The sequence below is a fragment of the Gopherus evgoodei genome, chromosome 2 (genome assembly GCF_007399415.2).
Source record: "Gopherus evgoodei ecotype Sinaloan lineage chromosome 2, rGopEvg1_v1.p, whole genome shotgun sequence".
Taxonomy (NCBI): domain Eukaryota; kingdom Metazoa; phylum Chordata; order Testudines; family Testudinidae; genus Gopherus; species Gopherus evgoodei.
In genome coordinates this window covers 70478272-71054987 of record NC_044323.1, presented here as the reverse complement: position 1 = coordinate 71054987, position 576716 = coordinate 70478272, and the positions used below count along the sequence as shown (strand labels likewise).

Sequence of the window (576716 nt, the reverse complement as noted above, 5' to 3'; positions counted from 1 at the left end):
ACTAGCCTTTTCTGCAGAAAGGCATGAGCATAGGTTGTGAGAGGGCTGGTTCAGACAATCTGCTGCAGCAGGGATCTCAAGTTGTTTCAGGAAACTCAGATGGCCAGGTAAATGAGTAGCAGCCAGGGCTAGGTGAGGTTATTTATAAAAGGAGAACCACTGAGTTATACAAAAGCTACCAGGAATTGTGCTGCCATGGAGTTGGCTGTATGGGAGTACAGGAATGAAGGAACAGATCTGCCCTGGTATACTGTTCTCCTGTTGATGCCAAGGATTCCCTAGAGTGTGTTCCCAGACCTGTGGATTGTTAAGCAAGGAGTGAGCCCTATCCTACCAGACTAACTGAACATCCAGGGGAAGAGTCTTGCAAACGGGGGATGCCTGTCTTGATCCTGTGCTATCAGGTGCCAGGGTTCTGCCAGCTGGTCCCTCTGCAACTAGCACCAGTGCTGTATCACAGCTGGCACTTGTGTGCATGCCAGGCCCACTGTAAGAGCAGCACTGAGCCGGACCACCCAGGAAATTAACTACTGCCAAACAATAATTGATGCTTCAGGTAGTGGTAGTGGCCATTGTGAATTCGGCGCTGTCAAATACAGAGGCAGAGCCACTCCCTGCCCTGAAGAGCATATAAAAGCAAATGTAGCAGAGCGGCACCAATTTGCACTTTTAAGGCCATGCATCAATCTAGCCACCAGAGGGGGCTCATTCACGCCACTGACTAGCTCGTCAGTGTAATAAGGGCTACAAAGGTACCAGGGACAGTGGCAAGGTGCCAGTATGGGAAAGAACAAAAAAGGGCTGCTAGGAACACAGAACTAAAGCAATCACAGAAGAAAGTCCTGAGCTAAGGGGAACAGATGAACAAGGGAGCCTAACTGGGCAGTGGGGGGGAAATAATATGGGTGAAAGGTAAAGAGGAGCCATCTGATTGGAAACAGCCCCTGCTCCAACTCCCAGCCACAACTGAGGGTTTGCCTCAGAAGAACCTAGAAAGTGCAGCCCTGTTAAATGAGGTGCAGCTGAACTGTGGGGCCACAGTCTACAGGTCAGCATGCCAGGTAAGCAGCTCCTTAACCACACGCTCACATAGGAGTCTTCCCTGGCTGGGCACCTGCACAGCATGGGCTTTACAAGCTAGCTGGAACACTGGTCTTTGGTCATGATGCTCAGGGATGCCGCTCCTGCACTTGGAGCAGGACTGGGAGATTTGAGGGGGAGGGGGTGCCTTTAAGCCACCTTTGTGCGCCCACTGTTCTGGGGACATACAGCGGCCTACCCAGCCCCTAAAGATAGAGTGGCTCCTGTGACTAACCATAGGGTGCTTGGACAACGTCTCCACGCCACCCAGTACACCAGAGCCTGGGAGCAGGGCTTCTGCAGAGCTTTTCCTCCAGTGCTTCTACAGCAGTTTGGGACAGTGTGAATGGGCCATATCTGCTGAATCTGAAGTGCATTTAAATTTCCAGAACGGCAAATGGGGCAATTGAGAATTATGGTGCTTTGTCTCATTAAAAAAATGTTTTCTGTATGTAAAGTGTACCACATTAAAAAAATATAACAAGAACAAGATGTCAGTTACCTTATGCACCAACCACCTGTAGTGCTCCCTGTCCTCAGCTTACAAAACATGACCTGTAAATGAAGGCCAGTCAAGGAAAAAGTCTCTAACACTTTAAAACATTTTATAAATAGCTTTTGGCCACCTCTCCTATTAGTATCACCTGAGAGATGTAGGTAACAGAAACTGGAGTTAAGGGCAGCCTAGAGAGTTTTCAGCTTGAGTTTTTTCTGATGCAAAAAGAGGAGGTTAGGAACCTACCCACTGAATAATTCCTGTCACACCACGAGGAAGTCTAAAGTGTGGGGCTTAACTCAAACTTGTGCACAGCCTCGCTGCTGTGTGTTTACAGTTACACATGAGCACTGAAGCTGACCCTAAACTGTTACCAGTAAATGGACGGTGATGTCAACTTGGAAATCTTAACCAATGTTTTGGTAACCCTCACAAGGTCCACAGTCCTTAAGCAGTGGGCATTTTGCTAAATGTGATTTTTTTTTTTTTTTTTAAACAAAGCCAGGTTTGAGGCCTGAGAGGGCCCTCTTTACCCACCCCCTCAAAATACATTAAAAAGTGACATTTTCAACACAGTTTTTTCTCTAACTAAAAAAATGCCTTTATGGTTTTCCCATATATAAATACGCGCGCGCGCACACACACACACACACACACACACACACATATTGACCAATTACAACTTAAAAAGTAAACTGGGGAATAACTTGAGTGTTTGAAAACAGGGCTTCAGAAAGGAGTACCTATCTCAACCTTAACTACAGTGTGACCAACCTAAGGCAGGACTTCTGTACATGTTAATTGCAATGTCTTTTAACACATTTCATTTGCCTCTCCTCCTGTTTACCAGCACACAAGTGGACTCTGGTGATGTTACTTGAGGACAATTTATTAAGACAAGAGACTCTCAGGAGAGTCACCATCTGTGTTCACTTCAACCTAAACAGATGAAGGGGTTGGAAAGCCCTTCGGGGAAGGATGCAATGATTACTTCCACTTACTTTTGGTAAGTGTTTAACAATTAAACCACAAAGCAGTTGGCTAGAAATAATCTTTATTCTCCATACCTCCCATAGTTTTAGATGACGGTTCAGAAACAGGATGAAATACTGTCTATGCCCATGTCCATTTATACTTTAATACATTGTTCCCAGATATTGACTACAACATTAGATCCGTTTTCCTTGTAAAAGGTACCATTTATTTCTGTTAGTGCATGAACAACTGGAAATCAGAATTTGGGACCAAGTCAAGGCAAGATCCTCATTTGAAGGGGCACCATCAACTTGAAATCCAGTTATTTTCTCCAAATGAGTTAAAAGTTATTTCTCATCTGGTTCCCTGCCTCTTTTGGAGGACTCTGTCACGCTCTTCCTCCTCCCCTCCCACATGATGCTGTGTGTGAGATTCCCACGGCCCATGCTTAAGTGCTCTGCCTAAGGCTGGGATTCTGCAAGGGGCTGCCCTCAGGCCCCGTCCCTGCACCAGCACAGAACACGGCTGGAGTCACAAAGGTTCTGTGGGGGCAAAGGTTTCAGACCACAAGGAGCTCACTACAGGACTGAAGCATTTGGTGGCCAGCCACTCTACACGGCAAGCAGTGCCAATACACAAAATACTGCCAAATTCACAAAGCCAAATAGCAAGAGTTTTCTCTATTTTCTTTCAATAAGGGGGGTTTTAGTGTGTGTGATTATTTTGTTTAGCAGCAGCAGCTATACAATCTTCAGGGAAGTTTGACAGTGCCCCTTTAAATTGTGTTTCCAGCTCTCCAGAACTGATAGCTTGAAATGACGAATGCTTCAATTGACATTCTGCAAATTTTAAATTGGAAAATCAAAGCTAATCAGTTGCTTTTGTGCGCACTTGTCTCCCTGAGACTAGTTTTACAGAAAACAAACCAAGTACCCTACTCAGTTACAATACAGTGAAGAGGTTTTAAATTAGTATTAAACCGACAGAAAGCTACTCCTACCCTGTTTGTAATAATAAATCTGCAACTAACCAACCATTCATCCACCTTGCAGGAAAAATCAGTATTTTATGCCACTGTAAATCAGTGTAGCTCCACTGACCGTACACCAGTTGGCGTTCTGATTCCCTGTGCATTGGCATATGTACTGGTTCTCCCCAATGTAGACTTTACACGTATAGAGATATATAACAGCATGGAAACAGCTTTGTTTGCTAACATAATGCCCATATTTAATCTTTTTAAACCTGTAAAATCAGAAGAACATTTCAATAAATTCATACAGTACGTTATATTAATCGTTCCGCAAAGTCCCATCTACAGTACTTATAAGTATCCTGCCTGAAGACTATTATCTCAGCATTTAACAAGTGTATAACCAGTGACACAGTAAAAGAATGAGCTCACAAGACATGGCTAATGTAACTTTTTTTTGAAGTTCAGTTATGGAGCCATTTTGAATAGCTTCTTTTTTTTCATCAAACCTTTTGGCATGAATCTGGTGTTTTTTTTCCAGCTGATATAAGTTCTGTTTGCATTACATGTAGGAAGATTTCATTCAAATGAAATTGCACAAGTCAGAATATCTAGCTATTGGATATATATTGAAACTAACTAAAATTTGAATAAGCGATACTTACACAGTCCTGGTTATACATTCCTAAAGGCTTAATAATAAAAGTTTTAAAAGAGCAAGAGAGAGAGAGAGAGAGAGAGAGAGAGAGCAAGAGCAAGAGCAAGAGAGAGAGAGATGGTAAAGAGAACTCTATAAGAAGCCAAAAATCAGGGGTTAGTTTGACCATCACTTTTGAAATAGGGTTTATAAAGAGCCACCTTGACTCCTTGCAGAAACAAATGATGCACTTGTGTCCTTTCATAAATGTGCATTTTAGAATACAAGTGAAGCTCTAAAACTAATAATATTGGTTGGATGCAGTGCTGACAGAAATGAGGGGGAAATGCCCTAGAAATGTAATCTGCTGAAAACATTTTAAAAGGGCGGGGGGCGGGTGTTCTTCAGTGGTTGAAGTAGTTTGAAACAGGAAGAGAGCTCTCACCCCACCAGCTGAGGAGGAGGGGGAGCTATAAGGAAAGGCTGTGCCCCTCCGCTTTTTGGCAAAGCAAGAATAGCGCTGCACTCTTCCCAGCTCCCCTTTAGTCTGGCTCCACTGCCATTCACTTTTAGGCAGAACTCATCACTTTCAACTGAGATTTTTGCGTAAGAACTGATGGCCCAATGTTCATGCTACAGTGCAGCCCAAGCCTCCTCTCACTCCACTGCCGTTAGTGGCAAAACCGCCATTGACTTGTATGGTGCAGAACTGGATCTCCAGGGCCTGATCCAAATCCCACTGAAGTCATTGAGAAGACTCATATTGACTTCAACTGGCTTTGAAGCAGGTCCATAGCGTTTTGAACCTGCAAGGTTTATGGGAATTCTGCCATCAGGTTCGCGGGCTTGTGCCCTTACACATCACATTAACCCTTCAGCAACAACCCTCTATCAGTTGACAACAGTTAGCGTTACACAATTTTAAGACCTTAGAGGGTCAAACTTGAACATAAGTCAACTAAACATGAAGTTAAAAAGAGCATTTTCTGCTCCCACATTATATGACAGTAACATGACTATAAGATTACTGCTTTAAATCACAAGTCTGTGGTGTAACTTCCTGGTATAACAGAAGAAACCCAACTCCATGAGGAACCCCCTTTCTAGGGTGGAAAGCAGCAGAATACAAAACAGACCCTCAAGTTTGGGAATTTTTGTGTCTGGAATAAATAGAGCCCCAACCCCCCAAAACTCTCTGTTTTGTTAAGCGAGTCATGATAACCAACAATCGAGTGCACCTGTTTTGTGTACACAAAAAATGGTCTTTAAAAAGCATACAGCTCCAGTATTTATATACATATTAAGGCTGGGGGGGAAATAACATGAAAAGACAAAGGTGTCTCTCACAGTTATGTAGTCAAATCTTATTTAGCAGTCAAGTAGCAAATGGTGTAGTGTAAGAAAGAAATGGTCACAGAACATATAAATGGAAAAAAAAAAAAGAAAAACAAAAAAAAGAAACCCCAAACAAACCTGCAATCTGGATATTAGATGGCTACACTTTTCCTGAAATTTGTCCTTGATTCTTGAGGAGGAATTGATGGATTCTGTTGCTCATCCAGTAATCAGCGGTGCTGAAGGCTTGAATAGTGTCCAACAGATTTTTAACCACTATCCGCACAAGGTAAGAACTGTAGCTGCAACAATCAATCAATCTAACTAGTACCCTGAACAATTCTCTTTCAGTTAATAGTTCTCGTTATAAAGTTGGACCTGACTGCGATTCTGGTGCCACGGTATTTCTTATATTAACAAATATAGCATATCAATGCAAATTTGCTGTTTTCTAAAAATTATAAATGGTCAGATAATTAGTTCAGCAAGAGACAAAGTGCATCTATTTTGATTCTTTCCATAGATCACCTGCTTTTGCAAGTTTAATGCCTTCACAGTTTAAAATATTGTGAAGAAATTATGTCTATATTTTTATGTAGAACAATTTATATACATACACAAATATATATATACACAAACAATTCTGTACTTTGTATAGTCATTAACACCAACTATGTATGTATTTACATTATATACAGATGGCATGTGTATGTGCACTAAATGATGACGTAGACTGGAAATATTCTATGAAATTTCATGGAGTAAGAACAGTGAAACTGTGAGTGAATTAATAAGAGCTTTCCAGACAAGTAGGACTACATGAGTTAGAAATGAGAAAGCCCAGCTGTCATTTCTCTCATTTCCCACACAGCTACTATGCTTTTGCTTTTCACCAGCGGAAGCTGACAGGTCTTTCTGTTGAGTGAAAAACAGAACAGTCAACATACTGATGATTCTGGGTATCTTGACGAACTCTGAATGCCACATTGCTAACCACTGAAAGTACTCACTCTGAAGTGTTATTGCAGGGTTACGGAATATCTACCAATCACTCAGAGTCAATGAGGTTTTCTTCTCCAACAAGTTGTACAAACATATAAATAAGTATTTTAGCACAAAATATATAGCTTAACATGAGTCAAGTTCATGTATAAATAAGAGCTAAAGGCCTATGGGTGAACTTTGAAGGCCAAGAGTTCCTCAGAGTGCATGTTGTTTAAGGAACGCAAGTCAGGTAATTTCAAAAGAAGTTTTGTAAAAATAGAGGCTTCGTTTGGATGGTTTTTCATAATTAAGGTCCTTAGTGCACGAATTAGTGTCTCCTGCAGCACCTCCACAGAGTTAACATTTTCTATTCCAGATCGATCTAAAGAGAAAGGGAGAGGGGGAAAAAAGGGTGGGAGAAAAGGCAGGCAGGCATAGCTTGCAGATCAAAAGTCAGTTGTCCAAATCAACGAATACAGGAAAAAATGTAAGCTAAGACTTTCAAACCCTGGTGCCGCAAGCGAGTCTCCCCACATCCCTATTTACACCCTGATTCTGCAAAGCTCAGACAGCCTGATTCAGCAAAGCAAAGAAAGCACTTATGTACTTTACTGAAGAGAGATGGATTTAAGCACATGCTTGAGGTAAAATATGTGCTAAAGTGCTTTGCTGAATCAGGGCCTTAGCTGCATAATGAAAGTAGACTAAAATTTGGAGGTGCTGTGCACCCAGCAGCTTCCACTGACTTCAACAGGAACCGCAAGTGCTCAGCACTGCAGAAAATCAGGTCTAAGAAAGAATTTAAGGGCCTAACTCTAAGGTCCTGTTTTTGAAAATCATCTTGGAGAAGCTATTTGAGCCAAGTGTTTGTTGCCCTCAGCAGCCACCGATGAATGGAAGCAGAGCAAGTTCAACACTTTACAGGCCTGGGCCCTTTCTCAGGTTATAGTTAGTTAGCAAGCACTGATAACACAACACGTCACAGGAGACTGCCGCACCAGAACATGTTTACTATCTACATGTCTCAACATCCTTCCCTTTTTCAAGAAAAAATATTCCACACAGATTCTGCCTGTCTCAAATACAGAACGTGGGCGCACAGTTTGTGAGAGCATATAAGGAGCCTTCTCCCCCACACGCACATGGCACAGGTATGGGACCAGGCAGAAATGCAGCCCTTGTACACTTGAGAGCACAAGGACTGCTCCCTCCCTACCCTCCTGGGGCATGCAGAATCCCAAAGGTGGATGGGAAGGGAGGCATGGCCACTGCTCCAGCTTCTCTTATGTATTGGCTAGCTCACTGGTGGGACCATTCAAGTGAGTAACTGCTCACCCATGTGAGTAAGTAGTTTACCATGTGGCCCTTAGAAAATGAATTGCTAGGTCTGATGGTGAACTCAAAAATCAATAACCTGGGAATTGTTTAAGGGCCCAGTCCTGCATGCCTTGCACCCTGGAAACTCCCAGTGATACTAAGAACCCTATTGAGAGTTTGGGATGTGGCAGGAATAAAACCTGTGGCCAAAATCTCAACTCTGATATTTTAGCGTTTTATAGTAGCAGAAAACACAATTTGATGGTCTTTAAAGTATTTAGTCAAGTCCCAGACAGACTAAAAGTGACAACTTTAGAAAAACTGGGTCAGCGCCAGCAAAGAACTAAGTGTCCTCAATTCCCACTGATTTCAATAGTTGAGGTTGTTCATCTTTTTAAAGATTTGATGGGCTCTTCAACTGCACAAGGTATGGTTCACTAAACCCTATTGCTAATACAGGTTCCAATCCAATTGCAGGATTGAGACCTTACCCAAACTACTAAACTATGTACCAGGCTTTGAAGATATCTCTGAGGTAAAAAGACGCCTTTTTCTCCAATTACCCACACTGGTCTAAGTCAGGAGTAGCTTCCCAGAAGTCAAGTTACACCTGTGTAAAACTGGCATGAGTGAGGGGAAAATCAGACCCATAGTTCCCACTCTTGACCTATTACTTGTCTGGCTGCTGACACTTTTCAGAAAGGATATTCTACTACAGCAGTGAGACAGCAGCAGAAAAAGCTAGATATTTTTCTTTTCTTTTAAACAGAAGTTTGGGTTCCAGAGTAATAGCAGGAAAGTCCTAAACATTTGCAAATCAGAACTGTTTTTCCCCCTTGCCAGAGCTGTAAAAGTTTTAACTACAGGCTGCCAGGAATTTAGAGAAGGCCCATTAAATCCTTCAAGCCAACTTAATTGGCGCTTAATGTATATATTTTACAGGGGCCTTCACGCTAATGACAACTGTATTCAATGTTTGGCAAAGGTATAGATTAACTTTCTTTCCTTACCAGCAGAGACCAGGACAACTGCGGTAAACAAACTCATTTCCTCATCATTAAGTTGCAGGCCACTTAGTTTCTCGCTAAATTCAAACATAGAGTTGAGTAGATCGCCAGCTCCCATTGAATGCAGATCATCCACACTGTACTTCTTTCCACTAAGAAAGGTGACAGTACGTTCCTTCGCATCAAATAAAGACGCAAACCGTACCATTAAAACCTGGCAAAAGAGAGAAAGGAAAATATAGGCAGATTTGTATAGATTTAAGAGAAAATAAACTAATTTTACAACACTCAAATAGTCCATTCCTATCACTTAGCATCTTGATTAGAAATAGGCAGTACCCCACTTAGCTCTAAAGAATGATGCAAGGTACTTCCCTGAACTCTGGAAAAATAAGGAAAATTAGCTGTTGTTTGATAGGGGCAGGGGAGGGGGTGGAGGGATAGCAGAGCTAAAAGCTAAGCCTCAGACATCCTGAGCCATAAAGAAAACACTATTCACAAATGCATCACTGTGAGGACTTGTTCATAGCTACTGAGCAAACAAAAATATTCATGGTATTAGAAGAAATGTTCTCTTCGCCCTGTATGTGAGAGCAGCAAGTAACGGTATCAAGCTAGATCCTCCTCTGGAGTAAACTGGAATAGCTCCACTGATTTCAATGGTGCTATGGTGACTTATATTAGCTGAGGATCTGCCCATGGTGTGTTGTCTGTAAAAGTATCATGCCACTACTGGGTTTTCACTGGCAATGTTAGTGAGCCCTGGTGGAAAAGAACAGAATGTGTGTCCTTGGAAAGACTAACACAACAGAGCTTGAAATTACACCTTGTCTGTAGCTACCAATTGGGGATATATTTTTGGTATCGGCATCTCTTTTTGAGCATTTACAACTGCCAAACTTCGCCTCCTTGTTCTCAGCTGCACTGTGAAGCTTTTCCGTGTGGAATGGTTAGTAAGATTCCATTTGCTCAACGTTTAACAACTCCTGACATGTTCCATTGTTTAAATATAATGTGCAGAACTGCCACTTTCTGACTTGGATAAACTAAAACCAACTTCATTTTAAAACATCCAACTTACTTTGTGTTATGGCCTTTATTCCCACCCCTACCCCTCTCAAAAACAAAACTGGCTGCTGGTGTGCAGAGACTGCCAGTCATCCTGACGAGTACTGTCTTACTGTTTACTTGCATTCCCGCCCCCATCTGGCTGTATCTATGTGTTATCTCTTGTCTTATGTTAGTGTGTAAGTTCTTTGGGCAGGGACTGTTGGTAGCACCAGGGCACCTCTACAATGCAAGGTTAGGTCCTTAGGAAATGGATCCTTGGAGGCCAGCAAGCTGTGTGTGAAGCTGCCTGGTGCAAAATACTGTATTGGGGGCTGGCAGGGGAGGGTCTTAGGACCAGATCCACAAAGGCATTCAAGTGCCTAACTCCTATTGATCTGGGCCTTAGGCAACTAACTGACAGGTTAGAGCTAGGCATGTCCTTCAGCTCAGGATTCTCAGCTGGCCCCTCTCCTGGAGTTAAGCACCTAAGCCAGGTCAGCCCATGCCTCAGCAGCCCAAACCCAGACCTTTCTCGTAGAAAACAAGCCACACCCTCACAAAGCCGATCGCCCAATGGTTAGAGCACTTATCTGCGCTTCGGGAGGCCTGATTTCAAGCTTCTGCTTGACCTGATTTGGAGCAGGGGCATGAACCAACATCACCCACATCCCAGGTGCCTGCCCTAACCACCAGGCTCCTGGCTTTTCTGGGGACTTGCTCAATCTCTCCTCTTGAAGTTGTTCCACTTATCAGCTATTTATTGGAGCAGGGATCTGAACTTGGGTCGCCCACATCCCAGGGCAGTGCCCTACTCACACAAACTTAACCCCGTCCCGGTTGTCTCTTATGACTAGCAGTGGATCTTAAGTGTGCTCTGAGAATGCCTCTTGGAGCGGGCCTCGCTGGGGATATCGGTTAGGGGGAAACCCACGGAGGCTTCTGTTTAAGCAAGGGTTCGCTGCAGCTTGTTAGCTGTGGGACAGCATCAGGACCTAGGTGGCTCTGCGCACGCCTACAGGTGGAAACTCTATGTGGGTAGGCAACAGCTGAGCACTGATTTTGACAAGTTGTAACTGGCACCTAAATAGTGGACTCAGGTGCCTAAAGAGGGAATTAGGCACCTAAATACCCTTAGGGCTCTGGCCCAGGAGCACTATAATGTTTGGGTTCACTTTCAACACCCAAGAAATATATGTTGTGGTGAATTTTAGCACTGTCATAAACAGATAGCTAACGGTTAATGTTCTTTTACCTGTAAAGGGTTAACACAGGGAACCAAACACCTGACCAGAGGACCAATCAGGAAACAAGACTTTTTCAAATCTGGGTGGAGGGAAGTTTTGGGTGTGAGTTCTTTGTTCTTTGTCTTGGGTCTGTGCCCTCTCGGCTCTGAGAGTGATTTTTCTATCTCCAGGTTTTCTAACCTTCTGTTTCCAAGTTGTAAGTACAAGGATAGTAAGACAATAGGTTTATATTGTTTTTTTTTTGTATTTACATGTGTGTAGTTGCTGGAATGTGTTAAATTGTATTCTTTTTGGATAAGGCTGTTTATTCATTTTTTTCCTTTAAGCAATTGACCCTGTATATTGTCACCTTGATACAAAGACCATTTTATGTCCTTTTTCATTCTTTTTATATAAAGCTTTCTTTTTAAGACCTGTTGGGAGTTTTTCTTTAGTGGGGACTCCAGAGAATTGAGTCTGCAGCTCACCAGGGGATTGGTGGGAGGAAGAAGTCAGGGGGAAAAATCTCTTTGTTAGATTTACTAAGCCTGACTTTGCATACCCTCTGGGTGAGGGAGGAGAGAGGTTAGATCTTTCGGTGCTTGTGTTTCAAGGACTTGAAGCAGGGAGGGTGGAATCCCTTTGTTTAGATTCACGGAGCTTGCTTCTGTATATCTCTCCAGGAACCCAGGGAGGGAACACCTGGAGGGGAGGAGGGGGAAGGGAAATGGTTTATTCTCCTTTGTTGTGAGACTTAAGGAATGTGAGTCTTGGGGTCCCCCAGGGAAGGTTTTGGGGAGACCACAGTGAGCTAGGCACTGTATAATTCCTGGCTGGTGGCAGCAATTACCAGGTCCAAGCTGGTAACTAAGCTTGGAGGTTTTCATGCTAACACCCATATTTTGGACGCTAAGGTCCAGATCTGGGAAGAAATGTTATGACAAGCACCCTGCAGAAGCCTATGCACCAATGAAGCCTTCAAAATACAGTTTAAATGGGCCATGAACAGGGGACAAGTCTGGGGCTGGATTTCTGCAATGGGGAATTTCACTGTAAGGTGCTGAACACCCCATGCCGCCACCATTTTCTCTGGAAACTGAAAATGCTCAGAACTTCACAGGATTGAGCCCCAGAAGTGTGGAGTCACTAGCCTAAAATAATGACTCTTCTAGGTGAACAGGGTGTTAATTCTGGACTTCAAACCGTATGGCCCACTCCTGAGCTGCTGTAAACCAGCACAGTTCAACTGAAGCGCTTGAGGCTATGCCTGTTTACACCAAGGGAGGATCTAGAGCTAAAATCAGAGTGTAAAATAAAATCTAGACTCCACATAGGAATTTTAGACATGACGTCAAACTGGTGTTTTCAAAAGGGGCCTCAACCCTTTGTCCTTGTGCATGACTGTTTCTTAGAAGGCATCTCATTTGTGCTCATGTACAAGTACTCAAGCACAAAACGACACACAAGTGATTATACATACACAAAGAGAGGCTGTACTTAGAGAATTTGGCTCCCTGATGTTTCAATCTATATTAACAGCTCCAGTGACTCCTGGGATTGGCTCATCTCTTTTAACTATTGTAATTTTGGTTTTGCTTTTAAATTTTGGTCAGATGCCCAGAGGCCTTTTGACATTGGCACCACCCCACTGACATCCAGCTATTCATTACACTGTTCTGTATAAACAAGGGAATAAAGGTAAGCATGTGGCCAGCCAGGGCTACTTATTATTTTCCAAGGATATGTCTGAACGTTGAGAGTGCCTTTGCATAGGGAAACATTTTATTGATGATGCCGATCACTGGTGTGAAGACAGAAGAATGGGGCTCACTAGTTCAGGTGCTGAAGTGCCAGAGGGAAGGTTTAAACTTGCTAATGTGGTTGTTCTATTTTAAGTTATCCCCCCAGCTTGATGATGGTCTCTGCTCTGTGGAACGTGAGCGGAGCCTAAAACGTGTAGAATTTTTCACACAGAAATCAGTCTTTTTGTATAATTCGAGCAAGAATATTAATAGTTACTTCAGGAAAAGATGTGCTGGGGAAAGGTGATAGTGAGGGCTAAGTACAAGTATGGTAATGAAAACATAAGACAGGGCACTGGAAGGGGGAGCAGTCAGAAGTAAAGAGAAACTAACACAGAGGATGCCAGGACCTGGGTCTGAGTTTCTGAGTGTAACATGTGCCTCTCACTCCAACAATTGACCATTCCAGAACTGTGCAATTTAATGCATTATGAGTGAAGAAAGCAAGAGACCCAACAACTTTCAGGAGAAAATGATTTCTTCAATGCAAGTAAACACACAGTCCCATATCCTTGTTTAAAAATAAGTGTTACAGAACTGTCTGAACGAGACCTTGAATTCTGTGGGGTCAGGTCTCCTCCAATCATGCAAGCTTAACTCCACTAATAATAGTGTGCATCACACACAGAGAAGGACAGGCCCCTAAATAAAGGTCATCAAGTGAGGGACACTGACACCACATCAGAAGTCCTTGCATTATTAACCAGCTGATACCAATTTACATACAGTACATAATGACCATATGCAAGCACGACTTATCATAAAGAGCTGGTGGTGCTAAGGCCCACTACTAATGACCCAACTATCAGCCACATTGTAGACACTATGTAGTGTCTACAGTGTAGCTACTGTATTGCTGAGTAAAGTTCCAGCTAGTGACACCAGGGGATACTGGAATCTCCAGTGACTGCAGTACTCCTCGTCACCACCAGAGGAACTCCTGTGCAGATGGAATCACTCTAGCCTCATCAGGTCTTTCTGCAGGAGACTTCAGGCAGCAGAGGAAACAGGTGCAGAACAGAGAACATGAGCCTCTGTGGGATGAATGTTTCAGATTAGACCCACAGAAGCAAGGTTAATGCCTGCAGCCTTCCCTACTGCTCCCTAGTTCTAGGCTAAGCAACAGGTAGCTATTTAAAAGAAACAAATGATGAGTTTGGGGTGAGGGAGGAGGTGGAGCAAGGTTCTCAGCTGTCTAAGTCTGGGAAAAGGGTTTCTGGTTGAAAGGTTTTGCTGAGCTGACACAAAACTGCTAGGGCTTAAGTGAAGTTAACAGGCTCCAGATGTGAACAAGATCCTCAGCTTGTATAACCTACGATAGCTTTAGTGACATTAATGGTTATATACCATTATACCCATTGAGGATCTGGCTCCATCTCTCTAATGGAGCAATTGCATACCCTGGGGGAAGTCTGATTCCAGATCGAGACACATGCATCTGTATTAATAAGATTGCTGCACAGTCAGCCTAACATCTAAAGCATGAAGAATGTTGGCAAGGCATTTACTGTGATTCTCACCTCAAAGGTCCCCGCCTTTAGAAGATTGACCTGGTCATGCTGGGAAAGATCTCGGAACCCTGGAATGCGTTTTGCGAACTCCACCACTTCTTTCACTGCAGGGGTGAAGCTCATAGAAAATTCTTCCCAGACTTCATGGCCAGTCTTACTTGGGTCCACAAAGGGAGTCTTGCTCATTGGACAAACCTAGAATTTACACACACAGAAAAAAATCCCTCTTCAAATTATATTCCACATTTTAACCAATCTTTGAAAGAAGCATACTCGTTGTTTAGGACACCATCATGCTAATCATATACAACAGTTAAATAGGAATATTCATTAGTTAAGTACCAGGGATATTTTATGCAGCTTCATTAAATATCAGTTTAAAATTTTGCTAACTTTGGCTGCTCCAACAACGTAATTAGGGAAAGCTGCTACCATGCAGGGACTTGAAATTGAACACCCCATTTCTGATCTCACTCTCTCTGGCTTCTAGTTATCCCTGAACCTGCCCTCACTTACTCCACTGTAAACCAGGATCAAAGAATCTAAACTGCCCTTTTACTCCTGGAATGGGCGGGGAAGAGAATGTTGATAGGAAAGCATGTTCAGACACTGGCTGTCATCCTGTTGGTATCTCAGGGACAGCTGTGACAAACTCCAGAAAAAGACAAACACCAGTGTCGAGCAAGCTCTGCTCAGCGTTTAGGAGAGTAACCATGATACACCAGTCTTGTCTGAAATCTAGGCAGACTAGCAAGACAGAGAATTATTAGTAACATGCAGGGCCTACAGCCACAACTGGAGGGCTGAGCCCCACTAGGCTAGGCACTGGCCACACATAATAAAGAAATCCCTGCCCTAAAGAGCTTACAAATAAGGTGATTCTCAGGGAGCTGAGAAAAGCTTCAAGGATCGCCAGAAACTAGGAGGTAGAAACATTTAGCCAATTTCTACTTCAAGCTTTGCAATTAAGGAGCATCACAGAACAAGAACTGGACTATTTCCTATGTTCCCCCTCCGCAGTCTGTTCCATCTGGCAAAGAGAGAGAGTCTACTTTAAGGAAAAGAGGCAGCTACTGCAAGGTAAGGGGGGAGGGCTTATTTAAAAATGGGGCAAAGGGAGGGAAATATGCAGCATTGTTGCTTGACTTAAGTCAATTAGGGTGATCAAAGAGGCTGCAACAAGGAAATGCTTTCTGGTATGTTGCTGCTACTGGACAGTCCTGGATGAGTGAGGATAAAGAAAGGAAGGGACCCGTCCTTGTAAACCCTATCACTGGTTCAGCGTTTAAATTGTTGTAGGGGTAGAAGGACAGGTTTGTTGTGGACAGCCCAGAAGCCTCCAAATCCAAATGTTTGAAGTAGTTTCCATAAAAACACCTGATCTCAAATAAAATAAATAAACCTAGCCCTAATAAAAATAAAATAAAATAATGACCTGTCTGACAAGATGAGCAAGTACCAAAAGACCCTGGTAAAAAGAGATTTAAATCAACTAGATTGACTCTAGGGACGAAATCCTGACCCCACTGAAGTCGTCACTGACTTCCAGGTGTCCAAAGTTGCACCTCAGAACTTGTGTTTGGATACTTTTTAACATACACTTCAAGTTAGTGTGTCACCAAGAGAAAAAGGGTGCAAAAGGACCTACTGATTCATAGGGCTCACTTTTCCAAGAAACCTCCTGTTACCTGATTTTCAACTATATATTTTATGTGCTTTAGCTGAAAACAGACTATCTGACAGCTAAAAGCATTGTTAGAAGAACCATCTCAATTGCTTGATTTCAAATCCCATACCCAGTATAAGCCGTTGATCTCTAGTAGTTCTTTGCCCTAAACTCTGTTGGGTGCTATCTGGACCAAATTCATCTGTGTGCAACTTCACTGATTCTGGGGCTACACTTAGCCCAATCTGTATTTATAGATCATTAAAAACACATGGCAAAAAAGTCTCTCTGAACCAGCAACAACAGACATTACTGTACCAGGTGCATTCTCTCTCCAGTGTTGCATGAGTAAACATTCATGTTCTCATTTGCCGAAAACCCATCTTCTGGGATCCTTCCACACATTCTTTGAATATAACCATTGGTAAAGTTCATACAGTGGCCATTTGGATAATGCATTACATTTCTCCCTTTGTACTGTCCAGCAAGATGTTGCTCACTCTCGGTATAATGGGTGTCACTAAGCCCACTGCTACAATGGTCACTAGTCAAACTATATTGCTCAGGGTTCTTTGGAATTCTTTCCCCGCTCTGTGGCTGCCTGGCCTCAGCTGGGTTTTTGGATTGCTCCTGGTTGTACATGAAGGTGTCCTTGTGGGCTCTGGTCACCATACCAATCACTTCGTCCTTCACATCAGAGGGAGGAGGAGGAGATGGACTTTTGATGTTTTCCACCTCTTGTTGGGGTTTGGATGTAAGCGCTTCTCGAGACAATGGGGGCGTTTGCTCCTGATGCTCCGTTAATGTTTCATTTGGCAAGTGACCATTGAACTGGCTGTTCATCATGGTCTTCATGGCACTTTGCATTTCAATCAGCATCCTCTGTTTTTCACGTTTAGGAATGCGGCCAAATCGAACAGCTAAGGAAGAAAAAAAAAGGTTTTAGTTACACAGGTGCACACCAAATTCAGTTATGAAAACCACTACACACAAAACTGATACTCTTGCCTTTTTATGTTCGGGCACTAATCCTGATCTCATCTGCATGGCTATATATCAGCAGTAACTCCACTAATGTTAATCCAGTGTAAAGCTGGTGTCAGATTAGAATCGGGTCCAAGATCATGTTATGCACCACTGTTTATATGTAAAATGAAGGCAGTGACAGATACTTTTGTGTTATTTTTATGTCCCTTTTCTTGGTTACTCCAAACTAGGCCTGGTCTATACACACAGTTGCACCCAAATGTGTGCTTCAAAACTGATGTCGTTAAATCAGTGCAACTTTGTCTGTGGACACTCGGAAACTGATTTAAACCTGGTTTATATCACGTTAGTTTACATCTGTAGGGCTAGTTTTAAACCAATGTAAGTGTGCTTGCCCAGGAGTTTGGCATTTCATTAAACTGGTTTACTTAAATCGATCAGGTACCAGCCTGAGTGTAGACAGCCCCTTAGGGGTTGTTGTCAATGATACTCAGAATGACAGCACAATTCTTTTAAATAAAGTTCTAGGTTAATTTTGCCCAATGAGTGTTAAATTTGTTCCTTTTCAGTACAAATCTGAGGGAAATAAAAAGTGAAAAAAGGTGGAGGTGGGGGGAGAAGTTCTCAGCTCAATTAAATTTGTGCTTTGGAAGCCAAACAATCTACATTTTTCAGCACCTCACTGAAAACCACTGCACGAGATAGACTTTTGGTGAGGCGTACGGAGATTTAGCGGTGCAGTTTCAGTTACCATGAAAGTTGTGCAGCTCTGTGCTTTCTCCTTGCACTGAAAACTTACTCCTGAAACTCTACTCTCTGTAATAGCCTTAACGTGAAGTGACAATAAAAAGATAGTGTGCTATGGGCCTGACCCAGCTCCTATTAAAGTCTTTCCACTGACTTCAGTGAGAGCTAGATTGGGCACCATTTCCTCTAGTTTAAAAATAAAACCTAGGAAATGTATGCAATACATTGGACAGGAGGGTTCGGATTCTTATCTCAGTTACACCAGTGTAACTCCACAATAACCCCACTGCCACCAAGAATGTTATTTTGGATTTACACCAGTGTAACTGAGATCAAAACCTAGCCTAATACCCACAGAGGAGCTTAAAATACTGTTTAACTCAGTAAAATAAACTAAGACTGTTGCATCAAGTGCGTCCACCTAGCAGCTGTCGTGTGTCCTACTGTATTAATCCCAACTCCAGATGCTCAGAGAAGGGATGGCTTTCTTGGCTATTTTATATATGATGGTCAGTACAGCCACACAGTGAGAAGACCTAGCTAATCCACATGTAAGGGACAACATTAGCATCCGAGTACAACGGGCTTCAATTGTCCGTTTCTGCCTCCTTACGACCTTTGACACACACTCTTTTGAGATGGGAGGCATGCGCAGCACAATTCACTTTTACAATGTCATTATTCAATTCGGGAACGTACCATCTCTTGACATTCCAACAGACAAACATTTTTTGAAGCGGCATTGCTGGCATCTGTTCCTATTCATTCTCATTATAGAGCAGTTGTTATTCTTCAAGCACTTCTTATACTGGATGTTTTGCTGAATGCTTCTTCTGAAAAAACCCTGCCGATAAAAAACACAACCCATTACCATACAGATCAAATCTTCTATCAAGATCCAGCCATTTGCAAGTAAGCTTCACTTCCTCATATACACTTTCAGAGCCATAAGTAGTAGGTGCCACTCATAGCACCTTACAACTTCTCATGACCGCTTTTCCCTCAGACAGTTTTGCTAGCACAGTGAAGCATAATATGTAAGGAAGAACACGGCAGGATTAATACAATAAACTGGTTTTTCTAACTACAATAAATTCTAAAAGTTTCCCCAGCAGTCAAAACTTAAGATCCAAGGATTTTCAGTATTATTATCCTCATTAAACTGATGGGGGAAACCAGCAAAGCTGAGAGGTTAAGTGACTTATCCAAGATCACACAGAATATCTGTGGCTGGGATAGAAATAGAATCCAGCTCTCCTGACTCCCAGCCCCATATTTTAGCCACAAGACCACTCTTGCACAATGTCTAACCTCCTCCATTCAAGAAAATGGCTTTCACATAATTGCCAAAAGCTCCTTCACAAAATGGGCCATTCATGGTGTTCTAGTGTCTGAGAACAGACCTTTGATCCATCAGTGGACATGCAGGCCACCAGTTTAGTTGTTCCCAGGGGAAGGCATGGTGTATTCCCAAGCAGCTTGTCTTTTTAAAGCAACCTGCGTATATTTTTAAACTTCTCAGATTCATGTTTTATTAGATTAATATGAATTTAACTTTTCAACATCAGCACCGGCTTACCCCATGATTCCAATTATTAAGTGCCCAGTGATTTGAAAACTAGTCGGCATCCACAACAGAAAGGAGACTATTATACTTTACCTTACAACCCTCACAAGCATGAACACCGTAGTGAAATCCTGAAGCGACATCCCCACAGACTTTACACAGGAGGACCATGCCATTAAATTCTAGAAATATAACCGAAGAAAGTGGGCATGAAAATCCAATGGTAACATTCTGCCTCACAGGCCTTGTCTACACTGGTGGCGGTATGTAGGGTACATGTAGCTACACACCCCAGTGAAAGTGAGTGCGGATCTGCTGGAGCCTTTCCCTGCAGTGAGAAAAGGCTCTGCAGTGGGACACTACGTTGCAGCCTAGATAGGGAGGCACTGCTTGGGCACATAGAGAGCCACATAGACTATATACCCTAAGGTTCAGTCAGGTCTCTACTCTACTTGTCTAAGCAGTGCCTCATTGTCTCCACTGCTATTCATACCTGTGCTAGCTGGGCATGCAGTGTATGTATTCTACATACCACTGCAAGTGCAGCCCTACCCATAGAATACACTTCTGCCCCCTAAAATGTGCTTTGCAAATGAGCTACTGCAAATCAGTTCAATGTACAAGAAAGAGAGGAGGCAAAAACAAGAACACAGGAAAACCCTGCTCAACTCAGCAGGGATTAATTTAGGAAGAATCGCTGGATAGAATGGGGAGAACACACATACACTGGGATAACAGTGAATTTTTAATAAAAGTAGCATTGCACTCAATGGTAGAAAAAAAAGTCTGCTTACATTTATGAATTTTTAAAAGGATCATTTAGGAAACTAGGTCACCAAAGTTTGGGCTCAATCTGTCTTCCCATCAGGACAAGGAAGCCCATATAAATGTTGCAGTTTCCCCAACTGAGAATAAAGATCTTTTCTTAAAAACAGAAATATTAAAAGACACTGTTAACTTCAAAATCACATGTTGCAAACAAATAAGTCATTTTTACCCTTTTTACTAATAAAAACTTTGGTCACATCTTGCAATTGACTCCATGCAGGCAGTTCTTCACAGCCACGCAGAGCCTCCCCATTGGGATGCATTTGCAGAAACAGGACCTTACATTCTTAAAGGTGAAAGGACTTTCTAAGTCCAATTTGCTTGCCACTTTTTATGCTCTTTATATTTTGCATGTTTTGTTCCAGCTTGGACAGTAAAGAATGGGACTTTCCATAGAGTTCAGCATTGCCAACTCTGCCAGTGACTTCAGGGGAGCAGAGCTGGACTAATGCTGAGCACTAGAACCGGTTGGAAAAATTTCAGTGGAACCATTTGCCATCTGAGACTGCAGTTTCATTAAAGTTCAGATTTAGTCCCTAAACAGAACATGAACAAATGTCAATCTTGAAATCCTTTGTGAAAAGGAATGTTTGTCCTCTGCATAGGTCTGCTAAGTGCTTTTGAAAAATCCCACCCTAAAAATCAGTTAAATCAGTCTCAATTTTGTTTATAGCCAATTACACTTTCAGGTTCTTACGTGCTGATTCTGCAAACACTTAAGTGCACCAGCAGCTTTCTGTACATGAGCAGTCCCGTTGAGTGCTTCCATGTTTGCCAAACAATTCACAAAGCAGAAGAGGAGGGGAAAGGTCTTACTAAGATCTTGGATTTATTTATTTTGCGTGAGGGTTGGGTGGGAGAAAAATATTTTTTTAAATAATTTGAAGGTTGTTTAAAGTACAATGATCAGACTTTAGTGTTGGCTTCATAATTCCATAAAAACACAAAACATGAGCATAGGTACTGGAACCAGGGGTGCTGGGGGTGCTGCTGCATCCCCTAGCTTGAAGTGGTTTCCATCATATACAGGGTTTACAGATTGGTTCAATGTCTCTCAGAACCCCCACTATAAAAACTGTTCCAGCGCCCCTGAATAGGAGGGTTGTCCAGAAAGTTTGACTGGCAAAAATAATTTTGTCTTGGGTAGAAGAAAATAAAAATTAAATTCAAATTAAAAACTTATTGAAATACTCTCTGATCCATATATCGCTGCAGTCACTATTCAGTGTTAACATTCTTGTAAACAAAAAACAACTGGGGATCACTTTTAGCTTGTAAAGATTGCTTTTAAAAATTCCTTTATTGCTAAACTTTTGATTATCAGAGAATATATAATGCAGAAACACAGTAACTAAAGCAAGTCGAAGCCCATAGGCGCCAACTTCTCCTCACACCGGTGGGTGCTCGCACCCCGCACTGACTCCACCCCTGCCCCGCCCTCATTCAAACCCCTTCCCCAAAGTCCCTGCCCCCACTCCGCCCCCTCCCTGCCCCTATTGGACCCCTTCCCCAAACCCTCACCCCAGCCTCACCTCTTCCCTGCTTCCTCTCCTGAGTGTGCTGCGTTCCCGCTTCTCCCCCCGCCCTCCTACAGCTTTTTACGCTGCAAAATAGCTGTTTCGCAGCAGCAAGTGCTCAGAGAAGTGGGGACGGCGTGCTCAGGGGAAGAGGCGGAGGCAGAGGTGAGCTGGGGCGGGGCTCTTGGCTGCTGGTCAGTGTAGAGCACCCACCAATTTTTCCCCGTGGGTGCTTCAACCCTGGAGCACCCATGGAGTCGGTGCTTATGTTGAAGCCTACAATATAGCTGCAACGACCAGCACCCCTGTAGTTCTGACCATACCAACTTCTAATTTTATTTTATTTGTGGTTAAAAAAAAATAAAATCCCTCGTAGCTGGAATTTAGCGCACACATTCTGAACACAGTTTTACTGGTGTCTGTCTGGAGTAGTTCCTGGTGAAGGAACTTGTGTGCATGTATAATGGCTAGCACAGTGAGGTCCTGGGCCCTGACTGGGATTCCTAAGTGCTACCATAACACAAACTTTTAAAATGATTTCACTGATCTCTATAATCATTAAAGAGAAACACTGATGGAAATAAGAATTTGTTCCTAGGTTTGAGCCTGTGGACTAAACTGTCTTTTAAAATGACATTTGGCCAGGTTTCAGTGAAAGGAGCACAAAGAGAGACTTGTAGCAGACTTTGTTTTAGCACTTACATAATTTCAAAACTGCTGGGGCTTTTTATATATAAAAAAAAAAAAATAGTGAGAGTTCTTGAGTTAAACTTACTTGTGGGCCAAAGGACAATATGGCCTGTTGGCACCACTTTGCACTGTGAGGAAGCAGTTCCAGGTCTGGGAGTGGCATCAGTGCATTTCATATCCTGGATCAGTAAAACTCAGGCACATACCAGAGGTGATGAGCTTGAGCTCAAGGAGTAGGGTTGAAAAAAGATTGGAAAGATGGCTGATTCAGGCTGAAGTTGTGGCTTCTGTTTAGCAAGAGGCTGTTTGCTCAACATCTTGGCCAGAGGATGAGCACCATAGCTACCGCTGTCTAGAAGGAAGGAAGTTAGAGATTAAGTGTGGAGGGAAAATTGTGGTCTCCAGAATGAAGGCTGGGAATGTCCTCAGGCCAGGTAAGACCAGCCATCAGTTTGAGACAGTGGAGCATGACAGTGCATATTTACCTGCCTGATAATACCTCAAAACATACATACTTGTAAGTCCACCATGGCCCTTGGTCAATCCAGCAGCACTTGACCGGCTTGTTTTAACGGCATCATCTAGCTGATCCTTCTTTGGCGTGCCGTCAGAACCCTCGCTGCTCCTACTGTTACAGCTGCTCTCGGAGATGGAACTGTTTGGTGAAGACGGGACAGGCGAAGAGGATGACTGGAAACTACTCTCTGAGCTCTCACTGTGACAAGAGGCTGGGCTAGACGCTGAGCTTGAAGAGCTGATGTAAGCAATCACACTCCCTGGGAGAAGGAAAGCAACGACTGTAATGACGAAATACCAAATTACGTACCCAGCTCACAAGTGATCCACTTCCTGAGCTGGCACCACCTAGGGGTACCAGATGTCCTGATTTTATAGGGACAGCCCCGACATTTGGGGCTTTTTCTTACATGGCTGCCTATTACCCCCTACCCTGCCCTGATTTTTCACACTTGCTATCTGGTCACCATAGCACCACCTGACGCAGCATGCCATGTGTCTTTACATGTGCCTCTTTCAAACCCCTCCCCCAAACTCATTTCTTTCCATTAGCTTTCAAGGACTGACCTCCCCTTCCATCCCATCTTCCCTTGCCCTCACACCTGACCTCCTAAAATGGAAAATGAGATTAGATAAAAGAGGGAGCAGAGGACGGGATCAACAGCAAGCGTAAAAAGCTTGCATCTGAGGTGGTGGATGATGGGGAGTCACTGGAGGGACTCAAAGCTGGGAGGATATAACCTAATCAAAACCTAATCTCAGAAGCAGTGTTCTGAAGGGAATTCAGGGTAGGAGGTGCAAATTGGATGGGGAGAAAAGACTAGATCTTAGAGGTGTTATGGAGACAGAAGCAGAGATCATTTAGATAAGGGTAAGAGAAAGGGCAAAGTGAAAGAGGACACCCAGGATACAGGCCTGAGAGAGGGAGGAGGTTGGTGGTGTCCACAGTAATGGAGAAAGGGGATGGGGCATGAAGATAAGGACTTCAGTCCTGGCTTGTTTTTATATTAAGTACCACTTGGTGCATTACAACTCTTTGTAGCGCATTTAAATATAGTTTCAGTTGCCAGGCTCTTTGCAAGGCACTGCACTTCCACTTGCAGAACAGGGAGCCTGTTTAGTCCTAAACTCTTGAGATACTTTTGGAGAAAACAGCTTCTTTCGCTCTTTCAGGCACAGAAACTGATTTGTTTTTTCATATGGTGCCTTCCCCAGGTTATATGCCAAAGGAATGATTTCGCAAGGGACACAACAATTCTTTACTCTTCTTTTGAGAACCAAGTCAACTGTCATCTCCAAGACCTAATGTTTTAAAAGCCATTACAAAGTATTTGCTATTTCACACTAAAACTGGTAAATGTAAAAGCTCATTGGCAAAACTCAAGCTATTGAAAAACTCTGTTTAATTCCTTTTCCGCTCCCTTTGTACTGCTGTGGAAGACCCCTTTACATATGACTCACTACATACCAGAATAAGATAAGGCATATGCCTTAAGTCAGTAAAAGCTACAAATGACAAGGAGTGCTTGCTCAACACATTAAGTCAGTACAGTGGGTCCTGGGTCATAGTGCCTTATGTTAATTATAGTACATTTGAGGATAAATGCTACCACTCTGTCCTACTACTCTATTATACCTTTGTGATACATAAATAATTTCAACAACACTGAGTGATCCTCTGCAACATACAAATTGAAATACTTGGCACAAGAATCAAAGACAGATAGTAAACTCGGAATTTTATTGCTTTTGTAAATTTAATTAAACCTGTTAGCATTGCTGTAGCAGCTTTACTGGACCTATTTTGCTTTTTAATAGTGGTGTAAAAACATTAAAATAAATTCAAACTTAAATCTCTAATTCACCATGTAAAAGATTTTTACCTTCTACCTTGTCCTTCAGCAAAACTTTGTTCAGGTGGAATTCTATATCAAGTGCTTACTTAAGTATGCACCTTACAGGGATTACTTTTCAAGTCCTGAAATGCAATCCTGGTATATTCCTTAACAGCATGTCTGTAGGGTTATTATTATAAACCATACATATTGCAAAGATCAGCTCATCCAGAGCTAAGTTTTCAGTGTAGTGTGTGAGAGAGAGAGGTGGCACTTGACACAAGCCGTGTTATCGTAATGGAAGCTGTGCACCAGATTCCACCAAAGAAGCGCTAAAATATTACATAAGCCCCATATTAACCAGTTGGGGGACACATAGGCCTGGTCCTATGCTTAAACTTAGTTTGACATAGCTAAAGTGGCCAGGAGTGTGAAAAATCCACACACCTGCATGCTGCAGCTATGGCAGCCTAACCCCCCAGGGCAGATGCAGCTAGGTCAATGGAAAAATGCTTCCATCAACCTAGCTACTGTCACTTGGGGAGGTGGAGTTTCTACAGTGATGAAAAAAATGGCATCTTAGCTATGCCACTGTAGACATGGCCCAAGAGTCCTGCAATTCACAGGACAGACCCGTGTTTTCCCTGGGTGTCCTGCTTACTGTTGTACCTGACATTAAGTCACATTACTGAGTTAACAAAGGAAGGGAAGCATGCTTCCTTCCCTGTGAGCCCAAGCAGAAAAAGTGAAATGCCAATCAAAGGAGACCTCCCGCCTTAATCACAGTGGGGAACACTAAGCAATTGCACCCAGTACTATATAGAAACGATCATGTCTCCTCCAGTGAAGGAGACTCATCCTCACGCCCTATTGCAGTGGTGGAGCCCGTCAGAGTAATCCTGTGGCGGGTTGCGAGACCATTTGTTTACATTAACCATCCAGAGGCACAGCTACCCGCAGCTCCCAGTGGCTGCAGTTCGCTGTTCCCAGCCAATGGGAGCTGCGGGAAGCCGTGGGCCACAGGGGCATGCTGCAGCCGCTCCCACAGCTCCCAGATTGGGCTCAGCAGCTGAGAAAGGCAAGGGAATTCCCTGTTTGCTGCTGGAGCGCTAAAATATTACATAAGCCCCATATTAACCAGTTGGGGGACACATAGGCCTGGTCCTATGCTTAAAAGAATGCTGCTGGAGCTTGGGCCAGAATTAGGTGCTGAGCTGCTCAGCAGTGCCAGGCCTTAGGCAGATTTGCGGGTGCCCACCCACAGAAACCTAGGTGGCTTGGGAAATTTATCAGTGGAGACTTGAATGCCTGGGGACTTTAGCGGCTACAGGATCAGGTGGCAGCTAAGCCCTAGTTCTGTGAAAGCCAGTTGTGCCTAAATGTTGGACTTGGGCAATTAGGTGCCTAAGTCCCCACTGAAAAATCTAAGACCCACTGGGTATACTAACTATTTCTGTATGCTAGGGACTTCTTGGTTACCTGTCATATTATTGAGAAATATATTAAAATTGAGACTATCTTGGAAGATTCTGTGGCTCCTCAGAAATCCTTTGCTCAGATTTTAATATTCTTTTCTATTTGACTATAAGTACTAGGTTATAGCTGCATTTCAGAGAAAACCCATGTATGCAGTGCAGAAAAACACATTTCCCAGAAGCAGCAGGTCCTGATATTGTATGGACAAGTCAGCGCTCAAGATATAAACTTCTTGACTCTTAAAATTTAATTTGCTAACATAGAAGACAAAGGAATTTTATTTCATCCTAAACTGAATTGTTGTGATGTGAAACTAGTTCTGGATGCTCATTTTAGTTATTGCCACAAAGGAGTCTGAAAGAAATTTAGAATTTCAAATGATATACTACCACCAGCTCACGGTGAACATGTATTTTGAGCAGGAAGTTATATAACTTCTTAATGATGACTCGTGCTATTTATATTTCAGCAGATTATTAAATCTTTGCAAAAATCAGAGTTCAGCCTACCCAGATGCTATTTCAGTACCAGTTTCTATTGTTGTTGCAATAGTTTAGATTATCTGCCTTTCATCTTTGACATAAAAGTTTAACAATGAAAATAATTAAAATGATATAGGGTACAAAGAGAAGACTTCAGGCAAAAAAAAGGAAAGTCAACAGTTCTTTTTGCTATGAAGAATTTTTCTACTGTACAAGATTATCACATTTAGGTTCAATTAAAAGGGAATCATCCCATTCTAGGGCAAAGAAACAGTCTTGAAAATAGCAAAACTGGCACATTAAATTATCAGCTCTTGCTGAAATAATTTCTAGATGCAGAGTCACACGAAGGGTTATTTAGCTGCTGGCACAGTAAATGCATCCTTCTAAAGTCAATTTAATTCTGTTTCATAAAGCACTGCCCAATGTTTTTCACTATAGCCACAGGAGCTGTTACATAATCAGCCGCTATTATATATAGAATAATAAAACCCAGCCTTTTCACTCAATTTATTTTAAGGGAGGATGCAGGAGCTATTAAGTCCTTACGTGGCAATTACTTTTCTGCTATATTTGTAAAGCCAGAACGCCCCCACCTTCCCATAAAGCCCAGACAGACGTTCTAATTCCCATATGCTCAGGTGGGACCCAGGATCTTTTTGTGTAACACGCTGTAATCTGGACGTGTCCAGCCATCTGACTTGCTGGGCTCATTACGTGAGCGCAACCATCAGCGAAGGCGAGTCTGTGCCCCTTTCACTTGTTATAGTCTTGCTGTTGCAAGAGCCTGTCCACGTGAAAAGAATTTTAAACGTGTCTTCATTCCAATCACATGGGCAGGCACACGAATACAACATGCTATGCTGCAAGGAGCCAGTAAGACTGCCGCCCGGGGTTCAACGCTATGCCAGGGGAGGGTGACCAGATGTCCCTATTTTATATGGACAGTCCTGATATTTGGGGCTTACATAAGCACCTATTCCCCCCGATTTTTCACACTTACTATCTGGTCACCCTACTTCAGGGATCCTAAGTACCTAGCGCTTTTGCTGGCCAGAGCTCTGGGCAAGCACCAGGCACGGTGGGGGGGGTCGGAGGGAGGGAACGAGGGAGGGAACAAAGGCAACTCCCCTGCCCCATCTTCTCCTCCCGGCCCCCTGCCCAGCCGCAATCACCCGGTGAATGGAAGGGGGCAGCGGCCCCCTACCCCCAGCCCCACTCTGCGGGCATTCTAACCACGCCCCACCGGGACGGAGCCGCCCCCCGTGTTCCAAGGTTCTAGCCACGCCCCCTTCCGAAAGGAAAAAGAACCCCCTCCCCGCGCCCCGGCTGCAATGCAACGCCTAGGGGCGGCGCCTCCCGCTCCAAAAGGCGAGCGGGAACAACCTTGGAACACCTGTGGGGGCGGGGTCAGAACGGTGCAGACCCCTCCCCCCCGGCGCTCCGGTAGGCGTGGTCAGAAGCGCCGCAGCGATCGGGCCTCCTCTGCGCACGTGTCCCCTGCGCGCCCGTCCCGTCACCCCCGCTGAATGTAGGTCACAAAAACAGCGGCCTCCTGCGGGCCTCACGTGTCGGCGCCGGCAGCCACCCCGCTAGCCCGCCCAAGCCCTATCATGCAATTGCTACGTCACAGCCCCGCATGGCCAATAAGCGAGCACGCAGCGCGGAACGTAAACAGAAGGCACACATGGCTCGGCAAGCGGGTCCATGTGAGGAAGGGCAGGCACTGGCCACGGGCTCCGCAAGGAAGGGGCGGGGGGGAGCGCGTATCAGTCTGTGGGAGGCAGCCACAGCAACCCAGGTTCCCCAACATCCAGTACACAAACGGGACAAGAGCAGCGGGGGGAAGGGTGGCTGTAAACCCTCACAGGCTAGGAATAGCCCTCCCACCGGGGATCAAATCCCACAACATGGGGGCAGCTGCCCAGTCCACACGCGAGACGCTCTACTGACTAGATACGCTGCCCTGACAGCCGCCCTCATTCCCCGGTCAGGCACTCACCCACCCACCCGACACTAACATGGGGCTCGCCGATCACCCACCCTGGATTCCCCCCGTGACCAACACAGCGCGCTCCCCCTTGACTCCAAGGCACCCACCCTGGGGCTTCCCCCCGCCCCACACCAGCACCCCGTACTAGCAGCTGAGCTTAGCAAGTCTCTTACCTGCATTGACCTCCATACTTTCCTCCTCAGACGAGACGGCACTAAAGCCCGCGAAACTCCCGATTGGGGGACGCGGTACTCTGCGGCCAAGCAGGACTAGCACCCCGACTCTCCTGCTCCTCGCTGCTGCCCCTCTACATGTGCCCCCAGGCTCCCCGCCAGCCGGCACAGTACAGCGGCTGTCTCTGCAGTGGGGGCGCTTCTTCCCCAGCCCTGGCTGGGTGTGTGTCTGCAAAGCAGCAGCAGCAGAAGAGCCTGGCTGGGAAGGTTTCCTGCTGGGCTGGCTCCTGCTACGGCTGCTGCTGCTGCTTCGCTCCTCGGGTTCCTCCCCTTTACAACAAAAGCGATCGAGACACAGGAGAGTCACAGAGTGCGGCACTGACCATGTGACTCATCTCCACCTCCTCCCTCCCTTTTTTCCCTCCCTGCGCGGGCCCCTTCTCTGCTCGCGCTCGGGACAGGGCTGTCCCCTCTGCTCCCCCTGGCCAGGCAGCTCCTCCCTCGGCCGCTGCCTCCCTCTTCCTTCCCTGTCGCTACCGCTTTACCCAGTGACACACTTTCCTGCAGTCCCGAGTGGGGAGCTGGGGGCGCGCAGGCCGCCCACACGTGCGTGGGTTTTGCGCACGTGCCTCTGGGGGTGCATAGGAGCCAGCAATTGGGGGCGGGGTTACCCTCCCCGACCTGCAACCCTTTACTGCCCCTCTCAGTGCGGCTGCAGGACTTTTTGCACTCCTGCTCGCCCCATCCCCGACTTGTTACATGTGGTCACGGCTCGTGGGGGGGAGAGATCAGGCCAGGGAGCAGCCACCAGCACTCAAGAGTCCTGGCAGCCGCGCGGAGAGCAGAGCAGAGCAGAACTGATGGTGGACTCACTCCCGCTGTCTGCTCTCTCTCTCACACCCACATCCAGACCCCCGTCCTTTCCCTGAGTGGCCTGACGCCAAACTGAAAGATAAAGTTCTTTTTGCCTCTTCCCGGTGGCGAGTAAGAAGTGTCATCCCTTGTTTATATTTGAAACAGCAGCCCAAGGGTTAAAACAAGAGGCCAGGGGGTAAATAAAGTGTTGGAGCCTTTCCATTCTGTCCTTTGCCTGTATCAGGTTGTCAAATTAGGCCCCCAGGCTACAGCACATAGACTCTCAGTAAGTGTGGCTACATCAGAGCATAGTGTTGCAAACGACAGTGCCATCTTCCACCAAGAAGCATGTGTCCACACACAACAGTACTTGCAACAGTGCAGCAAAGCTAAGTGCTGTGTCATCTGCCACCATGTCATTGTAATGCTGCAGTGCACCAGAGTGAATGGAAATGGGAATCCTGCAACTGCAAGGGTGCACTTACTGCTCCCTGTGCCATCCTTACCACTGGTTCTCTCACCTGTTAAGCTACTCCCCTGCCAGTTACATGTAGATGGAAAAATCAGAAAAGGCTCATAGGTTACATGACCCACCTATCCTGAAATAAATCCACTTACTTTCCTCCCCTCTGCTGCCCGCACCACCCATTCATCACCCGGTTCCCCTTAAGGAGTGAAGGATCCTTTGTGGCTGCCTTGCATTAGGTGGGAAAGTGGACATCGGGGGGCTTGTTAGGGGGCGGCAAGATTGAGTCCAAGGCCAGCAATACCACCTAAGGGCAATACTCTGGACAATGTCACCTAGTAGCAAGAGTCAGTGGCCAGGAGGTAGGGGAACTCAGGCCCTCTCTGCTCCACTGGAGTCCAATCAAGGACCCAAAGAAACAATCATTCAAAACCCATGGCCTAGGCCTAGGCCTAGGACAGTAGTTTTCAAACTTTTTTCAAACTTTTTTTCCGTGGACCCAGTTGAGGAAAATTGTTGATGCCCGCGACCCAAGGGAGCTGGGGATGAGGGGTTTGGGGTGTGGGAGGGGCTCAGGGTTGGGGCAGAGGGTTGCGGTGTAAGGGTGAGGGCTACAGGGTGGGACCAGGAATGAGGGGTTCAGAGTGTGGGAAGGGGCTCTGAGCTGGGGCAGGTTGGGGTATGGGAGTGGGTCAGGGCTCTGGGCTGGGGATGCACGCTCTGGGGTGGGGCCGGGAATGAGGGGTTTGGGGTGCAGGAGGGGACTCTGGGTTTGGGGAGCTCAGGGCTGGGGGTTGGGGTGTGGGAGGGGGGGTCATTTCCTGTCTCTGCACTGAAAACACCTGTCTGTGTTTAGATACAGCTCTCACTGCATCCACGCAGTTCATTGGAATGATCAGAAAGCAGCCGAGCTAGCCTTGAGAGGTGGGGGATTCTGCCTTCCACTGAGTTCCAAAACTGTGGCACAGGCAAAGTACAGTCCGCTTCTTTCGCGATATTTTTGTAAGGAGTCTCCAGCCTACAATTCTTGCCGAAGCCAGGAGCTGCATTAAGTGAGGTTAAATTCACCGTCAACAGGTTCATTTGTGCAGAGTCAAAAACATGCACAGCTTTATGAACCCTGCTACAGGTTGTTGAAACTTTTGAGGTGTTTTTTTTCTTCATCACTTGACTCTTCCCCATAGCAGTAATACTGTCTGAGCTTCTTTGCCATGCAAGAAAACACCTGCTGAGCCCTGACACTGAGCTCAGCGTTGTCCACATGATTTTCATTCGACAGTTTGTCAGCCCAGAACAGTATATCCGTTACTTTGTTGTAAGCGTCATGGATTGTGACATGTCAAGATTTGAACCAAGTGATTAAATTCATCAGTCCTGTGGCATTCTTGGCAACAAACTCAACTTCCTCATTCAGCTGAGCAGCATTTCGAAGGACTGAAATATCTGTTAAAACCTGTGTTTTTGGTGTCAGTGTGGGCTCTTCTGAGACAAACTCTGAGTAGTACTTTCTTCAGGTGAGCTGCATGGTATTGTAAGGCCCAAACCCAGGAATTCCAACAACTAATTACTGGCTCTGGGGGAAGTGCAAGTTGTTGTTTCCCAATTTCAGTCATGTTTGCAAAGTGCTGCCTGTATTGAAGTTTACATCTAGGGCAGTGTTTAAAGATCTTTTTTATGTAGCTGACCCAGCTTATCAAAACTCACATCTCTACAGCTCACTGACAAGAGAAATTACATGTGCATTACGTATATTGTGGACATTTCGCATTAGACCTTGAAGAGTAGATTTGAAAGATTTCATCTCTTATGAAAGCAGATACTTTGTCAAAATCCGCACCGTATTTTGAAACGGTTTTAATTATTGCTTGAGAAACTGTACTGTAGTTAGCAGCATCCACGCAGGTGGTGAGCACTGTTGTTGGCTTTCCTGCCTGTACATTTTCAGCCTTGTAAGAAATAAAAAACGAACATGCAGTACATAGTTGTCTTGCTCATCAATAGACTCATATAATTGCAAAAGACTCACATGAGTTAATTAGAGACTTCCTCTCCTCAGAATGTGTAGCAGAAACATTTGGAAGGTAATCTTGTCATAGCTGATTCGCACTTGGTAAGCCACATGCCTTTTGTACATTCCATTGAATGAATTCGCATAGCTTTGGGTGATCAGGTTTGTCCAGTGGTTTATTAGCACTTGCAAATGCATCCACAAGTTCCGTTGTAGCTAAATGATGGCTCTCAGAGTTCCCTGTGATCTTCTTAAAAAGAGATTAAATTGTTTTTTATTTTTTTATCTTTTTGTTTCCCAGCAGTGCACTATCTGCAGCCCTCTTTCTGCTACGATGGTTTTCTGAGTCTAAACAGCGCTGAACTGCTGCCCGCAGTGTGACATCCAACAAAAGTTTTCCACCATCAGCATGTAGAATTTGGCTTCCAAATTCTTTCACATGATCTGCTGCAGTAATGATTGTAGATGTAACATGGTAGCCATGTTAGTCTGTATCAGCAAAAACAATGAGGAGTCCTTGTGGCACCGTAGAGACTAACAAATTTATTTTTAAATATACCCAAATAAATTTGTTAGTCTCTAAGGTGCCACAAGGACTCCTCATTGTTTTTGCTGATACAGACTAACATGGCTACCATTCTGAAACATTTTAAAATAATTTCACTTGTCTTATGGTAGGCTACCAATTGAGATTACTATGATACAAAACCATCCTGGATGCCCATATCTACCAATCAGTGAGTTGAGCCCTGACTGTTATTTGCTGCTGTAAAGTGTCAATCAATAAATCCTATCAAGTTCATGACCTTTCTATTTTTTATATTGAAACAAGCTAATAATCACATCTGGTAGCTGTAACGGTACATATAACTGCATTGGCTTTTACTGTAGGGTAAAAGTACACAAAAGACCAGATTTCACAGGGACGACCAGATTTCACAGTCAGTTTCATGTTTTTCACTACTATGAATTTGGTAAGGCCCTAACTATGGACAAGGCTACTGAAATAAAAAAAAGACTTCTATCCCTGTATTATATTTATAGCTCATTTTAAAAAAAAAGATTAATCAGTTTAATATTTTCAGCTATTAGTTTAAATATTGTCCTTTATAATTTAGATAATGACAGGTTCTAATACAATTGAACTATAACCATGACTGCTTTCCTAAATTAATGGTGTAGCTAAGTACCAATCACTGAAGACAACAGGAATCTTTCCATTGAGTAAAATGGAATTTGGATCAGTCCCTACAAGTGCACCGTCCTGCTTGCTCTCTTATTTTCCAGTTGGATTTTATGTGTGCATCTAATTTTTTTAGAATTGTTGCACCTTATCTTCTTAGTGAAGAGAAACCTTAATAAGGAGTTCCCTCTACTCTTTAATCTGTTACTGCATCCCTGTATGTATCCAGAATGCTTTAGGAAGAAGCTTGAGATAAATACAGAATATGAGTATTCTAACAGGAATTATAACACAAGAATTGCCCTATTTATAATCCATCTAGTCCCATATCCCATGTCTCACAGTGCCCAGTACCAGATACTTCACAGAAAGGTGTAAAACTCTTTAATGGACAGTTATGTACTAATGTATGCAGTGTAGGTCCAGCTGCGTCGGTCTCAAGATATTTAAAAGGTGGGTGAGGTAATATCTTTTATTGGACTAACTTCTGTTGGCGAGAGAGACAAATGTGTTAACAACCTATGCTAAACATTCTGTTCCATCTTGTTTTAGCTGTGACACTCTGAGTTTCCCAGATCTCACCTGACGAAGAGCTCTGTGTAAGCTCAAAAGCTTGTTTCTCTCACCAACAGATGTGTGTCCTATAAAAGATATTACCTCACCCACCTTGTCTCTCAGTTATGTACTAACAGGTATACAAGAGAAGTTTCTTCCTAATCCACGTGACTAGTGGTTGGTTCATGCCACAAAGCATGAGAATTTATATCTCTCAGACATTTTTATCCTATGTTATATTATTATGTTGTTACTCATATAAACATCTAATGCAAATGGACTCACTAGGCCAGTGGCTCCCAAATTTGCTCCGCCACTTGTGCAGGTAAAGCCTCTGGTGGGCCGGGCCAGTTTGTTTATCTACCGCATCTGCACGTTCGGCTGATCGTGGTTCCCAGTGGCCGCAGTTCACTGCTCCAGGCCAATGGGAGCTTCTGGAAGCGGTGTCCAGAACATCCCTGGGCCAAACCTGTGGACGTGGCAGGTAAACAAACCGGCCCGGCCCACCAGGGGCTTTCCCTGCACAAGCGGCGGAACAAGTTTGGGAACCACTGCACTAGACCAATCAAAATGAAGGGTACAAATCATTTTATATTGTGATAAAATGACTCCCATCGAGCCACAGTAAAAAGACTCACGTAAGATCACCAAGTTCCTGAACAATACAAGTAGCCTCAGCTGTCACTGCAGATTTCACTGGAAGACCAGGACATGGGCCTCTATTTTTAGGAGTTAAAGACAAGAGATATTAATTTTGTATTAATTAATCTTATGTTATAACAACATCATCATGGCTCAGTTTTTTTCAGTCATATCTTTCTTTCATTGTAATAAATTACTTCAAACTCCAAACTCAATTTATTTACCAGAGGACTGAATTATTGCTTTGTAAGAGAGAAAAAATGCTATTATAATTTAATTATGTTATTGTGGTTTAGTGGGGAGCAACATAATGGATTACATGAGCACAATAAACTACCCATGACTTTCTCTCATGCACTATTGCACCAATATTTGAATTTCTTACAACAGCTGATTTCTAACAATACATTTTATTTTCCCTGAGAAATATCACAACAGTTGTATTGAAGTCATACAGTCAGTACACAACCATGTGATGCTGATGATGTTCTATGTGTAGACCAGCTGCATTTCTTTTCTCCTCCTTCTCTGAATTCTCTACAGGGGAGGCCTCCATGTAATATAATTTGTGAAAAAATAAACATTCCTCATATGTCCTCTTCTCCTTTGATTTTTTTTCAAACTGTCTTATGTCAGTTTGCTGGAGAAAGTCTTAAATTAAAGCACCAAGGCTCACCAGTGAAGTACATAAACTATAGGCTTTAGTGATCATTACTGCACTGCATGAGTATTCACATAAGTACCGTACTTCTAAATCGCACAAAGTCCTGTCCCAACATGCAACTGGGCTCAGGATAAAACCTGAGGTGGATTCCCTTGAGGCCCTCTTTGGTCAGAGTCTCCCATGCAGTAGTATTGTTGTCACAGAGGCAAAATAATTGTTGCCCAATTACATTAATTATGTCCAACTGCCCTGAGGTATTTCCCTCCTCAGGCCTGGCTGCCACGAGTTTAAATTCATTTTGTTTCTCTTCTTTGTTAACCTGGTTGATCCTTGGATGAGGTACCTACAGAAAAGCAACATCGTACAATAACTTTAGCTCAAGGCCTAAGTAGAACAAAAATAAAAATAAATATTCTTCTGCAGATTTGGGGGGAAATCCCCAAATTTTGCCAAAGTTCCTCACACATTTCTATTATTCCTGCATATCATTTGTGCTTTTCTCTTCTGGAGCCATGCAGCACTATCATGCTAGTGCAGGGTTCTCAAACTCTGGGTCACCAGGGCTGGTATTAGACTTTCTGGGGCCTGGGGCCAAAGCCCGAGCCACACCGTCTGGGCCAAAGCCAAAGCCTAAGCCCAAGCCCTGGGTGGCGGGGCTTAGGTTACAGTCCTCTTCCGGGGGCTGAACCCCTTGGGCTTCGGCTTTGGCACCCCCGCCCGGGGCCGTAGTCTCACGCTTTGGCTTTGGACCCCCTGCCTGGTGCTGTGGGCCTCAAGCGAGCTCAGGCTTTTGTCCCCCTTCCTGGGGTCATGTAGTAACTTTTGTTGCCAGAAGGGCGTTGCAGTACAACAAAGTTTGAGAATCCCTGGACTAGTGTAATCTACTAGACAGTCAATAGACAAAATTCAGACCAGTGTTAAACAGATGAAACTCTCATTTACACCTGGGCTGAAAATAGCTTAATAAGGCAGAAAGCACATCTCCCCCAGTTCTGTACACCAGTGGTCTCCAAACTGTGGTCCGCGGCACACTTGCTGGTGTTCCATGGAGAGGAGGCCAGTCATATGGTGCTGGCTCTCCTCCTTGGTTCCAGTGCTGAAACAGATTAAAAGAAGCTAAAAATACATGCAGGGAAGTTATGTGATTTTGACTAGGAAGAGAGGTGATCTGCACAGTCCCACAAGGAAGGGATGGTGTCTGTGAGACAATCTGTCTACTTAGCTCTGATCTAAGCAAATCCAAGGGCTGTTCTTGAGACTGCAAGAAACTAATGTTTCAACTGATGATGATGTTGTTATTTATATTATCATTGACTTTTTTCCCTGTTACAGTTAAATAGAACGGCTCAGCTCCTCAGCTGGTGTTAATCAGCATACCTCCATTTACTTCAGTGGAGCGACATCAATTCACATCAGCCAAAGAGCTGGCCAGGTAGGTCAAATTCTGCTCCTTTACACCATCATAATCGCAAAGTAGCTTTAATGGAGTTACTCTGAGTTTTTCACCAGCGTAAGAGAGCTTAATTTGGCCCAGAGAGTTCCTATAAATGAATATCTTAAAGCAGTGGTTTTCAAACTGGGTTATGTGTATCCCTAGTGGTATGCGAGTTCTTGTCAAGGAGTACGCGAGAAAAATCCTGTAATGGCAGACAATGCACTTTATTTAGTAAGACTTGATAAGCTAATCGTGGGTATATTATGACCCTATCTCAGATGGCAGTATGAGGGGTAGGATAGGATAGGATAGGATAACGAGCCTTGTGGATAAGGGAGAAGCGGTGGATGTGATATACCTAGACTTTAGTAAGGCATTTGATACCTGGCATGATATTCTTATAGATAAACTAGGAAAGTACAATTTAGATGGGGCTACTATAAGGTGGGTGCATAACTGGCTGGATAACCTTTCTAATCTTGCCTCTGCATTCCTGTGTTATTTGCCTATATTCGTCCTTTGTAATCTGACCTAGTTTCCATTTTTTATATGACGCCTTTTTATTTTGTAGGTCACGCAAGATCTCGTGGTTAAGCCAAGGTGGTCTTTTGCCACATTTTCTATCTTTCCTAACCATCAGAATAGCTTGCTTTTGGGCCCTTACTAGCGTCCTTTGAAAAACTGCCAACTCTCCTCGGTTGTTTTTCCCCTCAGTCTTGATTCCCATGGGACCTTACCTATCAGCTCTCTGAGCTTATCAAAATCTGCCTTCCTGAAATCCATTGTCTCTATTTTGCTGTACTCCCTTCTACCCTTCCTTAGAATTGCAAATTCTATGATTTCATGATCACTTTCACTCAAGCTTCCTTCTACTTTCAAATTCTCAACGAGTTCCTCCCTATTTGTTAAAATCAAGTCTAGAACAGCTTCCCCCCTACTAGCTTTTTCAACTTTCTGAAATAAAAAGCTGTCTGCAATGCAGTCCAGGAACTTATTGGATAGTCTGTGCCCCGCGGTGTTATTTTCCCAACACCACCAAATCTTGGGCTTTGGATGATCTTGTTAGTTGTTTGAAAAAAGCCTCATCCACCTCTTCCACCTGATTAGGTGGCCTGTAGTAGACTCCCAGCATGACATCACCCGTGTTTTTTACCCCTTTTAGCCTAACCCAGAGACTCTCAACCCTTCCATCTCCTACGTCCATCTCCACCTCAGTCCAAGTGTGTACATTTTTAATATATAAGGCAACACCTCCTCCCTTTTCCCCGTCTATCCTTCCTGAGCAAACTATACCCATCCACACCAACATTCCAGTTGTGTGTATTATCCCACCAAGTTTCAGTAATGTCAACAATGTCATAGTTGTATTTATTTATTAGCACTTCCAGTTCTTCCTGCTTATTACCCATACTTCTTGCATTTGTATATAGGCATCTAAGATACTGGTTTGATCTTGCCTCCCGGCTTTGCCCTGACCTTCCTTTCTCTCTGCCATTATAGCCCGTGCTTCCTCCTGTTTCCAACCCATCTCCCAGGTCTTGTTCCCCACTTACCTGTGGGCTTTGCTCACCTGTCCCCGTCGAACCTAGTTTAAAGCCCTCCTTACTAGGTTAGCCAGGCTGTGCGCAAATAAGGCCTTTCCCCTCCTCGAAAGGTGAACGCCATCCGTGCCTAGCAGTCCTTCCTCGAATAGCATCCCGTGGTCGAGGAAGCCAAAGCCCTCCTGGTGACACCATCTTCACAGCCAGGCATTCACCTCCACGATGCATCTGTCTCTGCCCAGGCCCCTACCTTCGACAGGAAGAATCAAAGAGAATACCACCTGCACTCCAAACTCCTTAACCCGTACTCCCAGAGCCCTGTAGTCACTCTTGATCTGCTCAGTGTCACACCTCACAGTATCATTTGTGCCCACATGGATGAGTAGCATGGGGTAGTAGTCAGAAGGCCGGATAATCCTCGGCAATGCCTCTGTAACATCTCGGATACGGGCCCCTGGCAGGCAGCATACTTCCCGGGATGAACGGTCAGGGTGACAGATGGGTGTCTCCGTCCCCCTCAGCAGAGAGTCTCCAACCACCACTACCCTACGTTTCTTATTATCAGTGGTGGCAGCAGACCTCCCAGCCTTAGGGGTACGAGGCTTCCCCTCCTTAACTGTTGGGGGTGATTCCTTCTCTCCTGTATCAAGAAGAGCATAACGGTTATCTATTATCACAGCAGGAGGGTTCGCAGCAGGGGTGGCACTGCCTGCTGCTAGAAATAACCAGCTGCCAGTGTCCACCCTGAGCCATCTCCTCCTCCACTGGTGTGTCAGTTGTCCTGAGAACTGGGACAGCTACGTCAGCTGTCTCCAAATGGATACTGTCCAGGAATTGCTCATGGGTACGGATGTTCCTCAGCCTAACCTCCTCCTCCTGTAGCTCTCCCACCTGCTGCCTGAGAGATTCCACCAGTAGGCACCTTTCACATTGGACGCCACCCCCAGCCTGGATATCAGTAAGTGGAAATTGCAAGTTACAGTCTTTGCAAACCCACACCAGAATCTGGGTAAAAGCATCCATGCTTTGGTGCTCTGTCTGGCTACAGGCGCAGGTGGAGGAGACAGAAGCAGTGCTGCCACAGGTGTTGCGGGGCCTCCTCACCATCGTAAGCCTCCCTCTGTCAAACTCTCTCAAATTCCCGTCTGCAGCTCCCTGTCTTCTCTGCTCTGCTTCAAACAGAAAGGTTTTGGATGTGGCTTGGTTTATAGGTTCCAGGGACCAATGGGTCACAGATGAGACCGACAAGGGACCCCCACTCCCTTCCTACTCCCCTTCCAAACTCTCTTGCGAAACTCCCTGTTAGCAGCTCCTGTTCACTAAGTTCCCTGGTGAACTTGTCCTCTTTCATCTCCTACATCAGGCTATTCATACAAGTGGACCAGACTTGGTGGATGTGATAGAAAGAGTTGGGTATCAGCATCTTATTAAATTCAGTATAGCACACATTTCCTCACTCATTCATCTAGCGGCCTCAGCTTTGGGAAAACTGAGCCCTCCAATATCCCAGATAAAGGGTGGTTTGGGGCAATTGCTCCCTTTGAGATCTCCCAACTGAGAACGAATGGAACTATTTAAGTGCAACTTCATTCACTCTTACTGGTGACCACAGGCATCCCAACAGAACTGCACTGTCACTGGTACTGAAGGCAGCTGACAGAGCTAATAAAATCATCATGGACTCTTTATTCATTGCTAGGAGATCAATCAATGCAAATAACCACAATTTCTACTCAAAAACAGGGTCTAGAACACCTCCAAAGATTCCTAACGTTGCCAGATCTGATCTGCCACAATCTTCTCAATTAATTTCTCCCAAAATGGGAAATTTGATAACATCAGTAGTTAGCAAGAATGTCAGTGTCAAAGTAATTTTTTTTTTACTGGGACAACACAATAGCTTTTTAAAGGATTATGGACAGCTTGCCTGCCCACTTCCATACGTTCCAGTATTTGGGCCTGGATCTGCAAAAGGACTTAGGCATTGCAACACCTAACTTCAAGGTGCCTAGAAAATCACCGAAACAACATAATTCACTAAGCATGACTTAGGCACCTATACAATGCACAGTGATAGATAGATACCTTGGAATGGGATCCACAAAAGCCAGGAAGCTAGGCCGGGAGCTACCTGAGCTAACCATTGGAAGATGCTGATAAAAGGGGTGTGTCCTAACTAACCTCCGCCCCCTCACAGAGGTTGGCACCTAAATCAGGGCTGCAGGGACGTGCCTATCTTTGTTAGCGAGCCACAAATTGAGAACCCCCCTCCTGCAATCAGGCAGCATAAGCACGAAGGTGTTTCTTGTGTGAATGAGTTAGGCACCTGCCTAACTCCACACAAATCAGACTGGGGCAAGAGGTGGAGGAAGGAGGAGGCAGCATCCATCATAATCTTTAGCCCTGTGGTTAGGGTACCTAGCTGGGATGTGGGGAACCCCGGTTTAAATCCCTTCTCCTCATCAGGGCAGAGGGAAAGAAATGAACTGGGGTTTCCCACATCCCAAGTGAGTACCCTAATCACTGGGCTTTAAGTGCATTTTTAGGACTCATGAAGACTGCCAGAATGACTCCTTTTGAAAAGCGAAATCTGCTATTTAGACAGAAATAGTAAGAGCAGTGGTAGTGTAAGCTTCCTTATACCATCTGCTAAGGTGCCTCAACCCTGATATAGTGGGACCATCACTTGCAACAAAAGGCCATTCGGTCTCCAGCCTTATGTAATCTTTGCCTGTTCACTGAGATATCCCATGGCAGTACCCATTACAGTGTTTGTTGCTGTAATATTTTCCAAAACCAACTCTGTATAGCTTTTCATGAGTAATGTACCCAAATACTTAGATGCTAATATATAAATTGTATTGTTAAATTTATTCATCTAAACGTGGGTGATTGCTGATTGTGTACTATATGTATTTTATGACTTTTAAAACAAACTTTGTATTTGTGGATAATCTAAGCACTATAGCCAGATGTACAGACAACTCTTTTCTTAACCTGTGGATTATATAATTTTTTTAACATTAGCTTTAATAAAAATTTTTAAATCAGTACAGATTTCAAGCTGTTTCAGTTGGACACATTTTTGTTTAGTGATTGGATGAGTGTGAATCTTAGACTCCAGTTACTAGTGTAAATATTCACAGTAATAAATCTGATATGTTTCCCATGGCTATTCTAAAATGACTGCTTAAAATTTGCTACTTCAGTGAACAGCTCTGTGACTATTCAGAGAAAGTGAACATAAAAAGACACAAACCCAAGCCTGATAAATTTGTTTTAAAATTTTGCAAGGTTTGTTCAGTTGTAGTCACCACTGTATTCCAAATGCAAATCAATGACCTAAACACAGAAAACTCAGTATCCTCTTACCAAACTGATCTCACTTAGTTCTATTGAGAATGGACAACTTGACATCAATCAGATGTATCTGCTTAAACCGTTATGGGAACCCACCATCTCCACATCAATGAAAATCATTTGACTCTTGTGTCTGTTTCATTCTTCCAAGTAATTAAGGAAGTTGTTTTGCTTAACATATGTATTCTTAAAGCTTTGTAGAAATACAAATTAGTTTATTTCTAAAACTATTCTGATCTTTTATTACACACAGTTTACTCTTTTTTCTAACAAAGGCTTTCCCCTACACTGAAAAAGTTAACTGTAAGCAGAGGTTCTCTGTAACTCAAACAGCAGCAGGTCCACTGTAATAAACTATGCTGAAACTATGCAGCTTACTGCTTCACTATAAAATTTCATTATAAGTTTGTTTCACTGTACATTCAATAATCATTGATTCTCAATTAAATATTGGTAAACACCAAAGCATCTTGAATTTTATTTCAGCCTTTCTATATACAGTTCTCATTTTATTAATGATATTTGTTATAAACATTGGGTTTTTATCCAGGCAGTAAAGACAATATAAGGATCATGTAACTCAGTAGCTCCATTTAGCTGGCTAATGATGCCATTAGTGAGAGACAAGCATTATCACAGCAGGGGCTCTGTGTACTGTATCTTATGAGAAAAAGGACTCAACCAATTGCTTGTAAGTCATGAAAATGAACAATGCCAGAAGATGGTGTACATTAGAGAAAAATGATTGCATTGACCTAAGACGCTGCTTCCTTCCAGTAATTAGGTTGTAAGCTCTTTGGGGCAGGAACTCTTTTCTTATTATGCATAGACTAGCAGCTTAATACACACTCCTAGTATATTAGAGCCCTAATTCCTGACTGGGCCTCTAGCAGCTACTGGCATACAACTGATTAATATATAAATGTCTCAAGATTTGGTTAAAACTGTGAAGATGTGGCAGAACTTGTACACTCAAAAGAACTCACAAAGTATATCTTACATTACAGGACACAATCCTCAGAGCTGATACTAAGGTAGCTCTGCTTGACTCTTTCGCGCTGAAATATGAAATACTGTACATAGCCAAGTCTGCTTTGGTTGTCATTAGCTAGATCTCATTCTGTTTACCTCTCAGACAAATGGTGCATGTTCCTTATGTAGCAGTCTTTACTTATATAACATACCATTTATTACATGGGACCCCTGCCTCATTCATTGCACAATGCAATGAAGACAGGAAGTCTGCAGGAGGAGAAGATGATGTTCCCCTGATAAGGTACTGAACTAGGACCCAAGAGAGCCAGGGTCTGTTCCTGGCTCTGCAACAGATCTCTTAAGTGATGCTGAACAACACTATTATAATGTACAGAAGGCTGAATTAAATTTGCATAAACAGCTTAGTTCAGGCACTTCCTAACTTGTTTTACTCTGCAACCTTAACATTCTGTATGTAATTAGATGTATGTAATTGGACCTGATTCAGAAACATCTGGGTTAGGAAGAGGAGAGCAACCTACAGAACTGTGGATCCCTTTAGAGAGCTATAATGTTCAAAACTGGAAGAATGGGTTCAAGCAGCCCTTAAGTTCACTCACAGCACCTAGCTGGGTTCAGATCCAAGTTGTTTTGATCCTAAAAGGTTTCAAAGAGCTAAACATTTCAATTTGATAGCCTGATGTATTACCACTCTGGCTGTGTAATAGACAATATTTGCAGGAGGACAGAGATTATATTTCTCCCAATTTAGTCAAAGGGCAGGTAAGAGAATTGGTGATTCATCAGATGGATCAACTGGACTAATCACATGCTTATTGCTTTTCTCAGTGTGTGGCAGCAACTAGACAGGCAAGTGACTGTTGCATTGTATTTTAAAGGAGAGAGATGAGAGAACAGGTTAGGATATTACCCTGCTCCCAAGTCAGTTGCCTCATCTTGCACAAATGCCAATACTGAAACAGAAAGAATTACACTTCCATGGGTCTGCTCAACTTAGAGTGACCAGATGTCCCCGGACTGTCCCAATATTTAATCCTTTGTCCCAATATTCAGGTAAGGAGGTGAGCAGGAGGGAGGTGCCTACTCTGTGGGTGCTCAGCGCCCATGGGGGAAAATTGCAGCCAAGCTCCCCCCTCCTCATCTCCTTTCCGCCCCCCAGCGCTTCCCACTGCCTAACAGCTGCTTGACGGCGCTTAGCGCTTTCCAGGAGGGATGGAGGAGGAGCAGGGGTGACAGCGCACTCAGGGGAAGAGGTGGAGAAGAGGCAGGGCAGGGGCACGGACTTGGGGGAAGGTGGTGGAATGGGAGCAGAGTGAGGGCAGATGCTTGGGTGGGAAGAGGTGGAGGGTGGGCAAGCACGCACCCAGGAAAGGGGAAGTCGGCACCATAGGGGTGGGTGTCGGACTGGGAGGTGAAGAGCCAAGCGAGCAAGTGGCAGGCAGGTGGGTGCGGAGGGGAGGTGAGGAGACGAGCAGTGGGTGGGGGACTGAGAAGGGACGCAGCAAACCAGCAGGGGCCTGGGGGCTGAGGAAGGGTGTGGGGGGGCGAGCGGGGAGGGGGCAGGACCAGGAGCAGAATGGGGGCAGAGTCTGAGAAGAGTGAGGGTGGACTGTGGGTGGGGCTGACGGCACCCCAATGTGTCCCAATTAAGGCTGGTTCCCAATTCTCTTCACCCAAACATCAGCTCATATGACCCCATTAAATGTAAATCTATAAACCTTACATTCTACATAACTATATTATAGAAAGGCTCTGTGGTTAGAAAACAATGTATGGAAACAATAACTTAAACTCACTGTTGATTAGTAGAAAGAACAGGAGAACTTGTGGCACCTTAGAGACTAGCGTAAGCTTTCGTGAGCTACAGTGTGGCCTGCAGTTTTCAGCCTAATCAGCATTGCCAAGTAACGAGCATCTCTATCAACTGCAAGGTAGCCAGCAAGCTCTTCTGACTTGGTCAGAGCACCAGCTAAATTACACCATTTGATCTATTTTAACACTTTTTTTTTAAACATTTACCATCCTTAGAGAGGAATGAATTGTCTGAACCATAGTTAAAATTAAGTTGCATGTCTAGCACTCACCTTTAACTGTATGCTAAGTGAGTGGTTAATACAGGAGGCTTAAAATGCATCTGATACTACTTCGGGTGGTAAAAGCTTACAATTGACTACTTTTGATGGTACCTGGCAACAGTAGAGATTTTTGCTACAAAAAGCTATTGTTCTGGAATTTAATTGCTGTACCCATTCTTTCTGGTCTAAAAAGTACCAGACAGTTTGTTCTGAATTACGTTTAAAAGGAAAAAAAAAATCTGTTTAGAGTCAGACTGACTTAAAAAGACTGAGATTTTTCACACTCCTATCCCAGTTTCTTTAACTGTATTCATGTGATTCCTTAACAGTATGTAAATATTGATCTTGTACCTTCCCTCTGCCTCATACATACCTATAATATATAAATTGGAAAGGGAGAGGAAATTTAAGGTAACTAGGTTTAACAGAGGGTAGCCGTGTTAGTCTGTATCCACAAAAACAACACGGAGTCCAGTGGCACCTTAAAGACTAACAGATTTATCTGGACTTAAGCTTTCGTGGGTAAAAAACGTCACTTCAGATGCAAGATGTTTTTTACCCACAAAAGCTTACGCCCAAATAAATGTTAGTTTTAAAGGTGCCACCAAACTCCTTTTTGTTGTATGTTTAACAGAGTAGACACATTGCTGATATGAGATGTCTGCTTTCAAGGCAATTAAGACTTCCTGAAGGCTAGAGGCAATCAGGCAGTATCTTGAAATATGTTTTCACTTGGCTGGAAAAGATATCTACACATCCCACCAAACCACTCTCGGATGAATCCATTTCTTATCTCCCACAGCACTGAATTCAGCTCATCTGGCAAAGTGGTCATTTTTTAGCTAAAGAAACTGGAATGTTTCTGTCAAATACCTCACTCTTGCACAGCATTTTACAGAGGATAGTATTATCCCCAGAAAACCAAGGACAGAGGTGAGAAGTGAGTTGCACACAGTCACCCCCTAGAGTAGTGGTAGAACCAGGAACAGACCCCAGGATTTCTTACTTCAAGTCCACTGCTCTATTCATTAGGAAACACTGCCTTCCCTATACTGACTGCAGATCTGGCATGCAGTTTCTAAATGCCTGTGGAACAAACATTTGTTCTGATGGACCTTGGTACTCCAGAAGATAGAGATCCTTCTGCAAGCCCCCCACCAGCTACAGGGGTGTTTCTTGTCCCAGCTTTCCCACTCTTCCGCTTCTAAAGCCATAGAAGGGAAGCAGCTGCATGGCTTCCTTCTCAGTAGCCAATGACCCCCTCAGTGTCGAGCGAAGACCTGGTCCACCTTGCACCTAGGCACTTTAGTTTTGGGTCAAGCCAGGCTGTCGTAAGGTCTTGCTTTCCAGAAACAATCCTGTCTTCCCAATTCCCCTCCCCCAGAGCAAAGTGAAGGGAAGGAGACAGCAAAACAATACACAGTCTTTCGGATACCTTTCTCCTTCAAAGCAAAATGGAGTAGTCTCTAGCCTGGCTACAAAGGAACAGTCTCTTTTGAAGTTCCTTCTTACCCCAAATCTAATTAAACAAGATTTCAAACAGATTGCTAACGAGAGCTTTTTGGAATTGCTCTTCCCAACACCAAAGTAAAATAAGGCTTATAAACAAGCAGTGACTGATCCAGTGGCGGAGGGAGGAGGGTCGATTTAGCATGTTTAGTCTAGATGCAATGAACTGACCGCCGAGCACTCTCCCATCAACTCCAGTACTCCACCGGGTTGAGAGGCGGAGTCAACAGAGGACCACCAGCCATTGACTTACTGCAGTGAAGACACTGTAGTAAGTAGATCTAAGTACATCAACGCAGCTGAAGTTGCTTAACTTAGATTGATTCCCCTCTCCTCCCCCACAGTGTAGACCAGGCCTTAGTAGTGTTTCCCCTGTGAACAAAGATTTTTTCCAAATTTGGCTGCACAGAACTACTTCCTCATTCCCAGCAATTCTGTTCTTAGTTGTTTCTGGGAGATCCTAGCACCTTTCAGGCTGTCAATTAACCTGTTTCCTCAGCCTGGAGTCCCATGGCCTAAGGGGGCAGGGGGAGACAGCTCAGTAGTTTGAGCATTGGCCTGCTAAACCCAGGGTTGTGAGCTCAATCCTTGAGGGGAGCCATTTAGGGAACCGGGCCAAAAATCTGTCTGGGATAGGTCCTGCTTTGAGCAGGGGGTTGGACTAGATGACCTTCTGAGGTCCTTCCAACCCTGATATTCTGTGATTCTATGGCTCTCAGCCACATTCCCTGTGGTCTGGTCCTAGGCCCCGGTGGGCAACAGACCCCATCAGAGTCCAAAATGGGGCCCAGTTTTGTGGCACACTGCTGTGAGAATGCATCATTACTCTCTCTACTCCCAGTGTAACAAATGAAGAATACTAGGAAAGCAGATTACATTTCTTGGGTGTGTGTGTTAGGTTGCATTGTTCCGAAACAGGTGAATGAATACATCTGTTCCATGTAGATTAGGTACGTCAAAGTAAATAAAATCAGAAGAAAATGCCAAAAGACCTATAAGAGCAACAGAACACAGCAACAGAGTTCCAGTCTGGAAAAGCTGAGCAGACACTGAAGAACTGTAGTAAATATAGGTTTGGTGAGTATCTTTGAACATAACTGTGTGAACTTATGAAACGTGCATTTAAAATGCACAATGTTTTAATGAAAAGAGCAAGTATCTTCATACAAAATTTTAAATCCAGGTATAGATTTAAGCACTTTATTTGAGGCACCCAGGCTTGAAAAATTCTAAGAGTATTAATTCATATTCAACAATTACAACTAAAAATGCTTTGGCCCACTCACACTTAAGGAACAAACATCACTCCCAAGCAAATTATGTTTTAAGCATCTTCCAGTGTACTATCCGATACCAATATAAAACAAACCTGGTATTTGGTTCACTTCACAGCGCGTGCATCACAGCTGGCCTCGTTACCAGCCTCAGCAGAGAACACTGAATAGACATGGAAACAACATCACCTTTTTTGACCATAATAGAATGAAGCAGCTTGCACGATTGCTCCTGCTTTATCTGTTATGATTAGAGGAGTTCTCTCCAGGGACGTTATTCTAGCACCCAATCAAATAAATTTTTTTTGCCAATCCTTTAAAATAAGGCAATACAACTATGACTGCCTTGAGAAAACCTGACTTCCCATTTTAATCAATTAAGTAGACAGGCAGTGGTAAATTCAAGATCTCTCTCAAGGTTTATTAGATTGTGACATTTACAAGAATTAGCGGTAACGGTGGAGCTGCAGGGTATTGCGTCTTCTCCATGCAGCGCGGCGGGAGCCACCAATGGTGTGGTGGAATTTGTGGCCCTTCCCAAGACCACGACTCTTCCTGCCAGCTGATGTCAACCCACGCATCTCTCTGTGTTTGTGAACTGGTTTGGTGATCCATTGGGTGTCAGGGTTGCGTCTGATGGCCTTGTGGAATGGATCAATCAGGATTACCTCAAAGAATTTGTATGTGGAATCTTCACCCACCCAGTAGGAGTTCAACACTCTCAGAGCCCCACAGTGGCGACCAGCACGCTCCTAGACAACAGGGTAAAAACAAGAGTTCACACAAGGGTGGAAGGAGAGGAATTCTTTAGGACTATGCAGAAGGCTCTAATTAGAAATATAAAATTAAGAAAGGGACAATTGAAATTCGTGGCACTTAACTCAGGTTCTCTTCCCAAAACCCCCCCGAAGAGGACAGAATACAACAACAAAGGGATAATCATTAGCAAAAGAATTTGAGACTGGACAGCAGTTTGGAAGGATTCTCAGGTGTGAGTTTTAACTAAGGATTAAGGGGGAAAGCGTTTGGTGGACAAAAGGAAGGAGACTGCTTCACAGCACAGACAGACAGTGATGGCAAAGAGTAGGAATGGAAAAAAAAATCAAGGATACATTAAGGAGATGTGCAGGAAGACTGCAAGGAACGAAAGACTGAATAGGAGGAAGTGAGAGCAAAGGAATGACTGGGGGCAAGATTATATGCCACAGTAACAGGCACCAAAACAAAAGCCCGAATGTGGCAGACAGCAAGTCAGTTTAGACAGTGGTGCACAAACTTTTCCAGGTGCAAACCCCTCCCCAACGCCCCCATTAATGGAATCTGTCCATGCCTCCCCATTATTGTACAGCCAAGGTGTCCTCACAGCAGTGGGCTGCTTCTACCTTGCAGCCAGGAGGCATTGCTAGGGCAGGGCCAATACCTGCTCTTCTGCCTCTCCCACCTTGGGTTTTTTGGGTTGGGGAGAAGACGTGTGAGATGGTCTCTAGTGGTGGAGCCAGGGCTGGGCACAGAAGCTGCCTGGACTGGAAATTGTACAGCACACTGAACCACAGGCTGGGTGACCTGCTGAGGTGAGTCAAGAGGTGGAGGAGTAGCTGGTGCTCTCTCCCAGCCCCTTTCCCCCATGGGGGCTGGCCCAGGCCCTACTGCACGGGGCCGGCATGAGCCACCTGGCATCACTGCTTGCTCCCAGAATGTTCCTCTGTGCCCAACTGTTGGTGCACCACCGCCGAGTTAAGGAATTTAAAGGAGAAGGACAATATGAATCAAGCGTCATCAGGTTATTGGACATGTATTAGGCTGTGAAACTCTCCTGAGGGAAGTGATGGAAGCCTCATTAATAGACACCATGTTATAGTAGAAAAAAAAACAAACACAAAAATTACTACAGGGAATAATCCCGTATTGACTGGAAAGGAGGATAGGAAGAGAAGTGTTTTCCATCTCTCAAACTTCTACGGAGGTCTGCTGCCCACTTTGTCTGAGACACAACATCCTCTCTCCATTAACTGATGGCCAAGAACACTGCAGCTCAGTTTTCACAGAAACAAGAGAAAGAAAAGACCTGTTGGGTCACCTAATCCTGCCTCCTCTCCTGCCAGTTTATGACTGTTCTCTTTTTATTTCTGTTTGTGCTGTTCAGTTTAATTCATGTGTAACCAGAAGTCTTTCATCACTACCCATGAAAGATTATTCCACAGACCAATAGATCTCCCCAATATCCCCCACTCCATTTCCAGTCCTGCAGCAAGAAGTGAGGATCTAGTATGACTTATATGAAATAAAAAGCAAGGACATGAAGTCCAAAGGAGCAGTAAAGGGCATTACATTAGTTTTTCCTTGCAGTTAAATCAATGCAATATTCATCTTCTTTGCACTCCACCCAAAAGTTAGAACACTGCAACGCAAGCATTCCTGCCTATAGACAAAGCCTCAGTAATGATTGAAAGAGACTAGCAGTAAGCGTTGTCTATGTTGGAAACCTGGTTAGTCCTTTAAAGTGATTGGAACTATTCTGGTTAGCATGAGGCAGACAGACCTGAAGACATTACAATTTTTTAAAAATAAACTGACTTACTCAAAGACAACCTGGATCTCAGCTTAGGTTGCCAAAAAGGAAATAAATTATTTTCCTCCACAAAAGTGACACTTTACAGGAAAGAGGGAAGTCAGAACATTCTTGATATACAGAAATACTTTTCAGGGTAAAGATAGACAAAACACAACAGGAGACAATTTCAGACAGGCTTTGACTTATAAAGAACATGCAACTGTTTTCTTAGATATTCTTTCCTTGGTATTGCAGACCCCCTCCTTCTCACCTCTGCCCATGGTCAAGAGAAACACTGGAGGAGTGTCCCCTCAAGGAAACTACAAGTTAGTGTCAGACACACAACACTCCCCATTCTTACAACGTTGTCTTTTGTTTTTAGAAAGATTTGCTGGTATGAACTTGCTGTAGTAAGGCAGTTCACTCCTCTCATCATTATATAAAATAACGTATAGTTAAGGCTCTGATTTGGAAAGGGTGGTTGCGCAGATGGAATTCAAGGCCTCTCAGTTTGATAGCTAGGATGACCCATGAACATGACATTTCAAGAGCACATGAGTGCATAACCAATGGAAGCTAACCTATTATAAGCCTAGGTGAAATTTTCTACCAGTTGATAAAAATGGATACCCCACAGCTTCTTCATTTCTTGTATTAAAATATATGCAAATAAGTAACATTCTACTCTTTGACACTTTTATATGTGGTGTCAACTGAAGCTACCAAATAGTCTGAAGTTTCTTTAGAATCATCTAGTGCTCAGAAGGCTCCAATAATGGAAGAAGCCTACCTACCAAAACCAATTTAAAAGGTTTAGGGCATAACAGGCAGTTTGTTTGCAACAAACATTTCTTTTGGGGTTGTTGGACAATTAGATATTTTTCTAACTCGCAGGATGGAGTTCCATATTTGAGACACAATTTTAACATCTCATAACATTCTTTTGACAGTAATTAGGTTTAACTGAGCTCTCAACTATCTTTCAGACAAACTTTCTTCCATCAGCAGTTCCTGGCATCACTATAGCTTCAGTAGCTAATCATCAAATCCAGAGCTAAGTTAACCCACAAATAATCTTTCAAGCTCTCAGGGTATCATAGAATATCAGGGTTGGAAGGGACCTCAGGAGGTCATCTAGTCCAACCCCCTGCTCAAAGCAGGACCTATCCCCAGACAGATTTTTACCCTAGTTCCCTAAATGACCCTCTCAAGGATTGAACTCACAACCCTGGGTTTAGCAGGCCAATGCTCAAAGCACTGAGCTACCCTTCCTGCCTCCCCCGTTAGGGAGGCTTGTTTAATACAGCCTCTCCACATCAAGTAAGGCAGGTTAGACAGTGACTAGCTAACTGATTCATCAGCAGTTTTCTGTTAAACATTAGAGATGTTTCATTGGGTGTACTACAGTGTTTCTCAAACTGGGGTCGCCGCTTGTGTAGGGAAAGCCCCTGGGGGGGTGGGGCCATTTTGTTTACCTGCCCCATCCACAGGTCCAGCTGATTGTGGCTCCCACTGGCCACAGTTTGCTGCTCCATGCCAATGGGAGCTGCTGGAAGCGGCGCGGTGGCTCCTTCCAGCAGCTCCCATTGGCCAGTAGTGGTGAACCGCGGCCAGTGGGAGTCACGATCAGCTGGACCTGCGGATGGGGCAGGTAAACAAACCGGCCCGGATCGGCAGGGGCTTTCCCTACACAAGCGGTGACCCCAGTCTGAGAAACACTGGTGTACTGTAAATGAGAACTTTACAGGGAAGGAATGGAGAGATACAAAACACCTTTCAATTATCAATTCAGTAAGATAGGGATGTTCTCAAGCTACGGGCCACAGCGAATGCCCTGATCCTACGGTGTTCACTCTTATACTGTATAAAGCACAGCAATCCATGCATTGAGGTGGTTACAATCTAAATCTGATCATACATGATGAACGGTATGAAATGAACTATGATAATGATAGGAAATACAGAGCAAAATAATTATGTTTTAGGGCGGAATTTGATAGATGTTCTAATCTATTCCCTGTCCTTTTGTTATGCATAAGCCTATCCTTTCCATGTATTCTAGGATTCTCTCCTCATCAGGTACCATTGTGTTGTTCCCTTACTGTAGCAAGTTGAAACTGACTAGGATCATGTTAGTTTCATAAAAATTATTTTACTTCTTGGCAAGCAGAGTATTGGGAAGCAACAACTCAAGACTGAATTCTTCTGCAGGAAAGATTAAGATTGCAGAATAAATATACACACCATGCATATCACAGCAAGTTTAAACATCAGGAAGGGTTTGTTTGGACTGTCTAGGTTACAGAGACCAAAAGCATTGGCGAAAACATGTACCATAACATATTTCAAGTTTTTTATGTCAAACTCCCATATTTTATGAAGGCTATACACTGTTGCTGGCTGTTCTATTGTATGCATAGGACAGTTGCATTGACACATTAGGTGCATATATACATTAGGTGACTGTTCTGCCATTAATGTGCAGTGCAAATAACTTGCTCACATTAACTTCTCTGAACACTAGTTTTCCCATCTATAAGAAATGAATAAAAAATCCTATATAAGCACTCTGGTACTATCATTAGTCGTGATCTTCTACGTTACAGAGGAAATCACTCTTTGGTGAAGAAGGATATTCAGAACTAGTGCAACTCAGCCCCTCAAAGAAGTTGCTACTGAGTGACACAAAGGAAAGACAGATGATGTCTGCGGAAAGGAAGATGCAAACAAATGGACAAAGTAAAACCAAAAGAAAAGACACTTACCTCTGCTACAGATTGCAGGCTCCGGGCAAATTTCAGCTGGTTAACACCATGATTTACAGGTTTACCATAGGTAGCACCTTTTGGGACTGGGCGTTTACGACCACCACGGCGAACACGAATGCGGTAGATAACATAACCTGCAACCATCATTTTTTAAAAACTGAGTTTCTTGGAACTACAAACTTCTTATAACCTTTCAGTCACTAATTACGCTATTACACTTTCCCACCAAGGGCTATACTTCTGTGCTATCACAAGTACTGCTTTTTGTACAACAATCTTCACACACTGCTCACCAAGTAGTACAGAACATTAAGAGCTTGTCTGCGTGAGAAAGTTTTGTTGTTCTGTGTACACTGGTACAGTTAAAGCGGCAAAACTTCCCAAGTATAGACAGTTCTACTGGCACAGAGTATTCTGCTTTGGAAATTAAAATAACCTACCAATATAGAGTACACTTATACAGGCTCTTACCCGGGTGTTGCCCCATAAATTCCCTCCTATCCCCACACAAATATTTCACCCAAATTTAGTGTTGTTAACTCTGGCTAGCGGGTCTAGCTGGGAGCGTGGATTAGAACCCAGGTTCCACTTTCACTTTGCAGTTTGCAGCAAGGATATAGTCTATATCAGTGGTTCTCAAAGTTGTTCTGCCGCTTGTTCAGGGAAAGCCCCTGGTGGGACGGGACGGTTTGTTTACCTGCAGTGTCCGCAGGTTTGGCCAATCACAGCTCCCCCTGGCCTTGGTTCGCCGCTCCAGGACAATGGGGGCAGCGAGAAGGGCGGCCAGCACATCCCTCAGCCCACGCCACTTCCTGCGGCCACCATTGGCCTGGAGCAGCAAACCAAGGCCAGTGGGAGCCGCGATCAGCCAAACCTGTGGACGCGGCAGGTAAATAAACTGGCCCATCCTGCCAGTGGCTTTCACTGAACAAGCAGCGGACCGGCTTTGAGAACCACTGGTTTATATCACTCAAGTGCCTTCCCATAATTCCTTCTGTGCCCAGAAGGACAGACAAAGTCTCCCACAATTCACTGGGAAAGAACTGGGGCTCAGTTCACTGCAGCGCGTAGAACCACGATATCTATCCCCAGAAGTGCTGGTGACACACAAGGAGGAATGCAGCACCAGTGAAAACGCAGTAACTTGACTGTGGCTGGTCTATACTTGAGCTAGGCTAAACCAGATGCCGAACACCCAGGCTAACTCAGCAGTGAAGAATGTGAGGACTTCAGTCTCCACACATATTTAGGCTGTGGCTAGCCTCTCTGCCCAAAATGCCAATGTGGGTGCCAATTAAGAGTTAACCGAGGTTCTACTTCTTGTCTGTGCCCACAACTCATATGGGAACTTGGTATGATACAAAACTAATTTCACACAGGAAACAAAAAATTAAACTGTCAGTGAAGAGCATGATTAAGTATGCAGCACGCTTCCAGTTACACTGATTTATTAATATTCAATCATGGAAGGACATATCAAAAATCATTACCACTGCACCACTAAAGCATGATGACCTCACACCCTTTTAGCTCTAGTTACCTTGTTTAGCCTTATATCCCAGTCTACGGGCTTTGTCTGGCCTGGTTGGTCGGGGAGCTCGATGGAGGGCAGACAACTGGCGATACTGCCAACAGCGGACACGCAGGAGGAAACGCATCACATCTGACTGCTTCTTCCTCCATAGCTCTTGGATGTATTTGTAGGCACCCATGTTTGTTTACCTGCTGAATTAGAGATCTATGTAAGCTTGCAGCGTCTTTTCAACCAAAAAACATCACAAAAAGGGAATAAAAAATATGGTGCCTTATGTGAACACATCTCCAAGGCTCCCTACATGTATGTCAAGCATGATGACACTGTTAAAGCAGCACATATCTGGGATTCTGGAGATCTGTAATTATCCCCACACATTCTGATTACCAAGTTTCCTCCCTTTTTCATTTGTTTATGTCTTTATACCTCAAACTCTAAAGCCCAGAGACTTTTTTCCCTTGTGAACACAATCAGCATATTTTGGCTGCTATCACAAACTAAATAATATCTGACCTGAATTTTAGTTATTGCTCTGTAAAAAGTAAAACTTCAGGGAAGTCATGCTGGGTCTCAGTTTCTTAATCTAAGAAAAAGCTTACTTTATTGGTATCTCAGATGCTTTGAAATCTCCAGAAGAACACCATTAAAATTCTGCAAAGTATTCAAGAAGCCACTTATCCCATGCAGCATAGTTTTGCAGATCTCATGGGAAGTCAAAAAGCAAATTTAGTTCAGCCACATCAAATTCAACCCTCAAAAATATCTCAACCTGAAACAGCTTGATTAGAAACAAACCACATTTTGGTTATCTTCCCCCTCTTGTGCTAAGAGCGCTGTCTTCCCGTCTACCTATATGGGGTTGCATTTGCTACACCATTCCCTCTCTGCTTTCAATGGGGCGGTTTAAGAAGCCCTTGCTGATCCACAGAGTGCAGATGTCTGTATAGAACAACATGAACTGCTAAAAGCAAAGGCAAACTGAATAACTGGAGTCAGTATCTACCCCCTACCCAAGCTTCTTCGCAGTGAAGCTACCCCACGATACAGCCCTACGGCTTGGCGGTCCCTGGACCCTAGTGCGAAGCGACACGCCCCTTCTCCCCACACGTGTCATTCAGAAGCTGTCACCCCCATCCCCTACTCTAAGGGCTGCCCCATAGCAGCCAGCTCAGAGCGGCCTAGGCATCCGCTGGGCTCCTTTCCGCACCCTCTCATGGCCGTTCGCAGGTCCAGTCACCCGCCCCGGGCCGTCCCACTCAGCACTCCGCTGCCTGCACCTCAGGCACCCCCCACGCAGGGGGGGGGCCCAGCCCTGCTCGCGCCAGTACCACTCAGGGGCCCGGCCCGAGCCATCCCCCGGCGCCGTGTCCCTGCCTCGGAGCCCGAGCCGTAGGGGCCTGGGCAGCGCACGGGGCGGAGAAGGAGGGACGGATAGGCGGCTCCAATCTCCGATGGGGTCGGATGAAGCCAGCGGCCCAGCACGGCACAGATCCTCACCTGATGGCACCCAAAGCCGGAAAGGAAGAGGCCTCGCTCCCACAGTCCTTTGCGGCCCCAATCGCTTCCGGCGCTAGCGCTGGAGCCTGCTGGGAAACGTAGTTCTGAGGGGGCCTACTGCTCTGATTGGACTAGCGTCCTCCGCACCGCCCCCCTCACCCCATGGCCAATAAAAGGAGGGGGCGGGGCTGTGATTACAAACCGGGCTGTGGGTGGGCAGGGCTTGAGAGGGGGGGTGCCATAGGAGCTCCGCCCCCAAGGTGGGAGGAGCGTCTTTCTGTGCGGGTGGAGGTCGGGGGTGCCGCCGCGTTCCTGGGGGCGGGCGGTGTGGGCGGAGCTTAGCCCGAGAGCTCAGAGAGGCTGGGTGGGTGGGGTTTGCGGCGCACGCGGCAATGGCTCAATCAGCTCGGGGTCCCCGCCCCTGTCGCTGGGCTATCGCGGTATGGTCCGCCCAGCCGGCAGCTGCATGCTCATGGTGCCCTCTCCGCCCTGTCTCTGTGCCCCATATCCCTGAACGTTGAGCCAGTGGGTTTGGGTGGTGCCGTGGCATAGCCACCTCCAGCCATGGCAAAATCACATGTCAGGCCCCACCTCGCCCGAGTGTGCCCAGCACGCAGCTGTTACCAGCCCGCTGGTGTCTGAGCTTTTGGGAAACAGCTCTGCCAGCTTTTCCCTGCAAATGTGAGGGTGAGACGTGTGCTTGGTTTGAAATGCAGGCCAGGGGCTCATTTGTTTCCAGGAGCTGGAGTGCTCAGATAAAAATATATATAGGAAACCCACATGTAGAGGTGGAAGTTGCCTATGCAGTGCTGCCAATGTGCTGGGTGCTGTACAAACATAAAAGCAGGCACAGTCCCTGCCCTGAAGAGGCTGCAAGGCCTTGATCCTGCAAGTACGTAAGCAGGTGTGTAACTCTACTTGTGTGAACAGCCCCCTGGAAGTGGAGGGAATTACTTGCCTAAGTAAACTTAAATGTGCATAAGTGTTGAGGCCTAAAAGGTGGAAGTGGGAGCAAATTGCATTGGCCTGGAAATACCTGCAGCTGGTGACCTCTTCAGAGAGAGCTTTGCTTCAAAATCAACTCCAAGGCTTGTTGAACTGTATAATTAAAATATACTGAAACACTGAATGTTTTAGTGGCTTTGCTTTAGTCTGTCTTCAGAGTTCTGTTAATGTAATGTCATAAATATAACAGATCCCTGTGCTTGAACAGGATTTATTTGCTGACTTTGCCATCCTGAAAGAAGATGGGAAAGGGCTACAAAGTAGTGATTTGTGGAATGGCATCAGTGGGAAAAACCGCAATTTTGGAGCAGCTTCTCTATGGAAAACATACTGTTGGTGAGATATCTTTTCCTTTTTTATGCTGTTCCAACAAGTTTTAAGGGTACCCATCTGGGCTTAATTTCTTACCTTTACTGAGGTGAAGGAGCAGAATGAACATGGTCTTGTTTTTTGGCAGCAGTCAGTTTTCTAGAACTCTTCTGAATCCTGTTTCAAGTCTTCTCTGCTCTTTCTTAATGGACACTTGCAAAGTAACAATAAAATTGGCTGTGTGGGGGTGTGTGTGTAGTGGTGGGGGTGGTAGGTTGTTTGTTCTTCTTGCTGCTTAATGTAAAAGTTTAAAAGGGAAAAAAGATGAACAGGGGAGGGGACAATATGTTTTCTTTCTGCCTGCTTTTTGACACTAGAAATTCTGGTCTTCCACCTGAGAGACTATATAGATGACTGTAGAATGAGTAGACTTATTACATCTGAGATGTAATAGATACAGATACCTAGAATAGGAATCCTGCTAAATAGAAAAGGGAGGTGATTTCACTTTCGTAGGCTCTTTAAAACATAGTTTTAGTTGTGGTTGACACCTATTTAGCTGAACATCTGGTAGGTAGGGTGTGAATTCCATAGCACCTGGGGCATTTCAGCCTGACTTGTCTTGTGAGAGCAAACTAGTCACTAGAGCATTGATTGGTTAATTTCTCCAAGAGACGTCTGGAAGGGCTTTTGAAATGGCCCTTCTGTTCTGTGATGTCTCAGGGCTTGTCTACATCAGAAAGTTGCAGCGCTGGTGAGGGAGTTACAGCGCTGCAACTTAGGAGGTGTACACATCTGCAGGGCACCACCAGTGCTGCAACTCCCTGTTTGCAGCGCTGGCCGTACTCCCGTTTTGTCTCGGGTGTAGAGGATCCAGCGCTGGTAATCAAGTATAGACACTTACCAGCGCTTTTCTTGACCTCCGTGGAATAAGCAGGTATCCCAGCATACCTGAGGAAGCCTCTGGTAATCAAGCTGGTCTCCTTCCCCGGTTTGCTCTCGCGTTCCCCGAACCCCGAGCAAGCAGGTCTCCTTCCCTGCGGTTTGCAGGGTGGTTCGGGGAACGCGGAGAGCAAACCGCAGCGAAGCTGGTCTCCATTACCGGTTTGCTCTCTCGTTCCCCGAACCCCCGAGCAAGCAGGTCTCCTTCCCTGCGGTTTGCAGGGTGGTTCGGGGAACGCGAGAGCAAACCGCAGCGAAGCTGGTCTCCTTTCCCGGTTTGCTCTCTCGTTCCCCGAACCCCCGAGCAAGCAGGTCTCCTTCCCTGCGGTTTGCAGGGTGGTTCGGGAACGCGAGAGCAAACCGCGGCGAAGCTGGTCTCCTTTCCCGGTTTGCTCTCGCGTTCCCCGAACCCCCCTTGAAGCTGCCCAACAGCGCTGCAGTGTGGCCACATCTAACACCACTTGCAGCGCTGGTTGCTGTAAGTGTGGCCACTCTGCAGCGCTGGCCCTATACAGCTGTACTAATACAGCTGTAACAACCAGCGCTGCAACATTTTAGATGTAGACATGGCCTCAGGCTGTTACTCACACCTTCATGTCAACTGTCTGTAATCAGCCCCTCTCTTACCACTTCAAAAGTTTTCTCCCCCCTTGGTATCCTGCTGTTAATTGATTTATCTTTTTAGACTGACTAAACACTTGGTAAAGCACCCCACATCCTTTCATGCATTTATACCTGTTCCTGTATCTTTTACTTCATACATCTGATGAAGTGGGTTCTAGCCCATGAAAGCTTATGCCCAAATAAATTTGTTAACCTGAGGCGGGATTTTCAAAAATGCCCAAGGAACACAATGGGAGCACAGATCCCATTAAAGGACAATGGCACGTTTGCGCCTAAGTCACTTGGACATTTCTGAAAACCCCACTTTTTAGTAATCTGTTTTGCATATTTGCAGTTTCTTTGTGCATTGTCTAAGTTTACTATGTCATATTCACAGTCAAATATTTATTGGTAAATGGCATTCAGTATCTTTGATCCTCACTCTTCACATTTCTAAATTGCAAAACCATTTACACAAAACTTGAGCATAATTTACAGCATGCCTTGTCGGCTACAGATGAAATTTGCGAGCATGTTTCTTGTATGATGTTGATTAAGCAATGTAAACAAGGGGCTGTCTACATCAGAAAGTTGCAGCGCTGGTGAGGAGTTACAGCGGCTGCAGCTTTGAAGGTGTAACCATCTGCAGGGCATCACCAGCGCTGCAAACTCCCTGTTTGCAAGCGCTGGCCGTACTCCCGTTTTGTCTCGGGTGTAGAGGATCCAGCGCTGGTGATCCAGCGCTGGTAATCCAATGTAAACACTTACCAGCGCTTTTCTTGACCTCCGTGGAAGGAGGAAGCCTCTGGTAATCAAGCTGATCTCCTTTCCCGGTTGCTCTCTCGTTCCCGGAACCCCGAGCAAGCAGGTAAGGAGAACCGCTTGGCTCGGCGGTTCGGGGAACGAGAGAGCAAACCGGGAAAGGAGACCAGCTTTGCCGCGGTTTGCTCTCGCGTTCCCGGAGCCACCCTGCAAACCGCAGGGAAGGAGACCTGCTTGCTCGGGGTTCCGGGAACGAGAGAGCAAACCGCGGCGAAGCTGGTCTCCTTTCCCGGTTTGCTCTCTCGTTCCCCGAACCGCCGAGCAAGCGGTTCTCCTTACCTGCTTGCTCGGGGTTCCGGGAACGAGAGAGCAAACCGGGAAAGGAGACCAGCTTTGCCGCGGTTTGCTCTCTCGTTCCCGGAGCCACCCTGCAAACCGCAGGGAAGGAGAACCGCTTGCTCGGCGGTTCGGGGAACGAGAGAGCAAACCGGGAAAGGAGACCAGCTTCGCCGCGGTTTGCTCTCCCTTCCCCGAGCAAGCAGGTCTCCTTCCCTGCGGTTTGCAGGGGGTTCGGGAACGCGAGAACAAACCGCGGCGAAGCGGGTCTCCTTTCCCGGTTTGCTCTCTAGTTCCCGGAGCCCCGAGCAAGCAGGTCTCCTTCCCTGCGGTTTGCTGGGTGGCTCCGGGAACGCGAGAGCAAACCGGGAAAGGAGACCAGCTTCGCCGCGGTTTGCTCTCCCGTTCCCCGAGCAAGCAGGTCTCCTTCCCTGCGGTTTGCAGGGGGTTCGGGAACGCGAGAGCAAACCGCGGCGAAGCTGGTCTCCTTTCCCGGTTTGCTCTCCCGTTCCCCGAACCCCCCCTTGAAGCCGCCCAACAGCGCTGCAGTGTGGCCACATCTAACACCACTTGCAGCGCTGGTTGCTGTAAGTGTGGCCACTCTGCAGCGCTGGCCCTATACAGCTGTACTAATACAGCTGTAACTACCAGCGCTGCAAAATTTTAGATGTAGACATGGCCAAGGATTCTTCCTCCCTACCCCCTGAACCCTTTTCCACCCTCTGGACCCGAGACTTAGGCTAGTTAGTAATGACGTGCCTGTCCACCCCCAGTAATCTTTAGCATTGTTTTATAACAGTTGTAACAAGGGCTGACTAAAATGTCTGTAGGCAGATTGTGCTTGCCAACAACTGTAAATACTCTTGGCAGCATGGTTTCAGCCATAGCATTGTCATGTGGTTCTGTCTTCCTTTCTCTAGCTGATGTATGCAAGTCTAGGCTTACTAATCATCTTCAAAGGTGGGTTATTCTAACTGGGGGAAATTCCCACTACATGAATGGCCAGCAGGAGGCCTATGTGCCACCAGAAGCTGGGAATGAGTGACAGGGAATAGATCACTTGATGTTTACCTGTTCTGGTCATTCTCTCTGGTGAACCTGGCATTGGTCGCTGTCAGAAGACGGGATACTGGGCTAGATGGACCTTTGGTCTGAGCCAGTAGGGCCATTCTTATGTTCTGTTTTGAGTGGCACATAGGCCTTGTGCTGCCCTTTTTCAGAGGCCTGAGATTCACCCATTGAGAGTACTGCTGTGTAAATTCCTATGCCTCAGAGGTTCTTAAAGTCCTCCATCACTGTTACTCATTCTCACTCCCACCCTCAGCTCTTTCCAGTATGAAGCACTTCATTTCCACCCCTTACTCATCAGGTAAGATGGTACAGACATATCTGTCGCTGCTTTCATTACGTTGGTTGGGAGGAACTGCCACACGTACAGTAGCTGGAGGCAGAGAGCAGGAAGAAATTATTGTTCCCAGAAGAGACTCAATTAGCCATCTAGTTTTCAAAAATGCCCCAGCACACACTCCTGCTACCACTTTCCTGAATCAGATCTACAACTTTATTTTGCACTCATTCCCTTTTTTTATTAATCTGATCTTTCCTCGTGCTGTTAGTCTTACATCCTCATGTCAGTGTGGCTATAGTTGAAGGCAAGATCAAATAGTCTGGTCAGAGTTTGCCGTGAATCTAATAGGAGTTGGATTTATGAAGACTAGAAAAGGAGGGAGGGAGTAGCAAGGAGAGCTTGTGCCACTTCTTTTCTGGAAACAAAGGTTGCATGCAGCAGGGATTCAGCGCATGTGTGGGTGGAATACTTCAGCATCTTTGTTGGTATGAAGGGTTTCAAATAGTGTTATTCAAATAGTGTTATCAAATCCTTATTTTCTAAAACAATGTGTCAATATTGTCTGAAAATCAACAGAAAGCTAGCTAGCTATCCTACAAGAACCAACAAGCGTATGTTTGTGGGTGTGCAATAGAGGCAGGAGATGACAAACTTTGGTAACAGAAGGCTTGTTTGAAAACTTGAACTACTACTAAAACCAGTAAGCTAGACTTGAAATTCTGAGATCTCCATCATGTCCTTAAGTTATGTAGAGTCTCTGCACTCAAACATCCTTCAGCCTTGCTGCTTATAGCGTCATATGGCCAGAGTCTACCTGTTGGGTTGTTAGTACTTTACACAAGTAGTCCCGTAGACTTCATGTATTAATCCCCTACTCGTGGAGTAGGCACTATTCAGTATGAGGAAGAGTAGCAACATTAGGGCTATAGGGACTAGATAGGGTGCTAAAGAAAACTTAAGCCTTACACTAGTAATTTCTTTAGTACTCCTTTTTCTTCAGTTATGCTATCTGAGCACAACTGGTATAGTTCTGGTGGGCAGGATTTGGGGAACCGGTTGGAAAGGCCACCTAAGTTATATCATCCTGAACTTATGCCTATAAAATACATTACATGTATTCATGTACTGAATGTGTATGTGACATGGCCTCATTATTGTAAATAGCTGGCCTGTTGGTGTTGCTGAGAACACAATAGGATTGGAGTTCAAATCCTGGTCAAAACCCTCCAAAAAAGCAATATATTTTTAAAATTGATTGAAATGCACTGTTAAAAGCTGAGTGTTAGTAGTTATACTGCGGTATGAATAAATACTTACATCACTTTACAGAATTTATTATAAGTTTTAACTTTTAGGAGGCTTTTTAAAAACAGGTTTAGAAGAGGGTGCAACAGTGGAAGATGTGTATTTGGCTTCAGTCGAAACAGATCGTGGGGTAAAAGAACAGTTACGTCTCTACGACACTACGGGTCTGCAAGAGGGAGTAGAGTTTCCAAAGCATTACTTCTCTGTTGCTGATGGTTTTATTCTTGTGTATGCTGTGAACAGCCTTGAATCCTTCCAGAGAGCAGAAGTGATCAAAAAAGAGATTGACACAGTGAGAGACAAAAAAGAGGTAAAAGCTTGATGCCTTTATTTCTTGACCATGTCTGAAGTAGCACAATAATGGAAAGTTAAATTACAAAGCAGTACAAAGGAAAGCAAATTTTCCCTGCCATCTCGGGCAATCTAATGAAAGACATTTTCCTATACAGAAGAATTTCATTCATCCACACACTATATAATTGGCACAAAAGATAAATGTCTTGCCCCTCTTCTCAGCAGCGATGTAATGTAGTATTTCATATGGACGATAACTAAACTAAACGAAACTAACTAAACTAAACGAAAACTAAAATGCAGTGGATAAAACAATGTGGTCTGTTATCCTCACTTGGTTTTATTCACTTACTTGCTCATTTACAAAATACAGTAGTTGACAATGAGTCTCTCATACATTAGAGTCAATTAGCAAGGAGGCTCTACTGTATTTCAGTGTGGCTGTTAAATCACTTCTATTGTGCAGAATGACTGCTGTATTTTCCCTTAGAAAGCAGCTAGTGTTATCAGTTGATACAGTGTTGCAGCTCTGCTAGCTGAATATCACCTGCACAATACACTTGTGCTTACCATCTTCTTAGAGAATCCATATCCTTTAATGGTATTCCTGGCTTAATGCCTTTAGCTGATAGACCAGCAAAATAAAGCTCATTCAAGCTATTAAAAAGGGGGTGGGGCGGGGTGGGAAACACAGGCAGAATGTCATACCACTTCTTGCAAAACACAAGATGTACTTATTTAGTACTCAAAATGTATTGTGGGGAGAAGGGGAAGGAATGGTTTGACAGCAGTGCAACTTGCAGTCACAGACAGATTAGCCATTGACCATAGGTAGGTATCTTGTTTCCTGAGTGGGTTGCAGAAAATATGTTCTTGAGTTATTGTGCTTGATCTTGACTAAAGCAGATGGTGGAAATGGTGGCCCTAAGCAATAAGAGTTAAAACATCACCAATATTGATCTAACTTAAAGCAGTAATCCTGACTTGTTCAGAAGGTAATGATGCTCTGAGAGCTCTCCAGGGAGTCATAGAAGATATTAAGGCAAGAGAACCTGTAGTAAAGTACTTACGGACAGAAGAACCCAGGGAAAGAAACTGGAGGCATAGGACATCCCAGAGTCTGCTCAACAGAAAAGAATAGTTAGGCCTGGCTACAGTAAAAACCAGTGCTGGCAGAAAGGAGCAGGGAGAGAGTGAAAACAACCCAAAGCAAGAGGAGAGGGATAGAATTAGAGAGACAGTAATAAGTTTTGAGTTCAGGGCTGTACAGAGCAGGGTTTCTCCAAGGCGCATATAATGTAAATACTGGCACAGATTTTCTTACCTGTTGCTAACAACTGAGATGATTTAAAACTAAGAGAAAAAACTCTTAAAATACACAAGGTTAAATAGCACTAGTAGCCTGATGTAATGAGTTCTGCTTTCAGCTTCTCCTGTGCTAGCAAACAGATTGGATTGTAGAACAATCAGGAGAATGTTTAGATAAACTCCTCTGAAAAAATTGTATTAGTATTAGCTTTTGTACCTAGTTTATACATCTCTCCTCCAGGACAATGTGCCACTTGAGTATTCTTGTCACTGGTGTGTGCAATAACGCAAAGTGCAAAGCAAATGGAGAATCTGGCTGCAGAGCTTAGCTCATTACCAGAATGGATTTCCATTGGGTGACTTGTGACTCTCCACTCTCCTGTCTTCCTCCGGTTGTGGGTAGCGATCACCACCCACTTTGTTCCCAGCGCATTGAGTGACACAGAGGTTTGAACCCCACATTCGACTACTTCAAAATGCAGAATGTGTTTAGGGTGAGCCGAAATTAACGTAGAGACTAGATTGTAAACGGCCTCGCTACTGTATGCTATTTAACAACTCTGTGCTACAGTGACTGATCTGCATGTACCACCACGGCCTGTTTTCTTTCTTCTAGGTGACAGTTGTCGTCTTAGGAAACAAAACTGACCTTACAGAGCAAAGACAAGTGGAAACAGAAATAGCACAGCAATGGGCAAAGGCTGAGAAGGTGAGACTGTGGGAGGTGACAGTGACGGATCGGAAAACGCTCATTGAACCTTTCACTTCATTAGCTAGCAAGCTTTCCCAATCCCAGAACAAGTCAGCATTTCCCTTGCCTGGGAGGAAGAGCAAAGGCAATAACTGTGATAACTAAAAACCTGTATTCCAGGGGAAGCTGTCTAGCTGCTGCTGCAAGGGCACGGTGTCTCTTTTTCTCTGCCAATTGCTTGGCACATTTTTGCTGAGGCAATTGCTTGGCACATGTTTGTGCTTTCTTTGAATTCAGAATTAAAAGCAGCAAAGTCATGAATGTAGCTGTCCCTCAAGTATTTGCTTGGAAAATCACAGCTGGTCAAGGTCTCAAGCACTTCACAAGGAAGCACTTTGTAAAAATGTTGTAATGGTAACTGGGGATGGGGGTGTTGTTTTTAGTGGGAAGCTCTATTAAAGCCCACATCAGCACAGAGATGTGCAGCAGCGATGGCCATCTACATCCCCACATGGCCATTTTAGAGTGCTACTGGGTCAAGTTCACAAGTGGACAACTAGTAAACTACTCCATATACAGCATGCAGCCGTCCAGCCTCTGATGTTCCCCTTTCGCAATTGCAAAAACTCCTGGCTGCAGCAAAGGAGAAAGGGCTTATCCGTCTTCCCATGGCTAGGGAAAGAGTATGTGTGATGTAGTTTCAGCCCGTTTGTGCCTCACTTACTACCCATGGGTGGTGTATACAGTTGGAGAAGTTCCAGGACAGCTGAGAATACTCCAGGAGGAATGGACAAGAACATTGCCTACCTGGCAGGGATATGCAAGCATCAGTGTTCCTGCTGCATGTGGAAATGGTGACATTCCATGAGTGATCCTCAGATAGGTCAGGCCTGACTTGCAACGAGCGATCAAAGGCTGGAACGTGATGTGGCTTCCTTGTAGTTTCCATTAGACTCCTCCAATAATGGAAGGTGACCTTTACTGTTATGGGGTGTACGAAACAGCAGCTTGAGGAGCAATTTAAAAAAAAATCTAACCCTTGGGGAGAATAGACTGACTATATAATTTTGTTCCACTTTTATATTGCTGCTGTCAACTGAAGCAAAAACTGGTGCCTGGTCAGGGTTAGGTATTGAACGGTTTCACTGACAAGAGATGGTACAACTTCCCTGTTGCTAGTACCATAGTTCTTAAGTCAGCTGGAATCCTGCAACAGCTTAGGAAATATGAGATAGGAAGGGGTGTAGTTACTATCCTCGCCCAGCAGGGCAATCCGCAAAGACAGCTGCTGTCCATCTATACAGGGAAGCTACAGCTTATATTCTGTAGAAAGACTAAGGCTGTGTACACACTATAGTTTAGGTCGGTATCCCCCCTTGAGCAAAGTAAGTTACACTGACCTAAGTGAGTGTGGGGACAGCATTATGTCAGCAGGCGAGCTTCTCCCACCAACATAATTACTCCAGCCCTGTGAGCAGCGGTAGCTAAGTCGATGGGAGAGCTCTCTCCTGTGGGCTTAGAGCATCTGCAGTACTGGTGGGGCAGCTGCATTGGCTGGCTGTAAGCTCTGTAGTGTAGCCATAGCCTAAGTAAACAACACTGGGAAGCACTGTATCTCTTCGTGGAAGAGGCTTAATGAGTGTAGTGAGAGGCCTGCTAGTGGTGGGTATATCTAAATGTCAGCCAGCCAGCTTTGAATGGGCAGATCAGCAGAAATGCTTGTGCAGATCCCTCAGCTGTAACAAGTGGCACAGCTTCCAACAGCAGATGCACATGTTACTGAACTTGACCTCACAGGATGGATCAACACGTATCAGGATTCTGCTTTCCCAACAATCTGAGCAGGACTGTCATAAATATAAAGGGAAGGGTAACAACGTTTATGTATGCAGTAACATAAAATCCCTCCTAGCCAGATGTACAGAATCACTTACTTGTAAGGAGTTAATCAGTTCAATTAACTTAGTTGGCACCTGACCAGAAGGACCAATGGGGAAAGAAGATACTTTCAAATGGGATGGGGGGGAAGGTTTTGTTTGTGCTTTCTTTGTTGATTCCCTCTTGGGACAAAGAAAGAGACCAAGCAGGTAAACCGGCTCCTAAAAAGAGCCTGAAATAATACATATAAAATTACAGAAATTGTAAGTAATAGCAAGGAAATGTGTTAATTATCTTTTGTTTTAGCTTGTGAATTTTCCCTATGCTAAGAGGTAATTTTATCTGTTTATAACTGGGAAGCAGAGTCAGGGAGAAATCCGCTGTTTTAAATCTCTTCATTTACTCTATAAAGTTATCTTCCATCCTGATTTTACAGGTGTGATTTTTACTTTTTTTTTTTTAAATAAAATTCTTCTTTTAAGAACCTGATTAATTTTCAGTGTCCTAAAAACCAGGGATTTGTCTGTTCTCACTTTAACCTATTGGTTCGTATATTATTCTCAAGCCTCCCCAGGAAATGGGGTGATGGAGTTTGGGGGGATAGGGCTCCAAGTGGCCCCTCCCTGAATGTTTGTTTAAACCACTTGATGTGCCAGCAATACCATCCAAGGACAAGGAAAGAAATTTGTGCCTTAAGGAAGTTTTTAACCTAAGCTGGTGGAATATAAGCTTAGGGGGTCTTTCAGCCGGGTCCCCACATCTGTGTATCAGAGTGGGGAGGGAACCCTGACAAGGACTGAGGAGGGAGATAGAACGAAAGCAGCGGGAGAGCAAATCGTTTCCACAGAGAGATAGCAGCTGCTTGGTAAGCCAGATGAATGAAACAGTGAACAGATGAGTAAAGCTCATACACTTCCAACTAAGTAGTATTTCCTGGTATTTTAAACAGTGTTGTACTGTCATGAGTCAGCAAGACCTCAATAGTTATTTGTGGTGATGCTTAAGCTGCTGAGTTCTGTCATTTGAAAGTCTCAATTTTGATGGCTGCACTAACCGTTTAAGTATGTACCTGCAATATCCCTCTGCTACACAGTAGTATGAATACCTCAGTGCAAAGTATGAACAGTTAGTAAGGATGGTGCAATAATACAATTTACCAAAATGAAGCAAGTTTTTACAATGGAGTAACTTGGATTACCTGTACAGTTGAACCTGTTTTTTGTCTTGCTCCATGAGGTAGCTCTGGATCATTGTTCTTCCTGTGTGCAAGGTGTATGACGAGAGAGTCAGCAATTACATCAGTTATTTGCTATTCCTTATGAACGAACAAGCTCCTGCTACACTCTGCTAGAACCTCGCACGTTTCTGTTGCAGGACTGCAGCTGACTAAGAGCTATGGTACTAGCAAAGCAGCAGTGGAACACCACCCTCTTTAATTTCCTGCTGACTGTACATGAATTCTCTGTTTCTGACCATACAGTGGACTTGACTGTTTACATGTAGTATTTGCAGCAGACCACTGACTTGGTTTTGGAAGTGGGATGAAGATAGGACTAACTTGTTCTACCAGCAGTGGTTCTCCAGCTATTACATGCCATCATTAACCCGCCCATGTTACCATGTTTAAGGAGCTCCCATCTACCCATAACAAAGAGGAAGTAGGGTGTGCCACCCCTGCTGTCATAGCAGCAGGTGGAGAACCCATGCTCAGAATGGCAGATGATTCAGTCTCAGATCAGCCACGTGGACTTGGCAGGTGTCTAACCAAATACTACCTATGAAGTCACGAGTGGGTGTTCTGTATTAGAGAGCAGGGAAAGCAGGCAAGATAAATAATGCTAGTATGTCAGAATTAATACTGAAGGCTTGTGAGGTTGGAGTGGACACTGTTACTGTGTGGATCTGTACACTATCCACTTCTGCACTACGTAGCCTGAATCCTATACAGGTTATGAGTCAGGAGAAAGTTCTACATTGTATCCTCCCCTTGCTGTGATCCAAATGGCCTGATCCCTTTGTCTGAAGTAGAGGAAATCAGGGTAGCATGACATCAATTTGCCACTATAGCACTGGGAGGGATTCTTGCATTGGCAATCCACCTCCTAGGCAATAGCTAGGAAGAATTCTTCTGTTAACCTAGTGCTGTCTACACAGAGGGTTAGATCATCTTTACTACATCTCTCAGGGGTGTGGATTTCTCACACCTGAGCCACATAGCTATTGCAATGTAACTTTTCAGTGCAGGCCAAGCCTAATAACTCGGCAATGCTCTATTGGGCATTAAAAACCTAGGTGGTTTCTAACTAGTCTACGCTGAAAATTTCTGTTGATCTAGCTGCCATCTTTCAGGGAGGTGGATCAACTATAGTGAAAGGAGAACCCCACGGGTCGCTTTAGTGAGTGGCTTCACTGAAGCACTACAGCCGTACCACTGTGGCATTTTAAGTGTAGACATAGCCTAATAAAGGGAGAAGGCATTAGGGATTATTCAGGTGATTAAGAAGTAGTACATCACCACATAAGCTAAAGAAAACCCAACACATTACTTTTCATTTGGTCAGACTAGATCAGGGGTAGGCAACCTATGGCATGTGTGCCGAAGGCGGCATGCGAGCTGATTTTCAGTGGCACTCACACTGCCCGGCTCCTGGCCACCAGTCTGGGGGCTCTGCATTTTAATTTAATTTTAAATGAAGCTTTTTAAACATTTAAAAAACCTTATTTACTTTACATACGACAATAGTTTAGTTATATATTATAGACTTAGAGAAAGAGACCTTCTAAAAATGTTAAAATGTATTACCGGCACATGAAACCTTAAATTACAGTGAATAAATGAAGACTCAGCACACCACTTCTGAAAGATTGCCGACCCCTGGACTAGATACTGGCATTGTCTGGGGCTTTTAGAAAGGAAAAAAGACCTTTTCTTTACAGGTCTATCCTACTACTTTTTATACACTCACGCTTAGTGTAATTCTAAGCACTACAGTCCCTTGCAGTAAAATAACTGATCTAGTTGCAGCCCTCAAACAATTTGGAGCAGCTGGTGTTGTGTCTGAGTGAAACTTACATATACATACAGCTTTCTACAGGATTAGTAAGTTTCAGTGGGCAGTGAACTATTGCTGTAGTGTGATTCAGTGACGACAGTGGGGAGGGGATGGACTGAGGCGTAGCTAGTGTGTTCTGTTCTTTGCTTTACCATTGATTCAATACCTCTCAAAGACTGATCACTTAGAGACAATCTAGCTGTAAGGGAGCTATCTCTTACTTGGCTGTACAAGTGCCATTATCAGGAAATAGCTTTGCAGCAGGTTAGAATCAGTCTTCCCCACTTTTCATATGAGTTGTGTTTTGCCCAGCTCTTTTATGCCATTCCTTCTCCTCCTTCAACTGGAAGTACAGCTTGCTCTCATTACAGTTGTGACAGACATTCCCCTCGGTCTCTCGCCTGCAGTTCATCCTTAGTCTGACACTGTTCCAGCTGCATTCGCTGCAGTTTTAGCTAATGGATAGCACTTCAAAACCAGTTTGGGAGCAGTTAACCTTGAAGGTAAGAAGCATGGAATGTTCAGCAATGTGCTGGGACAGGGATGCTATGTAGATCCCTTCAGGTTCTACTGTACTCAGCTGGACTATTCCTGGGTTCTACTGTACTCAGCTGGACTATTCCTATGTTGCAGCTGACCTGAAGAGCTCTGTGTAAACTCAAAAGCTTGTCTCTCTCACCAGCAGATGTTGGTCCCATAAAAGATATCACCTCTCCCACCCTGTGTGTCTATTCCTGTGGTATCAGCAGGTACACACTAATGTAGAAAAGCCTTTAAAAATGGAAACTGTAGGAGCTGCTTACTACAAAGCACCCATCTAGGCAAGTTTACTGCCACTGATAAATCAGTGCAGGGAATTCTTCCCTGAATGCTTTCAGACAGCAGTTAGCTTACAAGGAAAAATAGTGGATACTGAATATAGGTCTTTCATCAAAATGTATTGGGAAGAAGCTATTTCAGCAAAACAACAAAGCAGGTCACTAAGCAGGAGTCATTTTTTACATATTTTTATTAGCACAGTAACAAATGCAGACTTAAGTAGCCCACAACATACAACCAATCCACTGAGTGACTCCTATTCCACGCCTTACAGTTAAACAGCTTAAGGTATTTCACTACAGGTTGCCATAAATTCTGATTAAAACCTTTATTCTTTTCACAAAGGTAGATTGGCATATAAAATAATACATTAACTACTTCTCATTTCCTATATGAGGCCATATATCCACTCCTCCATATTACACATCATGAGATGAGTCTTTAAAAAGGAATTGTTAAATACCAGCACACCCTCCCAAGGGGAAAAAAAAATCCCAACATCTTTTACAAAAACAAAAACTAAAAACCCAGTGTGTAGAGTCTTCAAAGGACCTTTACATAAATGTCCACATATGTACCTGTTCAAAATTAAGCTGTTTTATCTTTTACATATTGCAAGCAACTGAACCAAAAAAATGTTTACGTTTACATTCTTCTTGGTACTATATGTGAGCTAATATTGCTGAACTAATGACAGTCTTAAAATATGCTATTCCCAATTCTAGCTGTCTACTGTAGCAAGATACCTTAAGTTACAACAACAAAATCTTAGGAAATAAAAGACTGAATAAAATCTGTTATAGAAATACCCTACTCTTTACCAGCACCCTCCCTCCCCCCACTTCAAAATCAATAAGCAGCTCTTTCCATCACAGACAAATAATGCAAGAGTTTGACAAAAATCCATTTTATGTAGCATATCTTTTGGTCCACTGTCTGGCCATTCTGTCATGCTCTGCTCTGTTAGTCATATACTGAGTGGCAATACTTCCAACCAGGGGATCAGCTGAAAAGAAAAAAAAAAAAGTTCCTGCTCATTTTAGTTAAGAGAACTGGGAAAAACATAAAAGAAAAAGTTGAGAAGTAGTCTGATGCGTTACCCAAAAGCATTCATGGGGGCAGGGAAGTACATGATAGAATACTGACCCATTTTATAGTACATAGATTATTAGACTTTCCAAGTAGAGAACAAGTCTTAATTTGTACATGTAAATTTATGGTGCTTTATAAGTGATTGCTCAATGTGGAGGGGGGAAGGATTCACTAATTCAAGTTTTAAGGAGGTAAAAAGACAAAAATCAGAGACTTATGCTTTGCCATCTTTGTAGGTTATATTGGGGACTTTACCGGATCTGTGTGCTTCAATTTCCTTTACCATTTCTAAGGCTGTATGCATGTCTCAGACTCTAAGTGCACCTATAATATAAATCTGGCTTCCGTGAAAAGATTAGATCAGGTGTTTTTGGTGAAGTACACATAGCACAACACCTTAGCTACTCTACTTCTATAAAAGTTAGAAGAATTTCTACAAGTTTTGCTTATTTTATATTACCGAGATATACTTAGTTAACTAAGCTGGACACAGAAGGGAAGTACTATATGTACTAAAACAATTCTTAAGAGAATTATATATAAATATGGTGGCGGGAAGTTTATTCTTAAATAATTTACTGTAAAGTTGAACTGGAGCTTCCAGGAAAACTTCCAGCTTGTTATCTTCTCAGCCTTGTTTGTGGTGGTAATTTTTAAATACATCTAGTCTATTACCAAATCACTAGAATTTCAGATGGTGCAGACCCCCAAATGAATATGGTTTTAAAACACCACTTTCTTTTTAGCTGGAAATTCAATCTACAGGATGATTGTCTGGGATTTTTCTGGTTGCTGCTTTCTTTGCAGTGCAGCTTAAGAACGGATAGACTACAGACATATACAGAATATCAGAACAACTTCTATTATCCCTCAAAGACAACAGAAAGCTTGGGCTATCTTGTAGGGACACAGAGATTCTCTTCTCCAAGAGCTGATCTGATGTTCATTGAAGTCATGGTAAAGCTCCTTTTGACTTTAATGATGGAGGATCAGGGCGTAAGTTACTAAAATGTCAGATGATCCATATCAACAGAGATGTTATCTGTTGTTAGGTATGAGAGACTTACCAGGGTTGCAGTCTGTAAGAAGTGAGCAGATGGAGAGGAGAACTTTAGAAATGGTTAATGCTGGACTCCAGTTGTCTTTTAAAATGTCAAGGCAGATCACTCCTTGGCTGTTAATATTACAGTGATAGATTCTTGTCCGAAACGTAACCTAGAAAAACCACAAATTACAAGACTGTTTGCTAACATGTCACACTACATAGTCATAAGTTTGACTTTACAGAAAAAGGAAAGAGAACCCAACATTTAATTCAGATTAAAAGTAATTCCAGCTATGCAAGGCTAAGATGTAAAGTTATTTTTTACACCTAATTCAGCTTTAGTATACATTTATAGAGTGCCATTTAATATCTTTCCTATCAGAATAATCAGTAAAAAACTGGGTGGCTTTTTTTAGATTCCCAGTGTGCTGCTGCGCCCTGGTGTCAATTAGTTGTATTACAACAGTTTTAAATCCACTTTTAAAACAAGCAGATTACTATTGTACTGATCTTTCTTTTGTGTTTTCCATATTGCTTTATGCAACAAGTTAAACAGTGGTTATATTTCATTTGTAGAAGAAAAGTGTGAAATAATAGTTCAATTCACGTAGCTTAAATTTAACAGACGATGAAGTATTTACTTTAAATGAAAATTAGAAATAATGAGCTATACTTTACATCTGTACAAAGTGTACAGATAAAACTGAATTCCATATGCTTCTCAAGCACCATAAGATCAACCTGCTAAATTTCTCTCCATGCTAAATTTCCCACAAAAATCACTTACTGTTAATGGAACATTTCTTTTGTTTTATTTTTGTTGCACAATTCTCTCCTTTTCTAATGCAAATCATATTTCAGTTAAATCATGAGACTAGATTCCCCCCCCCCCCCCCCGGCAACATAAACGGACTGTATAGTAAGGTGCAACGTTGAAAATTGAAGTCTCCTGTCTATCAAAAGGCCGCAGAGCTCCACAGCACATCAACCAATATCTGTAGCAGATTCCCATGGAATCCCTAGTGTCAGAAGAAGGCAGGCCTTCACTCTTGGGATGGCTGCTGCAGTGAGGGGCTTTTGCAGCTCCCTTAGAATTCTAGACTGTGGAAAAACTCAGAACAGGTAAAATAATGAAACCAAAGCAGTAGAAAACCTTCCTGCACTTCTTCAATCTGGACCCAGAGGAACCAATTCTAGGGTCAGCAGGATGGTTGTCTCCACTCCATTTCAAAACCAGTCTCAATACTAAGGGCCCTAACTATCATCATGGTGAGTACTGCTGTGGTGGTGTGAGAGATATGGACACCTGTCTGTTCAGCATGGCAAGGTAATGACCAAATTAATTTCAAATAGCCACCAAATGATAGCTTCTGGTTAACTAATATGTCAAAGTTGTATTGTATTTGAGAGTAGTCCAGAGGTGAAGACTGCTTTTCAAAAGCCTCCTTTCTTCAGAGTTCCCAAATCTCATGATTTTATTGTAAATCTTGTGATATTTGCAGTTTTGCTTCTGGAGATTAAGTGATTGTGAGAATTCTAATGTTCATATAAAATAATTTAAAAGGTTCCTAGACCTTATGATTGCAGAGAAAAGCTTGGAAATGTGACTTAAGTGTACCCTAAAAGTCAAAGGCAAATTAAGGAATCCCACATTTTTAATTAAAAGAATCATAATTTTTAAACCAATCTTGTGATGTTGGGGCTTAACTTCTGATTTTTGAATGTCTGGGGTTTGCGATACTGCTTTCCCCTCTTGTATTAACTAGCAGCCATAACTCTTCCCTATTCATTCCACTTAAATTCATAGAATTTATGTAATCACCACAATTTCCATTTTCAAGATGAGGAAATGAAAGTTCAAGTGACCTGTCCAAGGCCACACAGCAAGTCAATACCATTTCCAGGGGTCTGGCTGCAGACTCAAAATCAACAGTGCATTAATTCATGTTACCAAAGCCACGGTCAGAGTTTTCAAACTTGGTGCCTAAAGTCAGTATGAGAACCAATGTTTCTTCTTCCCTTCTTACAGAATAGCAAATATGGCTCATGCTTTAATACCAGATGCTCCGATTTCTCTCACATTAGGTTCTTAAATCCATGAAGAGCAGCCAGATTTCCAAAGGGGCAGCACAACTGTAGCTTCCATTGACTTCAAAGAGCTCAGCACTTCTGAAAATTCAGTCCACTTTTATTTAGATTCTTAAGTACGCACTTTGGAGCCTAATTTTAGGCACCTAGGCTAAACATGGCCTATGTCTTCACATTAAAAAGAAACATATTTAAATATGTCCCAACTCTATGTTTTGGAGAACAATAACTCTATCCTGCAACCCTCCCTGATGTGTGTGGTCCCACTGAAGTCAATGGAACTACTTGCATGAATTGTAACTGTTCACCTGAGTAAGAGCTGTCAGATCATGCCCTAAATCCTCAGAATTTGCCACCTGTCCATGCCCATGACTCTTGTTGTCTGTTTATTGGTAACAAGGGTAGTTGTGACTTGCACATTCAGTAGGCGTGTGGCATAAGAAGAATGCATCAGTGTTTTTTCTGGGATTAGACTGGCCCACACGTTAAACTCGTCTGTCCTCCCTCGTAGCTGTTCTGCTGCGTTCCTGGATCCTTCTAGCATTCAGCAATGCGAAAAAACACTGTCCGTGCCCCTCCCTCTCACTCAGTTTCTGAGTAGGAGCACTAGCAGGGGTGTGGCATGTATAACTACAAAACTAATGCTTCTAGTTTGCTGAGTAATGAATCTTTAAGGGTATGGCTACACTTCAAACTTGAAAGCGCTGCCGGGGCAGCGCTGCCGCAGCGCTTTGAAGTGTGAGTGTGGTCGCAGCGCCAGCACTGGGAGAGAGCTTTCCCAGCGCTGCACGTACTCCACATCCTCTAGGGGTGTAGCTTGCGGCGCTGGGAGCACGGGGCACTGATTACACTGAGGCTTTACAGCACTGTATCTTGTAGCGCTCGGTGTGTTTTTTCACAACCCTGAGCACGAAAGTTGCAGTGCTGTAAGCGCCAGTGTAGCCATGGCCTCAGTCTCCAAGAACTCACCTGCTATGCAGAGTGCTGCAGCTCTTTTTATTCTCAGAGGCATGGTAGCCTGTGACACAAGAGACACCCCCACACTACGCTCTCTCCTGGAGACATTACACTTTGTTCTTTATAAATTACTTTGATTTTCAATTAAACAAAAGTACGTGCTTTTGCATATTATGTATGGAAGTAACAAAATAATCTCCAGGAGAGAGCACCACATCTCTCTCTCCTCTGTAACAGGCAACAGCAACTGAGAACAAAACCAGCTGCTGATCTCTGCACATCAGAGAACTTTAAAGGTACCATATACAGAAACCAAAAAGACATCTGTTTCTTTGCTTCATATACCCCAATGAATGCTTCCTAGTCTATGTGGATCAGGCCAAGCAGATGGGTGACCTCACGTGGTGATAACAGCAACTGACAGAACAGATAGCTCCATTCAGGATAGGGGCGGGCGAGGAAGAATGGAAGTCCATGGCACGTACAGTTCCCAGGCAAGACTCCACTACTGGCTCATAAGCAGCCTGCAATTCCATCCCACTGTTGGTTTAATATTTCACTATTTTGACCTTCAGCTCTGATTTTCCAAAATTAGTACCTCATCAGCTTTCAGAAAGCAATTTGTTAAAAGGCAGCATAAAACTTTTCAAAAAGGAAGCATGAGTATTTCCAGGTTGATGAACTAAAGACCAAATTCATGGAATGTTCAAGCATTCCAATTTGCCAATGCACACTGGCTCAGAGCACAGGAGATGAAAATTAGGTAACCTGAGAAAACAACTTTTTCAGACAGATTTTCAGTCCAGTAAGTTACTATCTGGAATTAAAGCATAAGCCATGTTTGTTAATGTAAGGACAAGAAAAAAATCATCATCAATGGTATAGACTGGCCAAAATTTACAAATATTTAATCGAAGTGACTGTTTTCTAGTTAGAGGAGCTCTGCCTAATTGAGGTAATGAGGAAAGGATTTAAGTGATTTCCACTTAAGTAGAAAATCAAACCTCTGATGTTTTTAATGCACATATAGACCAGCTGTTCATCATTTACAATTTTTGTTGATGATACAAAAGCCAGTCACATGGAGAACATAAAAATAAAATCTGAAAAAAAAAGTACAAATGTTTAACGTAGGGCTGTCGATTAGTGACAGTTAACTCATGCGATTAACTCAAAAAAATTAACCGCAATTAATTGCACTGTTAAACAATAGAATATTTAATAAATTTCAATTGGTATTTTTGGATGTTTTTCTACATTTTCAAATAGATTGATATTGTATTACAACACAGAATGCAAAGTATACAGTGCTCACTCTATTCTTTTTTATTATTTGCACTGTAAAAATGATAAAATAAATAGTATTTTTGAATTCACCACATACAAGTACTATAGTGCAATCTCTTTATCGTGGAAGTATAACTTACAAATGTAGATTTTTTTTTGTTACATAACTGCATTCAAAAATAAAACAATGTAAAACTTTAGAGCCTACAAGTCCACTCAGTCCTACTTCTTGTTAAGCCAATTGCTAAGACAAACAAGTTTGTTTATATTTATGGGAGATACTTCTGCCTGTTTCTTATTTACAATGTCACCTGAAAATGAGAACGGGCATTTGCATGGCACTTTTGTAGTCAATGTTGCAAGGTATTTACATGCCAGATACGCTAAACTTTCACATGCCTCTTCATGCTTCGGCCACCATTCCAGAGGACATGCTTCCCTGCTGATGATGCTCGTTAAAAAAATAATGCGTTAATTAAATTTGGGACTGAACTCCTTGGGGGAGAACTGTACGTCTCCTGCTCTGTTTTACCCACATTCTGGCATCTATTTCATGTTATAGCAGTCTCAGATGATGACCCAGCACACGTTCATTTTAAGAACACTTTCACAGCAGATTTGACAAAACGCAAAGAAGGTACCAATGTGAGATTTCTAAAAATAGCTACAGCACTTGACACAAGATTTAAGAATCTGAAATACCTTCCAAAACCTGAGAGGGATGAGGTGTGGAGCATGCTTGCAGAAGTCTGAAAAGAGCAACACTCAGATGCGGAAACTACAGAACCCAAACCACCAAAAATCTACCTTTTGCTGGTGGCATCTGGCTCAGATGATGAAAATGAACATGGATCAGACTGCTCTGCTTTAGACTGTTATCGAGCAGAGCCCACCATCAGCATGCAAGCATGTCCTCTTGAATGGTGGCTGAAGCATGAAGGGACATTGAATCTTTAGTGCATCTGGCATATAAATATCTCGTGATGCCAGCTACAACAGTGTCATCCGAACGCATGTTCTCACTTTCAGGTGACACTGTAAATAAGAAACAGGCAAAAGTATCTTCAGTAAATGTAAACAAACTTGTTTGTCTTAGCGATTGGTTGAACAAGAAGTAGGACTGAGTGGACTTGTAGGATTTAATGTTTTACATTGTTTTATTTTTGAATGCAGATTTTTTTTCTACATAATTCTACATTTGTAAGTTCAACATTCATGATAAAGAGATTGCAGTCTGAGGTGAATTGAAAAATATTATTTCTTTTGTTTTTTACAGTGTAAATATTTGTAATAAAAATATAAAGTAAGCACTGTACACTTTGTATTCTGTGTTGTAATTGAAATCAATATATTTGAAAATGTAGAAAACATCCAAAAATATTTAAATAAATGGTATTGTTTAACTGCGCAATTAATCACGATTAATTTTTTTAATTGCTTGACAGCTCTAGTAAAGTAAAGTAAAAGTTTGTTACAAATGCTGGAGTGATTACAATGGTGAAAAATCAACACAATATTAACAAAATCAAATCACATCTGGAAAACACTGAGCTATTAAGACAATAGAGAGAGAGATTTGAAGCCAACAGAACACTAATCCATATGGAAGAAGAGCAGACAATATCATGAAACTGGACCCCCCTCTGGAAAGGTCGCACTTGAATGAGCTCCGTCTTGGTCACTGAGTTGATGTGAAACCACTGTTGCATTAGAAAAAAAAAGGATACAAAGAAGCTGGTCCCGTGACTCACCAAGATAAGTGGTAGGATAAGGTAATAGATATAACCAGCAAAGTGAGATTGGGGGGAAGAAAGTGGTTAGAGGTTATTAATACAAAAAAGATCAAAGCACAGATCGGGTCAACCTAAGCTACTATTTTCACCTCCACACAAATAAAATGCAGCCTTACCGTAATGGTACTCTTGGGAACCAGAGAAAATGTATGGTGTAATATTGCAGAAGAGTAGCAGCAACCTTGAGGACAAAGTACAGTTTAAGTGCCAAAAGCTCTTCAATTCTAATCTTGGCTCTGTCACTTTCTGGGTGGCCTTGGGCAATTCACTTAGGCCCTAATTCAGGAAAGCACTTAAGCATTTGCCTGGCTAATCAGAGCCTGAATCATTCTCTCTGTATTTCAATCTCTTCCACTTGCAAAATGGGGATAATAGTTCTATCTTGCAGGAACAGTGTGAGGATTAATGTTAACACAGAACTCTAAATATGTAATGTGCTTCATAAATACAAATGATTTACATTATACATACTAAGACTAGACACTTTGGCCACTGTCATAGGCTTTTTTGTAAGTTTCTTGCACTGAGTGGCTTATTATAAGTCAGAACTTTAAACAACTTTCATTTTTAAAAACTTGCATGTCTGTAGCCTCAGACCCATTCATGCAGATTAATGGGACATGCTCTTCCTGTTTTGAGATAGACAAGCTAAAGCGCCAATGAAATGGCAACCAAAACTTTGGCACCGTAGGGTATAGGATTCTCATGGCAACATACTTCTGCCAAAGGTGAAGCAATTGGAAAGAAACATTGATGAATATATCCATTCCCAGCTGACATCCTCTTAAGCTTCTCCTTGCGACCATCACCTCCAACAAAAAAATACGAAAGCAATGAAACCTGGAACCACCCTTAGGCAACCTTGTTAGGCAATTTCCTGTCTTAAGAGACTGTCCTAAAGTATCCCCAAACATATTGGCCTAAATGTGTGAACCATAAAGCTACATCTACTTACATTAGTATTGGATTTGTGATAGAACCCAACAGCACAGAATACAACAAACTTCCAAAATATAACTTGCATCCAGAATCCAGAAAAGCACTACTAAGAAATTGATATTATACACCTAAATCAACTATTAGCAAGTCCCTAAAAGAACAGTGACACTTAAAAACCATACTTCTGCTTGAAATCTTTTAACCTACTGTTGTTACAAAACACACCTTAAAGTTTACTGTAACTGAAAGAGATGAGAGAAAGAAATATTTGCCTCTTTTTCCAGTTTGTTTTCTTCCTATATTTCAGAGCACTTTTCATTTACTCAGTTTCATAGTTTCACCTATGTAGTAAGTCAGCTTCCCATGTTTGTGCAACAAAAGGGAAATGGAAAAATATTTAAAAGAAAACAGAAAAATGGTGACCAAAAAATCAAGCCAACCAAAATTGGGTGGGAGATTCCAGGTGTGGTTCTTGAAACCAGGTTTAACTCATTTTCTTAAATCAACTTGATTTCAAATTGACTGTGTCCCATGAACATTGAGTTCTGCAAACATCCTACAGATCACTGGGTAGCAAAGTGTTAGGCTGTCTCTCTTACCTTTGGAGGCTTGAAGGGATATTCTGGTGTAAATGTGATATCAAGGAAGAAAACTCCACCCTCATATACTGAGCCTGGAGGTCCTAGAATAGTTGATCTCCATTCATAGATATTATCGCCTTTGGGGCCAGCGCTGTACAATAAAAAGGATACACACATTTAGGAGATAAAAAAAAAATTGAATAAATATGATCCCATAGATTGAAAAAAACAGCTGAATCTCAACAATGTGATATTTAATACACAATGTAGAGGTCAGAACAGTAATAAAAAATAATGAAGCTTAGAAACAAGCAATCTACAGTCTTATACCTGGATATCTGTGCCATGGTTAAGACTACGTGGCGCACACTGTATGGCAAGGATCTGGAGAAGGAGAGGAAATGATTTTCTGTGTCTTTAAATCCTGTTCTGTTGATCTGGATGTTTGGAAGTACCACCACCTTTCCCATTTGTCCTTACAAACACACACAAAATGCACACCCCTTCAGGTAGCATCAGTTCAGTGCAACAAGAAGCATCAGTAGTTAAGTACACTACACAACTTCAAAGAGCAAAATTTTGTATTTTAGAAAGGGCTGCTTAGTACAGCTTTATTACAGGGTTCCCAAAGCTAATCCTCAGAGACCATATTAAAATTGGAAACTTGCTTCCTGGTACTTCATTAAACAGATTAGAGTGTGAAAAAAGATTAATCAGTACATGAGGATTTTTTTTAAGTTTAATGTGATCAACAGGAGATATTATTTACATTTCCTACATTATTACTGAACAGTAGTAATTCATTAGCTTTAATTGAGTGGATCAACACTACATCATGATGCTTTACAGTGTCAAACTTTTTCCCACTTGGCCACAGTACATTTTTTGCAAAATGGTTTCTAAAATGAAGCAATGATATGGGTTTTTCCTAATGTTGGGGCCCATTTTACAGAGCTGATTTTGCAAATTCACATAAAATCTTGGTTAAATCTTGGATTTAATATTCCAAACACACCTCAAAGACCACCTTTTTCTCCTAGCACTGCTGTGGGTGGAGGGATAAATTAAAGGTCTTTTATTCATTATAATAATTATGGGGCATTAGTATTAGAGGTGGAACGCATCAAATGCATTCAATATGCACATGATAATGTGAAGGGATCCAGAGTAATTGATGGGTGCTTATTAGTAGTGTTATAAATAGAAATAAATATATACAAATAATTTTAGATCACATCGTAAAGCTCCCACACCCAAGGATGATGGATTGCTTTCTGCTCTTTGTTCTGCTGGTGAATATGTTCCTCTATGTATGGTTAAGCAAAGGGAGGAGAAGGAAGTGTGTATTGAATAACTCTATTATCTCATCTTTAGGTTCCAAATCCAATAAATGCCCATGGTACTTTAACGATTAATTTTAATAGCAAGACCCGTACTAGAAGATTTCTTTGCATGTCTCCCCACATCCTCCCCAATATGTAAAGTTCTGAAAACTAGCACAAAAATTACACACTGTACATTGGTAAATATCTCTCTCATCCAAACCCAAAGCTTCACACAGCTTGTGAAAAGAGGCTTCGAACAAAAACACTAATGTAAGGTAAAATCCACTGTACCCTAAAGACTCATGATATCCCTCTCCTCCCTAATTATTTCTCTTTGTCCCATACAGGTCTGTATATCTGGATGCTTAGCTCTACAGCTACTGGATGTGTAATGGGCTGTGACACAACTGTATTTCTACAAGAAGCCCTGCCTAGTGACAGGCACCAGCTTAACTGTGCACAGTTATTGAAAAGGACACTCTCGGGTGCCCTTAGCCACTTCTCCAATAAATTACTTCTTGGAGTGGTATTGAAACACTATCATTACTCCAAGTTGCACAAGCCAACCCCCTTAAGATGGAAGTAGTGCATGGAACAGGTCCTTGCAATTTGTAAATACCAATTTACTGCTGAAATTTACAAAGTAAGAACTGTCAACTGGGAGTATTTTACGGGGGGTGGAGGTGTGAAAGTGGGAAGCAACATGATCTGCATATTGAATAAGGCCCTCTGAGCTTTTGAGAAATATTTCAGTATTTTATTTTGCATTTCATTTCTAGTTTAAACCCAAAGAACTGTCAATACAAAAAAACACACCTCAATGACTTAAAATTATTATTCAATAAAAACCCGATGACTTCAAAAATATTATTCATAAGAGTCTTAGAAATGTCTTATACCCTATTAAGCTTCCAATTAGTTATTAATGCATGCAAGGTGCTTTCATTTCCACAGATGGGAGAAGTATATTAATAGAGGTTTGGAAAAATAATATCACATCTTTGTAAAACATTAGTAGACATTTCCCCAATATTTTATTAAAAAGTGATGCATGTAGATTACCTTTCAAACCTTTCATTTCAATTAACAGTATGAAATAGCTGACAGATTTCAATTTTTAAATAGCATAATTGATTTCTTATAAAGAAAAGACTGAAAGGGGGAGATGCAAGTCAGTTACAGAAGCAACATTACTTGGGTTTAAATAGGATTAGGTACTATCAAGTGGCTCAATACCCAAGTGCTTATTAGAAAAGTGATGGTACTTGAATGTAGTTCAGGGCAGTGGCATTAACTTCAGTGAAGATACGAAAGAAGTCAAAGGTGAGGGATTACATTTATGCTTAAAATCCTTCGCAATTATCTGTTAAAAAGAACACATCAATATGTAGATATATGGTGCACAGGCACAACTGATACGTCAATAATCTGTGCCACTGCTTACTCAAGTGACTATAACAGATGGATGCAACATTAGCAGTTGTCAAACCACTTGGCCCTTCTGAAGACAATTTAAATAATATAAACTGATTCCACTACAAATAGCTACAACGTACTGTATTAATCCAAGAGCCAATAACCCTCTACCTCCAGAACTTTTGGGGGGAGAGTTTTGTGGAGGTTGGGGGGTGTTAAAAGACTGAGGCCCAGATCAACAAAAGGACTAAGTGTCTAATGCTACATATGTCCAATATTCATGCATCACTGAGATCCTCAAAACCCCTGCTGGCTGCTGTCTAACCCTGGAGGCATCTAAATCCTACGGTTAAATTTCACTCTTAAAATCCTCCATGTGCCTAAATTTCTGCCACTGGGCACTGCCCTTATTCTAAGGGTTAATCAATTTATGGATGTCACTTAAAATGCCACCAACCACCTTAGGTCAACTTGACAGGATGGCCTGAGAAAGAATTTCATTAGCCACAATTAATTTCAGTAGCCCATGGAAAACTAACAAATATTTCAATTAGGACCATGAGGAATACAACCATTAACTCTCTCACAAATCCAGAGCCCTATTTTTGAATTGAATTAAGCAAATTGGCCAAGCTGTTTTGGAGTTACATGTCTCTGGAAAACAAGACGGAACAAAAATGCTTTAGAGACTACCCATTCCAGAGATCCAGATCAAACCTATATGCAAGCAAACACCACCCTGGAAAAATTTGGGTATTCCCAGGCAAAACAACCTCATTCATTTCTGCTCCAATGCTGCTAAATTAGACGGTGATGACAACACTTTTAATTGAACACCAAACAAATTGCAAACAGGAGCAATAATTTTGAAGTGAAGATTTTTTTTTTTTTTTTTTTTTACTTATTACATAAATTAAAATGGATTGGACTTAAAAGGCCACGGTTCTATGGCAGAATTCTTTGTTTTATTTTATTAAAACACAAAAATGCATCATGGTTTGACCATTTGGTTTTATATGCAACTTACAGAACTGTCTCTAGTACAGTGATACAAATTTTCTGTTTAAAATAATACTCAAACATACAGACTAAAATAATATTTCTCTTCTCTACCCTAATGCCTATCTTTCTATTTTGTTTACATTTTAAAACAAATAAGTTGTTAGGTTATCACTGTATTATGAAGCTACCTATTGTGAAAACTGAATAAAAAATAGAGTCCTGATATTGGTCATTAGTTACAGGTTCCAGCATTCTTTATTTACTGTGTTAAAAATATAAACAATCTTTTTCTTTTAAAAAAGATCCAAGAGCCAATGCTTTGTAAACAAAGACTTAAGTATGAGCGTTTAATATAGAAGTGTAATGAAACATTTGTTTCCAACATTGACCCTAAATCTCCCCCCTCATCCCTTGCAATATATCTTCCATTATAGAATGTTATAACTCTACCACACTCCGGTAGCCCTTATCAATATAGTGGATGGGAAACACGGTGGGGGTTTCTAACCTATATCATGAGAAGGAACTTAGGGGAGGCTAGTTAAGAACACAAGAAGTCCCTGACCAATGGAGGATGAGGGGTTTGGGTTGCTCTACAATGACAGGTGTAGGTACTGCAGGAAAGGTGGGTGCAGACTTAACTTTGCTTTTGGAAGTTTAACAGAAAATGTAAACATGCCAAGTCAGGAAATTCTGTATTAAATACGTTTTCTGCTCTTAGGATTTTTTTTTTTAAGGAGTTTTGCATTTCAAAAGTATTCCAAATACAGAAACATCAAAGTATAGCAAAAAACTACAAAGCTTCCTTTAGCCATGATCTCTTGTTTTAAAAAAATGTATACAAGTGCACAACCATAATTTTAAAAATAATTATTCCCTCCCACACACACTGTACCTGCTAGAAATGTATTCCTCCTCCCCCCCCCCATACAAAGTAGTTATTCTGAATTACCAACAGAGCTACTCTTCAGGGCAGGGCAGATTTATTTTGCATACTCTACAGCATAAACAACTAATAATACTACTACTAATTGTGTAAATTGAAAGAGTAAGGGCTGCAGACAGACAGTCTCATCCCTGCTAGTGTGCCTCCCAGTTTAAATCATGCAGGACAGACAGGAAAAGATCCTCTAACATAGCTCATTAGTTTTGCCTAGTTTTCTACAAGAGTTTGAGTATGCATGTTTTGTATCTCTTAAGATTCCACAAGATTATTGTCAAAGGAAACTGTCTCAGTAATCATTGAAACATCACAAGGTACTGAGAAATGAATTTGAACAGCCAAGACAGAAGATGCTAAGATGATGCCCCAAGTCATGCACATTTAATTACTATTTTCAGTAAAGTAGTTTAAACATCAGATAGAATTTTAACTCTGTCTCATTTTTAGGTCGAGGAAAGAAACTCGACCAAAAGAAACCTAAACCAAAACAAACCAGAACAACAAAAAAATACCACCACAAACAAAACCCCTTCTGGGCAGCTCTGACAGCCCAACGGTACCGTAGTGGACTATCATGTGACCAAGTAAATCAGAGCAATATTTATGCCCACTTTAATTAGGGACAGCTCCCAGCTGCTCCCCAATGTGAAGATTAACTCAAATGATGGATTGACCAGGGGTAAAATGCCTTGGAGCTGCATGAGAGGTGGGGAATAGACACTAGAGAGAAGGTGGAGGCAGTACAGCAGGAAGCAGGGGAGATAATATTGTAAAAATAGACCAGAATACTGTTATGGTGATCCCACCATGCAAAATGGGGATAACAAGACCTAATTACTTAATTCCCATTGTAAAGCACTTTGAGCATAAGAATGAAAAAGCATGAAGCATTAAGTATTATTATGGTAATAACTAGATCTACTTCTTGAAGATATTGATATTTTCTGCCTGACAGTCACAACCATTATGAAGGGCAAATGTCTTCCAAATCTTACTCTATTCCTAACAGAAGAGAGTGAAGGCTCACACAACATTTCATGCAGAATTTGGAAAAGAATGACTCTCATTAATTATCTAATTAATTTATTAAAAGGCATTTTTGAAAGAAATAATACTGCAAGAAAAAAATGTATGCTTGAAACTGGAAGGTAAATTTCATAGAAAATTAACTTGGGAAGAAGTTAAAGTATGAATTAAGGACAATACACCTCTACCCTGATATAACGCGACCCGATATAATACAAATTCTGATATAACGCGGTAAAGCAGTGCTCCGGGGGGGGGGGGAGATGCGCACTCTGGCGCATCAAAGCAAGTTCGATATAACGCGGTAAGATTTTTTCGCTCCCAAGGACAGCGTTATATCGAGGTAGAAGTGTATTTAGGATCCAACATTGAATTATGTGTTAGAGTAAAAACATTTTGGGGATTTCTTATTGAAAATTTAGTGGAGTTAACACATCAAAGATATTTTGCAAATAGTTCAGTTTAGCTGAGTGAAAACCAGTGCAACACAATCCAAGTAAACAGTTAGTCCTGTAAGTGCTATCAATCAGGTGAGGTGCTTGCAACCTTACCTTATTATGGTAGAAAGGACTGTGCCCCAGAGTAAGTGTTTGCAGGACTAGGACCACAACTTGTAGGTTTTACTTACGCATGCACAATTCTGAGGTTGCTACCAAACTATCTGAAAACCTTTTGTGGGAAGGCCAATGCTGTTTGACTGTTTTGCTGCAAAGTTCAATTTTAAACCTTACTTCAAAGCTTAAAAATAAAACCCTTGATTACTGGAGGGGTCAGAAAGAGGCTTACATTCTTCTCGAGAGTACGCTGATGCACTATGTAGTTTAGCAATAATCCCTTCAATTTAGAAGCAAGTCCTAATAAAAAGGTTCAGGAGAAATTAATGCATTTAACATTGGTTCCAAAATTGAAAATAAATCCAAACTACTCCACTCCCAGAGGGGGTTCTACTTTCTCCAGCAATGGCTTCCTTCTTCATAGGTTCCCTCTGCCACTGAGCACTGGAAGTTTATCCTACCATGTGTAGGAACAATTGCTAAGCTTCCAATCCTGCAACAGAGAGGTGAACGGTTTTATAAAAGCTCAAGGTTGCAGCATATGCTTCTATGTAAATATGCAAAGACATGAAATGCCAAACTTTAAATTGTTAGTAGAAGTACTCTTATTCTATGCAAATCTGTTTTACTTTTTCCTGCAAAATTACATTTCAAGACAAAGAAATGAAGTAGCTCAAATTTGACTTTACATCTCCCATTCAATGATAACCTAAACAGGAAACAATAAGATCAGGAAGAAGTGAAAGAGTATGACTCGGCTAACAACTCGTAATGGTTTATTTAAATGACAGAAAAGATGTGGTGGTAAAAGCTATCCTCTGCAAACTTAACCTTGTGCTATTTTAACCATCAGTTTCCTTCCTGCCATTTGTCAACTGGACTATTACCTACCAACCTGAGGGAAGAAATTCCTCCAGATATTCAGAGTTTGTTTCCAAATGTAGTACCTACATATTTAGGTATTTACTATTTAGGTAAGCTAAATAGTCTCACTGGTATAGCACTTCTGTATCTCGGCCACTTGCTCAGTGCCATCTCAGACTCCAACATGGTTTTGGTAGTTGATACAGAACAAGTAGTAGTAAATTAACTTCTGTCATTTTTATTCTGTCAGAAGGCAAACAGACCCTAAAATTGGATTCAGCACATCAAGTGATCTTTGTACAAATGAAGATAGTTCTGGATTTCAGGACTGAAAAGAGACTGCATCTCCTTCAAGAAATGCTGCATCGCTATTGCCAACAAGATATCAAAGCACACGGGTCACTAGAACTGGCTTCAGCTAATATCTCTGAAGAGAAGACAGGCTTATGGTCCACTTTCTCTGCTAACTTCTTTGCAGGTAGTAGGACCATAAACATGTTTTCAAATACTGTTAGCAAATCGCACCCCTCAAAGGGATCCCCTTTTAAAGGGATCAGAAGATTATTTCCTAAATCGTATGTTTTCTACCCATTTGGAAAAACAGAAATACAGTAAGATAACCCTGCTACTCCAGGAACAAGACACATGGATACTATTTATGAGAGATTAAGTCTAGACAAACTGATTAGAAGACCTAGCATATCCATCCATGCATTTGCAGAATTTGCAAACGGTGCACCATCAAGTTAAACAATAAGACTCAGAGCCAGACGATTGGGAGCTTCTTTCTCCAGCCAAAAATAAAAATCAATAAATAAAAATTCATATGCCCATTTTTTTATTTAAAAACAAATCCGAACTATTGAATAAACCAAGTTACCCTGTATGAAGTTACCAGAGCAGGCTATCTTCCTCAGAACTGATTAGCAATAATTTACACTACCAATGATATAATATTAGTGGTCACACCACTACTATGTCAAAGAAATACAAAAGCTAAATAACTTAGATTAAAGTGCACTGCTAGTTATGAATATGCTTGCAGAAACTGGCACCCAGAAGGTTAATAATTATGTGTAACATTTGGCTAGAGGTGCTCCTATGCTGAAGACCTGACAGCTGATGAAGACTCTCCAAATTCCTCTAATAATGATTGGGTTCCTTGGCAAGAAACTGATTTTTCTTTCCAAACCAACATTCATATTTCTATGGAAAAACATTTTTCAGAAATATTTTTCAACGGGAGGAGAAAACTCATGCACCCATCTAAAAAGATATTCTAAAAGACTCTTAAATGATCGAGATCATCGCATTCATATTAATTGATGCATACATTATCGTCACTGAAGGTGGCTAGGGGCACAGTCTGGGTAACTCACAACATGGTGACACAAAATGGATAAACCTAGTTGATTAGAAAAAACATTTAAGATCGAACTATACTACACTACCACAGCATATTTTTATTGATTACAGGGGATTGTGGAGTATTATAATAATTGCATGCCACACAAGTCATAATAAAATGCATTTTACAATTGTAGAATGGACAGCCTAGAAATTTGTTCAATTGACAGGTCTGGGATGAGGGTTTCTGATAATAATTTATTCTTAAACAGTCTGTTAAAGTAAAACACAAGACAATTACATTGTAGTTACTAAAAATCATTTATATAGCATTGTAGGTTGTTCTAGTTAATAAATAATAGTTCCTATTGTTGCCTGCAAGTGTTGTAGTTAATCAAGGTTCATTATAACGACAGTGTCAGCAGATACTATTCAGGAGTCAACAATCTGACTTTAAGAATAAGAGAGAGTTTACTTAAAAGGTGCCTTTCAAAGTATCTGAAATAAATTATTGGGTTTGTGCCCTTTTATTGCTATTTTATGAAATATGAAAGATGGCCTGAGAGGGTTTGTTTTTTGAAGTTTTATTTCTGTTTGTTTTTTTATCCTAGAAATAACAGCAATGTCAAGTCTGGTCTTCTCTGGTTTTGCAGGACACACTGGACATTTCAGAGACTATATATGGACAGCTTTCACCCCATAACTGACCAGGCTGGTGCAGTAGATCTTCAACAAATAATGTACTTTTCCCAGAATGTTAGTCACTCACTGAAGTTAAATAAGTGTTAACAAAAACCAAACAGTTTTAAACATGGATGGAAACACACTTTCCCTCTCAGTTGTGCTCTCAGTTGACTCGTGTTTATATCATTTTAACTAGTTCTATAATTATCAGGGGGCTTGTCTACAAAAGTGTTATTGTGATAAAGATGACTCAGCAGAAGGTAACACAAGCTGCAGCACATTTAAGACATAAATACATGGAAAAGGATATGATGAAATATACCATATCTACTGATACCAAAATCAGCATGCCCTCCTAATCCCCCCACCCTTTTAAAAAAGTCATCAACCTGCACCTAAACAGAGAAAACTTGTTGATTCATTACCAGTATATTTAATGTAACAACAAAGGAGAGCAGCAAGTTTTGTCTGATACACCCTAGCGCCAGGCACATAAAGAAGAACTGCTGGAACTTAGGAATTCCTCTTACCACCTCTTCTCCAGCAAAACTCAGGAGCTCCACTTCTCCAGTTTGACCCCCCTTAATGTCAACCTGCAATTTTAGCTTAAAAACAATCCACATTCTAATCACAAGAACTCATTGTAACTAGATAAAAACTTTGAAGTTTAATAGCACTTCAGGAAGGATCTCTCAGAGTCTGGTCACTTACCAAATCATACTGGGAAATATTTTCTTCATAAGCTTCCTAAACTAAGTATAAAATTACACAAAGCTATTTTTCATGACATTTAGCAGAATTCATGGATATCTGTACTGCAATCACACCGTTTGGACTAAATAACACAAAAACTAATTTGCACCAATAGATACCAACTTAATTTAAAATTTTTTTAAACCTGTTTTTACAAGTAACACTGCAGATTACAATATGTATTTCTTTGTTTATTTTGTACATCGGAGAGCTCTGTGTCAGTCTCCCCATGTCTGTAAGTGTCTTTCACACAGATAGTAGTGAGAGAAAACATTTTAAAAAATAAGAAAATGAAACAATAAAACTTCAAAAATTGGCCACGTGGCAGATGTAGTACCTGAAACTAATTTTCTAACTCCCCTTTTTTGGGGAAAGAACCAACTAGACTTTGCATTATAATGTCCTGTTAAATAAGGGAAATCAAATAATAATATCACACACACAAGCGCAAACACACACACATGCAATATATGTATCAGACTCTGGATATATAATAATTTATTTTTTAATAAATAAAAAGTTAATAGTAGAAAATTAGTTTCAGGTACTACAGCTGCCACTTTGCCACTTTTATTTTTACATTCCATCCTTTCATATCTGGCTAGAGCTTGATAAACACATGAAAGGAAGGAAACTCCAAATTAATGACGAAACTTCTGGGAGACCTGGCATCTTTAATCCTTATACATGGAAAATTACATCATACAACAGCACACAAATATTTGTTTTCATTTTTCCCCTGTGTGTAAAGGGGGGTGATCAGTATTAGGAAGATATTTAAATCATCCCCTTCAAAATAACTATGGTTTAATATGGAAAAAGCTTGTTAATTTTCTTCCACCTATTCACCAAGAGGTCAAACAAGCATATTTTAAATGTTCCTTTTAATGAAATAACAAAGATGTTCAGACAGTAATACATATACATTTCAACCCTAGATTAGTAAATTAGTGTTAAGGTCTAATCAGTCTCATCAGAGCTTTTAAAAATTAAATGATGGCAGAGTCGAGTAAGATTCCTACTTCACAAATCTAAGATTCATACATCGTTATCTCATATTTGGCAGGCTCAAACAAAGACCAAGGAAGACAGAGTACACCTAGATAGTTTTCTCTTAATAATTTACAAAGACAATACCTGGATTTCAAAGTCAACTGACATTCCTTTAATTAAACAGCCTCTCAATGATCTAACAACCCCCCCCCCAAAAAACAAAAAAAGCCTGACTTTTTATGAAATGACCCAGTAAAACCATGATAAGATAAAACTCTTTTACAGTTTAAGCAAAAAAACAGTTGAGGAATACACTATCCTGCAGAGCTTGTGTTAGTCATGAAAATCTGAAGAGCTGTGACATACTTGTATAACGAGAAATTGTGTAACTAGATGTTAATCAGCCAAGTGTTGATACCAATAAAGATGGTATTAAACCAAAATACCACCAAAACAAACATTTAATCTTTCAGAATTGCAAAGTGTAATTTACATATTTATATATTCTCTCTTTCAATATATCAGTCAGCTAAGCGACAAGCCTGAATTATGATCAAGCAACTTCACATTAAAGGTTAAATACTGGAGTAACTGAAAGACATGTGTGTGCAGATTTCAGTGTTCAGCTGTAAAACTTGATACTCTGAAGCAGATGTTGTTAATTTAACAAAAGTATGAAGGAGAATCCTATTGGGCAGATTTCTATTTAGGTGGTTTTGTCATATGGGTGGTTTGCAACATAAGTCATATGGGTGGTTTGCAACATAAGTTCCTCTGTAACTGACTTTGGAAAATAGCCTGTACCTTTAACAGAGTTTTCCTGTATAAACATTAAATATGATAAATAAGAACATAGCCCAGTAACGTAATATTCCTACTACAGCCCTAGACTTCGGTTATATAGTTCAAATCCACACTTTGGTACTCCAATTTGTTTCTTCATTCCCGGACCAACAGGATGTATATAGAAACATAGGAATTGCCATCCTGGATCAGATGCAAAGTCATCTAGTTCAGTGTCCTGCTTCTGACAGTGGCCAGAACCAGATGCTTCTGAAGAAGGTATAAGAACTCCCAGTAAACAGATGTGGGCTAATCTGTCCTCTACATTCAGTCTCATCCTAATCTCCAAAAGTTTGAGACTGGTTTAAACCCTGTGACGTGAGGTTCAATACCTCTCCTAAAATTTTACATTTTCCAAAATTCATCATTAAGTATAACACTCTGTAATCTTGTTATCCATATAAATGTTCAATCCTTGTTGAATCTTTCCAATCTCTTGGACTCAACAACTTTCAATACAATCAATTCCACAGTGTAATCTCAGACTGTGTAAAGATGTATTTCCTTTTATCAGTTTTGAATTTCCCACCTTTTGTTTTCATGAAATATCCCCTTCTCGTGTTATGAGACAGGGAGAATAGATGCTCATGATCTATTTTCTCTGTACGATTCATTATTTTAATATACTTTTATTATGACTCCTATTCATCTCCTTTCCAAGATAAACATTTCCAGCCTTTTCAATCACTGGACCCGGCAGAGCCCAGATTGCACACAGAATACACTGCTGGGGGAGGGACTGAGAGCGCTAAACGGTTCCCAACAGCTGCAATTCCCAGCATGCCCTGAGGGAAGGAAGGTGGTGGTGCACAGGGAACTCCACACAAGCTTGGGACTGAGTGTAAGCGGGGGAATGGTCCCGCTATGGTGGGGAACTTTCCTGGCTTCTGCACTAGCCCAGTGAAGTGGGCTGGGGAAAGGATCTGAGTCCTCGCTCCCACTTCCTTTACCCAGAGGCCTGCCTCCTTTACCTTGAGGACTCCCCTTCCACTCTCCTGTCTGGCAGAGTCCTCGTAACCCCAACAAGGCTGGGCCCAGGATTCCTGGGGGGCTCAACCCCCAACCCTGCTGTGGTCACCTAGGACAGGGGCTAGGGTGTCCCCACTCCGGGGTACTCTCTTTGCACTGCGCACCTCCCTGACCCACTGATCACATCACACAATTTAAAGCAAATACAAGTTATTTAATTAACAATTAATTAAAAAAAATAAGGAAAAATGGAAAAAGTTAAAGGAAAACACATCACCCTGCTCTGTGGCAGGGACCATCACAAACAGTCTCTCTGGAACGTCAGGGCAGTTCACAGTCTGTTCCTTGTAGGTCCCAGGCCTCCTTCTCAGGCCCTGGCTGTGCTGCAGGGACGCTGCGGGTTGGACACTTGCTCTGGCGGTGCCCACACTCTCTCAGGCTCTGGGTGGCAGAACCCTTCTCCCCAGCGTCACCCCCACCCTGTCAGGGTTACGATCCCCCTCCAAGTCTGGCCTGCAGGGCCTCTTGGCTGAGGCGTCTTCCTGTGCTGGGCCCACTGCCCAGCGTCCCCCTCACTTTCCCCAGCTGCTCACCGCACCCAGCTCCGGACTGCTCCAGCCCCAGCTCCACACTGCCTCAGCATGGCTGCTGCTGCTGCTCTGCCTTCAGCTGCCTGGGCTGCTTCTCTGGCCTCTCTGGCTCCAGTTGCTACAGCTCTGCTCCCAGGGCAGGTCTGCTCTGCAGGCTGCTTCTGTGACGCTGCTCTCAGCTCTCACCTGCTTCCTGGGCTGCTTGTCTGGCCCCTCTGGCTCTGGTTGCTACAGCTCTGCTCCTAGGGCAGGTCTCTCTCTCTGGGCTGTGCTTTGGCTTTTTGGGCTGCAGCTCTGCTCCCACCAGCTCAGCTTGGGCCCCTGCTCTCTCCTTAGCTTGGCCCCACTCTGTCTGACCCAGGCAATTCCAGCTCACACGGAGGACGGGACTCCCCTGGCCTCCTGACTCCTTGATTAGCCTGCCCGCCCTGTCAATCAGGCTGACCTGGAGCATTGGCCTCTCCACATTGTTCCTGGAGACTGTCAGTCTCAGGCTCCTGATTTCCCATCAACCCCTCCCTTTTTAGTGCTGGGAGCTAGCAACCAAACCCCCCACTGAATGTTAATAAGGGGGCAACACTCCCCTTACATGAGCATCAGGCTGTTTCTCTGTCTGGATCCCTGTGCTCTGAGGGGTAGGGGGTGGGTGTTTGGGCTGGGGGGAGCCCGCAGCTGAGGTCTGGGGAGGGTTGCAGGTGTCTCGGCAAGGCAGGGTGGGGCGGGTGTCTAGGTTAGGGGTACCTTGCAGCTGGGCTGGGCTCTGGGGAAGGAGAGGGGCGGGTATCTCTGTGTAGAATTTTTTTTTTTTTTGGCTCAAAATTTTTAGTTTTTTGGCAGAGAATTCCCCCAGGACCATATATTGTATTATTCACCATCCTCACTCACACACCAAAAAAATGTATCACACTTGTTGGCCCAAAATGGAAGTTTCTCTAATCCTGGGTAACAGCGCACAGCTGTGCCTGCAGTGCGTCTGGTGAAGACGCTCTATGCTGATGGGAGGGAGCTCTCCCATTGGCAAAATAAAACTTCCATGAGTGGCAGAAACTTTCCCACCAACATAGATAGCACTGTCAACATGAATGCTTATGGTCGGTGTAATTTATGTCACTTGGGGTTTGGCTTTTTCACACCCCTGAGCAACATAAATTATGCCAACATAGGCTACGTCTACACTACAGCCTAAGATTGCAAAGGTGATGAATTTGTCTGAACCATATTCCTAAAAGAGGGAGCTCACTTCCATCTGCACTCTGCTGAATGCCTGCTCCACTAGCAAATTTGCTAATAAAGCTATCCATGGAGTCCTTTCAGCAGGTGTCAGTTTGGAAGAACTCTGTGTGAAATTCTGATCTCACTGAAGTTAATGGAAAAACACCCCACTGACTTCAATGGGGTCAGGATTTCACCCATTATGTGTATTACAAGATATCTAAAAATCCTCTTTGGGTACCTAAAAGGCACAATTAATTCAGAAACTGGAGTGTCCAATTCTTACTGTGGCTCCTCTTAATCATCCTCAGTACAGTGAGTAATTAAGGAATAACCCACCCTCACACCTGCTACTAGAAACCAAATGTTTTCAAATCCTCATTGAAAAAGAGACAGAATTTTGTTCTCTTTATGCTACTTCAAAAGTTTACTTTTCTGCTGACTTTATTTATTTTATAAATAAAAAGTGTGGTTTTAATCTTTATAACAAAACTACAGTTTCAAATTAACAACACAAGACCCTATATGAAAGTTTACACTGCACTGTGAAGAGGACTACCATCCTCTAAGGAAAACAGTTTAAGGGTCTTCCTTTTAAACTACATCATTTAGTCTAAGTGCCTTTCATAAATTCACAAGAAGAGAATCTGAAGACAACAAATACCTTGGCTAATCCCCAAAGATTTATAATTGTTGTTCATATTAAATTTTTCTCAACCACTCTTCTTGTGATAACAGACACAAATTTAGCATATAAAGCAGCAAAAATACATTCTCTCTTCTCTGATATGTAGGAGTTGTACTGTTTAAAACGCTGAGATCTATCGACATAAATGTCAGCTACAATAGCCAACCCTTTTAACACAGCTACTACTTCACCTCTTCTGTTTTTCCACTCTGTGCAATTAAATCCATAATTTAAAGTGCCATCTAATAAAATGCCAAGACATGGTAGTTACCTACTGTAATGTGCCTGCTATCCTCATCACGTCCTTTTCAGAACTGCAGTGATTTCACACACCACTGTGTACTTAAGTTTAACCACCATCATGGCCCTTTCTTTATACAGTTATTAATCCTTCACAAGTTTTAGGGTTCTATTCATCACTTCATATGCCAGTTCTATAGGGCTTTTCATGCAACTTGTTCAGAAATGGTATGTAATGAACCTCTTCTGGAAAGAACAGTAGACATCAGTAAGAAGGGAAGTACCAAGGAAAAACATTTAGGGATGAACAAGCCTGAACAGGTAGAAAGCAGGCAGAGAAAAAAGAAATTGCCAGTTTACGTACATATCAGTCCTCCTTGGTCAAAATTAAGGAGGAAGCTCTTGAGGCAGGAGCTTAAATACCCCTGCCACAATTTTTGTTAAAATCAAGATTATAGTATCCAAATTTATCCTGTGATACCCATATAAACATCCAATCCTCAACCTTACTAAATTCTTGACATCAGTGATTTCCTACAACAGCAAGTTTCACCAATTGTGTGAAAAAATATTTCCTTTAATTGGTTTTGCGTTTGCCACCTTTTAATTTCACTGAATATCCCCCTGTTCTTCTGTTATGGAACAGGGAGAAAAGAAGTTCCCAATCTGCCTTCTCTGTACCATTCAATATTTCATATAATTTATCAAGTCCCTGATTATCTATTTTCTTTTGAAGGTAAAAAATCCCAATCTTTTCACTCTCTTCATAGGAGAGGGTTTACCATGCCTTTGGTCATTCTTAATAATTTAAGCCCCTATTTCAGAGCTTCCAGCAGCATTTAAGCATAATTACAGAACCACTGTTTCTTTTCAATGCCTAAAAATGACAAAGATCAACTTGTGATTATACTAATACAAAGTTTTGAATTCTATTTAAAAAAGTCAGAACTTGCTTTTATTCTAATAACACTGCCTTCAGTGTAGCACTAAGTGAACAGTTTAAATAAATGATTGCAGCATTTCACCCTGGATATATTTCGCCAAACAGATTTAAACTTGCCAGTCTACTACTAGAATCTACAAGTAAAAAAAGAGGGAAAAAACAAAGGGAGAACTAAAAGACTCAGGGCTTGTCTACATCAGAAAGTTGCAGCGCTGGTGAGGGAGTTACAGCGCTGCAACTTTGAAGGTGTACACATCTGCAGGGCATCACCAGCGCTGCAACTCCCTGTTTGCAGCGCTGGCCGTACTCCCGTTTTGTCTCGGGTGTAGAGGATCCAGCGCTGGTGATCCAGCGCTGGTAATCCAATGTAGACACTTACCAGCGCTTTTCTTGACCTCCGTGGAAGGAGGAAGCCTCTGGTAATCAAGCTGGTCTCCTTTCCCGGTTTGCTCTCTCGTTCCCGGAACCCCGAGCAAGCAGGTCTCCTTCCCTGCGGTTTGCAGGGTGGTTCGGGGAACGCGAGAGCAAACCGCGGCGAAGCTGGTCTCCTTTCCCGGTTTGCTCTCTCGTTCCCGGAACCCCGAGCAAGCAGGTCTCCTTCCCTGCGGTTTGCTGGGTGGCTCCGGGAACGCGAGAGCAAACCGCGGCGAAGCTGGTCTCCTTTCCCGGTTTGCTCTCGCGTTCCCGGAACCCCGAGCAAGCAGGTCTCCTTCCCTGCGGTTTGCTGGGTGGCTCCGGGAACGCGAGAGCAAACCGCGGCGAAGCTGGTCTCCTTTCCCGGTTTGCTCTCGCGTTCCCGGAACCCCCCTTGAAGCCGCCCAACAGCGCTGCAGTGTGGCCACATCTAACACCACTTGCAGCGCTGGTTGCTGTAAGTGTGGCCACTCTGCAGCGCTGGCCCTATACAGCTGTACTAATACAGCTGTAACAACCAGCGCTGCAAAATTTTAGATGTAGACATGGCCTCAGTAACGACATTCTGGCAGGATAGTTGGTTGAACATGAGAAATTACCTTGCATGGTTAGAAGCATCCATAGAAAAAAAAATGTTTTCCTACTTAATGCTAGTGATTCTGAAAAGAAACACACTGAATACAGCATCCAAGTTGCTGAAAGTGCCATTGGCTGAGACAAAGTGCCATGAAAAAAGATGAGAGAACTGCTCAGGTGTAGCCATCTAGACCTGCTGATGTGCATGTGTTCAGCTCACTATTTAAACCTCAGTGAGAAAGCAGTATCACCCAACAGCTCTAAATCATGTTATGAAAACTTAATTCTTAGAAGCCATCATCTGCCTCATGGCTGGATGACTGAAAAGGGAGGATTGGTACCTTTGCTTTACAATGACATTTGACAGAACTCATGTGACGATTGTACCTTTCTATTTGCATCTAGTATAATTATGTTAAAATTTGCAGTAAGCAGGAGCATAAGTTTGACCAAAACACAGGAAGCATTTTATACAACGAAGAACTCTACAAGGAAGTTTCAGAGGGACTTGACGGATTATATAGGCTGATGACACCAGTGTTGCAGTCTCAGAAGAAATCTAGCTGGATCTACTCATCTAAGAACTCGAACCACACAAGGACAAAATGGAAGAGTAATTCAGAGAAGCCTCAGAATCTATTACCTGGGCAACATCACTGATAAAGCTTGCAGATGACATAAGAACTGGGGGAGTGGTAAATAACTGGGGGAATGTTAAATAATTAAGAGGATAGGTCACCAATATAAAAGGATCTGGATTGCTTGGTAAATTGGGTGCAAGCAAACAAGGCATGTTTTAATACAGTTAAAAGTAAATTTAGACATCTAAGAAGAAAGAATGTAGGCCATACTTACAGGATGGTGGACTCAATCCTGTGAAGCAAAGACTTGGGCACCAAGATGGATAATCAGCTGAACCAGAGATTACTTGTAACTCTTGATGATGATGGGGGTACAATTTAAAAGGTTCTGGGGGGGACTTGTGACCAACCCACGCGTCGCCTGTGGGCTGAGGAGCAGCAGCAGAGCCAGGAGTGCCAGGGCAATGGTGAGCGAGCACCTCAAGGAGCATCTCGCAGCAGAGGCCGGCTCCTGGGGGGCATTGCTAGCTGCCACTGAGGGTGAGAGGCAAGAGTATGTCAGGCATGCAGCTCAGAACTGTGTCACCGGCTCTGCTTGGGGAGCAGGGTGGGCAGGCATGAAGGGCCAGAACAATTTATCCAGGCCTGTGGTGGATTCTGTGTCACTGACAACTTTTAAACCAAGATTGGCTTTTTTCTAAAAAATATGTTCTAGGAACTATTTTGGGGAAATTCTGTGGCCTATATTACATAGGAGGTCGGCCTAGATGATCACAATTGTCCCTCTGGCCTTGGAGTCTATGAATCAACATGACTGATCCCAAATACAAAAGGTCATGGCTGGAGTCAACAAAGATTGGAGGCTGAAACATGGCTGATAGAAGACAAGGAGAGAACTCGGGATTATGGTTTAACACTTAAAACCGAAGGTCCAGATTTCAACTCCAAATCTGTATTTGCAAAGGAAGTTGTGTTGTAGTTTCTCACATCAAAGCGATAGTAAATTGTGGAAACAAAATCAAAGAAGACAGGAGAGTTCTGTCCCTTTTTTTTAAACCTGCACTCTTGTCCAGCAACAATCAAGTGTGCTTTGAACACATTTGGATTAGCTTGGTTGAAACTCTGAAACAGGCTGTATACTGAAAAACACAATGAGTTTGTAACCGTACATATAGGTTAATAAAAGAGAGTAGTGGGCCTAATTTTATTGCATTTGATGTTTAAATTTGAGAACTGCATAGTTTTCATTTTTAACAATATGGTCCTTCTTATGTTTGGGCAAAGTATGCTAACAAATGAATCACAGTGTTTTGAAAAGGGGTTGGGAAGAGGTCTATTTTTCCCCAGTAGGGGGGGAAAAAAAAACCCAAATGGTGGGGATTTTTGGCTTGGGAGAGACTTATAACAACCTTGGTCTTTGTATCAGCATCACTGATATTTGTTTAAACTAAACAGTAGACTGAAATGAAGAAATTGCTTTTTAGTAAGAATACACAGCAAAGTCTCTCTGTGAGGAGGAGATGCTGTTTTTATACTTAAAGAACCTTTGGAAGAAACTCAATGGATGCACAGACCCATTTCTGGCCTGCATGAAGAGAGTGCTGGGAAAGGGGAGCTTCTGCTCACTGTAATTGTCATGCTGATCTCTGTCTATTATGGGTACTCGTTAGATAATGAAATAATTTAAAAAACAAAGAGAACAAGAGATCTCAGGAAGGAAAAAGGGAAAAAAAAAGATACATCATCAAGCTGGATGACATTTGGATCAGTTGTTCCTAAAAAGCTATATAGTTATAATCAAAATTTGTTTAAAGATATATGATTTTACCTGGCACAGATGTCACTTTAGGTCTATGCATGTATAAATGCACAAATAAACAGCTGTATATTATCCTAGTTCACTGTCAGATAAAATGAACAGCGGCTGCCTCAGGAGCAATACAGTAAGAAAGGGTACAAAGACTATCCAAGACTGATAAGCAGGCAAGCATTAGCTTATTTCAGTCCTTTTACCCACACATTTATTCAGAACACACATGCACTCGTGCAGTCTTCCATATTGGCAGATCTATAATAATTTTATCTTGCTTGCTAATTGCACCACCAACTTATGACAGAATATATAACATTGATCATATCTTACAGCTCTTGCTCACAGTGATAATATGTTTGGCCTCAGCATGTATACTACAGGGATTCACTGCAGCAAGCCAGAGTTATCCCGTGAGTCTGTTTTGTCTGTACTAAAGAGGCTTTCCCACAGTGTGTTTCCCTTGGATGATGCAATGTTTAAAATACAAAAAAGGTGTCACTTTCAGCAAGCCAAGTGCAATGGCAAAGAAAAGAAAAAAGCATTTATAGCAATCTTTTCCAATGACAGCCATTGTGTGTATTTGGAAAAGGAACAGTGAGAAAAAGACTATGGAAGAAAATCCTCCGTTCTGAAAAATATTTAGCATCTTAAGAGCCTCCAATGGACTGCATTAAAAAAGCCTTAGAATGCATAATTTGATGCGTCACTAACGAAGAGTGGATCATATTCACTGGCACTTCTTTTGCAATGCTGGATAGGTAGCGTTTATTGGGTTTAATTTGTCAATTGTTCTTAACAGTCTAGCTGAAGAATACGAGATAACAGACAACAAAATGAATTCTAACCTAAAATCTCTTGCACCTATTTAAAAATTGAAATCTGGCAAATATCTAAGGTGTTTTGAATTCTCTTCCTTCTTTACTCTCCATGCCTCCAACTTCCCCCCTCCCAACACTGAAATTAAATAAAGAAACATTAATAGCTTCACATTAAACATTAAACCTTCGCATACTGTACAAATTCAGCAACTATTTACCCCTCTATTCTACTTACAAAATATAAACTGTAGCCACAGATATTTCTTTTACTGAACAGCACTTTTCTTTTTGATATTTTTAGTCTACAGGGACAACAGAAGTTCAGTTACTTTTCAAAAATAGCACTGGAAAGCAGAATCTAAGCTACAGTCACACAAACTGCTTCAACTAAAATAAAAGAAAACAACTGAAATCAATGGCATATATTTATTAAAAATAGCACAAGAAATGAGCAGAGGTGAGGACAGAGCCATCCTGTGGCTGGTCCACTCTCCTGGAACTCCTTCTCCGCTACAGCTAACAATGATCCTTTTCAACAAATCCCCTCACTGCAAACAGGTAATAATACTGAAAGACTGAAATCTAACAGGCACAAATCTATTCAATCAAATGAGACAATGTCAAAGACCTGACTCTTACAAACATAAAATATGCATACCAACTACAAGAAAGATGCAAAATTTGAAATAGTTCTTATTTTATCCAAGTTTGTTGATATATGGACAGGCTTGGTCATGTAAAACAATCGTCATTCACAACCTTTCCAGGATTCTCAGATGTATACAGATTAATTAAGTCCTTCAAAAGCAGCAAAGAATCCTGTGGCACCTTATAGACTAACAGACGTTTTGGAGCATGAGCTTTCGTGGGTGAATACCCACTTCCTCAGATGCATGACATCTGAGGAAGTGAGTATTCACCCATGAAAGCTCATGCTCCAAAACGTCTGTTAGTCTATAAGGTGCCACAGGATTCTTTGCTGCTTTTACAGATCCAGACTAACACGGCTACCCCTCTGATACTTAAGTCCTTTAAGGATGTGTCACTATTGATTCAAGAATTTAAGAGCATTTTCCTTTCACAGATCACTGTCTTTCTGTGGGTATGCCTTGTCTTTTTTTTTTTTTAAATAGACAAGTGCTCACTTTACCATTATTTAAGTTCTCTGCAGCCAAGCAACTTGTAACTGTTATAGTTAACATAAAAACAGTAAAAAACATTAACCAACACAGCATGTCAAACATAGCTTGTAATTTGAAACAGGCAAAATAAATCTCATCAGTAAGGAAATCAAGTGAATCTGACCATATAACCATATTTTTTTTAATCAATAGTCCGTGGGCCTGAGTTTCATTAACTTCCTATGGTAACTATAAATGTAAATAAATGGTAGAGTAATCAGAAGGGACTGCTAAAGTGGCCAGGAGCAAAAATGGCAAATCCACATACATAACCTGCTAACCTAGGGTTGTGAGTTCAGTCCTTAAGGGGGCCATTTAGGGATCTGGAGCAAAAATTAGTTTGGGGATTGGTCCTGCTTTGAGCAGGGGGTTGGACTAGATGAGGTCCCTTGCAACCCTGATATTCTATGATTCTATGACAATAACTTATTTTTGTTTTCCAGAGGCTCATACATAACCAAAATATCCCTTGGATTTTTGGAAGTGTGGATCATCTTCCTCAACTTGTGCAAAGAAAGGGCACCAGGCAGCAATAACGTAGTAGTCGCAAATGATCTCTTTGGAACAATTAAAGTATGTTAACAGTCATGTGGTCACTGGCCCCAGAGAAAGGTCAAGAGTGAGGGCTTTTCTTCCCATTTACAAGTGAGCAAATATTTGATACTCATCAGGAGGCATTAAGATTACATAGGGAATGATATTATCCCCTGCTAGGGAATAAATCCATAAACTGAAATCAGCACATTTTAAAAGGGCAAAATGCAAGGTACAACTCTTCAGCACAGTAATCTCACCGTCACGGATTTAAAAAAAAAAAAATCTCACACCCCTATGCATGCAGGAGAGAACCATTAGATTTCAATAATTTGGTGAGATCCTCAGATACTCTAGCAATAAGCCTGGCAACGAATAAATAAATAAATAAATAAATGGATGAGTGGAATGAATATTTCATTCATCAGAATGCACAAATATTTTATAGCAAGTACTTCCTTGAAACTGTCTTAACATCAACATGTTGAAATGAAGACGTTTGTTTCTAGGATACAGTTCATGTATTATCCTCAACAAGGGCTGAAACATCATGCATTTTCAATCCTTGAGCACCACTAAAGGATAATCTAAAGGCATAATCTAGTCAAATTTTACAACTCCCTCAATGTTTTACTGTAACATCTGAAGAATGGATTGTCTCTAAAAATAAAATCAGGTGCTAAAAGTATATTGGCTGACTCTCTCTCTTACACATTTTAGTGCATGTGAGAGATTAATAAAAATATTGGTTTTTTTTTATTTTTAAAACATGCTGCTGGCACCAGATCTAGGTACTGTCCACATGTATTCACCATATAAGTATATACAGACACACTCTGCATCTACTGGAGTATACAGAAATACTGTAGGAGTCCCAAAGTTAGATTTGAGATACATTTTCCACATAGCACAAGTAATTAAAAAGACCTTTAAAAAGATAAACCATGCCTGCCTTATTACCCACGTTTACCCTATCAATGAGGACAGACTTTAATTTCTTAGACATATTTCAATTTCAAAACCACCCTAGTTTAAACACTACAAAGCACTTTAAAACCACTCCTTTTAAAAAGTATTTCCAGGGAGTCTTCTGGTTTTTTTGAACCCTTATGACTTAATGATCTGAATAGCTGGACACTTCAAAAGTCATGCACAGCTTCATTCGCAAAGATGCTCATCCTTATTTAATCTGAAAACAAATTAATACAGTGAGTTATAAGTTTTGTTCATCTGTTTGCTTTTTGTGGCTGGGATGGACGGGAGACCATCTATGCTACAGACTTCCCTGCACTCAAGTGGCTTGGCAGTGGTGACACGTGTAGGCCAGTGGAGAAGACTCAATGTGGACTGCAGGAGTAGCTGGGAGGAGGACCCTCAGGAGCAGCGTGGTGCTGCTGGAGAAGGCGACAGGAATAGACTACTGTGCTTCTTCACTTCTCCAGTCCATTAACTTGTTACAGTTTGACAGAGAGGAGGCCCAGTGCTGCGAGCCAGAACAGGAGCACTTTGCTCCTTTTGCGAAGCCTACCACATCCATGGCCTTGCTGATGTGTAAGGAGCCATGGTCCAGGAAAGGCATATGAGAAGCCAGAAACCTGGCAGGTGCTGTACAGGGAGTCAGGGCCAGTGCAAGGATATTTTGCGCCTTAGGCAAAACTTCCACCTTGCGCTCCCCTCCTCCCCGAAATTGCGCCCCAGACAATTTTTCTATATCTGCCATGAGACTGCATCAACTGAAAATGAAAAAAAAAAAAAAGGAAATTTTATTCCTGTCAGTTCTTTTTCTTGTTCACTATTAAAAGTAAAGGATAGAGAATACATGTCACTTACTAACTATGAGTCACTATTTGAATTTCATCAGCTGTTTGATCTAAACACTGATTAAGAGATCAAGATGACTTTTCCCTAAAATTAAGCAATGTTGATTGTAATTGGAAATATACCCTTTTTAGTCACGTATACTTCCTTCATTCTTTCATATAAAAAACTACTACTTTTTATTCTACCTTAAGAATATTCAATTATTGTTATTAATAAAATTTATAAAATTAGAATGGCGGATACTCTGTCAAACAACAACTAGGCAAGCAGATGCTTGCCTGGGTACACATCCAGTCCAGTGAGCTGCAGAGCGTCACTTTTCCTTGCGCAGCAACAGTCTCTGTGCCCCGAGTCGTCTGGTGGATTGGACCCCAGGGAGCGCTCCCTGCTGGGTTTGCAGAAAGGAAAGCCCTCGCGCCCCTAACCTCCAGTGCCATGAAACAAGGCAGATTTGCTGGGCCCCTGGTTCAGATGCCGGTGCTGGGGAGGGCTTGGCCGCGGGTCCGAGGTTCTGGTGCCAACTCACAGCCGCCCTTCTTGGGCACCAAGCAGAAGGAAAGAGGAACTTTGCCTTCCCCCGAGGGCGAGAGTGCTCATTAACCACCCCCCCCCCCGTGTCTCTCTCTGATCCGAGAGGCTCCCACTCAGCCCCCGCTTTGCGGGAATGCCTGCGCTGCCGAGCCCCCCTTTGCGGCCCTGCGCTGCTGATAGTTTTAATGGAGCTTGGCAGCCACAGGTTCAAGCTGCCAGAAGTAGTGGAGGCTTCCTCATCTTAACCCCGTTGAAAAAAAATTGGGGCACCAGTTTTTGGCACCCCCAAATCTTGGTGCCCCAGGCAGCAGCCTAGTTTGCCTGGTGGTTACACCAACCCTGCAGGGAGCGGATTCCATTCCAATGACCCACAGCAGAATTGCCACTAGGCTGGAGAATCAGCAAAGCACTATCCTTTCCAAGCCTTCTCCTCCTGAGCCCTCACACTTGGCCCCTCCCTGTGAATATTACAGAGCCATCCCTCATGGGTAGTAGCTGTCCCAATCTTCAACTCAAGCTCCTCTCTCTAAGCTCCCCAACAAGCCCCCAACCTGAGTCAGTGAAGATCCTTCCATGCATAATATTCTTCACTGGCTCATTTGCGAGCTAGTGGCCCAATCCTCCTTCCCAGATCCAGACCCCAGCCAGCTCTTCCCTTAGTTCTATTCAAACCCACCCCTATGCTTCCCTTTTCAACTGTCCAATCAGGCCTGGCCTGGCCTGAGGGGGGTGGAGGGGCACAAGTGTAGTGCATGCCTCACTTACCCTTTCTACAGCCTGCACCCTGATCTCCTCCTCTGCCAGAGCCCAGACCCTTGACCCAGCCCCCAGCATCTCCTAACACCCCACATTTCTGATTCTCTGTCTCCAGACTCCATTCCTATTTCACAACTAGAACCCCAAACCTCCAATGTCTCCTTGGTCAAAGCACTGCCTACCTAATGCCACCCCTCCCAAAATCCCACAACCCTCCTCTCCCTGGGTACAGAGTCCCAACCCCTTATGCTGTTCCATCAACCCTCACACCCTCCCCAAAGGTCTCCTTCCAGAACTCAGGTTGAGTAGCTTAATTGGTTATTTTCTTAGTATTTAATGATTGCAGTGATGGGAAATACACTTTAGCAACCTCTACTCTGAGGTAACAAAGATTTTGGTGTAGGCACATACACAATGGTGTATAGTTACAGTTTGGAACCTATTAAGAAAAGCCATGTAAAAATGCCTATGTATCACAACCCACACTAGGTAGGAGCTAGAATATTTTTAATCTTTGTAGAAAAATGTCAATAAGCAAGGCATGCCTCACACATTACAAAACTCGAGTATAATAACAGAGCAGTCATAGAGTCATTAGAAATTATATATACACACTGAATACTAAGTATGTTAAATTGTAATGCCTTAACACATATAATAGCTATGCATTTTAACTAATATTTTCTTAACAAATAGTCTCACTTCTTCCAGTTAGCAAGGCAGAGGGTAAAGTAGGAGCACAAAGATGGCAAAGAAAAAGATTAGCTATTGGATACCTTTATTCATTTCCCTGGGTACTACCCAGAATAAAAGTAATACATATCTCAACACACATCAGCCTGTTACATTGTAGTAGTATCAGAAAGCAACAGTTGTGATAACCTTGATGTACATATAACTGGAAAATAACCAAACCACATATTCAATATACTACAATAATAGTTAGTGAATAAAGGCAACTCACTTATTTACTTTGATCAGATAAAAAACTGCCACAAGAGTAAGCAAGGCTTTAAAAACGTGTGAGACCTACCAGTCCAAGGACTAAACCCATTTGTTATTACAGAACCTTTATATCAGGCCCTTTACAAACAGACAAAAAGGCAAGCCCCTGCCCTGAAGACTTCACAGTCTAAATAAGGCAAGGCACATATGCACAAATCACAGATTTACTCTTCAGAAAAGTGAGGATAAGAGGGTGAGTGATGAGAAGTGAGCAAGGATTGCTTTAAAAGGTGGCGTTTAGGGAGGAATAGTGCAGGAGTGCTTGGTACATGAGGGCAAGGAAATTGTTACACACATGCACAGTGCAAGGAGGTGGGTGGGCTGCAAGGCACAAAGCTAAGTAAAAAAGCAGACAAAAGGAGGAATATGGTGAAAGGACTAAAATCAGGAGGACAAAGAGCAGGGACATAGGTGATCAGATACTTCGTTCCCTTGGTGGGAAAGCTCTAGAAACCTCTTCCAGGGCTTCCAACACATAAGCCTACAGCTTCCCATCTTTGGTACTGGCCTAGGTTAGGTGGTATCTACTAAGTTTTGAGCCACTCCTTTTTTTCCATCCTAGTCTCGTTTGCTTGCTTTTCTCTGCCCTGGTCTCAATCTGAGTGTGTCCCTCTCCGTCTGGGTTTGTTTCTTGGTCTCCCTCCCTTTCTATTTTTGGCTTCTCCTAAAATCCCCATTTCTATCCCATATAGGAGAATGCCTTGTTCCTCCTGCTTCTTGCTATGGCCAACAACAAAGTAAAACTAACATGATGGGGCAGGGAGGGAAGAAGTCTACCTTTCATCCCACACCCTCGTTACCGCTATTCATTTCAGGAATCAATCCACAATTGTCTTAGTCTTCCTTACAGACTTCATCTCTCTTACTCCCTACCATCCACCCATGTCCCCTTGTACAATCTTGCCACTGGCACTACTTTACTACCTTCTCCCCAGAGGCTCCTGCCATCCCAAATGGCTTTACTGTATCTCTCCCACCTCAGTGACTGAATTTCATTTCGCATCCCAACAGAAAACCTGTCTTGTCTCCCTGGCCTGTAACTCGCTCCCTCCCTGATAATTAGTTCTCTGTTTCATTTTCTCTCAAGTAAGTATGGATACAATTTGTATGAAAGCTGCTATACAAAATAAAAGTTGCCAGAGGCCTAATTCCTGGCACGTACCTGAACAGTGTTCAGTGTGCCTAAAGGGGGGTCTGAGCCTTGGAGTTGGTGAATACTCGGCCAATCACAGGGGACAAGCTATCTTGCTATCAATAGCCCTCATGGGATGTTCCAGTAGCCATTAAGACAGTTCTGTATTACCTGAGAATCCTCTTACCCAAGTACATCAAATGCCTGGATCCTCAGGGCTTGTCTACACTACTGTTTAAGTTGATGTAAGTTACATCGCTCAGGGGTGTGAAGCCCCCCCAGCAACATAACTTACATCAACTTAAAGCAGTGTCTATACTGCGTTATGTCGGCAGGAGTGAAGACAAGCCCTTTGTGTTTAAGTCTGATTAGCACCAGGGGGAAGAGTGCAAAACATTTAATGCAATGGCGTGTTGGAGCCAGGATCATGATATTTCCAGTTTTTATTTAACTAAAGCACATTTTTATCTCATTATTTAAAACCTAAACCAGTTATGTTTGCTTGTTTACTGATTAAAATAATTCTGAGTCTTAGTTTTACTATCCCAAATTAAATGGCATGAATATCATTGCCACTGCCAACAAAGCAATATAAAATACAAGTATGTTCTCAAAATTAAAATTATTCTACAAAAAACACTAGATAATTCTTATTGCTTAAGAAGAACACATTTACAAACTGAAGTCAAAAACTACAACAATTGTAAATGCTTTGATTCTTTACCTAATGTATTTGCCTTAAAAAGATTACTAGGACACACAGGAAATAATTAATGGGCAAGTATAATATTAAACTGTTAGTCTGATAGATCAGAAACTTCTGATGAAATGAGCCTTCATGATATACTACAATATTGATATAATTGCTTTTAAACTGTATGTTATTACAACTGCACGCATTTTAGCAATCTTTCAAAACCATCTGCAAGAGTTAAGCACTGCTTTAATTAAAAGATACTGTGATTTCTCTACAGTTTATAGGCCATTTCTCAGAGCAGCCAGATTCTATACTTGGTCAGAACAAAAACTAATGTATTAAAACTTTCTAAGAGTGTCCACCTGAATATTTCTCTCTCACAAGCATATACCCTCCACATTAGCATCTTAACACTTTCATTGAGATAGCCAATTTGCATTGTTAACCTGATGGTTTATTTTTGATGTGATGAATATTACTTTGCTGAAACATTTCCTATGCCTCCTAAAAGTCTGATGAAGTTCTCTTTTTGTCCATATCACTGGGAAGTCTTGTTTCCCCTTCCCCCAATTTTCATTGACTTATCTATCATGAAAAACCACTTTTTGGCTTCAGGATTAATTTTTAATGTTTGATCTTCCTTTCAACCATTGTATGATTCACTCCAGAAGTCTAAAGATCATTATTTTAAACCTTCTTCCCTTTTTACAGAGAAGGGAATTAGTTTCATTGGCAAAATGTTTTGTTCAGATACCTATGGCAGAAACAGTATTAAATATTAGCAGCCCAATTGCCATAGGTAGTACCTCTATCATAGTAGCTTACATCTACTGTTGCTTCTAAAAATGTCAGAACCAATTCAAGATAATCTAGTTTTCCAATGAGTCCAACAGCTCCAGAGACAGCAATCATATGCCAAATATCAGAATGATGAATCTTGAGAGCAGCTGTTAAAGTGCATCATGGTCTGGTTCTCCATTGCCTTGCACCTTGGGTACACAAGTGAAAACACTATCCAATCAGAATGGCAGTGCTTTACACTTACTGTGCACCTGTGTAAATGACTAAAAGATTTAAGGCACTGGGGAATCATGACCTGTATTTCTGGCTCCAAAATGCTGTCCCCCAAAAAATATAGGACCAGACAAAATTTAAAACTGGAATTTGCAACATTAATTGAATTACAAACTGTATAAGTTTACTTAGATTTTCTTGTAAATAAAGGGATTGCCAAAAGTTGGCCTGGGCCCACTTTTTAAAACCTAGCGTCAATCTTTCCTGGTCTAGACTTTTAGTTGAAAAATAAAAGGGATAAACACGAAAGCTATCAGGCAAATGTATCTGCTACAGGCAATGTTCCGTCTAATTTTGTATATCCACACATGGAATTAATTTTGTTATGTGCACCAATATGGAGGTGATGTGTGACATCATGCATCTGATGAAGTGGGTATTCACCCACGAAAGCTCATGCTCCAAAACATCTATTAGTCTATAAGGTGCCACAGGACTCTTTGCTGCTTTTACACCTTCATATTGGTGCACATAACAAAATTCATGAGGTGGGAGTGGGGCCCAGGGGTTCAGGGCTGGGGCAGAGGGTAGGAGTGAAGTCTCTGGGGTGGGGCCCAGAATGAGGGGTTCAGGATGCGGGAGGTAGATCAGGGCTGGGGCAGATGGTTGGGGTGCTGGTTCTTGGGTGGGGCCAGGATGAGGGGTTTGGGGGTGCAGGCTGTCCCAGGGCAAAAGGACTCCCCTCCCAGTCCTCTCTCATAGCAGAAGCTTGGGGCTGGGGGAGAGGCATGTCTCCCTGGCAGCAGCTCCACGAGGTTGAGTTGGGTTGAGGGAGGGGCTCCTTTCCCCGGCAGCTCTAGTGGGCCACGGCTGGATCGGGATGCCTCTCCCCTGGCAGTGGCAGGTGCATGCTGGGGCTGGCGGGGAGAGGAGCCTCTCCCCGCCGCAGCCCTGAGCCCCTGCACAGGGCTTAATAGGCAGCTGCGCAGCTGCACAACTTAGGAGGGAACCTAGGCTACAGATCATGATTCTGTATGCCACTATCCCCATCCAAGCACACTTTCATGCAGAATATAATAGTGCTTATTTGTCACTGTGTGCATTGCACTCAAGCATACATATTTGTGGGATGTTCTGCTGTTAACGTCAATTAATATTTCATGCACAGTATATATTTATTACACACACTGTAGAACCTTTATAATTTGCACTAATGTCTGGCAGACCCATTGCAAATTACTGACATTTGCAAACTGGCAAGTAAGCGAACAACAACAACAAAATACTGAATTCCAAAATATACTATGTTTATTTTTACAGTTGCCCTTTTTCTCTAGTACTTCACAATGCAGTAATCAATGTTCTGTAGTCCATTTTGAAAAGTAATAAAGTCAGGAATGAAAGCAAACCTGTTAAATCTTTGTTGAGAAATAAGTATTTGTTCAAATTATAAAGCATGCAGATTAGTGTGATTCTACTACAATTACTCAAATGTCCCATTAATTTCATTTTGTTTAACTCACAAGGCATCACAGCAGAAACAATGTAGTCCTTAACTTTATTTCATATACATCTATCAGATATGAGGAAGTCAGTTTCCCCAATTTCTTACACACACCCCCTCTTTCTTTAATAAGATCAATGCTTTCAAGAGGTGCAGTGTTGGCATGAAAGGATAATGAAATCACAGGAAAGGTACAGCAAAGGCAGGGGTGGTACAAGCTTCCTATACCTAACCTCACCAACAGGGGCTCATACGTGTAGTAGAGGGGCCTCTCTGACTGGTAAACATTAGTTCCATCTCACAAGGGTGCCACCACTGGAGGAAGCTTTGTGAGGTAAATATTTGACTACTATAAAATGGATTGAGACCAATTCATTTTAGATAAGCCATAAAGCAGCTGATGAAAATGACTTTCAGTCTCCACCAACCTGTCCTGGATTCAAATCCTAAGGGGCAAGAAATTCCCTATAAGATTATCAAACCCTGAAGCACCCAGTCCTCCATGAAGAAGGAAGCGATGACAAATTACTATCTGCTCCTGTACGCAGGATTGAGAACTTAGATTGAAAACACTTTGGGGCAATGACAAGGTTTTCTTTTATTTCTATAAAGCACCACATATCTATGGGTGAAATTATCTTTTTCCCCCTTAAAAAAATAAAATGTCTAAGTACAAAATTGAAACACAACATACTAGGACACAAATGAAGTAACACAAAATTAAAGTTCACAGATTCCTCAACCCTAGACAAAATATTAGCATTCCCATTGGGTAAAACATATAAGTAGCACAGTGAACATAATTGCCTGGTGTTCGCCAAGGACAACAAAGATGGAAGTCAAATAATAAAGTTGAGTAATGTATGTGAATGAATGGAGGGATTTCAACTCCCTGTTTGGAGCCATGATACACTTTCATAGCTGCTCTCCAGATTCAGCATTCTGATATTTGGCATGCAAGAGCACAGAGCATAGTTCATTTTGGAATTGCTAAATCAGGATATGCCAAACAAATTCTACCACAGGATCAGCCTAGCTACTGCCACAGATTCTCAAGAATCCTGCCATTAAAATGCTTCTGATTTTTAAGGGAGCTGATTAAAACAGTTCAATGACCTCAGAAATGTGGATTACTGTAATATTAACTAATCAATCTACAGTAAAATGGTTTCTCCTATGCAGTTTTTGTCTGAATACATCAAGCAGATGATTTAGCCTGCAGGAATAGCTACATAAAGTTGCAATTTACCAAGTATATAAACTGCATTCTTTTCAAAGTTTGCAAGACAGACCACATACAGCTGTCGAGGATCACTAAATTAGTTAATAGTTTCTAAAAGGAAGAGTTATTTTTCCATGAATTACATGCTAAACAGAGGGGGAAACCACTGATAGAAAATTATATTTTGTCATATAAACTAAGGTCACACAGCACTAATTATGAAGGTCTTTCCCATCTCCACACTTGGAAATTTAATATAGAAAATATTTACATTTTAGAGGAATGAATAAAATGTACCAAAAATCACTTTTGCAACCTGGATATTTTAAATTAAAATGACCTGCATTTTAGTCACCTCCTCCCCCTCAAAAGTCACAAATACGTAACAGAATCTGCAGCTTTTAAAATTATAATGATCTCAACTTTCGGTACAGATCATTAAAGAAATACACTAAGAGAAAATGTTCATGAGATGGTGGCTGCATTCAGGAAGATCTCTTTCAAGCGTACACACATAGAAAAAGAAAACCCCTATATTGTGCTTTAACAACTACAATATGTTCTTGCATAATATGCCAAATGTAAAAGCCAGAGCTCTAAAGCATTTACCCAAGTTTGAGCTGTTTAAAAAGTACATTCGTACAGTATCTCCAGCAATATAAAACCAACTTTAGTCAAAACAGGAGCTATACTAGTATACAAATGAAGTCTATTCATTAATTAAAATCAAAGAGTTCAAAATGGCTTTCTGAGCCACACATTTTCTGCAGATTTCATGTTAGTCCAGAAGTCATAATCCCTTACTGCAGAGTTTTGAAAACAGTGGCTATATTTCACCTTTGTTCCTACAAGCTACAAATGCAGGGCCCTTCCATTCATCTACAACCTGAGACATAATTCTTATTTAAATACTAGCCATTTATCTGCATAAGACACTAAGAGAGATCTCATCCTTGTCCTAGGAAGTTACAAAGATTGGACACAAAAATACACTGGAAGAGCCAAAGAACAACGCTAACTTAAATTTTAAAACATTGGTTCATGATAGCTTTTTCCACTGTGAAAGGCCAGTTTTTTGGGGACGTTAAAGACTTTTAAGAAGAGATGTGAAAAATCATCATATTTGAGGCCTGGTCTACATTTAAAATCATTATGGCGCTCAGATTAAGCCAAAATAACCCATATTGTAAACGTGACTAGGTGAATGGATAAGAACTTTTCCATTGACCTAGCTACTGCCAATCATGAATGTAGATTTATGGAGGTGGAAAATCCCTTTCAGGTGTTGTAGGAAGTGTCTACATTACAGAGGCATAGCTGCAGCACTATAGTGTTCATAGGGTAGACATGGCCTAAGCAATGGCTGATCCTGTATGGACTGGACCAAACCATGTTAAAATAACGCTTGTTTTAGTTATAGTAAAGTTTTTTTTAATCCTAGTCATTACCATTTGGGGCCTTCAGTACAGACTAGAAAGACTGCATACATATTTAAACATGATCATTTATGCTGTGTAGTTGTAGCTGTGTTGGTCCCTGGACATTAGAGAGACAAGATGGATGAGGTAATGTTTAAATAGGGTAATTTCATGTCCCTACACTACACTAATTCAAGAACCTTTCTACAACATTGCAGTCGTATACAGCTCCACCTTGAAGCAACTGTCCAGTGGCTGGAATGCTAACCCGGTGTCACAGTTCAGGGAAACTGCATCTGTATTTCCCCTCTGTGGTCCACCAAGGACATCCACTTTAGATTTCTGGCTTCCAGCTGTCACTTCTCTTGGCCTTCTAGGGTTGCTATGTGTCCAGTTTTCAACCAGAACGCCCAGTCAAAAAGGGACCCTGCCAGCTCAGGTCAGCACTGATGACTGGGCCGTTAAAAGTCTAGTTGGTGGAGCTGGCAGGCTCCCTACCTGGCTCCTGGAAATGGTGACAAATCCTTCCAGCTCCTAGGTGGAGGGATGCGGCCAGGGGGCTCTGTGCACTGCCCCCACCCCATGTGCTGGCTCCACAGCTCCCATTGGCCAGAACCGGAGTCAATGGGAACTACGGGGGGCAGCACTTGTGGGCGAAGGCAGTGCGCACTATGCAGAACCACCTGGCTACCCCTATGCGTAGGACCCAAGGCATGTGTCGCTGCTTTTGGGGAGCCCCCAAGGTAAGCGCTGCCCAGAGCCCACTCCCTGCACCCCAACTTCCTGCCCCAGTCCCAAGCTCCCTCACACACCCAAACTCCTTCCCAGAGCCTTCACCCTGCACCTCCTACCACACTCCAACCTCCTACACCAGCCCTGAGCCCCCTCCCACATCCAAACTTCCCGCTGGAGCCTGCACCTCCCCACACACCCCAACCCCCTGCCCTGTCCAGAAGCCCCCTCCTGCACCTTGAACCCCACCATCTCTGGACCCACCCCAGAGCCGGCACTCCTTAACCCTGAGCCCATACCTCCTTCCACACCCTAATCCCCTGCCTCAGCCCAGAGCCTCCTCCCATATCTCCCAATCCCTTAGGCTCTACCCTCCAGCCCGGAGCCCCCTCCTACACCCCAAACACCTCATCCCCAGCCCCACCCCAGAGCCTGCATGCCCCTCCTGCATCCTGAACTCATTTCTTGCCCCACCCCAAAGCCCGCACCTGCAGTCGGAGTCCTCACCTCTTCCCGCATCCCAACCCCTTTCCCCAGCCCAGTGAAAATGAGCGAGTGAGTGAGGGTGGAAGAGAGTAAGTGATAGAGGGAAGGGGGATGGAGTGAGCGGGAGTGGGGCCTTGGAGAAGGGGCGAAGTCTCAGAAGGGGCGGGGCAAGGGTGTTTGGTTTTGTGTGATTAGAAAGTTGGCAACACTACCTGAGACCGACATGTCTCTCTCCCTCCTGACTGGGGTTTTAAGGCTGCACAGCTCTCTGCCTTATATTCTAATACCCCCAGAAAGCTAGACTGCCTAAACAGGCCAATTCCTGAGTTCTTCTCTCTCTCCAAAGCCTATAACCAATATATTGCCACAGTTATAAGTTACAACACAGCTCCTCCTAAGCAAGCACAGTTTTTCTGAACGTAAAAGCAGTACAGCATTATTAAAAACAATACAAGAACAAACACACATGCACTGCTTTCCAGAGATCATCCCCAACTTCAGCCTAGGGCTCTAGTAGGTTTTAGTCCTTCAAAACCCACAACTAGGATTTCCCTGTGGTTACAAGTTCATCCATTTTAGATCCAGAACAAGGGCTGGGTAGATTAGCTGTTTCTTTAGTCAGCTTGGGCCTTTGATCCTGACTTTCAGTAACAGGTAATTAGCAGTCAATTACCCTCTCCTTATGGCGTAGCTTCAAAAGGCTGGGTTTTTGCATAACTGGAGTTGGAGAATTTACATTAACTTCTCCCTAGGTATACCCCAGGAAAACCTCTGAACACTTATTGTCCCAAAAATTCATACTTTTCTGGCACATTTTCAATGTTTTTATTTGAACTCCCAGGTCTTACATCTGTCACATTTCTCCCAACCCACAATAATACATAAAATTAATAAGATCTTTCAAGAATATTGCAGGAAACTGTCATATCTGTCACATCTCCTCCCAAAAGAAGTGGGGTGAAACTTGGGTGCTTGACCATCCTCCTAGGAGAATGCACAGGTTTATTCCCTGGATGTAATTTCATATTTCACCTATGCATATAATAAATATTCCACTAGCAAGCGAGCATATTTCCTTCAAAAATCCATACAGAGTCATCTGACCACTACCCTGTATAATTTCTCCTATTAGAGCCTATGAGGGTGGAGCTCTTGCATACACTTACTCCCCCAAAACATCTGGGTGTGAATCTGAGACCTAGTCCACCCACTGCCACCTCCCCTTGGATTCTTAGGAGGTTATGTGGTGTCCCTTTGTCCCTCAAGCAGTCAGCTGCCCCATGGTGGGTTGAGGTTCCCACGCTCCCAGGAGCATTCTAGGAAGCAACTCTTTGGACAGAAGGGAGCAATAAGGTAGGGCTCCCATGAAGCAGCTCTCTGCACCACTTTTAACAGATCCTTCAAATCTCCCCCACAGTCAAATTCCTTTCTCTGCTCCCTCTCCTCAGAAGTCAGGTTCCAGGGGCCAGTTTCTCTAGGGTGAAGAGGAAAGTGTATTGATCCCCCACCCTACTGGGGTAGTCCTCTGATCCCCACATACTGAGTCAAAGTGCACAGCAGTTCTCCCCGCATCAGGCTCAAGGTCCTTTACATTTTCACAGACCATCAGGCAGTCAGAGACCATGGGAGGAAGTTTCCCCTTCTTTCTGCCTGTAGTTACCTTTGTTATCTCCAAAGCAGCTGTCATACACTTTCTGTGGGCATTTCCCATCCTTGGGTAGGTGTCACAGATTTGGCAGTGCCCTGCTGCTGCCTCGGTGTCCCTACTTTTGTCTGGAGACATTGCCAGTACTCTGTACGGTGCCTGGTTCCCCGATAAGGGTAGGCAGAGAGCTTATTTCCCTGGCCTGGGCTTCAGGACTCAGAGATTTTACCTTCAAGTTATCTTGTCATCCCCCTGCAGTAGAAAATGGTCTCACTTTCCTTCTCCTCAGGTATTTGTCTGTATATACTGGAAAGGTAACTTGATTCTTCCTGGATTGGGGGTGGTGGGAGAGGGTGGAGTGGACAGGAGGGATACACCTCATGCATCTACTCTATTTGCATTTTGGCTAACTCTTGCAGGTCTGTAGCTAACTCGTGGTCTGATTCACCCCTTATGCTTTTAAAACCATAACATTATTCCTCAAAAACAAAAAATGTGAGATATCTGACAACACAACTACAACCAGCACCCCTGACCCTTCCTGGTCTGTACAGAATTCTGTGCTGTAGATAGAGTAAAGGTGTTTACACCAGGAACTTTAACCCACATTTCACACCTTGGGAGCATTTGATGGGGTTTCACAACATAAGACTTAACTAAAGTTTTAACTGTTGCAGTATCTCCCCATACAATAAATGTCTCCCCATTAACTACCTCCTTCCACTCTCGCAGGGGGTCCAATGGATCTGCACCCAGGAGGGTGCAGCATGACATGCGGGCGGTGGTTTGGGGTCAGAAAAGCTCTGGCTTGCTGAGGATAGCAGTGTAAATCAGGGAGCTGTGCAACCTTAAAATCCCTGGTCAAGATGGAGTGACACGCAAGTCTCTGCCCAAGAAAAGGTTACACGCAATCCTGGCCCACGATAATATATAAACTTAAAACATCAAAGTCTTTCAAGGATATTGCAGGAAATGGCCCCTCCCCTGCTGTTCCTCCTCCCTCACAGCCTCAGCTAACTGCGCTGCTGGCACAATGCTCTGGGCGGCGAGGCTGTGAGCTCCTGGGGCAGTGCAGCTGCAGAGCCATGGCCTGACCCGGTGCTCTGTGCTGCGCGGTGGCATGGCTGGCTCCAGGCAGCGCGGCTGTAGCACTGCTAGCCACCGGTGCTCCAGGCAGCGTGATAAGGGGGCAGAGAACGGGGGGAGGGTTAGATAAAGGGCAGGAGAGTTCAGGGTGGTGGTCGGGGTCAGGGGTGTAGATGGGGTCGGGTCGGTCAGAGGACAGGGAACATGGGGGCAGAGGTCCTGGGGGCAGTCAGAAAGGAGGGGAGAGGGGTTGGATGGGGCGGCAGGGGGCAGTCAGGGGCAGGGGCTCCGGGGGCGGTCAGGGAGAAGGGGTGGTTGGATGGGGCAGAGGTCCCAGGGGGCAGTCAGGAATGAGAGGAGAGGTTGAATGGGGTGGCAGGGGGCAGTCAGAGGAGGGAGTTCCGAGGACGGGGAGCAGGGGTTTGTAAATGGGGCAGGAGTCCCGGGGGGACCATCAGGGTCAGGGAGGGTTGGATGGGGCGACTCCCGGGGGGGTAGGGACCATCAGGGCTTAAGAAGCAGGGAGGGGTCGGATAGGGGGCATTGACTAGGCCACACCTGGCTATTTAAAGAGGTACAGCCTCCCCTTACCGGCCCTCCATACAATATTGGAAACCCAATGTGGCCCTCAGGCTAAAAAGTTTGCCCGTCCCTGACTTAGAAGCACTAAGTCAGTTAGGCATTGCAATGCTTAACAGAACAGGACCCAAATAACTTTAAAATCCTGGGCCTTACTCTTTCAGGCCCAGATCCACAAAGCTATTTAGGCTGCTAACTTCCATTGAAATCAGTGTGGACCTCAGTTCCCCACCTATAAAATGCGGAAAACACCTCACAGGGAGAACTATATTAAAGATTTTGAGGTACTCAGCTATTATGTCAATGGAGGCGAAGTAAGTCCCTAAGACAGACTGTGTAAATGACAGTTAATGTTTTAATCATGTCCCTGATACAGCCTCAGAAATCCAGTCACATGGGTACAGCCAAGGTTTTAGATATTGGTTAAATACAGTTAAGCCCTGCTTATAAAGAAAAATGGAACCATGACTGGAGACAATCATGGAACCAGACTCCACGACACATCTGAATGTGTAATGTAAACAAATCCCTGTAAGACACACAACGTACCAATGACACACACAAAAAAATCAACCGGCCCAGATTATGATTTTCACTTCCTTATACAAGCTAATATTTAAACAGAGAACTGAAATTTCATTACGACTGGGATCCAAATGTGTAATATTCAAAGCCTATGACATTAATCTCAATTTCACATTAACGAAGAAGCCCTTCAATCTGAAAGCTATAGCTCTTTTATCACCAAATATCTACAATTAAAATATAGATTTTACACCTCTTATCACCAGTGTCAGAAGCCAAATCATCCCATAAATGGACAAAAGACAATTAAAGCTTTCCAGCAGCCTGTTTCAATCATTTCACATAAAATGTTAGCATACCAAGAATGAGAGAGATAGAACGCACTTAAAATTAATCATATGCTGTAGCTACACGATGCCATGTAAGAGAACACTAATATCTTAAACACCAATCAGAAAATATCTGTGAATTCTATTCAGTGTACTACTGTTAGAAAGTCATCAGCATGTACAAGATCTGGTGGTTGTTTTTTAATTCAAGTCTGAACATATATTTGCAACCCTGCAAAAATTAAAATCCTGATTTGTTCTTCAGCTATTTTGCTTGAAAATTTAAATTTAATGAACAACCACTTGCATAGAATCATGGATAGGCATATTTACAAAATAAATAATGATTGAGTCTCTGCCGGAAGGGGCGGTCCTTCTGGACATGCTAAATGTCTTCAACTCCCATAGACTGAAGGTGCAAGCACCTTGCAGGAAGGCCCAATAATAAGACATGGACAACAAGGAGGAGCTGACAAACACAAAGATGTTAGGGAACAGTTTGGAAGATGACAACAATGGTGGGGATTAAGTGGCTGGTTGAGAAAGTAGTGAATCTTCAGAGTTATGCAGCATTTTTTCTATATAAATGAGACTGAGTAACATTTTCAAAAATGCCTAAGGATCCTAAGTCCCATTTTTTAAAGTGACAGACACTTAGAAACCTAAGCCCCACTGAAAGTCAATAGGACTTTGGTGCTTTTCAAAATGTAACCCAATAAGACTCCTTCAATAAGTGGGTTTTGAGAAGAGCTTTAATGAAGGAGAGGATGGAGGAAAAGAGGATCCCCGATTCCAGCGGGAGGGTAATATACAATAGATAGTACTAAGGCACAGGAGAGAGGACACAAAGGAGGTAGTCAGATGAGATGCTTGAGCTGAGTAGAGAGGACATAGGGTAAAGAAAGCCTTTTTTAAAGTTACCAAGGCAGGAGAGTTAAAACTATGTTCTAAAACCAAGTTTAATACCTCTCTCACAGGGCTAATATTCAGTGTAAACAAAGGAATAATGGAAAGCCATCATACCAATACAGGCTTCCCCAGAGCAAAGTCCTGCAACCTTAACCATTACACAGCAACCAGAAAGTCTCAGTACCATAACTTCCCCCCACCCTCCATTTGACAGTTTCCCCTTCCACAGGAAGTAAACACTCCACATAACTTTGATAGCTGGAACTCTTCTCACTGTTGTGGCAAGCAGCATCTGTCCACACTTAGCAAATCTGCTGTATACAGCCTCAAGCCCAAAGCATGTCAGGAAGTGTAAGGCATTTAGCATTTTGAACCAAACTAACCACAAGTATAAAAACAGAGACACTGTACTTACTCTCACTATAAAATACAGATACTAAATTCGACAGCTTGAATGGCAATGCGAAAACACCTGGTTTCATAAGAAAACCATTGTTCGTGTTTTACTACATAACACATTATAGGTTAGCTTAACTTATTCCAATTTTCCAACATTATTTGTTAGATAAGAGTGCCAATCTCCACACTAATTCATTTGAAGGTCAGAAGGAATACAGGATACCTGCAACTATAATTTGACTTTATATTCACATATGGCTTGTACTATCAACTGCTTTCCACCATTAAAACCATTCATAAAGGCTTAGACATTACAAATCCAACCTTTTTTGTATTGTGTCTTGACGTTACTATCCCCAATGGACTGCACTATTTAAATAAGAAACCACCTGGTCCTCAGCCATATTACAGTTTAACAAAGTAGTCTGGAAGCTAACCCACACCCATGAATGACTCCAATTTCTTCATATAGGAACAGTTTAGGGTTTTGATATTATTTCCAAGATGGTTCGGATGAAGGCTGCAACCTGATTTAGTTATACAGAAGCATTTTAGACACCCATCACAACAGCTTCTGGGCACATTAATGCCATTAAAACAATATGCAGCAGCTGAAGAGAGCTCAAAACCCATGTGTAGTTATCCTCCAAACACCACGCGCTTTAGTGGTATATCAAAAACTTTCCTCACTAGTCAAAACACTATACTATTGCACTATCTAGGTGAATTTTAAAAAGTCATCTTATCAAACATTTAATAAATTTATTCATTAAGAAAATCTTTAAAGGTTTACTACGTCCCAATCACCTGTTTTTCTTTTTTCCCCGCTCTGTGTACCCACCCACTGATATTGTTGCTGATCCTTTGGCAACAGGGGTGGGGAGTTGGAGTCTTTGGTTGATCCTTTTCGACGTGGAGGCCTCCTTTCAGCCCATACCTCCCTGGTTCTCATATATTCGTTTCCCATCCTCACTGCCAGTGATTAGGATGCTTGACAGTGGTTTTGAAAGAGAGGTTCATTGCCCCTTCACTGAACTCCAGTACTATTGTCTCCCTGTGCACCAGTTAAGGGTAACAAGAAGCTTCAGCACACCAGCAACATAAAGGTGGGGGCAAAATGTCCATTCTAAATACATCTCTACCCTGATATAACGCGACCCAATATAACACAAATTCGGATATAATGTGGTAAAGCAACACTCCGGGGCCGTGGGGCTGCGCACTCCGGCAGATCAAAGCAAGTTTGATATAACGCATTTTCACCTATAATGTGGTACGATTTTTAGGCTCTCGAGGACAGTGTTATATTGAGGTAGAGGTGTACATGACGGATTTTAAAATATATTTTAAGTGGCATTTTCTTTTAATTGCTACTACCCCTTCAGACCTAGCTTAGCAGCAGCAGCAAGGCATGGGGAGAAGAGTCAGATAAAGAACTCAAGAATGTCTTTGGAAACAAGACTCCAGCAGGCCAAACGGGAGAGACAAGATTGAAAGCAGCCTTCCCGTTTAATTAAACAGGAACAACCAAAGGCATTGCCAATATCATGTCATACTCTAAAGCCAAAGGGAATCACCAGGGGTCAGGACAACTAGGTGATGAACGCAAAGCTTTGTAGGTACTAAACATAATGTTTAAATCTCTAAAACATAGTTTAAGTAACCATTCTATAAAGGGCAATAGCATACCCCAGGGTGTGATTTCATCACATAACATATACGCTTCTTCAATGCGTATACTCACTGATGAACTAAGAGCCCCCTTCCCCACTGTGCGTTATTGCTTAGCATAGAACTGTCAGAGCTGGAGAGAACTCACACAGATTTGACCATTTTCTGCTTGTTTGGCAGGATTCTCATATAAATAAAAATTAATGCAGTCAAGCATTCAACTTATACACCAGGAAAAACCAAAAAGGGGCACATTTTCACACTCTTCCGTATTGACCACTGTCAGAAACACACACAGCTAATGTGACAAACACTAATGCAATTACAAAAAAACAAAATAAACAGAAAATTCACATCAAAACACATAACGTCTCCTGAGCTTTCTCCTGCAGGGGATTTATTTTTATGTCATCCAAGCATTCATAAGAGTATTTTATGTCATCTAAGTGGTCATTACTCTGCTACATTGAGAACTTATAAGGATATTTATAAATAATAAAAAGCATACTTTCTCTCCTCCCTCTGAGAAGGAAGGATCAAAACAAACCTGCAATTGGGAGGTGGATCTAAAGTGATGTCAGCCAATTCTTTCTGAATCCTATGGCAATAAAAACAAGAAAGAACAAAGGTAAGTCACTATGCGGGATCGCAGTCATCACACACTGCAGTATAGATATATGTCACAATGACTGTGAGACTGTGTATGTGTGTCACTCTTCCAGGAACACACAGGGTAGATCTACACCTGCAGTGGCATGCAGAGTATGTACATGGCATGCCCAACTAGCACAGGTATAAATGGTGCAGATTGTGAGGCACCGCTTAGATGAGTATAGTGGAGACATGCCAGAATACAGGGTGTCCTGCCGCCTCCCCACTGCTAGAGCCTTTCCCCACCATAGTGCAAGATTCCAGCAGTGAGGAGTCATAGGGTGTCTGTCCCACTGTGTGTGTCTGCAGTGGTCTAGTCTATACAGGAGGCAATGTGTAGGGTATGTGTAGCTATACTCTGCAGTGAAAGGTTCAGGCAAGGGGAGGCAGCAGGGAAAAGCTCCCCCCACCAAAGCCTTTCACTGCAACTGGCCCTGCTGTCGGAGCCTCTCCCCACTGCCAGAGCCTTTCACATCCTGAACACTGCCGCCTGTATAGACGAGACTACTCCAGACACACACAGTGGGGTAGACACCCTGTGACAGAAACACAGAGAGAAAATAGACACATTCCTTCTCCCCATATCAGCTCCACAGACTGCTCCACCCCCCACCCCACACATAGGGGGATAAGGCCCCATCCCCCTCCAACATACTGACAATGAGACAGATCCTCCTTGCAAATGCGAGTGTTAGGTGTGAGGGGAGGACTACAGCCTGGGGAAAATTATGAATCTTTGTCTCACTGAGATGGGCTAAACAGCCACTGCCACAATCTCCTTCCCCACTTAGCATCCTAGGGAATGGGCTGGAGGGGTTCTGACTGGGAAGGGTGGGTAACTAGCAACAGAGCCCAACTCCCTGATCCATTTCTGATTAAACTTAAAAAGAGAGGAATAATCACACACATCTCCAAGATCCTATCTGCTCCTGCAACCACAGACTCCAAATCTCCCCTGCCACCCAAAGCCCCGCCCCCAGTCCTCTCCCTCACATCCACAAAGCCCCATCCCCAACATCCTCCCTGCCTCCAGACTTCTCCAGGATCCACAGCTCCACATTTCCCTTCCACTACCACCAGCTACAATCCCCATTCCCCAGAGCCCCACTACTGCAACTCAAGCCTCCCCTCCAAATCTCCCCCCACTGCACAAACAAACAGCCTCCCTTCCTTCCCCTCCTCCACACTCAGCCAGCCTCCTTTGCCTGTCTTCTATTTGTCACACATAATAAGAACCAAAGCCTATTCATACCAAGCAATTTACAATCAGCAGGCCTTTACAGATATTTTAAAACTAGCTGATGGCCTCTCATCCAACCACCACTTGCTGCTGTGTATGTGACTTTGCCAAGGAATCCTTTGCTCAGACGAGTTCTGAAGTCAACAAGCTGCCTGAAAGCTACAAAATCCAAACGATCTCTTGAGCACAGCAGAGCATTGACTGAGCAATCCAAAAAACCCAGCCCTTTTTGATACATACAGATCGCGAGCTTTTTGCTGGTGCATTACAAAGCTTTTCAACGATCAGCCAGATGGATTATTGTTCTTATTGACGGAGTAATGAAAGCTTGCTTGGAAGCTTCATTCTCAGCTAGGTGAGCTTTTTTGGAGTGGGATGGTGCCGAATTCAGGTGACATGGAGAATGGCTCAGGTAGGACAACAGTAATGTTTTGGAAGTGAGTTGGCTCTAAGGGCTTGTCTACTTGGGGGATATTGACTGGCACAGCTATTCCAGAAAAGTTATTCTGGTATAATTTAAGCAGAGTAATTATTTCACAGTAAAGTCCCTTTCATTTCAGAAAACACTGTCCACCTTGAGAGCTGTTCTGGAACAGTAATTCCCCAGGTACGCAAGCCCTTAATGCAGGTTGGAAGGAGACAGGGAAATAGTGATGCATTTAGTGGGGAGAGCTGGCACCATGTAACAAGTGTTTGCATGTATGACAGATGTCATACAAGATCAAAGCAAACATTAATTAATTAATCCTCACAACACCCCTGTGAGTTATGTGTTATCATCATTCCCATTTTCCAAATGGGGAAACTGATGGAGAAATTAAATGACTTCCTCAAGGCCACATAGCTTCAGTAGCAGAGCAGGAATTAAGCTCATAGGCTTTAATCCCTACAGAGATCTGGCTCTAAAGTCAGGTGCTGAAGAGAGCAGTAATCTCAGTGGGGACGAACGGTGCTGAGTGCAGACGGTGAGGAGGAGATGGGGGACGCGATAATGTTTGGGGAAAGCTTCTTGCTAGGTGCAGGCAGTGACAAAGGGGAGATGGGGACAACAGTAATTTCTGTGGAGAGGTTGAAGGTAAAAGCCAGTAATGAGGAATAGAAATGGTTAACACTCAGCAAAGGGGAGGAGGAACAGCAGCAATGGGGCAGTTACAGAGGGCCATATAAGCAGAGAGAAAGAGGCACAGAGAGACAGCAGTGACACAGTGTCTCGTTGCAGACAATCTCACCTCTTGGCGCTGGTGGAAAGGAGCTTGGAGTTTTTACTCATGCTGACTTTGCTTTCCTTCTTCTTAGGGGTGTTTGTCTCTTTCTCGGTCTGTTGGTTGGAGGATGAAGATGAGGAGGAGCTGGTGCTGGCCCTCGAATCGTCATCCGACATAGCGGACCCCCCCACCACACAACCCAAACCTGGAGAGGAGACACCGTAGGATGTGGGGAACAAACAATGAACGCATGCACAGAGAAAGGAACCCACCACAGTCTCACAGGCAAAGGGTGTTTGGGTCACACTCTCTTTAGACAGGGCCTTGTCTCTCTCTCCCTCCCTCCTGGCCTTTGCAGACAGGCATGCTGAACAGAAATGGTCTGAGCAGGAGGAGCAGGAGCTTCTCCCTGCACCAGTAACACTGGGGGAAGGGACGGACTTGAATGTCTCCTTTCAATGAGAACAGAAGGGGGGGCAGGCTGGGAAGAAGGAGGCTGCAAGGATCAGAGAAGCTGCAAGTAATTCTTTCTAATCTCACCCAAACTACACACAAGAAGCCAGTCATCTTCACCCCCATTTATCCAGCCCTGAGGCTTGGGATATAAATAGGATGTCTCCAGTCCCCTCTGCAGACTCAGGCAGATGGAAAAAAAGGAAAGGAAAAGCAGCAGGATCAATGTCTACAACAGGAGTGGGGAGACATTGGCTACAAGGGAAGAATAAGTGTCTAGGAAGGTGAGGGGTGGGTAGGCAAGCAGGGTGTTTGTGGGAGGGAGATCAGTGGAGGGGGGAAGAGAAGGAGATCAGTGCCTGCGGTGGGGAGGGGAGGAGGGACAGGCAAGGCGGGGGGGGGGGGAGAGAATTGGTGCCTTGTGGGGGGAGGAGATGAGGAACAGATGTAGGGGGAGATGAGTGCCTGCAGGGGGTGAGGGGCTGGCGAGGTGGGGGGTGGAGGAGATCAGAAAGAACCTGCAGAGGGTAAAAGGCAGGCATGGGGGGAGATGAGTGACTGCAGGGCGCAAGGGGTAGGCAGGGTGTGTGTGTGGGGTGGGGTGTCAGAGCCTGCAGGGGGCAAGGGGTAGGCAGAGTGTGTGTGTGTGTGGGGGAGATGAGTGCCTGCAGGGGGCGAGGAGCAGGCAGGGTGTGTGTGTGTGTGTGGGGGGGGATGAGTGCCTGCAGGGGGCAAGGAGCAGGCAGGGTGTGTGTGTGGGGTGGGGTGTCAGAGCCTGCAGGGGGCAAGGGGTAGGCAGAGTGTGTGTGTGTGGGAGATAAGAGCCTGCAGGGGGTGAGGGATCAGAGCCTGCAGAGAGTAAGAGGCAGGTGGGGGGGGGGGAGATGAGTGCCTGCAGGGGGCAAGGGATAGGCAGGGTGTGTGTGTGTGTGTGTGTGTGTGTACGGGGGAGATCAGTGCTGCAGGGGATGGGAGCAGGGGTGACAAGGGGTACCAATGCCTAAGTATGGGTGGGAGATCAGTGCCCACAGAAGGCAAGGAAGGTGGGAGGGTGGAAATCAGTGCCTGCTGGGGGCAAGGGAGGGGAAGACAGCGGTGCCCAAGGGGGCAAGAGGAAGGGATGGGAGGGTGGCATTCCCCGCGGCGGTGGGGGGGGGGGAAGAAGAGATGGGGGAGGGAGGAGAGCCCGGGGGGGATGATGGGGGAGGGGGAGCAAAGCCGGGAGGAATGAGGGTGGGGGCAGAGCCGGGGGAAGGGATGTGGGGAGCAAGGCCGGGGGGGTAGGAATGGGTGGAGGGGATGTGGGGAGCAGGGCCGGGGCGGGTACGTGCACGGGGCACACCTCCAGGAAAGAGCTGCTCTGCTCCGTGATAGGGAGAATTGCCCCCCCACCCCCGGTGCGGGCCCTGCGGGGAGGGGGCGATACCTGCCGGCCCCGGCCCCAGCCCGCGGTCGCGTTGCGCGGCCCGGAGGCCCTGGCCTGGCCGGGGGGTGCCCTGCGGGGAGAGGGGCCCCGCTCCGTACCTCTCCCTTTGTGTCTGGCGGCTCCTCCGCGGCGCGGCTGGGCCTGGCCACTCGTGTCTCTTGCTGGGAGAGAAGCGGAAGTGCTGCAACAGCAACTCTTACCCAGGCAATGGCTGCCCCGCTCCTCCCCGGCCCCTCGGCGAGCAGGGCTGGGGGGGACCGGCCGCACTCGCCCCCAGGGGGCAGGCGCCGCGGGAGCCCCAGCCTTGCGGGACCGCAGATGGAGGCTCGTCTGCGAGTGCCCTGACGGGGCGCGCGGGGGGGAGGGGGGCGGAATAAAGAGGCTCCGAGGCTCAGCTCCCTGCCCCGGTCCTAGGGGGCAGAGGGAGCAGCTGGGGCTGCCTGATGGCTTGAGCCGGGCTCCTGCCCATTCCCACCCCTGGCTCGCCCGGCCCCAAAACAGCTGCCCCCGCATCCCCCTTCCGCAGCAGCAACAACTTCTCACCTGGCTCAGTCCAGGAGCAGCAGCTTCCTCCCCGTCTCTCACCTGTTCCAGCCCTCAAGCACCAGCAGCTTCTCCCCTCCCCTCCCGGGCTCAGCCTTGACTCATCCTCAGCAGCAGCTTCCCACTTGCCCGCGCCCCGAGTTCAGGATTCCATTGTCCCCACGCAGCCCCCGGTGCGCTCACGAACACACAAAAGGAAGGGCCGCTTGTGATGTCAGCAGCAGCAGCTCCTGCGGAGAGATGGCAGCAGGCTGGGCTCCGGCTGGCCAGCTACAGGAAGGAAAAGCAGGTTGGATGAGGGGAACCCGCAATGGTGAAGTCCACCTGCTGGGGACCTAGTTGGTATGGAAAGCACAGCATTCAGTAAAGTTGAGCTTGATTGTGCTGCATCTTCAATGGCTTTTTCCCTTCTTCTGCTCCTGCAAAACCTTTGCAGTTGATCTTTTGGCACAACCGTAAAGAAAAATGACATCTCACCACACTAGTGACCCACCGTACTTTTCACATAAGAAGCCAGCACAACCAGTCACTTTTCTAGGGGCCAAGGCAAAGTGCCATAGATCTCAATGGAAATGCTGCACCAAATTCATTCATGCTGTTACCTCCATTGACTTCAGTGGGTTAACACCAGGGCTGAATGTGGCTCAGTGCCTTCAGTTTCCAAAAGTATATCAAGAGATCAAACAGCAAACTATGTGGCATATTCTTTGTTCTCCCAGCCACTAGACTATCACCATTGTGCATCATAATAATTAATAGTACTTTGCATTTCTATCACTCTTTGCAACTGAGGATCTCAATGAATCCAACTGCACAGCACACCTGCAAAGTACAGTACATATGATTATTACCACCAATTCATACTTTGTGAATCAGAAGAAAAGAACCTAGTTGTCTAATCTCCCAGAATTTTCAGGGGTGCTCAATACTTAACAGCTCTGTTGATTTCCTATTGAGTTTGGGTGTTCAGTGCTTCTAAAAAAATAGGCTTCCAATCTCATGTTTTAATCATATGACCTTGTGTAATACATCACAGCTGCATACATACCACGGCTGTCACTGGGGACTGAACTCTGGAATTTCAGTACCAAAAGCTAAAGAGCATCCTGAACTAATGATGTTCTCCACTGTGTCTGAATCCATGATTCCCTCCAAAATGGCTGTCCAGATGGAAGTTTTTACTTTTGTATCTCAGACTCTCACTATAAACACATCTAACAGGGGTAGCATGTGATAATATCTAAAAGGGAAGGCATGTAATACAGGACTGTTCATGTGGTCATGTCTCCCTCTAGTGGCTGGGCCCCTTCAGTTCCAGAGTCCAAAACTGGGACAGATGAAGCAACTCTTCTTTTATTTCAAGGCAGTGATTCTCAAACTTTCGTACTGGTGACCCCTTTCACATAGAAAGCCTCTGTATGCAACCCCCCCTTTAAATATATTTAAAAGTGTTTTTAATTAATAACACCATTGTAAATGCTGCAGGCAAAGCGGGATTTGAGGTGGAGGCTGACAGTTCGCGACCCCCCATGTAATAACCTCACAACCCCCTGAGGGGTTCCAACCCCCAGTCTGAGAACCCCTGGATCAAGGGATAAATGATCTGTGCTTTTAGTGATGAAGGTCTTAGGTTCAGTCCTCTCTAACAGCCAGTTTATGACACATGCATCTCATAAATTCCATTGTCCAGCCGTTTTCTTCATTCTACCCTAATCGCAGACCTATAGTCACTTTGGTAGGAATCCTGCCTCTTTGAAGCCCCAACATAAAGAAAAGTTGAATTTTCCCTGACAGTTGTAGAGTGATAGAGTTTAAGGCCAGAGGGACTATCAGATCTAGTCTGACTTCCTGCACATTGCAGAGAATTAAACGCAACCCTACCACATCCACACCAAGCAAACAACCAGAATGAGACCAAAGTATTATAGCCCTCAGGACACTAAACTGTTGTGTGTAACAACCAGAACAAAAAGGGCCAAGGTGCCACTAGTCCGCAAGACCTCTGTAATGGCAGGAAATTGATTAAGTGAGATACTAGCAAGTGACCCATACCCCATTCTATAGAGGAAGGTGAAAAAAACCCTAAGGACATGGCAGACATGATCTGGGGAAAATTTGTTTCTGACCTTGATTTAGTTTTTTCTCTCTGCATGTGAACCAGACTCACCAGTCGAGCTCCTGGGAAGGAGAATTCTCAGTACCAGCTCAGAACATCAGCCCACCCCATCCATGGCCACGGCCATACTAAAATAACCCAAAATACATTGGGGGAAAATGTATTCCTTCCTTACCCTAGAGCATGAAATTTTAAGAACATAAGACACGAACCAGACCCTGGGCTGCTCCCCCTTCCTGCACCACCACAGGTAACCCCTTCAAACAATCCCATTCACAAATTTATCTATTTCTATCTTAATACTAATTAGTTTGTCCCCCCCCACTATTCCAACTGGAATCTCACTCCTCTGATGGTTAAAAACCTTTTAATTTCCAATGTAAATTTATTCATGGACAGTTTATACTCTCCAGTGGCACCTTATAGACTAACAGACGCTTTGGAGCATGAGCTTTCGTGGGTGAATACCCACTTCCTCAGATGCAGGTGCCACAGGATTCTTTGCTGCTTTTACAGATCCAGACTAACATGGCTACCCTTCTGATACTATACTCTCCAGAGGTTTTTATGTCATACAGGAGCAGCTGACCTGGAGATGACACTGGAGGTGAACTAGCTCGTCATTGACAGTTCTTTTAACAAGGACTTACTTGTGATCAAAATGTTAAATTAATAAAGGGTTGGCTAGATATGGAAAATCCTCCCCTTCTTTAGTAGGCTCTTTGAGGGACTTTACTCAGCAAGAGCAGCTGAAATCATAGTTGCCTGTGGATACTGATGCCACCCATGTGGCAGAGATAAAACTTTTTGTAACCAATCAATGCCATATGACTGGGGCCATGTGGTGGAATTTAGCACTCACCATCTATACCCAATAGTTATTGACTCAGAGGGGGTACAATAGTCAGAGCCATCTTTTCTCTTTCTCTCTCCTCCCAATCACCATATTTTCCTATATTGTTGTATTCTCCCCCCTCTCTTTTTTCCCTTTCATTTTTTCTCTCTTCTTTTCCATTGACACGTTGGAGGGAACTCCATACGACTGCTCAACTGCCTCTCATTTTAAGGGATGCCTCTTATGTTAGAAGGCAAGTAAAGGGGGGGGGTACAATTTACCAGGGCCCGGTCCAAGGGGCCAGCCAGAAGGCCACAAGCCCATCACCAGGGGATAAAAATTCAGGGTAAATTGTGGACTTCTGAGTTTGATTAAATGTTATTTTATACCATCTCAGTAAGCATGTTTGTACCCATCTATCTGTGTGGCATACTGATTTTGCAAGATCTTGCAAGATTTACCTGAGCCAACGAGAAGCAGTGTTAGAACAGAAGCAACATTCCAAAAAGTGAGCTGGTCCTCCAGGGTGCCTAGAAGGGCTGGGACCAGATTCTAGGGATAGGGGACAGTACTTCCAGGATGCCAAGAGGGCATTTGTCACTGAGGTATAATTAATATATGTGCCATACTGCCATGTCTGGCTATAAATTCAAATCAGGCAGCCAGAAACATCAGGAACTTAAAGAAAGGGGGAAAAAGACGCAAAAGGATGCCAGTCAAACCACCAATTTTTCTAGACAGACAAGGCCTCCCAATAGTCTGGCTCACGCAATGCACAAACTGGGGAACTGGATAAACAGGAGGAAGATGATTTCAGTCTGGAGACTGTGGAAATTGATGAAGAAAAGCAGCCAGATTAATCATGTGATTCCAATCTAATAACTTCAAAGACAGTCTAGTAATACAACCACCAGCGCCACTAGACTCAGAGGAAGGTTAGCAAGAAGCAGGAGGGAGTTGTGCTACATTACTTACTTTTTAAAAGATCCAGGATTGTGGCCTAATAACATTACAAATCCTGTAACAAAAAATATTCTATCTGGTGTACTGAATTTTGAAGAAATGTGGAAGGTAGGGAAGTCAATGACAAAAAATGTTCCTGGCCTAACTTTCCTGAATTTCTTCTCAAATGTCAGATGTCCAGCACCAGAGAAAAGACTCCAAGAGACTGGCTATGAACAAAGCACCATATTGCTTTCTATGTTGGCTATTTTCTGAAGGAAAAGACAAAACAATGCAGTACACTGGCAAATAGTTAAGAATAGTCACCAAGTGTGAAAAAATGGTGCAAACTATATAATAAACTTCCTGAACATGAAAACAGCATAGAACATAAAACCTGCTACTGCCGGTGGAAGGAATTAGAGCACTCACTCTCAGATGGATGGGGAGTAGACAGTGAGATTCAAAAACAAATATTAACAGAACCTGCAAGATGGAGAGCAATATTGGAAAAAAATGCTGACTGTTACCTTACTTCTTGCTTCAGGAGGCTTAGCGTTCCAAGGAGATATTGGTGATCCACACAACAGCAACTTTTTTGAAACTCTTGAATAACTAGCTCATTATGACAGCATAATTTGTGACCATTTGGTTAAAGTCAAACAGAAGCAGACAGAGGGTAGAATAATGCAAAGATAGGCACATTACCTCTTGTGGGAGCTAGAATGAATGTATTGGATTATGTGGTAAAAGCCTGCAGAAGGCCATTCTTGCAGAGAAAGAGAAAAAGCCATCTATTATTCTATCATATGTTATGCTATCCTGATGCCTCTCACCATGAACAAAGTGTGTTGATATTCATGTTTGTAGTTCAGGACCAAGACAGTGATGCATTTAACATTCAAGAAGGATTTCTTGAGTTCATCAACTTTGATCAAGAAGGTGGAGAACAGATATGTGAAATGCTAATTGTCAGTGTGAAGCACCATAAAATTCCACTTGATGACTGTAGAGGTCAAGGATTGATAATGGATCCAATATGTCAGGAAAATTAAAAGGCATTCAGGCCTGCATTATGCCCAAAAATAAACTTGCTGTGTGTTCTCCTTGTGTTTTCCATTCACTTAATCTCATAGAAGTTAATACTGCAACTGCGTGTACTGAAACAATAACATATTTTGGTGGTGTGCAGCAATTTTTCGTGTTTTTCAATCCTAGTCCTGTGAGGTAGAAGATTACAACAAAATAGGTAAACTGTTCACTCCATTCTCACTCAGACACATGCTGAAGTGCATGTGCTGATGTGCTGTCCTGGTATTCAGGAAACATTGGAATGCGCTCTGGAATTATAAGTTAAATCAGAAGTGGAAGCACCAAAACAGTACTTCAGCTCATTTTCATGCCTTTGGTTGGCTCGTTTCTGGGATAAAGTTCTTTCAAGTACTGAGGAGAGAAATAAGATTTTACAAGCCTGAGGAATCTCTCTAAATTCAGAGTCAGCTCTCTTTGTGGATATTATGGAAGAATTAAAGCAACTTCAAGATCAGTGGCCCGAAATTCTGTTGGAAGCATGCATTGTGGTGGTAGGTATGGGAATTTTCTACAATTACCCCAGAAGAGAGGTAGAAATGGGAAAGGATTTCATGATGAGACACTTGAGGAATCATGTTTTTTTTCAGAAGGAATGTATCCTGTGCAACTTTGGACAATGTTATCTGAGAGTTGGAGTGCCGATTCACAGCAATCAATGACATTTGTTTTACGTTCCAGTCAGTCCTAAACAATCTTATTTAGAGATTTACAACAAAAAAACTATAACTAATTTTCAGTGATGCATGCATAGCACTACGAATTTTTTGCATGTTGCCAGCGACCAAGGCAGAAGCCAAAAGAAGTTTCAGCAAGCTGGCACTCATCAAAAAATGCAGACGATCTACTATGGAACAAGAATGTTTAAGTTATCTTTTTCTCTAAGGAGTGGGAACTTGCAAGAAAATTTGAATTTAGTGAGGTCATTCATGATTTTGTAATTAAAAAGGTGAAGAAAGGAAAGTGTAAAGTGATAAAGTGGCCTATCTATGCCATTTCAGAACTAAAATATGTTTATATGTATTTTTATGTATCTTTCATTAATTAATGTGTCTGGGTGGGGTGGGGTGGAATGGGGTGGAGACCTATGTTATGAGTTTGCCCTGGGCCTAGCAAGATGTTGCATGGGGCCTGCACGTTAGTCCCAAAGTTGCCTATGTGCCTAACAAATTTGAAGTCCACTCACTTTTATTGTTGAAAATCATTTATATCAGAAATAAAGAATCGTGAAACTGAGGTGACAGAAAAAGTCATTTACGCTAAAAAGGATTCCCACATTTCAAATTTTCTATACATTTCATTGCTTTGTGTCCCTCATTTTGAATCTTTGTCACAAGTGGTGTTCCATATTTGGGTCTTGGCAGGCTGAGAATTAGGGCCTCTGCGTGAATAGGAGTAACGTCATGGGCTCTGAATCAGGCAAACAGGGGGGAAAGGAATAATTTTTGCCCTCTTCCTGCTGTCATCAGCTTGGATCCCTAGATCTAGTTAATTTCACTTGGCTGCTAAAATCACACCTTCAGGTGAGAAGCAAGGGAACTAGCGAAGTGGTGGTATGTCATATAAGCCTGTACTGCTCCACTGTGTCCTTTGGGTCTGAACCTAAAATATGAGGCTAGACCAGGGGTTCTCAAACTGGGGGTTGTGACCTCTCAGGGGGTCGCAAGATGGTTATGGGGGTCACAAGCTATCAGCTCAATGGGACTGACAGCCTAGAGCCCCCATTAAATTAAATTACCCCCCTCATTATTAATTAATAAAGGGGGGTCACACTCTGAGGCTTGATGTGGGGGGAGGGATAGCTCAGTGGTTTGAGCATTAGCCTGCTAAACCCAGGGTTGTGAGCTCAATTCTTGAGGGGGCCATTTAGAGATCTGGGGGAAAAATCTGTTTGGGGATTGGTCCTGCTTTGAGCAGGGGGTTGGACTAAATGACCTCCTGAGATCCCTTCCAAGCCTGATCTTCTATGATTCCATGTGTGAAAAGAGTCACCAATACAAAAAGTTTGAAAACCAATGGTGAAGATAAATCAGGCTATTTAAAGACCCATGGCCACATCCTTACCCTAAATAAGTTAGGCTGAAACTCTGTATAAGTTCCTGAAGGGAAGCAACTAGATTCAGATTAGAAGCTTACACAGAGAAAATGTAAGTGCTGAGTTCCATGAGATGGGGGTGGGGAATTTACATGTTTATATTGGGGCTTCCTGCCCACAGCTACCCTTCCTTAACTACTTATGCATCCCATCTCTGTTTACAGTAATTTCCTTGGCAGTGAGATTCTCTCTATGGAGCATTGGAGTTTCCTCCTATTCTGTAGCAGGGAGGGCTCTGTAATGAGTTGTTCCCTCGCCTCTTATCCTATTGCCATGGCTCAGACTGGGCTAGCTGATGAACTGAAAAGTTGATGTGTCATTGTAGGACTCCCAAAGCGTGAGTGCCAAGTGGCCACTATCTCTGGGTTTAAGGCTAGTCCTGACAGCAATCAGGAGAGCTGGCTAAAAGGATGCATCAACAGTGTGAGCTGAGAGACTGTAATCTCAACAGAGAGACACCAGACATCTTGGGTAAAATTCTGGTCCCGTTGAAGTTTTAGCCAAACTCCCATTGACTACAGTGAGGCCAGAATTTCACCCCATCAGCAAAAACAGAGAACAGGAGAATGATCTACCTGGAAGTTCCTCTCTTCATAGATTTCCTCCTGCTACATATCCTGGTCCACTTTGGTAACTGAAGGACCAAGAATTCTGAGTTCAATTCAACCCTACAGCATTGTCAGAGGTTTCATCAGCTCTGTTTCCAGAAGTCTCTGCTGAGCCCAGCAAGTTTACTCTGTTGAAAGCATTATGTTTTACTTTATCACCCTGAAGATGCAATGCTCCAAGGTGCAGTCAATCTGCCAGATCTATAGACAGCAGATAGGGCACAGGACTGAGAGGCATAATGTTATTTTCCTAGCTCTCTCACTGTTAAGTCACTTAATTTCTCTGTTCCTGCCTGTAAAACGGAGATACTGATATTCACCAAGGGTCAAATTGAAAGCAAAAGGTGATAGTGCTATTCTAGGCTCCACCCAACCCCAGAATGACCCGACTGCCATTCCCTTTTTGGACTGGTTGGATTTGCTATTCCTCAGACTTTGCTGCCTCTCTTTCCTGAATGTTCTCTGGGCTTTCTGGGGGCTTGTCCCAGCTAGGATGACCCTAGAAGCTTCAGGATGGCTGGCTCTGTTCCCCGATCTCTGTCTCTGCTGGGTGCGTGGGCTTGTTCTAAATGCACTCCTTGCCCAGCTATGCTCTAGGCACTTTGCTTTCTTCTCCTCTAGCTCTGGGCTAGCTGCGCTTCTTTCTCTGGGTGCTGTTCCTGTCTCCTGTCAGACAGGTGCAGAAAATTTACAGGTACTACCCAGTTGTTCACCTCTTCAGCAGCTCTGCTTTTCCAGGCTCAGAAAAATACATACCATTCCTGGGCTGCAGTGTCAGGACCCTGAGACTGAAGCAGGTCTGATGGTGGGAATCACTGGAGTAGTGTGGTTATGATAGCTCAGGTGACAGGATTCCCAGTACTATGGCAGCTCAGGTTCCAAAAGCCCTTGAAGAGGTAAGAGGCCTGGGCCAATGTCAGCTCAGGCAACTGGACTTCCAGGATGCAGTGGGTCAAACTTTTCAGAGAAACTGCTTTTGTTTCTCTTATGAAAAGTTGCATGAATTTACAGTTGGACATTTAAGTCCACCCATGTTTTTTGATTTGGCACCAATGGCTCTGGGATTGGCCAGAGGTGATGATGGCGCTCCAAGGCCAAGTCACATTAAAAACTTTTACTGGTATTGTAATGTTGGTTAGGGGTGGTTTTTTAAATGACATTTTTATATTAGCAAAACCCTAGTGGAGACTCAGTTATACCAGCAAAGTAGTGATTTTGCCACTATAGTTTCTTTCACTCGGGAAGCTGGTATAAGCTGTACCAGCAAAAGCACTCTTTTGTCAGGATAAAGCTGTGTCTACATTAGTGGGGTTTGCTAGTACAGCTATACCAGCAAACCTTTCCTTGTGCAGACTAGGCCTAAAGTCCTGACTGGCAACAGAACAGTAAGAGACCATTTATGTGTCCTGTGCTTACCTTCTAATGCACTGTGGTGTTTCATTAGATTTCTCTCTGGCTCAAACAGCAGTACTAGAAAGTTTTCTTATTTTGATAGGACAGTGGTTCTAGGTTATACTTTCTGGTCAACAATGTAGATGTTTCTCTTCTTTTTCAATTTCTCACGTTTGTGAATGAGAAAAAAATCACATGTCCTTCCTTCTCAAAGGACACATTTACTGAGGATTTCAGCTGACTCTTTCAGCCTACTCTGCCTTCTCTGCTGACAAAGATTCTTCTTGAAAAGAGAGAGATCAGGCAAAGTCTTCAGGGCAAGGTCACTTTGTGGCTTGACTAGAGTTCAAGATTTAATTGTCTTCAGCTCCGACAGTTTCTCTCTTTAGACTTCCTCATTATTACAGAGCTCTTCAAAAGAAAATAATAGAAGCTCTCAGAATTTTACAGATCCCTGATGTTGTACTCTCAAGGAACGACCATTCTAAGACTAAATTGTTTTTCCTGGCAGATAGAGGCATAGAATAGGCACCCTATTCTCAACCATTATCCAAACTTGACATTAGATACCTGTTCGATATTTAGTTTCCACAAAAGGTCAGTAACCAACACAAAAGGCATCCTATTATATAAAACAATAAATACAGGAACTCCTACTTAAAGTCGTCCCGGTTAACGTTGTTTCGATGTTAAGTTGCTGATCAATTAGAGAACATTCTCGTTTACAGTTGTGAAATGCTCCCTTCAAAGTTGTTTGGCAGCCACCTGTTTTGTCCACTGCTTGCAGGAAGAGCAGCCTGTTGCAGCTAGCTGGTAGGTAGTTTGAACCAGGGTGGATCAGCAGCCCCCCTAGCAGCTCCCCCTATCAGCTCCTCATTCCCATAAGTTCCCTGTGCAGCAGCTTCCCCCCCCCACTATGTGCTGCTCCTGCTGTCTGCCTTGGAGCTGCTCCCAGAGACTCCTGTTTGCTGTACAGGGGGAAAGGGGGCAGAAAGGGGCTAATGTCAGGGTGTCTTCCCTTCCCTCCTGCTCCTGCACCCCGCTTACCCCATCTTCCATAGAGCAGGGGGGACACAGGACGGACGTAGGGACCTTCTAGGCAGTAGCTGTGGGTCTCAGGTCTCAGCAAGCTGATTTAATTAACAAGGCAGTGTACTTAAGCCTGGGGTCAGCTACTTAAAGAGGAAATGCCCATTTTTCTTTCTCACACACAGGGTGTGTGTCTCTGTCTGCCCTCCCTCCTTTCCTGAGGCCTTGTACAGTATTGTGAAAGTTAACCCTTGAGGGCTCAGGCAATTGCTAGTTCATTTAACAGTAAGGCATTCCCTGGGAAATATCGCACCCTCTGACTCCTCCACCTCAACCAAGCTTCACAATCATCATCACTGTGTACCAGTATTAAATTGTTTGTTTAAAACTTATACTGTGTGTAAATGTGGTGTGTGAGTGTATATATATATATAGTCTTTTTCTGGTGAAGAAAATTTCCCTGGAACCTAACCCCCTCATTTACATTAATTCTTGTGGGAAAATTGGATTTGCTTAACATCATTTCATTTAAAGTCGCATTTTTCAGGAACATAACTACAACGTTAAGTGAGGAGTTACTGTACGTTGGTGATTCTGGACTTTGCAATGTCTCCTTGAAGTTATCATCCATTTTTCCCAGGATAGGCCAGAGGCTCTGAAAAATATTTATAGCATGAACTAAATTTTTATAGAAAGATTTTCTCATGGACCACCTCTGGATGTGCCCAGATAGCTGGTCCTTTTCTCACCATTTTTGCTAGGTCTTACAGCCCCATTGTCTCATTTCCCCAGTCCCCTGCTCTCTTGGACAGTCATCTTCCAGCAGTGGGTGGTAGCTCCTGATTTCTCTCCTCCTCTGTAGCAGAGTCCAGTGAAACTAGTTTCTCTTCCTGATTCTTTTTCAGCCTACCATCTTTTCTTTGCAATGACACCGGATCCTGGATGCCCGTAGAAGCAGCTGGAAATAAGGGGGACAGGTCAGCTGGCTCTCCATAGACCAACAGCAAGTCTTCTTCAGAACACCAGGGGCCCACAGATCACAGTTTGAGAACTGCAGGTAATGTTGGAACTGACTGGGCTTGTGAGTGCTATTGCAATACAAATAATAATATAATAAAAGGAATCTAGGTCCTATTTGGGGATTTTTGACTTCCTTTTTGTACAATATAAATCAGAAAAGAATATACAGGACTGAGTTCAGTAAGCCATTTACCATCCAAAGGCAATTGTGGAGGTAAGAAGCGAGTCACTTGTAAATATTTAAAGAATATCAGGACAGCATTCCTTTCTAACTCAGTATTTGGTGTCCCAGGATGTCAGTAAAATTGTACTTCTTCCTGGCTTTGGGTGACAATGATAGCAAGCCCTTGAAGAGTTTGTCTGCAAAACTGTGGATGAAAAAATAATATTGAGAAATGGATATCAATGGTTCTTTCTTCCCAAAGGCGTGCATATTCAGGAGGGCACAGACAGATTCTTTTTAACTTGCTGTCAACCAGATTTGCACATAATTATCTATGTGGAGTCTTATGTTCTTCTGAAAGCTGAGATTTAGATTTCAAATCTCAGAGTTTATTTAGTTCTAGGTGTGCCTTCCCTTAAAATAAATCTTTAGGGTGGCAGATTGTTTCAAGCGGCATATGTTTAAGATGTTATTTTTGGAAAACAGATAAGATTGAAATGGAATTTTGCAATTTTCCTAGAACTTGGCTTGAAGGGAAAGTCAGGATTTTATGAATAACATAGAAGTGAACTAATACATTCCTTTCAAGCCCTGCCACATTTATTTATTTAAAATATTTGTTGAGTAGGATAACCTCACAAGATCCACATCAGATTTTTTGAGTCTCAGGAGCACAGCAATCATACAAGCCCTTTCCTACACAGTGCCACACAATGCAGTGAGTATTATGTAACCTTCAGTCTAGGAAACAGCAAACAACACTGAATAATTGCAATTTTGATTAATTTATTCACATAGTATTTCATTGGTTTAGCTTTTATTTAGACTCTTGGGGCCTGACCACAGATCATTGAAGTCAATGAGAACCTTTCCACTCATTTCAATATGCTTTGGATCAGGCCCATGAATAGGGAAGCATTATTGGTGTGGAACAGCATTATTTTAAAGATTTTACTGTTTTCACCACTCCCAGAATTGTCATCAAGAGCCTGCTTTCAGAGCTTTCATTTCTCAACTCTGGTTTGTGTTGCAGCCACATTATGTGGATATTATAGGAATATTTAATTTAAATTCCTTGATCTCCACTGAGTTTGTGTATTTTTTTTCGGTTGTGAAATATTATTTCTCTGTCTCATAGTTTCTGTACTATTGGCAGCCCTTCCTCTCTCTTATCTGAGAGGGAGGAAGGCATCACACTTCAGTGATTTTTATAAGATTGGGATATACTGTAGGTTTCACAGTAAGACAACCTGGCCAATGGACTTCTCATATATAAATTTTTCAGTTTCTTTGCTGTGGTGGGATTAGCAAGCATTTTAAAAAAAAAGAAGCAGGGAGATGGATTCTGCTCTTGCGCTGATGTAATTCCATTGACTTCAGTGTGGTTATTCGTGATTTATACTGATATAAAGTGAGATCAGACTGAAGGCCCATAGATCAGTTTACAGTACCTTTATAAGTGTTAATTTACTCAATCATTTGCAAAATTTTACTTCTCTATTGCCAAGGTTGTAGGCACAGTTCGCAATTCTAATACATTTTGGGTTTGATATGTTATTTGTGTACAGGTGTGTTTGTTTATATAGAATTATAAATCAGGGAAATAAACTCTATAAACTAAATCCTGCCCTCTGTGGTGCTGTAGTGAGAAGAGGGAGGGAAAAAGGCACACAGAGAACCTCTGGCTCCTGTACCAAAACCAAGCAAAATCTCTTCCCTAGTACTTTGAGTGCTGGGCTGTGTACTGAACCTACACTGGGTTGTGGTCTGCAGGTCTGGATGCCTGTCCAGCTGGTGGGCATGTACACTACCCTCAACAGCAAGCTCTATCCAGCAGTACATCCAAGCATACCAAGCTCATAGGAAGAGTGCCATGCACTCCTTCCAAATTATGGTGAGGAATCCTGTCCTGGCTGGTAGGATTTCTTGCAGCAGAAGCCAGACCAGTCAACATCTTTGTACCCTATCACTGCACCTGCCAGGACAGAATTCATCCCCATCTATTAAATAGCTTTATGTATAACATTTGTTCTGTGTTGAAGCAGACTTAAACAAGCCTGAAGGTACTAGAGGGAAGGCTGCTTTTTGCATATATAGGTAGTGATCGCATCAAGTAGGCATGTCAACTTTGACCGTACACAATGGCCATAATTTTTCTTTTACGGAAAAGGGCTCTGCAGGAAGTAGAATAAGGAAATATTGCTGGTTAGGGTTTTGCTGTTGAATCCAGTTGGTTGATTTTTGTGTTCTCAAGATGTGAAATCACATTTGGCAAAGAGCATCTGAACACTGAAATATGTCATTTAGTACCATCAATTTTTATGTCCAAGCACAGCAAGAATATCAGTACGAAGCTGATAAAAACATCTGGAGCCCCGGCCACCGATCACTGAGTGTACTGCATGTTCCTGTGCCAAGAGATTATAATGGGGGCATTTTTAGTAACATGACGGCAAAAATTAAAAAGAGACCACTAGATAAAGCAGGAACACAGGAAGAATTTGCGAGAAAGCAGTTAAGAGAGATATCTGGAAGATTTGTTAAGTTCAAAGGGCTTCATTATTAATGTCTTAGGAGCTGACTTGATGGATTGCCTCTAGTGTGTTTCCCCTTATTCCTTCTGCCTTATTTCCTAAAAACAAATGCATAAGACAAATCTCTACAGTGGAGTGGGGTGTCAGGGGGGAGGAATCTGTAATAGATTATTTCTTATTTCATAGAAATTGGTTAATAATTTACTAATTCAATTTCAGTGTTTCATCCTCCATTTCAGTTTATCTTTGGAATATAAAATAAATGCTGCTCTTTGTTCTTCCAGTGCTAATGCAGAAAAAAACTAATGAGCAAGAGCTGACCTTGATACCTTTCCAAAGATGATTTAGCTGCACAGAAGTTAATTTTCTTTTCTCTATTTACTTATACTTCTTAAGGGTGAACCCTGCAAATAACATCGTAAGCTGTATAAGTAGATTTTGAGCCTGATTCACAACTATGTTACACCAGTTTTCCATTGGTGTAACTCCATTGCAACCAATGGAATTAGGCCCTTTATATCCACTAACATGGGAAATAACATAGGCAATTATGAAATGATGGAACAGTCTGGCACAATCTTACAAAAATTATGTGTCCCATTTCTATTCCATGCTGCCTATTCTTCTTTCCCTTCACACCCCCCCTGGTGTGCTCTTACATGTACTTGAGATAATACAGATGCTACAGAAACTCTTTTGTAATGCTTTGTCCTGGTCTCTATCCCTCTGGAATGGTAGTTTAATAAAGAATCATTAAGCAGGTGCACAAAGTGATTTTGTTCTAACAAATTGTATTTGTGGCCTGATTTACATGATATCTTTAAAAGAGATTTTTCATCATATTCCCTATTGTTATTTTCTACCCAATCCTTTATTTCCCCTCCTTCCTGCCCCTCACTTCCCCTCACTTCTGTGCTGAGGATTTCTTAGGCCTGTTTATATCAATGTAACCAAAATGTTCAGGGTCTGGAATATAGTGATTGATAAATGTTTAGCTGCCAATATACAAGGTAGGCTCAAGAAACACACCTACACACAAGCCAATTAACTTTATACCTGCACAATCTGGCAAAATGTCAGCTCAGAAACTCCCTTCAGCCTGCAAATAAAACTCTACTCCTCATTTTTCTGAGGCCAATGTGGTGCCAAGGTTTAGTTGGCTAAGGTGACTGGTAAACTGGAGAGTCTGGTTTCAAATTCAAAGGCTGCCTAAAAATACCTGTTTGGATTTTCCTTTCACACTAAACTTCATACTGTGAGATGGGCAAAATTACCTGAGAGGTTTTTCCAGCACTCATTTCTATGATGAAACTCTGATCTTATTTTTAGAAACTGTAATAAGATACACTACTGCTTGGGATCAAAAAAATCATCTAATTTAGGATGTCGGTTAAGGGTACGGTCCTGGCTTACACTATGAACCCTTTGCACTGATCCAGTGGCACAAAAGTATCTTAAAGTTTCCTTAACTGGACTTCCCATCGAGTGAGGGATTCTCATCTGTTACTTCCTTCGGTCCCGTTGACATCCAGGATGTGCTTGCGGCATGGAGGAGGAGCCGGAGGAGGGCATAGCCAGAGCATGCTGGCAATCCCAAAGCCAGCATAATAGATCCTAGAAAGTTGAGACTTCTCTAAATTGTGCAAGCTGCCCCTGGAATGGGGAGGCTGTGTACAGCTCTGGTGCACCTGGGGAGTGACCACATCACTCCAATCTTGTCTGCACATGCTATGGCCTTGTTCTGCACTGCTTTGCCCTTGCAACCCTATGATTCCTCTTCTTCTCCCTGATTACACATGCTCCTGGCAAGAATAATCTGTGCTAGGGGTATGATTAGAAGGCCTTGCCAAGCCAACATGCATATCTTTCCCCCTGATCTCACTTTGCTCCACAGTCTCTCTAGCCACATTCTTTGCGGTCCTATATAGTGGCCTTTCTGGGTTATTTGGGGCAAAGCAGAATTGATGGAAAACTTCTGCCTTGTGTTACTTGTGATCTGCCTGCATTTTATGGGAGATGCAAACACACAGTGCTTTGTCAGAATTTGGCCCAGGTTTTGGGGAGCATTCATAAATAATAGTATAGAGAAAAGCATTTGATTCACAACTTCCTGAGTGCATATATTTCAAGTTTCAGCACATGGTCTTGATCCTTTTTTTCCAGACATGGTTTGAAGTATTGCCCCTGATTTATATATATAAAGGGTGATACATACACAATACATATATATAGATGAGAGAGCAGTTACACATCTCTGGCAGCAACCTGTTGGATTGCCCCATAATAAATAGTGGCTTCTGAGAAAGAATGAAAAAAGGCCATTAAAAGAGATTTTCAGACTCACTCTCAGGCTTTACCGGGAAATTTTGCTACTAAACACACCAGAGCTAAGGGACAAGGTGTAATGATTTGAAGTTGTCTGTAATTCCCCAATGATGTTGAAATATGGATTTTACTTTGAAAAGAAAGATACTTCATCTCCTGTTAAAGAGCTAGCAAGATCCTTTGTACCAAGATAAGGTTCAGCATCATCTACAGCAAACACATTTTTTAATGTGTCATCTTTCTCCTTCGTGTCAGGAGTGCTCTCTGTATTTATTCTTCATCCTTCTGCTGCATGAAATACACAATGCACCCAGAAGTCCTAGATGGGAAGAGGCTGAACAAAACTCTTCCTGACTAAAATGCAGCTGGTGCACTTCTCTGAAATCACTTTTCCCTTGTACTTCTGGGGCAGGTTTACGATGTCAAAGTCTGTTCTCTCCTTGAGAGACCCCAAGTCTGTGTGCTAAATCATTGCAAAGGATGATACAGAGCTAGCAAAAGAACAAGCAATTTTTTTGTAGTTTTGGCATTATTTCCTATTTAAAGATGCAATTGTTTAAAATACAGCTATGTCCTGGCAAATGCTAGTTGTACAATGCTAGACAGTTTTATCATCCCAGACCACGAATGCTCTAATATACAATCTAAAGCTTCTTTACTTTTTGACATGCTAGTTTTCTGAATTACAGATTACAGGACTTGTCCTCTGAGACCCATCAAATGGTGTGTGAGTGGAGGTGTGGGGGTGTAAATCCCAAAGTCTTTACTGAGATCAAACTTCCCTACAGCCAATTTACCCCTTCTCCTTTAAACTCAGGATCTGCTGCTTCTCCATCATCACTCCCACCAAGATCATAACTCTTCCTGGAGCCTCCCGACAACCAACTCCTTGGAGGATTATTGAGAATATAGTAGAAGGCCTATAGCTTCTAAGGAGAATTTGCGAGGATATATGTACCTGTACCTTTTCTGTATATGTACCTTTTCTCCAACCAAACTCTAATCTACCTAGAGCTCTGTAGTATAAAGTATACCTATAGGCAACTGAGCCTAGCTCAAGGAATTTTACCTCTAGCAGGATCCCATGAGCTATGGTTCTTCATACACAGCATCAGGAGTGTTGAACCCTGCCCATCCATAAGAATCCCTGCTTAATGTTTCCATCGAAGGTAACCAAACTGATGTGCCAAATAGAGAAGTCTTTATTCAGGCCCAGTTCTGTCACCTTACTCATGCCCATTAGCACTTCCACACAAGAATAGCTCCAGTGGGACTAGGTAACTGCAATGGGAGTAGGTAATTTAGAGAATACCTGGGGGAAAGGTACAGACCTCCTTAAGGTTCCCATACAAATGCCTATTAGAGGCTGGAGGACTTCTACTAGGACGGAGGACTGGAGGTCTCTTAGGTCCAACAATGTAAGGAATGGTACCAGAGGAAGTTGGGGTGGGGTGGAATAGCAGTAGCTAGAATCTGAGTGAGAGAGGTGATGGAGCAGGAGCAGGAGCAGCTGCTGAGTTTAAAGGGGAAGGAGCAGCAAAGCCTGGTGCTACAAACCACCTCACTTGTAGTTTGTTAACTTTGTTTTTGCATCTGTACATGATTTCCTGTTGTCTAGCTTGTATGCTGCATCTGCAGCAGCCACAACAGAGAGAAACTGCCCTAAGGTACCACCAAACAGACAGGGACACTTCCTTTTCAGGGACTACATCTTATACTGTTCAAACAGCAGTGAAAGAGAGCCCCAGTGTCCTGTTATGCTAAAGTCCAATGTTACTAATTCTTATGTATCTTACTAATTACTTTTCATACCAGGGGGTTTTATTTGTGCTAATACAAGGGAAGAGGTACCTGCAAGCCCCTTAGAGATGTGTTTTAGCTGAGCCTGCATTATGCAGTAATGTAGACTTTCAGTTATGCTGTATATGTTAAGAAATTAAGTGAAGTTAATGCTGGTGAAAGGTGCCAGATTGAAAGCCCTGGAGATTGAAGTCCCCTAATTATCCAGAAAACAGGTATAGCACAGACAGCAGCAGGGTAAACTTCCCCCATGCTGCCCCTCCAATTATACAGTATTTTTAATTTTCTATCTGACACAGGCTAGGCCTCCTTGTGAGAGAGTGCATGAGCCAAATTAATCTGAGTTATTCATTTCCTTTCCTATGATCAGTGCTGAACCATGGGGCACAGAGAGAGGGGGGTGGCCAGGAGCTGGTGGCAGTGGTTATAAAGTTGATTGAAACAGGAGGGGGAGCACTCACTAAATCAGCCAGGGAACAAGAAGATTTCTAGCGGGAGGCACTGCTTTATAAAATCAGGGAGAGGATGGGAAGCTCTCCCATTGTTTTTACTAGAATGGGGACTGCTTTCCATATGCCTCTCACTTTATGCCTTGTGGGTGATACATACACGATACAGTATTTTGGTGGGTGTTGATCAACTCCAACGGTGATCTGCAGATCAGTTAGTTGTATTTTTGTTCTTGTTTGTGTGAATCCAACACTGGGGTTCAGAAACATCAGCAACTCTCAGCTGAAGAAAGGGTTGCTCCAGGAATAGGACTATGGGGCTATTACAAATGAAGCCTTAATCTCAAGGAAGCACACTTTTCCTCTGTCCCCCTCACCTTCACACTCACTTCAAGAGTCTGACTGAAAGTCCAAAGTGTTAATAACCAAGTGGCTTGGCCACTCAGCAAAGTAATTATTTCTTCTTGACCCTTCCCTTTGTATCCTCTCCTCGGGAAAAAAGGAGGTAGATTTTATTTGGGGCTGCAAATGGTGACTAAGAGGAGGATTAGGATGGAGAAGTGCATTGGTAATAGAGTAAGTCACTTTGTAGGTGAGTTGGTACCCATTCAGCTATCTACAATTTGAGTTTATAGTCAGCCTTTTGTAATCCTAGCCCAACTCTTAAAGTAATGGGGCAGGTGATTCCTTAATACATTCCTATGGTGCTAAGGGCAATGAATAAAAAGCTTCAGACAATAAATACCTTGATCATTCTAAAGAATGGCCAAATTCATTTCTGGTTTATGAATGCACAGTAAGAAAGCACTGAAGTAAATGGAGGTGAACCCATTTACACTAGTGCTGAATTTAGTCCAATATCTTCAAAAAGGTCAGTGTGTTGAACACCAACCTGAGAGAGCAGTACCAAATCAGATGAAAAGACTCTTTGACTCCAGGAATGTGCATAAAAGGTTGTTCACATTTAACCAGGATCATCTCCAAAACTAAAACCCCACAAGCCAAGTTCTGCTTGCAGTTACACCAGCGTAAAACAGAATAAATTCACAGAAATATATAGGGGAGATAGAACGTGGCACACATGTCCATATATTTTGTCAAGTTTTTACCCAAGAGACAAGGCTCAGCTACAGTAACTTCAAGACCAAGACAGTCAGTCACTTAACTGTACAAATTTCCCTTTGATTTGCACCAGTTGAAAAGAATGCTTTCAAGCCCTTATTTGCATTTTTCGGTCTTTGAGAAGTGAAGTCAATTGAGGGCATAATCTGGGAAAATTTCCAAGTCCTCACAGCACCTTCATGAAGTCAGCCCTCCCTAAGGATGTTAAGAAAATAATGAGCTTTCGGAAGGACATGGGTAAAGTAATATCTTTCAGTAGACCATGTGATAGTGTGCTGGGAACCAGCACTCTGGTCACTGTTTAATCCATTTGGCCCGTGGGAAGGGCCTGATTAAGGAGAGAGGAAGCTAATGAGCTAAATAGCCCATTAACAAGTAGACTGGATAAAACAGCACAGGAAGGAAGCCCAAGGGGTGAGATGTGAAGAGAGAGAGAGAAAGGCAAAGGCTAGGGTTAGGGCTAGTAGGGCCCGACAAAAGGGTGTTCTCCATGAGGAGACAACTGTTTTTTCTCCCACCTCTGAAGAAGGGGTAGTAAATCTGGAGGACATTGTAAATATTGTGGCTGCACTCGTATGTAGAAGGTGGTAGAGGGAAACACTGTAAATAAACAGCATGGTGGTATCTACACAAGAGAAGGTCGCTGAGTGGTCTGTGGGAAGCAAAGAGGATATGAGGGGAGCTGTCACAAACCAACTTCTCTTGGTGACAGAGACAATCTTTTGAACTTACACAGAGCTCTTCTTCAGAAGACATCTGTCAAGACAACATTAACATCAGCCTTTGCAGAGCAAAGCCAAAAGGAAAACAAGTAGCAGCTTCTCAGCAACAGCACAGAGAACACTAAGCACAGTCAACCTGTGGAACTCCTTGCCAAAGGATATTGTACAGGGCAAGACTACACCAGGGTTCACAAAAGAACTAGATAAGTTAATTGAGGATAGGTTCATCAATGGCTATTAGCCAGGATGCGCAAGGATGGTGTCCCTAGCCTCTGTTTGCTAGAAGCTGGGAATGGGTGACAGGGAATGGATCACTTAATGATGTCCTATTCTATTCATTCCCTCTGAAGCACCTGGCATTGGCCACTGTTAGAAGACAGGATACTGGGCTAGCTTGACCTTTGGTCTGACCCAATCTGGCCGTTCTTATGTTCTTAACCTTAGGCACCTACTTTTGAAAAATGTTGGCCTTAATTTTCTTCCCAAACTAATATCTGTTACTACAAAAGCATCGAGATATTTATATTTAAGAAGAAAAATATAATAAAATGTTACACCGTTAAGTAGGATTTGCATGAAATGTGGTATGGAGGAAGATCTTGTCATGAACAAGGGAACTGCCTTTATTTAAACTTTATAGCCTTTATATTTGAGCTACTAGTGTTCATTATCCCCTTGTTATACTCAGTATATTTCTGTTTCTTTGGGAAACATTAGGTGAACTCTTTTGTAAGGAAAATGACAATGGCAAAAACAGTGAGATTGTGTAGCCTACTGGATAAACTCTCTTTAATTATAGGATTGTGACAGATACTCCACAGTTAATGTTGTAAAATACTTTGCATTGTAAAGTCAATGTTGGAGCCTCCTCTAACTTATTTAGAAAGACAGAAGAACCAGTTTCACTCTATTCATAAACACACACGCACGCACGCACGCACGCACATATTTGGTTCTGTATAATTTTTCCCCTGCTATTCAGTAGGAGCATGATTCTCCCTCCTCTGTGTATGATGAATCCCTTCCTCTCTCTCTCTCTCTCTCTCTCTCTCTCTCTCTCAGGACTGATTCAGAACCAAATCCTTGCTATTAACTAGTTTGAAAGTTATTTAGCAATTCTATATTATAGAGGCCAGATTCTGCCATTGAATCAAATTCCAAACTCCCATTGATTCCAGAAAGAGTTCCACATGTGAAAGGATGACAGTACCATGTCCCAAAACCGAGTTGCCAGGTAGAAACTAAGCAGCTGTGGTTTCCAGACACATGGTGGATCTCTGAGGCACTACTGAAAAGGTCTAGACTTGGTGCAGCAAAAATCTCCTCTGATCTGCAAGATGCACATGATAACAAATTAATTCTTAAAAATTAGACACAGTATTTTGTAAAAAGATTTATAGCACTATTTGTAGCAACTATTTGGCTTTGCTATTTTCTACTTCAATGAGTGAGCAAGATTTTATATCCCCCCCATTATATTTAATCATAGAATCATAGAATATCAGGGTTGAAAGGGACCTCAGGAGGTCATCTAGTCCAACCCCTCTGCTCACCAATTCCCAACCAAATCATCCCAGCCAGGGCTTAGTCAAACCTGACCTTAAAAACCTCTAAGGAAGGAGATTCCACCATCCCTAGGTAACCCATTCCAGGGCTTCACCATCCTCCTAGTGAAAAAGTTTTTCCTAATATTCAACCTAGACCTCCCCAACTGCAACCTGAGACCATTGCTTCTTGTTCTGTCATCTGCTACCACTGAGCCTGTCTAGATCTATCCTCTTTGGAACCCCCTTTCAAGTAGTTGAAAGCAGCTATCAAATCCCCCCTCACTCTTCTCTTCTGCAGACTAAACAATCCCAGTTCCCTCAGCCTCTCCTCATAAGTCATGTGCTCCAGCCCCCTAATCATTTTTGTTGCCCTCCGCTGGACTCTTTCCAATTTTTCCACATCCTTTTTGTAGTGTGGGGCCAAAAACCGGACACAGTACTCCGGATGAGGCCTCACCAATGTTGAGTAGAGGGGAATAATCACATCCCTTGATCTGCTGGCAATGCCCCTGCTTATACAGCCCGAAATGCCATTAGCCTTCTTGGCAACAAGGGCACACTATTGACTCATATCCAGCTTCTCATCCACTGTAATCCCTATGTCCTTTTCTGCAGAACTGCTTCCTGGTCATTCGATCCCTAGTTTGTAACAGTGCATGGGATTCTTCCATCCTAAGTGCAGGACTCTGCACTTGTCCTTGTTGAACCTCATCAGGTTTCTTTTGGCCCAAACCTCTAATTTGTCTAGGCCCTTCTGTATCCTATCCCTACCCCTCCAGCGTATCTACCACTCCTTAGTGTCATCTGCAAACTTGCTGAGGGTGCAATCCATGCCATCCTCCAGATCATTAATGAAGATATTGAACAAAACCGGCCCCAGGACCAGCCCTTGGGGCACTCCGCTTGAAACTGGCTGCCGGGAGCCATTGATCACTACCCGTTGAGCAATATTTATGCTTATGTCAGAGAAGAGTGTTGAGCAGAGGTTATTGGCCACAGTTTTACTATCTAATGGAGTTCACAAGTTTGATACTCACTGTTGTAAGCCAAAGATTATTCAGGAGGCCTTGTATCCAGGTTCTTACAGTCAGCAGGGAGGGTTTGTGGGTAAAGGCTGTGAATGGTAACATTGACTTCCCGGATCATTGCATTTTTCCATATTTAATTTTAAAAGCATATTTGACAGCCAACCATAACAATGTAAATACACAAACAGTGATGAAAAATTGACACAACATGGCCTGGAACAAATTTGCATATAACAGATAATCACATTCCAGATGTTAACTAAATTGTCTCAGAAGCCCTACATAAACATAAAACATATCATGGGAGGGTGACAATTTCTCAGAAATGGAGTAAACAACAAGTGATCTACACATAGCCTTCCAAGGAAACATAATGGCCCAGATCTTCAGCTGATATAAGTCAGCATAATTGCATTGATGTCAATGGAGCTACACCAATTTACACCAGCTGAGGATCTGAGTCAACATACTTCAAGAGCCAGCTGATCAAGATACTTGGGAAATACTCACCACACATCAGTTAAATACAGCAAGCATATGAAAGCGCAAATGAGGAGAAAGCCTAACAGAAGTACTTTAGGTGAGGACTTGTCTCTCATTGTCCACTTCGGTGAGCTCAGGCACCAGATAAAATACTTTGACAAAAACCTTTGCATAGGCAAGCAACATTCAATCATTTTAATTTCTCCCATGGAACAAGGATAGATACTGGAGAGTGGGCACTATTCATCCATAAAAATGCCACTGGCTGGTGGGCAGTTGTGAAATAGCCAAAGGCACATCAAACACTGCAGTATTTGCCAAATCAGACTCGTCTGCAGCTGTCAGCTACTCCAAGAGGATAGGGCTAGCGGAGCTCTCCCTACTCCACATACCCCTGTGGAAGCAGAACAGTAATAAAATACCTAACTGACTTTTATATATAGTGGTTTACAAAGGAGGTCATCCCCATTTTACAGACAGGAAAACTGAGGCATAGAGAGATGTGACTTGCTCAAGTTCACCAGCAGGTCAGTGCAGAGCTGGAAATAGAGCTCAGGTCTTCTGAGTCCCAGGCCAGTGATCTATCCATTAGGCAACACTGCTTTGGATATGGCCTGCCTTGGAAGCACTATGGGCAGCTCCTGTTCAGCCTCAGCGTATTAGGTATGGGCAGGCCCCAACTGCACCTTCAGAGCACAGCACTAGCTCTCAGTGACATCAGAGCATATAGGCAAACAGCACCTAGACCAGGGATCGGCAACCTTTGGCACGCAGCTTGCCAGGGTAAGCCCCCTGGCGGGCCGGGCCTGTTTGTTTACCTGCCGTGTCTGCAGGTTCAGCCAATCGTGGCTCCCACTGGCCGTGGTTCACCGCTCCAGGCCAATGGGAGCTGGAGGAAGCGGCATGGGTCGAGAGATGTGCTGGCCACTCTTCCTGCAGCCCCCATTGGCCTGGAGCAGCAAACTGCAGCCAGTGGGAGCCGCGATCGGCCAAACCTGCGGACGCAGCAGGTAAACAAACTGGCCTGGCCCACCAGGGTGCTTCCTCTGGCGAGCCGTGTGCCAAAGGTTGCCGATCTCTGATCTAGACAATGAGGCCTTACCAGATTAATACTAAATTTGGCAAAGCTTGGATGTGATTCTGCAAGGCCTCCTGTGATGGGTTTAGAGTGGCTTTAGAGTGGCTGCCTTAGCAAGGTTGGCCTCGGGGTGGGAGGGGTGTGTGTGTGAATGCTGTTGGTTCACACCAGCAAGCCATGTGAGGAGAAAGATCTAGCGTATGCCAAGGAAATTGTCAGATTTAGAAAACCTATCAGGCAGAACGCGTCAAAGAGAAAAGAATCTTAAAGGTTTTTTAAGTTTCCCAAACAAATCTCTTCCCATAACTAAAGCCCTGCCGCCATCACAGAGAGAACTTAATCAGGAACACACTCTCTCGGAGCCACTGTTGAGTACACAGCAAAAGCCACAAAGTGCAAGCAGATGGGGGCAGGGAGAAGCAATTTCCTGGCCCTGCTTCAAAGCACTATCTGGGGACAGCTCCTAAGCTCACACAGAGAAGGATACCATCAGTCTGTCAAACCATGTCAAAAGTAGATGGTTTGGAACCATGGGCCAGTTTGTTCCAGGTTTGTCTCAGTGCATGATCTGGCTCCACAATACAAGGGTAAAAGGCTCCAGGTAGCATAAGTGCCAAAATCCTAATGATAAAAAAATTCCCATCAGGTAGTGCCTCATTGCAAGAGCTGAAGGGCATGTACTATTGTAGGTCACCACTGGCTGCATCTGTGGCTCTGTGTGACTCCAGAGTTGGCATTTAGCCTTACCATTAGTACTAGAGTGACCAGGTAACAAGTGTGAAAAATCGGGACAGTGTAGGCACCTATGTAAGACAAAGCCCCGAATACTGGGACTGTCCCTATAAAATTGGGACATCTGGTCACCCTAATTAGTACCAATGTAGTTTCTGTTCTTGAAAAGCCTGCTGCATGGCTAAGGAGTTGACAGCCATGTTCCTTCACATAATCAAGACCTCTTGTGTTCAATTCCAGGGCAATAGACTATCTAAAAGTAAATATTTATTATATTGCTTCCTGAGAATTTATTTTAGAAATCTCATGTCCACTATTTTTGTAGGGCCTACTCAAACACAAATTTTTGTGCCCCCCCACTTTTCTGGCTATATAACAGTTAATAACCAGAGCAGTAGCCCTGTCTGATGCTGATGCACAAAGATGCTCTATCACAACAAAGGGCTATGAAGACTGAAACTGTTAAGAAAGAACTATGTTCATTTTCCTCATTTTCATTGGAGACAAAACACATTTGCACAGAGCAAAGGACAAAAAGTGGTGGGGAAAATAAAATATTTTCAAGCTTCTGAGAGGAATATTACAAACAGTGGAGAGTAAAGGGAAAGGTGTTTAAAAATAATGATTCAACAGTGCCTTTTGAAGTGAGCCCCCTTGTGTTGTTTTAGCCCATTCTTCATTCATTTCTACTTTTTGCTGTGTGTGTTAAAGGTCTCAAAGTTGCTGGCAATACTCAGTGGAATAATTTTAGAACAACTGTAATAGAATGAACAGAATAAAGAGCTGTACAAAATCAGTCCAGCATTATAGTTTTTTTTTAACAGAACAGGTTATCCAAAACACTGAAGGTTGGGGCTGGTGAACGGAAAAGCCTCTCCTGTGTTTAGTTTCTTCAGACTATCTTTATTTCCTTTTCTGTAATTATTAGCACAGTTAACATGCGCATGACACAATCCAGTTGGAAAGTTGATATTTGATCACTGATGGGCTAGTCATGGATTTTAAGACCAGTAGAGACCTATAGGATTATCTAGTTGGACCTCCTGCATAGTACAGGCTATGGAATTTCACCCAATAATTCCTAGTAATTATTCCTCATTATTATTGCCCTGATACAGAACAGTATCCCTATTTAGGCAATGCTTAAGCACATACTTAACTTGAAACACATGCTTAAGTTTGATTTAAATGATACTTAAGTGCTATTCTGAATTAGGGCCCATGAAAGCAAACATGATCGAGTCAAGTAACTTGTGGCCACTGATACAAGCATCTGCAGAAATACTGACCCCCAAATCCAAAATGAAATATTACGAAGGTATTAAAGGGAGTCAGTCAAAATAACCAGGATCAGAGGTTTGGTTGTTCTTTTGTTTGTTTGTTTTCCTCTTCCTCGGTGAACTGCAGCTCTGGGGCCCTCAAGTTACTTCTCCAGTCCTAGCACGACACTTTTGCAGGGAGATGGGCAATGTCCCCTTCCATTTCAATGATTTGAAAAGAAACACAAATCTATAACTCTTCATTAATTCAGTGACATCTGGTAAATCTCTCAAAAGCCAAGAAAAGAGTCAGGCTGAGGTTTGGTTATTTTTTCAGTTCCAACTTTTTCTCTTGCTTGGGGAGTAAATGCAATCTCTTCTGTGATACCTTACTTAATTGAGCTCGTAGATTAATGTCTAATCTTCATTTGCAAATCCATTACCAAATATAAACAGATACAAGGATATCATTAAGTTTTTTCCCTCCAATCTTTTTTAAAATCATCTTTTTTCCTCCAGGCCATTCTAACCCCTTGCAGGGATTGCAAGTGCTGTGCTATAGGCATTGTGTTTATTATAGAAAAAAAGAACATGAAATAAAAATACAAATAATTACATGGAATGTACAAGCTGGTAAAGGTTTGTCTACACATGGAGTTATTCAGTGTTTAGTTATTGTACTTTAAATTCACACCCTACCTTAATTCAAATTAATGTTCAAAGGTAGACAAGTCCTTAGAGACAAAGAGAGGTAGGTTAAATCTTGTGTCTACCCAAACCTTTCAGTATCAAAGGCCATGTCAACACAGGGACACTCTAGAAAGTTAAGGTGACAACTAGAAGTGCATAATGCATGTTCAGCCCCCCCACTCCTTGTGGATGCTCTCACTCACAAGTAACGTGTCTTAGTTTATTTATTTTAATCCCTTCCCCATCCAAGCAGGATTAAGTTACCATGAAGTAATGCCTCTTTACTCCTGAATGAGTGCATGCACCTAAGAGTTTAATGCACTTTAACTTATGCACACTGACTTCACATTTGTAGCCAATTCGCCTTAGGTTTCCTGAATGTCCCCCTGTAGATAAGTCCAAAGAAAAACAAGTAACAGATAAGGCTCGACCATGCTCAGGAGAAACGCTGGATTGGCAACTCTGGAGGCTGGTGTTCTCTGTCTACAGTCTGCAGAACAAGTTCAGCATGTGGAACAGCAGGGCAGGATTCTCCATTGCACCTGCCTGTGTGTCTAAACCTTGGCCTGGAGGGACCATCTCTAAGGGCTAAGGGGGTAGTTCAGCATTACATGCTCATTCATTCCTTGGCCTCGCTGCTGAAAAGGCAAACGAAGTTGCCAGTTTGAGGTTAGACAATAGACTGAGTCCACTAATTCATTTGCACGCAAGACAATGGATGGTATGAATATTGATTCCTCCACTGCATCAAACATAAGCTGCTTGACTTCACTTTCACTTCATGGCCAATCCCTCCCTACTGATCATCTCTTATTCGCTGTCAATACTCGCTTCCAGCTGGGCCATGATGCCCATTTCCTCTGCCCACTGGTTACATTTTCAAACACCTTTGTGCTTTTTATTATGCTGCCCCTCACATTTGGAAGCAGCTGCCTGTAAACATCTACAAAGCTACTTCCTCATCTACTCTCAAATCTCTTCTCAAAACTCTCCTTTGCTCTGAGGTCTACAAAAAAACTTGATAGTGGTCATTGCTGCTAGTCTGCTGAGACCACTGCTTGTCATGCTGTCCAATACTGTCTCAGTGTTTACATGTACACCCCCATCTGTCTGTTTCCATTTGGTGTCTCTTGTCTTATACTTCAGTTTGGTTTATACTACTAACTTATGTCAGTATAACTACATTGCTGGAAAATCCACACTCGAGCAACATATTTGTATTGATCTTTATCCCCTGGGGTAGACAGTGATCTGTCAACAGGAGGGCTTCTTCTGTTGACATAGCTACCACCTTTCGTGGAAGTGGAATACCTGCGCCGATGGCATGGGGAATGTCTTCACTAAGGCTATGTCTACACTATAGCTTATGTCAGCAGAACTTATGTTGCTCGGGGTTGTATGTGTGTGAATAAATCACCCTGAATGACATAAGTTACACCAACATAAGCACCGGCTATGTCGGCAGAAGAGCTTCTCCCACTGACATAGCCTCTGCTGCTTGTGGAGGTAGTTTTATTTTGCTGACAGGAAAGCTTTCTCCCATCAACATAAGCATCTTCACCAGACATGCTGCAGCACCATACGTGTAGATAGTCCCTGAGTGCTACAGTGGCACAACGGCATAAAGCTCAGTGACACGATGTGATGCAGGATCTGTTCTGTTCCATGCAGACAGCCAAATTCTGGATTGGATGCATGTAAACAAGAAAAGCTGCGGTCAGCCTGGAAACTGGACGGTGCAATGGCTGTGCCTAGATTCTGATCCCACCCCAAATGCAAGGAGTTCAGGCTCTGGTCTGCTGCAGAGGAGTGTTACATTCCAGGGGTGTAGCACTGTAGTCCACATGTTTGAGCATGTACTTCCTGATCCCCTACACATTTTTCTGCAGTCTGGTTACTCATGCTTCCTAGTACTCTAGCGTGGGTGGACGTGAAGGCGTTTTGTAGATTACTGTTGCCAAAATAAATCTGTTTTTATAATGCTGATAATATCCCTTGGCTTGTCCAGTAACATGAGCTCTGCAGCCCCTCCAGAGCTTTGCTTTTAAAATGGTGTCTTCTGTTAATCAAGAATTCCACTTAGTAAGGACAAAGGTCCTTTCATTTAGCTGCCATGATTAAGAGGCAGCATGGTGTAACAGTTAGGATAGAGGTTCTAATCACATCTCTGTCACTAACCAGCTGAGTGAACTTTGGTAAGTCTCTTAACCTCAGTTTCTCCATTTGTCAAATGAGGATTGATAATGATAATATAAAAAGAATGAAGTATACTTGTGGCACCTTAGAGACTAACAAATGTATTTAGTCTCTAAGGTGCCACAAGTACTCCTCGTTCTTTTTGCTGATACAGACTAACACCGGCTACCCCTCTGAACGATAATATAGTAATGGCACTTAGCTTTTTAGAGCACATTGAGATCTGTGAAGAAAGCGTGCTATGGAAGTATTTTTATTATTACACTAGTGATGAGTAGGGCTGTGAGTTTGTCACGGAGGTCATGGAAGTCATAGATTCCATGACTTTCCATGACCTCCGGGATTTCTGCAGTGGCAGGTGCACCTGTTTCAGAGGCAGCTCAAGCAGCCCCTGCACCAGTCACACCGGCAACTCCTGGGGAGTCTCGAGCCACCATGTTCCCCCTTTCCCCCAGCAACAGAGTTTGGGTGTGGGAGAAGGAAGACGGTTGGGGCATGGGACAGAGTGAGGTAGGCTCTGGGTGGCGCTTACCTGGGGGGCTACCTGGAAGCAGCAACATCCCCCTCGCTTAGCTGCTAGGTGGAGGCGTGGCCAGGCAGCTCTGTGTGCTGCCTCCATGCAAAACACTGGCTTTGCAGCTCCCATTGGCCAGGAACCACAGCCAATGGAAGTTGAAGGGGCGGTACCTACAGGAGGAAGCAGTGCACAGAGGTTCACCACCTGTGCAGTCTCCCTCATACAATAATGCAAAGTGCAAGGCCATGCACGTAGGAACTAACAACAAGAATTTTTGCTCTAAGCTGAGCACATATCAGTTGGAAGTGACAGAGGAGGCAAAGATCTGGGTGTATTGGTCGATCACAGGATGACTATGAGCCACCAATGTGATGCACCCCTGAAAAAGGCTAATACAGTCCTAGGATGCATCAGGCTATGTATTTTCAGGAAAGGCAAGGAAGTATCGTACTGTTATATGAGGCACTGGTGAGACCTCATCTGGAATACTGTGTGCAGTTCTGGTCTCCCATGTTTAAGAAAGATTAATTCAAACTGGAACATGTGCAGAGAAGGGTTACAAAGATGATCCGAGGAATTGAGAATCTGACTTATAAGAGGATAGTCAAAGAGTGTGGCTTGTTTAGCCTAACCAGAAAAAGTTTGAGGGAAGTTATGATTGTTCTCTATAAATATATCAGCAGGATAAATACTAGGGAGGGACAGTAGTTATTTAAGTAGCTTCTGCCCCACGGAAGGCACTGGGGGTCTCCCACAGGTTTGAAAATATTTACTAAAGCTCCACTCTGGACAGCTCCAGCTGAATTTAAGCTTGTCATGTGTATTAGCTGAAGGATAAGCGCAGCGATGGGTTGAGTTATCTCTGATATCACAATAGCCTAGAACTCTAAGTATGGCATAGATACATGACTTACTGTCACTGTACACCACGTAGGTGTAATTAATAAAGTCAAAATGGCTCAGAATGTAAAAATTGGATGGTCACAGACTGCAAATCCTAGTGATGATTTAATCTGATCATATCTAAACAAAAAGAGGTCTCAGCCATGCTTGTAGCTGTTTCCATTGCTCAACAGACATTCCAGGCTTCACAGTGACACACAGACAAGATTGACAATCCTGGAATCTTATTATATAGATTCTACAGTATTTCTATCTATCAAACGGAAAATAATGGACGTGAAGAATAAAAAGGCAACCAGGTAAGAATGATTAATAAGAATGCAGCCTACAACCACCTCTCTCCCTAGATCAATTTAATAGTGACAATGATTTCAGAGGAGGAAAGGGGCCACTGTACAGCAGAAATGAAATGTAGACAATGGTAGTATTATATCCACAGATCATTGTCTACAGAAACTTCAGTCACTGAGCTGTGTGCTTGAAACTGGTCATAAAAATCCCCACTAGCAGTATCTGACTACACATACTTTACACAGGATTGTTCTGACTGCTTTAAACATTAAGAAAAAGAAAGTGGGAGGAAGAGCCTAAGGGTTTGACAACACTTGACATTACAGTGATGAAATGCCAACTCAGAAATTATCAAGGCTCATTTTTTTTATTGGTGGAGTTCAGTATTTCCCTGTGTAACACTGTGCAAACATTTTATCAGCAGATAGGAAAAAACTCCTATCTAATATTGTTAATGCAATTTGGCACTGAGGCAGCAGCTATTGCTTCTAAATGGATATGAGCTTTCTGAGGTTTAACAAGTTCCAGAGATAAAACTGTTCGGGCTGACTGCTCAAATGATGGGTTGGAATTTGCACTTGTCCAATTCACACTTCTACCTGTTCCATAGCCTGCATTTCCTGGATTGCGCCCTTATGAAAAGAGCTACACGATTCTGTTATATAGTAACAGTCCATGACACTATTCTGATACTATGTTTGTGGCCATTACTTGAGTGGTAATGTAGCTGTTCCTCTCTTTTATGAGGCAATAATCTGATTCCTCTGTGCATAAAATGAGGCCAAAGGGTGAACAGTTTGTTCTAATGAGGGACACCATTATGACTGAGGAAAACTAGAGGTCAGTGTTATTATTTCTGTTGACAAGTTTAATTAATGTGTAATTAATAATCCTTGTGTTAAATTCCTAAGAGTAGAGAGCCAAGGGATATAGCTACCTCTCACATGTTAATTATGATGTCCCCTGCACCCACCCAGCTTTGTTATTTACCAGAGGTACTTAAATAGCCCAAGTAGCATAGTGTCTGAGCACCTTACACTGTATTTATCCTCATGACACTCTTGTGGGATGGGGAAGTATTATCCTCAGTTTACAGCTGGGGACCTGAGGCGCAGAGAGACTAAGTGTCTTGGTCTCGTTCACACAGAAAGTCGGTGGCAGAGCAGGGAAATGAACCCAGATTTCCCAAGCTAGCACCCTAACTTCTGGGCCATCCTTTTGCTTTGATTAATAACTCTTTTGCCAGCATCTACACTCTAGTAATATCTTGTCCTTCTTGACTGAAAAATTCCCCCCACAGAAGATGGTGCATCAGCAGGTCTTCTCATCAGCATGAGCACATTCAGGCTAATCAGAATGTTCCAGAAGCTGGTGGTAATACAAATAATTTTACTGTGCATAAACAGACAGGATTTACTTTATCCCAGCTAAAATCATCGATACCCCACATTCTGAATGGACACAGGGTCCAGTTATATTTTAAACATTAGTCTCACACACCACTAAGGATTGCTAAGTGACAACAGTGTAGTCACTTATCATGCCATCCCTATCCACAGTCTCTTCACCTCAGCCCTCACTTCCCACCTGCTCCTCCTACCTTCTTCTCACCTTCTTTGTCTCCTTCACTGCTTTCCCTTCCCTTGTCTTTCCATGCAGTGAAACCCCTCCTGACTAAACCCCTTCCCACCACCGCTCCAAAAGATGTAGAATTAAAATATTTGCCACATTCCCATTGATCACGCTGCCTGTCTGTTATTATTTATTTGTATTACCATAGCGACTAGGCAATCTCAGTCAGGGAGCAGGGCCCCATTGTGCTAGGCTCTAGATAAACATGGAACAAAAAGATAGTCCCTGCCTCAAAGAGCTTCAATCCCATTCCCATACTTTGTGTCTGTCTTTCTATTTAAACTGTATGATCTTTGGGTCAGGAAATAGCTACTATTCTGTTTGTACAGTGCCTAGCACAATGCGTCCCTGACCTTAGTTAGTCCTGAGGCACTGTGCTAATACACATGGTTACTAATAACCATTTACAAAATTCAAGCACTTGGGGTCAAGGAAATGAATGGTTATGGGCATCATAAATCTTACACTGCTTACATAATGCCTAAAGGAAAGCATTTCATCAACTATGAAGACATGCATATTCCATGCCACACAACCTTTAGTCTGATCCATTAGTTGTTTAACTTAAATCTTGACTTTAGTATAGATAAATTATTTTAAGAGATACTATTAAATAATAAATATTTTCAACTAGTACAGTTATCAACTGAAAAGAGACTATTTCGGCAAAATACTTATAATTCCTTTGCATTTGTATATGGAATTTAATTGGAAAAGTGATTAACATTACCAATGTATGCTAAAATTAGGTGTGTATGTGGAGTTGCATTTGAGGCTAATTAATGTTTATTAATATAGTGAGACATGGTGGACCAATATAGTGGACCAACTTCTGTTGATGGAAGAGAGACAAGCTTTTGAGCCACACAGAGCTCTTCTTCAGACATATAACTTTTTTATGGTCTTTTCCCAGAAGCTGTCTGTGTTGTGCTTATATTTTGAAATTACTGACGGAAAAATTTATTTTAGGGTTTTTGTTATAAGAAAATATGCATTTTTAAAAAAATACTTAACCTTTAAAATTGGAAAGCATGATTTATTTATTAATTACAAATTCAGTCATAGGATAGTACCACAGTATCAATCATAACTCTGTGGAAAGACTTGTGATAATAAACCACATATACCTTCTGAGCCAAGACCTAAAGGTGCACGGTCTTCTACCTTTTGGGCTAATGGAATATCTCTGTTGTCTGTCAGCTGTAGGAAAAACCTTTATGTTAACATAAACTGCAAGCAGGCTATAGAAGACAAAATGTTCACACACACTACAGCGTTCAATCCCTTTCCTACTGAAATCAATGGCAAAAAACCCCTTCCATTGATATTAACGGCAGGAGAATTGGACCCATAATTCGTAGTGAAATCAGTAGCAACAGGATTGGGCCCAACATAGACCACAACCATACTCATTAGTAACTGCTTTAATATAACATTTTCTTCAAATATAGCCAGTGGATACATTTTTCAAGGAGATTTGTTACATATTTTACCAAGGATTGATGTCAGGCTAACAAGCCTATAGATCACACACTGACTATTGGAACTTTAGAGGCAGGTGCTAAAATTAAAATAAACAACACAGCAACTATGGAACATATTGTCCGATTTGTCCACATATTTAGTTCAGTACAAACCTGCAGTTTAGAAACATACCTGAAGTTGCTGCAGAATTTGGTGCCAGAGTGACTGAAAGAGACACTGCTGATTAGGCCCAGTATATATGTTTTAATACAAGAATCATTTTATCAGGTCATTGGCGGGCTGTAGCCTGTCATGCACTGTAAATTATCATGTTAAGAGTTATCAGTGGGTGGACTAGATGCTGGCTCAGAGAAGGGATTAAAGAAGTAGGGAGTGGGACAGTAGAGCTTTCCCGCAGCTGCTAGAAGTATGAGAACATCCCCATTTCTCTAACCTGTGCAGTGAGAACTCCCCCCTCCCATTTCATTCTACTTTACCCAAGGGTTGAGAGAGTGAATAGTGGGGTATACGCCTTTCCTATTTAGGGCACTGCTTCAAAACAGACCCAGGTTGAAAGTATTGGTGGGATACCACCATTTACAGTTTGGAGGCTTACCTGAAATAAATAGATTTTCTTGGTTCATTTAATAACAAGAAAGTGTTTGCACCAGAGTAGCAAATGAAAACAATTGGCTATCTCAGCAGAGGAGCCAAAGTTTGGATATTCACCACTGCCCTAGCCTCTTTATGCCAAGAGCAACAGAACGAGTGGTGCAAAGAGGCCTGAAAGTCCACGAACCAGTTAGGGTAGGATTCTCCCAGTGCAGGTATTGTGGAGACAGCCATACCACTGCCTCCTAAGGACCCCCTCACAAGCCCACAGGAAGGGGGCATGATGGAGGGTGGGGCTGGTGGCAAGAGGGGCTTATTTGGGCAGGACCGGATTTAGAGGCAGGTGATCCAGACAACCACCTGGGGTGCTGGGCTTGGGAAGGCCGGCTCGGGGTGCTGTTGTTGTTCATGACAAAAAGGAAAATAGAAGGTTTGAAGTAAAATGTTTCAGGCCTTTCATATGTGGATTCATTTTTCACTAACCTCTGAGAATGTTCTGGGCCTTTGTAGAATCTCAAGGAACCTTCCAGACTTTCTGAGAACTACATTTTCCTTGAACCCGCTAGAATGTCGTCAGCCATGCCCTTGCAGGCATATAAGGGGTGGTGTTGCCAGTCAGTTTTATATGACAAGATAAATCAAAGTTGTGAAATAGGCCACAAATGCAATAAAAATAAGCTATTCAGAAGTTTAACAAATGGAGAGGGGGTCACTGAAGATGCTCCTTGCCTGGGGTGCCATTTGGTCTAGGGCCAGCCCTGGGGACAGGGCTGCAGACCCAGTGTTGCAGAGATTCTGGGCAGCACTGTGGCCCATAGCAGGGCGGCCTGCAAAGACTGATGTAATTTAAGACCGGCCATCACTGAGAGGAGCTTAGATTATGCTGGGGGCCTCTCTAGCCCCTGGAGCACCCAGGATCAGAAGGACACAAAGGGGGCTTAGCCCCCCCTCCCCCGATGGTAGCAAGTTCTGAGCTGTGCCTCTTAGGGAAGCACTGTGCAAGCTGTTTCTGTCTCTGTTCTGCTTAGCTCATAGTCATATCACAGTATTTCTCCCACCCCTCGACCCCAGCTGTCAATTTGGCACCTCTCACAAGGACCAAGCTCACTCTTACACCCATCCTAAGCACACAAGAGTCTACCATTAATAATGACAAGGTGCCCAGAGGGGATGTTAAAGACCTATGCTTGGAACTTGTCAACAATGGGGAATTTCTTTTCCTCACTTCTAACTAGCTATTTCTGACGCTCAGCTTCGACTATTACTGAATGCTCAATAAATAATATTTAGCATCTGTAAGTATTTTTTCATTCATGCTACAGCCCCAAAATTAAAGTGATAAAAATAGAAAAGAAAACCACTAGGAACTAAACACTCGTGTTATTTGGTGTAAATTAATAAAAATGGAGCACTGGAGTCTTGTAGAATTTGGACTTGCTAATGTATTGACAGTCAAGCAGCTAGCTGTGTGCCTTCTAGAGCTTGGTCAGGTTTGCCTGGCCCAGATGGAATTGGAAAAGCTTCTTCTCACTTAATATGTATTTTCTTTACCGTGGGTATCAGACATTAAATAGCTTACGATCAAGGGCTCAAACCTGCTCCCAATGAAGTCAATGGAAAAGTCCTACCATCTGGCATCAAGTAAGAAGGAATATAGAAAGTGTGCTGAACATAACATTCCTCCCTTAATAATGCTATGCCCTTCAGTATAGGTGAGCGTTGGGTATTAGATACAGCTTATAGATATGGCAGAGAAAGGTTCCATAGTTTACCGTGTATAATGGGCCCAGGAATCAAACGTGTGTGTGTGTGGTTGATGGTTAGGAGACATATTTCAAAGCTGAGATGCAGCAGGCAGACTATCATGTGCTCCAGCTGATGATGGGCAGGGCAGAATAGGAAGATGAGATGATTGCCATAGGGCTGTGGCTTATAGGTAATCCTCTGCTTGATCATTGGCCTCTGCATCTGTTGTGATATGAACAAAATCCCCCTCAGTTTCCTTTGGTTCATATAACATAGTATCCTGTAGCTATGAAGGATATATAAGCAGTAACAGTTTCACAGGGTCAGCTGCAATCATAAATGTTATCAGCGGTTATCTGGAAACCACATGAAACAACAGTCTCTTTCGTCAGATAGGCTCTGCACATGTTCTTGTGCTGAGCTGCCTCACAGATGAGTAACTGAGAATGTTTTTACTTTCCATGCAGGGTTTCTTGCCTCTAGTGTTTTAGTAAACTCAGATGCTACTCTTTTAAGAATCCCAAGGCCTTGCAAAGTAGCTGGAATGCACTCCTACCACTATGGGAACATTCCCAGCACATGAGGCCTCCTTGTCAGGCACAGAGCTGACTAGTTCTGCACCCAGTCCAGAAGCCTGCAGTGCAGGGTCAAGTGGGTTGGGGGAAGGAGAAGCTAAGGTATTCATTCTTACACCCCAATTATTCCCTGGCTGCTGCAAGACCCATTAGCAGATGGAAGCTGGAACACAAGTCAGGCCAGCTCTAACTTGTGCCAGGGGCTGGGTTCAATTTCTGCTGAAGACAGTGGTTTCTGTATGCATGTGTAACCCACACACCTTGTGGGTTACACATGCACCACATCTGCGTAGTAGAAAGATGTTCCTGGGCAGTGAAAGGAACAACATTTATACAAGTTGGTGAAAAACAAACCATTCATTACTGTCACCCCATTGCTATGGGAAACAGGAAGGTGATTTTTACAGACTGAAAGTGTCATCTCATCACAAACAAGCCTCTTTCACTGTAAGAATGGCTACATATTTCTGTGAAAGCTGGAGAATTTCCACCTGGGGTGGTTGACCACAACTGAGCAAGGAGGGTGGAACGTACTGAGAAATAATAACGTTTTTCCATGAATCACTGTGGCATAAAGTCACTCCAAACAACCAGCGCACTTCTGCAGATACTTCCCCCAGTTATCCTCTCACACACACACCTGTAGATGCTGTGGTAAACTCCTTCCCCCTGACATCTACCCCCATAGATATACCCACCAAAATCCCAGTCCCTATTGCCTGTAGACACTCACCCCAACCATCCCCCACCTGTAGACATTCAAAGAGCAAAAAATCAGAGTTTTGTTCAGCTCTGTCAAGAATGTGAAGGAATGGCAGAGAAAATTCTCCTAACCCTTCTGTACTAGGAGTTGGTACCAGTTCTCTCTCCTCAGGACCAACTATTACAACAATCATTGCCCTATAAATACCTTCAGTTCTGTACTGATGCCCTCAGGTGTCTCCCTCCCTTCTTCCCCAATGAACACCTGTGTGAAGCAGACGGTGCAAATAATCCAAAATGTATTTCTTGAGTGCATATAGAAAAGCTGCCAAGCTGCTGATTTTTTGGCACTGTGCCTTGTGGCATCAATGGCTGGTAAGGGACACATATGCTGCCTGCAAATAACAGAAGAGGAAATTCTCTCAGCTTTCCCAGGAGGTCTTGGGAATGTGGCTCATGCCTTGCTGTTTGCTGCTTGGCACATTACATGTCCCTTGTTGGTATCCCGGATGTGAACTCCTCACTGTCACCGAGGTACTTTCCAGCTCACATCTCTTGGTCAATACTTCCTCCAACTCTTCTTTTTGCTCGGCTGAATCCTGCTCTGAGTGGAACCCACTCTTCCCTTTTCACGACTGTGTGGGAGATTCTGTTTTTGACTGGGTCTGCATTGGTAGAGGCTGATGTGCGTTTGTGTGAATGCAGAAGAGTTGGGATTTGGGTTCTAGCCACAAAGTGTGCCTTACAAAAGGCCCTGGGAGTGAGGCCTGCTTTACACTGAAAAGTTGCACCAGTAGAAGTCCACTTTTTTTTTTGGTGGAGACAAGGGTGAGTCCACATTTCTGTCTGTCATCTACTGAAATAACCAGTCCTTTTTGCAAAACAGCTGCTCCCTTTTTTTGGAGCAGCACAAGTCCTGGAGTGGCAGTGTGGATGCACATTGACACAAGTGTAACTATACTGGTAAAAGGAGTCCCCACACTGCACTAATCCTTTCAGCAGTGATCTGTTTGGTAACCTTTTTGATCTCCACTGCCCAAGAGTCAAAGTGACCAGAAATTCACCTATTGTTATATGCAGTGTTGTTGTTGTAGCCAAGTTGGTCCCAAGCTATTAGAGAAATAAGGTGGGTCTCTCTCACCAACAGAAGTTGGTCCAATAAACCTTGCTCACTTTATCTTAGAAATTCACCTGGCTTTTAAATGGCCAGCATGTGCTTCACAGCCACACCTGCTCAATTACCAGGCATGAGAGAATATTGCTCCTTAACAGCAGAGTGTGATCCAGCATGTGATAATGCTCAGGCTGTAGCATGTCCCAGAAAGGTCTTCAATTTGGTCCAGAAAGGTCAATGATTTCGCTGGACTGTGGGGTGAGGAGTATGTACAAGCACAGCTATGACATTCCCACAGTAATAAAGATATTCACCAGAACCTTTTGCAGGAGATGGAGAACCTGGGATACTCCAGAGCTATGCTAAGGGGAAGGAATGGAGACAGACATGTTAAGGCCAACACTAACAAATACCGGAGAGTGAGCATACTGTACACCAACTACTGGTTGGAATGTGTTTGAGGGCAGCAGAAATCCTGACAGGGGATTCTTTAATTTGCCTGACCTCTATGTGTGCACGCTCTATTTCTATATGTGCACTATTATTGATTATATCACGGCAGCACCCAAAATATGACAAACACAAAGAAAGCCATAGTTCCTATCTTGAGGGGATCACAAGGCACTGACAGACTACGAGTGAAGTCAGTGACATAAAACATATGAGCTAGGAGATCAGCGCGATGAAAGGCACACAGCTTATTAGCTATGCACAGTGAGGTTTTTAGAGTTAAGGAAACTACATTTCTCTCTATCATTCAACCCCCTTCTCATCTCATACTGCAATCCCCAGCTATTCCTGTCCTGTCCTAAGGTCCTTCCTTCCGAACATCCAATCCTTTCCTTCCCCATGACTGTTCACCCATAAAATAAATTAATGACACAAACATGATTTAGTCAGCTTGTTTCTTGTGGGCATCATCAGAGAAGGGGGTCTTCAGGAGGGATTTAAGGGTAGTGGCTTTGCAGATCAGATCAAGATGGGCCTTCCAGTGTAGGGAGCAGCATGGAAGGGAGGACAGAAAAGGCTGTGGAGGAAGCAGACACCAGGCCATTGAGGCGGGCGGCATGCCAGCCAGCACACTCGAAGCTGGAGATGTCAGAAGCAGAGTTGGTCAAAAAACTGGAAAATGATTTTGACAGAACACATCCACGTTATTTCCATTTTGCAGGGTTTGAAATGGATTCACGTTCTATTCAAGGCAAAAAGTTTTTCGTGATATTTGAATGAAATAGTTCATTTACCAAAAACCCTGTTTTCTTATTGAAACCCGGGTTTTTCAGTGAACAAAATGTTGTGTGAAAAATGTCAATAACGCTGACAAATTTTTGTATAAAAGGTCATTTTTGATTTAAATGTGTAAAATGGTGACTAATCCTGGTAACAAGCAGCATGTCAGTGATAAACTAATGAGCTCAGCAGAAGTAGCACCTATGTCTACCTTGTCCTAGGGTGAAAGATATTTTTGGAAGCTCCTCCCATTATCCTGAGCTCCTCTCCATGCTCTAGGGATAGCTCTTCTGGCCTGGGATTGCAGGATGATGGCACGTACGTAGTAAGTAAAGGGGCTTCTGACCCAGACCCTAGATCTGAACAACACTTGCACTTGTTTGGATCCAAACTTCATGGTGGCTCCTAACTGCATAATGGGCCAGACTAAAATCCCAGATTCAAATGTCCCTGAATTGTGGGAACTTTGGATGCAGATGCAAACTTCGCTGTTCAAGGCCATTTCTAATCCCACAGTGACCTCACAGCATTGTCTGCTGAACCTGAACTTGTGAAAGTTTCAGTTCAACCCATCGGGGTAGAATGTGCAGCTGCTTTACTTTTTGTCATCTCAGAGACAGGCCATGGTCTTTTAACAGTGTATTTTGCAATGCAGTTAGGAAAGGAAGAGTGCTCCTTTAGCGATGGTAAATACTGAGACTGGCTGGAGACATTTTGTTTAGGTTGTAGTCACCAGCCCCAATACAGTGCAGCATATTAAGGGATGGTCACTCTGAACAGAGCACCAGCAGAAGTAGTAGCATGGCTCCTTGAAGCCAGCTGTTCCTGGAAACCCTCACAGCTTTCTTGCAGGAATCACCATGCAAGCTGACTCCCCTTCTCCTATTAATGCTGTTCTCATCTAGCTTTCATGTTTACAAACCTAGGGCCAAATCCACTCCTAGTGTAAAAACCAGCACATTAGCTTCATAGAGCTACTCCATTTTACACCTGAGGAGCTGGCCCTAAGGTATTTACTTTGCGTTTGCACCTTGACAGGAATAATCCCTTTGGGATTTGAGCTTTAAAAGACAATCAGCTACTGAAAGGCCCAGTCCTGTAACATCCTGGTGCTCTCAGCTCCCATCGCTCCACCTCCTGGAAACTGAGAGCACTCTGCACCTCACAGGATCACACCCTAAGTCAGCTCAGTGGCTGTGCTTGTGTCAACACTTTAATTCTGGGGCAATGATAATGATCAGGCTTGCACTGACTGTTGACACAGATCTATTAATTGCAAGGTGGGACTGGCTTTTAACGCTGCAAAGAAATGCTTGCAGAACAATGTGAACAGCATTGAAACAAACCAGCCATGTGTCAGCAGCAGCTGCAAGGGTAGGACATTGCTACCTGTCCTTCTAGAGAATCCAGAGCATTGAAATCCTGCCTAGTGCGAAGTTCCTTTTGTTTTTGTTTTCCCCACCCCATCAAGAAATCCTTAAACTCTCTGCATCCCCAGCTGCTATTGACACAACTCCAAGGTGGTACAGCGGGACCAAGATTTTGTGCCACGTTTGCCATTGTGCAATTCTTAGTGAGCAGAGGAATCAACCACAGGTCTCTGAACTGCAGGCCCATGTTAACAGCACATGGTAATATATTTAATATGATGATAATGCAACCCACAAAATATTAGAGAGAGAAGGAGAGGGAAATAGGTTGTGTGGCTGGGAAGTAACTGAATGTTTAGAGAGGAACATTTCAGAGCCCGAGAGTTCAGTGTGTGTGTGGGCTGGTGAAGAGGATTTTTTTCTCCTGGCTTCTAATCCTACGGGGATAAAAAAACTGTGATTATAGAGTGTTTATTTACTGGTCTTTAAATGGTCCCCATTGCCTTGGACCTAATTAACACTTCCCTTGCAAAGAACTGTGAAAATATTTCATGCCACCGCATTTTCTTCCCTTTTGTTAGATCTTTGGTGTTGTTTTACCACCACCATGTTCTAGGATCGGGGGGAACAGAACATATTCAACTCAATCCTGGGCTGTGATTGAGCTATGCTTGATATGGCTGGGCCAAGAAAAGGGACCTAAGTACTTCTATGCTCCCCTGATCCTGTTGTCTGACTGGCTCCAGTACAACTGAGAGCAGCCACGAAACTACTCTAATTTCCAGCAGTTGGAACTATTATCAAAACATAGTTTAGTGTTATCATAGATAGGGCTCTGCCATAAGTAATGACCATTGTGGGTGCTAAGCAAGATGCTTGAGCAGTGTTAGCCAGTTACATGCAGTCGCTTGGATTGGAGAAGAAAAGACAGTTACTTTCTCATCCGAAGTCATTCTATATGTCTGAAGATGTTTTACAGAAACAGAAAATGGATTTGATAAAATGCCAACATTAATCCATTTGATGTATTTAAGCATGTCTGTTTAACAGCAACTTATCAGGTACATATACAGCACTGATGGAATAAGCAATGGCATCAGATGGTTTCAAAAGATTTCTTATCATAAGGGAAACAAAAAGATTTTGACTTCCCATTTCATTTCTCTGTGACTGAGAACACCTTCGGTACTTACATTATTTACTGTTTACTGTAGTTGAGTCACTACTAAAAATCAAAGTGATTTGCAGAGAACTGCCAGTTCTTTTTATATCTCCTCAACTGACTCAATAAACATCTGACACTTCAGCATTGTAACTAAATACCGTAGTGAGTCTGCTCTTATTGAAAACATCTTTCTAAGAGATGGGAATTGTTCTGCCTCTGCTAAAAATCTGACTTGTCTAGAGAAGCATTTGTAAAAGTGGTTTTTCAAATATGATTGTGGCATGTGGAAACAGTTAGGCACATACAGTAATTTGAGAAGCTCTTCTGATATGCAAATATACTACTGTCTAAAGGGGGTAGAAAATCTTTGGGCACTTTTATATGAAACAGAAACATGTGCATTAAAAAAAAATCACAAAACCAATACATTCCTTAAAGGCAATTTCTTCCTTTCAAAATTGCATTTTCCCCTATGGAGCTGATGTGGTGTAAAATTCCCAAAAGCTGTTTAAAAAAATAGGGCATAGTTCTGAACTCATATCAGTTTTACAGTGGACTAATTCTATTTGATTCAATGGAATCACTTCAGTGCAAGAGATCAGAATCAAGCCTAAACAACGTTCAGACCTGATCCAGTGCCCAAGAAAGTCAATAGAAAGGCATGGATGGGGCCTGTTAGCTCTCACCTTGCACATAGCAGAACTGATCAAAACTGACAAGAGCCAAACTGGCTATCACAGTAGGAAAAGAAAGGCAGAGAATTGCTCCCAATTTGAAGATCTGTCAAATGGCATTTAATATGACCAGTATGAACTCTTGGATTGGAAGTAGTACAAAGAATAAACATGGGGGAGGAGGGCTCAAGAGATAACAACTTACTACCACTGCTAGACACCTACCTAAACTACATACTAGGGTCCTGAATGCTGGCATAGATAAGGATTCTGCCCTAATAATATATATTAGAGGCCCAAAACATAGAGGAGATTATAAATGGATAAAACATAGAAATTTGAGATTGAAAAGACCAGTTTGTACCACAGTCTATCTCCCTGCCAGTGGTTTCCTACAGTGCATTTTTCCAGCATCTTGATGGTTTGAAAGGTTTTAAGCAATGGGGCTTCCATCTTTTCCTTTTGGGGATTTTTAAAGGTATTTAGCTGTCTCAAGATGCAGATAGGTGCCCAGTGAGCTTCTCAAAAGAGCCTAGCTGTCTAACTATCATTGATGTCATATCTTTAGGAATCTGACCCTACATGTCTAGCACCTGCTAATTCCTTCCTGATTTTCTTTTGCTATTCATCTCAGACTTAAATCTATCTTGCTGTGAGTACACATTTCTGTGGGACAAAAATGAAGTGCGAGCCTTGTCTCCACTGGAATTTTTAGCCATCAATGGCCAGCCACAGAATAGCTGCACCACGGCAGCCCCCTGTGAAGACTGTGGAAGACATCTATTAATTTTATGAATCTCCATGGTGATTATTGCATTACTGGCTAAAGGTTAACTAAGAATTAAGGGAATCTCATTTAGCTATGCAAGAACAAATGAATTTCTGTGCAGAAATAAAAGGCTATAGACAGCCCAGTGCCCAAAAATCAGACAGACAGTGGAAGTGATAATTCCTTTGTAATTCAGCTCCATGGATGTGAAGTTGGGGGCTGACTGTCTAGAAAAGGGGGAGGAGGAGATTCCAGCTTAAAACACAGGGCTTTTTCAGGTGGGAATTTATAAACAAGGAGTCAGGGCTTAATAACAAGAATTTTTGTTATAAACTGAGGACGTATCACTTCGAAGTAACAAGAGGAGGAGAAGGACCTTGGAGTATTGGTTGATCACAGGATGACTATGAGCCACCAATATGGTATGGCCATGAAAAAAGCTAATGCGGTCTTGGGATGCATCAGGCGAGGTATTTCCAGTCTCTACTGGATAAGGAGTTATTAGTACTGTTATGCAAGGCACTGGTGAGACCTCATCAGGAATACTGTGTGCAGTTCTGGTCTCCCATGTTTAAGAAGGATGAATTCAAACTGGAACAGGTACAGAGAAGGGCTACTAGGATGATCCGAGGAACGGAAAACCTGTCATATGAAAGGAGACTCAAAGAGCTCAGCTTGTTTAGCTTAACCGAAAGAAGGCTGAGGGGAGATATGATTGCTCTTTATAAATATATCAAAGGAATAAATACCAGGGAGGGAGAGGAATTATTTAAGCTCAGTACCAATGTGGACACAAGAACAAATGGATATAAACTGGCCATCAGGAAGTTTAGACTTGAAATTAGACAAAGGTTTCTAACCATCAGAGGAGTGAAGTTCTGAAAAAGCCTTCCAAAGAGAGCAGTGGAGGCAAAAGACATATCTGGCTTCAAGACTAAGCTTGATAAGTTTATGGAAAGGATGGTATGATGGGATAGCCTAATTTTGACAATTAATTGATCTTTAACTATTAGTGGTAAATATGCCCAATGGCTGTGATGGAACACTAGATAGGGTGGGATCTGAGTTACTACAAAGAATTCTTTCCTGGGTGTCTGGCTGGTGAGTCTTACCCACATGCCCAGGGTTAGCTGATCGCCATACTTGGGGTTGGGAAGGAATTTTCCTCCAGGGCAGAGTGGCAGAGGCCCTGGGATTTTTTTGCCTTCCTCTGCCACGTGGGGCACTTGTCACTTGCTGGAGATTCTGTGCATCTTGAAGTCTTTAAACCACAAGTTGAGGACTTCAATAACTCAGACATAGGTCAGGGGTTTGTTACAGGAGTGGATGGGTGAGAGTCTGTGGCCTGCGTTGTGCAGGAGATCACACTAGAAGATCATAATGGTCCCTTCTGACCTTAAAGTCTATGAGTCTATGAGATCTGTAGGAAAGCAGGCTGCATCTTGGGTCTTCAAGAGAATGGGGGAGGGGGCGGAAAGAGTACCAAGGCTAAGTCAGGCTTGTCTACTTGTATGAGGCAAATGCTAAGGCTAGGTAAGATGATAGGCATTTAGGTTTTTGTTATTTTAACCATTTTCTCTCTGCTTGTCATGTCCCCTATAGATAAATCAATCATACTTCATTCCATTGCTGTTCTCTGTCACTTCGGTTTCATACTGGGTCACAAGCTCCTAGCAGATGTCTATAGCAGGGACCAAACCCAGTTGAACCTGAAGCTGGTGATTCAGTCCAAGGTGGGGTAAATCGTGGGATTCTACTGTGAGAGAAGTGTAGGTGTAGGCCTGTCACTTGGAAAGGCTGCCGAGGGAGAGACAGGCCAAAGGTGTAGCTCACTTCCTGTACCGTATCAGCTGGCAGTGGTGGGATACTAGATGTGGCAGGGATTTTGCCTACTGTATCACAGATCTAGTTGGACACCTCCTGCTGGACACCCACTGGACTATGGTGAAGGAAATCCAAGCCTCTGAGTCCCTAGGTCTTTAAGCCTTCAGAGCCTGAATGAAATCCAGCTCCTGCCTCACTCTTGGGGTCCCTGCACAGTGCAGACCTGCTGTCTAACATTCCCCTCTGAGATCTGGAAACTGCCAGCTGCCTAGACTCTCTGAGTACAGCATGGGCCCTGCAGATGCTGCCGCGCTTAAACACACCTTCTCCCAGAACAACACCCTCAGAGCTTTCTGATTTACTGCTTAACTCTGTCAGGAGGCTAGTGGTAATTGTGACGCTGATAACAGACTTTTGTGCAAAGCATGTGAGTGTAATACATTTGATCTTTTACTTAGACAAAGCAAAAGAGAACCCAGATCATTTACAACTCAACAAACATCCTAACCACAAAGGCCCTTACTACATCACCCTTCCCTGGGGAGCCTTACGGATGAGTAGTGATGGGGAAGGCAGGGCTTCTCCTGCCACATGCAGGCTGCTACATGCTGGGTAGCTTCTCTCTCACAGAGTCATCTTTCTCAGGGTCTATGAGCTTCCTATCTCCTGCCCAATGCTGTCAGGAATGAAGATAATGCAGTTGCACCTGCCCGGTCTCTGGGCAGCCTGTGAGTACAGCTGAGTTACAACTGATCTCTGGTTCCTCTCCCCCCGCCTCCAGCTCTAATCCTTTCTCTGGTTACTGGCTACTGGTTACAATCCCTTCTCTGGTTGACTCCGGCTCTTTCCTTGGCTCCAAAATCTGACTCTTAACACCTGCTCCAACCACTAACTACAACCACCCACATCACAGTTTGTGACAAAAGCCTCCTCTTCCTATGTGGGTCTCCTCATTTATATGCCTCCCTTTCAGCAGCTGTCGTCTGTGTTTTGTTTTACTAACTTTCTTTCCACTACTCTACCCTGTGCCCCTCTCTTCTGACAGAAGGGGAAAATATCTTTCCCCTTTGGAGATATTAATCTTTCCCATAACTAATGTTGTCAACACACAGTAGTCATTAAAAGTTAAGTACCTTCTCATTGTCCTCAGCCTGGAATGTACCTCTTGCATGTCCCGTCAACAATGATGGACCCACATACATGGGCTTTCCCATATGTATAATTTCATGATACAACTTCACACTATCAACCAGGATTCATAAGGTGCACAAACAGATCCCCCCAGTTCATCACAGTTGTGACAGACTGACAATTTCCTGCAGTATCCTGAATGAACTTTATTGAATTAAGTTAAACCTTATTGTTACCTTTGTCTGGCTTGTCCTCATCCATCCCTCCACGAACACAAGTCGACACCACACCATTCTGTTTTGCTGTGAGCACGTTCTTTCCATTTCTGGCCAAAGTGTTTTGTCATGGGATCAGCCCTGCATGTTTTTGGTCTGCCCAGCAGTCGCTTGTGGTCTCTGAGGATCCAGTCACTGATGTGGGTTGTCCATCTATTGTCTTACCTGCAGACTACATGACCTGCCCATCTCTGCTCTGCGTTGTACATCGCCTGCACTACATCGGTCACCTCTGTACACCTTCTGATCTCCTCATTCGGTATGTGATCACGGAGTGATATCTTGCACATTCGCCTTTCCATTGCTCTCTTGGTGACAGTAAATTTTCCTTATTGAATTAGGTTTAATTTGGGGGGTCCATTGTATTAAAAATGCAATTGTAGCTGTATTACTGTGGACTTGTATGTAAATACCTTCTCTACGATACTGACTAACAATCTATGGAAGGTATTATGAATGTCAAAGGGCTTTTAGGAACAATGCATGTGAAGTGGATTTCCTAGGAACTACCTGGGGGTACGGGAAATGCAAATAATACAGCCTTTTGAAGCTACACCTTGGGGAGGAAATGGTATAAAGCAGTGGTGGGCAATCTGCACCACTTCCCGCAGCTCCCATTGGTGGGAACAGTGAACCATGGATACTGGGCGCTGCATGCAGCTGTGCCTGTGGATAGTCAATGTAAACAAACTGTCTCACAGCCCACCACCGAGAGGTGGTAGCTAGGTTGATGGAAGAATTCTTCCATCAGTCATTTACAGCAGAGGTTAGATGGGCTTAACTACATTGCTCAGGAGTGAGGATTTCTCTCATACCGTGATGTAGCTGGGTTGACCTAACTTTTCAGTGTAGATCAGCCCTCAAAGTGACTTTGCCTGTCTGCATAATGCCTTTGCACTAGTGCAGCTGCACTGGTAGCTGGAATTGGAGGAAATCCCCAGAAAAGGGCTAAAGGAGGGACTTGGGCCATGTCTACACTACAAAATTATGTCAACCTAACTTACGTCAGCATACAGCCATCGCAGTTATTAAATCGCTCAAGTGTGTGCATGCTTGGCTCCTTGTGTCGGTGGTGCACATCCTTGTATCCATTAAATTGTCAGTGTGGGGCATTGTGGGACGGCTCCTGAAAGCCAGTAACAGTCAATGTAAGCAATGCACCATATATACAGTGTCTACACTGACGCTGGATCAACTTAATTACATTGACAGTGACTCTACGCCGCTCGGGGAGGAGGAGTTACTAAATCGGCTTGACAGACACTCCCTTCGGTGGGAGCCAAATGTAAGTGAAGGCAGTTTGCGTCGACCTAACCATATAGTGTAGGCCAGGCCTGAGAAGGATTGAGGCCATCTCTTACACACAATGAGAGAAATTGAGGACATCCTCCTGACACCGGAGATTATGCATGGTCCTGTGGATAGGGCACTGGACTGGGAATCATGAGACCTGTTTTTGTTTCCTGGATCTGCCATTGACCTACTGTGTGTTCTTGGGCAGGTCACGTCAACACCATCTTCCTACTACTCCCCAAACCTCTTTGTGTCTTGTGTATTTAGATCATTTTCTCTTTGAGACAGGGTCTGTCTCTTACTATGTGTTTGTCCAGCACCCAGCACAACAGGGCCCTGCTCATGGTTCGGGTTGCAGGTGCTAGTGTAATTTAAATAATAATTCTGGGGGCCTTCCTCTCTCAGTTTTTCAGGTTCAGTAACTCTACTGGCATGAAGAACTACGCAAGCCGTGGGAAAGTTATCACTTCAAGTATCTGTGGATTGCAGTGGTAGTAGAAGGTGTGACAGTAAAGTGTTAATTGTTTATAGAAAAAAAGTGTGTGTGCTGTGGGTAGAGGGAAGGGGGAGATGGAGTGTATTAACATGCAGCTGGTTAGTGCAGCTGAATAGTCCTGGCTCAGCTGTTACCTTTTTCAAAGCCAGAGAGAATGATGAAAACCTGTGGTAATATCTATTAAAAGTTTGAGGAAGGGGATCTGCTCAGTGGGCACTTTTCCATCTCAAAGACAAGTGATGATTTAGAACTGAGAAGGCTCCCCTCGAGGGGATTTTGTGAACCATGCAATGCTAATTAACTCCATTGTTATATTTTGTTTTGAACATTAGAGTCCCTCTGGGATTGCAGCACTCCTTTCTCCTGCAAGAGATTTAAATTTTGCACCACTGTATAAAATCTCCTCGACATCACATCAGCAAAAAGGAATAACAATAGGGAGAAGCATATGTCCATAATTTTTATGGGGGTGATGGGTGGGGGGGAATGTTTTCCTGCCTCCCTAGTTCTATTCTCAATGGGGACTATTTGGTACATAATTGCTTTCACTGATACTTTAACCTTGAGTTAAAAACAAGTCTACATCAAACACTGGGCAGCATCTTCCTTTGATCTTCAGAGTATTCAAACCACTTCCTAGCACACTGTGCTGAAGTTTGTTTGAGTGTTTAAATGATTTGGGCATGATTGGGAAAAAAACAACCCTCAACCCTGAGAATGGAAGCAATGTTAAAATGCTGATTAGCTCATCTTCTGAGTCACTCCCACAGCAAAACAAGAAAATGAAAGCTCCCATCTGGCTGAAACTTGGGCTATTTCAGCCCAACAAAGTTATGAAGAAACTCAGTTCATGCTTTGCTGGATACTGTCTTCCATGTCTGGAGCTTTGTCTGGCTCACTGCCCCCCAGAATGGACCCAGCCGAGGGGTCCGGTTCGCTGTATCTACAAGCTCTGTGTTAGACCCTGTTCCTGTCATCGAATAAACCTCTGTTTTACTGGCTGGCTGAGAGTCAATGTCTGACTGCAAAGTGGGGGTGCAGGACCCTGTGGCTTCCCCAGGACCCCGCTGGGGCGGGCTTACTATGGGAAGTGCACGGAGGGGCAGAGGATGCTGAATGCTCCAAGGAGAGACCCAGGAGGTGAAGACGTGTGAGCTTCTTGCCAGGAACAAGTCTGCTCCAAGGGAGAGGAGGCTCCCCAAAGTCTTGACTGGCTTGGTGGGGAGCAGTTCCAGAGCATCGCCTGGTGACTCCGTGACAACTAGTGGTAGCAGTGGGATGTACTGCACCCCAGGAATCGCACTGCTTGCAGTAAGTGACTGGGGAGCAGTAAAACAAAGGAGGGATAATGAGGACCAGGCGTGCTGAAGGCTCAGAGAGGGACGGTTTCAGGGAGTGGTTAACCTCTGGGAGTGTGTGACCAGCGAGAAGGACTGTTGGAGTAATAGGGTCCCCCTGAGGACTGCAGGGAGCAGTCTCAGGGGCGGAGGAGCTTGCCGCTCGACCCTGGGAGAGAGAAGGATTTTTGCAGTAGCGGGGTTCCCCTGGGGATTGCAGGAGTGGTCCCAGGGGCGGAGGAGTCTGCAGCTCAACCCTGGCAAAGAGGTGCTGTGGACACCACCATTGACACCTGGGGCCTGACTCTCATATGTCAGTATGTGCTGAATGTTGTTGCCTGCCTACCTACCTACCTTCCCATGATAGACAGCTTGGATCCCAGTTACAGTTTGCGGAGTGTTTCTATGTATAGCAACGAAGTAGCTAGTGTATGTGTACCACTGCCTTCTGCTGGATGGAATTAGAACTGCAGTGTCACAGGCCCTATACTGGTAAAGCTAAAAGAGATTCTCCTTTAACTCAAGCCTATGATTTGGGAGCAAGGGGATCTGCATCCTCGCTTGTTATTGTGAAATTCCAAACAGTTGGGGGGGGGGAAGGAGGATGCAGTATACTGACAACTATGAAATCTTAGGTGGCCACAGGTTTGTTAGAATATGTTTAGTTATAATTTGATTAGAAATCTTGGACTATGAGTAAAAATGTTATTATTATAAACATCCTCAGAAATGTGCCCATTACGAATGGCACATAAATACTTGGCGTCCATTCAGTGCCTACTGCATCTATCTGCAGCTAGGGCTATGCTGGCAACCGAGCCAGTGATGTTACTGTACCTCTTATACACTACCTGGGAACCTTGAAGGGCCACAGTCCAAAATCTGTGTAAGGGAGTCATATACTCTATACAAAAAACATTTGGAAGAGCGATGTCATCATATGCCTGTCAAACAGCGTGAGCAGTACAGCAGCTGGTAGTCTTCAGTCAACTGAAGCAGAAGATTAGACATGCTTAAATGGTCGGCTTTGTCAGGGATCCAGTGGGGATGTATATCAAGGCAACAGCAATAAACAGGAGAATTAGAATCTGTCATTTAAAGCTCCCCATCCTTCCCAAGCATACACTGGGGTTCCTAGGAGTGGGCTTACTATAACCTCCAGAAAGAAAGGATGGGTACATATAATAGACTTCCATATAGCCACCATTCCACCCTGCCTGCAGCCACTAGTAGCAAGGTTTATATGCCATACTCCAGTGTAGACTAGCCAGTGATACCAGCACGAGGGATTCCTGTTCTGAGAGACCCTTGTTCAAATATTGCTAGAAAATATTCTTTGATTGTACAATCATTGGGACAAGAAATGTCCTTTGCACAATGAGGTTCTGATTCTGATTGAGGCCTCCAGGCAATACTGTATATAAAATAATGAATAATCATAGTAATAAATAATACATTGAAAGGAGCTTTGTGACTATTACTGCTTCTGTTGGCGCCATTCTCTCTGAAGTGATATGATATGCTATGGGCCCAACTGTCCTCTCTCACTAGAGCCAGTACAAAAATCAGTGTAATTCCACTGACTTCAGAAAAATTCCACTGACTTCAGTGGAGTGACTCTTGATTAATATTGCAGGGAAAGGAGAATCAGGCCCGAGGCTGGATTTAGGAGCAGGCAACCCAAGCTCGAGGGACACTGGGCCCAGGGTGCTGTTTTTGTTGTTAGCGATAAAAGGGAGAATAGAACGTTTGAGGTAAAATGTTTTAGGTCTTCCATATGTGGATTCATTTTTCATTAACCTCTTAGAATGTTCTGGACCTTTGTAGAATCTTGTAGAACCCTCCAGACTTTCTAAGAACTACATTTTTCTCGAACCTCCTAGAATGTTGCCGGCCGTGCCCTCGCAGGTATATAAAGTGTGGGGTATTGCCAGTCAGTCTTATATAACCTGGATAAATCATGCATGCAAATCGTACATCAAAGTTGTGAAATGGGCTACAAATGCAACACAAAATAAGGTTGACATAACCTTATTCCCAGATTCTGGACCTTAGCGTCCAAAATTTGGGGGTTAGCATGAAAACCTCCAAGCTTAGTTACCAGCTTGGACCTGGTACTGCTGCCACCACCCAAAAAATTAGAGTGTTTTGGGGCACTCTGGTCCCACTGAAAAACCTTCCCTGGGGACCCCAAGACTCAAATCCCTTGAGTCTCACAACAAAGGGAAATAATCCTTGTTCCCTTCCCCCCTCCAGATGCTCCTGGAGAGATACCCAGACACAAGCTCTGTGAAACTACGCAGAGTGATTCCCCCTCTCTGTTCCCAATCCTGGAACAAAAGCACTTTCCTCTTCACCCAGAGGAAATGCAAAATCAGGCTAGCAATCCAACACACAGCTTTCCCCTTGATTTCTTCCTCCCACCAATTCCCTGGTGAGTACAGACTTAATTTCCCTGAAGTAAAGAAAAACTCCAACAGGTCTTAAAAGAAAGCTTTATATAAAAAGAAAGAAAAAATACAAATGTTCTCTCTGTATTAAGATGATACAACACAGGGTCAATTGCTTAAAAGAATATTGAATAAACAGCCTTATTCAAAAAGAATACAAATCAAAGAACTCCAGCACTTACATTCATGCAAATACCAAAGAAAAGAAACCATAGAACTTACTATCTGATCTCTTTGTCCTTACACTTAGAAACAGAAGACTAGAAAATAGAACTACTTCTCCAAAGCTCAGAGGAAACAGGCAGACAGACAAAAGACTCAGAGACACACTTCCCTCCACCCAAAGTTGAAAAAATCCAGTTTCCTGATTGGTTCTCTGGTCAGGTGTTTCAGGTGAAAGAGACATTAACCCTTAGCTATCTGTTTATGACACGCCCCCCAAATTGCAGACAGTGGGGAAGCTCACTGGCGGCAATTTCCTTCTAGAACTTGAAAATAAACAGATTAATACAACACATGCACCTTTACATATACTACTAAGTATATAACTAACAGACTTTTACATTTTAAGAACACTTTTTAACTACTGGATTCTGGGAAACTGTCACGGGAGAGTGCATCAGCAACTTTGTTAGAAGCTCCTGTGATGTGTTGAATTTCAAAATCAAAATCTTGGAGAGCTAAACTCCAACGAAGAAGTTTCTTGTTGTTCCCCTTGGCAGTATGAAGCCACTTTAGTGCAGCATGGTCAGTTTGTAGTTGGAACCGCCGTCCCCAAACATATGGGCGTAGCTTTTCCAGGGCGTACACAATGGCATAGCATTCCTTTTCACTGACTGACCAGTGACTTTCCCTCTCAGACAGTTTCTTGCTGAGAAACACGACAGGATGGAAGTTGTGATCTGTTGCTTCCTGCATGAGCACTGCTCCTATACCACGCTCAGATGCATCTGTGGTTACTAGGAATGGCTTGTCAAAATCCGGGGCCCTGAGTACAGGGTCAGACATGAGCGTTGCCTTAAGCTGGGTAAAGGCTTTTTGACACTCATTAGTCCACTTAACGGCATTTGGCTGGGTTTTTTTTGGTTAGGTCGGTCAATGGGGCAGCGATTTGGCTGTAGTGTGGTACAAATCGCCTGTAGTATCCGGCCAAGCCTAAGAAGGATTGGACCTGTTTCTTTGACCTTGGGACAGGCCACTTTTGGATAGCATCCACCTTGGCCTGTAGGGGGTTTATGGTTCCTCGACCCACCTGGTGCCCCAGGTAAGTCACTCTGTTTTGGCCTATTTGACACTTTTTGGCCTTAACAGTTAGTCCTGCCTGCCTGATGCGCTCAAAGACCTTTTCCAGGTGGAGTAGGTGTTCGGGCCAGGAGTCTGAAAAAATGGCCACATCATCGAGGTAGGCAACTGCAAATTCTCCCAGTCCAGCTAGTAGACCGTCTACCAGCCTCTGGAAGGTGGCGGGTGCATTTCGAAGGCCGAAAGGAAGGACATTGAATTCATACACCCCCGCATGGGTGACGAATGCTGACCTCTCCTTGGCGGGTTCATCTAGCGGTACTTGCCAGTACCCCTTGGTTAAGTCTATTGTAGAGATGAACTGGGCACGTCCCAACTTTTCCAATAGCTCATCAGTGCGTGGCATTGGATAGTTGTCCGGACGAGTTACCGCATTTAGCTTACGGTAGTCCACGCAAAAGCGTATTTCCCCATCTGGTTTGGGTACCAGAACCACTGGAGATGCCCATGCACTGGTAGATGGGCGGATTATACCCATCTGTAGCATGTTCTGGATCTCCCGTTCTATAGCAGCTTGGGCATGAGGAGACACCCGGTAGGGTGGGGTTCTGATTGGGTGAGCATTACCTGTATCAATGGAGTGGTATGCCCGTTCAGTCCGTCCTGGGGTGGCTGAGAACAATGGGGCGAAGCTAGTGCACAGCTCCTTGATTTGTTGCCGCTGCAGACGTTCCAGGGTGGTTGAGAGGTTCACCTCTTCCACGCCACCGTCTTTTTTTCCGTCGTAGTAGACACCGTCAGGCCACTCAGCATCATCTCCCTGGACTGTAAACTGACAAACCTGTAAGTCTCTGGAATAGAAAGGCTTGAGAGAATTAACATGGTACACTTTAGGCTTTAGTGAGGAATTGGGAAATGCTAGGAGGTAGTTCACAGCTCCCAGGCGCTCTTGGACCGTGAATGGCCCTTCCCATGATGCTTCCATCTTATGGGCCTGTTGCGCCTTCAAGACCATAACCTGGTCTCCTACCTTGAAGGAACGTTCTCTGGCATGTCTGTCATACCAGGCCTTTTGCTCTTCTTGAGCATCCTTTAGGTTCTCTCTAGCAAGGGCTAAAGAGTGTCGGAGGGTGCTTTGTAGGTTGCTTACAAAGTCCAGAATGTTAGTTCCTGGAGAAGGCGTAAACCCCTCCCATTGCTGCTTCACCAACTGTAATGGCCCCTTAACCTCGTGACCATACACAAGTTCAAATGGTGAAAACCCTAAACTGGGATGTGGTACAGCCCTGTAGGCAAACAGCAACTGCTGCAACACTAGGTCCCAATTATTGGAGAATTCGTTGATGAATTTTCTTATCATGGCCCCCAAAGTTCCATTGAACCTTTCCACCAGGCCATTGGTTTGATGGTGGTACGGGGTGGCAACCAAGTGATTCACCCCATGAGTTTCCCACAGTTTTTCCATGGTCCCTGCCAGGAAATTAGACCCTGAATCTATAAGGATGTCAGAGGGCCAACCTACCCTGGCAAAGATGTCTGTTAGGGCCAGGCACACAGTGTTAGCCCTGGTGTTGCTTAGAGCTACTGCTTCTGGCCATCGGGTAGCAAAGTCCACTAAAGTCAGTACGTACTGCTTTCCTCTGGGCGTCTTTTTTGGGAAAGGGCCCAGAATATCCACAGCTACTCGCTGAAATGGGACCTCAATTATGGGGAGTGGCTGGAGAGGGGCCTTGACCTGGTCTTGAGGCTTTCCCACTCTTTGGCATACCTCACAAGACCGGACATACTTGGCAACGTCCTTGCCCATCCCCTCCCAGTGGAAGGACTTCCCCAACCGGTCCTTGGTTCTGTTCACCCCAGCATGGCCACTGGGATGATCATGGGCTAAGCTTAAGAGCTTCCCCCGGTACTTAGTTGGAACCACCAACTGTTTTTGCGGCTGCCATTCTTCCCGGTGTCCACCAGAAAGAATTTCCTTGTATAAAAGTCCTTGGTCTATAACAAACCGGGATCGATTAGAAGAGCTGAGAGGCGGTGGGGTGCTCCGTGCTGCCGCCCACGCTTTCTGAAGGCTGTCATCTGCTTCCTGCTCAGCCTGGAACTGTTCCCTTGAGGCTGGGGTCACCAGTTCTTCCTCAGACTGTGGACTTGGGCTTGGTCCCTCTGGAAGCGATGTAGGTGATGGGGTTGTTTCCGTTGCTGGTGAACCGCTCTCCGCTGGTGCACCTGAGGGTATTTCAGGCTCTGGCTGAGCCTTTTGGGTATGGCTGTCGTGTGCTTCTGCCAGTTCTGGCTCGCTGGCGCCCTCTGGCGTTGAGTTTGAAGATGTGGTTGCACTTGCTGGTGCTGGTTGCTGTTCCAGTTCCGGGCCTGGGACTGGAGATGCTGTGGCTGTTTCAGTGGTAGGCATGGAATCCGGGTCCACTACCTCTGTCTGGGTTTCTGGTAACACAGACGGGGCCTCTGTGGACGGCTCAGGAACAGGAATGGGTCTGGAAGCTTGCCTGGTTTGGCTACGGGTAACCATTCCCACTCTCTTGGCCCGCCTCACCTGGTTGGCCAAGTCTTCCCCCAGTAGCATGGGGATAGGATAATTGTCATAGACTGCAAAAGTCCACATTCCTGACCAGCCTTTGTACTGGACAGGCAGTTGAGCTGTAGGCAAGTCTACAGCTTGTGACATGAAGGGGTAAATTGTAACTTTGGCCTTTGGGTTGATGAATTTGGGGTCAACGAAGGATTGGTGGATAGCTGACACTTGTGCCCCCGTGTCTCTCCACGCAGTAACCTTCTTTCCGCCCACTCTCAAATTTTCCCTTCGCTCCAAGGGTATTTGAGAGGCATCCGGGCCTGGGGATCTTTGGTGTGATGGTGGTGTAATGAATTGCACTCGCATGGTGTTCTTGGGACAGTTGGCCTTGATATGTCCCGGTTCATTACACTTAAAGCATCTTCCATCTGATGGGTCACTGGGCCGAGGTGAGTTACTGGAGACTGGTGAGGTTGAAGAGTAGGGTATCTGTGGCTTTACTTGGGTGGTATGGAGGGTCTTTGGCTGTCCTCGGTTGTAGGGTTTATGGTCTGTGTGCCCCCTGGGGTAATCGTTCCCCTTGACAGTAGCTTTTTTGCTTTCTGCCAGTTCCATCCATTTGGCTCCAATCTCCCCCGCCTCAGCGATAGTTTTGGGATTTCTATCTTGTATGTACCGTGTGATGTCTTCAGGAACACCATCCAAGAACTGCTCCATTTGTATGAGGAGGTTCACTTCTTCCAAGGTTTGAATGTTGTTTCCTGTTAACCAGGCCTCATAGTTTTTTGCAATGTAGTAGGCGTGTTTGGGAAATGACACCTCTGGTTTCCACTTTTGGGTTCTGAAGCGCCGACGGGCATGATCTGGGGTTATCCCCATCCTGTATCTGGCCTTGGTTTGAAAAAGTTTATAGTCATTCATTTGCGGCTTGGGCATTTCAGCTGCCACCTCTGCTAAAGGTCCACTGAGGTGTGGCCTTAATTCTACCATGTACTGGTCTTCGGGGATGCTGTACCCAAGACAGGCTCTTTCAAAATTTTCCAGGAAGGCCTCGGTGTCATCACCTGCCTTGTAGGTGGGAAATTTCCTGTGCTGTGGAGCAATAATTGGCGCCGGGTTGTTAGGGTTGGCTGGCACATGCAGCCCAGCTTTTGCCAAATCCAGTTCATGTTTTCTCTGTTTTTCCTTCTCTTCATTTTCTTTTTCCATTTGTTTTTGTTGTTTTTCCATGTCTCGGCGGTGGGCCGCCTCTTCTTCTTCTTGCTTCCTTCTGTGGGCCAACTCATCTTCTTCTAGTTTTCTTTTGTGTGCTGCCTCTTGGGCTGCCTGTTCTCTTTGGAAGGCTGCCAGTTTGAGGCTTTCTTCCTTTTCTTTTATCTCCATCTCTTTTTGTTTTATTTCTAGTTCCTGTTTGTGTTTTTCCATCTCTCGCCTGTGTTCAGCTTCTTTGATTTGGTCTTCGGCCTCCATTTTTGTCCTGGTAGACATGGTTCCTGTTTTCTTGTGTTGGGGTGCCCTCCGGTGTTTCTCTTTTGAACTGCAGGCTCTGTTGCCTCCTGAAGTCTGCCTAGCAACAGTGCTTTTTTCCCTTTCTCTCTCTAGCTAATGTTCAATTAAGGGAAACCAGAAAAACCACTTTATTTGCATGCATATAAGTGCTGGTACTTTGCCTCCTAATGGGAGGGCTATTGCATGACAAAAGACCCTAAACAGTCTTCTCGCTTAACATGCAAACCACAAACTGCTAGAGAGAGCAGAAAAAAAAATTCTCTCTGGTTCCCTTTTAAAACCAAACTGTTTCTCTCTGCTAAAAAGCCCTTAGCAAAGAAAAGAAAAATATAATATTCCTGCTGGCTTCTGGATTCTGTCTATATCCCGCCGCTGCCACTCATGACATAACCTTATTCCCAGATTCTGGACCTTAGCGTCCAAAATTTGGGGGTTAGCATGAAAACCTCCAAGCTTAGTTACCAGCTTGGACCTGGTACTGCTGCCACCACCCAAAAAATTAGAGTGTTTTGGGGCACTCTGGTCCCACTGAAAAACCTTCCCTGGGGACCCCAAGACTCAAATCCCTTGAGTCTCACAACAAAGGGAAATAATCCTTGTTCCCTTCCCCCCTCCAGATGCTCCTGGAGAGATACCCAGACACAAGCTCTGTGAAACTACGCAGAGTGATTCCCCCTCTCTGTTCCCAATCCTGGAACAAAAGCACTTTCCTCTTCACCCAGAGGAAATGCAAAATCAGGCTAGCAATCCAACACACAGCTTTCCCCTTGATTTCTTCCTCCCACCAATTCCCTGGTGAGTACAGACTTAATTTCCCTGAAGTAAAGAAAAACTCCAACAGGTCTTAAAAGAAAGCTTTATATAAAAAGAAAGAAAAAATACAAATGTTCTCTCTGTATTAAGATGATACAACACAGGGTCAATTGCTTAAAAGAATATTGAATAAACAGCCTTATTCAAAAAGAATACAAATCAAAGAACTCCAGCACTTACATTCATGCAAATACCAAAGAAAAGAAACCATAGAACTTACTATCTGATCTCTTTGTCCTTACACTTAGAAACAGAAGACTAGAAAATAGAACTACTTCTCCAAAGCTCAGAGGAAACAGGCAGACAGACAAAAGACTCAGAGACACACTTCCCTCCACCCAAAGTTGAAAAAATCCAGTTTCCTGATTGGTTCTCTGGTCAGGTGTTTCAGGTGAAAGAGACATTAACCCTTAGCTATCTGTTTATGACAAAGGTATTCAGAAGTTTAGCAAATGGAGGAGGAGGGGGCGCCGAAGATGCTCCTTGCCTGGGGTGTCATTTGGTCTAGGGCTGGCCCGGATCAGGCCCAGTATGTTTCCCAGGAACAAAAGTATTGCCAGCAGAGTGCTCTTAACAGGAATGTGTTTGCCAAGTGCTGCTGTTTCCCTCATTGACTGTGGTTATAAGGAAATATTTTTGTTAACATGGGCTAACCAATGACTAATCTTCCTAGTTCCTCCTCTCTCCCTTCTATAAACTCACACACCCTTAGCACCTGGCCCATCACCAGCTAGTTAGAATATTGGCACCACATATTGCTGCAAATCTCCCATAGTACAATCGCTAGCTGGTATGTTAGTTAACATCACTTTTTGTATTTGTGATCAGCTTAGTGCATTAGGCCTTCAGTGAACTGCTGCAGACAGATATCTTGAACAGCTGAGCTGCGGGTACAGCTGATATCCGAGAGCCCTGGATGCTTTGTGGTTTAGATTTTTAGAGAACTGGACAAGGATGATGGGAGTGATTTGGCCTGAGTGAGACACTTTACCAGCCTTTGATTTATGATTAATAGTTTCCTGGCAAGGGAGCTATGGTGACACTAAATGTCACGTGAGAGGCCTCAAGCCTTTTTTATGACTACTGAGATCACTGAATCAGGGAGAATTAAATGCATGCATTTCATAGATACTTAGAACACATGTTGTTTTCAAATGTACTTATTAGGGCTGCTCAATACACCAAATCCCTGGGGTACCACTAGCGTGCCAGGTGTATCATGCCTTGGAGGCAAGCTCCATGTAGTCACTTCAGCAGCTAGCCTGGTAGGAGCTAGCCCTGGTGGATCCCAGTAACCACTCAGACACACAGCTAAGTGAAAGGGTATTTTACTAGGGCTGGGAGGGAAAGGGAAAGGTTTCAAATACCCTCAGTACAGAAGTTTAAACAGTTACAGTTCAAAGTGAGCAATAGGTCTCTGGATCAACCAATCAGAAGTCAGTTATCTTCAAACCTGGTGCCTGAGGTGTCCTCTCCAGTCTAATTTCAGTTCCAAGCAAATAGGAGCTTGTGTGTTTCTAAGTCAGTGTGTAGGTATCTCATCCTCAGCCAAAGCATTTCTGACCTCCAGACAGCACGAGAACCTTTTGGCTGTGTCAGAATGTACCTGTAGGTTAATTCACCCTACTGATTTCAGGAGGCAGTATGTTCTTTGTATTTACTCCAGCCTGTGATGGATACTTTCTAAAGCCCAAGTATGGGTAAGCTAACAGCTTGTTTTCTCTTGGTTAATATCCACCCTGTTCTGAGATAGTTTCCTCTCCCCTATAATCCCTGGAAAAATGCCTTCAGAATGAAACTCTCTGAAATACAAACTCCAAAATAGCCTGCTGATTGCCAACTTGTGACCGCTGGTCTCAGGAGTCCTACAATGAAAGGGGGTTAAGTGTCTGTCTCCTTTCCACAGCCCATCTCGACATCTCCTGTTCACTATATTTACTCTCAGGGATCATGACTGTTTTCAAGGAAGACTGATTCCTTGCCTAGAATTGGCAGTATCTCAGAACTTGTCCCATTCATCCTACAGGTAAAATCTCAGAAGTCAGCCTGTCAGACACATTAAAAGAATCAGAGGTGGTTGTTACTTTGGGATACACTTCAAAGCAGCATATCTCTTGTTTTAAGTCTGTACCAGGCTTCATGCAATAACCTGTCTCCCTGAAGATTAAAGATAAAGCTTTTAAAATTAATGTGCATAATTGGATCTTTTAAACGTAGAAACTAAAATTGCACCCTTCCCAACAAAAAGGTCCTCAGAAAAGCCAGTGAAGTAGTTGCAAGGTACAGATGAATCACTCATGTGAAACTAAGCCTAGATGCTGAAGGGAATCTGGATATAGTGAGCCAAATTCTGATCTCAGATATATCAGTGTAAATCTGGGGTAACTCCATTCTCTTCAATGGAATTACTTCAAAATTACATCAGTAATTGAGATCAGATTTTGGTGCAATGGCTTTAAATTTTCAGCCCTCAGTTAATAAGTAAATTTAGTTTTCCAGAAAACACTATTTGTCTGCCTTTTCTATCCCCAAACTGTAATTAAAATGTCAGAAAAAAATCATAATATAGAATAAACTAGTTAAAAATTTAGGAATTTAATAATAGCAGGTCAAATTCTCTGCTTTTATAAAAGTGGAAAATTCTACTAAAGTCAATGGAACTGAGCCCATTTATGCCAGCAAACAAACTGGCACAATAATATACTTTCCAGCAGTACTGTGTGGAAAGAAATCAGCAGGCTCAGTAAAAGCTAGTGAAAAATCATTCCTGCCAATGGAAAGCAACATATTTCTAAGAGGAACATCTTTCACAGTTTTGGTTCAGAATTGTGTGTGTGTACACGCACAAACATGTGTGCCCATTTATATGTTGTCATAGGTGAAAACAAGGAGTGATTTTCTGCAGGCAAAGCCCCCAATGTTTTCTCTCTAGAGATCAACTCTGGCTAGCAAATACTAACCTGGAGCAATGTGAAACTGTACTACCAGATAGTATTGTCACCTTTTTATCATGTCTTGTCTTGTGACAGTTTTTTATTCAAATATGCAAAAGTACCTCAATATCCTCTTACAAAAGTTCAGCTATTAACACGGATAAGTTAGTACAGGTGCTCTGCTTACCAGGAGAATTACTCTACCTATAATTTTTCGACTGTCTCCACTAACCTTTATTTTATTTTTTTTAAAAAGCCAAACAAAACAATACAAAACAAAACAAGACTTGAAGTAGAAATATCTGAGCTGTATGAGAGCAAATACAAATAAGGTTACATTTCTGTAACTTGCAAATCCCCTTGGATGTCACATCACTGCCTTTGATGCAGTGCAGCCCTCAGCAGATGGAGAAAATATACAGAAAAGCAGGAGCTAAATTCTGCTCTCAGTTACACCAGTGTAACCCAGAGTAACTCCACTGTAGCCAAGAGAATTAATCTGTATTGTCATTTGGGCAACTGAGAGCAAAATTCAGCCCAGGATGCCTAACTAGTCGAGCGTATCTGAGCTGTTTCAAGTAACATCATGGATACAGCTGAATTGCTTGAGTCAGCTCTGCCTGCAACTACTCAGATCAATTCTAGGCCTCTTACGGCTTCTGCTCACTGAAAAGGATTTTAAAGTATTGACCCTGAAGAATTTGCCAGGGGGTTAAAGAAAATAATACTTCTGTAAGCAAAAGAAAAAAAGTGTAATACAAAGAAAACAGCACCTATCGTGCTGTGGCACTGGGTTTGACATCTGTTTTAGGAATGTTTAATGAATGGAGACAGTTGGAGGCTTGTAGACTAGAAAGGCAAACTGGATCTCTTTTATTAGGCTCTGTTCCCCCTCTCCTCCTTTTGCTGTGTATCTGACGTGTAGATTAGGGATTTGTGGGGCCCCGGGACAGAGCAAGTGGGGGCCCCTTTGCACCCCTTCCACCTGCAGTCTCCTGCCCCCGCCCCAATGCTCCTGCCACAGAGTAGGGCCAGAGCATGCGGCCAGGGTACAGGGGCTTGTCCTGCCCTCCCCCCCACCTGGCACTCCTGCGGGGGAGCTGGGTCGGAGTTCCCTGCTTTCCAGCAGGAACAGTTAAGCTCAGAGTTCCCTCCTTGGTGTTTGTCAACTAGAGTCTATTTGCAAGAATCCACAAACAGCTTCCAGCATAAATTAGCTCTTAGGGTCCAGTGATAAGTACTATGTGGGGAACTTTTCCATAAACAAGAACAGTATTTGGATTCTCTCATCTCTATGGAATATCCAGGATCTTTATGTTATTAGTGCATTGTCAATTTGCTAATGGCAACATGCTGACTTGTGTCATGTTGACTTAGCAAAGGCTTTACTTATGCTAGAGTTTTGTCATCATCATGCTGGCTGTAGAGTGAACTCAGCCATGCCCCAGATGATACACGATTCCCACTATGCTGTTTGCTCTGGCTGTAATTCTGTACATTCTGTTTTCAAACACTGTGTGATCTTGTCTGGCAAGGTTGTTTTCACTTCGCAGTTACTCAGTGAGCTCCCTCCATTCCTTTGTTTTCTTGTGTGTGGGGCCTTTGGGAGGCTTTTCATTCATGGATCCTGAAAGCTACATTGTTTCACTGACCCACACAATTTAAAGAGTCATTTTGATTAGATACTCGAGCAAAGTCAAACATATCTGCTGACAAGAGAACTTCTTTTCGCTGATGGTGCTAGGCTCATCGCACACAGAGGAGCTCCAGCAACTTTGCACTAGTCTGTCAGAAAATTGGACTAACCATCAGTCTAAATAAGACAATGATTATGGCACAAGATGTGTTGGCTGCTCCAGATGTTCCAAGAGCTAGCACTACGCTAGAAGTTACGCACAAGTTCTGCTATCTAGGATCAACAGTATCTGATATTTTATCTTTAGATGGTGAGCTTAATTTTTGCATCAGAAAGGCAGCTACCACATTCAATTAATTGACCAAGCATTTGTGGGATAACAGGAAACAAACATTGAACAGCAAGATATAAGTCTACCAGACGTGTGTTTTGAGCATAGTGCTGAGTAATGCTGAGATCTGGACCTCCTACAGCAGGCTTGAGAGAAAGCTAAACATTTTCCACACTTGCTTTCTTTGCCATAGTCTACACATCAAGTGGGAAAACAAAGTTTCTGACACTGAAATACCTGAGAAAGCAAAATTGCCAAGTCTAATCACAAATCTCAAACTCAGACTCTCTATTGGCTTGGTCAGCTGCACTAGATGGATGATGTACACATTCCAAAGAATCTCCTGTATGAAGAAATTACACATTTTCCAAGGCCACTGGGCCAACCTAAGTTCAGGTTCAAGGACATTTACAAGAGGAACTTGAAAACTTTCAACATCGACACCACAAGCTGATAAGATGCAGCTAGCAACTGGCTGTGCTGGGCTAGGGAGTCAAAGCGGTTGAAGAGACGAAGTTGAGAGACAGGCAAATGAGGAGGAAAGTGAAGCAACCCTCTAGAACTAGTGGTATACCAGCTTTCATCCTCTGGGCCTGCTCCTTACACTGGCACTATTTGTGGCAAGGACTGCCACCTGAGAACTGGACTTTTTAGCCAATTGCGATGCCGCAGCGTGACACACAGTAGTTGATCTGCTTTGGTGCTTGCACCATTATCTTTTGAGATGGACAATTGCCCCACGAGCTTTATACCATGGTGAGAGTGCCTAACAAATATCTTACATGATAGATCCAATCGATCCTGTATTTTCAGTTTTCCATGGTGGAGTATGAATAGGCTCAGTGTTGTTTTTCACCTCCAAGAAGTGGAAATATTCCCAGATAAAATAAGAAAGTGACTAGCTCCAACCAGAAGCCTGTACGGAGGTTAGCTCCTTCTCCTGGAAGAGCTCCAGGCATGTCCGACCACCTGTGGGAATTAGCTCCTCTCTGATTGAGGAACTCCAGTCACAACTCACCATCCCCTGTAAGGGTAAGCTCCAATCAGATTCAGCCATCCTCTAGGGGAACAAAGCCTTCTTCCATATTTTGATTATTATCATTTGCAGTTTTAGTTACAATTAACTGGAAAATATTTTTTTTCCTTTCTCCCTTTTTCAGTAGCTCAAAAGTATGAAGATGATATTACTTCCATGAGTGTATTTTAAGAAAAAAACTGAAAGATGGGTTTGAAGCCTGTGGGTTTTTGTGGGTTTTTGTTTACAGTTGTTTACAGTTGTTTACAGTTGTAGCTAAGTTGACAAATCCCAGAGTCTGAGAAATCATATAAACAAAGAGATATCCAGTAGCACAGGAAAACTGTATATTATGAAGCTATCATCATTCGCTGGATAGACAAAACATCTATAGTTCATTAGGAGGACTCTTGCTGGAAATATTTTGTCTGAAGCCAGAGCTGATGGTGATTGACCTTTCACAGCCGGCACAGTAGAAGGCAATGTTGCTGAACTGTCAGAACTTCTATAACAAGACCAAATCCCTTCTGATAAGCAGACTCAAAAGCACAGAGCTTCTCATGACCTACTAATAATGCTTCATGACCCCACTGGTGGGTTACAAATCTGATACATAGTTTGAGAACGACATCTGTGCTATATACGGCCCCTGCTTCCTGGTAACATCCTTTTGTTTTCTCAGTGATAGCAGCTTAACAATCAAAAGTTCAAATTCCCCAAGACTTGGCTTTAGTTACACAGGAAGGGGATAGCTTTCATTTCCAGTCATGATCTTCTAACATGAACTGTCCAGAGAGCCTCATCATAATTATATCAATAAATAGTCTGACAATTCACTCATAAATAATACATTCCTGCTCCACTTTGTACACTGCTGTTAAATGCACAAGTTGGATGTTTTAGTAACATTGCAACTGTAGTTGAATGTGTGTGAATGAAATAGCAATTTTGCGCGTAAGAGTCAAAGTGCACACATTCTTTGTTGCTGGCATTTTGTAGGACAGAAAACAGACAAGAACAAAACAGAAATGAGCTAATCCTTTACACCTAATTACCCTTCTCGACAAAAACATAATCTAGTTTCTAAATAAAAAAAAGTTTAAATGACATATGAAAACAGTTCCTTGCACGTAATGCATTAGTGACTCAGGTGCATAATGGACTGCAGCAACAAAAGAAGACAATGTAGACAGACAGGCACACAGAAGATTTTGGCATGCACTCTGTTGTATTTGATTTGCATTAATAGTGGAAAATAATTTTAATTCCATAAAGATTCGCTTAAAAAAATCATTGCTCAATGATTGTGAGGCATCCAGATACAACAGTAATAGAAGCCTATAAGTATCTAAGATAAATTAAAATTGATTTTTTAAAAAATCTAACAACATGTAAATACCAAATAAATCGCAAACACAATATATATTCCCCATCCCAAACAAATACATTCCTATAGGAGGTAACTGGATCAGCAATGAGTGCAGAGAATGTCTTGCATGAAAATCAATGCATTCAACCTTCATGATGCTTATCTGAACTCAGACCCCAAGCACTCTGAGATCTATCCATTGCTACCTTCCATTAATGGTGAAGAAGCAGCCAAACAAATAATGAGAAGTCACTCAAAGGTGCTCCCACAAAGAAAACAAAATGAAAGAAACAAAGATGAAGCAATCAGAAAAATTCTTTCCTCTCTGGAACTTTTTTATTTATAATAGGATAATTTTGAAGATGGGCTATTGATCCTTCTGCTCCATCTGTACCTTGTCAGGGAAAACAGACAGGAATCACTCCTCACCCCAAGTATTCCCATTGTGCTGATGTGTAAAACTCCAAAGAATCACATAGATGGAGCTGCAGAAAGAGATCTTAACATTCACCATGTCTCTTTTCACTGCAGTTTCCAACCTGAATTACCCATGTAGATTTCACAGCACAAGTCAACATCTCTTTTGGTGAAGGTGAAGGATTTGATCCAAAGCACACAAAGGCAGTGGAAAGACTCCCACTGATTTCAATGGGTTTTGGATCAGGCCTTAAATGAAGCGCTTGGAATACTGGTGTGTCCTTACTCTGTGCTCAGTGTTTTATAATTCTATTTACTAGCTTCCAAAAGCCAGCAGGTTTGGGGTTAGGGGTCAGGTTAGATCAGAGGTCGGCAACCTTTCAGAAATGCTGTGCTGAGCCTTTGTGTATTCACTCTAATTTAAGGTTTCGTGCAGGGCTGGTGCAAGGATGTTTTGTACCCTAGGTGAAACTTCCACCTTGCACCCCCCCCACGCCCCTGCCCGAGCCCCCCGCAGCTGCTACCCCCCTCCGCCCTGAGGCACCCCCCTTGCAGCAGCTCCCCACCCACCACCTTGAGGCATCCCCCCTGCCCCAGCTCACCCCTGCTCCACGCATGAGCATGAGCACCCCGAGCACATCGTCGTTGCTTCACTTCTCCTGCCTCCCAGGCTTGCGGCACCTAAACTGATTGGCGCTGCAAGCCCGGGAGGCGGGAGAAGAAAAACAGCCACGGCGTGCTCAGGGAGGAGGCGGGGCAGAGGTGAGCTGGGGTGGGGAGTTCCCCGGCGTGCCGCCCCCCTCCCACGCCTTACTTGCTGCAGGCAGCCCTCCCTGCACTCCTCTGCCCCAGCTCCCTCTGTTTAAATGCCAGTGGCAACTGGGGCGGCCAAAGATCCGGCCGCCACGGTCGCTGCCGAAGAAAATGGAGCCCCCCCAAATCCCAGCAGTCGCCTAAATGGTTGCACCGGCCCTGGTTTCGCGTGCCAGTAATACATTTTAACGTTTTTAGAAGGTCTCTTTTTATAAGTCTATAATATATAACTAAACTATTGTTGTATGTAAAGTAAATAAGGTTTTAAAAATGTTTAAGAAGCTTCATTTAAAATTAATTTAAAATGCAGAGCCCCCCGGACCGGTGGCCAGGACCCAGGCAGTGTGAGTGCTACTGAAAATCAGCTCCGTGCCGCCTTTGGCACATGTGTCAGAGGTTTCCTACCCTTGGGTTAGATAGCCATGGTGGTCCCTTCTGGCCTTAGAATCTGAATCTATGGTTCCCTTTGTTCACGGGTCATGGGGAGAAGGGGAAGCTCTGCATTACCCTTATCATGTGCATCAAGACAATGACTACAATCAAACTGCAAGCTTTAGAGCAGGGGTAGGAAACCTATGGCACGTGTGCCAAAGACGGCACATGTTTTTCAGTGGCACTCACACTGCCTGGGTCCTGGCCACCGGTTTGGGGGACTCTGCATTTTAATTTATTTTTAAATGAAGCTTCTTAAACATTTAAAAAACCTTATTTACTTTATATACAACAATAGTTTAGTTATATATTATAGACTTATAGAAAGAGACCTTCTAAAAATGTTAAAATGTATGACTGGCACATGGAAACCTTAAATTAGAGTGACTACATGAAAACTTAGCACACCACTTTGGAAAGGTTGCTGACCCCTGTTCTAAAGCTTCAGCCAGTTGCCTGCAAGGGTCAGAAAGGATTTTTTTCCCCAATACACAATTGGCTGAATGTATTCTAGGTGTCTTTGTTATTGTTGTTTCTTTGCCTTTCTCTGCAGCATCAGAGATGGGCCACAGCTGGATGAGGAAAACTGAATGGGGTGGACCAATGCTCTGAGGAGGTACAAGGAATCCTCTTTTTTAGATGACTGGATAGTGGGTCTTGTGCACATGCTCAGTGTCAAACTGATCACTAGATTTGGGGTCAGGAACCAATTTTCCACCAGGTCAGATTGGCAAGGACCTTGGCAGTTTTTCACTTTCTTCTGCAGCACGGGGGATGGATCGCCAGCTGAGGTCACCTAATCAATTCCTGGCCATGTCAGGGGCCTCAGTCACAGGTGGCACCTCAAGGCTTCTGTTCTCTGCCTGTGGCACACAACAGTTTAGGCTTCTGAGAACTGAAATGCTTTAGTCTAGCTAAAGTCATTGGGCTTTGTATGGGAGTATTTGGGTGAAATTTAATGATCTGTGATAGACAGGAGGCCAGACTAGATGATCTAATGGCTGCCTTTGGCCTTAAACTCAATGACATTTCTAGTCAAATTTATCCAGCTAGCTGTTAAGACCATTTTTATCAGTTTCACATTGTGACTATGTAAATTGTGAGCTATTGTCATCTGGACAGAGCCCCTCACTGAAGAACAAGAGGCATCTTCCTCCCTCTGTTCTCCACATGATGGGGAGAAAGCATCCAGCAGTATTTCATTCAGGTCTTGGGCATGTTCACTGATGGCACACCTGGCAGGTGGGTGTAGCTGGCATTTGGCAGAACATGCTTTGCACTGAATTGCCTGCCAAAGTGTTGACACAAAAGAAGCCTTTATGCCCGGTCATTCACTTGGTGACAATTCATTTACAGATCTATCCAGAGATCACTTCAGTCCACACTGGCACACAAGAGAAGAGCAAACTCTGCTGCCACGCTTCAGAGATTAAAGTGAATGTACACGTGTGACGTATCAGTGTAGCTGTACAATGTGAAATATAGTGTTGCAGAGCATTGCTCAGCAACACAACACAGGAATGCCATCACACGTCAGTGTCGAGGGGAAGACTGCCACCAGCATCTCAGACATACTTAGCAAGAGTCCGTACTTTTCTATAACAGCTGAGTGCGTGCAAAGCAATGAGTGGAGCAAGGCTACGTATAAGAGATAACTGAGGTGTGTCTTCATAAAGGGAAGACTTTCCTTCTGCACCTGATCCACAAGTGAATGACTTCCCCATTCCCACCTCACTTTCTGGCTAATGAAGTTGTGACTGGCTTCCCTTCAGGACCCATAAGTGCTGCTCCTCACTCAGCTGCAAGGGAAATTGCAAAGCAATGGAAGGGGATCCCTCTTCCCAGCCACTGAGCAAGCTGCCTCCAGAGGTTTAATTTAAACACTTTAAAATTCTTTCATCTCAGTAGTTGTAAAATGCAGAGAAAAACCAGCCTAATTCTCATGTTATTTAGGCCCTGCTTCAGGAAAGCATCCTTATACAGGGCAGCACTCAGACACATGCTTAAATCTGTACGGGTGAGCCGCATTAGCAAGTGCTTAAACGCTCTCCTGAACCAGAGTCTTACATGGGTGTCAATCAGGCATTTCCTTACTGAAGTCAATGAGACTGGAGCATGTGTTTGAGTACCTTGCTGAACCAGGGCCTTATGAAGATTTTGTCATGGTTATTTTTAGTAAAAGTCATGGACAGGTCACAGGCAATAAACAAAAATTCACGGAAGCAGTGACCTGTCTGTGACTTCTGCTGCTACGGCTCCATGGTTTCCCCCACCATAGTGGTGTCTAGGAGCTGTGGGGTTTCCCCTCTGCCCACAGTGGCTGGGAGCTGCAGAGTGACCATATTTCCCAAAGAGAAAACAGGACACCCGAGCTGCTTGCCTGAGGCATCCCCCTCCCCCTCCCCCTCGTGTGAGGCTGTTGCCTGTCACTGGAACCCTGAGAAGGCCCCCTCAGGAGTCTGTCACTTGTCTCTGGAACTTTGTAGGGGGCCCCTTGTCATTTTGCTGCAGTCGCCTGTCACTGGAACCCTGCCAGAGCCCCACTGGCTGTCAGCTTCAGTCCTGCAGCCCCTGGGGCTGAAGCAGAGAATGGTACATGGAGGTGTCTGGAAGTCCCGGATTCCATGACTTCCATGACCTCTGTGAGATAACGTAGCCTTACTTATGAGTCATGTCCTATACCCTAGTTTTCTAAATAAAGCTTCACATTGTTGTTGGAGCAGGTAACTACCTAAAATCTAACAATGAAAATACTTTCCTATGCCAAGTGCTATAAGAACACTAACTAATTTATCTCAGTGCTGATGATTATGAGTGACACTACTAATAATACTCCCATTCGACAGACAAAGAAACTGAGGCAAACAGGCTAAGGTCCAGATTTTAAAGGTTTTTAAGTGTCACTCCACTAAGCATTGCAAGGCCTATGTGATTAAGGAGCTCTAAGCTCATTTTCAAAAGTGACAGACACTTTGGCTCCTGAGTCCCATTGACTTTCAAAATAAATACATTAAGGAAAATATAACACAAGTAATTGCAACAAAACTACACACAATGACAAAACCAGCTCTTACAGAGAGCACTGTGTGCAGTCCAGGCACTGCTGATTTACACCAATGTTTGGCACTATCTTGCTATCACAGGCAATGTTTGCAATTTGTTCATTTTGAATGAAGACTTATGCATATGTTATTTAGTGCTGTCTCTTTCGTGACTACTGATTGAGCCAGCCCTAGCTATAAATAGAAAATGATGCTTCACATACATTACCACGTACTGTAACCTATGCTAAGACTGTATGGTAAAGGAGAGGAAATGAGCAAAGGAAGTGGTGTATCTTATGGGAACATATAAACCCTGCAAGTCAGTTTCACTAACAGCCAAGGAGAGATTCAGAGAAGTCTTTCAAGAACAAGCAGGAAAGGTGTACTGATTGCTAAGGTGAATGTAAAGCAACAGGTACAGTGTGGGTCTCATAACAGAGAAACAATGTTCAACTTAGGAAAAAAAAAGTGATGAAATTCCTGAGATGCTTAAAGTCAGAACACAGCAGGGGATGGGTGGCGAGGGGGTATAGCACAGGCCAGAGGTGAGATGGAAAACCAGGGGAAATTTCTATAATGCTGAAGCACAAGTCAGAACCAGGGACCCAATCAGAGGGCGAGAAGGAGTGCACATAGCGAAGAGGGCTGAACTGCTCGAAAATCCTGAAGAACCCTTCTTAGATGTTTTTACGTGTTGGGCTGTAAATTAACTCTGACCACTGTGTCTATACGGTAAAAGTTTTTGACTAGCATACACTTAAAGACGTATTCTGTGGAATGGTAGTAAACAGGATACATTTGAATTCTATTAAAAGATTACTGCTGCTTATCAGTGTTAAACTAACCTGGAAGTCAGCGCTGCACAAACAAAATAAAGTCTTCTGAAGACCAGAAGGATGGTCTTGTGACAGATGTTCTGATTTTATAGGAACAGTCTCGATATTTGGGGCTTTGTCTTATATAGGTCCCTATTACCCGCCACTCCGTCTCGATTTTTCACACTTGCTGTCTGGTCACCCTATCTTGTGGTTAAGGCACTAGGTTTGTGAGATGTGGGTTCAATTCTTGGCTCTGCCTGCGCGACCTTAGGGATTGCCTGAGTTCAGTGTGCCTCACTTTGCCATCTATAAAATGGGGCAATGATAATACTTCTCTCCCTCAGAGAGATGTTTTGAGATTAATATAATTAGTTTGTGAGGTGTTCAGGTATCTTGGTGAATGAAGGCTACATAAGCAGCCAGAGTATGTTACAGTTGGTATCATTGCTGTTCTATTACATAAAGTGCTGGCAGAACTGCAAACAGAAACCAGTCCTGATGAGGCAAACTTTGACCCATGCAGCTGCTGGCTGAGATCAAATTGAGGCATTATTATCAGCTTTATAAATCACCTGCTTCTGCCCCCTCGCCCTTAAAGGTCCAGTCCTCCTGCTGCTGAAACCAACAGGAAAATTCCCTTTGACTTTAATAGGAGCAAGACCCCGAGGCCTCAGCATTTGTGTTTTCTCTGTGAAGATTTGATTGACTTCAGGAAAAGCTCATTGGCTTTGAAAACAGTCCACGTTTAAGCTAAGGGATAACATCTAATCTATCTGAGAGATGGTGAGCATATCTGTATATGGGGAGCGAAATAAATTCTTTGTAAGAGTTAGGGATGATTGCATAAAGTGGCAGAATCATGATGAATCACTTATACAGTACCCAGGCCAACGCTAATGGGTAAAGAATGAAAAGGAACTGGTTATTCCAAAACAGACACACATCATATATATCTGTCTTAGCATATCCATATCTTTCACTCACACCTGAGTGCTCTGTTTATTTAATAAAGGCTGTAACTAATTGGTAAAAATACCTCAGATCTTTTTATTGGGGTCCTAAAATAGATTAAACATCTACATAGAAGCTATGAAAAATAAGTCTATTATATATAAGATTACATACCAGTCTATTCATTATATAAAATAAACCTTTACAGTCAAAAAAAGTATTGAGGCCTTGATTCAGCAAAGTATGTAAGCACACAAGACCTGACACTGAATCAGGTGCTCTCTTTACTTTGCAAGTTTGAAAAATTAAAATATTTTAGTAGCTCAAAATAGAATCTGTACACTGTACCTCAAGGAGGTAGAAACACTTGCAAATATCCTGGCTATCCCTCAGATCCTGCAGTTAACCCACCAGCACTTGTGATTTTTATTGCAATATGTGATTTTTTTCCTACAGCCCTTGCTGCTAAAATCAAGTGGTTGTGCACAAATCTCAGCTTTCATTTAAAAAATATTTAAAAAAAAAGTTTCTAGCCTTTTTGGGTGTAGAGAAAAGCCTGAAAACATGAAACAAATGTACCCTAAAGACCCAGAAACCTAATAGAAAGAACCCAACATTTATAATTAAAAAAAAACCCTCATGGGTTTAAAGACATCCTTCTTCATATAAAGACAGAGCTCAATCCCTAATGTGCTGGCAATCCCCATCTACTGTTAGGAGCTATCAGGCAGCCTTTTGGGTACTTTGATCTATACTAAGGGACTAGGCTGGTGCATAGAAGCACCCAATTACTGGGTGTGCAAAAGTCACCTTTGTATCCCATCCTACACTGAGGGCCCTAATCTGTGTCAGCTGTGGCTCTTTTCCCCCTAGCCACATCTCCAACAGCACCAGCTGGATGTGGGACAGGAACCACTGCAGCAGCTCTGTACTATTATGGAAGGGAAAGGTCTCCCTGTAGCCCTATCCATCTGGGTTAGGGCTGATTAAATCACTACATGTCATAAGAGGGTTTAAGCAGCTGATATGATTTTTGAACTTACTGCAATGCAGTTTGTGGGATTCTTAGCACACTCTTGTGGGCATTTGCATGGATTCTCTTTAGTATCACCTTTGCCATAAAAGGTTTGACATTTATTATTTAACAGAGCAGAATGTGGTGGGGACGGTGTGTGACCAGGAAGAGTACCACAGTTTGTTTTTCTTCCCAGTGGAAACATGAAAGTCACTATGGGGCTTGGTTTAATTGCTGTAATCCTATTGTGATATAGCAAGATAGGGCCCATTCCTAAAATCCACTTTAACGCTTCTTTGTTCTCTGCCCCTAGGCCCACTGACTCAGTCACTCTTCTTTTTGTGGAAGAACCTGCTTCTTTCCTTGACTGGAAGATAGGAGAGCTCAAAAGGATGACTAGAAGCTGTGTTAAAATAGAACTGCAGTTCTATTTTGCTGCTCCCAAGAAGACTCAGGTTTCCTTGTGGTTTGTTTTCCGCTCTGCAATTTGTTGCTGCTTCACATCCAATTCTGCACCCAACTGCAAACAGGCTGAGCAGACAAGGCTCTGTCTGTGCACTCAGCCTGTAGGTGGTACATGTACATACCAGAAGAGAGTGACTCCAAGAGATGATGTCCCTTGTTTTCTCATCCAGACTACAGGCACATACTCCAGACATACCTGTACCAGTGTTTTTAGGACTGGAGACACAATTTCCAGAATATGAACAAAGTAATGAACCACTCCTCTCAAAGCTTCCATTCCCTCTATTGTCACTGATAGCCACAACATGCATCAGAAGTGCAAAAATCTCTCCCTCAGCTCAGAATAAATGTCATGTCTACAGTACGGCTGGATGAATAAAGCATTGCTCTCTACGGTACATTTCCAACCATGAACATCCTTTAATGTGAACTAGTCCACTACATCCAATAGCTTTGAAATACGTTAGATACTAGGATCTAAACATATAGTTCTACCTTGTGTTTTGGGCAAGTAAAGCAAGGTGGTACACTGAACTGAGTGGCATTTCTGTGTCTATCCTGGACATTTTCTAGGCATCAATGCCCAGCACCCAATTGCTTTTGGTGAAAATTCACACCTGGAAGGGGAAAATGGGGAACACCTGGAGTTCCTTGTATCAGGTTAGCCATTAACACATTCTAGCATAACAATACCCCCACCCGCACCCCAGTTCTGCCCATCCTTTCATATAGTTTTAAAATGTTGCAGCTTGGCAGACTTATTGCCCGGCCAAAAAGTCAAGTAGTGGGAATGAGGGGACACACTGAGCTTCTGGCATGGGGGGAGGGGAGAATGGGGTTCACATGGAATCCTTGGCAGGGGGGAGAAGAGAGGACGATGGTATGGGGGAGAGGAGGACACGCAAGCCCCTGCCAGGATGAGAAAGTGGAGGGAGCATATAGAGCCCCTGGCCGGGAGGAGATTAGGGGGAACTGCAGGAAGTCCCTGAAATAGAGGATGGGAGGGTGGCACACAAGGATCTTGGGTGAGGGCTGGAGGAATGTAAGGAGCCCCTGGAGTGTGTACTGCACCTGGCCTACAGATACAACCAAGTCTGTGACTCTTGTTCGGCCTGTTTTTATGCAGGTCTTCCATTGCCAAATAAGAAAACATACCCTCCCCTTACAGGGAACCATTTTAGGCAGTTAATGCATTTGGAGGGTGGTTCAAGTCACTCTCCTTCAGTTTTGGGCGCTGGAACATTATGTTAGGGAAACAAGTGCAGAATCACCTACTGCGTCACCTAAGTATGTCTCTAGGATACACTAGGTTAGCTGAGGCCAGGGCAAGAAAAACACGCTACACGTTCAAGTGCAGCAGCCTGGTCCAAATGAAGAAAGGCAAAAAGACTTCTTCCAGCCAAATTTCAAAAGACAGAAAAGAAATCCTGCCATTAGGAATTTTTCAAAACCCTAAAAAGCTTGGCTACTCTCTGCTGCTCCAGTCCTCTACCTTACTCTAGATCCTCATTAATAACCCAATTATCTCACTCCAGCTGAATTCAGCCACATTTCCTCCCCCCAACTTCATGGCTGAGTTTGATTTGATGGCAATCATTGCTTGAGAGGAAGCAGCTGAAAAGCTGCTGTGCTGCAGGAAAGAATTTTAACTCTCTTCCTGTCAACTACGAAGCGAGGTTTCTCTGCCCCCTGGCAGCATGTAATTGCTCTAAGGAACACTGTTAGCTTAAAAATCATAGGTGGTCAATCAACTCATTTCTTTACCTATGTTACTAGTGACACCTTAGATTATTAGAAATTGAATTTACCTTCTCTGTGCTTTTTACATTTTGGATTTCTGTCAGCTTGGACAATGAAAATCAACGCCAGTAAGGCAATCTTGCTCTTGAATATAATCAGTTTTACATTCAGGGTCTCTATGCTGCACTGCTGGGTTGCAAATGTTCTGTAAAAAATGCACCCTGACAACAGGCACTTGTATTAGGAGAGGTGCTTGAAAAATAAATGGAAATGAATATATGATGGGTAATTAGTTACTTGTGTGGACAAAAGCGGCTTGGGCAAATTAGTCCCATTAGTGGGGCTACTCACAGTAATAAATTTGAGCTGGTGCATAGTGTCTGCAAGGCCAGCCTGAACGTCCTTTTTAACCTTTTTTTTTTCTTGCTGAAATTATTCATCTACTTTGACACAAGACACTGTTGAATCTGGAAAAGAGTGAAAGCCAAAGAACAGCCATGTAAGGACCTGATTCTGCAAAAAACACAGACATACTTCACTTTATGCACTGTATGTACTTGTTTGTAAAGTTAACCAAATGTATAAGGGCTTTGCCGGCATGAGGTCTAAGAATTTAGGTTCACAGCTTGCCATTGCATCTGCTTGGGTGGCCCCTTATACCCACAAAGGGCCCTATTAATTTCAGACAGGATCTGCACAGAAGTAAGGGGCCACCTGCATAGATCCTCTTTCTAGATTAGGGTCTTTTACCGAGGCTGAGGAGAAAGGCTTCACTAACAAAAATCAGTTTAACTCTGCTTCACTGTACCACAGGAGCTGAGTTAAAAACTGAGACTAATTCTGACAAGTACTTCTATATTAGTCAGATGGAAGTAAACCTTGTTTACCTCACACGGTCATAATAAGCCTTCCCCTTTCTCCATAGTCATTTAGAAATGCTGGGCAGTATTGGCAATCCATGATCACATATGGCTATTTTATTCCAAACCACCACAGACTCTTAGAGCATTTCTGGACTGTTTAAAATTAGCAGGTTTTTTGCATTCACAAACCTTTAAAATAAAATATAGATTCATCGTCCAATGCAAAAAGATTTTAACAGCGGACTTAGGGAAACCAGGTGATGCAGGAGATTGGTAATGGCTTCTGGAGTTTTTCACTGGATTTTACTTGTTTAGGTTTGGAGTCTAGGTCCATTACACATTGGTCTGTTGTTACCATCTGAAAGCTGTTTTGTAGCCTATGCAAGATGAAGTTGTGCTAGGAGGTTTCAGTCCAGTTCCTATGGCCCTAATTGTATGAACACTTGGGTTACGTCTACATTAGGAGCACTTTACCAGTGTGGGAATTCTCCTTATACTATAAGTGTGGCTGCAGCTTATATTGAGAACACTGTGCTTTTGTCGTCATTGCTTATCTTCTCCTCTTCCCCCACAGCACCAGGTGAAATAAGCTATACTGGTAAAAGAGTAAGTGCCAGTTTAACTACACCTACACTATGGGCTTTTGCTAACCCAGCTGTCAGTCTGGGATCACAGCTCTTCACGTCCCGGACTGACAGAGTGATGGTGGCAGAAGTCTGTGGTGTAGGTATTACATGTATATGCTTAATATAAAGCTCAGCATATGCATAAGCATTCACAGGATCAGGCCTTTAGTGGCAATCTCAGCAGAGAGGCTAAGCACTGAATGGGAATGAAGCAGCAATTGAACTAGCCTATAGGGAGTCCCTTCAAGCCTATGAGGCTGAGACTCACTAATGGAACAACAAAAGATTTCTAAACCCTGCACTATTCATTTAGCATCTTCCATTAGAACTTAATTCACTTTAATATATTATACTTTTCCATCAGTGTCTCGATAAAAGCCTGAGATTTCTCCTTCTCTAGGTAGGGCCCAGAATTCCACTCCCACGTTCACTCTGCGGGCCAGAATAAGGGGGAACCATTATAAAGACAACAGCTGAATGCTTCAAGTCTAGTACACAGTGAAAGTGGTGGCTCTTCCCCAAACCTGGGTCTTGGATAGATGGCGCTGAGGCATGGACACTTGTTGAAGGGCTGCGAGGCAGGAGATGAGGGATCATTTGTGGGAGGAGGCACTTAAAGGGCAGGAGTTGGGCACTGAAGAGCTCAGGAAGTGACTTTTTATTTCTTCCAAACTTTTCCAAACATAGTTTAGCTGCCTTTTAACTAGGAGGAGCTGAAGGTTTTTCCAATTAGCCAGTGGAATAACTTTTATGACTTAGCTCTTGTCTTTGGGAAACTAACATTTTAATAAATTTTTTCCTTACTAACTCAATGGAGCTACTCGAGTGCATGAAGTTACTCATGGATGTAAATATTTGCAGGATTAAGGCCTCACTAGGTCATAGCTTAGGGTGACCCCATGTCCCGATTTTATAGGGACAGTCCTGATTTGTGGGTCTTTTTCTTATATAGGCTCCTATTACCTCCTCACCCCACCCTGATTTTTCACATTTGCTGTCTGGTCACCCTATCACTGCTCCAAGAATCTGATGGAAGTGAAGGTGCCATTACATATTTTACTAACATGCTGTGTAGTGCTGCACAGGAGTTGGCTCCATAGTGGACAGCCCTTTATTTCTGTTTCAGCTGGTTTGTGACTGTAAGATGACTTTTGCTATTTATTGTACTGATTGAGGTGAATTTAATATTCTTACATTGGGATTCATAAATGTTAAATTTTCTACTGATGCTTTGCTGTTTCCAGCGTCTACCCACTAGTTTCCGTCCTTTTTTAAAATTAGTAAATGCTACATCGTCAACTACTATTGGACCTTTACTGCCTACTTTTTTCTGTATTGTTTGAAATTACTATGTCATATGAGGGCCACATTTCTAAGGCTCCTCTAAAATAAAGGCCAGAGAATTCTGAAGCCCTCCAGGTAATTACTCTTGTCCACGTTTTATTGACAGGAGTAATTTTAACAACATCTCCAGACTACTGACATATCATATAAAAATGTCTCAGAAGAAGCCAATTACAGATTTAACTCCTGCTCCTGCAATGAAATGCGTGTAGGCAGACCCCTGCGCTCACACCCAGCTCTAACAACTTCAGTGAGGTTTTACGTGGGGATAAGCATCTGTCTTCATACAACTCATTGCAGGATTGGGACGACATTGCAGGATTTTCTTTGCATTAACGTCATTCTGCTAAATAACAGCCATTGTTAAAAGTTATCTAACTTTAGAACTGCTACAGTTTAGAGAGCAAGTATATATTTTGACAATTTTAGGCAGTGTCATGGTGGTTTTGAATGACATACTGGGAAAGGAAGATATATTTCATTAAAAATATTAATGGAAGCCAAAATTATCTTTTAAAATACAATCAGCACGGGTCTGATTTACTATGACAAAAGATCCTGCTTGTCCTTTGAAGATAAAACAATATGTCTGGGACAAGTGCACATGTTGCCTATGCTCACTCCCTGCTTTATAGTCATTTTCCACTCATTTGCCAGGCTCCTGAAAAAAGAAACTATCTGTGTTTTTTCGATACTTCTAATGGCATATCTGGCATGAGGACACCACCTCTGGAACTGTGCGGAGTGAAGGTTCCCAAGCTGTGCTCTATGGACCACTCAAGCTCCACATGCACTTGGCTGGTGAAATGTGGAGAACTGGCTGGTCCCATGGTGTCTACTCTCCTCCTTGTTTACAGCGAAGAGAAACAGGCCAGATGGAATGAGGAAGTGAAATGAAGAGCTAAAGTAGACAGCGTGACTAATTTATTTAAAAAAGAACAAAGTATTTGTCACACCCAAAACAGCAAAAGATACATAAATATTTTCCTAATATTGCTTTTCAATGTCAGTAATTACCATGGTTGCCATGGGGATGTTATGCAACTCCCAAGAGGAATGGGGGAGGTGGTCTGCAAAGCAATCTCTCTGTTAAGATACAGTACACACTGGAGTTAAGAGCTGAAGAACCAGCAGCAGAATGCCCCTTGGTTGTAAGATTTCATAAATCCTGGCAAAATTCACCTGGTTTTAAGTTACACTATGAATTTGAAATACACCAAAGATGCCAATATGTGTTCTGAGATCTAGCTAAAGTGGGGGAGGTTTCTGGCTACACTTAAAAATCAAAATCAGATTAGTTCTTCCTGGTTTGGTGTTTTGCTTTTGCTTGGCCAGGATCCTCCCTCACCATGCTACTTTCTTCTGGGATGAGAGAGGATGGTACTCTTCTATTCTGCTCACCTCTGTTGTTTTCAGCTGTGGTGGCTGGTTAGATGTCAGAGATGTCTTGATCCTATAGTAGTGCAGTCTCTAGCATCTGAAATCCAGAGAGCAATCAAGCAGCAGTAACAGAACGGCAAGGAGGATTCCTTTGCACGTCCTACTGCTGCAGAGTGGCAGATTAGATAGACGGCCAGTTTCTCAGAAGATACATTTTGAGGAATTAGAGAAAGGGAGATGGTACCTATCAACTGGCCACCCCTAATAAAAGGAGATGAGAAGGAAAGGTCAGTTGGCTTTCCCCATTAAAAAAAAAGGGCTCGGGCTGTAGGGAAACGATTTTTGCAGTAGCACCTAGGGGCCCCAGTCACCACACTGGGCACTGTACAAATATAGACAATCCTTTCCCCTAGGAGTTTATAATCTAACTATAAAACAAGACACAACAGATAGGAACATTAAACAGACACAAGGTAACAAAAACTGGTCTCATGAAAAACAGTGGTGCCAGCCCAATAGCACCATTATTTAGGCATCATATCAGACGAGAGTTTTATAGAGATACCTAAAAGGAGAACAACGAGGTGTCCTTGAATATGTTTATGGGGAGCTCATCCCATGCTCAAGAGGTAGCAGAGGAAAAAACAGTGAGTTTTGTTGACCATGTAACACAACTAATTTTGCTAGGTTCACGTGGCTTCATACAACAACTTCAGTTTGATTTTTTGGGGGGTATGGATGAACCTGAACTGCAAGCAAAATTTTGGAGAGATGATGAAACTCTTGCAAATTCCAACCAGTAGATTTTCACTCTGCCCCAATAAAGTGCATAGATGACTGGAGACATTGCACAAGTGGATTAATATCCTTAGTGCAAAGTGCTACCTCCATAATTATTTCCTCTTAGTCCTTTTCCTCTTGAGGCTTGACCACAACCTCCTATTCTCCTGTCATTAGGATTCAAATGACATTAAAACTAAGACGTAGCTGTTATATCCAGGACTTTAAATTGACCTGGAATATTAGCAGCAGGTGAGTGGCTCATGTCATATTTTTGTTTGGGAATTTTTTTCCTTTTTCCAGTTAATTTAAAAGAAAAGAGTTGTGGAGAAAACAACCACACATAATGAATATTTTCTCGACTAGCAAGTCCAGGTAGTAACAGACTACTCCAGTAGACCAGTCTACTTCTCTTAAAATTAGGAAGCTTTTGCCTAATGTTATTCAAAACCACACGCATATTTATTTTAAACAGATAAAATGCCAAACACACACAGTGGTGAATCTACAATGTTTCAAGGTCTCAGACATATATTACAAAATAGAACCGATTGAGATTATTTCTTTAGATCTACCAGGAGCCAAATTATTATAAAGGTATAAGTATATAAATATTTCCATGGCTCTGACAGATTAGATTTCTTTGACATGGTACAGTACATCTTGATTATGCTTTGTAGTTCTTTAATAATAGATTAAACTGTAAATGGATTTAGGGAATTTTTTTTATAACATTAACAAAAGGTGGATGAATGTACAATAAATATTAAAAGAGGACAGAAAACAATGCAGGCTTTTTAATTTAAAAAAAGTGACATTCCAATTTAAAAATCTGATAATATACTTTCCACTACACACAAGTACTTGTTAATATACAGTTTCATACTATTTATTAAACATATAATAGGTACGTCATTTGATACAACCCACTTTCCTCCCCCTCTCAACTGACCCCCCATCCTGGCAATATAGCTATGAGCTGTGAGACTACCAGACTCTCAGACAATATTAGTGTCTCATAAATGTAGATATTGAGCTCCAAAGACTTTAACAGTTGTTTCATAGGAGAGAGAAAGCGTGCTGCATGCAGCATCTGTAATGTTTAATTAAGGAGACAGGGATTTTCCAGGATGCCTTTGAAACACAAAGAGCATTTAGAATCAGCATCAGAGTATATATTTTCCAAATCACAACACCCACACGTTTCCTTAGCTGAGTAGAAATTTTCCTTCTATGGCTGCATACCTAAAATTAGCCTGAAGGTCAAATCTGAATAGAAATACCCTTGCCATGGGACGTGCTGGGAATGATTGGTGCAGTGGGCTCAATTTTGCCGTTGAAAACCTTGATTTAATTTTTTTAAAATAACAGTTGCTTTTACAATTACAAGAGCCTGGGGAAAGGAAAAATGAGCCCTGCTGCACAAAATCGTCAGCCCATAATCTACTTTCATTGTGGGGCTATTTTTGTAACCAGCTGTTTTAACTATTACAATCAAGATGGATGTAGAAAAGAAGATCTATTGGAGGTTTCAGGGTAGCTGGGCACCAGTAAGTAAGAGGGTAGCTTTTTTTACTATATTAAAAAAAAAAAGCTTATATTGAAGCTAAAGTTTATTGAGAAATTCTACATTTTAAAGAAACTTATTGTCAAGGAGAAATTAAAAGTTCAGGACTAAACATAATGGCTTAACTTGCAATGGTATTATGCAAGTTTAATTGCATGCAGAGCTATACCATTTACACTCTACAAAAAGCAAAAGCACTGTCTTACAAAAAGTGCATTTATCAGCCACAGTGTTTTATTGGGTGCTTTAATAATACAAGTGTACATCAACTGATCCACAGTCAAAAGTGGCAGGTCCCTAAGAAATTTACAAGCACTTTTTTTTTTAAAGTAAATCAAAATACATATTCTTTTGTTCAACCCAATAGCCTTCTGTGTGGGAAACAGAAGGCTAGTGATAAACACAGTCTTAGTAATGCACAGTGATTCTTGATTTTAAGCTTTTATACAAAACTTGTTCCCAGTAGCATGCACCCACCATTAAAGACTTCAGTACAAAAAAATAACCCTAAACACTACATTTAAGTAGAAACGAGATATAATTCTGAATTTGTTTGTTTTCCCAAAGACCACATGAAAGGAAAAAACCACACATCAATACAAAGCTTTGGGACAAAGCTCTATACTATTACAGATCCAACATTCTTTGCACTGATAACCAAAATTCCCTGTTTACATTTGAGGGAAGCAACTTTCAAGTTAACAGAATGAAAAACCAAAACCAAAACAAAAACAAAGAACCAAATACAAATAAAAACAGAAAGGAAGGAAGGAAGGAACCTTTTGTCACAAAATTGTTCAAAATTTAATAAAAATAAGAACAAAGGGGAGGGAAGGGCTATTGATGCACTTAGTGAATGTGCTTGCACAGGTCCAGCATGTTCTATAGTAGATTCCTATGTAGCATATCTCTTGGTCCACTGTCTTGCCATTCTGTCATGCTCTGCTCTGTTAGTCATATACTGAGTGGCAATACTTCCAACCAGGGGGTCAGCTGAAAAGAAAAGAAAACCATGAAATACTTGTCAGCCTTTGAAGGACTGTCTGCTACAGCTGGAGTCCAACGTAATGTTGTTAAAACCAGCTCAATTAAGCTCTGATAGGCTTAATCTGAAGAACAAGGTGCATTTATGTACGCTTTTCCATTTTAAAAGCACATCTGCATATAGGGAGAAATAATCAAGAGGATGTGGGGTGTTTTTTAGCTGTGTGATTATCAATAAATTTCTGGGGTATACGTGATTGAAACAGAGCCATTTTTTTAAAATTACACTTCATAGCTCTTAAAATAAATGTTTCATTATTATTTCAAGACAACGGTTACATAGAATATTTCACAATTCAGATAATTCACATGACAAGAAGTTTATTTATGACCTCCAGCTCCTGCACATCTCTCCTCTTCCCCCCCATCCATGCTTCAAATACCAAACAATTATGGTGAGCACCAATCCCATTATCATGTGGAAGGGAGTGTATGAAAGAGTGTAAGGATTTTCTTTTTTACTTTTAATAGCATAAAAATAAGTTTAAGAATTTGAGCAATACATACAGTTTCCACAGGCATTAGATAAACCTAAGAGTCTTGGTATTGTTGGTTTATGTGGGCTTTTTGCATGTCTGGGAACTCCTCATGTGGCCAAAATAATGCATGATCTGGTCTTCCTGTGGTACTTTCACTGTCCCCCAAAATACAAATATCAGAGGAGACCAGATCTCATGTAATACTGTCTCCATAAATGGCTCTTCGAAGCATTAAACAAACCAACCACCCAACCAATCTCTGGGAGAGCAAACGGAAATCCCACAACCAAGTTCATACACGCCTCTCTAGGAACGGCTGTACTTAACCAACATTTCTCCCTTTCAGGCAATAATATTTTGTCATTTAAAATCAGGTACAAATCTACTGACAGATTTTTTTCTTTTCTGGGCTGGTATGTGTTCTTCCTGTTTCTGGTGGTGCAGTGAGTCTCTCTATTACACCTTCACACCTTACAGGCCCTACAGAATGGATACCATATTTCAGGCCCAGAAACAACACATATGACTCCTATTACAACCAGTTAATATTGCTTTTTAATTGGTTGGAGATGATGCTGTTTGGCAACATGAGTCACATTGCTGGTGATCTGAATAAAGTGCTTCCATAGAACTTCTAACCTATATCACTCTGAGGACCAAAAGCCAGGTCTTTTGCATGGCAGAATAATTCTAAGTAGAGGTCAACATCAGCATAAGTTATTTTGGGTTAGCCAGATATGGTTAGATTGGGTTATTTCCAGTGTTTGTAAATAACCTAATGAAAAATATCTGTGGTGCTGTGGTTAGTATTCTGAGGACTGGAGTCTTTGTTCCTAGATTCAGTCTCTCCAAGCTAACAAAGAGGGACAACACTGTGAATGCTGCATGCTCAGTCGCTCGGGTCCCACTCCTGAGAATACGCACGTGCTTAATTTTAATACCTGGAGTATTTCCATTATGGAACAAATGAGGGTAGAAAAGTTAAACGTGTGCATTCATGTTCGTGGGATCAGGGGCTAAAACAGAAAACACATGATTTCACATGATAATGGCCTCTCTCCTTGATCCAGGAGTGGCACTGGTTGGTACCAAGCATTCTTGCCAAAGATGAGTCACCATAACTCAAAGCCTGAAGGGGCCTTTCTCAAGACTCCAGAAGAAAAGAAGAGCATTATGGTAACAAGAAGGAAATTAAAACAACAAAAATAGCAACTGCATTAAAAATTGCAACTTTGTAGGCCCATCGACCCTGCTCCCACTGAAGTCTATAGCAACTTCCTATTAACTTCAGTGGTGTGAGATCACATCCTTCATGTACATAATGAAACAACTTTGCAATGCTATGAATTGAATTAACTGTGCTTGGAATATGAAGTGTGTCATCTTCAAATAAGTAAACCTGTATTTTAATCATACCCCAAATCAGTTATGAAATGAATGAATACCAACAAATACAGACATACTGTAAAATGAAATACAAATAACTATGTTAAAATAAATTGAGGAGGCATGCCAATAGTAGCAAGAAAATATGAGTTGAGTGTCTTAACTCTCACTGTTGTATAACATATTTATCCTTCACTGGGCCTGTCCTATCATCAGAAGTTATAACATTACTGTGGGAGGGTAGGCTGCCATGGAGGGTAATAGAGCCTAGTGCAGGAGTCAGCAACCTTTCAGAAGCGGTGTGCCAAGTCTTCATTTATTTACTCTAATTTAAGGTTTTGCGTGCCAGTAATACATGTTAACGTTTTTAGAAGATCTCCTTCTATAAGTCTGTAATATATAACTAAACCATTGTTGTATGTGAAGTAAATCAGTTTTTTTAAATGTTTAAGAAGCTTCATTTAAAATTAAATTAAAATGCAGAGTCCCCTGGATCAATGGCCAGGACCTGGGCAATGTGAGTTCCACTGAAAATCAGCTCGCGTGCTGCCTTCGGCACATGTGCCATAGGTTGCCTACCCCTGGGCTAGTGATTAGCCAATCCTGTCACCTGGCCTCAGCTGTTAAGGGTTTGGACGGTTCCTGACATAGAGATTTAAGGGTCCTGGGAACAGATGGTGCTTCTTGCAGGGAGGGCCAGGCAACACTCTCCTCTCATCCCATCAAGTAGGAAGGAAGTGTGAGAAGGGGACCAGTATAAATGCTGCCTCCTCCCTCACACCAGAGAGGCACTGACAGGAGAAGGCTAGTCTGGGGTTTGGTCCTGCCTTGAGCAGGGGGTTGGACTAGATGACTTTCGGAGGTCCCTTCCAACCCTAATAATCTATATTTTACTGAACTCCTCAGACTGGAAGACTAATTGGAGAGAGTTTTTGGGTGAAAGGAGCCAGCAAAAAGCTTTACAGCTGGGAAAGAGGCCAGAGACACAAACCCCAGCTCCAGAAAGAGGGCTGAGGGGAGTGCCTGCTTGAGGGAGGGGAAGACGACTAACCTAAGGCAAAGAGGCCTGAGACACAATCCCAGCCCCAGAGGGAGAGCTGAGAGAGGAACTGGTGTTCAAAAGAAGGAAATACTGGTTACTCTAAGGCAAGGGGTTTTGGATACAACCTCAGTCCCAGGAAAAGGGCTGAGAGAGAACTCCCATTTAAAGGAGAGAAATGCTGATTGTTTTAAGGATAGAGGCAGAGAAAGCTTGTAGCAGTACAATCCAGCTGCTGTGGGGAGGAGCTGAGACTGGCTCTTCGGAAATGCCTCCGTAGCTGGTCTCAGGAGAAGCTGTGAGGAACCACAAAATCATGATGGAGGCAACAGAATCTGCAGATCTGGTGAAGATGATGATGAGTGAAGTAAAGATATGAGCAGCACAGGAAAAATGGTGATGGGATTGGAGGACTGGCTCTTAGGTGCCTAAAAAGGGTCCTTGGGCAAAAAACCAGAGGAGGGGGTGGGCCTGGGTTTCCCTACTGCTCCCCCAGACTTAGAGGGGAAGCATGGGTGTTGAGAATAAAGGAATCCCAGAGTGGCAAGTGCCAGATGGAGATGGGCTTGAAGGCCTTTAGATTTTGTGTTCCCTTTTTTAACCTCCGAAAGGGGAATGCATTGAGCAGTGACCTTGCTGGGGGGTTAGGCCACATACAATGACAGTCTGTTGTGGCACCAGAAAAAATAACGAGGTGCTAGACTGACAGAACTCCTGCAACTCCACTCCTAGACACTAGAGGAGCCACTCTCTGAGAAGCATGACTACAGCTACATATACAGAGTTGGCCAAATTCTGCCAAGATTTATTCCCTGTGTAAAGGAGGCACTGCTGTGCTGCCTGAATTGAAACCACTGTCGCATGCAGTGTAGTTGTAACTGTGTCAGTCCCAGGATATTAGAGAGACCAGGTGGGTGAGGTGATATCTTCTATTGGCCCAATTTCTGTTGGTGAGAGAGATGAGCTTTTAAACTCTTCTTCTTTCCCAGACCTGAAGAAGAGCTCTGTGTGGCTTGAAAGCTTGTCTCTCTCACCAACGGAAGTTGGACCACTAGAAGATACTACTTCTCCCACCTTGTTTCTTGAAAACCTTGTGGCAGCTTTAATGCTCAGTCGTGTCTTTTTTATTGAGATTGTAAACTGTTTGGGGCTGGCCCAGGACTGTTTCTTACTATGTTTGTTTAGCACCTAGCACAATGGGACCCTAGTCTTGGCTGGGACGTCTAGGTAGTACAGTAATACAAATGGTGTGTGGGGGGAATATTCCCTCTCCTTTCCTTGCACATCTCAGCAAGTGCTGAGCACAATCTGGTTCTAAGATGGCATTATTCAGGCAAATTAAAGGATTAAAATATTTATCCCATGCTCCGTAAAGACGATGTACTTTTTCCACATTTTCTTTTCACATTACTGTAAAGCTGATTCTTATTTTCCATATGTAAATGTCTGCATTTATTTCATACAGTAGAAATTTGTTTATATAAGAAACTACTTTTTTTAGTAGTGGTGTAATTCATTAGTTACACCAGAGTTCATTTTAGAAATCAAGTGGGAGTGTGTCCAAACAATGAAAAATAGTGGATCAAAATGTAAAAGTAATGCACAGTTTTGGTCTGATCAGGAGAACTTATGTAATACATTAAAAGGACAAACACAATAAATAATAACAAAATTAAACTACACGTCACAAGAAGCAGAGGAAAAACCAGAACAAAGAATTATTATTTACAAAAAATATCACATAAAATTCAAGCCAAGCCAAAATACCGGCCTTAAAAATAAACACATACAAATTATGGTTAAGTGCAGTTCTGCTATGGTTAAGGTACCGAGAAGTTTACTGTTTATAATAAGTTAAGAGGGAGGGACCTGATCCTGCAAACACATATACACAGGTGGCCCTATCTCAAGGGACTACCAATGAGAACATGGTGACTCCTGTGCATAGGTATTTGCAGTATTGGGCCCTTACTGTTCGTGAAAGTAAGTGTTGGTTTAAGACAGCATGTACAGCTACCCCAGATAGCACAGCTAATGCAGAGTAATCCTGACCTGTAACATCCCTGCCAAGGCAGTAATGAGACTCTTGAGCAGAGATTACCAACTGTACTAAATTATGGGGTGGGTTTGTGATGGACATAAATATTGATTGCAGTGAAACCATATTATGCCTAACTCAGGATTTCACCAGCACAGTAGATGTTGGCGACTAGAACACATATTATCAATTTATAGAAGAAGTTGGTGCAACTCTAGCGACTTCAGACTTTGGCCCCAGCAACCTGATAATTTACTATTGCATGAAGTCCACAACTCACAGATTTAAAAATCAATTGCCTGGTGTACTTAGCATGCTGAAGTAAAGCTTATTATACAATATCAGGACTGAAGTGATTCCAAGTGAAGTTAGAGTAAAGAGGCCAGCAGGTAAAGCATTATGCTTTATGGTATCAGATGGATTCCATGCAATAGCATCATTTTATGGTAAAAACAAACAGACCAATAGATCCTGCTGTTGCAAAATCAGTGGACAACAGCGGTCTTCCGCACCTCAGATAAGGCTGTGGTCATGTAACAGAATTTGCAATATATTGTTTCGGATTGTGGATACACAATATGCAAGATTTTGTAAAGGTTAAAGAGAACAATGTAACTTCAACTGAATTTAGACAAGAGTGATTCAAAACCAGGACAGCAACAGGGTGGGGGAAGGGCAGCAGGGTCCCCACTTGGCCATAGACCCTACCTAGTGGGAGAGATCTGGACCAGTTTCGGTCTCTCTGGTGGGGGAAGGGGGGTGGGGGGGAGAGGTCCTGGCTAGTCTCTATCTTACCTGGCTCCCTGCTTCCCAGAACCTCAGGCTGCCATCTCTGAAAGCTGCCTCCTCTACCTCTTTCGCTTCCTGGCCTGTGCTATCTGGCAGTTAATCTGGTCACCCTCCATCCTCCTTAGGAAATTCGGTTTCTGCCCATGCTTGAAATACATGGGAAAGGATAAAATTCCATGATGTAGTTCATGATGGACAGTGGAAACCAATGGAACCAATGTTTGAAGGAGTTTCGTGGTTCATTAGCAATAGACCTGTGGCTGACAGCTTTCTAAATGTGGAAAGAATTATGTAATTCTCATGTTGCACTGGAATTCATTTCACTGCACTTTAGTTTTAACTGCTGTGCATAGCTTAACATGACTTGATGGGCCGATCTACAATGACTTGCCATGTTCTTTTGCAGCACACTTAACAGGATTTCAAAATGTGTTCCTCATGTCTGTAGTGAGGCTAATCAAATTTACAGCCCAATTCTAGTCTTATTCCCCCTTTTCAAAGGAGTTCATGTACTGAGGACTTGGATGAATCCAGGTTTGGTCGTTACAAAATTTCAGCTTTGTTTAATGCTAGTTATAATGCTTTATCATTCACAAGACAGACTATAATTCTTCCTTAAAACTACATTTCCCCCAAATAAATGAAATTTATTACTATGCTATATTTTAACCTGATTGTATTTTTGCAGCTAATTTCAAGTCAGCAAATAACAATTTCAGAGCAGAACTCATCTCTTGGGCTTTTGAGTATTGTTTTAAGAACACAGCAAACATACTTTAATGAAATAAAAAAATGGAGATAGTGTATCTCCTCCATCAGCCATGTGATGTGCAATGAAATCCCAATTTCTGGTGTCAGAGTGGTTAAAGGAACACCAATCTAGGTTTAATATGTTTGTTCGTTGTATATAAAAAAGTTTTTACAATACCTAAATATTTCCATTACCTTTAAAATTTCAGTGGGGAAAATATCTGATGCAGCGAGTTACTAGAGTACCAGAAAAGGGTTCGATAACATTTACTGAGGCTAACTAACACAGCCCTGTAAAAACATCTCAGAATCCAATCAACTGAATAATAAAAATATCTTTTAAAAAATATTATTTAGGATCTGGAAAAGCCAGTCCCTGCAGCTGAAGAGGCATAACAAAACTGGCAGAATTTTAGGGGCTGGATCACTGCCACTTAATGAAAGGTCTTATTCTGCCTCTTGAGCTACAGAATCTTAAGATACAAGCTGAAATCCCACTGTATAGGATCTATAGATCTTCTAGTGCAGAAGAGTTACTCGGGGGGGGGGAATAACACTTGACTAGTCTCTTTTCATTGTTCAGTTTGAGTGAAATGCAAAAAAAGTAAATAGAAGGCATAAATAAAAGTAAATAAGTGTTTTTAATATTTGGACATTATATATATGATTTGTAACTTAACAGTTACCAACCTGTGGCCTATGGACCACTAGAGAGCCACAGAATATTTGCTGGTGGCCTGTGGAGAAGTGAAGGGTCACATGATCCTTGCTGTTCTTCCAACTATTCCCTGTACTACTTGCTGCATGTCAGAGCAACTGCTGTATTTGCCATAGGGATGTCTTGCAGTTGTGAACAGGAAGGGAGATAGGCTTAATGATCCTGGATGTGAATGAGCCACAAGACAGTATATCTTAAGATGTGATCCATACTACGAAAAAGTTGGGGATCTTTGTTTTAAACTCCTTTAGGCACAGTCAAGGTCCTAAGTAGGATGGGTACACTTGAATAATTCTTCCTATACAGTGATTAGGCAGTATACAGGTGACTATTGTCAGTGGCTAAAAATAAAAGTATTTTGGTTGGTAATATTAATGCAAATACCTGTATAGGATGGTATATATTCCTATATTGATTTGCAGTAATGTCCAATTTTTCAAAGGTGATTAGTGTGTGGTTAGTGCCATGAAACTCCAGCATTTATGCATGTTCATATTTACCTACCTTTGAAAAACTGCCCTCAAAAGTCTTAATAAAACAATGTGATTTCTTAAGATTCAACATGATTAGAAGGAAACTGCAAATGCAAATCATTCACCGGAACACCAGTTCACTTAAGAGCAAATGAAGTAGATAATGCTGATAGTTTAACACACACCAAAAATATATCCGTGTCCTTAAGCTTATAATTAAAAAATGCACAACGTGGTTCTTTAATTAAACCCTATGTGTTTCTTAGGGCATCAGGGCTTGTATTATAATAGGAAAAAACTAACAGTAAAAAGGAAACAAAAGCTATTTGGCCCAGGTCCACAGAGGGACTTAGGCATTGTGAAGCTCAGTGTTACAGAGCATAACTTGTAGGTGCCTAAAAAATCACAGGAACAACGAAATGATCCACAAAGCCTAGGTTAGGTGCCTACACTCCCTATACAATGAATGGGGAGAGACAAGTGCCTAAAAATGCAATCCACAAAAGACAGTATGCTGGATAGGGAGCCACCTATGCCAGCCAATAGGAGATACCATTGAGAGGGGGTATGTGCTAAGTCCCGCTTCCTTACAGAGATAGGTGCCTAACTCTGGCTGCAGGGAGGCACCTCTCTCTAGTAGCGATCCATGAAGATGAGTCAGGCTGCCTCACTCCACACAAAACAGCCTAGAGGGGGAGGAGGTGGGGTCCACCTTAAACTCTTAGTCACATTCTACATAAAAGTGCTTAGGGTGGGGAGGAGAGGGAGAGAGAGAGAATGACGTTGTAGCCTGGTGGTTAGGGCACCCCTGAGGGAGACCCAAGATCCAGTCCTCCTGCTCCAACGACTCTTTGGCTGCTGAGAAGTGGGAGACCTCTGTTCAATCCTTTCTCCCCCTCAGGCAGAGGGGGGAATTGAACCTGCATTTGCCAGATGAGTGTGTAACCACTAAAAGTTAAAAGCAAGTCCCATTATCTCTTCATCTAGCTAGATTTTGAATGGGACCCAATCCGGTAGGTAGCCTCCAAGTATGCTTACTGGATCAGGCCTGCATACGAGTGACTTAGAGAAGCACCTATCTTCCCCTGGGGCTTAGGCAGGAGATTGCTATCTGCATGCCTAGACAGTAGTGCACTTGCTCAAAGGCAGAAACTTAGGTGCCTAAGGGCTTGGCTACACTGGAGAGTTGCAGCGCTGGTGAGGGGGTTACAGCGCTGCAACTCAGGATGTGGCCACACTTGCAAAGCACAGCCAGTGTGGAACCCACTAGCGCTTTTATTGGCCTCCGGGGTATAAGGAGGTATCCCAGCATACCTTTTAAGCCTCTCTGGTAATCCTTCACACTCCACAGCCCTGGGCTCAGCTGACCCCTCCCTTTAAATGCCCGGGGAATGTTAAAAATCCCCTTCCTGTTTGCTCAGCCAGGTGTGGAGTGCAATCAATCAATCAATCAATCAGCGACCATGCCTCCACGCCCCAAACGAGCCCCAGCATGGAACAGTTCCGAGCTGCAGGACCTCATCAGTGTTTGGGGTGAGGAAGCTGTGCAAGCACAGCTGCGCTCCAGCCGGAGAAATTATGATACCTATGGGCAGATATCAAAGTCCCTGCTGCTAAGGGGCCATGAATGGGACGTGTTGCAGTGCAGGGTAAAAATTAAGGAGCTGCGCAATGCTTATTGCAAAGCCCGTGAGGGAAATCGCCGCTCAGGAGCTGCCCCCACGACCTGCCATTTTTACAAGGAGCTGGATGCCATACTTGGGTGTGACCCCACTGCCAATCCGAGGAGCACGATGGAGAGTTCAGAGCAGGGAGAAGTGGGGGAGGGTGTAGAGGAAGCTGAGAGTGAGGCTACTGGGGTGGAGGGAGACACCCCGGAGTCCCAGGAGGCATGCAGCCAGGAGCTCTTCTCAAGCCAAGAGGAGGCTAGCCAGTCGCAGCAGCGGGAAGTTGCTGGTGAAGAAGAAGCAGAGGAGCGTGCTCGGGGTAAGCAGATTTAATGTTTTGGGAGAGGACGGTTTGGGTTATGGCTGCCTGCATGCATGTCTAAACGTGGAATAGCCCATTGATTTGCTCTGTCACGTCTCTGTAATCGGCCTCGGTAATCTCTTGAAAAGTTGCAGCCAGAGCGTGGGCAATGTGCTTTCGCAAGTTTATAGGGAGAGCCACTGTGGTCCTTGTCCTGGTCAGGCTAACTCATCCGATCCACTGTGCAGCCAGGGGTGGGGGGACCATGGCTGCACACAGGCAAGCTGCATAGGGGCCAGGGCGGAATCCACATTGCTGTAGAAGACCCTCCCTCTCTTCCCAGGTAACACGCAGCAGTGATATATCTGGCAGTAGGAAACCCTGCTGATAATGTAGGGATATTACTCAGTGCAGGGCGCCAGGTTCGCGGTACCCCCCCCGCCAGCAGGTAGCCAGCTCCGCGTTCCAGCCCCATCCCCGCCAGCAGGTCGCCAGCTCCGCGGTCCGGCCCCCTCTCCCCGCCAGCAGGTCGCCAGCACCGCGGTCCGTCCCCCCGCCAGCAGGTCGCCAGCACCGCGGTCCGCCCCCCCCCGAAGCAGGTCGCCAGCACCGCGGTCCGCCCCCCCCCCCCAAGCAGGTCGCCAGCACCGCGGTCTGGCCCCCTCCCCAAGCAGGCCGGCAGCTCCACGGTCTGGCCCCCCCCCAAGCAGGCCGGCAGTTCCGCGGTCCGGCCCCCCCCCCCCACCAGCAGGCCAGCAATTCCGCGGTCCAACCCTCCCCCCAGCAGGTCGCCAGCGCCGCGTTCCGCCCCCCCGCCAGCAGGTCGGCAGCTTCCTGTTCCCTACTGTCCCCTGTGCAGGCCACTAGCTCCCTCCTCTACCCAGTGCAGATAAACCCCAGTGAGCCATCAGTCAGTTCCCCTTCCCAGGTGAGGTCGGGGCAGAAACACTCACCTCATTGCTTGCCATGCCTTCGCTTCCCTGGCCTCTCTGTGCTATGTTAGGTATGTGGGAATGATGCTAGAAAAAGTCTACAAACTCCTTCACTGTGTGATAATAAACAATGTAGCCTCTGTGTATTACACGTTTCTATCTATGTTTCTTTTAGTGACCTTGACTAATGCAGCCGGATCAACGGACTCCCGTCGGTTGCAGAACTTGAGAAAAAATCCGCGAAAATCAAAAGAAGAATTGATCAAAGCAGTTATGAATCACTACAACAGAGAAAGTAGGAAGACACAGGAATGGAGAGAGAAAATGTATGAGTGGAGGCAAACACAAAGCAGGAGAAAAGAATTGGCTACCAAAAAAACCTCAAAGCAGCTGATAAGCCTCCTGGCTCGCCAAACTGACTCTTTCGAGTCTCTTGTAGCCATGCAGACAGATCTGTACCATGGTAACCCACACCCCTCCCAACGCTCTCTTTCTTGTTCCCCAGTATTTGCACAAAACACCTTTCTCCAGCAGCCAGTTTCTTATTACCCCCAGCTGCCCCCAACACCTGTACGATCACCTACCAGCCCTGATAACTACAATCCTTACCCTGTGCACTCCACCCCCATTACTCTGCAGCATAGTAATCCTGAAGTGCAGCAGACATTGAACAGCAATCCAAACAGGACATATTCAAACCTCTGAATGTACAGTCCACCACCGTACCCCCCCTGCCGTTTTATGTACTGTATTTTGAATAAAGGATTTTATGGCTTTTACAATAGTTTTTATTATTGCAGAAAGTGGTAAATACTGTACCCCAAGGTAGACAGGAGCACAGCAAAGGCACCAAACATTACTGTTCACTCTCAGCATCAAATTGCTCCCTTAAGGCATCCCTAATCCTTGAAGCCCTTTGCTGGGCCTCTCTAGTAGCCCTGCTCTCTGGCTGTGCAAATTCAGCCTCTAGGCGTCGAACCTCAGAGGTCCATTCCTCACTGAATCTTTCACCCTTCCCTTCACAAATATTATGGAGGGTACAGCACTCGGATATAACAGCAGAGATGCTGCTTTCCCCCAAATCTAGCTTCCCATAAAGACAACGCCAGCGAGCTTTCAAACGGCCAAAAGCACACTCCACAGTCATTCTGCACCGGCTCAGCCTGTAGTTGAACCGGTCCTTGCTCCTGTCAAGCTTCCCTGTATATGGTTTCATGAGCCAAGGCATTAAGAGGAAGCGGGGTCTCCAAGGATCACAGTGGGCATTTCGATGTCCCCTACTGTGATTTTGCGGTCTGGGAAAAAAGTCCCGGCCATCAGCTTCCTGAACAGGGCACTGTTCCGAAAGATGCGTGCAACATGCACCTTTCCAGGCCATCCTGAGTAAATGTCAGTGAAACGCCCACGGTGATCCACAAGCACTTGGAGAACCACAGAGAAATACCCCTTGCGATTAATGTACTCTGACGCCAGGTGGGGTGGTGACAGAATAGGAATATGCGTCCCATCTATTGCCCCTCCACAGTTAGGGAAACCCATTTGTGCAAAGCCATCCACAATGTCCTGCATGTTCCCCAGAGTCACAGTTTTTCTTAGCAGGGTGTGATTAATGGCTGTGCAAACTTGCATCAGCACCATTCCAATGGTGGACTTTCCCACTCCAAACTGGTTCGCCACCGATCGGTAGCTGTCTGGAGTTGCCAGTTTCCAGATTGCAATAGCCACCCGCTTCTCCACTGGCAGGGCAGCTCTCAATCTCGTGTCCCTGCGCCGCAGGGTAGGGGCGAGCTCAGCACACAGTCCCATGAAAGTGGCTTTTCTCATCCAAAAGTTCTGCAGCCACTGCTCGTCATCCCAGACTTGCAGGATGATGTGATCCCACCACTCAGTGCTCGTTTCCCGAGCCCAAAGGCGCCGTTCCACGGTGCTGAGCACGTCTGTTACTGCCACAAGCAATTGAGTGTCTTGAGCGTCAGATGATTCAATATCATCGTCTGACTCCTCACTGTCACTTTGCAGCTGAAGGAATAGCTCCACTGCCATGCGTGATGTGCTGGCAACATTCATCAGCAAGGTCCTCAGCAGCTCGGGCTCCATTTGTAACAGAAATCTCAGAAATCGCGTTGCAGACACACAATGGCGCCAAACTGCTTGGAATGTGTAGCAAAGCACCACGGGGCGTTGGAACAAGAAGCGGAAAGACCCGCACCCTTCCGTCCCCTTCCCACAAGCCACAGCGCCAAAACGGGATGAGGTGCTCTGTGGGACAGCTGCCCACAATGCACCACTCCCAACAGCGCTGCAAGTGCTGCAAATGTGGCCACAATGCAGCGCTGGTAGCTGTCAGTGTGGCCACACTGCAGCGCTGGCCCTACACAGCTGTATGAACACAGCTGTAACTACCTGCGCTGCAAAACTGTAAGTGTAGCCATGGTCTAAGTAACTTTTACAGCAAAAATGTAGGCTCCCAGTAAGCTCAGGCACCCAAATGGCAGCCAAGGGGGAATTTTGCAGATCATAGTGGAGCCTATGGGAAGTTGTGGAATCTCCATCGCTGGAGATATTTAAGAGTAGGTTAGATAAATGTCTATCAGGGATGATCTAGACAGTATTTGGTCCTGCCATGAGGGCAGGGGACTGGACTCGATGACCTCTCGAGGTCCCTTCCAGTCCTAGAGTCTATGAGTCTATAAAACTGGGACTTACATGCCCAAGCACCTTTGTAGATCTTGGCCTTTGGGACTTGCTGCACTATACATGTGTTTGGACAACTTAATACTCTGGGAACAAGGGGTTAAGAGAAGAAAAATGATTTGTTCTCTGATGGGAAATATCTTGCCTCAAGGTTTCCAGTGTGCACATCGTCTGTTATAAACTTAAAGCCCTAGAGCCACAAGTCAAAGCTACCAGGTGTCTTGGGATGGACAATAAGGTGTATATGAAGTACATCATAGTATCCATCAGTAAACATACAGGAGCAGCATTTCCTAACCTTTGTGGGGAGACTGGACAGTCAATATGGATCTCTCTTCCTACTATTATTAATTATGTACATGTGAGCAATTCCTTGGACGTGGCACACTGAGCTATAGCACTAATATTTTAACTTTGGAAATCTGTGCTACCATTGTAGGGTGTAAGTGAAAATGAGTTTAATTTAGCAGTAAATCCCATTTTTGCTACAATCTGATTAGCCACACAGATGGGCATCTGATCAATAGATGCTCAGGACCGGAATAGCAGAGTTGATGTAGGTCAGGATGAAGAGCAGTAGCAGACATGTGATGAAATTAATACATTGGTGCCTATGCTACAGTATGAAGTGCAATTCATTTTTCATTTCCATAAGGTCTAAATCAGCTTACAAATAGTGTAACTTCTTTATATATACATCTATCCATTTACTGAACCTAATTCTTTGGAAAGACTACTGCAGAGAGATACCGCTATCAAATAACCTAATATTTTACAAGGGAAGTGGGACTTAGAACAAATAAATTATGTGGCAAAAATAAACAAATAGCTATTTATGTACAAAAAACAATAACAACACATTCTAGAAAATTGTTCAATGTTTACTAAAAGAGGACACTAAGAACAAGCTATCTTTTAAAATATAAATGTGAATATATAAGCACAGTAGCAAGATAACTGAGTATGCCAAGATAACTGAGAATATTTTTGAATATTAACTGCATGGCAGTTGAAGCAGCAAAGACAATATGTGAAGAAACTACTGTAAATTATACTGGTGTAAAACCAGAGTAATTCCCCTGAAGTCAATGGAGTTATTCTGGATTTACACTGTTATAATTTACAGTTGAAGTAGGTCCTTCCTGTCTTAAAAGAGGGTGGGGAGAATTAACCTGTCAGATCAGCCTGGTCAAATTTAGATTCTTGTTGCAACAGAATGGTAATGTATTTAGGCATAAATGCTTTGTTAAACTATCAATTGTGCTTGATGTGACTGCCTGAGAGCACATGAATCTCATTAGGTGGAACCAACTGGAGGCTGGCTACCATTGTTGACATGGATTTGATAAAGCGGCAATAATATGACCTTCAAAGGACATCACCCCTGAATAATAATGAAAAATAAGTAAGACAGCAACTTTTATCCTCAGAGTACTAAGCGAAGGGTGTATCAGAAACAGGAGCTTGAAGACTGTATAAAAAATGAGTAATACATCTGTCAAGAACTTTGCCTGCGAGAAACTTGCATTTGTAAGACTCAAACAGCTCAAGAAGCATTTATCATCAGAGATAATCTGGTGTTTAGGGTATTAGCTGCAGGCCAGGGTTCAATTCCTTGCTCTGCCACAGACTTCCTGCAGGACCTTGGGCAAGCCATTTAGCCATCCCCATCTGTAAAATAGGGATAATACCTCTCTACCTCACATTGTGAGGACAAGTAGGTTAAAAATGTGAGTTGCTCAGATACTATGGTAATGGGGGCCATATAAACAACATAGATAGATCACTGTAGGCATCTTTGTGATATTCCCGGGATACAGCAGGCTTTACTTTAAAGAAGGCTTTCAATGCATTAGAACTTTGAGTACTACATGTTAGGCAGAAATTGAGCTGCTTGCTAGGGGTTCATATAAAGGTTGAAACAACAGCCAGCTAGATACTAAAGAATATACATCCCGGCATATATGACATGATGCTGATGTACAAACTGATCTTCTGGAGGGTTAAGTTCATTGTGTGTGAATATAAGTGAGCTCTGCAACTCAATTTGAACACATCTGTCATTCAAACGCTCTGAATACGAGGAAGTGCAAAATTCTTTTCTCTAGACTTGCTGTCAAGGAACCTGGATGGATGCTGCCCAAAGCCACAGACTGGTGTGATATGAGGCTGCCTCATATGAAGATATTCCAGAAAGAAAGTGTATTATTAGGCTCGATGTTATTAATATGGTTCTTAAACAAAACTGCTGTTTTTCCAAGTGTTCTGCCAAGGCCAAATAGTTCTTGTTTCTTGTTTTAAGAAAGTAGGGTTTTGACCAGAGGTGGTGCCAGCCCGCTGGGGGCCCTAAACAGGAATATTTTTGGTCTGTCCCCCACTACATACTAAAAAAAGTGAATAAGGGGTCCCCTTGAGCTGGCTGGGGCCATAGAGCTATTGCTTAGTCTGCTTATTCCTAGTGCCAGCGCTGGTTTTGACTCAGCAGTGTATCGCAGGGCTTCTATAAATTCCAGTTGTTGACTGGTGGTTAGCTGGGATTTATACTCTGGGAGTATGTACTCTGGGTACTGGGATCTCTTGAAGACCCGTCCTTCATTAAAGGAGAACATGCATCCCTTCACAGTATAAGTATGCTGGAACAATTTCAAGTTCTAGAATAGTACCCAATGCCTTGATACCTGGATGCCTCACATCCATTAGAACAACAAATCTATTAGCAGGATATCAGCACTTCCTAATGAACTCAACGAGACCATCACACCTATTCCTGTTACTAAAAACAGTACAGAAGACAATCAAAAGCTTTACTGGACAGACACTTACACTGCACTTGAAGCCTGTCAAACTAAGGCTCCGTTGGGCCACGCCAGAAAACAGGTTGCAGTAGTCTGGATTTGCCTTAAGGAGAAGAAAATTTAAGTGGAGAACAGCAGAAATAGAAATAGCAGCATTCTGATCCAGAAATGCTATGACCCAACCATAAAATCTCAGATTCATCGTGTGACTGGCATGTATCTCTAAGTGTACAGATTATGGACTAAAGGTTTTAAGAATGCTTATTTCTTTGATTTATCATGGGGGATGGATCGCTAGGGATTTTTCATTGTTTTTTTAATCTATTCACATCCCCCTCCACCACCACCATTGAGCACTCTCTTCAGTTAAATCATCTTTTGGCACAAGTTCCGTAACATCCTTTTCAGATGCAGCTAGAATTTCTTGGAAATGATCCTCCATATAACCTCATGAACAATATTTCATGGTGGAGAATTAAGTGGGAAATTACTCCTTGAAAAACGATCACTCAGGTTCAAATGCCAGGGGTGAACAGTAACAGACAAGCATCAAATGCCACATATTATGCCCAGTCACTTGATACAGGTGTTGTGGCCATTCATGCTGTTGTGTCACAAACATTACTAGTTATTTGTTTTATGCTTGACTACCTCTATACCTTCCCAAGTAGTTTTCCTGATGAAATTCACTTGTGTCTCCTGGAGAAGGAAAGGGGTGGATTTCAGAATCTCTCTTCTATAAACCTGATTGGTGCTTGACCATAAAATCTGGCAGCTGAAAATATGGTTGTATGACTGATTAGTTTTTGTCTGCCCATGATTCATGTTTGATACAGTAAGGTTGGGAGTGAATTACAGAAATGATATATTCTCAGTATCTTTAAAAAACAGGTGGCTCTGAGTCTAGGCTGACAATCTTCAGCCAGGAGTAGCAGTATGAAAAAACAGAGCAATAAAGAGAGTCTAAAGGGCAGGTAGCCACTGGAGGGGGCAGAGAGATTTATTTGAAAATAAAATTAAAAAATAGGCTAACATGAGGCAACTATTGTGTTTATACATCTTCTGCATAACTTCATATTGTTCAGGAAACTGTTTTTCCAAAGGTAGAAACATAATCCTGAATTGACTGAGGAAGCATACAATGGACAATATTTAGAAGATAAATTCTCTATAAGCATCTTTGGGAGGAATGCCTGATATTGTAGTAGATAGGCTAATACTTTTAAAGTCCTAGGATCACAGAGCAGGTTTAGAAGATATGGGAGCAAAAACATTCATGTCCTGTCTACACTTGTAGTACTATCACTGAAACCACTGGTGTCTACAGTGAAAACCGTAGGAAAAATGGAAGAGTAGACAAGGTGAGCAAAACATATCTAACTTTATACTTGGTAAAATAGGCTTATTGAGATGACGGGATACTTATACATGAGAGAGGGAGTGGGAAGCTACCTATCCAAGAAACCATACGTTGTGTCTTTGACATTCTGTCAAAAGGGCTGAGAGAAGAAAAGGAAAGCTAGGGGGAAAGAGAAAGTGCACTCTGGAAATGTAAGACTGTTTCGTTATTGCATCTAATCAAGGGAGTAAATATCGTTGTTTTTGCCAAGAATAAAATTACATATGTCATGCATACTGTTTATTTTGGTTTAATCTGATTTTTCTCCTTCTAGTCTTACTAACTGGTTTTATGCAGTGTAGTAGTGGCTGTGTTAGCCCTATGATAGCAGAGAGACAAGGTGGGCGAGGTAATATTTTTTAGTGGACCAACTTCTGTTGTTGAGAGAGAGAAGCGTTAGAGCCACACAGAGCTCTTTTTCAGGTCTGGGAAAGGCACTCCCAGTGTCACAGCAAAATGTAAGATGAGTGACCCCTTACAATATGAGCTAACTACTTATGTTAAACAATCTGGTCCACCTTGCATTTAGCTGTGGCGCTGGGAGTGAGTTTTCCAGACCTGAACAAGAGCTTTGTGTGGCTTGAAAGTCTGTCTCTCTCACCAACAGTTGGTCCAATAAAATACATTACCTCACCCACCCTGTCTTTCTAAATATTGTTTTTAATTAGACTACCTGTGTGCAAGATTTTTTGGGGAATTTCATCCAGACCATTAGGTGAGATAAAACAACCATCTACCTCTAAGGGTATAGCTACACTGCAATCATGGGGTGTGACTGCGGCTGATGTAGACATACCTGAGCTAGGTTTGAACTAGCTAACTGGCGTACTGGAGCAATGTAGTTGCAGTGGCATGGGATTCAGTGCAGGCTGTACAAACCCCACGGAGTCCTGGGTAACTATTCAGGTTCTAGCTGGTGCTGAAGGTTGAGCATCGCTGACTGGTACCCAAACTAGCTAGATTAAAGCAAGTTTGGATGTGTCTATATGACCTTCAATCACACTCTCTAAGTACAGTACCCTAAGAAGAGTGCCTGGAGCCTACTCTGCTTGGGATTCCTGGTCAAAATGGCAGAGATTAAGGAGTCCTGTCTGATAAGATTGTTTGCAGGTCCAACTGATGCCCCAGAAACATCTTATGACCATGGATAAGAACTGAATTTAAGGTGCTCAAGGTGACAGAACTTCATTTTTGGTAACAGGTGGCCATTTCCCCGCAAGAGTCCCACCTTGTGCATTCACTGAAGAGACAAAGAATAGGAGCATTTTCTAGCTTTGAGGCCAAATTCTGACCTCAGTTACAGTGGTATGGATTAGGAGTAAGCCAATTAATTTTCATTCCGGATTTGGCTCTCTTATCTTCAGCATGAGCCCTAACTGTTAAGAGGAGAGAGGGCGAGTCAGAGCAGGTGTCATGCTGCTAGCTCATTTTCTTTTCAAAGAGATTCCACCCACTACACAACAATTGGTAGAGCCTCTGTTTTCACACATTCATAGGTTTTTAAGGCCAGATGGGACCATTTAGATGATCTAGTCTGACCACCTGCATAACACAGGATATAGAATTGCACCATTGATTCCTGCATCATTTATGGGATGTAATTCTCATTGAGAAACATCTTTTTCGTTAATATGTTGAAGTCAAGGGCAAATCTACAATATAAATGGCTTTATATGGTTTCTAGGAGACTGATAGAGGGGAGAGAGAGAATAGAATCACAGAAGTTACAGATGGAAAAGACCCAGCGGGTCATTTAGACTGTCCTCCTGCCAGTACAGTACTGTTCCCTAAAGTATATTTTTCCAGTCCTATGCTGCTTTAGCTAGTCAAATATTAAAAGGCCCAAGTGATGGGGTTTCCATTATACTGTTTGGGATACTTTTTAAAGTCTAACAGAAATTACTATCAGGAAATATTTTCTTGTTAATAAGCTTAAATAGCATAAATATACACCTTATCAGCTTTAAAGAGCACTTGTTTTCCATCTGATAGCAGCCCATTCACAGGCCCTCCCTTGCAGAAACATAAATAATTTGTGTGGGGGAGGAGTTGATATACCAAGGGTAGTACTACACAAAGGATGTACACTTATTATCCTTTAGGCCTGGCTCAGGAACTTCCTCTCACACAAGGCCTCCAGAATGGTCTCTTTGTGGGGAGACGAGTCACAGGACCAGGATGGCCAAGCTCAGCCCTGTACTCCCCTTGCAGATTCCAGCTTAAGGGAGCTAGGCAGAACATCAGCCAGAATTTGAACAGACTGTAAGAACATATGAGAAGCATGGTGAAAAGCTGAGAAAAACCTGCAGCTTAATTTGAGGGACCAACCTGGAAAAAGAACTCTGAAGAAATAATTTGCCTCATATGCCTCAAGTCAAAATAATCAAAAGCAGCTGCTTTTATTTAGAACTGGGTAGGGCAATGATAAAGCCACAATTCTAAATTTGGGACGTTCTTGTTTTGCTATTTGTTCTTTTGCCATGCTGCTGAAGCTGGCCAGTGTATATCATTTTAAAGAAAGCTAGAAAACTCTGGGAACTGTCACCAGTTAACCTAAACATTCCATAAAATCTATCCAGGGCCATTCCTAAAGCTAACTGTCTTTAGCAGAGAAAAGGCACCACTATAAGTTTCAACTGTTTAAAGGCTGTAGAAAGTGTGTGTGTGTATTGGGGTGTGGGGTGGCCAGTATATTTACATGCCAAATGTTCGTTTTAACACCAGTACTACAATAAATGCAGAACTGTTTGTTGAACACACTGAGTTTAATCGTAAGTGTTATTTAAATAACAATGTACTTAAGAATGCAATATATTCCATTCTGTGGCTATGCCCTTCTGTTACGCATTATGCACATGGGCTGTGCCACAAATAGCTCCGAATCACAGTTCCATTTTGTATCCACAATGAATGTTATATCTTAATATAGCAGCCCATCCTTAAACTGAACACACTTAAACTATATGTATTATGCAGTTCACATAAATGTCTCATCCTCCAGCTACTGCACCTGAAGTCCTCCCATGAATTTAAAGACCTGGCTGCTCAGAAATCAGGGATACCAGAGCAGCAAATGGCAAATAAATAGCATTATCTGATGCTATGTGATGGCTGAAAAAATTCATCAAAATATTGAATTGTGTCAAATTAGTCACGCCACAGAACAAACTAGAAACACTTGCAAAGATGTAGATCACTTCTAAAGGTAAAATCAGAACCACTCAGAAACACAGGTTTCTGGAATGTTACTTAAGAAAGCAGTGGATTGGATAGCCAGATGATTTATAGCCATGATTGTAAGCTTCGTGCATATGACAGCTGGTTATGTCGTTTTCAGAAGCGCTACTGAAATCTCGTGGTGAAAATGCTGGAAGGCCAAGGTCAGCTGATATTGATGTAGAAAGTTTATTTTCAGAAACTTCAAGAATAATGGAATTATGAGATTTGTATGGTGAGCAAGGGTAAATAGCTTACGAAGTGGAAGAAGCATAAAAGATGGCTGAACTAATCAGAAGTATGGAGTTTGTTTGTGGCCAATTAGAAGGATAAGATCTGGGGCTATATAAAGACCCAGAACTAGAAACTGGACTTGTCTTTGCAAAATACAAAAAGGGAAGGAGGGTGAAGGGACATTATAGGTATTTTGCCTCATAACAAAATTTAAACTCTTTATTTTGCCAACTCCCTTCCCATGTGTAAAAACAAGAATGAGGAAAAACATAACTGTCTAAAAATATTGATGGAAATCTTGGGCAAGCTCCTCAGCAGAAACTATGCAATTTATATGAGCTGGTGATCTGGCCCTTGTGTTTACTGGGAAATGCTGAATACCAGATTAAAAGAGGATTAAGTGCAGAAACACTGATAAATCATCACTTGTATTCTGGGGAAGGCGTTTTTACTATCTCAACCACCTTTTAATAAAAGTTTTGTTTCAGGTTCTTGCAGCTATCTTAATGAGAAAATATTGCATACAGTAAGGAGTGGGCTTCATAAAATATCAACCAATTCTCAGCAGGAGAATCCACCTTAGACAAGTCCAAATGTGGTATAGCTGCATCATTTGTGAAACTACACTGTAATTAAGGTCCTGCTGTCAGTAACTCACAGACAAAATGCAGGACACAACTGTAAATGATCAAAGTGAATTTTGAAAAACAAGATAGTAGTTTAAGATAAATTTTGGCATTTGATTCTAATTATTCTATGTGCCATTTTTAAATAAAATTTGTAGTTTTTAATGCCAACTAAATGTTTTAGAAACAAAAATAATTAAAATAACTGAGTTATTCTATGCAACTGCAGTAAGGTTGTTTCATTGTAAATTTCATAAGGATTCATCATGTGTAGCGTAAAGACCATATTCCCCTAGTATTTGGAGTTACAAATGCTGATTGAGAGGAGAGTAGACTCCTTATTCTGTATTTGTGGGACCTATCAATTATTCTCAATTTAAAATCCTTTAAGATAAACATGGTTCAGCAGATCACATTGATTCTGCTATGACTAGTGTAAAAATCGTATTTTCACACCTCCCTAAATATGAATTTTCCTTTGATGCAAAGATCATCGCACATTTAAGGTTTGTAACTGTGTATTTCTCCCATCTTTTATGGCAGTGGCTCTCAAACTTTTGGTACTGGTGACCCCTTTCACATAGCAAGCCTCTGAGTGTGACCGCCCTTATAAATTAAAACACTTTTTAATATATTTAACACCATTATAAATGCTGGAGGAAAAGCGGGTTTTAAAGTGGAGACTGACAGTTCGCAACCCCCTCCATCTAATAACCTCGCAACCCTCTGAGGGGTCCCGATCCCAGTTTGAGAACCCGTTTTATGGCTTACGTATGCTAGCTTTTTTTGTTTTAAAAGCGTATTGCTTTTTTCTTTATTATTTTGAAGAGACTGACTTTTAAACCTCCTCAAAAGACAGTATTAAGGTATACTTAAGATCAGTAATACTAGCATCCCAGAGTCCTGAGGCACCTTATAGACTAACAGACGTATTGGAGCACAAGTTTTCATGGGTGAATACCCACTTGGTCAGATGCATGTAGTGGAAATTTCCAGAGGCAGGAATAAATATGTAGGCCAGAATCAGTCTAGAGATAACGAGGTTAGTTCAATCAGGGAGGATGAGGCCCTCTTCTAGCAGTTGAGGTGTGAACACCTAGGGAGGAGAAACTGCTTTTATAGTTGGCTAGCCATTCACAGTCTTTGTTTAATCCTGAGCTGATGGCGTCACATTTGCAAATGAACTGAAGCTCAGCAGTTTCTCTTTGGAGTCTGGTCCTGAAGTTTTTTTGCAGCAGGATGGCTACCTTTAAATCTACTATTGTGTGTCCAGGGAGACTGAAGTGTTCTCCTATAGGTTTTTATATATTGCCATTCCTAATATCTGACTTGCGTCCATTTATCCTGGAAGCCTACTTTCGCCATCTCAGACTCAAAGAACACCTCCAAGACAACACTGAACAGCGCACCAACAGACGGACACCCCCACCCACGGCATAAGAAGAACTCCACATGGACCTCCCCCCCCACCCCGAGGGTCGAAATGACAGTCTGGACCCACATACAGAACGCTTCCACCGACATGCACAGGCAAAAACCATGGAAAAACAACATCGCCCACCCCACAACCCAAGTCGTGCAGAATGCAATGCCACCCACAGCCTCAGAAACAACCACGACACCACAATCAAAGAGGCTGACAAAGGAGGTGCTGCTGTCACCACAAACAGGTCCGACCACCAAAAGGATGCTGCCAGACAACTCTCCAACACCAAACTCCACAGGCCACCCTCCTCAGATCCCACCGAGGAATACACCAAGAAACTGCAGCATCCACCCAGGACATTCCCCACACCAACACAGGAACAAATCAACATACCCCTAGAGCTCCAACTGGGGCCACTTTGTCCACCACCCAAGATCCACAAACCTTGAAACGCCCCACTATCCCCAGAACCAGCACTCCCACCGAAGGACCGCCCGGACATGCGGATTCTCCACCCTGATCCCACGCCACCAGCACCCCAGCCACCTCCGCAGCACCACCGATCCCCCAAGAAACCACAATGCACCAGCGATCCTCCAGAAAACACCATCCCAGCCACCATGGATGCAGGGGCCCTCCAAACAAACATTCCACACACAGATGGAACACCAGACGCCAGGAACAGCATCCCCAATGATGCAACAGCACAACCGTCCGCTGAGCTCCACGACCCCATCCCCACGCACAACTATGCCAAACCTGGCGACAATATACGCCTCCAGACCAGCGGCACCGCCATGGGCATCTGCATGGCCTCCCCCCATGCCAACACCCTCATGGCTGACCTGGATCAACGTTCCCCCAGCTCCTGTCCACCCATGCCACTCTCCCCATGCCACACTGACGACATCCCCACCACCCAGACCCACGGGAAGGAGACCCCAGAAGAACTCCACCATGACCCCAACAGCCCCATCCCACCATCAACCCCAGCCCGGACCAATCCATATGGGAGGCCCACCTCCCAGATACCACAGCACAAACAAGTGATGGCCACGCCAACACCACCCCACAACGAAAACCCACCGACCACCACGTCCACCCCCATGCCTCCAGCCTCCACATGACTCACCGCTCACAGCCAAGCCCTGAGGCACAACTGCACCCTCTCCAACCCCTCAGACAGAGACCAACACCCTCAAGCACCCCCAAAACCACAATACCCACACAAGAAAACAAATCAACACAGCCAGACATGCTCCCAGAAACCTCCTGCTGCAAGACAAGCCCAAGAGAGAAACCAATAGAACTCTACCGGCCACCACCCACAGTCCCCAGCTAAAACCTCTCCAACGCACCACCAGCGATCCACAACCCATCCCGCCCACAGACAACCTGCCAACCCCAAGCACACTCTCACCAGCAACCACACATTGCACCACAACAACTCCAACCCAGGAACCAACCAACACAACAAACCTCGAAGCCAACTCTGCCCACACATCCACACCAGCGACACCACCACAGGACCCAACCAGATCACCCACAACACCACTGGCTCACCCACCTGCACGTCCACCAATCCAATATATGCCACCATGTGCCAGCAACGCCCTTGCACCACGCACATCGGCCAAACTGGACAGCCCCCACGCAAAAGGACTAATGGACACAAGTCAGACATCAGGAATGGCGACCCACAAAAACCTGCAGGAGAACACCCCAATCTCCTCAGACACACAACAGCAGATTCAAAGGTAGCCATCCCGCAGCAAAAAGAAAACCAGGACCAGACCCCAAAGAGAAACCGCTGAGCCCCAGCCCACCTGCAAACTTGACACCACCAGCCCAGGACCAAACAAAGACTGCGAATAGCCAGTCAACCACAAAAGGAGTCTCTCCTCTCCTGGTGCCCACACCCCAAATGCCAGAAGAAATGGACACAAGTCAGATATTAGGAATGGCAAGTGGGCATTCATCCATGAAAGCTTATGCTCCAATACGTCTGTTAGTCTATAAGGTGCCACAGGTCTCTCTGTCACTTTTTACAGATCCAGACTAACATGGCTACCCCTCTGATACTAGCATCCCAGTTCATCAATTTACCCTTAAGGTAATGAGACTTGCAGAATCCGAGGGCAGAATCTGACCATTAATGACTAGTGTTCACTGTGACCCTTTTTTATTTATATCTCACAATGTCTCTTGAGCTTTAAATCTGAAATCCTTGTTGATTTGGGTTGGATTAGCCCATTAATTAGGTCTCATTTAATAAACTAATGATAGGACCTCATTGTGACCAAAGTTAAGTCTCTCAGCTTGTCTTAAATAAAGATAAAGCCAAAGTATAAAAGGTACAGAAAAGGACTACAAAAATACTTAGAGGCACTAGTGGATCTTTCCTAAAGAATGAATGATTAAAGATTAGGATTATTTATTCTGTAAAGGAGAAGAGAATATATGATCGATATAAAATAATGAATGATATAGAAAAATGCCGGTGAGATGCTCCTAGTTATCTTTTCCCATAATAATTGGACACATAAAATAAAAGCTACAAATTAAAAAAAAAATAAAAAGGAAATAATTGTTTTACAATAATTAAGCATGCGGAATTCACTATCTTGTTACAGGATACTATTGAGACAACCAATTTAGGAAGACTAAAAAAAGATTTACAAACACAAGTCATTGCAATGTAAGTTCAATTTTCAAGGGCTAATAGTGCTCATGCTTCAAGACAAGAACTGATCACTAGTTAGTGGTCTGGAAGGAAATTCTTCTTGTGAATTATCTGAGTAAGTGACTTCAGGGAATTTAACACCTTTCATTGAATCTCCTGGCACTAGGCAATCTTGAAGACAACATATCTGACTAGTGGAATATTAACTTGTTTCAGTATGAGAACTTCTATGTTCATTAATATAATTTAAACTTACGTTTTTGCTGTAAAATTGTGAATATTTTGGGTAAGTGCATGTGTGACTCAGTTTGGAATTGTATCTAACTACTACAGTATGTTTAAGACACTACAGAATACACATTACCTTAACAATGTAATCTGTGCCACTTGCTTTACTCTTTACATTATATAACACCCACTGAATGTATTCTTATGTAAATAACTCCAGACAGTTTTCAGAATAAAATTATTAGAGCAGTCCTCATTCTTCTGAATACTTATTTTCTGTAAGTATCGTTTTAACCTAAGTATTTCATGCAACCTTCTTATGGCTCTATTGATTTTTTTTCATGATGGTCTAATGACTGTTTAAAAGTACATACCTGCATGGATGAATGCTCACATTTCTTGGTATTAGTACTGTGCTAACTTGCACACATCAGGTGTTCTCCATGTGCAACTTGAAGGTGTACAAAGATTTAGGTCTACATAAACACACCACCCTTCCCCCACAAAATTAAGAGCTACAGCTATTCCAAGACAGTTACTGTAGAGACTACAAGAGACATCAGAGTATTAAGTCCTTTCCCTGAGACCTATGAACTATTTTCTATTTAATGAATGCTTTCCCTGTTGCTATAACGATTCCTACAATCATGGATTCATGCTGAGGGAGAGTTAGTCTGTTGAACTGAAACAAAATCTCTAACATTTTTATATGCTCTTAATGGAAAAGTAAATTCACTCTCTTCATTACCAATCTGTGTATAATTATCAATATAGGATGCTGTCGTTCAGGCCCCAATCCTGCAAATATTTACACATGTGCATAAATTTACATGCTAATCACATACACTAAGGTAAGTACATATAGATCTACTCACATGCGTAAATTACGCAGATACATAATGGCCAGATTTTTCAAGATATTTAGTTACCTACAGATGCAAATAAGCACCTAGATGCTTTTGAAGCTGGAACTAATTCCCATTATTTTAAATGGAAGTTAGGCTCCTGGTGCTTTGGAAAATCCCACTAGATGCCTAACTAACATTAAAAATTTGGCCCTGAGGATATGTCTACACTGCAGTTAAACACTCGGGCTTGCCAGGCTCAGGCTATGGGGCTGTTTAATTGAGGAACAGGCATTTGGGCTTAGGGCTCTAGTCCAAGCCTGAACTTCTACACTTCATTGCACTGCGATTCCTTTCTGACAACAAAAATTACTGCATGAGCCCAGGATGGGAGACTGAACCCTGAGGCCACCCAAGGGTCAAAGTCGAAGCCCGAGCTCCACCACGTTGGGCTGGGGGCAAAGAGACATCAGTGATTAGAAGGAAAGAGAACCAAATGCCTAGAAAACCTCAAAGAAACTGATGATATGAGTTTATTCTGGAACGAGCGATAACCTGGTTTGAAAATCTCCAACGCTCTATAGGTGTATAACGTGCACTGCAGGACTTGCAGGGAAATGTAAAGCAGTTAGTAAGAAATAGGTCTATTGTTTAATGCAGATGTTGTCAGAGGCCACAATAATGAACAAGTTGTTTCTAAAGGAACATGAAAGAAAGATACAGTTGTGAGTCTCAGGGAACAAAACAGACCATTTCTGTTCTGCACTCAATTACTGCAGAATGACAATACCGAAGAAAGGATTGCCCTGAAAAAGACTGTAGCAGTGTCAATTTAAGATAGAACCGATCAACATTGTTAAATCAGCTGTGACCAAAAAAGTCTGAAAAAAATGGGCTTCAGGTCCAATAAAAATGTGACAGAGTAATTAGACAAACTATCTGATTTTGGTATTTTTAGTCTGGAACTAGCTAATATCTTCTGGAGAGGAGCTGGGGTAGGGATTTTCCAAAGGTTATGAAAGGCATATTGCAAATAAAAGAATCTACTTCATGAATTGCTTCCTAACTGGCTTAGCTCCTGTTTATTGTCCCCTATTTAGAATCTCCTTTGAATGACCAGGTACAGATCTTTTTAATGCAATCATGATCTCTCTGGCAAGAAGAGCATGCTACAATGTGACGTGATGAAACATAAGTAAGAATCATCACATTTATTGAAAGAACATGGTTATAAACTCAGTGAAGAAAAGTGGGAAAATAGCTCTAAGCTAACAAAATAAAATATTCTTAGACAACAGATCAATTTCACCGTTTGCGTGATACCTTGCTGCCCACACAAAGGACAAGGAGATTATTTTGTTGCACAGTTGATAGTGCTCTGGCAGTGCAACTGGTGCAATGACTGTGGGCTCTGAAGAGATATTGAAATATCAGCGGATAGTCAACCTGAAAAATGCAGTATATTAGATTCTACTTTGCCTATTTTTAAAGGGATTATCTAGAATAATCATCATCACCTACTATGACAATAGCACTGCAGATCTACTTATAATCAAACAGCTGATGGAATTACAGTGTGGAAACTCTTTTCATAGGTTCATAGAACAAACGCTGTTGTTCCCATTTTCTATAGACATTCTGGCAACACATTTTTTTAAAAAAAAATTTACCATTACTTTATCAAATCAATAACCTTTCCAGTTATGCATTAGTCTGCTTCTGTTTTTTTATAACAGAAAATTAAATTCCTTACTTCTCTTTAACTTACCACAGCTTGTCTTTAACTTATCTTTAGCTTCTCTTTACCTTCTCTTTAACTTACCACAGCTTAACCCTCTCTTTCAGTAATAAGTCTGCAGAATGAGATTCAGATCTGAATCTTAGGTCAAGTTTGTTCATAGTGGCAAAATGATAGCTTTAAAGTACAGATAACAGATTGCAATAGTGAGGATTGAGACATTCTGTACCTAGACACTATAGGCACTTCAAATTTACAGTCACCCTCAGTTCTTAAATTCAGCTTTCAGCAGGGCGGATGTCTGATAGCTGGGAGGAATAAGAGAAAGGAGCATCTGACATGAACTGGCCACAAGGAGGGGACAGAAGGTGGCCTGTGCCATGGAGAGGCACCAGATAAGGAGGGGCAAATACCTCCCTCTCTTTCTTCACCTGGCTCATATTGGGCCAACATCAGAACTAGCTGTGCTTCAGGCACCGGGGGAGGGCAGGAGGGTGACCTGGCTGTTAGCTATTCTGTGCTGAATAGGTATCTTAAAAATGACTAGACTGGAGACAAATAGAAGAATTTTGACCACAATTCAGCTAAATACCTGCTCAAAGGTAAATGTTCCAAGATGAACAGATTTTATTTTACAAGAATTTTGCTATTTTCCCTCATTAATCAGCTACAGTTTTATTTTTAAATTTTTTGGACAGGTTATCACTTTAGGATTTTGAGAAGAGGCTCTATAGTGGACATACACTAGCACATTTAAAATACACAGTTATAGATGAAGCTTCTTGTATGAGGGAACAGATCTGTATCTCGTTAGCTCTCTAGCTGTGGAATCTAAACTACTTGGCAATTATTTAAAATTACGTAAAACAAAATATGCAGATGAAATCTTAAAGTTCCTAAAACATTAACACAAACTTAAAATTTCATAATTTACATTAAGCACCTAGAACTTCTTGGAAGCTAAATCCAAGCAGACAGTATTTGAATCCTGGAGATCCCATTTAGGAGTGAAGGTTAAATTGTGGGCTGGATTCACTCCAGGCATAAACCCTGGGAAAGGCCCATTTGCAGAAAGTCTACTGAGGGATGAGGCAATGGCAGCGTAAAAAAGCCACATCTTCCCTGATGCCAAGGAGAACAACAACACAGGGCCCTGCACAGTCTGAAAAGTGGGCACTGCTGGCTTGGGAGAGGACATGGCCAGAGCAGCAACCACATGTGGCGATTCAGTGCCACGCCTCAGATCCTCCTTGAATTATAGCTAACCACCTTCTCCATCCTGAAGAGGCACTAGGATAGGACGGTGAGCCTTCCATGGGGGGGCGGGGGGAGGAAATGCCCCACTTTCTCTTGGGCTTCTGATGCTGAATGGTTACATGGAAAACTCTCTCCTCAAAGTGCTATAAGACACAAATGAAGATCAGATAATACTCTGAGAAATGCTATTGAATCCCACTCAGCAAAGAATAAAAAGGCTGGGATTTTATATTCTCAGCTATATCAGTTCAGGTCCTTGCAGGCCTCCAGTCAAACAAAACAAGCAAACAGAAGGATTATCACAATAGATGTATCCCTACTATTAAGTTTCCTAAATGCCAGTACCTCTGTGCAGGTGTAGATAAGCAAGCTTTTTTTGGCAGAAAGTATTTAGGTAGGCTACAGAACTGTCTAAATACTTTCCGTATCCTGCCAAACTACATGGATATCTTGTAGCTATAATAAAAAATCTGCAACAACATGTTATCCACAACTATCACCAATACCTACTCTGGGATGAAAACAATGAAATTACTGGTAAAGATAAAAATCATAAAGATGACTCATACAAGGAAAGCCTGGAGGCAAGTCTCCAGTATCTCTTAGCGGGACAAGTAAAGAGCCCAATAATCTTAGGATGTTATCTTACTTTGTTTATCCATGTTTAGATAAATGCAAGTTGTTAATATATGCACCCAGGTTATTAAATGTAGGTTATTAAATAGGAAATCATCCAATAAAGGCATAATGGTAAAATCTGTAGTATTTGGTCTAAAAGCAAGGATAAATATAAATGTATTCAGACTAGGGCTGTTGATAATCACATTTAACTCATGCGATTAACTCAAAAAAATTGCAGTTTTAATTGCACTGTTAAAAAATAGAATACCAATTGAAATTTATTAAATATTTTGGATGTTTTTCTACATTTTCATATATATTGTATTCTATGTTGTAACTGAAATCAAATTGTATATTATTTTTATTACAAATATTTGCACTGTAAAAATGATAAACAAAAGAAATAGTATTTTTCAATTCACCTCATACACGTACTGTTGTGAAATGTCTTTTTCGTGAATGTGCAATTTACAAATGTAGATTTTTTTGTTACATAACTTCACTCAAAAATAAAATAATGTAAAACTTGAGAGCCTACAAGTCCATTCACTCCTACTTCTTGTTCAGCCAATCACTAAGAGAAACAAGTTTGTTTACATTTACAGGAGATAATGCTGCCTGCTTATTTTTTCACAATGTCATCAGAAAGTGAGTACAAGCGTTCTCATGGCACTTTTGTAGCCAGCATTGCAAGGTATTTACGTGCCAGATATGCTAAACATTCATATGCCCCTTCATGCTTCAGCCACCATTCCAGAGGACATGCTTCCATGCTGATGACGCTCGTTAAAAAATATAATGCATTAATTAAATTTGTGACTGAACTCTTTGGGGGAGAGCTGTATGTCCCCTGCTCTGTTTTACCCGCATTCTGCCATATATTTCATGTTACAGCAGTCTTGGATGACGATCCAGTATGTTGTTCATTTTAAGAACACTTTCACTGCAGATTTCACAAAACGCGAAGAAGGTACCAATGCGAGATTTCTAAAGACAGCTACAGCACTCGACTCAAGGTTTAAGAATCTGAAGTGCCTGCCTAAATTTGAGAGGGACGAGGTGTGGAATATGCTTTCAGAAGTCTTAAATGAGCAATACTTCGATACGGAAACCACAGAACCTGAACAATGAAAAAAAAATTAACATTCTGTTGGTGGCATCTGACTCAGATCATGAAAATGAACACGCATCAGTCCGCACTGCTTTGGATTGTTATCGAGCAGAATCCATCATCAGCATGGATGCATGTTCCCTGGAATGATGGTTGAAGCATGGAGAGACATATGAATCTTTAGTGCATCTGGCACATATGTATCTTGCAATGCTGGCAACAACAGTGCCACGAGGACGCCTGTTCTCACTTTCAGGTGACACTGTAAACAAGAAGTGGGCAGGCATTATCTCCTGCAAATGTAAACAAACTTGTTTGTCTGAGTGACTGGCTGAACAAGCAGTAGGTCTGAGTGGACTTATAGGAACTAAAATTTTACATTGTTTTATTTTTGAATGCAGTTTCTTTTGTACATAATTCTATATTTGTAAGTTCAACTTTCATGATAAAGAGATTGCACTACAGTACTTGCATTGGGTGAACTGAAAAATACTATTTCTTTTGTATTTTTACAGTGCAAATACTTATAATCAAAAATAAATATAAAATGAGCACTGTACACTTTGTATTCTGTGTTGTAATTGAAATCAATATATTTGAAAATGTAGAAAACATCCAAAAATACCTACATAAATGGTATTCTATTATTGTTTAACAGTGCGATTAATCACGTGATTAATCACAATTAATTTTTTTTACTGCTTGACAGCCCTATTTCATACCACTATCTGACGTATATTATACTATGTGAAGCATATTAAACTGCACATTAAGGGCTGGAGTCACAAAAGGGTGGGACGGATAGCTCAGTGGTTTGAGCATTGGCCTGCTAAACTCAGGGTTGTGAGTTCAATTCTTGAGGGGGCCATTTAGGGATCTTGGATAAAAATCTGTCTGGGGATTGGCCCTGCTTTGAGCAGGGGGTTGGAATAGATGACTTCCTGAAGTCCCTTCCAACCCTGATATTCTTTAAAAAAAAAAAAAGGACTTAGGTGTCTAACTGCCAATTTAGGTGCCTAAATCCCAGAATCAGGGATTCACAAAAGCCCTGTTCATCTGCCCCTGAGCTCTGTAGGTGCCAAAAATTGCTCAGCACCTATGTTTTTGCAGTAAAAGTTCCCTCGGTGTTTCTGCTTCTGGGCATGTGCACTATAGGCCCATGCCAGGCATCTGTATGCCTGAACCCCAGACACCTCTCAGTTCCTTCCTTCCAGATAGACTGCAATATAGAGGGGAGGGAGGGTGGGTTGTGGAATAGACACATTCACCACATCTCAAAGAATAACAATTACAGAACAGGTTAGCAACCTTTTCTTATTTGAGTGACTGCACATGTCCAGTCCAACTTCAGGTGACTTACAAGCAGTGTGATCTGGAGGTGGGATCGGAGTTTACCTGAAAATGACTGGAGATCACATGTCCAAATCTAGCTTTATCTCTAGATTGATGATTGTTGTTATAATATGAAGTGAAGATATGCACAGCAGACCAAGTTGCTGTTTGGCAAATGTCCAGAATAGGCACCTGGGCCAGAAAGGCTGTTTGAGGTCTGACTGAATGTGCCAGAATCTTACTGGCAAAGTCGTAACACAACTAAATACAAGAGGAGATCCACAAAGAGACTGGAAGGCCCTTCATCCTGTCTGCAACTGCCATGAATAACAGACTATGATCTAAATGGTTTAGTCCTATTCTAGCAAAATACTAATGTTCTCCTAACATCCAATACGGAGTTTTTTATCATCCTGATGAGACTGAGGTTTGGGGAACAAAGTTAATAAGCACATTGCCTGATTAATATGAAAGTGAGAACCCATCTTGGTGAGAAATTTTGGATAAGGGCCCAGGTGCATCTAGTTCTTGCAGAAGACAGTATATGCAGGATGAGACAAAAGAGCTCATAATTTACCCACTCTCCTGGCTGGGGTGATTTGACACTAAAAAGGCTACTTTCACTGAGAGGGAAAGCAAGTAGCTAAAGGTTCAAAGGGAGGAAGGATCCATTAGTTTTGACAACACTAGGTTTAGGTCCCACTGGGGAACAGGATCCTTCTTCTATAACTTCTGCCCTTTTTCCGAATTACCTCCTGTTGGTGAGGTATAAATGAGAGACAGTGGTGTGCCTGCTGCTTCTTTGGGGCAGGAGAATAAATGTCCAAAGACTTTAGTGTTACACTGGAATCCTTCAGGCCATACAGTCATCTGTCTGTTTTGAGAAAAGTGACATTCCCTCAAAAGGAAGATCCTCAATGGTTTGTTGGACCTCCAGAGGAAGAGCAGACTGGAGCCACGAACATCTGCTCATCATAATAGCTGATGCCAAGGCTCTAGCTGCAGAGTTGGCGGCATCCAAATTAATCTGATGTGAGATCCTAGCTACAAACTTTCCCTCGTTCATCACAGAGAGGAACTCTTGCCTCACGTCCTCTGGGAATCTGTCTTTAAAATCTTGTGATTTTAACCTCTGGGACAATATTTTAATGTGCCAGAAATGCCTGCTGATCACCAGTCCTGAGTTGCAGTCCAGCAGTTGAATAAAGCTTTCTGCAAAATAGATCGAGCTTCTTTGCTTTTGGGGTAGATGCTTACTGATCCTGGCATTCTCTCTCACTGGCAGCTGAAACCACCAATGACCCTGGAGGGGAGTAGGTGTAAACATGTTCAAACCCCTAGAAGGAGACACAATATCTGCACTCAGTCCTTTTTGCTGTGGGTGGGTGGAAGAGGAGGTAGAGTTAGCCACATTCTGGTGAGCTTCAAGACAGTCTCATTAATTTAAGAGCACCACTTGAGAAGATCCTACAGATGCTCAGATGTTGACCAGTCTGTGTGACCTGGCAAAAGCCAGCCTCTTTAGAAGGTCCTGATAGGCTCTATAATAACCAGTCAAAGAGCTCCTCACCTCCACTACCATTCCCTTGCTGAGTGATGAAGAGGAGGAAGCCAAAGCTGGCTGTAGTGGAGCCTCCTCAAAGTCCTCCAAGGGGAGATTCACTGGAGCAATTTCCTCTTGCTCAAGCCAAGCCTGGTACTGGGTGTGGTATCCTGCCAGGGTGGGTCTCGAGACCTACTTGAGGAAGTAGAGTGGGCAGAGTGCGGAGACTACCTGGGGGGATGAAGAAACCCCCACAAGTTCCAAAATGGCCATTGGTAAGTCTCCAGACCCCAGTTTCTTCCAAGCCATGGATCTCTACTGTCCAGGCACCACAGAGCCTCTGGTGGGTACCAGAGAGTGTAAACACTTGGAGGGGAATAATGACATGACCGTGACACATATGAGCTGACCGCCAAGTCTGAGGATGAATCAGCTTCTTTCAACCAAGGCTGTTCCTGTTGGTGCCAGAAATTGGCATCAGGAGCCCAGAACAGATAGCACTGGAGAGATCATCGCTCAGTTCCCTCTGGATGGTACCATACGATGATCACCCACGTGTCCAGAGGCGCCCATAGTACCCAATGCTGAGATGAAGCAGCCAACAAACTTTTACTACCATCCGATGGTATTGGGCGAGAGGAATCTTGGCTTGCTGGTGAAACTGGTATCGAGAGATTGAGAAGATCATGTGCTGCTTCATAAGCTTCCAGAATTGATGGCAATGGGATAGAGTCTTGCTGTTGAGTCAACAAGGATGACACGGCTGAAGTAGATAGCGTTGCTTCAGGGGCCAGTCTCAATTGCGCCGGAGCCAACATTGGAGTCGATAGTCCCACTGAGTAGATGACTGCCTCAGTGTTGAGCACCCTCTACTATCTTTCTCAGCATGCTTGCTGGATTTTGGTGTCAGGGACCTCGATCTGGATATAGAGTCCTTAGAAGCAATTTTCCTCAGTACTGGGCAGGATGACTGGCATCAGGGTTTGGCCAAAACAGGAGGAGTGTTCCTGATTGAAGAAGTTGTGCTTCGTATGAGCTCTGAATGGGAAGGCTCCGAGGGGGGGCACAGGGCTACCTCCATCAGAAGAAATTTAGGTCTGCCTCCCCGTCTTTCTTGGTTCTTGTCTTAAGTTCCCTACAGATTCGGCAATGATCCCTGACATGAGTCTCTCCAAGCCAGTTCAGGCCAGTGGAGTGTAGATTGCTCACTGACATGTTTCTTGTGGGACTCACAGGGTTCAAAGCCTGGGGACCAAGGCATGCCCCGACACCAAAACCAACACCTAACAAACGAAACTGAAGATTATACACCTCCCCAGTCTAATAAAGGAAACTTAATACTATTACTAATTTTAACACTAAAACTATGACTAAAAGTGAGTAACAACCATATATGAACAGTGGGGAAGATCTTGAGGTAGCAAGTTAAGACACTCCAACAACTGTCACAGGCAGTAAGAAGGGTCATGCCTAGCTCTGCCCCTTATTTCATTACAGAGCAGTGTGAGAAAAAAGAGGGTGCATACCCCACCCTGATGGATACCATGGAGGGAAAAATCTCTGAAAGTGCTCTGAGCACACACACCTGAAGTGGTATGGATATGTGCAATCACTCGAAGTATAAAATCAAATTGAATTTGGAACTGTATATATGGAAATAATGCTATTAAATAAAAATCAATGACAAAATATGCAGAGATTGACGTGAGTTAAATGCCACATGATTAATTTAAATGCATACGCAGTTTAACATGGGTGAAAAAAACATGAATGTTGGGTGGGGCAGCTATAGGATTTCAGCCCCTACAAATCTAGATGCCTTAATTAAAACGGTGGTTTGTATTGGGTGTAGCTCACAAATTAAAACGGATTTGCCACAAATGCTTAAATACACATAATTCTATATTAGGCAGCTAGGCACTAAAGACAATGTCAGGCCATTTTAAATCCCAAGTTTAGATTGTGTAAAAATAAGGATTTATAAAACTTTAAGTCAATAGAAAAGTTGTTGTACATTTAAAGAAAATTCCAATAAAAGTTTTTTATTTAAGTATTTCCTCTACAGTGTTTGCAAGCCAAATGCTTCAGTATTTTCCTAGTGCATGAGAAACAGAGAACAAAACTGTCTAGACCAATGTTTCTCAAACTGGGGTCGTCACTTGTGTAGGGAAAGCCCCTGGCGGGCCAGGCGGGTTTGTTTACCTGCCCCGTCTGCAGATCCGGCCGATCACAGCTCCCACTGGCTGTGGTTCCCTGCTCCAGGCCTATGAGAGCTGCTCGAAACAGCATGGGCCGAGGGACTTACTGGCCGCCGCTTCCAGCTGCCCCCATTGGCCTGCGGCAGCGAACCGCAGCCAGTGGGAGCCGTGATTGGCTGGACCTGCGGATGGGGCAGGTAAATAAACCGGCCTGGCCTGCCAGGGGCTTTCCCTACACAAGCAGCGACCCCAGTTTGAGGAACACTGTGCTAGAGACAAAAATAAGAATAATTAATTTTCATATTTCAAGTTGTGAAAAAATGCATAAAAGTAAACTAAGGGCTTGTCTACTTTTGAAAGTTAATTTCGATTAAGTTAGGGTATGCATTAAAGCACAACAGCTATGCCTCCACGTGTGAACATTCTTATTCCAGGATAGCTATACCTGAATAGTTATTCTGGAATAACTCCTGGCCTACACAAGCCCATAACACCTAACTATTGAAAAGTGAACTTTCTTAGGCCAAGATCCTGCAAACATGCTTTACTTTATGCACATAAGTAGTCCCATAAGCTTTACAGGACTACTCATGCAAGTAAACTTATGGACATGCCAAAATGTTTGGAGGACTGGGGTCTTCCTTTGTAAAAATATATGGAATTCTTAACCTGAGGATGTCAATTTACATGAAAATACAAACTAATATCTACCAGGGGAATGTTAGCATTTCATTCATTTCTTACATTTCTCTGTTACCATTACAATTGCCTCAGTTATTTTTGCAGATAGCTCACATGTGTTCAGTCATACATAAATACTGTATCACTCCTCCCCCACGTCCCAAAAGTCAGCCAGCTGTTACAAAATTCAGACATTTGTTAACACAATTTACTGTCTGATACTGCTAAGCAAAATAGAGACAATTAATAATTATCAGAACTGAAGAGTCTGAGACAGCTTATGAGTAAAGGATTATATTAGTTGTTTAAAGAGGACAAACAAGTTCCTGCCTCAAGTAACACAAAACAAAGGACAGTGATGTATATAACCAGTGAGGAAAGAGACGCTCTCAATGTCTTTTGTAGATTACTGTGTGAGTGACAGAAGTGGCAGGAGCAAATACCTCTTTTCATTTGCTCAGCCTGTTTGAGAAGAATAGCTATGCTTGCCAAGGAAGCTGCAGCTGTGCTCCAGCTCAGTTTAATCACTGTGTATGGCTGAGGGTTAATTAGGTGCCATTCTTACTCGTATTTGTTGTTCTAATGAAGATTTGCATAAATGTAAGACTACTGGGTAACTGATACTTGATTTTTCCCTTCAAAGAGGGTGTGTGTGTGTGGAGGGGGGAACTCACACATCCTAAGTGTTTATATTTGTGGGATATTCAGTGTTGCCTTTCCATTTGACCTGATCTGCTTCTGCCTGTTTGATGAATGGTGAACAAAGAGTTCAAGGTTGCTTATCGATTTGAGCCCCCTGCTGGGTTCTCTGCCTCTAAGATGAAGCAGTATACCTTAGACGAAGGGAGGACAAAGTGGATTGAAAATTGCTCCCAGCTAATAGAGAATATTTATACAATATTTCTCCCAGATGTGCCAGGGCTATTTTCAAAATGATTCCCCCACTGAGAGAAAGAGGGAGTCAATTTACAACACCATGTTCAAATTAGATTGCAGGGAATGTCTAATCCAACAGTTTGTTAATGATAAAATATCATCAGAACTGGACTCAGAAAATGAAACAAATGGCACAAGCAGGAGAACTGTTATAGTGCAGCCAGAAATAGAAATAAGTAGCGCTATCACATCAGGTTATCACATCACGAAAAATAAGAGCCCCCAAAATTTGTAGAAGTCTTCAATTTCAAAAACATACCACTAAAATACAGAGTTCACATGTACGTAAATTACCAAGAATAGGAATAAACAAACAATCCAAAAGACAGGAAACAAAGAGCTCAACATTTCATATTCAGGAGAAGTGAGCTCACAAAGCAAAACATAGGAATACTATTCATTCCTCAAAGTCAAGGTATGAAATACACAAGACACAGTAAGCAAATCCCCGAAGAGTATTTAAAGGGATACTTAACTTAAAATATCAAACTTTTGTACAAAATATTTTACCAACTACTATAATTGAAAGAGATGACAGGAAAAAAAAACACTTCTTTCCTCAATCTTTTTGAGTTTGTTTATTTTGTGTGTTTGGTAGCATTCTTTGTATAGTCACATTTACTGTTTCCCCTGTATACTCATCCAGTTTCTGCTATTATTTTGTGTGAGTATTTCACACAATCATAGGGGAGGAAAAACCATTAAGAAAAGAAAAATCCGATCGTAAAACTACAAAAAATGGCAGAGGTGCTACGGGGCAAGTGAAGTATCAGAAATTATTTTTAATTCACCATTTGAAACAGAATATATTTTCAAGTTGATAGTGTCCCTTTAGAGACCAGACTGCCCCACCCCCCAAAAACATTTATATTTCCAACTTCTAACTCAAGCACAGCTTTCCCACTAACTTTTAAAGTGCCCATATATCACTAATAGAAAACTCCACATTAATGTCACCATACCCCTTATGTTTATTCTAAAGACTCCAAGACTATTAGTTTTCTTTTCTTTACACTTGTGTTACCCCTCCAGCTGTATCAAAAGACAAGCCTCTGCTCAATAAAATGTATAGTCAGAAGTGTGCACGTGAAGTGCCTCCAACACATCAGTAGGGGGTGCAGTAAACACCAGAAATAAACATGCCTGAAGTCACAAGATATTTAGTAACTGTCTAGTCTCCTTTACTGTTTCAGCTTTTAACTGGGACATTGTGAGTGTTACCAGGATCTCATTTTTCCTGTAAGTTTGGGCTGTGTTATTTGAGTCACCACAGGTAACTATATATTGGACTCCTTTTTACATCTAACTGCAGCTTTTTGTATCACATCTAAGGCAACCCCAAATGAAGGAATTTAGCCAGTCAAACACTTGCCTACCCTCAGAATTTCATTGTGAGCCTTGAGATATTTTAGTGTTTTTCTTAAAGCCCCAGCTCCTGGAGGACTGTGATTACATGAGAAGCTCAGTTTTCTTCTTCTTCTTTTTTTTTTTAAATAAGTTTCTAGCCCTCATGGTTTGGGAAAAAAACAAAACAAAACTTCAAAACATGAATCTTAAAGGCTTAGAAACTAAAAGGGAAATAAAAAGACTCCAGAATGTATCATGTTAAAAATCTCATGACATGTAAGCCAATTTCATGAGTTTCGGGAGCCTGACTCACTATTTTGGAATGTTTGGGATCCTCAGTCGTACAATCAGAATCATTCCTTGGTCATTGGGGGCAGGACAAAGGGTGGAGCCAGAGGCCTAGCAATCAGCAGGAAGCAACCAGATGTATGACTGAAAGTTGAAGGGAATGGTTAACCACTACACTAGTTAATAAGAGTGACTGCCTATTCTCTACGTTAATGCCTATTATTTGTAAACTGTTTTGTTAGCCTTCCACCAGAACTGGTACTATAATACTCTTTTCAGAAGGATGTTTAAATGAAAACTTTCTATTTCAATGTTCAGTAATATTATCTGGCTGTAATATCCCACATTTCTCAAATAGCATTTACCGCTAGGGATATATTAGAGATTAAACTCTTTAGTTTGAAATAGCGTATTTTTATTCTCAAGCCCTAAAAATGCACCTGCCCTTCTGACAATATGTTTTCTCTTTAATTTATATCATGTACATTTTTTCATTTAGCGTTGTAACAATCACACACAGTAAATTTTAAATCTACATTTTATGTCTTTTTTTTTTTTTTTTTTTACACAGTAGTAAGACACAGTACCAAGCAGATACTAATAGATAACAGAAAGCCAGATGTGAATGAATGCAAAAGTAAAACCAGTGTTAATTTCTTACCAGGGTTGCAGTCTGTAAGAAGTGAGCAGATGGAGAGGAGAACTTTAGAAATGGTTAATGCTGGACTCCAGTTGTCTTTTAAAATGTCAAGGCAGATCACTCCTTGGCTGTTAATATTACAGTGATAGATTCTTGTCCGAAATGTAACCTAGAAAAGACAGTGTCTAAGTATAAAGGTGTTTAAAACCAACAGTTCCAGTATTATTATTATTATAAAGTAGTTACAAAATCTTATCAGTTAAAGAACATTCTGCTTTCCTGAGGCCAGTGTAACTTTGCAGAGTGATACTTACTACTATGCTGCGTTCAATTAAAAGTTGTGTAAGTTTTAAAATATTTACTATAGTAAAATTCTGCATCTCTCTGGCTGGTAACAGAACTGATTTGGTGTCAGTGTTCATGGTTGGGACATGGTTCCAGAGATACACTTGTATGGAGTCTCCTGACCTCCCTTATCTCTGCACAGGGGCCACAGAGTGCAATTTAACCACTGATGTGGAGTGATCTCCATGAAGTCGCTTTACAGCCAATTCCGCCTTTGAGGGGAGTAGAAAGAAGGATTTCTCCCACATCCCATCCCATCTGCTGAGTACCTGGCCCAGTTCACTGGAGTTGGTGTTGGACAGCTTAATAACAAGTAGAAAAACCTGACATACAATGTCCTGGGGCTAGGTAGACAAATTCTTTAGGAGAGGCTGACACAATAACCTTATTTGAATTTCTAAATTTAAAGTCACAAATGAACCAATTGGAATTGCATCTACATATCTTTTCCTTTGTTGTTTATATTATAATTTTTTTGATGTTTGTACCCATTCTAGTTCACATCACAAGAATAGAGCCCTGCAAGCCGGCGAGTATCTGCTTTATATCTGCGGGCCATTTCTGCGGATAGCAGTGCGGATGCGGATACAAATTTTCTATCCACACAGTACTTTGACGGTAAGAGCCGGGTGGGCAGATGTAAGGAAGCATGGCACAGACCCTTCACCTGCCCTGGGAGGTGGAGGGTCGGCCATGGCTTCCCACAGCTGCCCTCCCAGCTCTTACCATGGCTGGGCTGCAGCTCCAAGTCACCACCCCCAGCAGAAGCCATGTCAGGGAGAGCCACACTGGCAGCTGTCGGGAGCCTGGATCTCTCCACCCGCCCTGGGTGGGGGGCTGGAACACTGGGCGGGGGGCTGTTTGGGCTCCCTGCCCAGGACAGGTGGAGGGACCCAGGCTACCCACGCGGCTCTCCCCGACTGGGTTCTGGTGGGGAGGATACTTTGGAGCCTCAGTCCGGCCCCCAGTGTAGAGCCCTGCAAATCCACGGATATCTGCAGATACCCGCATCTGTGGATGCAGATATGCACATATAATATTTGCGGACCCTGGAAAGATTGCGGATACACATTTGTGTATCTGAACAGGGCTCTACACTGAACTTGTACTGAACACACCAGAAGGGTAGCCTGCCTTTCCTTCTTCTGTGCTGGAGTAATGTGCGCACCTGTTCTAAAGTGTGTCCTGAAAATACAGGCCTTTTATTTTCAAATAATTTCAGCTGTAAAAGAAAGGTGTGTGGTTATTGGATAGAAAGGGACTATTTAAAAATGACATTTTGGTGTTCCTTAGTTATTCCCCATCAGCAATTTGTTTCCCTATCAGATTTACTCAGATGACAAGCCAAACAAGATTTTTATAATGGCTTGCTCAACGTGGCAGCTAAAAATCAAGATGTTTCATTTCTGTGGAATATCTCACCAGCAACAATAACTTTCTGGAGTTTAAATTAAGTCAAGAAATGGGTTGATTATGCATGAGACAGTACTGACAGCAATGAAAACTTGATGACAGCTCTGAATCGACTCTTATTTTAAGCAAGGACAAAATTTCTGTTTTCAATGGGATCCAAATGGGGACATTTGTCAGTAAACTAAGCAGATGATGCAAATATGTGCAATAACACACTGCTATTTTAATCATGTATATATTCTTTAACTGGTTGAACACTTCTTCAAGCCCTTTACCTCAGTCTTTCAAATGGCCTTGATAAGAGAAAGGAGTGAAAAGCCAATAGCTTTCTGTTGGTAAAGAATTGGAGGCAATGAAAAACACTTTTTCGCCATAACTACTTTTCCACAGAGATCTAGAAAGGCAATACGTTGGACCCTGATTGCATGAATCAGTGAGTTATGTAACAAAGAACCAACGATATCAGGTTTAACTGCTTTTAAATACATTTATGCCTAAGGTTACTATGCACTCATAAGCTGATTGAGCAGTTTGCTAGTCTACACTCCAAATATCTATGCTTTTCAGTGAAGTTGTGCTTTCAACTAATCTTTTTCAGGCTGGCTTACCTACGTGCTTTCTTCTGATACCTTTATAACCCTTTAAATATATATAAATGTATTCCTGTATCCTGCATCTCCAGCCCAAGTAAGTTACTACAGTGAGAAGATCTATCTGGGAGGAGGGCACAGAGTCATTGTGCTGGCTACAGATCAGTTCAAAATCTCTCTGCTGTAACGACAGTCACTGAAGGCTGGTTCTGTTCCCTTTACATCACCAGAATGGTATAAATAAGCCACAATTTAGGAGACAACTGGAAATATTGTTTCCTCCTCCAGATGACTCTGTAGCACCCAACTTGGGAAACTAACTGCAGTTGAAAATTCCTAGCAAGTATAAATGAGACAGGAGCATCTCATTCCCTCAGATTCTGACACCCACATATCTGATGCTGTATTTGTCACATACACAATCTTGATGTTTTGCAGGGCTATCTCCATCTATTGTGAGGAGACAAGAAGCCAGCTGACAATATTACTCTAGGGGTATTACATTATCTACAATATGGTCAGATTTTTATACTTGATACCATTTAAATGTGTCCTGTAAAGGATGAAGTCTAATGTTTCCACTTATTCCTTAATACAAAAGCCTAAATACACTCCTACTAACATTCAAAGGTTTATGGGCATATGCAGGAAGTTATCATAAGACAAATGAATGACAGATGAGTAATTTCCATTTCTCCAAAGATATCTGTCCTCTATGGACTCATTTTCTTTTATACTGTAGTGCATACAGAATATCTTATTTTCACTGGATATATGTGCAGGTCAGGGAAGGGGGAAAAATAAGACAATTTTCTGAAAACAATAAAAATACCATAGGAGGTTTTAAAGGTAACCTGTAAGGAATTTAAATTAATTCATACAATATTGGCAATAAATAATAATAATAATGATAAATACATTTATCCAGTGCTCCACAGCAAAGTTAGTTGGGTTCTATTAACAGAATAAAAACAAAAGTCTAATCTCTTTAAATAAAAACAAATGAGGTTAAGAACATATGAACAGTCATACTGGGTCAGACCAATGGTCCATCTAGCCCAGTATCCTGTCTGCTGATAGTGGCCAGTGCCAGGTGCCCAAAAGGGAATGAAGAGAACATGTAATCATCAAGTGATCCATCCTCTGTTGCCTATTCCCAGTTTCTGGCAAACAGAGGTTAGGGACACCATCCCTGCCCATCCTGGCTAATTGATGGACCTATCCTCCATTAACTTATCTAGTTCTTTTTTGAACCCTGTTATCGTCTTGGCCTTTTCAACATTTCCTGGCAAAGAGTTCCACAGGTTGACTGTGCATTGTGTGAAGAAATACTTTCTTTTGTTTGTTTTAAATCTCTGCCAATTAATTTAATTTGGTGACCCCTAGTTCTTGTGTTATGAGGAGTAAATAACACTTCCTTATTTACTTTCTCCACACCAGTCATGATTTTATAGACCTCTATCATACCCTCCTTAGCTGTCTCTTTTCAAAGCTGAAAAGTCCCAGTATTATTAATCTCACCTCATATGGAAGCAGTTCCATACCCTTAATCCTTTTGTTGCCCTTTTCTGTACCTTTTCCAATTCCAATATATTTTTTTGAGATGGGGCAACCACATTTGCATGCAGTATTCAAGATGTGGGCGTACTATGGATTTATATAGAGGCAAATATGATATTTTCAGTTTTATTATCTATCCTTTTCCTAATAATTCCAAACATTATTAGCTTTTTTGACTGCCACCGCACATTGAGTCGATGTTTTCAATGACTCCAAGATCTCTTTCATGAGTGATAACAGCTATTTTAGACCCCATCATTTTATATGTATAGTTGGGATTATGTTTTCCAATGTGCATTAATTTGCATTTTTCAACACTGAATTTTATCTGCCATTTTGTTGCCCAGTCACCCAGTTTTGTGAAACTCTTGGCAGTCAGCTTTGGACTTAACTATCTTGAGTAGTTTTGTATCATCTGCAAATTTTGCCGCCTTACTGTTTACCCCTTTTTCCAGATTATTTATGGATATTTTATATAATACTGGTACCAGTACAGACCCCTGGGGAACACCACTATTTACCTCTCTCCATTCTGAAAACTGACCATTTATTCCTACCGTTTGTTTTCTACCTTTTAACCAGTTACCAATTCATGAGGACCTTCCCTCTTATCCCATGACTCCTTACTTTGCTTAAGAGCCTTTGATGAGGGACCTTGTCAAAGTCTTTCTGAAAATCTAAGTACACAGTATCACCCTTGTCAATGTTTGTTGACCCCTTCCAAGAATTCCAGTAGATTGGTGTGGAATGGTTTCCCTTTACAAAAACCATGTTGACTCTTCCCGAACAAATTGTGTTCATCTATATGTCTGATAATTCTGTTCTTTACTATAGTTCAACCAGTTTTCCTGGTACTGAGGTTAGGATTACCAGCCTGTAATTTCCGGGATCACCTCTGGAGCATTTTTTTTTTTTTTTTTTACATGGCGTCACATTAGCTATATCATTTGTTACAGACGCTGATTTAAATGATAGGTTATATATCACAGTTAGTAGCTCTGCACTTTCACATTTGAGTTCCTTCAGAATTCTTGTGTGAATACCATCTGGGCCTGGTGACTGGTTAATTTGTAATACTGAAAAAGAAAGGATTGAAAAGAAAAGAAACATGTATAGAGCCAAGAGTAGTCATGGGGTGGGGAGGAAAACTTTAGTACAATGTGAAAAGCTAGGTCAGATGAAGAAAGATGAATTAGGATGTGGGGACTGTTTTCCATACTGAAAGGCTTTCCACAGCAAAAGCTGCAATGCCCACTTCACACATCCTAAGCAGAAGGAGGGGTGTGGGTGACCTCAGACAGTTGACTGCACAAGACTCAAGGATCAGGTTTCAAATATTGTAAGTGCCAACACCATGAAAAGCTTTAAAAACCAATCAGCAATATGCACTGAATGTCCTCAAAAACCAGACTAAGGAGCACCCAACCCATAATTAGTCTAGCTAATTAGCAATGTTTGGATTATTTTTATGTCAAAATATCTAGCCCTTCCCCTCCAAATGATGCTTCAATCTGCACTTGTATATAACTTGTGTATTGGTGATGTCACCTCAGTTATGGAACCTGAATAGAGAATTGAGTTGGTCTATAGGATTTCAGGCATATTTTAAATAATAGAACAGCCCTATACTTCAGGGACCCAAACTTGCAGTCCTCATTCAGACAAAATTCCTACGGCCCCCAATTCTTCAGTGGCTATTCTGTTTGAATAAAGACTTTCAGAGCACAACCATGGGTACAAAGAGTTGAGGTACATCGGGAAAAAGTCAAAATGAACTCTGCACTTTGTGAGTCTAAATCTGTCTACACTATGCACCTTTTAGCGACTCAGCTGTGCTGCTACAGCCGTGCTGCTAAAAGGTGTTGTCGGCAGGAAACAGCTCTCCCGCTGACCAAAAACTTCCAGCTCCAACGGGCGGTGGCAGCTTTGTTGGCAGGAGAGCTCTCCCGCCGACAAAGCGCTGTTCACATTGACGCTTTTTGCCGGTGAAACTTTTGTCATTCTGGGATGTGTTTTTTTCACACCCCTGAATGACAAAAGTTTTACCAATGAAAATCCAGTGTAGACAAAGCCTAACTCAGGAGTAGCAGTTCAGGTTTCAGTCGGTCAAACTTTGTCCATCCCAAAAGAGAGAATCATAAAACAAGACCAAGCCAAAACTCTTTAGTCTTTAGTCAGAACTACTGCAGAACAGTCTAAATTTAAAATCCCTACGTCCCCGCAAGATGCAATAACCCTTATGTTAATTAGTATCCTTAAATTCCTTATAGAAGGCAACTCAATTTAGTGTGTATTATGCCTAGGACTAAGGCTGTATTTCTAAGACAGAGTGATCCATCTCTGTTTTCTCCTTCTACAAAAAATTGTAGCTTACATAATGACAATTAATTAGGAAGAACAACAGCTGAGATACTTAATGGATTACCATGTAAAGTGCACAATAAATGACTGACCATAAGATGCTCACTGTTAAAGCAGACTATACTAATGTGTACCAACAAAAGGACTTTATTTATTTGATTTTTTGTAAACTTTTCAAATAATCTAAATATAATAGGTAATGAATATCCATAGATTTACTACATAAAGAGAAAACACAAACCATCTGCATTAGAAGGAAGTATTACCTTATAACTATTTTATTTGACACTGCACATTTTATTTATCAGATGTGAAACTAATTAACTGTTAAGAAATCTGAGGCCTAAATCATTCTGGGTTTTTTGTAAGGCTTCTGTTTTTCAGTTTTAACTGCCAAACGCCAATGAAACAGAAAACAAACAAAAAGAGCAAGAAAGCAAAATCGATGTTCATCCAATAATCACCACGTAACCACCAATACATAAGGGCTTATTTATACAGTAGGGTAATGCAGACTCTGGACGTGTGATTTCTAAACATGCGTTGCTCATTAATTGGTCCATGCTGGAGCACACTCAATGTTCTATAGTGGAGTGGACTTTAACATACTGCTGTTTGAAACAGGAAACTTTGCAAAGAGATTACTCATTACAGTATATACAAAGAGAAAGCCCTGAAAAACCCCAGTTTTTGCACATCTACATAAAACTCAAATTGCTAAAAATAACCCCCCAAAATGAAATGAATAAATCTCCCAAAACAGAAGATCTAGGTTCCTGTAACCAAATGCTCAGTGCTTAATATGGCTTGCTAGAAGTGATAATGATTCAGTGGAGTGTATAACACTGTTCATGTGGATCACTTTTTAATAGCGTCCAAAATGAAACAATGTCTACTTACGATAATGATACAGTATATTAATGGTAATTATGAAGCTAGCTAACCACCCACTCCACCTCAGTGGAAACGGCATTAGAGGCAAAAGTAATATCATTTGAGGTAAACAGAGCGATGCTAAACATATATGTACCATATACATATTTTCAATTGACATGCAGATTTGGTAGGTCTAAAGATGGATTCTAGTACTAATCCTTGCTGTAACTACAACAAAGAGCAAGTCAAGATGTTCTAAGAAGCTGTGCAAAGAAGCCCTTTGAAAATAATGGAAAGGGCAGGAGGAGAACAAAGAAAATGGAAACATGTCCAGTCACAGAGCTTCAGGATACAGAGCAATATTGAGTGATGCAGAGAGTCAAAAGCTTTCTCAGATAAAGACAGACAATACAAGTTTCTGTAAAATGACTTTATTCCTGACGTTACTATGTGTGATTACGGAATTTAAAAAAGGCTGTGCCAGCCAAATGAAAGTGGAAAAACAAATCTAAGAGGTGTATTGGCTGTTATTTAAACATTTTAAAAAACTGTTTCTGTGGATAATTTTCTGACTAGTTTAATCTTACACACCAGTCATGCCTGTCACAATAACCCCAAAATGTAGCCTACCAATCTTTCCTGTTTGGATATTGCCAAAATGCTCTTTCATGATAAGCTAAAGAAACCTACCTATTCTGACAGAAATGTAGCCAAACATCACACATCAACATGTACTTTACAATATATTTATTTTTTTTTAAACAATGTACCATTTTTATGCCGTATGACTGAATTAACTAGCCTATAAAACTGCTGGACTACCAATAAACATTACACAGTTTCTTTCCCAAAGGGAAAGTTGGTGGGTGCCACCCAATCTTTGAGGTACTGTACAAAGAATTTCCTTCAAGAAACTGGGCACCCTCAACTTATATTTTCAAGAACTTACAAGAACTTTGTGTCTGCTTGGGGAGAAGGGAAGACAGTGGTGGCGGTAGGAGTATCTAAGTTTGGGAGTGGGGAAATGGCAAGAGTTTATTTTGTACATGTGCTATGAGTTTTGGTTGAGACCATTATAATCAAATATCAATAAACCACAGCTGTTGATTAATCACAGTTAACTCATCCCATTAACTCAAGAATATTAATCAAGATTAATTGCAGTTTTAATTGCACTGTTAAACAACAGAATACCAACTGAAATGTATTAAATATTTTCGGATGATTTTCTACATTTTCAAATATATTGATTTCTACTATAACACAGAATACAAAGTGTACAGTGCTCATTTTATGTTATTATTTTTATTACAAGTATTTGCACTGTAAAATGACAAACAAAAGAAATAGTATTTTTCAATTCATCTCATACATGTACTGTAGTGCAATCTCTTTATTGTGGAAGCGCAACTTACAAATGTAGATTTTTTTGTTACATAACTGCACTTAAAAACAAAACAAAGTAAAACTTTAGAGCCTACAAGTCCACTCAGTCCTACTTCTTGTTCAGCCAGTCGCTAAGAGAAACAAGTTTGTTTACATTTACAAGAGATAATGCTGCCTGCTTATTATTTATAATGTCACCTGAAAGTGAGAACATGGCATTTTCGTGACCGGCACTGAAAGATATTTACATGCTAGATATGCTAAACATTCACTTTGCCCCTTCACTTTGGCCAGCATTCCAGAAGAGATGCTTCCATGCTGAAGATACTTGTTAAGCAAATAATCTGTTAATTAAATTTGTGACTGAATTCCTTGGGGGCCAATTGTATGTCTCCTGCTCTGTGTTTTACCTGCATTCTGCCATATATTTCATGTTACAGCAGTCTCAGATGATGACCCAGCACACGTTTGTTTTAAGAACACTTTCACAGCAGATTTGACAAAACGCAAGGAAGGTACCAATGTGAGATTTGTAAAGATAGCTTCAGCACTTGACCCAAGATTTAAGAATCTGAAGTGCCTTCCTAAATCTGAGCGGGATCAGATGTGGAGCACGCTTTCAAAAGTCTTAAAAGAGCAACACTCTAGTGTGGAAACTACAGGACCCAAACCACCAAAAAAGAAAATCAACCTTCTGCTGGTGACACCTGACCCAGATGATGAAAATGAACATGCATCAGTCTGCACTGCTTTGGATCATTACTGAGCAGAACCTGTCATCAGCATGGAGGAAAGTCCTCTGGAATGGTAGTTGAAGCATGAAGGGACATATGAATTTTTAGTGCATCTGGCACATAAATATCTTGCGATGTGGGCTACAAGAGTGCCATGAGAACACTTGTTCTCACTTTCAAGTGACACTGTAAACTAAAAAGCAGGCAACATTATATCCTGAAAATGTAAACAGGAATTGGCTGAACAAAAAGTAGGACTGAGTGGACTTGTAGGCTCTAAAGTTTTATATTGTTTTATTTTTTGAATGCAGTTATTTTTTGTACATAATTCTATATTTCTAAGTTCTACTTTCATGATAAAGAGATTGCACTACAGTACTTGTATTAAGTGAATTGAAAAATTCTATTTCTTTTATTTTTACTGTGCCAATATATATAATAAAAAATAAATAAAAAGTGAACACTGTACACTTTGTATTCTGTGTTGTAATTGAAATCAATATATTTGTAAGTGTGGAAAACATCCAAAAATATTTATATAAATAGTATTCTATTATTGTTTAACAGCATGATTAATCATGCAATTAATTGTGATTAATTTTTTAAATTACATGATTAAGCGCTTGACAGCCCTAAAATAAACAAACAAATAAAAGGAAGCTTTTGACCCAATTTGGCATACAGAAAATATAGTGGGAAGGAATGATAATTATGAGATTCAGAAGAATTAGCAGGTACTTGGATTCCCAGAAAACCACAGTAGTTCACAATGCTGTTTTATATCAAATGTGACCTTTGCATGTACTGATAATAATTAATATATGTCCTCTTCCTCTCCTCTTGTCACTTTCTTTCTATGTGTATCACAGTACTCTGGTGCTGTCTGGTGTTCCTTGTGATTCTGTCCCTTTGTTGGGCACTGAAGTTACTCCAATGGGGAGAAGGAAGAACTGCATCTGGACTTAACCTCCGCTGATGTCACTGCTGTGTACTGCCATGTAGTTTCATTGTCATGTGAAGATGCAAACACTAAAATGGATAGTGTCACAAAGGGTTTGAGAGGGAGGGGAAATGCAGATTACAGTTTTCAATTTTAACAGACAGCTGCTCTGGCAGCCATGGATAGCAGGATTAAGAATCATATTGCTGATTCTCACAATTTTTGTCATGACTCTTCTGATATTTCATTACTTTTTAATGGTTCACATAAATTTCTGGTTTCTACCTTCAGTCAAGTTTCACTCTTTCCCCAACTGGCTTCTGTCTTCATTTATTGACAATGGGACTGAAGTCAAAGGCTGCCTTCAGCAAGATAATCACCATGGGCCTTTCACTTTTATAGGTGAAAGTGTGCCATCCCCCGGCAAAGATTGTGGATCTTTAATCTTCATATGAAGGCCAAGCAAGGATCAGAATAACAGAGAATGAGACTGTAAGGGCAGAAGGCTTTTTACAAAACAGGACAAGAAACTATGAGGAATCATGTGGGGGGGGGGAATGTGGGGAGCAGAAGGTAGCTGAAAGGAGTTGCAGAGGAATGTGGCATGGCTGACAATGGGATGGGCAGGAGATTCTGAGCTAAATATTGCAGGGAGGAGGAGCAAAAGGAGATAGGATGCAATGAGGAGGCTGAGGGCAGGGAGGGAGGGGAAGAGAGAACATGCAGATACAGCGCCAGTGGTACAGTGGCCTATTCTCACGAGTTAAGTTGGGGGGCTAGAGTGACAAACGTCACACCCAGAGTTATAGGAGAGGGTAAGTAGAGGCCTTTCTGAGTAGTGAATAAGGATGCATGCATTTTGTGTGTGTGTGTGTGTTTCAGTTAATTTTGAACCTGAAATACTAGAACACAGATTGGGGCGAGTAGGCAGCTTCCCCTAAAAAGATTAACATATCAGAAGGCAGGGGAAAAGCAATGTGATTATTTTTGGAAAACTCTTATGATTTAAAGACAAAATGATTTTTTGGGGTCTGGCATGATTTTTAAATGTTAGGTAATAGTAGGCATCAGCAATACACTTTGTAATACTGAAGAATGCCCGTTTTATGCTTGCTTTTGCCTCAGATAAATGGCATCTTGAAATATTAGCTACTACACTGCAGATAAGAAAAATTTGTCCTTAAAAGCCAATCATGTATAAAATAAATATGAAAAAAAGAAGTAAACGCTCTGGACAAAAGGAACTCAAGTCTCGTATATCAGACTGAATTTATGAGCATAAGGCTTGTATCACAGGAGAGGGATTCTATCGTAGATAATGATATTTTGTGAATACAGATTAGCATTACGTGACCATCATGTATGAAACATGAAAGAGATATTCAATATTGCTATTAAGACAAGATAGTATAGACACCGTATGTGATATTTACAAAGGAACAAGACTTTCCTAGCATTTTAAATTGATTTAACACAGCTAAACTTTCAAATCCTGAGAACAATTTTTCAATCAATCAATAGACGTGAGATTTACAAGGGGAAATGGACTTTTCTGTTATTTTAGTTTTGATTTTGAAATGAGTTATCATCACTAAAGCTTTCAGGTCCTGTATACCATCTTTCAGTTAGTTGAGATTAAAGTGCTCAGAAAGATTAATGGTAGAGTTGGGATTAAGGATTTTATATATCACTCAAATTCAAAAATAAAGGTAGAAGAAGTACTAGGATAATGATAAGATATATCCACATTGTAATAGCTATGAATAAATGGAATTGACACCACAGCAGATTGAATACAGTCAAATATCTGACTAGCCATTATTAATAAAGATTATTCTTGATGAAAATGCAGACACTGTGTAGTGACAATTCCTGGAGGTAGTTTTCTTGAAATATTCTTGTTTCCACAAACAACTATGTGGGTGAACATGACATGGCCCACTGATTTGTAAAGACTTTCTGTTCTGGAGGGATGGAAAGTGCGATAATGAAATGAACCCACTTCATCTGACAACTTAGAGTGTATGAAATGTTGTGGTATTAATTTGTCACTGAGGGTGAACTTCAGAAGGTTCCCACTTCTCAATGGTGTGCATGCTTAGAAAATTTACCAATTTTTAAAATGGAACAAAGTTACAAATAGGATTAGAATGGGTTAGTATTCTCCCAGGCTGACTAAAAGGAACAATATTCCTAGGTATATATGCCTCTACTTTCCAGTACTGTAGAGTAAGTAGAGCCAGACGTCTTTAGGAGACAGAGCTTTCTGGAAACCTTTAAACATGAAAGGAAGATATTTAGCAAGAAACAGGAATCTCAAAGGTATTTCTAAAAGAGTTTGGAGAGGTCATTAAGACCTAGAAGAAACGCAGGAATATTTCCCTGGCATGACATCTAGATACTTTTATTAATTTTTGTAAGTGGCCATTCAGAACAGGCCACCAATCCTTCTATTCAACCATCCATCCACTGCAGCACAAGGAAGATATTTCATCTTTGGGTTGAAGTGAATCCTTGCTTTGCAGAACTTATGCTGTGTTTGTGAATCAAGATCAAAATCTCATCAGCATCTGGCTTTTACAGAAGAGATCATATGAATGTGCTCTGCTTTACCTGGTCTGTTCCACACCTTATCACAGTTTGGCACCTCCTGACACCAAGATGATGCTTTAAAAAACAAAAAACAAAACACAACTGAAAAAAAAAAAAGATTCTATGGGCTGCTTGATTTCTTGCTGAATCAGCCAATGGTTGCTAAACCAATTTTCAAAGTGCTGTACCAACTTACACACAGCAGAAGCTAACACATTTTTTTAATTGACTTGAGCCTCTCAGAAAAACAAAGCTAATTTGTCAGTTCTCAGATGAGCTGTTGCATAAATCTTGGTATCTGATGATATAGATGAACTGTGAACAATCATAAAGAAGTGATAGGCTGGGTTGGTCCTGTTTCACTTCTGATCAAGCTGTTTTAGAAAGTTTTCCTTGAAGGAAAAAATCTCCTCTACATGAGCACTCTGCAGCTAAGCAGGGCACAATGTCATCCACTTAAAAGGAAAGGGGGATTGAAAGGGTGAGTGACCTTTTGCTTAGGAAATTTTGAGTCCAATTTAAATGAATGAGGCAAAGTTAAAAGGTTAAAAAGAACTGAGTTCGGGGTCGGGGGAGGTGGATATCATGAAGAGCAAATCAAACAGCATTTAGTGATATACCACAGACATTTCTTTCTTTCTTTTTTTTTTTTTTTTGCTATTTATGGAAAATAAGTTATCGATATTGATTTATGATTAATGTACTAATAGGTTCATGCCTACCTTTCAGAAGGACACTGACAGGAATAGGCAAGCAGAATAATTCAGGACTGGATAGGCAGGATGGAAAATATTGACCTGGGGAGAAGGATTGGTTTGTGTGGAGTGAAGGATATCTGGTGGACTGGGGCAATACTGTTTAGATTTATGATCTTTTGGAATATAGCTGGGCCACATAGGGAGATTGGCCCTGAATCTTGAAGTTCTACACAGAATACTATTGTTCCTGAAAGCATACTTATTGATTCAGTTTAAATAAGCCTCCTGACTTTACCAATCCCCAAACTCAAGTTATTAAATGTACAAAAGATGGGGATGAAGCATCAGGGGGACTTTAAGAGCAGCAGACACAAAAGAGCTGAGAAGATTTTAAAAATGAATGAGAGACATAAGGATAACAGTTCCAAAGTCTTTAGAAATTGCTGGGGATGACGATAAAGGAGGAGACGATTTAAACTGAGGGAGTATTTAGAAAGGGAAAATTAAAAAAAAAAAAAAAAGCAAACACTGAGTGGCTACAGGATTAAATTCTTTTACGTGATGAGGAAAAAGGCAGGAAAAATGGAAAAGGAGAAAGGAATTTGAAAGTACAAAAAAGAGGCAGGAAAACTGTTTGACTACATGGAAGAATAAATTTAAAATGTTATTACTGGGCTCAAAAATATATAGGCCAAATTCCTCCTGGTTTTGGCTTGCACAGCTTTGCACATGTAAATATGTTTTCATATTTGATAAATATAAAGTTTTCTGAGTATTAACATTTATGTGCATAAGAGCTAGTACTCAAAAAGGCATGAACAGGTATTGAGTGTGCACAAAAGGAACTGAGCCCCTTTAAAATATTTGGCGCAGAATATTTAAATCTCTGACGTAATATTAAAAGATATTTGCATCGTTACAAGTGTCGCAACCCTAAACCTATGTTCAAACATGGCATCTGTATGGCCAATTGTTGGCCAAGGGGTCACATTGGTGCCGTGTGCAACACCGTAGTGCCATGTGCTACCCTATGGTGTGGTGTGCAACATTATAGTGCCGTGTGCCTATTCTCGAACCTTCTGTCTGGTCAATTGTGGGTCAAGTTAGTGCCATGTGCAAAAGAGTAGGGTGTCGTGTGCAAAAACTAGTGTGCCGGGTGCAGATCCTGTTTATGTAGAGGGCACCAGCTCGGAACCTGGAAGGTGAAGGAGCTAGGGACCAATCAGATGCTGACACGAGTAAGAGTCTTCAAATAAAACTATGTCTCACGTCAAAAATGGCAGGAGTATCCGCATGTTAGCTGAAAGGCCTGATCACCCTTTCAGCCAGGGTCTTGTCGTGTAGTTTCGTTTTGTTTTTTGGATTATTTCCCATCAATTTGTCATGCTCTCGGTGTCTGTACTGCTGGTCAGCTGCGCTTGGAGTGTGGTATGTTCATTTTAATTTCTGTAAATACTCTGTTTGCTTAGCCTCTTCCCTTTCTTCCCTTCCCTCACTTGATGCAAAGTTGTGTATACAATATATGAGAGCCAAATTGTTGTATTAATTGCTACTGTGGTTGGTTGGTGTATTTTACAACATTCGGTTAATGCATGTACAGTTTACTCAGTTTTGTGTATCTGCTTTGGATTTTAGTGAGCAGTTGATCATAGATCGTTTGGTTTCTTGTTGTTGGATGTAAATAGACTGTTTCAAGTTGTGTATGGTGTTATTCTGATAGTATTTCTAGTTGATAAAATTCCCCTTCCCTGGCCCAAGTTGTAACTTATCCCCGTTTATAAACAGCCAGGTGGTTTGAAATTTCAATCTGTCATGTTTTGATTTTCCTCTCTCAGTCAAATACTTACTCAAACCTGCATTGGTCTCGGACAACTAGGGTTGCCAAATTTCTGATTGCAGAAAACCGAAAATCCTTGCCCCACTCCCTGTCCCGCCCCTTCCCCCTAAAGCCCCACCCCTGCCCTGCCCCTTCTCCAAGGCCATGCCCCCGCTCACTTCATCCCCTCTCTATCCGTTGCTTGCTCTCCCCTACTCTTGCTCATTCGCTCATTTTCACTGGGATGGGAGAGGGGCTGGGGTGCAGAAGGGGGTGAGGGCTCCAGCTGGGGGTGTGGGTCAGAAATGAGGGGTCTGGGCTGCAGGAGGGGGCTATGGGGTGGGGCCAAGGGGTTCGGAGTGTGGGAGGAGGCTCCAGGCTGGGGCAGGGAGTTAGGGTGCAGGGGGGAATGAGGGCTCCAGATGGGGGTGCGGGCTCTGGAGTGGGGCCAGAAATGAGGGGTTTAGAGTGTGGGAGGGAGCTCCGGGCTGGGCCAGGGGGTTGATATGCAGGGGGGTGAGAGCTCTGGATTGGGGTGCGGGCTCTGGTGTGGGTTTGGGGATGACAGGTTTGGGTGTGGGAGGGGTTCAGGGCTGAGTCAGGGAGTTGGAGTGTGCGGGGGAGCAGAGTGTGGGCGGTGCTTACCTCAGGCAGCTGCCAGAAGCAGCAGCATGTCCCCCTTCCGGCTTCTAGGTGGAAGTGTGGCCAGGTGGCTCTGCGTGCTGTCCAATCCACCGGTGCTGGCCCTGCAGCTCCTAATGGCCACGGTTCCTGGCCAATGGGGGCTGGGGAGTGAGCGCTCGGGGTGTGGGCAGCTCGTGGAGCTCCCTGGCTGCCCCTGAGCCTAGGAGCTGAAGTGGGCACATATCATCACTTCCGGGAGCTGCACAGAGCCAGGCCAGGCAGGGAGCCTGCCTTAGCCCTGCTGCGGAGCTGACCAGACTTTAAGCAGCCCGATCAGCAGTGCTGACCAGAGCCTCCAGGGTCCCTTTTCGACTGGAATGCCCGGTCGAAAACCAGATGCCTGACAACCCTAATTACAAGTTCACCAGCAAGGTATTTTTCATAATTTTAAAAATATTTCCCCCCACTTCTCAGCACACATACTCTCTCTCATTAATGGATTCCATGACATCTGCAAACAGAAAAACAGTTTGACTTCCATTGACTTCAGTGGGCTTTAGATTAGGCCTTGTAACAATAACTGTATCTTGTGATATGGGCCTTTGGAACCTCAACCCATGTCATGTGATTGCATCTGAGACAAAGTTTCTGTTTCTTGCCAGTGCTTCTGTGGTCAAATTTGAGGATTACCAAATTTGACAGTGTTCCTTTAAATGTTTCCTTAATGGTAAGAGAGGATAAAATCAGCCCTATGAGTCTCAGGAGGAATGTATGAATTCTACAATAGTAACAAATGAGTGTCAGGCTGTTTCAATTCTGCCTCTATGTGCCAGTCACCTACTCAGTATTGCTAACTGCAAGCATTCAAAAAAAAACCCCACATGAATTAAGGCCCTCTCCACTCCAAATCTTGATATGGCTTCCAAATCATGAGATTTTTTTTTTCCAGAAAAACTAATATGTTTTCAGTATCAGGGGGTAGCCGTGTTAGTCTGGATCTGTAAAAGCAGCAAAGAATCCTGTGGCACCTTATAGATTAACAAACATATTGGCGCATGAGCTTTCGTGGGTGAATACCCACTTCGTCGGATGCATGGATGAAAGCTCATGCGCCAATACATTTGTTAGTCTATAAGGTGCCATAGAACTCTTTGCCGCTTAATAAGTTTTAGGTTCTTTTTATTTGCTTTCTAGTTTTAAGCCTTTCTTAAACTTTTCTTCACAACCATGAGGACTCAAAATGAATAAAAATTAAACAAAGCTGAGATTCTCACATTCACATGATTCCAGAAGCTAGAGCTTTAAGAACAGCACCAAATATCACAAGACTTAAGATAAAACTGAGAGAGGTGGCAATTCTGTCTACTTACATACACAGAACTGTACCAAAAGCTTTCTACAAGATACTCTGCCTCATCAAGAGATTTTTTTTAGGCTATACAAATCAAGGTTAGGAGGACAGATTTAAACAGCATACTGACTGCAGCAGTTATCTTGTGACAAGTAGTCACCTTCCCACACTCCATTTCTCAAGGGACTTTTCAAAGGATTTTATACGAGTCAGTTTCTGAGACGAGGAAGAATATTCACACTGAAAACATGAACAATGTAAGATTCCTCAGAGCACATTTGAAGATAGAGATTATCTACAACAATGGATGAAAGCAATTAGAATAAAAGTCACAGAGTGCAAAAAGGAGGTTTAGTAAAATACTGATATTGGTCCTCTGCACTTACATCCCGATTTTTTTTTTATGGATAACAACTGACCTTGTCATAATTGCCGGCCCTGTAATAGTACAATACAGTATCATCAGTTCTATCACCGTTTATCACAGTACACGTTTCTATTATTTATATGCACAAATGTCTTATAATGACAACTGGAAGCAAGAATAAAGGAGCACAAAAAAGTGGTTAGAAGGCAGGATAAGAACTTCACTATTTCATTAATAAGAAACACAAAATTGCATTATTCATTTTACAAAATAATACAGTCACCAAAATATAATTGAGTGTGGCCTGCAAAAGTCATTATCTCAGGGCGAGAGAGCAAATTGGACCTTTCCTTTCTATTTAAAAAGGACTCATTTAATGTGTTTCCTCAAAACTGAAGTGCAGTTTCAACAGAAAGAAGAACCAGATCTTCCTCTCTCATATCTAGCTCTTTAGATAGCTGTACCAAAAAAAGGTATTGTGGTTTAGAGTCTCCTAGGGCTTCACATTTCAGAGAGAGCTTAACCCCTACACTTAACACCTGCATGTGAATAGCCCCTTTTTGTTTGTTTTTTGCTAGGGGACTGACATTAATTACTCTTAAAATGGCTTTAATTTTCCAATTTATGTGGCTAAAGTTAGGCACTTTAATTCATATTTAGGAACCTAAATTAGAGATTCTGTGGTACATGTCTTGTTTCATGGGCTGAAGAGACCCTGGCATAATTTAAACAGCCCTGAGGGGAGGGAGAGGCTGTCTAAGGCCTGGTCTACATGTAAAACTTATAGAAGCATACAGGGCTGGCTCCAGGGTTTCTGCTGCCCCAAGAGGCGCAAAAAAAAAAAAAAGCGCAATCGCAATCGGTGCCTGCTCCACCGTGCCACTTTCTTCTTCAGCAGCAATTCGGTGGCTGGTCCTTCCCTCCGAGAGGGACCAAGGGACCCACTGCTGAATTGCCACTGAAGAGCCTGACGTGCTGCCCCTTCCTCTTGGTCGCCCCAAGCACCTGCTTGCTGAGCTGGTGCCTGGAGCCGGCCCTGGCAGCGTAGCTATGTAGGTCAGGGGTGTGAAAAAACCACATTCCCTAGAAACACAGTTCAGCTGACAAAACTCTCAGTGTAGATGCAATTATGGGAAGAGAACAGTGCGTATGCTGCATCTACATCAGGGGGCTCTGCCTCGATAGCTATGCCAACATAAGCTCTGTAGTGCAGGTATAGCCTAAGCTACAGCAGTCTTCTCAGGCTTCCTTATTGGTCACAGCGCTGCCTGGAATCTCTGCAGTGCTGTGATTCCACCGCCGCCCTCAGCCCCACTCCTGCCAGGACTCTACATAGGGATAAGTGAGGGGGCCCTGGTGAGGCAGCCTTATAGCTAGGTTGTACAGTGCCAATGTCTGCAGAATCCTCCCCAGGAAGTATGAGGCATTTAATTCTCTTTGCCCTGCTCTGGCTCTTTTATGAAGTGTAAAGGGGCTAGAGCGGGCCTGAAGGTCTCAGCCCTGATTTTCAGATGGCCTGAGCACCCAAAGCTTCAACTGACTTAAATAGGAGGGGCTATGGATTCTCATCATTTTTGAAAGCCAGGCCTCTTATTTAGGTGCCTAAATATGAATTGGAAAGTTTTGGCTAAAACAGTGGTCAGTGGGAGAGATGAACCTCAAATATAACATTCTTGTCAGTGACCCCACTGTTTAGATACTCTGGGATACTGTAGGACTAGGGGTGATACTCTTTGTTTCTTCTGTAGGCTGAGCACACTGCACACCTCAGGATCTTCTCATATCTCTCCAATCTCCCCGTGTGCCACCCTCCCATCCCCCTCTAATTGCAATCCTCTCTTCTGTGTGCCTCCTCTTCCCCTTTGCCCTCCCTACCAGGGCCCCCCATCCTCTTCCTCCACCAGGGCTCTTTTTGGCCCCCACTCCAACTGCATACCGGGGGTTGTGTGTGCCCCACGCCAGGTCTTTCTATGCTGCCCATACTAGGCTCCCCCCATTCCCTCTGCACACCACGGGATATGTATGCACTCCATAACTCCCCTTCAGCCCCCCACCAAGGTCCCCCATTTTCCCCGTGCCAGGGTTCTGTGTTCCTCCCCGTTCTCCCCCATGCCCCCCCCCCCGTTCTTATTCTCCGCCTTTCTGTTTCAGGCGAGGTCTACACTACAAAGTTTTGCTGACACATGCATCAGAATACGCCAGAATTCCCCCCGTAGATGAAGCTTATCCTGGCAAAAGAGTTCTTTTGCCTGTGTAGCTTATGTACTTTGGGGAGGTGGCTGAATGATACCAGTAAAAGCACTCCTTTTGCTTGTATGAGATGTGTTTCCATTATGAGGGCCTTTGCCAGTACAGCTATATCAGCAAAGCATTTGCAGTGTAGATTAGCTCTTACAGTGTTAACATTTTAAAACTGTAGTGGGAGGGTGGACCGAGGAAAAATAAAGGGCACTGTTAGGCTGGAATATGTTAATCGTTAACTGATTCTTTGATCTAAAGGCAATTACAGAGGTGGCTGAAGCTGCTAGCTCTCTTGTTGCAGAATGATAAATAAAAAGGAGTACTATGGATATATATCATTTAATTATTCATTGGGTACTGCTACTTTACTTTTAAAATTATTCTACTAACCTTAGGTGGCTTAAAAGGATAGTCTGGTGAAAAGGTAATGTCAAGGAAGAAAACTCCCCCTTCATACACAGAACCTGGAGGCCCCAATATAGTTGACCTCCATTCATAAATGTTGTCTCCTTTGGGTCCAGCACTAAAACAGAAAGCAAAAATATGGCATAATGAGAAACCACATAAAACTGAGCATATAGTACATCAGTTATATTTATGATAACATTATCTGGAATCACATCAGAAGCAAAAATGATATATTGCATTCATGGAGCTATTCCCCAATAATACATTTGTCTGATGCCATTTTCTTTTTCACCCAAAGTGGTAATCAGACACATAAATGTACTATAATCACTGTATTAATAAATTATTCAAATAATTATAGAAAGATTAGCTTCCTGACTGCAACTAAAATATTCTTAGCAGAGGGAGGTGAGGCAGTATTTACAATACAAGGAGAGAGAGACTACTTGTCTGTCAGCCATTCAGTATTCAACTACCTCCTTATCCACCTCATCACTAGGTGGCATTGCAGCAACACACATTATTATACAGGACAGACTGCATTAAAATCTTGGCACCATACAAATGACCTTCTGGCTTGACGCTCTAAGCTACTATTCTAAATCACTCCAATGACTAATATAGAAGGCTGTTTTACTCTACAATTATTACAATGTACTGAAAAGCTTATCAAAAGAAAGAGATACTAGCAGGTTAAATTGTAGGATTATGTTAATATAAATTCCTCATTTAAACAAGCAAAGTACTAACATATATTTACAATTTACAGAATATAGCTCTAAATGTGGAAATAGAAAAAAACCCTCCTGTATTCAATCAACATCTAGGCACACTGAAAACTAATATATTTTTTGCAATACAGCTTCCATATAAATCAAAGTAGCCTCTTTTCAAATAACACAAGCTCAGCCTCAGAACCATATATTTTATTCAGCGTGGACTTTCATGTGCAGGATTTTAGTTGCAGTGAGCAGAACCCTAACGTTTATTTTTTTCTGTGGATGTGTTAGTTACTTGCTTTCAGTGAATATCAATAATATATTCAGATCTAATTCCTTGCTAAGCTAGGTTCTAACACAAGTAATATTTTGTGTTTGAAGAACCTACAGAATACCTCTAGGTTAGTGGCCTGTCTATATACAACAACAACAACATCAACCATTATTTCTAATTAGGATCAGTTATGATGGTGACTTCTGTGATGTGGGCACCTACCATATTTTACAGGAAAGAGGAGTTAGTGGATTTTTCAAAATAAGTGTCACAGTAATTTCTTAAGGCATTTCTTATGAAACAATTCTTGTTATGACTGCAATGAATAATTCCAGAGCTTGCAGGGTTTATGAAATAGCTGTATGTCTAGAACAGATGAAAGCTCTTGGCTATGCTCCCTGCCTCACAATGTACCCAAGGCGTACAATTATTACACAACATCATGTCATGTTCACTTCTCAACTATTCATTTTGTTCATTGAAAGTTAATAAACCCTCTTCCACCTGAAATTTCTTTCAGCTTCCTTCATATTAAAACGTCTGATTGCGTGATTCCCCACATACAACCGGATGACTTACTACTGTGCAGTGTACCAGTTCATTAGTAATGATATCTACATTAATTTTCTATAATAGCTGCTAATGTGTCTTGTATTTCTAAACTCCACACTTTCTTAACAAAAATGTGTTGCAGACACTATAATATTATGGAACCATCATTTTATAATATCAACCATACTATCAAAACTAGCAATTGCTTTAAAGATAAAATCTTTTTAAGCATCACAACAGCAAAAGAGTTGCTACCCATCTGTATCTCACAATGTCTGTAATACATCAGATTGCTAGCTGCCAAACAAATTTAATTTACCCGGTTCTCAGCTTGCATTAACCTTTGAATAATAAAACACAGCTGAGACTGCTGTAAGAAACAAACCAGAGAATTAATAATTAAAAACACCTCCACAGCCTTTGGAAAGACCAATCATAAGCCATCAGGGGAGGTTTAATTGTGACTGAACTAGGCATTAAAAGGGCTAATTGTACACCATATAAACCTAAACAAATGCTGGGGCCACAGCACTGCTACAGTATGTGAGGGACCCAGAAAGCAAAGCCTTAAAAACACTAGGCAATTAGTTCAAATGAAAAAGGCAAGAAGTAAAGGCAGCCTAAACTTTACATGAAAAAAAACAACCCATAATCTGCAAAGGAAATCCCTTGTCATTTTCTACAGAGACATATTTTCTAATATTGGTAAAAGCAACTACTCATTTGATGCTGGCAGGCGAAAATGGAAGTGATATAAATGTCAAACATAGATAAAAGGTTAAATACAGTAAGCGTCAAAAGAAAATCCTATTTTTACTAGACTCCATTTAGCCTGCATGAGACAGTTGAGTCCTCTTTTGGTTTTGTACAACTCGTATGTTTTTGATTTTGGAGCATCAAAACTTAAAACTGTACCCAGCTGCCCATTATAATTACATTTCCATAACTTAATTTGGTTATATTGTTTTGCCTACTTGTTTAGCAGTGTTAGCATCTGAAGTCAACAACCTCTTAATTAGAATAGTTGAAAAACGCCGCATCTGTCAATTGAACTGTTTCACCATGTCCACTGCACACGCAGCCTGGCAGCACTGCGATGGACATTGATTTATATTAATTCAAAGATTATCTTTGCAACCCAAGGGGACAGAAACATTATAATTAATTATTTTAAATAACAGCTTAAATTATGTCAAGGGTAGCAAAACTCTGTGCTTGCAATGTCTGCATATTTGGATGATCAGTGACAGTAAGCTTGGTCAATTGATATAAAATAGAGACTGATGTGCACAATGAAAGAGCTAACAGCAAGCACCAGCATAACCCTTCTTCTTTCGCACATTAATAATACTAAAGTTCAATAGATGTATTATTTCTTTCCTTTCTTTCCTAATTGTTAAGGCTTTTATTATAGTCACCATTTATGATATTGACAACAAGAGTGACAACACATGAGGTTTCTCCAGAGAAAATTCCCATATGTGCAAGACCTCAGCTAAATCAGGGTTATAATGCAAGATAATTTAATTACCCTTCTCTCTACATGGACATCTGCCCCATGCAGTGAAGCCCAAACATTTCACATTCAGTGTGATTTATATTCCAGCTCCACTAATATTATTGGCAACTAAACCAAAGATCTCAATGAAAGTAAAGTAAACATCTCAGTGCTTGAAACTGTTATCTTTGGAAGGGCTGATACAGATGGACATCAGTTTGGCAAAGGGGAGATTAAATTATCTAAGGCTGAACCGACCCAGAGCCAGAGCACATATATATGCTGCTTTCCACTCAACTGATGTTAAACCAGTCAGTTTCAATAATTGGGATAATGATGGCTGTAGCAGTTCCAGATGGAATTACCTCAACCATAAAGATACGGTGGTTGGGATAAGGACTGATCTGTCAGATATGCCAGTGATTCAGTCTCCAAATTTGAACCCTGATTCTTAAATACTAGCAGCAGTGCAAGATAAAACAAAACAATGAATAAAACAAGAAGAATTCAGGGCCATTCTAGAGCTGGCAATGGACCCCTCCAATATTTCGAACATCTGTTTCAGGTGTAATTTGTAATAGATGGCTGATGAGGTGTAGTGTGAGCATATGTCCTCATAGGATTTGGATTTAGCAATGACTTGTCAATTGATAGCTCTGTGTTGTCATTATTCCCTTACAATGAATGATACACTTCATAGTGTACTGTCTGTCATATCCACTGGGGACACGCTTCCACAGCTCAGTGGCAAACTTGGGGGTGGGATGATAACAAGTCAGTTCCATGCCACCTCCAGAATGATATCAACTTGTAAGTGCTGAATTAAGGACAAAGAATTAGATAATTTAAAAATGGCCTCCTTTATATTTCATCTTCCAGCACATCTTGCCTAACAGGGAACATACCTCTCTCTCTGCCATTGCCTCTAGCCTATGTGCAATCTACTTGCAGGTGATATGTATGCATACCACTTAGAAGAGAAATATATGTCCCTCAGATTCTTCAGAAACAACTGTAATTGAATACATTTTGTTTTAAATGTGACTAATGCGTTGAGTATTTTCAATTCTCAGAGCATATTTTAGGCAGGCAGAAAGAAGACGTACTAAAAGCTGCTTGTCCAGCACAAAGCATGATGAACACCAAACCTTAACTTCATTTAAAGAGTGCACTATAATATTCAGCTTACATTGGTGTACCAGTGAATTAACGGGAGAGTTCCATTACTGTGTCCTACTGTATTACTACAGATAGTCCTAGACAAATTATTAAAGAGAGTTATCTGGAGAACAGAACAAAAACATGGTTGATTTTTATTTTAATCAGAGCTGTAAATCTGTACATAAATCTATTCACTTTACAGAATGTTGGTCAAAATCAATGAAAATCCAAAAGGTCAAAGAAATAGAAGTATCTCCCATGTGGGTCGAAGTAGACAAATGGAATCAATTAATCACAATAATGTTATTTTCAATTAGATTTCTTAATCAAACATATGTTAAGTGTCAAAGGACCAAATGCTTTCTCCTAGTTCTGTGAGGGTAGGGAGCATAAACCTGTGCACCGAGGGGTAAGGGAAGTTTTGGAAGATGGGAGGGCCAGTTCAAGGCTATGCTCCCCTTTCCCAGTCCTCTGGATCCTATTGCAAATACGAATTTTGGGGTCTGACCTTACTGCCACATCTGCAGGGAGGAAAAAGAGAGGTTATCTACCACCCTTAATCAGAGTTCTTCAAGACATGTGGCTCCACACACCTGCAATCAGAATATTTATACTGGTAGCATCCGTTGGTCTGTGCCTGTGCACTTTCTCACCTCAGGCGCCAAACCGAGGAACTAAGGGGAGGGGTGGACTGACTGCCTCTCTACTTCCTTCTCTGTAGTGAATTAGAGTTATGATCCCAAAGCAGTGGGGAAGAAGTGCAGGTAGTAGAATACAGACACAGACCACACAACTCAAAGAATTCCCATACAGAACATAGGTAACCTCTTTTTCTTCTCCGAGCGTTGGTCCCTATGTGTATTCCACTATGGGTGATTGACAAGCAGTACTCATGAAGAAAAGTGGGCATGTGGACCCTTGTGGTACTGAAATAGAAGACCAGAGACCCAAAGGATGCATCAGGTGAGGGGGTGTGCACGAGGGTGTAGTGTCTTGTGAAGGTAGGAATGGAACTCCATGTGGCTTCTTTGCATATGTCAATGAGAGGTACTTCCCGAAGCAAAGTTACCTAAATGGCCTTTGCTCTGGTGGAGTGCGCCCTCACTCTGTGAGGTGGAGGCATCTCAGACAATTGGCATGAATATGGCATCCCTTGCTAGCAGCTGTCCACTCTGTTTCTGTCTTTCCCTACTTTCCCATGCTGCCCCTTGGTGAGCTTCAGACAGTGAATGAAGCACCGGCACAGTGGGTGTTGGAGCAGCAGGGAGGCCACAGCTGCCCATCCACATGCCACAGTGATACCAGTAGGTGTTTTACAAATGTGTGCAATAAACAGTTGCCACAGAAACCAAAGGAGTAAACTGCTCCAAAACAAAAACAAAGGAACACCAGCAGCCAACTCTGAGACCCCTGTGGCAATGGGCATGGTGCTTTGGTTAGTAACGCCTCTGCTATGCATAAAATAATCATAGCAAAATCTGAGGAAACGAAAAGAAATAAAATAAAATTAGGGTGAACCAGGTTGGGTAAAATAAGAATGATTTCAATCATAAACAAACCTTACCCATATACTTTTCTTTTCTTTCTTTTATTAAAGATTCAGAAAGCTCATAACACCTCATTTCCTCATTATTTTCATTTTCATGAACTTTCATTTCACCTCCTTGTTCTGGATGGGGCTGAAAAATTCATGTCAAAATTCTATAAGAGTTGCTTTTCTTGGGGTATTTCCAGTCTGACTGAAAGCAGAGATTTTTCAGCCCAGGTTTGCAAGCCCAAGAACTTTGAACAAAGTTAGGAAAAGTAATTTGAATTCACAAACTTTCTTAGGCTTGCTCCTACTACTTAAAATTAGAGATCAGGCCTAGACAGAAAGTGTGGCTTCCTAGGATCTAACATTCTAAAGTTTGGGGTTTGATCTGGATTCAGTGCTTTGGTTCAGTATATTATATTGCTGTAAATTTACACTGTTTCTTAGTCTGAGGATCAAACATAATTAAATCAAGTCTTTCAACACCCTTTCTGAGAGGCGGGAAAGTTTCATTAACTCTCTTTTACATGAGAAATATGAGGCAAAGTAGGGTTGCCAGGTGTCCAGTTTTCGACCGGAATGCCTGGTCAAAAAGGGACCCTGCTGGCTTCGGTCAGCACTGCTGACTGGGCCATTAAAAGTGCAGTTGGTGCAGAGCTGGTAGGCTCCCTGCCTTGCTCTGTGTGGCTCCCCGGAAGTGGCAACATGTCCCGCTGGCTCCTAGGGACAGCCAGTGAGGATCTGTGCACTGCCCCCATCCGGAGCATCGGCTCCGCAGCTCCAATTGGCCAGGAACAGTTTGTAATGGTAATTGGTTTAAAAAAAGAAATTGGTAAAGGAATAGCAATGTGTCCTTTAATGCATCTCAAAATATTGTATCCATACACTTATTAGAGCAACTGTGTTCATTATGTACTGTAGTGCCTCATTATAAGACTTCTCCAGTTTCAGCAACGGGTCTCTCAGATGTATATTTACTACCACAACCTGAGATGTAATTTATACTTTGGGGCTACCTGCTGTTTTTGTCTTGGCAACAAGCCTGCAGTACACTAAGTTAGTGAGTAAAAGGCTTTATGTGAGGCATCTTATTTGCTTTCTTCTTATTATTTTCCTCTGAGTACCTGTCACTGAAGCCATTAAAAAAAAAATTACTATGAGTGTGAAGCATTGGTTCCCTCCTGCCGATGGCATGTTGTGCTGAGAAATGCATGATTTTGGCCACAATAAAAACAACATATAGAGAACATCATATGGTTGACTTTATCTTTGTTTCTTTATTTAGTTATTTGTCTGTAATCCCCACCCCCCAAGAAAATCATTATAAATATTCTAGCACTCCAATAGACTGGGTCTATTCAAAGACTACTTTGATGCCTTTATTCTTTGTAGTCCTGTCCTCAGAATGTCCCTAGGATGGGAAATATGTCCTAATGCATAAAACTCTTATTTATATTATAGTATCTACAGCAATTTATTGATGGTAAATACCATTACTCGGTGTATGATCACAGCATGCTGAGTATTCACAATGAGAATTTAAAAATGGCAGTTCTATTAACTATTCTCCACTTTGTTCACTGGAACAAGGTTACATAAAGACCTACCCAGCAGGCTTTCATTATTCAAGATTAGAAACAATGCATTGCTTGGCAGTTTGAATCTATGGGCCTGATTTCCTTCTACCATCAGTTTTACACTATAGTACCACTACTGGCTTCATTGGAATTACTCCTGATTTATATATACCAGGGTAAGTCAGGAGAATCAGACCCTGTTTTAAAATAAGACAAAATCTTTACTTGTGTGATTAATGTCTATGGTAAATTATACTAAGTATAGTATCTAGCTAGATGCTAGATAGAGAATAAAGCATAAAATAAACAAACTGTGAATCAGTAAACAGACATCTCTGTGACCTTCTAATGTAAGTCCCACTTTTGTGACCCAGCACCCCTGGATGTTTTTATTTCTTTGTAACTCACAGCTAGCCCCTATTTTTGCCTTTTTCCTTCCTGTTACTGTAATTTATTTCTCAATTTTTATTATTTTTTATTTCACAGAATCTGCTCTGGTTGCTAATTTTAAAACCTAGTTTTTAAGTTAAAAACAAATAATAAATAAAACTCTTTATTGTTTTAAAATTACAAACATAACTTAAAAGAATAAGGCAACTTGTGTGGACAGGCACTGTGGAAATCTAAAGTAGCCAGAAGCAATGAGTGCTATGCTAGGGAAGAAAACATTTATACAGGCAGAACTGCCTGCCTGGTGTCTGTGGAAGTAGCAGAGGCAGCACAGAAGCGGTTGGAAGGAGAGGGAAGAGGGAGTCTGGCTCAAACAGATTACAATGAGTTGTAGTTCGTGTGCCTATGTAATGAATCCTTTGGATTTGAAATATACTTGATACGTTGCTTTGATCATTTATATAAAAATAATTTCAAACTCCTGCTCACTAGCAAAGATCTGCTCATCATTAGCAACAATATGGTAAAACTACACAAAACCTACCAGTGAAGGACTGATCACCACCGGATACTAACATTTCCTTCACTCTGTGATTATGATGCACTTACAGTGGAAGTGCAATGAACTGCTAATTGGAAGACCTCATGTCAGAAATAGACCAGTCTTTTAGTTCCTGGGCTATGGAGGCTTTAGATTGTTTCAAGTGTGTGTATTAACTGTCTCTCCCATACAGTGTTACTTTCCAGTCCCCATAAGAATGGCCCTACTGGGTCAGACCAAAGGTCCATCTAGCCCAGTATCCTGTCCTCTTGACAGTGGCCATGGCAGGTGCCACAAAGGGAACGAACAGACAGGTTATCATCAAGTGATCCATGCCCTGTCACCCAATCCCTGCTTCTGGCAAACAGAGGCTAGGGACACCATTCCTGCCCACCCTGGACAATAGCCACTGATGGACCTATCTTGAATGAATTAATTTAATCTTAGATAAATTGACCTAAAGGTCAGGAGAAACCATAGTTAGACCAAATGGGAAAAATCATTGTATCTGCATAATTGGGAATACAGAACATTCTCTCTTTTAAATCATTCTTAAAACTAATAATTTTCCATAATGAAGAGTGGTATCTTTTAAAAGAGCAGTTATAAAATAGAATTCAAAGAAAATGTTGTTAGCAGGTATATCAGGCATATTTTATGGACTACCTATGGCATTACTAAGATTAATGTCGAATCAAGTGCCAGCCTAACACAAACTAGACTGAAACCCTTTATCCTTTTACTGCTAAAGGGACTGAAAATACAAGTGCTGTGCTGATTTTGCTACCAAGCTATATAAAATGTCAATAACTAACTGTTCCATTTCCAATACTCCAAGCAAACCAATTCCTGATTTTCTCAACATATCACATATTTTGTTTTGCTGCTACCAAAGTATTGTCAGGAACTGTGATAATATTACCAGCCATCACTGATAAGATAATCAAGAAAGGGATTTTTAATAAAAGTCCATCTATTTTGGCTAACAAAAAAGTGAAATTCTTATTTCTCTATGCAGCATCATAGAAACCAACACAATATTGAAATTTTTTTGTAGAGAATCTTTTGCCCAGAGCTATACTGTCTGCATATGTGCACAACCTTTGGAAACACAGAACATGTGAGTTCAGACTACTGGTCCACCAAATCCAGTGTCCCACCTCAACACTGGCACATAACTGATGCTTCAGAGGAAGATAACCCACCCCTTCCACAATGCATCTAGCCAACAGTGTAATGTTGTTCATGGAGCAAACTTATTCTTGTGCCCTGCAGCTAATCAGTTAAAACTCCAAACCATGACATTTGACTACCCTCAATTCTGTAAACAGAACATCAACTATTATTATAGGTCATAAAACCATACAACTTTAATTAAGGCATCTATGGCATTATGAGGCATTTATATTTCATTATCAAAAGAATCACCATCCCATCAAGATAGCTAGGTAGACAATGTGAGACCTTAGCATTTTTAGCACAGTGATTTAATTTCTTTGATATATGAATATCTAAATCAGCTGTTCTGTCCTATCCAAGGCCTTTGCAGCATCTAACTTTCACTAACTGCTTCAGGAGATTCTAAACTGGAGTATTCGGGCATCCCAACCATTTAGAATGAGTTACCTGCAATACATCTGTCTATTTAAATAAATAAATATAGTCTGATCATAGTGAATTGATTTTGGTAATAAAGATTCAAGATACAGGGCAGCAATTTTTGACAATGATCTTGTAGCCTTTGTTCAAAAGCAAGACAGACCCGTATAACCTGCAATCCCCTGGGTCCTTCCCAGCTTTGAAGAAAAATGGGATATATCTATCACGCTTTTTCAAAAAAAGAAAAAAAAAAGGGTTGTACTCCAATTTAAAAAAAAAAAAAATTCTACTGGTACAATTTGCCCTGGAATATCACCATCTACAAAATTCACTGTCTTGGGACTTGCAGAAAAATCCTGTCTTACACTTAAAAGGATTCAGAGATTTCTGAGACTCTAGTGAAATCAGTAAAAAGAACAGGAGTACTTGCGGTACCTTAGAGATGAACAAATTTATTTCAGCATGAGCTTGCGTGAGCTACAGCTCACTTCTTCGGATGCACAGAATGGAACACACAGACAGGAGATATTTATACATACAGAGAACATGAAAAGGTGGAAGTATGCATAACAACAGGAGGAGTCTAATCAATTGAGATGAGCTATCATCAGCAGGAGAAAAAAAAACTTTTGAAGCGATAATTAAGATGATCCATAGAAGGTGTGAGAACTTAACATAGGGAAATAGACTCAATTAGTGTAATGACCCAGCCATTCCCAGTCTCTGTTTAGGCCTGAGTTAATTGTATCTAATTTCCATATTAATTTGAGATCAGCAGTCTCTCTTTGGAGTTTGTTTTTGAAGTTTTTTTGTTGCAAAATTGCCACCTTCAAGTCTGTCACTGAGTGGTTAGAGAGGTTGAAGTGTTCTCCCACTGGTTTTTGAATGTTATGATTCCTGATGTCAGATTTGTGTCCATTTATTCTTTTGCATAGTGACTGTCCGGTTTGGACAATGTACATGGCAGAGGGGCATTGCTGGCACATGATGGCATATATCACGTTGGTAGATGTGCAGGTGAATGAGCCCCTGATGGCATGGCTGATGTGATTAGGTCCTATGATTGTGCCACTTGAATAGATATGTGGACAGACCTGGCATCGGGCTTTGTTGTAAGGATAGGTTCCTGGGTTAGCGTTTATGTTGTATGGTGTGCGGTTGCTGGTGAGTATTTGCTTCAGGTTGGGAGGCTGTCTATAAGTGAGGACTGGCCTGTCTCCCAAGATCTGTGAGAGTGAGGGATGATCTTTAAGGATAGGTTGAAGATCTTTGATGATGCGCTGGAGAGGTTTTAGTTGAGGGCTGTAGGTGATGGCTAGTGGTGTTCTGTTATTTTCTTTGTTGGGCCTGTCCTGTAGTAGGTGACCTCTGGGTACTCTTCTGGCTCTGTCAATCTGTTTTTTCACTTCAGCAGGTGGGTATTGTAGTTTTAAGAATGCTTGATAGAGATCTTGTGGGTGTTTATCTCTGTCTGAGGGAATGGAGCAAATATGGCTGTAGCTTAGAGCTTGGCTGTAGACAGTGGATCGTGTGGTGTGTCCTGGATGGAAGCTGGAGGCATGTAGGTAAGTATAGCAGTTAGTGGGTTTCCGATATAGGGTGGTGTTTATGTGACCATCGCTTATTAGCATAGTAGTATCTAGGAAATGGACCGCTTGTGTGGATTGGTCTAGGCTGAGGTTGATGGTGTGATGGAAATTGTTAAAATAACAGTGGAATTCCTCGAGGGCTTCTTTTCCATGAGTCCAGATGATGAAGATGTCATCAATTTAGCGCAAGTAGAGTAGGGGCGTTAGGGAACGAGAGCTAAGGAAGCATTGTTCTAATCAGCCATAAAGATGTTGGCATACTGTGGGGCCATGCGGGTACCTATAGCAGTGCCACTGACTTGAAGGTATATATTGTCCCCAAATTTGAAATAGTTGTGGGTGAGGACAAAGTCACAAAGTTCAGCCACCAGGTTAGCCGTGATATTATCGGGGATACTATTCCTGATGGCTTGTAGTCCATCTTTGTGTGGAATGTTGGTGTACAGGGCTTCCACATCCATAGTGGCCAGGATCGTGTTTTCTGGAAGATCACCGATGGATTGTAGTTTCCTCAGGAAGTCAGTGGTCTCTTGAAGATAGCTGGGAGTGCTGGTAGCATAGGGCCTGAGGAGAGAGTCCACATAGCCAGACAATCCTGCTGTTAAGGTGCCACTGCTTGAGATGATGGGGCGTCTAGGATTTCCAGGTTTATGGATCTTGGGTAGCAAACAGAATACACCTGGTCAGGGTTCTAGGCATGTGTCTGTACAAATCTGTTCCTGTGCTTTCTCAGGGAGTTTTTTGGGCAGATGGTGTAGTTTCTTTTGGTAATCATCAGTGGGATCAGAGGGTAATGGCCTGTAGAATGTGAAGTTAGAGAGCTGCCAAGCAGCCTCTTGTTCATATTCTGACCTATTCATGATGACGACAGCACCTCCTTTGTCAGCCTTTTTGATTATGATGTCAGAGTTGTTCTTGAGGCTGTTGATGGCATTGTGTTCAGCACGGCTTAGGTTATGGGGCAAGTGATACTGCTTTTCCACAATTTCAGCCCATGCACGTTGACGGAAGCAATCTATGTAGAAGTCCAGTCTGTTGTTTCGACCCTCAGGAGGAATCCATGCAGAATCCTTTTTATTATAGCGTTGGTAGGAAGGCTTCTTTTCATTTAATTTCTAAGGTACATGATCTATTTGTGTGTTATTTTGAGATTTGCTTTGGAGGTGCTTTAGAAGAGTTAATATCGCCACAGAAAGCTACTTTAAAAACTCTCCCAAAATATTAGATGAGGAGGGTGGAAGGAAAGAGAGAAGGAGGTATTCACATTTGGGTCCCAACCACACTATAAATATAGTCCTGCACTAGCACTATAATTGATGATTGTGCTGTCCTGTCACCCTGCCAATAGGAAAATAAGTTAGAATATGGATACCCTTTGACCTCAAAAGATAAGCATATTAGAGCACTTATACTTATCATCAACCTGGTATGCCTATATTGGGAAATGACACGCTGTTACAAGATGTGTTAATTAACATAATATTAAACACATGGTAACACAATGGCACTTCCTTATGTAGACAAGCCCATGGGTGGACAGACACCGAAAAAGGAAATCTGAGATCACCTAATTTCTCCAAATAGCTTGCAAACAGAAGAAAATATACATCCAAACCCATCACAATTTGCACATATTTGTTCATTGTTTAAAATTATTCTGATTCCAAACATTGAGATTTGCCTAAGAGAAGGGAACAGACCAGTGTTTTTCAAACTGGGGTCGCCGCTTGTTTAGGGAAAGCCCCTGGCGGCCCGGGTCCATTTGGTTACCTGCCGTGTCCGCAGGACCGGCCGATCGCAGCTCCCATTGGCTGCAGTTCACTGCTCCAGGGCAATGGGAGCTGCTGGAAGTGGCATGGGCGGAGGGACTTACTGGCCGCCGCTTCCAATAGCTCCCACTAGCCTGAAGCAGTGAACCGAGGCCAATGGGAGCCGCGATCAGTCAGACCTACGGATGCGGCAGGTGAACAAACCGGCCCCACCCGCCAGGGGCTTTCCCTACACAAGCCATGTCCCAAGTTTGGGAAACACTGGAATAGACAATCCATGTTACAGACTATATTCTGACCTTTTGAAGAACACAACGTGCAGGCAATTTTCTTTGCAGTGTCTCTTGGGGTGGAGAAATTTATACTAACTCCTGCCTTAACGGTGGATCTGGCAGTCTTGGAGAGTATTTTAGGTCAGAATGTGATCCTATAATACGTCTTGAAGCTGATTGTCTTATTTCATTAAAGTATTGTCAAGATATTTCAAGATTCCGTTCTTCTTAGGTTGGTCTTGACATTTGAATCCATGTAAGTGTAAATACAAAGGATCATATGTAAAGATTTCTCCATTTTCTTGCATGTTGAATAATTTTCTCTAAGTCTCTTGAGAGAGTTTGATGTCACAGTTTAAAAGCAGGCTTACACTGAAAAGAGTTTGATTTTCTGAGGTTGATGGTTAATTCCCCCCTAAGGTTGTAGTATGAAGTTGCCAAATAAATGTCACATTGTTAGACCCATCAGCAGTCCCTGAAATTCTGATTATCCCACGGTCTTGACTGGAAGAGTGGTTTTCTGATCTCCCTTTCAATAAGGGGAACTATTTTATTTAGGACATTCACAATGCACAACTGAGGGTGCATTTTCCTCAGTACATCTTTCTCTCCCATATCCTTTCTGGTTTAAGATCAGGACTTTTGAAAAAAGACCCATGTGACATTTTTGGGGTTCATGCAGGCTAGTAAGGAGTCCAGTCAATGTCTACCCTGTAATCCTGGGAGTCTTCTGGCTACGCAGCTTTGTTTCAAAGCCCTGACACCAACAGCCTGCCAGCAGCCCACAAGTCTCACCCTGGCTTTGTCCAGCTTGGTTCTCCTTGCAGATCTTTCTGACCTTAGTACCCTTCCACCACCAAATTTGCCTCAAAGTCATCCGACTGCAGGGGCCAGTCCTTCTTATTGGGCCCTCACTGAAAAAGTATTAGGTTTGCTACCTCTACAGAGACAATATAGCATTCCAACCTGTATCTTACTAGAAGCACACACTTTACTGAACAGCTTTGATGATTTATAATGAAAACAAAACAAGGTTATTAACAAAAGAGCATGGATTAAGGCAGGAGCAACGCTAGAGTTTTTCGTGCCCTAGGCGCAGGGCCATTTCGCCGCCCCGCGCGCCGCTCCTGCGGCACCGGTGGAGCTGCAGCAGCCATGCCTGCGGGAGGTCCACCGGAGCCGCGCGGGACCAGCGGACCGTCCGCAGGCATGCCTGCGGCAGCTCCACCGGAGCCGCGGACCAACGGACTCTCCGCAGGCACGACTGCGGCAGGTCCACCGGAGCCGCCTGCCGCCTCCCCCCGGCAAAATGCCGCCCCCTGAAAATCCTGGCGCCCTAAGCGATTGCCTAGTTCGCCTCAATGGAAGTGCCGGCCCTGGATTAAGGGATATCAAGCAAAAGAGATAAGGTAGATATGGTTACAAGGAAATAAAAGTGAAAATACATATTTAAAGATCTAAAACTTAATCTAGCCAGATACAGTCTCTGTTCAAGATGGTTTCTCTCGCTCCCAGTCATTTCCCAGCTTTTCACTGGCTGGCCTGACCAGGACTCATTACAGAGGTCAAATTGCTTGGTTTCTTTGTCTCCTTAAAGTGAAGGATTAAGATGGAGTTTCTCTGTCCTTTATATTCCAAAAGGAACTGTCTTTGTCCTAAAAGTCAGGATGGCCTCCCTCAGTCTCCTGTGTGCCTCTGGGGTGCAGGAGCCCTGTTAACTCTCTGTCTCACGTTCAGTCTCAGGATAACCCCCACTGATTTAGCTTGATGGCTTTGTTTACTGCTAATATGTAAACTAAGGTAAATTCATATTCCTTTGTCTAGGACATACCTGTTTATCACCTTTAGCTAAGCTAGGCTGTCTTATGTTAAACATGTTCTAGTAACAGTACACAGAGAGTACTTAAAACTCCACATATGACGTTGTTACATATATTTAATGATGATATTATTGACCAGTTTTTTTTTTCAAATGATATGTCACAAGGCATATTTTGTACAAATGTTATTGCAGTATTGTATAGGGTATGAATACAGGATTCATCATGCCCTCTCCTTTAATGGTTTATTTTCATTCATTACTTCATTCAAAAGTAGGTAGATTTGGAGTAGTTCTGGGAATGATGAATGTGAAATGGGTACAAGGGAAAAAGAATGCTCATTTGTCATTTGAGACTTATAATGAAAGTCTGTGTGGCATGAAGTGGCAAGCTCTCCTTCCTCCATTCTGTTTTGAAACTTTGCAGAGTTCCAAAATTGTAGAAAACAGAACATTATCTGTAAAGAATTCTTCACCTTAGAACAAGACAGTCAAATAAGTTAAGAGTTCTGGAAAAATTCTCTAAAAAATGTAAAAGACACTTTAATAGCTGTAGGCCCCAAATTTAACCTACTTAAAAATTGTAATAGTTTGATGGGTATTTAACATTCTAAACATTAAAAAATAATCTATTGTACTACCACAAAGAAATTAAAATTCCTTCTGACAACATCTGGAAGTTTCATAGACCCGCAAAAATGCAGTGTTTTGTATGTTCCCTATGTTAGGCTACAACAACTTTGTGATGCAGATTCACAGGAATGTTTTTGCATGATAAGAAGTTACTTTTATGTTATTCCTTTTGTCATTTTCAGAAGCCTGCTCATTTACTCCATCATGCTCTGGTCCAGCTGACAATGATACCTCCTTGTTATGCAAAAAGAACAGGAGTACTTGTGGCACCTTAGAGACTAACAAATTTATTTGAGCATAAGCTTTCATGGGTTCCAGCCCACTTCATCGGACGCATAGAACAGAACATATAGTGAGGAGATATATACACATACAGAGAACATGAAAAGGTGGGAGTTGCCCAACCAACTCCTTGTTATGGTTTGTAATAATTGCCTAGTCATTTCTGACACCACAAGCCTTATAAATTTACTGATGGAATTATGTGGCAGAAGGCTCTGAATTGCAGACTGGTTATCACCATGACAAAGTCTATAACATGGTATTATACTAGACTTGAGTCATTTTGAAATATAGGATGAAAAAATAACTTGTATCCTAACTTAATACCTTTAGAATTATACTAAAAATTAATAATGATTAATTGCGCCATTAAAAAAAATTAATCGGGATTAATTGCGTTGTTCAACAATAATGGAATACCATTTATATAAATATTTTTGGATGTTTTCTACATTTTTAAATATATTGATTTCAATTAAAACAGAATACAGAGTGTATAGTGCTCACTTTTCATTTATTTTTTATTACAAATTTTTGCACTGTGAAAAACAAAATCAATTGTATTTTTTAATTCACCTCATATCATACATTCACCTGTATCATGAAAGTTGAACTTACAAATGTAGAATTATGTATAAAAAATAACTGCACTGAAAAATAAAACAATGTAATTAATACTTCAGAGCCGACAAGTCCACTCAGTCTTACTTCAGCCAATTGCTCAGACAAACTTGGCTACAATTTGCAGGAGATAATGCTGCCTGCTTCTTGTTTACAATGTCACCTGACAGTGAGAACAGGCATTTGCATGGCACTCTTGTAGCCCACATCGCAAGATATTTACATGCCAGATGCACTAAAGATTCATATGTCCCTTCATGATTCAATCACCATTCCATAGGATATACGTCAATGCCTGATGATGGGTTCTGCTCGATAACGATCCAAAGTAGAGCGGATGGGTGCATGTTCATTTTCATCATCTGAGTAGGATGCCACCAGCAGAAGGTTGATTTTTTTTTTTTGGTGGTCTGGGTTCTGTAGTTTCCGCATTGGAGTGTTGCTCTTTTAAGACTTCTGAAAGCATGCTTCACACTTCATTCCTCTCAGATTTTGGAAGGCACTTCTGATTCTTAATACTTGCGTTGAGTGCTGTAGCTATTTTTAGAAATCTTACATTGGTATCTTCTTTGCTTTTTGTCAAATCTGCAGTGAAAGTGTTCTTAAAATGAACAACATATGCTGGGTCATCATCTGAGACGGCTGTAACATGAAATATATGGCAGAATGTGGGCAAAACCAAGCCGAAGACATACAGTTCTCCCCCAAGGAGTTGAGTCACAAAATTTATTAATGCATTATTTTTTAATGACCATCATCTGCATGGAGGCATATCCTTTGGAATGGTGGTCAAAGCATGAAGGGCACATGAATGTTTAGCATATCTGGCACATAAATACCTTGCAACACTGGCTACAAAAGTGCCATGTGAACGCCTTTTCTCACTTTCTGGTGACATTCTAAACAAGAAGCAGGCAGCATTATCTCCTGTAAATGTAAATAAACTTGTTTGTGTAAGTGACTGGACTTGTAGGCTCTAAAATTTTACATAGTTTTGTTTGTGAGAGCAGTTATATAACAAAAAAAATCTACATTTGTAAGTTGCACATTCATGATAAAGAGATTGCACTACAGTACTTGTATGAAGTGAATTGAAAAATACTATTTTTTGTTTACCATTTTTACAGTGCAAATATTTGTAATAATATAAATTAAGCACCGTACACTTTGTATTCTGTGTTGTAATAAAAATCAATATATTTGACAATGTAGAAAAAATCCAAAAATATTTAATACATTTCAATTGGTATTCTATTGTTTGACTGTGCGATTAATCTCAATTCGTTTTTTTTAATCGCGATTAATTTTTTTGAGTTAATCGTGTGAGTTAACTGCGATTAATTGACTGCCCTAATATTTATGGTTAACTATACAATGAGTGTGTATATCATTCTTGGGCATTCAAACAGAATAACAGACAACACAAATTATAGCAATCCTGATACAACATGGTATGGTTATTTTAGAATAAATGACAGAATATTTGTATGATATTTGGGATATAACCATACTGTGTTATACATCCATCCTCTCCATTCCCATTGTATGTTTGCAGTTACATTACATTTTGCAAATGTTAAAAAACTGTAAACAAAAACCAACATAAAAAAACAAATCTTAGATGTGCCCTGGAGGAAAGAATCGGAGGGCATGCAGCAGAATGCAGGATACTGGAAAAGCTGGAGCACAGAGCAGGGGACTAAGACAATGGAAGAGAGGAGCTCCTCTTAGCATCCAGAGGAGTTTCACCGAAGAGTGAAAGAGCCTCCTCTTCAGCAGAAACATTTAAAGAGAAAAGGATGATGCAGGAAACTGATAATGAGATATAGAACTTTCATCTTGTGGTCTCTGGTTCAAAGCCAGCCCAGGTCGGTTTCAGTCCAAGTTATTAGTATTTGAAGGCTGTTTGGTTGTCTCTGGGAAATGAATAGATGGGTTTAATCCATCTCCTAGTGGACAAATGTCTCCCACCATAAAAAATATCATCACAAATAGCACCCTTGCTGGTAGTTTCAGTTGGCTGGAGAATGAACTATCCTCTCACTAATGGCTGGACTGGCTGATGGTTGAGGCGCTTAGACAGGGCAGAGTGGGAAAACTACTATGCTGGTCCATTTCTTTAAATAAAAAGGCATCCATAATAATCTTAATCATGGTCACTCTGGTGCTTTTCACAATCACTACATTCACTGACAGTTTTTAATAGGTGAAAAAAATCACTTTTATTTTAATGGCAGAGGAGAGTTGGGAAGAGAGATTTTCAAAACTCTGTCCCTATTTGACAGTATGACCAAAATCAGCAATGGCTCATCAACTACCTAAATTATTTGTGATGAGGCATGCATCTTATTCTCTAACAAATATTTTAAGTACTGCAGTTTAAGTATGAAGATGAAAAAAGGGCTCCCCTGTCAGATCACACTGAATCACAGCAGTGTGCATGTGTATTCTAGTCACAGACACTCTAGATTTACTCTGTTTTTGATGCCTTCAAAAATAATCTTTTTTTAAATTAATGTACTTGCCAATTCTACATTCTGCGGAGGACAGCAGCCACTTGCTCACAACTGTATGCATACTGTAGCTTTTTGAAGAAAATTTTGTTTATTAATCGTAATCTATTTTTCATGGCTTAGTGATTTCTTAGATAATACAGTAAAGCACAATTTTCCTTTCATGTACTGTCTGCATACTGAAGAGACAGATGCAGTTGAGAGAGACTAGTCATGCTGAGGGCAGAACTTAAAACTGCTTAATGTGGCTTAGTGACTAAAAAAAAAGTAACTTACCATTTATAGGTGACATACAACACTCAAATAAGATATGTATTATAGTCAATGATCTCTCTCCTCCTTGCAAAACAGTAAAAGGATTTGGAGTTAAATCCCTTCTTACTTTACTCACACAAGTAAGCTCACTGAAATCAACTGCACTAATCATATGAGTAAATGGGATTTGATCCTTTGTTTTAATCTTCTTACAGACAGAAATTCAAATATACAACATATAGATTATTTTGAGACACAGAAATGTGGAGGATAAAGGAAAAAAACTGCAGTAAGGAAAAGGTTATTTTATAGTGGTACAATCATGCTAAACACCTCCTGGAACTTTACTTAATAAGGTCAGCCGCTTTCAGCTATGACTCCAAGGCCCATGAGACAGACACAGACTGCAAGAAAGCATATTTTTTTGTTTTTTTGCCTCAGGCAAAACTATCAAGTAAGTGCAGCTCCTACAGAATACACACATGCTGTACTTAAAGCTAAAGGAATAGCATATGCAGGACCAAAGAAGCACTTTTAAATGAATACATGCTCCCCACACAAGTACTCCAACAAAACTAATAGATTTCCTTGTGAAATATGATGAATATGATAGGGACAAATGTCAGTATGTAGATATTTACCCTAGATTTTAAATTGTTACTGAGAAGGAAGTGTACTATAATATAAGAAAAGAACCACAAAGTCTAGTAATAATCTTGTGTTATCTTGAGACACAATCAACACAATGGGGTAGACAACTGTGTAATATTTAAAAGCTAGGAACTGAAGAGTCACTTTCCTTCTGGGAAACATTGGTTCTCTAATCTTCCATTTTTTCCTCTTTTCCTAAGTCCTCCAATATGATTTCTTAAGAGAAATCTGTAGCTAACCAAAGGATCATCAATATTAAACCACGTGACAAAAAAGTGGGGGGGGGACAATTAACATTCCTAAGAATTAAGCGCTAAAAGTTCAATACATTAGTAAAATTCCTGTTGACTTCAATGGACTTCAACAGGTCTGAGGTCAGTGCGAAAAAATTAGTGTGCTTTTGCAACCTATATTTGTAATCACATAATATGTGTATGCATTTGCGCTTTCAATTTGCATGTCTCTCAAATTTTCAGCAAGAGATTTGCAAAAAATGCATGCACAACTGCAAATTAAACTATTTTCTGATTTAAGTATTAGAAAAATATTCCAAAATTCTACTCTCACACAAAAACTTCCAAAGAAGACAATCAAAACAAACAGAGCTCTGGAAAATATCATGCAAGGAACAATCCTGTACTGGAAATTGGGTGAATGAGGTAATTGACCAGGTCTCTTCCACCTCTAAGTTCTATGATACTGTGTATCTATCATTTTCTTGTGGGTATTTTGAACATATACTTCATTCTGTTGGAGCAATAGCAAAACAGATTTAAACAAGCACCTGACCATAATTCAAGGTCCCTTAACCTTCATGTGGATTCCTAAGGAGTCTGCTGGGAATGTAAAAGGCAGTTTTAGTTAAAAATTTCTTTAGCCATTTATTTAGTATTAAAAGGCCAACTTTATATGTACTTTTTAAATGCTGAGTTTAAAAGAATCATTCATTATGAAGCTAATGTAGTGAAACATAATTGTGAGGAGGTTGGATGGGTCATTTCTTTTACATATGTCTCTATCATTACATGAAGGGGCTTTAAATAGCAAGGGCCAGATCACCTTTCCCATAGTAAAAAAATCTGTAGAAGACAAGGTGGGAGAAAAACACAAGGCTCCCATTGCATAGTTTCTCCATTATGTTCTGCAAGAGAGAATGGGTTTTCCCTCTAAGTAATGAGTAGCAGGGCCCATTCTTGAATCATATGGATCACAGGTGAACCACTAGAGACCAGAGACATCTGCAGTGAAATATTTTGGGCACCGGTGTCCACTCTCTCTTTCAATGGTAGAGAAGCTCTGTTGGAGTCACATTACCAGTGACTCCCCCTGCCTACAGCTGCCCTGGAAACTTTCTGAATGGAGAACCACTGGAGACAAGGGACACAGTGGAAAAGGTAATACAGCCCAACATTTATTAACTTTTTCAGGTTTTCTATGGGACTGCTGGGGGTACAACGTGTCCTGCCCAGCCTTACTCATTCCAATGTGGGACCACCCAATCTCTGCCCTAGCCCATATAATCCCCACTCCCTCTCCACACACATATCCCAACCCGGCTGAGAACCCTCCGGAGTCCTGTGAAGAGATGACAATGCTATGGAGGCTGACTACCCCTTTTGGGGGGGTGAAATCTTCAAGTGGCTCTAGGGGGCACAATCTGATTCCAAATAATTTACATGCAATATTGATTGCATAAAGCTACCTTCATTTTATGTATGTGTAGCTATTTCAGACATGTCTGTGCAGGACAAAAATATATTATGAACTGTATTTCAGCATGCAATGGGTTTCAATACATTGTCTCCACAGTCCATCTTTGTTGTCTATCTGCAGCAATACTTTGCAGTTCTGTGCAAAAGTAAAAGGCTTGAGGACAGTGCGCAGAGTCATCTGGCTGCACCACCACTAGGAGCCAGGGGGACAGGCTGGCCGCTTCTGGGAGATGCCTGAGGTAAGCACCGCCAAGAACCTACATCCCAAACCCTCTCCTGCACTCCAACCCCCTGCTCTAGCACTGAGCTCCCTCCTGAACCCAAACTCCCTCCCGGAGCCCACACCTCTTCCCACATCTCATCCCCAACCCCCTGTCCCAGCCCTGAGCCCCAGCCTGCACTCCTTGCCCCAGCCCTGAGCCCCTTGCCACACTGCGAACTCCTCTGCTACAGCCCGGAGTCCCCTCCTACACCCTAGACCCCTCATACTTGGTGTCATAAACAGATAAGTAAGAGTTAAAGAACAGGAGTACTTCATCTCTCTTTTGCCTGTAAAGGGTTAACAAGATCAGTGAGCCAGGCTGTCACCTGACCAGAGGACCAATCAGGGGACAGGATACTTTCAAATCTTGAGGGAGGGAAGTTTTTGTGCTGTGCTGTTAGTTTTTGGTGGTTGTTCACTCTGGGGGCTCAGAGGGACCAGACGTGCAACCAGTTTCTCTCCAATCTCTCTGATACAGGCTCTTATAAGTTCAGAATAGTGAGTACTAGGTAGATAAAGTGAGTTAAGCTTATGGTTGTTTTCTTTATTTGCAAATGTGTATTTGGCTGGAAGGAGTTCAAATTGGTAATTTTGCTGAAAGGATTTTAATTTGTACTTGTATACTTAGGCTGGGAGGGTATTCTCAGTGTCTATAACTGAAAGACCCTGTACCTATTCCATTTTAAATTTACAAAGATAAATTTTACTGTTTTTCTCTCTTTAATTAAAAGCTTTTCTTGTTTAAGAACCTGATTGTTTTTTTTATTCTGGTGAGACCCCAGGGGACTGGGTCTGGATGCACCAGGGACTTGGTGGGGAGAAAGGAGGGAAGGGGGAAAGGTTAATTTCTCTCTGTGTTAGGATTACTTTCTCTCTCAGGGAGAGTCTGGGAGGGGAAGAGAGAAGGGGGGGGAGGTGCATTTTCTGTTCTGTTTTAAGATTCAAGGAGTTTGAACCACAGTGATCTTCCAGGGTAACCCAGGGAGGGGAAGCCTGGGACAGGCAACGGTGAGGGAAAGGGTTTACTTTCCTTGTGTTAAGATCCAGAGGGTCTGGGTCTTGGGGGTCCCCGGGCAAGGTTTTGGGGGGACCAGAGTGTACCAGGCACTGGAATTCCTGGTTGGTGGCAGCGCTACAGGTTCTAAGCTGGCAATTGAGCTTAGAGGAATTCATGCTGGTACCCCATCTTACTTACTACTGGGTGAAGCCAATGGAACTACTCACAGTAATAAGCACTACACCCAGGAGTAATTTTCTGCAAATCTTGTACAGTCTTAGAACCTGATCCTGAGAACACTTATGCACATGAGTAACTTAATGTAACTACTCATGTGAGTAAAGATACTCAAGGGTCTAAGATCTGCACAGTAGGGCTCTTAGTCTTGCATTTGGTTCAGTCCATAGTTTAAGAGTGCTCTTGGTTTCATTGCTGATGTTGAGTTCTCTCATCTGCAAGTAACACTTTCTATCATCTCTAGTTGACTATGAGATTCCATCCCCTCCTGGCAGATGAAGACCTGTCTTCAGGTATTCTTGTCTTTGTCATCTCTTGGTTGGACTACAGAAATGCAATATACCTCGGCATGAAACCTTCAGTGCTTAGGAAACACCAACTAGTACTGAATGCTGCAATGAATCTCTTCAGCAACACAATCTACTGCAAGCCCATCAGACCTGTCCTCTGTTCCCTATACTGGTTTCCCATAGAATTCTGAATCAAGTTCAAGGTCCTGATCCTGATTTTCAAAGCACTCTATGGCTTGGGACCAGGATATCTAAAAGATCATCTAAAGATGTGGGACAAAGACTGTGGCACAATGGAACTTTCAAAAATCAGAGTAAAACTTGTCTGTGTTGGAGACAGAACTTTCTCTGAGGGTGATCTGAGACTCTGGAAGGAACTTCCCCAAGAACTAAGAACCATCAAAAACCTCACCACTTTTCTGCTCCAAGTGCAAGACACATTTCTTTGACATCGCGCTTTCTAACATAAGCACATAAAACAGGTATATTTATATTAAAATACAACAACAAAGAACCTATTAAAACAAGACACTACATAGCATATGCTTCTCCTGGGGAACAAACACATGACAGATGTGTACTACTGGAAGGCACAGATACTACGGTGATGAGCACAGTATAAGAACCTATACAGAACAGAGTACAATTTACTTATATTGATTTCAAAATCATTTGTTCCATCCTTTCAAATTCTTGGCTTACTAAAAGGATTTCTGTTTTGAATTGGAGCAAAACAAAAAAATCCTCTTGTCTAAGTAATGTTTTCTCTGACCTGTATAAGGAGTGTGGTATCCCATTCCTGTCGTTGATACTAATCTAGTATTCTTTAAACAAAACAAAACATACCCACATACATACATACAAACACTACACCTTAAATTTTGGAGAAGTGATCTGAATTGTCCACCTTGGATGACTGAGTTGATACTTTGCCCCATATAAAAGTATAGGCTCTTTTGCCTCTTGGTATGACATTGAGTGCAGAAGAAGGCTATACAAATTCCATATTTCACTCCTGGTGAGCAGAAACTCTTCATTTTGAACATTAGCCACATTACATAATGGAGGGAGAATGTTATGGGGCAGAAAGCAGAGGGGCAGAACTCTTCACTACTGTACTCTAGTGACTGCTCTATCTACTGTTTGCTGTATAGATGGACCCATCCAAATTAGAATGGGTTAGAGGATATGTCCTTGAAGTAAATAACACAGAAATAAATCTTAACATATAACACTCTTGACACTCTTATTCATGGTGAACAGTATCAGACCACACCACCCAGACTCAGAACAAAGAAATCAAATACATATCATTATATTCAATTTCTCTTAATCTGAAAGACGTATCAAGTAAAATCCAGGAGATAAACTTCTCCAGTGTGGCAGAACATAGCTGGCACATACATGCACTGCATTTGCCCTTGTGACCATTTCACTGCATAAAACTACTGCCAGGAGAGATACAGGATCAGGCAGGAGAGAAGGATGCATACTGCATTGAGTGCTTTAGAGTGTGGCTGCTGCATACTAGACAAATCAATAACTAAATGTCATTGAGACGGTATGTGCCTGGTTCCAAAGGATCAGACAAGGGAGCTTGCGTTACAAAAATATGTCCCAGGGAAAGGATAACCCAAAATGAGAGATGAATATGTCAGTGAATTGGCACACACATTCATGTAAAATAGGTGGGCCACTGGTAAAGTTACTTTGCCTGACAGGAAACTATGACAGGCAACTTGAAATAATCTGACAGTCTCACTTAAATGAGGTGGGTTCTACCTTTACTTTAAAAAAAAAGTTTCCATACATGGTACTATTTTCTTTGATATTTCTCTCGCCCACCTGAAGCATCTAGTCACTATATACTGTCATTTTACTTTACACTTAAAAATAAGCTGGACAATCCATAGTAAATCAAATGCTATACAGATATACACACTTCCTTGTTTTCATATTCACCAGACCAAAAACCCACTCACGACATGTTCTTCAGTGTGTGCGTATCAGGATCTATATTCTCTTTCAAGAGTTTACAAGTGCCAATAGAGCTCTTTGCAGCTGAATAAGGTATAACTCTTGTAACTCATCCAAACATAAAAGGCTTCTCTGAAATGAAAATAAAGGGCCAAATTCTGCCCTGGTTTAATGCCACTGACATCACCAATTTACATCAGGACTAAATTTGGCCCAGTATGTTTATTAGGAAAATAAAATATTAGAGAAGGTGACTTTTTTTTTTAAATCATGAGACTGGGTTAAAAAGGTAAATACAAACATACAATGCACCATATATAAATAAGGACTAAAGTTATCAGAAAATGGTTTGGTGCTAAGAGACACATGCTGTACATATACCAACATAAAACTACAATAAAATAATTCCTCACAGATTTAAGGCAAAAAAACCCCAAACATTTTCCCCTTAGATAAAACTTAATAAAGGGCTGACTCTCGTCAGAGAAGGCAACAGAACAGAAAGGAATGAAATGTGGCAGGTAAAACCCGTATCTTTAGACATTATACAAATTTAATTTGTGCATTTAAAAGCATTTCAGTTCCAAGACTAGGTTTTATATATATATCACATCCCTTTCAGCTCCATCTCAGCAATGACTCAGGGACAAAAATCCTGCCCTTGGTTTACACAGCAGAAAGGGGCTTGTTAATGTCATATGTCAGCAACAAACTCTGCACTGGCCTGTCCAGTCCTGAGGAGAGCTGGCCCCATGTATAAGGTGATGGAAGAAACCCAATGCATTAATGGTTTTCCTCAAGGTTAGGAACAGGGAGCTAATGGAAACAAGCTACTTGTCCCATGGCACAGTTCTGATTCTGGTCCCCCCTCTTCCCACAGCTGAAACCTATGGGAGTAATTGTAGGAACTCTTATGCAATTCTGGGAGAAACAGCATTGGAATGGGATGAGATTGGAGTTCCTGTCATGTTGGAAGGTTGGGCTGATATTATTGAAAAGATGGAAGGAGACTGTCTTGAAACCCTTTTTGTTGGCAAGGAATTTCTTTTGCATGATGGCCCTAGTGTCCAAGCTTCTAGGCTGATAACTCAGTTATCAAACTGTTAAGCTAGGGGTCCTGTCTTGAGCCATAAAGCCCATTCAGCTTTCCCACTGAGTTTGCAATGGCAATGACAGCTCAAATCCATATATAGTAGTCAGGACTGACAATGTCACGGAAGCATCTCCAGAGACTGGAATCACTGTTGACCTGCTGAGAGCACTCCAGTCTGTATATGGCTTGTGCCAAATTTGGCTTTTTGTGTGTAAAGCTTCTTTGAACTTAATGAACTGAACTTTTGAAAGAAGGTGCACATGTGTGTGAGTGTATGTATGTGTTGTGAAATAGGTTTTATTCTTCATTATGAAAAAGATTTTTGGAAGCATATTTGTTAACTTAAATATATATTTGTTGGTGGGCTCTATATGTGGACTGTATGTGGATTAGAGAAGGGACTTGATTTCTCCCAATAAATGTGGGTTCACATATCAGATAATCTTTCTTGTGTCAGCTCCCAGATAGAGAGAACCTCAACATACTATTTTTTAAAATACAACTTCTTTAAAATAAAATCTTTAATTACATCTTTGTTTACTTTCATGCTGAAGTTAAGGATTTAAAACTCTGGAGCCTCTTCTCAATGAGAACTGGGTTTCTGAAAAATACAATCACACTATCTCCTATGCTGAATTAGGATTGTCATGTACATACATTGACAAGTTATGTAAATATGTCAATCCACATGGATCCGCAGCCTTTGCCACAGAGTGATGGCTTGTTGCATGTAGCATTCTAAAAATCCATTTATTTTCTATTCAGTCACTTTATGCCTTCCACTTCCACCCTGAATCTTCAAAACAAATATTTTAATCTACTGTAGATTCTCCGCAGGGCAATTTGGTTCTCTGCTCAAGAGATTTTTTTTTAAAATGTTAGTGTGGCCAAACTGTTCTGTTTACACTGGTGTAACCCTAAAGGACCAGTGGCAATTTGGCCATTGTGTCTGGTAGCAAATCAGATCTTTCAACAGAAACCATTTTAAGTAATAGTAAAGGGCTGTGGTGGAAGAAGTTGATTTAAGTTTTCATAGTGCCCCTTCCATTAGGGTTCTGGCTGCTGACAAGTAAATAGCTAGAATTATTATCTTGTTGAAGCTGCTTATTTGCTGACTTGTGTATTTAACATTTGTCGAGAGCACAGAAGAGTCGACAAATATTATCTCCCTTTCTTCTTTACTTAATCATTTTCTGGAGCAAGGAGTGACTCAATCTATTCTTCTTCTTTCCTTAACTTGTTCCCAGTCATGGTAATGTGCCAAAAAAATGACAACTCACAGCACTTTCCTTCTCTAACCCACACAACCAAATGAAAAAGTCCTACATTTATTAGCAATTTAACACATTTTAAAATCTTCTGTGAAAGAACTGGCTTTTTAAAAAATACAACAAAATTTATATTTGAATATTGTGAAGTTTGTGACACAATAATCCCCCATTTCAGGAAATTCAGGATTAGAGCTGGTAAAACTAATTCTGACTTTGGAATCACCTGATTTTTTGCTTTTGTTTTTCACAACCCCTGCTTTGGTAAAAGGACCACTACTAAGTACTGCAGTTCCAAAATCTGTCCTACTTTAAAACTGCTATCTTCCTGTTGTGGGGAATAGCCTTCCAAATTATTATGTATAAGTAGGCTTTCTGATTTTAGCTTAAAGCCTACAAAACACCAAAGTATCAATATGACAATTTGATATTCTAAAATACACATAAAATACATGATCTCTTTTCCCAAACTTACCATTTTTATACCACAAATAATTGTTGTCAAGCCCTAAAGGTCTCCCAAGTTGGCTGGAAGCTCATCTCCAGAAATACATGGCTTCAGAGAGAGCCAATTTTTTATATAACTAAAGGAAAAGGAACTTTTCCAAATACTGATTAAAAACTGATTTTCATGCTAAAAATGAGCAATAAATCATCTAAAAATAAACACACCAAATCACTAAACACCTAAAGCCAAAAACCCTATAAACAATGTACTATTTGGTCAGTGAAGAGAAAGTTATTTCCCTACCCTCAATGGTTGCAGAGATCACTGACAGAAGTGGAGCCAAACTTGGTGTGAACCAAACCCAGGCAAGAGGGTTTGCTGCATTGTGCAGATGTTCTCAGTGGACCAACTTGTGTTTCAGGCTAGGGAAAACCTTGGGGGCAGGGTTGAAGAAGGGCAGGGGTGGCAGATGTGCTCTGCAGATCCACTGGCCTTTCCTTCTGCAGAGGCAGAGGGTGCAGGAATAGAGGGGGCTATAGTGAAGCTCTCAGACTGCAAGAGCAGGTGTACAGTAGCTCTGTTAAGATTCAGTGGCCTGGGAGAAGGGTGAATAGTCTTCCTTTTGGCACCTGCATAATTCCCTAGTTAGTTACCCACGTATCTGGGTTGTATTCTGGGGTTAGGATTTGCTCCATAGAAATCAAAGACAAATACTGCTTTAGGCCCTATCTTGTTCTTACAGAAGTCAGTGGAAACTTTGCAACTGACTACTTTGGGAACTAAGCTCTTTATGAACATCTGTTTAGTAAAGCTGGGCAAAATTTTTTCAGTGACTAATAAATTCACCAAAAAAGGCATTTTTCATGGCACCAAAACAATTTGTGAATTTGGGTTGAATTCAGTAAACACTTCAGACTAAAAAAATATGAAAACAAAAATTTCAGAAATATCAAAATGGTTCATTTAGAAAATATCAGAAATGTCACTTTGAATCAATATTCCAAATGTTTTGTTCGACTTTTTGGGAGGGGGGTGGTGGGGTCATTTCACCAATAAAACCCCCCAAAATTCAGTTTTGGTTTGACACAAACTAAATAATTTTTGTGATTTTTCAGTTTGGACACCAAAATGAACAATCAATTATCTGTTCAGCTCTACCTTTAGTACTTTGTTCTGCTAACCACACAAGCAACAAACCAGCCAGCAGAGGGGGTATTGTTCAGCTATTCCTGTTCCTAAAACTATGCTGACACCATTGAGGACAACAGGAAGACAAAGAAGGAAACAGGAGCAGCCATATGAATTTTATGGTTCCTTAGAAACAGGGATGTAGAGGGGAGAAATGCTTCCCAAATGGAAAGGCAGAAAACAATAGAGATAGAAATGTTAATTTCAAGCTTCCAATAACCTAGTGCAAACCAAACAGAAAGAACGAATTAAAACACAATTTAAAAGGGCTTGAAAATAAAGCCTTTTCTGTAACATATTTTATTTCAGTACTGTATATATCACATTTATGATCTAAAATATAGATATGTGTCATATTAGAAAATCCAGTAATAAACCTGATCATGATGTAATTCAATGAGTTTCTGTAGTAGAACAAAACAGGATACCAATGTATTTTCTGTGTGAAATGATAGGTAGAAATCTTAATTGCATTAAATGGATCCAATCTGGTTCCACTGCAACAGCAGAGTAAGTCTCTACAATACTCCCAGTGTATACATCAGGTTCTGGTGTGCAAATTCTCTTCCAGAAACGTAATGCATCTCAGAGGACAGACAGAAAAAGAAACTTTTTTATCATGTTACAAAATTGCTCACTGCTATCAAATCGATAGTAAGTTCCAAAAGGAAGTGTTTCAGATTTTCAAATGATGCTTCAAGAATATTTACAGAAAAACATGTACAATACAGGTAATAAACAGGTTTAGGGCCAAATTTCCCAAAGTAGTCTCTAATTTTAGATTCCCTTAACTTTTGGGTTCCCGATTTTAAACACTTTGTAAGTAATTTTCAGATGTGTTAAATACCCCTAAATCCAATTTAAGTCAATTATTGTTGTGGGTTCTCAGCACTCCTGAATTAGGTCCTGGTGTCCTGATTCAAGAAAGCACTCAAGTATGCTTGAATAAAAATCCCTTTCTGAAGTGGGGCTTAGTTTAGGCATCCAAAAATTGATACACTCAAAATTAAAGGCTGTTTTTGAAAATTAGGGCCTTAATCTTTAAAACATTATTCCAGTCCAGTGAATACAATACATATTTCAGACCTTTCACGAAAAGGAACCCTGAAGGATTCTTGATACTGTTGTGACTTTATAACAATCTGAAGAATTACCATTGCATTCTAAACCAAAATGACTGAAGTGTCTCAGGAAATCAAAAGCATGATATAGACCACAGCAACTTGTGTTTAATAGGTACTGTACATTTATTGTATGTGATTCTTTTCAAGCCATTCTAATATTGTAGGGGCTGAATTTTTAAACCTGGGATCAAGTGAATTCTAGCGTGTTACAAACCCATGCAATCCATTGACCCAAAAGGGGTTGCATGGGTATAATTAAAGATAACATTAATTTGATCCTGCTACTTAAACTGCACCAGCAAAATCTGCATGCATGACCACTGCATCTGCAAAATTGGTAATTGCACATGTATGTGCTTACGGCATGCTCGATTGCAGTCTTTGTGAATACAGACTTTGTGGATGAAATTTAGGCAGCCACTCTTGAAATTCAGTTCTAGATGTCCTTGTGCTAACGATTAAAAGGTCTCTTGACTCCTCTATAAGGGTTACTGACATTCAAGTTAACCTCTCAAATGCCAGCCCTTCTTTCATATTACCTGCTGTAGGGCCAGGTGATCGGCCATAGAGCACTGAATTTAGAAACAATATTAGGGCTGGCTGGAAAAGAACAGTTCTGTTTAAAGAAAAATTTTGAGGTTGCAAAATTTGGTTTTGTTCCAAAGCAGAATTAAAATGATACCTTTTGGTTTTTTTGTGAAAGAACATGTGAGGGAGAGAGTGAGAGAGCGAGAACCTATAATAGCCATGGGCTCAAGTCCCTGCTCTGACAGATTCAGATAAAGGACCTCAGTTTTCCACATCCCAGACGAGTGCTATCTCCAGGAAGCTCTCTCCTTTGACCAGAAATTCCATCCAGGACCTAGTATTGAAAGGGTTATAAAGTTAAAGTCTATGGTAACTTCAGAGAGAGCAGAGGAAGGAAGAAATAAACGAGAGGCAGCTGTGCAGTAAAAGGTCTTTATTTTGTCCTACTAGGCTCAACATATACAGGTTCTGCCTGACTAACTCTCTTAATCTCCCCACTTGCTCCATTCCCCCTTTAATCTTTTGTAATTGCACATATTCTCAAACAGCACTTCAGAGATCAGACTTCTAGTGAACTGCACCTTGTTGTCCACATGCAGCAGTGCAGAAAAGAGCAAAATGCAGAAACAGAACAAAAAATAAAAAAATGTCACAAAGATTTTCTTTGCCTCCTTTACGGGTATATCTCAAGCACTTTTCATGTGCCAGGAGACTCATTATGTAGTTGCTGGAAGTTCTGATACATATATAATCTTGTTCCTCCTTCATGGTGGGTCATCCATAAATCTGAGATTTCCTCTCATTTTATTTTTCCTGACGCAAAGTCATTCTTCTCCCTCAAACAACTGAACAGCACTACATTTGGAGCCCAGCAACACTGCTCCTTTACCATCTCCAGAGGTCAGTGCTGAATGAAGCAAGGCAATCCTTCTTTCCAGAAAATATATTAATGCCAGGAAATCTGGATGTTCCACTGCCAAAGGTTTAAACAAGAGTTTTCAGAAATACTGGTGAATACCAACCAAAGGTTTCATGTGTCAAGAGGAAATAGATACTTTTAATACTAGTAATGTAGTTGGGGGTAACCTGCTCAAGGCGGCACATTCATAATAGGCTCCCTGGTTTCTGGTTCAGGCAGTTTGACCTGGCCATCAGGAGACCTGGGTTCATTTCCTGGCCCTGCTACAAATTTTCTGGGTCAGTGCACAGGAGAATGAAGTTAATTCATCTCTCTGTGTCTCAGTTTCCCATCTGCAAAATAGGGATAAATACTACTTCCCTATCTCATTAACTGTGAGGATACATTAATTAATGTTTGTGCAGTGTTCAGACAACACAGTGATTCGGATGTAATTAGACAAATTACATAAGAAAAAGAGAGCAAAATATTTTTGACCCATAAAAAATAGTTTGCACAGGGAAATCAGGAAAAGTACGGTAATACTTTGAGCACTGGTACAGATGACAGGCAGTAATGAGCCTGCAGAACTCAGAGTATTTTTCCTCTTTTTCTCATTTGGCAAAGCACAGGTTTCAATAAAAATACTAACACAATAAGGTTAATCCTGTATTCTCTTTTTAAGACAAACTTTCCATTAGCAGTTCCCCTTTCATAATACAGGGTGGGGCTTGGATAAAAATGTTTAATGTTTCTGATCCAGGGATTTTAAAAATGAAATATGTAGTGACATTATTTGCACACACTTTGCATAACGACATACTATTTTAAAATTGAAATATTGTGTAAAGTGGAATGATCTTTCACAGAAAGTTAAAACATAATTTATTGGCCTGTTCAAGAGGTGGATTATTTTTTAATTATTTAAATACCAAATTGATATATCAACCAGTCTTGCCTTGATTATATTTATAATTTTCTTCTGTAAAATGTAATACATTTAAAAAAAGAGAAGAATGAGAGCAAAATACTTGTGTGATTTTTGAAAAACCCAATTCAATCCTTTCTATAACTGTGGTGAAAGCAATTAAATAGATCCAGATCCTAGAAAGTTCTCTAATTATACTTCAATTACTATCTAGTCTTTAAAAAAAAAGCCTCAAGTCATAAGATGTCTCATTGTCCTTGTTATTGCTTAGAGTTTGCAGTGAATCATATGTTAAAAGACATCAAATAATGAATTAATTTATGCCAAGTGAGCCAATCATTTTCTACTCATCTTACAATGATTTCCTGGGAGCAGTAGCAATTTCTTTAACAGAACCATTCTCCATTTCCTTTCTTAGCTAATTAAAAGAACTTCAGATTAAGCATGAACCTTAATATGTTTTCCATCCCCCTCGCTTTCCAAAATATCATAAATTGAACAGTGTTGACAGAGATGGAGTTTTTGTTTTCTTTAAGTACAGCCCCTGTGGCAATTTTATTTTTATTATTTTAAGAGGGTTTGAAAAAATGGCTACATATTTCAAGTGCAACATGATTAATAATCTGTCTTTTGTAAGGAGGCATTATAGAACTGCACCAAATTATTGTTTCAAGCAATTTAATAAATTGCCACTTCAATAAAATAAAATAAATAGCATTTTGAAGCTGTGTGGGCCATGTGTTAATTGGAACTAAATTTAGTGGACTCCTGTCACAACACGTGCGCTCTTAGATCTCCCATAACAATTTGTCCAACTGCTCAGAGATGCCAGGCATGTTACAAGGACTAATACAGAGGGGCAGCAAATCTTTCACACATCACATTTTCTTTGTAGTTTCTGTGAGCTCTAAATATATGGTATTCCAATGGTTATAATTCCGTGACAGCCACGTCAACTGCCTGGCAACTGAGGAGTGGATATGAGTTTTCAGTTGATGCTTGAGAGTCTCCCACTGACACAACACCAGGTCAAATGGCTTCAATGATTTGAAAGTTGTCCTAGAAAATCCAGCAGCCATGGATTGGGGCTCAGTACCAAAACACCTAATTCAGCTTAGATTTTTCCTTTCTTTAGCATTCTAATTATTGTGTTCAGCAGCAAGAAGCTTTTAATAGCCTTTAGGTGGCTCAAGTTTCAAGTGATTGTTTCAATAAATCAGATTGACGACTGGACAGACAATAAGCAACTTTCATAGTTTTAGCTGCAATTTAAAGACTAACTATGCTTTTAAATGTAAGGGAGAGGTTCACGTACAAAAAATCTTTTCTGCATACTGAATACTGGGGGAGGGCTAAGGCAAACAGTGATAAATTAATGTACTAGCTACATCTTCACTACTTCATAAAAAATACCATAAATCATCTTAGCTGTATTTAGCTTTTATTTTAAATAGCTCCAATGTATTTGTTTATGATGGTTTTCTGCTTTTCTCTCTTTCCTTCAATTTAGTAATTAACTCAGTATTTCAATAAGCACATGGGCCTGGTTTGGCTACACTGTTAAATTTATAGTAAGACTAAAACGTGAATTAAAAGACAAATAATTACGCATGTAATACATTTTCAAAGGAGGTGCTAATCCATGTGTGCACAGCATCTCACCATTAATTTAACACCTTGCAAAAACAGATGCCTAAGAATTCAGACATGCTAATGGAATTTTGTAAATACTGTACCAAAAAAAAATTGTTTGTGCAACTTCCATCCTCTTTGTGCAACTTGAGATGACTGAGACCCACAATTAAGAAATATTAATGTTTTTAAAATTTTATAAAAGACAGCAGGAATGCCCATAGTCACAATAGCTGCTAATGCCTCCAGCACTTTGAATTGGGAGTACCACTTCTACAAGGTTAGAAGGTACAATCCCAAGGAATGTGTGGGGTAAAATAAATTAAAAGGAAAATAGTAGCTAAACATTTTCTAATTTGCAGACTAAAGTTTTAGATAATTGTACAACAAACAGGCCACGTTTATCCGAAAGACGATCTGACAGATCAAATACAGAAGCTGTAAATTCCCTGTAATAACAGCAATCTTACCATTTGACTATCATCATATCAAACAACAGACTCACAGAATACAATAATAACTCAAAGATAATAATCTAAAGAGAAACAGTGTGTATATTTGTTTGCTTCTTTGATATACTGTCAAGTTGAAAGAGAAAGCTGTGCCTGATTTTTTTAATAATAATACAGGCATACAATGGTGTTTTATGCATGAGTTGAAGTGTTGAGTGCCAAGCAACTTTATCTCTCAATACTACAATTATAGGGACAGATCCATGGCCATAATAAAGAGCCCTTTCTGCTGTTTCAACTATATAAAGGGCACTTCAAGTTTCCTTAAGAGAGTACAACTCTACCCCGATATAACATGGTCTTCAGGAGACAAAAAATCTCACCGTGTTATAGGTGAGACTGCGTTATATCAAACTTGCTTTGTCCCCCCACGTTCCTTGTTCCCTGACTGCCTCCTCCAGAGACCCCCCTCCCTAATCATCCCCAAGACCTCACCCCCTACCTAACCCCCCTGTCCCCTGACTGCTCCGACCCCTATCCGCCCCCCTCGCTCCCTGACAGGCACTCACCAGCAGCGGTGGAAAGTGGAGCAGTCCAGCCTCAGTTCGTTCCACCCTGCCAACTCCCAGCCACAGTGAACTATTTCCCGCCGTTGGTGAGTGCGGGGAGGTTGGGGAAAGGACGCCACCTGCACTCACTGGCAGCAAGAAGCAGAGTGAGGTGGCCCCGGCCCGTTCCACTCTGCCAGCTCCCAGCCATGGCACTTTGCTTCCTGCCACCGATGAGTGCGGGGAGGTTGAGGAAAGGACGCCCCCCATACTCTGCTGTGGCAGGAAGCGGAGCACTGCGACTGGGAGCTGGCAGAGTAGAGTGGGCTGGGACTGGGCTGCTTCGCTTCCACAGCTGCTGGTGAGTGTGGGGGGGATCCCTTCCCCCAAGGCCCCTCCCCCAAGCGACACAGCTGGGGCCAGGGCGATGGAAGCTGAGCGGGCTGCTCTTGGCCCCCCGCTAATCCCCCGGGCCACTCTGGGACTGCGGGGTCCCCAAAAGTGCCCTCCTGCAGCTCCTGTCCCCCTGACCTGCGGGGGGGGGAGTCCCTGACTGCCCCTGAGACCCTCAGCCCCTTATCACACCCCTCAGCCCCGGCCTGGTCCAGCACCCGTAACAAGCTGCTCAGGGTTGTGTTATATTGGGGAAGAGGTGTAGCTGACGATTCTTCTAGCAAATGGGAGACATGAGCTGGCATAGCTCATTTCCATCACCCTCTCCTGCTACCCATGGTGTGTCAGCAGTAAGAGGGCAATCTTGGCTGGCATAATGGCCTTTTGGGGCAGGTTATCTGCTAGTAAAAGTTGGTGAAGACCTGAGGTTTCTGTGATAGGATCCAATTTGGCACTCAGTAGTCACTAGGATCATGGGGATGTGGAGAGAGAAAGGAGGGAAAAGCCTGGCTATGACACACCCAGGTGCGCCAACCACTTCTCTGATGCATTTGGGTTTCTATTCTATAATCTGGAGGAACAAAGATCAAGTAGGCCAATTTTTCATTGTTTTTCATGATATAAGTTCTGGGATGGAAGCTATTTTTCATAAAAGTTCTTGCCATCACTTTGAAGGATCCATGACTTAAGCCTGGTCTTTACTTGAAAGTTTTACCAGTACAATTATTTCAGTTAGGGTGTGCTTTTTTTACTTAAATAGTTATACCGGTACAAGCCCTAGGGTAGATGTAGTTATATGGATGTAAAGGTGACTTACACCGGTATAATTATTCCTGTATAGGAAGCACCTATATAACAATATAACTGCATTCACACTAAGGCCTTTCTAATGCTTTAAATATATGTATTGGTATAAAGTGGTACAAATATTTTAGTGCAGACAAGGTCTTAGATAAGCAAGAGAAAGCAAAGTTATTAACAATAAATAATTTATTCTCCAAAGAAAATAACAAAAACAGGCAAAGAAACAACATGCAGATTCAGTTATAATCTCTTCTGTTGTAGCTCCCTTGTTCAGGGCTTCCTATAAATATTACAGCTTCGATGTTCAAGCACACAATGAGAGAGAGCCTAGAAAGAGACACATTCAAGCTTTATTCCTTCCTCCACACGTGCTGTTTTCTCTCTTCAAGCACTTCCTGAAAACAGAATGCTTGAAGTTCCTATATATAATCATACTATAGCACCTCCTATTTGGAAGCTATGTATCATATCATTCAGTATAAGTGAGACCCACTTCCTACAGGAATACTTTTCTCTAAACAAACTGAAACATAAGTTAATTATTCCCCAAATCAGTGGATCCTGTCTATTCATCATAGGTAATTCAGAAAATTTACTGATGGGAAAGAGAGGTTTGTTTAAAGATAGGTGAATCCAATTTGATTTAATCATACATAAGAATATAAGAATGGCCATACTGGGTCAGAGCAAAGGTCCATCTAGCCCAGTATCCTGTCTTCTGACAGTGGCCAATGCCAGGTGCTTCCGAGGGAATGAACAGAACAAATGATCCATCCCGTCACCCATTCCCAGCTTCTGACAAACAGAGGCTAGAGGCACCAGCCCCGCCCATCTCAGCTAATACCCATGGATGGACCTATCCTCCATGAATTTATCTAGTTCTTTTTTGAACCCTCTTATAGTCTTGGCCTTCACAACATCATAAACAGTCTATAAATGGACAAAAGAAGGTGATCATGCTAAATTGTATAAAATTCAGTAATTGGAGGAGAGTTTAGATTCTTAAAGAAACCACTGTAGTATTATTCACTTAGCAGGAGATTCTATACTTTGTAGTGTGACGAATCTGCTAAGCAGGAGACTACAACCCCTTCTCTTTCTTCTGGCCAGCTAAGATGAAAGGTCCTGGCTGTATGGTGAGCCAGCAGAAGCTGGATACAAGGAGCAACCCCCACGAACCATGCAACAAGCTGTGACTGCTGGACATTACAGCTGGATGTGGGTTTTTGTGGGACTTACAAGGAAGCAGCAAAGGCTGGTCAGGGAGCCCCAGTGAAATAAGATGGGCCCCAATGAGAGACAGTAACTGATCCTGGCCTGAAAACCCACAAGCTTTGATTTGTTTGGAACAGAGTTTATTGGAGAGGGCATCCCAGGCCCTAGGCCTGAATAGCCCCAACTCTTGACTGGCCTGCCCCAGGGACCTAAATAAGAACTGCTATTGCTCACTTTGAACTGTAACTGTTTACGCCTCTGTAACCTAGGGAACCTGCAACCTTTCCCTTTCTTGCCAGTCCTAGTAAAACACCCTTATTTAGCCATGTGTTCATGCTGTTACTGAGACCCATCAGAGCTAGTGCCTAAAAGGCCTATGTACTGAATCACCTACAGGGCTTGTTTCCAAGTTATGGCACATCTAACACACTTGTGGCACCCTAGGCGTTTGATGTAGTCCAGCACTGAGCATCCCGAGTAATTACAGTAGCTTCTATAAACAGAGCACACTGTACATATCAAGGGCTCCTTGCATTTCATTTCCCCTACCATCCCCAAGCTCCCTGTGAGTTAGTCTCCCATCCCTCTCTATTTGAGGGACTCCATCCAATATCCCTCCACCCCCATCTTCCCATTCCCAACTTTCCCCCATATGGAATTTTGTGTAGGCCTCCCATGCTCTGTCCTCCCATGCCAGGGTTCCCTATTCTTTGCCCCCATGCCAGGTATGATCTGTGTGCATCCCCATTCCCCGTCCTCCCATACTGGAGTCTCCCATTCCCCCTCCCATAGCTGTGTGCGCACACACCTTCCTTCCACCATTATTATTAGTCTTCTTTCTGTCTTAGAGATAAGCCATACAAGGTGTCAGCATGCTAAACTCTATTGGCAGGAGGAGCAGAGGTGAGTTAAGGATATTATGTTGGACATGTTAATGGGTGCCATCAACTGGTTCCTTGATTTACAGACAATTGCAGAGGTCCGTGAAGCTGCAACTCTGCTAATGAGAAAATGGTCTTTATATGTCCTCCATTTCCCTCCTTTCAGTTTTCTGATTTTCCCCCAAATCAGTATGGTTCTGCCCACTGATGCCTAGAACATTTCCTGAAATTCTGGAATTAATCATATGTGGTGTTAAAAGTTATTGTAGTGCACACTGACAAAGAGACAGGAAGTTGCCATCAGGTTGACTGGATGGCCTCTAAAACGTGGCCAAAACTTTTAAATGCATCTTTTAACCTACAAACTCACTTAAAGAATGTTTTGAGATAGGCAGATTCTCACAGTCTCTCTGTTTTACCTTAAGCGAGGTCTACAGATCTATACTACGAAGTTTTGCCTGCATAGCTATGTCAGTCAGGAGTATGAAAAAAAACACCACCCCAGCTGACAGAACTATGCAAGCAATCCCTCAGCGTAGATACAGTTAGGCCAACATGTGATTGCTTCCGTTAACACAGCTAATACCATTAGGGAAGGTGGTATTATTATGCTGGTTTGGATAGGTGGTGTTGACAGAAAAATCCCTTCTGTTAGCATAAGCTAGGTCTACCGTAGGGGGCTTTGCTAGTCTAGCTACAGCATTATAGCACCGGCAAAGGACTTGTAGGGTAAACTTGGCCTTGGTCAGTTTACATCTCTTTTCCAGGAATATGTTTGTGAACTATAGTAGAACCCTGTTTAACCAAGCCTCCATTATCCAGCTTTCTATATTAACCGAACCATCAGCCATGCAGGAATGATGGCAGCTGGGGCTCCGCCAACCATTCTCTGGTTTATTTTGATTTGTAGTTATCTGATCCAGTCCCATCCCAATTAGATCAGATAATCGGGGTTCCACTCTAGTCCTTTTGAAGTATATATTATCAATTACTCTTATATTTTATTAGTTTCTCAAAATGTGTTCATGTCTTCGTCTTTCAGGAGTCTATGCTTCTTTTTAAGGAGGAAGTTGCATAAGCATGATAGTTAAATAGTTCCCCATTTGTTTGTTTTTTTTTCTGTACGTTTATAATTTTTGTGATGTGTACAAGGGGCAATTGATGTGTAAAATCATTAAATAAATAAAAATTAATGAAGAGTTGCAGATGTTTGACTATTAATACCTGCTATAAATCTTTCAAGGGTCCCTGAAAAATTAGGGGCAGAGGAAATGATCAAGGTCTAATTCATCATTGCTTTGCATCTTGTGTAGTCATTTCCACCTAGAGAGTGTTCTCGGGTCAGAACTAAATTTTCAGCACAAGAAGGAAATGTTTCTACTACATAAATAAAAATGGAATGATCTGTGAGAGCCAGCTGTCCTGCTTTATTCAAATGAGAACAAAGATGTAATAGCCATTTGATCACTTTCTAAATGGCAGTTTTATACAGAAGTTGTGAGTGCTCAGGATGACGCAAAATGGATAAGGCAGCTTACGTGAACATCTAGTCCTATGACACTGCCCTGTAGAAATTCTGTTAATCATGTAACATGCAGATATTTGTTTTGCGGAGTCTTGTACATTGATAATGTATGAAAATACTGTACACACAGTTTAGCAAGGGTGTCTAGATTGCGAAAAATAAAGTATAGTGTGAAAAGAAATGTGCAAAGTATAAATCATGAAATTGAAGACACACATCATAGAATGACTGTTTCTAAATGTGATTTACAATACAACATGCACACTGGAAAGAATGACATGATCAGAATAACTACTTAAAAAATCATAATGATAATTGTGACGTTTTAATGTATTATATGGAGTCCAGACAGTCATACTAAGAGGCCAAACTATAGCTGGTTGAACAATGCTGTTCTATATTGACCACGTTACTGTACATGAAGTTGAAATATGGTCCAATCTTACAGACTTTATTCAGAAAAATCTCTCCTGCGAGTTTAATGGGACACCCCTTCAAAAAGAGTTTTGCCTGAACTATCTGTAAAGGGCCTTGGGTTTCAAAAGTGTTGAATACTCACAACTTCCACTGAATTCAAGAGGAGCTATGGGTGATGATTAGCATCTGTTAAAATCAGGCCTATATAGTAATTAGCTTGCCTCAACCTCGCATCATGCTATTCATGAATGTAAAATTCTCTTGGTGTACATTTTATTGAATTTTATTTAAATACTTTGTTAATAATAGCTTTTGCCACAGTGAAACATCTTTCAGGTTGTCCCCTTGGTCTCCTCTCTGGTCCATTGGTCATGATGTTTGTTTCACAATGAAACAAACAATTCCTGAGCCGTAGGTCACGGTCAGTCATTCTTCCTGCCACTTCACCACTGCCTTATTGTACTTGCATAGTTTATTTGCATTTGTTCATTTGTATTGTAATAATTTGTAGATCATTTTTCATAGAAGATTATTAAAGTATTGGGTACACAGGGACACATGTATGAAAGATGCTGTTTGCACTTCTGGAATTATAGCATAGCTGTGCCAGCATTTTGCTATTAAAAGTCTATTTTCACAGCTTTCTAAGACCATACAAATTCACTCCTTATTGAAACTTATCAAGATACTGGCATTTAAGATGATATTTTTCAAAATAGTTTTTTTAAAAAATTCCATCTTATAAATTTTTGGAGTCAGACTGTCATTACTTAGCACATAAAACCCACAAAGTATGCATGTGCAGGCACGATAAGTTAATTGCACATGCAAAATTAGCACAGAGAATCGTCCCTCTATACATTGCTGAATATACACATCACCCTGAAAAGAGCTGGAATGATGAGAAACATAGGTGCTGACTCCGTGGGCACTCTAGGGCTCAAGCATCCAAGGGAAAAAAAAAGTGGGTTGTTTGGTGGCCCCTGCCAATCAGCTGTTCAGTGGTGAGTGGAAGCACTGGGGGAGGCGGGAGAGTGGTGACAGTGCCTCGGGGTGGAGGGTGGGCAGGAGCACCCACCCAGAAAAATGAAAGTTGCCACCTGTTAAAGGCTAAGCCCACCCCGCTCTGCTGTGCACTGGCCTACAGAGTAGATGTAGAAGGGAGGTATGGGTGCTCCAAGGAGCTTGAGGAGAGATTGTACAGCTGTATGCTGCCCTCAATGTAGACCAGTGCCTTAAAGGTACAACTTGGCCCTCTAGGTTTTATGACTAACTACGGCTTTCTGTGTTCAGTGGGATATTAGCCAAGAGACAGTAGCATACCTTCCTGGTGTTGTGAATTTGTTCTCATAACACACACACTGTTTAGTAAAGGTGAGGCAAAAAAATGTGTAATTTGTATCTAATGCTGTTCTGAACAGAGTCGTCGTTCGTTTTGGAGAATGACTGCAGCTGATGTTGAAATTATATTTCATATTACTAAGCTTTAAGAGAAGTCACAATCCTTTCTGCCACACTGAGATGTAATTTATTTTCTTTATCTATCTTTTCCCATAACTTTTCCACTGTAATGTTCAATAAATATTTAAGTGCCAGCATGAAGTGGATTATTGTTAACATGTTGCAGGAAAATTGCACAGTGCTAAAGCTTGCTATAAAAATAAGCAGAACGCCCACTGTTAATACACTGTATTTAAGTGTATTAGCTGCTTTCAAAAGCATTAACTCCCACTCAACTAGCAACGCTATTTTGTCCAATCTATTACCAGCAGACAGTGAAAATCAGTTGGGGACTGTCTGAAATCTGTGTGTCCACAATATAGTCGAACAAAATTATTTTCCTATATTAGAAAACTGAATAGGTACAACATTTAAGATTTTACTTGGTGTAAAACAAATAATAGCAAAAGATCTCCTATGAAAACACAGTATCCTTTCACTTTTCCCATTTCATATTGAAAACAGTTTGAAAAGCTTCTCCTTTCCCACCATCTCATCATTTTATATATTTTCTGTCACACTAACTTGTGGAATTTCATAAAGTAGAAGTTCTTGTTACAGTTCCATCACTGAACTAATTAAAAATGGTAGTCTATAAATAACTTTGAAATCACAAATAATCTCTAATGATCCAAACATGTTACATTTTGCATGAAACTGTGACGATGGAAGCTGTTCATTTATGTTCTGGTCATTGTTTCCACCGCCTCTTCCTATGCCTGAGAATGCTGACATCATGAAAATAATACTTTGCACCCAGACTCCCCAAGTGGCTTGGAAGCATTAATTACAGTATCATAAATCAGAATTTCTGCCTGTGAGACAGACTCCATGCTCAAAGTGTGCTCCAGAAACCTATGCACAGCCCCTCCTTAAAATGTATTTCTGCTCCTTATAGGCCTGATTAAAAGCCCACTGAAGTCAAAAGAAAGATTCCCACTGCATCAGACTCTAACTGGATACTATTTGGTAGAGTAAAGCTGCCATATTTTCAGAACTCTTCCTGTTAATAATAGTGATTATGTCATGACATTACCAGCACTATCTGAATATAACCAAGAACACTATTAACAGTGTCAGAGGTTTTCTGTCAAACTGTGCTTTAGTTTTACACATCCACAGATAATAACCATCTCCCAGCACCCACTTCTTTCCCAAGCCCCATATACCTGTGTTCTTCCACTATCCCAACCACTGCCCCATGTCTGGCTGTGTTTTGGCGTTGGGGCTCATATGTCTGGTAGACTCTGAACTGATTATAGTGTGTGCATGTGCACAATGGGCACGTTCGTGCTAGTGCTGGGATGTACTCTGTTTTGTACAAGACTGATAAGGACCTAAGTAACACTTTTTAAAATAAAAACCACAGAAAAAGGAATCCTCCAGGAAAGTTGCCTGTGATTTTCCTTCCTTTCAGGAAAATTTTGGTACCAAAGCAAGTGACCCTTACATTAATTTATCACAAGAAAAACCTTACTCTTCTTCCTCTTGTTATGTTCCTCTTTTTCTGTGGAGTTCCTGCATCACTTTTAGTACACTGAGGATACCCTAATACTCCCTCTCCACCCTTTAGCTTCTCATACACACGAATTAGTGACTGCAACCAGCTCAATCTTTCTGATTGACAAGTACTGGATAAGAATCCTTTTAGAGCCTATAAAACCTGTTCTTTATGGGTGTAATCCAGCTACCATTAAAGCCAATAACAAAACTATTAATTTCAAGGGTCTGAACCTCACTGGAATTCCTATTCATCTTAATGGGAATGCAAATGCTCTCAGGTGCTATAATTTACCAGAGGGACTGCTACTGTGCAATCCTCCAAGCCATTCACCAAGCAAAGCATGCTTTCTTTAAATTACTCACGGCTTGGGGAATAAGAGAATAGGGCCTTGAACTCAGATGACTGACACAGCAATGCAGAAAACTCTCACTATATCATCAGGCCAAGGTTTAGCGTTTTCATACCGGCTGAGAAACGGTTAAGAAATACTGGCTGACTAGGGGGAGTGGCTAAATTCCCAGGTCAGCTTTCGAAATTTTAACCCTTGTTTTTGTAAGATTCTCTCTTTTTATGAGTTTTTTTTCTCTGCACCTAGAAGTCTTAAAACACAGTAAGTGAATGGCAGTGAAAGGGATTTAGATTTGTTTTTCCTAAAATCACCCTTTACAATCAGTGATATAGCTTTAAAACTAAGCATCAGCATTTGAACTAGAACCTAAACCAATTTCACTGCTTTTCAAACTCTTCGAGTTTGTTTGTTTGTTTGTCTGTCTGTTCTCCCCTACTTTCCTCCAGTAAAGTGAGATGGGAAAGGAAAGCATAGGGGGAGAAAAGCTGGAGAGGCGACAGTCGCTCAGTTCACATTGATGCTTGTGGAAAACAAGACTGTTTTATGCTGTGGATATTTTGGAGGTGAAATTTATAAAAGATTAAATAAAAACAGTACATTCAAGAATCTAATAAAATGATACAATATTAATAAAATATTATAAGAGCATTAATAAAAGATAAAACAAAAAGCCAGTTGCACTCTTCCCACTCAATCTCTCCATAAATCTTTCAAACTGATTTTTATTAACAACAAATGTACACTATTATAAATCAGAATTTAATTCTTTAAGAAATTGAGAGACTGTAAGATATTACACTGTATGAAAGCCTTGCATGGAACTGGAGAGTGCTGGTAATGTTCTCTAATACAGCAGATGGTGGGAATAACTATTGGTTTCTTACTTCTGCTCATGGTGTGGAATTTTTATCAATTTCACTCATGGTTTGAACTAGCTGTGTATTTCCTTTTGTTACACAATCCATTCTAAATAAGTGCAATCACTTGGGTTGTGTTCTCTATCCCACCAGCTTTTTGGTTTTCTGGTGATGTTCCCCTCAATACAACTGCAAGTCTCATTCATTTTTGTCCTAGTTCCCCCTCCTTGTGCAAACTTGTCTTATGTTGCAACACCTCTGTCACTCTGTAAAATATTGCAGAATGCCCCATCACAGATATTCATGACCCAGCCTGCAACAATGCCACCACCGGCTGTGATCACATCATCTTGTTAACTTAGCAGAATTGAGGTTGGAAAGAATTTAAATTAGAGACCTCCAGAGAAAATCTAGGTTGTACAGCAGGGGTAGGAAACCTACAGCCCATGGGCCAAATCCAGCCCGTTGCTTAATTACATCCAGCCCGTGGTAAGTATTTCTAAAAATATGAACCTAGGACAGTAGCCTATGGGGGGCAGAGTCAGCGGTGGGGATGAGGAGGGAGGTGAGCTGCAGGCAGTGGCTATAACAGCAATGCTGGGGCGAAGTGGAGCCTCCAGCCACTATACTGTGTTATGATCTCACAACGACTGGCGCTGGAGCCTGGCAGCACGGGCCTCGTCCCTGGCCCGCGCGTGCTTCTGGTGCTTTAGTGTGGAGTAGTCAGTACTGTCCCTAAGCTGTGAGAAACTGCTATCTGACCATGTAGAAAGTGGGTATTTGAATGTTTTATATTTCTCTCTCTCAAAAAACCAAAACTAAATTAAGTTGCTTTTTACTTGTGTGTGGCCTGCAATTGATTTTTTTGGTGGGTCAATGGCCCATGATCCAAAAAAGGTTCCCTGCCCCTGTTGTACAGGAAGAAGACATGGTGATTCAATAGATGACATTTTTCCCTCTGAGTAAGAACTAAACCAGTAGCATAGTACGGTGAATCTCATTCACAGATGAGTTTTACTTGTCTTATTTTGTTACCATTTTTGCAGGATAAGTCAGGAGAATGCCAGGTCACCTCTCCACACCTTTCAATCCACTTCCCACTATGGTTCAATCTTTTCTTCACTCGATTCCCACCCTGAACATTCTTCTACTCCTTCCCTTGCAGTGGTGCCTCCCTTCTTACCTTAATGATGACTGATGTCCCATCAGCCCATCTCTCACTCTATCCTCTCGAGACTCCACCTCTAAGAAAGTGGCTGTACTATTCCAAGGCATTATGGTGCTTCACGGATCACGCTCTAGACTCCCTGTGGCAGCACAACATACCTCAGTGAGGCAGAAGCTGTCAAGAGTGATGTAGATGTGTAGTATACTAGGCAGTGACTACTCTAGGTCAACACTGTAGATGGTATACTGTAACTTGTTTTAGTCTATATGCAATCATTTATTTCCCAGGACTCTATGGTGGCTGACAGGTTGTTCAGTAAAGTTGTGCTGCTGCTGCTGCTTTATAGCTCTGTATCAGAATTTGTACTAGACGAGTTTTCCCCATGTAGATCTTTTATCTGTGATGACTTTTATATTAAATTAATAGCTGTGAATGACAGATCTGAGATGAAGGTTAATTTACTTCACTCTGATTTGATTTTATCATTTTTCTGAGTGAAGTGCCACTTGTATGTTAGGGACTCCATTGGCATAAATTCTAGCACCAAGATAAACTGGGCTTGACCAGAGTACAGCATTCTAGCTTAGAGAATGGGGTGGGGAGGGAATGCCATAGCAAGACAACAGAGAGAGATTTGCAGTAGGAAGGGCAATGACCCATAGCAGGAGGTGAGGAGAATCAGCCAGATATCCAACGAGCCAATTCTATTTAAACGAGGCAAAATCCAAATCTCAAGAGATTCAGCCAGGACTGCTCTTCAAAACTGGCGCAAAAAGAACCAGCTGGTTTCTTTAAAATTGCTCCTACTGGGCTAGATCCTTAGCTTGACTTTAATGAAGCTAGGCTGATTTACACCAGCTGAGGATCTGGCTCACTATTTAAAATCTGTATGCTAATATTTGGCTTAAACTTTCTTAGCTTGAGGCTATTAATCTTTTTCTTACTATTTTCAGAGACTGTGAATAATTCCCTTCCTTCATTTATATTACCTTGAAAGTATTTATAGACTGTGATCAGATCCCATCATTCCATCCCAACTGAGTTCTCTCTAGACTACGTCTATGTCTCTTTCTTCATTTGTCATATTCTTCAATCCTTGAATCACTGTGACCTTTTTTTTTTTTTAAAGTTCTGAACTTGTGCATATCCTTTGTAAACAAAGGTAAGCTGAACTTTATGTAATAGTTCAGATGCCACTGTAACACAATGTGAAATACACATTTTCAGGTCTCTGGGAATTAAAATTTGACAGTGGAAAGGGAAATAAAACATTTCTCTCTGACTGCAGTTGAGACATGCTCTGGGCAGGGCTTGGGAACGTGTTGCAGCTCCATGTTGCAATGTATGGAGCCATTTAATAGAAATAGAGCACAGAATAACAAGGATATAACAAGGCGCAGCAGGAAAAACTAATTACTAATATAAGATTCATTAATGAATTTAAGTGACTTTTCTAAAATATTCTAAATCATCTGAACAGATTAACAGGTTTGTCAGAAATGCTTTCCCAAAGTGTCACAGGTCTCTAAAAACAGACTGTTTCCTACTGTAGGAAGCTTTTTTTTTTAAATTTCAAAATCTTATTGATTCTTTCTCCATTGTCTTTTCAGGGAATAAGCCAGATTTTAATCTCAATTACATCAGAGTAAATGTTGAATAACTCCACTATAAGCTGTGAAATTACACAACTGTAAAAGTGGTATAAAATATACTGATCAAATCACAAGGGAAAAGTAACTTATCGGCTTCTGAGAACTTGGAAGCTGACTTGAAACTGTCACTGTAAATGAGGAAGTAACAACTTTGAAAATGTTATAATAATATATACATATGTTTAAAGATAGGCCTCCATTTTCCTGGTTGACAGAAAGCATCACAAGCTAGCAGTTATGGAAGCCATTCCTATAAAAGATACATTCTTACTGTAAAACATCCAACTTTTTGATGATTCATGAAATGCTTTTCACATTCTGAAAAGCCGTTTGATGTACTTGGGGTCTTCCAACAAATGAAACCAGATTCCTGTCCAGGCTAAATCCCTTCCAGTTTAACTGGAGACAGAGCATCATTATCCATCTTCAAAAGAAGAAAATACCCTTTTTTTTTTTGGCAGAGTGTTTTGTATTTCTAAACATTTAATAATGATATTCCTGGATCTGGATAAGAGGAGAGGGAATAAGTCAGTGAAATTACTTCTGTGTATTTGCCAATAGTGCTTATGTCACAGGTAAAAACTAAAGAAAGGTGATGCAGCTCAGCATTAGAAAATAACAAAAAGCTGGATAATTGTAACAAACAGGCCACTTGCATATGGAATAGTGCACAAAGCATATTTTTGTTGCCTAATTGTAATTCTGTAACATAAGACATGGAAAGTAATATCCATAAGAAAAATTACTTGTTAATTGTTAAAAACAGACTCAATTCAACAAATATTTGGACATCTGACTCCCTTTTATTTCACACAATGGGAAAAAATGTTGGATAAGAGGGTGGTGTCATTTCTTAACTATTCCCCTAATTAATATTATTTTGCTGATAACAGTATGTTTATAACTGTAATGTGATTGGAAACATAATAACTACCCTTATTCTGGATCTTTTATAGTCACCTATTAGTCTATGATGACCTGTTTGACTTTTAGTTGACTTCATACATCTTATATACCTTTGAAGATGATTTATCGATACTATTTATCTGGGACCACAGTAAATGAGCTACTAGACCTAATGCAATTATATTATGAAGATCTGACAACAGATTCTGAGTGACATCTCATTTTGGCCTCATGAATAGGCAGTGCTTGGAAGAACACCACCACTTATTTTTTTTTCCAGTTTCAACCCTAGTTATAGGAGAGTGTGCAGAGTGTCTGAGTGTCTGTGCAGATGCTCCACGCATACTTCTATCCACTCCAGCCCCAACTAAGTCACCTGCATAAAGCCCATTTATTAAGATTTGCGTGGGCAGCAGAGATTTCACCATACTATTCAGAATTAAACTGATTATCTTTAGAAATCTCCAAAAGTCCACACACTGCCAAGGGGATTGGTCCTGCTTTCAGCAAGGGGTTGGCCTAGATGACCTCCTGAGGTCCTTTCCAACCCTGATATTCTATGCTTCTATGATCAAGGGCCAAGAGATCTTGTTTCTCTCTCACACAGCTGAAAAGCCCTATTATTAGTGTATATGTATTAGTTCATTTGCTTTGCTCTTTCAGGTTTTAATGAAACACTTTGTCTTTGGCTATGGAAATTTTGCTAATGACAACAGTTACATAAGATTATATATATATATATAAACCACACACACAAACAAAAACACTAAGTAGTATAAACCAGATTTAAAGTGTGTTAATTTAAATAGTATCCCTCAGATTACAAATTTCTTAGTGCATACCTAACCCTTTCAAAAACTTCACCTCTTTTCAATTTCCACTTTCTTACAAGCAAAAGATGATTGCCTAGTCATAGTCATTTAGTCTACTCGAGCAATTGTAAGGTTATTAAACAGAAAATAATAACACAAGTAAATTAAGATATAATCATAACAGAAATGAGCAAAAGGAAAAACAGACTGATAGTAACACTGGGTCTTCATACCAATATCACCATCCCAGATCAGTTCTGACTTCATGCATCAACCAACCAGATATTGAAATTACTCCTGTACAGTTTATAATGTCAGAGTCACCATAAGCACTGAGGAAAATTGATCATGAGCCTGGAGTTCGGAGCTCCATTATGTGTTAAAATTAGAGTGTAGAATAGGCCCAGCTGAACTGGGAATAGTGGGGACTGGCTTGTACAGCAGAAATCTTGGTCTCACAAAAAGCTTGTTCTAAAAGAAAGATTTATAAAATTTATGATCCATAAAGAATTAGCCTCATGTTAGGCATAGCTATAAGACTGTAAAAATAGTAAAAACTCTGAAGGGCTTGAGCTGAGTAAATAATACAAACAGTTCAAAATAATGCAAAAAATAATTTCAGCTCTAGCTGAAATCCCCTGACAAGTGAAAAAATTGTGAAAGTTGGCAATACTGGGACTACTCCGAAAGACACTAGCTCAGAGCTTCCCAAACTTTTCCTGAACCATAGTAGACAGAAAAATTGTTTTGGGGTTGACTGCATCCAATGTCACAGTAGAAGTGACCACTTCTCCTCTCATTCACAACCACAGAACATCTATGTGATGACTTTGGCAATTTCTTACATGGGCAAGGAGAAGTTATTTACCTTGTACAATAACTTGAGTTCTTCAAGATGTGTGTCCTTATGAATGTTCCATATCAGGATATGCACATGCCCATGTGGTCTTGATAAGAAATTTTTGTCAGCAGTGTCTACAAATCTGCACCTGTGCCCTAGACACTCTCGTGCCCCAATGCCAGGGTATACAAGGAGTGGCAGACCTGCAGCCACTCCAGTTCCTTCTCACCCATGAAAGTGACCAGGAAGGGACCCCAACACATAGGAGAAGGATGGCAGACAGTTGAGCACCCATAGGGGGACACATCTTGAAGAACTCAAGTTACTGTGCAAGGTTCAGTTCATACTCATGGGCAGTGCTGAAATGTCTGCTGAGGGAATCCACCACTGTGTTCTGTAGTCCCAGTAGATAAACTGCTGAGATCTGTGTGTGGTGTTATATGTACCCCATCCATAGTTTTATGGATTCAGTACACAAGGACCGAGTTATTGATCCTCCTTGCCAACTGATGTAACACTTTGCTGTTCAGTTGTCCAGCATTATTCTGATTGAGTGGTCCTTGATGTGTGGTAGAAAATGTTGGCAAGCATAATGGACTGCTTTGAGTGCCAATATTTTGACATGGAGTAGTGCCTCCTGAGAGGTCCACTTGCCCTGAGTTGTGAGGTTTTGGAAGGGCATACCCCAACCTATCAGCGAAACATTTGCCGGGACAATCCTTCTAGGAGGCTGCTGTACAAATGGAACTCCCATGCATATCTTTTGTAGGTTCTTTTACCAGTTCAGAGAATCGAGGACCTCCATGCATCTGAAGAAGTGGGTTTTTTACCCACAAAAGCTTATGCCCAAATAAATCTGTTAGTCTTTAAGGTGCCACCGGACTCCTCACTGTTTTTGTGGATACAGACTAACACAGCTATCTCTCTGATCCAATGAAATGTTGGACTTGTGAAATGTATAAAATTAAATTCACAGTATTAAAGTCTAAGCCTACTGATTTTAATGAATAATTAGATATTTTATATAGATAAATAACTTTTATATGTTCATCTAGCTTTTGTCATGAACATATTTACACATAATTGCAATGCATTAAAAATACACTAATATAATCGTATTACTGTATAGTAAAAGTATATTTTTAGTGCTGTGTTTGCATTTTCATTTTATTTGTATTTGCCTTCTTTGCTGCTCATATCTGTATTAGTCTTTCCCCCACTTCATAAGCTTTCTGATTCACAAAATCATTTGAAAATGAACCACATATAAACAAAAATAAATAAGATGGACAGGAGTGAACAAATGTATTTATCACATCAGTAGCTTATTTACAGCTTGGTTTAATGGAAGCTCAGACGCTCAGCAACTTGTACCATTGGGCCCATAATTCTTCATATGAAAATTATGTGGCTGCCCAAAATTTGGGTCAGTTCTCCCCAGTCATCTTATGTGTGCCTCCTCCTTTCTGCCCTTCCCTTTTGTGAGTAAGCAGCTGCTTCAGTAAAGTGGCACAGTTTTCATGAACAGAAGAGCTTTATTCACACCTCCGGTTGCAAAGTGACACTGACTTGGATGAAGCAGTTTTAGCCATAATCAGTTTCACGGCTCGACCATCTTCATCATGGAAAAAACATTTTTCTGCATGAACTTGGTCTTATTCAGTTTCTCCTCAAGAAACCCCCAAAACTGAATATTAAGATAAATGAGGTATTCTACTGCCTGATAATTGTATACTTGGGAGAGTGGACTACTGATTTGTATATCTAAGATGTACTCAGGTTTTTTCCTCTCCATATTTAAAAGTATGTTACAAGAAGCAGTATTTCATATCCATTAAGCTTGTGATGGTTTGTGGCACAATCTTACAAGTCTTTTAAATGTAGCTATTTTAACTTCCTTTGTGGCATTTTTAGTGATATTACAAAAGTACCAAAAATCCCCAGCTGACTATTGTATTTGTGCTTTGTTTCATTTCTTGTAATGTCGGGTTACCAAATCAGTTGTGGTCATCCTGCACCATTGACACTGTTGACTACTGATGAATCTGCAGTATTTGTCAAAAGTTATTAAATTTTGATCTTTTCACTGAGTTTCTAATTTATAATTTACACGACTCAAATGGTGAAATATGGGGCATCAATGGTGTGCAGTCTTAACATTTTTAGCGTTTATATATATCTACATCTATATTTGATATATCACTTTTCTTCTTAGATCTCAAAGCACTTTACATGTTGTGCTTACTTTATTTCTGGTTGATTTATATTTTAAACTATCATCTTTTCTATTTTCCCCACTACTTTTTTGAAATACACAGATATTTCAAGCGTGAATAAAACTGTATAAAACTGGAGACTTGAACCTCAATAAGAGTTCAGGAAACATCTTGATGTTTTCACCAGCAAAAGACATACAAATATTATACAAGGTTCTAGTCGCTTATGTTTATCTATTCGAAACAAATCAATAAAACATATGTCTCCTAAATGTTCAAGCATCATAAAAATGTCATGTGAACTGAAAAATTAATCATGTAATTGGCGATAAATTTTCATAATGCAGAGCATATAACACTCACGTCTGTTTTGCAGGCACAGAGATTATGTATTAATTTCTCAAGAGTTAGTTAGAACAACAATACTAGAATAGTAAAAAAGTCAAAAGAAATCAGTAAGATTAGACAGGTGCTAAGCCTTTAATCTAACATCTTTGCTGTGAGGTGTTTTAATGATTTAAGGTATCATTTGCAAAGTAACAGCATGGTTTAAATACTGCTAAATTTGGCACTTTAGAGTCATTACTACAATAATGATTATATCACATGCTCTTTCTGTAAGTTTGTTTATAAAATGCAAAGAAACTGTATATTAGTATGAAGGGCATTTTATGTTATAACAGCTATGTTAAAACACTCAACATTCCAAATATTGCTACTACTGGACCACCCAATATCTCATTGGCGCTTCAACCCTATTGAAACTCTAATTTTAGAAGCAGATCATTTTTCCACTGCAATGGAACTTTTCAAGGTGTATACGTACGTGAGTCTACAGTGCTTGAAATGGTCTGAAAAAAGAGTGTGCGCGCGCGTGTGTGTGTGTGTGTGTGGGGGGGGGGGGGTTGTCTATCATCATCCCAACATTGGCCCATCCTGCTGCCCAGCAGTTAAGTCTGCCCCAAATCAATCCTGTCCTCAGAGTCCCCACATCAGTTCTTCTCCTTTTAGTTTCCCATCAGTTCTTAGGGTTGCCAGCTTGATAATATTTAGAAACTGGACATTCCAGCAAGAGTGCTGGAACCTTTCCCCGAGGCCCCACCCCATCCACTCATCTTCCCTCCTCCCCCCTGTCGTTTGCTGCTTTTCCCTTCTCACCTTCCCGCTCAGCTCAGGAGGGACTCACCTGTGGAGCTGGGACTGGGAGCCGCAGCCACCCAACGCAGTTACGAAACGGCCCTGGCTGAGTAGGGGCTGGCACAAGTGATGACCCGGCGCCTCCTCACCTGCAGTATTTGGACTTTTGAATGTCTCGGCAGTAGATCTGATCAGACACGGTCAGGTCCCCATTTCAGCCGGACATTCTGGTTGAAAACTAGGTACCTGGCCATCCTATCAGTTCTGCCCGTGCAGCCCCACCTCTGCTCTTCTTGCAGCTTCTAGAGTTCTTCACCCCCCTCTCCCAAGCCTGCAGAGGGATCCTCTCTTCCCCTTCCCAGGCTGGGCATTGAAGGGAAGAGGAGAGAAGCCTGTTTCAGCGGAGGAAGCAGAGTGATCCTGTGCTGCTGAACTCTTTCTGTTCCCACCCCACCTGTAAGAACGATGTGGAGTCCTGAGTGGAGGACAGCGCTCTGCCTACCTCCTGTGTAGAACTGATAAATGAAATTGTTTTTAATTGTTCACTTTATTAATGTAACTTCTGTTCAGCATTCACTACACTTGCCTACACTGTAACTTCTGTTCCATATTGTAATTCAAACCCCATTTCAAAACACTCACTCCACTTTGTAAAAGCTTCCTCCAACCTTCATTTTTGCAAACCCTGCTGTAATCTTATTAGTTTAGTTTAGATGTGTGAATGAGGTACGTATGAATGACACAATCAACCTCCAGCCCCAGCCTGTCCTGATGAGATAAAGTTCAAATACCAACGGCTGAAGACCTAGACAACAGCCCTAAACAAAGTAAGAAGCATCCACCCTAAAAAGAAAAGGACAACAGAACAACAGAAGGAAGATCAAAGCCAGGTTCAAGGCTGAAAGTCACGCCTGCAATTGATGGGTGATCAATCTAAACCCAGAGGCAGCGTGACACAGCAAGACCTATAGACTTTGAATCCAAACTAAACCCCTATAAAAAAGAAGGGTGAGATGAGAGACTCTGGGTAATATTCTGCTGCCAACATGGAAGAACATTGGTACCTGCCCAGCAGAGATCCAGCTCGGCCTTGTGCCCGGCTTTCCTAGCCAGTTAGCCGCCACAAGCTATGAACCCAAGTTGCAAAATCAAGCTATGAACTTAAGCTATCTTCAGGACTGGTAACTATGCAGCAGCTGCAGAACACCTGATGAATGTGTGTGTGTGTAGGTATTAGGTATAGTGTGTGTGTGTGTGTGTGTGTGTGTGTGTGTGTGTGTGTGTGTGTGTGTGTGTGTGTGTGTGTGTGTGTAAGAATTAAGATATTAGTTATTAGTCATAAATAAAATTGTTATCATAATAAATGTGGCATCTTTGTCTTGGCCCCTTTAATAAGATCCTGCTGGTTTTTACTGGTCTAATATAATTGGTATAACACCTGCAGCATTCCTGATTAACTGCTCTTCTCCAGGAGGTGGGCAAGTGGGGAAAGTAGCCAATCAGAGGGGCTTTCCCCTCAGGCAGCACTAAAAATGTGCACCTCTCAGCAACCTAGCTCTCTTTTAGAAATTTTATTTTCCGGGCCTGCAACCCACTGCACCCAGTGCACTTGAATCACTCAGAGCCTACTGGATCTTTGATAATGTGACTCCACCATCAAACATGTCTACATGATTAGTGGCTGTGGAGTTCCTGAGTTCTACATAAAGAAGCCTGGGCATTTGGCCCATAGTGCATTATGCTAAATTTATTATGAGAACTCTCCAAAACCTTCCTATATTCTTGAAGGCTTAAATCAGCACATAGATTGAAGTAGATCAGAATTATTTCTTTTCTGCAGTGCTGCCATTGCCATGTTGGTCCCAGGATATTAGAGAGACAAGGTGGGTGAGGTAATGTCTTTTACTGGACCAACTTCTGTTGGTGAAAGAGAGAAGCTTTTGAGCTACACAGGGGTGAAGAAAGCTTGCCTCCTGCACTAACAGAAGTTGGTCCAATAAAAGATATCACCTCACTCACCTTGTCTGTAGAATTATTTCTTAACATTGTTTCCATTTAAATTGTCACCTTGTATTTTCATTTGTACTTAATCAAGGTAAATTATTTTGGAGACTGGATTTCATTTAAAAAGAGTCTTGGGAGATAATTTTATTGTATCAAGTCACTCTGTAATTACAAGAAACAAATCAAATACATTAAATAAATAAATCTAAGTTATAGACAATATTTTTGCAATATTTGACAGCTACAATTGAAGTTGTACAATTACTGTCACAAATGTACCTTGTGTTAAATGTTACCTTATGAGAATACTGCTATTAAAGGGCTCTAGCCTAATATTATTCTCTGTATACCATGACTGGTAACACGGGGGTTGCCAGTGACAGAAGAGCACTGGCAGACTGTTTATTTCCTTTTGGGATTGTCATATGTTAAGTTAGCCCTTTAAGAGCATTTCAAGATCCAGCTCTGGCCCTGTTCCATGTTCACAGTACAACCAGAGCATTCTAGGACTTGTAGTTCCCAGGGAGACTAATCGGAACTATAGGCTGGTGAGGAATGCTGAGAAAAGAAGTGGTATAAAGGGAGCGATTTTTTCCACAGCAAGGAAAAGACCTGGAGACAGCAGTTGTTGATAGAGAAATCTCTTCATTAAGGAACTGAGGACTAGATTAATACAGCAGAACTTGAACTGAAGGTAAAACTGAGGGGGGAACTTGGGATGGGGTAAGAAATGTGACTACAAATGGAGCTGGTCTGAGGGCAGAGGGGGAATGAGGCAAAGTCGGGCTGGGGCTGGAGCTGATCTAGGGGGGCAGAGTGGAGCTGTGACTGGGGTTGGTCTGGGGCAGGGCCGTCCTTAGGCATAGGCAACATAGGCAGCTGCGTAGGGCACCTGAAAATTTGGGGCACCACTGGGTCTTAGTGTCCACCCTCTTGTTTTCCTATCCCTGTTCTGACCCTTCCTGCAGACTCCCACAGATGGCTGCTCTAGCCTGGTGAGTCTTCCTTGGGAGGGAATCTAGTAGTTAAAAGTGAAAAAACCTCCAGCCTGCCAGACCTATTAGCACAACACTGAAACTGTTAAAGAGACATTCAAGGGGTAATAAAGCCATTTAACAGGCATTTGCCAACCCCAAGGTATATACTGACAGGTTTCAGAGTGGTAGTCCTGTTAGTCTGTATCAGCAAAAACAAGGACGAGTCCTTGTGTCACCTCAAAGACTAAAATTATTTGGGCATAAGCTTTTGTGGACTAGAACCCATTTCATCAGATGTCCACGAAAGCTTATGCCCAAATAAATTTTTATACTGTCAGTTTCTGACTTTACTGACAAAAACAGTTGTGCATTAATGTAATATTTACACAGAACATGTCAGTCTACAGGACCTTAGTTTAAAATTTGCTTTAAAAATATTTCATTAGTGAGCTGGTGAAGATTATAAAATCACATTTCTAAAAAATGCTTGCATAGAGTTTTAGATGCACAATCATCTTTAGCCTTAAATGTGTGGATCTTCACACATAATTTTTTAAATAAATCCTTCAAAAGACCTCCCTTATCTAAAATACACATTTTAATTACTATAGTTAAAAAAAAAAAAGTGCTTCCAAGTCTTCCTGTCCTTTCTGTCCATCCCTTCACCACCTCTCCCCCCACTCCCCACTGAAGAGAGCCCTTAAAGGGACAACAGTCCTTCCCTTCCAGATAGCTGGACAAAGAGTTCCCTTTCTTTACTTCTGACTATCCGACAAACTAGTTTTAAAAGAACCCTCCAGCAAAATCAGTACCTTAGTAAGACAAAATCCTCGTTATACCTAAAATCTTTGGAAACATTTTTTTTTTAAAGTTGGTGAAATTTCATAACCATGTCTCTTGTTATGGAGATCACATGAAGTAAATTACTGTTCCCTTTTTCTAAAAGCAATGAACATTGTTATGAACACACTAAATCTCTCTGATTAATTTAAAAGAATGTCTTTGTTTCAGTGAGTTAAATATGTAGTAACCTGGAATGCTGTCTTAAGATTTGAGTACATTTAAAATATAAATTCAGCTTAGAAATACTGATGAAGAAAATGTAAAACAGAGAAGAGCTGCATCATGTATTCCATTATATGTAATGTTGTATTCAGCAGGACAGCTGACTCACCCTTACTATGAAGTTTTTGCAAATAAATCTCTGACAAACTTCAGGGCATATCAAAAAACCTGTGACTGACATTTTTTATTCCCAAATTTTAGTGCTTTTAATTAGGTACTTTCTTCATGTCCATTCTGCATGAGGGAGAGGGCATGGAAGTCTCTGCGGGGAACTCTGACTCTCCGCCACCATGAGGCAGGCTGGGCATCTCATTATCCTTTGCTGTCAAGTCCCTCCTCCCCCTCCCACACCAGGCTGTGAGCTTGGGCTGCCATCCGGCATAGGGGCACCAGTTTAATAATACTGCCTAGGGCCCCATAAATCCTAAGGACGGCCCTGGTCTGGGGGCAGAGAGAGAGTGAAGGCGGAGCTGGGCCTGGAGGCAGAGCAGGACTGGGGGTTGACCAGGGCTGGGGAAGGAGCAAGGCTGGGGCTGGAGCACAGCTAAAAGTGTGGCTCTCCCTCCCTACCCCCTATGGGGCTGGCTGAGCTCCACATCTCCTCCACATCTCCCTAGGGGGAGGAGGGGCATGCTTCACACTTTGAGAACCACTTGTATAGAGGAAGTTAGGCATCTAAGAAAGGGATTCACAGATGCTAACAAGCTGAGTGGTGAGTCAGCTAAGTTAGCCAACAGTCAAATGACGAGGAAGAGCTTAGGGCCCAGATCCACATTCGTACTTAGGTGACTCACTGACAGGCCAGAGGGAGATGACAAAAAACAGAGAGCTAAAGAGTTACACCCCTTCATAGCCTGTAGTTTAGTGGTTAGGGTGTGGGAGAGTCAGGTTCAAGTCTCTGCTTCAATAAATATTTTGTATTTATACAGAACAGCATCAAGGAGAGATGGAAAGATGCCCACCCAGAACAGTCAATAGTCTGGTGTTTTGGATACTCACCTAGAATGTGGGAGACCTGGGTTCATGTCCCTGCTCTAAATCAGGCAGAGCAGGATCTGAATTTAGCTCTCCCACCTTCCAGGGGAGTGCCCTAATCACTAGGCTGAGTATAATGGGAAATGTGCCTGCCAGCCCCCAAAATTCTTACCTTGCAGGTGAGATAGGCAAGGGAACACCTGTTCTGAGAATCCCCCTGGGGCTTAGGGGTGAGTTAGGTGCCGAGAAGCTCGGCAGTATCAGGACTTCAGCAGTTTGCACATACCCAGAGGCAGAAACGTAGGTGCCTGTGGCACTTAGGCACTTACAAAATTAGGCGGCAGCTGAGTGGGGTTTTTGTGAATGATAGTTGTGCCTAAATGTTCGACTCAGGTGCCTGAAGAGGCAGTCAGACGTCTAAGTACCTTTGTGAATCTAGTCTTGAGAGACTAGGGATTGTCCGGGAGTCTAAGAGAAGAGACCCAGCAGAAAACTAAAGAACAACTCCATGGATGGATGAGGGACTGCTGAATCAAATGTGAGAGAAGGCTTAGGAACAATTTGCTCTAGTGAAAAAGAGCTTTAAGGGAAAATGTGTGAAGATGTTAGAATCACTAATGATAAGGTAACAGAATTTCAATTTGATTGTCTATGCAACATATTTCAGATTGTATGAATGGATACTACTGTTGAGTGGCACAAAAATTGATCTAATTAGTATTTCGAACTTGGCACCCAGGTTCTCACCCCATTCCCCAAGCACACAATAATTCCTCTGGTTTTTCAATCCTTTCCAATTAAAGCAGTTTTTAAGCTATCTGTTAGCCATATCCAATATGCTGTGGTATTGTTTTCTAATTCTGCCTGGCCTACTGACAGCCTACCATTGACTTACTATAGAGCAATTAAATAGGTTTAACATCTTATCTTTGTAATTTCTAAACACAAACTATCTGAAAAAAGCATTATTTCCCCAAAACGCTGTAACTGTTATTTGTGCTGCAGTACTGACTAGAGGCTCAAATCAGAGATGAGGGCCCCACTGTGTAAGGCACTATACCTATATAATGAAAACATGGTCTTTGCTCCAATGAGTTTACGATGTTTTTCCGAACAGAACAGTAGTGAATCATACTGATCCAAATATGCATGTAATGCTAGTGTGCGTACAGTCCTTGTAGGGCAATGAGATTTTAAGTTAGTCAGTCATCTGCTCTATAAATACATAACAAGTAGAAACCAATAGTGCCAAATGTCTGCCCACTACAGAAAGTTGCAGCCTATAGACGACCCAGAGACTTCCTCTGAATGGGACTGCAATTCACTTAGTGAGGTCTGGAGCAGACATCATATAGGTGAAACAGTCTCTTCTAATTAAAATTTGATAACATTAATTTTCAATATATTTAAACATTTAATCTTACATGTGCCAACAGACTAATAAAAATAACAGGTTACGATAAGACAGAATCCATTTGAAATTTTTTGCAATGACTTATCCAGTTACATATGGTGCTTCATGAAGGGCAATGACAGCATCACAGGGAAGAGAATGATAAAACACAGCAGATGTGAATTAGTTTTTTCTCAGCAGTAGAAATGTTGTTCTTAACATCAACTGTAATTGCAAACTACAGCTATTTATCTAGGTACCGATATGGCTCCCTGTGCAGTATTCTCTGACCTTTAGTAAAGAGGTGACAAAAAACTTGTTAAATTGTTAAAACTGTTAAATTGTTGATTTTCTCATTTGCTATTTAAATTTGGAGTATGATGACTGGTGGAAGATTTCATTGTTAGGCATATAGCTGTAATTCAGGATCATCAATATGGACTTCATTCTTCCCAAAATTTTAAAGCATGTCTTCTTGTGATTCAGCTTGACTAGATTTTGGGAATTTGACTGACTGCAATATTTTATTAGTCATACATTTATGAGTCCATAATGCAATGAAAATGTTTCCACAGTTTTCTCTAACTATCACTAGCTAGTGAAAGTAGATAATAAATCTTAGAGTACAACTGTAGTCACAAAATAACTATGTAAAAATAAGGGACTCGGATACCATAAAATATGTTTCGACATGGGTGGCATGTTTGTAGACATTTTGGTGGTGCCCAGAACCAGCCCCGCCCCCAAACTCTGCCCCACCCCCAAACTCTGCCCCCCACCTGCCCAAGGCTCTGGGTGGGAGTTTGGGTGAGGGAGGAGGTCTGGGGTGCAGACCCTAGGCTGGGGCAGAGAATTGGGGTGCAGGATGCAGGCTCTGGGAGGGAGTTTGGGGATGGGAGGGGTGCAGAGGGATGGGGTGCAGGGGTGAAGGCTGTGCTACACATGAGGGGTTTGGAGTGTGGGTGGGGCTTAGGGCAAGAGTAGGTGTGTAGGGGGTGAGGGCTCTGGGGCTGGCAATGTGGGGTTTGGGGTGTGGTAGGGGCTCAGGGCAAGAGTAGCAGTGTGGGGGATGAGGGCTCTGGCTGGGACTGAGAATAAGGTGTTTGGGGTGCTGGAGGGACTTGGGGCTAAGGCAGAGGGTCAGGGTGCGGCGGGATGAGGGCTCTGGCTGGGACTGGGGATAAGGTGTTTGGGGTGCTGGAGGGACTTGGGGCTAAGGCAGAGGGTCAGGGTGCGGCGGGATGAGGGCTCTGGTTGGGACTGAGGATAAGGTGTTTGGGGTGCTGGAGGGGCTTGGGGCTAAGGGAGAGGGTTAGAGTGCAGGGGGATGAGCGCTCTGGCTGGGACTGAGGATAAGGTGTTTGGGGTGCTGGAGGGGCTCAGGGACAGGGGCAGGGTACGGCGGGATGAGGGCTCTGGCTGGGACTGGGAATAAGGTGTTTGGGGTGCTGGAGGAGCTTGGGGCTCAGGCAGAGGGTTAGGGTTAGGGTGTGGGGGGATGAGGGCTCTGGCTGGGATTGGGGATAACGTGTTTTGGGGGGATGGAGGGGCTCAGGACTAGGGTAGAGGGTGCGGTGGAGGGGCTCTGGGGTGGGGAAGAGCTGGGAATGAGTTTGGGGTGCAAGCAGGCTGCTTTGGGACAGGAGCCAGAGAGGACTCCCCTCAGCCCTTTCCCTGCCAGCAGCAGCAAGCTCTGGGGGAGGAGCCCCCCTTTCTTGCCCCCCAGCAGCACACTGTGACTGTAGCCTCACTGAGGGTGAGGGATGGGGCTACCTCCTTGCATGGGGCAGGAGTGGTGACTGTGGGCAGAGGGGGGGTCCCCTGTGCTGCTTGAGCGTCCTGCCGGAAAAGGGAAGGGTTGGAGGAGGAAGGGCAGGCTTAGAGTCAGTCTGTCTTGGCCCTGGAGATTGAGCGCATTAGGATCTTGTGGCAGCAGTTACTGGGAGGCAAACATGGAGCTGCTCAGATAAGAGACAGTCAGTGATTCTCTGCTCTGGGGCCCAGGAAAGACGAGCGGGGGCAGGGCCTGGGGGCAGCAAGTCAGGGCCGCGGAACACTTGGGGGAGCCGTGGGGGGGCACAAGTGGGGGGAGCACCCGGCTCCACATATTGCTGGAGCTGGGCCCCTGGTTCTGAATATTGCTGGTGCCCGAGCACCACATGGGTATGGAACTTGCCGCTTAAGTGCTTCGAGGAGAAAGTCCGGGATATACAACTTAACACACTCAAAACAGCAGTCACCAGACAAGCACACCACAAACCCCTCCCCAGAGCCCACACCCGCAGTCGGAGCCCTCACCCCGTGCACCAGCCTTGAGACCCCTCCCACACTCTAAACCACTCATTCCCAGCTCCACTCTGGAGCTTGTATCCCCAGCTGAAGCCCTTACCGCTCCCACCCCAACCCTCTGCCCCAGCCCTGAGCCCCCTCCTTCACCCCAAATCCCTCATCTCCGGTCTCACTCCAGAGCCCGCACCCCTAACAGAGCCTTCAACCCCTCACACCCTAAACCTCTTCCCCAGCCCTGAGCCCCCTCCCACATGCCAAGCCCCTTGGCCCCACATAATCTCCATATTGGTGAACAAAATTCATTCTGCATACAGATGTAAAAAATTAGAGGAAACACTGCTCCCCACAACACACCTTTCCAAATCCACAGGTCCTAGACCTGTGTATCACATGTAGCATACTTCATCCAGTGCACCAAATGCCCCAATAGCAACTATGTGGGTAAAACCAGTCAACACTATGTTCTCAAATGAACTCACACAAGAAAATGATAAAAGACAAAAACCTTATATCACCTGTGGATTAATACTTTTTACAAAGCAATCACTCTATATCTGACCTATCAGCCTTCAACCTTAAAGGAAACCTGCACAACACTTTCAAAAGATTAGTCTGGAAGGAAGCTTAAATTTATAACGTTGCTAGATACTAAAAATCATGAACTGAACAGAGACACTGGATATATGGCTTACAACAGCACCCCATGTAAAAAGGCACTGGGTCCAGGGAGGGACATGGGGGCCAAAGGACAGGCGGATCACCGGCCTGCAGAGGGCGCTCCAGAGCTGGAACGAGCTAATTCCCAGGAGTCACCAGTAGGAGGGGCCGCAGGAGTGAGTCCGCACATCTACAGAGATGGAGAGGTCTGTACATCAGGGTTCCCCAACGTGGTGCCCGCAGGTGCCATGGCGCACGCAGGGGCATCTTAATGCGCTCGCATCATGGCCCCCGAGAGAGCACCCGCCGAAATGCCGCAGCAGCATTTTGGCAGGGACGCCTCTTGATGACGTCGCTTGTGAACGGCAAGCGACGTCATCGAGACGTGTCGCCGCTGAAATGCTGCCGTAATTCAGCGGCATTTTGGCGGGTGGTCCACCGCAGCAGTGGTCCTTCGGCTGGTGCCAAAAAGGTTGGGGACCACTGCTGTACATCAACCTGTTGTTAACTACAGCTTGAAGAGAGAATAAGCCAAAACCCTATGGTTCCCTAAGGAGGTGTGGAGAGGAGAGTACCTCTGTGACATCATTCCCTCTTTCTGCTTGTCCCCACAGAAGTTCCTGTGTGTGAAAAAGAAATAAGGATCTGTGCCTGGAGAGAGCTGGAGTTAGAAAAATCATGTATTCACTTGTAAACTGAACACATTTTATCTCGGGGTGGGCAACCTATGGCACGTGAGCCGATTTTGAGTGGCACGCAGCCACCTGCAGCAGTCCTGGCTCCCAGCCCCACTCAGCCCCCCGCCCACCGCTCTCCCCTGCGAGGGCAGGAGGCAGAAGCTTGGTTCTGCGGCAGCCAAGCTTCCCCCCACCCTGCTTCTTCCCCCAGCGTGGTGCTTTCCTGCCTACGCCCCCTCTCCTTCCCTGTGCCAATCAGCTAATGGCCCTAGCGAGGGGAGAGGGGGGAAGAGCATCAGTGTGCAGGCAGTTCCCTAGAGGAGACAGAAAGAGGTAGGGACAGGGCCTTGGAGAAGGGGGTGGGACAGGCATATCCCTTCCAGCCCCCTGCCCTGACTGCCCCCTCAGTCTTCTGTCCCACGGCCCCAGCCCTCTGCCCTGACCCTCCTACACTCAGCATTCTGCCCTGCAGTCCCTATACCCCCCAGCCCTCTGTCCTGACCCTTGAACCCCCCACACACCCAGCCTTTTGCCCTGACCCCCCCACACACTCACCTTTCTGCCCTGCAGCCCCCATACCCCCAGCCCTCTGCCCTGATCCTTGAACCCCCTTACACACAGAGCCTTCTGCCCTGTACCTCTCCACCCCTCTGCCCTGAACCCCACCACCCCAACACACACCCAGCCCTCTGCCCTGCACCCCCACAGCCCCATCCCTCTGCCCTGATCCCCCTGCCACACACACAGCCTTCTGCCGAACACTCCCACACACACCCAGCCCTTTGCCCTGACCCTTGACCCCCCTACACACCCAGACTTCTGCCCTACACCCCCCTCAGTCCTCATCCCTGAAACCCCCCCCAGCCCTCTGCCCTGACACCCCCCCCCAGGTCTGGGATCCCGGCTGCAGGCCCTGCTCAGCCCGCTGCCGGCCTAGGTGAACAGAACCCCAGGCTGGCAGCGAGCTGAGCAGGCTAGCAGCGTAAGATTTGCATTTTAATTTAATTTTAAATGACGCTTCTTAAACATTTTGAAAACTCTGTTTACTTTACATACAATAGTTGAGTTATATAATATAGACTTATAGAAAGAGACCTTCTAAAAACATTAAAATGTATTACCAGCACGTGAAACCTTAAATTAGAGTGAATAAATGAAGACTCGGCACACCACTTCTGAAAGGTTGCCGACCCCTGTTATAAACTACTCATGTGGTGATCCCTTCAAGATATATGTAACTAGCAGATATAAAAGTTTATTAGAGAATATTTAAATAAAGATGATACAAAGAGTTCAAAGCGTCAGTTGTTGGTCATTGGGGGCAACATACAGAGTATAGGCGGATGCTGGTATTTGGGAGTTGGTTAGCACATAACATATACAGTCTGTAAGGTCCCCCAATGCGGGGTGTATGGTGGGTGGGATCAAGAAGCACTAGGGAAGCAGTGAGGGTACATTGCTCATACAGTGGGTTATAGGCAGTCATGGGTATAAGTAAGCGGGCCGGATAATGGGGACAGGATGACCCTCACATGGTGGAATCTAGTTCGGTGGGTTTAGGGCTTAGGGGATATGGTTCAGTAGGGGGGGTTTATAGGCCTCCTCCCCCCCGTGGGTGCACAGAGCCACGCCGGCTCACTCTTGGTATTGGCGGTGGCCGATGATGTGCTCTGTGTAAATGTCCCTAGACCACTGGATAGTGTCCGAGACCATCAAACGTCTCATGAACCGTGCATAGTGACGGCCCACCCCACAGGCCCTAAGTACACGTTCATTACAGGGGTCCCAGGCACCCAGTGCCCCGACAATCAGGGCATCGGTGTAAACCTCGTAGCCCTTTGCCCGCAGGGTGTCCGCCAGGGGGGCATATTATTCGAGTTTATGGGCTCAGGCTTCACGGAAGGCTGGGGTTCTGTTCTCAAACGGGATTGTCATGTCGACGAGGATGATCTTTTTCCGTTCCTTGTCTGTGACGACGATGTCCGGGCGCAGCAGGCTGTCGGTGTTGGGGATGGTGCAGTTGACTGCGATCTCACCCAGGTGTGGGGCAATGGCCTTCACCAGCCGGTCCTGGACGGCGTTGTGGCGCAGCTGCCAGGCTCTGGCGTGGGGCCTGCAGCTGCACAGGACGTGGGGCAAGGTCTCCAGGGCGTACCCGCACTTCCTGCAGCGCTTGTCTCGGTTCCCATGGTGGACGGCTCCATTGAGCGGGACGCAGTTCAGGCGGGCGCGGTGTATGAACCGCCAGTCGGCGAAACGGGTGAAACTGCCCGCGGGGAGAAAGTGGTTGCTGGAGTCCCACTTGCTGGTCTCCTCAAAGGCCTTGCCCTGGTCGGGTTTTTTCCTCAGGGTGTCCACGTAAAGCGCGTGGACAGCGGCCTTCAGTGACTTCTCCAGCATGCCTCTGGCTCCGGGGCTGAAGATGGTGTTGCCCTCTGTCTCGATCCGTGGCACCAAGACTCCCAGCTCCTGTCGTTCCTCGCTCCATACCCAGCGGCAGCCCAGTTGTTTTCCCAGCCGGCGTGTGGCGTTGCAAGCGCGGGACCACAGCGAAGCAATGTCGCCCCCGTCCCGGGCGAATTCGCCGTCCAGGGAGTCGCTCAGGAAAGTGGCTACATCCGGGCCGGAGGTAGGCCTGCCAATTCGCTTCTCGATGACAGTGCGTAGGGCGGCCGCTGCGACATTCTTTACCGTGGCGTCCGGGCACGTCCGGAAGCGGAAGGCGTGTGTGACAACCGCAATGTCGCAGAGGTCACCCATGCGGGGGACGTTGGCACCACCGTGCCTGTGGGCAATGTATATGAGCTCATTGCTGGCTCTCTGGGGCAGGGACAGCCACTGCTTAACCAGCTGCTGGATGGTGTTGTCTGCCTTGTTGAGGGGCACCTTTGCCACGGCAGAACCTCTCAGGATGAAGGCGATGCGGGGGATCAGGAAAGTGTTGAGGGCGTTGATCTTCTGCCACGGCGCCAGCAGGGATGCGTCGATCTTGGCAGCGTCCTGTAGAATCTCCCGGATGGTGTCCTCAGGGGTCTGCCGGACGCGGACACCCGTCGGCGTGCCGAGGTGTTGGTACGCCTGTCCTTCTGCCAGGGGAACGACGGACTCGTCCTGGATCTGGAACTCTGTCGTCTGCACCGAGTCTCTCTTGCTCCCGTCGACATGGAGGGACGCGCACTTCTTGGCGTTAAAGCGGAGTCCCGTCCAGTCCGCGACTCCCCCGATAGTGTTGAGCATGCTCTGGAGCCTTTCGGGGTCATCCGCGATTAGGACCAGGTCATCCGCATAGGCCAGGATGCTCACCCTCTCGCCGTGCAGGTCGAAGCCGTCAGCGCGGTCCGAGATTGCCCGCAGGAGCGGTTCCATGGCCAGGTTGAAGATGATTGGGCTGAGGGGGCAGCCCTGTTTCATGCCACTGTGGATCGAGATCTTGGCGGTTTCTCCTTCTACCGAGCGGATGGTGGTGTTAACAACTCATACAATTTTAAAGGAGTTAAACTGCGCCTATTCTAGGTGCTAAGTGGCATTTCAAATCATTTCAGCTGTTTAAAGACAGATTTTCACAGATTCATAGTCTCTAGGACTGCAAGGGACCTCGAGAGGTCATCAAGTCCAGTCCCCTGCCCTCTGGCAGGACCAAATACTATCTAGACCATCCCTGATAGATGTTTTTCTAACCCAATCTTAAATATCTCCAGAGACGGAGATTCCACAACCTCCCTAGGCAATTTATTCCAGTGTTTAACCACCCTGACAGTTAGGAACTTTTTCCTTATGTCCAATCTAAATCTCCCATGCTGCAGTTTAAGCCCATTGCTTCTTGTTCTATCATTAGAGGCTAAGGTGAACAAGTTTTCTCCCTCCTCCTGACGACACCCTTTTAGATACCTGAAAACTGCTATCAATGTCCCCTCTCAGTCTTCTCTTTTCCAAACTAAACAAACCCAATTCTTTCAGCCTTCCTTCGTAGGTCATGTTTTCAGGACCTTCAATCATTCTTGTTGCTCTTCTTTGGACCCTCTCCAATTTCTCCACACCTTTCTTGAAATGCGGTGCCCAGAACTGGACACAATACTCCAGTTGAGGCCCAACCAGAGTAGAGCGGAAGAATGACTTCTTGTGTCTTGCTCACAACACACTATTTTCTCCCAGTCTAGACAAGGAATTTAACCCTGTGCACAGGGCCCAAGTAAAGTCTATCCACCATTTAAGTCTGACTAATGCCCTCAAAAGAGAGATTAAGACTTTAATAGTTTATAAGATTTTTGCAGGCTTTCTGCACAGGGGTGAATTTCATCCTTTGAGACTAAAAGCTCAACACACCTTTATGGTATATGAAATGAATCTGTTAATTGTGCAAACTCCATAGTTTCATGTGTTAAATCATCTCTCTACCATGATGCAGTGTCCCAAATTTAATTTAATTTTTTAAAATCTGTCAAGTCCCATTTTCAGAGTGTGGTATTTTTCTTGCCAGCTTTTTCTCCCTCTTTAATTTACTGACAGTTTGTGTTTTTCTTTGTAAAGCTAACTGTAATGATAAGACACATGTAGCTCCCATTTCCTGCTTTTCAATTTTTATTTTATTAGCGTCTCTCGAGATGTTTCTCCTTCTTGACTGTAATTTTATTTATACCTGGTGAAAGAAACACACAAATTGAAGAAAGCTGATGATATGGAAATAGTAGCTTTGAGGATACAGGCATCACATTGTTTTTAAAGAGGAACACCATCACTGGTTCCTTAACCAGAAGGAAAACTGATGCCAATTACAGCTTAACATTAAAGACTCCATTATGTTTCCATACAATTGTGAAAGTTACACACCAATACGACTGCTGGAAGAGGTTTTCATTTGAAATTCCTTCCCAAAATTGTTCATGCCAATTTCAGATCATCTATACATTTCTGAAATGTGTCTTTTTTTGGCCTATATATATAGCCTTTCAAAAATGTGTGAAAAATACACCATTAGTAGAAAAAATCCAATTCCTAATCTAGTTTGAAGTCAATGATGAAAATGTTGAATTTTCTTCAAACTTTGAAAAATACCTTCCTTTTTGTCCTGAGAGTAAATCTGGCAATTCTAAGGCCATGTGGGTGAATTTTTAAATCTGAAGCCATAGAAATAAAAAAAATGATCCACAGAGACATACAGTGAACTTAAAAGACAACAAATTTAAAACTGATGAAGAAATATTACATTTATTTTTACACAACAATTATTTAATTTGTGGAACTTAATTACCATAAGACAACATTGAAGTGAAGAACTTAGGAGGATTCAAAAAACATGCAGTGATTTACATGGATATTAAGAAAATCCACAATTACTTAGCCAGGATATATACTTATAATTTTAAGAGACCCTCATACGTCAGCGTATTGTGAGCAGGGTGTGAGACATCTACCCTAATGGTTAGAGTCAGGAGCCAAGCCAAAGGACAGAGTCAGAGACAGGAGTCAATCCAAAAATCAGAGCAGGAGCCAAAGTCAGGTGCCAGATAGAGTTGCCAAGTGTCCGGTATTGGACCGTTAAAAGTCCGGTTAGCGGTGCAGCAGGGCTAAAGCAGACTCCCTACCTGCCGTGGCTCTGCATGACTCCCGGAAGCAGCATGAGCTGGAGGGGCAGAGAAGGGACTCCATGCGCTGCCCCCTTCCCAAGCGCTGGTTCCGCAGCTTACATTGTCCGGGAACCACAGCCAATGGGAGCTGCGGGGGTGGTGCTTGCAGACTGGCCAGTGTTTGCGGACAGGGCAGCATGCACAGCTGCTTGGCTGCACCTCCACCTAGGAGCTGGAAGGGGGACATGCTGCCGCTTCTAGGAGCTGCTTGAGGTAAGCGCCGCCTGGAGCCTGCCCCCATGCCCTTCTCCCGCATCCCAATCCCCTGCCCCAGCCCTGATCCCCCTCTCGCCTGCCAAACCCCTCAGCCCCAACTCAGAGCTCCCTCCAAACCCCTCCTCCCCACCCCACCCCAGAGCCCGCACCTCCAGCCAGAGCCCTCCCCCCTCCCACATCCCAACCGACTGCCTCAGCTTGGAGCCCCCTCCCACACCCTGAACCCCTCATTTCTGGCCCTACTCCAGAACCTGTATCCCCCTCACACCCCAACCCCCTGCCTCAGCCCAGAGCCCCCTCCCATATTCCAAACCTCTCAGCTCCACACCCCCGCCACATCCCAACCCAATATCTCAGCCTGGAGCCCCCTCCCACACTTTGAACTTCTCATTTCTGGCCCCATCCCAGAGCCCGTGCCCCCAGCCCCTCCCACACCCCAACCCCTTGAGCCAGCCCAGAGAAAATGAGTGAGGGTGGGGAGAGCGAGCAACAGAGGGAGCAGGAGATGGAGTGAGTGGGGGTGGGGCTTCAGAGAAAGGGTGGGGCCCTGGAGGGCTGGGCAGAGGCCTTGGAGGAATGGCGGGGTGGGTGGGGGGGGAAGGGTGCTAGGTTTTGTGAGAGTAGAAAGTTGGCAACCCTAGTGTCAAACTAAAGGTCAGAGATAGAGTCAGAGTAACGTTAGGGTCAAAGCCAAAGGGTAGGGCATAGGACCAGGGACCTAAAGCGAGGCAGAAAAACAGGAACTGGGAACAAGTAGCAGGTGAGAAAAAGAGAAAAGGAACAGCTGGGAGGCAGGAACAGGTGGGAAGGCAGGGCTCAGGAGTCAGGAAAGTCGTAAGGGTCCATAGTAGAAGCCAGCTAGGGATTCATCTCTATCTGGTTTAACAGTGCATCCCAGACAATCAGTGAGGGTGGCTATCTCTCTGTCAGGAGCTTTGTGGGTGGGGCCCTTTGTGACCTAGAGCTTCGCTAACCCCTTTCTCCAGTGGTTCAGGTGAGCTGCTGGCTGGTGGCCATAGTCTGAGGCTATGTCTATACTACAGCCAGCTCGACGTTCCGGCGATTAATGCACCGAGGGTCGATTTAGTGGGTTTAGTGAAGACCCGCCAAACTGACTGCAAATCGCTCTCCAGTTGACCCCAGTACTCCACTCCAAACCAGAAGAGCAAGGTGAGTCGAGGGTAGAGCATCTCCCATTGACCCAGAGTGGCGTAGACACTGCAATAAATCTGCCAAAGCTACATTGACTCCAGCTATGTTATTCACATAGTTGGAGAAGCGTAACTTAGGTCGATTTACTGCAGTGGTGTAGACATAGCCTGAGCACTGCCTGTGGGCCTAGGTTGGAGGTCTGTGATCACATGAATTAACCAAAACACTTACTGATGGGGGCTAGACAAAAACTCATCCTATGGGCAACTATTCTATAATTGTCCACTATAAGGTTTCTTACACCTTCTCACACAACTGGTAATGGCCACTGTCAGAGACAGGATACGGGAACCCCGAATCTGAGGTAGTATGGGTGTTCCTAGGTTTTTAAATATGCAGGAGCTGTAGAGTGCCAACACGAGTCTCCCCTGAGATTTAGAAATACTTCTGTGACTCAGAGGGGCTCTCTGAATTCAAGGATTCAAGTTATTGTTAGTGGTAATGTGGCAGTGCCTGGAGGCCCAAATGGAGATTGAGGCCTCATTCCACCGGGTGGTGTACACACACATAATAAAAGACAATCCTTGCCACAAAGAATTTGCAGGAGGGATTTTCAAATGAGTTTAAGGCCTTGTTCACAAGAGAAAATTGTACCACACGAAATAAATGACCACACAAGGGAGCTGAACTGATTTAACGAAATCAGCTTCTAAAACAGTACAAATGCTACTGTTAACGCTGCTTTGAAAATTTCAGCCTACAAAATTAGCATAAGAACCAACAAACAAATGGGGGCAGAGGAGGATAGGTTGCAAGACAAACTAACAGTAAAATGACCATGTTTGGTATAATACATAACAGTTATGGTTGACTTGTAAAGTTAAGAAATATAGCTTACATATTTATGTCAATGTAAGTATATTTTAAAGGACAATGTTTCAAAAAAGATTTCCCTTGGGGGAAAAATAAGATATATCTGTAATAAAAGGGGTACATAAAAATGTTGAACTTTGACCTTCTGTGGAGAGGCATATATAATTTGTTGGGCTTTCTTCATATCCGGAGTAAAGAAAGTGCCCCAGAATATATGTGCACTTTTAAACGGAAGTAAAATCCTATTTATGATCTATAGATTCTAATTTGTCTTGCAGTTCCAAAATGTAAAACTGTGAAAGGCATTAGCTCCATTACAGTAAAGGGACATTGTTAAGTTGGGAAGCCAAAAATACATCCACTTGGCTTTATTTATTTTATATCTATTCATAAAGTCTATGTAAAAAAAAAATGCCACTAGCTTCTCTCTCAGCAGTAACTTCAGAAAAATAAACCAGTAAAAATACACATTGAAGGGAAACACTAGGTTAAAAATATAATTTTCAAATTTCCATGGATTTATTATAAACAAAGAAAATATTTTTAAAGCAATGAAAAGATCTCAATCCCTATTAGATTTGAGTTAAGTCTCTAAAACATGTTTCTAGAATAATTTTTCACTTCTACCTCTTGTGTACTCGTTTCTAAATCATTCTATCCCTATACTTAAATTTTTATCTTATGATGTGCTACTTCTTATGCAAATGTCTTTGTCTAGTAATTTATCTCCTGCAGTATACTTGAGAATCCTTTCGTAAATACGATCACAAATCTCAGTGGGGTTTATTCTGGTTAGTGAAATTTCAATGATTCCCAAAGTTCAATTACAAACAAGAATAAATCTGTGAAAAAGATGAGACTTATTGCCACTCATTAACTTGTGTATTAGCTTGCTGATCTCCCTTTAATGCCACCCCTTCCCACCTCCCTAACATCCACACACCTGGAAACACTAGGCATGATTTAGATCTCAGAGTTGTTGCTAATTATAGTTAGGCTTACTAACCAATTTTAAATAAAAAATACCTTTTGGATTCAGGAGGAATAAATCACTGTTAGTTCCAACAACACATTATGTGTTACAAAGACTTTGAATAAATGCCCTTTATTTTCTGTGAGCATCAGTATACAAATAATATTTTCAGATTGTACTTTATTTGAACTATTACAAATGTCCAAAATAGTGTTTAAATTATAAAAGGAAAAAACATTCTCTGAAAAATATGACCACAATGTACTTAGTTAAGCCAATTAAAAAAATCAATTATATTTACTATTCACAAACAGTTTGCTTCAATACTTTTAAGTAGCAGGTAGAGCTGTAAGATAGCTGTGAAGTCTTTTCACCACATCCCTACAATTATAAAATGATTACATCAGCAGAGCTGAACATCTTATTCCATGAATAAAAACAGTACTAGAAGAGTTTCTAATTCCAAACAGAAGATTTCTTTTGTGAAAGAATCTGACAAAGTAGCCCTTGGAAATCATGCTGCATTACTATGGTCTTAGCGAGCTTTGGCAATAGCCACCATGCTTCAAAACATCACCGGACAGAATCTACTGGACTAAAAATTTTGCCATCCATAGCTAGGTAGATGTTTTTAGGTTTAGGATTCTGAAAGAGTATCTGACCATTCTTTGGTGCATTAAAGCTCTGAATACAAAACATGTAAACAATGAAGTTTTGAAGGAACTTCCTTTCATCTCAGAGACTCTGGACCACTTTCTGTCCTAGTGGTCCTTTGACTCTATTGGCATAGAACCATTATTGTCCTTCGGTCACCCACTTGGAACACTGAGCACAATGCAATCTCCATGAGCACATAATTTGTAAACGGCATCAGATTGTTGAACCCTGTGATCACTATATTATTATTTTGAGGATCATTCCATCACCACATAATGTTCTGTGTGTATGTTCTTGGATTTGGTTCCTACAAAGAACAGTAACAGGTACTGTCTGTCAGTGCCCGCACCTCCTGTAAATGTAAGCATTTGGAGTTGGACACTTTCTTATTTTGCACAGAAATATCTCTGCACATGAACACCCTACCCAAGAATTCTTCCTACTCAGGAGTTCTTGTTTCTCTGCACAGCCTTCATGAGAGCACCCTCATTTTCAACTACTAAGAGAACTGAATTTACTAGAGGAGATCAAAATGGAGCAGTTCTTCAATCTCTCTCTCGCTGAACAACTTTATTTTTAATTTGTTGGTGATCTACTGCAATATTGCAGGATGACACTGTTAAGCCTTTCCCTCCCCCCTCAAATTGAGATAGTATATATTTGAGACTATTTTTCTCCTACCTTCCTTCACTGTAGTTGGCAGGTGAGAGGTATCAGGCCCAGAATGAACAAGGTTGTGACTGGAGCATATTCCTTTGTGCTACAGTTTAGGCTGAAAATGCCTTGTTATGATGGCTTGGAAAGGTAGCAGCCTTCATATCTATCCTTCTCTCTCCTCCATTGCCCCACTGTGACAGACATCCCAAAGCAGGGTTGGGCAGAAAGCTGGTAATCCACAATACTACTTTGGCTGAGTGGAAGATTTAAAACGTTTCAAAATAATTTCTTTTAAAAAATTAAACACATTTTGTTCCTGTTTCTGCACAGTGCAACCCAGAAAGGCTAACACTGGGATTTCTGCCCCTGCAGAGAAAGAAACAAGAATAAGGAAAACTATCTGCCGGGCCAGCTCCAGGTTTTCTGCCGCTCCAAGCAGCAAATAAATAAATAAAAAGCTGATCGGCAGCACTTCAGCAGTAGCTGAATTGTGCAGCTCCATTCTTCGGCGGCAGTTCGGCAGTGGGTCCTTCTTTCCCTCTCTCTCTTCGGCAACACTTCAGTGGCAGCTCAAAGAGGAAGACAGGGACTGAGGGACGCGCCACCGAATTCCCGAAGACCCGGACATACCGCCCCAATAGCAGACCGAAGTGCCGCCTCTTTGTATTAGCCGCCCCAAGCACCTGCTTCCTTAGCTGGTGCCTGGAGCTGGCCCTGAATATCAGTAATGCAGCAGTCCAGCTCTTCAGTTTTGTCTTTCTGCCTCTGCTGGCAGGAATTTTTCTTCTAGTTTAAGATCAATGTTAAAGGATATTGCAGAAAAAAACAGTACTTAAAACATAAAGCAATATCTGTACATGAAAAAAAGGACAGATTCTGTGTATCCATACAAAAACCTTGCCAAATATTTGCAAAAAGCATCAATTAAAGTTAACATATTGAAAGACATTTTATATAAATGCTGCTAGCTCCTGATTTGTGAGCTACAGTACTTGTCTACTGCCATTTCCATGTTATGACTATTTATCAATTAACCCCCTTGTTAAGTCTCAGTCAGTGAAATTGATGTAACTACTCGTCTTTCTCACATGAGATGAGAGACTTAATTTAAGCACTTTAAAGAAATGTAAAACACTGAGTTGGGAACTAGAGAAGTGCAAAGTGTAAACTATCTTTATTGAAGGAGAAAAAGACAAATCTATGGATTGTAAAAGACAAATTTATCTAAAATCAGTTGCAATAAACCCTTCATTTCATCTATAAGTACATGGTGCTTGTAATGGATAAGCACAATGAAAGAATTAGCAGCACATTTTCACCTTAATGAACAACAATGTAAGATTAATTGCACTAAAATGCACATTATTGACTGAAAAGAAACGAATGAGGGCTGCTGCTATTGTGTAAGACCTTTTAAAATAAAACACGTGAACCTATCATGGAATGTTAGATTTGTAAGAACAAATCAGTTTATCAGCAATTCCATATTCATAACAAGTAACAAAAAAATAAAATAAAAGGGGACTGGGATATCCAATGAAGAATGATGATAAGAACTTAAAGTCTGTTACTATAGGCTATAAGTCTCAGACAATTACTACCTGCTACAGAAATATTCCATTGATTTGGCCATTTATTCCTAATAAAGGGATGTCACACAGCAGAAACCTTAAGAAGAGAAAAGCTCAAAATCATTGCACTGCGACTTATTTATTGCAATGTCAAAGTCAATATTTTTAGAACAGGGGTAGGCAACCTATGGCATGTGTGCTGAAGGCAGAACGAGAGCTGATTTTCAGCGGCACTCACACTGCTTGGGTCCTGGCCACCAGTTCGGGTGGCTGTGCATTTTAGTTTAATTTTAAATGAAGCTTCTTAAACATTTTAAAACCTTATTTACTTTATATACAACAATAGTTTAGTTATATATTATAAACTTATAGAAAGAGACCTTCTAAAAACGTTAAAATGTATTACTGGCACACAAAACCTTAAATTAGAGTGAATAAATGAAGATTCAGCACACCACTTCTGAAAGGTTGCCAACCTCTGTTTTAGAATATCTGTATTTGTGTTAATCTAGACTGCTTCTAAAAGGGACTCTCAAGGAAAATTGTCACAAGTGTTAACATTTTATTACAGAAATCATCATATGTATTACAAATGTGTCAACTAACAGGAATATAGAAACGTTACTTGGTAACATTTGGTACAAAGAGACAGGAGTCTAGGAGTTGATATGTTCTCTTACTTTGGGGCAATCTCAGAAGTTTATTCTCTGTAAAGCATATCTCCAGTGCAATGAACACTATGAGCTTCCAAGAGTTTTCCTATGAGTTTGTTACTCGACAATATGAAAGACTGTTTTACTGTGTGCTGGGATGTTGGGTGGTAAGCAGAGGGATCAAAATGAGGGGTAGTGGATGAACGGATGTAGTAGAAAGGTGTTTTTCAATTGATAATCAGAGGAAAACAAACATTTTACAATGTCTCACGCGGCAACATAGGAAATAAAGGTAGACCAAGAGCTCTATTTAGACATGACTTCAGTATTGTGTGCCTCTTTGCTAGTCCAGGTGAAGTTGTTCAAGGTATTTTGTTGTGGAAAAGAATTATATACAGATATTCTTTATCAAAGTACTGAAAATGAATATTGGTCCACATCTACTGTACCCAATGAGAATGATATAATTGAAAATGTGCCCGGGTTAACTAGAATCGTAAGCTCTTCATCTCTCATATCGTTCCTTGTTTGCCATCAATTTTACCATCTTTCTTCCACACAGATCTGTAGTGGTAGCATCACAGCATTTCTCTTCACCCCAGGAGAATAAGAACCTTCTCAAAAGCAGAATGTCACTTTCATCCAGATGTGAGCAGATGCTCAAGATGACGTTCTACAGTGAGACTACAAACCAGTAATATGATTGGATGCCTCAAAGCTGTTCCTCAACAAGTGTTTCATTTCCCCCATAATGACAATGTATTAAGTAATCCACTACGCTCTCAGAATAGCCATAAAAATTATCTTTTACAATGATATAGATAGTGTCATGTATATAACCCTAAAGGTATATTCTATATTACTCTGTCTAATTTACAAGTTAAAAATGCTTCTATACTAAAAAATTGTTTGCCCTGAAACTGAAAATAGCAGCAGCAGTACTAGCTTAATACAAAAGTGTGTACATTTGAAACTTTTAATTAAAATTAACCTGGAATTGGATTTCAAATTCAACTGTTTTAGGGTTTAAGAGCCAAACAGTTGAAAAGGTAAGTCTAATATATATATATAAAGAAAAAAAATTAAGAAAAATCAACAGCAGCAAACCCACTCTGAAAAAATAACCTAAACATTTAGCTAAACTTTTCTTACTAGCATGACAAGATAAATTCTGCAAAGTCAGAGCACTTTAATGAAGGATTAGAGAGAACAGAACAGGCTGGGACAGCCCTGGGCTTTTGTTAAACGCAAGCAAGAACTTGTTTATCTGGCCAGTTTTTAATTTTATATCTCATTATGACACTCCTAAGAAGGGCCATCCTTAGCTATTCTGGGGCCCTACACAGCCCCCCTCACCAGAGGCGTGGCTGGGGCCTGGTCGCTGCACTTTCTGCCGCTGGTAAGTGCAGGCCTGGCCCTGCTGCAGTCGTCAAGGGAGTGGGGACAGGGCTGGAACAGAGCAAGGGCGGGGGCTTTGGGGAAGGAGTGGAGCAGGGGAAGGGGCTGGAGCAGCACACAGCTGCTTAGGGCACCAAGGAATTTGGTGCTCCAAATTTCCTGGTGCCCTATGCAACTGCGTACTTTGTGTATGGGTAGGGATGGCCTTGCTACTAAGGACAGATTACGGTGTATGTGTATAATTTCTAAAAACTATTATAGAATTTTAAATTTAAATTTGTTCCATCAAGGTGGAATTCAGAGGGCACCTATAATTCTACAGAACTGCTTCAAAGGATTCACTTTACCCCCAAACAAAATTTTAGTCCTGATCCAAAGGCCTCTGAAGTCAGTGGAAAGATGCTGATTGACTTCAATGGACTTTGGACCAGGCTCGTTGTCTGAATGTTAGATCCCCATTTTCCAATAATTTCCAGTAGAACCTGACCCGAAGCCCACTGAGGTCAACTGGCATTTTTCCACTGATTTTAACAGACTTTAGATCAGGTCTTTAGTGTGGGGGTTACATGTATTCTTTTGCCTGAGTAAATGTGAATGTGCCTACGAATGTGAACATATTAATGAAGGCCATTTGATAATTTGGCCCTTAAAGTCTGTGCATGAGACTGTACACCAAGGGTCAATTTGGCCACTTTTAGTTTAATGAAGGTGACTGGAGAAAGACATCCCTTATCTTGAACAGAGTGTTAATAACTACTGACATATTAGCTTTCAAGTAATGGTTATATAATTTATGAATTATACATAGGAATGAACATTCTTGGGTTAAATGACCAGCTGATTCAAAGGGAAACTTAAACAAAGAAAGAAAATATACATTAAAGATGGGTCACAGTGTAATATTATAAATTAAATATTGTATACAATGCTAAGTGATATGTTACTGCACTAATATAAAAGAAAATGAGAAATCAGTGCAGTCTTTAGAACCCAGATAATAAATATGCTCCCATAGGTGAAACTCCACAAAGATATGTGGCCAGGGGTGTTGTGCACTAGCTTAAGTTTCTTCACATGTAATACACTAATCTAACCTGGAGGTGATAAAGACATGAGTAATTGCAGTGAGGTTCATATCTGCAAGGAAAGGGTACAACCTCAGAGCCAAGCAAATTAGAAGAAAGAATTCTTGTCTATTTAAATATTCAGAAGCAGTAGTATATCCAATAAGACCCCACTACACTGCAAAACCTGGCAATAAAAGTACAGGGCATGCCTCACACATTTAAAGGCCCATTTTGCCAAACCAGCAGCATCAACTCTGTTTAATCTAGACTGACCCTCTACTAGCTAGCTCTTATCAAAATGATAATATTAGCTAGTAGGGTTGCTAGTTTTGGTTGGATGTATTTCTGGAGGTTTCATCACATGACATTAATCTTTAATTAAAATTTAATCTTTAATTCCTGGAGACTCCAGGACAATCTTGGAGGGTGGTAACCCTATTAGCTAGACACTGGAAGTCCTTAACACCTTAAAATTAGGGCTATGACAGTGGCAGCTTCTAATAATCATTATTATAAAACGGATGTAATATTGTATAGCTTTAAAATACTCAAGCATTAAATAATTCATCCTCACAACATTCTGCTGAGGTAGGCTGAAATTGCTATCTAAATCTGGGGATGAGGAAATGAAACACACAGAGGTCCAAATTGTCAGTTGCTGCAGATCACCTACCACTGAAGTCAATGGAACTACAGTAATTTATACCAGCTCAGAATCTGGCTCAGAGAACTGAAGTGGTTTGCCTGAGGCTACTTAAAAAATGAATGGCAGAACTCGTATTAGAATTCCTGATCCCATGTCTCATGCTTAGTCAACTAGATAGTGCTGGCTTCTAGGGCCTGCCTGTATAACAAGTGTACTGTATCTATCATATTTGCAGAGCAGCTGCAGGGAGACTCATGCACATTTTCAGCCAGTATTATTCTCTTCATGACAAAGCTACATCAGAAGCCCAGATTTTGGGAGAGCTGTTTTACACTCTATCTTCAATTAAAAACTCCTCAGCCCTTTTCCTGTGTGGATTGCTACTACTGTTCAATCTGCAAGACTGAGGATCTGTGGAGACAATTCCAGGAAAAAAAAAACAAAAAGCTAACAGTATTGCCATACCTGTGATTTTTATCACAACTCTAGCAATTTTGGGGTAGTTTTTTCACTTGTTCCATGAAAACACGATGAAAGGCTTCCAGCTCACCCAGATGACCACCATTTCCTGACAGTGTCTGCTTTTGGAAGTGAGGTTGCCCTTAATAAAGCTGGCTGTCACCTCCTACTGTTTTCAATGAGATTGAAGCCATGTTCACGGGCAAAATGGCTGCCACTCAATGGTTCAGGGACTAGACAGGATACAGGGCCTGTGAGGAGCAGCAGAGATCTTGGGAAAGGTGGATGGGGAGAGTGAAGGGAGAGCAGGGGTGCAGGGAAACATGGGGACTGGTGAGAGGCTGAGTGGGGTGCAGAGGGTAGTGCTTGGGGGTGGTAAATGGAGGGGATAGAATGACAGGTCTCTCACCCTGGTGGTAGCGATGGATAAGGGGAGTCCCCTTCAAGCAGCCACGAGAAGGCAATGTTGTCAACTCTTGTGAACTGATCAAAAGTTACAAATTTTGGTGCCTGCAGGAGATGCTGTCACAATTACCTGAAAAGCTCCTCTGATCCCATGATTTTAGGGCTGGGCATGCAGGTAGAGCTCGGTACGAGTGTCTCAGGGCTGGGTCAAGACAGTAACAGGAGATGGAGGGCAGTTCTCTATCTTAGAGGTGAGGAGAGGATAAGTGAAGTCTCCACCTGAGCAGCCAGGGAGAGGCGTGCATTTTAGGTTAACTTTTCAACCTGAAATTATCAAACACACATTGGCAGAAGAATAGAAGGGAGTTAAAAAGTAATACAATAAAATAAAAGACTAAAACCATATTTTAAAGAAAAACCTCATGATTTTCTGGGCCAATCTCATGGTTTTTGAGGGACTGACTTATGGTTTATGACCTCTTGAGGTTGGCAAATACTCCATTAAAGCCAAGATTTTCAAAAGTGGCTACTAATTTTAGAGCCTTTTTCAGGTGTTCATTTTGAGAGATGTGAAAAAAATCAGGCACAAAATGTCTGAAGTTGAACACTCTCAAGCTGAATTACTAAGGTCCTCCAAATACATTTCTTTCTCAGATCCATGGTTATTCTCCTCAATTCTTCACTTCTTTTGTGCTTCTGTGTATTCTGGACATGTAGACATGAACTGGTACTCAATTTTTTATAACAGCTGTCTACATAGTGGCATACAGTTCCTACAAGGATTAATGGTTTCTGATGTTATAAAGATCCCCATGATATAACGAGGGGAGTCTTAAGGACCTGAATTTTACCCTGTAAACAGTTTGAGTTGCCCAGATATTGATAAGTAACCTAGTTTTCAAGTGTAATTTTAAAGATTCTAGCCCACTTAAAAAAAAGCTTATGAAAAGTATTTAGAAAGCTTAAGCATCAGTGCCACATATCATGGGCAAAATGTTTTGTACTAAGATAATTACTTTTGAACTGAATGGTTGCTGAAGAAATTCCTTAATCTTCAAACACGGAGCACAACAGGAATATATATAGATATTTACAGTTGGCTCCTGAATCCATTAATAAGCAAATTAAAAGAAAAAATTTATTTTACCAAGAAAAAAATCTCATTGTTATATTACATTCTAAGAATACAAAAATATTGTCTCTTATTTGAGAGTCATTATTATGGTATGATAGGTGCTTACCACAGTGGAGTGGGATTCAGCCTGTATAAAGATAGTAACAATAGTCCTGAAAGTTTGTTATTTGGAATTTGTCTAAACATTTCCCCTCTTTCTTAAGTTCAGTGATTACATTTTTTCTAGAGCATTTTCTTCATTAGTATTGCAAATAACTGTATTTTGAGTGCTTGTGTGGTTTTTCTAATTTAGTGTAGGATTTTCTAATTCAGTTATTTCGGCTAATCTTTTGCTTTCTTTGTACAGAACAAAGCAGATCATATATCCCCACAAGAACTGCTTTGCCACTATTCCATGATATGTCAGCAATAGCTTTTTTTTTTTAATCTCTACATTACAGTAGTTTTTCTGTTTAAAACACAATTTTCACTGTCTAATGGGAAGAGTGACTGAAATAGTTCAGATTTATTCTCATACATGTTATGCTATTTTTTTCATGCTTGAAAGTATTGTAATGTTCAAGGGAGCAATTAAAATTGTTCTGCTGTGCAGTAATAAAGAATATGATTCTCAATTCAAGGGCCAGCCAAGGATATGATCATCTCAGTAAACTCACAGAGCATTAAATTTCTGGGTTTTTTAATACACTATATGTTTCTATACTCTGAAAATAATTAAATTTATTTATTTAAAAATTTAAACAAACGAAAAATATTTTAAACAATATGCATAGTGATACACCAGTACAAAAATACAGTTTAGTAGGTGCAAAACAAATCGAGCAATCCAATTAAGAATGTATAAATTTAAACAATGACTTTTCACTGTTAACAAATTTAGTTTCCGGCATGTTTTAATTTGCTTTCACAGTCTGTAAAATGTATTAGGTTTTTGGTGCCTTTCCAAGCCCCATCAACATTTTTCTACTCATGAAGATAAATTTACTCTCATTCTTCCCTCTGTTATATTTTAATGTTTACCCAAGTATTGTGCTCATGAGGGTTATATTTCTAGGATTCAATTTCAGTGTTTAAATCAGCACTGATTCAGAAACTTTCACAGAACAGTGCCATCGATGTGAAGGCATTCCTGTGAAACATTACCTCTTCAGGATTTTCCTTCAGTCCCCTCATGGCACACTTACCAGTATTTCTCACATTTCGGAGATCTAGTATCTTGTTTAAAAAATATATAGACAGAAAACTTGAAAGAGAATTTTGACAGATATTTGCATTAAAGCAAAATGCAGTCACTTTAGCACACACAAAGTACATCATTACAACATGTACTAATTCTTCCACGAGAAAGCACTGTAAAAGATTAGTGTAACTTGTATTTTTTTTTCTTCCCAAACTGTCATTTTTACACAGCTCCTGAGAAAACACATTCATAAGCATTTGTTATACCAGTGATTCTGAAACTATACACCATCGAAGGGTGATGGTGAGACCAGGCATTCCAGATTATAACTGAGTACTCTGGAAAAACCAGATGAGACTACAGAAATCTTATCTTCCAATGTTCTTGAAAGCGTCATTAAATGTTGCTAACCTTTATATGTGAAAAACAAATAGCAATACTTCAAACCACCAGGGAGAAGAAGGTTCAACACATTGTTCATAATACTAGTAACAGCTTTATGGATATTGGCTCTTGTGGTGTTCCTTCCATATATTAGAGACAATTTAATGTATAAAATATACTGCCAGAGAAAATCAAGTCTACCCTATGTAAGAACTAGAGATAGGATAAACCAGAACCCCAGATCCAAACCTCACTGAAGTTTACAGCTTGAGTCCATTTCTAGTAAGAATGGAAAGATATGAAGAGGCATCTCTTTGAGCTGCCTACTTAAGGAAGATGAAGTAAGCAAATGAACCATTCCAGCAAACACATTATAATCATTCCAATTTTGTAAGTATTATGTCTGACACACAATAGGAGATAGCCTTTTCACAGCCAAATCTTAAGTTCCTTGTAAGTCCATGAGGAAAGTTTGGCCATAGACTTCACTAGAACCAGGTTTTGGTTAATTTTTCTAATTTAGAACCTGATTCAGCAAAGCACTTAAGCACATGCTTAAAGTAAAGCAAGTACTTTACTGAACAGGGTTGGACTTAATCATGCACATGCGTGCTTCACTGAATCATGGCCTAAATCTGGACACTGTCAGAACACAGGGCAAAGGAGTTCTAAAGCAGAGGGGCCTTCACAGAATATTGCTTTCAACCGCATTAACTGGCATTCTGTTCCCCTGTAGATCGGTGGTCGAGAAAGGAGAGAGAATGGAGGTCAGTTAGTCCCCTCTAACTCCATGGAGCCAGAATCATGTAGAGGAGCAAGGGCTTCTGCAGTGCTGGGTGTTGAGGTAGAAGGGGAAAGAGGGTGAAGAAAGCTGTCAAGGTTCCTTCCCCACTCTGAACTTTAGGGTACAGATGTGGGGACTTGGATGGAAACTTCTAAGCTTAATTACTAGCTTAGATCTGGTATCATTACCACCATGCAGAATTTTCAGTGTCTGGATCACTCCCTGTTCCCCCAAAATCTTCCTCTCCCTGGGTAGCCTTGCGGGACTTCACCAATTCCCTGGTGAACACACAGATCCAAACCCCTTGGATCTTAAAACAAGGAGAAATTAACCATTCCCGCTCCTTTCCCCCCACCAATCCCTGGTGAGTTCAGATCCAATCCCCTTGGATCTAAAAACAAGGGAAAAATCAATCAGGTATTAAGAAAAAAGGCTATTAATTGAAGAAAAGAAAGGTAAAAGAAAACCCTCTGGGAGAGATTAGCATACCAGCTACTCTCTCAGACAACAAACTTCAAACACAGAGGATGTTCCCCTAGGCACAAATTTAGGCCATGTCTACATCTAAAATTTTGCAGCGCTGGTTGTTACAGCTGTATTAGTACAGCTGTATAGGGCCAGCGCTGCAGAGTGGCCACACTTACAGCAACCAGCGCTGCAAGTGGTGTTAGATGTGGCCACACTGCAGCGCTGTTGGGCGGCTTCAAGGGGGGTTCCGGGACGAGAGAGCAAACCGGGAAAGGAAACCAGCTTCGCCGCGGTTTGCTCTCTCGGTCCCGGAGCCAGCCAGCAAACCGCAGGGAAGGAGACCTGCTTGCTCGGGGTTCCGGGACCGAGAGAGCAAACCGGGAACGCCGCGGTTTGCTCTCTCGGTCCCGGAGCCAGCCAGCAAACCGCAGGGAAGGAGACCTGCTTGCTCGGGGTTCCGGGACCGAGAGAGCAAACCGGGAACGCCGCGGTTTGCTCTCTCGGTCCCGGAGCCAGCCAGCAAACCGCAGGGAAGGAGACCTGCTTGCTCGGGGTTCCGGGACCGAGAGAGCAAACCGGGAACGCCGAGTTCCGGGACCGAGAGAGCAAACCGCGGCGAAGCTGGTTTCCTTTCCCGGTTTGCTCTCTCGGTCCCGGAACCCCGAGCAAGCAGGTCTCCTTCCCTGCGGTTTGCTGGCTGGCTCCGGGACCGAGAGAGCAAACCGCGGCGAAGCTGGTCTCCTTTCCCGGTTTGCTCTCTCGGTCCCGGAACCCCGAGCAAGCAGGTCTCCTTCCCTGCGGTTTGCTGGGTGGCTCCGGGACCGAGAGAGCAAACCGCGGCGTTCCCGGTTTGCTCTCTCGGTCCCGGAACCCTGAGCAAGCAGGTCTCCTTCCCTGCGGTTTGCTGGCTGGCTCCGGGAACGCGAGAGCAAACCGCGGCGAAGCTGGTCTCCTTTCCCGGTTTGCTCTCTCGGTCCCGGAACCCCGAGCAAGCAGGTCTCCTTCCCTGCGGTTTGCTGGCTGGCTCCGGGACCGAGAGAGCAAACCGGGAAAGGAAACCAGCTTGATTACCAGAGGCTTCCTCCTTCCGGAGGTCAAGAAAAGCGCTGGTAACTGTCTACATTGGATTACCAGCGCTGGATCACCAGCGCTGGATCCTCTACACCCGAGACAAAACGGGAGTACGGCCAGCGCTGCAAACAGGGAGTTGCAGCGCTGGTGGTGCCCTGCAGATGTGTACACCTTCAAAGTTGCAGCGCTGTAACTCCCTCACCAGCGCTGCAACTTTCTGATGTAGACAAGCCCTGAGTTACACAAAAAAAAACAACAAAACCCAAATATGCAATTAGAGGTAGAATCAAATTGGGTAAGACAGGTTACAAAGAAATAAACAAACCTATTTCTTTCTTTCTAAAACTTACTACTCTGATAACAGGCTGGTTCCTTGATCTTTTTTACTCCGGCTGAAACTGAAACTCTAAACACAGGAAAGACTTTCCTCCTTCCTTTTGAAACCTCTTGTTCCCCCATTGGTTCCTCTGGTCAGGTGTTAGCTAGGCTAGGTGAACTTTTTAACCCTTTACAGGTAAAAGAGGCATTAACCCTTAACCATCTGTTTATGACAAGAGCCTTCATGGTAAAAAGGAAACATGAGGAGTTTGTCTTCTCTAGTGTTATAAAACACCATGTACTTTACTATTGATATTTAAAATGATTGTTTTGGAGAAATGTCTTTTCCTAAAATTAAAGGAGAGCATATCCTAGTAATCCAATGTAAGAGAAGGCATCAGAGAAAAAAGAAAGAAAGAGGAGTGTCAATATGCATATGTAAAACATTACAGAATAAAATCATATTACATATGTATTTAGATTAGCAGATTGGAAAGCACAGACTCAGCACTTTAAGATGTAGTTTGGGAGAAAGCTCTGGATTCTTGATCTCTGGCCCAGAACTTTAGGAGGAGAAGTTATTAACAGCAGAATGGTGATGGGAGAGACAATAATATAAATTTCCATCCTCTTCAAGGGGGCTAAGAAATCAAGCTGCATTTTCAACAGCCTCACAGTAACCTCTCTCTTGAAAAAGGATAAACTGTTCGTGCTAAAAACAGAACATTTATAAAATATTCTGAAATTCTGAAAGTCTCAAAAAGCAGGCACATCATATTTTGTTTACAACACAACACAGCTTGAAAAATAAAATGAGCCTTTAAATAAACTGACTACACAAGTTAAGCTGACTACATCATTTTTTGTTTAAATAATCTAGGTAAACTCAATAGGTATCCTTTGTGAATGTATTTCCAAGGAGAACAAATGCTTTTTTTTTGAGTTATTTAAGCTAGCTTTGTTTAGTGTTTCTAAATGGCATAAAGAAACAAAGTGAATTAGGGCAATTTCACACGGTCTTTTCATCAATTTTACTGTGGGTGATCAAGCAACACATACAATGATCAAATCCAATGATAATGAAATAACCATTGCCTTTGATCTTTTCCTGTATGATACACTTCTGTGTTTCCTGGGGAAGTGTTACTTCACCATCTGAGTAATCAGAGTGTAAGCTAATGGTATAATTTCTTATTCACTATCAACAGTCAATTAATTGTTTAATTCAATTCAATATCAACAATATTTATTGTTTTAAAAATGTAATTCTTTCCATTTTTTCTTGTATAATAAACAAGAGCTATAGGTACATGTAGTGTAGGTGATGGGGCAAAAATGCATTTTCAAATTTGGAGTATTAGATTTAAAAATCGGAGAACAGAGGAAAGTTAGGATAGAAACAAAAACCAGACTGCTAAACCAACTGCTTGGACCTACAGCTGGAATAACAAGAATAATTAAGATCTGGATGTCCGCCATCCTGTATAATAATAATACATTTCATGTGTTTTTTTTATCCAAAGATCACACAGTGCTTTAGAAAGGTGGTTTAGTATTAAAAGCTCCATCACAGAGGGAAACTGAAGCACAGAAATGTTCACTGATTTGCTCAAGGTCACACAGCCAGCCAGTTTCAAAGAAAACCAGATCTCTTCCAGAACCCAGATCTCTTCTTTCCCAGCCCTTTGCACTTAACTAATACGCTACTCTGACTGTCCAAAACAGATTTCAGAATGTTTACACTCATGTCAGGATACACAGAGTGAATCCATATGAGTGTCCCTTTGTAGGAAATTAATTGTACAGTCAACGGCATACTCGAGGAAATAAGCATGGCCTACAAAGACTGCAAACTGAAAACACAAAGTAGTCATAAATAATGGGCTCTAAGTATGTTCTGCTGTCAGTATTTTGCATCTTGTCATAATCTTCTCTGATTGGTGATTTTAGTGACAATGGAGCTCCAATAAAGTCTATTTTAACCCCCCACACTTATCAAAGTCAGAGACAGACGAAGATGAGAAGAAAACTGTATCTTTTTTAAGATTACGGTATTTAAATAGTGTAGCAAATGCTCTTCACAACGACAGACTCTTGAAGAGCTGACTCTTAGGTGGCAAAAAGGGACAGATTCAACTGGGGATCAAAGTGGAGATTTAATCTGAGATGTGATAAAATGCAAATGATATGCACCTGCTGAAAGAGATGTTGGTTATTTCTGAAAGAAAGTGAGAGAAAGAGGTACTATTGGAAAGTAATATCTAAGTGTTGACACATTATTTAAAAAGTAAAAATGCCTGGGAGACTCATTTGTACACTTGCATTTATACAAGACCCTCATCTTCATATAAATTATAAAAAATCTTTAAATACAAAGGAGATGAAATAAGACAAATGACAACAGAAAATAATTGCTAAACACATGCCTGAAATTCTGACCTAAGCAGATGTGTTTTGTCAGATATAGAATCTCTGTTTACTAGTGGAGTGGGTGTATATGTATGGCATTGAAAAAGAGAACTCCTAATAAAGCTGTACAGTAACTCCTCACTTGAAGTCCTCCTGGTTCACATTGTTTCGTTGCTGATCAATTAGGAAACATGCTCATTTAAAGCTGTGCAATGCTCCACTCTTACGTTTCTGGCTGCCTGCTTTCTCCACAGCTGGCAGCCTCCCTATGTCCCACTCCATGCCTCCCGCCCTCCGGCAGACCCCGCGGATCAGCACCTTCTTCCTCCTCCCCCACCTCCTGCCCGTGGCAAGCAGCTGGCTTGTGGCGTTTTGGGGGCAGGAGGGAGGGGGGAGGAGTGAGAACTTGGCACGCAGGCTCCCCCTACCTCCCCTCCCTTCTAAATGCTGCAAGCCAGCTGATTGTCCCGGGCAGGAGGTGGGGGGGAAGGAGGGGAACCCTGTGTGCCAAGTCCTCGCTCCTCCCCCGTCCCTCCTGCCCCCTAAATGTCACAAGCCAACTGACTGTCCCAGGTAGGAGGGAGGGGAGAGGAGCGAGGACTCAGCATGCAGGCTCCCCCTCCCTCTCCTGCCCAGGGCAATCAGCTAGCTTGTGGCATTTAGAAGGGAGGGAGGAGAGGAGCAAAGATGCATCGTGGGAAGTAAATGGGGAGGAGGTGGGGGGGAGAAGAGGCAGGTCAAGGATGGGGGCTTAGGGAAGGGGGGGAGTGGATGGGCTAAGGGTTGAGCCCCCCGCCCCTGGTGCTTGCAGAGTAGGGGAAGCTGCTGCGCAACGTGCTTCTCCTAGCCTACAGCACCTTCAGCCTCCTTGCCTGCATCATCTCCAGTACTAGTGGGCTGTGCCAATGTAGGCTAAGGCAGGAGCACCTCCCAACTATAGTACAGTACCTGTAATAAATTGCTTGTTTAAAATTGTTTAAAACTTGTACCTGTATTAAATTGCTTGTTTAAAATGTATAGAATACCTTCAGTCTGGCAAAAAAAATATTTCCCTGGAACCTAATCCCCCCCTTTACATTAATTCTTATGGGGAAATTGGATTCGCTTAACATCGTTTCACTTAAAGTTGCATTTCTGAGGAAACTAACTACAACGTTAAGTGAGGAGTTACTGTAATTACAACTCCTCAGAAATTAGTTCTCTAGTAGCTCTTAAAAACATTCCCTAGGGACTGGACCTTGACATGGTGGGAAGGCTTGTGTGTTCCAATTACCCTCCGAGCTATGCCAGTGGAAGTTATAACTCTTGGTAGGGCCACTCATGCCAGACAGGTCAAACAGTAGGGACCAGACAAAAAGCAGTACAGTTCACTGGTCCTCCAGGTTGGGCGGTGAGTGATAGGCCAACAATTTAGTCTCATAAAAACATTAAGTTATAGAAACACAAGATAGTCAATCTGGCAAACAGCACAGCAGAGAGGGCTATTGGAGCCTTGAATGTGTCTTAAGTAGCATCTCATGGCGCAGGAAGGAGAGAGGAGGAGGATTACCTCTAGAAAGGCATAGTTTCTATACTAGATTAAAAAAAATAGTTTTGTGTGTCCAACCAGCATTTCCCTTATAAAGATATATCTTTCATGGATTTATAACTATAAATATTTGGTCTACCCTAAAACACTGCCCAGTCCTCAGCACTAATGCACATATTTCTCTTTTACAAATATTTCAATAACTCTTGTGCTAAATTTAAATAAAATGACTTCACTGACTTCACAGAGACTTAGTGGGACAATTCCCATGATTGGGGTACCAGCATTGAGGCTTGTTCCGAAAGGACAGGTATGGGAAAAAAAGGAGGAAGTGTTGCGCTGTACATCAGGAATGAATAGGCTTGCTCCGAGGTCCAAGGGGAAGTGAGTGACAGACCTACTGAGAGTCTCAGGATGAGGATAACAAGGGAAAAGAACAGTAGCAATCTTATGGTGGAGCTCTATTATAGACCACCAAATCAGTAAGAGGAAGTGGATGAGTTATTCTACAAGCAGGTAACAAGATTAGTTAACACACATGAGCTAGTATTAATGGGAGATTTTAACTTCCCTGATATCTGTTGGAAGACTATTGCAGCAAAACATAATACAAGCTGCAAATTCTTAGCATGCTTAGGAGACAGCTTTCTGATTCAGCAAGTTAAGGAAACAACTAGGGGATCATCCATTTTGGATCTGGTTTTGACCAATGGGGATGAATTAGTTGTGAACGTGAAGGTAGTCACGAACTTGGGGGGAAGTGATCATGATCTGATAGAATTCAAGATCCTATGGAAAGGAGGATATGGGAACAGCAAAACAAGGACACTGGGCTTCAGAAAGGCAGATTTCACTCAACTCAGAGAAATAGGCATGGTCCCACGGAAAGACCAATTAAGAAGAAAAGGGGTCGAAGGTGGCTAGCAGTTCTTGAAAGATGTAATACTAGAGGCTCAACATCAAGCTATTCTGATGCAGAAAAAAAGATAAGAGCCACAGGAGGCCAATGTGGCTGCACAAGTAACTTTTTAGCTATCTAAAATCCAAAAGGGATACATACTGGAAACGGAAGGAGTGACATGTCACCAAGGAGCGTATAGGGACAAAATCAGGAAAGACAAGGCCAAGAATGAGTTATAGCTGACACGAAATGTCAGAGACAACAGAAAGGAGTTCTTCAAATATGTCAGACAAAAAAGAAAGATCAAGGATGCGGTGAGTCCGTTGCCAATGGTGAAGGTGAGCTGGTAATGGAAGATGATAGGAAGGCAGAGCTGCTCTATGCCTACTTTGCTTCAGTCTTCTAAAAAAATAAAACATGTGACCGGATGACTTTTGACATTACCACAGACAATAAAGGGGAAGAGATGCAGATTGGGAAAAGTAAAGACCATGTCAGAGATCTTCTGATCAATTTGAATGAATTCAAATCAGCGGGGCTGGATGTTATTCAGTCACCTGAGGATACCGAAAGAATTAGCTGAAGAAATCTTAGCGCCACTGGGAAAAATATTTACAAACTCACAGATAACAAGAGAGGTCCTGGAAAGCTGGAGAAGGGCTAATGTAATGCCCATTTTTAAAAAAGAGAAAAAGGAGGAGCGGGAAACTATAGACCCATTAGCCTGACTTCAATACCTGGGAAGATGCTAGAGCAATGTATAAAAGGTTCAATTCACAATACCTGGCGGATGAGAGGAAGGGTCACTAGCAGCCAACATGGATTTACCAAGAACAAATCATGCCAAACCTGCTTGATTTCCTTCTTTGACAGGGAAACTGATTTGGTGGATAAGGGGAATGCGGCAAACAATATACCTGGACTTCAGCAAGGCTTTTGACACAGTCCCACATGACATTCTGATAAGTAAACTGGAGAAGTATGGGCTCGACAGAACTGCCATTAAATGGATACATAACTGGCTAAACGACCACAAACAAAGAGTAACTATTAATGAAATGATGTCGAATTGGAGGGAGGTGTCAAGGGGGGGGCGTTCCCACAGGTATCTGTTCTGGGTTTGGGTGTTTAACATTTTTATTAACTACCTGGATGTAGGTATAGAGAGCATACCGATCAAGTTTTTAGATGACACAAAGCTAGGGGGATTGTCAATACTTTGGAGGATAGAGCTAAAATTCAGAGAGATCTTGATAAATTGGAGAACTGGGTTATAGACAATAAAATGAAATTGCACAAAGTCAAGTGTTAGATGCTACCCTTAGGAAAGAAATACCCAAATGCACAAATACAGAATGGGGGAAAACTGGCTTGGCAGCAGCATTGCTGAAAAGGATCCGGGAGCTGTGGTGGATCACAACATCAACATGAGTAAGCAATGCAACACTGTTGCAAAAAAAGCAAATGCAATTTCAGGTTGCATTAAGAGAGGCATAGCATGCAAGTCATGGGAGGCGATAGTACTGCTCTATTTGGTGCTGGTTAGGCTCAGCTGGAGGACTGCATCCAATTTTGGTCACCAATCTATTGAAAGGATGTAGAGAAACTGGAATGGATCCAGAGGCGAGCAACAAACATGATCAAAGGAATGGAATGCAAGCCATATGAGCAAAGGCTGAAGGAACTGGGTATGTTTAGTTTCGAAATGATGAGATTAAGAGGAGGCATGATAGCAGTCTTCAGATACTTGAAAGGCTGCCATAAGAAGATGGAGAAAAGTTATTCTCTTTTGCCACTGAGGACAGGACAAGAGGCAATGGGTTCAAACTACAGTATAGCAGATTTAGATTAAATCACAGGAAAAACTCCCTAACTGTAAAAACAGTAGGACAATGGAACAGACTGCCCCAGGAGGTTATGGAAGCTTCTTCACCCCAAGTTTTCAAAAGGAGGTTGGACAGCCATCCATCTTGGATGGTTTAGGCACAACAACTCCTGCATCTTGACAGGGGGTTAAACTAGATGACACTTGCGGTCCCTTCTAATCCTATGATTCTGTGAAAGCCTGGTCAAAAAACATAAAAAGTTAAGTTCCCTTTAGGAGACAAATATTTTTATCTTAGAGAAGAGAAAAAGGGGAAAATGTTATAGTTGACTGAAAGATATATACGGCAAAAAGAATCTATGTAGAGAAATTAAGGTAGTAATAATAATATTCTTGGATATTAAAATTAACTTTGTATTTACATAACATTCATGATCAAAGCCTCTAAAATGAGAAACACAGTATTGCCAACTCCAAAAGTTCAACAATCATAACTCAGACCCCGCAAAAATAATGAGATTATTTTTTAAAAAAGATTAAATCATGCTTTTTGGTCTGTCTTCTGTTTTTTGAATGTTCCTTGCTCACTCCTGATACATGTGTGTGACAATCACAACGTTGTCAAGCATATATTGAATCAGGCAATTTTGGGCCTCACAGCAGTTCTCACTGGAGGAACTATCTGAGACTGGTGCCTCCTTGTGCTAGATACTGTACAAATACATAGTAAGAGAGAGTTCCTGCCATGACGAGTTTATAATCTAGTGCAAAGCATAGTGGTGAGTCTGCAGTATGAGAGCTAGAACTGGGACCAAACATCTCAGAGTGACTACCAAACATCCAATAGATGAGAACAATTTTTAATCCCTGCTAAACAGGATTCAAACTGGTGACCAACTGGTGAAAGCAGGGGAGTGCGCATGAATTTAAATTTGAATATTTTTGGAGGGGCACGTTGAACATACACAAATGAAAGGTTAGCATGACACCCTCCACTCCCCATCCCGAATTTATTGGGACACCTCTGGCAGGGATGCCCAGCAGCGAGGAGGCAGCAGCTCCCCCTGCAGCAGGCACTCCCTGCAACCAGGCCCACGTCCAGACTACCCTGCCGTATCGGTGGGTTAAAATCGATTGCTCGGAGATCGATATATCGCGTCTAGTCTAGACGCGATATATCGATCCCCAAGCGCGCTTACATCGATTCCGGAACTCCATCAACCCGAACGGAGTTCCGGAATCGACACGGAGAGCCGCGGACATTGATCCCGCGCCGTCTGGACAGGTGAGTAATTCGATCTTAGATATTCGAGTTCAGCTACGTTATTCACGTAGCTGAAGTTGTGTATCTAAGATCGATTTTCCTCCCCTAGTCTGGACGAGGCCCTGGGCAAGGAGGAAGCAGCAAGGCAGCTGGCTGCAGGTCCTCCCCCGCCCCTACAGCTGCAGCCTGCTGCTTCTCCTTCCCTGCTGCTGGAGCCCTCCGCACTGCTGCCTGCTTTGCAGATGCCTGCTGAGGTGAGTCAGGGGCTTGAGGCAGAGGCAACAGGTGGGACTCCAACAGCAGGGAAAGAGAAGCAGCAGGCTGCCGCTGTAGGGGTAGGGAGAGGAGGAGCTCAGCCGGCAGCCTCCCTGTTGCTTCCTGCCTCACCAGATTTCAGGAACACACAGAGATTTAGGGTGAGGTGTGGGAGAGTTGGTCGCTGCCCCTGCTTGGCCCCCCTCGTGCACATTCCTGGATGATAGAGTCTATAACTCATTAGCAGTATCTGGAGGCATCCAGTCCCTTATAAGTGCTGATGCTGAGAATGAGTATTGCTTTCACAATAAGTTTATTAAATGAAGTTCTGGTCTATCTGAAGCTTACACATGAAGGATTTCCCACTTTCTATACACAAATTCTCCCAAGCTTTATTTTCAGTCTATTCATTCTATTCTTAAAGGAACACTTCCATTCACAAAATACAAATAATAAAAATGCAAACGTAAAACTATTAACACAATATCCAAATTAATTTATAAATAATAGGTTTTCAATACAAAATAATTCCAACAATTACTCCCAGCTCCTTACACAAACTCTATAGTATACATACATACACACTAATATTTTTTCCAACCGCCCGCTCCCCCACCCCCGGATGGAAAATCAGGAGCATTTTGAACTACAAACTTCAGATCCCAAAAACAGACCTCTTCCACTTCAGCTATAGGTAAAACAGACCCTACCTGAATTGTGCAATGATTGTCACATAGTTGCTCCTGCTGAGTTGTGAACAAGACATGGGAAAATCGCAGAAAAGTAATAATGGACCTTTATTAATTGCGGTAATTTGGGAAAGCCAAAGTAGACCTATTTGTGTAAGAAAAAATTACTGGAACAATATAAATACACAAGTATTATATTCTGCCTGCTAATTTTTTTGATAACCAGACATTTTGATTCAGCTATATTACAGTCATTAATACATGGGCTGACAGCGAGACCCTGGCCACCAGCTGGTTGGGGCTGACAGCAGGAGCCTCAACTGCCAGGAGGCAGGTGGCTGGGGCTCCTGCTGTCAGCCGCCCAGCTGATAAAATTGTAGTGGAATCATAAAATTGCACAATCCGCAATATCATGAATTAAGTAGGGCCTTTAGCTACAGGAGTAATTAGTGAGGGAAAGTATGCTGTCAGCCTCTATGCTGACCGGCCCATACAGGCAGATGCAAGACACATATTGTCAATGGGTTACACAAGTATTTGTGAAACAGTAGTGGATGCAGGGCATCAGGATTCTTGGTTCTAAAACCTACACTTCAGGGTTTAAGCCAAACTCTAATTATTCTAAGAGTCTTATTGTACATGGGGGCAGATTATCCAGCATTTGCCTACTATGTAATTTGTACGCCTGCCTCTGAAGCATCTGACATTGGTTATTGTCATGAACAGCATACTGGATGAGATGGACCTCAGGTGTGATACAGCACAGCAATTCCTATGTTCGAGTTGCAGAGGCCCTGAGGAGTAGTCTCTTCATTGATTTTGTAGGGAAGCCAGAATCAGGAGGAAATCTATGATGTGCACTTTCTCTTCCCAGAAGGGACTCTCTTAAGAGGTACTTGGTTAGAATTTGGACTCAAGTATCCATAAATAGCAACACAAAATGATACAGATAATTGCAGGACAACAAGATTTTATACTGCGTTAATCAACTTACTCATACAACATCATATATAAGATAAACCAAGCAACTTCAATACAACTTAAATAACAGAATAACAGAGAACAAAAAAAAAATATCGATAAAATAAAGTTAAGGGTCTGGCTTAAACCATCAAGGCCAGGAAATTCAGAGTTAAGTCTGCAATCCTATTTTAAAACATTACTGTCTGATGGTCCCTACAATACTAAGAAATTCATGCAGATTAAAGGCAGTTTCAGCCTACACTTTGAATTTTAGGGCTTTCATCAGTGTAAGACGGGTAATAATGTTTAAAATTACTTTGTGTATGAATATGTTAATATTGGAGACAATGTTCAGAAACAAAACAAGAACTATCAATTCAAATGTGCTCTTTTCATTTATGAAATGGAAGGGGGGAATCCTTCTTTCCTTTTGCAACTGACCTTGGTAGTAGCTGCAGATGCCTCTTTGCAAAACTGCTGAATATTAATCTTTTTAAAACATTGTATCCTGCAGATAGTTTTCCTTCTACACTAACAGATGGAGCAAACAGATACAATTCAAAATCATCTGGACAAACTGGAGAAATGGTCTGAAGTAAATAGGATGAAATTCAGTAAGGACAAATGCAAAATACTCCATTTAGGAAGGAATAGTTAGTTGCACACATACAAAATGGGCTGCTAGGAAGAAGTACTGTGGAAAGGGATCTGGGGGTCATAGTGGGCCACAAGCTAAATATGAGTCAACAGTGTGACACTGTTAAAAAAAAAAAGCGAATATCATTCTGGGATGTATTAGTAGGAGTGTTGTAAGCAAACACGAGAAGTAATTTTTATGCTCTACTCCACCCTGACTGGACCTTAACTGGAGTACTGTGTCCAGTTCTGGGAGACACATTTCAGGAAAGATGTGGACAAATCAGAAACAGTCCAGAGAAGAGCAACAAAAATGATTAAAGGTCTAGAAAACATGACCTGTGAGGGCAGATTGAAAAAATTGGGTTTGTTTAGGCTGGAAAAGAGAAGACTGAGGGGACATAACAGTTTTCAAGTACATGAAAGGTTGTTACTAGGAAGGAAGGAGAAGAATTGTTCTTCTTAACCTCTGAAGATAGGACAAGAAGCAATGGGCTTACATTGTAGCAAGGGAGGTTTAGGTTGGACATTAGGAAAAACTTCCTAACTGTCAGGGTGGTTAGGCACTAGAATAAATTGCTTAGGGCAGTTGTGGAATCTCCACCATTGGAAATTTTTAAGAGGAGGTTAGACAAATACCTGTCAGGAATTGTCTAGATAATACTTAGCCCTGCCATGAGTGCAGGGGACTGGACTACATGATCTCTTGAGGTCCCTTCCAGGTCTGTGAAACAACACAAGGTAGTACAAATTCCAGTGAGACTGTACAGTGCTGTGGGAGTTTTCCAAAACCATTTTGGAGTCAGTATAGTTACACAAAGGCTAAACGCAGTTCTGACTGAGTCACAGGATTATTTCAAACACAGTGGCCCTGAAAAATATCTCAGACTCTCAACAAAAATATCAGGCACAAAATTATGGCTGACCTTGAGGAAAATGGGTAGAGGTGGAAGAACAAAGTGCCAATTGACCCCTAGAATCTAACTTCTCATTCCTTTTCCAACCCCCCCACTGCTTACTGTGTAACTCTTTTAATAACAGACAGAATTTCTAGTCCATTAACCAACAGTTTGAGGAGGTACCAGGGAGCAGATGGAAGGAGGGCAACTGAAGATCAGCTTGTGTACAATAAAGAACAAAGAAAAGGTTGCAGATAAAAGCTTAGAAGGGAAGTCCGGGTCAAGTCATTTCATAATTCTGAAGCAGTTAAAAGTATTTCAAATTCCCCTTCTGTGTCTCAGCAGAATCCAGGACTTTCTATAGCAGCCGAGCAGCTCGTACTGTTACACAGTAAGAGCTCCAGCACCTGCTCGCTGTTTCATGTTAAGAGATTTTTAAATCATTTTTGGAATATTTCCACTTTTCATAACATGAACAAATTAGTAGTTGTTAAAAAGCTATTTGGAATATTTAAATCAAATAAAAAAGGTTGGTGTTTCTGGCTGAACTACCCTAGTGATATTCTACAGATTTGTTTCCTTAAAGCTAACAGCATACAGCTAGATATAAAATTTACCATGGAGTGAAGTCAGAAAATATTCTGTAAAAGTATTGGCCACTTTCTAAATTTAAATTTAACCTTTTTAAAATTGAAGGTCTTTCATTCCGGATTTAATTGTTAAGGGAAAGTTTTTTGCACTTGTTCATCAGATTAATGCTACTTAAATGTAATGTGTCTACTGACGGTATTAGTTTTCATGCCACAAACAAATGGAGCTGGGAAGACCTGAGAATTATTTTTTGATTTGTTAAACACCACCATATTATTCCTATTCCTATGCTCTTTGTGACTGTTCTCTATATACACAGTCCTCTTCTGCTTATGGTATTAACATATAGAACATCATATAATTGGACTGGTTTGTTAGAAACCCAGTAAAAATATTTATACATCTTCCATTAATTATCTGAAATCCTTCAATTTGTGCTCTTTAATTAACAACATAGTGTGAGGAATATAAACATTATGGCAGTCTTTTATTAGCTGTCAGAAATTACCGATGTGAACCAATCAGCTGATGTTTGTATTCATATTATAATTTGACTCCTCAGGATCAACTGCTCTAGTCTCTGGCATGAAGAGGAGGATGCCTGAGAAAAAAATTCTCCTGAAGTGTAACTTTGTTAAAATCTCAACTAGGTGGAAGGGGATATGAAATTCCCTCTTGAATCCCCTCCTTCCCAAAGACAGCTGGCTGCCCCCCACCCTGAACTCGTCACAGGGCCAGATTAAGGTATAGGCACTATTGACCTGCTTTTAGAGACCCAGTTCCTGGAGTCACATCATAAGATCAGACTCTCAGCTTTCATTTAAAAAAAAAAGGGGGGGGGGTTTGGCCTTCATGTTTGCAAAGAAAAGGTTGAATATGTGAGCTGAGTGTTAACTGAAGTTGTAAGCCTCTCAGTGAGTCTGCAAAGAGTCTTAAAACAATAGACTTTCTCAATGGGATGTTAACTTCAAGGCCCCTGTTCTAGGGTGTCCTGCCAACAGTACATCAGCAGAGGACTGTTCGTGGCCAGAGGTAAATGCAGCAGTCCTGGTCCATTTATCCATGCGGATACACCAGCTGCTGGGTTCCCTCTGCTGTCATAACTGCCACTCTAGGGAGGCAAGAAGATCCTTGCTACTCCCAACAAGAGAGAGAGACTATCTTAGCACTCCAGATGGTGCAAGGGACTTCATGCTGATGCCCCTGACTCAAGGAGGCCTCACTGACACTTTAGGTGGAGAATGGGCCCATGAGACAGGGGTTGGATCTTCAAGAAGCCCAGGATTGCTTTAATCTGCCCATGGTGCTCTCCCAGGGATGTCTATCCTTCTGTCTTGCAGAAGCAGTGGTCTTTTAGGATTGAAATTCCACAAAGCAAATTGGGTTTGGTTGGTTTGTTTTTAAATGAGGAAATCCTGCCAATTAACTCATTAGCAGCCCTCTCTGCTGCACCGGCCAGAGGGGGGTTGTTATAGAAAGACTCCTCTTTCTTTCAATCTCTGTCACAGATGCCCAAGGGAAGGGGTGGGAGACAAGCTGAGAGGGTTCTCTTCCCCCCCTCTTTTGCAGAGCACAAGGTAGCAGGGTACATTTTTCTGCTACCCTGATATAGTCAGATGGAGAAGAACTCAGCAGGCTCCATGCAGTTAAAACCCCCTGCTGACAGCAATAAATACTGCTGTTTTTCTCAAGCAGCAGTCAACAGGGAACAGACAACCAGAGTCTGGCATCTATTATTCAGGCAATATTTGACTAGCCAAATGAAACAAATATTGCTGTTTTTGGCAAATTTATTATTCTTTTCACCAAACTCTAAGAGATTCCAAATCCTCCAAAGAGGAAGAAAAAAGATTGTATTTCTTACAACAGAAGATTTCAGTGTTACTCATTTGTAACTCATTTCTCCTATTTTTAAAATTCTGTGAGGCACATAAACATTTACACACTTAAACAAGCCATTTATATATCAGAGGACTAAAACAATTACACTAACCTTTTACACAGTACAGCACATTCTGTATTATGCAAGTGCCGAGCAATAAATCACCTTCCTTCCCTTTTTTCTAGCTGAATATGAAAGTAAACACCTCTACCTCGATATAACGCTCCTCGGGAGCCAAAAAATCTTACCGCATTATAGGTGAAACCGCATTATATCGAACTTGATATGATCCGCCAGAGCCGCAGACCCGCCCCCCGGGAGCACCGCTTTACCATGTTATATCCGAATTCGTGTTATATTGGGTGGCCTTATATTGGGGTAGAAGTGTATTTGTAAAATTCAAGCACTCATATCTGAGACAGATACTGACGTTACTTGTTTTGTTGATGCTGCTTTGTGATCTGTGTATAAGTAGATCAGCATCAAATACAGTGAACGGTGTTTTGTAGATCCTTGCCAACACCAGCCCAGTTATGTGTAAATCTGGCATGATCATTGGCAGCACTCCTAACCTGAGTTGTAGGAGTTTCACAAAAGGACCAGCTGCAGGACTTCCCCGTAGATCAAAAAGAGATGCTCCTGAAAGTCATAGGGTAAGTCTACACTTAGGGTTGCCAGTTTTGGTTGGATATATTCCTGGAGATTTCACCACATGACATAATTCCTGGAGACTCCCAGTGTTGACAGAGTGTTGGCAACCCTATCTACACTGCAATTAGACACCTGTGGCAGGCCCATGCCAGTGGGCTTGGGCTCATGGGGATCAGGCAGTGAGGCTGTTTACTTGCGGTATACATGTTCCAAGCTCTGGAACTCTCCCACCCCACAAGGTCCTAGAGTCCAGATGACTACATTGAAATTGAATAGTCCCACAGCTTGAGCCCAGCAAGCCCAAGTCAGCTGGCATGGGCCAGCCATGGGTTTTTAATTGCAGTGTAGACATTACCATAGAGAATTTGCAGACCTTAAGGCCTGAAACACCGACCATTAAGGCTGTGGCAATGAGGGCAGAAGAGGAGTTGGATTGGGAACCCCCAAGAAGGAACCTCAGAGCATACAGTAATACATACGCCACTCCAAAACAAACCAAAAAAAAACCCAAAACAAATTCAACTTCCCCAAGAAAAAACTCCCCAAGCCCTTATGTTAAAAGAACATTATTCAGATTGCCAAGTACAGCATTGAAAGTTAGGAAATTCAGATTTATGGTTGTTTGTGCACCTTAATGCTGGTCCCCTGTGCATCCTCTCTGTGCAGAGAATGAAACAGTAGTCCTGTATGTGACCATGTAATTAAACACTGAATCATAATGAATGTGCGCTAGCAAATGGACAGATGGCTCCAAGAGGTATGTTTGAGGGCAGCCTGACTCAGTTCTTTCTCACCCTCCCCATCCCAGAAAGTGGGGTAATCCGTGCTCCAAGTGGTGCCTTTAGAGTGGAGGGATGGATCTAGGAGGTAACGGGGGGAAGCTGACCCAGCTCTCTCTGGGCTATGGCTGAGACCCTAATTCACTATAAGTGACATGGAGATGTGTCTAATTAAAGACAAATGGTTCGAACAGGTCAGCAAGCAAGAGCCCGCAGTCTTCTCTCATTCTTATGATTACCTAGTTCAATTCCACCCCAATTTCTATTAGCCTATTTTAAAAGATAAACAAAGGAAGCACATGCAAACATTAAGATTATGTGGATTTATTGTTGATATGTTAACATTTATATATGAATAAAGTGCAGCTGTCAGGCTTCTAACAAGTTGCCAATACATTTCTCAATAAAGCAAAATGTCAGCATCCATGATTTAGGTACATGGTACCATTTTTGTTCATCCTAGTTTCTCTTGCCTTTTTCCTCTGAACAGGCCCTGATCACTCAGAGATTTACACATGCTCACAGTGTGTAAAATTAAGCACATGAGTAAACCTTCAGAAGATTGGGGCATACATTTGAATAATCCAGGTTATTAATTTGTGTTATGGTAGCGTACCATATCTAATGGTTCTTGATTTTTAAGATATAACATCCTAGGTTTTTTTGATGAGGTAAATTAAAATAGTTGCATGTGTTTGTCACGTGAATTTTCTTGTGGCTACTTTTCTATTAACTACACCGCAATGCATTCACCTTGATCAGCAGTGGACAAGGATACTAAAAATAATATGATAAATTGCTTACTTCAAAACCAATAATTTACAAGATTTAACCCTCTGCCTCATGATTTTATGTTTTAAAATTTATCTTTACCACATTCCCGTGCATGTTAAACTTTCACGCTTCCTTTATGTCACGCCTTCTATACAGCTCTGTATTACTTGGTGTTTTCCTCTTTGTCACATTGACAAGAATATGCAGTGATTTCTATAAAGATTTCTAAAAATTCTTTTTAACACCACCACCAAGATATGGCAGTGGTATGGCTTCTCCATCACTGGTCTTGGATACACATAGGAGAATTCAAAGAATGTATGGATAGCTAAAGAACTTTCTAGAAGATGGTAATAAAAAACTAAACCTAGAGATCTTAATGTACTATTTCACAAACATTTCTCTTTCTCCTTTTTCCCTCTCCTTCCTCAAGTGGATTGGTTCTTACTAGTGAGAGGATTTACTAAAGACACTAACCTGCTAGGATGAATCATTTCACCTCATTCTCAGACCTAATTAGCAATATGTTAACAAGTGGAGGGAACAGATAACAGGCATCTCCTCGGCCAAATGTTGCATCCACAGAGGCCTATTTATTCAACCTATGGTATTTGGTGAAAGAATGGACAGATTGCTACATTCTGAGAGAACTACTTTTTATGTTATGATCTTGCAATTTCCAAAGCACTAGTGTTTAGTTTTCATTGTGGAGTATTTGGATGTAGAATATTGGTTTTAGAGGCAACCTGAAAAACTAGTTTATAGATCTGTGTATTAAATACAAGATCCATGATCTCTGTGGGCACTTAGGAGTCATTAGTATCACTATTGCATTTTGATGATTAAACTTTTCCAGTACCATGGGGCTGATTGGTTTAGGTGAAAGCATTCAAGCAAGTGATCTTCTGAGGGTCTCCATTAGGTTATTTGCAGATACTCTGTGAGACTATTCACATCTTTTTGAACTATCACAGTATCTAGTCAATTGCTCTTATAGCCATGAATTCTATTTTCAGCAATCTCTATTTGTTACAAATTATTTTAATGCCTCATAATAGCAAACTGCCAAATCTCAACTAACTACTATTGCTCGGTCATATTTTTGGTATCCACAGCAACTATCAATTTCTTTGTGTAGTAAGGATCATATCTGATGTCACAAGCCTACATTCAAAGAACATCAGTAGCAGATGCCCTGCTTCTGAAGGGAATCTTTAGCTTTTAAGCCTGACTCTGTATTCAAAATAACTACCACTCTAGGAAAAATTAAGACATAAAAGAGAGGTCATCTTAACCTATAAAAGTGATGATACTATTTGACAAGACAACTACCTCTGGGCATTTCTTTTATAATTAACTAACTATATCTTACTAAAAGAAGTCTCTAAAGAAACTAACAATGACAGAAAAAGAAACCCTACATTTAATCAAACCCTCCTCATGTGGTATATGATAAGCAGTAATTCCACATTATCATAATCAATAATCCCTGCCCCCATACTTAATCAACTACAATACAGCTGCATACATGATCTTATGAACCAAAAGCTCTCTCTACATCAGTTTAAAGAAAACCTCCCCTAAAGAATTTCACTTCTGGAAATCAACATTCATCAAATGTATCCATCTTATCTTCTGCTTTACATGTAACTTTCATGCTGGAGAAATCTTCAGTGGGAAAAAACTTACTGACTGTACCATCACTGACATGAAATCATAAATCTGTCAGAAAACAGCAGATACTGCACATTCCCTTCTGGTTCACATAATCCAAAAATTAATACTCTGGAGTGCATAGGATATTAACTGAGAACACTTTTAAAAAAAGATGCCAATAAATACCCTTCAAAGTCTTAATTGCTTGGGACTTTCCTACTAGAGACACAGCCTCTCTCCTCAAGCCATATAGACACAGCTGCAATCTTGAGCAGGAATCCCCTTCAATTCAACAGAGACAGATGGCAGCGCCCCATGAGCCCAACTCAGTTAATCTGGGCTCTGAGACTTGGTGCTGCAGGCTTTTTATTGCAGTGTAGATGCAGCGTTAGTGTCCTGAGACTTATTCAGGCTGGCAGGAAGCTCCCCTTCAGAAGAGATGGAGATCAGTATAAACTTGGTCCAATATTGTATGTAATAACTGCTTTTTAAACCTTGCTATGTCAGCTGTTGACATTTTTTAAATACCAAAAGAACTCAGTCTACATTATGCAGATTTTCATTTAACAAGCCTTTTAACATTACAAGAGCTTGCAAAAGTTTTTGTTTGTTTTGGTTTTTTTCTGATTATTGTTGTTAAAACTTTAAAATGGGCAAACGGATTTGTTTTAATTTTAGGGGGAAATTACTTCCCCCTTGAGACCCTATATTTTAGCTGAGATAACATTATATGGCAAAGTCATAAACTCCTTGGAAATAAGGATTTATTATTAAAATACAAACAAATCATTAAAGTAGAACTGAAGAGCCTTAAAAAATATACTAGAAAGGTTTAAGATCCAAAACCACTGACAACACAAGCATGTTCATCATCTTTAAGCCTTACAACATACATTCTAAGATGAAATAGAAAGTTGTCTTGAATGATTTGCTCAATGTACATTCACAAAAAATTAATTCTATACTAAGAGTAACGACTGTATGTTTGTGGAAGATATGCTGTAATTTTCATATGAAACAAAACAGTAGAATTCCTGCTTTTGGTGCAAAATAAAACTCAACCTTAAATATGGGTCACAACCAGTGCTTCCATAATACAAATGCAATGTATGCAGCTTCAGGGGAGTGTGGTATATGTAGCAAAGGCATATTTGGAATATTACCCAAAATAGAACAAAGCATATTTGGTACTGTCCATCTATAATGTGGAATGCCTGGTACTGCTAAAATGCTTTCACAGAGAGTACTTTTAAAGAAAATACTGTGGAGTAAATTTCTAAAAGGCATTTTAAAAAAATCTTAAAAACATAGTTAAATCACAAGCAATCCATTGATATATGAGATTTTAAAGTCCTTCTGATCTATGGCATTTATTTCCCTTCTCCTTATTTTAAAACTAGCATTAAAAAAGAAACTCAACCACAAAAACTCTTCTTATAGAAAATCAGGCATCTGAATCAAACTATTAAAAGCAAAGAAACAGTATTCAAGATGAAATTTTATCCATGATACGCACTGGTATATGTAGGTAATCATGATCTTTTAACACATGGTATCCTTATACATCATAGAGCCCAGTTCTACAGTTGGACAAGACTTCCATTGACTTTAACACATAAAGCAGTAATTTTAAGCACAGTGCAGCATGTTATATTTGTTCTGATGGTCATCTGTAGTCACCACTGTGTAGATTCTGATAACTGCAGTTATATTTATTTCTTATCCGTGCTCACTCTTTTCTTGTCTGTGCTTTTTTAATTATTATTTTCAGAAACAACCTGGTTTCCTGTTTTGTTTTTTATTAAACAAAAGAATATATGCCTACCATGGTGAAACACCTTTAAACAAAAAAGATTTTTTTTTAATACACATTTGTAAGCAGGCAGAATTCCCACTCTGTTCCTTATAAAATACTAGTGTACAGTCTAAACTTACCCCCCTTTGGGTGGGTTGGCTTAATTAATAACTAAAATACCAGTACAAATACCACTGTAGCCTACTGATAAAGAACTGGACTGGATTCAGAGGACCTTGGTTCCATTCCCAGTTCTCCTACCAGCCTGCTGGGTGACCTTGGGCTAGCCACTTCACCTCTCAGTTTCCTCATCTGTATAATCAGGACACTGACCACCTCTGTAAAGTGCTTTGAGATATGCTGATGAAAAGAGCTATATATGAGTTGGATATTATTTTACCAGCTGAAGTGTTCTCCACAAGCTTGTCTGTTACTTATTTTCCTGTGGAACCTCTCTGCCCAGATCTTCATTCCTTCAATTATATCTTAGTTGGAGCTAACTGAATCCTAACTCCTAGTGTGGAATCAGAGAGAATTCTATTGTAACCTTCATGCAAGTTTCAAGTATCTAATAACAGGATGCTTTTAACAAAGGAGCTCTGCATCCACATGCACAGTCCCTTAGGGTTTCATTCCGGAGTCACTTGAGAGGGTAGGCTACTGGGAATCAACTGTAGCTTCCTAATTCCAGGTTACATGGTCCCAGACCAAGTTAGAGCTGCACAGGAGCAGCCCGGGGTTACACTATTGGCATAGTTTCTCTAAAAAAGGGGGGATACTCCACTGGCTTCTCCAGACACTTTGGATAGGTCTACACTGCGAAAAGAAACCCACGGCATTGAGCCCAGGTCAGCTGACTTGAGTTTGGGGGGGCTCAGGCAGCGGAACTAAAAGCTGCAGTGTCAATGTTTGGGTTCAAGCTGGAGCTTGGGCTCTGAAACCTGTGCCACAGATCTTTTATTGCAGTGTACATATATCCTTTAAGGCCAGTTTGTGCAGTTTACGTAGAGCAAAGTGGCCTTAGTGAACTAGAGAATCTGGTCCCAAGACTCTGCTGCCCTGTTACATCACATACAGAGTGACGGAACTGTGAAAACTATATAAAGTAACATTACAGCTTTATAGATCAAGTATACACATTTTTCTATATTATGCACTCATACTCCCAATCACAAATACTACAGATGTACATAGTTTAGAATTTTCAAACCAGCCAGTAACATAATGTTGATTTGGATGAATTAGAAGTACCCCCAATCTGAAACTCCATCAAGATGATAAGAGGAAAAATACCCTTTCATGTTAATGAACAATGTAATGAAACTGAAACAATGTGGCTATTGTCCTTTCAAATCCCTTTGATGACATCTGCACAAATTGTTCATTTTCGCATTACAAATCTCTAAGGTTATGATGTGCTGGATTTTATGATTCACTACATTCATTCAAAGAGATGATATCCAACATGATCCTTGCAGTTACTACTTCATGTATATTTCTGAGTCAAATTTTTCCTTTGGGATTAAAAAAACCCAGTGTCTCTGTAATTCAGTTCAGTCACACATTATACTTTTTCAAATATGCAAATACGCTTAAAGGAAGAAGACTATGATGTATCACAAAACTAGAGATCTGAAAATTATAACACTGCACAGAAGAAAACATTTAAAATTTCCTTTAAAAATTCTTTTGTTTAGCTAATCCCTACAGGCCTGAGAGCAGCATGTTCCATCTTGAAAGTCCCAATAGAGTAATGTACTGTTGAGCCTAACGACAAGTCTGATGCTTTGAGAAGCCAAATAATGGCTTTTAATTGGCTCATCACAGCGACTTTAGCCCAAAAGCACCGAAATGAATTTAGAACCAATATTAATAGGTGATAATTAAATTATGGATTCTGCATGGGTAATATATTGGAATAAGGCAGATGAGACAATTGGAGGCTGTTAACTTTAATAATGGGAGTCTGTATCTCTCAAGTGAAATTTTATAGCACATTAGCAATGGCTGATTAGGGCAAATTACAAAATAAATTTTGTTTTCTTACTACAGCATTTTTCACTTATTCCACTGTGTACCCTGTGTATTCAGTATGCAAACTAAATTAAGGGAGGCAATCTTGGCTATTTAACCCACTTAGCAAATGATCAAAAACCACATATAAAGAAGGTGTTTAATTAATTCATTATACTGGCTTTAGTAATTCATTTATTTTCTCCTTTTAATATTAAACACATATAAATTGAACAATGATCACAATTAGAAGCTACACTGGATTAAGCAGTTTTAATCAAAAATTTGGATCCTTATGACAGTGAAGTCTACAAATGAGATTTCAGATTTTCACTTGAAGTAGCTGAATGGTTCTGGATATACATTTCTAACACAGAGAACTATTGCAGTGAAAAATCTCATATACAAACTCACCAGGGCAACAACAAGCCTTGCTGAAGCCTCAGTATTACCTGATCTAGATCTAGAATGCTGCTTTTATTCCCTCCATATTCCGTTTGCCTCCGAGACCAAGGACAGTAAAGGGTTTTGAATCCTCCTCTTTTCATATTCCCACCATCACTCCCTTATGCATTGTCTTCTGCCTCTTAACTTTTGCCCTCTTCTTAATTCCTCATATCTAGCACTGCAGGGCTCAATCTTAAAAACCCTATATCCTTGTCACCCATTCTGTGTCTCTCCCTTCCTTCTCTCATTCACATACCCTTTAACTCTATTGGCCATGTTTCAATGCTTTCCTTTTCTGTATATTTGATTATTTTTATGCTACTATGTCTTCCTTTCTAATCTCCAATTTAAACTCAGCCATCTGCATTACCCATCTCCAATCCTGCTCCCACGGTGCTGTGCACAGAGCACTTCTGGAGACTTGGCTTTTCTATGTCAAGTTCCTCCACCTAGTTCTGTCACCCTTACCTATTCACTCTTCCTTCATTTTCATTGATCAGCTCTCCTGCCTTCACCGCTGCTGAGTCTTCTCCACCTCCAACTTCTGTGACACTTTCTCCCTACTTCCCCCTCTCCCTACACCGAGGACCTTGCTCATTTTCTCTAAAACAAAATTGACAGCGGCTACTTCTTCTTTCTTGTGATACCTTTCAATAGGATCAGCATAAACGACCTTCCCACCCCAACCGAATAACCTCCTTACTAAAATGCTTTCCAGCATAAATTTGCATCTGTATACTGGCCAAAATGGCCACCAAATCCCTACAGAGCTGCCCATTCACATTGCTTGTGTTCCTGGCACAAATAATCTAACCAGCAGAGCCTATCAACTCTGGAAGGTACGTGCCAAAGCACGTGGACTAGTACCCTGGATTTCTGAACCTTTAATGGAATGCCTTGTGCAGCTTGAGACACCACAAAAGATCCATGGAACATAAAACCAGAGGGTTTTGGGACAGCCATCATTGGGACCCAGCAGCTATGCTCTGTGATTCCCATCTAAGATGCAGCTCTTTTGAAATCTACATCCCGAAAACAGGATGACCCCATGCATACAATGTATAAAATATTTCTTCTTTTAATGAAAATTGAAAACTGAAGGTAAAAAAGATGAAGTGGCAAGTTAGAACATAAAAATTAGAAGTAATTATGAAGTTATCTGGATGCTAAATGCTTTGCTGTAGTGCAGAAGTGATGTCACATTACAATTATAAGTATGGCATTCCAATCAGGTGAGATTAGACATAAAAAATTGTACTGAGGAACAATGATTCATCGAACAAGTAGTTACACATTTCCAAACAGACGTCAAATTTCATACACAAACAATTTTAAAATGTTCTAACACCTGTGATTTTCACTGAAAACAAAGCAAAACAAGCAACTGGCAAGTCTGGTGCAGGTGTGATGGAAACTGAGGGTTTAAAGATAGAACAGATCAATAATGAAATTCCAGTTTGAAACAGGTGAGCACAAAAAAAGAAAAGTATTTGTACACACGCACAAACTTTACACACACACACACACACAAACTTTACACACACTGATGTAGCATAAAGATTTTATCCACATAAGACGGGAGAGGTTACCTTAGTTTATACAGATCATCCCAAATGAGTGTCCATAAAACCTCCACATCACATCATACTATCATCTATCTTGTATATTTCACATATTTTGCCAACAATCTATCTTAGATAAGTTTTAGAGAGTTTTAAATTTTTATTGGTACAATTTTTTTTATATCTCTGCCCCTAAAGAAGAACTTTGTGTAAGCGGTAAAGGCAAGCGATTTTACTACCAAATCCCCACTTTATAGGCCTTGGAGGGAGAGTAAAATTATAATGAATACATTTCAGTAACCTGTAAAAAATTATTTAAAATGGCTTCTCTATAAATCATAGTGGTGCAATTTTAAGGTCCATATCTCTCAACCTACCAGAAACAGAAACTAATATCTTGACTTATACCATTGGAAAATGGGGTCCCCAACTTTCTAATAGAATAAAGCTCCCATTTCTGCTCTTTAGGATTCACATGATATTGAATCTTATAATGGTCAATAGTTCAGGACTTCTATAGAGCTGGGTGGAAAATTCATCTGTGGGGTGAACAAAACAGTTATTTTACTCTTTTTTTACATAGCTGATGTTCTGATATTAGGGAACATTATAAGGAGTCCAAATGGAGACGTATAGTGGGCAAAGTGCAGGTTTGTTGGCCAGTGGTGCATGATGAATGCAATTTATCTCATGGTTCTACAATTTATCATATACTACCAAAATTTATGGTCTATATGCAGATGGCTACATATTCTATTTGTTGAGTGTTCTTTCACAAACACTGTAATAGTTAAAACTGAGCAGGCACTTTCATCCAGCATATAGCACACAGTATGCATTGTATAGAATTTATATCAGAAACGATTCTACAGTTCTTTCAATCAGAATTAGTAAAAGCTTGTGAACAATGTGCTACAAAGAACCTCCAGCTATTGTTAAATACATTATTTTGAACTTCCAGCAGCAGGATTAATAGGTCTTACAATGAAACCACTCAGTTATCATTGAACCATTCATTCCTAGGGTGTCTTACATGTTACTATGGTCCTTTTTGACCTGATAAGAAATAAAAGCATTACGGGACCAATAATGCTTATGTGAAATGACAGCAATAGAGTGCTCACTGAGTACTTCTGCTGTTTCCATTCATTTTGACAGCAATGGCATCTATACTAATCTTAGATAGACAGGTCTAGTAGTTTCACATTATTTTTAAAATGTGCTTTTATTCTGACTGTATCTATACCACAACCCTTAAATGTTAAAAACACCTGCATTGTGCATGCAGTATTGCTACCCCCAAGAATTAAAAAATCATAAGATTTAAAGATAAACAACAGAAAGGGTTCCTTTTATTTACTTTCTGTTTTCTGAACTTTTAGGGTGCATTTGGATCCTTTTTCAAGATTTTTTCCCACAACCAGGAGGGCTAGAAGTTTTTTTTATAAACAAACATAAGAGTCTCATGTATTCATATGATTTTAGGAACTTTAAAAACCCACCAAGTAACATGAGACTTGCAATAAAATCACAAGAGTTGTCAACACTGTGCATATATGATCTCCAAAGCAGGTATTGTAGAAAGAAACTAAATGACAGAGAAGAGAAAAAAAAATCAAAACCAGTAGTAAACTATAAGTCCAAACTGACTGCTGTTAACTCCCTGCTTGCACTAGTTAAAAGTGCTGTAACAACAGCAGGAATCTGAAATGGTAGTAAATGTGGGGAAACTTCTCCTCTCTACTGTTCAGAAGGAAATGTTCGGTTTTTTTTTGTTTTTTTTTTTTTATGGACATGGAAGCATAAAGGCATGTTTATACTATTGCCAGAGATAAAACCTGGGAGGTCACTGGATTGCATTATGTTTTGTAATGTTTTAAATTTTATTTGAACTATTTTCAGCAGTGTTTTATTTCCTAAGCTAACCTACATTTACCTTATTTAATGTAAACAGTAAGTATTTTTACAAAACAGAACTGCAAAGCGTGTCCAGGCTGCTGCTGTTCTTTATACCCAAGCCTAAGCTTCCACTATTTCTTCTCAAGTTCTCACCCAGACTTCTCTGACCATTAACTTTTCTTCTCTTATCTTTGCTCTCTTCTTTACATCTTCATTCACTCTCACTTAAATCAAACTGATTTTTTCTGAAGGAGTCTGCCATATAAGGGAAAATTTTAGATAAATCAATCAGATAGATTACTATGGCGTAAATTTTAAAAATGACTTGTGTTTTTGGATGCTTCAGTTTTTGGGTGCCCACTTTGAAATACCTAAAAGGAGCCTGATTTTTATACGTGCTAATCACCTGCTTTCCGAAAGAACAGGCCTTTGCCAGGCATCTTAAATTGGGCACTCAAAAACTGAAGCAGACAAAATGGCTACTCTTGGGAAAAAATGCAGGTCTGGGACTAATTTGCAAAGATGAGTTAGAGGAAATTTATATATAGAGAATTTTATTTATTTTACACACACACACACGCGTGCACGAGAAAGGTAATTAAACAGTATTTACACTTTCCCTTAATAATACAAGAACAAAAGGATAATCAAAAGGAAAAAAATTAAACAGATAAAAGCAAATGCTTTTTAATAGACTTTTAAAATCTCTCTCTGAAACATACAGAAGGTTCCTGTCAAAGACAGGATACCAGGCTTGATGGTCCATTCTGTTCGGAAATTCTTATGTTCCCTAAAGGCCAGAGGTTGATATTGAAATAAACAGCAAAACTTTCTTTGACTTCAAAGTGTCCTGGATTTGGCTTATCTTGTGCACATATAAAGTGCTGGTCAGTTTCACAAGAATTGTGGTTTTTTTCTCGTCATTTTCACAGTTCCAGTTGGGTGGTGAGTGTGTGGCTCACCTACCTACCCTTTCTGCCTCTCTGCTCTGCCTCTCACTTTCCAGCTCCATCTGCTCTTCTACTCTCTTGCAAAGTCCTGCTCCATACCTTAATAATGAAGATTCCTGTCTGTCCCTTAGGCCTGGTCTACACTGGGGGGGGGGGGGAAAGGGGGCGGTGAGCTAAGTCGATGTCAGTTATGCAACTTCAGCTATGAAAATAGCGTTGTTGAAGTCGATGTACTTAGAGCTACTTACCGTGGTGTCCATCTCTGTGGTAGGTCGACTGCTGACACTCCCCCGTCAACACCGGTGGAGTATCAGAGTCAACAGGAGAGGGCTCGGTGCTCGATTTATCGTGTCTTCACTAGACACAATAAATTGACTCCCGCTGGATCAATCACTCTGGAAGTGTAGACATGCCCTTAGTCTACAAGATTCCTGTAGACAACGTCAGCAATACAGCATTGCAAGAGAGACTGGGTCTTCACAGATGATGCCTGAAACTACCTTGGATACTGAAAAGCAGACTACTGTCAAGAAGCAGCAGCTGCAGGAAGACATCAAGGATAGCACCAAGGAGGGCAGGTAGACACAGGGAAAGAGAAATAGAGTGAGAAAATGGAAAATATCTGTATATATGAATACTGTTAATCAATAAGATGCCACTAGATGGAACTGAAGAATATACAGTATAGTTCCTCAGGTTTTTTGGACCAGTAAAGTTTGTTATGCACTGCAAAAATGATTTCCTCTGTGCAGTTCTTTACATCAGCTGCTAATGTCCCATTTCTGTTATTATTTAATATTACTATTATTTATTTATACCCTACAAATTAATATGTTGGGCACTTTACAGATAGAGGTTGATTTCTATAATTTCAACAATTTTCATTAAAATGACAGGACATAACTACAAAATAAAACAGAAGTTTTCATTTAAAAAAGCTTTTACATGCTTGAAATGAAATTCATATTTATGAAATATGATGAATTGCAGTTAATGCGAAAAAACTTTACAAATATGTAATCACACAATTTTACAAGGGACAGTCCCTGTGAGCAAAACACATGCAAGACAATGTTTATTTATTAGAGTTATTTTTAAAAGGCTGTTCCAAGTCTAACTCAACAGTTTCTTTACATCAACGTTCTGCCCAAGGGTGGCTTAAAAGATATTAAACAGAACATACAATTGGACTATAGTGTTACAAAAAAAAAAAAAAATTTTTTTGCCTGTGGTTTGATTTACCATGATTGGCTTAGCAATTTCTTATTTAAGAAGTACTAATCACCTTTAACTTAAAATAGAAAAAAAGTGAGACAAACGGCAAACTACAAAATTAGTAATTCAAAAAACTCTGAATAATGGCTTGGACATATGCCAAGTGTAACCTCCGTTTCCAATTTTTGCAGAATTTTAGTTTTTTTAATTTAATCTCTGAAATAATTTAAAAAATAGATATCTTTAAAAAATGATGCAGATCCTACCCTGTTTTCAAAATGCAATTTTGAGAAATACTTCATTCATCAGAGGGAGTAACCTTTTGTTGGTCTTCTAGTACAGAATAAAGAGTGAAAAACAGGGAATAAGCTTTGGGAAGGTACAAAGATCCATTAGGTAGTGCTGAGCCTTACCACATGGGGGAGAGATTTGGGAAGCATTTCAGATTTCTTGTTCTCTAAGCTGGAAACAACATCAAGGTTGGGAGTTAAGGAATATACTATATAAGAAATATACACACAAATGCAGACAGTTTGTAATGTAACATTCCAGTCTGGTTGGAATTCCCTTACCCTAAGAAAAGTTGTCTCGAGGATCATTGTATTTAAGTTGCCCAAAACGTCCCTTATAAACACTTTTACACTTTTCCTGATTTATTTATTTATTTATTTTGAAGTGCTCTGATGCCCCCTTGGTTTGCAACAAGAATGTGAAGCTTGACAGCCCTGAGGTCAGAGAGGTGTCTTTTGCACATAAAAGTCAATTTGGATCAGCCCAAGCTATAGCTTGATTCAAAAACTGCAGTTTCTGATCCGTCTTTTGCTTAGTAGAGCTTGCTGGAAGCTGCGCTGTTAAAATCCCACAACATTCCACTAGCCCTGTGAATGCACCACCTAGCATCCTGTTTCAGCATATCACATGCAGCTGAACCTCGACAGCACACAGGCAATATTGCAGTTGCACAGGCAACCACAATTGTGGCATTTCCTAACTTTCATGTGTTTGACTTGGGAACCATAACATTCTTTTAATGTAGTCTTGTCATAAACAGATAGCTAAGGGTTAATGTCTCTTTCACCTGAAGCACCTGACCAGAGGACCAATCAGGAAACCGGATTTTTTCAACTCTGGGTGGAGGGAAGTGTGTGTCTAGGTCTTTTTTTTCTGCCTGCCTGCTTTCTCTGAGCTTTGGAGAAGTAGTTCTGTTTTCTAATCTTCTGTTTCTAAGTGTAAGGACAAAGAGATCAGATAGTAAGTTATATGGTTTCTTTTCTTTGGTATTTGCATGAATATAAGTGCTGGAGTGCTTTGATTTGTATTCTTTTTGAATAAGGCTGTTTATTCAATATTCTTTTAAGCAATTGACCCTGTATTCGTCATCTTAATACAGAGAGACCATTTGTATTTTTTCTTTCTTTTTTATATAAAGCTTTCTTTTAAGACCTGTTGGAGTTTTTCTTTACTTCAGGGAAATTGAGTCTGTACTCACCAGGAAACTGGTGGGAGGAAGAAATCAGGGGAGATCGGTGTGTGTTGAATTGGCTAGCCTGATTTTGCATTCCCTCTGGAGGAATAGGAAAGTCCTTTTTGTTTCCAGGACCGGGAACGGAGAGGGGGAGTCACTCTGTTTGGATTCACAGAGCTTGTGTCTGTGTATCTCTCCAGGAGCACCTGGAGGGGGGAAGGGAAAAAGGATTATTTCCCTTTGTTGTGAGACTCAAGGGATTTGGGTCTTGGGGTCCCCAGGGAAGGTTTTTCAGGGGGACCAGAGTGCCCCAAAACACTCTAATTTTTTGGGTGGTGGCAGCAAGTACCAGGTCCAAGCTGGTAGCTAAGCTTGGAGGTTTTCATGCTAACCCCCATATTTTGGACGCTACGGTCCAAATCTGGGACTAAAGTTATGACAAGTCTTTTAAAATTAAACATATCTAGGGCAGACTGGATATACACACTGTATACACATACCCATAACAGGTATTCGGTATGATGCATATTTCTGTACAGTTTGAAATATCAGCTACTACATTTACACACAGGCACATGAGCCATAGCTGATATTGCAAACCACATGGCAATGTTCATTTCATATGTGAGGAGAAGACAAACATGTTGGGTCAAACTACAACATAATGTACACCTTGGTTAATGTTATTGAATTAAACAAAATCACCCAGGTATGACCGAGGCAGCATTTAAACCATTATAGATAGATGAATGTATTATTTTGTTTTACATAAAATCTAATTAGCAATATTTAAACCACTTTCATATTGAATTCTCAGAAGTCCCTGCCTTCCTGTGTTACTGTTCTGCATTCTCTATCTTTCTCTAGATCAACTTGATAATCATAATGGTCCCTTCTGACCTTAAAGTTTATGAGTCTTGTCAAGATGGCAACTTCTGATCTGACTGAACGTAATAAAATTATAGGACTTACAATTTTCTTAAGTGATTTACTAATTTTGGTAATTAGATTTAGTGATTAGAATTTTTATTATACTATATTAGTATTACTTTGAGTTTGACAGGACAATTTAAATGCCCTAGGTATGAAGGACACAGGTATGGCTTTCATATTTTTTGAATATTTTATGTTGCATCTGTTTGTTTATTATTGTGGTTTTTGCTTTAGGATTACAAAAGGTTAATACAAGCCAGGGGCAATAGCTTCAGATAGTCCCATACACTGGTAGTTAAAGGACAATGCAGGTGTCATTCACTTTTGATGTTTTTATCTCCAACCATGTTGAGCTCAAGACTCTAGTTTGTAAGCGGGGGAGGAGCGTAGAGAAATAGAACAAAGAACATTATGTCAGATAAAAAGTTTCTGAAGAACAGTAGAGAAAGTGAGGCAGAAACTGCTGGAGAGCAGACTGAACCCTAGTGCCCAAAGGTTGGGGAGTCTGGGATAAGCTAGGTGTACCCAAGCCTATAGGTAAGAAAGAGATGCATATAGACCTTTTAATGTGTTTTAAACCACCTTTTCTCTTGTTATACTTTGGTCTACTGTTGTGATTAAACAATGCTTTGTTTTGAAAAGGTTGTTTCAGGCCACTGTATTCACCACTAGAATCAGCTTCCAAACCCAGTCAGACCAGCTAAGCAATCATGGTTGGAACAGTTTTGTAGCCTGGAGTTCTGGTCTAAGAGTGGGAGACTCATGGAATTCCATCCTGAGAGGGTGATGGCACAGGGCCTTCACTTGTGTGGGTCCACTCAGAATGACTAGAGGGGGTCAAAGGTGCAGCTGACTCTGTGAACTGTGACATTAGGAATCTAAAGTCCCTGTACAGCACTAAGTTGATGCAAGTCATACGGATTGTCTACAGGGTGCATTAGTCTGCACCAGTTTGTCGGGCACTAACTGGATCCTGCTGATGTGCACTAAAATTTCCCGAGAGCATGTTAAAGTAATCCCATGTCAAACATTACTTCATTAACGCACACTATATTACCGTAATTTTAGTGTTTGCCAGCAAGGTCCATATGGGCCAGTTAGTGCACAGTACACTGGTGTAGACTAGAATTTACAGCCCACTGATGTGAAATAACAAATAGTGTAAACAGGACCTTAGTAATTCTCCAACAATTCCTAGTCTGGCATTGTATGACAGAAATGGATCTGAATGTATTTCTTTTGTAAGTTCTATCAGTATCATACCTGAGAAAGATCTCAAATGATCACAGTTAGTGCATCTCTGTTAGTTTCAAATTTGAGAGCCAAGATTAATGAGACCATGGCTTAATGCAGATCTTATCAGGAACCCGCAGAGATCAGAAGCTGTACAAAATGTGTTTATGAAAGTTTTCAGGCTTTCTGGATTAGTTTGGAATTAACCACTTGTGGGTAGCTTTATTTGGCAGCTCTTTTATAATTGGGTGCAGATGGATGAAATAAACTACAACACAGTTACTTTTTTAATCACAAATTTTCACTTAATTTAACAGATGGCTTTGGATTCTAGTCTAAATTTAAATTATTTTGCTTCATTTCAGGTTTGATTTTGTTTTAAATGATATATCTTACATACCTCACTTCAATTTTATCTTTCAGTTGTAAGGACTACACATTCTATCATCAGAAGGGGATAAATACAATAACTCCTCACTTAAAGTCATCCCAGTTAACGCTGTTTCATTGTTACATTGCTGATCAATCAGGGAAGATGCTCGTTTGAAGTTGTGCAATGCTCCTTTATAACACTGTTTGGCAGCTGCCTGCTTTGTCCACTGCTTGCAGGAAGAGCAGCCCATTGCAGCTAGCTGGTGGAGGCTTGGAACCAGGGTGGACCGGCAGCTCCCCTAAGTTCCCTGTGCAGCAGCCACCCAGCAGGCTACCAATTGCCAGCAGTTCAGCTGTCCCTCCCCCCCACTGCCATGTGCTGCTCCTGCCCTCTGCCTTGGAGCTGCTCCCGGAAGCCTCCTGCTTGCTATGCAGGGGACGGGCGAAGAGGGGGGCTAATGCCAGGGTGTCCCCCTCCCCCTTACTCCTGCCTCCCACTTACCCCTTCTCCATATAGAGCGGGGGGGGACAGACCAGGGCTCGGAGGGAGAGAGCTTGCTGGCTGCAGCTGCTGTCTCAACTTCCTGATTTTTTTTTTAAAGGCAGTGTACTTAAAGTGGGGTCAGCATACTTAAAGGGACAATGCATCTCTCTCTCTCTCTCCCCCATACATGCAGGGTGTCTCTCTCTGTCTGCCATGCTGTCTCCCCTCCCTCCATTTGTGCTTCCTTGTAGTGTTAGGCTACATTAACAACAACCCTTTAACCTTGAAGGCTCAGTCAAATGCTAGTTCATCATTTAGCAGTAAAGCATTCCCTGAGAAATATCCTACCCTCTAACTTCATCACCTCAACCAAGCTTCAATCATCATTGCTGCGTACAGCATTAAATTGTTTGTTTAAAACTTATACTCTGTGTGTATACACACACCCACATATACACACACACACACACACATATATAATATACACACACAGAAAAACTGTTTTTTGTCTGGTGAAAAAAATGTGCCTGGAACCTAATCCCCCCTATTTACATTAATTCTTAAGGGGAAATTGGATTAGCTTAACATCGTTTCGCTTAAAGTTGCATTTTTCAGGAACATAACTACAATGTTAAGCGAGGAGTTACTATAGAGGATTTGATTATTTTAATGTTAAACACACTGAAAGATTTTAATCCTCCCCTTCAGATATTGAAAAATTTTACAAAACTAAATAAAGATTTAATGTCATAGGCCAAATTTTTCAAACGTGATGCCTAAAGTTAGGTTTCTTTAGGCACCTAAATAAAAGTGGCCTTATTTTTGTAAGTGAGAACCTGAGAACCTGACATTCCTACAGCTTTCAAGAGGATTTGTAAGCATTCAACACATATGAAAACTAGGCCATTTTTAATTTGGTTTGGCTTTAGAAAGCTAACTTTAGGCTTTTGTATTTATAATGTTACCCAAAATCTTGATAAACCAGCTCCTTTTTCCTGCACCATAACTCTCAAATTATAAAGTCAGAAAGGTCCACTGTGATCACCTACTCTGACCTCTTGTGAAACAAAGGCCACCGGACTTCCCTGAATTTATTTCTGTTTGAACTAGAGCAGATTTTCTCGAAAAACATCCAAACTTGATTTTAAAATAGTCAGTGATGGAGAATCCAACATGACCTTGGTAAGGTGAGCCAATACCTAGTTTCCATTCTACTTCACTTCTTGACTCTTTTTCATATTTACCTGAGTTTGGAAGTGCTCATGATTCTTTGACAGGGAGTTTTCCTTATTAGACTTTAACCCTTCCATTCATTTCACTGAAAAGTTGTGGCTATATACCAATCAGACACAATTTATTTTCTTTGACCAAGACGATGAGAAAGATTTTTCTGGTATATCAGTTTAAAAATGACTGTTCAGGTAATTTGGAAATTTGCTTTGATGTTCAATTATTTGATCCACTGGATTTTTAAAGGATCTTCACACAGTGATTGTTGATCATATATTCTTATGCCACTAAAAATAGAGATTACTCACCTTGTGCAGAAACTGGAGTTCTTTAAGATGTCTGTCCCTTTGGGTGCTCCACTTCAGGTGTGCTCATACCATTGCACCATTAACTGGAGATTTTTGGTAGCAGTTCACATTTGCCCTATGCATGAACCCTATGTATACTCATGCCCCGCTCCAAGGCTATATTAGGCTGTGTGAATGAACTTCCCTCAGTTCTGACTCCGCCGTGAAGTCCCAGAGGAAACTCTGAAACAGGGGGAAGGAAGATGGATAGCAGAGTGCCCACAGGGACACACATCTCGAAGACCTCCAGTTACTGCACAAGGTGAATAACCTCTTTTTCTTCTTTGAGTAGTGTCTCTATGGATGCTCCCATTCAGCTGACTACTGAAAAAGTACCCCCTGCTGAAGGTGGGGGGGAGGGAAAGGCTTCAGAGCCAAGTCCGAGATTGAAGACAACACAGCATTTCCAGTGGCAGCATCTGATTTAGAAGATTGGATCACTGCATAATGCTTGGAAAAGGTGTGCATGGAAGACCAACTGGCAGCCTTACAAATGTCCAGAATAGGAACATTCTTGCATAATGCTGCTGAAGTAGATGAAGTTCTTATGGAATGGGCCATCACCTTAGAAGGAGGCTGTATATCTAGAGATTTATAGCATAATATGATATAATCAGAAATCCACCTGAAGAGAGTCTCTGGGCAGAAATCATCAACCTTTGGATCAGCCATGAACAGTCTGAGTGACTTCCTAAATGACTTTAGTTCTTTCCAAATAAAAGGCTAACACCCTCCTAACATCCAAAATGTGTAAAGTGGCCTCTTCTCTGGAATGATGAGGCTTTGATAAAAAAAACAAACAAACAAACAAAAACCAACCTTATAGGGAGAATAACCTGGTTGATATGAAACTCAGATGACACATAGATAAAAATTTTGGGTGCGGATATAATGAAACCCTGTTCTTGAAAAATACTCTAAATGGAGGACCTGCCACTACAGCCTCTATTTCTCCAATACTACAAGCAGGTGATAGACACCAAAAAATCTGTAAGATAGGTGAAGACTGAGAATCTCTCAACTGCTGAATGGATAAGTGGACCTTGATAAACCCAGAAAATCCTGTTTGGTTTTTTTTAGCTCTAGGAGGTAGTCAAGGATGATCAAGAGGGAAGAATGAACAGGTGGGAACACTTCTCTGGACACGCCACAGGCTGAATCTTCACCACTTGTGGAGGTATGTACATCTCATGGAATCTTTCTTGCTGTTCAATAATAACTGTTGCACCTCCTAGACCCATGAACAGGTCGATTCTAGTCCCATGAACCATCAGAATCAAGCTTCAAGACAAAATATCTTCAGAATGGGATGAAGAGTATGGCTGGTGATTTGGGAGAGAACGTGAGGAATGAATAGAAGGCTGATCGCCTTACAAATGGCTAGATGAATCAGATAAGGATACCATCTCTCTCCAGGCCACTGTTGGGAATAATTAATATAATTCTGGCTGTGTCATGCTTGATCTTTTTGATCACTTTCAGAATCAGGGGCATAGGGGGAAAGCCATCTAGAAGGCCTCTTGTCCACAAAATGAGCATGGCATCTCCCAAAGAGAGAGGACACAGCCCTCCAACCCTTTGAGCAAAAGTGTTGGCATTTCTTGTTGGCCACACTGGCAAAGAGGTCTATTTTTGGAAACACTCAAGTCCAAAACATTTGATTGAGAATCTGAGGATCCAACGCCCATTCATCTCTGGGAGACATCCCTGCTGAGGTTGTCTGCTAACCTGTTCTGTATGTCCACAAGATAAGTTGCCAAAATAAGAATTGACAATTGGCTATGCACCAGCTCCCTTTGTACTGAAGCAGTAAAGCTCTGGAAGGGGACTGGGCCCCTCCCTGTTGGCTGATACAGAACATGCAAGCTATGTTCTCCATGATAATCTTTATGGATTTGTTCCTGATTAAAGACAGGAAGTGGACACAGGCAATCCTGACTTCCCTCAGTTCAAAGAGATTAACGTTCAGTCATGTCTTGGACAGTCCATTTGTCCTGGATAGTGAAGGTCCTCAGGTGTGCTCCCCAGCCCAGCAGATAATTATCATGTTGATAGAAGGAGGAGTTTGAATCCTCATGCAGACCTTGTCTGGGGGTCCTCCATCAATTGAGAGAGTTTCATATCCGTTGAGGGACAAACACTAACTGGTTCAAGCTGTGTTTGTTTGGAATATAAAACTGGAAATGTCAAAGGCAGAGCTTTGTACATGGCATCACAAAGGTGCAGGCTGCCACGTGTCCAAACATTTGAAGATAAGTTCTTATTGAGGTCTGTGGGCTGATTTGAATCTTTGAGACAATACTTGCTTATGTCAAGAATCTGGTGGGGAGGGGGAAGATAAGCGCTGGCTGATATAGCATCAAGGAGGCTCCGACAAACTCTATTCTTTGTGCAAGGCTCAACATGAATTTCTCAATGTTGAGCTGCAACCCTAGCTTGCAGCAAAGAGATCTCATCCTCTTTATGGTGTTGAAATCCTTATTGTAAGACCAGCCTTTGAGTAGACAGTCATTAAGGTATGGAAAAACAATTATCCCCCAATGCCGAAAGTAAGCTGCAACCACTGCCAGCACCTTTGAGAACACTTTTGGAGCAGAGAAAAGGCTGAATGGAAGCACTCGAAACTTAAAGTTATCCTAGCTTCCTGAAAGCACAGGAATCATTTGTGAAACAGGTAAGTTGTTACAAAGGGGATTGGTACTGAGTGTGTCTGGAGCTTCAGCTATACCGAGTGGGAAACAAGGCATCCCATATTGGTCACGTTCTATGGGGATCAAGGTCTTTTTGAGGTGGACTCTTTTTGTGGAGAATGACTCCATTTTTGGGTCTTCTCTGTGGATTTACCCAACGTACACCCAGATGGTTGTGACAAAGTTGATGGGCACAGGGTCCACTCAGCAACCAATGTCCAGAAAAGATCTCCTGGCCTGGATCTCATGCCCTTTGGAGGAAACACCCCATCATTAAAAGTCTCAGTTTAGCTGTGAATTTTTTCTTGCCCTGTCCTTGAAAGTGGAGCAGATAGAGCACTTCATGGGATATGAGACTCTCTGAAGGAGCAGATACAAGGGGAATGCCTGTTGCTGACCAGGATGGCCTCCCGGCAAGAGACATAGTGCTTGAAGCTTGCAGAGCTCGGCATTTGCTGAGGCAACAGAATCTAAGAGGGGAAGGGCCTCCTCCTCAAAGGGGAAAGATCAAGAGAAAGTCCCTCTACATAAAAAGTAAAGAAAATAACAAAAGAAAAAACTTAATAAAAAAGGGTAACCAGGTTAAAAGACTTCAAAAGTAAGGCAGACTACTGCTCTGTCTCAGACCAAGATGGTTGAAAGGGAACTGCCCGCACAGGCCTATACAGCCTTGGAGCAGGGTATGAGGAAGCATAGGGCGCATGTGCAGGCTGAACAACATGCACTATTACCAAAAATCTCTGATTAAAAGGTACAAGAGGTATGAGCATACCTGAAGTGGAGCACCCCTCAGGACACTACCCAAAGATGAATGCATAATTACTTTGGACTGGATATAGTCATCCTTCCTTGTGCTAGATGTTCCTTGTTCTGTGAGTAAGCCATTTTATTTCAGGGGAACAGCTTATAGAGTGGCAGAGTTTAATCTTTTTGCAGTATCTAGTCCCCAGTTCAGTAAAAGCAAGCAAGTGCTTAGATTTGGACTTAAGTGCTCCGCTGAATTCATATTCATAATTCTTATTTATACATTCCAGTTTTGTTTTTGTGGATTTATTCTTCAAAATGACATTTACAAGACTGTTGTCATAAACAGATAGCTAAAGGTTAATGTCTCTTTCACCTGAAGCACCTGACCAGAGGACCAATCAGGAAACAGGATTTTTTCAACTCTGGGTGGAGGGTTTTTTGTGTGTGAGTCTTTTGTTCTGGGTCTTCTGCCTGAATCTCTCCCAGCTATGAGGAGGATTTTTCTATTTCCTGCTTTCTAATCTTATGTTTCCAAGTTGTGAGTACAAAGTTGGGTTTTTCTTTTGTATTTACATGTCTATAGTTGCTGGAGTGCTTTGAATTGTATTCTTTTTGAATAAGGCTGTTTATTCAATATTTCTTTTAAGCAATTGACCCTGTATTTGTCACCTTAATACAGAGAGACCATTTGTATGTATTTTTCTTTCTTTTTTATATAAAGCTTTCTTTTAAGACCTGTTGGAGTTTTTCTTTAGTGAGGAACTTCAGTAAAATTGAGTCTGTACTCACCAGGGAATTGGTGGGAGGAAAAAGTCAAAGGAAAATCTGTGTGTGTTAGATTTACTAGCCTGACTTTGCATTCCCTCTGGGTGAAGAGGGAAGTGCTTTTGTTTCCAGGACTGAAATTAGAGAGGGTGGACTCCCTCTGCTTAGATTCACGGAGGTTGCTTCTGTGTAGCTCTCCAGGAGCACCTGGAGGGGCGGGGAAGGGAAAAGGATTATTTCCCTTTGTTGTGAGACTCAAGGGATTTGGGTCTTGGGGTCCCCAGGGAAGGTTTTTGTGGGGACCAGAGTGCCCCAAAACACTCTAATTTTTGGGGTGGTGGCAGCAGTACCAGGTCCAAGCTGGTAACTATGCTTGGAGGTTTTCATGCTAACCCCCATATTTTGGACGCTAAGGTCCAAATCTGGGACTAGCTTATTGACAACTGTATATGGAAGTCATCTCTGTTTTTATCTCCTCACAAGAAGTAAACTTATTCTGAATTGATAAATGAAAGAAAAAACAAAAATGGTGGAAGTATTAAATGGAAATGAAATGGAATACTCAGAAAATAGTCCCAAGCATTCAGAATGAGCCAGGGATGAGTGAACAAAGGAACAAGGTTATTTGACCTCATACAGGAAAAATCCTCAGGGGACACTGTATCAACATTTTAAAAAGGAAAGAAAAATATATTCAGCCATATCCAGCCCCCATTTCCCTCCAAGAGGCAATTAGGCATTCTAGGTTGTAAATGTTACTTTGTCTCCCATTATGATAATAGATTACCTCTGCAAGGGCAAAAGGAGATTACAGGGGTGAGGAGTAATATAAGATTGGACACCTGCACACATTCAAACAGGTGCTATATGCTATTTTTTTCTGGGAAAATATGAGAAAAGATTTGTTATACACAATATTTTATTTAAGCACAATACAAAGAGCAACAATGCTACAGACCATGCGTGCAACAATTCTCTTTTCACAGAGTACAGGTCAGCAGAATCGCTCTGTGGAGCAGTATACTGCTTAGGGTCTCTATACTGTTCTTTAGTTGAAGGTGAAAATCCTTTAGTATTAACAGAAATACATGTGAAGACACATGTGGATGACTTCAAATGTTTTAGCAGGAATTTTCTCTAATGTGTGCACATTTCTAATGGAAAAACAAGTTCCTTTCTATCATGGTTTAGAATGACAGCTGTTTATGTTTGTTTCTTATCAATTTTATTCTTATAGTAGTCCTTTCCTTCCCACCTCTTTACGCTAAGTATGAATCAAAACCAATAACTGGTTGATGTCACTGGGCACCAACAATTCAGTGTATGGAGTAAGTGTAAGAAATGCACAGCTGAATTTAGGTAATCTGTCTGCTTCTCTTATTATTTAAATTCAAAGATTAATTTTGTTCTGTGACAAACAGGGAAGATTTGATTTCTTTTTTTAAGTCAGACTGACAGAGGTTTCTTTGGACTAATATCAGCTTGAAAAGGAGCACATTGTTAGTGATGGCTTTTAAGAAAATGGAAAACCAGAGTAAGTGAAGCTTAAAAAACAAGGGAATATAATACATTCCAATAAGACGACATATGAATCACAGAAAACTGCTTTCTGTTATAGAAACAAGATCAATTAGATCAGCAACAGCTGAAAACCATTAACTGGTGTTGGCTGCTGTTAGCGTAATGTTTTTTTCCCCCTGCTCTGTAATCTGGTGTCAGTTCATCACTTACTAACCAAACAGTTCTGCCTGGAAGCTCTTGTAATCTTAAATATAGAACTGTTAGGAACAAAAGAAAATCCCCAGCATACAAATGGAAGTATTAAATATTACTAACCTTTTTACAGATTAAACACAGTTTCAACTGCCAAAACTTCTCATTATATGATGGTTTTATTTTTTGTTAAAGAAACAGATAGATGGTTAGTCATGAAGAAGTTGGTCCAATAAAAGATAATCACCTCAGCCACCTTGTCCCTCAAATATCCTGGGACCAACACAGCTACACCACCACTGCCTATAACATGTTAATTTCTAATCAGACACAAAAAAGGAGGGTGGGGATGGGGGTGGGGAATACAGTTTTCCCTAAAATACTTCTCCTCCTCCTCCTCCTTTATAGAGAGGAAACAACAAATTAAGTCCAAGAGATCTCTTCTTATTCTATTCATTCTTGCCAGACTCCTTATAAATTGCTTTATACCTTTGGAAATCTGAGATTTACATCTTTCCCCTAGGAGACACAGCATTCAGTTTTGTAGCCTAAAAATGTCTCAAGACTTTGAATTAATTACATTTTCATGTCCAGAAATACTTTAGGTAATTTATAGGTATTTGACATTTTATTATATTTTTGTATCAGAGGGGTAGCCGTGTTAGTCTGGATCTGTAAAAGCAGCAAAGAGTCCTGTGGCACCTTATAGGCTAACAGATGTTTTGGAGCATGAGCTTTCGTGGATGAATACCCACTTTGTCAGATGCATGCATGCAAGCTCATGCTCCAAAACGTCTGTTAGTCTATAAATGCAACAGGACTCTTTGCTGCTATTATATTTTTCTTTCCTTCAAAGGTCCAGGCCATTGGATTCATAGCACTAAAGGGGTGATCAAAGAAACAAAATAGTAAGCTGATTTAAAAAAAATAATTAAAAAATAGGTTTTCTATCAACTATGTGGAATGTACAGAATATATGTTTGGGATTATCTGCAAAGCTCTCCTGTAGGTTTGCCACTGACAAGTAATGTACCTGCCAGACTGATTCTGATAAAGCCTTTATAGAACATCATCATATATACTTTGTAACACAGGCCACACTTCAGGAAAGCACAGGCTTAACTTTACACACATGCTTAAGTCCCACTGATGGGCCTTTGTCATCAGCCTAAGTACGTTTTCTAAATAAGGATGCTCTCCTTAATCAGACCCAGAAGGCGTAACATATATATCAGTGACATATGATCTATTAATGACATAATTTCACTAAGGATGTCCAGATAATATTAAAAGAAAAGTGTAGTAACCAGATATCCAAGAAACAATTAGAGCCCTATATATGCAGGTATAAAAAAATGAAAATCCAAAGCTACTCAACCCAGATATGCTACCCGTATGGTTTAGATTATATGCCTCTTTTTCAGTAACTGCATTGTGTCTTTTGTAAATTGTTTTTGCTTTTCGTCCATGCAAGTCTAAAATCTAGAGGGTGTTTTTATTTTTAATTCTGGTAGTGATTAGGCCTTTGAACAGCATTAATTACTATGACTCTGTAGACAAACATATGATCAATCATACTGCTAGCTAATGCAGATTTTAATATTCCTTTGCGCAGTGTCTGCCTTTGCAGTTATTCAGATGCAGAAATGACAAGCCATCAAAATGCTGGTGAAGGACATCTCCAACTATGGCTGGCAACATTTTTCAGCTGAAACTCCCCACCCCACCCCAAAAAAGGAAAATTTGGGTCGACCAAAACATTTATTGAATTGTTTTCCTAAAAACAAAGAAAAAAATCAGAAATGTCAAAATGAAATGTTTTGATTTTTTGGGCTAGAGTCACAAGGGGATTTAGGTACCATTCACAAAACAGTGGTGCTGCTACTCCCCATATCTAATGGCCCATGGTTAGGGCACTGACGTGGGAGACCCAGGTTTGAGTCCCTGGTTCTTCAACAGGGATCTGAACCCATGTGTCTACCTTCCACGTAGGTGCCCTAATTATCAAGCTTTACGTTATTCTGGTGTGGGTCTTTCCCTGTCTCTACTGTTGAAGCTGTTCAATTGTTATATAAATATTTTAATAGTCTTTGGACCAGAGAAAGTCACAATGACTCTATAGCCCAGTGATTAGGACACTCACCGGATGGCGGACCCCTGCATTCCAGTCCCTGTTCTAATGACTGGAACAGCTACAACAGGGGAGACGAGAGACTCAACCCCAAATACCCAATAGCCTGTGATTAGGACATTCATGCAGGAGGAAGGGCAGTTAGGTTCAAGTCCCTGCACCAGAGTGCGGCTTGGAACGTGGGTCTCTCGCATCCCAGGTGAGTGCCCTATCTATTGGGCAAGTGGGTGTATGGGCAGCAGAACTTCCTCAACCATTTTGTGAATCTAGGTCTTTGTTTCCTTTGCTTTTATTTAAAAAGATTTAAAATGCCCAAAAAGAAATCTTCAGTTTCAGTTGGACAAAATGTTTCATTCAACGCAAGCAGAATTTTTTCTGACTCTTTTCATTCACCAAAAATTCTGAAAAATGTCAGTTTCAGTTTGAATCAAAGGCTTTTTTGTATTACTGCTTTTCAGAATTGACAGTGAACTGAAAAAATTAGTTATTTGCACAACTCTCCCCTCCACAGTAGGTAGCTTTTGATTTAATATTAAGATCACTGTTTTTAAATTAATGGATAAATCTATATTAACAGAATAGTAACTACTCAAAAATACAGATTAGCATACAGGCTAGGAATATGAAGATTAAAAAAAAAAAAGTTGAAACAGGACACTCACGGAGATAACCCTAAATAAAATTCTGTTCCCATTAATGGAGAAATTCTAATTTACTTCAGTAGGAGCAGACCCATAGAGCTAAACTGTCCTGCTGTAAAGTAATTAATATCACAGTTGTATCTTTCAATAGAAGAATTGTTCATTGTCCAACCATCATTAACTGAAATTAATACATGTTGATATTTTATCTTGTGTTAAAGTCTAATTTAATTAAGCTTAGTTTATTTTAAACTTAATGTTAATTTAGATTAGTTTCATTTTCCATCTGGATATATGTAATTTTCGCCTGAAGGGTGACACATCCAAATGTTTTACTGCAAACAAGCCCAAAGTGTGGCCTGAAATAAAGATGTGTTCCTTTAAATCCTAAATGCAGCCTATAGCTCTTCTTCATGTCACTAAACCTTAGAGAAACAGTAGTAGTACCTGAGGATTCCTACAGGCCCTTTACTTTCTAATGAATCTATGAATGGCTTGGATTTTTGTTGTCGTTGCTTTAAAAAAAAGTCTGTTCATCTATTGAAGTGCCATAAACACAAGCAAGTATTATGCGTGCCTGTGTTTATTTCTGATAATATAGATACAAGTTTATATGCAACACTGCCAAGCCTCTGAGCTCCTGGCAAGTTACCCACATAGTTCTTACGGTCACAAAGTTTAGATAACTGTATTTATGGCTGCAACCATGCATGTGACAAAGATGTAAATGCCAAATTCCTACAAAACAAATGGTATGTGCATAATGAATTCCAGTTGAAAACAGAAATTTACCAATAAAAGACCTTGGAAGAAAAACGAAAACAAAAAGTCAACTCCTAACAGAACTGTAATAAAACTGAGATATAAAATGAGAAAATGCACTTTGCTTCTTATTTAAAAATCCCAAGACATTAATTTATATTATTCCGCAATTTCCCACTAAAGTGTATATCTCTGAAGTGTCCCACATTGTGTGGGACATTCTATACGTGTCATAAACAGGTAGTTAAGGGTTAATGTCTGTTTTACCTGTAAAGGGTTAACAAACAGAGAACCAAACACCTGACCAGGGGACCAATCAGGAGACAAGATACATTTAAATCTCGCTGGAGGGAAGCCTTTGTTTGTGTTTTTTGGGTTTGGCTTTGTTCTCTCTGGGTTCTGAGAGTAACCACATGTACCTACAGGCTCTCTAATCTTCTGTTCAAATTTAGTAAGTACAAAGGTAGAAAGGTGGTTTAGTCTTTTTGATTGTTTTTCTTTATTTGCAAATGTGTATCTGGCTGATAGAGTTTTAATGTGTATTTGGCTGAAAGTATTTTAAATTGTATTTCTGTTGGAGGCGGCTTTTTCTCCAGTTTCTATAAGCTGACAGACCCTGTAACTTTTACCATCTAAAGTACAGAGACACCTTTTACTTTTTTCTTTCTTCTTATTAAAAGTTTTGGTTTTAAGACCTGTCTGATTTTTCCCCCTTGTTGAGGCTCAAGGGAATTGAGTCTGTACTTAACAGGGAAGGAGAAGGGAGGGGAAGGGTGGAATCCCTTTGTTTTAGATTCACGGAGCGTGAATCTGTCTCTCTCTCCAGGAGACCTAATTTCTCTGTGTTGTGATTCAAGGAGTTTGAATCACAGTAATCTTCCAGGGTAACCCAGGGAGGGGAAGGCTGGGAAAGGCAACGGTGAGGAAAGGGGTTTACTTTCCTTGTGTTAAGATCCATGGGGTCTGGGTCTTGGGGGTCTCCAGGGAAGGTTTTGGGGGGACCAGAGTTTATCAGGCACTGGAATTCCTGATTGGTGGCAGCTTATCAGATCTAAGCTGGTAATTAAGCTTAGAGGAATTCATGCTGGTACCCCAACTTTTGGACTCTAAGGTTCAGATTGGGGAAATATACTATGACAATACGTGATCCCTCTTTTACTCTATTGCTTATCATGGTGACAGTTTTTTCATCCTCTATTTTTTTTAATTTGGGGTACACATTTAATTTAAGCCTCTATTATGGTGTTCATAAAAAGTTTCCATGCAGCTTCCAGGCATTTCACTCTTGACTGTTCTTTTTAATTTCCATTTAACTAGCCTCCTCATTTTTGTTTAGTTCCTCCTCTGAAGTTAAATGCTACTGTGGTGGGCTTTTGGTATTTTCTCCCACACAAGCATATGAAATTTTATTAGATTATGGTCAGTATTAATTAGCAGTTCAGCTATATTCACCTCTTGGACCAGATCCTGAGATCCATTTAGAGCTAAATCAAGAACTGCCTCTCCCCTTGTGGGTTCCAGGACAAGCCAAGAAGTAGTCATTAATGGTGTCTAGAAATTTTATTTCCACATCCCATTCTGAGGTGACATGCTCCCAGTCAATATGGGGACTGCTTACATCCACCATTATTATTGAGTCTTCTATTTTTATAGCCTCTCTAATCTTCCTGGGCATTTCACAATGATGATGGTGCCGAGAGAGACCATGTGGAACCAAGCCTTGACCAGGAAGTTGTTGAGCCCGCGCAGGTCCAGAATGGGACGAAGGCCTCCTTTGGCCTTGAGAATGAGGAAGTAGCGGGAGTAGAGCCCTTTTCCCCTTTGGTACCAATTGTACCACCCCCACCTCTAGGAGTGTGCAAACCTCCTTATCCAGGAGGTGCTCGTGAGAAGGGTCCCTGAAGAGGGATGGAGAAGGGGAGTGGGGGGTAGGCAGGGAGGAGAACTGCAGCCTGTAACCACTTTGCACCATGCGTAACACCCAGTGGTCCGACATAATACTGGAGCATGCAGGGGAGAAGCGGGACGGGCAGTCCAGGAAACAAGGGGATGGATCCAATGATCGGTCTGGTATGCTGTCCTTGAGCTCACCTTCAAAAGCTTGGTTTAGGGTTGGGCTGAGACTTATGTTGGCCTTGGCTCCAGCCTGGCCTATTGGAACTATTGTTGTTATTATTGCGCCGCCTCCTGTTATCCCCATTTCACCTGCGGTAGGTCTCCTGCCTAGGATGAGGTTGGTAGCGAGGCTGAGGAGGCGGCTGCAGCTTGAAGGGCTTTCTTTGGGTTGCCGGAGTGTGCATACCCAGTGACTTGAGTGTGGCCCTCGAGTCCTTGAGGCTATGCAGCTTTGTGTCCCTCTGGTTCGAAAAGAGCCCAGACACTTTGAAGGGGACACCCTGGAGCAAGTTCTGGACCTCAGGCGGCAGATCTGACTCCTGCAGCAACACAGAGTGTCGCATGACCACGCCAGATGCGATTGTCCTGGCTGCCGCATCCGCTGAATCCAATGACGCCTGGAGAGAGGTCTTTGCTACGGCCTTGCTTTCGTACACCAGCACCGTAAACTCCAGTTGGGAACTCTGCGGGAGGCTGTCCTTAAACTTCCCCACTGCTGCCCAGGAGTTGAAGTTATGCCTGTTGAGGATGGCCTGTTGGTTAGCAACCCTCAATTGGAGGCCCCCTGAGGAATACACCTTCCTGCCAAACAGGTCCAGGTGCTTTGCTTCCTTGGCCTTATGGGCCCGGGCCCGCTGCCCATGGCGCTCTCTCCCGTTTACCACCGAGACTACCAGGAAACATGGGCTTGGGTGGCAAAACAAGAAGTCTAACGGGGCGAATTCCTTCATTCCACACCTTTGGCTGTTGGGGTGCTGGAGGCTGGGGTCTGCCATATAGTCTTATAATTCAATTGTATGGTCTTAATAAGTGGAAGCGCTATTCTGGATGGACTCTCTGGGCTCAGGATGTCCACCATGGGGTCCTCCTGCTCCACCGTCTCCTCGGCCTGTAACTCCAAGTTATGAGCAACCTTATGCAGTAGCTCTTGGTGGGCTCTGTGGTCTATTGGTGGAAGTCCTGATAACACTGTGCCTGCCACCGCTTCATCCGAGGATGACGAGGAGGTCAGCAGCTTGTTCGCTTCCTCCTGCTGGTCCCCTTGGTCCGACTCTTCTGAAGGAGGGGCTTCCAGCTCGGGCCTGGACAGCTGACTCTGGGGCAGCACCAGACTTGGTGCCAGTTTCTCTGGTCTCTTGCTCAGCGACGGTGCAGGCGGTCTGGACGCCGTAGCTTCCCGCACGGAGGAGTGTCGATGCGGGGACTGGGACTGGTGCATGGAGCAGCTGGCCCTGGAGGGAGCCCCTTGCCACTGGCGGTAGGCCCAAGGGGTCCAGAAGGGCTAGTGTACCAGCGATCTCCACTGGGGTTGCCATCCAGCCAGGTATTCTCTTCTGTCCGGTGCCAGTAACGGTACCAGCCTGAGTCGGCGCCAGATTCTGGCAACGCCAAGTGCGAAGTCCACAGTGGTGCCATCGATCTGTGCTGGTGGGAGGTCAAAGAATAGTTTCTTGCCTATCGGGAACGGTACTGGTACCAGTACCACTGCTTGTGAGACCGGTATCGGTGTTCCCAAGACCTGGACCAGGACCGGTGACTTCCAGAAACCTTCGGTGATGGTCAGCTCGCCTTCTCTTGGTGCCAGTCTCGGGAGTGTGCCAGAGAGCATCAGGTCCCTTGCATCAACCCCATGTGCTGACTTGCCTCCGGTACCGAAGCTTCCCTCTGCATCAGGAGTAACAGAGTCCACAAACTCGACGTTCGACCAGGACCAATGCCAGGACGGTGACCTCAAACAGCGCACCACTTCTGGCTTTCCCCTCGATGGCACCACTGGCCCAGGTGCCAGAGGCTTTTCCCTGATTGGGAGGGGGCTCACTGCTGACAACCTGATGAGGTCCTTCGCCACCTCAAAGGTGTTAGGCATGGAGGGCTGATCCATTACTCCCTTGAGTCCATCGTCCTCACTGAGTTCACTTATGACTGGACTCAGAGGGACTTGTTGTGCTGGTAAAATGTCCATCCCGCTCTTTTTAGTGCCCGGGCCCATAGATGGCCCCCGGTCTCCTTTGCGAGGAACGTCCACACCCTTGTTTTGGTTTGGCCTTGAGCCACACCGGGGAGGATGAGCAGTGTTGGAGCCTACTTTTCTCTAGGGTCGACGGCTTGTGGTGCTTGTTCAGCACCAGGTCTCTAGACAACTCCAGAGGACTCTGCACCTAGGAGGCTAGAGCCGGCGTCGGGCACTCCGCACTCGATGGCGGCAGCACTGCCTCCATCAACAGCTGCTTCAAGCAAAAGTCTCTCTTTCTTTGTTCTAGGCTTAAACACCTTGCAAATCTTAACACCTGTTTGGTGTGCTTCTCCCAGGCAACGTAGACAAGAGTTTTGGGGGTCACTAACCAGCACAGGCTTGCGGCACGTGGCACAAGCCTTAAGCCCGTGGGCCTACAGCATGCCCTGTGGCCCGGGGCGAGTGCTGGAAGCCTCCACACCTAATCTATCAAGTGTCCACAACAACTGAATGCTAACGAACTGATAGCAGCTAAGTATCAGAGGGGTAGCCGTGTTAGTCTGGATCTGTAAAAGCAGCAAAGAGTCCTGTGGCACCTGATAGACTAACAGACATTTTGGAGCATGAGCTATCGTGGGTGAATACCCACTTCATCGGATATCCGACGAAGCGGGTATTCACCCACAAAAGCTCACGCTCCAAAATGTCTGTTAGTCTATCAGGTGCCACAGGACTCTTTGCTGATAGCAGTTAAGTACTCTAAAGCTAAGGGATTGCTTCTCGAATGAGAGCAAGATGTTGTTCCAATGCCACCACGGACGGTAAGAAGGAACTGGAGGGGTTGGGCCAGAGGGGATATATATGCATGGCGCAATGGAGCCGCTCAGGCGGGGGCCCCGCTGGCCCAATGGGTACTGCTAAAGGAAAAGTTTTCGACGCTCGTGCATGCAGCGTGTGCACACCTAATGTGGAATGGACGTGAACAAGCACTCGAAGAAGAATTATGTCTTCGACATAGACTCCAATGAAGAGATTCAGGTGCTTAACTATAAAACTCTTTTTTTAAAAAAAAAATATTGATTCTGGCTTCTAAATTGTGCGCAGATTTGGGAAGGCCTCATTTTCATGGACTTACATTTTAAGAAAGGTGTGAGCTACTTTCCGTCATCATACTAGAGGGTTGATATTGAAGTTTAAAGATTTATTTATATATTTTAGGATTTCATACTGAGGCACATCACCGTAGTACGAGTACCTTTCATGCAAACTTAACAGCAAAAGCAACGTCTTTACTGAAGATTTCATGGAGTGTGTTAATAAATTGTATAGTAAATTACTTGACCATACTTTGGCTCATTATTTTGTTATAAAATATACTCAGCAGACCAAATAAAGAAAGTCAGGTTTATTAACAAGATAAAGGAAAAAGATTTTATACAATATCAGTCTCCAAAGAGCAGTCCTATGCAGAGATGTTACATTCACCTTATGCAGAAGGCGTGCTCCCGAAATTACACATTTCAGCTGGTATTATATCATTTTACAAGTTACACATTTCTTTACACATCACTATAATCCAACCCATCAATTTGCTCCAGCTCCCTTATTTGTTGCTCTGTTCCTTTTGTTTTGGATACTAGCATTCCAAGTACTTATCCGTGAAGGTACTTCCCTAACTTGCACTAAGACACAGAAGGAATGTATCTTGACTTTGACAAGTTTCCTATCTGCTTGTGCCAAATGCTTACTTCAACAAATACAAGGTGTTATGGGATACTTAGCACAAATGAACAGGATTATGGCATAGGGCAATTTAGGCTATATCACTGTTACAATATTTGTGCTTAATGTTATTAGTGCTTTATATATATGTGAGAGAGTGTGTGTGTGTGTATATATATATATATATATATGAGAGCGCAGATAACATATATTATTAATATATTAGTCAACAAGTGTCAAGCACTTTTTAAAACAAAAACTCTGTTTGGGGAATTCTGTTTGTTTTGACTGGTTGATTGAGTTGTTCATTACAGGCTGGGGTTTTTGTGGCAGGGCAGGGGAACATGTGGGTAGCAGGGGCTTCAATATTATGAGTACCATTATTACTATGAGGAAAGATTTTTTCAAAGAGGAAGGTTTTGCAGTATTTCCTAAAGACGGTCAGACTCTGGCTTTGCCTGATCTCCTCTGGAAGTTCATTTCATAACCAGATCTTCTTCATAGAGAATGCTGTCCCCAGTTGTCACATGCTTTGTGATGTGTCCTGGCCCACTCATGTCAACACTGGTAACTATTTCATTGCTGATAACTTTACTAAAAGTTTCCAGCATAACTAGTTTGGATAGCCTATCCATTTCCCCCATCCTGACTCCTGCCGGGATTTTTTTCTTGCTTGTTAGCTTTGTTCTAACATTAGTAGTCAGCAAATACAGACTAGCCTGCTGATTACTCAGTTTTCAACAGATGACTCAGCCATTAATGAACCTTGAGAGAAAAGAATAGTGGGCTTGCTTGCATCTTTCTTGGAGTAGCTTCTGACCTCAGTCAGACAAGCCACATGCTCTTAGAAACTTAGAACATTTATCACTGTATTAATGACAAGCATGCTCTGCAACAACAAAAAGCTCACACTCCTCCTTGAGGCATGTTTACACTTTAACAAACATTAACTAATGGGAGGTTAATCCTATTCCCATTTCTTATCTGAGTTCTTCATTTACATTTTAGAGAACTCCTCTAAACTAAAACCTCTTTAATAGGCATTAAAGTTTTTTTCTACCTTGCAGGTGAAGCTGTTTCTTGAGTCATTACTGTACAGGGCCTGTCTCCAATACAAATGTAACCATCAGGGGCCCAGTTAAAATATTTGACAGAGACCAGACCAGTCATACTATAACAGGATTACATAACTAAGCTACAGCCTTGAACACAGGTGCTGAAACTAGGGGTGCTGACGCACCAGCTGGCTTGAAGTGGTTTCCATAATATACCAGGTTTACAGTTTGGTTCAAATGCTCTCAGCACCCCCGCAACACAAATTGTTCCGGCACACCTGCTCTTGAAGGTGGTATACAGGAGGTCAGATGATGATTTAATGGTTCCTCTTGGACTTAAACTCTATGTAAGTAGGTCCTCTGATATGGTTATCTTTATAATGTAGATGGGCTCTTAGCATCCAGTGACATTGGCAGCAGACTGTGTCAAAGTAGCAGCTTTTCAGACATCAGAATGACGGAATCTACATAGCTATAGTCTAATAATGCAGCTCCCAGCAGATACCAGTTATGCAGACAGAAGTTGCACAATTTCTAACACAGGTCACCTCTTTGATTTGATCAAAGGATAAAGAAGTCCTTCTCACTGTGACTGAATGCATCCTGTGAATGTATCCCAAAAAGTCAGTCACACTCGTGTATAAGTATTATCTGCTTTTGTCATGTGTTTTGCTATCTGTGGTTGGAAAGCATGACATAAGTGCTAACGCATTATTATTATATATGAAATCTTGCATTGCAATCTACTTATGCAAAAGCACTCTATAAGACGTAGGTATTATTCAGTGTGGCAGACATTCAAATCTTACTCCAATACTGCTTTGATTAGAGGAATTACTGATAAGTGATGCAAGGCAATTCCTCACTCTAAGGCAGTTAAGTAGTTGTATCTTTGGCATTACCAGACCTTGTAAGCCAAGTGGTAAGCTGCCCTAGCAGTGAATTACTATTTTTCACACTAAAGTGCTCTAACTACAGTTGGACTGTGCCTTTAGCATCTGTTTTCATACTATCGTATATAGTTATTACCCTTTGTAGGCTTAAACAGTGAAAACAATTTCAGTTGAGATGGGTATGCACTTACTAATAAATCCATAGTTTTCTAATTCAATTACAAAACAACAAATGTTCCTTTTCAGTTCACACTCTACTTAAGAATGCAATAGAACAAATCCACACCAGAAGCAGAAAAAGAAAAAAAACGATTCCCACAAATTTCAGCTTCAGGCTACTGAATTCAGCTACTCCCACCCCCACACCTTCATACCTTTAAACTACCACACCCTTTCTCCATGTTTTTTTACTTTGTTCCACCCACACAGACTCTGCAGCAGCAAGTGAACTGTAAAATTTTGTTCAGCATTTTAAAGTACTGTATGTGCCTGACACCAAAAAGTCAGGGCAAAATTTAGAAACTGGCCATCTGTTAGATGTGGAGGAGCAGCAAGTTAATTGACAATGACAAGAAGTTGAACACTATGGAATCCTATGCTTGCTGCAGTAGCAATATAGTATATTAATTAAAAAAAATCAACCCAAACTCTTATTTGATTACTTTCTTTTCCATTAGTTTCTCAAGTGTTGCATTTAATACAGACAACAGAAGCTTTATAGGCTTTTATAGCAGCAATTTTTCATCCTCTCCTTTTCTGGCCCCACAACACCAACACTCCTCTTTTTTAAAAAGGACCTTTGCCAAAATGGTGTAGAGAAGATTATGAGGTGAAATTCAGCAACTGATTCTAGAGTCAACTCCCCACTTCCACCCCAGCACCTGGGAGCAAAAACTATTAACAAAAAACCTGTGAGGTCAGACTTTAAGAGTTTCAGTGAAATGCTGACTGGTCTTTCTGCCCAGGCATTTGCAAAGGCCTCCGCAAGCAGCTGCAGAACAGGAATAAATGTTGCCGTGACCAGGATTAGCTTCCACTTGGATGTGTGCTGCTGAGGCTTCAGTTGAGAGACTTCTTTCCCCAAGCCAAGTTTTTCCCTCCTTTGATACCTGCATTCCTACCCCATGGTAACTTAATCCCAGAATTTTCAGAGAAGGACTTCCACAGGGGCACAAAACAAGCATTCCACGGAGTTGCTTTTCCCCATTCTATGCTGCCCCTGCCCAAGTTACATCAACTTCTCCTCCCTTTCATCAATACAACTGAGATACAATATCAGACGCCAAATGAACAATCCTCTCTCATCTAATACTTCCAATTGATACCTGAAACCTTGAACTATCTTGGTACACCTCTACCCTGATATAACATTGTCCTTGGGAGCCAAAAAAATCTTACTATGTTATAGGTGAAACCGCGTTATATCAAACTTACTTTGATCCCCCGGAGCGTGCAGCCCCGGAGCGCTGCTTTACCGCGTTATATCCGAATTCGCGTTATTTTGGGTTGCGTTATATCGGGGTAGAGGTGTATATAAATTAATGAACTAGGAAGTTTTTTATTTCCACATCTGGCATTAACAAAGCAAGTCAGTATAGACTATTTTCACAATATCAGAAGTCTCACTTTCACACAAATTTATTAGAGTTGAACAATTTCTCCAATATAAGAGTTACAAAAAAAACTTATTAAATCCTCAGATATGCAGTTTTTGTTTTTACTGAAAACTACGTGTTTATTGTGATAATTGAAAAAAACCCCAGTAACTATTAAGTCTGAGTTCTGTGTCCTAAGTTCTATGTTCTAAGCAGTGACAGATGCAATTCCTTTTACATATTTTTGCCTTTTTTAATGGGTCCCCGATATCAAGACTCCAGTGCCACACAGCAACTCAAAGCAATTATAAATCCTTTCCAACAGTGGTTCTAGATTTAGGGACTGATTTTCATTATATCATGTGGAACTTCAAATTATGCCTTGAGTTCACGGTTAAAGATTCATACTGGAACATAGAGCAGAGGACACAGATACAACATATTTTTTCAAAGGCGGCAAAAGCATCAAAGTAAGTGCACTAGCTTATGGCAATACTCATGCCCATTTTCTATGCTCCAAGCATGGTCTTGCTACTACTTATCCATAGGAAATGGAACACTGTGTAGTTTTAAAAAGATCCCAATGACATGTATACATCTCATTCAGTGAAAGACTTACCGTAACACTCTTGCTCTAAGTCAAGGAAGATTCCAGTCCAATTAATGGACTATCTAGGAACCTCTCCATAAGGGAAATATGGTTGGATGTAGTTTTAGTATACAGTGAATTAAGTAAACATTAGAATCTCATCCTTTTAAGGGAGTAGCTGGCCTCCTGGGATTCTGACCCTTATAACAGGATGGAGGACAAGCTAGCTGCAAAGCTTTTTGATTAGATTCAGATGGGCTGCAGTAAGCCATCTTTTGATTTATTTTATTTAGAAATCAGACTGAAGGAAGTTTTTTCAAATGCTTGATTTAAAACACTGAACGTCTTCTTTTATTTATCATCATCAGGCCCCAAAACGCCTTCAAGATCCCAGAACTGGTACTACATATTTGCATAACTTGTCAAAGAAATCTTCTTGACTAAATAGGGGAAAAAAATTTAAAAATGTAAATGGAATAGTACTAATGCAATATTAAAAGGGACATTTTAGACATTACTGTCTGAAAAAAATTACCAACTATATTTGCAAATACTACCTATTACTGTGAATGAAAGATATTAGCAAGAAAGAAATTCCTTATTTTAGTTTATTTACTTTGCTCATGACAGCATTTTGTGTAGCGTCACTATTTCGCTTTCTCAGTCAATCAGTTTCTCTCCCTCTGAAAACATACTTAAAAGGGAAAAACAGACGAACAAAACCCCTTTATAAATTTGTTAGCCAGAAGAATGTAAAAGATTCAGGAAGAGGAATAAAAAAAGATATTACACATCTGCAGTGTGGCAGAGTTAATGTTACAAAAGCAAACTTACATTCCAATTCACTGCTGCCCTGGGCCTTGAGGAATCGTTTACAGCAGTGCAAAAATGCATGTAAAAACTAACATTCTGATTTATTAGAGCTAAATCAGTAGAAGGACTCAATTTATTCTGCTGCTAATGAGTACAAAATGGTTCAGGGCACTGCAGAATTAGGTACTTCTTGTTTGAAATTTCCTATATTTTGTCAGTATGATCTTCCTGCTTTAGGCCAATCCTGAAAAGATTTATGCACATGGTTAACTTTCCGCTTATGAATAGTATATGGGACTACTTACGTTGTGTAAAGGTAAGCATGTGCACAAATTCTGCATAGTCAGGGCTTTAATATTTTATCAAGGTTAGTTCTTGTATTTAAACTTCCAAGCAGAAGTGGAGGGAATATACCACTTCTACTATATGGAGGACCCAGCAGTCCGAAGTTATTTAGGACAGACAATTAAAAAAAGATGGGGAAGGATCCGGAAAAAAGGCAAGTGTGCTGTCCTCAGGCGCTCCTTCAAAAGGCCTGCTTGGAACCTGACAATGGTTTAGTTGGGTCTGGGCCCTGCCCGGACGGGGGATTGGAAGGCTTTCACCTGCCTTTCCTGCCCCTTGTCATGGTATAATTCCCCACTCTGAACCTTAGCATCCAAAAGATGGGGTACCAGCATGAACTCCTCTAAGCTCAATTACCAGCTTAGTACTTGTAGCGCTGCCACCAACCAGGAATTCCAGTGCCTGGTACACTCTGGTCCCCCCAAGACCCAGACCCTCTGGATCTTAACACAAGGAAAGTAAACCCTTTCCCTCACCGTTGCCTCTTCCAGGCTTCCCCTCCTTGGGTTACCCTGGAAGATCACTGTGATTCAAACTCCTTGAATCTTAAAACAGAGAGGAAAATTCACCTTTCCCCCTCCTTCTCTCTCCTCCTCCCAGACTCTCCCTGAGAGAGAAAGTAATCTTAACACAGAGAGAGAAAATTAACCTCTCTCTCCCCCTTCCCTCCTTTTTCCCCACCAATTCCCTGGTGGATCCAGACCCAGTCCCCTGGGGTCTCACCAGAATAAAAACACAATCAGGTTCTTAAACAAGAAAAGCTTTTAATTAAAGAGGGAAAAACTGTAAAAAATATCTTTGTAAATTTAAGATGGACTATGCTACAGGGTCTTTCAGCTACAGACACTGGGAATACCCTCCCAGCCTAAGTATACAAATACAAATTAAAATCCTTTTAGCAAAATACAAATTTGTACTCCTTCCAGGCAAATACACATTTGCAAATAAAGAAAACAAACATAAACCTAACTCACTTTATCAACCTAGTACTTACTATTCTGGACATATAAGAGACTGTATCAGAGAGATTGGAGAGAAACCTGCACATCTGGTCATTCTCAGAACCCAGAGAGAACCACCACCAAACACTAACAGCACACACACAAACTTCCCTCCCTCAAGATTTGAAAGTATCCTGTCCCCTGATTGGTCCTCTGGTCAGGTGACAGATAGGCTCACTGAACTTAACCCTTTACAGGCAAAAGAGACATGAAGTACTTCTGTTCTATTAACCCTTGACTATCTGTTTATGACACCCCTGCTGAATCTTGAAATGTTTGTGTTGCATTGCTGGGGTGTGCATTCCCAAGGATTTCATGGTAGCCCTGGAGTCCTTTAGGCTATGCAGCCGAGGGTCAGTCTGCTCTGCAAACAGGCTGACCTCATGTCATAAACAGATAGTTAAGGGTTAATGTCTCTTTTACCTGTAAAGGGTTAACAAACAGTGAACCTGGAACACCTGACAAAAAGACCAATCAGGAGACAAGATATTTGCAAATCTCAGTGGAAGGAAGCCTTTGTTTTGGGCTGTTCCGCAGAGTTTTTGTTCTCTCTGGGTTCTGAGAGGGACCAGACATGTAAGCAGATATCTTCAAATTTCTGAAACAGCCTCTTCTGTTCAATTTAGTAAGTACCAATTAGGAAGGCGGTTTAGTCTTTTTGTTTGTTTTCTTTATTTGCAAATGTGTATTTGCTGGAAGGATTGTATTTCTGTTGCTGAAACTTGTATTTGTGCTGGGGGGAGGATTTTCTCTAGTGTCTATAAGCTGAAAGACCCTGTAACATTTGTCATCTTGATTTTACAGAAACAACTTTTACTTTTTTCTCTCTTTTATTAAAAGCTTTTCTTTTTAAGAACCTGATTGATTTTTGGCTATCCTGTGTAAGACAAGGGGTGGGAGTCTGCACTCACCAGGGAATTGGTGGGAGGAAGGAGAGAAGGGGGGAGGAAAAGCCTGATTTCTCTCCCTTTTAAGATTCAAGGAGTTTGAATCACAGTGATCTTCCAGGGTAACCCAGGGAGGGGAAGCCTGGGAGAGGCAACGGTGGGGGAAAGGGTTTACTTTCCTTGTGTTAAGATCCAGGGAGTCTGGGTCTTGGGGTCCCCTGGGAAGGTTTTGGGGGACCAGAGTGTACCAGGCACTGCAAGTCCTGGTTGGTGGCAGCACTACAAGATCTAAGATGGTAATTAAGCTTAGGGGGGTTCATGCTCATACCCCATCTTTTGGACGCTAAGGTTCAGAGCGGGGGCTCATACCATGACACCTCATCAAAAGGCAGGTCCTGCATAGTCTGTTGAACCTCAGGCAGGAGTCCCGAGGCCTGCAGCCATGAGCTACGCCTCATGGTGATAACAGAGGACAAGGCCAGCGCCTTGCTCTCCTCCATTATAGCTCCAAACTCCTCTCTGGACTCAGTTGGTACCAGCTTCTTAAACTTGAGCATCGAGTTCCAGCAGTTGAAGCTATACCGACTCCGAATTATCTGCTGGTTGGCAATCCTGAGTTGCAATCTCCCAGCAGAATATACTTTGCACCCAAATAAATCCAGGCGATTGTACTTAGGCACTGGGGCTCTCCCTTCTTGTTTACTGCAGCCACCACCAATGAGCAAGGCTGTGGGTGTGTGAAGTGGTATTCGTACCCCTTAGATGGGACAAAATACTTCCTTCGCAGTGGGAAGGATGAAAGCCGTGGTCTGCCAAATAGTCTTAGCATTGGCCTGTATGCTCTTGATGAGGGGTACAGCCAACTTCGATGGACCTTCGAGGGCCAGGATGTTGACCACTGGGTCCTCTGACTCCACCACCTTCTCGGCTTGCAAGCCCATATTTCATGACACCCTGCAAAGGAGATCCTGGTGGGCATAGCTGTATATGGGGGGTGGTACCAAGACAGAAGTGCCTGCAACTGCCATGTCCAGAGAGGGAGAAAAGGAGGCTAAAGGAGAACCAGGGTCCTTCTGACCCTATTGGACTCCAGGGGCCTCCTTTCCTGCCTCTTTGGCTGAGCCAGCCACACCTGGATCAGGCTCAGGAACTGGAGTTGGTTCCAGGGGAGGGCAAGAAAATGGTACCTCCTCAGCATTCCTAGGAGTTGGGAGACTGGCGGAAGCCTCTGGCATCCTCGGTTCAGAGGTCACTGACCGGGAGCCTTTAGACTGGGTGCCCTGGGCCTAGTGATATGCCCAAGGGGTCCAAAATGGCCACTGCACTGGTCCCTGCCACTGTGCAGGCCACAGCCCTGCCCCCACCTCAGGCCTTTAATGGCCCCACTCTTGAGTATCTACACCCCATCTCTGAAGATGGGGATCGGGACCGTGATGACCAGAATGGTGCCAAGCAGAGCTGGACGGGTGAGCAGCGGTGTTCGGATGACTGGTGCCAGAAGCAGGACCTGCTGTGTGATGGGGATCAACGCGAGGATCTGCGTTGCGAGTGGGATTACTGGCACGACCTGGAGCAGTGCTGGGACTCGGAGTGGTGCCGGGACTCTGAGTGGTGCTGTGGGACAGAGCATCACCAGTTTGCTTTGAGACGGTGCCACACATTGCAATACCAGAGGCTTGGCGTGAAGGGTGGGGGACCTCGGCACTGTCACAACGATGAGGTCCCTTGCAGCCTCAAAGGTCCTGAGTAGATGGCAATTCCACCTCCTTGATAACTTGGCAAGGGGAGTCCAACGGCATCAGACTCCATGGTCCCCCTTGTGGGTCGACAGTGCTGCCTCCAAAGACTTTGGCACTAGGTGCTCCTCTCTGGGAAGCACTCCATTGGTCAGCTCTGAGCTGGAGAGCCACTCCTCCCCTGCTTCCAGTGCTACTTCTGCACCAGGGAGTGGGACCAGTGCCAGGTCAATCCTACCAGTTTTGGCACTGGGGAGTGGCGGTGCCACGGGTCTCTCCCAGAGTCTTTCCATGATGCTGTTTGTACCACTGCTGCCGGGACACCGCGCACCAATGAGCTCAGTGCCGGGTCTTGCCGCGTCAATGTAAGTTGCAGTCTGAGTGCTGCCTCTATAAGAAGCTGCTTGAGGTGAAAGTCTCGCTCCCTTTTTTGTTCTGGGATGAAACCCCTTACAAATCCTGCACCAGTTCGCTTGGTGCACTTCCCCCAGACACTTTAAACAAGCGTCATGGGGGTCACCATTGGCATGAGCTTGCTGCAGGATTTGAACTCCTGGGACTTAGGCATGTAGGTCCCCCAAGGAGAACGTGGTCTGGGTGGAGGGTAATCCCCCCAGTCCAACAGCTAACTAACTACTAACTATAATAACTAATAACTACGAAGTACAAACAGTCAAAATGCTGGGGAAACATGGAGAGCTTGCAAAACAAGACGCCACAGTTCCAATGACTGTCACTGGCAGTAAAAAGGAACTGAGGAGGTGCCAGGTTGGGAAAGTCATATATTGAGCGCCATGAAGGTGCCACGCCAGAGGGCTCCACAGCCAACCCAATGGGTGCTACTAAAGGAAAAACTGTCCAGCTACTGTGCACACATACCTAACTGGAATCCATATGAGCAATCACTCGAAGAGGTATAAAAGTTTACAGGATTGAGCTCTAACTTCACTAAACTAACAAAATTGAATCCTTTCTTTGAAATATCAAAACTGTCAAGTAATCTGTTTTACAGTGTTGGAGCAAAGTCTGCATAATTTAAATCGATACATTATTGTAACTGGCTATGAGCTGCATCCACATTCATTTTTTGAATGGATTTAAATGCTTGCTGCCCAATTAATAACACTATGTAAACAAACCAAATAGCAAACAAACATTGAAGCACAAACCTGATCCTTCAGATATTTAACGATACACAGTAGTGGAACATTAAATGTGTTATCTGAAGCAAGTTATTACTAAAATACTAAGCTAATAAGACAGAGTCAAAATACTGGAAAATTAGAATGTCATCAGGAATCAGATCACAATGTATCTTGTTTAATTAGTACCAGAAAAATTGTAATAAATTACCTTGATTTATTGTTGCTCACTTATTCTGCTTGCAATGTATTTTTAATTAAGATGTTGAGGTTGCGCCTTATCATTGATAAAGATAAAAGATTTGTACAAGTATCAAGTTTCTAGTTTTAATGTATTTACACTTTTGCTGTATTGTAAAGGAAAACATTAATACAGAATAGTTATTAAAAAGACTTATTTTGTAATGCTCTCAAACTTTCAAAGTATATCGGGTAATTACATAGTATACCTAACAAAATATGTGCTGGCATCTGGTAACTAAATACTAGCTTAGGCAGTCCATAGTAGAGGGGAAGTATTATGCCTCAAAACTAGGAGACCTCCTAGAGCTACCCAGTATAAAGGGAAAGTGGACCCTCTAAGTATGTCTACACTGCAGCTGAGTGTGCACATCCCAGCCCAGGTACACAGATGCATTAGCTCTGCTTGAGCTAGCATGCTAAAAATAGCATGCATGAACAGTGCAGAATGAGCAGCTGCACTGGCTGGCCTCCCATGTGCATGCCTGCCCAACCACATGGATCCGCACTCAGGTGGCTAGCTCATGCCACATTCTACACTTAATTTTTAGTGCACTAGCTTGAACAGGCTGGGAGGCACACTCCCAGCTGCAGTGTAATGATGCCCAAAGTAACACTGGCCTGAAGGTAACTATGGGTCTGATTCATAGGGAGCCTGTTGCAAGGAAGGGCCTTGAGCCTTGTCTGTGTCCTTTAGGGCATGATATGTGAAGGCCCAGCAAATAAGACTGTAGTGAGGCGGCCTGGCTCCCAGCCGCCCCTGAGGAGGAACAGCCCAGCCGGAGGCTGGACTGGGCGGAGCTAAAGAGCTCTAAGCCCGCCCCGCAAAGGGTCAGGTGACAACCCGGAACTATAAAGGGGAGCCCTCAGAGCTCAGTTAAGCCCCAGCAGCCAGAGCAAGCAGATGTCCCTCAGGGAGTTCGGGACTGGGAGACTCCTGCGACCCAGGATGGCCTGAGCTCCCCCGCGCCTGCTACCCAGAAGAGCCGCCGGACCTACTACCCAGCCCCGGCCGTGACGAACCCATGCACCTGGACCCTGCGGAGGACGACCCCAGGATCCAGGTAGGCCCTGAGGGGGAGTCTGGAAGTAGCCCGGGGGCAGCCGACCCTAGTCTGGCTGCAGCACACCCAGAGCCAATGTCAGTGTGTTGCGTCCAGGATCCCCACTGACACAGCAGCAGGCTGCCTGCTGCTGTTAGGGCACCGGGCTGGGACGCAGAGGAGTGGGCGGGCCTGCGTCACTCCTGCCACCCCACTCATGGGTGGCAGTCTCCCCCTTGCCCCGACACTCAGGCCCAGGAGCCTAGGCCTACCTTACTGAACTGTTTGCTCAGCCCCTGCCTGAGGGCCTGAGCCCTGAACTGTTGCTTGTTGCCCCACCCTGACCTAGGGCCTGGACTTAAATAGTGAACTAGTTGCTCAGCCCCTGCCTCAGGGTCTGAGCCCGGAACTGTCGTTTATTGTGGTGTGTAGTGAGGCGGCCTGGCTCCCAGACTACCCAGAGAAGGGCGCACCCCCAACAGCGGACGTCTACACGGACAATCATCTTGGGAATGGCCCTCCCTCAGTTACTTCAGACAGCACATAAATGTACACTGAATCCAGGAAGATGGACAAAACACAGCCTAAAATCTTTCTCCAGTTCTTTTGCATCTAGTACAACCCCCAAGATCAGAGATGGTCTGAAAAACTGAACTGCCCAACAGTACAGAAATGTATCTAAAATGTCTAAACTACAACAACAAATAATTTACAGAAGCTTTTGGTGAAAACCAACAGAAGTTTTCCATGCTCTCACATAATAAAGGTTCCTAAGTTCACAGCAAGACACGGCAAAGGATGTAACTGGGACTACATGACCTCTTATAACTTCACCTATGAACGTTTAGTGCATGCAGTCCCCACAGTCACTTTCTAGACAGATCCCAAACTACAGCAGTGCTGCAGGGTGTGTGCATGTGCACCTCTCCCAACTGAGAATGTGCAGAGGTCACCTCAAAGTAGTATTATAACTTACATTTTCCCATATCATCCCAGATTTCCTCGGGTAGGTCAGAGTGTGTACAGGGACTGTAGGTTATTTCCTCTTATTGGCAAGTGATTTTCTTGTTGCCATCATTCTCTAAATCATCACCTAAGTCTACAAGTGTGCAATGTGATATTAGGAGATGGGATCTCCTGCCTACTATTACACAAAATTCATTTTATGACTTGCATATTCATTTACAGTTTTTCAAAAGCATTGGTACTGATATAATGAGGTTGTTTGCCCTTAAAAGATTTAAGAATGGGAAATCTAGCTTCCTCTGTCTGAAGCATATATTGGCAACAGCACTGTATGTGTTTGTGTGGAATTACTGACTACCATCTGTCACTGCAGAAGATGGGTGCAAATGAGTAAAAGTTGATTCTATATGATCCTGAGGTTGGTGTGGGGTGGGAGAGATGTCACTATCATTCTGATGTGTCCATAATAATGGAGTGTATTTGTTTTTGTTTATTCATATTTTTCTCTCTGTATAGGTCAGACATTTTATCTGTTTATTACATAGACATAAAAATATTTTTTAATTGTGCACTAGAGTATTAAGAGCAGGGACACTGTTTAAAAATGATAGTGGACATGGATGTGGTACAGAAAGGAGAAAAATGTTTTTAATTTTTATTAAATGTATATCAGTTTCCAAACTGTTCAGTTTATGTCCTTTTTTCTGGTAGTGCCCACAAGGTGCTAGGCGCTTTCCAGACACTCAAGAAGAGAAAGCATCTGCCCTGAGAAACTCACAGTCTGAGGACAGACAGAGGAAGAACAATGAAGGGTTTTTTTGTGATAGGTGGGGTGGGAATGTTTTTTTCAAATCAAGTGAATGGAAACCGTTATTGAAGCTGAGTCACAGTACCCAAAAAATCCTTTCCGATACACTCAGAATCCTTCTCAGTAACACCATTAAACAAGTCAGAAATAAGAGGAGAAAATTACCAGCTATCAGATTATGACAGAAAGCCAGAGCCTGGAATTAATTAGCCCTATCCCTAGAATGCTGATACTCACCCCTGCCTCTTTATTTATTCTTGTCCTCCCACCTACATACCTTTTTACTCTTTCTTAATATGTCTTCTAGTTCTAGTCGCTCCCAAACCCAGATATCTCCAAAGCTCCCAAACGAATTTATTTTCCTGGCCTTCCGGCAATGGCCCTGATACACTTCAGAGGACTTTGTGTGCATCTCTGACTGTAACTGATAAAAAGGAGAAAAGCCTTCAAAAGGCTGGCAACTGATGGAAAATAAAGAGTTCAGAAATGTCAAAAATGTTAGTGGTGCTGAAGTGCAGGGAGGCAACTGAAAATAAATACAGCTGAATGCTAGAAAAAATACTTACTTTTGTTCTTTTAAGCTGTGCCTGGGAGGGTACAAATTGCCCCCTGCAAAGGATGCCCCTGGGTAACTTTTCCTTGTAATAGCAACAGGAAACATGAACTCGGGGAAGTATGAAATCAGACCTTGAGACAATGAGCACAAGCCACCTAGCAGAAATGACTCATCCAGCCCTTGGGACAGAGGAAACTAATCACTCCATAAATCAGCATCTTTTTCTAACTATCCAAGCAGTGGGACTTGGCACTGGTGAAAGCAGCTGTTCCCTATATCTTGCAGCTCTTTGGATAGTGCTGGGAGGCAGTAGTTAACAGAGCTGAGGGAGAAGACACTTGATGAAACATTTAGAAGGAAACAGTACAATAAATACTTAAAAGAATCAATTTGCCGTGGCATAAATAATAGACAATTGCATTAAAGTAATATTCCAATCTAATTCAGGTTCTTTTAGGCAAAGCAAGTTTTCATTGCCCTTATGAACCACTGAACATTTTTCCTCATAGCGAACAGCTCACATTTACATAATGTATATGCCACTAAAGCAATTTTGTCATTAACAAGGCAAAGCCTAATACTTAATGGAAATCATAGAGCTAGTTTTCAACAAAACACATTTTTCCACATTGCAATTATATTTAAATAGTAAAATTATATGTAAACTAACTCTGAAGATTACTAGTGAGAAAACAATACATACTACTCAGCTTTAGTCATTTAATATACTCCATGGTGGTGTTTTTACTTGTTACCTACTACAAAATATCAAGCACTACGATGTGATTTAAAATGGTTTAATGAAGTCCAGTGTTTTTGTTAATTTTGCATCAAATTTGCTCACTTTACAAGTACAGAGATGTTATTCCTCCAATTGTCAGCTCTGCAAAGTCAAGCTGGGTTCTTTCTAGCTCATGCATCATCTCATACCTCACTCAGATAACGTGCACACATCATTACAATCTACCTGCACATGTAATAAATCTCAAATGTGTCATGGTTAACTGATTACTGAAGCTCAGTGCTCTTACAATAGACAAAAGGAACTATTGGGGCCATGGGCCTCTGGTTCAAGAGTGTGACATCAAGGAGGGTGTGCCCTGTTACATGCCACTTACTAGAAAGTTAGACATTAAGATGTATCATTAAAAATTAACAGTCTTGGAAAGCGTATCTAAAGTTCTTACAGGACAGACAGCAAGGGACTGAAATGTTGAAAGAACTGGACTTCTCCTGACTGATCAGCATTATGTAATAGCCTTCATCTAGTGCTTTTCAGATTCAAAGTGCTTTACAAAAATAATAAATTCTCTTAACAATACTGGGAGATAGATAATTACCTACATTTTACAAGTGGGAACTGAGGGCAGAAGCCAAGCAGTTTGCCTGAACTGCAGAGAGAGTTATGTAAGTTCCTGGTTTCAGATCTGTACTCAGGATCAGTAAAGATAGCTCTGTAATGGACTGAGACACAAACCAAGTCTAAGTTGCAAGAGATGGATTCACTTCAATAACCAGACACTATGGCCCAGATCCTCAATGATATGTAAGTGGATATTTGAGGATCTGGGCCTACCTTCTTCATATGTGTCTAAACTCACAAAATCGTTCAACTGGGGACTGTACTGCATATTTGTAATGAATTGGAATTGCTAAGCAAGCAGAAATATCAGACACACAAGACCTGGCTCATTTTCTTTCCTCCCATCCTTCCAAGAAAGTCTCCAGGAATGGAGCTGTCTTCACAGAGTAGGAAAGATTAGCCACAGCAGGAGGTCACAGCTTTAGGAACTGAGGCTATGACCATTGCCTTAGCAACAGTCAGCATATATACCTTAACGATTTGATTGGACAGCTATCCTTAATATGACAACATTTACTGAGAGTTTAGGCACAACTGTATACCCAATTTCACAGCCTTTCCAGATGTGAAAGCTGAAGTACCCAACTTTGTTCTGAGAAACTCAGAGCTTCGCATAAGAAAGAAAAGTCCTCTATTAAATTCCACCTTTTGCAGACTTGTTAGAATACTCTCCTCATCCTCCACAGTGTGAGGAAACTCCAGCCACTACAGCAGAAGTGAGAGGAATAGGAAATAAGCAATATAGCCCTTCTCTCAATAAAAAAAGTGATTCCTCGGTCAATCTTTCAGTCATTTTCATTATCAAAGTTTCTGCTAATGAGTGAACAAAATGGCCTTGAGAGGATAAACAGCAGCAACTGAAGCCTCGGAAACTTAGCAAGAAAGGTTAAGCAATAGACCCTGTCTGAACTTAGCTTCCACAAGGTTTTGCAATTTGTAAAGCCACATTTGGCAAGAGTGAATGCAACAAGTTAGGTGCAAAACAATCAAATTTTGTTATATCTGAAGGTTTCCGTATGCTGACAAGGACTTTTCAGAGCTACCCTTTGAGGCTGTAGGTACCAAGTTAACAGTGCTTGTGTGATACATTCACATGAGTGTTTGGAGCCATGAAATAAACAGAATTAACAACTGTATGTTGAAATGATTCTCTACAGCTGAGAATTTTTATCCCCTCTTCTTGGGTATTTGATTTCTGACTCATTTTGAGAAAACTTTTAAGGCAACATAGACTCATAGACTCTAGGACTGGAAGGGACCTTGAGAGGTCATCGAGTCCAGTCCCCTGCCCTCATGGCAGGACCAAATACTGTCTAGACCATCCCTAATAGACATTTATCTAACCTACTCTTAAATATCTCCAGCGATGGAGATTCCACAACTTCCCTAGGCAATCTATTCCAGTGTTTAACTACCCTGACAGTTAGGAACTTTTTCCTAATGTCCAACCTAAATCTCCCTTGCTGCAGTTTAAGCCCATTGCTTCTTGTTCTATCATTGGAGGCTAAGGTGAACAAGTTTTCTCCCTCCTTCTGATGACACCCTTTTAGATACCTGAAAACTGATATCAGGTCCCCTCTCAGTCTTCTCTTTTCCAAACTAAATAAACCCAATTCCTTCAGCCTTCCTTCATAGGTCATGTTCTCAAGACCTTTAATCATTCTTGTTGCTCTTCTCTGGACCCTCTCCAATTTCTCCACATCTTTCTTGAAATGCGGTGCCCAGAACTGGACACAATACTCCAGTTGAGGCCTAACCAGCGCAGAGTAAAGCGGAAGAATGACTTCTCGTGTCTTGTTTACAACACACCTGTTAATGCATCCCAGAATCACGTTTGCTTTTTTTGCAACAGTATCACACTGTTCACTCATATTAAGCTTGTGGTCCACTATGACCCCTAGATCTCTTTCTGCCATACTCCTTCCTAGACAGTCTCTTCCCATTCTGTATGTGTGAAACTGATTGTTCCTTCCTAAGTGGAGCACTTTGCATTTATCTTTATTGAACTTCATCCTGTTTACCTCAGATCATTTCTCCAATTTGTCCAGATCATTTTGAATTTTGACCCTGTCCTCCAGAGCAGTTGCAATCCCTCCCAGTTTGGTATCATCCGCAAACTTAATAAGCGTACTTTCTATGCCAACATCTATATCGTTGATGAAGATATTGAACAGAACCGGTCCCAAAACAGACCCCTGCGGAACCCCACTTGTTATACCTTTCCAGCAGGATTGGGAGCCATTAACAACTACTCTCTGAGTATGGTTATCCAGCCAGTTATGCACCCACCTTATAGTAGCCCCATCTAAATTGTACTTTCCTAGCTTATCTATAAGAATATCATGCGAGACTGTATCAAATGCCTTACTAAAGTCTAGGTATATCACATCCACCGCTTCTCCCTTATCCACAAGGCTCGTTATCCTATCAAAGAATGTTATCAGATTAGTTTGACACGATTTGTTCTTTACAAATCCATGCTGGCTATTCCCTATCACCTTATCACCCTCCAAGTGTTTGCAGATGATTTCTTTGATTACCTGCTCCATTATCTTCCCTGGCACAGAAGTTAAACTAACTGGTCTGTAGTTTCCTGGGTTGTTTTTATTTCCCTTTTTATAGATGGGCACTATATTTGCCCCCTTCCAGTCTTCTGGAATCTCCCCCGTCTCCCATGATTTCCCAAAGATAATAGCTAGAGGCTCAGATACCTCCTCTATTAACTCCTTGAGTATTCTAGGATGCATTTCATCAGGCCCTGGTGACTTGCAGGCATCTAACTTTTCTAAGTGATTTTTTACTTGCTCTTTCCTTATTTTCTCTTCTAAACCTACCCTCTTCCCGTAAGCATTCACTATACTAGACATTCCTTCAGACTTCTCAGTGAAGACCGAAACAAAGAAGTCATTAAGCATCTCTGCCATTTCCAAGTCTCCCGTTACTGTTACCCCCTCCTCATTGAGCAGTGGGCCTACCCTGTCCTTAGTCTTCCTCTTGCTTCTAATGTATTGATAAAAAGTCTTCTTGTTTCCCTTTATTCCCATAGCTAGTTTGAGTTCATTTTGTGCCTTTGCTTTTCTAATCTTGCCTCTGCATTCCTGTGTTATTTGCCTATATTCATCCTTCGTGATCTGACCTAGTTTCCATTTTTTATATGCCGCTTTTTTATTTTGTAGGTCACGCAAGATCTCAAGGGTAAGCCAAGGTGGTCTTTTGCCACATTTTCTATCTTTCCTAACCATCGGAATAACTTGCTTCTGGGCCCTTAATAGCGTCCCTTTGAAAAACTGCCAACTTTCCTCAGTTGTTTTTCCCCTCAGTCTTAATTCCCATGGGACCTTGCCTATCAGCTCTCTGAGCTTACCAAAATCCGCCTTCCTGAAATCCATTGTCTCTATTCTGCTGTACTCCTTTCTACCCTTCCTTAGAATTGCAAATTCTATGATTTCATGATCACTTTCACCCAAGCTTCCTTCTACTTTTAAATTCTCAACAAGTTCCTCCCTGTTGGTTAAAATTAAGTCTAGAACAGCTTCCCCCCTAGTAGCTTTTCCAACTTTCTGAAATAAAAAGTTGTCTGCAATGCAGTCCAGGAACTTATTGGATAGTCTGTGCCCCGTGGTGTTATTTTCCCAACATATATCTGGATAGTTGAAGTCCCCCATCACCACCAAATCTTGGGCTTTGGATGATTTTGTTAGTTGTTTGAAAAAAGCCTCATCCACCTCTTCCGCCTGATTAGGTGGCCTGTAGTAGACTCCCAGCACGACATCACCTGTGTTTTTTACCCCTTTTAGCCTAACCCAGAGACTCTCCACCCTTCCGTCTCCTATGTCCATCTCCACCTCAGTCCAAGTGTGTACATTTTTAATATATAAGGCAACACCTCCTCCCTTTTTCCCCTGTCTATCCTTCCTGAGCAAACTATACCCATCCACACCAACATTCCAGTCGTGTGTATTATCCCACCAAGTTTCAGTAATGCCACATTATGGAGCAGGAACCTGCTTCTGCAATCTGCTCTATAACTAAGGAAAAAGAAAAGTTAAAAGTGGGGAGCTACCTCAGAGACCAAATCTTTGGTGAAATTTGATTAGGTCTTCTGCCTGGTTCCCATGTCATATAATGGATCAATGAAGCATCCAAATGGGGTACTGTAGAGAAGAAAATTAGCAAGTTTGCAACCATGCTACTTCAGGCTCTGATCTTGTCAGTTCTCACAAATTAAAATGGGCAAGATCTGAGCAGCATTTGGATAAGGAAAACTCAATTGTTTCAGGAAGATGTACTAATGACTCTTGAATTGGGTCAGCAATGAGCCTAAAACTCATTTTGTGCTTGGGGGAAGTATACTGTTGAAGATATCAACTTTCTGATGCTACCATAGTATACTAGGTATTTACCACTTTTGATAGTTAACTAATCTCATAGCACTTTTCATTAATTCCAGAGCCTTTAAACTGAGTAGAGGCGCATGTTTGTGTACCTGCAGAACCGTGGAGTTCAAACTGCTGACCAAAGCGGACATGATGGGCATTTTGGGACATCTCCTGGAGGCCAATTAGGGTGACAAACAAGTGCAGCATCTACACTGATGCTGTGTCACTAACTGTCACAAAAAGCCCTGCGCCTCTGACCATGGTGGCTTTATTTTATTGGTGTAGCAAGGGAGTTACATCGGTGGGACGAGCATTTCAGTGTGTACACCTGCACTATTTTGTAGATGAAAGCTGATTTTTGTCGATAAAACTGTGCAGTGGAGGACAAGACCTTGGATCTCAGAGTGAGTGAGCAGGACTGCCAATTTTAAAAACAATCTACCTCCTTATGAAGATAATAAATCTGATAAAGAGTGATTGAGACAAATACAAAACCCCACAATGGCATTTTTACTATGTAAATTTTCAGCATTTCTGGAACAAATGGGTTGTAGTTTCTATAATGCTGGCTTTGTCCAATAAAATTAAATTTATATTAGCCAGCTGGTCAGCACACTCATAGCACTAAAATGCTAAATGTACATAAAGATAGCATTACTAAATGCAAGCTTAAAAAATTGGGAATAAAATCAATACGTTCACACAACAGATTAGACAATCAGCAAAACGCAAGTTTTTGTTTTTCCTTTTATTTTAAATAGCAGCCAACTTCTTAGGAACAGGAAAAGTTCAAAGACTCAAAATATCTGCAAAGATCCAGGAACCGACAAGAGACTTTTACATTCAAACACTGACCTACTTCCTAATATAGTGTTCTCCATAGCTCTAGAACACGCAATGCTTTTTTTCAGTAAACTGAAATGCTGTGTCATATGTTTCTGTAGACGAATAAAATGCTGACAGGCACTGCAATAAATGAAGCCATGGCTATCTTTCCTCCTATAAAAGCCTTTTGACCAGTGGTATTGCATTATGCATTAGGATACGTTAATATGTTATGAATGGGACTTTTCTGCACATTCATTGTCATGAGCAGGAGTGTAAGACCAAAGTGCCTATAACCTCTTTTATAAAGACTTTATCCCGCAAAAAATAAAAATCTTAAGCTCTTAGATCAGAATAGTATTCAAACCTTTTAAAAAAGATCTGACTGGATAACAAATGTCTTTACTGTAACTCATGGAGGATGGGCCAATCTTCCTCCATTCACAGCATTCTTCAAATCATTTTACCTTAACCCTCAAGTACTATGCCCTTAAAATGATTGGGGTGTATTACAATTGATAACAATGTATATTTAAGCAGTGGTTTATTTATCAGTACAACAATTATATCTCAAGAATTGGTCATCTTGATTATTTATACCTCAGGTATTATTCTGGTCAGAAAACCTAAATGCTCCCACATTTTAACTGCAACATTAATGCTAATCAACTGGACAAGTAGTGGGCATAACTACCAACTTAGCTGTGACATGAATATATCAAGGCTATAGACGCAACTCAGAACCATACAAATTAAAATGTCAGCATTCACATTTAAGTGAAGTAGCACCGCTTGTATATATGATACATTTTACTTTATCAGCTCCGCTTAACATAATGCTCCGAAAGTATATCTATGTGTTACATCATAACTGATTTTTAGTCTTCTAATAGGATTTTTCATTCATGTAAATGAGAGAGACTCTTTATTTTTGGTAACAGAGAACAATTTCTTAGCAGTGTTACAACATGAGAAGCTTTCTGAAATTATGTACAATCAGAATCCATGGAGATCAGTATATCAATTTACTTTAATTACTGGGCCAAACTCATGTATATACAATATATGAAATCTACTGATATGTGTACTTTACTGATTGTTGCAAAGGTGAAATAATCCTTCATGGATATATTAATTACATTAAAGGTGAAACTATTCTGTAATATGCTAAAATATTTCTGTAAATATTTGAAATGTACAGTAACACTGATATTATGAGGCTTAATTTCTGTAATCTGAGACACTTTTGTAAGAAAACTGAATACGTTTAAAATTGCCAAATATTCAGTAATGGCTGCACCTGATCAAATGGGGCTTGTCAAAAAATTTCCTACTGCCAATTCATTTTTTACTTTGTACACTTGATAAAACAAAGTTAAAGGGCAGTTAGTAAGGAGACACAGCAAAGCTCTATTAATAAATCTGTCATGTTCTAAAAATATATTCTATGCAAAATAGTTTTGCTACATTTTCTCAAATTTCATATAGGTACCTTGTTAGAAAACAAACTCTGCATACATTACTTAAATAGTAACATAAAATAAACATTTACTAAATGTCACTAAAAATTTTAAGTTTCTGGAAGCTGTATGTAACAATATTTGCTCCTATACCTTAATATTCCCCAATAATGCACATAAATTCAATAGTCTTACAAATTAAAAATGAGGGCCAAAATGCAATACACAAATTCCAGCTAATTTCCTTCACAGCTAGATAAGGAGGTGCACAAACACATTATTTGATCAGTACATATTAAGAATGAACACTTATTTACCCTACAGTATCTGCGGTTCTTTGTGATGTGTTGTCCATGCAGATTTCACTGTAGGTGTTCATGCATACAAGGCACGCAAGATTAGATTCTTCTGAACAGTGGTGTCCTTTGGGGCTGCACATGCACCCTATTGGCCCTCATGACCTTCAGAGTTACTGTTTCCCAGGATAGATATCCCCATCCTTAAGTATGGCCCACATTCTTTGTTCCATATTAACTCATATTATTTGCTTGCGCCCAATATACCAAGCATTGTAGATCCCTCTCGTGACCTGTCCCTCTTCATTACTTACCACTCCCCCAATCTGTGTCTCATCTACAAACTCTATGGTTTTTTAAGTCATTGATAAAGATGCTAAATAACATAGGACAAAGAACTGAGCCCTGCGGGACCCAACTGGAAATACACCCATTCTAAGACAATTCTGCATTTACAAATACATTTAGAGACCTATCATTTATCATTTTTTTAATCCATTTAATGTGTGTCATGTTAATTTTATATTGTTCTAGTTTTTCTAACCAAAAGGTTGTGTAGTACCAAGTCAAATGCCTCACAGAACTCTAAGTATATTACAGCAACACTATTACCTTTACAGTACTAAAACAAAACTTGTAACCTCAAGAAAAAAATAAAACTAATTAGTTTGATGGGATCTATTTTCCATAAACCTATGCTGATTTGCATTAATTACATTACCCACCTTTAGTTCTTTATTAATCAAGTCCTGCAACAGCCACTCCATTATCTTGCCTAGGATCAATGTCAGGCTGACAGGCCTATAATTATGTGGGTCATCCCATCTACTCTCTTTTAAAAATGGGCTCAACATTAGCTTTCTTTCAGTCTTCTGGAATTTCCCCAGTGCTCAGGCTTATTGAAAAATCAACACTAAGAGTCCAGCAAGCTCCTCAGGCAGCTCTTTTAAAACTCATGGATGCAAGTTAACTGCACCTGCTGATTTAAAAATGTCTGACTTTAGTAGCTTCTTTATTTAACATCCTCCAGAGATACTAATGGAATGGAAAGAGTGTTAATATATGATGAAACGATCACAGCTGTTTTTCCCCCAAATACAGAACAGAAATATTTATTGACTACTTCTGCCTCTTAAGCATTATTATTGATAATTCTATTATTTCCATCTAGTAATGGACAAACACCATTGTCAGGATTCTTTTGGTTTCCAATATATTTTTAAAAATCCCTTATTGTCCTTACCTCTGTCAACCAAAAAAATTTTTCTTTTGTCCCTTGGCTTCCCTACAATTCCTAACTTCAGATTTAGATTCATTATTATCAACTTCTCCATTCTTCCATTTGTTATATATATTTTTTCAAGCTGCCTTCACTTCCTCTCTAAACCAGATTGGGTTTTTTTATCCAGCAGACCCTTCTTCCTCAATTGTGGGATTGTGGCATCTTGGGCATCGCATAAGGCATTCTTAAATGATTCCACACCGATAACAGGTTCTGCTTGATAACTTTTAAAAACAGTGTGGACCGATGCACGTTCGTTTTCATTATCTGAGTCAGATGCCACCAGCAGAAGACTGATTTTCTTTTTTGGTGGTTCAAGTTCTGCAGTTTCCACATCAGAGTGTTGCTCTTTTAAGACTTCTGATAGCATGTTCCACGCCTCCTCCCTCTCCAATTTTGGAAGCAACTTCAGATTCTTAAACCTTGGGTCGAGTGCTGTAGTTATCTTTAGAAATCTCACATTGGTACTTTTTGTGTTTTGTCAAATCTGCAGTGAAAGTATTCTTAAAATGAACACCACATGCTGGATCATCACCCGAGACTGCAATAACACAAAATATATGGCAGAATGTGGGTAAAACAGCAGGAGACATGCAATTCTCCCACAAGGAGTTCAATCACAAATTTAATTAACACTTTTTTTTAAACGAGCATCATCAGCACAGAAACGTCCTCTGGAATGGTGGCCGATGCATGAAAGGAGCATATGAACGTTTAGCATATCTGGCATTTAAATACCTTGCAATGCCAGCTACAAAAGTGCCATATAAATGCCTATTCTCACTTTCAGGTGACACTGTAAATAATAGGTAGGACTGAGTGGAACAGCAGACTCTAAAGTTTTACATTGTTTTATTTTTGAGTGTAGTTATTTTTTGTAGATAATTCTACATTTGTAAGTTCAACTTTCATGGTAAAGATATTGCACTAAAGTACTTGTATTAGGTGAATTGAAAAATACTATTTTTTTACAGTGCAAATATTTGTAAATATAAAGTTAGCACTGTACATGTTGTATTCTGTACTGTAACAGAAATCAATATATTTGAAAAAGTAGAAAATATCCAAAAATATTTAAATAAATGGTATTCTATTATTGTTTAACAGTGCGAGTAATCTTTTTAATTGCACGATTAATTGCGATTAATTTTTTTAATCACAATTGCGATTTATTTTTTTAATCACCTAACATCCCTAATATTTTTTTTATCCATGCAAGGCTGTATCCATTAGTTTAATGATGATAAAATTTCTCCGGGAAGGGAGACTATCTTGTTCATCCTATCACTGTTGGGCAGTAAACTAATCTCACCCCCTCTAATCTCAATGCTGACAAATAACCTGAAAACTTCAGAAGGTTCTTACCCAGCGGTACACTGATCTTGAAGTTCTCGCATGATGTCCATCACAGCATGAAACTTTTTTGGAGGACATATGGTCTTCCCAGTTTGGAATCTAACACTGCCCGTATGAATTTGATGTTTTATGTTGGAGTCCGTATGGATTTATCATTGTTGACCCTGAGGCCCAAAGAGGTCCAGGGTCTTATGAATCAAGTCCATGACCTGTTGCAGGGCAGAGCCCCAGATAAGCAAGTGGTGCAGATAACAGTATACCTGGACTCCTGGACTTCTTAAGTAGGTAGCCGTTACAAGGAAAACCTTGGTAAACACTGTTGGGACCATGGATATGCCAAAGGGGAGGACCCTTTAGTGGTAGTGAATGTTCTTACCAAAAACTGAATGTATCTTGTGTGTGCTGGACGCATTGAAATGTGGAAATAGATGTCCTACGGTTGAGAGTTGTAGACCAGTCCACAGGATTCAAAGAGGGGATGACAGAAGGTAGGATGACTATTCTGAATTTGAAATGATGGATGAAGGCATTGTGATGCTGAAGATCCAGGATGGATCTGCATTCCCCTTTCTTCTTTGTGGCTAAGCAATACTGGGAGTAGAACACCCCCAACATACACACAAACTGGGACCAGTAGAAAAGTAGACTTTTTGTTTGAAAAGTATCTTGTGAGAACAGTCTCTGAAGAAGGGAGGGGAGAGAGGTGGAACAGCCTGAAACTGGATGGGATACTCCTTGATCACAATCATAAGAACCCACTGGTCCAAGGTATTTGGATGGTATAATAAAACTGTAAAATATATGCTAGATCATAAATGAGCAGGTATGACAACAAAACATAAGAACGGCCATACCGGGTCAGACCAAAGGTCCATCTAGTCCAGTATCTGTCTACCGACAGCGGTCAATGCCAGATGCCCCAGAGGGAGCGAACCTAACAGGCAATGATCAAGTGATCTCTCCTGCCATCCATCTCCAACCTCTGACAAACAGAGGCTAGAGACACCATTCCTTACTCATCCTGGCTAATAGCCATTCCTGGACTTAACCTCTATGAATTTATCCAGTTCTCTTTTAAATGCTGTTATAGTCCTAGCCTTCACAACCTCCTCAGGTAAGGAGTTCCACAAGTTGACTGTGCACTGCGTGAATAACTTCCTTTTATTTGTTTTAAACCTGCTGCCTATTAATTTCATTTGGTGACCACTAGTTCTTGTATTATGGGAATAAGTAAGTAACTTTCCCTTATCCACTTTCTCCACATCACTCATGATTTTTATACCTCTATCATGTCCACCCTTAGTCTCCTCTTTTCCAAGCTGAAGAGTCCTAGCCTCTTTAATCTTTCCTCATATGGGACTCTCTCCAAACCCCTAATCATTTTAGTTGCCCTTTTCTGAACCTTTTCTAGTGCCAGTATATCTTTTTTGAGGTGAGGAGACCACATCTGTACACAGTATTCGAGATGTGGGCGTACCATGGATTTATATAAGGGCAATAATATATTCTCTCTGTCACAGTAAGGAAAGGGAGGGAGCTTTTTCTCCCTCACTAGACAAAACAGAAGCAACTGGAGTATGAGTGCTCACCAGTTACTGAGATCAAAACCTAAAAAATAAAAAGGTGTGGAGGGTTTCTTCCCAGCTACATAAAAGTATTTAAAATAATGTCAATATGAATTCTGAATAAATAGATTTTTGAACACATGTACCATTTTTGTTCTGTGTTTATATAATGACTAGCACAATAGGGCTCTAGATCATGACAAGGGCTCTGAGATGCAACAGTAATACGAATAATAAATAATTTTAATATGCTTCTTAAAAATTGCTTATAAAAAGTTCCCTCTCTGAAATTCTAAGTAAAAATTTGACAAAGTGTGTGTTATGTCCACACCTAGAGAGTAGCCCAATAGGTAACAGCACTATTACCACCATCCAATGGACTTAATCCTTTAGCTCAAGTGCTAGTGATCTGTGCTGTAGATCTCAAGGTTCTGGGTTCAAGCTGCAACAGCAACCCATATAGGAAACTACTAATTAAAAAAAATATATTCAAATCACCTAGACTGGGAAAACACTGACTGCTAATGGCACACGTCATGTGTTAAGGAAGGACAATTTAATCTTGTACACCTCTACCTCGATACGTGACCCGATATAACACGAATTTGGATATAATGCAGTAAAGCAGTGCTCCAGGCGGGGCTCCGCACTTCGGTGGATCAAAGCAATTTTGATATAACGCAATTTCACCATAACGCGATAAGATTTTTTGGCTCCTGAAGACAGCATTATATTGACGTAGAAGTGTAGTCAAGGCACAGGACATGACCCCAGGTGATCTAGTTTCAAGAGTGGATTTTTTTCTAAAAGAGATGCCCTAGGAATTATTCTGGGGAAAGTTCTACACTCTGTACTATATAGAAGGTCAGACAGATGATCACAATGGTCCATTATGGCCTCAGAATCTATGAATCTCTAGCTCTGATTCAGTTCTTTATTTGACTTTGGACATGCGTTTAAAAAAAGAATTAAACATGTCTACCTCACCAGGCGTTGTCAATTAATTTATCAATATTTGCAAAGCACTTTCAGCTCCTGAGACTGAATGCCCTATTAGAAGCAGAGAACACTGTATATTAATGCACAACCATCATTGGGACACAGTACTCTTTCCCAAGCAACTCTACTGCTTTTCTTAACAGTCTGTTTTCATGAACAGAGCTGTGGAACTATCATCATGAGTGGCTCAACGTGATCACAGGTATATGGCTGCTCATGTAAAAAAGGAGGAAAAATATTCTTGTGACACAGTATGGAATAACAGGAGACAGCGAATCCTCCACTCATACCAACCCAATGAAGTATCCAGATTCATGGTCTGAAATAGTGAAGAGTAGTCTTGACATTTACTCTTGGTTGAGAGGGAATTCAACACACACATCCCTTCAGCAAGAAGGAAGATGTATTTGCTCACACTTCACAAATAATATTTCAGTCACACAGCTAACAAGCAAAAACTCTAAAACTATGACCTTTGAAATCCACAATAGAATAAACCTAATTTAACAGCTACTAAAGAGGAAGAAATATAAAATGAGGCTTACTGTCAAAGAGGCAATATTATAGAATCTATTATAATAAATGGCCAATCGAATCCCCTTGATGTCACTGTTACGTGCTGCTAAACAGACAGTTTAATCCTAGATTTACTTTTATTCCAAATAATTGGAAGAAAGCGCTTGATAACTGTCTTGGGGTTTTGGCAGGAATCGAGTAAGACCCAGGTAAGGTATTCATAGTTAAAATGATTATTCTGTTGTCTATTTCAAATAGAAAGTGAAGCTATTTTATCTGGTGAGATCATGCACATGTACAATAGGTGTCAAGTTAAATTTAAATTAGACAATGAAATTAATGAAAATCTGAACGACCTGATTTGAACAGTAGTTAAAGTATCTTGTAATTTAGGTCCTCATATAAAAAAATAATTGATTTTGAAAAAAGTAGACCTTGTATCTAGACAAAAACATTCAAATTTAGATCGGTTTTAGAAACAGGAAATTAGAGTTAGCACTGAACAGTTTTTATTTATCACCATGAAAGAATAATTTCACATTTTATTAGCCTCAATATATTTTCTTTAAAATGTCCCTAGCATAATTCTTTTGTCCAATTAATGGGATTAAAACTAGAGGAAAATTGTCAAATTATCGAAATGTAGGATTGGAAGGGACCTCGATAGGTTATCTAGTTCAGTCCCCTGCACCTAGGCAGGGCTAAGCATTACCTAAACCATCCCTGACAGGTGTTTGTCTAAATTGTTCATAAAAAAAAAAAATCCAATGACAAAGATTCCACAATCTCCCTGGATAATTTGTGCCAACACTTAACTAGTCTTACAGTTAGGAAATTTTTCCTGGTGTCTAACCTAAATCTCCCTTGCTACAATTTAAACCCATTACTTCTTGCCCTGCCCTCATCCTCCATTCATAATACCTTTTAAGTACAAGACGACTGTTATGTCACCACTCAGTGTTCTCTTCTCCAGACTAAACAAACCATTTTTTCCCGCTCTTTCCTTGTGTAGAAAACATGACCTATCTTTAATCGTGTTTGTTGCTCTCCTCTGGACTTTCTCCTATTTAGCCACATCTTTCCCCGAAGTATGGTGCCTAGAACTGGACACAAGTACTCCAGTTCAGATCTTTTTAGAGTTGAACAGAAGGAAGAACAACTACTTATAACACTCCTACCAGTACATCCCAGAGTGATGTTCACTTTTTTGCCACAGAGCTGCACTCTTTTAATTTCTGATCCACCATCAACCCAGATCCTTTTCTGACGTACTCCTTCTTAGGCAGTCATTTCCTGTTTTGTATTTGTGCAACCAATTATTCCTTCCTTAGTATAATACTTTGGCATTTTTCCTTATTGAATTCCACCCTATTTATTTCAGACTATTTCTCCATTTTTTTAAGGTCATTTTGAATTCTAACTCCGTCCTCTAGAGTGCTCACACCCCTCCCATCTGCAAGCTTTGAGTATACTCAATATCATTATCCAAATCATTCGGAAGATATTGAACAGAACTGGACATAAGACAGATCCATGCGGGACTCCACTCAATACATCTGTCCAGGTTGACAGTGAACCACTGATCAGATGGTTACTTTGAGCACAATTTTCCAAACACTTGTGCACCCACCTTATAGTAAGTTCGTCCAGGCTATATTTACCCCGTTTGTTTATGAGACGTTCATGTAATACAGTATCAAAAGTCTTACTAAACTAATATCACATCTGCTGCTTCCCCTCTATCCACAAGGCTTGTTACCCTGTCAAAGAAGGATATTGGATTCATTTGATGTGATTTGTTCTTAGCAAATCCATGGGATTGTTACTTATCACTTTATCTTGCAGGTGATTACAAATTGATTGTTTATTTGCTCCATTATCTTTCTGGGTTCTAAAATTAAGCTGACTAGTCTATACTTCCCTGGGCTGTCCTTATTCCCCTCTTTATAGATAGGTACTATATTTGTCCTTTTCCAGTCCTCTGGGTTGTTTCCTGTCCTCCATGTGTTCTCAAAGATAAGCACTAATGGCTTCAAGATCTCTTCGGCCAACTACTTAAATATTCTAGGATGTATTTATTCAGGGCCTGCTGACATGAAGACGTCTAACTTGTTTAAGTAATTTTTAACTTGTTATATAAATATTTTAGCCTCAGATCCTACCCCATTTATTCATATGTTCACTATGTTAGCCATCCGATCACTGTCAACTTTTTTTGGTAAAAAATAAAACAAAAAAGGCACTTAATACTTCAATCATTACCATAGTTTCTGTCATTATCTTTCCCACCTCATCAAATAATCGGCCGACCCCATCCTTGGTTCTTGCTCCTCATGTATTTGTAAAATATTTTCTTGTTACCTTGTATGTCCCTAGCTAGTTTAATCTAATTTGTACCTTAGTCTTTCCAATTTTAGTCTGCATGATTGCGGAGGGGAGGGGGAAGATGTATCATAATCTAGAAACAGTAGTTTTGGTAAAACAGTGATTAAAGTAAACCACTTAGCGACCTGACTTAATTTAATCTGAACTTTTTTTTTTTTGGCTTGGTCTGTAACTTCTTGTGGACCATTCGCCAGATTGGACATTAGGAAAAACTTCTTAACTGGCAGGGTGATTAAACACTGGAATAAATTATCTAGGGAGGTTGTGGAATCTCCATCATTGGGGATTTTTAAAAGCAGGTTGGACAAACACCTTTCAGGAATGGTCTAGAATGATAATACTTAATCCTGCTATGAGTACAGGGGACTGGACTAGATGACCTCTCGAAGTTCCTTCCAGTCCTATTATTCTATGCACACTTTAAGCATTGATTCTCTCTCACTAGATTTCACTGCTCTTTCTTCTCCCATCTCTATGAATTTTTCAAGTTATTCCCATTTGGTTATAAGGGAAAGGAGGAATATGGAAAGCTAGGATTGACTCATTTGTACCTTGAATTCAGAGCTTCATATATGATTTTTTTTTAATTCATTTAAGTGGAATGTCTATAAAACTTCAGACATGTAGTTTACAGCCATTAGACCGTATCAAGTCATTTTTCCACACTTAAGAAAAGTTGCACAGCCTAAACTTTGTGCTACAAAACAACTGTGTAATTTTGAGCAAAATAATACAAACTTGTTGATTTTGCAGGTGGTGAAGGAATTGACCTTCATACTTCCCTCACTGACATATTTCCTTATTATGACCCAGTCATTTACAGAATGCTATCTTATACCTAACACCAAATCCTAAACACAACTAACTTTATATTAAAAATTACTATTCCTTTAGTAGTTTACCAGTGAGTATAAAATGTCCAACTCTAGAGGCTCTATCACCAAACTGAAGTATTTATGGTCTTCTGGGTCCTATAAGCCCTCAAACACTAGGGATGGGGATTGTAGCTGCTAGTGACAGCTTGACCTGCTTACAAGGCCCTCACACATATCCCAGAATTGCAGAAATACTTAGGCTGAGAGTAACTCATGCAGATGAGATATTTTCCATCTAAAATGGCTCCTTACACGGAACTTGTTCATCCTACCCCTCCAAAATGCAACTTAAAAGGAGCTACTCCAACCCTAGCACAATTCTAGAATTGGCGAAGCTCTTGTTGTGCAGCTCGAACAGAGGAAAAAGCAGCCATATGCCATGAATAAGGCTGCAATTCTGTCAAGGAGGTCGTGGAAGTCATGGATTCTGTGACTTTCCACAACCTCCATGACTTTTGCAGCTGCAATGTCCGGTGCAGCTGATCCCAGAGCCGCCCAAGCTGCTTGGGTGCCCCGCAGCCTGCTGCACCAGCCGCTGCTGGAGCAGCCCTGAGGCTAGCCCTGGTTGGCCCCAAGGAGCGCCAGAGCAGTGGTCCCGGGGCAGTCTCAGGGAGCACCCAAGCACTGGTTGCAAGGGCAGCACCGAGGCCAGCTGCTTGGGCGGCTGATCCAGGGGAAGCACCCAAGCAGCGGTCCTGGTGCGTCTGGCCCCAGGGAGAAGCGGTGGCTGGGGGCTGTCATTCCCCGCGGCCAGTGCAGAGTTTATTCATCAGCCCCAAGGCCTCCCAGAGCAGCAGTACCCAGGGACTTCTAAGTTTTAGTCAGGGATATTTATATATTAAAAATCATGGACAGGTCACAGGCCGTGAATTTTTGTTTATTGCCCACGACCTGTCCATGACATTTACTAAAAATACCCGTGACAAAATCTTAGCCTTAGCCATGAATAAACAAGAAATGATTGGCTGTTGGCGCACATCGCCTACCCATGATACCAAGGAAGGTGTTTATGGTTGGCTACATTGGTGCACGTGGGCGGAAGGGAAGGAAAGGGTATGTTTTCCCTCACATCAGTTGTTTTGTTTAAGGGAATTAAGAGGAAATTCTCTTGCCAAACAGGAAGGGTTTACAATACAGTGACTTTTTAACTATTTGAACATTCTAATTAGTAAGAGAAACTGGTACAAGATTTTTTTTCAGGATCAGTACTGTTATATTGCTTTACCCATTTCTATTGGCATTTGTTTGAAATATATGAACATACAGTAACCAAGAGAGCAATGTTTTTCAGTATAACAAATATTCTAGTCATTTATGTTTCATCACTGATACTTAAGAAAACAAAAAAGAATCCAAATAATCCAATTCTGGCATCAAACCTGCTTAAACACACTGAAAAAACCCCAACATTTTGCCTAGTTTCTTTCCTTATACCATATCTGTTTACGAAGTCTACATAACTGTATTTTGGGATATTCGGTTTCATTTTGTTTCTTGAAATAAATGCTTCAACGTTTATCTTTAAAAGAAATATCAATTCAAGCAGCAGCCCAAAAGTAACAAACCAGTGTACACACATTAAAGGAGAAAAGGTTTTGCAAGGAAACATTTCATTTTCCAGATTTTGGAGATTTATTATAGAGAATAACAAAGTTTTAGCAGTATAGAAATTATGGTAACAATATCCATTTGGTTTGTTAATCCAGCAAACTCCTAAACAATGAATATGTTTACCTGATGCATGAGCTAGTGATACCATCAGCTGAGAATCTGATGACTCTGAATACTGTCACTGTTTGTTGACACCATTAAGCCTACTGCCCTATGTAGCAGCTACTGACTAGTTGATCCACACTAAACCTGAAAAATGCTAACTATATTATTCTAAATTAGCATATTTTCCTAAATGATCGGGCGTACCAACTCAGCCCCAAACATACAAGAGTTTCATGTAATTTTAAATCAGTCTTCAAGCTGCAGTGTCCAGGGCAGTATAAATTCACCACGTAACCTAGCTTGCACAATTTCTCTTTTGATAGACTATCTGCGTCTTACTTACAGAACTCCATGTGTATAGTACATCAGTGATGTCTAACTTATGGCCCTTAAGCGTGACTGTGGTAAGAAGAAAATTTATATTTGGTGTGTGATTTTTTGTGGTTAATATTTTATTCATTTTAACAAACAAACAAACGATAAACTTACAGATTGTATATGATACCAAATACCTCACATTTAATAGAATATCCAATAAAATTATGTAATTATACAACTTTACAACTTTTCAAAGCTGCAAACCCAGACTACACAAAATTGGACAATATTATACAGACGTACCATGTCAGGGTGAGGTAGCAATAATAATAAAAAATAATAGAAGACATACATAAATAGGGAAAAAAGGCAGGAGGGAGAAAAGAAGAGAGTTCAGATGGAGTGGAAGCCTGGTATTTTTTGATATATTGCAGCATTCTTTAGCCAATATACCAAGAAATGGGGTCCAAATTTCCTCAAATTCATAAAATTGCTCTCTACGTTTATAAGATTTACTTTGATTTTTAAAAAGAAATCTTTGAATCAGCCCCATCAGTCTCCTAGTGCTTCCCTGGCAGCAGTGCTGACATGAGCTAGCAGTTCTGGGAAGCTGGTCTCTTTTCCTTGGGGCAGCTGCCCCACTGGCTACCTGCTGGATTAGAGGGAAGGGAGAAAACAGCTGCTGTGGCAGCTCCATCATATGCTGACCTGTCAAACAGATATACCCTAGGGGGTTCCTACTATCTTGCACCTGGGAGCTAGCTTTCCCCATGATGGAGGGCCTTTAACTAGTGCACTAAAAATAGCTGTGTGGACGCTGAACCTCTGGCAGCGATTAGGACTTGCCAATGCCACCCAATCTTACTTAGATTGTAAGATCTTTGGGGCATGAACCATTCTTTTGTTGTCTTTGTACAGCGCCCCTAGTACAACAGGATCCTGTCCCACGACTAGGGCTCCTAGATGCTACAATAATACAAATAATAATTCCACATCAGCCATTATGCAGCATATAATAAAGACAGGTGTCGAAGTTAAAAAAATCAAAAGCTGATAGTAAAAATTCTCTCTCATTTACAAGCAAAAGGTTTTTACTTTCCCAGGTGCCCCTTATTTTGTTTCCTCAGTACTGTTCAATATTAACCAGTAACACTAATCACTTGAGTCCTCCATGTTCTTTTTGTCTCACAGCCAGCTATGCCATTTTTTTGCTAGATCACAGATTATGCTTCTTTGTGGATGAGTTCATTACTGCCTACTTATTCACCTACTCAAATATTGCCTAGTTTGCCTTTCTAATGTTGCCTTTGTGACCTATATTTAAAATTTTTAAAAATTTTGAATTAAAAACTTGAAATCCACAATGCTAAAAACAGCCACAATTTAAACACCACAATTTACGATTTTCATATGTATGATGTTCTTTACCCTTCCAATATGTTAAGAGTAAATTTGTTTACTATCAACTGTTATTGCAACTGTACTCATCAATAACTTAAAATAATCTAAGGCAAGGTTTTAAGAGAATGTTGTACCATAATGCCTCTAGCAACACAATATCCAAATCCTTCCTTCCCCCCCACCTCCTCACTTCCCTTCTCCAATATAATCCCCTTCACAAAGACCCATCTCCTTGTTAGGAGACTCTTAATGAGGTTATGGCTACAGCAATCCACTCATTTGTCATCCCCAGACTGGATTGTTGTAATTCAGTTTATTCGGTGCTCAATGTAGAAGCAATTCTAGAGGTTCCAGTTTATGCAAACTGCCAGCCTGACTCCTCCTCATTGGAACATGCCTCAATAACCTCATGCTCTGCGCTCTCTGCTGGGTCCCAGTATTATCCAATTTTCAAGTTTAAGGATTTGGGTCCCTATTTTCAGAGCCAACAATGAATCAGGATCCAGCTGCATGAATGACTGTTTTTCTGTCCATGACCCCTTAGAGTAACTATGCTCCTTCAGAAAAATGTAGCCAACGAAACTAGGACAAAGCATCTGAGAGCAGAAGAAAAAGTGTTCTCAATGAAGAGAGCTTGGCTGTGGAATGACATTATTCAATTAAACTAAAATGTCTGGTCAACTTCAGAACATGATAAAAGCCCATCCTTTATGATACAACTTTTCTGCAAAAGTAGAAGGCTACATTTTCTATTTAAAAACAGTATACTCAAAACAGCCCCCCAGAATCTGAAAAAGGTGAAAAACAAAAACCCAGTATTCCATTAAATCTACATTGGATCTCACTATTCAGTTTACCAGGAAACCATTTAGATGCTATGACAGTGGTTATGATAGAAAACCCTTAATACAGAGATGGAAGCTGGTCTAGATCCCAGGATGAATCTGGGGCATCATCTTATGTATATAGAAAGCATAAATATAGGAGATAAACAGTGATCAAATATTTTATTCAAGTAGATTCTGGTAGATTCTAAAAGTTGGGTTTATCTAAAGTTATAACATAATAAAGGAAGAATCAACAAACTCCAGCTTGAAAAACGTATTTCTCCTGTAGTTAAAATACATCAGGCAGTTCAACATCTCTGTTCAGGGATGCATGTGTGTGTGGGTATCAGGAGTGTTAATGGCATATTTCAGTGTAAACAGTGAACACAGGGCAGTTGAGACATTCTAAAAGGCAGCTCATCTATGACCTTATTTCAAACTAACAGTTGATTAATTTAGCTGATTTAACAGCACAGCAATAAGAACATGGATAATTTCCTGCTTTCTCTTAAACAGCAGAAATATTTGACAGCTAGCTACAGAATTAATCAGATTTTTAAATGTTCCAACTTGGAGCATAACACGTGCAAGAGACTATAAAGTAGCTTTCCCCTCCACTTTTAGAACACAAGAAACCAGTCACCTCTGGATATTTAAGTTTTTCTTTATTTTGTCAATCACTGTACAAATACAAATATCACCAAATGAATCAAAGGGATATTTTTATTTAAAAGAAAGTCACCTCTCTCATGGCTGCAGAACCTACAGTAGTTCAAAGAGCCCAAATAAAATTGCTTATCGCATATAAGATTTGTAAAACAGCATCTTAAATTTCATTGAGATCTTCATTTGGTACCTGAAAGGCATTGGATTGGTCATTGGTAAGAACTGATACAATAAGTGGGAAAAGTATTTAGTCGGAATAGATATAACACCCTGATAATATTTGGTGCAAACAGAAATATTTTTCGTGTCTAATATAAGTTTATGAACTGTAATCATATCAGTGGAAACTGCAAAAAACAGATTTAATCATGGATTATTTGTGAAGTATGTTTGAAATTTTTCATGACAAAGCTTCTCCAATTGGTTTAAATGGTTCAGGACCATGTTAATACAGCGAGACTTCAGTATCCTATTTTCTAATAGGACAAACAAAACAGCCTGATTGGGAATGCTCATCCACAGAACAATCCTGCACTTGCAAGGGAATGTATATGGCCACTTTCTAGGACTTTTCCATCTTTAATTTCTAATACTTACTTACTAAAATATATTCACTAAAATACATTTTTTTTGACATAAAGCTTTCTATAGATGGTTTCTATACAGTTACATGAACATTTGCTTTCAAACCTATTCTTTTGCTATTATTGGCAGGCATGATCTATTTCAACTTATTGAGATAATTATGTTTAATATTACAAATATGAAATACACATTTGTATAATATTTTCTTATAACAAAAGGTTACCGTAGGCTTTTTCCATCTATACACACATTTTAAACAATTGTACTGAAAAAGTATTTTAAAAAAGAAAATAGGAAACTATTTAAATTGGGTCATTTAAAATATTTTTAAAAAATATTAAAATAGCAATAGATTAATGTATATGCATATTTTCTATACATTAATCACTATAGTTTCCATACAGATTATCGGTGTTTTCAATGATTAGTAGATAATTCTGGATTGTTTAGTGTCAACCTTACCTACTCACATTATTTTCAAATTAAAGTACTTGCAAAAAGTCATGATTAATTGTACTTTCATTATTGCTTTCAAACGTTTACTTTTTAAAAGGTTTAACTCTTGGGAGTCTTTTCATTTGGGTTTTACTGCTTCCATAGTGAATCAGGTTGAGTAAGAAAAAAGGAACAGAAAGCCATTAAAAATAACAAGTATTTTTAAATATCTATAGTTATGAACACAAAAGTAGAGTGACCATGTGTTCCTAAAGACTTGGAGGGTGCATCCCACTCACCCATACAAAAGCTTTTATTTATTTATTTTTGTTGATACTAGTTTTGCAAACCCTTGCAAACTGTCCAAGTGAAGGAGTCACCAGTCAGCTCAGCATTCTGCCTGAATGCCCATAAGCTTCAAATACTACCCCACAGAGACTACCACACGTTCCCTCCCTCCCTCCCTTCACCTTTCCCAAGGCCTCCCAGTAAGTCAGCCTAGTCTGCGCATGTCCTCAACATAGCTCTTGCTGAGCTCAGAGCAAGATCCACAGACATTCAGAGGCTGAATTAATATAAACGAGTTTGGCAAAGAAGGGATAGTGACAAGTAGAATGCAAGAAAAGGTGAGTACACTAAAGGATGGAGAAAAAAAGTAGGTAAGGAAAAGGAAAGTAAACAAAAGGATATCATGGAAAAGACAGCAACAGAAAGCTAAGGAGGAGGAATTTAGAGACAAAAGACACATACAGCTTAGGACAGACACTTCCCATAAATGTAAATAAACACTAAGTTAAGAAATAAGGGACGGCTCAGAGCAGGACACAGAGCGCATACAGCAAGTATGACAGAATGGTAAATACAGTTGTCTTCCAACTCATCCTTTATTGTAAAATCAACAGTGCACTAATTCTGGCACACATGCAAGGCTCCAGTACTCTGTAGAGTCAGACCAATGGCTGCTTTAGGTGACCAAGTGTCATGTGATGGCAGCCTGGAGGCAGGACTTTCTATAAAACAGAGCTGCTTTGAAGAGAGCTGGTAGAACAGGGTCAGGGGAAGGAGCCAGGAAGTGGGTCTCGGCACCAGCAAGATCGACAGCTTGGAGGGAGATACATGCAGGGAAAAAAGGCAGATGCCTTAATAGGCAGAGGCTATAAGATAAGGCCAGGCAGCAAAACCCAGTTTCAGGCAGGAACTGTAAAGATTCTGGTAAAGATTTGTTTTGAGTTGATATTGAACTGTGTTTTCAATATAGGCATGGCTGTTAGCACCACTTATTCTTAAGGTTGTCCAACACTAGTGCTATCAGCTGGGCACAGGGTTCACAGCTGGGCCTCCCCCATCCCAAATCGGACAGCCTCAGCTGTCATCTGGATGGTGGGCTTACAGCTGTGCCTCCCACCCTACCCCCGTGCTGACAGCCCTAGCTGTCAGACAGGCTTAGAGCTCACAGCTGTGAACCCAGTTCCTGGTTGAGAGCATGGGCTGTCAGCGCCGGGGCGGCATGGGGAGGAAGCTATGAGCCCAGCATCCAGCTCAGAGTGTCAGCACGGGGGTGGAGGAGCTCCACTCAGGGCTGACAGCCTACAGGTGATGTAAGTAACGCACCGCTTTGCCCTAACCACATCAACATTAGTGCTACGCCTCTCATGGAGGTGGAGTTATTATTTCAGTGTACTGGGCCACTTACTTATTTAGGCAGGAGCAGCATTATAGTGTAGACACTGACATAATTAGATCGACATAAGTTACCTTATGGTGACCTAAGTGTAGAGTTGACCAATACAGAGACAATGGAACAGCATGTTGCATACACACTCTCCTGTAACTTCTCCATCTTCTGGGCAATACTATTATTGGCAATACTTCAGTTGGACCTTTCCTCCATGCCTGAGTAAGGATTAGGCCCTAATAAAATAAAGATTTTCATCCTTAGAACACTTGCTATGTTTTCATGTCTCCCAATCTAGCGATCATGAATTTTTATGTAACAATGTCTGTGGTGAATAACTATTAAAAAAGGTAATTCTAGTTTTGTAAATTAAAGCCTTGCTTCCCAGGCTCCTAACTGGGCAGACTGCTCCTCATAAAATGAAATATTAGTCTTTTTGCTTGGTTAAATTTAAAACCAGAAAGTTTTGCTCTTTCAAGACGACTTTGGGAATGAAGTTCATAAATACTACAATTTTCTGTTTTCCAAGAAGTTGTTGGAAATAGAGAGTTCATGTAGCCTGAAACTTTCTGCTGTAGATTTAAGATGAGTTATCTCCTCAGATGTGCACAATTCTCATTGATTTCAATGGAGGCCCTCACATGCATTAGAGATCAGAACACTGCCCTGTATTAGATTCACACTTTTAGTAGTTTCTTCTTGTCTTGATCAACCTGAAAAACAACTCACCAACATTAATGTGAGCTACATGCAGAGAAAGAGGGTTGAATACAATCAAATCACATGAATACATTAAGAGTATTTCAGAAACTGCATTTAAGCTGACAAACAATTAAGCATTGTTTGCAGTGTTGTTGGTCCCCTTGTTGGTCCCAGGATGTGAACTGATGAAGACCTCTGTGTAAGCTTGAAAGCTTGGTCTCATTCACCAACAGAAGTTAGTCCAATAAAACATATTATCTCACCCACCTTGTGTGTCTAATAATTCAGCAGCCACTCACTTTATTTCTCTATAGACAGACACAAATCAGACAACTACAATAATGTAGACAGATTTTTTTAAGTAGTTTTGACATTTTCAAAGCTTTCAGTTTTAGATATTTCATAAATAAACCGAATACTCAGAATTAACTTTACTTAAGGTAAGGAAGTAACAAAAAGAGGTCTAAAACTAATGTGAGCAGAATTAGGCTTATTGTTCTATTTTGGTAATCATGCATGTTATTGAGATCATTACAGAGTACTCAACACATCTCATATTGAATTTTCTATAGCAGAATACGTAAGACATAGCCCTTCTTAATGGAGATTTATCGCATTTCACTAGCACAAATAAAACTAAGGCTCAGTGATCCTTTTGGATCTTTTCAGTTAGCAATGAGTTTGTTGGCTCATGTTAATAATACCACGCTAAACAGACATTACGGCTGTTCTGAAAAATAACAATGTTAAATTAACTTTACCCCATAGGTTTTCACATTACAACAGTGTGATACAGTGTGCAGTTGCCCCACACTGGATTGGCAGGGGTTAACCCCACACTCCGAGCAGAGGAAGCCACACCCCCTTGCCGGGCATGCAGCATAAAAGGGAACAGTTCAGCTCAATCTGAGCTGGTCGCAGAGGAGAAAGGATGTGTATCGCAGGCCGCAGCCCGAGAGCAGTTGAAGCCCCAGACCGTGGAAGCTAGAGGTGCCGAGATCCAGGCAGATAGCAAGTACCTGTGGACTCCCCAGGGAGGTTGGAACCACTGGGAGCAGTATGGGACGAGGAACTTGGAGATCCTGAAGAGATACAGCAGGAAGTGGCCGAGGGGAACTAGACAGTGGACTGTTATAGAATCAGGCATTGAATCAGCATGTTTCAGTTGGATTCTTGCTGACCAATGTGATATATGCCATCGTGTGCCAGAAATGCCCTTCCGCCATGTACATTGGCCAAACAGGACAGTCTCTACACAAAAGAATAAATGGACACAAATCTGACATCAGGAATCATAACATTCAAAAACCAGCCTTGAACAGCAAGGCTGTGCTTCCACCCCTGCTGACACAGCTCCACTGGTACTGTTATTCAAGCTAGCTAAATCAAAGCTAGAGTGGATATGTCTACATGTGCTACAATCACATCTCTGATTGCAGTGCAGACAGATCTTAGGTGCTATAGACAGGCTTTTATCTACAGGACTCAAACCAGCCATTCATACCCGCAACTTCCCTGAGAAGACAGAAGGGAAGGCACCCCCTGCCTCCCAACCCTGTAGTGCAGAGGGAGCACATTCTATATGAGTCCCATTGATCTCAGGGATCCCTGAAGCTGCAGGTTTTGCAGTCGTTCTGAACCAACCCTGCTTGCATATGTCCTTTGGGACAAGGCGAGTTCTCATTACACAATATGGAACTTTGTGAGTTTGCCTCGAGTTGTGTGTCTCAGCACAAATTGAAGGCTAGGCCTTACAGAAAGCCAGCCAGTTGTGCACCAGATTAGTACAGCACCCATCTGCATAGCCACAATGCACAATATACAACTATATAGAACTATTAAGGTGGCATAGTCAGCAAGCGTTATTCATCATGATGCTTGAATGCAGCCAGGAGAGTGCATTTTGCTTCTCGGGCATTTTCTGGCATCCTGCAGCACGTGCAACAATTCATCTGAAACCAAAAGACTTGAGTTTTTTGTATACCACTTTCAACAAGCTCATGTGCCACAGTTCAGGAACCCCTAGTTTAGATGTGGGTTTTTTTTGGTTATTGCCTCTCAATCCTGCCTTAACCAAAATACACACTAGACATAAGATGAGGTTTTCATGATGTCTATTCAATCCTCTCATTCTTGTTTTGTTTAGAGAAATAGTGATGAGGCTCAACACATCTCTGTAAGCTGGATTCACCAAACAGTCTAACTCATTTGTGGGTAGCACTCCTTGGCTCCACCTCAAAAACATCTATGTTTTTGAACTTGTGGTAATATTTTAGAATATATTTTCAAGACATTTGTTGCTCCTCCCCTCTGTTTACAGCCTATGGTTTTGGTACCATTTTTCTCACTCTCTAGGGTTGCAAACTATCCAGGTTTTCCAAGGCTCATGCCTTTTTTGAGGTAGCTGTCTCTGGAAATCCATAAGGATGTTCAGTACACACTGCCAACTGTCCAGTTTTATGGGCTCGGGCTCATTCTGGATGTCCAGGTTTTTTTGCACCTCAGAGGTGGCAACCATAACACATGCGCGCGCGCACACACACAGCCTGTGACTTAATGCTGTACATGCATTAGGGAGAAGGAGAATATAATTCACCTATAGCGCTTCAAATGTCAATTCAATCAATCAAGATTTTCTTAACCTTCTAATTCAATGAATATTAAATGACAGAAAGTGGTCTGAAAGCTAGCCAGACGGATTATGTAAACAGTGTCAGGTCCAGTAAGAGAATACAAGTTGAGCATGCTGTTGAGATGATACATTTCACCAGCTGAGCCAGGTTGAGAAGCCAACTGTCCAGAGAGCTCAGATAGCTCGCATTGGCTTTGCCTGAGTAGTAGTCCACATCTGCATATTTGCTTGTTGTTTCAGAGGAAGGAATGGTGCTACAGGGCGGCCAGCTAGAAGTACTGGAGAAAACTGTGTCTGACCATAAGTCAATTCCTCTATGTTACAGCAACATTTTCAGTGGAAATGAAAGGATTAGAACTACACAATTCATCCATCTCTTTTTCCCTATTCTGATCAGTGTCCTTCTGGTGTTTGATCTGGGAGAAAAGTGTTCTGGTTCAAAGGGAAACAGACGGGCAGAGAATCTGGATTACACTTTTGTATATGCATTTAAAATATACCATTAAGCGTTTAAATAAATTATTTTAGTAGATGTTGCACCGGTTTCAAATTACAGATTTATAAGAAGTTACAGTTTAAAGCTGTTAACATTTCAAAACTTGGAATGGCCATCTATGCTCTTTGCTTCTGAAAAACCGTGTCAGGGTAAACTGATTTAAAATCAAGGCAATTTAAATCACCAAGTGGAAAGCCTGGATTTAAATAATCAACTATTGCATTTAATCAACTTCAATTATTTTCTGAAGAAAGGTGTAGTCTCACTGGTTGATATAACCTTAAAAACATGTTGATTTACCACTGAAGAGAGCCTTTAACCTAGAATTGGAACATCTTTTTACTAGCTAGGAGCATGCACTATAACTAGATACATTTATTTAAGCAATTATACAACTTAATATTTTCAGATTCCATTTAACTGTGTATTTTTAGTATGTCGGAAAACGATGAATGAGATATTGCCTGCTTACTAGATATTTACGTTTTTGCTCTTGATTTGTGTCAAGCTGCATTAGGATAGTAACTAAAATGTAATTAAACACAAAAAGCTTATAACATCTATTTTTATTCAACCATAAATGTTTTGGGTACATAAACTTCAGTGATTTTCCATGAAATCGAGAGGAAATTTCCAATGTGGAAGGAATCATAAATATTCATAATTTGAGAACAGAGTCAATCAGAGCTCAGGTAGGGAGAAGCTATAAAATAGGCGTATGAGACCACCCAATTGGACTCAGTGGATAATCCTGATAGGGTCTCCTGGAGTCAGAGGACAGGTCCCAATGGCGCTGGTGACTTTGCCAGTCTCTTGTACCCAGTAGCAAAGACCCTAGATCCCCAACAGCCAAGGTCTTAATACAGTACATAACTATTGTGCCCTATTATAAAGGTTGACCTCAAAAGTTAGAATCGGGGAAAACATCTCTTTATATAGAAAAGCAGACTATAACTCATTTTTTTATGAGGCTCCAGGAATCAGCATATTTGTTTTTAATTTAAATGTTAAGAAATAATACATTTAAGTCAATGTATTTTGTATTAAATTCAGATTTCCTTTTAAACTGTTTTATTTTTAAAAAGAAAAACGCTAATTTAAACAAAATCAAATAAAAAAATCCATTTTTAAAAACAAATCATTGATTTTTATTCATCCTGCTGTGTATTTATTAGTGACTGCCAAGGATTTTCTGAGAAGTACAGGAAATTAAAGCAAATTTATTATCCTGCCACTGTCAGAGAATGTCTGCTTTAAAACGATCTCTTCATAAGTTTACCAGGCAAGTATACTTACTTTCTTACCAGAAATTAGAGTCAATACTAAATATTTTAAATGAAAGTTTTGAAGAGTGCACGTTAAATTATTGTAAACAGCTGTCACCACTGAGGACTATTCATAAGTTACACACATTTAAGCAAAGATAAAAAGGAACAAAAGGGAAATCTATTACTTCCATGTAGCCATCTTTTTTTGAAACTAACATACTTTATAAATCCACACCCTTAGGTGACTGGTGTTTATATACTGAAATCAGGTGATGCTTAGAAAGCACTGCTTAAAACCCTTTTAATCAGAACTACCAGATATATATACTTTGAGGCAGAGGTGAAAGTAAGCCGGTATGGTCCAGTACGGCGTATCGGCAAGAGCCAGTATGCCGTGCCGGACCACAGCGACTTCCACGGCCAGGACTGGGGCCAGGGTCTGCAGAGAGCCCAGAGCCCTTTAAATCCCGGCCTTAGCCGCGGGAGACCCAAGCCCTTTAAATCCCAGCTACAGCTGAGGTGGGGATTTAAAGGTCCCGGAGCTCCGAGGCAGCCAGAGCCCCGGGACCTTTAACTTGCCCGTGAGTCCCTGGGGCTCCCTCTGCAGCTGGGAGTACCAGGTTGATTCAAAGGCTCTAGAGCTCCCAGCCACAGGGCCTTTAAATCTCAAGAGGCCACGCCTCTTCCGGTTGAGGCCACGGCTTTTGCGGATGAGGCCACGCCTCCCTCAGGACTCCGGTAGTACCGGTAAGTCCTGTAAGTTACTTTCACCTCTGCTTTGAGGGTGCATTCAGCCTGTTTTTAATTGTCTTTAACCCCACCTTTCTTATCATAATATCTTATTCCGAAACAAGAGGCAGGGAACAAGTGGTCAATATTCCACAAAGATCACCATTATTGACGACCAGAAATGCGAGTGCTGAATAAGTTATAAGAAACAAAACTGATGTTGAACAAATGTTAAGTATCAGAGGGGTAGCCGTGTTAGTCTGGCTATTTATATTTCTTACACAAAATATAGAAACAAAAATATTTTTATGTAAAACTACAGAATAGAATACAATGGTGATATAGAACCAAACAAAATAATCTTGAGGAAAAAAGAATGGAATAAGATGGAGATGAACATGAGAAGCAGCTTTGGTAACAGACAAGCTGTATTTGATATGCAATAAATCGGCAAGTCAGCAGTTTATAAAAGAGATGTATAATTTCCCCCCAAGTTTCCACCTTATAATTACCAACAAGACAAACCAGTGAGAGCATAGTCATTTCTGCTGCTCTGGTCTAACTGTAATTTAATACTCCTTTGACAATACTGCCATCAAAGAACATCATCTATGAATATGATGGGTCAGATTCTCTACTGCAGAGAGATCTGTTCAGTTCAGGAAATGTGGCAGCAGAATTCCAGGGGGTCACTACAGGCAGCCAGTTCTCTACTCTGAGCAGTTCCAGTCTGTAAGGTAGAGGCGGTCTGTAGACTGCTCCCATCTACACAAGCTAGCAACAGTCCTAAAAGGCCTGCCAGTTGAAAAATGTGAGCACAGCAGTGCTCTGGCCATATCCTCAGCTCATCCACTACACTGGGAGGCTGAGAGATTTGGTGGCACAGGAGCGAACTATGTCAGATTTACACCAATTGAGAGTTTCCCTACCTCTGCAGGGGGAATTTTCAGCTGACTAGACATTGTGTCTAGATCAGTGATCCTCAAACTTTTTTCCATGGACTACTTGAAAACTGCTGAGGGTCTCAGCAGACAACTTAATGATCTTTCCAAATATTATTTGTACCGTTAGGTAACTATTGTAAAGCCTTTTGGATAAAAGCATTATATATATAAAAAAGCCTTAGTAATTAACTTCTTTTGTTCTACAAATAAAAGCACAACTCGTATTTTAAATATTAGCAGCCTTACCTTTCTAATGCTATGGATGTGCCCTCTCTCCCCCTCCGCAGCAGCCCCTGAGCAGGGGCTGGGAAGGAGGGGGTCTCTCCCCCACCATAGCAACCACAGAGTTGGGACTGAGAAGGAGGGCAATTTCTCCCGGGCAGCCACAGCCCTCGAGCTGGGGAAAGTCGCCTCTTTTTCTGGCCACCGCAGCCCTGCACATCTCAAATTCCCTCCACCCCCTCTTCTCATCCCACTGCCCCCTCCCACCTACCCTCTATTCCCCCCAAGGCCAGCACTTCACCTTACATGTGTGTCTTCTCCAGTGTCCAGGCACCTAATTAATGGGGCCACACCTGTGCAGCTCCACTAATTAGGCAGGTAGCCCTTCATTCTCTCATGTGCAGCCACCCAGGAATGCACCTTAGAGGGAAGTATGCGGGAAACGCCTGAATGCAGCTTACGGACCACTGGTGGTCCACAGACCACAGTTTGAGAACCTCTGCTCTAGATAACTCAGGGGAGAGATCCAGGCCCTAGTATAACAAACATGAAATTCACAAAATTTAAAAATAGGCTAGGACTATTTGATCTCCATAAAAGAATGTGTAAAGGAAACCTTGAAAGGGACTGACATTTGGAAGAGAAAAAGAACCAGTTTATTCTACGTTGCCTAGTAAGAGAATGGGTATAAAGGGGCAGCTACATGAGTGTCCTATTGTGGCCCAGACCGCTACTCATCATCAAAATAGAAATGCTCCTGTATCTAGCCCTCTGTGCAGGAACTATGCCAACGTACAGTGCCTCATGTGAAGTCACCTCTGTTTGTTATTGTTACCACAAGTTCATAAGCCCAGTACAGAAGAGAAAGAATGGTGCATTATCTGACATATTCTATTGGCATAAAAGAACCATAATGGACCAGGCAAGGAAAAAGCCAGTGACCTGGGATTGCAAATAATGTCAACTAGAAAGTGAAGTAGTAGTGACTCACATGCCAAATCAGCTTAGTCAAATCAGCTGTGTATTATCTGATCCAAAACATTTTGTATGTGAAATAAAAGCAAAGTTAGGAAAGGCCTGTTCAGCTACAGAAAGAAGGGAGGATCTAATTTAAAAACAAACACAAACGAATTCCATCAGCTTTAGAAAAGGGCCATTTAAATAGTCAAGATAAACAACTAGATTCCACAGATACTCGGGAAGTGGTAAAAAGAACAAACATGGTTCTTGGGAGATCTGTGGACACTGGATCCATTCTCAGAGACTCTGTTGCTCTGCACAGCTTCTCCACCCCCTGGACTTCACAGTAAGATAGTTATATCAACTGTGCTACCCTTATCTTGCAGCTTCACCATGCCCCCAAAACAACCTCCTACAGGAGGAAAGGATTCACAAAGTGTTGGAACAAATCATGCAAACAACACTAATGGGCTCAACATTATCTTACACATGCAATTTTCCTTAGGGTTGGACAAGGATTACATTACAGAGAAGGACCACCCATACCAGCTCTTCTTGCAAAAGAGAGAGCCTGTTCCCCATTTTGCGCCCAAAGAATGAAAGGAAGTGAGGGGAAACACACATGCAGAACTGGCACTCCCTAATTTCTGCATCCCTAGGACATTACTGGGTTTCTTCCACTTGCAGAAGCAGAGGGGACATTTTGGGGATTATAATATGAAAAAACCCAAACATCTTCAAGAGTCATCTTCACATTTTCACTTTGAAAGTATTTTGATTCCTAGCTTTGTACTCAGTTGCACAAGCAATATTTTTCCTCTTTGTAAATGATGACCCTGTATTTATTTCACATTCTCTAAATTATCACTCATTTAAAATAATTAAAGTTATTTGTATTAAAAAAACACACCACCAATGTTTTGAAATAGGTCCACAAAATTTCAGAGGTTGGTATAGAAAAAGAATTCCTTGGATTAATGAGCACTATTATAGGTCATGGGGACAGTCCTTACTGTTAAACATATGCAACTCCCAATTTTCATTACTGCACATGGGTGCATTAAAAACATTCTTGCAGATGTATTGAATAATTAGGCATTAAGGCTGAAACATCACTAATTCACTTGACTTCCACTGATTTCCTAGGCTTGTCACTTTTTATTTCTTTAAAGGAGAAAAACAGAATGAACCTATCACGTAAATGCATATTATGAAAGTTTACGCATATTGTTTTATTGACCAAATGATCACAGCAGCTCATACGATGCATGGTGTAAATACAGTACATATTTACTGAAGACTTCGTAAACTCTTCAGCATATGTACAGTAATTAAGTTGTGAAAAGAGTTTCCACACATTTGCAGAAACCACTTCTCATCTTATTTAACCTTTTCCATTACTTTATTGAAAATACCAAAAGAGCGTAATCCATATTGCATACTCGAATTTTGAATCTTGATTTTCTTTTTTGTATTCTAACAAAAATGTGAAGTACAAAATGGATTATACTTTTCTTAATCAGTCCTCCTCCCTCCACGTGGAGTTTATGATTACAAAACACTTATTTCCAACAAAAGTTTGAAAATGCTTCAAAAATTTACTTAGTTATGTAGTAATTACATGATTTTAAGAGAAGAAAATATGTATAAAATATTTAAATGATTTCATTACCCAGCATGTTTAAAGAGTAATCTGTGCTGGAAATTTAACATTCAAATATCTAAGAAAACAATAGATACATTTTACTATTTTATTTTTTAGTGGTAATAGTGTAGCATTTTAAAGTGACACGTACAGCAGCTAAATTCTACTGAATTGCTTTTGTTTGCTACTTTCTAGTCATACTTTGTACTTGAAAAATTATATATGTTGGCAGTAGCAGCACGTCAAACAGCTTTCTTACTCTGAAGGGTGGTTTTTTTTGTTTTTGTTTTAAATATTCTAATGAGATGAGTGTGCCAGGAATGTCAGTCAAAGTAATGAACCTTCATTATGTGAACACTATTGAGCCAGTATCATTCTTGTTCAAACAATCATGCTTTACAGAGAAAGAATTAACTAAGGTATTACTAAGGATAAAATTACTGTACATTCTTCCCCCAGCAGACTAAAGAGAGGAAATAGGGATCTTTAAGTCTAAGTATGCATACTGAAGTGAACAACAAAACATTATACAATTGTCATTGTGAATGGTGCGAAAATCTCAAAAGTAGCACCAAGGGCCAAATCCTGCTCACCTCAACGCATTTGAGCAAACATTCTGATTCATTGGTCTGGTGTGCATTAGGAAGTTGAGCAGTTCCCAATGAACCAAAAACAATTTAAGCACTTGTATAAATAGATAAATGCATTTTCAATACTGTTTCAGAAAGCATGTTTGACACCAACTATGCGAGTAAGGGAGCAGGATTTAGCCCTTAGAACAGAATATCTATCTCAAAAGCACTAATCCTACAACCTATATCTACATGAGTAGTCCTAACTCAACCACTGGTTTCAAAACTACTCACAGGAATAAGGATTGCAGGATCAGCACAAAGTCTAATAAAACCATTTAACAGATACACAACCTTTTCAAAGTACTGTACAAACATTATTGTATAAATTGTACACTTATTTAGCAAGTAGAAGGTTTGACATACCAATTCAATTTCAAAAAATTCACTGTAGTTCTGCTTATATCTACATTTGCCATGAAAACTTTACTTATTTTCTGGAAGCATCTACAGTCCAGGACAAACAAAATCAATACATTATTTTACAGCAAAATATAACTTAATAAAAATCCTCAAACAGACATGTATATATCTGAATTAGGGCCAATCAGGTTGTGATAAAACACAATATCGTTGTTGTATATAATGTAAGAAACTCAAATGACCACTTACATGACAGATTATCTTTACATCAAACCAAGCAGACCATTTTTTTAAAATGGCATGTTAATTTCGTCAGATAGAATGTCATTGTTACATGTCTTAAAGTCAAGCTGAATCAAGTATAGTAGTGCAATTGCCTAAAAAAGACCAAACTTTCATGCCATCTTTCAACATTGAGGCTTGGTCTACACTACCAACTTATGTTTATATAACTGTTGCTTAGGGTGTGAAAAATCCACACCCCTGAACAACATAATTATACCAACCTAACTCCCAGTTTAGACAGGGCTATGTCAATGTCTTTCAAGGAGGTGGTGTACAGTCTGTGTAGGTAGCATCTTCTCTAAGCTGCACTCCTGCAGTGCTATGTAAACAAGTCCGCAGGTGTACTTAGCATGTACAAATAAGAAAGATTAGTGTAAATAGGAGGAATACAGATATATTTTAATTTAGCTGAAGCAATGCTGTGTCACTAGGCAAATGGACACCTTTGCTTGTTAGGCCAATGTTAAATTTAAGGTCTCAAGCCTATTGTTATGATGGATGTCAGATGAAATCTTAATGAAGGTAGTGGATGAGACAGCTGTCCTTTATTTGGAACCAATGTAAGCAGCAGCTGAACTCCTTTTTGGAGTAAGGTTACTGAAAAAACTAGAGCCACTACCCAAAACACAGACCACATGCAAGCCTGGTCAGAAATGGAGCTATGTTGGTCGCTGGGGACTGAATGCAAATGCAGGGGGCTGGGTACTTTTCGGTGTAGATGTGTGTGTCTGTATGCAAAAGCAGCCAGGACACAGAGAAAGCAACAGAAACTCAAAGAGACTGCAAGAAAAGCACTGGTATAGGGGCCCTGAAATAAAAGCCAAGAAAGCATCATGGGCAGAGAACTAGCTGGAAAGAAGTTTGCAATTGTGAGCAAGGAAACTGCCTCCTGTTTGATTCCTACTGTGCTCAGGAAAACAGTACGTTGTTTACATCCCTTGTTAAATAAACAGAATTACATTGAAGAAATACCCATATCCATCATCAATTTCCCCTGCTAAGGGAAATAACCTGCAAGACCCTGAATATTGACTAATCATTTGGGTCAATTCATAGCAGTATGATTACAAATAAAAAGTTTCAAATAATGCACCGATGTTACACATACTATTTTAGCAAAGCGTAAAAAAACAACTAAAAACAGTTCAATTTTTCCTACCATTTGTAATTAAATTCGCAGCATAAGTGTTGTAAGCTTCTTTGATCTTCAAGTGTAATTCAAGTTTTGCTTCAGTTTTTCTTAATATATCTCTGTTAGTACAATGCAGTTTATTTTAATCTCACTGAAACTGATTTAAAAACTGTATCAAATGGTATACATGGGTTTATTTCTTTAAGCATTTGCAACATTTTTAGAGTTAAAAATTGTATAGTTACAATATTTTTTAATGTTGACTGTATTTCATACTTCAACAACTCTTTCATGTAAAATAATTGTTACCTGAAAATACTGATTTTTTTAAAACACACTAGTGTCAGTCAAGTCAATATGGAAACTACTGATATATTCAGTAAGTTTCTTAGAGCCTTTTTCAGTGTTCTTCAGTCATAGTTGAAGATAGAACTAGGAGGATTCTGATTTTGAGTTTGCTGGGGTTTTATGGAAGAGAGTAAAATTAATATTTGGTGTATTTACATGTTGAAGTCCATGGGGATTTTGTTTTTAAAAACTCAGGACTAGGCATTTAAATAAAAGTTATGTAAGCATAAGAGATGCAGGGTAAGGACCTTGGTTTTTCTCCCCAACACTATATAAAATTGAGTCAATCGAGTTATACCAGTGTAAATTTGGAGTAACCAAGATCAGAATCTGGCCATCTTTCTAGCACACCACCATTTACCTTAAAAACTGCAAACGTTTCCTGAATGCATTCAAAGGTTCCTTACTTTTTAACTCCTACTCTATATAGACCCTCCTGAAAATACAGAATATATAGATCTAAGAGGGCCACTTCCTAATCTGCAGTCCTCTCTCAAGAATCCGTAAACGTATGGGGTAGCTGGATAATTGACCGCCCTACAGCACATGGATGGTTTTTCAGTAGAATTCAAAGTAGCATTTGAGTATTCTTGATTCCATTTAAAAATTACCTTCTTCAGCCTTTAAAAAGACCTTAACTACCAAAAATCAAAGCATTTTAATCTTAATTGAATGCCAAAACTGGAGAAAGATGTCTGATGCTGTAGTCTGTCACACCATTTCACTGATTTAATCTGCTAAAATAAAGACCAGAATAATAATTTGAGAGAGGTTGTCTACCTGAACTAAATTGTTTTTTCTTAAAAACAGATTCTAGAAGCAATATAAAAAAAACCCTGAGACATAAGGAACCTTCCCTTTCAATGCAGTTTTGCTGATCTGCACAGATTTTCAATTTAACAAGCTTGCTTGTATTCGTATAAAAATCTGAATGCAAATGTCTGTTCAACATATTTGCCATTACGTTGAGTTGCTCATACTGCTTTTATTGATAGCAGTACGGCACTGTCCTCAATCTGTGCCCTTTCAGAACCAGTGACCTATTGCTTGTATCTGATTATTTATACAAGTGACCACTGTTGTGTCATTTGACAATTAACAAGTATTGTCCTTGGCTAAAAGATTCTGATAATAGCAATTGCCCTTGGTTCCTCTAGGAAATTATGACTTTCTGCTCAGGATTATATTTCCTGGTTTCATCTGCTTTGTACGCACATTCCATCTGAACTAGAGCTGAGCAAATATCCGACTATTGTCAGCAACACTGAAAAGCTAAAAAAATCATTTTGGGTGTTTTTTTCAAATGAGCATTTTTAAATATTTGAATTTAATAAAATTAAGAAAATTAAATCAGTTTGGACAAAAAATCAAAATATTTAGTTTCAAAGTTTTTAGCTTCTTTTAAAAATGAATAATTTGGCAAAAACAACATGATTCATGAAAGGTTTCAGTGTTACAAAATCTGCATTTTTTACTGAAAAGTTTTAGTCAGTATGTTTCACCCATCTCTAATTTGACCAGGCTTGCATATGATTTCACAATACTTTGTCATAGGGTTTGAAAAAAAATTCCACTCTCCCACTTAGCAGCAGTGGGTGGAAAACTTTCACTGATAAATTTGGGTCTTAGGTCAATAATTTACACAGAATTATGATTGTATTAAAATAAAAGCAAGTTTTCACCTCTTGGATGAGATGATAATCTTCCAAGAACAAACCCAAGAACCAAATATAAAGCAATATACTTTATATGTACTACTGAAAATGCTGCTACACACAGGAGCAGAATGAAACTTAACATGAACTTCATCTTTTTACTACTGTTATTCAAAACAATACAACAAAGCACAAACTGTCAATGATATCAATTTTAGGCTATTTCTGGAGAACTTTATGACGAGTAACAGCGATAAGTTACTGCCGTTATTCAAAAGTGAAGATGATCCAAACACAGATCCCAAGGAAAAGTAAAGAAGAGGATCAGAGACTTTTTAAATCCCCTTTGTAAAGCAGCAGACAGGTAACAAGAGAAGTGCACTGATGTGCAATGTATACTATCACAGCAGCCACAAGATATAAAAAAGAAACAGCTTCTCCCTTCCAGCAGCTGGAGACAAATGGAACTTCTAATTCCTAAGATATTTTGGACTCCAAGGCAATCTTCCCAGAAGAGTCAAGATGGTAAGGTGTAGGGGCTACCCACCAGGGGCGTTGTCCCTAGATCTTGTTGGTGTAGCCACTCCCTCTCATCATTCACTAGTTTTGACTAGCTGGTTTAGTCCTCCAGCTATTAGACAAATGGTAATTTTAATTTTTTTTGCAAAGTGTAGAAATCTACTATTCTCCTGTCTTTACTGAAATACTAATCTTACTATTTCTGGTAATATTATTCTTCATCTTCTCCACTGCTGGCGGTTTTCACAAGAGCAGGAATGTTAATAGTATCATGAGACTAGGCCAGCTTATTTTGTGCATGCAAGATATCAATTACAAGCAACTTGAAGACATTGTTCATCTAAGCATTTTGCCATCCATTATGTAACAAATTAGTCAGTGAATCTTCTGCACCCTCCCTGGTGAGATCACCACTGTTGATAGTATCTGTTGAAGGTATCAATTAATTCTTTTTGTTTACTATGAATCCATACTGAACTACTGAACACTTTCAGTGTTGCTTACTGAGCTGAATAAAATGAGTTTGTCCTAATTAGGATATCACGCAGAAATTCACTAGTGTACAGACCCTGAATTTGCATGTGTCAAACCTTAGTCCCAGATTTGGACCTTTGCGTCCAAAATATGGGGGTTAGCATGAAAACCTCCAAGCTTAGTTACCAGCTTGGACTTGGTACTGCTGCCACCACCCAAAAAATTAGAGTGTTTTGGGGCACTCTAGTCCCCCTGAAAAACCTTCCCTGGGGACCCCAAGACCCAAATCCCTTGAGTCTCACAACAAAGGGAAATAATCCTTTTTCTCTTCTCCCCTCCAGGTGCTCCTGGAGAGATACACAGAAGCAACCTCCGTGAATCTAAGCAGAGGGAATCCACCCTCTGCAATTCCAGTCCTGGAAACACAAGCACTTTCCTCTTCGCCCAGAGGGAATGCAAAGTCAGGCGAACAAATCCAACACACACAGACCTCCCTCTGACTTCTTCCTCCCACCAATTCCCTGGTGAGTACAGACTCAATTTCCCTGAAGTTTCCCAGTAAAGAAAACTCCAACAGATCTTAAAAAGAAAGCTTTATATAAAAAGAAAGAAAAAATACATACAAATGGTCTCTCTCTATTAAGGTGACAAATAGAGGGTCAATTGCTTAAAAGAATATTGAATAAACAGCCTTATTCAAAAAGAATACAAATCAAAGCACTCCAGCAACTATAGACATGTAAATACAAAAGAAACAAACTCTTTGGTACTCACAACTTGGAAACAGAAGATTAGAAAGCAGAAACTACTTCTCCAAAGCTCAGAGAAAAGCAGGCAGAAGAAAACAAAGACTTCAGACACAACCTTCCCTCCACCCAGAGTTGAAAAAATCCGGTTTCCTGATTGGTCCTCTGGTCAGGTGCTTCAGGTGAAAAAGACATTAACCCTTAGCTATCTGTTTATGACACGCCCCCCAAATTGCAGACAGTGGGGAAGCTCACTGGCGGCGATTTCCTTCTAGAACTTTAAAATAAACAGATTACTACAACACATACACCTTTACATATACCACTAAGTATATAACTAACAGACTTTTACATTTTAAGAACACTTTTTAACTACTGAATTCTGGGAAACTTTCACGGGAGAGTGCATCAGCTACTTTGTTAGAAACTCCTGTGATGTGCTGAATTTCAAAATCAAAATTTTGGAGAGCTAAACTCCAACGAAGAAGTTTCTTGTTGTTCCCCTTGGCAGTATGAAGCCACTTTAGGGCAGCATGGTCAGTTTGTAGTTGGAACCGCTGTCCCCAAACATATGGGCGTAGCTTTTCCAGGGCGTACACAATGGCATAGCATTCCTTTTCACTGACTGACCAGTGACTTTCCCTCTCAGACAGTTTCTTGCTGAGAAACACGACAGGATGGAAGTTGTGATCTGTTGCTTCCTGCATGAGCACTGCTCCTATACCACGCTCAGATGCATCCGTGGTTACTAGTAATGGCTTGTCAAAATCCGGGGCCCTGAGCACAGGGTCAGACATGAGCGTTGCCTTAAGCTGGGTAAAGGCCTTTTGACACTCATTAGTCCACTTAACTGCATTTGGCTGGGTCTTTTTGGTCAGGTCGGTCAGTGGGGAAGCGATTTGGCTGCAGTGTGGTACAAATTGCCTGTAGTATCCGGCCAAGCCTAAGAAGGATTGGACCTGCTTTTTGGACCGTGGGACAGGCCACTTTTGGATAGCATCCACCTTGGCCTGTAGGGGGTTTATGGTTCCTCGACCCACCTGGTGCCCCAGGTAAGTTACTCTGTTTTGGCCTATTTGACACATTTTGGCCTTAACAGTTAGTCCGGCCTGCCTGATGCGCTCAAAGACCTTTTCCAGGTGCAGTAGGTGTTCGGGCCAGGAGTCTGGAAAAATGGCCACATCATCGAGGTAGGCAACTGCAAATTCTCCCAGTCCAGCTAGTAGACCATCTACCAGCCTCTGGAAGGTGGCGGGTGCATTTCGAAGGCCGAAAGGAAGGACATTGAATTCATACACCCCCGCATGGGTGACGAATGCTGACCTCTCCTTGGCAGGTTCATCTAGCGGTACTTGCCAGTACCCCTTGGTTCAGTCTATGGTAGAGATGAACTGGGCACGTCCCAACTTCTCCAATAGCTCCTTGGTGCGTGGCATTGGATAGTTGTTCGGACGAGTTACCGCATTTAGCTTACGGTAGTCCACGCAAAAGCCTATTTCCCCATCTGGTTTGGGTACCAGAACCACTGGAGATGCCCATGCACTGGTAGATGAGCGGATTATACCCATCTGTAGCATGTTTTGGATGTCCCGTTCTATAGCAGCTTGGGCATGAGGAGACACCCTGTAGGGTGGGGTTCTGATTGGGTGAGCATTACCTGTGTCAATGGAGTGGTATGCCCGTTCAGTCCGTCCTGGGGTGGCTGAGAACAATGGGGCGAAGCTAGTGCACAGCTCCTTGATTTGTCGCCGCTGCAGACGTTCCAGGGTGGTTGAGAGGATTACCTCTTCCACGCCACCGTCTTTTTTCCCGTCGTAGTAGACACCGCCAGGCCACCATAGCTTTTTTGCTTTTTGCCACTTCCATCCATTTGGCTTCAATTTCCCCCGCCTCAGCCAGATTTTTGGGTTTTCCATCTTGTATGTACCGTGTTATGTTCTCAGGAACACCATTCAAGAACTGCTCCATTTGTATGAGGAGGTGCAGTTTTTCCAAGGTTTTAACATTGTGTTCTGATATCCAGGCCTCATAATTTTTCCCAACATAGTAGGCGTGTTTGGGAAATGACACATCTGGTTTTCACTTTTGGGTTCTGAAGCACTGACGGGCATGATCCGGGGTGATTCCCATTCTGTATCTGGCCTTGGTTTGAAAAAGTTTATAGTCATTAATTTGCTGCTTAGGCATTTCAGCTGCCACCTCTGCTAAAGGTCCACTGAGCTGTGGCCTCAATTCTACCATGTACTGGTCTTCAGGGATGCTGTACCCAACACAGGCTCTTTCAAAATTTTCCAAGAAGGCCTCGGTGTCATCACCTGCCTTGTAGGTGGGAAATTTTTTGGGATGGGGAACCATAATTGGCGATGGGTTGTTAGGATTGGCTGGAGTCTGTTGCTTAGCCTTTTCTAATTCCATGGCCTGTCGGTGGGCTTCCCTCTGGAGTTCTATCTGTCTTTTGTGGGCTGCCTCTTCTTCTTTTTGTTTCCTTCTGTGGGCCACCTCGTCTTCTGCTTGTTTCCTTCGGTGGGCCATCTCTTCTTCTTCTAGTTTTCTTTTGTGTGCTGCCTCTTTGGCTGCCTGTTCTCTTTGGCAGGCTGCCAGTTTGATGCTTTCTTCCTTTTCTTTCAGCTCCACCTCTTTTTGTCTTTTTTCCAGTTGTCGCCTGTGTTCAGCTTCTTTGAATTGTTCTTCAGCGCCAATTTTTGCCTTAGAAGTCATGGTTCCTGTTTTCTTGTGTTGGGGTGCCCTCCGGTGTTTATCTTCTGAACTGCAGGCTCTCTTGCCTCCTGGGGTCTGCCTAGCAACAGTGCCTTTCCCTTTGTTTTCAATATAAAGTAAACCAAAAAAACCACTTTATTTGCATGAGTATAGTGCTGGTAATGACTCTCAATGGGAGTGCTATTGTCACAAAAGACTTGTTTGTCACAGCTTAATGGTTCCTTGCTTAATATGCAAGCTAAAAACTGCCAGAGAGAGCAGCAAAAAAAATTCTCTCTGGTTCCCTTTTAAAACCAAACTGTTTCTCTCTGCTAAAAAGCCCCTAGCAGAGAAAAGAAAAATAAAATATTGCTACTGGCTTCTGGATTCTGTCTATCCCATAACCACTGCCACCATGTCAAACCTTAGTCCCAGATTTGGACCTTAGCGTCCAAAATATGGGGGTTAGCATGAAAACCTCCAAGCTTAGTTACCAGCTTGGACTTGGTACTGCTGCCACCACCCAAAAAATTAGAGTGTTTTGGGGCACTCTGGTCCCCCTGAAAAACCTTCCCTGGGGACCCCAAGACCCAAATCCCTTGAGTCTCACAACAAAGGGAAATAATCCTTTTTCTCTTCCCCCCTCCAGGTGCTCCTGGAGAGATACACAGAAGCAACCTCCGTGAATCTAACAGAGGGAATCCACCTCTGTATTCCAGTCCTGAAACACAAGAGCACTTTCCTCTTCACCCAGAGGGAATGCAAAGTCAGGCGAACAAATCCAACACACACAGACCTCCCTCTGACTTCTTCCTCCCACCAATTCCCCTGGTGAGTACAAACTCAATTTCCCTGAAGTTTTCCCAGTAAAGAAAACTCCAACAAATCTTAAAAAAAAAGCTTTATATAAAAAAGAAAAAAAATACAGACAAATGGTTTCTCTGTATTAAGGTGACAATACAGGGTCAATTGCTTAAAAAAAATTAAATAAACAGCCCTTATTCAAAAAAAATACAATCAAGCACTCCAGCAACTATAGACATGTAATACAAAAAAAAAACAACTCTTTGTACTCACACTTGGAACAGAAGATTAGAAAGCAAAAACTACTTCTCCAAAGCTCAAAAAAAGCAGGCAAAAGAAAACAAAGACTTCAGACACAACCTTCCTCCACCCAGAGTTGAAAAAATCGGTTCCTATTGGTCCTCTGGTCAGGTGCTTCAGTAAAAAAGACATTAACCCTTAGCTATCTGTTTATAACAGCATGGCTATCAGAACTTTTCTGAATATTTACAGTGCAGATGAAAGTTCCAACATGAATAATATATAATGGCACCACTGGTTTTAGTACACCAATCTCAGGAACCTTGAGTGGGACACATCAGCATGAGGTTTGTTTCAGTCCAAACTATTATTTGTATTACGATAGTATCCTGGGGCCCTCATCAGTATCAGTAGCAAATTTTACTCGGTTCTGTACAAATACATTGGAAACCTCCTTCTCCAGGAAGTCTGCAAACGAATTTAAGACAAGAAACAAGGAGCAAAAGCTAAAAACAACAGAATTCTTGAAAAATGTGTAAGTAAATAAATAATCAGCAATCTCCATTCTCCTCTACAACATTAGATTGATAGGTTTTTCATCTACCATCTGACCACAGTGGAAGTACAGCTTTCTGTCAAGATTCCAAGATATATATGGTCTTTAAAAGAATGCCAATCAGCAACAGCTTCAACCACTTCCAGGATGTGCAAGCAGATAGGCAATTCTCTCAATGCAAGACTGACAAATAAGTAATTATGTGAGAAATTTTTTTTTTCTTTAAATGCTGTTGTTTTCTAGGGGCAATTGCTAGCGAAACATATATGATCTACCTTACAGCGACATTTATTGTAGTGTTGGTATTAATGATATCCTTAAAGGGTTTCCTTCTTTACAGAAGGATTTCCCCTTTTTACATGATACACTCCCCAACTCAATCTGAAGTTTCCCCTTAGATCAAACATGTACAAAGACTGGAAGAATGCCAGCGTAGGATAGTTCTTACTGCTCCTTTTAAAAGCATTATTTCTGAGCTGCTTAAATGCAGAAGAATATTTACTTGGCTGATTCTAGTTTGGCTGTTAGTCATAAACTGTAGATTTTCTTTTAATATTAATTACCCTTCCAGCTCCGTTATTGTGTGATCAGTGTTACTCTGTATTGCACAGACCTCTCAATGTGCTTGCCTGTGTGAATCTGTAGAAACTGAATTTCCTATTCAAGGCAATTTCTTCTTATAGTAGTTTACCTTTGATACACAAATAAAGATGCCTTATGTTGTTTTATCCTGTTTCTCTTCCAAAGCAATGCTGATACGGATACTTGATCCATTTTGAACTAGATGATATGCCAGATCAACAAAACCTGATGATCAAGGATATGTCCAGTGGCAATTAATTGCCTGCTCATCTTTAACCGCCCGTAGGATACATTAAAAAGCAGCTGGAGATCACTGCATAAAAACTGGCAGAAAAACAGCTGTCTGGGAAAAGCCAGCAGCAAAGGGTCTGAAGTGAGACACGGAACTCCCTATGCACAAGGAGCTGGGGCAGTGACCCCAAAAGAAAGACCAGTGGCAGACCTTGCTAGGGAAAAATGGTAAAGTCCTGATGAAAGTCCAGGAAGGACTTGCGGAGCCTGGATGCATGGACAAAGCATTGACTATATTTTAGTATAATAAACCAAATACTTAAATGGGATATTTTGATTTGGAGCACTACTTATGTGCTACTCAATTACCCTAGGGGCACTGCAGGAGGGAACTCTGAGGCAAGACTGCATCTCAGAAAGGTCCAAAGATAACAACTCTATTACAGAAGTCAAATTCTGACTCAACTTGCATTCAGTACAACGTATAAAACCCAGAGTATGTCTCAAGAAATGTTCCATACTAAATCCACTCATTTGATCTGTCTTTAATCATGTGAGCCACAACTGGGGAGGGGGGAAGGGAGTGGGTGCATGACTTTGAAACCATAGTCCTATGCCGCAACTCCCAAGTCCACAATGCAGACTTACAAATGCAGCATAAATCCTGTCCACTGCAGACACTTATTTTGACTACAATTTGGAATACAGTCAATGGGGAAGGTCAGGGTTACCGTTCTGCCTTCCCACAGTCAGTCTGCAGATGTAGAGAAGGTAGGTAAAGGACCTCCTCTCCCGCTCAGGTCAAGTAGGAGGCCTCTACTGGAGAAAAAAAAGTAATGAAATCCTGCTACAGATAGAGTGACCATACATCTGATTTTGGCTGGGACAATTCCTTTTTTAAGCCCTGTTCTGGCTATCCTGACTTTTTTTGGGGGGGGGGAGGGCAAAAGTGGGCATTTTTCCTGTTTGCTCTTGCTGACTAATGATCAGCTGGCAAGAACAAACGGGACAAATGCCCACTTTTGCCAAAAAAGTGGGAGCACATCCCTAGCGGGACACAGAGGGCTATGCAGGGGTGAGAGGCAACACCAGCTCTGCAGGGGTTTGGGGAACAGGGCTCCAGCAAGCAGTAACACCAGCTGCATAGTGGAGAGGTAGGCTTCAGGCAAGTAGCAGCCAGCCACACGGGGAGCAGGCAGGGCTCAGATGAGAGCCTGCCTGTGAGAGAGGCAAGACTCAGGCCAGCGATTCAGGTCAGACCCTTTGGAGGATGGGGTCAGGGGGAAGAAGGTATGGTCCAGCCCCACATGCAGGGGGCAGGCAAGCAACTCAGGCCAGCTCCACACGGTGTCCCATTTTCCCCTTGGGAAATATGGTCACCCTAGCTACAGCAGTCAGCTTTAGTACAGAGCATTTCACCTCTGACCCAGCCAGTCCATCAGGGATCAGCTCTTGGCCCTACTCTATTTAAAATTCTTATCAGTGACTTGGAAGAAAACAAAACAGACAAAGTTTGCAGATAACACAGATGGGGGAGAGGTAAATAATAAACAGGACAAGTCACTGCTAAAGAGTAATCTGTAATACTTGGTAAAAAGGGCACTAGCAAACAATGTGTGTTTCATAATGGTCAAATATAATGTCATACATCTAGGAATAAAGAATTCAGGCCATACTTACACGATGGGAGACTATCCTGGGAAACAAACCCACTGAAAAAGACTTGGGAGTCATGGCGGATAAGGAGATGATCACAAGTCACTCATTTGACATGATACCCAAAAGGGCTTAAATGATGTTTGGGTATATAGTCAAGGAATCTCTAACAGGAGTATAGAGGTTATATTATCTCTGTATTTGGCACTAGAACAACTGCAGCTGAAATACAATGTCCAGTTCTGGTGTCCATATTCAAAGAAGGATGTTAGAAAAATTAGAGAGGGTCTAGAGAAGAGCCACAAGAATTAAAGGATTGGAAAATATACCTTATTGTGACAGACGCAAGGAGCCAAATCTATTTAGCTTATCACATAGAAAGTTCAGGGGTGACTTGACCACTGACTATAAATACATACATGGGAAACAGAAATTTGATAATAGAGGGCTCTTTAATCTGCTGCCAAAGGTATAACAAGATCTAGTGGCTGGAAGTTGAAGCTAGACAAACTCAGACTAGAAATTAGATGCAATAGTTTAACAGTGAGGGAAAATAACCATTGAACAACTCGCCATTCCTGGAAATTTTCAAATCAAGATTTTTTGTTTTTCTAAAAGATATGCTCTAGTTCAAAAGGAACTAATTCAGGGAAGTCCTATAGTGTTAATGCAGGAGGTCAGACTAGATGATTACAAAGGTCCCCCCTTCTGGCTTTGTAATCTAGGAATGAATGTTGCATTAACATTGTTACAGTTTGCATTTAATTTATTAATATCAACTTTCTATATTAGAGGAGGTTGAGAACAATGAATCACAATATGGCATTTGGTCTGAAACCATACTGCTAAAAACCACAGCCAGCCAGATGAATTGACATTTGCTTTTGTCTGCAGTAGGTTTACATACAGATAGCTTAATTTTGAGATAAATAAGCAACATTTAATTTCATTTTCTGCTAGTGTGTCTAAGTCATCATTCCTGGATAGCTTACACAGTGAATGAAATGCAGAAGTTTTAAAATGCTTTCGTCTTTGAATTCTATAGTAAATCATGACTACCTGAAATCCACTCCCATCAATTTTTCAGATAAACTTAACATCACCATTTCAAGCTGCTGGCAATAGTAAATCTTGGAAAACATGAGCTGGCACAGATTTGAGAACATTACAGTGTGAACATCATAATGGTATCACATTTCATTGTATTGATACTAGATATAATGAAAATTTTTATGGTACATTTTGAGTTTCATGTTTAATGCAGCTTATAAGAAGTCTCATTTATTCCCCGATGTATTACTATTCTACTAGTGTACAGCTGCCAACTGTAGTTAATTCTGATTAAGGCCCCATGCTGAGTTAATCAATCTGATAATGTCAGACATTATTAAGGAACCATACATGATATGTATGTCACACTGTCTATTATCAGGGGCAAGTACACCAGTGCCTTTGTTTTCAGAGTAGTGAAGCTGCTTAAAATAGATAGAAACAGTCCTTTTTATGTTTATCTCAAACATTTGTACATTATTTTTCTATTAAAATACAGCCATTTAGTACAATAAAAATTTCCTTCAGTTTTTCAAATTAAACATTTGGATTAATTTAACATTGATTTTAAAAATTATAATATGCACACTGGAGCCCTCCCAGTACAATGAAACACCTTATACATAAACACCATTCTGAATCCATATGGATTTCTTTCTAACGAGAAGATAAAATATTTTGTTTTTAAATATTTGTTTTAAACACTTACATATGTAACATCAAGTGGCCCTTTGAAAGCTTTGGTGTATTGGACAAATGCCTGGTTGTTAACAAAAAAGTTTAATTCTTCAAGTATTCATCCACACATCCCATGCAAATTGAAGGATGATAGGTTTGATGACTGTAATATACAACAGTTTCTTGTTTCACTGATCTAGCTTAATGCTGAAGACTTTTTGAGTCAAATTCAGCTGTATTTGTATCTGCTTACACTCTATTAAAGGAGTTAATGGAGTTGTGCCTGTTTACATCAGGGCTGAATTTAGTCCTAAAGCTTCAGCACTCTGAATAAAGAGATGAATATCATTACATGTGTTATGGAGCAAAGCCTTTTCACTGCTCAGGGGACGGATCACTTGATGATTACCTGTTCCGTTCATTCCAACTGGGGCACCTGGCATTGGCCACTGTTGGAAGACAGGACACTGGGCTAGATGGACCTTTGGTCTGACCCAGTATGGCTGTTCTTATGCTCAGTAGTGCTGAGGGTATCACAGTACCCAAAATCAGTGCTGTTCCACTGCATAAGGATAGGGGTACAACTGCAAGAGAACAGACAGGGCACAAGCAGTGTTGCCATTTTAGCAACTATGTCTCTAAATCAAGTGACTTAAGGTTTACTGAAGAGTTTTCAGTCTTTGCTGGGTCAAGTCAGTAACCTGAGATCTAATGAACTTGGCCAACATTCTGGTGACTTTTTTCCTTTTGTTTACACTCAGGACAGGCAAAGGCCCTCAGTTCTGGTTAGGCAGCCTTATTTGGAGTTGGGAGGTGCACATGCACGTCAGGGGCACCAGATCTGGTAGGAGTGGGAGGTGAGGTTGCGGTCACTCATGTATTTCAGGCAGAGACATGTAGCAGCCACATTTTAGCCTGTTACCATTAATGCTTGGGAAACAGCAGCATGGAGGATGGAGCCTCCAGCTGTTACAGTCTTGATGCGCTCTACAGGAAAGAGGCAAGGATGACCAAGTGGGGTGCAATGAGGTAGTAGCAATAAGCCCAATCCCGTCCCCTGCCAGCCATAGACAGGGAGGGGAAGAGAGGGAAGGGGAGAAAAGTCCTAGCTGGTCCGGGTCTGTCCAGTGGGAGGGGAGGAAAGATCTCTGCCAGTCCAGAGGTGAGAAAAGGTCTCAGCTGCCACTGGTTTCTCCGGTGGAAGGGGAGGGGAAGGACGAAGAAGTTGAGGCAATGCAAAGGTGGAACTCTATCTGCATATGCAGGCCTGTCTGATTCTCTCTTTATGAAAATTCTTGTTGCTCCCCTAAAGCTGGGCACCTTGTAACCACTGCTGACAGTTATACATGCATGGGGGTGGGAAGGAGGAGAGAGTGAACCTAGGTACCCCTGCCTCCCCACCTCCCACAAGCACCCAACATCCACTCCCTGCCTCGCCCAGACACACACTATTCTCTGCCTCCTGCACAGTCCCCACTGCCTCTTACTGGAACCCACTATCCCCAAGCCAGCTGCATCCCCCAGATACTCAGTATCCACAAACTCCCCTGATACCATCATCCCTCGCTACTAGCTGCCTGTATCCCAGAAGGAAACATCTGTAGTCTCCAGAATGTGCAGCAGAAAGCCAAGAATGCTACAAACTGGGCCAGTCTAACTGAGAAACAGTCAGCCTGTTTTGCAAGTATAAAAGGGAAAAAAGAAAGAAAAAACAAACGAAAACAAAACTAAGATGAGACTCCCATACCAGGAGGTTGAGAAAGCCCATAAGCTCTTAGGAAGTTCAGTGGGAACTGCGTACCACACATTTTTTTAGGCCAGGCACTCTCAGATCAAGCTTCCACTGGAGTTACTACAGCCATGAAAACCGGTGTACCTCTCTTCCCTGAGAATTTGCCAATATTAGAGGATATTCACCTGAGGACTGTGCAATGTATGGTGGAATCAGACATAGAAACTATTTGAAATATGACATTACTTAGCATTCTACTTTACATGACATGCTGCCTTGGTAAGTGCAAGGTCCAAGAATGATCTTGGAGTCCTGACCACAGAAACTGTAAACGTAAGCAAGGCAGAGTTTCTCCATTTTGGAGTAGGACAAGTTATTCATTGTAGACTGATGCATGTTAAAACGATCTGCGGACAAAATGCTGGCACTGGCCAAACTTCTTTTTTTTTTACATCACAAATCAATCTGTAAATTAACCCCAATGTATATTATCTTTGCCTCCAATTCTTCAAAAGTAATAGCTTAAAACAAAAGCATTATGTTAACTGCAATGAAAAAAATTTTCATCCTAAGAATAAAACAAATCACAATAGTTCTTTGTTGCTTGATTAACCCTTGGTCAAGAACTGAGATTCACCAGCACTTTATTCTAATTACAAATTGTCACAGAACAACTACAGCATAAGATTATTCCAATTGCACAGAAAAAAGTGTGACCTAGGTATTTATTATGCAGATCAAACACTTATTTGAAAAAGGTTATCACTGTCATTTCATAGGAAAAAAGATTTAGCGAGCAGTAAAACAAATTTACAGAGGCATCAACAATCTTTTAAACTAACGGCACTGTGAAAGAAACAGACTGGAAAGGAGAAATGGAGATTGTGGCACAATGATAAACAATTGCTTTCTTTCCTTTTACTTGTTTCCTCCCCTTCACTCCCACTGCCCAAACAGAGCAGGAAGTAAAACTTAGACCAGGGAATGAGAGTTCCAAAGACAGCCACCAGCCAGAAACAAAGATGAGATTTAGGGGCTCTCAACACTAAAGTCTACAGGTGATGGCTTAGTGCTAGAAAGCTGTCTTTTTCACAGCAGAATGACTAAAAACTCTTATGATTTTGAAGCTCCTCTCACCTTCAGCTGCAGATAGAGAAGAAGTAGCTCTTCGTCTCAACTCCCTACTCCAGTGTCTCCTGACTGCTACAATGTGCTGCAGTGAAATTGTGATTCTAAGGGTATGTCTACACTATGAAATTAGTGTCAAATTTATAGAAGTTGGGTTTTTGAAAATTGTTTTATACAGTCGATTGTGTGTCTCCACATAAAATGCTCTAAGTGCATTAAGTCGGCGGACTGCATCCACAGTACTGAGGCTAGCATCGACTTTGAGAGCGTAGCACTGTGGGTAGCTGCGAGTAGCTATCGCACAGTTCCCGCAGTCCTCCTCTGCCCATTGGGGTTTTGGTTTGAGATCCTAATGCCTGATGGGGCAAAAACGGTGTCATGGGCGGTTCTGGGTACATGTCATCAGGCCCCCTCCTCCCTCTGGGAAACCAACGGCAGACAATAGTTTCACGCCTTTTTTCCTGGGTTACCTGAGGAGATGCCATACCACGGCAAGTATGGAGCCCACTCAGCTCACCGTACATCTCCTGGGTGCTGGCAGATGTGGGACTGCATTGCTACAACAGCAGCAGCTCACTACCTTTGGAGGCAGACGGTGCATTACAATTGGTAGCCATCGTTGTCATATTCCTGGGTACCTCTTTTAGCTGACGCTCAGTGAGATCGGTCAGGGGCGCCTGGGCAGACATGGGAGTGACTCAGACAGGAGATGAACGATGGCTAGCACTCGTACTGCACCATTTCTTCTGCGAGTATCCAGGAGATGACAATGGCTTGCAGTTGTACTGCACCGTCTACTGCCAGCCTAAGATGTAAAAGATGGATAAAAAAATCGGGTCTATTTCTTGGCTTTGTGAAAACAACGGCCTGCTAAACCCAGGGTTTTGAGTTCAATACTTGAGGAGGCCATTCTGTGGCGACAGTGTTTGTTGTTCTCCTTGATGCAACGCCACTTCCTTTTGTTGATTTTAATTCCCCTGTAAGCCATGTCGTCAGCTCGCCCCTCCCTCCGTGCAGAAGAATGGCAGACAATTGTTTTACGTAAAACCAAGCGAGGAGGTGACAGCAGAGTGGTGATGAAAGGGACATGGTCATACATGTCTCACAAAGTAGGGGACGGGCAATGTGCCCCAGCAATGTGCACATCATGCTGATGAGCTCTGCATGAGCTCTTCAAACACGCTGGCCAAACAGAAAATGAAATTCAAAAGTTTCGCGGGGCCTTTTTATGTCTAACCTGCCAGTGCATCTGAGTTGAGAACACCATCCAGAGTGGTCACAATGGAGCAGCTCTGGGATAGCTCCCAGAGGCCAATACCATCAAATCGCATCCACGCTATCCCAAATTTGACCCAGCAAGGCGAATTTCAGCACTAATCCCCTCCTGGAGGCGGAAGTAAGAAATCGATTTCAAGAGCCCTTTAAGTCGAAAAAAAGGGCTTCGTCGTATGGACGAGTCCAGGCTTAAATCGAGGTGACGCTGCTAATTCAACCGAAAGTCATAGTGTGACCAGCACCTCAGATACACAACTCCTATCCTAGAGTTTTCTGGCTTTGTGAGAGCATGGAAGGGGGAGGAAAGAGAAGGTCTCTACTACACTACTTTCCCTCAGACTTTTTGTATTCTGTATTCCCCCCACACAGCATGAATAACTTTGAACATCTTTCTCTGCTGCTTCTGCTCACTCCTGTCCAGCAACAACTTAAACACTGATGATTTGAGGGCAGCTTTACTTGCCTGGCAAAGCTCTGAGCAGTAGTACTGGAATCATCTATCTGTAGATTCAGCAATCTCTGAACCATTTTGCTTTTGAAAGGTTTTCTTCACAACCATAAGGATTAGGAATTTTTAAATGGGACCCAAAATTCTGCAGAAATTTACAACTTGCACTTATTAACTCACCAAGGAAATCTTTGCTCTCACCACTCAAGTGGATTTTTCAAATTCTGACATAGCCAACCGTCTTACCAGAGACAGCATACCCTGGGCAATGGAGTCCAATCCTACAGTCCTTATAAAATTATAGTGCTCCTTAAAATGATTGCCTAATGAGAACTGCAAGACCAGACCTTTGAAAATACAAAGGCAGGAGAAAAGTTTCTAACTCAAAAGGGGCTCAATATTGTTTTATATCAGAACATCCGTATATTTGAAAGTAGAGGGGCGCTATAAAGGGAAATGATACTGTAAAAGCAGCACCCCCCCCCCCCCCCGCATCTAGACCAAAGCAATGGAATCCTCAGTACATTCTGTGCCCATGAATGAGTTTCAGCAGACAGAGAAAGGGAGAGACGCATGCTGCAGAATGACTGTTCTCCAATCTCAATTTACCCTTGCTTCACCAGTGAAATTGAAAGAAGAATTAGTGCCTCAGTCTTTCACACTAATCTACTGAAGCGCTCATCCCTTTGCAGGGGGTGGGGATGAGATGTGCAGGGGTGGGGTGGAGGGGAGTGGAAACAATTTAGCTTAGCCATTCTTCATGAAGATAAGAGGAGAGACAAGAGAAGGTGGCTTCCCGAAGAGGAATAAATATAGGAAGCTGTGTCTTTAATGACAGTAGGCTTAGCATTACAGAAATGAGTATGTATACAGAGTACAAGCTCACTACTATGAGATTTAAAATGGTATTCAGAAGCTAAGCCAATTAACCATAGTGTAAAATTCTGTTATTCTTACAGAAAACATAGTCTAACAGCATACAGTATATATGACTGACATAGATCCTAATCTTATTTAGTATTTAGGCCATTTCTATTGAGCTATTTTCAGAATCCTGATATCACACTAACATGTCCTCAAATTTTGCACACATTGGACTTCACCATGAATGAAACAATAAACCAGATAATAGGTTGTTCAAACACTCATTTACAATTGTCATAAGTATTCACGGCATATTTATTTAGCACTAACCATCTATGTCAAAGTTAATTATGAAAAACCATTTAAATCATAGAGTTATTGTCATCACCTTTAATTTCCATACTAGTATACTTTTATTTAAATACAGCAAGCCATATTTACCCGGTACAATTCTTCTGCTTTCTATGACGTTTATACTAGAAATTAATTTGATCCATCATGTTTTTTAATACATTACGTACGCATTTTCTCAGGTCTATTCTTAAGATTTATACTTGATGTCCCCCTTTGATCATATTGAAGGATAGAACATATAGCAAAGAATAAAATTAACTCACCTTGGTTTGCTAGTCTGACATCATTAAAGTAGATATATCATCAACACCATAATCAACTGGCAGTTTCACACCAGGAAACACAGAAAGCTTGGCACAGTGAATAATCAGAGCTAGGGGATATGAGGTGGGGGAGGAAGGGACTCAAAAGACTGCTTTGCTCTTACATTATTTACCAGTTGCTAAGTACAGACTAAAATTAAGTGTTAAGGCATTTATCAGATAGAAAATACCTGTTTATATTTCCAAGACATCTGTATTCTTTCCCTCACAATTTGATTCTAATTATGATTATTTCATTTTAATATCCTGCATTTCATACTTTGGATTATTTCTCTGTTTTATTCAGTTAAAATTCTAGAATGAAGCATGCTTTTTGGCAAACAAAAAGAAAAGAGTAGACTTGGCAAAGGATGATAATTTACAACTATATTCTGCACCTGTGGGAAAAAATTGCTGTATTTTGTACATACAAAAAGTTGGATCAAAGATGGGCTTGTTATTTTAAAAAGTATACAGATTAGATATTGAACGTTATATTTTGTTAAAAAAAATTTTATACAAAATCAGCTGATTTTAGGACCTTGGAAATCTCCCTTACAACATATATAGTGTTACAGAGACCATCAGGACACACACATTTCAACAAACCACATTTCAATTCATACACTCATCACTAGTGTCTATCAGACCATTGTGATGAATGCATGGAAGTAAACTCTATAGAACTTTGAATTAATTTCTGATTCACATAAATTCATCAATATTTACACTCAAAGAAAATAGATATCTGAAATCTCTCAGTGCAGCCAGAGACCAGCCAAATCACCCCCACTGGTTTCAAATTGGGTTAAACTGCATCAGAACAGACTGCATCTACACTAGGAGCTTCCACCAGTGCAGCTACACAGGTGTCTCAATTCTCAGTGTAGATAAGAACTTTAAGGAAAGTTTGAGGCACATCTGTGGTTTGCTGCTTAGTGTGGATAAACCTCTAGTTCTATCTTTGGAGACTGAAGTATTATGTTGGGGTACATTGTTCTCTCGTCTAAGAAATATAATAAAAGGACAAATTAATAGATGTAACAGCATAAGCTGTAACATTTTCATCTTAGATTTCAAAGCACTTTACAAAAGGGGGATATGCATAATTTTGTCTCCATTACTCAAGCACAGAAAGGTGAAGTGATTTACCCCAGGTCACAGGATGTCCGCAACAGAGCTAGGAACAGAATCTAGTTCTCCTTACTGCCAATCCAGTACCCTAAGTGTTGGACCACATTTTCCATCTATTGTGTGAGCAAACATTCAAGCATACAACGTTCAGGCATGACGTTAATCTAAGCAGCCACCTTACTTTAGTTATTTTACCTGTAAATCTGGGTAATGAATTTTACAGCCACATGTCTAGTGACCTTCTTCCCCTTTGTAGTTTCCATTTATTAAAAACACTAAGTGAAATCATACCCACAATGAAGTCCCTATGCTAAAGCAGTACCAATTAAAGCATAAGAAAATAGAGTAATACATCCTACAGCCTCCAAATGGCTGACCACACAATTGTCTTATCTCGGTAATAAAATTCAAAGGACATGTTCTTGTTCAACTCCAATAAATTCTTCTTTAAAATATAAACTGAAAATAAAAAGCTTGGTCCCTCAGGATTACATGACAAGCTTGACTTGGCCCACCAGCTGGAAGTCTTAAGAGGACACCGCTCCTTTCTGAACTGCCAACAACTTGCTGACAAGGCTGAAATGAGCCTGCAGTACTGCCTTGAGGTCCACTACTGTAAGGCTTACAATGACAGGCATTATTTGCTTCACCACTAACCTGAAGTTATCTTAAGTAATTCACAAAGCTAATCGGGGAAGCAACTTTTGATACCAACATAAACTGCTAGGTTTGGCTTCTTTGGAAAAGTATGCGGTTGCCAGCAACAGCATTCAGACCATAAAGTTAACACAAATACTGTTTAGGAAGCATTTCCAGATACAGAAGTTATTTGTGCAGAATAAAAAAACTCCCCTTGAAAACATGAAAGTAGAGCAATGTTAGTCAAATAGACTGTTTTGAAGTCCATTCCTGCTTCAGACACTGGCAAAAATAGAAAGGATTTTTTTTAAGTTTTGGGTTTGTTTTTTGTTTAGTATTATAGATTCATTAGGTTTAAAGGGAACCTTTATTGAGTCATCTAGTCGACACCCCAGCACCATGGTACGATCTATTTCATAGCCAATAAAACTGACAGATGGGTGACAGTTCTAGCCTTTACTGCCTAAAGCTGTTAAGCAACTTCCATTTGGTAACTTGTTCCATGGCCAAGCTGTTTATAGCTAAACTGTCTTTTCACATAGACTAAGTCCACCGTTTCTTATTCTGTTCTATTTCATTAATGAAAATAATTGACCCATGTTACTCATAAAAATCAATTCTTTATATATTTGGAGAAAAAAATATCCCCAGTCAGTTAGCCGTCTTTTCTCTAGATTTAACAGGTCCAACCCACTTACCTTTATTCTACAAGGTTTCTCTTCCTCACCTTTAATCACTGCTGCTGTTCTTTAAGGATATATCTAGATAGGGATAAAAGACCTGCAGAGCAGCCACAGCTAGCCTGGGTCAGCTGACTCAGGCTCCGCAGGCTTAGGCTACAGGGCTAAAAATTGTGGCAAAGATATTTAGGCTCAGGCTGCAGCCCAAGCTCTAGGACCCTCCACCCTCACAAGGTGCCAGAGCTCGGGTTCTAGCCTGAGCCCAAACATCTACATGGCAATTTTTAAGTCCCATGAGCACAAGGCAGCTGATCAGGGCCAGCCATGGAATTTCTATCTTTGTGTAGACATACCTTAACTCTGTTGGCCAAAATGTAACATGGCACTTCAGTACAGAGGACAAAACTATACCAAAAAGAGTGGAATTATCACTTTTAAAAAAACAAAAACACAAAAACAGGCATTTCTACAGTGCTTGTCACTCTGCTATATGACACACATAATACATTACAAGTACTACTTACTGTTTTTATTGCAATAGTGTTTAGACATCCCCATCAGACAGATTGAGGCCCCAATGCGCAAATAACTTAGTAACGTAACCCAGAGTCCAATCCTGAAGCTTTTACTCAGGCAAACCTTCTACTGACTTTTATAGGAATTTTGCCTGAGTAAGGACTGCAATATTTTGCCATATAATGGATTTTGCATTTTTCTTCTATGTGAAAAGTCAGGCCATTTCTGTGTAAGAGAGTCTAATGTTTTAAACTATGCAAGTCTCTTCAGGATTGATCCTTAGGATAGGGACTTAGATAAATTTAAGTAAGACCACATTTTATTTGTTTGCAAAGCAATGGCCTCAATCTGTAGTAGGACCCTTGAGAGTTAGCTCACCACAAATAATTATTAAAACATATCCAGCATAACCTAAATCAGAGGAGGAAAAAAAGCCTAATTTACAATCCTTAGACGAGGAGACCAATTTTCAAGAAACAGTAAATACATACTTCTTCAGGAGAAACCTCACTCCATCAACACAAAAGTAGCAAAGTATCCAAATTAGAAGCTCTTCCTGGAATTCCTAACAAGAATCCTTATTAAAAGTAACTAAAAAAGGACCTAGGCACCCTTTAAAAGAAAAGGGAGTTTAATTTTACCCACAACTGTAGGAACATTAGCACTAATAGTTTTATTTTGGGGGCCAAAAGGGACTCTTCAGTGTACTACCTCATGCTAGTAATATTCCACATAAAATGGATGCAGCCTTTAGGTGACATCTGTGACCATATTTTCAATAAACACTATGGTTATGTTGACACTAGAGAGCTTACAGCTGCACAACTGTAACGATACAACTGCGCCGCTGTAAGATCTCTCATGTATCCGCTCTATGCCGACAGGAGAGAGCTTTCCTGTCGACACAATTAAATCATCCCAAGTGGCGGTAGCTATGTCAATGGGAGCCGCTCTCCTGCCGATATAGCACTGTCCACATTGTCACTTATGCTGGCATAATTTACATCTCTCGGGTGGGTGTTTTTTCACACACCCGAGCAACATAAGTTATGCCAACACAAGTGGCAGTATAGACATGGCTTATGAAAAAGCAATCAATGCAGAATAAAAGTCCTGCTTTGCAGAACCGAAAAGGCACCAGGAAGTAATAACATTTATTCTCTTTATTAAAGCCTTTTTTAAAAAATGACAACCAACCATGCTTTGGCTGCTGGGCTCCGTTGTATGTGAAAACAGGCTTAAGAATGGGACTCAGTCTACGACAGTCCCCGTGAGACAGAAGAACAAAGACTGGGAAACTGGCAGTGATGAATGGTGGACTAAAAATGAGTTTGAAAAAAAAAAATCAGATTGGGTGGCTCTATCTAATTAGCAGAGACCAAAGCTGGTTATCCCATCATCTAAACTGATGAATGAGCAGGAGCAGAAATGTTATTATAAAACTTAATTTGACAACATCTTTTTAATTTCAGGTATTTGTCAGCACTAATCAGTCACATAACCTTTTTTTGTTCTATGAAATGATTAAGTATACTTTGGCTTTAGAAAAGTTTAAATATATATGTACCACTTTAGCCCAGTTACAAGAAATTTAACTTCAGTCAAATACAAAATCCCAAAACTATTTGTTATACTGTTTCCTTTATTGATTATTTTAACCATTTCAAATCCAAAATAAATGTCAACCACACCAACACTGCAGCTTTGCTAGGATTTTAATTTCAGGTATTAGAAATGTAATAGTCTTTTGAGCAACTCTGTTCTTAACACAGTGGTAGGACAAAAATAACTATTCTGTGGGTTAAGTAATTCAAATTCCAATTTTACATGTGGGGTGAATAGCGACAAGATGGATAGTAACAGGCCTTTCATTTTCACAAGTCAAGTCAGTCATCGGACCGCTGTCATCCACAAATCCTGCTACACAATCAAAGAGCTAAAGAACTACTGAATTATTTATTACATCTGACACCATCAATTATGCTATCATGTAAAATGTCACTGAAACAGCCATTTAAAGAATAATCATAGATACCTTGGTAACTTTTAACCAGGTTATCAACTGTTCAACTTAAAAAAAACATACCAACAAAAAAACCACCCTACCCTCATGCTTCTGAAAATGATCTGTACCTGAAAAACTCAGCTTCTAAGTAAATTCCTTCTTACCACTGCTTTCAGTTTATTTTCATGTAGTAGTAAAACAAGCCACATATTTTTGGTCAGCAGTCGTTAAAAATATGATACAAATGTTGTATTGATTAAAGATCAGTTTTGCATAGTACCTGTTAATACAATTTGCATTTGAAAACTTATAACCAAACTGTTAAACTGGCAGCTGTGGAAGTTCATCTAAGCAGTGCAAGGTTAGCAACATTGACTGTGTCTTCTCACATTGGTAACAGCCTTAAATGTCTTTGGTATGGATAGTATATCCTGGCAGCCCACTGCATTTCAGAACACAAGTCCAAATCTCTCAGAAGTTGTAAATTAAATTGTTTTAGTAATTTCTCTTCTCTACAAATAAGGGTTTGAAAATTACATGTGCAGTTTCTATTAAGTCTATTAGCTTCTAACACAGGCACTATTCTAATACTAATTTTTGTATGTTTGTACTTGAGTGACTGTTGTGCAGGCATATTGATGTACACCAAAAGACCGAAGACAATACTGCATTCAGAAGACTCGGTTAAACTATGAAAAACTTCCTGTTTAGATATTTAAGAATAACCTGCAGCCCACTGGCTGCATGGAGCCTGCTGAGTTGTTTCTTACAGTCTGTCGGTCGCCCCCATTTTGAGGCAAATTCAGTCCCCAGCCAAGAGTCTGAAGGATCTTCTTGCAACAGAACTGGGTAGGGAGGGGAAGTCTAGAAGCAGGGGCAGGGGGAAGAGGGGAGTCAAATTGTGAAAACCCTCTCATGTGGAATGGAGCCCAGATATGCACAGGATCCTTACATGGTAATGTATGTGAAACAGTGGAGCAAGGCAAAAGCAGGCCAGAAAAGCTACTGTCCCCATAGAGGGAGAATATTAGAAACACTGGGACTACTGAGCTGTCAGTGGGAGGGGACAAAAGTGGCTGTGAAACAACTCTGCAGCCAAGAGAAGGGCACCTTGCTAACAGAAAGAGAAGTTAAGGAAATGAAAAATTAAGAAAAGTATTGAAGAAAAAAGGTGCAACACTTCTCAGAGAATAAAGATACTCAGTTTCAGATTCTCAGAGTACATGGAGTTATGTGAATTATTCAGCAGTTGCTCAAGTACGTATTCTTGCCCTTTCACGAAGCTCCCTGTGAAATACCAGCTACTAAGCTCACACTTTTTTCCTTGTTATTACACCTATGCATGTATGTTTGTAAATATGAGTCCTTTATGTTTCTGTGAGTGAGAATGTGACATACCAATGGTGCTCCCCTATCATCAGCACTTTTTCTGAGAAGTCCTGCAACGAGGCCTAAATAAAGTTCCTACTTAAACATATCACTATGTGTTAAGAAGTATTTTCACGCAAGAAAAAGTCAGAGGTGGAGAGATTCTTGTTAAATTTATCTTCTGGTAGACGTTACTTCAAATTTGCTGGGAATCTAAAAGCTGTTTTGGGGGGCTTTTGCAGAAGTCTTTGCCTCTCACAAGAGGAAGCATATGGCTCTTCAGACAGCATTAACCAAAGAAATTGCTCACTTTAAGTAGTACATGAACTAACAGCAACAAGGCACACACTATACATTATACACTTATCGATGGTGGGGTTAATTTGGCTGCTCTCCAACTGGCTATAATTGAAAAATCACTTCAATATTAGAAATAAAAGAAGTAGGAGATTCTACTATTGGCTGTTAAACTCTGAAAAAATGGAAATCCAAATCTGGACAGTGACAAAGGCAGATCGGACCATCACAAATAATAACCAAGTAACCAGTGACCTTTAAATCCTCTTAGAGTGATCTACATTCTTCTGCATCCCTAGTGAATTTCAAAACATGTCACACCTCCCAGGGATCTAGTGTCTAGATCTGCATAAGCTGCAGGAGCGAGAATTGTTTCGATGCTCCTAAATGAGAGGCGATAAAGAATGTCATGTCCGATATGCTGTTGAATGAGCCCTAAGTTTTGATGGCATTCAAATGTAATTTTAAAATACTTTATTGGCAGGGTTGCTCCCCTTTTTACTGCATTATTTACTATCTCCGGAAACAAAATGCCTCTTCAGAGAAATGATCGAGTCTTATCTCCACATACAGCATTGAGCAGCACAGCTACAATCATGCAGCTATAGTACATTAGTGAAGATGCTATTATGTTGACAGGTTAATCCAGCAATTTGAGAGGCAGTAGCTATGTTGACAGGAGAACCTCTCCCATTGACCTACTGCTGTCTATACCCAAGGCTAAGTCAGTATAATTACATTGCTCAGGGGTGTGGATTTTTCACACCCATGAGCAACGTAGTTATACTGTTATACATTGGTAGTGTAGTCTTGGCCTGAGGTAGTTATTGTTCTGATATTGAAGGGTACAGATAATACTTCAATTCTGGAAAATACAAGTATTTTTCCTTGATAATTTTTACTATACAAGTATTAGCAGGAGAGGTTAGAGGTTACAATCCTCAGACTTATACATTTTGAACCAGACCAGTTTTATTAAATGAAAAAACTGACAACACTGTGCTGTTATAAAAAACCACTCACAGATTGGTTGATGATATATCACTTCCTATACTGAGGTTAAAACATTTGACTGTACTGAATGGGAAGCATATTTTGAAGTGTTTGAGCTTTGTGGATTTGAGACAGCATTAAGTTGGCTGGATCTAATGCTCTGTATGCAAGAAGAGCATTGTGTGTCCGTAAATGCAAGGCACTCCAGTAGCTTCCCACTGTCGAGAAACATTGTCCAGAAGTGTCCTACATCTGTTATTTGTTCTATCTATTGAGCAAGTGGGTTTGAAAGCATCTGATAGACCTAGGGTACGTCTACACTTGCAGAGTTTTTGCACTGTAAGTTTCACCGGTGATAGGGAACTGGTGAAAGAAAAGTGCTGGTTTGTGTACTCAATTCCTCAGATGTCAGAAAGCACTTGATGAGAGCAGCACTGTAGGGCAGCAGTGCAGCTCTCTCGATAGGTCTTGTGGGAAGAGTGGGGGTGAGTGGAAGGCATTCTGTGTCCCTGCTCTGCACCCCGTGATGCACTGCTTCATGTCCCAGCAGCCCCAATACTTCCTTGTTTCTTTCATGGCATTTTTTTTTAAGCCTCCTGCTATCTGGCTGCTTTCCCTGCCACATCTATGAGCAAAGGGAAAGGAAGTTTCAAACTTCCCGGGGCTTACAGGAGCAGGGCCAGACGTCCCTTACCTGGCATCAGAGCAGCAGAGATGCTGGCCAGAGTGGTCACTTTTGGAAGTGGAATATCCTCAGGAGGCCAAAAGATGTTTACATGGGTAGAACGTGTCTTCACTTTCACAACAGCGCAAAAATGAACAGCAGAAAGAGCTGCATGCCTCCAGTGGAGGTGGTTTTCTTTTTGCGGTGAAACGTCTGAGTTCCACCACAAAAAGTCATGAACAAGTTTAGAAGCTCTGTAGTTTTAGTGCAAAAAAGAGACTTTTTGCGCTTTAAATAGCAAGTGTAGACATAGCCTTAAGATTTGCTGTTGAGGACAACAGTCATAAGACGTTATTGACTGGAAGCACTGAAAAACTAAACATATGATCCAGGCAAGTAAAATAATTACTTATTACCCACTGAAGAAGTTGCTTGGCACTCTAAGGCTGAAGGTGAAACTTGATTCATTGTTCTTGTCAATGGACTAGGAGAAGAAAATAACTAGGACTAGGGCAAGTGACTAGGAGAAGAAAGTTTGTGCACCCATCCCAATACTTCCCTAAATTCATCCTTTGGCTTCATTTAATTATTTGAAATCATGCTGCACTTCTAGAAGAGCACATACAGTAAAAATAAGGTAGGTGCTCTCCCTAAAGTGCAATGCGCACATTCAGTGGAATTTCCAAAGAAAGTAAGGTAAGAGGTCCTTGGATAGATGTACAGGTTAGTCAATACCAGGATTTTTTTTAACTGCAAGTAAGAGCAGTTGCTGCTCCTTCAGGAAAGGACATACAATATTCAGTGCATGTAACAAATTAAGTTTAAATAACTTGTTAGTTGAAAAAAGTTAGGATATGAATGTTTTCCTGAGAAAAGTTCTTTTTATATATATAAAAATATATAAAGTTCTCATTCTGACATAACTTCTTGCACCACACTCACAGTAACAGTGTAGCATGTTAAGGAGTCAGCCAAATCAAATCACTGAGTGACAGATTTCTTAAGAACTTTAGAGTGTTACTGGGATTATCCCTCATTGCTATAGAATTCTCATTTGTGAACAATTCCATTTCTGGCTTTTCCAACTTTCCTTTAGACAGAAATAGTTGGGGGAAGAGCAAAAGGCATCTGACCAAGGGCTTGTCTACATGTACAGTTGCACTGTTTCAATTAGTGGTATGATTTAAAAATCTACATAGTTAAATCACTGCAAAATGCTAAATGGATATATAAAGCCAGATTTATACTGATTTAGTTTAAAACAAATAGGAACAGATTTACTATAAGCCTAAATAAGACATATAAAATGAAATAAGGTCTACATGAGGTTGTGTGGCCTTTAATTAAAATAAATTTTAACAACTAATTTATGTTAAACCTGTGCAACTTCTGTGGTTAGAGAAAGTCTTAGATCCAAGTCATTGTAGGTCAAGGGACATACAGGAACATGGTTGGGGGTGGGGAGTGTAAGAAAAAGACTAAAATAGAGCAAGACAAGCTGATTACTTTATTGCAGAACAAACAGAACGTACTGTATATAAAATGGAAATTATGAGCTTAATGCAAGTTTGAATGAATAGGAACAGACATTTTGGGCTGGACGAATGGTCCACCTAACCCAGTATGCTGTCTCGGACAGTGCCCAGTACCAGATGCTTCAGAGGGAATGAATAGAAAGGGCATGTTTGAGTGATCCATTCCCTGTTGTCCAGTCCCAGCTTCTGGCAGTTGGAGGTTTAGGAACACCCAAAACATGGGGTTGTGACCCTGGCCATTTTAGCTAACAGCTGTTGATAGATAAGTTCATGGAGGATAGGTTTAAGTCTTTTTTTTAAAACTCAGTTAAAATTTTGGCCTTCACAACATCCCATCAATGAGTTCCACAGGTTGGCTGCGAATCATGTGAAGCACCACTTCCCTGGGTTTGTTTTAAGCCTGCTGCCTATTCATTTAATCAATTAAACCTTAGCTCTTGTGTCATGTGAAGGCATAAACAACATTTCCATATTCACTTTCTCCATAACTCTCATGATTTCATATCCAGGGCTTTGGAGGGGAGTCCGGAGCTGGAGCGCGGAGCAGCTCCAGAGCAGTGGAGCTGCAGGTTTTTGCCTGGAGCTGGAGTGGACCCAGAGCACAGCTCCAAAGCCCTGAATATATCTTACTTGAGTCATCTTTTTTCTAAGATGAACAGTCCCAAGCTCTTTAATCTCTGTCGATACATACCCTTAATAATTTTTGTTGGCCTTCTCTACATCTTTTTTGAGATAAGGTGACCAGAACATCTCATAGCATTCAAAGTTTGGGAGTACCATGGATTTATATAGTGAAATTACATTTTCTGTCTTATCTATCCCTTTCTTAATGTTTTGTAACATTTTGTTAGCTTTTTTGACTGCCACCACCCATTTAGCAGATGTCAGAGTACTATCCAAAGTGACTCCAATATCTTTTTCTTGAGTGCTAACAGATAATTTAAATCCCATCATTTTGTAGGTATTGCTACAATTATTTTTTCTAGTGTGCATTACTTTGCATTTATCAACAATGAATTTCATCTGCCATGTTGCCACCCAGTCAAGTGAGATTCCTTTGTAACTCTTCACAGTCGCCTTTGGACTTAACTGTCTTGAGTAATTGTTTCATCTGCAAATGTTGCTACCTCACTTCCCTTTTTTCCAGCTCGTTTATGAATATGTTGAACAGCACAGGTCCCACGAGAGAGCCTTGGGAGACCCTGCTATTTACCTCTCTCCACTGTGAAAACTTACCATTTTTTCCTAACCTTTGTTTTTTTTTTTAATCTTTTAACCAGTTACTGATCCATGACAGGACTTTTCCTTTTATCTCATGACTCCCTATTTTGCTTAAGAACCTTGGGTATGGGTCCTTGTCAATGGCTTTTGTAAAGTTCAAGTACACTATATCCATTAGATCAGTGATTCTCAACCAGGGGTACATATATCCCTGGAGGTACACAGAGGTTTTCAAGGGTTACAACTCATCTATATATTTGTCTACTTTTACAACAGGCTACATTAAAAGTAGGGCTGTTGATTAATTGCCATTAACTCAGGTAATTAACTCAAAAAAATCATGAATAAAAAAATCAATCATGATTAATTGCAGTTTTAATAGCACTGATTAACAATAGAATACCAATTGAAATTTATTAAATAATTTGGATGTTTTTCTATATTTTCATATATATTGTATTCTGTGTTGTAACTGAAATCAAAGTGTATATTTTTTTATTACAAATACTTGCACGGTAAAAATGATAAAAAATAGTATTTTCAATACACCTCAGACAAGTACTGTAGTGCAATCTCTGCTGTAAAAATGCAACTTACAAATGTAGATTTTTGTTACATAACTGCACTCAAAAACAAATTTAAATCGTCAGAGTCTACAAGTCCATTCAGTCCTACTTCTTGTTCAGCCAATCGCTAAGACAAAAGTTTTTTTACATTTATAGGAGATATTGTAAATAAGAAGTGGGCAGCATTGTCACCAGAAAGTGAGAACAGGCATCTGCATGGCACTTTTGTAGCCGGCATTGCAATGTATTTACGTACCAATTATGCTACACATGCATATGCCTTTGTGCTTCAGTCACCATTCCAGAGGACATGCTTCCATGCTGACGACACTCGTTAAAAAATGTCGTCATTCAGTTTGTGACTGAACTCCTTGGGTTGGGTCAGAATTGTATGCCCCTTGCTCTATTTTACCTGCATTCAGCCATATATTTCATGTTATAGCAGGCTCGGATGATGACCCATCAGATCTTGTTCATTTTAAGAGCACTTTCACTGCAGATTTGACAAAAAGCAAAGAAGATACCAATGTGAGATTTCTACAGATACCTACAGCACTTGACCCAAGCTTGAAGTGCTTTCCAAAATCTGAGAGGGATGAGGTGTGGCACATGCTTTCAGTTGCCTTAAAAGAGAAACTCTCTGATGTGGAAATTACAGAATCCAAACCACCAAAAACAAACAAACACAAAAAAAAATATCAACCTTCTGCTGGTGGCATCTGACTCAAATAATGAAAAATGAACATGCGTCAGTCCGCACTGCTTTGGACTGTTATCGAGCAGAAATCATCATCATCAACATGGACACATCCCCTGCAACAGTGGTTGAAGCATGAAGGGACATATGAATTTTAGTGATTCTGATGATGCTGGCTACAACAGTGCCATGAGAACGCCTGTTCTCACTTTCTGGTGACATTGTAAACAAGAAGCAGGCACATTATCTCCTGCAAATGTAAACAAACTTGTTTGTCTGAGCAATTGGCTGAACAAGAAGGAGGACTGAGTGGACGTACAAGCTCTAAAAATCTTACATTGCTTTATTTTTGAAGCCTTTTTTTGTACATAACTACATTATCTTTCATAATAAAGAGATTGCACTACAGTACTTGCAGTATTTTTCAGTTCACCTATTTTTTTTTTTACAATGCACATACATAAATATAAAGTGAGCACTGTACACTTTGTATTCTGTGTTGTAATTGAAAATATATTTGAAAATATAGAAAACAAACATTTAAATAAATGGTATTATTGTTTAATAGTGTAATTAATCAATTTTTTCAACCATGCAATTAATCATGATTTTTTAATCGCTTGACAGCCCTACTTAAAAGCATTAGTAAAGTCAGTACAATCTAAAATTTCATACAATTATTTGTTTATACTGCTCTCTGTACTATACACTGAAATGTAAGTACAATATTTATATTGCAATTGATTCATAACTGTATGGTGAAAATGAGAGTAAGTGCTGTGACACTTTTGTATTTTGTGTGAGAGATTTTGTAAGCAAGTACAAAACTTTGGGCTATGCAAGACAAATCAGACTCCTAAACGGGTACAGTAGTCTGGAAAGGCTGAGAGCCACTTCATTAGATCCGTGTCCACATGTTTGACAAACCTCTCAAAGAATTTAATAGACTAGTAAGGCATGATTTGCCTTTACAAAAGCCACGTGGTCTCTTCACCAATAAGTCATGTTCATCCATGTGTCTGATAATTTCGTTCTTTACTATAGTTTCAACCAGTTTGCCAGGTACTGAAATTAGGCTCACTGACCTGTAACTGCCAGGATCACCTCTGGAGCCTTTTTTAAAAAAAATAGGTGTCACATTAGCTACCCTCCAGTCATCTGGTGCAGAGGCTGATTTAAGCAATAGTTTGTTCACCCCAGTAGTAATTCTGCAATTTCATATCTGAGTTCCTTTAGAACTCTTGGGTGAATACCATCTGGTCCTGGTGACTTCTTACTGTTAAATTTATCAGTTTGTTCTGAAACCTCTATTGACACCTCAATCCTCGATAGTTCCTCAGATCTGTTACCTAAAAAGAATGGCTCAGATGTGGGAAACTCCCCCATACCCTCTGCAATGAAGACCAATGCAAAGAAATCATTTTAACTTCTCTGCAACTGCCTTGTTTTTCTGCACGCTACTTTAGCAACTTGATCATCACTGGGAACCACTAGATTGCTTAGCAGATTTCCTGGTTCTCATGTACTTAAAATTTGCGCTGTTAGTGTGTGTCATTGACTAGTTCTTCAAATTCTCTTAATCTGCCTTATATTTTTTACACTTGACTTGCCAGAGTTTATGCTTCATTCTTCCTCACTACGGATTTGACTTCCAGTTTTTAAAGGACTCCTTTTAGCATCTAACCACCTCTTTTACTCTGTTTAGCTATGGCGGCCTTTTTTTGGTCCTCTTACTGAATGTCATTTGCTCTTGAAAGAGACACAAATATATGTCTCTTCTACGATAAAAGCTACTGATGGAGCTTCTTCCACTGACTATACAAGCACCTTCTATTCAAACAATAAATTCCCAAGTGACTAATCTTCCATGATAGAGAGGAAAGCAAAAACAGATTAAGTGGAGTGTAACGCTCACCATTTTTAGATCATGCAGGTGCACAAAAACATTCATAGACTTTATGGCCAGACAGGACCATTACATCATCATCTAATCTGACCTCCTGTATAATCACAGGCTATTAAATTTCACTCAGTAACCCCTGTTTTGAGCCCAATAATGTATGTTTGGATAAAGAATATTTGCCAGAATGGCATTCAGTCTTAATTTCAAGAGATGGAGATTCCACTACTTCCCTTCGTGGTTTGTTACCTTCCCTGTTAAAACATTCTGCCTTATTTCTAATTGGGATTTGTCTTTCTCCACCAAATTAAAGTGCCTTTTAGTACCTGGTATTTTCTCCCCATTAATGTACTTGTACACTGTAAATCAAGTCTCCTCTTAGTCTTCTTTTTGATAAGAAAAACAGATGGAGCTTTAAATCTCTTACCATAAGGCATTTTCTCCAGCCCTCAAATAATTTGTGGCTCTTTTCTGCCCTCTCCAATTTTCCAAACATCCTTTTTAAAATCTGGATCCCAGAACTGGAGGCAGTATTCCAGTATCTGTCTCACAAATGCTATATACAGAAATTAAATCACCCCCTTACTCCTACTCTCCTGTTTATACATCCAAGGATTGACATAGTCTTTTTTGTCACAGCATCACACAGGGAACTCTTGTTCAGTGGCTCGTCTACTTAACTCCCAAACTCTTTTCACAATCACTGCTTTCCAGGACAAAGTCTATCATCCTGTAGGTATAGCCTCCATTACTTTTTCCTAGATGTATAAATTTGCATTTGGCTGAATTAAAATGCATTTTGTTCAAACGGGCCCAGTTTATCAAGCCTTTCAGATCACTTTGTATAACTGCTTTGTCTTCACCATTTTTCCTCATTCCTCCAGTCTTTGTATCATCTGCAAATTTTAAATCAGTAGTGAATTTATATTTACTTCCAAACTATTAATGAAAATGTTGAATAGCATCAGACCCAGTATCAATCCTCGCAGAACTTCACTAGAAAAGTCTCCATTAACAACTACTGTGAGAACTGTTAGCCAGCCAATTCTGAATCCAGTTAATGTATGCTCTGTTGACATTGTATAGTGCTAATTTTTAAATCAGATCATGTGGGACTAAGGCACACGCCTTATAAACAACTAACTACAATACATCTACATCATTACCTTTCTCAACCAGACTTGTAATCTGATCCAAGAATAAAATCAGGTTTGTTTCATAAAACCTATTTTCTCTATACCCATGTTGTCTGGCATTAACTATATTCCTATCCTTTAATTTTTTATCAACTGAAAGCTATTTCAGCTTTTCCATTATTTTGCCCAGGACTGATGTCAGGCTACTAGGCCTGTAGTTCCCAGATCATCACACTTGCCCATTTTGAATAGTGTCACAACATTAGCACTCTTCCTATCTTCCATAATTTTAAATAAATTTTCAAACAACATCAGTGGGCCAGAGATCTTGTCAGCCAGTTCTTTTAGGATTCTTGGGTGCAAGTTTTCCAAGCCTGATAATTTAAAAATGTTATCCCTAGCAAATGCTGTGTTAACATCCTTCCTAGTGACAATGGACTGGAAAGTATATCATCCTCATGTGACAAGCATATCATCCTACTTTGAAAACAGAAGTTTATTGACCACTTTGCCTGTTCTGTATCATTAACAATTTTACCATCTCCATCTGGTAATGGGCCTATGTCAGGATCTCTTTTGTTCCTACCAAAACATAACCCTCGTTGTCCTTAGCCATGGATTTTCCCTGATGTCTTTAGCTTCCCATCATCTATTTTCTACACTTCATAACAATCAGCATAAATTAGAAGTTATCTATTTTCCCTATTTTCCATTTATGATTGTGAGGATTTGTGGAATCTGGAATTCCAATTTGATTTTAACAACTTTCTCATGTCCTGTGTCTGTTTCACTATCTACTGCCTCATGGTCCTTGTTGTGACTGTTGGCACCTTGGGGGTGTCAGTTACAGCTATTCCCCTATTCCATTTTGTTTCCCCAGACTCCATTTTGTTTTCTGTTCTCCTGTGGCCGCCCTTCCCTGGCTGTTAAGTTGTTTACCAGGGCCACTGCCCTTCTCAAAGGGAGGGCCCCTTAAGTTGTTTAACAAGAGCCATTGCCCTTCTCAAAGGGATGGCCACTTGTGCTGCATGCTAAATGGGACCACTGCCCTTTTCAAAGGGTTAGTCCTGTTATCACCTTGTTGAACCTGGGCTTGGTGTAGGGTAGGCAATGTCCAGAGCTGCAAGGCCTATTGTGGTTTTAAGATCCTGGGCATGAGTCATAGTCTCATGTGCTCTTGAGTCACCTATTGCACAGGACTATGTCCAGGCATGTCTCTGGGCTTACCTTCAGTTTTTCCCCTGTGCCCCCTCCCCTGTGACAGAGGGAGCCTATCAGAATTACTGGGGGGAAACTGCCCAAGTTTGCCTTTAAAACCAGACATTTTTGAAACACACCTCAGAAAGGTTCCTGCATTGCTGCCTGGTCTGATCAGCCAGGGGTTTGGGGGGTCCTTTCTCCGCTCTCGTTTTATTTTTGAGCGTACCCCCGTTTTTGAAACCCCCCCCACGAAGAACGAATTGCTACCTGAGAGATCTCCTGATTATTGAGACTGTACCGAACCCTCCTTGCCTCTTCTGATGTTGCTGCTGCTTCTGCCTTTGCTGCTGCCTTGGGGACTGGTAAGAATCCCTCTGTAAAACTTTCTATACTTTTATTTTATTATTTTAGCTGCTGGCTCTGTTTCCCCAGCACACAGACTCAAGCTAAACCTTGGTCTGTGTCTTAAAACCTCTCAAACTACAGGGCTCTTTGCCACTGCTAAGCTCTGCTCCTGTGGGCTTTGCCTTGGGGCTCTCTGCTTTCAGCTGTATCCACCGCTGTAGCTACCATCCCTTGGCTTCCTTTGGAGCTGGGTCCTGGATACATACCACTCTGCCCTCTGTAACCTCCCCATAGCATAAGGTGCACCATAGGTCTTGGTTTTTTTTTTAATAAGTCATAGTTTGTTAAGATTGTAGAGCTTGTAAGTTTCTGTAGCTGCTTGTCATTTTATATAAGTTTGATTAAGTTAGGGGATAGATAAGGTTTTTACTATTAAAATTTGTCTTCCCACTGCCCCAATTCCCGCCCCCCGAGCTCCAGAGTCACTCATTGCAGTCTCTCTGCTGTTTAAACTTGCAGCCTGTCTGCTCTCTGTGTCTCCCTGAGTTTAAATCTCCCTCTGTAGCGCCTCTATCTTTGGTTTCTGCTCCACCACGTGCTCCTCTTCCCCCATCCCCTAACCTCATTCCTCTACCACTGCCTTTCTCTCTCTCTCTCTTTTAATCCCTTCCCCCACGTGTTCACCCCGCTCCTACTGCTGCCAAACCTCAATTGTATTACTGAAGTCTAGCATAAAACCCCATTGGTTACCCTTTTTCTCTCTCACACACCTCACATTTATATTTACACCACTGTGACACATTTTTACCTAAAGTTGTTGGTTATTTAACACATTTTACCCATAACTGTTAGTTGGTTATATGCTGCTGTGACACACCCTTTACCTAGAAATTGTTAGCTACCTGTTACATTTATACTTCAGTGTTAGTTGGTTACCAACTGTATTGTACCCAACTGTATTGTACCCCACTGTATTGTACCCCACTATTGAAACCCCCTATACTATACTAAAAGAACTCCCTCCCCATTGCCTACCTTAACAAACCCCATACCCCTCACTATTAAATTTTCCCTGTTTTTGCATTTTCTTAATAAAGTTTGTTTTGCACCCCACCTGTGTGGTAATTGTTCCCCAAGATCCCATATACCTGCAGGCAGGGACAGGGGGGTGGGGGTGGGGGTTGATATTGCTCAATTAGGGCAAACTGTAAAGAATGGGGCAGCCGATCCCCAAAACCGGTGGTTATTCTAATCATTAGATTCACCAAGTCAGCAACAAAACAGCTTTTACAATAACTTACTGGTTACCCAGAAGCCAAAACCACAGCTGCCTTAAAGCAATCCAGCCTTGGGCTCCCACCCAGACAGCCAAGTCCAATATGAGGAGAATTACTGAAAATCTTGTTCATCATATATAAAGTTGCACCAATCCCAGGAGATCGGACATATTACTCACCAGGCCAATGAATACTTCAGATGTTACTTAAGAATTGGCTGCAAGCGTGTATTTATTAACTAATCTAAGATTTATTTATTTTTTAAAAAAGAGTATTACAGTTAAAAGATCACCACACATACGGATATGAACAGAATTCTTAGGTCAGTTTCATAGTAGAGATGATGAGCTGCTGAGTTGCAAAAAGTTCTTTCCAGAATCAGTTCAAAAGGCAATCTATATATAGAACTTGTTCAGATTCTTCCATGAGAATTAGCAGGGTAATCCACTCTGGAGCTGGAGACCTCAGTCTTGCAACTCAAGCTTCCCCTGACCAAGCTTAAGCAGATCTGAGATACAGAATTAGGGCCCTAGAGTTTTTATAGATCTCTGGTGGGCTCTCCTATTGTTAGCTTCTTGACAGCAGGTATTCCTTGGGTGAAGCATTGTGGCTTAGAAGTAAAACCTCCAATTTCCTAAACGTACACAGGTAATTAGTTGCATTTATCAGCATAAGGTAATTATCCATTAATCAGTTCATAGACAGTTTACTACAAACTTCAAAGAGAAATACAGACAATATTATTACACCCAATTAGCATTTTAATGTTAATATTCCCTTTTGATCTCTGAATCAGTAGAATATAGTAACAGGAATCGTCTGGTTTCATGTGGTTTCTGCCTACTGTATTTTTCACTCCATGCATCTGATGAAGTGGGTTATAGTCCATGAAAGCTTATGCCTAAATAAACGTGTTAGTCTCTAAGGTGCCACAAGAACTCCTCGTTGTTTTTGCTGATACAGATTAACAAAGCTACCCCTCTGAAACTGGTTACATTGTTAACCTCTAACAAGATATAGGTAAACACAGACCAATACAATCACTAGCTTCTTCCAATTCTCTAACAATACAAGCTAACATTTCAATGTTCTAGTCTAACATGGCTTTGTCAGCTATTTATAAAGAATAGCCCTAATTACCATTTATATACTTTTCTAATACAGATGGCCCCCCAACTTACACAATTGTTCCATTCCAGAAAGCCTTGCGTAACTCGAATTTTGTGTCAGTCCAAAATGTATACTGTACGTTATGCAAAAATTTCCCTAACTCGAAAATCCTATTTCTGGCTTATGGAACTTTTTCCATAAGTGCGAATTTGCATAAATCGGGTCTTGCATAACCTGGGGAGTATCTGCAGGTCTTTAAACGGTAGAATTTGGGTCATTTAGTCCGCAAGTTGTTTAACCTTTTCTGGCCCAATGTCATACTTGTGCTAAAGAGCAGAGGAGTGGTGCCTACAATCTGTCTTTGAGAATGACAGTTGTTAAGGGCCACTAACTATTGAATAGATGTGGACCAGACAAAATAATATGATGGCTGATGGATTTCAGTTCTCTGCAGAGGGGTGGAGTTTGGATAGTGAAAAATCCCCACACAGCAGCACAAAGAAAACAGGTGTTAGTAAAGACCTTTTAAAAAAAACACAAAGGTTAAGAAGTTGAGGAATTCAGAGGGATTCCCAGAGACACATAGGAAGCTTCCTAGAAGAGATAGCATGCATTCATAGCAGAGACTGAGGTCTTGTTTACCTACAGAATAGGCAAGGAAAATGGAAGCTAGATGACCTGGGAGAAAGTCTTACTCCATGATTTAGAGGAGAAGTCATGTACAGGCGGGGAGGGATCTTGAGTACTTAGAGGACTCTAATGTAAGCCCAGAGAATGCTCCAGAGTTGTGGGGAAACAGAAGCAGGAAAAACGCATGTAGGGTTATTTTTGTCTGTATCTGTATCTTCTGTGCAGAGTAATTTTGTTCAGAAGCCTTTTCTAAGCCTCTCTTTTGCATCTGTTTGCTTAACTTTCCATTTGCTTCACTTTCCATTTGTCTCACAAATTAAACTGTAAACTCCACAAGATAGAACTCTGGGAAAAAGTGTGCTTAAGTCAGAGGTGAAAGTAATTTAAAGGATTTGCCAATACTCTGGAATCCTGAGGGGCATGGCCTTCACCGGAAGGGGCGGAGCCTTTAAATTCCCAGGCCCTTTAAATCAGGATTTAAAGGGCCCAGGGCTAGAGCTGTGGTAGCAGCAGCTGAGAGCCCCAATCCCTTTAAATCACCCCCTGAACTCCCAGCTGCAGAGGTGGCTGGCAGCCCTGGGGTTCAGGAGCAATTTAAATGGGGGGACTTAAAGGGCCCAAGGTTCTAGCTGCTGCTACCGCAGCAGAGCCCCAGGCCCTTTAAGTTGCCGACGGAGCCCCAGGGCTCTAGCTGCCACTACCTTCCAGTTCCCTTTAAATCGTCTCCGGAGCCCTGCTACTGGAGCCCTGGGGTAGCGGCAGCAGGGCTCCAGTGGCTATTTAAAGGGTCCAGGGTGGAAGAGGCAGCGGGAGCCCTGAACCCTTTCAATAGCCACCAGAGCCCTGCCGCCGCTACCCCAGGGCTCTGGCAAGCTCTGTGGGTTATTTAAAGGGCCTGGGCCCCTTAAATTGTCCCGGAGCCCCGGGGTAGCGGCAGTGGGGCTCCAGCAGTGATTTAAAGGACCCAGGGTGGTTTCGGGACAGGAGCCCTGGGTCCTTTAGCTGTCCGTGGCAGCTTCAGCTAAACATAGAAGCTGCCATCTAATTGCCGCTGCCGCGGAAACACGTCTGCCGCCCTAAGGGCAACACGGACTGTCCCTGTCGCCAGCGGGGGTAATTTGGCACGCTGCTTGGTGCGGCGAAAACTGTAGAGCCGGCCCTTTTTAAAATCGGCACCCAAGCCGCACAGCCGCTAACCCAGGGCTCTGGCAGTGGGGCTCTGGGCTCCAGCCCTTTAAATTGCTGCCTCAGGAAGCCAGTCCACCCCGGTATGGCACACCAGCTCTTGCCAGCAGGGGTGGCAGCTTTGTAGAAATTTTGGTGGTGACCAGAACCTGCCCCTGCCCAAACTCTGCCCCCTCAAACTCCACCCCTGACCTGCCCAAGACTCTGGGAGGGAGTTTGGATGGGGGATGAGGTCTAGGGTGCAGGCCCTGAGCTGGGGCAGGGGACTGGGGTGCAGGCTCTTGGAGGGAGTGTGGAGGGAGGGGGTGCAGGGGTGACGACTGTGGGGTGAGGCTGGGGTGGATTTGGGATGTGGCTGGGGATGAGGAGTTTGGGGTGTGGGAGGGGACTCAGGGCTGAGGCAGAGGATTAGGGTGCAGGGGGATGAGGGCTCTGGCTGGGGCTGGAGATGAGGGGTTTGGGGTGTTGGAGAGGCTCAGGGCTAGGACAGAGAGTTGGGCTGCAAGGGGGATAAGGGCTCTGGCCGGGGATGTGGGCTCTGGGGTGGGGAAGGGCTTGGGATGAGTTTGGGGTCCAGGCAGGCTGCCCTGGGACTGGAGTCAGAGAGAAGGACTCCCACTGCCCTCTCCCTGTTGGCAGCAGCGAGCTCTGGGGTAGGGGCCCCCTTCTCCCCACCCCTCCCCGGCAGCACACTCACCACCACCACCCTCCGTCACTGCACATGCTCCTAGGGCCCCTCTCAGGTCCAGGAATCCCCCTTGCCTCCCCTGTGGTAAGTGCCATGCAGGGGGAGGGGGGTGGCTGCCATCACATGTGCACCTCCTCCCCTGCTGCTGCCTCTCACTATAAATGCCCCCTGCCCAGCGTGGGACAAGAGCAGTGACTGCGGGCAGGGGGGGGGCTGTACCGGTGATGGGTCCCCCTGGAAAATGAAAGGGTCCGAGGGGGAATGGCAGCTGTGCAGGAGAGCACTAGGACCCTGTGGCGGCAGTTAATGCAGGCAGGCAGTATGGAGCTGCAGGGGACTGGAAGAGACAAATGCTTTGCTCCGGGACCCAGGGAGGTGCATGGGGGCAGCAAAGGGGGGCCGGGGCACACTCAGGGGAGGCGCAGGGGGGGGAAGCGGGGGGGGCAGGGGGGATACCCGGCCCTGAACATTTCTGGAGCGGGTCTCCCGAACCCTCAATTTTGCTGGAGCCAGGAGGCAGAATCAGAGAGGGAGAGAATGCTCCATTTTCTTGCCGGTAGCTACTGCACCTTTTCCTACCGGCCCGTACTGGCTTACTTTCACCTCTGTCTTAAGCTAATGGGGAAATGGGCATTTTCATGTCAGCATTGGTCCTGAGGCCTAGGACAGCCGTTTCCATGAAAGGGGTAACAGACAAAGCCTGTGCCCAGGAAATGCACCAGAGAGGACAAGGGGTGGGGGGGGAGGGGGGAGAGAGAACTACAACCTACTTAGTCCAAGGGAAGCTTAAGGGAACATGGGTCCAGCCACTGTAATCCAAATGCTGCACAGTCATCAGGCTACTGTAAGTGGAGCTCTTCCAGGGCTGTGCGCAACAGTTATATATTGCCTTTTTTATTTCTAACTGCTGCCTTCACTATACCATTGAACCAAGAAGGGATTTTAACTAAAGTTGTCCTTTTTTTGACCATCTGATAAACTCTTCTTATTGAATGCCCATTTATTCAAACTTTTTCTAAGTTCTCTCCCAGTCAATTTAGCTCATGATTTTCCTTTTGAAACACATATTATATTACATAATATATAAATAAAAAACTGGTTGTATTTGCCCATGCTGAATTTCATCAGGACATGATCAAGGTTAAGATTTTGTCACAGGAATTTTTCCACCAAAGCAACCTTTCTGAGACAAGCAATAAACAAAAATGCATGAAAGCCCACAATCTGTCTGTGTGTGGGCAAGGAGAGAGGGGCTGACTGCCACTCCAGCCCTACTGTTTCAGGCCCAGGGGGACGAAAGCTGCACAAGCCACACTGCAGTGGAGGGGCTGAAACCAAAAAAATAAAATAAAATAAAATAAATCAGAAGTCCATTAAAGTCACGGAATCCATGACAAAATCATATCCTTAGTCATGATCACTAGTCCCCAGGCAACCACTAACTTTCAGTCCAATGAGTAAAACATCTTTATCCAGGGAGATCCAACACAGAGTTATGCCACCAAACATTACTCTTTCAGCCAAATATTAAAGGATATTGACAAGATCTAACCCTACCTATAAAAAGGGGGGGGGGAGGAAAAAAAGAATATGTGAAGATTTTCAACTGCATAGATTAACACCATAATATTATGAATCAGCTGTTTTGGCAGTTTTGTGGTAATTGATCAAGAACACCAGTTTTGAACAGCATGCCCCAGACCTAATTTTAGAAAATAATTGGATCGACCTGGCAGCCTATAACTTTTTCCATTTACAACAATTAGTACAGACTACTTTGCTGCATCTCTATGTTTAGTACTGGTTCTTCTCTACATCACTTATCACGCTATATTGCCATTTTTAACTCCATTTCTTCCTTTGAACAATACAAAGGAAATGCACAATTTGTCAAATTTGGCCAATTGTAGCTATTGTATTATGAAACCTGAAGAATGCTATGAAATATACCTTTGATACACATTGGACTCAAAATGTTAATGAAAATATGTCTTTATAGTAGGCTTGGTTCACCTTTTCTCAGTATTGCAAATTTGTATTATGTAAGCTCAAAGCAATCTGGAGCAAACTACCAGATGGTGCTTATTACACCTCTACAACAGTCATTTATTCAACCACAAGTTCTATTATTTCTTTATAGCATCTCTGCATAAATGGCTACTAAAATTAGATATCAGTACTCATTAGGATAAGAAAAATGTAAGTATATATTTAAGCACTCACATGAATATCCCCACTAGATCACTGCTATCGTTGGGCAACCTCACATCACTATGGTACTGTGTTATTTACTAATCATCTCTGCATGTTTTCCCTTTGAAACATTGTTCTAATGCTGAGCTATAACAAACAAACCATGTATGGATGATTATGCTACTGCACTAACAATTATAAGTTGGCCCTTTTCCATTTCGTTTGGTAAAAACTTCATTAGCAAAGCTACTAAAGCCATACAGAGTGTAAAAGCTTTATAAAAGTTTGTATGAAAATGTTTAGCAGTACAAAAAAACACTAAAATTTTGAATTCCTTGGCTGCAGGAGTATATCACAAATGAATTAAATTAGTTGAGGAAAGACACAGAAGATAATAGACTAAGTCGCTAATAAATTGCCTTCCTACGAAGCTCAACTTCACTAGCAAGCTAGACAACAGATTACAGGAAAGTCTTTTGTTAAAAAGGCTGTACAAAACATGTTTACATTAAACTAGTGATTTATCTTTAATTTCTAAAATCTTAAAACTGTTCTAGAATTTTTCCCTTTACATACTTTGTGAAAGTATATTGGGGCATTCACGCTTAGTGTAATTCCACTGGATTCACTGCAGTTACACCAAGTTTGATGTTGGCCCAATCAGGACATCACTTCTACATTTCTAACAAAAAAAAAATCACCCTTGACTGACAATTTTCTTGCTGCTGACAAAACATTTCAGACATACAAACAAAAGCCTTCATGTGAATAAAGTCATTGCGGTTGCGTGGAAGGGAAACAGCTGCATGAGTAGCTAAGTACAGCCACCACCACTTCAAAATAAATCAAATCAGCAATCCCCAAGGCTAAGAAAGACCCCTGCAACATTATAATTTTCATACTGATTTAAAAAATAAACCTTCCAGACTGGCCGCACGAGGAACAAAGCTGCTGCATCCTTTTAAATTAAAATATTTTAAGAGAAAGAACTACTTGATAAAGTTTCAATTTGAAGGCCCTAGGCTACAGAGAATCTGTAAATTTAGGGCAATCAATTTCAGACTGACAAACAGTACAACTACATTCAGGTTATACACCACCAAGTCAGAGTCATACCCTATCCCTCAGAATGCTGTGCAGTCACCAAGGTTACAGGAAACCAACCCAATATAATGGAGAGTATTTTAGTTTATATATGTATATAATTTTGATATGTTTGGTTGTTTATAGTAGGTTTTAACAGTGATATAGTGTTTTGGTTCTAGAATCAAAAAGTGAACTTCACAATGAATGTGTGGAATATACATAAAGAACGTAAAATAATCCAAATGATTTGCAAGTTTTAGCATAAATTATAAAAATCATTGAGTCAGTGAGGGTTGTTCACACTATGAGAAGAGAATCATGTATAATAGAATAGTATAACTGCTAAAACAGGCAGAGACATGAAAAAGAAATAGTTTTTGTTGCCATAAGGAACTGAAGCTTAAAGCAATCACTTCCCCTGAGGTCATTCTGGCAGAATCCCATTTCCTGTAGCACTATGAATGTTTGATATATTACTACAATGTCCATTAAAAATATTTATACACAGTGAACTTAATTTTCTAGTTAAAAGAATAAAAAGAAAATGTAGATATTTTGGTTCTGTATATATGCACACACCATATTTTGAGCTCATCTACATATTACCTGAATAACTACTTATCCCCCTTAGCTGAGCTGAGCATGGATTGACAGACTGTGTTTCACTACTCAGAGTGACAATTAACCTTGATACCAGTCTGCAAAGTGCTCTGTACTGGCAACAGAATAAAATCATCATCATCTAAATCAAAGATTCTACTGAAATTGAAATAGCTGTCATCCTTCAGCTATTTGGGATTCAGTAAGGAGCAACAAAGGCTGTTATAGAACATCTTAAATGCAGCATTCTACACCCACTATGTTTTGTGCTTGTGAAGCTGTACATCTGGCTCCCCGAAACTATTACATACAAATGCAAAGCACTGAAAATTAGTGTGTTTTATTAATCAAATCTCTCTCGTGGAGCAGGTCATTATACTTGAGACCTGCATTCAAGTATGATTTATACTGAAATATTTTCTGGTGGAAATGTGATTTTCAAGTTGACTGTTGCTTCAGTGAAGATGCATGCATACACTGCATTAGTTTCCCCACTCATAATACTACTGATGGCTATCTGATTTTGTTTCTGGAATGTTACGTTTCAAATTGATAATCTTGCATTCAGTTGTGAGCGACAAAACTCAAAATAAGCTTCTTGTATCAGTACCTATACAGTAGGGTGACAGATTCTTTGGGAATGTACATAGGCAAACAGGATTAGACAGTTCTGCCCACAATTTAAACTCTATATTCAAAAAGTGCTTTTAATTATATCAGTTTACATTCTATATTCAAAAGGTGCTTTTTCGTCTTACAGCTAGGCAGGCAAAGAAAAAAAGTCTTCTCTAAAAACCTCCCACCTTTAAACTTGCAATGACAAGTGATTGTGAAAATGTTTACAACCATTTCTGACATGACAATTCATTTTTGTGACATGTGCACTGTGTGTCAAAGTGTTTTACTACAGACAGGACATTCCTGTGAATAAGATGTGACAGGGAAGCGAATCCCCTTTTAGAAATATTTTTGGAAACAGATTTGTTTTGTTGTGGATAAAATAAAACCTAATATAAATAAGACAATCAGCTAATTATGTTTTCCAGGGCTAGCTACTTCCTTTGAGGCAAGCTATGACAAACCCTGCACAAGCACCCCAGGATAGGGAAAGGCAAGATGAAGAACCTGCTTTTCCCCACACAGATGCCAGCAACAAAGTGACTTGAGTTCAGAACTTTTGCTCTGGACTAGCATCAGTGGTGGCTTAGAGCCAGGGTTCCTTACACCTCAACCAGCCAGCAGAACTGCACTTTCACAGAGGACAGCATATGCTGCTTTTTCTTCTTGGGTGACAGAGATGCACTGTGTACTCAGAAGAGGAGTCTTGACTGAAATGAAACAGTATTTGTCCTAGGGAACTCCTGCTGCAACAAGATGCCCCTGCACCATTCCAGCACAGTTCATGACTAAAGCCTTATATAGTACTCAAATGGTAACAGTCAGCCACCTTATTCAATAAATAATCTAATTGTGACTTGTCATACATTTTAGAGAACACACCAGGCACTAATGTTGAAACACCAGTAACTACCAATTTTAGTTTGGCTAATAAATCTGTATAAATTTACAGGGCCAAATTCAGACTTAATTAACTGCATTAACAGTTCTCCCACCCCAACAATATTTAACCAATGCCATCCACTGTTAAATATATACAATGGTAATTAATATTAAGAAAAGTTAAATGTGCATGTAGAACAAGTATCAAACATTTATTTACAGTGAGTCTCTCTCAAAACTGCTGTATATATTCCATCAATCCATTTTTAAATGCTAAAGAAAAATCACCTAGTTAAAGGGAACACAGTCATTTAGTACATTTAAGAAGCCAGTATTATTGTATTGTATTTTGTAGTATTCCCAGACTCAAACTATGCTAATATGGCATTAAGGTTGAAAGCAGATGTCAACCTATGATATCAGTACCACTGAAAACAGATGTCTACACTGCAATGTAAGCCCAGGGTTAGTGAGACACAAGTCAGCGGACCCTTGGTTAGAGAACTCAGGACTTGACTGTCTTCACTGATTGTCAACCCTAGGTTAAGAATTTTCTACTCTGCTGTCAAACCCAGGGCTTTGGCATCCACACTGCTGCAGACAGACCCAACTCAAACCAACCATATCCCAGACTTCCTAGCACCCTCCTGAAAATGTGGCCATTCTAGCCCTTTGACTGTGCTGCAGCACAGGAAAACTCAGCTGCCCATCCTGCACATTATGGCTATCTGTCCAAACTTCCCAATACATCCTGCCGAGCAGTAATTTTAGTCTGCGAGCTCCTCTCCCAGCAATATGGAAGCATCATACGAACAATTTCTCTTGCTTGTGCTTTCACTTCTGTTTCAAGAAATGAGTAGAGCTTCTGCGAGTCGCTGGTGGACTTTTCAGAAATGTTATCTGACCCACCAAAAGCACTTGACAGAGCTTATGATTGAGGAAAAGAGGAGGAGGAGGAGGATGACAATGACACACAGACATGGCAGACAAACTGGTTGATGCTGCTCATGACACTCTGCATGACTGGCACTTCTGGAGCACGGCTACAAGTACAGACTGGATGGAACAACTTCATTTTGCAAATCTAGGAAGGCCAGCAGTGGGTCCAAAACTTTAGCATGAAGAAAGCTGCATTTCTGAAGTTTTGTGAACAGCTTGCCCCTACCCTCCAGCATAAACACTTGCATGAGGACAGTCCTGCTCGACCAAAAGTGAATTCCTATAACCGTCTGGAAGCTGGCTTCCCCAGACTGTCACAGTTTGGTGCTGGAAATCTGATTGCCTCAGAAACCTTCAGCACCATTTTTACCACAGTCAGAAATGTGGATTATCCCAAAGTAGTGGATATAAAAGATATTCCTGAAATTGCTGGCTTTGAGAGAATAGGGCAGACGTGGGCAAACTATGGCCCGGGAGACCGTCCTGCCTGGCCCCTGCGCTCCCGGCTGGGGAGCCTAGTCCCTGGCCCCTTCCCTGCTGACCCCCCTCCGCTGCAGCCATGCCGTCGAGCTCTGGCCCACCGTTCCCGCAGGCAGCGTGGGGAGCGCAGCTGGCTCTGACTGGGTGTCATGGCTGTGAGCTCTGCTGCTGGTAAAGGGATGGGAAGGTTGGGTTAAGAAGCAGTGGGTTCTGGGGAGGGGTAGTCAGGGAGGAGAGGGCGGTTGGATGGGGCAGAGGTTCTGGGAGGGCCAGTCAGGGGGCCAGGAACAGGGTGGGTTGGGAGTGGGGGTCCCTGGGGGCCTGTCTGGGAGCAAGGATGTGGCTAGGAATTGGGAAGGCAGTCAGGGGATGAGGAGCAGAGGGCGGTTGGAAAGGGGGTGGGAGTCCCAGGGGGCTGTCAGGGGGCGGGGAGGATCCCAGGAGGGAGTGGTCAGGGGACGAGGAGCAGAAGGAGGTTGGATAGGGGTGGGAGTCCGGGGGGGCTGTCAGGGGGTGGAGGTGTGAATAGGGGTCAGGGCAGTCAGGGGAAAAGGAGTAGGGGGGGTTGCATGGGTTGAGAGTTCTGAGGGGGAAGTCAGGGGGCAAGAAGTGGAAGGGGTCAGATGGGGGCAGGGGCCAGGCTGTTTGGCCAGGCACAACCTTTCCTACCCGGTCCTCCATACAGTTGCGCAACCCTGATGTGGCCCTCGGGCCAAAGAGGTTGCCCATCCCTCGAACAGGGCTTCCCAACTGCACTTAGGCCATTGATGGGACTCACCTGCCCAGAGAGTCTACCCTCCTCAAGGAGCTCTTGAGAACATAATCAAAAAGGGTACTGCTTTATTGTTATGCTGGCCCTTGAGGACCACAGAGGTTAATTTATAAATGTCCACATGGACTGCACTGGGAAAATTCATACCACCCGGGTTTTTTTTTTGCCAATCGGAAACCTACATTCATGGACCGGCTAGGACTATTCTCAAGAAATGACACTGTCAAAAATGGAGTTACTGTTTCCACCATTATTCTGGATGACTATGCTTACTCTCTTTTGCCTTGGTTTATGAAATCTTACCCTGAAGATGAGACGCTGTGGCAAAAGGAGGATTAATTACACTCTAAGCAGGTGTAGAATGGTTGTTGGATGTGCTTTTGGCAGACTGAAAGCCCATGGGAGATGTCTACAGACCCACTTGGATTCTAGTGTTATCAATGCTGTGCCTAAAGATTGTGAAGAGCACGGCAAGCCACAGTAATGCGAAGCCAGAGGTGAGCCATTTCCCCATGTATGGAACCATGGCCATGATGAACTGCTGAACCAGTACACTCGGCCAGAAAGTGCACCTACCAGAGCTGGAGCTGGATGCAACCAGTCAACAGAAGGCAGTTTCTTGGAAGAACAATGTTTTTCAGCCTCCGCTGATGGAGAAACTTTTAGTTATGAAGAACAATGGAAAGAATGATCATTATTCCTTAAAACTTATTTTCAAGTGCCACAGACCTACTGCACCAGTTCTACTGAGGAGTTGCTTCTGTAAGTTTGTAGAAAAAGACAACACTTAAACTGAGGTTACCCCAAACAAAAAGGTTTGATACAGAGTTCCAAGTTTCTTTAGGGACCTATTAAAATTTAACTCAAAACAAATAATGAATTTATTTGCAAATTCTCAAGTTCATTCAGTACTCAAATAGTAACTTGCTGTTCCGAAAATATACTTTTTCCTTACATAAAAGTAATTGAATCCCCTGATTTAAGAGCAAAACTCATTTCAATCTGAACTATGGAGCCATGATCTGTGCCTCCATAATATTTACAGTATTAAGAGCCAAGAGTGTTCAGAAAGCATGTCATCACTCATCTGTAGCATTCACTACTGTCACAGTAAGGATCTCAAGTTAATAAAGGCCACATAAATAGTGCTTTGTGCACAGCAGACATTAAATTATGTATTTAATGATAGATTCCTCCCTCACCCCCAAAACAGAAACAATTGGCTCATTACCATTTTGTTAACGTTAATCAGAGGAAACTTCAGTTTCTGGCATATATTTAACTATCGTATAAGAGGTAATATTTAAGACACATCATGCCATACCACACAAACAAGAGCTGCCATATGTGAGGCACTGCCAAGCATGGTTTCTATTAAGATAGCTGATATACAGTAACTGACTCCTTGCCAACCAACATGGAAGTGTTTAAAGAGGCCCATTTAATCTAATTCTACCGCTTTGAAAGAAAAATAAATTAAAGCGCTGTAAGAACTGTTAGCATGAAAAATTAAAGACATATGTCAGGCTAAGTGAATATAAAGATTATTTCAAGGAGATATCTTAACTGTAATTAGCAACCTTTGGTATGTGTTAAGATGTGATTCAAAGCTGTGGCCAATTAGATACCCCCAATCTTGTAACAAAGCTGCAAACGTGTAAGTACAGCACAAATAAATATTACTGCATATCAGTTTTGTCATAAACAGATAGTTAAGGGTTAATGCCTCTTTTACCTGTAAAGGGTTAAGAAGCTCAGTAAACCTGGCTGACACCTGACCAGAGGATCAATAGAGGGACAAGATACTTTCAAATCTTGGTGGAGGGAAGTCTTTGTTTGTGCTTTTTTGTGTTGTTCGTTGTTCGCCCTTGGGACTAAGAGGGACCACACATACATCCAGGCTCTCCAAATCTTTCTAAAATCAGTCTCTCATGTTTCAAACTTGTAAGTAATCAGCCAGGCAAGGCGTGTTAGTCTTATGTTTGTTTTCTCAACTTGTAAATGTTTCTTTTGCTGGAAGGATTTTTACCTCTGTTTGCTGTAACTTTGAATCTAAGGCTAGAGGGGATGTCCTCTGGGCTATATGAATCTGAGTACCCTGTAAAGTATTTTCCATCCTGATTTTACAGAGATGATTTTTACCTTTTCTTTCTTTAATTAAAAGCTTTCTTTTTTAAGAACCTGATTGATTTTTCCTTGTTTTAAGATCCAAGGGGGTTGGGTCTGGACTCACCAGGGATTGGTGGGGGAAAAGGAAGGGGGATGGTTAATTCCTCCTTGTTTTAAGATCCAAGGGGTTTGGATCTGTGTTCACCAGGGAATTAGTGAAGTCTCTCAAGGCAACCCAGGGAGCGGAAAGTTCTAGGGGGACAGAAAGTGCCCCAGACACTGAAATTCTGGGTGGTGGCAGTGTTACCAGATCTAAGCTAGTAATTAAGCTTAGAAGGGTCCATGCAGGTCCCCCACATCTGTACCCTAAGGTTCAGAGTCAAGAAAGAAACCTTGACAAGTTTACACAAGGAAAACAGCAAAAAGATCTGATTCCTATTTAATTTGTGAGATACTGAAAAGTATACATCTTTATTAGTTCATGAAATTCTTGTTTCTGAACTGCCACTTTTCTTCCAAAGCACTATGGAAAATAGGCGATACATTCTCACTATTACTGTAAACACGTTTAACATATTTTAGGAATAATTCAAAAGTTATAGCATTGTCTTAGGGATGTTGTGGTTGAATATAGTGCCTAGTTATCTGATTTTTAAAATAAATTTTTAGGGATTTATAACTGCAATAAAAATTATCTTGGTACTGAAGCTTGGTATGCAAGGTCTGAGCAGGAGGAGGAAAATTTTTTTTTACATTTTCATAAAGTCAGGTTTCCTTCATTTTATGACTGACAGGTGCAACACACCCTTCGTTCACATATGCACATACAAAATTATTTCAGATGTTCTTGTAGGCTTTTCCTAGAAAGAAAAGGATTTTAAAATATGAAAGCAAGCACTCAGTTCAAACTCTGCTCTCAGACATACATGTGTGGTCCTACTGAACTTGAGGCAAAATTTGGCCCTTGCAGTGAGGTTCCATGCAGTGCTGTAAGAGGCACAGAACAGAAATCAAGACCTAAAAGGTGAGGAGTGGAGGCATCTTAAAGCCACCTTTCCTCCCTCCAAACAGGGGCTGGTCTAGGGGCTGTAGGGGCCCCCAGCATAATTTAGCACAATTTGATTTTATGTTTGTTCTGAGAAAATATTTGAACCAATATCCATAGATGAAAAGGTACTGACTGGCCCTAATAAGACAGACAGTTTTTCACTCTGTTTTTCCTAGCTTATTATAACAAGAGTGCAAGTCTAATAATGTCAAAAGGTGCCCTATCATAGCTACATAGAGTGAATTTGAACAAGTTTTGGACAAAAAAAGCAGCTATAGGAAGAGGGTTTTCATCTCTTATTTCTGCATAAACAAGGCACTGATGTTTTAGGTCCAGAAGAGTAACTATGGTTTATTTAAAAACTACTTATCCAATTACACTGTCAACCTTATAAGCAGAGCCAGAGGAAGTAGGTTTCATTTTTTTTCTCTTAACATTTACTAGACGACTAGTAGTATACACAAGTCTAAATATACTGCTAATACCAGCATGAACACTTATGAAGGAGCAGTGACTACTCTATAGTTTAGAGCAATGCTAACTACCCATTAAAGGCAGAGTTCAGTTCAAACAACCTTCCTCCATCAGAGTTCCACAACACAGAAACGTATCTTCCAGGAATTCTACATACCACATCACATCCCAGGCCAGACTCTCTTTTTAAAAAAAGCGTGGGGAAACTTCTAAAGCAAAATAAGTGGTATTAACAAGTTGTGCATCTGTGTGTCTTTTGTGTCAAGATAACTACACAATTATGCAGCCTAGGGACACCAAGTTTGCTTTGTTTGCCTTCCTGAGAAGTATCTATTGTTTATTTAGCATATTCATCTGAGGTTTTTCTTGAAGGGGCGTAATGAGGGAGTAACAAAAGATACAACAGCTTTATGATATACAATCCACACTAAGGCCTGGTCTACACTACAAGATTAGGTTGATATTAAGTCACCTTGTATGACCTATTTGCACATGTGCCTACACTCAAATTTATCTCCAGCCAACCTAAGCACCCCATTAGAGTTGCCAAAGTTGACCTACTAAGCTCAACAGCGTGAGTGTAAACACTGCATGATGTGTTGACCCTAACTGTCCTCCAGCAACTCTCTCACAATACACCACTTCCTCTGACAGACTGCTCTGTTCACAATTTTCAACTCCACTGCCAAGGGAATCACAGAAACTAGAAGACATCTCTATTTAAAACAGCGTATTTTTGAAATGTCTTTTCCTAATTGTCCAACTTGTTGAGCACACCTAACAGCTCACTTTTGTTGTGTGCAACTGCCCAACTGACCAGGCTGGCTCCACACACACACAAGCTGCCTTATTTCTTCCTCTGCAGGAGGACACTTTCCCACAACTCTGATTAGTTCAGCTGGCACCACTGCAGTGAAAAAGCTAGTGGCATAGAGGCTCAGAACACCAGTAGTAACAGTGTTCTGTGTCTTTGTGACCCTCAGGAGTGGGATACCAGCTATAATCTACGCCCTCTGGAAAAACAGTGCCAAATATTCCGTGCCCTTGCCCTATGCCTATTCCAATGGAATAGAGACTGAAAATCTATAGCTTCATGCAACAGAAAATCCTTCCCCCGTGTGGGCCATATTCGCTAGAGCTGGAGTGAGATGCTGGGTGGAGGCATTCCAAAGCTGAAACATCAATAAGGATTTCTTGTTAAAAGTGTTTCTAGGAAGAAGGGAAGGGAGTTTTGAAACCTGTCTTTCCTTTTCCATTGCGACTGTAAACCCAATGATACATCTTTTTATCAGCAGCTTCTGTTGTGGCAGCCCTGAGGAGTGTCCTTTCTCGAGCTGCAGATGCCTGACCCCGAGGAGCAGAAAGAAGAGAACATGTTCTCTGAGATCCCGCAAGCCAGCAATGCACTGAACCATGAACAAAGGGCTTGGGAGGGCCAATATGGCCAACAGTGGGGAGAAACACAGAGGACAGGAAAAAGGCCCAGAAGCACCAGTAGAACATTCAGCAGGAAATGCACAGGGCATTATGGGTCTTCATGGGCAACAAACTCAAATACTGCAGACCCTGGTTGACCTACAGGCCCTAAAATCCCAGACCTTCTCTCCTTTGCGCTCCTTGGAAAACTTCATGGTCACTGCTTGCTACACCACCCAATATACCACAGCTTCACATAAACCAATCGTGGTTCTCACAGGTGTATGTGTAACTACAATGAACTACATTTATGCACTAAAATGGACATATATGTTTATATCCTTTTATTTTAAATTTCCACCCTGTTAAAATGTAGTATAACACATTACCTGGGGGTTATTTTGCAGACTGCTTTTTTCCCACCTCAGTAAAGTTCTATTTTTGGATAATTGAATTATCTTTTAATGCACAAACATTGCAGAATGCATAGCAGTAGTCAAAACAAACAGTACGTGTAAACGCACACCAAGCAATACAGAATTCATAGCTTCATGAAAACACCTAGTCAATATTTATAAGCGTACAGTGTGCACGACAATTCATAGCAGCACCCAAAACTCCAGGCCCAGAGAACACTATTGTGACTGACTGCTAACGTGCTCTTCTGGATGTTCAAAGTCAGCAGATACCCACTCCACCCTTGCAGCAGCTTCCCCCCAACCCCACTCTCGGCCTCACAAGATATTATGCAAGACAAGAGGCAAATCCATGGAATATTTTTCTCACTAAGATCCAGTCTAGTGAGTAACCATCACAAGCATCCATTCAACCTATCAAAAGCATATTCAACAATCATTCTGCACCTGCTGAGCCTGTAACTGAATTTTCCTTGGTATTGTTAGGGTGTTCAGTGTATGGTTTCATGAGCCAGTGGAGTGCAAAGGATAGGATGGATCCCCCAGAATCACTAATGGTATTTCAATATCATCAATGGGTAATCCGCCAATCAGGAAACAATGTCCCTGCTTGCAGTTTTCTGCACAGTCCAGTGTTCTTCAAGATGCAAACATCATGCATCTTTCCTGACCAGTCCACACTGATACGGATGAAGCATCCCTGCAGTGAGCCATCAATGATAGCATAATCATGGAAAAGTAGCCCTATCTATTGGCATACTCTGTTGATGTACACCTAGCAAGGTCGTCTGAGGCCAAAACAGGGATCTGCATGCCATCTATTGCTCCACTGAAGTTTGGAAACCCCATTCCCCCAAATATATCCCTGTTTCCTACACATTCTACATGCAGGCAACAATTAGTGGCCCAAGACACTTGCATGACAGCGGCCCCCACTGTGGATTTCCCACTGATCAGTAGCAATCCAGCATCACAAGCTTGCAGAGTATAATTGGAACTGTTGTTTGCTTTGCCACTGTCAATGCCACTCTCTGTCTGGTGCCCATGTGCTGGAGGTCTGGAACAGGTTCAGCACACAGATCGAAGATGTATCCTTTAACATCTGAAAGTTCTTCAACCAGTGCTCATCATCCCAAACCTGAATTACAATGTGATCCCACTAGTCAATGCTCATTTCTCAAGCTCAGAAGCAGCATTTCACCATCTACAACTACAACTACCAACGAATCTGACCTGTTTTTTGCTATGTTCCTCAGCAAACTGTCCTTGAAGACATCCTCACATCCACAGTTTTGGTATCTCCTGTGGCTCCACAAATATCAGAAGAATCGTGTGTTCTGTATTTGTAACATCCAAGAAAACAGTGTAGAGCTCTGCAGGCTCCATGCTTCTGTGCAGGCTTGTGGGGTTGGGTTGTTTTTTTTTTGCTTGTGCGTTATTTGTTTGTTTTGTTAAATGCACAAAAGTTTTGAGTAGGGCCCTTCCAAATTCACAGTCCATTTTGATCAATTTCAATCAGGATTTTAAAAATAGTCAATTTCACAGTTTCAGATGTTTATATCTGAAATTTCATGGTGATGTAACCATGAGGGGTACCACCCCAAAAGGGAGTCACAAAGCTATCCTATGCGATCACAGAACTCTCATCCTCATTTCTGAGCTGCTGCTGGCAGAGGTGCTGCCTTCAGTGCCGTCATCAGTAGCAGTGCAGAAGTGAGGGTTGCAGGGCATGGAGGTGTTATCACTTTTGAGGGGGGTCGCCCTATGGGTGGGTTACCACCCAGGGCCCAATGGTCAGAGAGGCACCATGGTAAGTCTTCCACTCCCACACACACAGAGCCAGCCCAAGACTTCTTTAATCTCCAAGTGCTAGGCGTGAAGCCAGGGAGGGGCAAGGTGGTAGGGGGGCTCCTACCATTTGTCAGGGGCAAGGTGGGGGTGTGGCATCTGGGAGGGAGTTAGGGTGCGGAAGGGTGCTCAGGCTGGGGTGCAGGGTCTGGGAGGGAGTTAGGGTGTGGGAAGGCATTCAGGGTGAGAGTGCAGGAGGAAGCTCAGGGCTGGGGCAGGCAGGAGGTGCAGAGCACTTACCTATGGCAGCTCCTGTTTGTTGCAGGGGGTGTGCAGGTGGCTCTGCACAGCACTGCCCCCATGGATGCGATTCTGGGAGCCCTCCCCCATCCCACTCTGGGCTGGCAGTACCACCCCAAACACAGGGGCTTTAGGGGCTGCAGGGCCCTGGGCTATGGAGGCCCAGGGACCCTGGCCTGCAGCTCTAAAGCCCCTTTCAGAATGCGGCCCGTGTTTCAGGTGCAGCCAGCGGCCAGAGAGAAACAGCACTTTCCCCTTCAAAGCAGGCCAGAGAGAAGCAGTGCTAAAAGAGTGATATTTACAGGGGAAAAAACATACATAACAGCTATTTGTTTGAAGAAAAATTTTTAAACTGATTAATCTTCAGTTTGCATTACAGCTAAATACTTCACACCTTAAAAAGAAGACAGAAGATGCTATCCTAAATTTCTTTTTTGAAAAAGAAAATAGCTAAAGGAATTAAAAGATTACACATCAGAAAGTAATTTGACACTTTCCACACAAAGTATTTTAAGTAATAAATCTGAAACCACAAGTTATAAAACCAGGCAAACTAACAGGGATAAAATGTACCATAGCTACTGTTATAAATTAAGTGATTACTCTGGGACGGTATTGTGTGTGTTTTTGGGGAACACATCCTTTACTGCATTTTGAAACAAACATGCAGAGAAAAAAAACATTAAAAGATGCAGAAAGCACTAGTAATATGTACTAACGAGTAAAAATAAAAATTGTGAATTCTGTAATGCAAGACACTAAGAGCCATCTTACATCTACAGGGCTCTGTGCTTTAATATCACCATCCTCCACTATATGCTTCTGATTAATTGATGTTGATTGAACTACATTCTTAGAGGCCTGGCCAGAAGAAATTATCTGTACTCTTGTGAGGTACGCAATCTCCAGGAGGTTACACAGAAGTGATTGCACAGCAGGGTAAGCCCATTCAGGCAGGAAGTAAATCCCCTGTGCAAGATCAAATGGGATGAGAGGGGGAGTACATCTGTAGCAGAAGGCAATGGAGCTGCTCAGAGGAAGAGAAGTTTATTTAAAAGGGACTCCTAGTCTCTTGTGAACCACAATTCCCTATTCTGGGTCTGGTTTGCATCTCTCACGCACCAATACCATTGAAATTCCCACAACCCCGTGACTGGATCAATTCCCCTTTACCACAACCCAAACAAATAAATAAATAATAATAATCCAACTGATCAAAAGTCCTCATAGTTATTTATTTTAATTTAAAATAAAAGTGACCAACCTTTAATTTTAAGGTTTTTGTTGGGGGGAGATTGGGAGATGAGGAGAGAACAGGAGGATTTTCCTGCTGGACATGAGCAACACTGCACATCTCTCAAGTCACATGACTGCCAGCAAGAAAAGAGGAAGATTCCTTTCAATCAGGAAAGCCATCTCTACCGCTGTTGAGGGAGAGGCCAATCTTCAGCACAACTTACACCATCTCTTTCCAAGTTCTATAAGGGAATCAAACAAGAAATCATCATATTCTGGCAATACCACCTCTTTAAAGTTTCCTCTGACTGTTGGACAAAGAGGAACCTCACCCTACTGGGAAGGTAAGTCAGAAGAGAGGAGGAATCACACTTAGTATCCATTGCCAAACAACAAATTCAAGAGTTCAATGGACTGGGCAGTTTGTAACGGCCTATGGGGACAAAGTAGTCTTGAACAGGAGTATAACAAGCCAGGGGGTAAGAACATCCTGGGAGTAGGCTAGTAGTCTTACTGGACCAGCAAAAACAAGGCAAATCTAGGCTGAACAGAGCACAAAAGAATCAGAAAACAATGTGATAGCACTTCCTCAAAAGAATTTCAGATTTACCCGGCCATTTTCAGACAGGTATATCCACAAGATAAACACACTCAGAAAAGTAACAAAAAATGTGTACACATATACATAATGTCGCAATTCACACTAGTGTGGAGGGAAATGCTGTGTTATCACGGGGACTTCAATTTGAGTGACATGCTGGAGGTCTCTTCCTGCCAATACTAAAACATACTTGGAGTTTCTAAACATTATAGATGACGATTTCCCAACTCAAAAAACACTGCAACCAACATAAAGAATTCACTTATCTGTTAAGAAAAGGTCTAAGGAAGAGGAATTGATCACAGAACTAAAAATTAAAAGACAGCTTATGTACAAGTTATCGTGACTTGATCACATTTATAATGCACAAGCAGTATGCAAAACGTGCAGATCAGTAACAGAGCCAATTTCACAAAGTAGACAGCAAGTATAAACCAAATCAGATGGGAGGAAGAATTTAGTCAGAAAAAAATAGAATAATAGGAATCATTAAAGAACTCTTTACTAGATGCCCAAAAAGCCACAACTGAGAAAGCAAATAGTGCCGGTTAAAAAACTGACCTGGTTTGGAAGTGAAGGGAAGCCAGCTATAAAAAACAATAATATTTAACAAATGGAAGAAAGGGGGGAATTGATAATAAGGAATATAAAACAGAAATTTAGTTGTAAAAAATTGATAAGGGACACCAAGGCACACAAGTAGAAATCTATGGCTAGTAGAATTAAAGGACAACAAGAAGTTTAAAAAATATATTACAAACAAAAAGAATCCTGTATCAGAGGGGTAGCCGTGTTAGTCTGGATCTGTAAAAGCAACAAAGAGGCCTGTGGCACCTTATAGACTAACAGACGTATTGGAGCATGAGCTTTCGTGAGTGAATACCCACTTCATCGGATGCAAGAATCCTGACAATGATACTGGTCCGTTACTTGATGGAAATGGTAGACTTATCAACAATAATCCAGATGTGGCTGAAGTAGCCAAAAATCTATTTCTGTTCTTTCTCCAAATACAGATGCGATAGTCCCATCTTATGGTGATTCTACCAGTATCGCTAAAGGATGTTAAACTGAAGCTACTGAAGTTAGACCATTTTTAAAATCAGCAAGTCCAGACAACTTTCAACTAAGAGTTTTAAAGAGCTGGATGAGGAGCTTGCTGGACCATTAATGTTGATTTTCAGGTCTTGGAATACTGAGGGAGTTCCAGCAGATTGGAATAAAGCTAATATTGTGATATTTTCTAAAATGAGTAAACAGAATGACCAAGATAATTACAGACCTGAATGCCTGACATCAATCCTGGGCAAAATAATGGGACCTGATTAATAAAGAACTAAAAGAGGGTAATGTAATTAATACAAATCAACATAGGTTTATGGAAACTAGATCACTAAAAACTTTTGCAGATGACAAAAATTGGGGGAAAATGGTAAATAATGAAGAGGTCATTGATTCAGAGTGATCTAGATCACTTGGTAAACTGGTCGCAAGCCAACAATATGCGTTTCAATGGGGCTAAGTGTAAGTATCTAGGAACAAAGAATCTAGGCCATACTTACACGATTGGAGACTCTAATCCAGGAAGAAGTGATTCTGAAAAATATTTGGGGGCAATGGTGGATAATCAGCTGAACATGAGTTCCCAATATGACACTGTGAACAAAAGAGCTAACGAAATCCTGAGATGCGTAAACAGGGGAAACTTGAGTAGTAGTAGAAAAGTTAATTTCTCTCTATTCTTGGCACTGGTATGACTGCTGCTGGAATATAATGTCTAGTTCTGGTGCCCACAATTCAAGAAGGATGTTGATAAATTGGAGCGGGTTCAGAGAAGAGACATGAGAACAATAAAAAGATTACAAAACATGCTTTATAGTGACGACTCAAAGATCTCAGTCTATTTAGATTAAACAAAGTGAAGGTTAGGGGGTGACTTGATTACAGGCTATAAGTACCTACATGGGGAAAAAAATATTTAATAATGGGTTCTTCAATCTAGCAAAGAAATGTATAATAGTCCAACAGCTGGAAGCCAGACAAATTCAGACCAGAAATAAGGAATACATTTAACAGGTGAATAAGTAATCACTGGAACAATTTCCTAAGAATCCTAGTGGACTCTCCATCACTGACAATTTTTAAATCAAGACTGGATTTTTTCTAAACAATGTGCTCTTGGAATTATTTTGGGGAAGTTCTATGACATGTTATACAAGAGGTCAGACTAAATAATCATAATGATCCCCTCTGGCCTTGGAATCTATGGCGGTTTAAAGTCGATATACATTGTAATAAGTACACATTTAGGGTTTCAACTCAATTGTTTTGAGACAGAAAGCATTTATCCAATAGGCTGCATAGCAAGTTAGTTTAAAGCACAGCCCATAGAATACTGGAAAGCTTAAAAAAATATGACAAGAGAAAACAGAAAAAGGCCAGGAGATAAAATGTATAGGAAAATAAAGGGATAGTGACATGCACCAGCACAGTTGTCATAAGGGTCACTTCAGAGTGGGGAAGTTATGGGACACTGAACTAATTTAAATGGAAAAATTGTTGAGCACTGGGTTCCCAAACCATGGTCCACGGAGAGCCAGCTAGTTACTTTGTGCTGGACCTCTCCTCCTTATTTCCAGCTATTAAATTCATATTGGGGAAAAAAGCTAAAAATACAATAAATGTTTTCCTAATATTACTTTTCCATGTAAGCAACTGCTGTAGTTGCCACAGAGATGTTATTCTATTGCCAAGGGGAGGGGTAGGTGATCCACATGATCAGGAATACGTAAGAGGTGTTCCATGAGACGCTGTCCTACTAAGTATAAGTAAGGGGTTCTCAAACTGGGGTTCGGGACCCCTCAGGGGGTTGCGAGGTTATTACATGGGCGGGGGGGTCACAAGCTGTCAAGCTCCACTCCAAAACCCAATTCACCTCCAGCATTTATAATGGTGTTAAATATATATAAAAAGTGTTTTTAATTTATGGGTGGGATCACACTCAGAGGCTTGCTATGCGAAAGTGGTCACCAGTAAAAAAGTTTGAGAGCCACTGGTCTAAAAGGTGGAGATTGTGTTTGTTTTCTATACAACAGATATATAAAATCTTAAATTTAATGTGCGATAAGTTTGAGCACTGCCCTAGCTTGTTACAATATCTATTGCAGGCAGTATTACCAGGAATTAATATTTATCTTTAGGGAAAAAATAGCCAAATTGTAGAGATTTCACACACACACCCCCACACACACACACTTTTTTTTTTAAAGTATTCAAACTTTGTAATGAAATCTTAAATGTGTTTAGACCTCTAAAATACAGAGATCCATATTCTTTCTGTTCTACTTACACAACTCACCTTGACAGTAATGTGAAGTCTGCTCAATGATCAATGGGAGAACAAGGGCCCAAAAGAAACTTTCAATTGTTGGTACTAACAAGGCAATACTCCAGATTCTTCATGAGGTACTGTTCTTCGTAAATGGTAATGATGGCACACTTTCCCCTCCCTCCAACTTGGCTTCTGTTACTACCCATGACATTTGGTATATTACACACACACGTAGGACATGATCCAAAGTTTATTAAGGTGAGTGGGATTCTTTCCATAGGACTGAATCGAAGCCCACTGAATATAGAATACACTAACACCTACTAAAGCATGGAACTTAGGTTTCGCATACTCCTAAATCCACCTTTACAGGATCTCTGAAATCCATTGCTTATTTGTCGGATATGTACATGCAGGAGCTTAACTATACTCATGTTCTCACCAGCACAATTCTCTCTGACATAAAAAGGACTCTTGCCCTGGGTAAGGACTGCTGGACAGAACATCACACATTCCCATGCAAAAAATCTAATACTATTTTAAATTTGTAAGCGCTCACAAGCAGTAAACTATATCACACAAAATAACTCATTTTAAACTTCTTGTTGCTAAAATACCCAAAGGCCATAGCAGTCCATATACTGTGAAATTTCAGTTTTGAAAGCAATTTTCTATACTTCTATGACTCACAAAGCTATCTGAAATCACTAACTCCTGTTTGTCTCAGATTTTCATATGCACAGAACTATTGACTAAATTTCTCAGTTTTGGAAAGAAATGTTTCAAGTTGCCACAGTGATTGTCTGCTAATTATCCAGGACCACATATATGTCAGTAACATATGTTTCTCTAGAACAAGCAGATTTTCACAAATGCGCTATGTAAATTTAAATAAGTTTAAGCTTGCAAATGATCAAGTGGTCTTAGCAATTTAGTTCGTGGTGCTCCTCCCCCTGGATTAAATACTGAGACTCTACCCTACCATAGCATAAAGGGGCACTACTATACTGGATGGTTTTTGGATGTGACACAAAAATCAAGGTCCTGACCATATGTGGTGAACTAAAGATCCCACGGCATTTCATATATGAATAAGGCTGTCCTAATTCCCACAATACTAGCCAAATTCCAATTCAGGTAATTTTAGCCTAATATATCACTATATTTTAAGCTGTATAAAGTATTCTACACTTCGAGATCCTAAGCTATTTGATATGGCTCTCACATCTTGTTAAATAGTTGACAAGTTTCACTTCACACCCAGCTGCATGTGAATTGGGGTGGGGTAGAAAAAATAAAAAACAGATTTGTACACATCTATGGCCCAATCTTGCCGTGTGTGTGTAAAACTCCCATTGAAAAAATCAACAGGAGTGTACCTGCATGTGGACTGGGACTGGAGCGGTAATTAGTACAACAGTTTATTTATAAAAACCCTCTGAGACCCATTTGGAGGAAAACTGATATCTATATCCTATTCAATATTTATCTTTAGCACATGTCTGTAAGAATGAGCTGAGTTCTGCAAGAAATCAAGTACTTCAGGATAAGAAATACTCTATTACAATCTTTCTTCATCATATGAGGAATCATCCCTGGCTGGTATATTGATTTTGTAATGTTTAAATATAGTAGAAAATAAGTAAAGTTTAGGAAAAAAAACACTAGACTATGTCACCACAGTATAAAACTAAATGAAGTGATTTCTTATTTACTATAAAAATACATTTGCCAATAGTAAAGTTACTAAACGATTATCTATCAAGATCACAACATGAAATAATGCTACCTCAAAAACTACAATGAAGGACCAGACATTAAGTTAAACGTAATTCTTTCATTTTGCAAGACAGATTGCCTTCATCATGTATTGGATTTCAATGGTACTTTGTCATTAGTCCAACAAATTCAGAGAACAGTAAATCTCCAGTTCACACATTTTCTGTATGAGTTACTAAAAGAGGTTTCCACTAAGCCCATTAGTGATGACTTTACGCTTGCGTTAAAAAAAATATTATATATAGCAGTACCTACTGTGCTAAAATGATGCTTTGTTATAAGAGAAAGGATTCAAAAAACTGAAACAAATGTGTCTGTTCTAAAAATTGCAAGCCTTTTAGATTCAGTTCAAAGTGCTCTTCCTTCATTTATGCATTTTTGTATAAACTGGAATTTTATATTTACCTCAGCAAATCAGTCCACTAATAAGCATCAGTCATCAACACCTAAGTAAAGGCCTGCCATTTGAAACAGCTTTGATGTGACTGAAGACTCACAGTCATAAGCATGACAGAACAGCTTAGCTATTAAAATGTTTTATCTAGCAAAGCAATGTTCATCCTAATTGACTGAAATACTCTTTGAACGCTATTATTGCAAGGCCACTTCCCTGCACAGTGCTTTTATATGTAACTACCTGAATTACATCCTGAGATCCAGCACAACTATATCAAATCTTATAATATTTTCTTACACACATACTTTTGTCAAGCGACCAAAACAATAAAGCTGACTTACTTTTACTACCAGTTCCTTAGTTAATTTGATACTGAAATGTACTGGGATTCACCATAGGACCTAATCACATCAGCCACACTATCAGAGGCTCATTCACCTGCACATCTACCAATGTGATATATGCCATCATGGTGCCAGCATGACCCTCTGCCATGTACATTGGCCAAACCAGAAAGTCTCTACACAGAATATAAATGGACCACAAATCAGAGGTCAAGAATTACAATGTTCAAAAACCAGTCAGAGACACTTCAACCTCCTTGGTCACTCCATTACAAACCTAAAAGTCGCTATTATTCAACAAAAACCACTTCAAAACCAGACTCCAACGAGAAACTGCAAAACTGGAATTAATTTTCAAAATGGACACCATTAAATTAGGCTTGAATAAAGACTGGGAGTGGATGAGTCATTACACAAACTAAAATATTTCCCCATGCTAGTTTTCCCCCTACTGTTACTCACACCTTCTTGTCAACTGTTTGAAATGGGCCATCCTGATTATCACTACAAAAGTTGTTTTTCCTCCTGCTGATAATAGCCCACCTTATTCAATTAGTCTAATTAGAGTTGGTATGGCAACACCCATATTTTCATGGTATGTGTATAAATAAAATATATATAAAAAAATTAATCTTCCTACTGTATCTTCCACTGCATGCATCTGATGAAGTGGGCTTTAGCCCACGAAAGCTTAAGCTCAAATAAATTTGTTAGTCTAAGGTGCCACAAGTACTCATTATTTTTATTATAAAAACTGCATGCCACCAGCTACTTCTATAGTGCTGTAAAAAGAAAGTTCGAGAGAATGGAACCTGACCACACGCAACGCTGGAAATCAGTTGGCAAAACTGGATGAGAACTATCCATCTGCATTTAGTCTGACTTCCCACTGCAAGACGTACTATTCCAGGAGCTCCTTTAAGTACTGCTGCACAACTCTGGCATAATTCCAATACGACCGTTATGTCAAGCTGCCAGATAAGAATTCTGGGGCAGCCATCTGAAAACTACTTTACAAAATCTGAGCTACAAGACAACAGAGTTTTTTTTCCTAAATCATTACTAATTTTAAAGCAAGTTTTAACTCACTATAAACAAACATAACTGACAAAAAGGCAAAGGATAGTCATAAAAAAAGTCTGCCTAGCCAACTTTTCTCTGAAATAAAATTTAAAAAAGCAAAGAGACCAACATCTGCAATATTTGTACTTAATATTTTTCTCAAAGTTATCAATTTGTAAGGAAAAAAGAGTCAAACACACTAATAACTGTCATCAAAAAGATATTTTCCAGGATTGTAAACAAAATGCTACTGATCTGACTTTATCTATATCTAACAACTTTGCCTACATTTCATTAGTGCTGTATTTTTAGCAAGCCTCTCCTTATCACCACTATCATTAAGTGATAATAATTTTTGCATCTACAAACAATAGTATCTACAGCCCTTTATGTCAAAAATCACCAAATTAAGTATTTACCTTGAAGGAAAAACTGAAATTTTCCTCTGGTCCTCTATGTAATTTCCATATGCATTTCAAATTAATAAAATCCATGTAAACTTACCTACAGTTTGGAGGAGGGTCTAATGTAATTTCTGCAAGTTCTTTCTGAATTCTTAAGAGAAAAGAACAGAAGTACAAAGAATACTTTTTCTTAAATGGATTTCCTCCAATTTTATGAAAAATATCTATCGTAGTTAAAAGTTGATCCAAAGTTTCATAAAACTGCCTTAACAAAAATATTTGACAGAAGTCAGGCTGCAATGTCTCTTTTTTTTGTTAAATTTTTAATTTTCAGTTCACCCAGATCTGCTGGGAGTAAATTTGGCCCTTTATATGTTTAAACCTAAACCAAATGTACATAACACCTCCCCTTTTCTTTTTCTTGTTTTTGGTGTGGCACACAATCTAGTCAGACCTGGCTCATAGATCTTATTTAAAAATTGTTACCAGTGTTTTGTCAGAAAGGATGCCGAATGAACCAGCCTCATAAAAGGGCCAGATTATGTCTGTGGACAGGCCTATTATGGTAAGGCAATGCATACACTGAAAAAAGTGACCAATATTTTGAAGAATTAGGGGTCTAAAGATACAGACTTCATAGGATGATGTGCTGAGTACCCAGCAACTCTGAAAACAGACTCTCATAACCCAAGCACTGAGAATTCCACCGTTTGGAACATCGTAGTAAGGGCTGCACCCCTATGCCATGTCCCAGAACAGTAGCACAATTATGATCTATGGCATTATATTTCTTTATCTTCCCCACTTGTGCTGTGCTAAACCATCCCTCTTCCCCCAAATGAATTTAGAAGTGTAAAGCAGGAGTCCACCCATCAGTATAGATTTGACAGGATAGCATGCCATCCACAGAGGCTCTCCAGAACACATACCCTGTAAACCTAGTCACATCCATCCAAAACCTGACTACAAAGGGGTTTAACTACAGCCTGGAGAGTTTTCCGCAGCATCCAGGGGGAAAAAGGAATAATTCAACATTGCTGAATGCTCTCCCCCGTTCTAGAGATCTGGGCTAAAGAAGCAGGTATTCAATGCTTTTATCTCGATGAAGAAAATTGGAGCGGCCAAATTACCTTTCCTCAGGATACATGCTAAATCTTAACAACAGAGCTCAAGTCTGGCCTAAGGCACTTGTGTATCTTGTTATAAGCCACCACCACATATTCTATACACAAGCATGAGTAAAGAGACTGGATTTCCCCAAGGTAAACATTCAGATATATTAGAGCACTTAAGATAAAAATAAGCAATTTATTCTAATTCTAAATCCTGGATGTGGAAGATAATCTCAAATGTACAGATTCTTAAGTATTAGGCATTGGTACATTTATCACCACATCTCCTAGGAGCTTTAATAGCATAAATCTCTTTTTAAACAACACGTTTCAATTCCATCAACAGTCAGTGTCTATATCCCTTTTGAAAATGAGATTGAGATTTCTTAAACAGTTAGCAATGCTCAGCACAGCAATGACTAAATATCTTTTAAAAAGTGGGCCCAAAACCACTATCAATACTCCTCTTGTTCCATTAAGAATGCATTTTGTGATTCATTGTTTGTTTGTAGCCAAGGGACGTCCAGACTACCAGCCAGATCGGCGAGTACTGATCAATCTATCGGGGATTGATATATCGCATCTCGTCTAGACACGATATATCGATCCCCGAACACACTCCCATCGACTCCAGAACTCCCCCAGGGCAAGCAGTGGAAGTGGAGTCGACGGGGGAGCCGCGGCCATTGATCCCATGCTGTGAGGATGGGAGGTAAGTCGAAATAAGATACGGTGACTTCAGCTATGCTATTCCCGTAGCTGAAGTTGTGTATCTTACATCAACCCCGCCCCCTAGTGTAGACCAGGCCTAAGAAGGTAAAGGAACCAGCCAAACATAAAATGCTACCTCCTATATTAGTACTATTCTCAAATAACTTCGGGAGGATGTGCGCGCACATGTGTGTATATGCAGTTGGGGGGAAATCTGCAAGATACTTCTGCGCAAGGAGAGAAATAAAATGGGTCTGATGATTCCAATTGCTAGAGAATGTAAATACTTCACTATATTGTATATTTCAATAGATGGTATCTACCTCAATTAAAACCATTAAAATTTCTTAACTGATATTTGGAAAAAAGTAATTGGAGAAATGCTAAAAATATCCACTTTAAAAAACAAGAAAATGAGAAGTTTAAGTGGGTCACATACCAAACATTACCATTAAAAAATATATACATATATATTTGTAGACATCTCTCCCCTTCTTCTCCCCACCTTTAAGTATTAAAAGTGTACTTGTTTTACTTTATCCCCTAAAAAATTTTCCCCATACTTAAAATATCCTTTTTCCAGTTCAAAATTATATAAAATCCTATTTTGCTTACAAAATTTGCACATTCCCTCATTTAGATCACATGAACACTTACATAGAAATACGTAGTAAACATAGAAATCTCCTTCAATTTTGTGGCATATGTATTTTTCTCTCTGGCAAGTTTCACAGAATGGCACTGAAAATGCACCACATCTAGGACTACACGGGGTGGGCAAACTTTTTGGCTCAAGGGCCACATCTAGGAATAGAAATTGTATGGTGGGCCATGAACTCTCACAAAATTGGGGTTCGGGTGTGGGTGTGGGTGAGGGCTCTGGTTGGGGCCAGAAATGAGGAGCTCTGGGTGCAGGAATGGGATCCAGGCTGGGGATGAGGAGTTTGGGTGCAGGATGGTGCTCTGGGCTGGTACTGAGGGGTTCAACAGGCAGAAGGGGGGGTCAGGGCTGGGGTCTGGGGTGCAAGAAGGAGTGTAGGCTTCGGTTGGCGATGCAGGCTCTGTGGTGGGGCTGAGGAGGAAAGGTTTGGGATGCAGGAGGGTGCTCCGGGCTAGGACCAAGGGCTTTGAAGGGTCAGAGGGAGATCAGGGCTGGGACAGGGGGTTGAGGCACGGGGGGAGGCTCGGGGTGCAGGCTCTGGGTGGCGCTTACCTCAAGCAGCAGCATGTCCCTTCTCCAGCTAGTATGTGGAGGTGCGGCCAAGCAGCTCTGCACACTGTCCACAGGCACCACTCATGCAACTCCACTGGCCATGGTTTCAGCCAATGGTAAACTGCGGGGCAGTGCTTTGGGTGGGGGCAGCATGAAGAGCATAGCACCCTGGCTGCCCCTACACTAGGAGATGGAGGGGGGCTATGCTGCTGTTTTCGGAAGCTGTGTGGAACAGCTCCCCACCCTGCTCCTCCGCTGTAGCGCCAAAGTGGGGCAAGCCCCAGACCCTGTTCCCCAGCAAGAGCTCGAGGGCCAGATTAAAACAGCTGGTGAGCTTTATAGTTTGCCCACCCTGGACTACATCCTCATTTTGAACACCTATATACAGCAGCTGATACTTCATCATATCATGAGCCGTATGAACATTAAGAAGAGAATGAGAACTGACATTGCCCCATGTCCTAAACTACAAATATTCCATTTTCTGTATCCTTCTACATCTAACTTCCTCCTCTTCTTTCCAGAATGAAGACAGCAAGATGCGGATGTGTCTCCTGCCCTCACCTCATATCAGGCCCTAGTACAATGATTAGAGTCTTCCGGTTGATGTAGATAGATCTGATTTTTTAAAAGATGCTGTTAGGACAAACATGAGAATATTTGTGCGTAATTGTCTTAACGGCTATTTGTTTTGCCTTTCCTGGCCCCTAGAAGATGAGCAGAAGCAAGAATTTCATTGGGGATGAGATGGAGGGAAGAAATCACAGTACCTTGCACCTCTAGCCACAAAAATGAAACTGCACGCTACCTTGTATTTAAGTTCTGAATGTGTGTTACAGTAGCAAGTGTTTGAAATATAAATACCAACTGTATTTGAATTTTATTGTTGAAATTGCATGTAAATGACCAGATCATGTCCCCAAAATCCGTATATTAATGGTCTCCTACATGTAGATCAACCTTACTACACACAGACTGTGGTAGTGCTGCCAATACTCTGTTGATGGTCTCCCTGGTGAGCTCATTTCAGAAACAGACAATGGAGGGGAGGCACATAATTTCTTATTCATGATAAATCCCACGGAGTTAGTAATGGATATACAGACTCTAGCAGTATAACCTATTCTGCAAGGACCCTTCAATGGTGGGAAACCCTAGTAACATGGCTTCAGTAGAGCTACAACACCTGAGAGTGGAGTGGATAATCCAGAGACAGCAGAGGCACAGGAATCAATACACAGATTGCTGTAGCCTCTGACGGATCCCTCAGAAACCACAGGGTTTCCTTCCTCCCCCTTGGCAACTATGCCCATGGATTTTGTTGCCAACAGATTTTCTGCCCAAATGTATTTATATTTAGCAATGCCAGGCTGTATTATATAATAAAAAATGAAAATACATATCAGTTTTATTTTTATTAGTACTATTATGTTATTATTTGACTGGTGAGAGAGAAGCATCCTCTAGTAGTCAGAATCCAGGACTGGGTACCAGGAACACACAATTTGCAGCGTCACTCATATGCTTCTTTTATGGTCTTAGAAAAGTCACAACCTCTCCCTTCGTGTTCCCCCATTTTATAGATGGGGTAAATACTTATTTACCCTGAAAGGATTAGCTAATCTAGGACAAACTTTTTCAAAATTAAAAGTGCTGTCAAATAATATTAATAAATATGAGGCTGTGGGGAACTATTGCTGTAAGACTAGCAGGATTGCTTGCTGTCACTTGTAAAGTAAGGACTCTAGCATTTTTATGAGGAAAAGATGGAGGACTGAGTACGCTAGAGAGGCTCAGCTCCTGCTATTTATTGGCATGTAGTTATTTTTCCTAGAAACTCATTTTCTTGCTTCCATTTTTCTAGGTTATGTGCCTCCCTTCACATAAACATTAGGCAACCCAATAACCCAGATTGGAGAAAATTTAGACCACATTTTAAAACAGGGCAAACCCTATTATATATTTCACTCTTTCAAAAGTTGTGACAGAACAGGGTCCTTGGAAATTGAACTAAGAATGACTGTTGAAGCAGGAGAAAAGAATATATTAGGAACACTTATAAATGCCAACTTAAAAAAAAATGTTCATGGAGTTGTTTTCCTTTTTCAGTATTTTGTCTGTCACTTTTGGCTTGTCAAGTATAATACTTGTTGCCAAACTTATTTAAAAATATTAATATATTATGGCAACCCTCTCTGTTATTTAGAAAGGTTATGGATGGCCCACTTCTCTATGATTGTATTTCAACAAAATATCCATGACTTAGTTGATGTTTTAATATCTTTCCAGAAACAAAAGGCTACATAACTCAGTTTCATAAATTCACAGTTCAACACAAAAATTTGCAGACCAAAGACAAAATGACAGGTTTTAAACTAGCAACCTCAAGAGCAGAGAGCCCTTCAGAATACTATTTCTATCTGTTAAGCTATTATGCTAAGCAAGAATGGATACACTTCTCTCAATCCAAAGGCTGTGCTAAGATTTGCTATTTAAGACATAAGGTACCTTCTCTTTTTAAGGACAGCAATTCAGTTCATGTCTGACCTGTAATTATGATGTGCAGTGTGAGTTTTTCAATTCTGACAGGTAAGGAAGGTTACTATTTAAGGTGACACCCCCTGGGTAAGGCAAATTGAAGGAATGGTACACAATATGACTTATATACTGTAAGCTATTACCTGTGTAGCAACTAACCCTAGAAGTAGTCACATTGAAGGACACTGCAATATGAAAGGTCGCAATAGTATTCTGCCTTTTTGATGCTTCTAAATCAGTACTTCCACTGATGCGAATAGCAGAAAGCCTACATGTTTTAAACAAAATCAGGCCTTAGTTACTGGTTAATATTCAGTCTAAGGAGGCAAAAAAGGCTACTTGCAATAAAATTCTGTTCTATCCAGGTATTTCTATCGCACTAATAGCTATGGTTTCAGGGCATCTTAGATGCCTTATCAGCTGACCCACATATCCCAAACTTCTCACTCTTCTACTGGAACCACACAAAGAAACCCACTAAATGAGGGTGACGAGAAAAAAGAAAAAGGAAAAATAGAAAAACAAGTCAACACAGAATGTTGACAGAAGAAAACTCAAAGTAAGATGAACATTCTATGACTGCAACATTTGCAATTAAATTAATTACCAAAAACTAATTAAAAAGAAGGTTGATAAATGCAACATAACTAACAAAACTCAGGAATACAGTGAAGAACAAAATCCCTCACACTTCCCTCAAAATCAAGCCATATTAGGGAGCATTAAATTGCCGAGGTAGCGCCCTACAGAGAATATATAGTATAGAACATCTTGGAGCACATTTCACACGTAACTGAACATTTCCTTCTATTGATTTATATAAAAAAACTAATATTGCTGAAGTGACTTTTATAAGTGAAATTACCTTTAGAATCAAATTTATAACACACAGCAAGAAAACTCATATTACAATTCCTTAGATCTTAATTATAATCGGAGGTACATGGGGTAATTATTCAGGATAATGTATCTAAAAAAAGATTGCTACTACACTTCCACATGCACTAATAGATTTTTCAAGGGTGTGACAATGCATGACTTCCAAACTCAGATCAGAATGCAGTCTGTAGACTATAATTTAGCACTTGGAATAAGACTAAGCTCCAGAGTTGTATTAGTTTGCCAGTGCTGTCTAATAACTATAATGCATGTAAAAGCTGGATGCTTTAAATTATTCTACCAATTTCAATTGTGTTGATTCCTGAATTATTTTAGAGTTATTAAAAACAGTTATTGAATGAAATTCTGTCCCTTATGCAAACATTTTTGCGATTTTAGAGTAATGACTGGATTCAGTGGGGTTACACGTACGTAACAGAGCAGAAATTGGTTTCTGCAAAACGTGTGTGCAGTCTTTCTTCACAATCAACTGGTAAAAAATCACTATTAATTTTGAAGAGGTGAACATTTCAAGTAAATTGCTATACCTCTAATCCTGCAAGCAGTCCTATTAAGTCGTTTTTACAGAAACACCCTCTAAGGCAGAGTTTTTCAAAGCTTGGGTCACAACCCAGTACTGGGTCGCCCTGATCAGCACCCAGGAACTCTAGTGGCGCTGGTCAGCGCCACTAATTAGGATGTTAAAAGTCCCATTGGTGGTGCTGCCCAGCTAAGGCAGGCTAGTGCCTACTTGTCCCAACGCTGAGCTGCACCCTGGAAGCGGGCAGCGGTGGGTCTGGCCTCTAGGCAGGACCACAGGGCTCTGGTTGCTGCCCCTGCCCTGAGGACCAGCTTCGCACTTCCATTGGCCTGGAACCGGCCAATGGGAGCTGCGGAGGAGACAGTACGTGCAGGCGAGAGCCATGCAGAGCTACTTGCATGCCTCTGCTTAGGAGGCAGACCTGCTACTGGCCGCTTCCAGGTGCGGCGCAGTCTGTGGTGTGAGGACAGGCGGGAAGCCTGCTGCTGCATCACTGACCAGGAGTCACCAGAGGTAAGTTCATGACCCAACCCAGTGCTCCAAACCCCTGCCACAGCCCTGAGCCCCCCAAACCCAGAACCCCTTCTTGCACACCAAACCCCCTCATACCTGGCCTCATCTCAGAGCCTGCACCTCCAGCCCAGAGCCCTGACCCCCTCCCACACCCCAACCCCCTGTCCCAAGCCCCCAACCCCGAGCCCCTCCTGCATCCCAAATCCCTCATCCCCAGCCCCACCTCAGAGCCTGCATCCCAGGCCCAGAGCCCTGACCCCTTAGAATCATAGACTATCAGGGTTGGAAGGGACCTAAGGAGATCATATAGTCCAACCCCCTGCTGAATCCCCAGACAGATTTTTACCCCAGTTCCCTAAATGGCCCCCTCAAGGATTGAGCTCACAACCCTGGGGTTAGCAGGCCAATACTCAAACCACTGAGCTATCCCTCCCTCCTGCCCCCTCCTGTGTAAAGATATTAAAGAAGGTACTAACATTGATTCCCCAAAGTGACAGTGACCTCCCAGTTTCACCAAATACAAAAATCTTTTAGTTCTTCTGTTAAAACTTGTAAGCTAATGTCTGCAGGAACCATTGATTATATCTGTCCTGTGAAAGATACTCTATTACTATGTAAAACTTACAAACAAGTTAATTGACTTTGTTCTTGAAGTAAACACGATGCTAGCCTTAAGCTGTAATTGATACAACATAAACAAACAGACCCCCACCTTCTGTGATTACAGGGCTGGGAGTCTCATAGGAATTAACACACACCCTGAAAGTGGTGGAGACAGTAAATTAAAATATGGTTAAGATATGGAATGTATGTTGATGAATGCTTGATACATATGAATGGTTAGGGACGTGCCAGCCTAGAAAAGGAGTATCCATCGGCCAAAGAATGTGTCAAGTGGACCACCAGACAACCCCCAGAGGGTAAACTGGGACCCACTCCAACACCTGGAAGGATGAGAACAGTGTGGAGCCACCAGGAATGTGCCATCTGCCGATTGAGTCAGCAACAGCAGGATGAAACAGCTCCCACAGACTAACATAGGAATTAATTCCTATAAGAATGAACTCCAAAAACTGAGGACTTCGAGTCTCTGGTTCTGCTGCCAACCTCCAGGAGCATCAGGTGCATCTAACACAGACTTGGCTCCATCCTCATGACCAAGATACCTGGCCAGTAACTTGGCATGAGCAACTTCTAGGCTGGTAACTATAACACCTATACAGAACTTGAATGAATGACTGTGTGAATGAATATGTATGTGTGTATATGTGTGTGTGTATATATATATATAAAGAATAAGTAGTGATAGGAATAAGTAGTTAAACAATGTTGTTTGTTTTTATCTTTTGCTTTATTATTATATTTACAATAAATGTGGCATCTTTGCCTTATCCCTCTTAATAAGATCCTGCTAGTTTTTATTCTATCAGTATAACACCTGCACTCTGACCCCCTGCCCCAGCCCAGAACCTCCTCCCACACCTTGAAACCCTCATTCCTGGCCCCACCCTGCAGCCCTCACCCCCGCATCCCAACCCTCTGCCCCAGCCCTGAGCCCCTTCCACAACCCAAACCCCTCATACCCAGCTTCACTGGGTCACAGGCACCACCAATTTTCTTCAAGTAGGTACTCAGAAAAAAAAGTTTGAAAACCATTGCTGTAAGGTGTTTGCCTTAATATCATATACTGAAAGGTAAGTACCTTTCAAATTTCCTCCCCCGCCCCCCCCCCAAGCAACTCCTTGCAGGTGGTAAATAAAAAGGCAACAGGGCACTTTAGAAGTTTACATTCTCCATATTCTTAAAACATTCCAACAGATTTTCACATATGTTTAAAACAGCCACCTTATCAAGCTAAGAACTTGTATATTAAACTTTCAGCCTAACTAATTCGTAAGTGGAGTTACGAGCCATTGAAAATGGGGTTTGGATAAGAAAGTAGAAACAATTTTAACTGAAGTGACTATGCAGTTACCAACGTTGATAAGGCTAACATCTAAATAAGTCTCTTACTACTTTACAGAAATATTAAACTATAAATATATTTAAACGTACCCAAACACTTTTAAGAAGTATAGTTCTTGGAAAACACATTTCAGCATTCACATTCATAATTTTCTTTGATATGACTATACATGTAAAACAGCAGTTTTACAATCTGATTGGCAAACATATCTGTCTGCAACTGGAATACTTAGTTTCAGCAGAAACCACAAGCAGATATGATTAAATTTTAAAAGGTTTAAGTAATTTTATCATTGCTAAATGCATGTTAATAAGAGCTCTAAGCTTTGAAGACACAAAACTAAGAATAATAGCCCAACTTCTGACATTAATTTTTTAATACCGTAGTGTCCACAGGACCCAGTCAGAATCATGCTATCATTGTTCTAGACACTGTACAAACATAGGAATATGCAGGCTCTGTTCTAAAAAGGCTACAAGACAACAAGTATATGCAACTATAGGAGATGATTTGCGAGCATGGGCAAGGTTAGAAGTAGTAGCAACTACAAAGACCAGGTATTTGCACAGTTTGATAGTTCTAAGTTATTAACAATCATTCTCCTCCCTTTAGTTATAAAATATTATAAGTTAGATATTAGTAATCCCCACTGATCCTCTGCCAACTGATAATGGCTAGATAATCTTCTGTAAGCATCATGGTAGAAGTGGACCTTGAGGAAAGATTTGAAAGGCAGGCGAGGGAAGAGGGCGTTGGCTCCACAGGCTACATAAAGGAAGATTATCCTTGAATAAAATGAAAGCATGAAGATACACAGAAAAATGGACAAAATGAGTGATCAATACTGGCATCACTGGCAGGATGGAGAGAGACTCATTACGATATAGGAGGGGATACGAAGGGAAGTTTAGATCTGTGAGGCTGATACAAAAATTATATACTATCAAGTCAAGGTAAAGTAAAATGTATGAATTAAAATGTACACACACTAGTATTTGCAGCCTAGTGCCACATATCATATTAACAGGAAACTCCAAATGAATGCAATGGGGGCCTAATTCTCCTCTCCTTTATACTAGTTTTACAGTAACTCCTAATTTAGACTGGTGTAAGTTAGTGAAGAATCAGGCTCAGAGTTCTGCATGAGTTAGGTCTGCAAATCTGGGTTCTATATATAAACTTTTTTAAATTTGCACTGTATTTGGGTTCCCTTTAATAGGTTTTGAACATTGCTGCCTACAGTAATGCTGATGTGACAGAGCTTCCTCTGCACAGTCCAGGTATGCCAATGAACCAGTGACTGATGTGACAGCGTGAGGTCACCTAAATAGCTATTTTCCAATTCTACCAGTCCTCTCGGGAGGGGGGGGGGGAGAAAAAAAAATCAAAAAACAGAATTAAGACATACCATGGTTTAATATAATGAAACAAAAACACTTGTTCATTCCATCATTTCTTGTCCCTGATCTGCGACAATAAAATGCAGTACTTTGTAGTGATAGGTATTACAGTAGTCTCCCAGCACACTGAATTACTGACTTGTCTGAAACACTTATGGTTAATTAACTCTAAGTTACACTGACAAGTTTCTCTCTCTCTTATGCACACAATTCATAAGAATACAAAAAAACTGCTCGAGTTATACTAAGAATAAAACAGTGTCAGTTTCTATCATGCAAGCTAATATTAAACCCAGGTGAAAACAAATCAGTCTGTCAAAATAAATAAATAAAAATGAAGCAGCAGCATACAGGTCATTTTGCGACTCCAATTAAAGAACTAACATACAGATTCAATCATACTGTAATAAAACAATGAATTAGGCTGATGCCCATCTTCACAAAAAAAGGCTACAAAGATCAGGGTACCTTTTAGCACTAGTTGATAGTTTAGCGGCTGTTTTGCTAGAGATCTTGCCCTCCTTCTTCTTGGGTTGAACCTGCTCCCTTTCCTGCTCTTGCTGAACACCCTCACGTTGATCTCCATCAGAGCTGCCTCCACTAGTGCTTGGGCTATCATCAACTCTTTGCCCTTCAGTGGACATTTTAGACTCTGGGCTAAAAAAGACAAAGGCGAGTAAGGAGTCTTTTCTTAAGATGTCTGATAGTATCGTTACTGACTTTTTTTTTTGTAACAGAGATAAACAGGGTGAAAAAAATCATTTAATACAGTACACTTTATATTGCACTATTTATGTCTGCAGTATTGAAGAATCTAGCCATAATTGTCTATACAGTAACTCAAAAGATAGTCATTTTACACCAACTAAAAAGTATACAACAAAATATTAAAAACCCTTTTACGTATATGAAAAATATCTAAAGGGAGATTACATTTATTCTGGGTAAGTGGAAAATAAAACAGAATGAGTAAAACAATCCAGTGTTAATGGAGTGGATAGCTCAAGGGATTGGTGATGGGATGAAGAGTCTTTCACCTCTAGGACACTGGTTCAAATCAGGCCCCTTTTGTTAGTAACTGGAAGTCATTACTATTTTAAGACCATTCATTAGCCCACACATAAAAAGTCTAACTCCAACTCCCAGTGGATAGGTTTCCACTTCATAGAATTCACATTTTGGTTGGCACACTTGATGGAGAAAGTTCTGTTTCTATGTCCTTTTAAGCCTAACCTTTCGTAGCTAGAGATGATACTCCCACACCAGGGAGTAAGCACATTAGTGGGGAAACAAAGAAATCTGCACTGCTGAAACCTGTTTATGAGCAGAGGAGATCAGACTATAAAACTGTCAATGAATACTAGTCACCAAGAAATCTAACTTTATCTCAATATATTTCATATGTTTAGTTCTCACACTTGTAATATTTAGCTATAGTCTTCTTTTCTTCCTTCACTTTAATCACTGCATTTCTTCAACTATAGACTGTTTAAAATTAAAATGGTTGTAGTCAATATTATGACTTCTCTGTTGTAAATTAAGGCTTTTTCTTGGGGGGTCAAATCTAAGACTGCCAGATGCGATGGCACTGATTGCTAACTGAATCTATAAGAAATCTGAAGCAACACTAGAAGGCCCTTTACCTCAGTGACATCACTATGTTCTTTTTGTGATATTTTATTTAAAGAACAACTTTAACACCACCTAGGGCCAACTTTTGCTCAGTTACATCTGTGCAACCTACATGAACTCAGTGGAATTGTACAGATGTAATTAACATCAGAATCTGATCTACAGTGCACAATGAGGTTTATGTTCAGTATTGTTTTAGTCTGTGAACTTTGACTCATTTATCCTTTTAGCCATATACAGAAACCATACACAGAACACTAGTTACAGAAAACTGTACATCTCAATTATATATTGCAATTTTCTCTCAAGAGCCTAAATCAGGATTCCAGACTAACTCTAAAACAGCAGTTCTCAAACTGTGGGTCAGGACCCCAAAGTGGGTCACAACCTCATTTTAAAGGGGTCACGAGCGTTGGCGTTGGGCTTTGGCCCTAGTAAGTCTAAGCCCAAGCCCAGGCCCAAGCCCCAACCCCGCGATCTGGGGCCAAAGCCTGAGGGCTTTAGCCCTGAGTGGTGGGGCTCAGGTTACAGGTCCCATCCCCCTGCCAATGTTTGAAGCCCTCAGACTTTGCCTCTGCCACACAGGACAGTGGAGCTCAGGCAGGCTCAGGCTTCGGTCCCCCCCCTCCGCAGGTCGTGTAGTAATTTGTTGTCAGAAGTGGGCTGCACTGCAGTGAAGTTTGAGAACTCCTGCTCTAAAAAGTATGATGTAAAATTTGTGGCAGTTTGCTCAAATAACCCACTAAAAGTTTAAGAGTTTGTAACTGAACATTAGGATGCAAATCTTCTATTCAGACAGTACTGCCACCACATATATGGAAAGAGGGCAGTGGAAAGAAGAAAAAACTTCAGCGTCACTGAGGTGGCATTGGAAGAAGAAGAAAGAAAAAAAAGCAAAGCAAACAAAGGACCAAAAATTGTTTAGTTGCATACTGAAAAGAAGAATGTTCTGCAGTTAGAAGCATTACCAAAATCTTAAATTTATCAAAAATAGTACATACGTTGCTTAAATAATGGTCTCCCATGAGGGCCCGATACTGCATTAGTCATGTGAATAAATCCTAATGACTTTCATTTGAATTAAGTCCCTCTGCTTAATTTATATGACTGTTTATCAAAAAACAGTTAAGGTTTGGAGGGGTGAGATTCAGAATTCTTAGAGAGAACACCAGCTGATGATGATGGAAGCTAGAATAGATTAACCTTAATCAGTATCAGCTCTTTTTTTTTTGTTTTGATTATGAAAATGGTTATGTTGTACAGACTTAGTGTTGCACTTAAGAATGGAAAATGCTGCATTATTTACTTCTACAGTTAAGAGTAAACAATCCTTTTATTTCTTAATTTTCCTACAGCAGAGACATAACATTGTCTTTTCCATATTTCACATTTTCCATGTCAAGTCTTAAAGGAGAAAAATAAAGCTTTAAGTTAATAAACACAAGCTACTGTATATACTGATAGCAGCAAGATTGAGTTACAATTATTAAATGAGACAAGGTGGGCGAGGTAATATCTTTCATTGGACCAACTTCTGTTGGTGAGAGACAAGTTAAAAAATTCTCACCCACCTTGTCTCTCCAATATCCTGGGACCAATATTGCTACAGCTACACGGCATACAATTATTAGTTGCACATTTTGACTTTGCAGCTAGGTACAGATATATTTTCTGTTTCTATACAGAGGTAAAACAATCTAATATTTCCTTAAAACATTTAAGATATTCTTTATTTGCCCTGCAAGTTTGGATATTGATCTCCCATTAACAATTAATTTTAGAATGAGAGGATTATCCATACAACATACATATACTTTCTAACTGTTGGCCAAAAAAAATCAGCAACATTTTTTAATTAAGCTTATGTCCACAGAAGGTCTGCTGTGGATGATTCTGCTATAAATATTACTATTATCCAAGAACTGCTGTACTCACTTCGTGAGTTCAGGTTACTGCCCAACAGATATATGCAGAAACAGTAGCCCACAGTGTATAATTACTGTAACAAGTAATGCCAGCTTTTACAACACAAAAATGTTTAAATCTGTCATTTAATGTCTGGCTATTTTCTTATTTCACTCTCTCAGAGGCAAATATTTTCCATACTCTCCCTTTTATTTTATTTAAATAAAAATCAAGTTATATTTTATTTAAGCACTGAAAGCTAAATTTAACCTCGATAAAAGGATATTTAAAAGGGTCTGTGAAGTCAAACCTTCAAATATGTGGCCAAAAGAAGAAAAACAAGGAGCAACAAGAAAGTGGAAACATCAACAGGGGGAATGACATTGTGGGAAAACATTTCAGTGCAATTACACAAACACACACACAAAATATTTCTTGAAGCCAAATATCCCCAAGACTCATCTCAGTGCAAAGAGAAAAGCAAAAGACTGTGTCCAATTCTCTGGACTGCTAAATTATGCCACATTCAAAATTTAAACCCTCTGCTGCCCTTGTGTTACGAGAACTGGATGGAGGGAACAGAAGGGGGATTAAAAGTATTTCCCTGAACACATCATGATTCTTCAAAGACCTTGGTATCAAACCCCATCTATAAATTTAAAAGTTAAACATGTTCAAGAGAACCTACTTCTTCCATTTATCCCATGCTTCCCCTCCCCCCAAAAAATCCAAACAAACAGTAGCAGCTAGGGAAAGAGATCCTGGCAATGTGCAGATAGGTCCTGAGGGCAGCTGAGCCAGTGAAGAGGTCTTTATAAAGCTGCCTTAATTCCTATAAGCAAAGATAAATTGAACTTTTCTGCTGGGTCCATGAAAAGCAGCAGCAGGGGCAGCCACCTCACTTGATCTTCATTAGAAACCATAAAGGGCAAAAAGATCAAAACATTTCAGGAGATAAAACAGGAGGAGTCTGATTTCCAGCCAGCCAGGACAGTGTCTATGGTTGAGAGAGGAACCCAGAAAGAAATAAAAAGCTGCTGCTGCAGCTTTAGACTGAAACACACACACCCCTCGCCTATTTTCCTGCTGCCTGGAGGGGGAGGGGAAGGCACATGTCATAGAGACACAATGTGCAATAATTATGCAGTACTAGAAGATAGCAGGAGACTGAAACAGGCACTTTTCAAAATGACATTATCCTGCACTTTCCAGATACTTTGTGTGGAGGAGGAAAGCAGTAGGAGAAGCTGGAAAGAGAGAGGATGAAAGGAAAAGGATTGGGATGAGAAATAGGTGACAGTGGATGATGGAAGGAGAAGACTTTGTAAGGAAGGCACAAGGGTTATATGAGGAAGAGATGGGGGCTGGGCAAAATGAGCTAAGGGATTACTTTGCTCCTGTCATCGTGCAGTGGGGTGGTTTAGACCCATCTCTGCTAGAGAGGGGGCTGTTGCACAGGGTACAATTCCTTACTCTGAAACCAGTCCCTGCTTGTATTTACCAATTCCCATCCTTAGAATTTCTGGAAGGGGGAGGGGTTTCTCCCCATCCCACTCCTCGGGGGCAAGGGGTTATAACAGTGATAACTGGGAGATAAAGAGATAATGGGGGAAGGAATTATGACCCCTCTATGTGTTTGTGCATGAATGCAGAGAGGATAAGGGGTGTTTAAGAGCAGGGTACTAAGGAGATGAAAGGGTATTTCTAGGAGATAGAAAGGTAATGGAGAGGAGAGCAAAAGATACACAAGTACTGGTGGGGATACAAGGATGATAAGAAGGGCAAAAGAAGGTGTGGGGGAGTATTGTAGGGGATAATGAAGGAGGTATTGCTGGAAGATGCAGGTGTTCTTGTAGAAAGAGAGAAGGCATTTCTAGGACCCCAGGAGAGGAACAGAGGGAGGAGGGATGTGGGGGGGGGGGGTAATGAAAAGGGGGAATTGATGGGGCTAGGTCAGGGTATGTGATGGGGGAAAAGGGTTGCAGGGGGATGGATGGGGCTATTGCAATGAGATGTGGTGAGGTGTCAGGGCAGGTGGATGTGGTAGGAGTGAGAGGGGACATGAGGGTTTGGGGAGCTGTGGGATGGATGTAGCTGGGGCAGAGGACATGGGGATGGATAGACAAAGTTGGCTGAGGGACACAGGTTCGGACAGATAGACAGGTCAGGGAACGTGGTAAGGGTGGGAGAACAGATGGATGGGGGTTGGGGAGAGAGGTAGGGAGGATGTAGGGATTGGTGGGGCTATGGCTAGGGGACCTGGGGATGGATGGATAGGGCAGGGGGATGGGATGAGGAGGTGGCAAGGGCATAGGGATGGATGGGGCTATGGAAAGGAGATAGGGTGGGGGTCCCAAGGGAACAAGGGGACGAGGAGGTAGAGGAATGGGCTAGGAAGGAGGTGGTGGTGCCAAGGGGTAGGGAAACTAGGCAGGGGGAGCAGGAGGTTGGGGAACAGGCAGTGCCGGGGTAGAGGAATGGGGCAGGGGGAGCAGGAGGTTGGGGAACAGGCAGTGCCAGGGTAGAGGAATGGGGCAGGGGGCTGGGAGGAGCAGGGGGGATGTGGTGGAGGGGACAAGCAATGGTGGGGGCAGCTGGATGTGGGGGGTGTAAGGTGGTGAAGGCGGGAATTGCTGGGGATAAAAGGGATGAGTGTGGGGGCAGGAGGGCACAAGGGAATAGGCGATGCCCTGGGTGGGGTGCGGTGGGGCAGGAGGACGTGGTGGGGGCAGGTGGCGCCGGGGGAGGGGGTTAGAGAAATGGGGAGGGGGGGCAGACGGTGCCGGGGGGGACTGGGGCAGGCGGCGTTACCTGCAGGCGCAGGGCTAGGGCTGGTGCCGGCTCTGGCTGCGAGCGCTGCGCTGCACGGCGGGCGAGCGGCCCGGCTCGGGCCAGGCGAGGGGTGGGGGCTGCGCGCTACCCCCTCGGCTACTGCTGCCGCCGCCGCCGCTGCCCGAAGAGAAGTGAAGCTGCCGCCGCGCGCACCCAACCCCGCCGCGCGCGCGCTCCCGACAGCCAATGAGCCCGGAGCTGGCGGTTCGGGGGAGGAGCGGGCTCGCGCGCACGTTCTCAGAGGGGGAGGAGAAAAGGACAAGCGAGCGGGCGCGGGGGTGGAGGGGTCTGGCGGGAGCGCGCGTTAAAGGGAAACACCGGTGGGAGCGCTGGGATGAGAAAATTGAATTGGGTGCGAGAGGAGCACGGGAGTGGGGGGATGGGAACGGGCGGGAGAAGGTGTGTGCCGGGGGGGTTAGATGTGCGGGAGCTGGGTGCCGGGGGGGGGGGGCGAGGTAGGTGGCGGGGAGCTGGGTGCCTGGGGGGATAGGTAGGGGGGATGTGGGTGCCCAGGGGGGTTAGGTGGGGGGAGCTGGGTGCCTGGGGGGGTAGGTAGGGGTAGGTAGGTGGCGGGGAGCTGGGTGCCTGGGGGGATAGGTAGGGGGGATGTGGGTGCCCAGGGGGGGTTAGGTGGGGGGAGCTGGGTGCCTGGGGGGGTAGGTAGGGGTAGGTAGGTGGCGGGGAGCTGGGTGCCTAGGGGGGTAGGTATGGGGAGCTGGGTGCCCGGGGGGATTAGGTGGCAGAGAGCTGGGTGCCTGGGGAGGTAGTTAGGGGGGAGCTGGGTGCCTGAGGGGGTTAGGTAAAGGAGAGCTGGGTGTGTATGGGAGGGGGGGGTGTTATGTATAGGGGAGATGGGTGCCCAGCTGTATGTGTAGGGGGAGTTATGTGTAGGGGAGGTAGATGCATGGGGGATTACATTTACAGAAGGTGGTTGCAGGGGGGTTATGTATGGACATCACTAGACTGGACACCTGAATAGATCAAAGGAGGGTCTCGGTCTGATGGAAGCTGGGTGCTGAGAGGGCTAAGGTGGGCACATCCCAGTTTAAACACAAAGTGAGGGAAGGTATAGGAGGCAAGGATCTGCCCTGGGTCAGACAGGTGGTCTCTGGAGAGTTTCATCCTAGAGGGAGATGTGGAATTTCCCCTTCTGCTTTTTTTCTATTTATTATTATATATTGTAATAAGTTCCAGAGGCCTCAGTCAGGATCAGTGCCCCATAGTGCTGGTTGTTGTGCAAACACATAATAAAAGGCAATACCCCAAAGAAGTCAGGGTATAAATTAAAACAAGATGAAGCACTAGTGTAGCGCACAAAGGAGGACAAAGCTTGTCTTCTGTCTCTTCCACCAAGGGACAGAGGATGTAGGAGAGAGAGAAGGATAACCTTAGTAAGAGCACATGGGAATGCTGATTAATGGTCTTTCTTCTGTTTCTTTGACCCCTCTGATTTCTCCCTCTCCTCAGCTCTCTCTGATCCTGCCAGTGAGTGCTGCACACTTTTAGAGTGCCAGTCCACCCGCTCTTTCCATCAGTCCAACTCCTGTTTCTGCCTCAAACACATAGCCAGAGAGGGAAGCCAAATGCCAGTCAGGGAGCAAGACCAGAGTAAAGGGCTCCCTGATGGATGCTTACATCCTCACACTGGCGGTGTGTTTCAGAAGTGAGGGACAACAATGGAATAGTAATGTACCGCACAACTCCACCCGAGGAAGGATTGAGGGATATGGCACAGTGGTCTGAAACGACAGTGGCCAGTCTAGGTTTTGATGATGCCAAACTTGTTAATTTATAATACTAAGCATTTGAATTTACCTGAATGATTTCAACCACAGGGCTCTGCAGTCCGTTAGCAGAGCTTGATGATATTAACAACCTGGGGCAACTAGCAACATAAGATAACTTGAAGAACCTCAGTTGGCCATAGGTGCTGTGGGATAACTGTATTAAAGTAAATTAATATCACTTACCACATGCAGGTAAGTAGATGTATTACTAATTGTGATATTAACCTGGAACTAGACAAACCTGTAAAAGTATAGGTTATGTTATTGAAATATTGCTATTATCTTAAAGATAATACTTATATTCAAAACATTGTATAGATGTTAATTCTTTAATCTTCCCTTAATTAATCTGTAATTAATTTTTAGCTAGATTTCACTAAACTTTTTATTAATACAAATCTCTTTTCAATTAACAAGGAAAAAACAAACAATAGATAAATATTTAATGATGAATCACTATATTTTCCCTTTTTTGGTATCTATAGGTTTTTTTTTAAATCTTCACAAGATTCCACATTTACATTTCAGTGCTCATCTCCATTTTAGATGCAAATCATGTTACAGTATTTGTCCTAATTGATGGATGTAGAATACGTGGAGATCACTAATACAGATCTCAGGAACCACTGCTGATAAACCTAAAGACTGGAAATGCTGTTGGCACATGTCTCTGGATGCTCTCTCTATTCTTCTTAAATATTATTTTTGTATGTTACTGTATAATAAACAATCTTTCTCTCCTTTGAGAAGCTGACTATTTTGAAATAACCTGTTTTCATGTTCTAATCATTCTCATTTAAAAGTTTCTCCTAGAAATGAAAGGAATTCAAATATAATTACCACCTGTGTTTAAAAAAGCACCGAAACAAGCTACTTCTTACTACAGTCATTTTGAATGGTCCCTTGCAACATGTTAACCCCTATGCTTAAAGACCTGTTTCACCTTATATTTAGCTTTACACTCTGATTAACTTTCACAGACCTGAGAATAGCTCTGTATAGCTCAAAAGCTTGTCTTCTGTCTCTTCCATCAACAAAAATTGTTCTAATAAAAGATATTGTCTCACTAGGGTGACCAGATTTCCCAAAGGGAAAATGTGAAACCATGTGGGGCTAGCCTGAACCCTTCCTTCTGATCAAATTGGCAGCGCAAACAGGACAAATGCCCACTTTTGCCAAAAAAGTTGGGACAGCCAGGACCAGGCTTAAAAAACTGACTGTCCCAGCCAAAACAGGACATATGGTCACCCTATATCTCACCTACCTTGTCTCTTATATTGTATATAAACAGTTGTGGTTTTTCTGTCCCTACTAAGGGACCCATTGAGAGAAGCTCTTCACATAAGCTAAGAGCAGTGCCAATTAGCAATATGCCCTAGATAAATTCTTACAGGGCTAGTAAAGGAGCAATCAGCAGAGTCTGATGGTATAAATAACCTTTTAAGTAATGTATACCCCCTTCAAATGACAATAAGTTATCATAGTAAAAGGCCACTGCCTGGGCTGCCAGTCTTGTGGTATCAGGAATCACCTGGACATTGCCTTTCTTCTTATATACCAGGATGAATCTTGTAAATCTAACCATGGAGATATGCATTTCATTTTCAGTTCTCACACTAAGGCCCTTTAACACTGCTCTGCTAGTTTAAAGATGCCTTGAAGTGGGCATTGATGATTCTCTGAGAATATCCTGTGTGCTGGAAACTTTCTCAGCTGATGTAAGGGCTCTACATCAGTCCAGATCCCAGTCCCCATATAGTACACTATAGCTAATCTAATTTACACCAGGGGCAGAATAGGGCCTTGTAGAACCACAGCATAGAGGACATGAAATCCTGATGCCCTTGAAGTCAGTGAGAGTTGGAAGGGATATACAACCCTATATTGAACAAGAAGGGGTTAATGACAGCTTGTAGGCCCAGTCAGCCCCACCTCCTTACAGCTGTGCCAGGTATCAAGCCTGCGGGATGGTGATAAAAGAGGAAAAGCCCAGCTCTGGGGTAGCCAGTTCAGAGAGGAAATAGACCTCTTGGGTGAACCTTGTGAAGGCAGGCCTGGCTGGGGCCAGAGGCTAACCAGCTACTGCCTTGTATACTGAAAGACATTTTCAAATTAAGATCAGGGAGATTTGTGGTGGTACTTAATTTGCTAATAAGATCCATTTGAATAGATGCATACTACAAGTCCCTGTATATTACTTTGGGAACTCATAGTGTGTGTCTATTAATTAAATTGAAAATACTGATCAGTATGAATATAAGGGAATGTATACAGGTGGTGCTGGGGGAAGGGTATTCCCCCCCTCCTTGCCTGGCTCCATCAACTGGGTGGGGGCATGTGATATTCATGTCTGTGATGCAGCTCTGCTAGATGTGTGTGGCAGCCACAGTCCTACTTGAGAGCAGCATGGGGATGCCCTGAAATACCTTGTAGGCTATCAATGCTGACATTCCCCATAGAGTGTAGTGGAGTGTGAGTGAGAGAGCCTGGACAGCCCCTTCATGCATGAGCGAGCCTGCCTGCTGCTGCTGGGGTGGGGCCAACTGCATGAGCAGCATGCACATGCTGTCAAGGCTGAAAAATAGAACATGGAATGCTCTGATCCCAATCCTAGCCCAAAGTAATTAACACCCAAGCAAGGTAATGGAATGGCTGTGGCCAAGCAGGAAAGGGGGTGTTGCTGTTGTAGTAAATAACATTATTAAATTGGGAATTGGGAATTTTTTGCTTGTGGATGGGAGTCTCCCTGATATAGCAGGAGACTTGGTAAGGATGCTGCTTGGAAGGACAGACCAGATGGGGCCAGAGCCCAACCAGAGACTCCAAAGGTTTGGAGCCTTATTGGGGTAGGTGAGCCTTATGCAGAACTTTTGTTGTTTTTTATAACTAGTTTAGCTCCCCTTTGTTTGGGACTTGCAGAAACATAAGCTAGCGAAGAAACTGAGGAAGGCCTACCTGCAGGTCACAGCAGACATCAGCACAGGAGTACAGCAGAAGGTCTAACAAACAGACTACCTCTTCTTTATACAGGGTCCCTGGGCTGGAATCCAGAGTAGAGAGCGAGCCTAGTTTCCTATATCGGCATCTAGGGCACGGGCATAAAGATCCTGGAGTCAAGGGCTGGTAAGCCCCAAAAGCCTGAATTTGGACTAAACCTCCAGTGTGACACTGCCAGACCTAGCATGTTGGACTCAGGCTTGTTCCCAAGGGTAAGTAGAGCCAAGTCTCAGGAAGAGGCAGCTCACCACAGGGCCAGAGCAACTGTCTGCAGGGACACCAAAGGAGTAGGAGACCCACTATACCAAGCCCAATCACAGTGGGGTGCACCTGTAGTTAGCAGACTTTTCCACGGGGAAAGAGTTTTCCCATTGACTTCAATTGAGGCCTGAATTTCGCCAAGGGAGAGCAAAATTAACCAAAAGGTACCATTGACCCCCTACCCTTGTCCCTACATCATGTGTAGGAACAGAGTAACTGAGAATCAGGCCCAATATTATTCCATAAGTGTCCAACCTCTGGCTCAGGGCTCTAAATGGTAGCCTTCAAGGACCACTGTGTTAAGAAGAAAATTTGTATTGGATTATGAATTGACAATGTGTTTCCTGAGCCATGCCTTGCAATTTTTAAGCTTAAGTTTTTGAATGAGACTAAGCAGTATAAATGGGTTAGAATAGGGAAAACAACCTGCACCAAAATATTGATTTTGGCCTTTTGAAATAATGGTTCACTCTCAGACAGTAAAGGTTAGTTACCATTGTATTATTCCATATGCTTTAGAAAACTTTTGTAATTTATTAATATATATGGTGAAATCTTGGCCCTTTTGAAGTCAATGACAAAACTCCCATGATGGATTTCACCCATAATGTTGGAATGTTAAGACATGCACATAAGAATATTTTCTGTTCAGTTTTATGTGTTTTTTAAAAACTAATGCTATTTAGAACCTTGGCACACAGTGAACAACTTCAGTTTTTAATACTTAAGAAAGTTTATGGCTTCCTGCCGTAGAGACGTCACAGTTGAGATCATCCAAGGTAGGGTCCCCTGGCTTAAGCATGTTTTAGCAGCTACATACTATTGAGTGAGGGACCCTTCTGTTAAGGTTTCTTCATTTAAGGAAGCCTCTGTGGGTATGTCACCACAGGGATTAAAAAAAACCATGGCTGGCCCAGGTCAGCTGACTTGGATTGGCAGGGCTTGGGCTCTGGGACTGAAAAATCACTGGAGTCTGAGATCTGGGACTCTGTGAGGGTGGAGCATTAGAGTAGCCTCTTAGCAGGTTTGAGTAGCTTCAGGGCTTTGGCCTTGAGGCTGTTCTGCCAACTGGGTAGAAAAGCTGACTATACCCTCTTTTTCCTAGCTCTGCACCTATGCTGGGAGGCTGAGATTGGAAGGAGGGTTGATGCAGAAGCCTCTACAGTAGCTCTATGTTACCCATGGATTCCCCTCCTATTGCTAGTTGCATGACTCCTTTGCACTGCTGGAATAACACAAAGCAGCCAAAATAGACCAGAGAATATGTGGCCAACTCCATGTTTTCTTTTTTTACTTCCTCTCCCGTACTTTACTTTTTCTCCCTCTTTCCAATTTGTTTTTCCTCACACTCTCCCCAAAGGTGTGTCTCTTCCCCATGATTTACTATTGCCTTTATTGCTACTTGGCTGAACTCTGCTATCTATGGTGGCAACTGTAAAGAGAAATTTACAAGAATCCTGATCTCTGAAGCACTGAGATGCAGCAATTCAGAGATCAAAATTCTTATTCATTTTACATTACAGCTGCCAGCACGTAAAGTGGGGTGCAGTGGACCAGCAGGGAAAAATTTTAGGGGCGGTAGCAACAACAGAAATAATATTAGATTTTCAATTTAATTTCATGAATTGTGATTGTTTTGATTTTGAACATGATTTTTTTTTGCAGTCATGGTTGAATCCTGAACAATTACAAGCCTGTTATTTTCCTAGTGCCTTGACAGAAAACTATTTTAAGCAAAGTATTTTTCTTATAATCCTAAGGGAAAATAATTGTATGGGCATGGAGACAAGTTAGTAGTTGTTTGTCTTCTTTATTTGTTCTGAAACAGAACAAGCCCCTCCCCCCCTGAAGATTAGATTATACTTGTTTATCCCAATTTGTTCAAACCATTAAATATGAAAATAGACAAGTCTCATGCAAACATCTATAGACCTTTTTTCTTCCACTATCCCTTATAAAATCAGGACTCCTCAACTGCTCCTCCTCTCCTGTGCTCTGAAGCAGCTTCCACTAACTATCATTCAACTGGAACCAGAAGAAAAAAACTAGACCAATAACAATGTGGAATCAGCGATCCTCACGGGTCTCATGTGCTTTACCATCCAGGATTCTAAAGAATAAAGATAAAACATATTAGGGATGGGTGGGAGTGGGAGGGAAGTTATAACTTGCTTCTGCTTTTTTAATAAAATCCTGACTTTTTCTTTGAGGCAGGAAATAAATCACTGCTTAGTGTCAAGAGTGGAGGCTTGTTTTTACCGTGCTAGTTTAAAGCCTAACTTAAGATAATTGCAGAGGATAATACCATGATAGGTTAAAGACAGAAACTGTTAACAACTGAATCCACTATTTTAAGAATAATCTCTTCTAGCTGCTACAGCAAAAAATGTTATTTTTAAACCCATTCTAATGCGTACACTCTTTGCATTATCTATCTAATTCTGAGGTGGAAGAAAACATTGAGAGGTCAGGGTAGATAAAATAAGTCAGTATCTTCTGTTCTTTTCTAAATTCCTGTTCTTTTGTACTGGCTTCATAACCTCTTTAACCACATGATCAAAGATGGATAAAATACAGAAGAGCTATTAGTTCTTCTACCTATGGAGAAAATGGGATAAACAGGTTATGCATGGTTGAAGAGAAGGTTTCTACCACAAAAGAAATCAAAGTGTCCAACTTTTCCACCATGAGAGCTGAACATATTTCAGAAATGTCAGGGGCCACAATCAATACTTAAAGCAGATTGTATACTCTGTCCCACCTCCTTTGCACTGCTTTAGGCAGTGTAAAGGAAACAGAAATTACCCACAAATTCTCTGCTGGGGATTCCCCTAGAGAAAGGGAAGTCCCCAACAGCATCAAGACAGTATAGCCAAAGCTTATACTCCTTCCCTGCAGAGTTGAAGGTAGACAGAGGTGTACAGGAGCTGGGAAAGGGGCATGGCTGGAGTTCAATATATTCCAATTATCCCCACTGGTTTATTGAGGATTGGGAACCATAACCAGTTTATGTAAGTTAGGGCAGCCACCAGCTTCTCTAACCAGATGCCAGGCCTAGGGCCAAGCAGAGAATGAGGGAACCATAACTGGTTGTTGATTCTCAGTTTCTCTGTCTTTTGCCCTCTCCTGGACTGCCCTGGGTAACTGTGGTGTGAGTGTTGCTGTTCTTTGCTACATGCTCCCTTAAGCACAGGTAGAGCCCATCAAACTCCTATCCTGTGCTTCCTTAGGTTCTCACAGCCTATCAGGGAAGCAGGAAACAGAGAAGCAAGAATTTTTCTCTCCTCCTTCCCTTGCAATGCAGCAGTTGGCCCACACAGGAGCAGTTGGAATAGGGAAGGGACAGCAGCCGCATAGAACTCTCTTAAATTACATCATAGCTGTTCCAGGGCCTGCAGTGTAAGTGGTGAGAGGTAACTGAGAGGAAACAGGGATGCTAGAACAGGGGTAGGCAAATTTTTTGGCCCAAGGGCCACATCCGGGAATAGAAATTGTATGGTGGGCCATGAATGCTCACAAAATTGGGGGGGTTGGGGTGCGAGAGGGGGTGAGGGCTCTGGCTGTGATGTGGGCTCAGGGGTGGGGCAGGGAATTAGGGATTTGGGGTGTAGGAGGGTGTTCCAGGCTGGGATTGAGGAGTTTGGAGGGTGGGAGGGGGATCAGGGCTGGGGCAGAGGGGGTTGGGGCATAGGGAGAGCCTCAGGGGTGCAGGGTCTGCGCGGTGCTTACCTCAAGCAGCTTGCAGAAGCAGCAGCATGTCCCCCCTCTGGCTCCTACATGGAGTTGCGGCCAGGCAGTTCTGCATGCTGCTCCACCTGCAGGCAACACCCCTGCAGCTCCCATTGGAGCACCGGAGGGGGCTATTGGAGAGCATAGAAGCCAAAGGGGGGCCATGCCGCAGCTTCCGGGAGCCACGTGGAGAGGCCCCCAACCCTGCTCCCTGGCTGGAGTGCTGGAGCGGGATCATGTGGCAGCCTCTGTGAGCCGTGTGGAGCGGCCCCCAACCTGCTCCCCGCCTGGAGTGCCGGATTGAGGCAAGCCCCAGACCCTGCTCCCCAGCAGGAGCTCGAGGGCTGGCTTAAAATGGCTGGTGGGCTGGATCTGGCCCACGGGCCGTAGTTTACCCACCCCTGTGCTAGAACAATTTGTATAGTGGGGTTGCTCAGAGCCATTGAATCAAACTGTAAACTCTGTATATAATGGAAACCATTTCAAGCCACTCAGTGTGGCTGCAACCCCAGCACTGCTAGTTTCAGCACCTGTGGGACTTTCTACTACCTCCCCATAGTGATAGAGTTGATTCAAATATTTCAATTTAAAAATTGCAACTTGTGGCTTAGGGAAACACATTTTCTCTTTACAAATAAAAATACATTTTTTCTTTTTCACACAGTTACCCTCAAAGGGCACAATTTAGTGGCATCCCTTAAGCACCAGAAATAGACCCCTAGCCATCGGTAGGACCTATACCACAGAAACTTAACTCAAACCGGATTTACTCTAAAGCTTGGCCAGTTATGATGCAATGCTCAAATGCTAATTTAGGACTGGACATTTGGATATTGTCCTATAAGAAAAAGGACAGAGCATATTTCTTGTGGTCTATGGCTATTTGGTTTGAAAAGAGGTCATAACATTTAAATGGGCTACAAAGAAGTATTGGATGGGATCTGGAAAAAGAAAAAAGCCTGTTTTTCATATTAAAGAATATTCTGGAGCTTGATCCACATTCATATCTTTGTGATCCTTGGCTGCACCTGTGATTCTGAGAGAGAGAATTTGGTGAAAGACAACATAGTTGAGAGCAGATTTTAACTGCAAATCAAATAACAGACCTTCCTATGATATTCCTTTGTAACTAAGTTTAGGCCCAGCTAGCTATATTTATTGCAATAGTTTAAACTAGCTAGGTCTGGTTCTCTTCTATATTTGCATCTTACAAAGCCATTTCTCCCCGTGCAAAGTGGCTGTAAAACACTAATAAATTTTACATTTACATTGCACAAATGGAAGGTGTTAGAGAATCTGGCCACTGTTTTTACCTTCTCTTTTAAGTTTATTTTGATTTTCCACTTTATGAAGAGCTTTTGGGACTGAATCCTGAGAAATGTTTAGTGCCCACTGAGATCTCAGGGTGGGTCCTCTGACTTCTAGATTTTAGTTACAAGGTCAAAACACTAAAATAAATTTTGGAATAATGCAAGTAGCAGAGATTCAAATATGCTGTAAAACTGAATACTAATACAGTGTCTAAGACATCCAAGTATCCAGATCAACCCAAATGAGATTAAGATGTCTGATATTACAGATGAAGTACCACTTACTGTGAAGATTTCTCTTCCTTAAAAGTTCCTGAAGTATCATATTAGTGGAAATGGCTTTCAATAACCATTTATTTTTGAATAAGAGTGTTATTGTGACTAAATACACTGATGGAGTGTAACTCTGAATCTAACACTTTCTAACTTCAGTTAATATAGCTGTCACATAGTAATGCACTGTAGAGCCATGTTCTTTAGATATAGAGTAATGTTATCTTTACAAATCCTGTGTGGAAAAGCAGAAGACAGTCACTCCTAGGAATGTCTACTAATTCAGATGGGTGATTATTATATTCTGCAATCTGCCAGCCACAGTTTATTATACCTTTGAGACAATAGAAGATATCATTTGGTTTTAAAAGAATTTCAATTGTAGCTTTGCACGCCTGTGAGTCTTCAGATTTGGCTGCACTGCTTTATTTGCCTAGAGTTCCTTAGTGCACTGGAGACCAGCTAAATGGTTTGCTACATTTCATCTCCAATGAGGTGAAATGACACAGAAGCTGTGAGTATCCCAGCTCCCTGTACATCTGCTTAATAAGTTCAGGAAAATGATGGACCAGAAATTGGCTGGCAATTTAAATATAATGGACTGGTCATTGCTGACAATTAAAAATACATTGGTTGGAGCCCAGAAGGTGAGATAGACACATGTGGACCATCCACATATTTTCTGTATAGTGCAAGGACCCAAAGAATGGTGTGCATTCCTAGTAGGTCCTGATCCAAAGCCCATTTAAATCAATGGAACTATTCCCATTGACATTAATGGGCTTTGGATCAGGTCCTAATTGCCATTGTAAAATCTTTTATGGAAGCTATAAATTATTTGCCATGTATGTATTTGAATAAAACAGGCCTGAATACAGTCTAGGGAATATGCATCTTAAATTGTATGTTTCTTTTGAAACTATAACAAGAGTTCTGACATCAGAATTCAAGTTTTCTTTGTTTCTGCCCCAAAGCACCATTACATTTTATAGGAAAAATAGAGAACTCTGCAAAACTGTGTGGGTTATGCAAGGCTGTTGTTGATTCATAAGAGTTTACACCCTCAAGCATGACTTTGGGTTTAAATGTCAAAAGTCAAACCAAACTCAGTCAAAAGCATCAAATGTAATCCATTTTCATATATTTCACATGGTTGGTCACCAAGCCACATATCTGGCCAGGTTTCCTCAATCCTGGATCTAGATTCACTTTAAAAGTTCACAAAAGTCACAACAAGCCTGTTGGCAAAGCTGCACTGAGTCTTGAGTTTGTATTGAAACCCTAAACCAGGTTACTTTCATGTGGTTTCAGGTTGCATGGTGAACATTGTGGAGGAAGAATGGTCTTTTCCGTTAAGTATGGGGGTGGAGACCTAGGCAGATTGACTGTATGTCCTCAGACAAGTCACTTAATTGCTCTCTTCCTCAGTTTCTTTTTTGCAAAGCGGAGATAATAATACCTAGTTCCTATGAGAAGCGGAATTAATTAACTGATGTGTGTAAAGCACTTTGAGAGCCTCAGATCAAGGTGCAAAGTATAATTATTATAATTCTTGAAAATGAAAGTGAACCCTACAACAGCACTGGTTTACTTTCATTTTCCAGAGTGCAGTTACAAAAAGCTGAATTGTGCTACACTTTTCAGTCCAGGAATAGGGGGAAGTAAATATCTGAGATCTCAGGTGACCGTTTGCATTTGCAGTAACAACAGTGCATACACTTTGAGAAATGTTATGAGAACTCAGAAATCCTAAGTGAGTGGGCAAAAAACTAAATGGTTATTCATTGTTCGAGAGCCTCACCGCTCCCAGGGCAGATCGGGAGGGACTGGGCCAGACCAAAGGCTCCCCTATTTTGCTCCCAATCCCTTTCAGAACTTCATTGTACACAAAGGGGCTGCGCAGGCTGCACCAAACTGTAGGCGCCTTCTCCCCCACAGTGAGCCCAATGGCAGAGCCATATTCCTGTCTCCTCACCTGATCCTTTTGTGACATTTTGCATTTTGCATCCACAGATGTCTGGAGAGAGCAATCCCTGAGCACCTCTGAACACAGGCCCTGCAATTGTGGCTGGCTGCTAAATAGGAATTGGGAGTGACAGGGAGATTCCTTGCAACTCATGCTCTGGAGACATGTGTAAGGAGCAGCCACAATTTGGCCCTAAAAACTTGAGAGCCTAGGCAGACTGAGACAGGTTATTATGATGTATGCAGACTCTGTTTTATCCCTTTCACAAAACAGATGATGTATTGTCAATTTGACTTGTCTGTCAGTTTATGGTCTCATTTATTTATTTAGTAGTAAATGGCTTTTGGCATCTGGAATGAAGTTCTCTTTTTGCTCACTAACATGAGAAAATAGATTTGAGTGTTTTCAACTTTAACAAAATAAAACTCGACATGCTAAGGAAAGTGAAGGAGAGTTGTATTGGGGAGAAACAGGATGTAATGAATAACAGGAACATCTGGGGGCCTTACCTTGTTTGACTTATCTCCCCATTGGCTTTTGGCACATTTTTGCACGCTTTTATTTCTTTTCCCCTTTCCTTTACCTTCACACTTCCCTCTTACCTCCATACCCATTCTTTGCCATTCTTCCTCCACAGCAATGGCCACCTCAGCCATGCACTGGCTTCCTGCCTGTCTTCCTACCTCAGCCTTTTCCCACTTGCCTCCTTTGCTGCTTCCCTTCCCTTTGCCAGTCACTTTCTTGGCATCTCTTTCTCTTGATTATGTTTCCACCTCCTAATCCAACCCCTTGGTTACTTACTTCTTGCAAGTGTGGTAAACTTAGATTGTAAGCTTGTAGATTGTACAATGCCTAGCAAAATGGGATCATGGTCCATGCCTGGAGCTTTTACAATAATACAAATAATAAGTAATAAGAATTGCCTTAGACCAGCACTTCTCAAACTGTGGCTCATGGACAATTTGCTGGTAGTCTGTGGAGATTTGGCTGACTACACAGTGCTGATTTCTTCCTTGTTTCCAGCCACTAAATTGCATTAAAAGACAGCTAAAATACATCAGATACTTTTCTGATATTGTTTTCAACATAACCAATCACTGGAGGGGCCACGGATGTTATGAAGGAGCAGGCCCATGTAGTTGTGAACAAGACAGGAAGTTCTTCATGAGTCAATAGCTCTGTTAACATGTGACCCACACTATGAAAATGTTTGAGAACTTCTGCATTAGACCTTAGCAGCATTGCTAATATCCAGCATTAGAAGTACCGCCAATGACAACCTTCAGAATGAAACCATTTAGATTCTAGTGCTGGAAGTCACCAAAGATATTAATAGAACTAGCAGTGTCGAAAGGTTGGATGGCTAATACCAGTATGGCAACTCATGTCTCATATGAGTAACACTGTAATGAAAGGTTGGGGTTCCATGCCTAGGGCTCAGTCTCACAGCCTGACAGAAACCATTCCATATATTGGGGCCAAAATGTAGCCACATGGAGCCAAAGGAGAAGTAAATCCCATTCCCCCAATGTCCCTGACTTGCCTCCTTAGGCTCTGCATGCCTCAAATGAGTGAGTGGGGAGCCTTGACTCTGTCCCCAGGGCACCAGTCAGCATAGGGCTGATCAGCAGTGTAGGAGCAAAGAAAAAGAGAAGGAACTGTGCCTCTCTGAAGCATGAGCCTTTCCTTGTGCTGCTTCTGGGGCAACACATCTACATTTTGCAGGGCAGATTGTAATTCCACACTTTAGCTCTTATACCCCAATTCAGGGCAGCACTTAAACACTGGATTGGAATGCTTTTCTGAATCAGGGCCTTAATGAATAGGAAGCCAGTTTGTGACCTGTAGTCTTATAAACTGGGGTGGGGGAGGGGAATTCCCTCTTTAACTTTGTAGCACAATAAAGTAATCTCTAAGAGTGGATTCACATGCAGAACAAAAGCACTCTTTCCAGTCAAACTACAAATACTATAGATATTTCCAGAACCTTTATTCCAGTTGTGCAACCTAGCTCTAAATATATATTCCTCAGGTGATCTATCATGTCTTTTCTTTAACACATTTTCATGGAGCATTCCTTCTCTTTCTTAAAAATTTATCCTTAAGTTTAGAAACAAGATACAAACAAAGGGTCCTCTGCTAATTTTAAGATGAAACAGCTTAATAGTGGTTATGTGATATTGGATAAGCTTTACCCACACTTGTTTCAGTTGGGTAGCATGCTTATCCTCAGGGAATACTTCAAAGAATGATGCACAGCAACTGGGAGGATACTGCTTTATCCGCTGCAGGCAATTCTCACAGACTGCATACTTGCACAGCCTTGTCTCACACCAATGATTCCATCATCTTCCCTGATGGTGGTCACCAGGAAGTATCTAAATTGCTTTGTATTCAATGCTTTTCTGTCACAATATGATTTAAGCAGCAAAATAAGATTAAACAGGATCAATCTTAACTGCAGGATGCAAAACAGTCTTTCATTACCTTTTACTATAGGAAATTAACATAAAGCTTTTGATACTGTCTTGCATGACTTTCTCATAAACAAACTAGGGAAATGCAACCTAGATGGAGCTACTATAAGGTGGGTGCATAACTGGTTGGAAAATCATTCCCTGAGAGTAGTTATCAGTGGTTCACAGTCATGCTGGAAAGACATAATGAATGGGGTCCCACAGGGATCAGTTCTGGGTTCGGTTCTGTTCAATATCTTCATCGATGATTTAGATAATGGCATAGAGAGAACACTTATAAAGTTTGTGGACAATACCAAGCTGAGAGGGGTTACAAGTATTTTGGAAGATAGGATTATAATTCAAAATGATCTGGACAAACTGGAGAAATGGTCTGAAGTAAACAGGATAAAAATTCAATGAGGACAAATGCAAAGTACTCCACTTAGGAAGGAACAATCAGGTGCACACATACAAAATGGGAAATGACTGCCTAGGATGGAGTACTGTGGAAAGGGATCTGGGGGTTGTAGTGGACCACAAGCTAAATATGAGTCAACAGTGTAGCGCTATTGAAAAAAAAGCAAACATCATTCTGGGATGTACACAAGAAGTAATTCTTCCGCACTGATTAAGCCTCAACTGGAGTATTATGTCCAGTTCTGGGCCCCACATTTCAGGAAAGATGTGGACAAATTGGAGAAAGTCCAGAGAAGAGCAACAAAAATGATTAAAGGTCTGGAAAACATGACCTATGAGGGAAGATTGAAAAAATTGGGTTTGTTTAGTCTGGAGGGGGACATGATAACAGTTTTTAAGTACATAAAAGGTTGTTACAAGCAGGAGGGAAAAGAATAGTTCTTCTCAACTTCTGAGAATAGGACAAGAAGCAAAGGGCTTAAATTGCAGCAAGGGAAGTTTAGGTTGGACATAAGGAAAAATTTCCTAACAGTCAGGGTGGTTAAGCACTGGAATAAATTGCCTAGGGAGGTTGTGGAATCTCCATCATTGGAGTTTTTTAATAGCAGGTTAGACAATTACCTGTCAGGGATGGTCTAGATCAGGGGTTCTCACAATAAATTTTTGGCTGGCCTCAGAGTGGGGCCACCAACTCTTGCTGGTTGCTGCTCTGGCAATTTTTCCTAAAATACTTAATTAAACTTTAGGAAAAACAAATATATATGTGCATATACATGTCCAAATCATTGTAATTTATTTATGTAGGTTTCTTTTGCAGACTCAATCATTAAAAATAATGTATAATTGTCTATTCATTACTGGACCAAAACAGACTAGAAACACAAATAAGGTTCTTTGCATGTTTTGCTTTTTTTTTTTTGGTTGCTTTTTTTAGACTTACTAGTTAGTAAGTCTGCTGTGAAAAGTGACATTTTGTATATTTGTTAATATCACTTTTCACAGCAGACTTACTCAGCCCCGGCAAGCTGGGGGACAAATTAAGCCCTGGATGGGGAGGTGGGTAGGGGGCCAAGGGGCGATAGGGAGATAGATGGGAGGCAGCAAGAGTCAGGGAAGATGGGGGAACGTGAGCCCAGAGTGAGAGCCTGGGGCCCTGGTGCACAGATGAAGACTGGAGGAGACAGCGAGGGCCAGGGGCAATGTGCAGGGGGTGAGCCCGGAGCCTGGAGCCGTGCGGCTGGGGGATGGAGCCTACTGCCACATGGCCAGAGCCTGTCGTCCACCAGCCCAGGGTTTAAGCCTGAAGCCCAAGCCCCACTGTCCCCAGGAAGGTGGGGAACTCATGTTGGCTGCCTGCTCCTACAGTGTTTGTGACTCCAGAAGGGGATAGAGACCAGCCCCTGCTGGTGGCCCTGGGGGAGGGTTACTCCAAAAGGCTGTGGCCGCAAGAAAATCCCCTGGTGACTGCATGTGGCCACAGTGGCCACATTTGAGAAACGCTGGTCTAGATAGTACTTGGTCCTGCCATGAATACAGGGGACTGGACTAGATGACCTCTCAAGGTCCCTTCCAGTCTTATGATATGATTTTACAATCTCTCAGGACCACTTTATGACACTCTAAGGACATGTCTACACTGCAATCGGTGATATGATTGCTGCACATGTAGACATGCCTGAGCTACTTGTGCTCTAGATAGCTTGGGTACTAATAGAAGTGAAGCCACAGCAGCACAGACTTCAGGGTGGGCTAACTGCCTGAGTAAGTACCTAGGGCAGGCCTGTACAACTCATGCTAGCATGGCTTCACAATTATAGGTAGCAGAATTAGCTAGATCAAAGCTAGCTTGAGTATGTGTACACATGCTACAACAGGGATCGGCAACCTTTCAGAAGTAGTGTGCCGAATCTTCATTTATTCACTCTAATTTAAGGTTTGGCGTGCCAGTAATACATTTTAACGTTTTTAGAAGGTCTCTTTCTATAAGTCTATAATATATAATTAAACTATTGTTGTATGTAAAGTAAATAAGGTTTTTAAAATGTTTAAGAAGCTTCATTTAAAATTAAATTAAAATGCAGAGCCCCCTTGGACCAGTGGCTGGGACCCAAGCAGTGAGAGTGCCATTGAAAATCAGCTCGCATGCCGCCTTCAGCATGCGTGCCATAGGTTGCCTACCCCTGTGCTACAATCTCCCCTCCGATCGGAGTGTGAACATACCTTAGTAACAGTGGTGTAAGACGGCCACTAGTAAAGTACTACTTAATGACTTACTGTCTGTAAGGGGAGCAGAATCTGACCCTTGATTATACCAGTGTAAATCCAGTTGAATTTAACAATCAGATTCACACCAGTGTAAATGAGAACAGAATTTGATCCTTGTTGTAGAAAACAGCACAATATCTTTGGCATCCACTCAGGCAGGGTTCTGCTCTGTAAACAGCATTCAGCTTCAATGAACTTTTAGCTATTAATATTTAATCTTTCATGTAGGGTAAGCCATAGCTTTGGTTTCATTTTTCAACTTAGGTCTCTGGAGAAGATTTTTTCCCCTAAAATGAAAGTAAAAATAGCTGCAAACTAGTCTATCGCTTGACTATTTTTGGAACAAAGTGGGCAGAACAAGGGGGCTGGGAGAAAGGAGGAGCTGAGAGGGAGTGTGGCAGGGATGCAGGAACTTCCAGGTACTTCTGATCCTCATTACACAAACCAATTAAATTAATAACCATTGTTAAACTCATTTGCTGCCCAGTTTGGCCTGGCCTGAGTGGACAGGATTAAACAATGTTACCGTACAATCTAATTAAAAAAATATATTCTACGCTAGTCTATATCTTTAGCTCATGTATTCCACAGCAAAATGATAACAGAAAATAGAATTTGGAACTGCACGTGTTAAGCAGACTATGAATTAGAAGCAAATTTTACTATAAAGTAAGAAGAGTATTTAAACACCAGGTTTTCACAATAAAAATGGCAGCAGAAGACTTTTTTTCCCAAAACCCTTCTCCCTCTCCTGTCTCAATAATTTTTAAAACAATTCGGATGTGGAAAAGCATTTTCTCTAATAAAAAATGATCTTTTCTATAAACTGATTCCACTTAAAACTCCACTTTTTCACAGCAATGAGCAGAGGTTAAGACACACATTTCCTGCCAATGTCAGCAGGACTCATGAGATCAAATATCCATGCAATGCAGATAAAATTTTGTGAGACAGAGTTTGCTGAATAATTTATAATTAATCCTTTGTTCAGTGAATTTTTCTGATTGTGAATTGTCTGGAAACAAATCACAAAAGTTTCAGTTAAATCCTCCAGACCATTCTCTCCATTTTCACTATTCAGGCAGTGCAAAGTGGGCAGATTCTGGCTGGAAACGTGCAAGCACTCAAACGTTTGCAGAAAGCAAACAGAAAAGAATCATGAATATGGTCAAATCAAAATGTTAACAAATAGCACAAATACATGCTTCCACTATTTGGTCCATCTATATAGATATAAATTTTTTACATTAGAACTGAAAAAGAAGCAGCAAAGAGAGCAACAAATTTTTAAACTAATCTAATCTGGTACTAATCACTGTGGTATCTGGACATTACATTGTTTAGATCAAAATTCCTTTCTTTAGAGTTTATTTTAATTCCAATTTTATTTCAGCTGTAAAAATTATTTTGGGGGTTCATCACACTCCCTATTTGTATATAATAGAAAATCGTTGTCAAGAAAATCAATCTCTAGTCAAGTAGGCTGATATCACACAGTATGGGGGAAATTGCATTATGCTCCTTCAGGCCAATGCTATTGTTTTCTTTTGTATGGACTATATTCACTTACACATTTTGGGAGGGAAGAAAGTAATAGTTTTAACACTCATTGGGCCAAATCTGAGGTCCTTACTTGCTATTAGCTCAACACTTGCGCAAACACTTATCGTCCACAGGGAGGATCTGAGGATTTGGCTTGTCGTGTACACTCATGATGGTAGAAGCGTCTCCATTCTTGGCAGAGCACCAATTCTAATTTGCTTTCGATTTCCAGAAGAAAACATGTAAAAGAATTCCTCTCCATTGGTCAGAGCAGTGAAATGAGTTGCAACTGTGCAATCTAAATTGCAGCAAAGGAACCAAAAGAGGAACATTCAGCTCTGTCAGTACTGGTGATGTCAGCAGATCAGTCTCCTGAGAACAAACAGTTAGCACAGCAACCTTTGTTGTATTTTTTCTCTTTTGGCAAGTTCCCTTTAGCACATAGACTTAATGTTAACAAAACAGTGATGTTGACATGTTTTCCACTTCACCTTCAGAACTAAACAACAATAACTGCAGGCTGCACACTGCCTTGGCTCGTGTGCTGAGGAATGGAGAGCAGAGGCAAAATCAGTTAATGCAATGAATTCTTAAAAACATCATGTGCAGGGAGGAAGTGGTATGATATCATACCATCTCACCACAGTGGTCCCATTTGCACAAGATTAATAAACAGAGAAAAAGGGTTGTGCGGTCAGTAGACAGATGTGAGAAGTTGAGAGACAGTTAAATTTGGTATAATACCTCTGAAAAGCTGCCCAATTCGCCAGAAGGAAACATAGCAAACTACAGTTCTGTTCTAGGCAGCAGTAACTGCAGCCTGTGCGCCTTGGGGTCTCAATGTCACTATCAACTGCAGCGGGCAAATGTCTGATTGTAAAGAGCAAGGGCTTCAGAGAGGTTCTCCTTACAAACATGCAAATACCCTGGTCCCTTGCGCCATATCAAGCCCTTGTGCAGCAGCTCGGGGCTATGTAGTCTTTCTCGAAGTAAGAGCTCTGTACAATGGGTCCTTGAGCCATACCCAGTAGGACAAACTCACTTTGCAGTTAGACCTGGGGAAATCTAGAGTACTTCCACTGAATTCAGTGAAGTTGCTCTGGATTTGCACTAGCATAAGTGATAATGCATAACCATGGATAGCATGAGGATCAGGGGGAATGAATGCAATGCAATTTCTGACTTTTTTTGGCATAATTTTAGCACATCTCAGTTGCCTTCTATCTGATTTCCACTAATGGAAGGCTCACAGTATCGCCAAATGCTTACTACAGAGGGTGAGTGGTCACCAAAAAAAGAAATTCTGAAGGGATGACCCTACCTGCTGAGTTTCAAATGGCAGCTGAAATGGATGTAGTGGGTGAGAATGGAACCCACACAAAAGTGATAGGGCTCAGGATTCCCCCCACCTTGGGAAATTAGGGTAGGAGCATCCTTCAACTGTCCCACACTAGTGATCCTGGGGGAGAGCTTCCAAATCTACCTGTCTGTTAGCTTAAAACACCCTAATCAACTATCCTAGAGCCAGAGAAGGCAGCGTTGTACTGTAGAGCAGGTGCAGGACTGGGACTTGGGGGACCTGGGTTCCATTCCTGGCTCTGTTAATCACCTTGGGTAAGTCACTTCGCTTCTCTGTGCCTTTCTCAGAAAGGTGGGGTTCATTAGTCATCACAGGCAGCTCCTGTAGAAGAAAAACTCTGTTTTCAAACTGAGACTATCAGGCCAGGCCAGATGGTTTGTAAAAGTTGTGCCAATCACACCTGCTCTATGGGTCTGCGCTGCCGATCCCACTTAATGGGACAAGGCAAAACAACTACACCAAACCCATCCATCCTTGTAAAGCATAGGTTAGCTCAGCCCTAGTTTGGGGATTCACAGGCCTTTTTCCCTTTGGGTATGGCTGGGGCACAGAGAGGATTAGCTGCAGGATAAAGAATTGTGGTCTGAGGAAGACAGAGAATTTACGTGAGCACTCACTAATCATTTGCAGCTCTCTGCTGTTTTTTCCTTTTGGCCTTGTGCTGTATACTTTTGGCTAAATAGGCCTTTAAGTCTGTATTTGGTCTTAAAAAGATAGCAGCTCATATTGAAGCAACTCTGCCTATGTGTGTAGAATCTTTATGTCTGATAACAGATTGGAAGCTGCTGGCTGCCTCCAAAACACATGTATCAGTAGCAGAACAAACAGGTTGGGTATTTTTTTAATCTAAGAATTATGTTTTTGTGAAGCTTGGGGAAAACTGGCTATTTCTACTTAGACCTCTGAGAGGATGAAGTTTCAGCATTATGGAATTATCTTGATATGGAATTTTGAACACGTAGATTTGTCCAATTTTGTCTCCTACTACTTCTCATGATTGAATCCTGATTGAAATCCACACTGCGCTTTCTACTTTACTTCATTGTATTATAATTCCCCCAAGTACATTCTCTTAACACAAGCTTCTTATATAGTATTGTTTGCATATTTATAATTATGTAATCTTACAGTGTATCTCATGCACACCTCTGTATTTTGTATTTTTCTGTCCAAATGAAAAAAATCCATTCCTTTTATTAGCATCATAATTACATTTTCACAGAGTTTCGCAAAACAGGGGAAGCTTGAAAAGTAATTAAGAGATTCTCACAAACAGCAGGAGTTTTTTGTTAGAAAAGAGAACTAATTCAAACCATAGTTTGAAGATATAGGAGGAGCTAGGGCTTGGATCCAAAAGACTCCTAATCTTCAAGAAAAGTAGCTTCTCTGAAAACCATGGGGAAGGAGAAGTTATTCATATACTTTTATTTTCCTTTCAAAAAGGAGCAAACTATTAGGAGCTTATCTAACAATTAAAACATCTGGCTTACAAAGGAAAGCAAACATCAGCTTGTTTTACTTTCATATAAAGGACATATTTTGTTACATAACTTAATTCTGATTTTTTTTTAAAAAATACTACATTGATTTGTGTTCAGAAGAAACTGTTTTCAAAAAGTTAATAACAGGTTAAACACATACATCTTTGGTCTAATCACATAAATTATAGTTCCCAAATACACATTTGATTTATATTTAACCAAATTATGTAGAGCCTACTGTACACATTACAGCTATAATTCAATCCAAGGATTCTGGTGCCCATTTCTGGTGTCAACATGATGTGTTAGCCTCTTCTGAACTGCAGTCTGTTGAGCACAATTTTGCACAGATACAAATATAGATTGTAACACATGGTAACAAAGAACCCATTTATAAATCTTTGCCTCTCTTGTTACTGCTTTCCATATATGCCCTGCCCTCTTCTGCTGCTATCTGCCACCTCTCCTGCTTCTTTGGCCCTACTAGGCGGATGCAGGTTTTATTAGCACTTTCCAGCAGCCGTGCTTGCCTTTAAACTTTTATTTTCTAACAAAAATACAAGTCTGGAATCATAAAAACTAGTTTAATAGAAAGAATAAATTGGTGCAGCCGCTCGTGCTATATAAGGTACTGCAGTCCTTCAGAATTCAGTTTCATTCCTTTAAATATGATAATTACCTTTTAAAATGTACATGTGGCTTAATCTTTTTTATGGTGTATGATAATGGAGGAGTTTTATATGATTCACTTATAAATGGTGATAAGACTGTACATTGTAGATTATTGCTCTATCACCATGCAATAGAAAAGAGCTCCCTTATGCCAATAAAATAATAATGGGATTGATTGCCTTCTGAAACCCACAGGAGAGCGCTACAGGGTTGGAAATCTTCATGAGACTTGGAGCACAGCATATCCCCTGCCCCCAAACTGCTCCGTTGATGGACCAAGGTTTACTTGCCCTATAGAAGGCCTTAGGTCCAGCCCCAATAGATCCCCAAGAAGCAGGAGCCATCTTCATAGAGGCTTTGTGCAAATTCTAGTTGTCCAGCGATATCTCCCTCCCTCTTTCTTCCAGCAGCACTTCCACAGCCAACAGCTGCCTCAAGACTTTGTTTTAAATTCTCCTCCAGCTGTGTTTAATGTAGGATTCCATTTGGTTTGAGTTCTATAAGGTGGTCTCTGATATGCCTACCAGATCAGTTCTCACCACAGATGCCAGCTTCCAATTTTCCCTGGGGGGTGCTCAACTCTCGCTCAGCCCCAGGACCCACCCCCACTCCCACTCAACCCCTTCCCCCAAGGCCCCACCCCCACCCGCCTCTTTCCATCCACTCCCCTGAGTGTGCCCCATTACTGCTCCTCCCCCTCCCTCCCAGCGCCTCCTACACACCGCAGATCAGCTGTTCCACAGGGGGTGGGAGGTGCAGGAAGGGATGGGGAGTTGATTGGCAGGGCCCCTGGTTGGTGCGAGGCACTGGGGAAAAAGAGGGAGCTAATTTTCTTCCATGGGTGCTGCAGCCATGGAGCACCCACTGAGTTGGCACCTATGTTCCCCACAGCTGAGAAAAGCAGAAAAATGCCTAGTTTGTGAATCCCACTGGGGCTTAGGCATGAGCTAAGGCAATGGATATCGGGATTTAGGTAGCTGTGTGCATGGCCACCGGCAGAAATATAAATGCTTAGGGAATTTAGATGCCTACAGGGCTAGGCAGTAGCTGAGCAGGGCTTTTGGGGATCAAAATTTTGGATTTAGGCACCTAAATTCCACTGTTGACCTAGCCCTAAATGAATGTTTTAAGCACTGCCAGCAGCAATCTTCTCGCATACTGTTCTGTGTGTGACTATGCTGAGCATAGCCCCAAAACAGAGACTCCTGCAGGCAGCATTCTGCAGAGCCAAACATCAGTGTTGATAATTCTTGCTATATTTATTATTATTAATTACTATTCTTATTTGTATTAATGCATAGGAGCTCTAGTAATGAACCAGGGCCCTATCATGACACATGCTGTACAAAACATATTTAGTGTTTTTCTTAAAGGCCCAGCTCCTGGAGTCAAGTGATTATTGGAGACTCTCTGCTTTCATTTAAAAGAATAAAAAAGGTTTTAGCCCTCATGGTTATCAAGAAAAGCATGAAAACATAAACTTCACAGGTTCAAAAGGCAAATAAAAAGACTCCAACATTGATTATTTTTACAATCTCATCATTTTTGAGACAATATAATGAGTTTTAGGGTCTGATGTGATTTTTGCATGCTCAGGGTAGCAATATTGCTATATACAGAAGCAGAGGAGACATTGTGATGGATATCTGATGTCTGGTTGCCAGGGTTGGGGCTTCATGCCAGATCAGAACAGTAGTCACAAGCCTAAAGAACATTGTGGTTAGTCTAGCACTGTTAAAAAGGCTTCTCTCAGATGTGTCCTAGCTGGGGAAAGTCCCTGGGCACAGTGACCTGAAGTGGCTCCTAATTAGAAACTGTTAGAAAGTGGAGAGGAGCAAGGATGTGCCACAGAGATGTGCTGGTGAGAGATGGCTATTTATTTTATTGCTGCAGTCACATGGCATGGTTCACAAGAGGTTTACCTTTCTCATATAATAGCAATGAGTATCTCCTACACTCCTTATGGTGGATTTCTTTATGTCATGTGATTGCCTCCACTTTTATTGCAAACAAGTATGATCTCTGACATTTTTTTACACTATATGCTGTTATTTTGCATTGTATGAATTTATAATTACACGTACTTCTGTTTTTCACCGCTTGTGTAATACATTGTTCAGTGTGTGTTACACATGCCCCTCTGTCTATTATTGCCCTCTCCTTGAGAGTTTAGCTCAAGCGTTTAACTCTGGAAGTCCCCACTTCACTCCCCTGTGTCTTGGTTACTATGAGGCTGTCATATCTGCTAATGTGTTCATTTGAGATGTATAGTTTTCACTAACCTTGCAAAAATCTACTATCAAGTCCATTTCTCACAATAACCTTGACCTAGTTATCAGTTATGCCACAAATAACTTGGTCTCCCGTTAGTCTGTCTGTTAACTATTCACATTATTTAGCTTCATAGGTCTGTAACATACTGATCACAGCTGGCCACTGATCTCTTATAAAGAAACTGCACCTTTCCCAAGTGACAGTTTTGCATGGAGCAAAATGTTTTTTTGAAACTTTTGAATGACTGTCTTCATACTCCCCTGCAGGATACTGTAGATTGCCAACACATCTCAGCTTGCTGTATGTCGCACTATGGAGGATTTCACCTTCTCCAGATTTTCTGGAATACCATTCACTTCCAGGTTTGTAAGCACCACTCCTCCAATTCTCTGCAATGTTCCATTGCATACTCAGAGATTCAGGTGACTTCCCTCATTCCATTTTTGCCCAAGATTAAATTTTCCATGATATTGAAGGCATAACATAAAGGACTGCTGCCAGAAGACTTTTTTATCCCAATTACATGGCATGGGGCAATATCTGCTGACTCCAGCGGCTGCTGCTACATAGCATAGGAGGGGACCAGGCAGGCACTGGCTCTACTGCTACTATAACTGGGGCAGGACTGTCTTGTAGAGAAGTGTACTGTTTGTGTTCCAGTGGCTATCAGTTGGGGCTTGATGGGCAGCTGCTACCTGCATGGATGGATTATGAGAAAGGTAGGGTGACCATATTTCCCAATGCTGAATATGGGACACCTGGTAAAATTACTCATATTCAAGTGAGTTCAATGGCAATCAGTTAGAACTATGCAGTACAAAGGTTCAAATTAATCTCAAGTTGACTGAGCCCCATTAAAAAGAAATACTGCATAGTTGAATTATTTTTATTTACTTTCTTATGTTTAAAGCTATAGGGTTCACACAGGGAGGGGTGATACACATAGACACCTGCCCCCACATACACCTCTCTCATACAAGGGCACCTTGTTAGCTGCCCCAATCTCAGTTGAGCTGAGAGAGGAGAAAAGTGAAAGCCCTCAACCAGGTCAAGAAGTCAGTGCATGCAAAGGTGGTTTAAAGCCATCTTTGCCCCTTTCCCTCCTGGAACATAACTCCTTAAAGATGCAGCTCAGAATCAGGATCTATTCTTTCATAAACCCAGTTCAATTTTTCAGTGTCTGTTTTACCCATTTTGCCATTTAAAATTTAGCAATTTCAAAGTTTTGTAGCCATATTGTAATTAACTCATCCCAAGTCAAGGAGTCTTAGAAAATAATCCTATGCCCTTCATAGAGTAATAGTTGTTAAAGCCAGAAGAGACCATTAGCTCAGTCTGACTTCCTGTGTGACGCAGACCATAGAATTGAATTCAGTTACCCCTGTACCCTAGTAACTTGTGTTTGCCTAAAGCATGTCTTCTAGAAAGGCATCCAGTCTAGATATGTAGATTTTGAGAAATGGACAATCCACCTTGTTTCTTGGTTTGTTTCATGATTAATCATCCTTAATCCTACCACTGGAGTCAATGTGGCTAGGGGTTACAGTTTCTGAGAGACCATTATTAGCATGCCATATTTAAACACTTTGAGATTTCTGACTTTTCATGTGCAAAATTCATTTGGCTCTAGTAAACCCCTTTCTAGGCTGCTGTGTGTTTTTTATCTTATTCCTCTTGTTCTTCAAGAAGAAGGGTGAGAAGTGGCATGAGGGCTCTTTCCTCCCACCACTTCCCTAGAAGTGGCAGCAGACACTTGTCCCCTTAGGATTATCAGGAGCCCTCTCTCCTCTCCACAGAGAAGCAGGGATGCCTCCCAGTATTTACCGCAGCAACCAGGATGTATTCTCTCACCTCTGTCCTCTGCTGGGGTAGTAGTAGCAGCAGGGTCCCCAAAGCAGTGGATCTTGGAGTTATCACACTATTGAGATGTATGAGGTGGTTCACACCTTTCAGAGCTAATAGTTCAGGCTGTCTGCAGACTCAGGCAGACCTCACTGCATAGGTCTATAGTGCCTAAGACTTAATAGGGCTCCGTGGTGAAAATTTCTTTCTTATCAACTAATACTAAATATTCCATAAAATCAGCTTTTTGGCAAACTGTGTCTGATGGGCTATGTTTCAGGATACAGGATTTTTTAGTGATTTGAATCCAGCCCAAATTGGTAACAAAAGTCACAACTGAACAAATAATTTATTCTAAATTATTTACAGAGTGAAAATAGCTTTTCTTTTTGTGAGTTGTTCATTGGCAGACTGAAATTCTTGAATATATTTGTAATTCAAAATTATTCACAAATTTCTTTAAATAATTCTTAGTCTGAAAATTATTTATGAAAAAAATCATTATAGCTTTAGCTTGAAGTGACATGAAGGAGTGGAAAATACATTTGGATCCAAATTTGCTTTGAAATTTGGATGAGTATTCTCTAGCTATGGTGAGAGCAATATTTATTAGTCAATGAATTTGGCAATTTTTCATTGAAAACTTGTATTGACTTTTTGGAGGTGGGTGGGTATATAATTAGCTCTGATATTCTTGGAGAATTCCCCTTTTACCCTCCTCATCCACCTTGCCTCATCTCAGCTGAAAGCTTTGCAGTCTGACAGCTGTTTTGTGGCCTATATGAACTGGATTCGTTGTCTCATATCAATTACTAGTGGACAGGTGCACCCATGATGAAAACCATGACCACAGTTAGCACTAACTGGCCTTTTCAACACATGGCCCTTAGCCTCACGGCTGCATCGCCCAGTGGCTGGAGTCAACAGGACTACCCCCTGACTGCCAGGCAGTGTGGCCGAATGGCCAGAGTCAATCAGGGGAGAGGGGTAGTGACAAATGGGTTAGCCACCAAAGTTGGCAGGAAATCCACCCAAAACACACCAAATGCTGCAGGGACACTGGCTATTCCCTCCCTGGGCTACTTCCTACCATAACTTCCAAAGTTGAAGTTGGAGTGTCTTCAGAGGCTCCAGGCTCCTTGGGCAGCACCACTCCCGGCAACTGCCATCTCCCTAGGGTGGCTGCAGGTACCTGGGTGCCTGTCTGGGCCTCGGTGTCTCCTGCTCCTGTGGTCCAGGACTCCGGCTGCTCTGCAGCTGGAACCAGCAAGGTGCATCCTTCCTCCTCAGCAGTCAGCCCAGACTGAGCTAGGCTGCCTCCTTTTATATATGCAGTAGCAGTTAGGGTAGGGCAACCAGATAGCAAGTGTGGGGGGTAATAGGAACCCGTATTAAAAAAAGCCCCAAATATCAGGACTGTTCCTCTAAAATCAGGACATCTGGTCACCGTAAGTTAAAGCATGCACAGCACGGGCGAGAGGGTGTGGCTTCCGCTGCCAAGAGTAGTGTCTTAACCCTTTCATTCCCAGTGTGGGGCAAGCACATCCTGTCACAGGCACTTTTGCCCTCAGTCCCATTCCTGTTCTTTTGTTGTTGTCCAAAGTCATTTACTTGACCCTTGTGTCATTGTGGACCCTGTCCTCAGTTAAGGGTGAGACCACCACAAGGATGTGGGTAAGCTCAAAGAACAAATAAAGTAGTCCCTTTCACTTGTCTAACCTTTTCTGGTCAGCATCCCTCCCTAACTCTCTCCTTCTACACTTCCAGCCCTGCTCTACCCCCTCTTTGTGTTTTCTTTTGTCTCCCCACTTGATTGACCCCAATTTCTTTTTAATCCTTCCCCTCTTAGTGAAAGTATGGCTTTTATTGGTCCAGGCAGGCCTTTTTCAGGGGCCTTCACTGTTTACCCTACGTTTATTATTATTATCTGTATTACAATAACAAGTGAAGTCCCTATTAGACGCTGTACATGCATGTAGTGAAAACACAGTTTTTGCCTCAAATAGTTTAGAATCTAAGTACCTTAACACTGGAGGTTAAACAGACTAATCCCTTTCACATACCCAAAATTAACTTGTTAAAAAAGAGTTAAGTAAAAAAATAAGATTCTAAATGTCAATGCCAGGTTTATAAATATTTAATTTAGGAAACTTACTTTTCTGGAGATTCTTACTTGTTTCATAGTTGACTTTTATTCTGGTGTTGGCAACTTTACCATTTTATTTTTTTCCATTCCATCACTACAATAGAATGGTTACAAAACAAATTATTTTGGCCCTCTGTGTTTAATGCCTCCTCACTCAATTCTTCCTCCTTGGCACAGGTAGCCCTCTACGAGGGGAAGGTGGGATAAATACATTAATCTGAGCTGCAGGTGGTGAAAGCCATAAAGCCTTAGAATGTATCTTAAAACAGCTGTGAACCAAAATGATGCTAGTAAACTGAAATCCTGCCATTTTGTTTGGCCTGAATTTTAAAATCGTTTCATGAAGTAATTGAGCCTGAACAGATCTGGATTTTTTTAACTATATGATGTTGTTACGTAGTTGCCACAGGGGGAGCATATGTTAGCTGCCAAAAAAATCTAAAACTTGATCCTCAGATGTTAAACAGATTAGATTAAATCGTAGACTTCAGCTCTAGTAGAGGCATGCGCAACACTCATCTGAAGCCTGAGACTGCTACGTCCTGGAAAACTCTTTCTAGAGAGATATTCTTGGCTGCATTAGAAGACTAAACTAGGTCACTTACATTCATACTCTGAAGTTTCTAAGCACCTTTATAGAACTACTCAACTGAATATTTTCAAGTTCTAAATTTAGCGGAGCGTGGCAGCGGTTCTTTAAGGAGAGTTGCAAACGAATCCTTTAATTGAATAATCTTCTAAAAGCACTAAAATACCCTCATATTCCCGGGCACCGAATACAGAAATTGACATCTGATTTTTAAAGTCTGTTAAAATAGTCTTGACTGTAAAAGGAATTTTGAGTCTATAATGAGATCCATATAATTTATGCTCAATATTATTATTATTTTACAGAGCCAAGCAAATTGAGATGCACTTTACAGAACAAAAATACAGACGTGGTCACTGACAATAAACAAAAATTCACAGAAGCCGTGACCTGTCTGACTTTTGCTGCTGCAGCTCAATGGTTTCCCGCACCACTGTGGTGGCTGGGAGCTATAGGGTGACCATATTTCCCAAATTGAAAATAGGACACCCCAGCTGCTCACCTGAGTCATCCCCCTCCCCCAATACGAGGCCCCCTCAGGAGTCTGTCACCTGTTGTTGGAATTTTACAGGAGGCCCTTTGTCACTTGTTGCTGCTGTCACTAGAACCCTGCCAGGGCCCCACTGGCTGTCAGCTCCAGAGTCCTGCAGCCCCTGGGACTGAAGCAGAGAATGTCATGGAGGTCTCTGGAAGTCACGGACTCTGTGACATAATGTAGCCTTACTTATAAGCAATGGGTTAGTGGTTACACTTCAGTGCTTAATGGAGATATGAGTACATCACAAAAAATCCCCTGGCAAGAGGCACCCACATTTCCTGGCAATCTCAACGGAGAGGCCCAGGGCTGAATTTGCAATGAAGACTCAAAACTCCCTCAAAACTCCTAAGTTAGGGTCGAGGCACACTAGGGTGACTAGACAGCAAGAGTGAAAAATTGGGATGGAGGTGGGGAGTAATAGGAGCCTATATAAGAAAAAGGCCCAAAAATCGGGACTGTCCCTATAAAATCGGGACATCTGGTCACTCTAAGGCACACTGTCAGAACAGCATGGGAAAATTCACACCACCACTGATCATGTACTACCTATTCTGCTAATAAACAGAAAACTTTAAAAGGGTAAATCTAGCAGCATTAAAAAAACATGAACTCCAAATTTCATTTTATATCATAGGTCAGAAACATTCTTGCTATTTTTTAAACAAGAAATTAGGGCATCATAGGTGGTCTAACTTGTATTTCAAGTCTCACAACCTCCTTTGAGACTCCAAGGGTTAATATCTAGATTTTACTATGTTACTGTATCTTGTATACTGTCAAGCAGCACCATGTCGATTAAATCACACTCAAGAGAGAGTTAACCACAAAGTTGTAAGTTTTCTTGACAGGTCATCCTGGCTTGTGCTTGGTTTCTCTTGTATAAAGATTAAAAATCTTGTCACAGATGATAAAGAATGAAGTACTTGCAAAACCATAGAGCATCAATAACTCATAGAAGGCACTTAACTAAAGTGGAAGAATTCAAATGTGAAGGGGTATAAGTTAAACAAAATAAGACATAGTAATGTCAAAGATATTTAGAGTACTGTACAATAGACTTTTTAAGGATTGAATTCAAGTATAAATTGACAAAGATTGTCATCTCTATGATGAATATGTGAGCTTTGCATGTTCAGTAATGTACTGAGTCAAGGCAGATAAAGTAATTTGAATTTTGTTCTATTTGCACAATAGGATTTCCTAAATATGCATTAACAGTAATATCTGAAATATATTGGCCTAGAGTCTATTCTACGGTAGGGCTGATTTGCACTACTCTTCCAGCAGAAAGCAACCCTAAATCTGGCAGATCCGGGGGGGCTGTAATGAAGTGAGACTCACCAGCACAGCACCTCCTGTTGGTTATCCTGGGAATTAGCTCAATTCCAGCTCAGAGCATCCTCTACAGGCTGGTTGCTCAACTGCCTCAGGCCCCTTTGTCCCTCCCAGACCCCAGTGCTCCTTTACCTCAGGGTTCTGCCCCCAGCAGTACCCCACAGTCTGGGTCTCTCCTCCAACGGGAATCCCCCCCCAACCTTCTCTCCCCAGTCATCATCTAGACCCACTCATGGGGCAGACTGCAGTCTGTCATGGCCACTCATCATCAGCAATGAGATTTGGACCAGCTGCCTCTGCCTAACCCCAGACTGCACCTCTGCAGCCTCAGTACCTTCTTTAGGCCTTGCACAAGGCCTGCAGCCTGGGGAGTTGCTAGGCTAAAGCTCCCCAGCTCCTCTTGCCTTTCCCCAGCACTACTCTACCTCTAGCACCCTGCTCCCAGGCAGCCAGATCCTTCTCTCCCCACTGCTAGAAAGGGACTACCCCAGTGCCTAGCTCGCAGCTCTTTTATAGGGCCAGCTGTCTCCTAATTGGGCATGGCCCCAGCTATGGCTGCCTTCCAATCAGCCTACCCTATTGGCTCCCATGGGGAAGACCTTTCCCGGGGTTGTTTTAACCCCTTCGGGGCCAGAGCGGGGTGACTGCCCCGCTACAAGGACCTTTGGGTGATGTTGTGGTGCCTACTCTACTGCCTCCTGCTGATTGCCAGTGTGGGAGGCCTGGCTAGGGAAAAGGAAGAGTGGTCAAGTCATCCTTATACTAGGGCTTATTCCTGCCAGTGATAATGTGCCTTGCAGGCTGTTGGTAGCTGGTGTAAATCAGAGCAGCCCTTAGACTGCTCTGACTTGCTATGAGAACTGGCCTAGTGCCTGGAAAGCCCCAGGATCAAGGGAGTATAAAGTTGGCTCAAAGCATACACAGCCCTCCATGCTTGCATCAAACATTCTTCAGCTGTACTGGAGAATTGGGGTCCTTATATCTACTTTGCTTAATTCCTTTTAATCTAAACAATTTACACATACAGGAAACACTGCTGAAGCACAGTACTGCCACCTCTAGGGTAATAAATTACAACTGTTTCAGTGTTTAGCAATGTTATATTATAATCTAAAACAGAAATGAAGGAAAGATACAATATCCTTTTGATACTGGTGGGGGAGTTTGTCTTCAGAATATAGTTACCAACTGAATTAACACCTCTATTCTTGGGAAAAAGTGCTCTAGGAGCTTTATTGACCATAAGCAGACAAGTCCCTGGGTTATGTTTTATTTGAGAAACAGGACTGTCCCCTAAAGATACACTAGAGCACTTTTTAGGTATTGATGCAGAGGGGAAAATGTTCCTTCTGATACTTCTGGGTTTTCCCTAGAGATTTTCTATCCAAGTAGCAATTAGGCTTGACTCTGCTCTACCTTATGAAAGCCAATGGGATCATAGCCTGAGGTGGTAAGACTGCAGGCCATGATAAAAAGAAACCCACAATATTTGAGCAGGGCTGGCTCCAGGTTTTCTGCCACCCCAAGTGGTAAAAAGAAACAAAAAACCCAACATGGCAGCACAATTGCATCGCTCCAGTCTTTGGTGGCAATTTGGCAGCAGGTCTTGCGCTCTGAGAGGGACTGAGGGACCTGCTGCCGAATTGCCGCCGAAGACTCAGACATGCTACCCCTATAGTGGCTGGAGTGCTGCCCTTTGATATTGGCCACCCCAAGCACCTGCTTCTTTAACTGGTGCCTGGAGCCAGCCCTGTTTTTGAGATTGCTCTTCCATGTCACTGTTATTTCATATGTAGTTACACTGCTGCAAATGGAGTAGATGTGCTTGTGAGTTTGAGGTTCTTCTGTTCTGTTTAAATTGGCAAAGGATTGAGACAACCTTTCTAAATAATGGGGTGGCACACAGCAATCCAGGGTATGTCACACAGCTTCTGAGGATCCTGTGCAAAGTTAGACATGCTGGGCCTCAGGCAGATTTCTGCAACCCACATAGCAAATTACCTTTGTAGGCGTGAACATTCGGCAGCTGGATGGGCCAGGGTTGCTTGTGATTATAGGAACACAGCAATATTTTAGCATTTGGGGAGGGGGTAAGGCACTTGTCTCCACTGAGGAGGAGTTGAGGTTGACCACTGTACTCATCATTACTGGTGGGATTGGCTAAAAGCGTTAGGTTTTGTCTTGATTAGGATTTAAAGGTGGAGTGTTTGATGGTTTTAGCTAGCTTAATCTAGCCAATCTCTTCTGAAACTCTAGTCAAGACAAGGCAAGTTGTATTAAGCAATTAAAAAAATTAATTGTGATTAATTGCCCCGTAAGACAACAATAGAATACCATTTATTTAAATATTTTTGGATGTTTTCGACATTTTCAAATATATTGATTTCAATTACAACACTACAGTGCTCACTGTATATTTATTTTTATTACAAATATTTGCACTGTAAAAAACAAAAGAAATGTTTTTTTTTCAATTTACCTAATACAAGTACTATAGTGCAGTCTCTTTATTGTAAAAGTTGAACTTACAAATGTAGAATTATGTGCAAAAATACTGCACTCAGAAATAAAACAATGTTAAACTTTAGAGCCTACTTCTTGTTCAGCCAATCGCTAAGTCAAACAAGTTTGTTTACATTTACATTTGATAGTGCTGCCCCCTTCTTATTTACAATGTCACCTGAAAGTGAAAACAGGCATTTGCATGACACTTTTGTAGCCTGCATTGCAAGGTATTTATGTGCCAGATGTATTAAAGATTCATATGTTCCTTCATTCTTCGACCATCATTCCAGAGGACATGTGTCAATGCTGATGACAGGTTCTGCTCGATAATGATCCAAAGCAGCGTGAACCAACACATGTTCATTTTCATCATCTGAGTCAGATGCCATCAGCAGAAGCTTGATTTTCTATTTTGGTGGTTTGGGTTCTGTACTTTCTGCATGGGAGTGTTGCTCTTTTGAGATTTCTGATAGCATGTTCCACAGCTTGTCCCTCTCAGATTTTGGAAGGCACTTCAGATTCTTAAACCTTGGGCTGAGTGCTGTAGCTATCTTTAGAAATCTCTCATTGGAACCTTCTTTGCATTTTGTCAAATCTGAAGTGAAAGTGTCCTTAAAACAAACATGTTCTGGGTCATTATCTGAGATTGCTATAACGTGAAATATATGGCAGAAGGTGGGTAAAACCACAGAGCAGGAGACACACAATTCTCCCCCAGGGAGTTCAGTCACAAATTTAATTAACGCATTGTCTTTTTTAACGAGCGTCATCAGCATGTTTTGTTTTTGATTGCGATTATGTAAAAAAAAATGTAGATTTGTAAGTTGCACTTTCATGATAAAAAGATTGCACTACAGTACTTCTATGAGTGAATTGAAAAATACTATTTCTTTTTATAATTTTACAGTGCAAATATTTGTAATAAAAATAATATAAAGTGAGCATGGTACACTTTTTCTTCTGTATTGTAATTGAAATCAATATATTTGAAAATGTAGAAAAATATCTAAAACTATTTAAATAATTTCAATTGGTATTCTATTGTTTAACAGTGTGATTAAAACTCGGATTAATTATGATTATTTTTTTTAATTAGTGCTGTGAGTTAACTGCGATTAATTGACAGCCCTAATTTTAAGCTGATTGTGTTGAAATTTAGGAGGTGTCTAGGCTTTATTACTTTACCAGTTGGGCAAATGCTAAAAGTACAACTTCCTTTCCCTCGATTAGAGTTTTAGAAGATGATAGATTGAGCTAGCTAACATGATCTAACATTACAATCTTTGTAAAGACAAGGCCTTAGTGAGCTAGAAGGTCAGGTAAGGTTTTGGTAACTAGGCTGCTATAGTTCCAGTTTCAAAGTAATTGGTGCAGCGTGTGAAGGGTGGGTGGGGGGAAATAGTGATTTTGTGCTATTTTAAAAGGTCATGGTAGGATCTGGTCTTCTTAATACTGATGTCCACCTTCCGACCCCTATTTCAATTCTTTTGCCCTAGGTTGAACTAGCAGCAGAGACAAGAGGATGTGAGATTTCAGAAAGTCATTCAGTAGGGAGGTCCTGTGCATGTGCTGCAAAGGAATGCTTCACAAATGACACATCCTTGGCCATCTCCGATCTGTGTATTGGCATGGAAATAAAACATCCCCAAAAGTGAAATGTATTGCATATAGCTACACACGTGCGTCAGAGAAACCTCGTTTAAAAAGCGGCTATACTTTTTGTAGCATGCTGTGTTACCTGATGAAATCAAGTAGGCTGTTTTGTGTTTGAATTTGCTTGCCAGTAATTAGCATACAGTTTCAGCTCTCACCTGGCTTCTGTTGTTTGTTGGAAATGGACTAGAAAGTCTCGACGTGCCTGTGCGCTGGCTGATTTTTTTTCTCTGTGTTGGCTTATAAGGATTGTTGGAAGCTTTGTTTGCTTTTAACCACCATACTGAGTGTGAATCAAGTTTACATACCTTTTGTGAACTTCCTTAAAAGTTATATGCAATTACTTTAAGAATAAGCATCGATTGCTATAATCTTTGTGACTGCATCTGACAGCTTTTGTTTTTATGTTGCAATTGTATGATAATCTGATTGTTTTGCTGATATTTTAATGCCACTGTCTTTCAAATTGGTTTTGTAAGAGACCTCAATGAAGTTTTACCCCTTAATAAATTTACATTAAATTAATAAATAGGTAAAGCATATTGTTACAGAGACTTTTACTTTATCTCTAAACACACTGTGCTCATCTGTGTTCAGCTGTGTAATTCAGTGGGAATTTTCAGACACTCAGGGATTGCAGGGATCTATTAGAGTTGCATGAAACTTTTATATGGAGACCCACGCCCAATATAACATACCTGAAACCTGGGCCAAGTTCATGGAGCAGTTCACTAAGAGTCACCAAGGAGTTTTGAACAAAATGAAGTCAAGTTTTATACAAACCTGGGCTGAAGTCAAGTAAATTTGAGCTTTTATTGTTATTTTAGGTGGAAAGCAGAAAAAATGGTGTGGCTTCAAACGAGGGCTTGTCTACACTTACCAGGGGATGGACGTGTGGCAATTGATGCAGCGGTGGTCGATTTAAAGAGTCTAGTGAAGACCCCCTAAATCGACCACAGATTGCTCTCCTGTTGATTCATGTACTCCACCGGAACAAGAAGAGTAAGGGGCATTGACAGAAGAGCGTCTCCTGTTGACATAGCATAGTGTGGACCCCATGGTAAGTAGATCTAAGCTATGTCGACTTGAGTTATGCTACTAATGTAACTCATATTGCATAGCTTAGATCGACATTCCCACCTAGTGTAGACAAGGCCTGAGTTTTGCTTGAGCCCTCCCACTGCCCTATCCTCCCAGACACACAAACACAGAACAAATCATAGGGAGATATGAACCAAAATGTTAAGAGAAATTGCCAGACTTGGCCATGCCTTTATAAAATAAGTACAGCACATAGTTCTCGCTCTTCTTGTTTCTTGGCTCCTTGGCAGAATATAACTTGCTTAGCATCTCTCCATCAGCATAGCAGGTAGCAGTAGGCCATAGTTAGACTCATCAGGGTTTATATGGACTCCTTACTGCAATTTAAAACCGCATTGGATTATGTTATACCTTTCTTGGCTAGACTGAGGACCCCATTATTAAGTATGTTCCCCATGTAAGTATTTATAGACTGTACAAGTCACCCCTTCACATTCTCTTTTTGTAAGCTAAACAGATTGAGCTGTTTGAGTCTATCACTATCAGGCATGTTTTCTAATCCTTTTATCATTCTCATGACTCATCTCTGAACCCTCTCCAATCTTTCAACATCCTTCCTGAACTGTGGAAACCATGTCTCCTCCCCACTGATTCTCTTTCTTTAATCCAATTCTACTCCTCTACCCAAAAAAAAATAAAAAATAAAAAATCAAATGTTGCAGCATAAAGCATGTAGTTGACGTAAACATACATGCTTATACAGCTATATTCCCTGTTATATTCAGGGCTGCCCAGAGGGAGGAGCAAGTGGGGCAATTTGCCCCAGGCCCTGGGGTCCGCAGGGGCCCCCACGAGAATATAGTATTCTATAGTATTGCAACTTTTTTTTAAATGGAAAGGGCCTCCGAAATTGCTTTGTCTCAGGCCTCCTGAATCTTCTGGGCAGCCCTGGTTATGTTCATAGCATAGCCACAGAGAAGTTAGATTAAAAATGTAAATACTCTCGCTGAAAGGTTGCAACATAATACTATTTTATTTCTTAGAATTCAGAATAACACACAGTTATTCTGTGACAGTTGCCAACTTTCACAAGAAGCCAATAATCAAGCTAATCCCATTTCAAAACAAGTCAATCCCTAAAAACCCCAACACTCTATGTGACTAGATCCCCTTGGCATACAGTCTGGGACTGTGGTGGGCCCGCTGTACACCCCATACTCTCTCCCTCCCTTGCTTCTGCTTGCCTGGAGCAGATCCAAAAAAAAAAAAAAAAAAAAAAAAAAGCAACAAGCTACAAGCCCCAGGGCCGGTTCCAGGCACCAGCTGAGCCAGGAGTGCTTGGGGTGGCCAAGGGGAAGGAGTGGCACGTTGGGCTCTTCGGCAGCGTGTCCCTCAGTCCCTCTCGGAGGGAAGGACTGGCCGCCAAATTGCCGCTGAAGAAGAAAGCGGCGAAGAAGAAAGCAGTGGAGCTGCCGCTGATCCTGGCTTTTTTTTCCCCACCACCACTTGGGGCAGCAAAAACCCTGGAGCCAGCCATAACAAGCCCAACAAGCTACAAGCCAAAACTAACCAACAAGCAACTCACAAGCCAATTAAGCCAAAAACTAGCCCAATTTCTGCATTTTTCCCCACAGATTTGGCATGCGTGCACAGAATCCAAAACAGAGAGAGGAAAAACAAGCTGCTCCCTTAG

At 41.8% G+C, this 576716-nt stretch overlaps 5 protein-coding genes across 13 annotated transcripts; 1 reads left to right on the top strand and 4 right to left on the bottom strand.

The window, feature by feature from the left end:
• Window positions 1-2613: 2613 nt before the first annotated feature.
• NR1D2 (nuclear receptor subfamily 1 group D member 2) lies at window positions 2614-29350 on the bottom strand. Of its 6 annotated transcripts, none has more exons than XM_030550960.1 (9): window positions 22908-22999; window positions 22474-22744; window positions 20152-20281; window positions 19451-19539; window positions 18490-18634; window positions 16375-16976; window positions 14400-14585; window positions 8808-9018; window positions 2614-6862 (listed from the first exon to the last, which is right to left on the bottom strand). In XM_030550960.1, the coding sequence occupies exons 4-9, from the start codon at window positions 19526-19528 to the stop codon at window positions 6666-6668; spliced, it is 1419 nt and encodes a 472-aa protein (XP_030406820.1). In that variant the 5' UTR covers window positions 19529-19539; window positions 20152-20281; window positions 22474-22744; window positions 22908-22999; the 3' UTR covers window positions 2614-6665. The 6 variants fall into 6 exon arrangements, with proteins under 6 accessions (XP_030406820.1, XP_030406819.1, XP_030406821.1 ...); XM_030550959.1 differs by having other exon boundaries at window positions 22478-22744; XM_030550961.1 differs by having other exon boundaries at window positions 22599-22744.
• Window positions 29351-47826: 18476 nt separating this feature from the next.
• Window positions 47827-54499, bottom strand: RPL15 (ribosomal protein L15). Its single transcript, XM_030550954.1, has 3 exons — window positions 54290-54499; window positions 52747-52883; window positions 47827-48182 (listed from the first exon to the last, which is right to left on the bottom strand). Exons 1-3 carry the CDS (start codon window positions 54459-54461, stop codon window positions 47877-47879), a joined length of 615 nt encoding a protein of 204 aa, XP_030406814.1. The 5' UTR covers window positions 54462-54499; the 3' UTR covers window positions 47827-47876.
• A 1743-nt stretch (window positions 54500-56242) lies between these two features.
• Window positions 56243-64848, top strand: NKIRAS1 (NFKB inhibitor interacting Ras like 1). Its single transcript, XM_030550955.1, has 4 exons — window positions 56243-56684; window positions 56994-57121; window positions 62459-62700; window positions 64609-64848. The coding sequence occupies exons 2-4, from the start codon at window positions 57028-57030 to the stop codon at window positions 64846-64848; spliced, it is 576 nt and encodes a 191-aa protein (XP_030406815.1). The 5' UTR covers window positions 56243-56684; window positions 56994-57027.
• A 5760-nt stretch (window positions 64849-70608) lies between these two features.
• Window positions 70609-127785, bottom strand: UBE2E1 (ubiquitin conjugating enzyme E2 E1). 3 transcript variants are annotated; one of them, XM_030550952.1, is made up of 7 exons: window positions 127504-127785; window positions 127059-127121; window positions 125106-125286; window positions 122533-122583; window positions 80234-80366; window positions 72593-72740; window positions 70609-71439 (listed from the first exon to the last, which is right to left on the bottom strand). In XM_030550952.1, the coding sequence occupies exons 3-7, from the start codon at window positions 125255-125257 to the stop codon at window positions 71342-71344; spliced, it is 582 nt and encodes a 193-aa protein (XP_030406812.1). In that variant the 5' UTR covers window positions 125258-125286; window positions 127059-127121; window positions 127504-127785; the 3' UTR covers window positions 70609-71341. The 3 variants fall into 3 exon arrangements, with proteins under 3 accessions (XP_030406812.1, XP_030406813.1, XP_030406811.1); XM_030550953.1 differs by lacking the exon at window positions 127059-127121; XM_030550951.1 differs by lacking the exon at window positions 127504-127785 and having other exon boundaries at window positions 127059-127260.
• An 81051-nt stretch (window positions 127786-208836) lies between these two features.
• LOC115645808 (ubiquitin-conjugating enzyme E2 E2) lies at window positions 208837-538649 on the bottom strand. Of its 2 annotated transcripts, XM_030550949.1 has the most exons (6): window positions 538561-538649; window positions 532681-532869; window positions 521440-521490; window positions 271699-271831; window positions 251436-251583; window positions 208837-210953 (listed from the first exon to the last, which is right to left on the bottom strand). In XM_030550949.1, the coding sequence occupies exons 2-6, from the start codon at window positions 532854-532856 to the stop codon at window positions 210856-210858; spliced, it is 606 nt and encodes a 201-aa protein (XP_030406809.1). In that variant the 5' UTR covers window positions 532857-532869; window positions 538561-538649; the 3' UTR covers window positions 208837-210855. The 2 variants fall into 2 exon arrangements, with proteins under 2 accessions (XP_030406809.1, XP_030406810.1); XM_030550950.1 differs by lacking the exon at window positions 521440-521490.
• Between the last annotated feature and the right edge of the window lie 38067 nt (window positions 538650-576716).

Bases quoted from the DNA above. Each gene is read 5' to 3' on its own strand.
- NR1D2 (XM_030550956.1), bottom strand. The intron at 16,977-18,489 runs GTACGTTCCCGA...TTTCTTCCTTAG, and splicing joins TGTTGGAATGTCAAGAGATG to CTGTTCGATTTGGCCGCATT. The intron at 6,863-8,807 runs GTAAGGAAAGAA...CTTTCTCTTTAG, and splicing joins AGTTGTCCTGGTCTCTGCTG to ATCGATCTGGAATAGAAAAT.
- RPL15 (XM_030550954.1), bottom strand. From the start codon at position 54,461: ATGGGTGCCTACAAATACATCCAAGAGCTATGGAGGAAGAAGCAGTCA. The intron at 52,884-54,289 runs GTAACTAGAGCT...TGATGGTTGCAG, and splicing joins GGGATATAAGGCTAAACAAG to GTTATGTTATCTACCGCATT. The intron at 48,183-52,746 runs GTAAGTGTCTTT...CCTGTTGTCTAG, and splicing joins GCCTGCAATCTGTAGCAGAG to GAGCGTGCTGGTCGCCACTG.
- NKIRAS1 (XM_030550955.1), top strand. From the start codon at position 57,028: ATGGGAAAGGGCTACAAAGTAGTGATTTGTGGAATGGCATCAGTGGGA. The intron at 57,122-62,458 runs GTGAGATATCTT...TTTTAAAAACAG, and splicing joins CTATGGAAAACATACTGTTG to GTTTAGAAGAGGGTGCAACA. The intron at 62,701-64,608 runs GTAAAAGCTTGA...TCTTTCTTCTAG, and splicing joins CAGTGAGAGACAAAAAAGAG to GTGACAGTTGTCGTCTTAGG.
- UBE2E1 (XM_030550952.1), bottom strand. From the start codon at position 125,257: ATGTCGGATGACGATTCGAGGGCCAGCACCAGCTCCTCCTCATCTTCA. The intron at 80,367-122,532 runs GTTTGTTTTGAT...TTTATTGTACAG, and splicing joins GATCCACCTCCCAATTGCAG to CGCTGGCCCCAAAGGCGATA. The intron at 71,440-72,592 runs GTAAGTCTCTCA...TTTTCTTTTCAG, and splicing joins TCTTACAGACTGCAACCCTG to CTGATCCCCTGGTTGGAAGT.
- LOC115645808 (XM_030550949.1), bottom strand. From the start codon at position 532,856: ATGTCCACTGAAGGGCAAAGAGTTGATGATAGCCCAAGCACTAGTGGA. The intron at 521,491-532,680 runs GTACCCTGATCT...TTTTCTCTTAAG, and splicing joins CTATCAACTAGTGCTAAAAG to AATTCAGAAAGAACTTGCAG. The intron at 251,584-271,698 runs GTTAGTAGAATA...TGTCTTTTCTAG, and splicing joins ATCCTTTTAAGCCACCTAAG to GTTACATTTCGGACAAGAAT.